The sequence below is a fragment of the Drosophila virilis genome, chromosome X, assembly GCF_030788295.1.
Source record: "Drosophila virilis strain 15010-1051.87 chromosome X, Dvir_AGI_RSII-ME, whole genome shotgun sequence".
NCBI lineage: Eukaryota > Metazoa > Arthropoda > Insecta > Diptera > Drosophilidae > Drosophila > Drosophila virilis.
The window spans coordinates 8,654,064-9,072,500 of NC_091543.1; the positions used below are offsets into that span (position 1 = coordinate 8,654,064).

Genomic DNA, 418,437 nt, shown 5'->3' on the forward strand with positions numbered 1-418,437 from the left:
TGGAAATTTCAAACGCAAATTATGCTGCCGCTTTAGAACTGCTTGATAAGCGTTTTAATAACAAGCGTCTTATTTTTCAGGCACACATCTCTGAAATTTTGGGTTTGAGAAAGGTGGACAAGGGCGCGACTGCACAGCTGCGCGAATTTTCAGATAAGCTCAACTCTCATCTACGTGCTTTAAAATCGATGGGCAGTGTGGAACAGATCGCCGGTTGCGTCATAGTACATACGTTGCTGCAAAAACTAGATAGCGTTACGCAGGCTAGCTGGGAGGATGATGCGCCGTTGGACGTCATACCATCATGCGAGCGGTTTACAACCTTCATAGAGAGGCGTTGCCAAAGGCTGGAAAATGCGGATCACGCTACGGCAATGTACACGCCTAGCTCCCAGGTGGGCCAGAACAACAGTAGTAGAAGAACGTTTGTAGTGACTAGGAATGGAACGAGTGCTTGTGTGTTTTGTGAAGTCGCAGGCCACTCTATTTATAAATGTTTGCAATTCGCAAATTTATCGCCCTTGCTGCGCCTTCACGAAGCCAAGCGGCTTGCGCTGTGCCTAAACTGCCTGCAAAGGGGACATCAGCTGAGAGTCTGCGGCTCCAGCGCTTGCAGAGTTTGTGGAAGCAAACATCATAGCTTGTTGCATCTTGGCAACACAAGCAGTCACATCGCTGCTTCTAGCCCAAACAATGCTCAAGATACCGAAACTTATTCGTCATCCCAAAACACCTTGGCGGCACTTTTATCTTCGCCTCTCACTACCGCCCAGCATCTCAAGCACGATGTGGTCCTGCTTGCCACTGCCGTCATCAACGTGAAAAATCGCGCTGGCTCCTTGGTGCCTTGCCGTGCGTTGCTCGACTCTGGGTCGCAGTTGCACATCATCACCTCTCGTCTTGCTCATCAGCTCCAGCTGCGCAAATTCAAGTCAACAGCAATCGTCTCTGGCATTGGTGATGCAGCATTTGCGTCCGATGGGTTTTCGGTCAACATCAATGTCAAATCTCGAGTGTCGGAGTACTCCACATGCATCCCGGCCTTGATTGCACCATCCATCACCGATAATCAGCCTGGCTTCACTCTTGACCCTGCATCATGGAACATTCCATCAAATATACAACTAGCTGATCCTGAATTCTTTAAATCTCAGCAAATCGACATGTTGATTGGAGCCAGTCTGTTCTTCGATCTGCTATGCGTCGGCCAGATTAAACTAGCTGCTGGACTGCCGATATTGCAAAAGACTCGCCTTGGTTGGGTGGCTACGGGAGGTGCCTCACATGCTGGAAAATCATCATTCATGGCCATGAGATCAATGGAGAATCCAGATCTGCTGGTTGACTCGCATCTGCAGCCTAATACACAGATTGATGAATTAATCCGTCGTTTTTGGGAATTGGAATGCTGCACCGACCCTGAGTCCTTACCAAACAAGGAGGAACGCGACTGTGAGGCACACTTTCAGGCCAATTTTAAACGTCTGTCGACTGGCGACTATTCAGTTCGTTTACCGCTACGTCTAGGCATGTATCCGCTGGGTGACTCCTATCAACAGGCGGTTCGTCGATTCCTGAACTTAGAAAGAAAACTAGACCGTAATCCACTATTGAAACCCCAGTATGCAGCATTTATCAAGGAGTATCTTGACTTGGGTCACATGTCACTTGTTACCTCAGCTGCACTGGGCCAATGCAAGTACTACCTGCCACATCACTGCGTGCTGAAGGAGGATAGCACTACAACCAAGCTAAGGGTCGTGTTTGATGGCTCAGCAGTTACTACCTCTGGACACTCGCTGAATGATGCACTGATGGCAGGTCCTACCATCCAACCGAAGCTGTTTTCGATACTGATGCGGTTTCGTACATTTGCAGTCGCCCTGACAGGCGATATATGCAAAATGTATCGATGCGTACGAGTCGAACCCGCAGACAGTTATTTTCAATGTATCTTGTGGCGTGAGTCTCAGCATCAGAAGATACAGATTTACAAATTAGACACCGTCACCTACGGCACAAAACCAGCATCGTTTCTCTCAGTGCGAGCTATGCACCAACTGGCCATGGATGAGCAGAAAACTTTCCCTATTGGCTCTGACATTGTTAAAAGAGATTTCTACGTGGATGACCTCATTTCTGGTGGTAGCTGTGTTCAAGAAGCAATTGAGATATTGAAACAAACATCTGGACTACTCGCCAAGGGGAACTTTAGGCTGCGCAAATGGTGTTCTAGCGACACATCTGTACTCCAAAACATACCGGAAGAGGATAGAGAAACGCTGCTTAAGTTTGACGATGGCAGTGACATCACGAAAACGTTAGGCCTCGTTTGGGATCCCGCTTCAGACTGTTTCCTTTTCTCCTTCTCTCCACTGAGGTTGCCCTCCAGACTGACAAAACGGTCAATACTCTCCGCAATTGCTCGCTTTTACGACCCCCTTGGTCTTGTTGGTCCCGTAATAACAAAATCGAAAATTTTTATGCAGGATCTCTGGAGAGAAAAGCTGGACTGGGATGAGAGCCTGCCCGTACACTTAAGCACAGCCTGGGTCAACTTCTGCGCTGATTTTGAGTATACTCAGCAATTCCAGTATCCCCGTCGAGCACTCTCATCAGACAGTACAGTGGAGATTCACGGATTTTGTGATGCCAGCCTAAGCGCTTATGGAGCATGCGTCTATACAGTCTCAAAGTGCAATGGCAACACCAGCGTGCGTCTCTTATGCTCCAAATCGCGTGTCGCGCCTGTGAAAACCATCACGGTACCAAAGCTGGAACTCTGCGGAGCTGCATTACTGGCTCAACTTCTCAGCGAAATATGCCAAATGAAAGTGTTCGACTGTCGGTATTACTGTTGGTCAGACTCTGCCGTGACTTTGGCTTGGATTCGCAATGATGCTTCGAAATTCAATGTTTTCGTTGCCAACCGAGTCGCAGCCATCCAAGAGCTCACCACTGGAATGGAATGGCATCATATTCCCACCGAATTAAACCCGGCGGATATAATTTCACGAGGAGCGCTGCCCCCCGTTGGAAGGCAAGGGCTTTCAACAGTCGCAATGAAGTGTAGGAGAACGATTTGAAACCTCAGATTGTGAATCAGTTGTAGAGTCTGGTTTGGTTTTGGGTGTATTGTGCATTAATTTAGGTGAAATAATTTATTAAATTATATAAATGCAAACAAATCAATGAAAATGAAAATGAATAAATAAATCAATTCTAGAATATGCTATGCGACCAGCAGCAACAGCAACAGCAACAATAGCAATGAGAAACAAATTCAAATATGCAAAACATTTTCATATTTCGCAAGGCAAACAATTCCTGTGTAAATAGAACATTTTGGCCACATATTGGATTTGCGGTATTTGATAGTTTATCAGTAATAAATTACCTATACACATTCTTATAAACGATGAGCTATGCACATAACCATGCATGTAACAGCCTGTAGCTGTGATTATATTTTGAGGTGTGATTAATTGGTAATCATACGTACCTGCACTCACAACAGCACAAGATATTAATTAAATCTCGGACACCAGAGAAACCTCCATTACACAGCGAAAGAGTCATATGTCATTTATGCCGAGGTAAGGTAATACAATTGTTGCCCAAGCAAAAGCAATTACTGAGCCAAATAAACACGAAAACTTATTAGCTTCGATTTCACAAGCTCATTTCGTATGCCGGCAATTGTAATTTGCAGCGACAGTTCATAAGAAGGCAATGTATTGATGGTAGAAGAGATCAGTTCGTTCGCCTGAACCTGAAACGAATTAAATGAAATAAAGCAAAATGTAATTCAAAAGTAAATTCAGCGCATTTGTCTATTTTATTTCGATCAAGGTTAAATCACTAGAAATACGCAAACTGCTGCCTATCTGCCAGCAGTCACCTGGAGCTATGCGTTGTTTGCAGCAATAATAACAAAGCAATCGGAAGCAGCGGAAATCAACAGCAAACAAAAGCCAAACAGGCAGCAAACGCAACGCAATAGCCGCTTCGCTGCATTCACATCTTTATCCATAGCCCATAGACACTGGCTGGTTTAGATACTAACTTCCCAACTCCCCAGCTACCCCACACGGGGAAGGGTGGCTCTAGACCGTCATCTAGCATTTACCTTGTCTATTGGTACTCCTGCTGCTTGTAGCACAGCCTGCCTGTTCTCCTGCCCACCCGCCAGCCCGACCAGTGCAATCTCCTGCTGTTGCCCCAGCGACAGCGTCCGCCTGTTGCTGACAGTTTTCTTTTGCTTTGGTTTTTTGGCTTTTCTTTGGTCTCGTGCGCGCGCGAAAATTAGGAAAATATTGTTTTGCTTTATTTGTGCCGTTTGCTGTTTGCTTCTCCCTGCGTATTGGTATTTGGTTTACTTCTTTTATTTTTAAGCTGCACAATAAACGGATTTCAATTTCAAATACTGAATCAAAGTGCCGCCGTTTGGCGGTACACGCTGCACAATGGGCATTAGGCGGAAAAAAAAAAGAAAACACCTACAAAAAAAAAAAAATGAATAAAACAAAAGTCAGATAAAGCGACACATGCTGCGTGGGCGTGGCTGCTGGCTGCGTCAAAGGTATGAGGATTTTAGTTTTCAGCTTAAAGGATATTCGAAATATAACGATCAAAAACAGTAGCCGCTCGAATATATCGATTTATTTTCAGCAATGTGCGCAATAAAGTCCAATAAAATTAAATGTTATATTCATAAAACCAAAGAACAGAAATTTGAGTAATTTGGCATATTTCATTTGTAGAGCCAGCTATGTCTATCCTCTAATAAATCATGGGGGAACACCTATCTAGCTGATTACATAATCTGCTTAAAAATATCTACATAAGTAATGAGCCATAGAAGAGATGCTCACACTTAAAATATTAAATAGACAACCACCAAAACTCTGTTTTGGCTCTGCGCGGCAGACACGAACAAAAGGTCCAACATCCATTTAGTGGCCCAGCAAGTTTGCAAAACACACACACGCACACACATACACACACACAAGTACACACACATATACACACACAAATACACACGCACACCTCCGACTTTCAGCCACACAAAGCACAATTCTGTGTACTTCCCCATTCGAATTGGCCTCTGTTCATTTTTTATGTATTATGCTTTATTTGTATTTGATGTTGTTGTAAATTTTGTGCGCTTTGTTGTTGTTGCTTTAAATCCATTAGGATATGACAACCCCTGCTTAAATTCAATTAAATTGTTTTCTCTTCGGGTTTACAATTCTTGCTAACTTTATAATTGTTTCATGTGTTTAAGCCACCAACTAATACGAGCAGCGTGTGCGCCAGTGCCCCGAGCGTAGAGGGCCGTGAATCATTTCGGTAGGCAGCAGGGGGCGGGCGAGCGCAAAGCTAAAAACCAAGCAGCATAAGAAATAACTGGCCAAGAAAAATACAGAGCCAAACCGTATCCGAACCCAACTGACTGGGAATGCTACAGAAAACGGAGCTAAGCGGCGGGGGTAAGAAAATAAGAAAACTCAGTTTTCAGTAGCCTCAAGAGATTTTTTTTCCATTTGCTTTACCAAAATCCCCAACTCCGCCCAGCTCCTGGAGACGGTTTGCCAGGGCGCTGGCATTCGTTTCGTTTCGGTTTGCTTCCCGTTGCTGTCGATGTTGTTGTTGTTTTGTAAAACAATCAACAAAATAAAAAGTGAAATAAATAATAAAAAAGCGAAACGACATGAACCAAAAATACTAAAAAAATATCACACACAAAAAAAAAAAAAAAAAATGTGGTGGGAGTCAGTTACAAGAAAAAAATCGCAATTGAAATTTGAATACGCTACAATTTGGAGTTTCGGTTTTATCATACAGTATAAAACATGTCATGGAAATTGTTTGTTTGTTTGATGAAAGGGGATCAGAGAATACAAGAAAATGAATATACATATATTTGCAAAATCTTGATTGTTTTGCAGTTTTTTGTATTCCTGTATTTCTTATAAGCAAACCTAATTCGTTTCATTTGTTTTGTGGTTAGATCCTTGTAGAGCGTATTATAGTATTGTCATGATGTGTGCAGTGCATTGAAGGAGGCAAACCATACCCTATACACAATATACATAAATACATATATCTTGATCTGACAAACGAGTCGATCGTATACTTTGCAGAGATCACTCTTTACGCTGTAGACATTAGATTTTTCGGAAATTTCCGAATGGGACCACTATATCATATACCTGTCAGAGAAACGATCTTTCTGAAATAGGTCGTTGCATGCAAAACCTGTTTGTTTTCGAGTTTTTATGGGCATCGCAATTCTCCTCACATATCTGAAGGGTATCTAATCGTATGTTGTTTCTTTACTTATGTTCTTTTTTTTAGAGATTCGTTAGAGCCGTTTTGTAGCGCAGTTGGCTGACATTTGAAGACAATATCCCATTCTGCATAAGCCCAAAATATACGAATCTTTCCATTGCCACTCACTCAACACTCGGCGACATATCTGCTGTCACTCACGTGTGTGTGTTTCTGCGTGTGTGATTGTTCATGTTGTGGGTTGGGTGGCATAGGCTGCTCTGCCCGGCGCTATCTTTGCTTCAGCCCCAGCTGCACATACTCGTTTTGTATACCATTTCATCTTTATCATGAGTTTGTTTTACTTTGTTTTCCCCTATTTGTTGTTATGCGTCCTTTGGCCAACGGTTCCCCCCACTCACGAGTCCACACAGTGGGATGCCCCCGTCAGATCGCGAAATCACGGCATAACTCGCTCAGCAGCCCCGGCACGGCGAAGCCAAACCACACACCCATCCCACCCCAACCGCCACACACACACACCCACTCCACGGCTATATATGGGGCTTCAGGTAAATGGGAGTCGGGCGCCGGGCGCAGGGACACGGCTAACTGGAAGCATTTTTACATGTGGTGATTGTGACGTCGACATCAGCCGGCGGCTGACGGACCAGAAAATAAGCATTCACCTTCGCCGTTGATGTTTTTGGCGTGCGGTAAATGGCGAGGCCGAAATTGTGGGCGGGAGCGAAGGGCTCAACCGGTGGGTGGAGACCGGTGGATGGTTGGCCTGGCCCGCTGTGTGTAGTGTACTTTTGGTTACTTGAGTGGCGGCACCGGCAAATGTTACAAATATTTGAAATATTTAAAATAGCACGCACACATGTGCAAACAGCAAAGGTACACCCACGCACAGCCGACAACCCCGCACACACACAAGGATACACACTCGCGCACACACTCCAAATGTGTAGTGTGCCATGTGGGTGGACCTAAAAGTTTCTCACCGAGACCTTTTTGCATTATTAATGGCAAATTTCAATTAGCCTTTTGCAGTAAACGCAACAGACCAAGAATTCAAATTACATGGCGAGGGTCAATCGAGCAGTTGCCCAGTAGGTTAGCAGCTATTCGCGCAGAGAGCGCAATCTCCATAATGTGCATAAAGTAAAGTAACTAAGCAGTTAGTATCAGGACTATAATTGGAGGAGTCCGAATGAGGTGGAGATTGTGTAGGTCTCATCTAATCGATCTGTCAGATGGGTTTATATAATCACCATTCCTTTGCAAATGTATATGTTAGACTTAACTGTAGAATGAGTTATATATGTAAAGATTCAAATATGATAAATTCAAGTTGTTCCCATAACAACGATAAACATACATACAAAAGCACGCTATAAATATATATTTAAGGACAACAAATATCCAATTGGTTTGGCAAAAGATCAGATTCAGAAATCGGCTGATCTTTATTCTTATATATTCACTTGACATCAGCCTCACATAAAAAAGTCATAGCATACTTTCTGGCTGCTTTACAAATAATTGCTATACAAATTCTGCGTCAGATTCAGATAGATGCATAATATACCAATGTTGTTCATTACTTTTGATAATATTAATTATTTCTCAATAAGAACTACTTGCTCGACCCTCGGAAAATGGCAATTTTGTGTGTTTGTTTCTTTTGGCACACAAGTCAAAAGCTGAAAGTCAATTCCAGCCCCCAGTTTCGGCCTGTGCACCTGTGGACATATTTTAAAGCTCACTTGGCTGAATATGTGTACATGCATGTGTGCGGGCGTGTGTGTGACTGTGTGTGGACCAGTCTACCAAGAGGGCCACAGCCATGCTCCTGTTCGCGAGTTTTGGGAGCACTTGAAGGCGCAGCAAAAATTTTTTGCATGCCATATATAATAATGTATGCCTGTGTGGCCGACCGTATGTATGCGTGTGTATGTGGGTGTGTGTGTGTGCTAAAGGTAAGCACTTCCGTTTCCGCTTTCATGATGTTCAACCAGCACACACACACACACACACACACAGACACACACACACACGCATACTGGTGCATTAAGCAGTGCTGTCCTTTGGCCAGTGGAAAGCATAAAATAAAAGCCAGAATCTGAAATCATCGCAAAAGTTCGCCGAGTTGGCTTTGCATTCATGTTATGGCCAGGCAGGCACGCCCACTTGCCCACACACCCAACAAATCTAAATTATTTAAAGATAATTTGACTGGGCGCCCGTTTGCAGTTGTCGTTGTTATTGTTGCTGTTATTTACATAAATGAAACGTCAAAACAAAATGCAAACTAACAAAATAAAACATAAGGAATACCCACAAAAGAATGGGACAGACACTAAAAACGACATAGCGAGAGAGACAGAGAGGGCGAGAAAGAGAGAGACAGACAGAGAGAGAGAGAGAGAGAAAGAGAGATGGAGAGAGATATGCATTGCTTGTTTGCGGTTTTGTTGCTCCTCTGTCTATATATGTACATTTGTGTGATTCTTTCTTTTATTTAATTCGACTGATCCAATCCTTTGTCAGTGCTTCGCCCGCTGAATGCCAGCGCCAGTGTCTGGTTGCCTGCCCAGTTGTGCCCACTGGCATCGACTGGCAACCTCGACCGGCGACATTGTCGTCATCATCTTCTTGTTGTCGTCGTCGTCGTCGTCGTCATCGTCATCGTCTGCGGCTCCTGCGGCAAATTAAAATTAGTTGTTTACTTTGCGCAACATAAACAAATAAGAACAACGATGATGATGATGACGACGAAGAAGACGGGAACGAGTACGAGGATGAACTCCAAGTCCAGCACTGGAGTTGGAGGGTCTATTGAAGCATTACAAGAAATTCATTTTTAGTTGCTAAAATGCAAATTGAATTGTGGGACACTTGCCCAGAGCGTGCCAAGGCATGCACTCATTGCTAAATTCAAACCATTCATGCTGCAAATGAGTGCACTCAAATGTGTTCACATTAAGCACACAAAATCAAAGTAATTGCAATTAAGCTGCTTTCAAATAAGTGATAACAGCATATATTTCAGCGATCGATAGCTGGCCACAAGCAAATGCGACACTTTCTGTGTGTCCATTGTGAATGACAGCGATTGTCAATCGCGATCAGCTTTTAAACTTGCTGGCATTTGCCAATCATGCACTAAACGCCACCTAGCGTGCGCAGCCGTTAGTTGTTTAATTAACTGACAATATAATGCAGCCATTTTTAATCGCACACAACTACACACCCATACATACACACACACATATATAAACACACATCGATTTAACTTTAAAAAGCAATTCAAATTTCTGCTAACAGATTTAATTTTTTTCCTTATATTCCATGGACCGATAGAGGTTAGATTTTGGAATTATTATTAGGGCTATACCTAAAGTAAAGCACAGTTAAGGTGCTTTAAATAATGCCATGCACACTTTTAAATATTTTATTAATATTCAAGCAAGTGTATTAATAAATGCAGTTGAAATGATTTGCAGACGAAAAAACTAATTTTTGCATGTATCAAATTTCGAAATACATCAATATGCACTTTAATATGTTGAAACAAAAGTTAGTTAATTTTTTGAAAATTGTTAGTTTGAAAATACACCATAAATGCGTATTTTTTTTTTCTATATATGCAAATCTATTAAAAAACTAATATGTGTTATATATTCATATTAGTTTTATAAAAGATTGAATCATAAAAGGGGCTGCGCTTCATCCCACTTGTTTGCCCAGGCCGCCATGCGAAATATACGCATTACCAATTCCACTTGGTTTGACTAATGAGCCTTCTCCTGCACACACTTGACCAACTTTTTGGGCACACCCTAATACGTATATATACAAACCAGCGTGTGTGTGTGTGTGTGTTGTTGTGTGTAAAATGGCGCCGCATCGCCACGGGATTAACTGGCACTGGCTGCTTGAGGGATAATAAGTGCATTGGAGCATCAAATCAATAAAACGCGCACTTTGCACATGGTGGACAGCACCCACACACGCACACACGCACACACATACGCACATATACTTTATGTACGGGCATGTGGGTGACGGCGGCGCGAATGAGTGGGTCGTTGGGTGGCTGGTCACAAGAATTCGCTGCATCAGTGGCTGCAATTGCGAAACATTGTTAATTTATGCAAATTTAGCCACCGCCGCCCGCTTTGTGCAACGCCAATGAGGCACGAGCGCTGCACTGAAAGCCACAGCAGCCGCCGCAGTCGCGGCCGCAACGCCAACAACATTAACGCGTTGCAGCGCGGCCGGAGCCACCGACACGACTTGCATAATTTGGAGCGAAAGGTGGTGTTCAGTGGAGTGAGGAAGTGGGGGAGGGGTTCTTCGCTTGACAACGAGCCTTTGCTTGATTTGCAAGCAACGGTTTGTGTGCATATGTGTGTGTGCCAGTGTGTGTGTGTGTGTGTGTGCGCGCTGCGTCCTGGTTACATTTTTGTCGACTGGGGACCCTGCCGGATCCGGCAGCCACAGGCTCAACTGGGTGCGCAACGAATTAGCACGTCGACTGTTTGCCTCATCACCAGTCAAAGCGAAGCCTTCAGCTGAGCGCAAAGTGTGCCCAGACTAATGCGAAGCAGAACAACAGTCAGCAGCAGCAGAAGATATAGCAGCGGAAGGAGCGGAAGACGTGGCAAGGAAAGGATTCAGATCAGGATTGCAACAACAGAAAGGCAACCATAAGAAGCATTTGGTTAATCGACTCAAGAGATTTCCATGCAGATTAGCAGAGCAGTGTAATGCCTTACATTTTCATATGACCAAGTGGTATACTTAATATTTTAAGTAAAATATGTACGCATAATACGACAAAATCATTGCACATGGAGAATCGAGCGCGGGAGTTCAATTAGCTGATGTAAGGTAAGGCTGGATACTGTAAGGTCCCAACCGCATCCATATACGAAGGTATTTTCTTATAATATGACCTCTTTTATAATTACGCTCAAGTAGCAAACATATGCACACTGCGTATGTGTGATATTTTGTTTTTTTTTTTTTCTGGTCATCCGCTGGCAGTATGGACTCTGAGTCTTACATTGAATCAGTTGACGGATATACTTAAAAAAGAAAATAAAAAAAAATCGGTTGTCTCATTTGTGCATAATGTTGCACACTTTGTGACACAGACCGCCAGGCGATAAGCCAGCAAATTGACGCCAATTATAAAATATATGCATCGGGTATAGAGAGCATGGGTCTATGCATGTGTATGCATGTGTATGCACACCGTATGATAATACAAATATATGGCTAACTGTATTTATTGTATTGTCTAGACATGAAAAACCGCAGTGCCTGCATTGCATTTGCGTTTTTATTTCATGGTTTAACCGCATTAAATGAAGCAACTGACAAAAAAGAAAGCACGCATAATCCAGGTGAAAGTGATGAGCTGCGTGGATACCCTGTATGTGCAGTGGCATTCGTGAGCGATTGCCTGAGAACTTTTAATATTTTTAAGAAAATAATATTTATCTTAGTAAAAGGCAAATATAATTCGGATTTTGTCGATATAATTATACCGTTAATCGGATCAGCCTATGTCAAAACTCTTGTGTACACAAAAAGTGTAGATTCGCTTTCTTTGGAATATATATTAAGTATACCACATGTTGTCGGTGCATGCCATACATGCGTGCCAATAGACCCCTTCAAGAACTTTTCATTGGATATTTGGCATTAAAAAAGACGTTTAATTTAACAATTTTATGCAATTGCCAGCTTCAAAGGGCATACGCAATGCGAAACATAAACGAAAGCCTACAAATTGCTCCTCATTTTTTGTTTGATGTACACTCCTTCGCCCCCGGCACATATTGTAACGTAACAGTGCTTTTGGGAATCGCCAGATGTTAAGCCAATGCCCACAATTAGTCAGTATGGCCTGGGTGAAAAGGTCTTTGGACCTTTGCTCATAAATAATGCCTAAAACCATGGGCATGTGTGTTATACAATACGAACGACAATTTACGGATGGGCCGGCGACTGTCCAGAGTTGGCTCGTGGATTCACAAACCTGACGCCGCTAGCGGCTTGCTTATCTTGATAGATCTCGCATCTGTGCGATAAGGATTACTTGGACAGCACTCGCATGTAATCTTGGACCGGTTGCTGTAGCTTATCGCACTCGAATTCACGATCATGATCATTGTTGCTGTTGTTACTACTGTTTGGCATACGAAATGCGCTCAACCTTCGGCCTTATCATGATGCTTGCAAAAACATACGCAAAAGAGATACAAAACTCTTCAATTGGATGGACGCACCCTGCTCGAGGGGATTGCCTGCGTCATAAAATGGTGCTAGCAGACCCGCTGGCAAACAGTAGCTGGCGCACAGACACAAAGCTACATCAGTGTGAGATGTGCATCATGTGCCCGCCAGATAAGCCAATAGGTCTTAGTCATTTTCTATGTTGGAATCCACTCTGAGGCACACCTCCGTCTATCCATGGAACTGTATAACTAAGCACTACCGCACCTCAACTACAATACTCTATGCGTGAATATTTTTATGTTAGCAACAAAAATATGTTGCGCATTAAAAACAACTATCCGACCATTGAAGCTAAAGCCTATAATAATACAAATCATAATGTCTTTAATCATATATAAAATCTAAATTCTATATAAACTATGGCTTTAAATGCCTCCCATTTGCTTAACTGTCGAATGTCTTTGCCTTAACTACACTTAACTATTATGTTGTTTTATACCATTCAAAAATAATTGAATTAGGGTAATTTATGTTCGTAAAAAAGAAATGGTACCGTCTATTTATTATTCTTCTTAAAATTTGGCAAATAGCGCAAATTTGTCACAGGAAATGCGCAGCCTTCTCTTATATATTTCTTGTTTTTTGTTTGTCAAGTTCAACTCTAGGGTCTACTTGCTTAGATTAAGATTACGTACGGCAGTTAAACAAATGTGTGAAATATCATCATTGGCTTAACTTAATGACCATCGGAAGCTCTAACAAGATAATAACGTTTATTAGCTTAGATTATTTAATTATTATTATTTGCACGAGCACAAACTCATATCGCATAGCCCATTAAGAATAAAGCATTAAAACCTACATATAAAAATTATTTTAGTTACTGAGAAATTCATGTCCATATCAAAGTGACAAGGTCTTCGTCACAGCTTTTTAAACTGAGCTAAGTTAATTCCCATTGATTCATGAAATTTTTCGATTAATCGACACCAATACAGACATGGCCAAGTAGTTGGCTGCTCCTGAATATTTTATTGAGCAGGTGCTGTATTTATAAAACACAAATATTGCATTTTTTTGAAAATGTAATATTTTTTATATATTAATAATTATTTAATCAATGCTTAATTTTTAAATAAACATTTTAAGATGTACAGTAAAAAGTAATTCAAAAAAAAAAAAAAATAAACAACAAATAAATAAAGCCCTATTAAAAATAGTTTTCTGTAGAATGTCGGGGCTTAGTGTTTGATATCTACCGAGTGTGATTATTATTTATCACATAAAACAACGAAAAACATTCCAATGTGTTTATCCATACAACGAATTTGTTTTTTATTCTATTGCGTCAGCTGAGGAAAACAACAGACGAAACTGAAAATGTATCTGGTAAAAAAATAAATAGATTTACCAAGTGTAGTCGGAAAAAAATAGCTCACAGCCGCAAACGGCTTTGGGCCGCTTCAGATTTTAGCTGCAATATCATAAATTGGTCGCAAACTTATCTGGGACAAACAAAGATAATCATTGGCTATTTACATAGCGTCAAACAGATTCGCTAGAGATAAAAGTGGATGGGAAGTTTTCGAATATAAGCGACTCGACTGCTCATACAGAGGATAGTAACGATTTTTCATTCGAACCAAATACATTACACAACGACGATGACGAACAAAATATTCAAGTTTTTGATGTTATTTGTGGTAATTGCATAAACTCTACTAACGCGCCACAGAACCCAAAACCCGATTATCCCGTTCCCCACATCGTCATGCCAGAACCTCAAATCAAAATTTGAAATAATAATTAATATTTTTTGTTTCTGTTACTGATGAGATGTATTTTATTAACCATTTTGTGTGGCAACTTTACGGGATTTTGGATACGCGTGACTAAAACCAAACAAACTAACAAAAGCTGCCGGGAATCTTGCTACTTTGGATATCGTATATAGCACTCGGCGGCGACTCGAAAGTATCTTATGCAAGTGAAACTAAACCAGTGTAATTGTTACGGTCCCGAGACTCCGACTTGTGACAAACAGTGCACCAGTGCGACCAATAGCTTAATCATACTAAATTCTTTACTCTCTCTCCCTCTTTTTCTATCCACGTGTCTTCTATAGTTAGCCGCACTGCTCGGCAGCCGACAACAGGCCGTACAGACCAGTGCGCAAATCATAAACATCAACTGCAGCGGCCAACCGGCCATCTGCGTGGGACCAGCCACCTATCAGGCTTGCGTGGGAGATGTGGCTACCGGCAAAGTTCTCTCCTGTCCAGTCAATACGCTCTGTATTAACGATGGGCTGGAGATTTGTGTGCCCCTTAAATCAGATGGAGAGGCGTCTTCAGCGGCAGTGGCCAAGATGACAACAGTCACCGACCATCCAATAATTGGTGGCAGTGGCTCGGCGGCACTTATCGAGTCTACCACCAGCTCTGCCAGCAATGTGCTTACCAACAGCACTGAGGGTCTAATTCCTGCCAATTCAACAGAGCTACCCATTGTCACAACCACTGTTGTCATTGAGACGACCAATTTACCAGAGGAGGCAACTACAGATACCACCCTGCAGACAACTGCAGAGCCGATAGTTGACACAACAACTCATGCACCCACAGAGCCCGATTCAACACTGCCGGTGGACACTACAACTGACGCCGCATTGGATCCAATTACAACCGTCGGTCCCAATTGGGAAACTAATGCGCCAACACGTCCAACAGAGCCAACGCCAGGAGGCTCTACATCATCCCCTGTCGACCCCACTGTTGATCCCAATACACCAGTAGATCCTAACGTACCCGTGGACCCAAATGCACCAGTTAGCCCAGAGGGAACGACGTCACCCTCGATAAATCCAACTGAACCCGTCAATCCCAATATTCCTGTTGATCCAGAGGGAACGACAATATCTTCAGTTGACCCGACTGCCCCAACTGAACCTACCGCTCCTTTGGATCCGAACGCACCTGAGAACCCAGAGGGAACAACTGTATCCTCAGTCGATCCGAATGATCCAGTTAACCCCAATGCACCAGTGGACCCAAATGCACCAATCGATCCCAACGCACCTGTTGATCCCAATGCACCAGTCGATCCCAACTCTCCAGTCGACCCGAATGTACCTGTTGACCCCAATGCACCAGTGGATCCTAATGCACCTGTTGACCCCAACGCCCCTGAGAATCCATCTGAAACAACTGTATCCCCAGTCGACCCTAATGCTCCAGTCGATCCTAACGCTCCGTTAGATCCCGGTTCACCAGTTGATCCTAACGCACCTCTTGATCCTAACGTACCAGTGGACCCCAACGCTCCAGTCGACCCGAATGCACCTGTCGACCCCAATGCACCTGTGGATCCCAACGCTCCAGTCGAACCTAATGTTCCAGTAGATCCCAACGCACCAGTTAATCCCAACAGCCCCGAAAATCCAGAAGGAACAACTGTAAGCCCAGTGGACCCCACTCCTCCAGTGGACCCAACCGCTCCTGTCGACCCCAATGCTCCAGTCAATCCGAACGCACCTGTTGACCCCAATGCACCTGTTGATCCCAATGCCCCTGAGAGCCCAGCTGAAACAACTGTATCCCCAGTCGACCCCAATGCTCCAGTCGATCCTAACGCTCCGTTAGATCCCGGTTCACCAGTCGATCCCAACGCACCTGTTGATCCAAACGAACCAGTGGATCCCAACGCTCCAGTCGACCCGAATGCACCTGTCGATCCCAATGCACCATTGGATCCGAACGCCCCAGTCGATCCAAATGCACCTGTCGACCCAAATGTACCAGTGGATCCCGAAGCACCAGTAGATCCTAGTGTACCAGCAGATCCCAACGCACCAGTTGATCCCAACGCCCCTGTGAATCCAGAGGGAACTACTGTCTCGCCAGTGGACCCTAACGCTCCAGTCGATCCCAACGCTCCAGTGGACCCAACTACACCAGTCGATCCCAACGCACCTGTTGATCCGAACGTACCAGTGGATCCCAACGCTCCAGTCGACCCTAATGCACCAGAGGATCCCAACGCACCAGTCGATCCTAATGTTCCAGTAGATCCCAACGCACCAGTTGATCCCAACGCCCCTGTGAATCCAGAAGAAACTACTGTATCCCCAGTGGACCCTAACGCTCCAGTCGATCCCAACGCACCAGTCGACCCGATTGCACCCGCCGAGCCCAATGCACCAGTGGATCCCAACGCTCCAGTCGATCCAAATACACCTGTCGACCCTAATGCACCAGTGGATCCCAACGCACCAGTCGATCCTAATGCCCCTGTGAATCCAGAGGGACCTACTGTATCCCCAGTGGACCCCAACGCTCCGGTCGACCCGAACGCTCCAGTGGACCCAATTGCTCCAGTCGATCCCAACGCTCCCATCGACCCGAATGCACCCGTCGATCCCACTGCACCAGTGGATCCTAACGCTCCAGTCGATCCAAATGCACCTGTAGACCCCAATGCACCATTGGATCCCAACGCACCAGTTGATCCCAACGCCCCAGTTGATCCCAGCGCTCCAGTCGATCCCAACGCCCCAGTAGATCCTAATGCACCAGTCGACCCCAATGCTCCAGTGGACCCTAATGCACCAGTCGACCCCAATGCTCCAGTCGACCCCAACGCTCCAGTGGACCCCAATGCCCCAGTGGATCCAAATGCACCAATCGATCCTAGCGCACCAGTTGATCCAAACGCACCTGTAGATCCTAATGCACCAGTCGATCCCAATGCACCAGTCGACCCCAATGCTCCAGTGGACCCCAACGCTCCAGTGGACCCCAATGCCCCAGTGGATCCTAGCGCACCAGTTGATCCAAACGCACCTGTAGATCCTAATGCACCAGTCGATCCCAATGCACCAGTCGATCCCAATACACCAGTTGATCCAAACGCACCTGTAGACCCTAATGCACCAGTTGATCCAAACGCACCAGTTGATCCAAACGCACCAGTTGATCCCAATGCTCCAGTCGATCCCAATGCTCCAGTCGACCCCAACGCACCAGTCGATCCTAACACACCAGTTGATCCAAACGCACCTGTAGATCCTAATGCACCAGTCGATCCCAATGCACCAGTCGACCCCAATGCTCCAGTGGACCCCAACGCACCAGTGGACCCCAATGCCCCAGTGGATCCTAGCGCACCAGTTGATCCAAACGCACCTGTAGATCCTAATGCACCAGTCGATCCCAATGCACCAGTCGATCCCAATACACCAGTTGATCCAAACGCACCTGTAGACCCTAATGCACCAGTTGATCCAAACGCACCAGTTGATCCAAACGCACCAGTTGATCCCAATGCTCCAGTCGATCCCAATGCTCCAGTCGACCCCAACGCACCAGTCGATCCTAACACACCAGTTGATCCAAACGCACCTGTAGACCCTAATGCACCGGTCGATCCAAACGCTCCAGTGGACCCCAATGCCCCAGTGAATCCAAATGCACCAGTCGATCCCAGCGCACCAGTTGATCCAAACGCACCAGTTGATCCAAATGCACCAATCGATCCTAGCGCACCAGTTGATCCAAACGCACCTGTAGATCCTAATGCACCAGTAGATCCCAATGCACCAGTCGACCCCAATGCTCCAGTCGACCCCAACGCTCCAGTGGACCCCAATGCCCCAGGGGATCCAAATGCACCAATCGATCCTAGCGCACCAGTTGATCCAAACGCACCTGTAGATCCTAATGCACCAGTCGATCCCAATGCACCAGTCGATCCCAATACACCAGTTGATCCAAACGCACCTGTAGACCCTAATGCACCAGTTGATCCAAACGCACCAGTTGATCCCAATGCTCCAGTCGATCCCAATGCTCCAGTCGACCCCAATGCTCCAGTCGACCCAAACGCACCAGTCGATCCTAACACACCAGTTGATCCAAACGCACCTGTAGACCCTAATGCACCAGTCGATCCAAACGCTCCAGTGGACCCCAATGCCCCAGTGAATCCAAATTCACCAGTCGATCCTAATGCTCCAGTCGACCCCAACGCTCCAGTGGAACCCAATGCTCCAGTGGATCCAAATGCGCCAGTCGATCCCAGCGCACCAGTTGATCCAAGCACACCTGTAGATCCTAATGAACCAGTCGGTCCCAATGCTCCAGTGGACCCTAATGCGCCAGTAAACCCCAATGCACCGGTTGATCCCATTGAGCCTGTGGACCCCAATGCTCCAGTCGACCCCAACGCTCCTGTTGATCCAAACGCACCTTTAGACCCTAATGCACCAGTCGATCCCAACGGACCAGTTGATCCTAATGCTCCAGTCAACCCCAACGCTCCAGTGGACCCCAATGCCCCAGTGGATCCAAATGCTCCAGTCGATCCCAATGCTCCAGTCGACCCCAACGCACCAGTCGATCCTAACACACCAGTTGATCCAAACGCACCTGTAGACCCTAATGCACCAGTCGATCCAAACGCTCCAGTGGACCCCAATGCCCCAGTGAATCCAAATGCACCAGTCGATCCCAGCGCTCCAGTTGATCCAAACACACCAGTTGATCCAAATGCACCTGTAGATCCTAATGCTCCAGTCGACCCCAACGCTCCAGTGGACCCCAATGCCCCAGTGGATCCAAACGCACCTGTAGATCCTAATGCACCAGTCGATCCCAATGCTCCAGTGGATCCTAATGCACCAGTCGACCCCAATGCACCAGTTGATCCCAATGCACCAGTGGACCCTAATACACCGGTGGATCCCAATGCACCAGTTAATCCCAATGCACCAGTAGACCCTAATGCACCGGTAGATCCAAATGTACCTGTGGACCCTAATGCACCAGTCGAACCCAACGCACCAGTCGATCCGATTGCACCGGTAGATCCCAATGCACCAGTTGATCCCAATGCGCCAGTGGACCCTAATGCACCGGTCGATCCCAACGCGCCGGTCAACCCCAATACACCGGTTAATCCCAACGCACCAGTGAACCCCAACACACCAGTGGACCCTAACGCTCCAGTTGACCCCAACGCACCGGTCGATCCAAACGCGCCAGTGAATCCCAATAAACCAGTTGATCCCAATACACCACTTGATCCTAGCTCCCCAGTAAACCCCAACTCCCCAGTTGATCCCAATATACCCATCAACCCATCTGTTCCCTCTATCCCTTCAGTTCCTGAGTACCCAGGTCGTCCGGGCTCATGGCCACATCCATGGCGCCCAAGTCAACCCATTCACCCTGCGCACCCAGGACACCCAAGACCTCCCATTCGACCAATCCCCCAACATCCTTTCTGGCCGCAACGTCCCCAGCAACCAGGTAACGGAAATGGCAATAACAATGGTAATGGCCAGAATATACCGACTGTAAAGCCCTTCTGGCCGAATTGGCATGACTGGGTCAATAGCTGGCGGCCATCTAAAAAACCCGCCCAGCCCACCACTGCTCCCACACCAGCCCCGACTGAAGACAGCAACAAGTCGGAAACAAATGAGTCTGTAGAACAACCATCAGGTGGACCCATCTCCAATGAGAATGCCTCAGTTGAGGAGAGCAACAAGGACAAAAAAAAGCCAAAGCCTGCTGAGGACCAGTCCAAGGAGCAAGAGCATAAGAAGCCTGCCTCTAATGAGAACAGCTCTGACGAGAAGAAGGATAAGAACACCAAGCCGAAGGAATCGAAAGAGGATAAGAAGAAGGACAACAGCAAGTCAAAAGATTCAAAGGAGGAAAAGGACAACGATAAGAAAAAATCCAATAGCTCTACCGAGGAAAAGAATGACAAAAAGGACAACAAAAAATCAAAGGATTCCAATGAGGAGAAAGACAGTGAACAGAAAAAATCCAATGAAGATGATGATAACGACGATCTGAATTCCAAAGAGAAAAAGCAATTTGTAAAGAACGTTATCAAGAAGCTTAAGGATGAAGAGGAATGCGATGAGGACGACATCTATCCAGATGTGCGCGATTGCCGAAAATATTACCGGTGCGAAATCAAGAAGTCTGGCAAGCATAGGTTCGTGCATCTACGCTGCGATAACAAGGAGCGTTTCGACTACCGCACTCTGAAGTGCGTGTCCAAGGATGACGCCACGTGTCTGCACAAGTAGAGACGACTTATACACAATGCCAAACCAAATAGACGGAAACGAAAACTGTAGCATTCACACTATATAATCTCACAATAAATTCAATGATATTAGCAACGATATATTTACAATAATGTACTTAAATTTTTTTTTTTTTTTTTGTTTATTTATTTTAACAATTAGTTTGTCAAATAAAATATAATTTATATACGCATTTAATAATAAAGTCCGCTGTAAATTGCTCTTTGGAAATAATGATGATGATATATGACTTTTATGTGAGCTTATGGAGACTGAATATTTTGAGTCAACGTTATGCATGAGCAACCACCAACCAAAATAAAGTCTATGGTTTATTCCCAGCCAAAACTTACAGTCACAAATCAAACTGTTATCAAACTCTATTTTGTGCCGTTAAATGATTGCTGGCTAAATTTTAAGACGGACATGTTGTTCATTTAACATAATGTTAGATGTTTAGTGTTGCCACATTGCATTGCAAATATGGCCACACACAAGCGGCGTTGCCAGACTGTCACACTATTGGAATAGCAATGCACTTAAATAGATTTTCAAATAATATGAGCCTTTCCAGGCAGAATCACTATCACTCTCTTATCTCTCTCTCCCTCTTTCTGTCTCTCTCTCTCTGTATCACAGCATCTCCCTTTCACTCGTTATGAACTGGTCGCAGCTGGAATCATTAAATACCAATCTCTCTAATTAGCCCTGCTATAAAATAAGTTTCGATAAGTTAATGAGTGGCGAAACATTCGCATAAGTTTTCCCCCCGAGCATTTTTAAAGCGTTTCACTTACACGCGCAAAGTTTTTCCTATGTAAATATTTAGTGTAGCATAGAAATTTGAAGTGAAACGTAAACACAAGCAAAAAGCGTTAAGGGAAAGTGCATTGGATGACAGGGTGCTGGAAAAAGCACAGACCGGCAGCAGGACATGGAGTGAAGAGGGCTATGAAACACTATGCAGGCTGGGCTAGAGGGAGAGTGTCACCGAAGCAGAGCAATACACTTAAGTTGATTCGCTGTCATCCATTGCAGCTCATTTATCATTAGATGAAGTCATACACACACATACACACATACATACACACACACACACACACACAATGCTAGCAGGAGGCGTAAGGAGGGTGGCGCTTACAGGCAGGGTGCAGGGTCCAGGGTGCAGGCTGCAGGACCAGGCTCGGCGACAGTTTCAACGTCGCCTAAGTAGTCTAGCTGAGACGTGGGCGTGGCTGTGGGCGCGTCAAGAGTAAGCATAACACTTTGCACCGACAACGCTGCTATCCAGGACCAGGACAGGACCCAGACCCAGATCTCGCCATGTCCAGGAGGCAAACGCAAGACTAGAATGCGATGCCAGCTTCAGCTCCAGCTCCAACGCCGACGAAGTAATTCAATTTTTATCGTGGGTAATTTTGTAACGAGAAACGAAAGAAGCGAAACGGCAAATGGCGTTGACCAGGCACCAGAGGGACAGTCGGTTGGGCTGGGGCATAGTAGTTGCTATAAGAGCTATATAAAACAAGTAGAGCTTTAAGCCAGGCATTGTAATTGTGGGCGTGCCCGTCTGTGTGTGTGTTTGTGTGCGAGCATACGTTGAAAATTCAATTTGCCTGATGACTTGCTGTGGTTTAAATACCGCCCGCACAAAAAGGGCGACAGTGCACATTAAACTGTGGCCAATGGTTGAAGGCGATACAAAACGCATGTGGCATGTGGCATGCGGCATGCGGCACCATGCACCAGAAATAAAGCATGGCATATCCAGCGCCACAATAGCTGTCCCATGCTCATATTATATACTTATGCAAACGATAAAAAGAAAAAATCAACAACAAAAAATATTGAAAATAAAAAAAAAACCAAATAAATAAAAAAAAAATTGAAAGTCGAGCGAACGCAAAATATATAAAAAATCGTAAACTTTGTTAACTTCATTTGACAACCAGCAGCAGCAGCACCGACAGTGGGCAGGCTATGGGGAGTTGTTGGTGGTGCGATGCGGTGGTGCTACAAGGCTGATGCGCTGATCCAGGACATAGCTTTATGTGCGAGCCACTCGTTGTTGTCCCTACTTGGAGCTGGTCGTTGATTGGATTTCATGCGCTTGAAAAATCAATTTTTATTTAATTAATGTGCCTCGCTGCATGCCATACATACACACACACACACACACACACAGAGAGAGAGAGAGAGAGAGAGAGAGAGAGAGAGAGAGAGAGAGCGAGTACAATATGACCGGGCTGTACCAGCTGAAAAACATCCCAGGCTTTTATGCCAGGCAACCATATAGAGTAGAACATGTTGTAAGCAATTTGCTTGGCCTGCAATTAGTTTCTATTGTGGATCACGTTTTATATGTGTGTCAGTTAAATTTTTTAAATCCGCCGTTTCTCGTTAACAATTTGATTTTAGCTTCAAGCATAAATATTCCTAGCTTATAGCTACAGCTGAAGAGTAAGCTCATCATCTGGCTTGTGAGAATAGTTGGACTCTGAAGTAGACCACAGTTAACCAACGCTTATGCTAATATGGTTCAACCTTTGAAATAGACGAATTTAGGACGAATATGTCTTCTTCAATGCATTGAACAAGCGAAGCAAGAAATAGCAACACGTTGAAGATTAAATATTCTTTCAGACATATCCAGCTAATACGAGAATATAAGCTCAAATTTGCTTTGAAACTCAAAGGAAAGTTTGGATTACTTAGGTATATGTACACCATTTTTTTTTTCTTTGTTTTGTATATCTCAAATTCTATCTAAAATAAAACTTTTCCTGTCATTTATTCTCTAAATTCTCGAGTAAATGAAATTCGGGGTATCAGGTGATATATATATACATACATCTTTAGATCAAAGGCGTCTTATAAGCGTCTGTAAGACATATTTATTTATATTTATTTATTTATTAATGGTCGACAAAACGAGTGTCTTCCTCATTATTCAACAGGTTGTACAATATAAGTATATTCTAAAAGCCTAGTTAAAGGATACAGTTTTCTAAATAGCATCACCGACCGATGGAGGTGTTTTATTTGCCAGTCCGGCCAGCTGTGCCCCTTTTCACAGCTAATTTTGTCAGTGACGCTATTAGAGCCTACATCTAAGCAGAAGGTTGTAAGTAGGAAAAAAGTGATCTCAAGTGAAATTAAAAATAATCTTAATTTGCTAAATTAATAAAGAAAATACAATAAATAGGAAAAAAGAAAGTAAGAAAATTGTTAATAAAGTAAAGCAATGTAAGTTAGATAAAGAGTGTTAAGTGGATAGGACAAAGAGAAAAGTATTGGGAAATCACCGACACGGTGGGGGAAAATTTTTCAGCCTGTCCGGCTAGCTATGCCCCTGCTCATAGCTGGGAATGGTCAGCGACTTCCCGAAGGTATCCTGAAAGCAACGATTTTATTAGGGGTAGAGACAGTTCGGTAGAGAAAACGTGATGCAAACTATTATAATTTTTACATAGCACGCGAAAAGAATTGTGCATAGCGTAATCAGTTGTGCACGTAGATAGTAATAAGGGGCGATAATTTCTGGTTGGTCTAGCCGGAACAGAGAATTGAAGACGCCCTAGCAGAAAAGGAGAATCAATGTCGCCAATAATCAACTTATGTAGAAGGACAACACCGAGAATTGTCCTACGGTTGATTAACGACGGAAGGTTGAGAAGAAGCAGTCTGCTGGAGTAGGACGGCAACCGAAGATTAGGGTCCCAATTTAAACCTCGTAAGGCAAAAAGCAGAAATTGCTTCTGAACAGATTCAATACGATCCTGGCTGTTGATATAATGTGGAGACCAGATGCAAGAGCAGTATTCAAGGATAGGGCGAACAAGAGAGATGTACAGAAGTTTTGTTATAAAAGGATCGTTAAACTCTTTAGACCATCGTTTAATGAATCCAAGTACACCTTTTGCCTCATTAACAATGGTATCTATATGAAGATTGAAACAGAGTTTAGAATCAAAAATAACGCCTAGATCCTTAACTGTTAGTATACGTTGCAAAGGGATATTGTCGATTGTATAACTAACAAGATAAGGTGTAGTACGATTAAAAGTCATAAACATACACTTTGAACAATTTAGATGCAATTGATTGGCCGAACACCAAAGTTGCATAGCGTTCAAATCGTCTTGTAGACGAGAATGATGTAGGGGGTTAGTGTATGATAGAAAAAGTTTGACATCGTCCGCATACATGAGTACACGGGCATGTGATATAACAGAAGGAAGATCATTTATAAAAAGTGTAAAGAGTAAAGGTCCAAGATGACTACCTTGAGGAACACCAGAAGTAACGTGAACCCTTTTAGAGGTAGTCAACCTCAGTATTACTCTTTGGGTCCTACCTTTTAAATAAGAATTAATCCAAAGTAAAAGGGACAGAGGGAAACCTATTCGGTCAAGTTTAAAAAGTAAAATGTCATGGTGCACAGAGTCAAACGCCTTGCTGAAGTCAGTGTAAATGACATCAGTTTGCATTTTCGAAAGGAAAGCATCATTTACCAAGGAAGTAAACTCAAGCAGATTGGTCGTAGTTGACCGATTCTTTACGAATCCATGTTGAACAGGGGAAACAACTGATTTGCAGAAATGCTGCAAATTCGAAGTGATTATTTTTTCAAATAATTTAGGAATAGCAGACAGTTTTGCAATGCCCCTGTAATTTTGTATATCAGACTTCCCACCTTTCTTGTGAAGAGGAATGATATAAGATTCTTTCCAAAGAGATGGAAAGACAGAAGTTTCAAGGGATAGATTAAAAAGCTTTAGCAATGGATAGAAAAGGGAAGAACTGCACTCCTTGAGTAGACAACTAGGAATATTGTCCGGCCCAGGAGAGTAAGAAGATTTTAGAGAGTTTATAGCTAATAGGAGAGAGGAGTGTGAAATAATGGGGGGAGGTATAGAACTAGCGGAGGAAATAGTATAAGGGTAAGAATTAGTATTAGGACAGACTGAAGAGTAAGTTGATTGGAAAAAATTAGCAAAGAGGTTAGCAGAATCAGTGTCATTGCTAGCTTTATCCACCCCAAGAAAAAAAGAAGATGGCAAAGTTGAAGACTTACGCTTCAAGTTTACAAAATTATAAAACTGTCTCGGATTTCGGGCGAATTGCCTTTTACAACGAATTAGATAATTCTCATAGCATTGAGAATTAAGAAGAAAAAAGTTCGACTTGGCTATGGAATATTTAGCCAAGTCTGTACACGAACCAGACTTTTTAAACTTTTTAAAATATTTGGATTTTACATTTTTTAGATGTGATAATCTGGGAGTAAACCAGGGTGGTTTTGAAAAAGTAGTCGAAGGAATTGACTTAGGAATACACACATCTAAGAGGGAGTTTAGGGTGATATAAAAAGAATTAATGGCTGTATTCATATCAACTGAGTCATATAAGAAAGACCAATCGGTTGAATAAATAAGCTGATTCAGCAAGGAATAATTTCCTTTGCGAAAGCAATAGCGGGGCTTATTGGCTGATGAGCACGAAATGGAAGGATTACAATTTAGCATTGCAATCTCTAAAGTTGGATGATAGACATCCTCAGGAAGAGATAAAGGAGGTGACCTAGACACATTAGAAATAAGGTAGTCGTTAACAAATACAAGGTCAAGTGTTCTATTCATATGATTAGAAATTGAATTGATTTGAAACAACGAAAGATCAAGCATGCAGTCTAAAAAATCGTGCTGTGCTGAGGGCACTAGATAATTTTCAGCAGTGAATAATGACCAAGAGATGTTCGGCAAATTAAAATCACCCAACACCAATAATAGGTCATTATCCCGCACGTGTGAAGAAACTTCTTTAATACAAGTAATATGATTCATATAAACTTGAATATCAGAAGAAGGTGGGACATAAGAGCATGTTACATAGATATTCCGTGTAGGAAAAGACACCTTAACTGAGACAGTCTCAGCGTCAGTAGGCGTACTAAAACAGAATAGTTCAGACTGGAGAGTGGCTTTAACAGCAATTAACACCCCACCACCTCGAGTCGGCCGATCATTTCTAAACAAAATAAAGTTATTCGGTAATATCTCAAAATCAGATATGGTTGAGTTTAACCATGTTTCTGAAAATGCTATTATGTCCGAATCGAAGGAAGTGCTGGCAATAAAAAGATTTTTTAGCTTTGAAGTGAGACCTCTGACATTCTGATAATGAATAAAGATTTGGTCAGAAGATGAAGCTAGTTTTTTGGGGCAGAAATGGTACCCTGTAGTGAAGGGACTGGAAGGGTCTCTTTGCAAGACTTTAATTTACAAGAGTAAATGTGACACAATTACTCGATACGAACATTTTTCATATTTCTAACACACTTCTGACATTTGGACCATCATCCCGGATATTAAATTCAAAATCTAGTTAGATGATTTTACACTTATTCTTTGCTGACAGACGGGATCAGGCAACAATATGTTTAAGCGCCAGCCTTAGAGCATATCAACTCGATGTATTTACTTGAAGGCATCTGGCAAACTGATTGCCAATCTCTGATTAGAGGGGTGGTGAGGCGTTAAAGGGTATGCGCCCACCTGGTTAGCACCAGCAAATCTCGACATCAAACAGTTGCGCCCAACGTGGATGCCATCAAACGGTTTATTTTGTTGCCACTCGCAATGCACACAATGACGCCGCGGGGAGTTGCTGCCTTCTATGGGGGGACGGCAGGCGGTGCGAACCGCACCTGAAAAGACCGCAGAGTCTGCTGGCAGCGAACTACTTGCTGGAGGGATACAAAAATCTTGTACTTGTATATTTAATATTCACATTTCAATTGTTTTTTGGCCCACCCACTCGGCTGAGCTCATCCCGTTGCTTTGCCCAACCCCGACCCGCACGCTGAGCTACAGCGCCCAGCTCCAGCTCCACCTCCTTTGGCGCTGTGTATCCCATTTGGCAGTTCTGGGAGTCCTCAACCTGCAACCCGCATCGCCTTATGCTCGGCCCTTTGCTTGTTTGCTTTGACTTTTGAGCTCTCCTTTTGGCTATGGATTTTTGTTGTTGTAGCTGCTGTTGGCGTTACACTTGCCTTTTATTTATAAAATTTTCATAAAGTTTTGTGTTATTAAAAATGGAATATATTCTCGCGCGAATACGCAATGGAATATTAATAGCACGAAATAACTTCAACTTGTATGCAAATAAGTGGAAAAACATTCATACATGGCATAGGTACATGGGCTGTAAGGCGTGCTGCCAGCTGAAAACGAAAGTTCACTATCCTTATGCATATATAGATTTTTTAAATTTCCTCATTAATATTACAAGACGTCTGAGATGTTGCCTTTTAAGTTGAGCGAAATGGAAAGATGTTGAAAGCTTGAACATGTAACAGGAACACTGTTGTATATTGAAAAATACATAGAAATAGAATAGAAACTGAAATCTGATTTCTTTTACAGTTCTGAGATGCAGCTGCCTTTGCAACAACGTCCACTTAACTATGTTCAAAAATCAAATAGGTTAATGCCTTCTGATTGGAATTACCGTCAAATTCTTCAAATCGAAGGAAGTGTCAAAATGACAATGGAACTTAATAATAAGTAGGAGTGCTGCAGTCGGGTGTAGCTGACTGCGTAATGCTCTCTTGAGTCCAATAAGCCAATGTGCCAAATTGAATCATAAAGTTATATTCACGAATATATATACTACATATAGAACAAGTTTAGTCTCCAATTTCTATAGTTCCGAAAACTAATATATTCTTTACACTCCCTCAACGAGTATATCAATTAGAGGAGACACCAGCAGAAGGCGGGGCAATGAAGCTGTCAAATGGCTGTGAAGCAAAAGCCCCAGTATATCGTATACGCAGCGTATTATCGATATGCCTTAGACGTTGAGCAACACTGTAGGCACTGCAATGAAAATTTCTACTTTGACAGGTGCTTCATTTGCAGTTGGTAAAAACAAAGCTGACTATGTCAAAAAAAAATAATCAGCCACAGGTAAATTCCCCAGTTGATAAACTAGAGCTGGAGAGTCAGTTTATAATTCGGTTTCCGGAGGTAAAAATATACAATTATTTGACAGGTTTTATCAAACCCCAGTTAAATTATTGATTAATGTTTGCACAGGACCTTGCCAAAATAGTGCACGAAGCTATAGAAGCGGAAACCATCAATGAGAAACTAAGTATTCAGCTTGACAATGATCTGCGATACGGTGAGGTGCACCTAAATAATCAGCTGCTGCACGCCAAACTTGTTGATCTGCCCACAGTTATTGAGAGCTACAAAACGGCTGACAATACGAACTTGTACAAAACTGCCGACATTTGCCAGTTGCTAGTGTGCAGTAGGGAGCGCCCAAAGGATTTCGATAAAGAGCGTGCCAAAAAAGCCAAGGAGCTAGATACTACGCCTGTGTCAAATTCAGACACAGAGCCCGAGAAGACGCCCCCGAAGAAGGCCGGAAGGCGTGCCGCAAAGCAACCTGCTAAACAGACCGAAAAACCGACCCCAAAGAAGCCCGGAAGACAGCCCAAGAAGCAGGCGGGAAAGCAGGCTGGAAAGCAGACTGGAAAACAGGCTGGAAAGCTGGCCGGAAAGCTGGCCGAAAAGCAAGCTGATGAACTGGCTGAAGAGCAGGCCGATGAGCTGGCTGATGAGCAGGCTGGAAAGCCGCTTGGAATGCAGGCCGGAAAGCAGGCTGGAAAGCTGGCGGGAAAACAGGCTGGAAAACTGGCTGGAAAACAGGCGGGAAAGCAAGCCGGCAAACAAGCCAATACGCAATCCGAATCGGATGCCCCATGGGATGATGACAAGGAAAATCTATCGCCCATTTTGGAGGACACCAGAGATATACTAAAAGTAGACGAAAAATATCTATGGCCACACGGTCTGACGCCGCCCTGTCGAAATCTGCGACGACGTCGTCTGAACAACGCACTGAAAGAGAAGAACGTAGAACCGCCCGAGCCAGACATCCTGCGAGAGGTCAAATACCTGCTACGCATGGACAGCGAAGCTGTGCGCGTCGACTACGAAGTTGTCAATGAGTCGAACGTGGCAACCGCGTTGAATCTATCTGACACCAGCAGCGGCGATGAGGAAATGACAGACGAAACAGTGCAATAACATTATGTATTAAATACATGATTAGCCAAAATTAGATTTTAAAATAAAAGTGTAATGCTAGCGTTAGGTCATTTTGCATTTTTGGATAGTTCCAAAATTTGTTGAAAGCAATTGCCAAGGAATGCACACAAACACACACACTCACAAACACACCTGTTTATGGTGTTCAAGGTCAGAAGCCAACAGAATCCTTTAAAAAAGCAAATACATTAAGTAAAGTATCGTCAGACTGAAGGCTTCATGCAACCCAGCGCCGAGTACATCAGCTATGCGAATCTGTGCATATTAATGGGTGTCAAGCGGGTCAACACGCTTGGCCACAGCCAACGACACTGCACACACTCAAACACACACACGCACACACACACACACATGAGAGCTGCCATGCGAGGCGTCTGTTTTCTCAGCGCGAACGTGCCAAAGAAAATAGCCTCAGTAGCAACAGCAGCAATGGCAGGAGAAGCACAAGTTGGGCGCCTGGCTTAATAAATCATTGGGGTGGAGACAAAGTTGACCCAGTAAGTGAACCTGATAAGATGACGGGACGGCACGGGCAAAAGTTCGCCTCAAGTCAAGCCGAACTGCTTGGGTGCGTAGGTGTCGGCTGTGGACTCAGCCAACTGGGCAACCAAGCAACTGGGCAACTGCACCTTGAGCACGGTAATTGCTTTGGACGGCCGCTGAAAGCCCAAACAAATTATTTATTGCCGTCAACGATGACGGCGACTGCGTTTGGCCCAGCTCAAAGGCTTAAAAAACAAAAACCACCACAAAAAAACACAAGAAAGCGTTCCCGACCAGGAGATACCCTTTGACCATGCAATCGAAATGCATGAAGAAGGATGGTGTCCAAAAAGTAATATATTGTTAATCTGCATGGCAAATTTGTTGTATCTAACTCTCGTAGTTTTCGAGTTATGCTTAAAAGAGAAAGTCCCAAAAAATGTATATCTATCATGGAAATAGGGGAGAATGAAAAGAGGTAAGAGGTAGGTAGTATACTCTGAGAATCGATTAATATCGAATAATGGGAATGGGGGAGAATGGGAAAATGTCTACAAAACGTAGAATATTCCCAATCTGTGTAAGCTCCAGGTTTGGAGTATCTGACTCTCAATCTATGCTTAAAAGAGGCAAGCCTCAAAATCGATATTTAGCGATATAATGAAAATGAAAATATAATGGAAAAAATATCGGAAATATATGTGAAAATTTTTAAAAATTTGATAAACAGGGCCACATCGGTTCGTATATGTATACATGACTACCTTCTGGGATAGGTGATGCTGTCTTCCATCTGCTACGTAAATTTGCACAAAACCATTATACCCTTTTCACACATTTGAGCGGGTGGCTCAGGGTCTTTAACGTGTAGAAAAGTTGATGGGCGATGGCAGCGTCGCCGTGCTTGGCCCACTTCAACTCGCTCATTAGCCCGCCCAACGCTGTCTTATCTGGGCGCTGTTGATCCATCAACTGGATGCCTACCGCTGCTTGCTAACTGTTAACTGCCGTCGGGGCCAGCATGAAACATTTTCTGATTGCGTGTGCATTTTTAATGTGGCTTGGCCTTTTGGCCAATGTACGCACTTCATTCATCAATGTGCCGCGGCCCAAAACGATGGCAAGACCAAGACAAATGATGATGTCTGCCAAGCGAAGCGGCTTTCAGCTAACAGGTAGCAGGAAACCCAGGACCAGGTCCAGAACCAGGGCCAGAACCTGGACCAGAAGCAGTACCTCTGTTCTTGGTCTTGGCTAGTATTTAACCCACCCGCCGTCGCCCTCTTTTTGTTTTCATTGCGGCGCTGCCCTGACTGGCATTCCCCCGCCTACCCGCACGCTGGCAACATTACTTTGATTTTTATAAATTTTATATGGCACACGCCTTTCTTTGACTCCGCCGCCAACCCTTGAGGAGGCACTCGGTACGGTGAGTGGCGCTCACTAATGAAATATGAATAATTAATACTGTGTGCTTCTTTTTGTTTTACTTCATTTGGAGTTCATTATTTTTCGGCTCGCTGCATTGCTCTCTTCTGAAATTTGCGCTCTGCTGGAATTTCCCGGAACATCTCGACATCGCCACATTTAATGCTATCTAACTGATTTTTCTGGTTGTGTGTGTGTGTGTGTTTGTGTGTGCGGCGTGGCATTACAATTGTATCCACAAAGCTGCAGGGGCACTCAAGCGGAACTGAAGTGGCATATTAATAAATAAAAAGTCTTATTTAAAAAGCTCAATTAACTGTTGTAGCCGTTAATATTTTAATTTAAATATATATTGCCTATTTACATATATCGATATTGGCATTTTGATTAAATTCGATAACATGTCACTCGCCTGTCACTTGCATATACATATGTTGTTTATCAAATGCGTTGGGCTTAAAGGATTGTGTTTCGGGCTTAATTTGCGCATATTTGTTTACTTTTGTGTTTGCTTCTCAATTCGAATTAAATGAATTGATTTGCAAATGTTAATTTGATAGTTGCTGCTGCAGGTCTCCCTTTCGAGAATCTGGATTTGTGTGTTCAATAAGCTGTTGCAGCACCTTGTAAATAAACACAAAATTATTGCCTAATATTACTGATACACATTGACAACTAGCAATTATTTACTGAGAGCACGCTGTGCTTGGCAATAGTGTTAAGAATCTGAGTAATCAGAGTAATTTCTATTGAAGCTTGTATATTTATATATATACACCCTTACTATAGAGTGTGTTCAAATTGTGTCACGAAATGCGCAGCGCCTGAGTGCACCAACTCTTGAGCAGCATCAACAGCCGAATCGATGCGGGCAGATCGATTTACTATAGCACATAATAGCCACGAAAATCCAAATCCTTAGACTTGTGCGCATAATAATAATGAAGGGAATCGCTTAAAAGATTTTCTACTTTTTAAGAGAGCTTTCCCAGATTTTCTAGCACTTGGGCAAAACCAAAGTCAAGTTCGCCTCACTAGAACGAAGTTGATAGAGAAATCTCCATCAGTAATTTTCAAGCCCGAAACCAATTCTGGGTGACAAAGAAAGTCACTTCGGTTGGTGTTAAGTCTAGAGATTTGGAAAACTTTCCCGAAAAAATTATATACAATAAAACGTACGAGTGGAATGAAAAGTACATTGATTTGCTGATAATTTTGCATACGATATTTTCCGCTTTTTAATTCATTAAGTTCATAAAATTGTATATAACAAAATCTTTAGTTAAATAGAAAGGTGAGAAGAAAACACCGAAAGCTCAAGCCTAATAATGATGCAAACTGTTTTAAAATTTCTCTTAACGTAGCTGCAAGGTCGCAATATGGACTACCATATCATGTGGCTGGTATAGGAATAATCTTTTGCAAATAAAGCTAGTGTTTAAAAACACTTGTAATTTATATGACTAGAAGGGTGTTGGAGCTTCGTTGTGCCACAGTTAGCAGTTTTTCATTTGATTTTAATTAAAGCAATTGATTTGGAATGTTAATATTGTTGCGCTGAGCTAACAGAACACGGCTCTAGCCGTAATTAAAGCAGTCACTAAAAAAGAAAGCAATATATATGGCCAACTGGCAGCTAGCCCGGACACAGCCAACTCCTGGGCACACATGTGCCGCAATCAGAAGTCCGGAATGCAAATAGCAAGAAAATGCCAGACATCTGGGCGTTAATTTGCCAGCCGATAAGACGCAGTGCATGCAAATCGCCCCAACAAATGAGCAACAAGGTATGAGATACTTGCACCAAAAACAAGGAAAAAAGAAAATGGCAAATGGGAAAAGGGTAAAAGCCACAAGAAACGAATGGAACCCACTGCGTCCATCGCTTTGCCAGTTGAGTATGATACGTTTTTGCCAGCCACTTCTAATGCCTCGTTATTTGTGTCGCACAATTTAGCATGTAATTATGCGCCGGGCATCTAGTATATATACGTATACATATATATGGCTGGTGGTGTCTTAAACACAATTTGAATTACAATCCCAACTGGAAATCTGAGTCCTGGATTGGGCACCATACAGCACGAGACTCGGCGAGTGGGCTGCGTCCGCGTGCGTGAGCGTGGCAAATGCATTTTGCTCTTTGAATTTTAATTGCGTTGACGACAAGGACAACGATGACCCCGCTCTGACACTTGACATTTTTTTTCCTAAACAAAATTATTGCGATAGAAAATCCCACCTAGCTAAAGCCTCGGTACAAGGGTTGCGGTTGCCTTTGGTCGCCCTTCTCACTCATAACGCTTTCTGGTGTCGGGCACATCGACTAATTTCTCACTTTTGTCACTTGGGCGCTGGATTTGCAGACCGAACCCACGCCCCCTTATCAGCCAACCCCGTGTCAGCATATGCTGCCAACCCTTTTCAAGGAAATTTTGTATTCAAATAATGTTTGACGTTTTTGTTGTCCCTTGCAATTGGCAGCTACGTGTACGAAGAGCGTTTTTTTAGCCCCCAGTTCTTTTTTTTTTTTTTTCTATAAAAAATATATATATTTTTTTTATTATTATTTTGTGCGTTCGAGTTTGTCCAGCCATGCTTGTCCGTGTTGTACACGAACAGCGCCCCGCTACCCCAACCCCGGCAACAGCAGGTGCCATTTGAAATTCTTTGGTAGTTGGAATTCGCACGTAATTAGCTGTTAATTTGAGCCCCGGCTCCCCGTTGAGCCGCGACTTTTACTTTCCACTTGACTTCAACTTGACGCAATTTGCTAAAAACGGTCACTGAGACGGGCCGAAACAGAAATAAATGAAGAGAAACCACTTGAAATCGTTCAAATATAAACTAAAAATAAACAAAAGTGCCCAACTGCCAGGGCATCTGGCCAACTCCAATGAGGTATCACTGTAGGCAGTTCGACACTCAGATCAGATCAAGTCATAGATAGTTAGCATAGATCAAGTTCTATCAAATGTCATGTCTGCAGTTACCAAGATCTATATGAAAAACATTAGCTGCAAGATGTTGAAGCAAGTTTACAGCCGGAACTGGCACAGACCTCATTCTCAACCCAATTCCAATTCTATTGGCGATAAGTTTCGACTTTTAGAAATAGAGTTTTTTGCGTTACGAAATGCATATAATTCCTTTTAAAACATCAAATGTTTTTAAATACTATGCCAAATGTTTCCCATAAATTACTAAATAAGGAGACATAGAATTGGAGGAAGCCGAATGTGGCGTAGATTGCGGAACACTCATCCAATCGATCGCTCAGATCAGATCATATAAGTTTAATTTAAGTTGTTTCTTTAATACAAATAAATTTAAGAAATAAAACAAAAATATCGTTTCGTATTTATTTATTTATTTATTAATGGTCGACAAAACGAGTGTCTTCCTCATTATTCAAAATTGTATAATATAATTATATGCTAAAAGCCTAGTTAAAGGATACAATTTTCTAAATAGCATCACCGACCGATGGAGGTGTTTTATTTGCCAGTCCGGCCAGCTGTGCCCCTTTTCACAGCTAATTTTGTCAGTGACGCTATTAGAGCCTACATCTAAGCAGAAGGTTGTAAGTAGGAAAAAAGTGATCTCAAGTGAAATTAAAAATAATCTTAATTTGCTATATTAATAAAGAAAATACAATAAATAGGAAAAAAGAAAGTAAGAAAATTGTTAATAAAGTAAAGCAATGTAAGTTAGATAAAGAGTGTTAAGTGGATAGGACAAAGAGAAAAGTAATGGGAAATCGCCGACACGGTGGGGGAAAATTTTTCAGCCTGTCCGGCTAGCTATGCCCCTGCTCATAGCTGGGAATGGTCAGCGACTTCCCGAAGGTATCCTGAAAGCAACGATTTTATTAGGGGTAGAGACAGTTCGGTAGAGAAAACGTGATGTAAACTATTATAATTTTTACATAGCACGCGAAAAGAATTGTGCATAGCGTAATCAGTTGTGCACGTAGATAGTAATAAGGGGCGATAATTTCTGGTTGGTCTAGCCGGAACAGAGAATTGAAGACGCCCTAGCAGAAAAGGAGAATCAATGTCGCCAATAATCAACTTATGTAGAAGGACAACACCGAGAATTGTCCTACGGTTGATTAACGACGGAAGGTTGAGAAGAAGCAGTCTGCTGGAGTAGGACGGCAACCGAAGATTAGGGTCCCAATTTAAACCTCGTAAGGCAAAAAGCAGAAATTGCTTCTGAACAGATTCAATACGATCCTGGCTGTTGATATACTGTGGAGACCAGATGCAAGAGCAGTATTCAAGGATAGGGCGAACAAGAGAGATGTACAGAAGTTTTGTTATAAAAGGATCGTTAAACTCTTTAGACCATCGTTTAATGAATCCAAGTACACCTTTTGCCTCATTAACAATGGTATCTATATGAAGATTGAAACAGAGTTTAGAATCAAAAATAACGCCTAGATCCTTAACTGTTAGTATACGTTGCAAAGGGATATTGTCGATTGTATAACTGACAAGATAAGGTGTAGTACGATTAAAAGTCATAAACATACACTTTGAACAATTTAGATGCAATTGATTGGCCGAACACCAAAGTTGCATAGCGTTCAAATCGTCTTGTAGACGAGAATGATGTAGGGGGTTGGTGTATGATAGAAAAAGTTTGACATCGTCCGCATACATGAGTACACGAGCATGTGATATAACAGAGGGAAGATCATTTATAAAAAGTGTAAAGAGTAAAGGTCCAAGATGACTACCTTGAGGAACACCAGAAGTAACGTGAACCCTTTTAGAGGTAGTCAACCTCAGTATTACTCTTTGGGTCCTACCTTTTAAATAAGAATTAATCCAAAGTAAAAGGGACAGAGGGAAACCTATTCGGTCAAGTTTAAAAAGTAAAATGTCATGGTGCACAGAGTCAAACGCCTTACTGAAGTCAGTGTAAATGACATCAGTTTGCATTTTCGAAAGGAAAGCATCATTTACCAAGGAGAGCTGAAATATAGTCTGTATTCAAATAATTGATGATGTTGAATGTTTTGTCAACCTATTGAACTATGTTCGAAATGCTAAAATCAATTTATATGTGATAAAAAACATAACTAAAGCAGCCTGCAGTTTGTATTGGCGCTTCTTTCATTCAAAGCAATTTTAATTAGCATACTTTTCGGGGTCAAAGAATCAGAAAATGTCGAATTTTCGCATTGACAATGCACATATAAATAGCTTTTTTTATTTTATAATTTGACAAATACGAATGAATATAAATTTTTAAAAGATTAACCGTTTGTCTAGGATCAAGGTATAAATGAAAATGGTTGTTTACGTTTGATTCTCTTTTTCCCTGTTCTAACATAAGTTTTTTGATTTGTTTATAATCACCCTTATTCTTTTCCTGATTTTATCTGCATTTAATTATTTTGCGCTGTGTATACTGCTAGAATTGAATGGAGAACGGTTGGAGGACTGGCTAGAGCAAAGTAGTGGAGGACGAGCAGTAACATCCCCGCGGATGACACTAAATTACTTGACCCGGCCGCACCAACCACAAGCAAAGGTATGGCAACCGTAAACTTTGCAGCTAATTATAAATGAAATCGGATATCAAAGACGACTGAAACGCGCCTTTATGCAACAGCAGGCAGCATACACAGGCAGACACACACATACACAGACACCCGAACACTCGCCAAGAGATAATGACAATTCATTTGAAGCCGCTGGCGAAACTGGAGTCGTGGCTGGCGGCAGGGCTGGAGCAACGCTGCGACTCTAAGCAAACAAACAAACAATGGACGCCGCGTGTTGGTCTGCCCAACAATGCGGCGGGTGGCGGCCGGCTGAGGCGTGAAGTGTGGGCGTGCGCGTGGGCGTGGACGCGGACGTAAATGTGGACGTGGGGAGCCGCGCCGGCAAAGGCAAGAACAAAGTGGAAAATTCATAAAATGTCATTGTCGCTTTATTAAAACGCGCCAAAACGCAGGGCAAGCACACACACACACATACACAGACACACATGGCTAATAGGTGTTGCACGGAGGAGAGGGAGTGGGGGTTGGCTTGTGTTATATGGGGGCGGCGACTGTCGTCGTTGTCTGCCTTTCGCCATCGACAGCTGTTGGCGTCATTTACAAAAGCTTTTTGGCCGTTTTATGGGATTTTGCAACAGTTTCATTTTCATTTTAGCCCAAAAGAGATGCCAACACCCAGCGAACGTGTGTGTGCGAGCGGTGCGGCAACACGGGCAGCGGTGGCACGGGTGGCTGCATAATGCCGCCATTAGAAGTTGGAAGTTGCCGCCGAAGCACTTGCTAACGCCAAAAGATGATGAGCAATAGCGCACAGCGTATGTATACGTTGGTTGTGTGTGTGTACGTGTGTGTGTATGTGTGTGTGTGTGTGTCTCATGTTCCGACTACGATAATAGCTTCAACATTTGTTGATTCGCTCTAGCTGTCTATGTCTACGTTCTCATCGTAGCTATCATCATTATCATTATTATCATCATCATCATCATCAACACCATCGACATCGTCATCGTCATCGTCATCAGCAATCTCTATCCCCATAGTCAAGCTGCCCCCAAACCAATTGCCACTCAGCCTCAACACCCCTCTCCCACCCTACCCTTTTACTTTTTTGCTCGTCAGCGTCATATTTGAACTTTTAATATTGACGCCATTTAACACGTTCTGCTAGAAATTTTATAAATGACTCTGTCTGTCGTCTGTGTGTGCTTGTTCATGTGTGTTAGTGCTTCACTGGTTCCAGTTCGCAGTTCCTATAGGCGCTGATTTCGTGCTTATGCCTGAGCCGAACTACTGAATAATTAAATGCATTCGGCATCACATTACAGAGTCAAGTGCTTTGTCAGAACTAATATGGAAACTGGTTCAAACGAAGCTCTTATTTCTGACACGAGTATTAAAGCCAAAGTTTCTTTTATAATTTATGATATTTAGTTATATTTGTGGTTGGTAAACTGTTGGAATTTGAATCGAAAATATCACCTATCACATCTTTGACCGCCGTTTCCACCAAGAAAAAATGGATTTTGCGAAAAGCGTGAAACACACATTAAATTTGAACAAATATTTTTGAATATTCACACGTATGGTTATTTTATGGTCATCTTTCAGAAGGCGACAGACGAACTTCTACATATAAACATCACCGAAAGAAACCAAAAGCGAATAAGTTTTTTATTAGCCTAAATACTCAGTTTGCTTGCTCCACCGTACTTAAATCTGTTCATGTTCATGCTCAACATATACAGATATTTAATAAAATATATATCAGCAGGTATGTATTCAAATACAAATTTAGTTGATATATTTAAAATAAATATAATAAGTAATTGTTATGTTAATACGTACCACTTTTTTCAATAGCCATAAAGCGAAAGCTATAGCCTCAGTCGTCCGCTCATGCTTCCGTCTTCGGCTTTATTAAAACTACCGTCTCCTCCATTTTTTAAAGCCGCCTCCTCCTCTTTTGCTTAAGTTGCCGCTGCTTTCTCCTTCACAGTTAAAGCCGCCGTGTCCTTCAGTGTTCAAGCTACTATCTCCTTCAATATAAAATCCGCCGTTTCCTTCATAGTTCAAGCCTTTGAGTAAAGTCTATGGGACTTACTTGAATTCCTGAGAATCGCATTGTAGGGCACTGGTTAAGAATACGTATTTTTTTTAATTTGCAGCACGTCTAAAGTTAAACTTGGTCGTGCACATAAATATACAAAATATATGCATACATTAATGTATATATAAATGCATACATGATATGTAGATATATTTATGCATATACACATGTATATATTGATGCAAGTTCTTAAATACATGCATACACTTATATACACAAACGCACATACATAAACACATCGATATATACAAACATATATACACACATATGAATGTGAAACATACACACATACATAAACATACACCGATACATACATACATAAGTACAAAGTACAAAGACATATTGCACATGCATACACACATGTATACATGCACATATGCATGCATACACAAATACATACATACATACATACGGACAAAACTTCGGAACCGATTCTAAGAGTAATACACAGCGTAAATTCCCAGAGTAAATTTGGCATGTACTATTCTAAAAGTGTAAAGTTTAGTAAACTCCACTTTAATTAGTTCAACTAGTAAATAGTAAGCAATATTAAACTAGAAAATAAAACAGATGTGAGTAGATCCTTATGTAGTAAATGCGTTTGATAACTTAATTTGTTAAGCTTACAGCGCGCACCCAATAGATGGATGATATGTTGGATAAGTTTCAGCTAATACTGACTGCTCGATTGAATTCCGGCAGGCAAATGCAATCTTGCCCATGGCAATGAGTGTCATAAGGCGCTTGTGGCTTGTGCTGTGGATTGTTTGTGAATTAGCTGAAGATCGAATCACTTAAAGAGCGCATAGCTCAATCACGTGCGAGCGATGCGGGGCGAGGGGAGAGCTTAAAGGTTGCCAAAGCGACTGACGCGAGACGCTATCGAATGTCAGCATGTGTCAGTGTGTGTGCGTGTGTTGCAGCTTATAAATCGATACGAGTGTCTGTTGCACACACACATATACACATACATCACATGCATACATAGTACATATATATAGCCACACAGACAGGCGTCCCGGCAACTATGTTCGATCATTACACAGCAGACGTTGCCTGTCTCGCCGATTGGGGCAAGGATGAAGTCGGCGGCAAGTGTGTGCGCGTGTGTGTGTGTGCGTGAGTGTCTGTGAGTGCGGAGCCTGTGCCGAAGGACCAAACAGGCAGCGCGTCATCTTGTCAAATATTTCGCGCTAAATTAACACGACAGCGCGCCCAAATGGAGCAAGAAGATGTCAGCCAGGCAGACACTCCATGGCAGGCAACCAGGCAGCCAGCCGGGCAGCCAGCCCTGTGCCTCAAAGGAACGTAAAAAGTCAAGTGCTTCAGCACTGCACACACACACACACACACACACACATAACTCAAACAGCGGCACAACTATGCATATATGTGCCTATGTGTGTTTGTGTGTAAGTGCATAATTTGTTGGCTTTGTGCTGGGCCGTGCCGGCTGCCATAGAGCTTCAGCAGCAACAGACAGTTCAAACGAGAACAGCTGCCGCTGTTGCCAGAACAGAAGTTAAACCCCAACACACACACACACACGTTGAAAGAAAGAGACGGAAAAAGAGGGAGCGAGAAAGGGGTTTCAGCGGCACGGCATATTATTAAAAATGATAGCAGCAATTTAGGCGCTGGTATAATTAAAATTAGCCAACCTAATGATGCATCATCATCCTCGCTATCACCAGCAATAGAAACAACAACAAGGAGAATGAGAGAGAGAGAGAGATAGATAGAGAGAGAGAGAGAGATAGATAGATAGATAGAGAGAGAGAGAGAGAGAGAGAGAGAGAGAGAGAGAGAGACAGAGGGAGCAAGTGCAATTATGTTTCATATGAGTTCATTTAAATCACAATCAAAATGAATATAATAATACTTAATAAAATAAGTGTTAAGATATAAACTAAGTATAATTAATATTAAGTATTACTATTAATATTAAATACACATATGAAATGTTTCTATTATTTTTTTATTTAATTTTCGACCCTTCTGTTCATATTGGAGCTATATACTTAGTAGTACGATATGATGTGTTTGGTCAAGATATGCCGAAAATCATTTTTTCTTCATGCAAAAACATTTTTCGACCAATGCTTTCTATAGAACTTCATGATTGCTTAAGATATGTTCAAGGAAAGTGTTCTTTTTCAATTGAAAAAAATATTGTTCATTTGCCAAACTTAAGTTCAGGTTATGTACTTCTACAGTTGGAAAGGTTTAGCAAAAAGCGAGAAGGAGATACCTCAACAAGTAGACATATTTCGGCCGTGAATGGCCAGCTGAAACTGTGTGTTTTTTTCCTTGAGGGAATCCCTTACCAGGACTTTACAAATCTCAAGCTGAAGAAAAACTTCGCTTATGCCATGCGCCTAGTGTGTTGCACATCCCAGAATTGGATCCATTGTGCAGCTTCCCAAACTCTCAATTCGGCATTATGACGTCATTATTGGAGCGCATATGGCGCAAATGATTAAAGTCATCAATGCCAAAGCCAAAGCCGTTGCCGAAGCCATTGCCAAAGGCAAAGGCAAAACCAAATGCGCATTAAAAGCTAATAACAACAGCAGTGATGAGCACAAAATTAATTTACAAACATTTGATGGGTTTATTGGCACACACAACGCCCGCGCACACACACACACACACACACACACACACACACACACACACACACACATAACTACACACACTTGGAGCACCACATGGCTGCAAATGTTTGCCCAATAAATGAAAATCGCTAAAAATGCTGTGTTTGCCACAAGAAGCGGCAGGGACAGGGCAATGAACAGGGGGCGTGTGCGGTTTAAGGGTGTGAAATGCAACAATAAATGCTGCGCACACTTATTAATTAAGAGCAGCCCGAATTTCAATAGCATTTTATGTGCGGCTAAATATATACATATATACATGTATATATATATTTATATATATATATATGTGCATAAGCTATCCATTAAGCGCATGAAATCCTTGAAACCCAAAAGAGCCGCAGCCTTGTTGAGCCCAGCCAAATCGCAGGCTCATGAAACTTCGCGCAATCCCAGCCTTACTCTGCCCCTCTCTCTCTCCGTTTATTTGATTACTTAAGCCTCAGCCCGTTTTATATAGCCCAAAAACTATTAAAACAAGTTGAAACTCGGCATTATTTTCCTATTCTACTTAATTATAATTCATAGAATTAAAACGCAAATGCTCAAGCATCGCCGTAGGGCATCTTAGTTGCCACACCCACTTTTATAACTCGCCAAATTTTGCCAAAAGCCATTAAAATTTATATTGAATGTTCATAACAGTTAGAAATGAGCGAAATTTACTGCATAGTTAAGATTTACTCTTGAAACAACAAATTTAATAGGAGGTACCACAAATTCTATTCATATGTAGCGCAGTTTATGGAATAAAATAATTAATTGAAATACATAAGCAAAAAGAATTATGACTATCAATAAATTCAAGCCTCAAGTGAATGGATTTAAGGTGTCATGGTAAAGTAACAGCCTGGTAGTAAGCCTATTTGCAAAACTATATTTCTGATCTAAGGTTTCTGGCTCGACTCAATCCTCATAACTCAGTTTAAATTAATCACAATGCCTTGCCAAAGGAGGTTTAGGATAATTACAATTAATAAAATCAAATATGAAGCGAAGGCTTCCAAAATAACATTATAAAGTTACAGCCTAGTTGCAAACCTAATTGCAAAACTATATTTTTAATATTGGCTAATTGCCTGACGCAAACCTCCTAATTTAGTTTGAATATAAGTTACAACCGTTATGAATATGGAAGCCTCGAGAAGTTGAGGCTATTAAGTGCTCGCAGGTGTGTGTTACAGGCACCTGTGCATCCCTAATTAAAGTTTAACTGAACACTTTGCTCAGCATTCTAAAATAATGTATGTGGCACAAAATAATTACCTATACGCATAATGTAAATTAACTTTCATGAATTGAATTCTTTACTGAAGCGTTGCAAAGCCGCTTAGCCAGACACTCCCTCAAAACTTTTCGACATGAATACGCAGAATATGCATGCTAAAACTAAAAAGAACAAAAAATTTGCACTCAAACTTGAAGTCTAGTTAAATTGTTATGACCAGAATTTCCATCGTATAATGTAATGCAGATGCAAATAGAATAATTGGTTAAGATTACAAAGCCAATTTGGTTTTCCAAACATGTTCGATCATTATGCCCTTTCTTAGTATTTTGGTTAGGAAACATAACCTTTTAATGAATAGCGTATTATTCAGTAGAAGTATCGAAGTTATCGTATCTAATCTTCGGCTCAGTTAAATGAAACCTTAACTTTACTCAACTAACATTTACTAACTAAATAGACAAATTAATAGAGTGGGAGTGGAAACTGGTCTCCTGACCTAAGCAGATGCATGAACATGCTCTTGACTCTTTTATTTTCCAGCTATGTTGATATATATTGTTTATAGATTTATTGTTAGTTGCTCCAATGATTTATTTAACTGACTTATGGACGTCGTAAGCACAAAAACAACAACAAAAGCACCAACAACAAATAAATTTGCAACAGCTGCATTTGATAATACATATATGTTTTTGCAATAAAAAGCCGCCTTTTATGCTACACAGCATATACACTTACCCACACCTCGGTATGCACTCCGGCTAGTTACCCTATCCATGCACATACTGCTAATAGTTGCCTGATCCTTTGGCAGTCCCAGTTACCCCTCTGCTCGTCTTCTGCTCTGGTCGTTCAATTAAATTTGTTCAATGCATGCGGGCCGATTGAATGACTGAACGTTGTTATGCTCTGTTTGCAAGGGACAACGGGGTATATTGGTTTTTAGTTTGGTGACCATTTTATATTATTTAATAATAAAAATAATGATAGTAGTAATATTAAAAATATTAATCATATTAATAGCAATAATATCATTTATAATGATGTTAATAATTATGGTAACGATAATGATAATGATAATTAGATAATAATGATTATACTGACAAAAATAATAAAATAATTATAATAATAATAAAAATAGTAACAATAAATAGAAAACTTATAAAATGAAAAATTATTATTTTGTATAGCTTAATTCAACATCCGAATGTTTTTTTTTTAATTGTTCCCACGTCCAGTTTCACACGCTTCAAGAGTTATATTTACGCTTCTGTTTTAATCAGTTTTCCCACACTGACAATAGAGTATTGTGCAGTCGATTATATCCGCTGCAATATTTGTACTTATTCGTTGTTGTTGGTGGCGGGTTAGCGTTCGTAGTTTGAATTTCTATCACTTCATATTTCTTTCACAAATACTTTCCCATAATCAGAGCGAGATAGTATGAGCTAGGGAGTGAGAGAAAGACAGAGACAGAGAGAAAGAGAGAGAGAGAGGGAAAGCGGGGCAAAGCTAAAAATGAGAGGCTGAGAGAGCAGAGAGCCATTCATGCAGCTCAATTAATTTATTTGTTTGCCAAGTGCCCGGAGTTATTATTGTATTTCAGGCGCACAATTTAAATCATAAAAACCCCTGGCGCACAGTGCAGACACACACAGACAGACACACACACACGCACGGTCATATCGTACATTATATGGCCTATTAATTACCAAATACCGTTAAGCCCATGGCCAGCTAGCAAGTCGCCCGCCCAACTCCTGACACAATGTTGTTTTCAAATTGCATTTGCACTTGTTTTTATGGGGGCCAAAGCCAAAGCCAATGCCGGGAACAGGACGCAGAACCAGCAGCAGGGCCATTGCCACGGCCAGGCAACATCCAGTGCAGCTGTCGGTCCAGTGCATAGTCTAGGGGGTAGACCCTGCCCCAGACCCAGACAGACCCAGATCGAGCCAGAGTCCAACAACAGGCGCTGCTTTCAGTCCTGGGGCTGGTCTGATTGGCTGTTGTGTCTGGCGCATTTCACATGATAAATGATGCAGCAGACTAAACGTTGCTTGGGGTTGGAGATGGCAGATTCACTGGGGGAAGGGGTTTGCCAGGGTATAGCTAGGGACTGCTGCAGTAGCGCATCGGAAACTGGGGCCACAATCCAAGCCTAATAAGCCTAGGCCAAGGCGTCACAGAAAACAAACAAATTGAAGAATTGCCCCAGCATCCATAAATTACGAGTGTGAACAAAACAAACTGGATGCTAAGATGCATTCCATAAGAAGGGAAAGATAAGTGCGTACAAGAAGATGAAAAGATACGAGCACGCATAATAAAAATGAGAGGAGAAACTTTATGCTTGAGAAAAAAAAGGGTATGTACAAAGCAAAATGAATAAATTTAAAACGAAAGATTTAAGTCTCTAAAAGATAATGAAGATAAGTATGAGTAATAAGAAGAGCTACGATGAATAAAAGAAGAATACGAATATTGCATAAGAAAATGAGTGTACATACAAAGAAAGAGCAAAATCTACGTAAAAGATAAATTTGCATTAGAGGAAGTTAAATATTCATAATTAGAATTAGCCAATAGATTATAGCTATACAGCTAGAACGAACTCTCTTTTTGAAAGACAATTATGCTCAAGAAAAGAAACGTCAGTTGAATGCGATCTTACTACAGAAATTGGACTCCAAACTAGTTGCACAGCCAAAAGCATTGAGGTACATTAGGTGCGATATGGACAGTTAAAAGGACCTTAACGCACACCAAAAGCCTAGACACGTCTAAGAAAACTATTTAGTAAACGAATTAATACATTGATAATATATATAGCATACATTATGGAGCAACTGCAAATGAAAAGTAAGTTAGTTTCCTAGGTGCAGCCTGAAAAGAAACGATGTCAAGGCCTTACAAATAAGCACCCATGCGTCAACATATACCGACTCTTTTGTGTGTGTGTGTGTGTGTGTGTGTGTGTGTGTGTGTGTGTTGTGAAATACTTAACAATAGATAACTGGGCCAGTGAACAGGTCCCGGAGCCATTATATGGACGAGCGTCACGCGCACTTCCTGCGCCAAAATGCCTAAAAATAGCTACATAATTATGAAGTGAACGATGCATGTAACAAAAGGCAGCCCCAGTTCCAAAACAAAAACAAAAAAATATATAAATAAATATGTATATATATATATACACATATATTCAAACGCATATTGCTATCGAGGTTCGGCCATACGAAATCGGATACGTGCACATACACAGCCATAAACACATTGCTGTATGTGCACACACACACACACACACATACATATGCACACACATGTGCATGTATGCAAAATGTATAATTAACCATACACGCACACACTGAAAGGATATGTGCAGAATGTTACGGCCGTTTACACAGCCAGCCGCCCGGCACTATGGCCATTCTCCATCCGGCCATGAGAGGCCCCACCGAAATCGGAGCCTGTCGACTATCGCAAGCGGTTGGGCATGTGTGTGAGTGTTCGTGTCAGCTGTCTTAAATCGATAAATAGCTAACAATAATCGATGTAATCGATAGTTATCGTTATAGTTGATTTTAACAGCATAAACCTAAATTTGATTCTTCAATCGACTAAGAAGTCGATCATTTGTTCGGCACGTCTTATTCGAATCTTTTATTACAAATTATTGTCATACTTTGTAATATGCATACAGATTTGTAGGAATAAGCAAAAACCCATTTGTTGCATTTCTCAGTAAGGATATGCAACAATTCGTTGTTATTGCGCCTGAGCCTGGCAACAATGAAACGAAAAATGTTGCTCTCTTCTTTCCAATTTTTTTTTTTTTTTTGCTGCCACATTGGACGATTGCTGCGGTTGCGAGTGGGTGCAAGGGTGGCAGGGTGGCAGGGTGTCAGGAGTAGCAGGGTGCAGGGGTGCAGGGGTGTAGGATACGATGTTTTGTCAGTGAATGCTGCACGCTGCTCGGAATGGTGTGGTCAACTGTGGACTGGACACCACTCACTTGCTCTCGACGTGCGTGCGTGTGTGTGTGTGTTTGTGTGTTCGCAAAAATATGGAAACATTTGGCACTAATTGCATGTGCTCAGCGGCAGCAACAGCAACAGCAACAGCAGCGGCAGCAGCAAGAGCAACGTGCACGTCGTCATACACATCGTTGGCCGTGGTGCCCGTTGTCCTTGTCGTTGTGGACAACAGAAAGAGCGACAGTTATGACAGCAGAGCCGCAGCACCGCACAAAGCACAAAGCACAAAAGAAATTGCGCAAAAATCGTTGTAACAAAAGAAGAGTGCACACATGCACACATGCACACACATGCAGAGTGGGCACGTTGTTAAAAGGGACATTTGCAGGACATCACAAACGTTTGCCGGCCAGCCCAGGCTATAGTCGAAAGAAAAAAAAGTATATATATGGAACAAGGCAGCCGCTGTTCGTGTGCAAAACTTCAAAAGTCAGCCAAAGGGCAATGCGTGAGAGGCGGGGCTTGGCGGAGCAGCGGCAGCAATCCTGTTGCTCCTGTTGCGGCTGCTGTTGCTGCTGCTGCTGCTCTTTTCTAATAGTTACTACACACACGCATAAGGGCAACATACACATAAAACGACACCGAACAACAACAAAAACAACGAGCGGCAGCGGCAGCAGCAGGAGCAGCAACAACAAGGACTACAACAAGGACATCGACGCCAATGACAATACAAAAGGAAACCCGCGACATATGTACGTTGACTGCGGCATGGGCTTATTACGTTTTTCAATAAAAGCCACGCACACACACACACAAACGCACGCCCACACACCCTCACAGACTAACCCTTATACATGGATATTATCACACGCACACCCACACACACCCACACACACACACACATATATATGTGTCCGTTTGCTTATTTTCCACGTTTATGAAATTTGCTGCGCAAAATGTTGGCCAGTTGGTTAAATTGTCCTCTGGAGCAGCCACACAGAAGGGCCAACTCTCCGCCTTCAGTTTCGAGCTCCCTTAGCTAATTAGTTATGCAGTCAATCCATGGATTTCATATATAACAACAGCAAGTGCTCATATTTATAGATGAGCTGTATGTTTTTATAGTACAGCACTCATGCTGTGTAATATTCTAGCCCAGCTAATGTTTTCGCTTGTTTGGTTTGGCTTCTAGCCTAAAGTTCAGTTCGTGTAGCTAATTTTCTACAGGGAAAGAAAGAGTGAAAAAATTGTAAAACTAGATTGAGAACACCTTACAGTCTCGCTCTTTTATTTATGAGAAGCGAAAATCAGAGCATAATTGAAACAGGCGTTCATCAATTATTATATATAAGAGAGAGAGGAAAAGAAAGAGAGAAATAGAGAGAGAACGAAGAGAAAGAGAAAAAGAGAGGCAAATAAAACTTGTAAGTCTTGCCTACTAAATTATGAGAATCGCATAGTAAGGTGTCAATGAAATATCTGTTATTTACAAATGTTTGTGATTTTTCCTAAAGATCTACAAAAACTATTTTGAAACAGATCGAATTAATAAAAAGGTTTCATCCATTTCTCTACACTTACGAGTGGAATTTTTCACAATATATAAATACAACGAATTCATATGAAAAGCATAAATTCTGATAGCTTTCCGTTTTGTCATCAAAAAGTTATAAACTATAATCATCTCATGTAGCGCCATTTCGCAGCAGATGGGTACATTTCACACTCGAGCAGCTATTTCAGGGCCTCGTTGGCGGCAATTGCCGTGGGCGGGCAAATGGTTAAGTGTCCAACAGTTCCGCCTGGGCACATGCATAGTTCAGGTCCGGCAATCGGCCAGGTGGTGTTGGCATCTTGTGGAACTGGCCAAATGGCTGCCATTTGCGTTGCACTGTGGTAAGTTGTTGCACGTTGAACGTTGCACGTTGCACGCTGCGCGTTGCCAGTTGCAAGTTGTGCACTGTGTTAAATTTGAGTAGCTGACAACTTGTCGACTGGCTGGCTAATTGGTTTCGTGTTATATGAAACGTGTTAGATGAGCAGAGGCTCGCTCTCTTTCTCTCTCTCTCTCTTTTTCTGCATCTATCTCTATTTTTCTATTCTACTGGCGAATTCTCAACAGACCACACTCAAGGTTTTTTGCCAATGCTGCAAATCACCAAAACAAGTAGAAGCCAAAAGAGAAATTATAGTTGTGCGTGTTGCATCTTTATTGCTCTAACAATTAGTTATATATAGACATTTATTGTATATAAATATACTGACTATATGTATATACACTCATGATACCCGCGAGCATGAACAATCAGTCGCAGCAATAAGATATAGTAATGCATCCCTTTCGCTATCAATTTGCATATGTACTTGCTCAAATCGAAAATATATTTACAATATATCTTATAGACCAAGTTTCAACTGCATTGATTGGTTGAGTAGTTGATTCAGATAGATTGGCGACTCGATTGAGAGCTGGCAATATCATCAAATTATTGGGAGAAGACAGTTTTTGGTAATATTTAAATTTTACATTTTCCAAAAATATAAGGAAATACCAAGGAATCGTATTTTATGACGTAAATGCTTCTATACAGCAAATAATATTTCGATAGATTCTGTACTGAACTATAATTGATAGATCGATTTCCTCTATTACTTTTATTACTAATAGTTACTATTACTACTATTTCTTACTATTAATACTACTTTTTTTAAGCTCTTCAAAAGGGAATTCAATTATGACCCATAGTTCAAAGAGAAACATATAATATTGTTAGCCGATATAGCTAGTTTAGCTATACAAGTATTTACATTACCTACATATACATTAAGAAGATATATAAAATTCCAACGGCCTAGCGAATAAGAGTGCTGCGTTCACCTAGATGGTTATACCAGAGCTTTGATCTTTGTTTCATATGTAAGCTCAACTATTGATATTGATATCTCTCTCTATATACATATATATATTTATATGGAGGCGGGCATACAATGTATACCATTTAGTGTTGCAAATATGGTGAGCACTTCATGAAGCTCTCAGGAAGGGCATAAAAAATAAGATGTTGGCGAAAATTTATTGAAGAGCAAACTCATTTGACTATAACTTATGATTGGATTATCGGTTTAGTATGGCATTTGACAGCAGGCCAGAGTGCCGCGCGCTTATGTGTATATGTGTGTGTGTGTGTGTGTGTTTGGGTGGGTGTGTTTGTGTGTGTGATAAGACATATGTATGTCTATGCGCCTATATGCAGGCTATGCAGCCACAGTCTAGCATGTGTGTGGGTGTGTGTGTGTGTGTGTGGAAGTCATAAATGCGCCGCAGACAAGCGGAAAGACACAGCCAAAGATGCTGGCTGCCAGACGACTCTGCCAGATTGCCAGACAGACTGCCAGACAGTCGGCCAGCCAGACAGCTAGCTGCTCTTTTTGGCTCGTGTCTGTGGATCTGGGTTCGGGTTCGGGTTCGGGTTCGGGTTCTGCGTTTTGGGCCGCTCGTTTTGGTTGCTTCATTTGGCTGGCGGCATGCAACAGCAGCCACTGCGATTGCCTCGTCATCCGTGTGCGTGTGTGAGTGTGTACTAGCCAGTTAGGGTCTGTTTTATTGCGCCATAAACACGCACTTAAGCACACATAGATACACATATCTACATACACATAAGCACTGCCCCATAACGCTGCCTACCCAACCACCTCTGGCACCGCACCGCAGCCCCAAGCCCAATTCACTAGCCCCTTACCATTTGCCCGCGAGCCGCTTGCTTCGCTCGCATTTGGCGTAACATTGTGCAGCCTTTAGGAATGTGTAACAGAGCGTAAAATTTTGATTTTTTCAACCACCCACAGGCGTTCGAGTTGCGAATAAAAATCATATCTTGCATACAATTAGCTTTAATATTTTAGCACTTTTCATAATGTACATCAATAACGAACCGGATAAGGAAACAGGCAGATAGGCAGCGAGATGGAGACAGGGCGGGGAAGACTGAGATAGAAAGAGAAAGGGGTGTGAGCACATGCAAATGAATGATTTATACGTCAAAACTGTTAAGGAAACCAAATGTGAGAAGTTTTTGAATTCATGCACATTCTTTACAATTACTGAGCCTAATAAATCTGTCATAAATACTCTAAGAAATCGGGAGCAAGCGTCAAAAAATTTAATATAGAGCATGATATATGGTTAATTCAATGGGCTGCATTGAAATAAAAGGAACTGGAACGGAAATTTAGACATTGTAATTCAGCGAGCTTTCAATGAAAAAATATCTATCATACAAGGACTTCAATATTTTAACTGAAATCTAGTACAAATAGTGTAAAAATCCTGTCGTGTTGAAAATTTCCAAATTATATATTTGATATAGTGTACTACTTATAAGGCTGGGACTCGGCTGTATATTCTGATTAAGAACATATATTTATATATATACACCTTATTTTCTAACAGATGTCTGACTTTATGCGTAGCACATTTTATTTGAAAATGACAATACCCTCTACATTGTGCTTACAAGGTGTATACAAGTGTACAGAAGCACCCACATGCCAATTTCTAAGTTCTGTTAAAGTTTCAAAAATTGGCAAGTTCAGCCAATTAGCCTATTAACGTACGGATAAAGCTAAGAAATAAACAATTTGGGCATCATTATTTGCCATTGCGCTTTAATAATATTTCTTTTTAATGTGAATATTTTCTTTTGAAAGTGTCGCAAGGACTTTGTAGCATGCAGCAGCCAAGTGTTGTCCCAAAAGGGAAGCAAAAATCTCGTCGTAAACTAATTATGTCTGCTTTTTAGGCGCTCAGGCAGCCGAGGCAATTGGTCCACACCCACACACACACAGACACACACTCGCACGCACACAGGCACGTATAGATATTGAATTTCTAAGCGAAATTTTCTAGATAGTGCCGGGTTTGGGTTGGGGCATGAAACATGCCCATGTATTCAACAAGTTTTCGCTATAGTTTTATTTTTTCAGTTTGTGCAAATATGTCAAGTCGCCTTAAAATATCTTTTAAATAAGTATATACTCATGTTATATTCATTCATTCATATTAAAAACATGCTAATTTAACGTACAATGAGGTTTACAAGCTAGTTTTTAAATTGCGGTGTGCGTGTGTAGCCAATCAACATGAGACATTTTTTTTTTTTGTATTTTTATAAAACCCCCAGCATTAGTTTCTTTAATAGCTTGCTTGGCCTGGCGTATTGCTTGCTTATCTGCCTGTGCGGCAAGTGCTTGGCGGCTTGTATAACAGTTATGTAATAGCTAGTGAATATTTCGCGCTGTAAGTGTCACACGCGCTGTTAACTTAGCAGCGAGATTTAACAGAAGGAGAGGCAGCGGCAGCGCAAAGAGAGCCACACGCTCTTTGTGCTCAGTCAGTGTCTCAAATGTGCGAGTATAAAAGTTGTTATATGTATACCAGAACATGGACCGCCATAAAAGGCACTGTTAGTATTTATTTACAACATTATTTTAAAATTCAATTCAATTCAATTCTTTGATACTCTGTATTTACTATAGAAAACAAATGGCTAACCACCCCCAAGTAGATTTAATTTACCGCCGTGTAGCTCAAACATGGTTAGCCATGACACACACCCTGCGTATAAGAGATACGACTCTCTCTTAGTTATCATAGAGGCTGGATGCTTAGCGTTATTTTCCTTAAACCTTACCGAATTCAACAGCGAATCACTCTTTGACTGTTAACCACTGACAATTTACTCTTTGCATTTGACGCCGTCGCAGTTCCTTGCATAAGAGAGCTTGAGAGTGTTTTTTATGGCAGTCCTTATAAGTTATAAGAGTTCTGTACAGCTTCGGAGTGTCTGATTTTCCAGAGTTCTGTTATTTAAACAGATTCTTAACTTCATTACATAGATCCCAAAACACGGCATGTAACGATAAATATTTACCATATAAGTTTCGCCTACAAATTACGGATCTATAAAGCACAGAGATAATGGCCTTAGCCAATAAAGTCTATCTAAATTGCGGGGAACTCGTAGCATCCGAAAGCTCTAGCTAAATAAAAGATAAGTATATGTAAAATGTCAACTTAATTCAAGTAAACAAAATCCAGAAAATTCTAGGAAAAACTAAAAAAAAGAAGCAACCTAACTTAAGCTAATAAAGTAGATAAACAACAATAACAACTTTATTATCGGCAGTCGACATGTCTCAGTTCTAGAGAGTATATAATTATAAGCATTAAATGCTGCAATTAATGGAGAAGATGACGATGAGAATAACAATGTGAAACTCTGACAAAAATTAACATTAATTAAAGGAAAGCAGTCGGCATGTAGAAAAATAAATAATCTGACAGTCGAATAAAAATAATAGGTAGTTCGAACCAATGTCTGCGCTTAAGGCTCGGCTCGAGAACTGACTTTTCCACAACCAAGGTTTTGGCTCGAGTCATGGTTTTCTGTCTAACAATGCAAAATGCATAAGGCATATACAAACTTTCTCCTTTATTAGTATTATTATGTTCATAAATAGAACAAAAGTATTTAAACTTGTTGGTCGCTTGGTCGGACATTTTCTTTTCAATTTTCTCCTCAATTAGACATCTTTTGAGCAGACGAAAATTACCTGACGGCCGCCTAAAAATGCTATCACTTTGATTAAGAGAAGCTCTTAAATGCCGACATTGGTCAAGATACATTGGTTGAAAGCGAAATGGAACTTTAAACTGTTTTTTTGCCCAATTTAGAGTCTATATCATATGATATTCTATATATATTTATATATACTACTAGGTATACCGCGGCCCTGCTCGGAGTACATATAAAATAAATAAATAAAGGGTCAAACCTCGTGGATTTAGATGATCTAGAGGACAAACCATGAACAAATAGCTCTGATGAGAGTTGACCGAGATACGGGGTTGGAAAATTATTACCTATGTCTATATAGGATATTTGGGGGTACCATTTTTACATAAATTTGGACCCAGAATGATGCTGCCAGGCTTATGACGGAATATGTCATAATTGAAAGATTTACATTAAAATAGAAGACAGAAACAAGCATATGGACATCTATTAACTGCTTAGAACAATGAAAATCTGTCAGATTGGCAGGAAAACTCAGAGCTGGCCCAATGCAGGTGTTAGGGTCTAGGTGTAGAATTTCCCGGATAAGGTCCATCATAATGGATGATACGCTGCGGAAAGTGTGCTGCCATGATGTCCGTGTGCTGTAATTTGTAATCAAAATGGGTCCTAAAATGAAATTATCGACCATAGAAGGATTTCAGACGTGGATTCGATTACAAAATACACTCAAGTGGTGACTCCTGCTTCGCTGCACAAAGCGTACGTTGGCGGTGTGCAAGTGTGGCAAGTGTGGTGGGTGCGGCGGGTGTTGTGGGCGGCTGTTGGTTGCTTAATTATCTGAGCGCTAACTTATGCAACAAATACATATGCATAAATTGCTGTCTCCATTTACATAAATACAGCGCTTTGTGTGTGTGTGTGTGTGTGCATTATGAGATTTGCTTGCAAAATGAACATCATTATCGAGATACTTGCAACGCACACACACTCAATCAAACACACACACTCACACACACACACACACACACTCAGGCACTTAACGGCCATTTCTGACGTTGGTTAATTAGCTACACACACAGTCGCACCTGTGTGTGTGTGTGTGTGTGTGCGTGCGTGTGTCTTTTTGTGCATGTGTGAATCGCACTCGCTTTGTCTCGTAACATAATTGGCCTGTATACAATTGTAATTATAAGCCACTAATAAGATTCGAACACGGAACGATTTTCAAACTGCTATCAGATGGGTATTCCCCATAACCAAAACCCCCACAACCTAACCGAACCCAAGCCAAGTCAAGCTCCAAACTCCGTCACCCCTTTACACTGTCTCACCCTAAGCCCATTCGTTTTGCATCGTCACATCAACAAGTTAATTTTGCATTTTGTGGGCAGTGGGCGTGTCCGCGCACACAACGCGAGCGTAACTCCAAATAGCTGCATATGCTCTGAAAGGGTTGCACGGTGGGGGCTTGGTCGGATCTGGTTTGGGGCATAGTTGAATAAACGGCAATATGAGCATTTAATGCGATTAAAAGGGCAAAGAGCATATTGGTCGCGTACCTGGTCAAAGTTCATTTCATAATTACAAACACCAAAGTGTTCAATTGCATGTGCGAAAGATGTTGTTGGGTAGCGAAACGGGGCGAAGGAAACTGGAAATGGCAAAGCCTTTATAGTCCATATACCGCAGAGCTAATATATATATATATACATATCCTACACTGACTAATTAGCCTTTTATTTGTTCTTATTAATTGGCTGAATGCTTTATATTTGTAGTTTGGGGAGAGACCTCTTCTTATAATGCCACCCAACTTCATGCAAAAGATTTAAATTACATACTTTTTGCTAAGTATCTAAAATGCGATTTCTAACAAAGCCAGGATTAGCACACCGAATTAAACAAAGCAAGCTGGTTAGTTCAAGTCAATATTAATATTCGCAATGTTTGATCGCAAAATGTTTGTAAATTCTTTATACTTATATTTAAACGCAGAAAGAGCAGCACACATACATAAATATATATCTACATGCAAAAATACATACATACAGGCATAGAAACATACATTAAAGTATACATACATACCCACTAAAATACAAACATACAAGCATACATACATTGATACCAACCAGAAGGTTTATAAGTCTGCCAAATCACTTTTTTAAACATAGCTCTTTCCACGAAAGCATGAAAAGCTGTGGAACTTACTTGAATTCTTGAGAATCGCATAACAGCTGGTGGACTAAAAAGTAAAGTAAACCTGGTTTGTGTTATTATATGACACACCTACTTGCATACATACATACACACATACATTTATCCATTCATCGATATGAACATACATATTTATTCATGTTATACACATGCACATGTTTTCACGCAGACATCGATTTTCCATCCATATTCCACCTGTTAGTTTCGGAAATCGGTTTCAATGCATTTTCGCATAGATCTTTGAGTATTAACTGAATCTGATATATAATCAGGAGTACATTACGAACTAAACTAATTGTTATGGAATAAATACATATTTTTAATGCTTAGCCTTAGAATCCTAAGTGGTTTCCAGCTAACGAATAAGTTGATATCTAATATAAATTTAACATTTTTCATTTGCTTATGCATCGTCCTTAATCTTTGCCGGACGCAGTTAAGACAGCTACTGCGAGCGAACACTTAAGGAATGCAGGGGCCACGGCAATGCGTGCCCCGAGGATTGCAGTGCTCAGCTTTGTGTCCAGCGGCGTTGCTTTTGCCGCTTGCAATGAAAATGAAAATGGAAATTGACAACTGGGCAGAAAAGCGGGCGAGCAGCGAGTGGCGAGAGCAGCCACCAAGGAAAACGCATTCATATGTGAAATGGAAAAAATTATAATCCAAATAAGAGAATGCAAACGGAACGACAGGCTGCCAGCGCAGGACGCAGCGACGGGGCAGGAGCAAGGCGGGCGGGTAAGAAGAATCGATGACGGATATGTGTTGATAGCCAAGTCGTCAGAGCTGCCACCCACGCAGCGCCGCATCCAGATGTTGGTCAGAGATTGGGTTGGTTTGGTCTGGTCTGGACCGTTGGCTACTTCTGTAACCAATTTTTGAAAATTTCTTAAAATTCAATAAATATTTATGAGTTGATAATGCCAAAGCGAAGCTACGCAGCTTTCACAAATACATATACGCGCGCGCACACATACACATCCGCACACACATGACACACATATGACTGACACGCTTGCTTGGTTGAATTAAATAGATTACGTATACGAGCTGTGGCACAAGAACGGGGGCTGAGGCTACGCACAAAATGCAAACATGTTGCCTTGGATAGGATATTTGCCAAAGAGCTGGGTTTTCTACAGCCATGTGTATGTGTTTGTGCTTGTGTGTATGTGCATCTCAAAGTTACACACACACGCACACACACATAAAGCTCAAGTAATGCGCATAATTCAGATATATTTATTACATTTCTTGTTAATCAGGTGAAGGACGCACACTCTGCTCCTCCGACAACGCCTACTTGAAGAACTTCAGTTCTGTTGAATATCTCCATTTTTTTTTTTAATTCTCTTAGTAGTCCAGGTCAATTTGAAGTTCAATCAGATTTCAAGCAGTGGCAGCTGCTGCCAAAACTATTTAGTTAACAATCAAATCTTAAACGGAACACAACAAATTTACCAAATTCCAAAATTTTAATTATGTTTCGCGATATTTTTTGGCCAATGGTCGTTTTCTTTATTTCTATTATTATAGAATTGAGTAAATAAATTACTCAGCATTTGTTGCTCATTATTTAATTGAGCTTTATCTTTGGTTTCATTTCTATTTTAATATGTTGTTTCGCCAAACAAATTCAGTTCAAGTATGAATAGCCTTTGATTGATGCCACTAAACCAAACCAATTTTGCAGATCCCACTGTCGCCCTTGCATTCGCATACCCGGGATCGAGAGATGGTTTCTAAGGTCACGCTAAACAGGTTAGTCAAATATTAAAATTTACTTAAACTACGATTTATAATCCATTTAGTCTTTTTCAGTACACTTTGATTTTCAACAATGTGACATAGCTCTTCTAAGTGTAGGGCATTAATTTACTAGCAAATTGAGACGTATCTTGTAGCCGTCTACAATGACAACCGGACACGGCACAAAGGACACAAACGTCTACTGTATCAAATAATAACCAAATTTACATAAACGCGATTGCCACTCCATATAGGTTACACATGCAGCACACAATTTAAACAGCTCGAGATCGGTCGGTAAGTAGATTCTGGAGCATGTGGATATATATTTTAAATGAACACATATTTAGGCATATAATCATGATCGAACGTAATTGTGGGTGGGTAACAGATACCAATTCAATTAATCGTTCTCATTCGATTGTCTTTCACAGTTGAATGTTTAGCAGGCAATATGGCTAGACCTGCTTATAAATTTCTAGGATTGGTAAATTCGTAAGTGCCTTCCAATTGGGTTATACCCAATTTATATACTCTTTCGTAACAGGACGGTACCTCGCTCAGTGATGGGCGTTGCAGTTAGCGTCGTGTACGCTAAATGAATGCGATCCATAAATGTTTGAAAACGAAGCTCAACACATACTTGATTATCAGTTTAAACGCCAAATGTCGCTCGTTAAAACTTGGAGAAGGACCCTACTAAGTTGTTAGTCGGAAAATCGGAAACATTCTTTGTGAAATAGTAGTTGTAATTCTTAACTAGTATTACAGATTGGTTACAGAGAGCAGACATTAAATTGATATGATTTATTAATAAATACGCCAATAAATTGCCTAATTAATGGGCGAATTCTAAATACATGCATCTCTTCATTATTCACATTGGCTCCAGCAAGCGGCCCTCTTCCGCTATAATCAGCTCAAAGCTCTGAAGTTTACGGCGGCATCCGTGTCGTAAAATCATTCAATATTTTGGTTTTTACAAGCCCTAACCAATAAGATAAATGAACGAGACCTTCCGAATTTGTATACCATCGCTAAGAGTATTACAGTTTTGCCGCGAGGGTCTGCCACTACATACTCTACTCATATACGGTTCTGTTCCAAGGTTACCAGGTTTGGTATCTGCGTAGATTGAGTAGGTCGCTCAACAAAGACCAAGACTTTTGGCGCTGGAGAACTCTCCAGTTGACATATATGGGAGTAAGTCTGAATGAACTTGTGTCAATAACAGGCATATCAAGCGACAAATTTAATGGCAAAAACCGACAGCAGCTCGATTGGAATATGCTAAAACGCCCTTATGCATACCCATCATAGTTCAGATTTGTTTGCTTCAAGAGCTGCTTCATCTGCGTTCAGGCAATGAATATATCTGCCCTTATAGCTATGGTTTCCTGCAGATATATTTTTGCTTTTGTTGTTTTTTTTTCATATATATTTTTTTTTTGTCGTGGAAAAGAAATTCATCAAACGAATTATTAGAAAAGTTTTCTAGTTGGCACCGTTATTGCTGGCAGACGCCTTTTCAAACTATGGTTAAGATGAGTGTGGGCAGAGTTTGTAAGGGGTGCGAAGGGGAACGGAGGGGGGGGGGGGTGCTCTAGCAACCAACATGCCGAAGTAGTAGTAACCAGCGAAGCCGCCAATAATGTTGAGCACGTCGAACGCGACGAAACAGATGAACAAACTTTAACAAACAACAAACAAACGAACAAACAAATAAACAGGCTGGCAGGGTTGCCAACTAACTTATTTATAAAAACGAACGACGAACGCAGGCAGCGTAATGAAATTCTGTGCATATTCTGACGTACGCACACTCGCACACACACACACACACACACACACACACACACACTCGCACACGCACGCACAATCACACATACTTTGCCTTTTGTGCATAGCTGTATGTTCGTTTTGTGCGATTGTCTTGTTTGTATCTGTATCTATAGCCTGTATCCGTAGCTGTATCTGTATCTGTAGCCTGCATTTGTATCTGTAATTGTGCTGCTGCTGCTGTTGTGAATAGTTCGTCCTGGCAAAAAGCAGCTGAAACGCGCGTCGTCGCGTACGTGATGTTCATATTTTCATAGATTCAATAATTTATAAATTTTATGCTTAGAGTCCATGTCTGTGTGATCTCTGCGCTGATTTGGCAGACCTAAAGAGCGTCTTTCTGTGTGTGTATTTGTGTGCGTGTGTGCTGTTGTTGCCCTGTCGACAACTTTTATTGAGATTCCTTGAGCACCTACGAGAGACTTTGACTCGCACCAGCAGCAGCACCTATCCCCTATCCCTTCCCACACATCCTTGGTCTGCGGCAGCTGCGCCACCGTTGCCGCTGGGCCAATGACTCCGGCTCATCATTTTGGTCATCAACAAATTGAGAAAATCTTAATTTAATTATGTTGCATAAAGTATTTGAATATATTTATAATGCGCTTAATGAAAGCCAACAGTTAAAAGAGTCAAGTGCACACTTCGCATATAATTTCTTTTAATCAATTTTTGGAATGTCAAGGAGGCAACACTACATACTATATACTCCATGCATCAACAATAACATAACGTTTAAAAGCTATAAGCTTAAATTGTCGACCAGTTTCCGACTGCAGTTCGATTGGAGTGAAACTTTTTGTGCTAAATTTGTTTAGTCGAAAAATTGAAGCAATTTCAGATGATATGTCAAACTGTTTGTCCTGATTGACTGACTAACTGATTGACTGACTGACTGACCGACTGACTGATTGGTGAGCAACGCACACTAGGGTTGCCTTATTTGATGTAGGTGCACGCTCAGACGGGTTTCGGGAACTTTCACCCGAAAGTATGGAAAAATGGCGAAAAGCTTTTGCATGAAGCTTCGCACATTTTGGAAAATTCATTCCTCCTTGATATAAATGGAGTATGTATTTATTTTGATATAAGAACTAATAATTGATGTCAATCAAATGTAAATAAAAATGAGAAAGAAAAAATATTCCATAAATATGTTTGAAAAAAAAAAAAAATGGAATGAGTGGGAACAGGTTTTTATTTGAATTAATTGAAAAAAGTTTCATTTTCTTGTAGCAATTTGTTTTTTTTTTTCGCTGTAAATAATTGAAAAACTTTCATGTTTTTGGCCGTAAAAATTGTTGTCCAGAGGACAAATTGTGCCCACAAAGTTATTCATCCAGCAAACATGTCCGCTAATGAATGACAGTGTACTGATTTTGTGCTAGAAAAGCATTTTCTACATTTTCAAATAACACAAAAACTTTGAAGAGCAAATAACATTTTCTAATTGAATCGAATGTAAATGGCAAATCGAACAAACAAGAAAAAAACATGTCCAAAAATATGATTTAGCTTTGCCTGTGAATTGGGGCTGTCTAAAAAACTGAACTCATTAAGGAAAATATGTTTTATTATACAATAAAACACAACTAAAAAAAAATAAATATGTTAGTTTAAAGCGTTTTTAAATACGTTTTGATGGCCGCTTTCGATTAGGTTATAGTCAAAGTAAACTAGGGAAAATTTTATGTGAGTGCATTTTCCCCATGCTCTGGATGTGTGTGTGTGTGTGTGTGTGTGTGTGTGTGTGTGTGTGTGTGTGTGTGTGTGTGTGTTTATGTGTGTGTATGTGGTGTGTGTGTGTGTGTGTGTGTGTGTGTGTGTGTGTGTGTGTTTGTTTGCATGTGTTTGTTTGCATCTGTATGTTTGCATGTGTGTGTTTGCATGTGTGTGTAAGTGTATGTGTATGTGTAAGTGTATGTGTATGTGTGTGTATGTGCATGTGTGTGTATGTGTATGGAGGAGCATGTTAAAATAAAACACAACACGCAGAAAACGACTCGTCGACTCGTCGACACTTTCTGTTTTTTAACTAAATTTTCAATAAAAACAGTGCACAAAACTTTTTTTTTCTGTGTTGTTAACTTAATTTCGCTTGGCGCTGCGCAGCTCGCAGCTCGATGCTAAAAGCATTTCATTGTTGTCCAACTCGTTGCTTGGTGTTGTTGTTGTTGTTGTTATTTTTGTTGCTGCTGCTGCTGCTGCCGCCCAACTAGCTGGCAAGTGTGTGGGCGTGGCACCCAAAAACCGAGCAACGGCATTTTACACGCACTGAAAGATTTCACTTACAGCTCGCAGTCAGCGCTCAGCGGCAAGCGGGACGAGCAGCAAGCCAGAGCTGCAAAGGGCGGAAAGAATGACAGAAGGGGCGGCGGTCGGTATTGGGGGAGTGGCTAAAAGTCTACAAAATGCAGTTAGTGTCAAATGTGAGTTAGGAGCAGCAACAGACAGGCAGACAACAGATAATAGACACACACACACACATACACACACAAGCCACTATCACAAATATATACACACACAAACGATATACTGCATGGCAGTTTAAAAAATTCCCAAGTTGAACGCAAATGGCTTAGAAGTTGCCAAACTACCGAGCGCGAAGCGCAAAAGATTCATGTAGACAGGCTCAACTGAACCGGTTCGAATCCAGAGTTCCAATTTATTTCTTACTATGACCCAAATCTAACAAAACCGAAACCCAAGCCAAGTCATATTTGTTTGTGACGCAATCACCTGGCCAAAGGTATTTCAATTTAGCCAGACGCAAAATACGCAAAAAAAATATATATATAGAAAAACTTTTAAGGCAGATCGATTGGCCCATAAAAAGGGGCAATTAGAAAAAATATACATAAATTATAAAGATAAATATATATATGTAATAACGTACTCACCTGTTCAAATCACACGCACGAATATTTGAGTAGGCGGAGGAGACTAATTTCTACAAAAACACATCACTGAAAGAACAGGAAGCCAGAGAAAATGTTTATTAGCTTAAAAATGCAGATTTCTTGCTAAGCCCTAATTGGATTTGTGAGAATCGCATAGAAGAGCAATATCTATGAATATAACCATTCTTGTTAATTTTCAGCTCAGCGCAACATATAAACATATTCAAATACATGAATGTATTCAAATATATTCAAACAAACATGCATACACATAACATAACTTAACATGCCTTTTATTTTTAATATAAGGAATAGCTATGTTTATAATACGAATCAGATTTGTCAATAGACACAGGTGGCATTGGCCAACCAAGAGCCACCGTCGCCTCGTCCAATATTAAAGCCGTCGTCTCCTCCAAAGTTAAAGCCGTCGACTCCTCCTTTGCTCGAGGTTTTTTATAGAGGTAAACTTGATAAATATACAATAAAGACTCGAAAGGACCCCATCTGCAACCTCATAAAAAATATTCATTTTTAATCAATATTAACAGTCGAGTGGATTTCTCATAAAAATCTCCTAAAATCGGGCCCCAATTATCGGTAAAAATTATATTTAGGAAAAGTCTTCTGGCTTATCTAGATTCTTCTGGCTTCTACTCGGTTCAATAACTAAAAAAGAATTTTTTTATTTAACTGCAATGTTCGACTCGCTGATTGTCTGTCTATCCGTATAAACGGTTTTAACTAGTCGAAAAGTCGGTATTTGGGCAGATTAGGCGAAGCATTTCTTAAAACCAAATCGATTTAGTTGTAAAAGCGGTTTGCATTTTGTAAATATGCTGCAAAGCAAATTCAGATTAAGGTTGTTGAATTTAAATTTAAGGCCTGGCGGAAGTTTGTCCGCTTAATAAGTCGTTGTCCGGTATATTAAATTGATTTCTGTCAAATTGAGCTGTTGGTATGGCACGGATCGTTATAGGCGCTTTTCAAATTTGTGCTTATCGAATTGAAGCTTTGATCCCATTTTGGCGGACAATTGGCGCCATCTAGCGACGGCTGTTGTCGTAAACCAATCAGTTTTTCCTGGAAAAATTTGTTGGGCGACCGGAGCGAAGCAGTGTACAATAACAAATATTTGTACTTATTTGTGAATCATATCGAATATCATGGATGGGCAATCATTCATGTGGCCAGCACACACACACACACACACACACACACTCAAACTCTCACACACACACACACACACACACACGCGCACACAATGCAATTATTATTGTTGTCATTTTTAGTCACTAATCACTCTCGAATAACGGGCCGACGCCGCCGCCGGCAGCGTCATAATAAAAATAATGATGTGACATAAAAAAAGGCAGCGCCCCAGCAAATATGTGTGTGTGTATGTGCGATTGTATGTGTGCGTGTGTGTGTGTGTGTGTGTGTGTATTTGTTGTCATAAATCTTTCATTGATTGCAAACGAAGACATCGAAGACAACGTTGACAACGACCAAGATGAGCCGCCAATGCAGCAGTAGCTAAACCAAGGCTGGTTTTGCTTGTGGTAGATGGAGGGCTGTGTGTGTGTGTGTGTATGTGTGTGTGTGTGTGTGTGGGTGTGGGTGTGTCAGCGCCACAAGGTGGTTCCTTGCGTTGTGGTGGTTGCAAGCCGATATGCCAAAACAGAAACTGTATAAAGCGGCATAGCTGAAATAGATATAAGTAAATGTAAATACGACGTTGTTGCTCTTCCTATTTTTGCATGCCCTTCACTAGGGGGTATGGCAACTAGCCTAGGCAGTTAGCCACATTGACACAGCCGTAATATTGAAAATATATGTTGCAAGCCATTTATTTTAGACAAAGTCAAATAAATGTATTCAAATATTTTGTCAATATTTGATTCTATAATATACATCAAATGACTCGAAAGCCAAAGCCAATATAAAAATAGCATCATTTGCTTGAAGTAGTTTAGTAGAAACATTGAACTTCAAAAAGAAAATAGAAGATTCGATTTATAATGATTCAATCCGAATATAAATCTGTCAAGCAACGAATGGGAATAAAGCAAATGAATATCAGATTCCTACTCCTTATTTAACCAAATGATTCAAACAATTCAAAAACATTCAAATGATACGATTTTAACAATTTTTCAAATGATTTTGAACAATACAAAACCGATTCTTGCTTGTAATACAAATAATGTCTGCGAAAGGAATGAAAATCAGGTTTAAAATGGTTTCAAATGATTCGAGTGTTTCAATTGTTTTGTTTGAGCTAAGCAGCAGATTGTATATGCTGCAAGTAATATTCAGTTAGTTTAATACAGTTTGTGAATATTGCAGGGAAATGTGGATAAATGGCATCAAATGATTCAATAACTAATCATTCAGATCAAATTGCTTTGAAACAACTAAAAAACTAAAAAAAAAAAATCACTTTAGAAGGGTGTACAATAATAAGTGTATTTCAATGCGCCAAATACATTTGCCCTCACAAATATAACTTGATGTGCATATGTGTGTGTGTGTGTGTGTGTGTATATATATATACAAAATTTTTTTGTGTTCGTTTATCTTGTTTATCATGGATTTCATTATGGTTGTGGTTGCGTGTCTTTTGCTTTGCGGTGGCTTATGTCGCCGTTCGATTTTGAAAATGTAAATCTCTTGTCCTCATCCATGTGACCCGCCCCCTACCCGGAAGCCACCCACTTGACTGCCCCCTTTGCCATGGCCACGTTCCGCGTCTGTTCGCGCCGTTGTCGCTGTCGTTGTCGTTGTCTATGGCGGCGGCGTTCGCGTTGGCGTTGGCGGCGTCGTTTGTCAACATGTCAGCTGCGCTGATTGGTGATTTCGATCTGAATTATTAAGTTGCTTTTAATGCGTTTGCTTTTGCTTTTGCTGCTCGCTGCTGTTGCTGCTGCTTGTTCGATTTTATGTGGCATACTTTTCAGCGCCCTGCGGCACAGGCGAAAACAAAGTGTCGAACAGCTAAAGCTACAGCATTAACAACAGCAACAACAACAACTACGACAACAAGAACCGCAGCAACAACAACAACAAGAACAACAATAATCTGTGCCGCAACAACACCAACAACTGGCCCAACAACACATCGCAATTGCAAGTGGATCACTTGATTTCGCCTTCTCCTTGGTAATTGGTTCTCTGCATTATTTAGTGACATTTGACGTGGATGCTAAGTATTTTTGAATTGCCCCAGAGAGAGAGAGAAATAGAAAGAGAAAGAGAGAGAGAGAGCGCGAGACAAAGAGCTCTATATGGCGAGCATTAGTACGAGAGCGAAAGAGCATATATTCAAATGCCAGCTCCATTGACGAGCTGTGGCTTAAGCCAAGTGCCAAGTGCATTGGCAAGGCCGTGTTATATGCGCTGTTTGACAGCCGCATTTGTGGCCAACGATTTGCGATTTATCGATAGTCGAATCGGTATCGATAACGATAACAGACAAACTATAGAAAACCTAGTAATTACATCACGATTGTAATAAGTTTTACTTTAATATGGCTTGTATTGGAATTAGTGCTTTAATAGCTGGAAAAGTTATCGGAATTTAATTTCTTTCTATTTTTTTTCTTTTGAATTTCAATATTTTTTAGAATGGAGTATCATTGAAATAGACGCAAATCGTAAAGGTTTTTACGTTAATATTTATTTCGTATCTCTGTTGACGCATTCTCTGCAGAGTCATCAGTCAGGGAAACGCGTCTGTGTCTGTTCTGCAAGGAACTTGCATTAGAGGTATTCTGTTTATAGCTAAAGAAAAACTAGTTAGGTGCAATCCTTGACTTTGGCTATGCACAAAATAGAGAGCCCTGCGTCTGAGGTCCAGCATAAAGGCCATTGGGGTCATGCGTCCAAGCATGTGTGCATGTCACAAGTCTCTACGTTACGTATCCCTACTATCTATTGCTCTGTGTCCTACGATGTTTGTGTCCTTTCAATGCCCGCTGCGTTGACTTCATAAATATGCCAAACGGACTCTATCAAAATACTTGGCAAGGCAGAAAGAAGCCGGCAGCAAAAGCGCCGCCAGTTGAACATAAACTAAGCGAGTAAATTGAGACACGACGGACACGTGAGTTTGATAGATTGAAGGATATATGGAAGCACACAGACAAACGCACACACACACACACACATACACACACTTAAACAGAGTTTATACTGAACTAGCTGACGACGCCAGGCTACATCCTGTGTCTGAGCTCTTTGTCTTGTGTGTGTGTGTGTGTGTGTGTGTGTGTCTTGTGTTGTGTGCGTATTTCATTAACGTCGCCTTTGAAAATCCATTCATTTATCAAAAGCAAACTTCAAACACGCACTACGTATACGTGTTTATGTGTGTGTGTGTATGTGACAGATACTGCAACAATTTAGCTAGAATCTGTGCTTGTGTGTAAGCGGAGGCATCGTAAAAATCGTTGCGGCCAAAAAGGGATCAATGAAGTATGCCTAAGAATCTGTCATTTATGACACATGACATACTTTACGAGTAAACCATCCCCTCCACCACGCCCGTCGACGCTCGATGGTCAGATACTCCGGCAGCCCCACGCTCGGTCAGTGTAATAAAAGCGGCGATAATAAAGATAAGACCCAACCAACAACTTGGCCGAGAATCGCAATTGAAAGTTTTGCGCCAAACAACTGAAGACGACGACTTCGATTCACCCTGCTCAGTCCAGTCCAGTCCCGCCCTCTGGCCACACACATGTATTTGCAACTCTTTGAAATCAGCTCGTAAAACTCATAGATTCTTTGGGATTTATCAAAAGTCGTTTGCCTTGCTTGCGGCATGTCGATGTAATCCTTTCTGGCATGCCTGTTAAGCGTCTCGGAATTTATATTTATGCCTCGAATCTCGGCATTTGCATGTCTAACGGCCATAATAAGTGAAACCGAAAGCTTATGTTATTTTATACGCGTTGTATAACTTGAAACGTGCCTTAATTGGCCTGCTCTAAAACATCTAAGCATGATAGACATCCATCTATATATACATCTATATGTCTGTGCCTATATATCTGATTATACACATCTTAAGGTTTGTTCTCTCTTTTATCAGAGCAGAGACTGTGCCTAGCTTAAGTATACTCAAGTTAAAATATTATATAGATTTTCCTATATAACTTAAACTTCTTGAAAAGTATTTACTTATTGAATATAAATACCCGAGTAAAGAATATATACGAATTTTTAAAATATAAAGGTAAAAGTCTAGTTTAAGTGCAAGCATTTTCTAGACTTACTATCGTGAACTTTCAGAAAATATATTTTACAAAGATACTCACCCATGAGTTTGTATGCATCGAAATAAGCACCAAGTATTGAGCAAGGCTATTTAAGGCATCTCGTGCGAAGCTTGAAGACGGATAACAACATTTAATCCGCATTTTCCATCCAAGAGACTTGAAATTTGCGAATAGTTTAAAATGCGTCTGAAATGAGGATATTTTAAAATGAGTAAAAAGTCAATCGGATAGTAAAAAAAAAAAAAAAAGCATACAACCGCTTTCCGCCAACTTTCCACAGTTGCGGGTGGGATTTCCAAAAGCGCCGGTTCTTCTCTTATTTCCTTAGTCACATAAATTTCAATTGAGCCAATTGAATTTGTGAATGACAATTCAGATACATTTACAACTAAATTAATTATCGTACAGCTCTGGTTCTTTCTACTCTGTATAGTTCACATGTTGATATATTTTGTAGTCCTTAATCCAAATGAAAGACGCAAGCTTGAGATGTTTCTGGGAAAAAACCGCAAATATTTCAGTTAAAGCACATGATGAAATTCTGCAAAATGTGTTCAAAAATTAATTTTAATGCCAATTCAATTTGAGCTGAGCATGCTGGCATGATTCGTCGGCCACCTGGGGCAAATGGTCAGCAGCCGGACAGCTGTCCGGGTATGGCAGGGCCTGTTACTGAGTCTCACGCCGGAGCCGTATTATAAATTAAGCACAAGGCCGGCGCTCAATAATTGCAAACTACTGAAGCATTTAATATTTTGAGTGCATTTCCGCGTTACGCGCCCGAAGGCGCGGAAGGGAAGGGAATTAACAAAAAAAAAAAAAATAACAAAAAAAATGGAGGAAAGAGTCCAGAAAGGTGCGAGAGAACAAACAACAAAAATGCGGAAACCGAAACCAAAGCAAATCGAATTGAAACACATGAAAATCGAAAGTCCGTAAAATGCCGCTGCTTACGAAAGCCCCCTATGGCTGGGCGCAGGTCAGGTCAGTGGAACTGAGCCGAGAGTTCAGATCTTCCTGCCCAGTCTACGGCCCGGTTCGGTCCGGTCCGGCTCGGCCAGCCGTAAAGTTAATAAAGCGCCCCGAAGGCGATAAACAATTTGCGTTGGCGAAAAAGTCGTGCGAGTTGCCGGCAAGCGGGGTGGGCAAGGAGCAGGAGCAGGAGCCGCCCTGGATGCTGTTGCTATTGTTATTGCCCGAAGGCGTCACAGTGACGCGGCCCAACGGACTGCGAGCTTGAGATTCTAATTGGCATTTTATGCCGGACCACGCCTACAGCTCACACTCGAAGCGCGGCCGTCGAACAGGTGTGAAATCGTTGACGAATTCTCACGAATACGTTTAATCCGCTTTCTGATTTTTGTTGCAGTCGTTGCGAGCGGTACTGGGTGCGGGCTGGGGCATATTCAGGTTCAGGTTCAGCAGCTGGGTGCCAGCTCTACGTTTTACATTTTGCGGGCGATATCATGTTGGATTAAAAGCGCGCGCCTCGTGCCCTTCGTTGCAAATTAATTTCGTGTACATGTCCTGCAGCCTTTGCAAGTTTGTTCGCCTGCATCCATGTGTGTGCGAGTGCTTGGGTGTGTATGCCTGTCTGCGCATATCGAGTTACCCAGCTGCAACCTGTCCATCACTTAACCCCTTGTCCACCAAACGCATATCCTTCTGTCTGCTGCCGGCAACCGCAAATGTTAAAGCGGCGTGACTTTATTTGATTGTCTGTCCGGTGCGCGGGCATTTTTGAGTTTCACTTGTTTTTAGATCCGCTCTGAAATTATACAAAAACAGTAGATATCCCACCTTTTAGCATAACAGGATTGTTATACAAATTGAAATTAAAACCAACCTTTTGGCACGCCATTTGTTGTCATTGCGCTGGCCTTACCTTTCGGTTGCCACCAATTGTTATGATTTGAATTGGCAAGTTGTGCGCTTCACTTAGCTGGTATTATCATTTTCATTGCTGGATGTGCTGCTCTCTATCTTTCTCTCTATCTCTGTGTGTGTGTGTGCTGCTCTACAAAGTTTGATATGTGTCCTGTGTGTGTATTTTAAAAGGCTTTGGCTTAATTGGTTTCTAATATTACCAGCTAGAGAACAGACTAATAATAAAAACATAGCTGATAGAGTGCATAGATGCATTGGGAATCTTGGAAACTACAAAGTTGTCTTTTTGTTTTGAAATAATTTAAAATTCTGTCAGATCTTAATTGTTGGCATAATTTCAATAAATTAAACTTTTTAAAAACGAGCATGAAAATAGTTTGCTTTTTAAAAAATAACCAATTTCTCTTATAAAGTGCTGATACTGAATACACGCGTATATATATATATATATATATATATATAACAATTCAATAAATATGTAAGGCTTTACTTAAAAAATGTTTGCCCTAACTCGGCAAGAAAATGTATCAAATATCACTTTACAGAAATTGGGTACAGGGTTTCAACTTTTTCTGTTCTTTTTGGCAATTACTCGGCAAAATCTTTAATTATGATTACTTATGCGTTATAAAAAGCAATTAAATATTTACCATGAGGCCAAGGCTTAATCTCCTAACTCCTTCCACTGTTGTCCAACACGCATTTGGATTGTTTTTGTATAAAGGTCTGATAAGATATAAATAGTTTAATTGTCCTCCTCCTTGCTCGATTTTCATGCCCACTGAAATTTTCTAGTATGATATACGAAATTCGCTAAATCTACAAGTATAAAAGACAATCAAATGAAAATTGACAACAAATTTGACAATATTCTATGACTAACTGTGTTTATCCGGAGCCCGTTGAGATTCATAAGAGATGAGAAAGCATATCCAATCATCTTGATCTAGACGACGAGCTGAGTCGATTGCCTTAATCTAGAGAATAGCGACATCAATAAGATATATTTACTTTGTATGGCGGACTTTTAATCTTACCCTTTATTGAATAGTTTAAGTGAGATTCGTGGTCACGCATATTTGGCTCGTTGAATACCCGCTCTCGGTCCTGTTCCAGCTGCCCAGTGCCAGTTGCATCCCCTGTCGCCCGCTTCTAATCGATCCAGTGAATGACATAAACATTTTTTTTTTTTTTTTTTTAAATTTTTACATAAAGTCAGCTTGAATGGCATTTCGCCTTGAACGTAGTCGGACATTACTTGGCCGGGGCCCCAACAAATGACATGCTCATCATCCAGTTGAAGGGCCGCTCGTTTGACAACTCGTTGGGTTCTATATCGCAAAATAAAGAAAAATGAGCGCATTATCATAAAAACCTAAAAATACATACATAAATGCCGATTAAATCTTTATTTTATGGCTTGACGCACGCAACTGCCGGGGGCAGCAGCAGGAGTAACAACAGGATATTTGGTTACGCACAATATATATACATATATATATATATATTATATACTTCTTTTCATCGCTGACTGTTGACAGACATGTGACAGCGGGAATGGGCGTGCGGCTGCCTGATCGTGCAACCTGATGATTTAATAACTGGCGGCAAAGCTGATTAGATGGTTGGTTTGTGTGTGTGTGTGTGTGAATGTGTGTCCAGTGTGCAGCGTGGCGAGCGTTGTACGAAAGGGGTGGCAAATTTAAAGGCTGCCCCAGCCAGCAAATTTGTAAATGCTTTGCATTGAGGAGAAGGCGGGGTAGGGAGGGCAACTAACCACCAAGGATAACAGCGCTTGTTGCTTTATGTTCCTGTACTTTTTGCCTGGCACCGCAGTGTGTGCGTCTCTCTCACTCTCTCTCTCTCTCTCTCTCTGCGGGTGTGTGTGTGTGCAACGTGTGTGTGATTGATGACAACTCGAATAAGCGATGATTGATGCTTATTTTACACTTTTCGTTACAACACACGGCGACACATGTTTATTTATGTATGTGTGTGCCTCGGCGGGTTTTTGGCTGGCTTATATATCGGGGATTATTATGAGCACACGTTCGAGCGTCTCTAGACGCCGACAACAACAATGCCGTCGCCGACGACAACGACGAGCCGCAATCATCAATGTCAGCGGCGTGTGCGCCTTCCGCCCGCACAACCAGCCCTGATAGGTGGGTGGCAATCTCTGTTAGTGTTGGTAATTGTTTGAATATCGTGCGCTCGTGTGTGTGTGTGTGTGTGTTTGCGAGGTGCTCTTGTGGTTTACTTATTGCTGCGCTGCAATACATCATCGGCTGGCAGTTAGCCGGCTGGGAGAATCTACAAGGACCTGGAGCTGGCGCGTCCGCTCCGCTTCGGCTGCTGCTGCCGCGCAAAATGTTAGACGCCAAATGCACATCACATGGCCTGCAGCAGGCTTTGTTCGCTGACACCTTTAAAATGCGGCTTCAAGTTATACATATATTTGGTGTAAATATGTCCATTATTGTTTATTTTAGATTATTTTTCTGCTATTTTATATAAATTTGCACATTTATTGATATTGATATGTATGACACTTGACACGTGATTTGCACGCTATCGATAGCTTTCTTCCAAAGTGATATCGATGAGCGTGTTCGATATTTCGCAACACTTGTCGCTTATTGGAGTACGCGTCGTGTTTTTCCTAATTCGCTATTAATTTGCACATATACAACTCTAAATAATGTTATAACTAAAATCAGATTTGTGCAATTAATTAAAAAATATCATGAGCAATTACTGCGCGAGCGTGTGTGCGTATAAGTAATGAAGTCATTTAGCGAGCACTGCAGATCAGCTGGCAAATCGAATATTTATGTATGGCGTCACTGCACGCAGCAAGGTACGCACAACAAATATGGCGGCAGGCGCAGTGCTCGGTCGCGGGTGTGACGTCATCGCTTTGCGTGTTCGATATTTCACAACACTTATCGCTTATTGGAGTACGCGTCGTGGTTTCTCTAATTTGCATATAACTCCAAATAATGTGGTAAATTAATTTGAATTGTGCAGTTAATTAACAAATATAATCAACAATTCGCGCGCGTTCGTGTGTGTAAATAATGAAGTCATTTGGCGAGCACTGCAGATCAGCTGGTAAATCTGGAGAGTCAATGTACGTATGTATGTATACAAATGTTTAGATTTTACACGATTGATTTTGTTGTTGCTGTATTTCTTATTGGAAATTTGATATTGCTATATATTGATTCTGTGACAAAAAAAAAGGCATAAACTAACTGATCTTTGGCACATTTCCTTCAAAGCGTAGGCAGTTTTATGGTGTCAATGCACGCTGTGGGGTACGCACAACAAATATGGCGGCCGGCGCAGTGCTTGGCCGCGGCTGTGTGACGTCACCATCACCGGCCAGAGGCATGGGCCAGAGCTGCAATAGAGTCGAAAGCATAAGTGAAAGCGGGATAGAGCTAACCGGGCAGGTCATTTTACCTTTCTTTGCCGGCGTCGAAAGCGCTGTCGGTGCACCTGCGCCAATTTACTGCTGGAGAGCAATGCGCGTTTGCGCCGCTGCCAAGACTGCCAAAGAGAGAGAAAGGGAGAGAGAAAGACAGAGAGAAACAAACGAAATATATGAGAGATGTAGAAAGTGGAAAAGGGATATAATGTGTAAGAAACAACGAATAAGGAGAGATATAAGACAGAGAGGAGAGAGGTCGAGATAGAGGTGATTGGGAACGAGAGTTAGAGTTAGAGTGAGAGTGACATAGACTTAGAAAGAGAGAGAGAGAAACGAAGAAAGACAGAGTGTAAGCGGAAGAGAGATGCAAATCGAGAGAAAAAAACTTAGCGACAGACAGAGTTAGATAGAGTGAGAGAGAGAGAGAGAGAGTGTGTGAGAGAGAGAGAGAGAAAGAGAGTGTGTGAGAGAGAGTCAGAGCACGTGCGATAGAGTGAGAGGGAGTGAACAGTTAATGCACACACCTGCATATTGACATCGTATTTGATGCGCTGCGCCATCGCCGGCGCCTGCTCATGCAGCTGGCGTCGCAGCCAAGCCACGCCATGCCACAGACCCTCGCCGCTGATATGACAAATGTGCAGCGGGCAGCCGCAGGCGCGTGCCACCTGCTCCAGGCGGAAGGCATGCTCCACATCGTACAGCTGAACGGCGTCGCTGTGCCGCGTGGCCACCAGCAGCACGGCTAGCCGCGCAGCGCCACATGCTCGAGGCAGCGTTGCAGCAGCGCAAAGTTGTCCACCAGCTGATCGTAGCTGGCGCTGAGATCAAAGCAAAAGATGAGCGCATGGCAGCTGGCATAGTAATGCGGCCAAATACGCTGCATATCCGCGCTGCCGCCCACCTCGGTCAGCAGCACGCTGCCCGTGCTCGACTCCGGCCTGCCGTTGGCCAGCAGGCGATAGCAGCGCACCCCATTGGTGGCGTCCATATCATTGGCGTTGCGCTGCTCGCCGCGCAGCAAATGCCCCAACTGGGTTTTTCCGCTGCCGGTGGCGCCCAGTAGTAGCACCTTATAGCGCGCCGTCTCTGCTAGCTGCGATGCCTCCTCGCAGCAGCAGCAGGATGTGCAGCAGCTGCAGCAGCGGCGCACCTTAGCGCACATCAGTCCCATTAGCACATGGCGAATACGTCGCTTCGTTTGGCCTAAAATTGAATTATATTTTGTATTTTATTTGTTGTAACTTGTTTTTCGGTTTCACTCTGTTCGGAACGCTGCTTTGTTTTGTTTACAAGCTGAGCACCTGCCAGCTGACTTGGCCTGCCGGTAGCCCAGGGCAACGCCAGCGGCCTCGTGTTGTGGTCATTTGAACATCTTGTTGTCATGGTTAAGCCACGTTGTCACTGCTAATAACATTTAATTTTCAAAATTTAACTGACAACTGCAACATTTGAGCTTGTAAAGCTTTTAAATTAAAGCGCTTTCATCAATATGCTACTGTTAGTCAAAAATTGAAAGGTTTTATTGAATGAGCAACTGTTAAAAAACATGCTCTGCTTTTAACAGTCGCTGTTAGTTAAATGTTAGTTGAACAGTTGCTGTAAATTAACTGTAACTGTTATAGATAGACTTCGAAAAAGCTTCTTGCGCTATGTTTTACCAAACATTGTCGCTAGATGTCGCCTTGTCCCAAATTAAAATCCTTGCGAAATTTCCCATTAGAAATTTACCTGTTAAATAAAAACCTGTTTTAACGACATTTAACAAAACACCAATATCTTGGAAAATTAGTGAGTTCAGAAAATGTTGCATTTATAAGTACAGTTAACACTCAGTTACTGCTCCCAGAAAAGATTATATTTATTGTCAAAAAAATTTCAACATCTTTCGCACAAATGCACGCAACATTTTTTTCCAATCCTTTGCGAAATACGCGAAATGTGTGACATATGAAACCCATAAGTAAATGAGTTTGTCCCATTTTTTGTAATAGCTCGACTTGGCAATTGTTTCTTCAATATGTTCCACATATAAGCAAAATCCTATGAGCAACGGACTTTTGTATCATATACTTAGCTGTAAAAGAAAACTTATTTTCTCTCTTCACCAAACTCAGCCAGGCCATGCTGGATTATTCTCCCTAAATGCTTGCACAAACGTATCAATAGATAGGGAAATGGGAGTGTTGAACAATAATGCTTACCGTTATAAATATCTTTCTAATTTTTCCAACATTTAACGATCGGACTATAAACACCGAACTTATTCAAGAATGAATAGACCGTCATATGATGTGTATGTGTGGGTGCGTATATATGCTTCTGCCTATGTATGCACATAAGAACATTCGTAATTTTGCTGGGCTCAGGGTATTTCCTATTTGGGAACTCCCGACAAAAACGCACTCTTACTCGGCTTTTGATTCTATTTGAACACATATTTCCTAATCGCTGTGTGGTACATGTTGACGGCAAGCTTGAAACAGGCTTTGACTGTTATTGCAAAGCATTACGCCGTTTTGCCCGAAACAGTTAGGCAACGTTAACTCAGTCACTCGACCCAAACACCCCAGCGATCCGGGCATGCCCAAATTGAAAGGTAAGCAAGCTAAACGTTGCTCGAACCTTGTCGCACCGCCCTTTAGGGCCCGAATGTCTGTGGCCTTGAGGCAGTTGCCGGTGTCGCTGAGTGGCAACTCTTTTGTGGGGCCATCTACACCTTCCCCCACTTCTCCTCTGAGCCCACGCCCAGCTCAACATGCATCTAGGTACGAGTGTATGAATATAATGTCAGTCACCTAGGCAACAGCTCGTCCGGTGATGACGTCGTCGTTCATTTTAATATGCGCATTAATGCGGCACAAAGCGTCGCGAACTTGGAAACTGGCTGGATAAAAAGAATAATTTGACGTGGGGTTAGTCTGAAGACGCTGTGCCAAAGGTGCAGGGCTGAGAGGCGTATGCAAATATCTAGTTGATTGCCTGTACATATCTTGAAAACATTCCATTTGACACTTTTGCATGCACATGTGTACAGCAGCGAGGGCTGTTCCAGCGTTTCACCTTCGTGTATTAGTAGATAACCTAATATTAATGCTGCAATCGGTGCTATACTCCAAACTGGATCGTCAGCCTGTACTTAAACTGGATCCAGTGCAAAGAGGGATAAATCTAATCTAAAAAGATAATAAATACTGGATCTGTCCTAAAACCAGATCTTTAAAGCTTGTACTCTTCAAATACAAGCGATATGTACTCTGATAGTCCTTGAAATGAATGCAGATGATGCACACATGGAGTCACAGAAAGTCGGACAATGTTAGTTCGGTTCAGGTATTGATTGTCATTATGCCCTTTGTAGCCTCACTTTTAACGGATTCAGGGAATATGAGAAGGACAAACTGTAAAGCCAAAACAGATGAAACGAAGGGCTCAAAAGATTAAAGACTCAATTCGGAATTATGAACTATCGGATTTGCACAACTGCGATAATACACTTTAATGCCAGCCCTCGTGTGTGTGAGCTTGTGTGTTCCCTAAAGCCCAAGTCAAATATTTGCCGGTGGCACTCGCCTGGGTTGCATCAAGCTAAATGAAGCGACACCGCGTAACCATTTGTCGTTGTGTCCTTTGGCCCCCCATTGGAGCTTCACTGGTCGCCGCAATGTCAGCGGCATTGTGACTTAGCTAAAGGCGGCTTCACCTGCTGCTCGTCTACGGACACAGCATGGCTATGGTTCAGCTGCGGCATTATTCGATTATTTGTGCGCAGCAGCATCATTTCGTTTGCTTTCCGGTTGTTTTCCTTTATCCTTGGCGAGTGCCTCCTGGTTGCGCGTCAGCGGACTCGACTGCTCTTTGACTATGGCACACGGCGACGTCATATTTCCTTTTCTGCGCCACCTATTTTTCCTTCTCTTATTTACTTCATTTTTGTTTTTTTTTTTGCGATTTCCTCGGCGCACTTGTCGAGTCGTTCACCGTGCAGAGTTTAGTGAGCTTAGCATTGGGCGCGCCAGCTTGCCTCGGATTTCATTTCCGGCATGTTGCGGTTACGTTAAGTAACGGAGATTGCATCGCTAATGATGCAATTGTGTTTGGCGGAAATGAAAGCGGTTTCGTGTGACGACTTGCCAGCCCACACACACACACACACACGCATACACACACACACACACACACACGCAGATCTGACCCAGACAAGCTCTTAAGAATTGGATGCTATTCAGCCAGCTAAAGCCAATCAAATTAAAGAAAACAGTATATGGAAAAAATAACTATGCACCTGCTAATTGCATTTGTGCGAACTAACGGAAGTGCCTGTCATAACAAAGCAAGACTTTTCAGATCTATGCTGCATAAATGAGTTTGCATAACCATATTGATTGATGTAGTCAGTCATAGACGGAATCCATTGCTTATGACGCAGAAGTTATGAAACATTTTAGTAGGCCTGCTCGTACTGTCTGTCATCGTCAAACACTTCAACTCGGCATTGATTTCGAAAGGAAATTTTTGTGTTTTTTCGGGCTAAAAGATCAATTACCATTGGGCAAAATTGTTGAATCCCCAAACCATGCACAGTGCGCAGTGTAAAACGCCCAACGGTCAGTTGACACAAAATGATTTAGCCAATACGCCAGAACATCTGCGTCCCGGATTCACCGGACAGGTGCGTCAATATGATCCCAGGGAATTTGGTCTGACGAATAACGAGGAATGGCGCAATCCGCGGATGTTCCGCAATATGACATGTCTGTAGAGTTGTTACTCTATTTAGTTTGCTGACAACTGACTAATAAACCAATCACAGATGAGACAGACGCCGAGGCCATGGATGCGCTGCGGCTGGCGCAACCCCGAAGACAAATGTATCGCCCACCTATTGGGGCAAATCTAAGCAATTTGACGGAGGAGTGTCTGGCTGAGGTGTCGGCACCGGCGTTTGATCTGAGCATGCCGTCTCAGATGTCTGGGCCGGGTGGCGAGTATCTGGCTAATATCTCGCCGCCGCATATGTCCGATACAGACAAGTCTGTGGGCCAAAATGATGCAAGCAACTACGTGGATAGCGTTTACCGCCAGGTTGTGCACAGTTTCAAAAATGCACATGACCACAATGTGCATGCTGATAATCTGTTGCCCGCGGTAGAGAACCGAACTCCAGTGCCCAATCAAGTGCCCGAAAAAGGCACCGTTCAACAGGTAACAAGCGTACAATAATTTATATATACATTCTATTGGAATGCGGTACACAGAACAACAGTGTGTTGACTACACTGCGCAAGATAACCACCCATCGGGATCAGTGCGGAAATGTTACCAGTCGTGTCGAGGAGACCAGCACAGTGTCCAACACTCCCTACGAACAGGTGACTAATTTGGAATACACACCAATCGGTACGGTACAGGGGGCACAAGGACGTCATCTTCACTTTTCCATGCCAGCCCAGTCGGAGAATATCGCTGATATCTCGATGCCCTCGTTTTACGATAATTCCATGCCAGCAATGAGTACGCGTATAGCGCCGCAGGGCATGACAAGTGAACAGCTGGCAGACATAAGTGCTCCCGCGTTTGCGGACTCGATGGGAAGACGAATGCAAGCGACGCCGCCTACTATTAGCAATATCTTAGCGCCACCTATTGGTAAAAATGTGTGCCTAGAAAATATGAGTGCTCCCTCTTTTCCAAATAGCACCGTTAACAGTTCTAGAAGTCCAGGCGTAGAAGATATATGTGATATGTCGGCACCGCCATTCGCTAGTACCAATCGTTTCGAGTGCCTCGAAGATATATCCATGCCGTCAGGCGTCGCTGGTGCTAAAGGTGATTCGAAACGACAAGCAACAGAGTTTCCCAGTGAATGCTTGTATAATGTGACAATGCCATCGTTTGGAGGTTTTACAGGATCTTCGGGTGCGTCAAGGCGACAAGGAAACCTGACGTCCAATGAGTGTCTAGAAGATATAACAATGCCTTCATATGGCGGAGTGTCTGCAGCGTCAAATAGACAAGCAAACTATATGCCTAGTGAATGCTTAAATGAAGTTAGTGCCCCATCTTTAGTGTCTAGTACCTTGCGCAGTAGAACACCACGACGCCAACAAAGGTCCATGCCCTCACATAATACATTCGACATAACAGCTGTTGAGGATATCAGTATGCCCTCCTTTGAGGGAGTGTCGAGTGCTACAGCAAGAACATGTCAGCAGCGATCAATGCCTTCCCAGACTATATGTGACATATTAGCACCATCTTTCGAAACTTTTGGGCAGGCTCCAAATGCCAATGAATGCTTGGAAAACGTAACGATGCCAACATATGATAGTTCAGGACAAGCGACATATCAGTACCTGGAGGATATCAGTATGCCTTCGTTTGGCGGAGTATTGGTAGGTTCAAGAGCGGGTTCTCCATCACGTCAACAGCGCTCAATGCCTCCCCAAAATATCTACGACATAGCGGCGCCATCACAAATGACACCAGGACAAATGACAAATGAGTGTTTAGAGAATGTTACAATGCCATCATATGAGTATTCTGGCAGAGGGCCCGGGAATAATGTGTGCCTGGAGGACATCAGTATGCCTTCGTTTGGAGGAGTATCGGCTGTTTCAAAAGCAAGCACCTCGACACGTCAACAACGTTCAATCCCTACCCAAACTGTGTGTGACATATTGGCACCAAGTTTTGAAAACAGTGGACGAGGGTCGACAGCGCATGAATATATAGAGGACGTGACCATGCCGTCCTTTGGAAGCTCAACCCGAGGACCAATGACTAATGAGTTCCTGGAAGATGTAAGTATGCCATCTTTTGGTGGAGTATCCGGTGCTTCGAGGGCAAAAACTCCGACACGCCAACAACGATCAATGCCAACCCAGAATATCTCGGACAACCAAGTTCCTTCACATGGAAGTAGTCGACGTGGGCCAACGACTAATGAGTGCTTGGAGGACATAACAATGCCATCATATGGAAGTTCAGGTAGAGAAGCCACGAATGAATTCTTAGAAGATATTTGTATGCCTTCGTTTGGAGGAGTATCGGGCGCTTCAAGAGGAAGAACTCCGACTAGGCAGCAGCAATCGATGCCATCGCAGAATATCTATGATATATCAGCACCGTCTTTTGGTAACAGTGGACATGGACCAGTGACATCTGAATGTTTAGAGGACGTAACCATGCCTTCGTTTGCCGGGGTATCGGGATCTTCAAGACGGCAACAGGCTATGCCGTCTGAGTGTTTGGAAGATGTCAGTGCACCTTCATTTGGACAAAGAATGTCGCGCAGTAGATCAGCGCGACGTCAACAAAGGCCTTTAGAAAATATTAGCAATGCAAGTCGAGCAACCGCGACAAATGGGTACCTTGAGGACATCACAATGCCTTCCTTTGGAGAAGTATCGAGTGCTTCAAGAGCAGGAACCTCCACGCGTCAACAGCGTTTCATGCAAACCCAGAACATAACCTCTCCTCCTTCATTTCGAAGACGCGTTCCAAATACTAACGAATGTTTAGAAAATATAAGCATGCCATCATATCTGATCTCAGATGCTTCAAGAGCAAGATCTCCGACCCGGCAGCAGCAATCGATGCCTTCTCAAAATATATTTGATATATCAGCGCCGACCTTTGGCAACAGTGGACGTGGACCAGTGACAAATGAATGCTTAGAGGACATAACCATGCCGTCATTTGGAGGAGTATCGGGGTCATCACGACGACAGCAAACCATGTGCTCCGAGTGCTTGGATGACATCAGCGCACCATGTTTTGGGCGGAGCATATCGTTAGGTAGATCACCTCAACGTCCGCAGATGGTCCAACGAAACATTGTAGATATAACTGCTCCGACATTTGCCAGTTCAGGTCGGGGTCCACAAACTAATGACTGCCTGCAGGATATTAGCATGCCTTCTTTTGCAGGAATATCGGGGGCTTCGAGAGCAAGAACTCCGACACGGAAGCAGCAATCGATGCCAACCCAGAATATTTGTGACATATCAGCTCCATCATTTGGAAGCAGTGGACGTGGCCCAAATGCTAATGGAGGTTTCAATAACATAACAGGTTCAGGACCATCAAATAATCGGTACTTGGAGGACATTAGCATGCCCTTATTTGAAGGAGTATCGGGTGCTTCAACAGCAAGAACTCCTACACGGAAGCAGCAATCGATGCCATCCCAGAATATTTGTGACACATCAGCGCCGTCATTTGGTAGCAGTGGACGTGGACTAGTCACAAATGAATACTTAGATGACGTAACCATGCCGTCATTCGGAGGAGTATCGGGGTCATCACGACGACAGCAAACCATGCGCTCTGAGTGCTTGGATGAAATCAGCGCACCATCGTTTGGGCGGAGCGTATCGCTCGGTAGATCACCTCAACGTCCGCAGATGGTCCAACGAAACATTGTAGATATAACTGCTCCGTCATTTGCCAGTTCAGGTCGGGGCCCACAAACAACTGACTGCCTGCAGGACGTTAGTATGCCTTCATTTGCAGGAATATCGGGAGCACCGAGAACAAGAACTCCGACACGTCAACAGCGATCAATGCCATCCAAGAATATCTGCGACATATCAGCTCCATCATTTGGAAGCAGTGGGCGTGGTCAAAATACTAATGTATATGAAAGCTCGACCAGAGGACCAACGACTAATGAGTACTTAAATGACATCACAATGCCTTCCTTTGCTGGAGTGTCGGGTGCTTCAAGAGCAAGAACTCCGACACATCAACAGCGATCAATTCCATCCCAAAATACCTGTGACACATCAGCTCTTGCATCTTTCGGTAGCAATGGCCGTGGTGCTACAACTAATAAATATGCTGGGCGAAGCTTATCGCAGGGAGCAAGTCCCAGAATTCAACAATTATCAGCACCTATTGCTAGCTCTGGAAGAGATCCAATGCCGAGTGAGTGCATTGAAAATATAACAATGCCAAGTGGCGTTTCAGGTGCAGGCACTAGTCGGCGAGAATTGACAATGCCCAGCGACAATGTAACTCCTCCCTCCTATGGACGCAGTGGAATATCCCAAAATACACCACAGTTATGGAACATATCTCCACCGGTCTTTGACAGTCCCACCAGTCAACCGAACAATTTACGTAGACCGCGTTCTGAACCGGCTTATCTCAGCGAGTGCCTAGATGACGAGAGTGCTCCCAGCTTTGGCAACAGCAGTAAAGGCATGAAGAGTCTTTATCAGATGCCACTGCATGGAGCTGATGTATCGAATGACTCAATGCAGAACGGAACGCCGCTTCGACAGGTTCACAGTGTTCCATGCATTCCCAGTCAACAGAACATTGGTGACATTTCAGCACCTTCTATGGGCAGTCCAGCGCATGAGTTTTACAATAGTTTCCAAAACTCGAGAACTATACCGCAACCTGCTGCCGATGAATCCTATCCAAGCGAAATGCTTGGAAATGTTAGCGCCCCTTCCTATGCAAGCACCATGAATCGTACGCAGCCTAATCGGCTGCCAAACTTTAGTTCGGCTTACGAGAACCTTGACAACATTACACAACCTTCGATGTTTGCTAATAGCTCTGCGCGTGCTCAAATGCCTTCTAATCGTAACAATTCTCGGCCACTTGAAACGCTGGACGATAGACAGAAAACCAACTTTGGTCATTCGACTGGTAAACGTCTTGATAATGTAATGGACATAAGTGAACCATCTGGACTGTATCGAAGTGGTGTAAACTCTCAGAATGCAGAGAATATGGGCATGCCCTCGGAGAGAGGGCAGGACTTGAGTGGGATGCCAGTGAAGAAAAACGGCTCAAATCTTTCTCAGCAAATTTCAATCTCTGAGCAAAGTGTGAAGAGGACTGTGATCCAAAATACATCTGATCAGCTGGGCAATGAAAGTGAACCCTCCGCACTCAATAATAGTGCGAATGGCCCAGCCGTAGTTGAGGTGGAAAATGTGATTGTTAAGACATCTGTTACTTCCGTGAAGCGTATATATCCAAACGAAGAGGACAATCGGATAGAGGATGGCTATGACAATCGAAATCGCGACATAAATGGCTACAACGCCCGAAATCGCGACGAAAATGGCTTTGACAACCGAAATCGCGACGAAAATAGCTATGACAACCGAAATCGCGACGAAAACGGCTACGGCACCCGAAATCGTGACGAAAATGGCTATCAGAATGTACCGAGCTACCAGGGCATAAACGACATCTCCATGCCGCCATATGAGAGCACTGGCATCAGCTCGCCGGGGCAATCGAATCGTAACAACATGTATCTCTCAGACATCAGTGAGCCTTCCTACGGTCCCTCTTACCAGTCAACCCAGCAGAGCCGTGACCCTAATGGGACTTTCCACGGCTTCGACTCAATGGACAACTATGCACCGTTCGATCAGCTCGTCAATTCGATGCCGCAAAATCAACTGGCGAACAGCAATGCATTATCGGACAACGTACTGGCCACGCCTGAGCCGGTGCGTGGCAAGAATGGCCAAGTAAACAAAAAAATGCCCAACAGCCAAAGGTCAGAACAGCAAACGGGTCAAAAAAATCCGTGTGCATGTTCAGCGAGCTTGTATGGGAAGCCCTCCAATAACCAAAATCGCAATCCAACTCGCTAGGAAATTTACTCTCTAAACATTTTGTCCACGTTCCTACTCTACGGAAGGGGGATCCTGCAATTGAAAATATTTATGATTTAGTACTTGTTTTTAGACTGAAAAAAATGATCGAAATTTGAGTTAACAATAAAATGGAAGTGAAGTGAATACCAAAAAAGATGTAGGAGAAAGAGTGAGCAAATAATATGCGGTCGAATAAGAGGTTTCAATAAGGCAGCTCAAATGGGAGCATAACTAATATCAAAAGCTTTGTTCCTAATTGAGCTTCCATGAAACTTCCCTTCTCGCACCTAGCTTCACAGCTGGATGTTAACTTGAAATTGTCAATAACTTGGGCATATTGAGACAATATCCGTGGCAAGCTGTGACACCTCGATTGATTGCCGGGGGGCCAGTCTACGACATAAGACAATTGTGAACAAATGCAAAATTATTCGAAGCAATAGCTACAAAAAGGTAATAAAAACGAGAGTTGCAGTTTAGCTTGAGAGTAAACGAAACAAAAACAGCGAGTAACGGCAAATAGGGGAAAAGTGAGTAAGAAAGCAAGGGAAAACATAATAAAATTGAAAACAAATAAGTTCAGGAACCAGGAAGCGCCAACGGAAGCGCCAACGCTCATTGTTAGCTTTTGTCGTTTGCCTGTTGTTGTCGTTCTCGTTGCTATACCCTGTAAACGAACACGTATGCTTAAGGGGTAGAGTACAGTAGACAATGAAACTTGGTATAGAATCTTCAAAAATAGAGTAGAGTATTTGTGTATTGCGGATGACAATTAGGTGCACAATGAATATTCCACAAGTTCTACGGAATTTAAATCTCCGAATGTCGTGAAATCTGATTAGAATTAAGCATACTGAATGCAACTTTATCCCTCATCTGGGATATCTTACAGGCGAACATGCTCGGCTGGAGCATGCTTGTTTTAACTGTTTGACTGGCAGGATGAAGAAGAGAAGGGTAACACACACACACAGACACACACACACTTGGGCCCCGGGAGCGTTTCGAGTGTTGTGAGAGCTATTTAAAAACAATTTATTTTTTAACAACTGCCATGCCAGAAGCAAAATCAACCTGTCGCGGTGCCTGTGTGTGATGTGTGGTATGTGGTGTGCGAGTATGTGAGTGTGTTAGTGTGTTAGTGTGTGTGTGTGTGCGTGTATATGTTGTATTTGTTCTTGAATTTCAGCTAAAAAACATATGAGAATAAAAAAAAAAAGAATGTGAAGCGTCGCATCGTTTGGCGTCTGTCAGTCAGGTATGCAAAACATGAAGTGCAGATGCTTCAGATTGGTTTTCCAATTACTCAACATTTCAATGCAAATAACACAGAGCCACGGCGATGGTTAACGCCAACGATGAGGAATTTAAAAGTCAAACACACACCCACGCCCACACACACACACACACACACACACACACACACACACACACACACACACACACACACACACGAACATGGAACACGCACACACTGGGATCTATTCAAATACATATGCAAGCATATGTGTGTGTTAGACGGGGCAGCTGCGGCAGCAAAGCCCAATTCACATATTTCTTCGATTTTTTGCCAAAGATAAAATTTCAATCACGTTTCTTCACTTTTGCTTAACATACGTATATTCATGTGTGTGTGCGTGTGTATATCTGATGCTGCCAAAGGTGTAGTAGATGTGGCAGCAAACCAAAAAACAACAACTCTAACATCTGTGCGCAGCCCAGCCTAGGTAAACTCGGTATACCAAAGTTTTACGGGTAAAATCACAAATTGATGATTTGTGTCGTACTTTTTTGAGTGAAAACAACATTAACCTAACCTTAACATTCCAGCACTTATCTATCTGTAATTTACAGGGTATTACGTATGGCATTGAGAGCGTTGAACAAACTTTTTGTACATATGTGCTGTCGGCTTCAGAAAATGCTTCTGTTTAATTAACAGCAAGTTCTGTGCGCTCTTTTATGGGCCAGTTTAATCAATTTCAAAAAGTAAATGTGCTCTAAACGGGCTTGCCCGACTAGGATATACCCTGCGTCTAGCTTTCTATACAAACATTCTAAGTCCTTTCTGCAGCTGAGAAATGTGCAACGGTGCTTCGATCTTTTTGAAATGTTTTGTGCGTAAATATTGCACACAAAATAAGTTTTTATGGCCTTTAAGGTATGCTTAATAGAACAAAATAAGTATTAAAATATAAATAAAATATATTTCGAAAATAGAATAAGAAATCAACAAACAAAGAGAATCTCGTTTTGAATCTGATTTGGAAGTAGCAAATATTTATGTCAAGTCCCTAGCTTTTGTAGCTTCCACTTGGAAAAGCTTCTGAAAACACAAGATAGCACTCAAATGTGACATGCTAAATTAAAACTAAAGTTATTCCAGTAAAGAGCGAGATTATTTCTCGAAATGGATGGTAGACAAAATTAGTTTGAGAAACTCTTTGAAAATATCTAAAATATGCAAAATGATTTAAAAGTCCGACGTTGGCAGAATCTCAGCTTGGTTTAGATCTCTTGAACAGCATATGAGTTTTTCATACAAGGACCTTATTTGATATCAAGTTTGTAATCTGCCATCCATTTACGATATGGTTAGGGCTCTCTTTTATAGTGATCTTGGGGATCTTTTGTGGCCGTATTTCGAAGCACTCTCTAGTTCATAGAACTGAGCCCACTGTGAAATCTTTTCTATATATGTATATATATATATATATATATATATTGTTTGTGATTTAAACTGAAACTTTATATTAAATGCGTTTATGGGCGAGTTAGAGAGAGAAAGTGAGAGGGAGTGGGAGCAGTAGAGGGGGAGGGAGCATGGCAAGTGGCTCTGCATGGCTTTGGCAATTAGAAAACAAAATATTTGCGGCGCAGATAGTCAACACCAATTTGTTTGGTAGCATGGCAACCAGAACGTGAGAGAGGGGGGGCTGTTGGTGTTGTGTATGTGTGTGTGTGTGTAGAGCGAAAGAGAGGTTGGGCGGCGGGTAGCGGGGCTTGGGGGCATTGCTGTATACACTGGCAGAGCCTGTAACCCAAGGCTCTTACCTTTTATCATCTACATCATGGGCTGATTTACGTGGCGCATTTATTGCAAGGGCAGCCACTAAAAGTTTTTAAATTACAATTTACAGTTTCTGTTTTCGTGTGTGCGTGTGTGTGTGTGTGTGAGGGTGTGCGTTTGCAGGTGTGCGCGTGTGTGTGTATATATACATGTGTGCATTTAGTTGCTGTGCTCATTGTTTTTAGCATTCAAGTGGCAGTTAAAATGGCTCCAGCCTCAATTGCTGCATCCGGCATCCCGTAAGCTGTGCCAAGTAAACCCCCTAACCCCCTCCCTCCCTCATTCTCCCGCCCCAGGCAGCCCCTGTGCTTCGTAACCCGTTGCCCCAGTCGCTGGCAACATCCTTTGGACCCGCTCCCTTGGCTGTTGCATTAGGAAAGTTGACGTGACGCTGTGAGCGATTTATTGTTTTTGTGTAGAGAGCGTAAAATGGAACAAATTTTGCTCAAACACACTCACAAACACACACACACACATGGCATGCGTGTGCCTGCCACGCCCCCTTACGTATAGGTTTTGCCTGCTCTTGGGCGCTTGGGTTCAAGCCCCAGCAAGACACAGCGCCACCAGCAGGAGACGTCACCGCCGCCTCGGTTTGAGTCAAGCAATCAGACTCGCGGCCGCTTGCTGCCGATTGCAGCTGTTGCTGCCACGCCCTCAAACGCCCGCCTCTCCGGCCATCTAACCCCACAACTAGGCAGTTAATTGTAATGCTGCAAAAATGCTGTCAAAGTTATGCGAGTGCGAAAATGTCCACGGGCGCATGCCATGCATGGCAGCCGGGCTGGGTACAACAGCCTCCGCCCGGGCCACTTGACAGAGCCGCCAACCCGTTGGAGTTCGCTGCTCGAGTTTCGTTCTTGCGACCATTTTCCGTAGTTCTGGCCAACATACGAGTGTTCGCAGCATGTTTCAAAATTTCCTTTTGCTTTTTTTTATACTCTTTTTTTTTAAGCTCAGTTCGCTGGGCATCTATTAAAGCAATTGCAGTCGCAGCCATTGGCTGGCAATTGCATTAGGAGCTGATCAGGGCAATGGCTGTGCAGCAGGCCTGCATGTGAAGTCAGTCCAAATTTAGTTTTCTGTTGTTGCCTGCTGTTAGGTACTTCAACTATATCGTCAGTTTCGCAATGTGTAAATCTTCAGTGTATGATAGCTAGAGAAATTATATTTTGTATATAGGTTTTTGTTTAGCTTAAGCAGCTCAAGTTTATTTTAGCTATACCCCACATAATGCATTTCTTATACCCTTCTTTTATTAGAAATGTATACAATAATCTAAAGAAAGCTTTTGCGAATCCACAAAATATATATATTCTAGATCTGTCACAAAAGTTGACCTTATCTTCTATATACGTTCGCGCTGATCTCAGAGACTATAACAGCTGGTGAGTTTTATACGAAATGTATATCAGAAGCAGAACAAGTTAAACTCCCCCCTTTTGATATAATTCTACATATTACACAAATCGATTGATACGATATTAAGTCTGACTACTAGTTGCTGAGATTGTATGTTAAGGCAAGTCACAGGATATTTCCAAGGTACGGGGTATAGGGTATTTTCTAGTTCAACTGGGTATAAGATAGATTTGCTAGGCAAAACTCCGGTCATGCTGTAATTTGATGCCTGATAAAGGCTTGAAATAAACACTTGATGGCAAATAGTAGAAATGTTTTTGGGTAAACAACATGGTGGTTTATGTAATTCGTGAAACATACATTTAATACGTAGTGAAACATAAATTTAAACTTGAAAAACAGTGAACCTCTAACTGTTTGTCCAATGTAAACAATGGAGACGACCGTCCATATACGGCAACGCCCCCAGTTTAGCCCCCCAGGCTGCCGGAGACGCGTAGGAAGGCCTCAACGCGACCAAAACGTAACTTAACAATGCCATTAATTGCGTCACGATAGGTGATCAAAACCGGACCGCTAAAACGTTGACCATTCACACTGACAGTACCATTGCGACTCTCGTTGACCAGGAACAGGCCCTTCTCGCTTCGTGTCAATGTTGCGTGCAGCTTAGCCACAGTCTTTGGATCAGTGTGGAGCATCTATTTGGATATAAATACAATGGGATTTTCAGCTGCTGGCTTACCTTATCATCTAAACAAAAGTCCAGCTTATTATCTAGGACATTGTTGCCAATGCGTAGCACCTGATAGGTGCGCAATACAACAGTCGGACGACCCTTGAATGTGATGCTGGCCATGGCTCTCTAGTTCTCTCGTGCAGACAGTTTTCGTTCTGAATCAATTACTAAACAAACAAAACTGATTGTTATGGGCATGGAATTGCTTACGAATCTTAATCGAACCGACTGAAATGTGTCGTCTGTCAGAAAACTGTAAAAGCTACTGTGCCTAGATTTCGTACCTTTTGTCTCAAATTAAATATCGATTTGGCTGCTTTGTGAATGGTATTGTGGGACGACACAGCCAGACCACAGATATCGAACGCTCTCTTCCTTTTTCATTTATAAGCTGACAATTTTCTAGAGTTGCGCCCGCAGCTAGCTGTCCAGCATAAATCGTAATGCTCTTGACTCTAAGCTCCTTATATTACTAGACACCACAGTCTGTGGTCGCATTCACACAGAGCTGGCCGCATTTCACTTAACTCTTCAAGTTGCTCTTTACTCGGTCTAAAAATTATACCCTTTCTAAGGGTATTTTGGATTACACAATAAGACATCCATCGACCCAATAGGCGAGCAGAAATGTCTATGTCCGTCTCTCAGTTTTGAGTCGATCGTCCGGAAACTTTGCGCGAATCTGTCTTTTTGTAGCACATATGTTGAACTTTGGAAGCTTGAATATTTTGAAGTTCTGCTTCACAGAGAGCTTGCTGCTACGCTTTTGGTTTTTGCCAAGCTGCAGCACTGACCGTTTTGTCAAATTTAACAATTAAATAAATATTTAATGCACGCTTAATTTAGCATTAAAGCTTTGCCTGTCGCCTATTGTTGTACTTCACAATAAAACACAAGTAATTTATCAATGCAATAAAACAAAAACCAGTAATAATTTGATAAATTATTTATGGTCAGTTGACATCATTATTTGGATTGGGTTTTGGGGTGTTTCTGTTAATAAATATTTAACTATAGACTTGGTAAAATACAATTTTATTATTAGCAAAGTGAGATGAAATGCGTATGCAGAATTCTCAGAAAATCAATATACGATTTATTACACTCATTCGTTTTATTTAATATATAAATATTATATGTATATATACATATATATCAATAGAACTTGAGGTTTCTTATTACTTTGTCGCCTCGAATTATAATTAGGGTGGAATTCGATTGATTGAGATTATGAGCCTCCGCATGGTCCATTCATTATCAAGGGTATTGAATCTTCGGTGACCTAAAAAACCTCTTCAAACGTGTTTATAGTATTTTATTGCAATACTCAGAACAAAGCATTTGTGTATTTTGGAAATCGTTTGGGTTAAGTGCTCGGATTACAAGAGATTTAAGAGTTTTCCATATCAGAGGTAAATTGAAAGAAAACGAATTATTGCATATATATTGCTCTAAACTTTATTTCAACGTCTTACATTAGACGCAGAGTATTTTTTTTTTTTTTTTAGCCATATGCTAACTCACAAACGTAGTGTTACATGTGCACATGTGTATGTGTATGATAAAATCAGAGTCAAGTCGAGAGTTTTCAGTTTTCAATGCTGAAAGCAATATTCGCACGCTCATAATTTACAATACGAAAGTTTTTCTGCATAGGGGAAGGAAATTATTACTTACATCAAAGATTTGCATATATTGTCGTTGTGCGGGCTAGGGAAGAGATGAGAGTGAGAGTGCTGACTGCCTTGAACGTGGGTTTTGGCGTTGAGCATGAGCGTGGGCGTGGTTGGGCTTTAGTTAGGCGTATGCGTTTTAAGGCAAATTTGTCGCTGCCCGACGAGTCAGAGAACTTCTAAAGGTAGGGAGGGTAGTGTTAAAAAGCGAATATAAATAATAAAAAAAAAAAAAAAAAAACGAAAGAAAGAAGGAAAATGCTGTTGTGCCATACACAGTGAAAACCAAAGTAAAGTAAAAGAATTCGAAGGGAAAACTTTGCCTTCAATGAAATGAAATAAAATTGCATTACAACGGGCACAAAACGGGGAGCGTGAATGCTTCAAGGGCGCTTGTTGCCGTTAGGTATTTGGTCGGGTGCCGGGTGTGGCAAGGTGCTGAAGAGCAAGAAGGTGGGTGGGGCGTTAGGGGCGGGGTCTGGTAGTCTGTGCTGAGGGGAACTGTGCGACGTGTGGCATAAAAACTTTCGCCATGCCCCTGTTACAGTGCGAAATGCGAAATGCTGGCTTAAGTCAATGAACGCCATAGCCCACAATTGCACACACACGCACACACACACCCACGCGCGTGTACATATATATATATATATATATATCAAGATGCATATAGAAGTATAAATTTGTTTAACCCGCACATGTGTCAAAGTTTTTTAACCCAATTTCCGCAATTAAGTTTATATCATTCAGCACCCACCTCAGCAGCAGAGCTGCCAACTTTATATATCAGTCAAACCAAATGCGAGATGCCAATGTGTGTGTTTGCTTGTGCTTCTGTGCGAGCTTGTGCGTGTGTGTGTGTGTGTGTGTGCCGTGTCGAGATCCGTGTCCATGTCCTGGGCGTCGACAACGACATGTAAACTTTAAACGACCTGTAGACGAGCAAAGCAAAAGGTTCGATGTGGCTGGCTGACGCCCACGATGCAAGAGAAAGTCATGTGTCAGCTGACATTTGACAGCACTGTATGCATGCATAAGACAAGTTGGCAGGACTATAGCATATACTATTTGCACCCTAAGGTGTGTTGGAAAACAATTCAAATGCCATAGACCTGCTTAAGAGCCCAGCAAAGTTTTATATAATTGACTGATTGACAGACTGATCAATGCAATGTTCATACTTGTTTTATCTTGTTAGGAAATGCAATTCCAATTCAAATATATTTAGTTTTAATAAAAGCCCTACATATGAAATTTGTGGAATTCTGAGTTATCGATAGGCAAGCAAATTCATGCCTACGCGCGGAATACGGGTGAAAACCTAGTTATAAATATGAGAATTCATTTGCTGCTAATAATTTAAGCGCTATGCTGGGAAATCGTAAGGAAAATTAGATTTTCGAAATGTAAGCAAATGCATTTGTTTATGCTTTTTTTTATGGAATTTCGGTCAGCGATGAAATCTTTAACTCGAGCAGAACATGCTTGGCAGTATGTGGTATATATGTACTGTGGCATTTATGAGAATTATGAGGCTAAAAAAAAGAAGAAAGCCAGCCTAAATTTAATCTCAAGCATTCAGAATGATAAAAATGTGAGTTTCAGGAAGTTGCCAACAAACTTCCATTATGAAATCAGTGCACAACGGAATGGAGAGGGGCTAATATTTGAAATCTTGAAGGCGCTGCTTGCAGTCAGGTCACAGACCCCATTCAAAGTACACACATACACACACAAACACACACACACACACTCACACACACACTCACACACACACAAACACACAGTGCAGTGAGTGTGTGAGTGGTGCAGCTTAAGGAAGGAAGCACTGCGATTGTCAAAAATTGTCCAAAGGATGTTCGGAAGGATGACGACGGAGACAACGTCTAAGAGGCAGTGAGACAGGGAGAGAAGTAGTGTGAGAGACGGAAGGGGAGAAAGAGAGCAAGAGCGAGATAGAAAGAGAGAGAGAGAGAGAGAACTGAGCTGCATTAAATCTATGCTTGTTTGTCTTTCATATGTATTTGCAAACAAGGACACACCAGGACGAACGTCACATATGCAGCCAACAGCTGTCATGGGTGTGTGTGTATGTGTGTGTGCGGCGCGGCTTTACGTTAGTGGAAAAAATAATTCTAACAGCAACTCAAACAAACAAACAGGCACACAAGCAAACCAGCCAACAGCCAACATGAAAAGCGGCCCAAGTGCTACACGTGTAGTATAACAACAGTAAGACCAACAAGTTGCTGACCTAAAAGATACCCTGGAGTACAATAAAGCTAGCCAAACCTCAATAATACCATATTTTATAATTTTTGGAATTACTGCATTCGATAGTTTTTTAAAATTAGGTTATCCAGCAGTTATACTATAGTTTCAGGAACGATATATATTTGAATTATTTCATTATAAATCATGTTAAATGAAGCTTATGTTTAGCTTAAAATTTTGTATATTGGGTGCAATACAATGATTTGCATGATTCGCTTTAGTGAATGAAGGAAATTACAGAAAGTTGCTGAAATCTCGGTTAAAAAATGGATATAAACAAAAGGGCTTGAAAAAAATAAAATCGTTTGCACAATAGTTTTCCCAAAAGTCCTGTAGTTTTCATTGTGATTTATCGATTTCAATATGACGTTATGATCAGATAAAATTTAACCTATAGACGCCAGGTTTTTATAAAATATCTATAATTATAATAGAGACCCATCAGTTACTGAGTTAGCATGATTCTGTTTGAAACGATAGTTACTGAATAGTTATCTGATATTCTGAGTTATACGATAATTGTTTAAGACATATTTTGTCAACTTTAGTTAAGTTAAATAATTTTTCGTATATTGTATAATTTTATTTAATAGTTTTTGAAAGTTTCGGTTAAAGAATCAAGTCACGATAAAATTGTGCATATTAACTAACTGTTATCAAACAATTTGCCGTTATTTTGGGTGTTTAACCAACACAGGTGCAATTTTACAATTTGTCAATTATAGTTAAGTTAAACTATAGTTGCTAATAGTTTTTTTTTCACTTAAGATTTTATCTTGGGTTCAAAAAGGCGCGATTTCAAAAATCAAGTTGCGATAGTATAAAAATAGAGTTTTATTGAACAATTGACCCTCATTTTCAGTGTTGATAAAGGTTAGAATGAAAGAATTTCTCCTCCGTTAACTAGATTTATGATTTATGGTTTTGTAAATACATAAGCCTTTTTTATCAGCTTTAGGTCAAAAGGCTCGCCACTTTTAGGCCGGCCCACTTGAGAGACTTACAGGATATACAAAAAAAAAACAGGCATATTCAATTTCCAGCTACCTATCTTTCGCTTTTCTCTGCCGTCACACACACACGCACACAAAGCGATTGGAGAGACAAAGGCGTGAGCTGGGCGCAGCATTTGATGTTTGTTCTGTGCAAACTTTGGCATGGAAAACTTGGGCCAAAAGACACCTGAGCTTGTGTTGCCCGCCCCGTTGCCACTCACTCCCAACACTATTTCGCCTAGTCGGGCGCAACTTTTGTGTTCAGCGCATTCTCTCAGACGCCCAAAAGCTCATTCCTCTCGATACTCTACACTCGATACCCTACTGCACAGACCGCAAGTCGTTGTCATTTCTCTGCAGCTGTCCAAAGATCGATCATGTGTGTTGCAAAACGCTGACAGAAAATGAAAAGTGTGTATTTGGGGTAAGATATTATTGAGTGACGTGAGTTGGATAGCTGTTCCTCTATACCCACACTCTATGCGTTTTACCTCTCTCTCTTTTTCTCACTCCCTCTCTCTCGCTCTGTCCTTTTTTCGCTTCCTCCACATACTGTGTACTTCATGCCAATTTTGTTTGCATACTTTTCATTCAAAATATATTTATAGCAATTTTTTCTTGTCATTGCTTATGTGTTTGCTTGCTGTCAGGTGAGAGAGAAACAGAGCTAGGAACCATAGGAATAAATAGTTTTCGGTGGCTCGTAAATAGAATGCACTTGCGTACAGATTCAATATCAGTTAAATGGTTTTGTAATATAACAGTTGAATGTTAACAAAATATTTAAAGCAAAGTCAATCGTACGAGTAAAAATCTAATACTTGATGCAGTCATCGCGTTTCCAAGCTAGATGATATACTCACTCGTGTCGTCTGGTTCTAGTGCGCATAATGCCTAAAGAAAAAGAAGAGCAATTTTCGGCACGCGGAAGATTAAATACACTTATAGGCATAAAGCTTGCGGTTTTGCAGTTTGGTGAAGATTTCTTTCGTTCGCACAAAAACATTTTTACATACTAAAACTTTATTTTCAATAAATCTTGTATTATTATAAGCATTAAGCGCATGTTGATTAAATTTTGGCTTATCTATATAGATGCTGTGGAAACTTCGGGTCTGGCCAGGATGTTTAGAGAAAAAATATCGCTTCTCATTGAAGAACTTTGTCAATCGATCGTTCCTATGACAGTGATATAGTAGACAATTTAAGCAAAGTTTCATCAAGTATAAGAGCTTATATCATAAAATGACTTATACAGTGGGTAATACGTGTCGTGGCAAAAGCAAAAAAAAAAAACTCGACAAGGGTATCTGAAAAACCTAGAGAAATAGCCAAAGAAACCTAGCACTGAGCAGTTTCGCCCACAAATTTGAACAATAACAACAAATTTGGCGGTCGATTTGATTAGCAGCAGGTATTTGTTATGTGTCCGTGTCTGCGTGTGTGCGAGTGAAAGCCAACACACACACACACAAACACGCACAACTAAATATATATATGTGTGTGTATGCACTTAGTTATGATGAGTTCGCTTTCCATTTGTAGGGCTTGCTTTGCTTTCACAAATGCTGTTGAGTGATGTGTAGCTAGGCAAAGTTCACGATGGATTTTACTTTGGCCGGTTTTCGGGTTTTCCAAACTTTTGTTTGCCCCGTTCTTCTCATTGCGGCTTTTGCTCAATCGATTTCTCCACTATTTTGCCTTCAATTTCAATGAATGATCCCATTCTTTGTTTTCGACAGGGTTTTCTTGTTTTTCTTTTGTTTTCTTGTAAGTCCGTTAACGGCATTCGAAACTGGAATCATTCATCTGAAAATCGTTGATGGTAACTTTTCAATATTGTGCAATACATATTGCGCAAACCGTGGAAATGCAGTTATACCTCGCTTTACTCAAACAACGCGTTGCCCTAATCTCTATAACTACCAATCCGTAACCCAGTCCCTCCTCCGCCCCCTTGCCCAACAAACACACCATGGCATAAAGTGTGAAAATGCCGAAATTGTCGTTGGTTGCGGTTTTCGAGGACGAATTTTCTCCAAAAATTATTGCAATTTTGTGACTTTGCTACGTGCACTAGCTGGCTGGCTGGCTAGCTGGCTGTGTGTGTGTGTGTGTGTGTGTGGGTGTGTGTGTGTGTGTACATTTGGTATTTGCCTTAGTGCCTTCGCTGCTGGCTGCGCTGAGCATTCATAAAGTTGACTTACGCTTAAGTAAACAGCAAAAGTGTGAAATGATTTCATCTGATGATGATTTGGCTTCAGCTTTGGCTTTTGCCTCATTGCGGCTCTTATAGTTAAGGCACACACACTTACACACACACGCACGCACGAACACATATTAATGTATATATAGCAAATATATATAAAATCGTATTGCATCCTACACAATTAAACAAGTTAATATGGCACAACAGTTACATTTATGAGTACGTATAATTGCCACATACGTGCGGCGGCGCCACAGAACCACATGCTTGCCACAATATGCACCACCTGCTCAACTGCCAGCATCGTGCACCCATCCTCAGGCCGTAAAGCCTTACAATCTCTCAATATGCTCAAAGCCCTTTCAAAATGTTATTTAGAAATAACTCAGCTAAGAATTTGGCTTGGCATTGTACACAGATTTGTGGAACTGACTTTAATTAACCATAAAAATCCGTTGAGTTAAAAATTTAAAATAACAGTCGGTGGACTTAATCATATAGCTGCAATGTTAACTATTTGTTTTCGACAAGGTTTTCGGTTGTCAAACTCACGTTTTGTTTTTAAAAATCTTCTGATCAAACTTACCAATTACGACTTTCATACAATTTGTCTACATTAGATGTCTTTATCGTGAAGTTTCCAGGGCAATAATTAAATAAAATTTTAGTTTATGGAAGAATATTATTGTTGACCTTGGACCAAAGCTGAGTTTCATGAGGCTTTTCATATGTGAATAACTACTCATGAGCATTTAACTAACCAATTTGTTTCTCTACTCAAAAACTGCTCCATGAAGGAAAAGTTTTCCATGGAAAACAGACTCAATATTCATGGTTAATTAAAATTAAATAAGTGTTTAATGCCAGCAAATGCTAATTAAGTAGTTCAATGTTGCTTACATTCTATGCTGAATGCATTTGCATGCGTAGCTTTTTAGCGAAATTACGTTCACACTTACGAACTGTGCCAACAGAATCTAAGTTGAAAGGACAACATCATTTGGCTCAGCGAAATTAATCCCCACAACTCATGGGAGCCGCGATGCCTATCAGTTGCCCAGCTTATGGGATCAAAGGTATTAACTATGAAGCACGCAAATTTCACTGGCACTCGGTGATTAGCTGTGTGTAAAGCAACGGATGAGGAGAGGGGAAGGAGGGTATGAAACTAGAAGAAGCGCAGCGAGGAGATGAAAACGCTGAAGTGGCCAAAAGAATGAACAAAATGACAATTTTCACACGTGCCAAGCGACCGAGGAAAATCAGTTTTATGAGTTCGGCCTGCCGAATATGAAATATCCTACCCAAAAAAATGTACTAAAATAATATGTTGGGCTTTCGTAAGCATTATCAAGTCTAGAGTTTATAGACAAGAGAATATGATTATGTTTATGAAATTCTTTATTTATTCTATTCTATTCGGCTATTTTCTCTAATTCGTACATTGAAATAAGTTCAGGTCAAAATATGCAACTATACTAATTTTTAACTGAGAGTCTATATGGCTATATGGCATTTAAGTCTATGTGTATATATATATACACTTTAATGGCTCTTTTATAACTTATTAGTTACATTGCATATTTCTAATGAAAATTGCAATTCCCTTTGTTAGGGTATGCAGTACTTAAAATAAGATCAAGTATGCGCCCTGTGTGCCTTGCCTACTTGTTGAGCATCGGCTGGGCAACAGCTAACGAGCTGTCTGCCAGTTAAGAGACACACCAACACATACACATATAAACACACCAACACACACACACACACACACACACACACACAGCAACACACACATATTCAAGTTAAGAGCGTGCTAAAAAGTTTCCATAATTGACGACATGCAAAAATGTGGTGCGGGTATTTCGCTAGTTGGGGGAAACGCGATGGCAATGTCTGTTGGCTCTGGAGCCTGGCTCCTGGCTCCTGGCTGCTCATGACGATGATGATGTTGAAGTACAAATATTTTACGTCATTAATTAGCGTACGGCAGACGCCGCTTAAAACTATTACGTAATGCGATAATAGCAACAACAAAAACTACAGCCTGTTTAAACATGCAAAATCTTTCGACTGCGTCATACCCTACTTTCAGTGTTAAATAAAAGCTCGTGCAAGGGCAAAGGGCTTGCAACCCTTTCTGGGACTGTGAGTGTGGCGGTGCTAGTTTTAGTTCAATTATTAAAGAATCTTAGATATATTTTAGAGTCATACTAAAACTGTAACAGGTATAGAATGGCGATGGGAGTGCCGCCACGTTTGTTTTTGGTTCAAGATAACCAAACCAAAACAAACTTAATAAAGTTACCCTGTGAAAGAATATTGACTGGGAGGTGTTAAGATATCAGATTCGGCGTCTCTAAAACTGTGATTTTTGAGCGTCTCTTAAACTGTGAACATACGTACGAATATAAAACTATGGTGGATGTCGACTTGCGCTAAGTAGAAGTGTTATGTATATTTTTGAAGGCTAAACAATTGAAACAAATTGTGACTGTACAAACTGACTGTTAAACTGCGAACACGCAGTTACTCTAAAACTGTGACAGACATATACTTATAGACTGATAAGAACTTATAGTTGTGACTGCAAAACTGTGGCAGATAGAAAAATTACGTGGGCTAGTTATAAATACCAATAATAAAATCCACCGGCTATGAGCCATAAATTTAACTGTCAATATACGACAGTGACTCTCAAACTGCGGACTGTAAACATTTGCAAATCGCAGTTGAGTGAGTGGACATATTATTTTATCTGCCCAGAGAGTGGCCAAATTGTTAGGACAACTTGAACTTGTGAATAATTCATTTCATGTGCAACGACGCAACCAATATGCTCTCGTTTCCCTCGGTAGAAAGGGTATAGCAAGTAAGGCTACAACAATAATTGGAGCTATTATATGCGAAATTTTTAATGACGTTGGCAGCGGCAGCGGCATCATCAGGAGTTGCAACAAAAGATTGCCATTTAACAAAAGATGATGCCGCTGGTTCAGAAATTTCTCATTGTTCCAATTTCATCTTTTTTGTATATATATATATAATAGTTTTGTGTTTTATTTTTTGTTGAGCTGCGCTAATAATTAAATTATTTCGCGCAAATTTCTCGCAGTTGTTATCTAACACAAGCAGATTAGATAACTTATCATTCGGTAGCAAAAGTTGGGAGGTGGCGCCCCTAAGCCTATTTTCCCCGCGCCCTTGGCGCACGCACACACACACACGCACACACACACAGAAATAGCGAGCGAGATAATGAGAATTTAAATCGCAATAAAGTGCTGGGAAGCAGGCAACGAAATAACAAGCAAAATAAATGTTTAGCGAGAGTGAGCGAAAGCATGAGTGAACGAGAGAGAGCGAGAGAGAGAGAGAGAGAGAAAGAGAGAGCTAGAGAGATTGAGAAAGCGGGGGTTAGTGAAAGTGTTGCCAAATGCACGACAAGTGTCTGGTTTCTCTCTATGTCTGTGTACGACTGTGTCTGCGTGTGTGCGTGCGTTAATAAAATGTAATTTTGAAGCGTATTAAGGCGAATTTTGTGCTGAGTCAGACACCGACAGCAGACGTCGTCGTCTATGTAACTATAGGGATTAAAATGCACACCAGCACCCAGCACACACACACACACACGCACACACACATACATATACACCTTACATACGTACTTACATACATACATACATCTGAAAATGTTCTTAAATTCAGCAGCATACGATTCTCAGCTCTTTGAACAAGTTTAAGCTGTACTAGTTTAAGGCCTTCGCTTGGCTGTGTGCACCAAATCCCTTGTTGTTAGCTTCTTCTCAAATTGATCACATATGTGTGCAACAAAATGAAATGTCATACCAGAAGACCACACAACGAAAATCCGCATCGCAGTTGAAATAACCTGTAAAAGAGAAAGCTTAAAAATAACCTTTAAACCACTTGCACAGCGAATGATTGACAACCCTGCGCGTGTTTTTGACAATTTGGCAGCACTTTTCTAAAAGTTAAATAACATTTATTTTTGTGTAAGCCAAAAATAAAAATACCTTGCAATGCTGCGCCACAGTATGCTGCCGTTTCATTCCAGCTATACAATGTTGGCATATTTGGTATTCAGTTGTTTGGAATATTTGGATGTTTGAATAAAAGTAAAATAAAGTAAAGTGCCTTATTTGCTTATAATGCACGCGACTCGTTTAAACAACGTGTTTCATTCCAGCGTTCCGTTAGCTATTCTGTTCGCATTTGAAACACCACACAGCCTGTGCAGCTGCATACAAAAAATAAAAGGCCGTATAATATATTTGTTTCAGCATTTCATTTAAATCAGCAAAAGAATTCAACTTCAGCTTATCGTTAGCAAATCGCGATGAATAGAGGCCTTTGCAAGCACGAGAACAAGAAAATGGATTTAATGGAATGGCAATTACCTGAAAGAAAGTCGAGAAAATATAGGTTTTTCATAATTACTTCAATGTTCATTTGTAGTCCATTTTTTATTCGCCATATAAATTGTTCTCTTACTATTTTATCCGTTTTTGTCCTCTCATCTCTTTCTCGGCTTCTGACTTTCAATATGTGTTTCTATAGAGCTTCCATGTTCTTTGGAGCTCCTTTCTTTATATTTTTTTTTTAGTTCTCGTTCTTAATTCCTTTTATTCAGTTCCAAGCACTAAACTGAATCGATTGGCATTTCGGTGAAACTCTTTTCTGGAATGCCACTTTTGAAAATCCCACACACACACACACACATCCACGCATTCACACATTGGCACACACGCACAGGCACACAACATGCCAACTAGCTTATAACTACAGACACATAAATGTTTATTAGCATTAGGCGGGTATTATGAGCATTCATACAAATACGCAAGGCGCGTCTCACTCCAGGCGATGCCTCAGGATTTCTGTGCGTATGTGTGTGTGCGTTTGCGTGTTTCTGCTTCCAGATGCATTAACTACACACACACACACACACACACACAAACACACACACAGACGCGCACAATGGCATACACGCGCCTATCCACACACGCGTAAGCGCATTAACACTGCGTATCAAACGTCTTATTCGAAGTCAATTGCATTTTGCTTCAACATTTGATTATACACTACCTCCCCACCCCCTTGCCATAACTCTTCTGACTAAAGGTGGGGCCCTAATCAACGTGCGTTTCCATCAATGTTATTGAAATATTGGCATACCTCAGCTTATGTGGGTGTGCCCGCGCGAATGTGTGTGTGTGTGTGTGTGTGTGATGCGTTGTTTGCATTGTCAATGCGGTGGGCGTGGTCATAAGCCAACATAGAACCGAAATTTGGTTGTTAGGCACCCCAATTGTCATTGTGCCTATGTTCGCTTTGTTGCTTGCAAATTCATTGCATTTGGCTTACGCAACATTGTCGATAACATATCGATCACTAATGAAGTATATAAGACCTTGCTGTGGCTTAATGGCCAATTATGCTGCAACGAGTCATGTTTTGACTTTAGCTAATGCTCAAATGCTCTTCATTACTCTCTGAAATTGATGTGAGCTCTGAGACGGAATTTTAAATAGGTTCACAGCCTTGCATGTCATCGACTAGGCCTCAAACTAATATCCATGCAAGAACTCATTTAAAAAGCATCAAAAATTGTATGCACTTTTCTACAGAAAACTTTTTCATAAGGATCAAGAAATTTTAAAATATATACATTTCAGTTTTTAATTTACCGTGCACCTAATCTTAAGCCGCATTCTGTTGGATAAAGAACAGACTCAAACTTGAGTTGAATCAGTATTTTTAGGGGATAGCTTATTGCCTTAAAAACGAGTAAGAGTGTTCTAGTCGGGAGGGCCCGACTAGGGATTACCTTTAACCTTCTTCTATCAGCACCAAACGCTGCTCGGCCAACATTAAGTTGCCTCTTCCGAAGTTCATTCCAACTACTCGCTATCACCTTACTCCTCACAACCATGCCAAGAATGTGTTTTTAATGAAAAGAAAACTAAATTGAAATAGCAGCACATACACAGAGCACATCATACAATACAATCGCAATTGCAATTCTATTTGGGTACATGTATGTATTTGCATGTGTGCACATGCGCCCATGCAAAAAATGCGCCCTCAGCCACGTGGCTTGCACAGAATTTCTTTAAAAACTTCTGTGTTTCTTAACCGATCTTGATAACATTTTCAGGTGTAGATTTTATTGTGCTATAGAATATTCGTATATTCTCAAAAAAATACTCTAGTATTTACAATTGATTTATATATGTATTTGATATGGCGATGGCCATACAATTAAAAAGATACTTGATTTGTATAGAAACTGCATGTGATTCGAGATTTGCTTCAAAACTGAAACGAACTGAATTTTAAGCTAAGCCATTGACTGGAACTGTAAGCCGAACCACCAAAAAAGTGTGCTGGCCCCACGCTTGTAAACTGTGCCTCTAGCCTTGGCATAGCATAAGCTTTGTATGTATCGCATACTTTTTTACGTTGCGTGAAATTGATTTAAATTCTGTCTTGATAATTGATAACCAAACGGTATGCTAATCAGTTCTGTGCCAGTCGCTGACATTAGCAAATGCCTGCTGGCTGGCTGGCTGGCTGGGTGGGTGGGTGTATGCCTGCAGTAATTTTCTAGTTTCCTGATGCATCGCATCTGTCAGTTGATATTAAAAAAGCTTCGTTCACAATTTGGCCGGAAATTACAAATTTTTTTCTTCTTTCCGCTCTTCTTCACTTGGCCCTCACGGGGCCAACGCCGCCTGCTACTCCTGAACCTGAAAGGTGCCACGGCTGCAGTCGCTTGCGACAGTTTTTTCTTTCCCTTTTTGTTTTCTTCTATTTTTTTTTTTCTTTTTCTTCTTCTGTGCATCGATAACAAAAGGCAGCCTTATTAGAGTGTTCCTTTATTTTAATGCCACATTTCACACCATGTGGGAGGCGGTTCATTGTGATGGTATGGTCGCGGGCGTGGCACTGCTGCTTTGGCTATGGAGAAGCGTTCCATTGTGCGCGCTGTTCGCCTTTTTGTGTTTTTGCAGTTCATTGTAGTTGTTACAGTGGGTCCTTTGTTTCAGCTTAGATTTGCCCCTATGCTCGGTACCCGTCGGGCCCCTCGTTGCTTGTCAATGACCCAACCGAGAGCTAACTACTCCAGCTGAATGGCAATCGTAGGCGCGCTTTGTTGTTGTTCCCTCGAATGCCTGCCGGCTTGTCTGTTGTTTTAACCCACTCGCGACTTCTTTGGCGCCCACACAACTAACGCTATCAGTCGCAATTTTTCATTATTCGAGCTCGGCATTGGATGCAGCCGACAGTATCTATGCATGTGTAGCTGGGTTCTTAATCAAACATTGACGTCGACCAGAACTAAAAACGTGTCAACGCTGTACTGCAGGCTTTCATCTTTAAGCATTTACAAATTACACTTTTTTATTGTTATGTTGTAGAAACACATATTTAAAGTACTCTCAAGATCCGATTTTTCTTTCGAATGCGTTTTTATTGGTCTGGAAATGTAGTTTAAATAAAAGACAAATAAAAATATTAAATTTCATTTGCTGAAATAAGTTTAGCATTAGAAGCTGGAAACTTTTTAGGAAAACTTTTTTTTGTTTATTTTTTCGAAATGCATTTTCTTATAAATATTTAAAAATGATTTTATGTCTGATGGGTGAAATATTGCAATATCTCTTTTCCTCAAGTGGGAATGTGGATTTCGGAAATTCAACTTATTTCTGTGAAAATAAGAAATTTGTAATTTCAACTGTTTTCTGTACAATAAATCCCTAATTTTTCACGTGGGGATGTGGACTTCGTAAAATTTAATTTTAAATTTTAAATTTAATTGAAATCTTTGTCAGTTCTTATACACTTAAAGTTTGACATATTTTCATTCCGTAACGAAACTGAATTGACCAAGTAACTTTCTTTTTCAGATAAATAGCCAATATGCCCGTCGTTAAACAGATCTGTGAATGTTGTGAACACTTGCTGCATCCGAGTAGCGAACAGTTTGAAGAGTCGTCTCGGACAACAGCACTTTGGGAGTACATCAAGTGTCGGCCTGTGATCAGATTTTCGTGCTTTTTTTTGTTGGTCCCAGAAGAGTGACCGGACGTGGGCACTTTGAACGCCAAATTAAACAGAGCGTCAGTCCATGAACTTCAACATCGAACTAATGAAGGGGCAAGGCCGATGGTGAAGCGACGGCGGTGGGCGGGAAAAAGTGAGCAGCTACCGGCGACTGGTGTTAAGAAATTGATGCCCAGCCGATACCGAGACGATGAGCGACGAAACAAGACGAGAGACCGTCAGACGACAGGCGACAGGACATCAACTAATTGAAATTGCGCGCCAATTTTGTGGCTTGTTGGCCGTCGCGTCTTCGTGCTGCTTGCAGCTCGGCAGCTGCCACACAATGCTCACGGGTCATGCGCAGCGCAACGCCACGATGTTGCACGGCATTGGGGCAAACAGCTGTCGGCCGTTGTTCGTCCATTGTCGTCGTTTCGCGTTGTCGTTGGTCGTGTTCCGACGCTCGTCCTGCTGCGTCCTGCTGCTCGGCAAAATGCGGTGCGTGTGTGCGTCTTAAATTCGCTAGCCAAAACATTGGCGAATGCAGTCAGTATCGGTATTTGCAGCGGGCAACGTGTCGTCTCCCGCGTGAGTGTGCGTGCCCGTGTCTACCCGTGTGTGCGTCCGTGTCTGTGTGTGTCTGTCTATCATCGAATTGTAGGTCCAACCAACTGGCAGTGCAACTGGCTGCTTCAGTGACCCAATGAGCCGGGCAGCGACGATATCGTCGTGAACTGCGTTCCGCTCCCAACGTGTATAGCTTCCTAGTCTGAAATTGTGTTTTTTTTTCCCCGGCAGTTTGTATCCGGTTACCGACTTTACGACCGCGTACCGCGTGTTTCTTGTTTGTTGTGATTGCCATTACGCCAGACCCCCGCCCGCCCTTCATACTGAAAGTAGCGTCGTGAATGCTAAGGATTGTATTGTTTTTTTTTTTTTGTGCTGAGCATTTAATTTTTTTTTATTGTTTTTTTTTTTTTTGTTTTAAACTTATTAGTTGTGTGGCATACCCGAAAAAAAATTACAAAAAAATATATATATATATAAATTAATTATAATAAATAGAAAAAAATCCTTTGATATTTCCATTGGCCACCGCTAAGTGTTGAGTGTTTGTGTGTGATATTCAACTAAATAAAAAATATAATTAAAAATTGCCGGGATCGCGGAGTATATAAACAAGTCAGGGTAGCTAAAATCCAACGATATCTCATTGAAAAACTTTTAAACGCATTGAATGCGGTGCGTTCGATTTTCCACCTAACAGGTATGTTGAAAAACTACATTCAAAAACCAGCAAAGAATTTTTAAACTATGCGTATTTCATGTGTTTTACGTTTCTTAGTTAATTGACTACAAATACGAATTGAGATTTTTTTTGGAAAATTTAAGAATTTTGTTAAATAATGTTGAAATTAAAGCAAAAATATTCAGGGAAAACCTATCTAAATTGCTAATGAAAATGCTTAATTAGAAGCAATTACGTTGGCAGTGGACGACTAGGAGTTACCCTGTACTCAAGCCCAGAGCTGCACCTCAAAAGCTATTTTTGTTTTGTAATTTAGAGGAACTGAACTGAGTGGGATTTAATACATACATCCCTGTACACTCTCTTAATCATGATCGATTTGAGACAAACTTGATCTGTTCGGGACTTACTATTCAAATCTCAAATGTCTAGTTTTTATAGTGTCTATGATTGATGCGTTCAAACGGACGGGCTTGGTCTCATCAATTTAGCTGTTAATGCTGACATCTATTTGATCTAAAACAAAGTCTTGAATTAGAAAATTTGTTTAATATATAGCTAGTCCGCCCATGAGTAGAGCATGGTATAAGTTCTCAAAACAATATCCAAAAATTAAATGCAAATGTCTAATTAAACTAGAAAACACCTCATTATGCAAATGAACGCAATAATTGTGTCTCACATGTAAATAATGCTCGTAACACAGTTAGTTTTAGTAGTTCCTGCTTGGTCCTACTTAGGACTTGAGAGTGAGTAAAAGCTGGCGTAGTTTTGAACTAAAGCCGCCACATGAATGCCTACTTATTAGTTGAGCTCTCCTTTGAAAGTGCTGGGGGTGAACGTTGCTCTGGGGATATGCATGTGTGTGCGTGAAATTCCCATCTTGCTTTGGTATGTGAGTCTATGTGTTGCGATAATTTGTGATATGTGTATTTGCCTTTGAATTAATCAGGTCTGTTCGATTGGTTGATTAAAGCTGCGGCTGTTGAAGGGCAGCTGAACAGCAAGCTCAGCAGCAGCGGCAGTGGGCACAGACACGCTTATTAGTTGGACTTAATGCAGCTGGCAACTGGCAACTGGCTGGCATCCACTTGGGAGAACCTGATCCGAACTCAAACTATAGTGAAGGCCACGAAACGAGTAAATGAGTTCAACTTGTCCCTAAGCGCTGCACTTTCCATGCCATCGAAATCGAAAATGTTGCACAATTCGGCCCCTGGGTCTAATTCGATTTGAAAACTAAAGCCATGGCAAGTTGGAGAAGGGTAGGCGCTAGGCAGCCTTAAAGTAGGCAACGCACATGACATAAATTTATGCATTGTAAAATGGCATTCAGCTCATCGTCGGATGTCGGTCTGTCGGATGTGGACATCGAGAATAAATGCATGCGATATGCATTTTATTTTAATTTAATTAAAATGTGTTTATTTATGCACTTAAGTTGCAACAGCAGCAATAGCAGCAGCAGCAGCAATAGCAGCAGCAATAAAAACAACAACAATAAATAGTAAAGTGCATATTTAACATGCATAATAATCAAATGCATTTTACAGGTTGCTCATACGCAGCGTGCGCCCGCTTTTAACAATATGTAAAATCATTGGCACGGCCAACCAGAACATTTGTCTACGCTGCAACGAATCTTAGATACTCTTCTTCAATCAATTATCTATCTGCTATCTGTCTACTTATATATATATAAGTTTCGTTATGTTAAATTTGAGATAGTTAGACATTGAGATTGGACATGCTGACATAGATGTGAGATATATCGACTAAGCTGATACTCCGCATGAATATATAAAAAAACACACACTTGTTGGTGTCGAAAATGGTTTCTTTAATACTTAGCATAATTTCTGGCCAAACGAAAATACCCTAGGTAAGGGTATTTTGCATGCATTTTGTATTCCACCAATGCATTATTTTGGGTGGAATCTTTCAAATCCTCTTTTGCTGCTCTCACACACAAATATTAAGCCCAGAGGCAATTTCGATAATTGCCAATTATTTAGTTATAATTGTAATAAAATATCTAGTATCTAAAAGTCCCACAAAAATCAAATCATAGATTGTAGAGATAATATTAAATCTAAACTACAAAAGTTCTGTAGATTTACTTCTGCAATTTCTAAGGAAAAATAAAGTTTGATATTCAAATAATATAAATTTCTAAATGCAACTTGCCATAAGCCAACGCATTTAGAGGTCATGAGACAATTCTCCTTGCCTAATATACTTATGTTATTCACATTAAACTTGTCATGACAAAGACAATGATAAATTCAAAATACTTTCCCTGCCCTGCAGTTAGCGGGCTTGTGAAAAGTCAAGTCAATGGTGCCTTTAATAATGCAACCGTCGATCTATTGTAATGAAATATATCATTAAAATAATATTGAAAATAAGCAGAATGTTTGAACAACATTTTATTTGACAAACATACACATTTACAGTTTTGAGAGTAATTAAAGAACACACGAGCGACATGTCGAAGGCAAAATAAACTTTTTCTAGCTAACTGCAAAAGCAAGGCACACGAAACACAATGCGAAAAATAGCCCAAAATATCAAATAAATATTGAATCAATGCACACAATGCAAAAGTTTACAACAATTAGACACACACACACACACACACACACACACACACACATACACACCCTCATACCGGTAAAATCTTTATTTTTTAATCCCCACCCTGCTCTAAACGGCAATAAAATTTATATTAGCAAATGGCCAATAGCAGCTTGTGAGGTATAAGAAAGCGCCTTGTTATTGACGTGGATTTAAACAACATTCTGTGCATATTGATGGTATAGTCAGAACATAAAGCTACCAGATATTATTTCATACAAATGGTATTCTTTCCCTTTTCCCAGTTCTACAGGGCTTAACCCCATTTCTAACCCGCGGGTCAGATTTTTCGTTTAAAATGCTTTTCAATAGCGATATAAAAAATGAAATGCCAAACGCAGAGCTTTGAAAATAAGTTTGAATCCGATCGGATTTAACCGAAACCTAACTCATGCGGCATTTAACCCACATTCCCCAACTAATAGGGCAGGATTTTCCGAATTGTGTGAAAGAGCTTAAGAGCCATAAATAAGTTTGCGGCCGATCGGATGGTAAGCAAAAAACGGTGCATTACACATGCAACCAAATTGCAACAATTGTGGTATGAATATTTAAAGTTCCGTCTTACCTTGTACAAATACCAAACAAACTAACTAGGGACAGCTAAAGTTGTATATTCGTTGCCCTCGCAGCTTATTATTACTCATTGATCAACAATCAGTCAGTCAGGACAGGAAAGAAACTAGCTTGATTGTCTCATATCATCTGTTTGTATAACACTTTATACCCTGGGAGAAGCTATTCTACTTCTCAGACATCTCCAAACCCCAAAGAGATATTCTAGATCAGTATCAACAACCGAGTTGCCCACTTGTCCGACTGTCTGTTGCTATGCGAACTAGTCTTTCAGTCTTTCAAGCTATCGGCTAGATCAGAACACTATATCATATAGCCATGAATAAATGAACAATGAACAAAATTTTTAATTTATCAAGATATCTCGACCAAAATCACAACTCAACCTTGCCAAAAAATAAGTTCTATTAAAGAAAACTCTTTTAATATAAAAGATATCATATTATTTTACTAAGAGCCATATCATATATTATATATCGCACTGCTATATTATATATGGCGCAATATTCTGTCTGGCAATATGTTTTCATCATACTCAGCATTTACGAGCTTCAATATTCTCACATATTTGCAAAATCGTCCGGCAAATGTCTACAAGGGCATTAAATCTTCGGCGTACACATCTTATCTCGTCAATTTTAAAAACAGCTTTTAATTTTTTATTTCTTTTAGATTAATTGGATATTTTTATTGAACGGGCGGTAAGTTCGAGTTTGCCTTGGGCGTCATTTGTGTATATTTAGTTTAATGGGAAACGCCGTGTGAAATTTCTAAGGCAACGTTCTTAAATGGAACTTAAATATTTATGACAGGTATAGGGCAAATATAAAGATATGTTATTGCATGCATGTGTGTGTATATATATGTGTGTGTGTGTGTGTGAGATTTAGAGCTGGTGCACATTGTTAGCTACACAAGCACACACATCTATAAACACTCACACGTGTGCGCACACCAACAGGACATCATTTCGTGTGCATGCTGCGCAAATCCCTTTGATTATCCCTGTGCATTCACAAACGAAGCAGCAAAGTCCGCATGCTTTAGTTTTGCAATAAAATTGAACAACAAATATTCAATGCAATAACAACAATTGCAAATACAACAACAACAGCAAAAATAACAAATGTATACAAAATACAAGTGAGCAAACGCAAGCAGCAAAGTATTGGGCTCTTTTTTCTTTCTTCGAATATGCCACGGAAACTAAATAATGCACACACAACCATACACACACACACACACACACACACACACACACACACACACACACTTACTAGAGTACAAGTGTCACTCGTAACAGTTGTTGTTGTTGCCCCTCATAGCTTGTTTGCCGTCTAAGGCAAAGCCTAGATGCCAGGTGCCCAGTTTTCAGCTCTGGTGAAAAGAGCAAAAAAATTAAACTAAATTTTATAAAATTCGAATGCCAAATACTCTTTAATAGCCATTAAGCATGTATGTACACACCCTTTACTCCTTTTATAAGTACAGATTTATATAAATTGAAGCAATTAAATCGATATTTAATCGGCCAACGGGGCAATTAGTTAACATTTTCTCTGCGAACCACTTTCAAGTTGTTGTCGAACTAGTTCATTGATATGCAACCATGAACCAGTTTTAGATATAAATTAATCTTAAATAGGCGCATCCAATGTTTTGTGCATGCAATAAATTCCACTCTGAAGTTTTTGTGGTTCATTTAAATCAATCTTAAATGTGTTGTCAATCACTTTAACAAATATTAGCAGCTCATTGATGTTCTATATTAAACTAGATTTAGATAAATTACTTTTCATAATATTGCTCTAAGGTTTTCTTGAATGAGTCGTTAATTTAAATAAGTAACACATTTTCAATTGTGAATTGTGTGTGAATAAGTAGTTCATTTAAATTAATCTTTTATTTGTTTAATGTCACTTAAACAAAAATGAATGTGATTTAGTTTCCGTACACAGACTGTTCTCGAGCTTGTGGTTAATTTTTTCAAATCTTGCATAGCAAGTTCTTAACTCTGAATCAATTTGGAGCCGTTCTTACATTCGTGATTGCTTTGAATCAATTTGCTAGATTTCCTGCAACTAATTGAATTGACATTTTGCCAATCAAGTAGTCAGAACTAAACTGAACTCTGTGCAAGTCTAATGCATTTCAAGCTCAACTGTCATAACTCAATTAATTGTGGTGTTGTGACTGTGTGAAGGACATTTGAGCCGGTTGAGCCTAAGTAACATTCGCTGTGAACCATTTAAGTCATATAGAGCTGTTCGCATTCCCACGCTCTGCGTATATTGTCTTCGGCAAGAATTGTAAATGGGACTTAATTTTACTTTTGTGTTGTGTTGCCAACTGCATAACACAGTTGTATGGGCCAACCTGCTGGCCATCTGGACATCTGGCTAGCTTACTCGTATTCCCCGCATAAGTGCTATAAATTGCTGTAAACATTTTACTACAAATCGTTTGCCTTTCTATCGACAAATATACATATATATATATATATATATATATGTATAAATATATGTAGTATTTGCTGGTTATTTTATGAAAATCGTTTTCAACGTAGCTACTCGTATTTGCGGTTGCTGTTGTTGGCTTTTTCAATTTGCGTTCTTATGCACTACTCAAGTCTGAGGTATAATGGCTTAGACAAAGTCTTTGCTGAGCTACATTATTTCTTTTTTAGTTTTAACAGCAAGATGATCTTTGTAGAGTTCTGCTTGTTCGCCTAGATTGTGCTTATTATAGTTAAGGGTCTTGGTTAAGATATCTTAAAGACTTCGCTTGCAGCCGCAACAAATACATTAAGCCAAACGATTGTTATCATTGCTTAGGAATGAACACTGAAGGCTTGAGGAGCTCTGGTTTCTGTATTCTGTAATTCTTGAATTTGTAGCTCGACATATGATTTACATCATGGGCCATGGGTTTTGCATGCGTGTATAACCCGGCTTCGTTCGTGCTTTTTTGAAAATTGTCGACATGTTTTTCTAACCCAATAAAGTATCTGTATATATATTTGTTTGATTACAATGCAGCGTTGAGTCGAGCGTCTGTCCGTCTTCACAATTGATTGGAATCCATCAGCATTCTGTTTTTGAGCGCAGGTTACTGACTTTTCACTTATTTTGTCACAGTTGCGTGTGGAATCGTTTGAATACAAAACTTAGCTTGTGGCTTTCTGTATGCAATGTATCTTAATGCGCTAGAGTATTTGGAATTCGTTTTCCTTCGGCCACTTGCGATTTTCTTGTTATGGATAGTAATTCGAAATTTAGCCAATGGCCAACAAGGTTTAATATTATAGGAAAATGTATGTAAAACTGCAAATTTACGTTGCAGCTAAATTGTAAATGAAATTAAGAGACCAAAAGTATATATTGATGCAGACGGAGACGCAAAAGGCAAAGCCAAAGGTGTTGCCGTAGGGATAACCAATAAACAAATAGCTAAAGCCACAGGCTGCCGGTTTGGCCTGGATAAGTGCACACACATGTATTTGAAACTTATGCCATGATGGTTAGCTCTATGCACTGAGCATTACATGTATTAGATGGCGCTGCAGTTGCAATTTGTCGTTTGATTGATTGTTGATCGATGGCCCACAGCAATGTGGCTAACAAAATAAAAATGTGCAATCTCTGCCATATTCTTACAACTTAAAGCCGGACACAGAGTTAACGCTCGCAAAATTTCAAGTATTTGCTCGAACAAATCAAATTAATGAAATTTCCAACATGCAACAAATTGCGGTTTGTGTGTGTGTGTGTGTGTTTTTTTTCGCTTTGCCATGTACAATAGATTCTTAAATGAAAAACAAATTTATTTTCTGGTGATTATTTTTGTCAGAACACATTTACTTAGCTAATGCAAAATATGTGGTAAAAGAAAATCTGGAAATTTAAAAAAAAAATGCTAACTGGAAATTGGAAAAACTTCATAATCGATTGTTGTCATGTTCTGCCTTCGACCGGAAGTGCTTGTTGGTCATGCCTATGATTTAACTCTGCATGATGTACAGCAAATTGTTTGCATTGCGAATGCCAACAGATGCAAGTTAATTAAATTTGAAAATGATGTGCAAATTCTTGGCTTACTTACAGTACACATCGGTGCAGACACAAGTTGAAATATTCAATAGTTTGATTGCGCTCTCGCTCATTTTAATTGGGTGCTCGTCTGCAAATATTTTTAGTTAACATTGATTCGAAACATTCGCTCAAACTCGTTTGAGATCAAAACTTCAACAGAAAGAACCTTAAGGATTTTTGTAAATATTTCTCTAATTGTATAGCTTTATTAATTTGTAAGTTAATCGTTTCAAATAGATTATTATCATATATCATATTGCTAATTTGAATAGTTTAATCAATAGTCTAATGAATGGTAATCAAATGCTGCACTCAGTTTTTACATGGCTTTAAATTGTGCTGCATTTGGGAACAAAACTACAATGCTAGCGAATATTGAGAGGATTTTGTTAATATTTCTCTATTGTTTGAAATCGAATATAACCAAATATCGTAATGCTAACTAATTTGTATATTCAAATGGTAATCGAATGCTTGCTTCACTCGTGCTCAATCGATCGGCTTTGTCGCAGACTTAACTTTAACAAAAGAACTTTAAATGTATTTCTAAGATAGTATTAATATATATTTTAATTATAATCAATTTTAATATAAATCAAGGAGACACTCTTTAAATCAATTGCAGGACGTTTAAATCTAATTGTTAATCTTGAAATTAGTTTTGACTAAATACAATCAGCATTTGGTACATTCATATTATTCAATCCCCATTTGGAATATATGTATATTTTCCTTATTTAGGCACACAGTCAGGTTTTCTTTAGGCCACGCCCAATCTCAATGGATTGATGGATTCTTTTGATACATGCAAATGCGCCCGGCTCCACGAAATGCCGTTCGATGTGGTTTTGGCCAAGGCATTGGGCACGTTTCACTTGGTTTTAATGGTGTCACGTGCGAACGTGTGACTTGGACTCGAGGCGCTCATTTGATAACCTAATTGTAGGTCCAGCTCAGCGCCTTCAAAATTGAATTTAATATTAATTAACTAATTTCTACGCTGGGCTCACTTTTAATTAACTTCTCCACAGGCCTGCTTCTGCACTTGCCTGCCGTAATTTCATTTGATTTTGGTGACATTCCCAAACTGGCCCGCCGAGCTACCATACAAAATAACACAGCCCCTTCCGCCTGATCCAATACAACACCATCGTGATGGTCACTCAGGTGGCAGAGCGGCGGATGCCGCCACCATTCGTGTCGGCGACTTTACGTAAATACACGTGCCGCAACTGAAGCTGATGCTGCAGACGTTGCTGAACCCGACGCGTGGCAGGGGGACTGGTGGCGCTGCCGACCACCAGGGAATACATCGATGTGCAACGTGTTTTTCCGGTTTAATACCTTTCTCAACTGAATACGAATGAAAATAGCGGTACATGTGCCCCAAAAAACGAAAAGCAAAAGAATACTCAAGCCCCTCCAGCTCCACAAAGGAAGAAGGAAAACAGAAAACATCATGAATCCCGTATCGCGCTTACCTACTCTGTGTGTGTGTGTGTGTGTGCGCGTATGTGTGAATGTGTGTGTGTGTGTGGTTGTATTGCAGCTGAGCACGCGCGGCTTTACGTTGCGGGCGTGCCGGGAACTGTGAACTTTGCACAGCGGGAAGAGGGGATCTGTGTGTAGCCCGTGGGGGCTACGAGCTGCCGGGCGCAGTGTCAGTTACTCCAAAGCCGAAATTTCAATGATTTTTCATTTGATTTTTTTTTTTTTTATTTTTTTTTTTTATTGTTTTCGTTATTTCTAAATGCTTAACTGGAGCCGTGACTGCAGCGAGATACAATTTCTAAATGTGATTCTGAACTATGCGATAGTAAAAATTATCACCACAATTCGCGACTGTACAAAGCAACTATCCAATATCGGTCTAGATGTGGACGTGATCACTATCGGGCAATAAAAGGGTTCCTCAAGAGTAGGATATATTAAACTTTATATATAAGCGGACGGTATCAGCATGAAAATCGTATTCGTCCGAGTCGATAACATATCGAAAAGCTAGCTCAAAGTTATGATGACATCGCTTGAATTTCAAAATGAAACCCATCAATAAAATTACCTTTGCTGCTGTTACACTGCCTAACGGAGGGACTGCCGCGAAACTTGGTCAAGCGCAGTAGGACATTTGCCTATAAAATTTCTCTCTTCTTCGATAACATGTCGATAGATGACACCAGTTGGACACGGGCTTATCCATAATTAAACTTTTAACATTCAATTTCTTTTACTATATCCTGTTTATTATTCGTGGCGTTTATGCAGCTTCCACGCACTTCGCGAACGCCCCCGCTTTGGCATTTTGACTTCTTCATTCTACATTTTCCAGTGTTACTCTTTTTGTTTGCCCACAACTGCAGCCATGCCTATAGTGCTACACATACGCCCGACTCTCTCACACTCTCTCTCTCTCTCTTTCTCTCTCTCTTTCTCTCTCTCTCTCTCTCTCTCTCTTTCTCTCCCTCTCTCTCTCTCTCACTCCTTTCACTCTCGCTCTCTTTGTCATTTGTCTCGTGTCTGCTTTTAGTGTTTTGCCGGTATATTTTTATACCCTGTACCCACTGAAGAAGTAATGAATAGGGTATGGAGTTGCATATCATATTCGGAATGTGAGAAGTTCGCATAGTATATACAGGTCAAGTATATATGCTGTCAAACCATGAAATAGAGCCTTGTGCCTTGGTATACATAAATATTTGAATATTTCATAACGATCAAACTTCAAATACCGACGTTAATCGATGTGTTCTTAAAATTTTAGCAAAGCTTCTTTTTGTCAAAGAAAGAAAATTTAGGAAATTAGAAAAAAGTTGTTTTCAGCCCAATTTATGCTAAACGCGTAGGGTATTTGCCGGTCGAGCATACTCAGCTTGTGCACTCGTAGTTTATTTTTTGTCTATTTCTTTTGCGCTTTGTGCACATTTTTGTTTCTGTGTTGTTTGTTTTTGCGCTTTTGTTGTTGTTGTTGTTATGCAGCCGGCTTGTGTGTCACTGTGCTTTACACACGAAAACACACAGACACACACACATACACGCTTACGCAGACGCCCACCAAACACCTGCTGGCATTGCCGCTGTTAGTGTTATTGTTTTTGTTGCTGTTGTTGCCTGCGTGTAAAGTCGCGTGCCAGAAATCGCTAAATTTTTTGGCTATTTCCGTTTGCGTTTATGTTTTACTTAAATTCCCTTTAACCGGCCTCAACATCCGACCGACCGACCGACCGACCGACCGACACGACACCAAACGCCCGGAAGCGTACACCCTCTCTGCCCCTCTCAGCCGCCTGTTTACGCAACGACCTCTCCCCCGCCGGACGCTCTTTTCTCTGGCAGTTTTACGCTGTTGCTTTTTAGTTGCCGCTGCGGGTTTTCATTATTTGGAATATCACGTAACGCCAAATGAAGTCGTAAAACGTCGAAGTCCCAAGCCCCAATCAGTTGCCTCTCCCTTCTCCCCTATCGTCCTGAGTGTGTGTGCCTGGGTATGCAATGAATTTTGCGAGCGAAAAAAAAGAACAACAACAACAAATTGTTAAAGTTATATTATAGGAATTACAAGTACATTTGATTAAGCGTTGGGCTGCTTGGGGACGCCACCCCCCCACAACATGCCCCTCAGCCCAACATAAACTTGAGGCATTTAAATAATGCACAAGTGCCGACAACCGGAACCGGGTCAGGACAGCAACAGAATGGGACAGGACGCGCTGCCTAAATGGTTTCTCATTTAGCTGCGATGCATAAATCAAGCATTAAAGTAAATAAACAAACAAAAAAATGCTCGAAACGTACCCGAAACATAGACATTCGAACAATAATAAAAGAGGGAGAGAGTGAAAGAGAGAGCGAGAGTTCAATCAACAGCTAACCAAAGCTAAATACCCTAACATTCTAAGGGCAACTACTCGCATAATCGCACTCCAATAACAGCAAGGCATATCGATTGTGTGAAGCGCCCAGTGGGTGTGGGCTAAACATTTTTGGATCGATCCATGGGGCATTTTGTCACTTTACCAGCGGAAGATGTTACCGATTTCTCGCGAGAATATAATATATCATATATAGCAGATCGATAGGCAAACCGGAAAAGTTTTCATGTTTCCCCCTTGTGAAGGGTATTCATATTTTGTCATCATAGCAGCATACATATTTAATCCTAGCCGTCTTGAAGCTTTGCACAGGTCCGTATTTCTTTAGCAGCCAGTACACGTATCGGATCTGGCCCGATCGGACCACTATATAGATTCAAATGTCCAAAACGATCCGGCAGATATCTACAAGGGTATTAAATCTTCGGCGTGCCAAAGACAATCGCGCTTGCTCATTCTTTGTTTATTTGGTTTTTCGCTGTTACTTCAAAATTAATTAAAAACTATATAAATTATTTGTTGTCACCTGATGTGCACTGCGAAGAAATGCAGACTTTGACGCATTAAGTCGCCTGTCACTTGGCCAACAGCAATTGAGAGCTCCTGGCCACATGCCAGAGATTCATGGCTGACAACAATCTGTTGTTGTTGTCCTTTAAGGCTTTCGCTCGCTAAACGCTTACAGCTTTTAGTTGAATGAAACTAATATCATAAATTTGTTTGTCTGCCCACTTTGTGGCTTATGGCAATTAAATCGCCTTCAGTCGCACAAAGTGGCGCAATAATCGATGAATTGACCCAAACTAATCGCCTAACCGAATGACTCAAAGTAGCCATTCAATCCAAAAGTGCGGGTATTAAGGATAATAATAAATGAAGGGTAGGTCTAGTCGTGGTCGGTGGCATGCCAGGCGATACCCTGTACTCGGCTGTGCAAGCATGCAATTGGAATTACCAAATTCCGTATACATTAATGTATGCCAAGTTGTAAGACCTTAACAAGAAACACACACTTTTAAGTCAGATAAAATTACGCGGCGTTGCCCGTATCAAATGATTAGTATTCAGAATGCAAGTTATGTCAAGGTGGTTTGTGTAATTCGTGACAACTTCAGGAATATAAAAATTATCAGCACGCCTCTGCATACTCGCCCTTACCAATCTAATTTTCAAATTCTTTATTGACATTAGACTCGGTAGTGGTCTCCAGTTCCTCCGCAGGCTCACCCAGCCATGGCAGGAGCTGTGGCGGTTCGATACGCTTGGGGAAATTTTCTAATTTTTCCTGGACATCCTCAACGCGACAACACTGGACCAGGCCATAGACGGGATATTGCTGGAGTTTGCTAAAGAGGCTGTTCTTCAGCCATGATACTTCATGGCATATGCTCTTGCACAGGCCGTCCCGCTCATTGCTGGTGAGCTGGGAGCGAGATAGATTAATACAGATTCGATGGTTCCCTTTCTCGATATGCACTTACAAAGGGGGAATTGTGGGCCACTACTACAACCTCATCTGTGCCATTCACCGTTGGCTCCAATGCACGCACATGTGCCCAGATGTGAGCCGGCACGGAGAGAGTATCTCCCGAGTCCAGTTCGATGGTCAGTGTGCGACTCTCATTGCAAGATTGTAGCATTGGCAGGCCAACGACACCGGAGACACCAACGCGGACATCATACTTGGCATTGATGCTGGCTGTCTGTAGAGCGTTAAGCAGATGCCGCCAGTTACCGGTGCGAAGGGCGCGCAGCCAGACAATGCTTAGCATTTCCTTAAACGCTGATAGATCCCTGGTAAAGGCCTCGTCCTGTATCAGATTGGTATACTCAAAGGTTTCCTGACCAAAAAGCGCCTTCAGTTGCTTGTCCTTGCTGAATGCCTCATTGATGATCAAATCACTGCAAGTATATTCACTTACTTCAGTAGTCGTCCGTATGAGCCATAGATGGCGCTATCAAGTGTTTCGCCTACAAATCGGTATCTTTTTAATCAATAGGCCTAACATTACTTTGCCATTTCTATTATTTTTTGTACCTTTGCATATACTTTCTTCCCTCCTTTTGCTGCTAGCGGTTTATTTGTCGAATCTGAAACCTATGTCATAAAGATATCTTGAATTTGTATATAGAACCGAACATTTTTCCGAGCTATTCTTCTATCCTTACACCTTTGCCTGTCATGCTTTTTTAATGCCCTTATAATATTGTCATGCAATGTGTAAAATGTATATGTATATTTCCAATCAGTGTTAACAGCCGAGTCGACAGTCGGTTATCCATCTGTCTGCTTCTCTCAGCTTTAAGGCTATCGTCTTGAAACTTTGCACAGGTTCTTCTTTCTGTTGCACATGTGACGGAACTGGCCGGATCGGACCATTATATCATATAACTTCAATAGTAAATTCGGTCGCAGATGAAGTTCTTGGGTGGCAAAATTTTTTGTTTTCCAAGATATTTTTATGAAGCTCAGCATTTCCTCACATATCTACAAAACCGTAAGGAAAACGTTTACAAGGGTCTTTGGCTTGCCGAAGATATCCATTCCTTCGGTTTTACTAATTTTCAACGCGTTCAGCGTGTATATATAATCTATTGCATATATTCCTACCAATTAATTTTACCCAAACATTTACTGCCTTATCCTGACGAAGAGCTTACCTGAACGGCTTGAAGAGACTTTTACTGAAAGTCACACCAATGTCTAGACCCAATTCGTTTAGTTGGCCAGCCTGAGTCTGTAAATGAGATACTGTTGATTCCAATATGTTGCGCCGATATTGCAGTTGCTTTTACCTTTTCAAGCACCTTTATTTTTTGTGGATACGCCGTGTAGCTGACATACTTTAACTGTTGCTTAACAATGTCATAACACATGGCAGCCGTTTTCAGTGAGCCGAGGCTTCCAAAGCTCTGGCCAACAACGAGACTCATGTATCCGTTGCAGTCCGGCATGGGCATGCGACTCTCATACATGTTGGACACTTGGTTGCCCAAACATTGAAGTTGATAAATGTACATTTGACTAGATCTTGCGTTTTCAAACCAAAAGCGGGATGAGTCACAAGTCAATTTAACGTGGTTGGTTTTGTGTTCGTAAGTTCCATAGTTGCTGAATTAAAAATAAATTTATTAGTAAATATTTACAGTCTGAAATACAAATCTTCACATACTGGCTATTTGTTTGAAATCCATAGGCACAATATAGATCAACTGTTTCATAGTTATCTCGTATTAATGTCGAATCAGTCTCGCTGACCAAATGCTTCGATCCAAAATGTGTTAATATTAACGGTTTAGGTGAATTAATTTGAAGTTCACAACTCGCATTTACGTCCTGGAATGTCAGGCTAACAACGGCTAGACCCAGAATCACGGCGTTTAACAATTTCATCACGACAATTTTTAAGGTACTATGGCCTCTGCCTGAGCTCAGCTTATTTTATAGGGCATTCTAGTAGTACTGCTGAGATGATAGCTCTTATCGCTCCGGTGTGTGTATGTATGTATATAAATTGTGTAGATTGTGATGTATTCTATATACTTTCCACACTGAAATCGATTTTGAATACTCTTGATTTTTAGTTAATTCAATTTAAATTCAATTAAAGTCGCCATTTTTTTGACTTCCTTATTTTTCATCAACTTTGAAGGAATGTGTAAGACGCAGTTTTAATATGTTTGAAAATATACGAATATATTAGGTTTGAAGGCAGTTACAGAGTATTTCATTGACGATAATGTCCATTAGATTTATTGTATTATACTATCAACTGCGTATTTGTGCAATAAATATGACACTGTTTGACAGCATATTATAGATTTTACAGCAAGCGACAGCTCTAGACTTGCCAAAAATATTGAAAATACTTCACGGGAAAACCTTGCCTTCTAAATATTTTTAACTAAATAGTTTGTTATTGTGATCCACAAATCTAAAATTTTTAAATCTTTTAATATCGATTTAATATTTATCAGTAACAAAATATTGAATTCTGTTGCATAGTGTAGCTATAAATATTTGTAAATCGTTATCAACAGAACATTCGCGACCGTGCTAAAAGCTGGAAACAGGGGAACTGCCGTCAATATTTAAATAACGTATATTGTTACAATGTTGGCACATATATGCAATGCATTTAGGAAGACATTTCTGATATACTGTCTGATCCTGCCGGCTCCGACATAAATACTGCGTGCAACATAAAGAGGGACGAAGTGAAAGTTTCATGACGATAGCCCTAAAACTGAGAAACTAGTTCACGTAAACAGACGGACAGACAGACAGACAGACGAACATGGCTATATCGACTCGGCTGTTGATATGTATAATATATAAACGAGCTATTTTGTAACGTTTTCTCACTTAATCTGTTCTATATAAAATGAAAAAGGCTGTGACAAACCAAAGTCCGGTTCATGTCAGAAACCCGCTTCCGGTTTATAGCCGAAACAGCGACAATTTTGAACAGATAGGGAGCTTTTGATCAATATCTGACAACTATATTGTATATATATATATATACTATATTTTCTGTATCTGGTGTCAGTTTTAACTACTATTTCCCCTACGAATTGCGACTAATCCATGTGAAGTAAAACTATATATTTATACTATTTACAAAACACACTGATAATGTCTGCGCATGGGCGTGGCAATGGTCATTAATTGTGGGTGCTGCCATTTGAGGCTAAGTAGAGCTAAAGCAAACTCCTCGTGTTAAACGGATTGGGGCATATTGTATTCCAATGGCCAGCAAAGCATGCCCTAATTCAAATGACGTATATTTTAATGATAATGATGATGGTCGTAATTATGATTAGAAACCGAATGACACTGCTCAAAGGCATTCGCAGGCGACCGCATGAGTTACGCTTGTTGATTCCGCAGTACTTGTCAATATCAGTCTAAGTAGCCCGTCCGCCTGCCCCAGAGACGCCAACACTTTGCTGGCACTCAACAACTGACTAAGCAATACTAAAGCCAGGCTCGTTATTGATTTTGGTGTGGCTCTAATGAAGCGCTGTCATTTAATCAGTCACAGAGTCAAACAGGTCATATGGCCGCCTGTCAGTTCTCTTGAAAGCCAAGCCGCCGGATCAGATGCTCTTCATTTAAAAAACAATAACTGAGTTTCTCATATGTCTCTATCAATCTAGCAACGTTGTCTATTTATAATTTTCCATATGCTATATTCTATAGCTAGTAAAAAAGATTGCATGGATGACTTTTATTCAAACATGTTGCATATATCATGTGAAACTGTGTATACCCTCTTTAACAGCATAAAGCTCAGCAGTTGATCCGCTGCTGTTGCTGCTGCTGCTGTGGCGATAGCTAGGAAGGGAGTTTGGTGACCGGGCGAGATGTTTCCAGTGTCACCGCATGGCTATTAACAACAGTTTGCGCAAATGACACTGCAATAAAGCATAAAGAGAAAGGAAAACATTAAAAGATACAGCGCAACCAGCTGAAAACGCAAGGAAGACAGGACAAAAACATACGGCCCGCTAGCGAGCAGAGAGTTGAGAGTCGTTCCCTTTGCTTCTCTGACCACTGGACTGGCAATGTCTTATGCACAGATTTATTATGTGGCCATAAATAAATTACAGGGCCCAAACGCACAGGATGCACATAATAACACAGCTAACGGGCCATGCCCCGCCACTCTTGCTGGCCGAGAGCAACAATCCAAAACAAACCCAACCAAACCAAACTAAACCAAACCCAACCAAACCCCAGCGAAGCTAAGCGAGGGCCAAAGCCAAAAACACCAAATTACCAAAATACCAAAAATGCTTGCCAAGGGCAATTCGAGCGTGACCCGTTAGTGCGCTGTTAACCCACCCCACACCTTCCCGCCCATCCGCCTACCCACTAACTCCCTAAACCCCAACACCCATCATACCAGTCAGTTCTAGCGATTTATATGATAAGGGTTAAAAGGTCTGTCGACAGGCAGCAGTCCTCTAACCTACAGCACCCCCTGCACAAAAATGTTCAATGATCTAATTAGTGCCCAAGCACTGTTAGGAGCTCACTAACAGCCCTTTAATGATGTATAATTATATATCTATGTATAAAAGAGTAACTGACCGATTCGTGATCAATGCACATTGATACATTGGATCATTGGATCCAGTTTTGCACCTACTTTAGACGCAACATAATATGGGTGACATTTTCAAACGTGTGTCGTGGCTTAATTAATATCTGAGGGTTGGGCTAGTAAGCGGGTAGTCGCTGGTTCAAATCCGCCAGCAACTTTCATTTTGACTAAAAGCTTATTTATTTTGTTCTTGTGCGTGCAAGAAGAAACGCACACTTAAAGCCTTTTAAATGCTTAAACAATTTTGTTGCCACTCACATTTTGCAGCATTATTAATTCGGCCCGGGCGATGCCGGATAATTTCTTCTGGTATTTCTATATAAATTTGACCTGACAAGCGAGCAATCGTCGTTTTTCATCTGCTCGTTTTCAATACATTCGCTTTATAAGTGCGAGCTTTATTCAACTGTGTAGTATTAAATCTGTTTATACTCTGCTCCCCAACAGTTGAGAATGGCTATATTGGTTTTGTGCAGGCGCAGGTGTCGAGCCAAGTTCAATGAGGAAGCCTATGGATTATTGGTATACCAAGTTTTTCCACCGATGACACCGCATATTCCGCAAATCATAGGCTGCGATTTTCAGAGCCAACAATTTCCTACTACTTGAGCTTTTATTTGCCTGGTAACAGAGTATTGCGCAATCGGTATTTGAGTTCCTCTTCCTGAAAGTTCATCATTTAATGATAATTGTGTTGAGCTTATTTTGCGCACTCGAAAGGGCAGCTAAAAGTACTGCAAGTATGTAAATACATTATTTGTAAATTGTTAAGCAACACGAATCATGTTTCAAATATAAATTCAAAATGAGATTTATCACAATTGATTATTTCAAAAAAAAAAAAAAAAAAAATGCATAGTTTACCTAGCGGTAATTTATTGTGCTGTGTTTTATGATATCAAGTGTTCAAAGTGTTTTCCTAAAACAAAAAAATTGCTGTTACAGAAGCTTGAATATTAAGTTCTTCATATACTATTTTTCTTTCTTGTCATTTTGAGTAAACTTTTGAACTATGAGCTCCACTGTGCTTTGAATGTGTGGGCGAAATAACTCTTCGAATGTACCTAATAAATTGGTATTCGTTAATGAATATCGCCATACTATTATTCCTAACATAAATTATTTGGATTCTATAAGAATTTTCCACCAATTTTTGTGCTTTTGCTAAAGCAAAACTTGTTTCAAAATATGACTTATTGAGCATATTGTATCTGTTATTACAAAAGGCTTTTTGCAAATTTTTTTTTAAAAGACTTAAAAAATTAAAAATTCCCCTCTCTCTCTCTCTCTCTCTCTCTCTCTGCTTAAAAGGTAAGCTAGTTCATTATTATTCCCACTTTCAACTTAAATGAAAAATATAACTGGAATTTATGGACTTACGTTTGTGTGTGTGTGTGTCTGAGTGTTCATTCTCACATTCTACTTTAGGTCGAACTGGCCACACTTAAATCTGGCACACCCACTGCGCCCACATAAATAACAGACAATAGGCAATGCCAAATCCTGGCTCTGACTTTGGCTTCAACTCCAACTTTGACTATGATTTCGTCTCCTTTTTCGACTCGGTCGCTAGCTTTGTATTTGGGGCGCCGCAGGATGACGCAGTGTGTCAGGCGGGTTGACTGACGGGCTAACTGACTGGCTGGCAATAAATATCAAAGCATTTGTTTCCCGTCAAAAGCAAGAGGCTGCCAGGTTGCAATACTTCTACCATGACACGCCCCGTATGTGTGTGTGTATGCGTGTGCGTGGTGTGTGTGTGTGTGTGTGTGTGTGTGTGTGTGTGTGTGTGTGTGTGTGTGTGTGTGGGCGGCTGTCAGGCGCAGTCAGAGCCAAAGTCGCAGTCGCAGTCAATGGCTGCGGCACGTGCGCCGTAATTTTCGCATTTAACATTTAAAGCAGCTCGTGAAGTTCCACACAAATCGCCGCCAACGCTTCCAGGTACACGGGGGCGTATGCGCAATAAATTTAACGAGCTACCATTAGAGATGACGACGACGCCAACAACGACAACGGCGAGGCCAAGATGTCAATGGTGAGGGTAATGGTAATAGCAGATGGGTAGCTGCATAGAAATTTGTGCAGGCTAATGATAAATTGACTTAATTAGTTGACGTGGCAAGCAGCAAACACACAATTATTATGAATTGTTGAGCGCTTGTGTTTCCGAAAAACAATTTCGCTCAAAATTCATCTACAATTGAGAATCGAATTACAATTTAAGTGCTGCTTAAAATGTGTGTTAAGTATTTAGTTGTTGCCAGTTGTTGACATTTACTGACTAAATGCGCATGCATAATATTGAATTTCTTGATTTTGTAAAGTATGATTGAACATTACGAAAACACGTTGATTATATATTTATACATAATAACAGCACAAAGAACAACATAATGTTATATAAAAAATGTTTTACGCCAAAAGTCACACTGTGTTTTCAGCTAACTTTGTTGTTATATTGCTTGCTATGTAGACCTTGAGGTAACAGCTGTGATGTCAATTTACAGCATGCTCTAAACAGCATGTTACGAGCAGCACGGCATGTTAATAACATGCTTTTGCTAACAGAAGACATAACGCACTGCACACAACATAAGAATGCTTGCTATATAATGATAATTTTCAAAAATTCTCGAAGTACATAATAATTTATTTTTTTATTTGGACTGGAATTATATTACACTTACATATAGTTTAATTTATTTACGTGCACTTAATCAACTAATCAAATGTACTAAGTATGTGCGATGTTAGCTAAACTGAGTGGGAGATTGTTTGTAACCGACAGACGTGCTCTTCGGCTGTGGTGCGATAGACGATAATTGAATCCATATACCTAATGAGTTCCTTTTCCACGTCCTTTCTGCCGATGACGACTCACACGTGCAGCAAATCAACTTTGGCAAGTTTCGTTTTCATTTTCGTTTCCATTTCGATTTCGTATGCAACATGCGAGGTTTAAGCGGGATGAAAAATAAACAAGAGTGCACGACTTGGAGATACCCTGAATACCGTGCCGAGCTGCTGTTATAAATATTTTAGCTTTCTTCTTAACAGTTATGTACACGATTGTTCTTCTGCTTCCTTTTGCTTCAGATTATGGGATATTCGTTCTTGATTATTTTCGGTCTTTATGGTCCGATCTTTCTAAAAATTTCAACGCTCAAATATGTGTAAGCTTAATATATATATATATATATATATATATATATATATATATGTATATATATATAAATATATATAAATATATATATATATATATAAATATATAAATATATATATATATATATATATATATATATATATATATATATACTCTGTATGAGTTCAGACATTTTTTCCTTCATATACTTTTCCACAAAAACATTATACCCTCTGTCAAACATTTGCAACGTGTCCAGAGTACAAAAACTTGCTACATTTTTCAACAATTTAATTTATTTATTTTGTTATTTTTGTTACTCTTGCTTGTCGCAATGGCAGTCAGCTGTCGTGACATGGGTTTTTCCTCATCATCATCCACATCCATATCCACATTCACGCTCACATTCTCATCGCCATTCTGACTGTGATCGAAACGCACTGATAGCCTCTGTCACTCAAACGAACTTTGCTGTTTGGCTGCGCTTTGGGCTACTTTGTCTCGATATCACCCACTAATCTGGACACCCGTGTGCACCCACATTAAAAACACTCAAATAACATTTTTTCTCTTTTGCTTCTTCCTGTTCACGTTTTTTCGCTTACTTTGTTTTGTTAGCCGACTGTGAGGTAACTCTTTAAAGTTGTTTAAGATTTGATGGATTTGAAAAGTGACTTCACTTTTACTCCGAATATTATGAATGTTGGTATTCCATAATGGCCATATTAAAATATAATGGTTTAAATAATATTAATAATATTATTTATAATAAAAATAATGATAACAATGATGATAATGATAGTTTCTTAGCCATTCCATAAAAAGAAACTTCTTTTAAATAATAATGTGCTCTGTTCTCTGGATCATCCGATTGTTTCAGCATTCAAATTCAATTCATTATACTTACTTAATAAACTTAAAGTATGGCTTACTTATTACTTATTTTATTTTACTTTGGCAAATATATTCTCAATTAGCCAGCCGTAAATAATTAAAAGCCCAATTCCACGAATTGAATAATCGCTTTAGCATTTATCCTAATCGGTTTGCAGGATATTTAAGCTGACTTATTGCTGCAAAGGCTGAGTAGCTTTTTAATTGATACCTTTTAATTCAAACAGAAATCACAGCACTTAAAGTCTAAAGGTTCATTAACTCAATCAAGAGATTAGCCACTTTATGTGCTCTTTCATTTCATATTCATTTTTGCAATTCATTTTCTGTTATTTACTTTGCTTGAAATACTAAGACTTTTGTTTTGTCTTTTAAAACTCATGTAGTGGCCATTACAATTTTGTCATAAAATGTGTAACGCTTAGCAGAAGACATCTCCCAGCCCAAAATGTATATACTTATATTCTATATCAACAGCCTAGTTGATAAAGCCATGTCCGTCTTTCGTCCCTTCGTCTTTCTATGCGAACTAGTCTTTCAGTTTAAAAGCTATCGCCTTAAAAATTTGCTTAGCAGCACAGATGTCGGCACTGCCCGATCGGACAACTTTATCAAATAGCTGTCAAATAAACGATTGGTAAAAAAGTAGGTTCTTTTATGAACCCGTTTTTTATTTATTGAGATATCAAACAACAGCATTTACTTCCTAATCTGTGTTGCTAATATATGTATATGTGCCAAGCCTTCTCGAAACAGCACTACTCTAATATAAAGGAGGGAAAAGTCGAAAATTAGTTTGCCAAGATGATATCATCAAATGGAGCATTTACGAGTTTCACTATTGGTATATTGGTTTTTGTGCAAATGTATGTAACAGGCAGAAGAAAGAAGTCGAGTTGAGCCTGTTTGTCTGTTCCTCCGACTAATCTAATGCATTAACTCAAGGATCTCAGAACCTATAAGAGCTAAGTACTAGAGACTTGATTTAAGCCAATCTCTATGGTTTTAAGACGTAGAATCAAACAATTTGAGATGTAGTTTCTAGAACAATCTAGACAGATCAAGTATCTTTCATTTTAGAAGCCACCCACCCCACTCCGCCCACTGCATTTAGTGTTGGATTCAAGGTATCCCCTAGTCGGGCACTCCCGACTGGACTCTCTTAATTTTAATAGTTATAGTTTTTACATAATTGATTTTTATAATATTGGCTAATTTGCACATTTTATTTTGGTATTTTTGAATACATTTATTATGTGAGCTTTAACCATTGTGCCTTTATTTCTGAAATGCTCTTATTTTCAATTATTTAGCTTTTCAGAGCTTCTTGACACTTATGAATAGTCCTTTCAACAACGCCTATCATGGATTAGTCCTCCGTGGGCACTGTGCACATTTAATTTGTTGACTATTTGTCGGATTCAGTACGGTTCTGTTTATGTATGCCAACTCCCTTGCTTTCGCCGAGCTGTGTTTTATTCAGTTAAAGAATGAAGTTGTAAAATGCTGCGTATGCTTGGAATGAACTTAATTTAAATTGTGAATTTCAAATTTCGTTCCGGGCTGTAGCATATCTCGAGATGTGGCATCGAATGCGGCAACTGCTGCAAACGCATACCTTCGCCATAAACCAGATATTTACCTATCCGGCCATTCGAGAATATCGAATATTCCTTTTGCCAGTGCAATTTGGCCATGTAATTTAATGCATTTAGCATTTAGACTCCTTGGCCTGGCTTATTGTGGCCCAAATGCGCAGCAGGAAAAGTAAAATGTTGCAATCGCTGGCAGCGAAAAGGTGACAAATGAAAAATTATTTTCTTGAATTTCTTTGCATTGCAAACTCCCTTCATCAAACCTACAAAAAAAAAATTAAACTAACTAAATGGCGCTGACATTTTCGACGAATTTATTCAATGTTCAATGTTTAAAACTTAAATTGCCAGCTTTTTTTTTTTTTTTTTTTTTTGAATATCCTTTCAAGGGTATTATAAGCTTGTCACGAAATGTGTAACGCATTGAAGGGGACAAAGAGTACATAAACATTTATCGAGTATCGAGCAATACGTCGCCTTGTGCGCAAATCTGTTTAGATTCTTATATGTGTGGCAGTAGACTGGATCGGTCGGGCTTGTTGTATGGCTGCAATAGAACTTTTGGCTGGCAATCGCGAACTTTTCAATGCTGTCTATCTTGTCAACAACGGATCACTGTCTCATAGAGGAAATAATGGAAAGATGGAAACGAACAAACACATTTTGAACTTTTCAAGATATTTTAACCAAACTTAGCAATTATAACTTTAAACTTCTCCGACAACATCCTACATCAAATTTGTTCAAACTCGGTCTACTATTTCATACGAACAATCGACTGCAAATGGACTTGAGTATAACTGAGGAAAATGTGCTTAAATCTACGGCACATCTGCCGAATGTCTGCGAGGGCATTCAAACTTCGGCGGCTCGAGCATAAGCGTCGTTTGTTGTTTTTTTTTTTTTTTTTTTTTTTTTCTGCTGGCTTTTCGTTTTCGCATTTTGCAAAACGAAATGAAAACTCAGGCGCTGTCGCCCAGCCGTGGCACAGTTAAATTCACGTGACAAGCCAATATTAAATGTGATTCAGTTGCAGCACAAATGCAAACAGAGAAAGCCAGTAAAATAAAGAGAGAGAGAGAGAGAGAGGGGGGGGGGGGGGGGGAGAGAGAGAGAGAGAGAGAGAGAGACAGAAAGCGAGTGAGAGACAGAAAAAGAAGTGGGCGAATTAGAAGGAGACAGCGGTAGACGACTAGATAGAGAAACTGCACATACTATGCCGCTCAACTTTTTGGGCTTAGCATTTATTTAACACACACAACAAAATGGAAAATTGGTTAGAGAACGTCAGAAAAAGGCGGTAAGTGTTCGCACTAAAACCGGACTGGCATAAGATGGAAATCCCGGCGACAGGCAGCTAACGCAAAGGTACAGCATGTGATCTTTATAAGTTAGATGTACAGTGAAAACTCTCTTGGACGGACAGCGACTGTCGGTTAAGTTATGTCCGCTTTAGAGGAGACCTGATTCATAATGGTTTGAAAGAAAATATCTGCTCTAGTGGAGTGCCCAACTAATAGAAGGTTCCATTACGGAAGCTTTCACGGTAAATATATCTCTGTATATTTTCGAACAAACATCGAAATGATTAGATCCTATGCTTGGATCCATAATCTAGTTAATGACAACCTATTGTTAATCAAGGGTCAGCTGTCAGATCTAAGAAAAACTAAAAGAATACAAAATATTTTTCCAACTTGGTTTAGCAAATATGAATCGCGATTGTAATTCAATAAAGATGTTGGGCAAGCGCTAATAACCATTTCAAGAACGTGTTGATTAGTTGCGTACCAACATACTTTTTGGATTGCACATTGATCTGCTAGCTTTGCATTTATAAATTTATTAATATTGTAAAATACATATGTTTCCTCTAGATTTGAACCGGTGACTTTCCCATTGCTCGCCTGACGTTCAGACACCCAAGGCAAGCAGGCTTGACTATCGCATTCTTGCAGACGTCGAATCTTCCAAAGCCCCGTCTCAGGTCAGGTCAGGTCCAGTCAAGTGAAAATAATTGAAGCATTTTTAGCTAAACTGAACTCAGAGAAAGCTACACGAAGCTTGACAAGCAGGTTCTTTAAAACAATACGCAAATCTTCTTCATATTAATAAAAACTCGCTCCCCCATATCTCGGAAGTGATCCATTTCGAAAATTAGATTGCTACAAAAGACAAATTATTCTAAAAATAATCATAATAATTTTTTAAATTTTGCCACCAAAACTTTTATTGCCAACAGTTTTGATATTTGGGTTAAACTTTATATTAAAGCCCATTGCGTGTGCGTTAAATGGAATTAACACAAACAATACCTATTCAAATGAACTTGAGTGTGTGTGCTATTGATGGCTTGCCATGAAATCGATCGCTGCCTCCGGGCAACGGAGCGGCTGTCATGTTTGGTTTGGTTGCCATTTCCGTTTCAGTTTCATTTTCATTTGCAGCGTTCAGCTTCAGTTGCAGTTTTGTGCCAATACTGGCAATTAAAATTGAATCAATTATGAATTTGACTTTGCCGCCATTTAGAGTGCATGTCAAGTGGATCACAAATGGCAACGATGAGCGCCTGCAGCCATACAGTTTTCCATTCACAATAGCAACCATATCAATATCCAAATGCACCCAAGCAAAACAACAAATGTTGAATGATTGGCAGAAATAAACGATTGTCATTGAACAATTCATTGAAAAGAAAAATAGCTGAGATCAAAAGAAAACAGGAAAAAAAAGAAAAAAAGTTTCCTGCATCTGTATTATATGTATTTTTCTAGACTATTAGACTTTGTTACTTAAAAAGGTAAGCGAATTCGAATCGCTTGACATATCGGCAGACATAGCTTTGTAAAGATATTTGAATATTTTCACGAGATATATATCTATTTGTATAAAAGAGATGAAGATTCGCATATATTTTGCGTTTTTATACCTTTAGAAATGTGTAACGCATAGAAGAAGACATCTCCGACCCCATAAAATGTATATATTCTAGATCAGCAACAACAGCCGAGTTAATATAGCCATGTCCATATGTCCGTCTGTCTGTTTCTATGCTTGCTTATTTATCAAGATATCTGGGCCAAGCTCAGCAGCAATAAGTTTTCTCAACCTGGCCGCTAAATCATAAAGGTGCCATAGCAACGATTGGCTGGAAAGGTTCTTGTATGGCAAAATATATTGTTTTCATAGATATTTTCACCAAAACACAACATAAGAGTGCTTCACTATTTTTACATAACTGCAAAACCATCAGGCAAAACGTCAACAATGCCTTGTAACCTTCCACGCGTAGAATATACTTAATTTTCTGATTATAATCTCTTTGAAATATGTACAAAATTGTTAAAACAAATATTTTATAATACTTAACACATACCAATTTTATGTTCCCATCTCAAATAGATGCCTAGATATGAGTTTGCATTGAAAAAGTGATTAAAAAACTTCGTTTTAAGCATCTTTTCCATTTGCTTTTAAGATCAAACGATGCACTTTTAATAGCACCCGATAAGTTCAAATGTGAGATCGACTGATGACCTCGGGGCCAAGCCTGTTTATGGCGTTCATAGACCTGGCATTTTCCAGGAAAACAAGATACTGAGTGGCACAATTTGTGTCCAATCCCATTTGAAATTGCATTCAGTCGATGGAGCGAGCAGTTTGGTGTGAGACACTAAGCTGGAGTTAGGGGTAAATGGAATTGTGAGGGTGGTAGGCGTGGTCGGTGAGTGTTTGATGAGGGGGGGGGGGGGGGGGGGGGTTCTAGAGGTGCCAGCAAACAAGTTTTAAAGCAAACAACTTTACTGTTGCCGTAACTGTAACCGTAACCGGAACCGTTACGGTTGCTGCTATTGCTCGGCAAGTTCAATATATATGGCAGTTGCCGTTGACTTTTGATCGCTTTCCAGCACGCACACACACACACACACACACACACACACACACAAACAAACAGACAGACACACACATACAGTATGGTCAGGGCTACTTTGTTGTCGCTGGGCGAACGTGGCGTATGCGCAACATTTGTATTACTGTTTCGTATGGGCCGCTAGAGCCCCAAAAGCCCGGACTGAAGTTGAAACTGTAGCTGTGGTCCACGCCACGTGTCCTAGTTATGGATGGTCATGTCTCTGTGTGTGCAGACAGGGCGGCGAGGAGGCGTTACGGCGAAGGGAAAGGATGCAAAGAAAAACGGCATCGGTTATGGCAAACGAATGCGACGACGCCGTTTGCCCTTAACTCAAATGTACAACATCAATAAATAAAAAACCCAGGCGAAAGGATATAAAAAAGGATAATAAACAGAGTCCCCTAAGAAATCTATAACTGAGTGCGGCCACATCGACAGAGACACACACACTCACACACATAAACACACACACACACACACGCACACACACACAACATTGCAACATTTGTTGCTGCTGCCTGAAATTGCCAGCGACAGCAGCAGCATCGATAAGGATATGTTTGTGGCTGCTGCTGCTCCGTTCGAGTGCTGAGACACACGTTCATATTTAAACGATGTCTCTATATAAATATATATATACAGATGTATACACATATATATGCGTACATATATGCATATGTGCACGTATGTGCGTCGCCCGTACACACATAAATTTCCATATGGCAGCAGCTCATTCAATATGCAGGATAACCTCGATGAAAAGGCGATAAAAGATGCCGCCTAATGCCCAGCTCGCGCGTATCACCCGCTTCCACCCCTTAATACAACCGCCTCCCGTGTCCATGCTGATGGCATTCAAATGAATAAAGCAAAAGCCTGGGCGCCTATCTCGCTAATGTATCCTGGCCAAGTTATGACTGACAGTCGCAGAGGCGCGCCAAGTCGTAAACTCAATTTTCTTGCCACTGTCAATGCAGCACGAATATGTGCGCTTACACACACACACACACACACACAAGCACAGACAAATACACAGGCACACACACACACACACACTTGCCTGCATACAAGTGTGCTTTGTGGCATTGACATAAATGAATGTACCGAATACAGAAGCAACCAGCAGCTGGCAGCAAGTTGATTGAATGTGGTTGCGACTTATCAACAGCTTCAGACGACCATTCAACGGCACATGCCTCACGAGAGACTGCATCAATTTTGGTGGCCATCCAAATAATTTAGTCGGACGACAGGTAAATATGTGCACTATATATAAAGCATATAGCTTGGCTGTATTATATAGGTAATCCGATTTGCTTAGCTCTGCGCTTGTCTTTTTTTTTTTTTTGGTTTTCAAACTAGTTTGAATTGCACCGCGTTTCAATCGGGTTTTAATAAACAAGAAATCTGTTTTTTTTTTTTCACAAGCCGAACATCAAAGACCCTTGTTGACATGTGGCTTATTAATGACTTTTTACGCAAGCTATACTCCCGACCAATTGTTACTATAGGGGCCATATATACCATATAGTGGCCCGATTTTATGTAATTTTTCAAATTAGATTAGATTACGCGTATGAGCCTGGTCGAAAATGTCAATTTACAGCTTGAAGCTATTGAAAGTGGGTTAAAAGAGTGTAATGTGCTTGTGCAAGTTTATAAAACTGGCAGCGGGAGTCTCTTTCAACATCCTAAAGCTTAAAATAAATATTCTTGCTCAGCATCAACAGCTGAGTCGATCTTAAAGACAAGAAAAGCTAGAGACTCTCGTATTGTATGCAATATAGATATAAAATATTGAACTCTTTGAATACCTTCCAGCGTTTTCTTTTAAATTGTGCAAAACTTTATGTTGGCCTATAGCCTTAGGCTTAGGTATTGAGACATATTAACATATCATATTTATTTCCTGAAGAATTCATGATGATCGAACTATTAACACCGTAGTTAATAAAGGACAAGGCTCTTATAGTGTGGAGTTAAGGGAAGGCATTACCTGCAAGGCATATTGCCGTATGGCATATTTCATACATGTTGTAAGGTTTATTCAATCCACTATTTATCATGTTATTTATAGATCTTTACATGCCTGCAACATTTCGTAGGGCCAGCATACATACAGATTTTAATGGACATGTAGATATATAAAAATACGCAACACTTGCCAATTATCGTTTTCTTTTACTGAAAATCTCTTGTAATCTCTTAAGAGGTTTACTTCCGAAATCGCAATTTATAGCATTACCCCCTCGCCGCAGCCCCTGTGCAGCCGGCAAGCTCATGTGGCACAATATTGAGTACAAAGTATTTGGAAGTATGCGCTGCGCAGTCGACGTCGACGTTGACGTTGACGTTGACGTTGGCAATTCTGAAGCACTTGAACGTGCGCCAAATTAAAACACCGCAAAATGTCAAGTGACGCGAGTTTCTGTAGACAGAGCTGTGGCTGTGTTGCGGGGTGATGAGGGACAGTATACTAGTAGGTGCTGGGTGTGTGTGTGTTTGTGTGGGCGGTGCGGGGCGGAGGCTTTGGCAATGCAAGAATATGGGACGCATTTATTTTAATGAGCATTAAATGATGTGGCAAGCCGCCGATGCCAGCCCCCAAAACCCGAAGCGCCTGAAACATGCCACGCCTCCGCTTCCTCCTCCTCCTCCTCCCCCTCCCCCTCCTCCATTAACACCGCCTGCGCTGATGCCGCACATTTACGACTTAATGATGCCAATCGACGACTATGCATAAAAGTATGCAACACATTTTTGCAACATGCTTTCAACCCAACCGCATAACCCATGCAGCCCATCGTACAATCCTTTCGGGCAAATCACAATCGCCCTAGGTGGTTTGGGGCTGTGGTGTGCAGGAGGGATGCAGGCTTGGGGGTTGAGTGGGTTGGTTTTCGCTGCTAAATTTCATGACATTGCTGTAAATTTATGGGCCACACACAAAAATCTTTTGTGCATTCGCTTTGTCGAACAACTACACACGCAGCCAATCGTTTGTACAGCATCCGGTGGCGCATCCGTTTGTGGCAAGGTGCGTGTGGGGCGGTGTATGCTTTGCTGCGGTGGGGCGGAGAAATTGAAACAAATGTTTTAGAGATATTTATTTGCATATTTGCATAATTTTTCGGTTGCATTTTTTATGCTGCTTTCTATTATTCATATGCAGCGACCGACACAAAACACGCGACAGATGTGCCTATCCAAGTAACCTTACAGAACGTCCCCCACCCTCATGCCCCCTTCTCTAACCAGCCAATTCAACTGTTTTAGGGCCTTCTGTCACAACACATACGCTTTGGGCTCAAATCCAACAAATGTTGCAACATTTTATGAGGCTATTTCTCTGTGACAGCCACACGATCCATAAATATGTTCTTATCGTAGGTTTGGTTTATGACAAACAGATTTTAGTGAAGGAACCGCTGTATAAAAGCAAGAAACCCCATATCATTTTTATATCGAATGTTTGGGCGTAGTTTTCAACACACAGTTTATTTCTGATCCTCTGTTATTGCACACTCATTTCATTCATTAAATCTTTTGCTTTTGTTGTCTAAAAAATCATCCGTTTTCGAAACGAATTACTCCAAAATACTTATTAATGTTGCTGCTAAACTAATTTTTCGGTTCTGTAAGAATATCTAATCGTATACCCAATGCCGTCGCTTTTATTGCGCAGAGTATTTTCAGCTTTCATATTTCATAGTCGACCCTTGCATCAACTGTCATTAAAATGGGTCAAGTGAGATATTTTTCATTCACTAAATACACACATGCACATACACATACACTCCCAACACAAAACCACACAGCCTTTACATATACACAAATATTCGGAAATAAGGCACTTTAGTCAATTAGCAGGGAAAATGTTTTGTTTTTATTGCTTTCTGCTTCTTCTGCATGATGTTGTTATTATTGCTGTTATTATTGTTGTTATTGTCAATGTTGAAAGCCTGACGCATTTTCAGCTTTATGCATTTATTTATGATTTTAAGCATTGCCACAAATTTATTTTTATGTTTTATTTTATGTGCGCAAATTTCCATTTTTGGTGTTTCTAGACAATTTCCGGTATTTCGTATGTTTTTAAATACCCTTTCAATGCATATTTCAGTTTTCTGCAACGTGTCTCATTTTGCCTAAAGATATTTTCCTCATAAGAATGTAAAGACTTACCTATATCGTATTACGTATGTTTATTGCCTCGATTTTGGTTGAGAATATCCAGTGTATTTTGGCACTGGCAGTCTACAGATATCTCACGTTTGTTTTTCTTATTTTTATATTGTTTGCTTTAAATTTCAATATTGGGGCACACATAAAAAATGAGCTCGACTATTGGAAATCAAATGAAAATATTTATTTAAATTGTGTGAGCGAGTGAAAAGCAATAAACAGTACGTAAACTTTCTATGCACTACATTTTTGTTGTATCTATTTATTTTATTTTATTTTTTTCTTTATTTGTTGTTATTGTCAGTTTTGCTGTTTACTCTTGTTTTACGCATATATTTGATTACAATTTTGAGGTTTTTGTGGTTAGAGGTTCGACAAATGTGTGTAATGTAGCAGGGAGGAAGTATAATAGGTAGTCAGTGAGATTGTGCATCTCATAATAGGATCTAGGTGTGCATTTAAAAGCGTAACTCAATATAAGTTTATTCAATACTCTCTCGAGGGTAAAGGCAATCACTTGCTTAGGTCTAGCGATATATAATCTATAAAGTGGAACATTTTTTAAATACACTTGGATATCTCTCAACATTACAAGCCAGGTCAAAAGTCAATATGTCTCGACTACGCCAATTCAGCATCTTGCTACAAATAGCGCCTTACAGCGAAGCAGCTGAAGCGATCCACGCAATGGAAACATGCTTGCAAAACTTTTAGCTGATATTTCGATATTAATTGATAATGATAATGATAATGATCCCACACAGCATTATCATTATAATTATAATAATAATATAATGGTAATAATAATAATAATAATAATAATAATAATAATAATAATAATAATAATAATAATAATAATAATAATAATAATAATAATAATAATAGTAATACTAATAATAATGGTAATAATAATAATAATAATAATAATAATAATAATAATAATAATAATAATAATAATAATAATAATAATAATAATAATAGTAATACTAATAATAATGGTAATAATAATGATAATAAAAATGATAATGATATGATGACGATAACGGTAATGATAATGATAATTTAGGCTAACTTTATATCTCCAGCCCATAATTTGATCCTTTAAGTCTGGGAATAGAGTATTGTGCAGTCAATAGATTTCAGCAGTAACGCTTTCACCTCTGCTGCTTATATATTTGCATTCAATTTTCAATAGGTTCCTGCATAATGCATTTCCATTTCCACACACATGAGCTTATGTGTGTGGCTAATTTATGTATTTATTAGCAAAGTTCAATAACAAAAGCAGCAGGCGCTCACAGCTCCACAAAACACACAGATTTGAAACAGAAACTGAGTGAGCGAGAGTGCGTGTAAAGGGCCGAGCGACATGTTGGTTGGGGAAACCGAGCTGTTGCAGTTATTAGTTTGTGTTTTATTATTTGTAGCTGCCTATAGGGTCAACATGATCCAACACAGCAACAGCAACAGTAAGAATAATATTTTAATTATAATTATTATTATTAAAATTATTATTATTGCCATATGAACGGGGCCAAGTAACGTGCGCCCTAAGCTCAAGCATTATTCAACGAGCAGAAAGTGAAGGAGCAGCAGGCCCAGCAACTGGAGCCGAAGTGCAAATCCTCTTAATAACTACACCCAAAACCAACATCCAGGCAAGCGTTCAACAAATTTCCATTTACCAAAGTTGTTGTTTTCGGTTTTAGTTGCCAAAACCTGAATTTTGCTGCAATTTGCTGCATATTAATTATTATTTGCGTTCTTATCGCACTCCGAGCTCATTTTCAGTTTCTGGGCTAGGACGTTGCTTGATTTGTCGTACATGTTTATTTTGCGACTATACAACACTGGACTGCCAACACCTGCAACTAACAGCTTGATGTTCAATGAATCAAGCTTAAATACAGTTCCATCTTAATACCCAATAAGATGTTTGCGGCAAATTCCCATGAACTGAAGATGCCAATTGCTGCAAGCGTTGCACAACGACAAGTCGTAATTATTTCAAAATTGCCTTTCAGAAGCTTTTCATTATTTATTTTAAAAGATTTTGTAAAGTTTGAGGTTGAGTAGTTTCCAGAAGTACTTTTATAGTGCTCTTTAATCTGGAGAAGGCTGTTAAAATGTTTAAAGACTAGAGATTATAGGATAGGAGTTGTTGTGAGAGAGAAACACTTTTGCTTAGTACTTCTTAGGAATAATAAAATTGAATATAAGAATATTAGAAAGCTTTATAGCTTATAGAAATTTCAATTAACATATCAAAATGATTCGATTAATGTTGTTGTACATTATATATCTATTCAAATAGGGCTTTCAGAAAGTTAATGAGAAACACCTAAGCTTATTGGCAAATTATCAAAAAATCAATGACATTGACATATAAATTTCTGTTGTTGTATCTATTCGAATAGTATTTTTAGATATTTCAATCATTTGCAAACGATATGCTCCTTAATGTCTAAAATTAACAAACGAGCAGTACGAATAATTTATGAATAGCCAACATAATTGAGCTTAACTCACATTGAAAGGCAGAGTAGCATTTGGATGCTTTAGAACCGGCTGCCTAATTACAAGCTGTCGAAGCAGTATCTATTTAATTGGGTCTTTCCAAATGAAAGACACCGAATGAGGTTCTTAAATTGAGCGAGCGAGCATTCATCAAATTTAATACTCATGTTACGCAAACAACAAACAATTTCTAAAATTTCCTTTAATGCTGGTTAATTATGAATTTGCACATGTGCTTTGCACATGCAACACGTAGTGCGAAATTCAAATCATCCAATGAATAACTAATTAAACTTGCAATTAAAGTGCGTTGCCTATTAATTAACGTGACCGACACAAAACTCGTAAACAATCAGACAAACAGACAGCAAAACTGACAAACTGACAAACGGACATATGTATGAATATTGATGAACATTGAATTAAGCTGGTTGCCCTCAGGGGCAACAATAGTTATATTTTTTTGAAGTCTGAGGCTATTTTACGTCGATGTTTTTCGCTATTAGTTAATTACAGCGTTGCAGCGTAGAATTCGAAAAGAATTTAAGCGCATTTATTTACAATACAATACATTTTAAAGGCATTCACAACAAAACAATTTGCTCATATTTGCTTCCAAGTCTGTAGTTTTGTCTGAAACTGAAATAGTAAGTGGCTCGCTTTTATCGTTTGCAGCCCTTAAAGGAATTAGGTTTTTTCCTTGTTTTTGACTTAATATTGCCAAGAATTGCCATGAATATTGCCATGTAACGCATAGAAGCAGCCTTTTTCGAGCCAATATATATATATACTCTATATATATTCCAGATCAGCATCAACAGCGGAGTTGATATGGCCATGTCCACGCATCCGTCTGTCTATTTCTATGCGAACTAGTCTCTTAGTTTCATAGTTTTCGCCTTGAGATAGGTGACTTGAGCAGGCTTGATATTTATAGCTTTCACTATTTCACTATTTACTAAAATCAATATCGGATCACTCTATCGTATAAAGAGTTGAAGATTGGTTTTATGTATGGCAAAATATTCTGTTTGCCAAGCTACTCTCACATGTCTGCAAAAGTAAATGTATACAAGGGTATTCAATTTATGGCGTGCCGAAGATATGCTTACCTTTTCGTTTTTGGTTTAATTTCCATGTCGATGATTTACACTGAAACATTCAAACTGCAATTTAAATTTTTTTCTGGGCATTATTAACTGCATCCATCAATTTGTGTTTTCGCCTGAATTAATCTGTGTGCTTTAACAATTTTTATTTCTCCGTCTGCTGTCTTTTGTTTTGGGCTCGTGGCTTACAAACCCATTCAAATGAATATCTTCCTTTTGCTATATGTATTTGCTATACCCTGTGAAATGTGTGAATATATACAATGATTGGGATGTTGTGCCTCGTTCACAACGAGTTTCTATATATTATAACAGCCTGTTACCTCTGCCTCTATCGAACGCATAACGTTTTCTAAGCATATATCGAAAATGATGACAGCAAACTCTTTAATCAAATTATCTGCATACAGGATATCTCTTATTCGAGCACTCTGGTATTTCTCGCATATTCAGCCATGTGCACATCTTATGCTCTACAAGCTATTACGTCCAGAGCCTGGCGATCGAGTGTATTTGACTAGACTTAAAAGCCAAATGCTATTTACCATATTTGCTGGCTGTTTACTGCCAGTTGGCTAAGGCCTTTGGCCAACTCAATTTAAAGGTTTTGCCTCTCTGCATTTTTAATTGTATATTTCTACTGCTGACAACAACAACTGGAAATACAGCAACAACAGCAGCAGCAACAAGCGAATGTTATGAATATTAAGCACATTTTGACTTTTATGCATAGATGTTTTAGGCGAAAGGCCTTTGCTGTGGGCGTGGCATTTGCTTGTTCGTAGCATGTTCATAGTTTGTAGCTCTTAAGGAAGTGGCATGTGTCGAAACGGTGTGTTGTGTGTGTGTGTAGATGTGTGTGTGTGTGTGTGAGTGTTTGAATGAGGTGTACTTTCACATCATGGCACATTACCATTCATGAAATGCAATTTCATAGCAAAATAATACACAGGCACACACATCGACTCGTACACACACACACACACACTTAAACACACATTTGCCCAGCTACAAAGTGCTGCCACACACAGACACATTTTGCTGGAGTGTGTGTGTAAGCTGAGTGGGTTTGGGAGAGCAATCATAAAGTGCTTCTTTTTGCCTCAATGATTTTTGGGCCCAACACATTAATGTGCGCACGTGTGTGTGTTTATTAGAAGCTCATCTTGCTGATTGCTGATTGCTTGCGTGTGTGAGAGAGTATCTGTGAATTGATATGCATGTGAAAGCCACCAGTCAGCTATTAAAAGATTTTCAAGAAACAAAATTTAATGCTCTGTCCGAGTCTGTCTGTGTACTACCTGCCTAGCTTGCAAGATTTTGTATAAAAAGCATTTTTTTTTTTAAATAAAAGAAAGCGAATTTTGTCATAAGCAATGTCTAAGCTTAAAAATGGTTAAACTTAATGCTTAGATAAAAAACATTTTCACTCAGTTTCCTCACCACGCTCTGAATTTTTAAGTATCCAGCAATGTGCAACAGTTCTCTCTTATTCTCTTATGATCCGTTTCCAACTGTTCGGGCAAAGTAGTTAAATACATTGTGGCTATGTCAGCGACTTGTTAAAACTTCTATAATCGATAAATAAGAACTCAGTCGTAATCAGGTACAGAACAGACCTCTTGTACATACATAAACATGAAAATAGATATTGGAAATTGAAAACAAGATTTCAAACGATTTTTGCGAAACCTTTTAGTGTGGAATTCATATTACTTTTGTCATTGGCCAGCTAATGAGTTCTGTTAGCAAGCTCACTTTCAATTGCCGTTTTATTGCCTCGAAAAATGATCGAAGAACTCAAATTTAAGTCTCACGTTATTGAAAATTCTTTACATAACAGACTCAAGCGAAATTGAGCCAAAGGAGAATTTTGAATTAATGCACTGGTCCATTCGACGGCTCTAATTTTTGCTGATTTTGATACGGGTATCAGTTGCTAGCTTTGCCCTTAGAACGTCCATCATATACAAGGTCTAAAGATATTCTCAAGTTTGGCTTGCTACGTTTCAATTTCAGCTCTAATTATGTATGCATTCGTATTGGGGAACGCGAACAGCGGCAAAACTTTTGTTGCCAAAAACTGGTGTGTGTATATATGTGTGTGTGTGTTTGTGCGTGTGCGTGTGTGTGTGTGTGTGTGTGTATTTATAGCAACCCCCTTCGTTGCTGGGCAGGGTCTGTTAATTAGCGTGAAGCAGCAAATGGCTGCCGCATCGGCCAACTTTTCTGATAATGAAAATCGAGTCGTTCGCCCGTTCCGTTTCGTTCCTCTTCTTTTATTTCGTTTCGTTTCGTTCTCGTGGCTTGCAAAGTTACGAAAAACTTTCATCAAAGGTTACAATTTGTGCTACGGGGTCTTTGTTTTGACATTGCTGAAGGGGGTGTTAGATGGGTGTGATGGGTTGGCCTTAACTCAAAGCTGCCCTGTCAATGGCACCTGATTATTTAACTGCGTGGAATTGGGAGTAGCGGCAGTAATTACCCGCAACTGGGTCTTTGCACTGTTACAACCTGTCAGTAACTTGACTTCGTATTGTTTTTCTGTTTCCAAGTATTTGCAAACTGTGCAGCATTCTTCAAAGTGTTTTCATATTAATATAGCTGATACTTAGCTATAGCCTATTGGGAATTATAATAACAACTTCCAATTTAAGTCGGCAGCAAAGTCTGCTGATGATGGAAGCTTCATTAAACAGATATACAGAGAAGCTGCTCACCTTTGACCTATGTAAATATATGAAAGTGGATCCTACGTAAGGTAAATTATATTTGTTGATGTGATTATTGTTTTCGATAAATTGCTTTGTGCGATATTTGTTTATTTCTTTGGTTTCCTTTTATTCTCGATCTTTTTTCTCCGTTGTTTTAAATAGTCTGGCTTGACCTATCTTTCTTTTCGACCCATCTCTTTCATTTTATTCACTTCTCTCTCACTTCGACTTTATTAATTTTTTCGCTCTCTTCCTCTCTCTTTCTCTCTCTCTCTCTCTCTCTCTCTCTCTGTCCCTCTCCCTCTCTCTCTCTTTCTCTCCCTCTCTCTCTCTCTCTCTATCTCTACCTGTATTTTCCATTTCATTTATCTTTTTCAGTTGTTCTCCCTTTCTCATTTTGTTCGCCCTCTCTCTCGCTCTTTCATTTTGATCTCTATTTCACTTTAATTTTGCTCATTTCTCACCTAACCTTTACTTTTCTATTTTCTCTCCTCTCTCTCTCTCTTGCTCTCTCTCTCTCTCTCTCTCTCCCTCTCTCTCTCTCTCTCTTTCTCTCTCTCTCCCTCTCTCTCTCTCTCTCTCCCTCTCTCTCTCTCTCTCTCTCTCTCTCTCTCTCTCTCTCTCTCTCTCTCTCTCTCTCTCTCTCTCTCTCTCTCTCTCTCTCTCTCTCTCTCTCACTCTCTTTATATCTCTCTATTCATTATGTAACAACTTTGAATTTCCTCTATTTCTCCATCGCTCTCTCTTCATCTGTCTCTTTGCCATCGTTGTTTCATTTTAAATTCCTTCATTTTTATTAAGGTTTTTGCCTTCTCTCTCACAACACATTATTGAATCTTTACTTTCTCGTTCTCGCTCTTAACTCCTCTCGCGTTTTCCTTTGTCACTCGTACGCTCTCATTTTACCACTTACATATTTTCGAATCGTCGTTGTTATTGCATTAAGTTTAATTAAGTTGGTTTAATTAGTATCACTGGCAAGCGCGGTTATCTTTCTCTCGTTGCACATTACTTAGCTCACTCTCTTTCCCTCTCTCTTACTCTCACTGTCGCTTTCTCGGTCGCTTTATACGTTTCTTCCTCTGCCTGAACTCTCGTTTAGCCTAATGGACAGTCGGCCCCCTTGCTCCTCCCTTTGCCTGTGTAAACATCCGCATGCCGTTGATTTCCGTTTCGCAACTGCCGCCTACTTTGTCCACGTCTTTTACTGGGGCCATAAGTTGATGTCTATTGTGTGTGGAAGTGTGTGTATGTGTGTGTGTGTAAGAGGTCGGAAGTGCAGCAAGTGGAGCGTATAAGTAAATGGCGCGCCCGAAAATAAATACGAGGCAGCAAACGAAGCCGCCAGGCAACCAGCAAGCAGCTACCCAAGCAGAGGACCAGAAGCAGGACCAGAGTCAACCAGTCACTCAGCTACTAAGGCAACCACCAGGTAACTCGCTGGCAGGTGGCGTGTGTGTGTGTGTGTGTGTGTGTGTGTGTATGTGTGTGCGTGGCAGGTAAAATGAATAACAACAAGCAGGCGGCAAGTCACTGGAAAGGCCACATGGCAATAAAGTGAAATGCCCGCCTTGTGCCACTTAATTTGTTTAAAGCCCCCATTGCAAAAGTCTCGAGTAGTGGCTTAAAGAGTTTTGCAGCCGCAAAGCTCCTACGTCTGCAGCCAAGCAATTTGGCTGGCAGTACAAGAAATAACTCAACTTCTCGCAGAACTGCACGCAAAACATGACCGATACAGATCGATAAACTACACGACAGCTTTGTTTAACAATTTTTGAGCAAAACAACTTAATTGCTGACAGTTAGAGGTCAAGATGCTACCGGCTACTGATGAGAAATGTCAAACGATTGCTTGACAACTTTTTTAAAATCATGCCAGAGAGCAAGTCGATAAATATCGCAACGCGTGTGTTAAATCTGTGATCAGTTTAAAGCCTCTGTATCTTCCGGCTAACCAAAGAGTCTCAGGGATGGTAGACGATAGCTTTAGCAGTATTCCTTAACGAAAATGTAGTATATTTTAATTTTTTAACATGCACAGTTGTATTTAACAAATTTTTCTTTCAACAACCAGTAACAGAAAGAGAGCATGCATGCGACTTTATTTTGTGTCCATTCAATATTGCAGGGACTTGTTTTAGTATTTATATGTCTGTCGATAACTACATTAGTATCGATATTATTTTTGATAGACAGATAACAATACTTCAATCGTTATTGTTATCGATAGACAGATAAAAACAGATCCAAGTGCCTTCAATATCCAAATAACTAATTTCACACATTTGCGTTGAATTGGATACGAACGAATTGGATTAAACGAATGTTTAAAGGCTCCAATATAAAATAATACTCTTGAATTCATTCACATATCCAATTATAGCCTAAATGAACCATTCAGACTGCGCTTTAGTGTCCAGTTTGTTCAATTGCATTTTCATCATTTACCATATTTAATTTCCGAACAGTTTAACCAAGTTGTGAACCCACAATTTCCGTCATGTTTCCCTTCTGTGCTCCCCCCCCTCGCTCTCTACCTCTCTCTCTGTCTTTCGCTCTCTTTCCGTCTCTATCTCAGAGTCTGCATCTGTTTTAGCTCTGCTATAATGATTGATGATACTTGCGCTGCTTTCCAACACTGGCAGGTGGGCTGTTTTTCTTGACAATAATTTTTCATGTCAAGCAGCTGCCATTTAAATATTTATAAGCTACCCCAAAGCCCCTACCACGAACGCGTAAAAAATCTGCCAAATGCGATAAGCTTATAAAAAAAAGAAATATAAAAAAAATATTTGCGACAAATTTCTTATGGTACAAATCGGGCGCGTAAATGCGCTAAATCAACAAGCATAGCAGAGCGTTGGGGCTGGTCTTGTAAATCCGGCCGTTGGCTGCCTGTGCACTTATTCAATCAAAATCAAAATAAATAAACAAAAACGTTGTAACAAGATGACTTAAGACAAAGCCAACTGCCAAGGGGTGCGTGCGTGGGATGTGTGGCCTGGGAATTGGGTGAAGTTGGGGCGCGGGGTCACATTGGGATCTCCCAACAATTGTCATGTGTCGCATTAGCGGCGGCGCTTTTGATGTTGCCAAACGACCGACTGTCCCGATCTACCCGCAGCGCAATTGATAAGCAAATACTGTGTGCAAACAAATTGCGAGTGCGACTAGTCTATATATATAGAAACCTTTACCATATATGCACAGACCCCCCCCCCCCCCCCTCTCTCTCTCTCTCTCTCTCTCTCTCTCACTCTTTCTCTCTCTCACTCTTCTTCTTTGTCTGTCTTGCTTTCTCTTTAGTATAAATTGTGCTTGCTGTTTTCCCATCTGATTTTATTTGCAATCAAAGTGTCCCTCCAACCCCCGCGACCCCTTCACCAATCTTTTTCTGCACTCTGCCATAAAATTGCTCATCTTCCAGCTGCTTTATGACCAATCCCCATTCTGTTCCGTATTGCGATTGCCTCCCGGAATTGTTTATTCCCATGCACATCAAATAACACATGCAGTTCAATGGGTTTGTATTAGCTGCGATTGCACGAAGGCAGCTGATGAATCCTTTCACATTTACATATAACTGCAACAGTTGCGTTTCAATCTTTAAATTTCGATTCTATTAGCATTTGGCTTTAATAACTGAGCGTCAAACTGCCGAGTGGGAGGCTGCCGGTTCAACTCCAGCAGCAATTCTCAATACTTTTCTTTATATATATTTAATGTGTTATTCAACACACAGAAAAAAGAGAAGGTAAAAAAAACAATAACAATAACTTTAAAGCGACAATGAAAAGGAAGATTAATGGGTGTTAAAAATAACCTATTTTTTCTTTTGTTTGTATATTGCATCAACTACAATGCGGGCATATGTATACATCGACAGGCTGCAAATAGCGCGTCACACTTGGCATAAAGTAAGGGTCGAACCACTGTGGGAACAGCTAGCGACTTTGATGGCATACCCTTTAATTCTGTCATGCAATATGCCGGGCACAGCAGGAGATATAACCCAATAAAATGTATCTTTGATCAGTGTCAACAGCCGAGTCGAACTGCCCTGTCAGCTTTAAAGTCAATCGTCTTCTAGCTTGGTGTCAGTCCCTCTTTAAGTATATATATCGGAGCCGGATCGGCATTGACGATCTTCACTATGCTTACATATTTGAAAGACAAATGCTTACAAGTATATTAAATTTTCGACATGCCTAAGATCAGTGGATGTTAAGTCTCGGGATAATATATCAGTGGACATGCCCGTATTTTTTTTTTTAATTTCAGTTTATTATTTCTCTAAAGTTTGTGTATAGGGTATCTGGCAGTCAAGTTTCATGAGCAAGTCTTAACTTTCGATTGACAGGCTAAGATGAAATGCTCTCAAGCTCAATTTTACATAATTGAGGGACATTAGTGCGTATCAATATTGAGTTCCGGCTTGGTCAGCAACTCAACAGAGATAGAGCCTGAGTGAGAATATTTCCTGGCATTTAGGGAAAATGCGATTAGGCTGCCATCAGTTTAATGAACCCAAGCAGAAGGTTTTCGGGCTGACGTTGCCAAAGTTGCGCACAGTAGGTTCTCTTATATTTTTTTTCTATTTTTTTTTTTTTTTTTTTTTTTTTGTTATGGGCTGGGTTTGGGAACACGCACTTATTTCATCATTGTGCCTGACATGCTTGCTCAATGTCCTTGCTGTTATTGTTATTGCTTTGCTGTTGCTGCTGCTGCTGTTGGTTGGCTCTCAGCCTTCATCAATCATACGCAACGGTGACACGTGTTCAGAGGGCGTAAAGAAAACTACCAGTCGCAGTCGATGGCAACCCCAACAAATTTACGCTCCACAACTTTTTGCTCAGTGTCATAACTGAGCTTTAATGAAGCGAGTCTGTTGCCTTATCCATTGCACTCGTTGTTGTTTTAGTTTCTTGTTTTTTTTTTGTTTTTTTTCTTGTTTTTGGGTCAAATCTGAAGTAGCAGTTGGCCAGGAGGCTTAGCTGCAGCTTTGCTGCTGCAGTTGCAGTTGCAGTTGCTGCCATTGCTGTTGTCGTGGCAGCCATCGCAACAATTACACAACTTCTAAGCCGAGTTGCATCCGATTACGCGCTGCACGAAAAAGGGGGGTAGGTAGGGGAAGCGGCGCGACGCGCCGCCTGGCCAAGAGCCAGCGATAGTTGCAAACAATGCTGCTGCAGTGCGTTGCAGGGGGCTTGCAGAGGTTGGTTGATGGGAGTTGCGACAACATCTATAAAGTATGACAAAAAATACGCACAAAGTTTTATTTAACCGAGGCTTAGAGGCAACCGCATCTACACTTGCAAAAACAACTTTTCAAGATAACAGCGTAACATGCCACCGTATATACAGTATATACAGTATATACAAAATGTAGTTAAGAGCTTTTAAAACAAATTACTTTATTTCAAATGGAGTATATAGTTTTGTTCACTAACCAAACAGTTAATGACCGTAAAGATGAGATTATCAGTATGCAAAAATATCGAAAGGTTTTGAAACAGATAACCAAGCTAAGATCCCGTTGCATACGGTATCTCATCTACATTATACCCTCTTCAGACATTTTTTTGTGAATAGATGTAGTATTCAATTGAAATAAGGAAAAAACAAGCAGTTATGGTTTTTGTGAACACAATATAACTTTGCCTCAGAGTCTTAAGCAACTTTACAACACTGCAACTTATGAGAAGCAAACATTTGAGCAGCACAACTCAATAACTGACCCCAAATATCGTTTAAAGAGCTCAAATCGAAGCAATATCGCTTCGTACGAGCGCCTCAGACTATGCAACAGAATCATATCACCTTGCAACATGCAAAATTTGGTAGAGGTGAAAGTGTGTGGAGAGTATCTGAGAGCACTTTCGCTCTCAAATCGAGAAAGACGTTGGACATGAATAGAGAGCGATCCAAGCTTGTATTCATGGACTTTGACTGCCAATTATTTCGCTAAGTGCAACTTCAGATGGGACTTGCCTTGGGCAGGTTGTAAAAGGAGTCTGTAGAGGAGCGGAGAGGGAGAGGTAGAAGCTGCTCAACTGATGGGCTGTGATGGGCTTGGACTTCCAAGTCGCTGGGCCCGACCGTGTCGTATTTTGTTCAAAGTTAATATTTACATGCCACGAACGCAATGGAGGCGCCCCAACAGTGTACAACAGCGCAGACAACTAGACAGAATTTGCGGGCGGGGGTCGGTTGCGACAAGGGGTATGTGGCAGGCAGCCTAGCAACAAATTCTTGTCATTTGCAGCTGCTTTTGAGCAGTTTTGCGCACGCCACGCGAACAACACAATGCACAACAAGACGACGCTGAGACTGACGATGCTTGCTGAAATGGGGAATGACTCTCTGCGTGGCAGAAAGGTGAGGGGCTAGTGTGTTGGTCGGGTTCGGGGCGGGTGCGAACGGTGGAGTGCGACAGTTGAGCGTCAAGTTTGTTGGCTAGAAATGACAACTTCAAGTTCATAAGAGCGCAACTAATGTGCATAAAATACTTTTGATATATACGCACACACACACACGCACACACAGACACACACACATACACGCACATACACAGACGAAAGCCTACTTTATGCCCCTAGCCCCATACACTTGCAACCAGCAGCACCCTTACAGTTGGCATTTTATTTGTCGCTTCCTTAACGCGCGCTTCCCTTTCATATTTCGTAAACAAACGTAAAACTTTGCCTTTTCTTTTTCGCATTTTCCACAGTTCCCCTCACAGCAAACTCCATGCCCCTCTATCCCCCCTCCTACCTATTTGGCGATTTCCTTCTGTCTCCAGCCGCTGATTGGTGTCATCTTTTGCGTGCCCTCATTTTATTGTGTGCTCTGGCACAAAATTTGTTTTATTTACTTTTTTTTGCGCTTTGTGTTTCTGTCTAATACTCTGCATACCCTGTAAGCTAGACAGCAATGCAAGTTCTGTGCCTTTTGCCATTCTTCTTTTCCTTTAATTGACATACAAGAATTGTCTAAATCCTAGAACCTAGTTTTATTGAGCGAAGGAATCTTCAAATTTGGGCTACGAAACATATGTTTCCGACTATCAGACGCAAAACGAGCTAATCGAGCTATCGATAACGATATGACACCGATAAATACCGATATAGATAAAAGTAAAGGTAAAGACACAAAAAATATGTAAAGTACATAGATGCTAATATTATATATTCAGGTCCAGAATATTTCTCTGTTTGAATACCTCTCACTGATCTGTGTGCTGAATAAGACCTGAAAATTGTATGCAAATGGAATCATCAACGACGAAGTGTGTGTGCCCCTGTGAAAGTACGAATAGAAGAAAGCTTGAATGCTTGCAACGCCGTGTTGTCATTTTCTTACAGGGCATTTTCTGGTGGAGCACTTGTATGTGCTTTTATTTTACTTCTCGTTATTTTGTTTTCCTTTCGTTTTGCTGTCATTTCAGCAGCAACTTCCAATGAAGCAAAATAAAAGCCAAAACGGGACAAATAAGTTTCAGGAAATCACACAAAAAACTTTTCACATTGACATGTTTTGGCTGAGCAGAGAGTCAACAAGAACCTTCTTGCTCCTGCTCCCTCTCCCTCCATCACTCGCTGTCTGTTCCACTTTCTATCTGCATTTCCCACCAGTCCCCCCCACACACACACACACATACACGCACACACACCCCCTTTGTGCTAGCTCAGTTACATTGGCAACCCCAGCGTCAATTTACGCACCCTCTGTCCATTTTGTTTGCCATATTTATGCCATTTATCTGTGCTTTCATTGTTGGCTCCTCCGAATTCGCCTCCTCCAGCCCCGATCTCATCCACTTCTCTGCTCCACTGCTGCTCTGCTCCTCGCTTGCCTTGTGGCATTGTTGTAATGCATTTGACGCTGGCAAAAGTTTCTTGTTTATATTCGTTTATTGTTTATAAATGGTTGATAAGTGATGCCCGGCTGTGCCCCAAAGCAACTGAACACCGCGCCATCCGGCAGCATGGAGACCCAGTGAACGTAAGAGACAGAACGACAGAGCGAGAGAGTGAGATAGAGAGAGAGAGAGCGATCCCATGCCAGGTGCTTGTCAAACAGTTATGACTTCGTTATGTGCATTGCCATTGAACTGTTCGAGGCGCGTCGGCTTGAAATGCTCAAATGGATACTCGTAATCCGTGAAATCGATAAACAGACACATAAATATTGAGCTCAGGCAGTCAACTAACTTTTTGCAAACTTTTTCATACTCACACACACACACACACACACACACACACACACACACACACACACACACACATACACACATGTGTATATATATAAATAAATGCAATTTTATGTACGCTCGTTCGCTTCAAGCTGATGCAGCGCATTGAGACAAGACAGGACTTAATTTATGATGCCAGCCAATGGCATTTCCTTCGAGGCCTTTTCAGTATCTCATTTTAATAAGTTGCTGCAAGTTGTGCATAAGAAATATCAGAATTTATTTCTGCTCTGCAGCACAAATTGCTTTTTAAATTCGATTTTTGGCTCGCAAGTCTCGAAACGCATTTCAGGAATTTTTCGAACATCACTAAAATCAATTGAATGTTCGGAGCGTTTCTCATATAACAGGCAAAAGAAAGCATCTCTGGTTTAATAAATTATATAAATAACATATTGACTTTCATAAATAGATAAGATGATCTAGCCATGTTCATCTAAACATAGCTAAATTGCCGATAATCGATAACTTGTCCCATTACCCAAGCGATAAGTCCTGCATTTTGGCTTATTCCACTATGCTCAAGAAATTTTATAAATCATCTCTGAACCTATTAAAAAATATTTTTTTTTGTGGGGCGAGAGAAGTTCATTAAGATCATGAACATTCTGTGCTAATGAGCATTGCGGATTGATTAACTTGTTCTATGGCTTGTAATAGAGAGAACTTTTCGAGCTTTGTAAACTGCATACAGTCGAGATGTCAAAACATTTGTCGACTCACTTTAATAAATTTCATTCGTTTGAAATGTGCTCGCAGACTTAATTGCGAAGTCTTTATTTTGGACCCGATTAATTTTGACCGCAACAGTTAAAAATTGTTCATGCTGCGCATTTTCGGTTCAAGCGAATTTATCTGAATTTTTTGTTGTAGACAAATTCATTTAGCAGCAGTGCAGACCGCTTAGTGGGCACGCCCACTGCTGTTGTTGCCTGCCATCATTTGCAGTTGGTGGGCGAAACGCATTCAGGGCACAAATCCATTTATTGCCCTCCCTCCTCCCCCTCACACTCCTCCTTTACCCGACCCTCGCGCATGCCATCCCACCATACCAGCCGGCATTATCTACATTTTTATGCGAAAACTTTTTGCCAAGTGTAGTGAAGTGCAAAAGCAAAAGGCATTAGCCGCACCACCCAGCCAGAAAAACCACTCACATACCGGAGGCCACCCAAACGCGCAGAAGTAGCGGCAGCAGCGGCGGCAGCAGCAACAGTCCGCAGGCAACTTTTTCATCAAATGCGGTCGATTGCCACGCCCCCTCCCTACCGGCAGTTACCATCCCCAGTCGGGCAGCTGGCAGCTGGCCGAGCGCTGTAAGAGCCACCGCAATGTTTAGCTAATTTAACTATGTCTCCGAGTTGCTGCCAAACAGCAAACTAATGACACTTGGCAACCCTGAAAGCAGAACCAACACACAGAAAAATTAATTTCGCAACACGAGCTTCGTGGTGTGGTGTATTTATTTATTTTTGTTTTTCTTTTTTTTTTCTCAATATATTTATATATTTTTTTTTTGTCGCTTTTTGTGGGGCAAGAAAAGGTCAGCCAACTTTTAATAAACAAAATTAGCCAAAAGCTGCCGAAGCGTTGGCCAAATAAAAAGCAAGATAAGCTCGGAGGGTCACTTACTTTTCCCCACCTATTCTTTTTTTTTTTATATATATACCCTGTATCCACTGAGAATGGGTATGATTGGATTTAAAGGTGCTGTGGAACTGTATGTGAGAGGCAACGGCAGAGAGCCTGTCTGCCTGTTCTCTTTGACCCGTAAGATGCACAAAGTGCAAATCTCTTAAAGGTATAATCAAGACCTAAAGAAATATCACCGCTTGTGCGAATTTTGATAATTGCAATTGTAAGCGTAAGCTTTCGTATATCAACACATTGATCTAACACTTGAATGGTCTAAAAATTCGGATCGGACTCTAGGTAAAAGTGAGAATAGAAATGTGTACTATATAAAGTGGCATCTGGTTACATGGTATTTTTTAGTCGGGCATTGATTCTTAGATGGACTTAAAATATTGTCAACCAGCTTATGTTAGCTGAGTTCTGGGCTGTGGCATGGGAAAGGGGCCAGCGGCGGCACGGGTGCTCACTATTGTCGGCCCTCGCCCAATTTTGTTGTCTCATGGCAAAGTTTTTGGGCACTGGGCCAAAGGCGTTGAGTGTGCGTGGCGAACGAGATTTGGGTGTAGAAGTGCAATGCCCCAAAACCGAGTTGCGGTAGCCGCATTTTGAAAGCAGCGCCATCAAATTGAGTTGTGAACTAATCTGAACTTGCTGCCAGATAATATTCCATTCAGTTGATAATGCGGATAACTATGAATTTCTTCAAATATAGTGTGCCCAGAACAGTTACGAATTGTTTGCTGTGCAATTATTTTTGGCAGAGTTAGCTGCGCAGCAAGAAGTTCAGAAAGAAGCGAAGTCCACTTTAATACTTTGCCACTTTGACTTAACGGTTGGGTTTTTCGCTTTAGACTTGGCATATTGTTTTACGCTCTGTCTTCTGCTTATCTATCTTTATCTATTTTTCATTACCCTTGCTTTGTTTTTTATTCACTTTGCTTCTCACTTAACTTATCGTTTTTCCTACTACATTATTGCTTCTATTCGGGCTTTGTTTTCCACCTAGCTGCTTTCTTAGATTTTCAAATTGCTTGGAATTATGCTATGTGCTTGCTTTGCTTTGGCCTCTAGCTTCGGATTGCGATTTGCTTCTCGCGTTGCTCGCTTTTCTGTTTGCTTTCTTTAAGCTTGCTCCATGCTTCTCACTTTGATTTCCACTGCATTTCTTCTCACTTTACTTTTTACGTGACTTCCTGCTTTTCTTGACCTCTGCTTTGGTCTTTGGTTCAGTCTTTTCTGTCAAGTTTATTTCTTGCTTGCTAGCATGCTTTAAACACTCACATTGCTTTAGCTTCTTGCTTTGCTTCTCGCTTTGCTCTTCATTTTGCTTTTCGCGTTGATTTTAACTTTACTTCTCGCTTCCTCATCTGCTGGCATTTACCTTGCTGCCATGCTTCTTACTTTGATTTTCACCTTTCCTACATTTCTTCTCACCATCGGTTATCATGTTACATTCACAACCTATGCTTTAGCTTATTGCTTTGCTTCTCGCTTTGCTTTGGACTTTGCTGTCAAGTTTGCTTCTTCCTTCTTTGCTTGCCTCCCCCATAGCTTGACTTATTTTATTGCTTCTTGCTTTGTTATTAATTTGACTTCTTGCGTTGATTCTCGCTGTGTCACTCACTTTGCCCATCCTTGAGCTTCTCACACTTCTGTTATTCTCGCTCTTCTTCCTGATCTGCCACCTTATTTACTTATTTTTACAACTCTCAGCGCTTTGCTGTCCCACTTTGCCTCTCGCTATATCTCTAGCCTACCTTTGACCACAAACCATAGAACATACATTCTATGTGCCTGCACATTATAACTCGCTTCTTATACTTTGCTTCTTTTATCTTCAGACGTATTCTTTGTGATGAGAATGTTTTGCAGAAAAAATATTTAAATGGATTCCTTTGAAGCAGCAAGGATTCATCTTATTTATTCTATTTTGTGTGCTTTTTTTTTGCGTAGCGACGTCCCAAACCCCAAATGTAATCAATGCGATACTCATTTGGGGCTTAAATGGGGTGGGCCTGGTCAAATTGCTGCGCTTCTTGTTGACCAACTGTCGCGCTGGGCGCAGATAAAACATAGCGCGTCACGTGTTAAGCTCATAAATAAAATAGCAGCAGCACACAAACATACACCAGTGCACACATCAGCCCACACTCAAACAAACACACACACACACACACACACACACACACACACACACACATGTTATTTGGCTAATTAAAATACAGTGAGAGAAAAAAAGCAGCGGATCAGCGGCTGCCGTTTAATTCAAGCAAAATTTGCATATGGCTGTTAATCACGATTATGCATAATTAATTTGAATTATGCATAAACACAAATTAATAGACAAAATATGCATATTGCACCAATTAGTGTGAAGTGTGAACAGTGCGCGTGTATGTGTGTGTGCCCCCCGCCGTCTTCCGCACGCACACCCACGCCCTCACACACACACACTTACGCACACAAATCAGGCTTCTCCTGAGGTCTTAATAGTTTATCCCTGAACCATAAACCTCAAACTGATAACCTCGTTTCATCTTTAAAGCTCCCCCCTCAACAACAATAAATGGAGTTATTGTGAAATATGAAACAAGTCCCTACAAATCCTCGAACAATGGACAGGCGCCCACACACACACACACACACACACACACACACACACACACACCCACCCACACACACACACAAACACACACCCTCACCCTCACAGACAGGACGTGTTGAAGCAAAAAGGATTCAACGCTCCACTTGCAATTTCCGTTGGCCGTTTGCACAGAATAAATAAATATATATGTATGTGTATAGTACATATAAAATATAAATCTTTGTTTAAATACCCAAAGAATGTTGGCACATATCCACACACACACGCAGCCACACGCATACACATGTGTGTGCATTGGCTCTTAAGGGTCGCTAACTTCGGGTCTCGTTGCGAGTTTTGTGCGAAATAAAAGGCAGCCCCATAAATAATATTCAACAGCGTTCAAATCCGCTTTAAAACGAGCCGGCATCATAATCAAAACACCCTCCCTCCCCTCCCCCCACCCTCTTTCCGACCACCACATTCGCCTCCATCTAACACTTATTCCGGTTAGAGCTTGGATAGCGCCTGGTCAATGGTCAAAGGCATCGCATCGGCTATAAACATTAATCCAACACACACAAAAGCAACAAAAATGGCACCCAACAACCCGAAGTGAACTTCTCGTTGAGTCCTTAAGTTCCTGAGTCCTTCAGCTGAACGAGGCGACTGTCACGTAGAAAGATTCTCTTGTTTAACCGCAAATGTGACAAGGCATGACGGACTATATGATGCGCTGTATATTTTTATGAGTGGCCAAAATGAATGGGACATGAAAAGCAACGTTTAAACTTTAGAAAATTAATAATAATATCTTTAATTTGTGCAATAATAGACAAAACTTCTGTAAAAATTGCAGAATCTAACCCTTAAAGATGGTGATCAGTTGGGCAGAACAAGCTCTTTTTCTTTGCTTGATCAACTTTTTCCAAGTAACGTAAAATACAAAAAATTATTTCAGTGTGGAAAAAATGCAATGCATTAACCGAATCATTTTTAATTACGTCTGTAACTTCTTGATAAGCCTAGGAAAGGAATTTTTAAGAAACATAAACAAGTTTTTCTTTTTTAAATTAATATGGTGTAAAAGCATGGCTATCAATGCATTCCCGATATAAAGTGGTCAATGTGGACACATTTGATAGTCCAATAAATTACTGTGGCATTTGCTTAGCTGCTGCATGTTAATTTATAATTCATGCTGCAGACAACATGGTCCTCCATGTCCACTTTAACATCTGCATTGACAAAATACGATAGAAATAAGCGAACAGATTGTGTTAGGGGCCGGCAATGTTTTCACTTCAAATGAAAGCTTGATAAAAATAACAGCATGTTCTAAATTTAAAGCCCTGTTTATGTTTCTCAGTTGTTGCGTTAGTGTGTCTGTGTGTTTGGGTGTGACAGTCTGTCTGCTTGAAATACGCCCTAATAACCTACAAAATAGTTGGCTCAGACACAAAACAGCTCGTTGCATATGTGTGTACATATGTATATCATAGTATACGGATGCATGTATGTATGTGTGCGTGTGTGTGTTTGTGGCGGCCCTTCTGTATGCCTTTGCGGGCCACATAACTTGAACTATGCAAAAACAAAATGGCAAAATGAATGCGAGAAAAAATATGCAAAAAAAAAAAAATAAATAAAAGAAAAGAACAAAAAACAAACCAACGGCAAACGAAAAGCAGAGCCTGACTGACAGCAGCAGGCGGCAACTGCGACTGCGGCAGAGAATTAAAAGCAAAGCAGCAACAAATAATTTGAGAAAAAAAAAGATGAGAAACATTCAGGGGGGTTGGGGGTGGGGTGTTGGAGAGAGAGAGGCTGGCTGTCTAAACCATGGCAGACATAACTAATCGCAGTTTCCTTGTGCATTTCGCCATTTTATGTTTGGCATTTTTCGCTTTATCCGTTTTGGGTTTTGCATTTTGCCGCCGCAAAGGAAAGATACAAAAGAAAAAGAAGTATATGCGGATGTGAGTACAAGGCAGTATCGATGCCAACGGAATCAGCATCGAGCCATAGCATGTGCACAGCTCGTAAAGCTTGGCAACAGGCCCCAACATGTGCGCCCGCACCACAGAAAGCTATAGGATTTCAATTCAGAAATGTTATCATTCATATTCCATATCTGTGCATATCGTGCATCCCATTTAAAGCGCTTCTTGGCAGCGAAATGAAATATAGTGCTCTAAGATTTGAAGGTTTCTAAGTAATATTATTTTGAAAAGGGTCCAAATGATCCTGAGAAGTTATGAGCTTAGAGTGTAAGCTGTTTCTTTATTTCTTGTACGCTGAATTCATTGAGACTAGTTAAAAAGTGAAAAAATAGTCTTGTGCATATATATGTAACTTTGGAGAAGTAAAAATCTCTGATTCCATAGCGTTTATAATGAGATTCACCATCAATAGCCGAGTAGATATAGTTATGTCAGTCTTTTCAACGTAGGTTCTCCTAGTAATCGCACAGTATAAGTTTGTATGCGATAATCGATAACTTATCGATATCGATATCATGTGTCTCTGTATCTCTTAGGTTTTAACAGCCACCAAACTTGTCAGGTAGCTTCTGGAGTGGCATATAGAGCTTACGTATCTTTAACTTAATAGCTGTCAACTATGCAATATCCACAATATTATTGGTAACTTAAACGAAAATAGATGTTTTTTGCAACAAGCTAGCTGCACTCAACAGAGCTTCTCCAAAAGTAGACAGATTATTTCCTAATCAAACCCCTCGCTAGCTCGTATGCAATGCAATTTCATTCACTTAACTAATTTCCTTCATTTATTGTCAATTTGATGACATTAGGCAAAGAAACTCAGAGCTATACAACACTTGTGACGTCACGTTGGCTGTGATTGTGACAGGCATCAGTTGAGAGCCTTAGTTACCTTCATGAATTCAGTGCACATTCACTGAATGACCCACATCTGACTGCTGCCTGCAGCGCTGTCTGGGCACACAAATCCGTAAGTCTTTGGATGACTTCATTTGCAGGATTCTCTATGCAAAAATCGCGTGCTATTTTGTGCTCTGGCTACGTAATTGAAAATGCTGCCAAGAAAACGGCAATTGGCGCTGTCAAGTGTCAAAAAAGCCAGATACACATTTGCTTCGTGATCTGGAGAGGGGGTGGTGGGATATGAAAAGTGAGTTGCTAAAAGGCATCTGGTGTTGCAGCTGAGTCGGATAATTTTGCACTAACCTGCACAATAATCATGACATATGTGGCACATAAAAGGAATATTAAAGAACGAAACTTGAACAGCTCTTTTTTGAAAACAGTGTAACATAGCTAGTGCAACGTTTAGTGAAGAGTGAAACGTTTACGAATAACGCACAAAGCAGAATTGAAAAATCACGCAAATATTTGCAAAAAACATAGATCGGTTAAGGCTTCAAACAGCAAGCACAACGTTTGCGAAAGTCGCAAAAAGCAGAATTTAAAATAATTACAATAATATAACTGTACTGAACACATACACATGCATAACATATAGGACAAAACGTGTTAAGCTTTCCTTCTTGGCGACACAAATCAAGAGAAATTTATATTGTCCCATGCAAGAGTATAAAAGCACGCGGAGAGGGAGAGAGAGCAGTCAAGTAAAGGCGAACGTGTAAATGGAATTTATTGTTATGATTGCATTTTGACCTGACACATACACATAAACACACACACACACACAACTACATACAAACATACATATATGTACAAGAACAGTGGACTCAGCTCTAAAGTTAATATTGAGTTTCAAGGCAAACCATTTGGCCGCCAGGCCAACCAAATGGGTCAAAGGCATTAAGCCGAGACACTGCCACAGTACGAGAATGCAGAGTAAGAGAGAGCTGGAGAAACAAAGTGGCAAGCAGAATGGCAACTAGTTGCAAGTGTCCTAAGAAAAGACGAGAGATTAATATTTGCCGAGACTGGCTCAAGAAAAAGCCAATTGAACGTAATTACACATGGGTAAATATAATAAAGAAAATTGCGTTGATAGTTATTTGGGCTATTTGGGCCAAATGTAGAAATGTGTTTAAGCCTTGAGCTCGAAAAAAAAGAGGAATTTGAAAGTATTGAGAGCTGCTACAAAGGATTGGAACGAGGCAAGAGATTAAAGCCAAAACGAAGAAATTGCTTACCAAAGTTTTCGCTTATTTATCACACATGTGGATAAAATTAACGGCTTAAAGATTTATTTGCTTGAGCGAAGTTCAGCTCCAATGCAATATACATCAGCCCAGTGGCTGTGACGTCCGTCACTCAGTCAGTCAAACAGTCAGATAGTCAGTCACTCAGTAGAGCATATAAAATATTGCAATATAGTTCACTTGGTTTCATATTACATTTGCGACAACAATTTGATGAAGTAATTCACAAACAGTTCTGCAACTGCATCAACTCATTGTAAATGAAATTAAAAGTTTTTCATTTCTTATATATATACACAAATGTATATATATATATATATTTTTTTTCATTTAATTTCTATTTCTATTTGTTAAATAACTCGAATTTTACACATTCAGTGCCTGCAAAGCCTTTCAAAGCCAATTCTAACTTCAACTTCGGTTGAAAACTTTGTGTCAACTTTTCACCTATGTGCGTGCGTGTGTGTGTACAACTGTACATGTGTGTGTGTGTGTGCCTGTGTGTGTGTGTGCGTGTGCAAACAGCAGTTTAGATTTGCATTTGGAAATGTGTTTCTAAGCGTTTCCCTGCACCTCCCCCGCCCGCACTTTGTCTGGCTATCTCTTTCACCCCTGCACATCCGTCGCATGTTTATGTTCTGCAAATCGCACACAAATAAGTATAATGAAATTGCCTTTCGAAAATTAGTTGTGCTTTGCTCGCATTATATGGCGGTGCTCTGTTCCAGCATTATCCCGTATACCCGATATTAGCCCACGCTTTAATCCTTTTTGCCGAAGGCTTTCTTCCGGCTAGAGATGGCCTTCTTTTAACACGAGTCAATTGTTTAAATATTGCCAACGTTTTTATTAACACAACATTTTTCGAGTCCAAAATCTTTATTCATTTTTTTTTTTCAACTCGCCCTACTCTTGCTAAAACTAACTAAAAGTTGTTATATAATAAGTTGCAAGTTCGTGTAAAGACGTGTTTACTCCTGCAAAATCGTGTGCACGTGTGCAAAAACACGACACGAGCTCATCTCTAATAACGGCTCGATTTCTCTGCCATTTCGTCTATGCGCCGCGCTTTGTTTGCGCCAAAACAAGAGCAAATAAAGATGTGGCAAGTGGAAATTTAATATTGATTGTGTTGGTGTGTGTATGTGTGAGTGACTACAAATGGCTGCGCTTTCAGTAAATTATCATGATACACGGCCAAACACACACATGAGGGAGAGAAATTGGTTGGGTGTGTGTGTGTGTGTGGCAGTAGAAGTTAGTCGAAAGTCTCTAGTGTGGCTTTGATTTTAGTTTGTGGCTTTGGTCATATTTTGCAGCTGTTGTTTGTTGTTTGTTGCCCATTTTCAGGGCAGTTGTTTGGCCTGTTGTTTTGGGCCAAGTTAATTAAAATGCTTAGTTGATTTCCTGAAGGGATTACAAGTAGCTACCGTTGCTGCTGCTGCTGCTTCAACAAGCGGCGCCTTTATTTCGGGACACCCATCGAAATCTGTTTAACATGACTTTTTATTTGTATGCTGCATACATTTTGGGGCGAAGCGTAAATTTATTTTCACTTTCGCTAGCAAATGGCCCCACTTCTGTTAAGCTGTTTCGGGTTCTGACATTGAGTAAATTGCTGTTTATTTTCTTTTCAGATTAGCTTTTATAGAAGCAATGGCAGTAATCTGATAATCTGGTCAGTGCTTGGTTTTGTAAGGCATACTGATTAATAGTAATGCTTCTGGTCAAAGTTGTCAACCTGTAAAATATTTTGTTTTTTATATGATATATCCAAAGTATGGCACGAACTTGTAATAAGAACAGTTAAACTAGTGGCTTAGTCAGACCATTGATTATCAATCAAATAATCAGTCAGCACAAATATTGAAATTTAATTGCTGCAATATTTTGTCTGTGCACCTTAAGTCTCTCCTAGTTAAGCTTAACTGCCAGTAGTCATATTTCCCCTTCTCGGCTTATCCATCTATTGGCTTGGGCTGTCAATCAATCAATCAGTCTGGAAAAATGTTGATACTAAAGAATTGCAGCATTTTTTATCTTTATTAAAAGTATCTACATGTTGAGCGTAACTGCTTGTCATTTTTTTCTACTCATACTTTCGCTATATATTTTTGTCGGTTTGCCTTTGCGTTCATATTCAGTCAATCAATCAATCAATCAGTCAGGAATATTGCAACTAAAAATTTGCAAAATTTTTCATTGCATTAAAAGTATCTACTTTTTGCTTGTTATCTTATTCTATCCCCTTGCTCTATAATTCTGTTGGCTCCTTTATCAATCAATCAGTCAATCATCACACATAGTTGTATCGACATTAATTTGCTAACACCTTATATCATGAGCTTGTTATCTTGTTATCACTTACTTCTCTCTTACTATAAAAATTCTGATTGATTGGGCTGCGCGTTGGTTATCAATCATTCAATCAATCGGGTAATCAAACAGAAATTACATTAGCATTAAAGCTTTTTGCTAGTTGAGCTTGTTACCTCATTATTAAACCGCTAACACTTTATATCTTGAGCTTAACTACATGGTAGGATAGGGCTGTGCGTTCATTATCAATCAGTCGGTCAATCAATCAAATTTTAATTACCCTCAAAGTTATTTTCTAGTCGAGCTTAACTGCTTGTTATGTCTTGCTACTCTTCCACTCTCTCTATCGTGCTGTTGGCATGGAATGTGCACTCATTATCCATGTCAGTCAATCATGCTGATTGATGAACAGTACAATAGATATTAGCTTGGTGTAGCAATTCATATCATCATTGAAGGTATTTGCTAGTTAGCTTAGTATCTTTATCTACTCGCTCTCTCTCTCTCTCTCTCTCTCTCTCTCTCTCTCTCTCACTCTCTCTCTCTCTCTCTCTCTCTCTCTCTCTCTCTCTCTCTTATTATTTTGCTGCCGTGCCCGTTTGTACTGCCTGTTTGCTGGTGACTTTTCTTTAGCCGTCTGCTGTCCTTTTCCTGGCTATTTGTTTCTTTGCTTGACTGAGTGACTGAGCTGCTGCCTGTCTGCCAAGTCTAAAACCGAGGCCCAAACAGGCCAGGACCACAATGGAGGCAAGCGAACGAGTGAGCGACCCATCGACCCAGTGGCGTTGCCTTTGCCAGCTTTCACTTGCATTAAGTGCTCTCTACACGGACTATCCCCAGCCCCTAGCCCCGATCCGTTTGCGTTTGCGTTTTCTCCCCACCTGCCTACAGCTCGATGGCAAGCACTTTGTGCCTTCGGTTCGTGTCACTCAAACTTAAAAATGCTCATGTCAGTGCTGTGTGTATATGTGTGTGAGAGAGAGATAGAGTGTGAGAGAGAGTGCGAGAGAGAGAGAGAGGTAGAGCGGTAGAGAGTGTATGTTTGTGTACTATTCTCTGGGAACGCGTTGCTTTTTAACTGCAAGCCGTGTTTGAGCCCTTTGCGCTTAGCCAGTTTCTGAATTGCTTTCGGCTTGGGGTTTGGTTTTTGTTGTGTTTTGATCAAGCTTAGGGTTTATGGCGGGCCTGCGGGCGTCAGCTTGGGTCGCGTATTTGCAGTTTTAATCAGAAGCGAGCGGGCTTACTTTCACCTTTTGACTGATTGTTTGCCAAGTGCCGTGCCGTTGAGCCTATGCAGCCCGTCGTTTCGGCCAGCAACAACATGTTGGCGGTTTTGTGCGAGTGTCCATTTCAGCCTTCACATGCACATTCACATCCATATCGAATGCGTTGCATGTTCCTGCATCATCCTGTGTCCTGCATACCAGAGTTGGCTGTGTTGTGTGTGCTCTGTGTTTGTGTGTGCTGTGCTGTGTGTGTGTGTGTGTGTGTGTGTCCTGCCTGCTTTTTCGCTTGGTTTTAGTTGACCAGAGCTTTGGGCTCCACAAATTATTTTTAATTATCGTTGTTGCTGTTGTCGTTGTCGTTGTCGTTGTCAGCGCTGCCTGTCATTGTCACTGGCGTGTTACAGCACATAAGCCCAGCTCCAATCCCTTGCTATTCCCCTCCCCCCCCCCACTTCGTTAAACAAACAGGCACGACAGCAACAAAATAAAAAAAAAAAAAATCAAATAAAAGCACAAACAAAAACCACAGGCAATTTCACGTTTTCACGTCCAAATTTCGCCCGTTATTGCATGTGGCATACTTTTCTGTGCGCACAGAAATTCAATTACTGGAGCATGGAGCACTACGTGAGCACTACGAACACCAAACCACATCCCTTCGGTGGCCCACGAATTACATCAAAAGAGAAAAAAAAAAAACAACCTTTAGCAAACTCCATTAGGCATGCCGTATGTTAAACTTACGGCCGGCAATTTTCGATCAAAAGCTGCAAAGTAAATTTCGTGAATCACAGTTGGGGAAAATGTCGAAAGTATATATACTCTATTGTTGTTCCTATTTATGCCCTTCTAGAGGATATTAAAATTTTGTCATGAAATGTGACTCGCATAGAACGAGATATCTGCGATCCTATAGGAGATTTATATTCTGGATCAGCCGTCTTGCTATAGCTATGTCCGTCTATGCTAACTAGTCTCTCAGGCTTTAAGTCTCGTCTTGACACCTCACATAGATCTGCCTCTCTGTCTCTGTACATACATTGGTTGAAATTGGACCTAATTTCTGAACGAATGTTGTGAAAGTTTCAATAAATTCTTACCAAATGCCTTTTAATGCAAGTTGGTTTGTAATTTGTTTGTACTTCAAGCAAAATGAATTGCAATGCAAGATTTTTGTTGAATTATTGAACTGATGCCTTATCGAGTTTCTATCGATGTTGTGAAAATTGTAAATGTAATATCTCCATAAACAGCTGATAGATCAACGAGCGCAAGCGGTTTCTTTAAATTATAATTCAAAATTTTAACGGTGGCCAAATCCCTGAAAAAATCTATTAAATGGAGGCCTTACTTCGAGGTCGTATTTTTTTATCTTTAGAAGGGAAACTTCGTTCGTTAACCGGTTCAGGCGAATACGGGCACACGGCTTAGGCTCGCAGCCTTAATCTATATATTTGGCGATGCATGTACATGTTTGTATGTATATAGGTTTGTCAGTATGTGTATACACTTGGCCGCCAGGTGGCACCAGTAGCCATCAGTTAGCCATCGCTGTTGCTATTCAATTTTTAAGTCTCATTTTCATTGCTTTTCATTACGCTTTGGCGCACATTTTGCGCTCAGTGGGCAAACTGACAATCAACGCATTGCGATTCCTATAACTTATGCATCAATTTGTGCTATTGGCTGTGTTTGTGTGTCGCACATATGCAATAAAATGTCAAAAACATAACAAGCAGCAGCTAAAATACCACTTGATCGAGTAGATACCCTTTAATGGGAGCGCATATATAGAAAAAATATATATCTAGGCTAGATCTACATGGAATTGGCCTATGTATCACATCGAATTTAGTCAAAAAATATCTGAGCAATTCCCTATTCATTCCCTACTAAATTATGTGACCTTAGACGCCTTCAAGATATCAATTTGCTATCCAATTTTCGAACGTGGAAAGCTTAAATATGCACAAAGTTGCCCTGAAAACCGAGTGATAATATCTTACATAACATTACATACGAAAACTTGTCTAAGATGAGTTTTCACAAAGAACTCTGAAACCGAGTTTGACGCCCATTGAATGCTAAGTACGAAATATTAAAATTACTGTTTTTCGTCAATTTTCAACGTTTGCGCACATAATTTTCCAGAACCTAACGTCACAATAGGTAACTTAAGCTGTGCATTAGTTAGTCAGGCAGGACAAACAGTTTCATATCTGCATGTAGATCAAGTTGGGGAAACGTTATTCGCCACATGCGACACGAGTATACCCAAATTGTATAGGTTTAATGGTCAAGGGTATAAATGCAAAAACGTAGCCAGCATTTGCATTGCAACTGCAACGCAATTGTATCTTCCTCTGCGCCACACTCTTGCGTTTTATACGTATAAATTTTTATGTATTATTTGTTGTTGCTGTGAAAAGTGAAAACGTAGCTGCAGCTGCAGCTGCAGCGGCAGCAATAACCGCATTGAGACCAAAAATATGTGCCAATTTTTATTATGCGCGCAGTCAAATGGTAAAAGCCAAACGACAATGCCACATGACGTCCCCAAAAACGTTGGCATAAACGAAAAACCACAAAAGTTGGAGTGTGTTGTGCTGAGTGGGGCGTGGGGAGGGGGGCAGGGCAAGGTAGAGAGTTAGATAAACAACAATGGCAACGCATGTGAATAGAATCCTGGCAATTTCATTAGTGTAACAAACGCTATGCACAGCCCAATCCAGAAATCCGCATTTAAAATTATTCGATCTAACTGATTTTAGAACATTTTTCAGTTATAATGAAAACATTTTGAGCTATTAATAAACGAAGCTTGAATATCTCTTGAATTTTATATGACTAGTTGTAACTATTCTGACTATGGTCTAATCAAAAAAAAAAAAAAACGGGCTACATTTCGATACAATTAAACCAGATATAATTGGAATAGGAAATTCAACTATTTAAATATGAAAATGAAAAACTATCGATTAACCTATCGCTAGTAGCTATAAACGATAGTTGTAGATCGTCTTCTTTGTCTGTTCAGGTCCCAGTTTTTAGTCTATGTGACTAGTTAAATATATTAAAACTGATTGTGTATGCCAGCTATCGAAAATTGCAACTATCGATAACTAGCTGTGAGAATATTTAATCGCAAATCTTTACTTGAGCATTTGCGATAGGTTGCCACGTCGAGCGCCTACTTATACTCTAGACAGATGAAACTAATTTAATTGAACTACTTCGAAATCAAGCAACATAAGCATAAAACAGCCCTGTTTACATATATTTAGCGTTAATATCGTTAGCACTTGTGTAAATGTGCACAGAAGGCAAAGGCAAACATCTGCATGCCAGCAATAGTCCAATCTATTTAACCACATTCGCCCGTCTGGGCCCATTAAGAGCCACAGTAAATTGTTGCAGAGCTTCATCTCTAGACCCAATATGAGTATCTACTAGTTGTCAATATCGCCAAACAAAAGCATTTTCATATGATTATGTAATTCCACACATTAAGTGCTTATGAGCTGGCTGCCTGCCCGCCTTTGGCTTTGCTTACCTGGTGAGCTGTGTGCATTCATCAGCACAATTTTCAATTGGCCATTGGGGCTGCCATTAAATTGACAATGTGTGTGGGCAATAGCACGCAAAAACAGTTATATATACATACACACACGCACACGCTTCAGTTTTGGGTTTGGTGGCAGGCGCATAAAAAGTGATGCTTAATAATTTTAATTTCCTGCGCCCTGGCGTGTTGAATGCTTCATAAATTTCATGATGAACCAAGCTGAACGTTGCTGCATGCTAGACAGCCATACCCCCCCAACCCACCCGCCCCTTTCCTCCTTCCATCATCATTCCCTTAATACGCCCGTTGCCACCTTGCCAGCGCACCTTGCTATTCATCATGCACCCCGCCACGCTGCTCACTCGGGCGACGCACAAAAGCGCGCTTCACTTATTTCAATCAAATTACGGCCAATGAATATTAAACTATCGCACACGCACACACACAGCACACATAGAGCACACGCAGCGAAATGTGCAACGCAAGCTGAAAATAGTTTTTGAATATTTGTTACAATTTTTTAACCCCACCCACCTCAAACACACACACACACACACACACACATATATATATGTATATAAATTTTTTTTTGCATTTTGTATGGACCACAGCGGAATTCGGCTGTTGGCGACGTTGACGGGTTGATAATATTTTTATATGAAAAAAATATCGAAGGGTTAAATCAAGCTACAGGAAATTCGTAATGGAAATGGCGCAAGTGATTTGACCGGCAACAACAACAACTACAACATCAGCATAAAATTGTGTTGTCATAAAATCCATTAAAAGTTTTGTCAATTTTACACTTTTCTCTGCATTTTTCACAAGAGTTTTTTTTTATTTTTTATTTTTTTGTTGCATTCTGTTTTTTTTTTTTTTTTTATTTTCGCTTTATTTAGTTGCCGTTTTTAGGAATTTGAATCAATCTGGATATTATTTAGAGCTCTTTTCGAGTTGTTAAGTTTAGCACGATTTATTTTGTGCTCGAAACCCAGATTAGAGTTTTTATTTGACGATGCTTTTTGATAGCCGACTCAGTTGATATTCAGATGCGTCTGTTAAGTTTCGGTTATGAAATTTTCTAAAGATGCTTTCTTTCTTAATGCGTATCTGTCTACTATATAAGATATTGCAGTTTGTATTGAGATTGGATTATGGAACGAACTGGCTGGCATAGGAAAGAATGGTCTTTGTTTCATCTTGTCTAGGATATATTTAATTATTATCTATTGTTATATATTTCATATTATTATATTTATATGAATATTAAAGTCTTGTCGAAAATAATTAACTGACATTAAAAAAAAAAAAATATTTTGGCATGGATATAGAACGATTGACCTTCATTTGCTTGTGTCTATAAAATATTATTTAATCTTTTTTATTATTCGGAGAGACTAATATATATCAGGCTAACCCTCTTTGTGAATTGCCTCGAATGAGCTGTTAGCTGTCATGTGTGCATTTGTTCTAACTAATTGGGTCGTTATGTCGATGATTTTGTAAGCAAACAAAAGAATGCGACCGCATTTTTAGCAAAAATATTTGAGTTTCGCATGACAAAACAAAAGCTAGCAATGTCAGCACTAAATTGTAAACAAGAAAGGAGCCCAGGCTGTCAATTTTTTGCTGAATTATTTAATTTTTTGTATAACCTTGCACAGAGCACTATAATTGGGGCACGATGGGCAAGTCTAAGGCTTTAGCGATTTTATGAGCTATTTATATATACCTGATCGAGACCGATAATCGAGAGGATATAGCCAGGTTTGCCTGTTGCTATGCAAGCTACTTTCTCACTCATAAAGCTATCATCGTTTAAGTTTGCTAAGGCGTTACATGTATTGCCATCGATCGGAGCGAAATTAGTTTCTTATGCCTCAGCAACTGTTGCTTATCTCCTTTTTTCCATATCTCAACGTTCACAAGTTCAAAAATTTAATTATATCTTAAGCTCACCTGCGTTAACTCTAAACGAATAAAATTGTATATTCTAGGCTAAATTTAAACTATTAATATGTTGCCAGCGCTATTAGACGGATGTGCTGTAAGTGGAGCAAAATCCAATGCTGCCCGCGTGCATTTAATTGTCCAACACACACAAACACACACACACTTATGGGAACATCAAGTTGCTTCATTAGGATGCATAAACTAAAAAACAAATAGCGTTGCGGTTGCGAAGGTTTTTTTTTTTTTGTTTGTTTATTTTTGGTTTTTTTCTAATGTAATGAAATAAGTTCAACAGGATCTCTGGCAGGCAGATCCTGAACAAGCCTTTGTCCGGCATGGCAGTTGGGTTATGGCCAGGCAAACACATGCATGTACGTTATAAGTGTGTGTGCGAATGTGTGTGTCTGTGTGTGTGTGCGTGTTTGTGTGCATGTGCGGGCCTGCAACAAATTGGTGGCTCTAATTTTGCTCGCAGGCAGCAGCCTCTCATTAAATTTTCATAGTTTTCCAAACGCGCCCAAATCCGAAAATGATAATTAAAATGAGTCCCACCCTCCAACTTGAACCCAGCCAACGCTTGCTCTAAGTGTGTGTGCATGTGTGTGTGTGTGTGTGTGTGTGTGTGTGTGTGGGTGTGCAAGGCATGAATTATGCGCAAGCACACACTTAACACCCAAACGAACCAGCTCACAACGTGGCATCCTGCGGCTGCTGCTGCTGGTGCTGCTCTTGCTGCCGGCCTCCTTGTTGGAGCAGCAGTTGGAGCTGTTGGGGAGGCAGTTCAGCGGTTGAATGGGCGGAGCAGCAACTCATAAATGCTGTGCAGGCCAGTAAAAAGGATTCACACAGGATGCGAGAAGGACATCAGCAGCAGGAGTACGTGAGCTGGCTGGCTAGGTCGGGTCAGGATTCAGGCTTCAGGATTCACGGCAGACTCTGGTTACTGTCACAACTCACAGCTATGCGCCGCTGGCCTCTGCTTCATGCATGCATAAGAAAGCAGCTTCTTAAGCCAGAATCGCGCCCACCCGCACACGCACACACACACACGCCCACGCCCACACGCAGAAGAATGAAAAAAGTGAAGCAAACGTTCAACTAAAAGCGTTGCGTATACGTAATATTTACAGTCATAGCTGTCTAAAAGGAACTAGTCTAACAGCTAATTCATAAACTTTCAGAGTTGCGGGGATCATCTTTTTTTCTTATTCATATTCTTTTTCTTATTCTTATTCTTATTCTTATTCTTATTCTTATTCTTATTCTTATTCTTATTCTTATTCTTATTCTTATTCTTATTCTTATTCTTATTCTTATTCTTATTCTTATTCTTCTTATTCTTTTTCTTATTATTATTCTTATTCTTATTCTTTTTCTTATTCTCTTATTCTTATTCTTATTCTTATTCTTATTCTTATTCTTATTCTTATTCTTATTCTTATTCTTATTCTTATTCTTATTCTTATTCTTATTCTTATTCTTATTCTTATTCTTATTCTTATTCTTATCTTATTCTTATTCTTATTCTTATTCTATTCTTATTCTTATTCTTATTCTTATTCTTATTCTTATTCTTATTCTTATTCTTATTCTTATTCTTATTCTTATTCTTATTCTTATTCTATTCTTATTCTTATTCTTATTCTTATTCTTATTCTTATTCTTATTCTTATTCTTATTCTTATTCTTATTCTTATTCTTATTCTTATTCTTATTCTTATTCTTATTCTTATTCTTATTCTTATTCTTATTCTTATTCTTATTCTTATTCTTATTCTTATTCTTATTCTTATTCTTATTCTCACATAGCAGTGCTTACTGTAGGAGCAGGCATTTGCGTGAGTTGGTTTTGTGTGTGTGTGTGTGTGTGTTGGCCAGGTGATGTGATTTATTGCATTGTGGAAACTTTTAGGTATCGCTCTGCTCTGTTGTGTGCGTGTGGTTAGGTGTGTGTGTGTGGTGCGTTGTGCGTGGTGCGCTCTTTTTCGCTTAAGAGACAAACCGCTAATTTGTTATCATTTATCACCATGCTGAGACGCGTGTGTGTGCATGTCTGTGCTGATGTGTGTGTATAAACAATTTGTAAATGTGTTACATTTAAACCCTAAAGTAAAGTCTGTTCGGTTGGCCCCTCCCGGCTCCACCTTTGGTGAGTCCGTGCGTTTGCCTGATTTTGTCATTGTGATAAATACTTTGACGTCAACGTAACATGCGAGATTTAAACGTGCGTGAATGTGTGCCTGTGTGTGTGTGTGTGGGTTTGTGTATTTGTGCACATGTTAGCTTAAATAATGAAAAGGGACCAAGGATTTGGTCCAGCCGCTGAATAATGACAGCGTAGCGGACGGCTAAAGAGATAAACATTTTTTATGAATCGTATTTCATTTGTGACTTACAATACAAACAAAAATGAAAAGAAACCAGATATTTTCGGCATGCCGAAGAATAAATACCCTACGATCTAAAAGAGATTATTTACAGCAACTTTTGCCTCGACCAATTGCTTTTACAGATCTTTGTGGTAAATAAGATCTATGTTCATTAGCTGTCAAGTTATCTTGGGCACAAAAGATTTTCTATGCACGAGCTGACTTATCGAGCGATCATGATATGGCAGCTATATATAGACACGTATTTGTAAGGACACGAAAGTAAAGTTCGTTTCCAATCATGCCTTACAAAATACATATGTGACATAATTCGACCACCCTGAGCAAGTGTATCAAAACACATAAACAATAAGAGCCCCCCTCAAACACGCCTACTCCCTATCAGACGGCCCCCAAGGCAAACCCTTGCTTATCTGTAGGAGCTTGGGCAAATTAAGTTCTGAATTTAAACGCATAAATATTGAAATTGAAACGATTCCGAGCTGGAATTAAACTCAAAAGAACCCGTTGTCTAATACATGTGTGAATACGAAACCAGCCTAGTTCATGAGCTAGCTCGCGAGCTAGTTCGTCGGCTAGTTAAGAGAAGAGTGTTCCCTGACTTTTGATTTAAATTACTACACAAATAAAACTTTAGCTTTTCTCGTAAGATCAAATTTTCATTCGAATCTAAGTAAATCCTTTATAAATAGAAAACATAAAATATATATATTCCCGAACAGTATTTTATATAATAGTAGCCACAAGAACTCGCAATTTCAAAATTGTCCTACAAAAATATGTCAAGGAATTCGCTGCTGGCCCTAACAGCCGGCACAGCCGGTGCACTGCTCCTCGGCTATTGTATATATTACGATCGGAAGCGTCGCTCCGATCCAAATTATAAGAAGAAGGTGCACGAGCGTCGCCAAAAGACGAACCCGTTGCCGTTCGTCTGCGATTACCGAGGCGAGTCGACAAGCGATGATACATTTGAGCTCAACGACCATGAGGTTGTGCAGCATTATTTCCAGAATGAGATCAAAATGGCCGAGGATCTATTTAGGCAGGCCAAATTGGATGCGGGTCTGGTGCATCTGGCCAATGCCATAATGGTCTGTGCCCAGCCGGTAGCCCTTCTGGAGGCCATGAAAGTGGCATTGCCCGAACGCATCTTCAACCTGCTGCTGACTAAGCTACCCGAACTGCAGTTGCCCAATCCCCTTGGCGAGACCACGGGCGTAGATCTCGCGCTCGATTGAAACTCGATCAAGCTCCAACTTTTGATTTTTGTAGTTAGTTAGAAGAAACGAATGAAAAGCCAAATCAAAAAAAAAAAAAAAAAAACAAAAAATAAAAAAAAATTAGAAAAAGAAAAGAAAACCCAACCAAAGAAACAAACAAATTTGCTTGTACAGTGTTTCCGGCAAAAAATAAAAATCGTCATTATTTTATTTAAGCTATTTTTTTTTATCCAACCTGCCTATTTCAATAGGCTCGGCATCGATCTTCTTCACACTATGGGGTACATTAGTTTCTATTCCAGCTATGGGGAACATATTGTCAACCACTTTTCGATCAAGCAGCTCTCCTCTTGCGAGTACTGTAATGCAACCACTAAAAATATCTGCCGAAACAAACAAGGTTTGCGTGTAGCATCCAATTCTAATAATCTGAGCCTTCAACCACTTTGTCCCACTTACTAAAAGAACTCCATCGTGAATAGATTAATGTCCTTTCGTAAAAAAAAAAAACATGTTGGCCTTGCCTTAAACGGCAGTTGGACAATCGAGACAAAACCGAATTCTCTCAGTATTCATTTAGTATTCGTTTCGTAAAAACACACAATAAGCGTAAGAGGACAGAATAAAATAATACGAAAAGTATAACAAAAAATAGCCACAAGAAAATTTTGTATAATTTTAGGAATTATTTTCATAATTAATTTCATATCGTTTTCATATCGCATTTTATTTATTTTAATTATTCCTGTTTGGTTTTTGATTTATTTTGTTGTTTTTCGTATACCTCAATTTGCTTCCAAATTGATTATGTTAAGCATATCGTGCAGATCCTTGCTGGCATTTGCCGTAGGCACCGCGGGTGCATTTATCCTGGGCTTTTGCATCTATTTCGATCAGAAGCGTCGCTCCGATCCCGAGTACAAAAAGAAGGTGCACGCGCGCCGGCAGCGTGAGCAGGACAAATTCAAATATCGCATATCAAGTGGCGATGATATTGATCCAAATAGTTGCATGCTGGATGCCAATAATCACACAAGTCTGGAACGTTGTTTTCTCAATGAGATCAATCTGGGTGAGCATCTGCTTATCCGAGGCAACATGTCAGAGGGTCTCAGCCATTTGGCCAATGCGATCATGATGTGCGCCCAGCCGCTGCCAGTGCTCCAGACACTGAAGGAATCCTTGCCGGAGCGCGTCTTTATGCCATTGATCATTAAGCTGCAGGAGCTGCAGAGCAGTGGCAGCAATACTATGCCCAGTTCCAACAAGGACAACTCAACCAGCTCACCCGACTTTTCCTAAAGAAAGACAAACAAAAAAAGGATTCTTGAGCAAAAGAAAAGTGAAGCAAACACCAACTGCAGGAACTACAGCAGAGCCCAACAAAAAAACCGAAACGCGCACTACTTTTCGACATATATATACATATATATATATAGATGTAAACTTAACCCAAATCGTCTAGTGTTCTCCTCCCCTTCTTTCGACTCGAATCCTGATTTGAAAAGATCCGGATTAAACTCACCCTAATAAAATAGTTATTCTTATAACATGACATTCTTATTTGAAGTACTAATTTTTAATTACGAAAATACTTGAAGCATGCTTTATTTGTTTTTCAGCCTTATTTAGGTGGGAAATATTGAATATTGAAATATATAGATTATATGTAGGATATTTTAGGGTACCATTTGCACATGCACTTGGACCAAGAATAATGTTGCTAAATTTAGATGCTTAATCAATGTAGAGGCTAGACTCTATGAACAAAGACCCAAACCTCGTACAAATCTGATGTGATTTGACCGAGCTGTGGGGGTGGGAGATTTTGACCTACATATGTGCAAAATTGATATAGAGGGTGCGGTAAAGCGGGTATACCCCGGCCTTGCCAGTGGCAGGTTTAAAATAAACTGAAAAGTTGCTAACAAACGATCTCGATCTTGACAATATTGTAATAGGATAAGAGCATCATTGGTAACCCTAGCCAGGGTATTATAGTGTCACTATCTATGTTAATTATAACAGTACGATAAGTAAATATCGATAAAGAAAAGCGGCTGCAGAGAAGAAGTGGAAGGCAGTCTCTCTACAGTACTAGCAGTAAGAAGACGTGTTGTTAAAAATAAAAAGGCAACCCGAACATAAGTTAAATCAACGAAGAAAATCATACTATTACAATATCAGAAGTGGGATTGACTCAGAAAAAAAAAAAAAACACAACAAAATGGAAAATATAAATATAAATGACGTGTCAATAGCGACATTGAAAAGTTGGTTGGCATTACTAAATTTGCCAACAGAGGGTACCAAAACTGAGCTGATGGCGAGATTAAATAAGGTACCAGTGGACATCCGAGACGATGCTGCAAAGGAACTTGAAGTTCAACGTAACAAGGAACAGACAATTGAGGCTCAAAATGAGTTGCAAAACATAATGCAACAACAGCGTGACGAAATAGCAAATGGCGCCGAGATGCTGAAATTGATGCGTCTCGAAATTGAAGCGTCTCGAAAATTCCTAGAAGAATTTCAAGTAACGGTGAACCGCAACTCGCACATCGGCGGGAGCGACGGGGGAGAGCAAGAAAGTGAAGTCGGCGATTTATTGCAGCTAGAGGATGGTCACACTGAAGAAAGACCACGGTCGACGGATGGCAACGCTGGTGCAGCTGATTACACTGGAACGGATGGCAACGCTGGTGCAGCTGATCACGCTGGTGCAGCGGGCAACGCTGGGGCAGCTGGAAGGATCGACGAAAGTGGCAACGCTGTCGGAGGCAACTTAAATAATTGCATCCAAACTGGAGCGATGATGTTAGCCAAGGAAATTTTATTAGAATTTACTGGAGAAAGTGAGGTGCGTAAATGGGTAATGCAATTCTTCAATGTGGCCAAGATCTACAGACTAAATGATATGCAACAGCACTTGCTTTGTATAAGCAAATTGAAAGGCGGTGCTTTGAAGTGGTTGCATGCAGACCCTATGCGCATCATTGCTCCGATTGACGAGATGCTAAATCAATTGGTTTTGGCCTTCGGGGGAGGATTTTCGAAGTCGGAACTACGACAGAAGTTCGAGGATCGGGTTTGGAAACCAGATGAGGTGTTCGCCACATATTTTAGCGAAAAAAGCATATTGGCACAGGACATCAACATTGATGTAGAGGAGTTAATGGAGGGTATTATTCGAGGCATACCTTGCGAAAACTTGCGCACTCAAGCTAGTATGCATTGCTTTACCAATCCGGCTCAAATTTTACGTGCGTTTGCAGCTATAAAGTTGCCAATTAAACGGGTACGAAACCATGTAGTGAAACAAACTGCACAGGAAGCACAGGCGGACAAACAACAACGTTGCTACAATTGCAATGTTAAGGGCCATTGGGCCAAAGATTGTTTAAAGCCCAAACGGGAGGCAGGATCTTGCTATGCGTGCGGCTCAAAGGATCATTTAATAGCAGGATGTCCAAATAAAAAGTATGATATGGAAAACAAATATGTAAGATACTTAAGAATTCATTTTAGTAACTCATTTAACAAATCAATAATTGCAGAATGCCTTATAGACTCTGGCAGCCCTATTTCATTTTTAAAGGAAAAGTTTGTGCCATTAAAAGTAAAGCGTATGCCAGATGCAAATTCGTATGTAGGTTTAAATGAAAGTAAATTGAAAAATTTTGGAAAAATTTTATGTTTTATGAAGAAAAAGTTAATAAATGTTTATTTTAATGTTATAATTGTGGCAAATGAGTCTATGAGGTATGACGCTGTGCTTGGTAGAGATTTTATGGATTCTTTTGGTTTAAATATTGATTTAAGAACATTAAAAATTGTGAACGGGCATAAAGTTGATCACCAGAATAATGGTAAAAATGATATCATAGCTACAAGCTACAAAGAAAAACAAAAAAAAGTGGACGATGAAGATATCAAACACGAGCAAAATGAAACTATATTGTTAAATGATAAAATCGTTAATAAGGAAATAGTCAGTAATGAAACTGTTAGTGATGAATTAGTTAGTGAGAAAATTGTTAGTCCGGAAACGCTTGGTGATAAAGTTGGTAGTGATGAGATAGTTAGAAATAAAATAATTAGTGGTGAAATAGTTAGAAATGAAGTGATTGGGATCGAAACTGTTAGTGATGAGATAGTTAGTTATGGAGAGCTTAAGCTCGAACCTGATAGTGAAGAAGTTGTTAGTGATGAAATTATCTATAATCAAACCGGGATTGAAAAAGTGATTATAGAAGATATAGGAAACAGTGCAGTTAAAATTAATAATCATGTTAATGAAGCGCCAGTGAATAGCGAAATCATGGGAGTGTTAGAAGAGAATTTTGAGAAGGATATCTTAACAATAAGTTGGGAAGATTCTAACAAAAGAGAAAATATATATATTTTAAGTGAAGATATTGATTACAGCACAAAGTGTGAATTTGAAAATTTATTTGAAAATACTTATGTAAAAGCGAAAAGGCCAAATCAGCCAAAATTAAGACATGAGTTAAGCATAAGATTAGAAAACGACAAAGTATTTAATTGTACACCTAGGCGGTTATCTTATATGGAAAAAGAAAAGTTGCAAGAATTATTAGACGACTATTTAAAAGATGGAATCATTAGGCCAAGTTGTTCAGAGTATGCATCACCTATAGTACTAGTGAAGAAAAAAACTGGAGACATGAGGTTATGTATTGATTTTAGAAGACTGAACAAAATTATATGTAGAGACAACTACCCGCTACCATTGATCGACGATTTATTAGACAGACTATGCGGAAAAACAGTATTTTCAAAGTTGGATCTAAAAAACGGGTATTTTCATGTTTTTGTTAATGAGCAATCTATTAAATACACTTCATTTGTTACCCCTTTAGGACAATATGAATTTCTTAGGATGCCCATGGGTTTAAAAACTGCGCCACATGTATTTCAAAGATTTGTTAATAACATATTTTGTGATATGATAAAAGATAATAAGGTAATTGTTTACATGGATGATATTATGATAGCAAGTACAAACATAAAGGAACACATGGAGACCTTAAAGGAAGTGTTTATAAGACTGGTGCAAAACAAATTAGAGTTGAAATTAGATAAGTGTGAATTTTTTAAAAGCAGCGTTAAATATTTAGGATTTGTGGTGGATAGTAAAGGCGTTAGGGCTGATGAAAAAGGGTTAGAAGCGGTTAAATCCTTTCCAATACCAAACAAAATTCAGGGAGTACAAAGTTTCCTAGGGTTATGCTCCTACTTCAGGAGGTTCATTTTAAACTTTTCTATATTAGCTAAACCCTTATATGATTTATTGAAAAAAGATAAGAAATTCAAGTTTGGAGAAGAGGAGTTTAAGTGTTTTAATATGTTAAAAGATAAATTGTTAGAGGCGCCAGTACTATCAATATATAATTACAAAGAAGAAATAGAACTACATTGTGATGCCAGCGCAGTGGGATTTGGGGCTGTTTTATTTCAAAAAAAAGAAGATAGGAAATTACACCCGATTTTTTATTTTTCTAAAAGAACAACCGAAGTAGAGTCTAAATATCATAGTTTTGAGTTAGAAACGCTAGCCATCATTTACGCATTACGCAGATTTCGTATATATCTACAGGGAAAACGATTTAAAATAATGACAGATTGCAACTCTTTAACTTTAACGCTTAACAAAATAGATTTAAATCCGAGAATTGCTAGATGGGCGTTAGAACTACAAAATTACGATTTTGAGTTAGTGCATAGATCGGGCAAGCAAATGCAACATGTGGATGCGTTAAGCAGATGTTATGAGGACATTTTAGTTATTGAATCCAATAGTTTTGAGGACAATTTAGTTATTTGCCAAAGCAAAGATGACAAACTGGTAGATATTAGAAAGATGTTAGAAAAAGAAGAGCACAAGCTATTCGAAATGAGAAATGGGGTCATTTACAGAAAAACAAATGATGGCAGATTAGTTTTTTATGTACCAAAGGATATGGAAGAACATGTACTTTACAAATATCATGATGAGTTGGGACATGCTGGGAGAGATAAGATGATCGATGCCATTGGAAAGAGTTACTGGTTCCCATATATTAAGGAAAAAGCAATAAAGCATATAGGGAATTGTTTAAAATGCATTGCCTTCGCCCCCAAGACGGGTAAGAGTGAAGGACTATTACATAGCATACCGAAAGGAAACAAACCGTGGGAAATGATCCATATAGACCATTATGGACCAATTAATGCAGGAAGGGCTAATAAATATATATTGGCGGTGGTTGACGGATTTTCAAAATTTGTTAGACTATATACAGCAAAGACAACAAGTACGAAAGAAGCGATTAAGGCATTAAAAGATTATTTCAGAGCGTATAGTAGACCTAAGTTCATTGTATCGGACAGAGGGAGTTGTTTTACTGCAAAAGAGTTTGATGAATTTTTAAAAAATGAGGGAGTAACGCATATTAAAATAGCAACGGGTTGTCCGCAAGCAAATGGTCAGGTGGAAAGGTTGAATAGGGACTTGGGTCCGATGATGGCAAAAATGGCGGAGCCAGAAAATGGTTTACATTGGGATGTTATTATAGAAAATGTTGAATATGCAATAAACAACACACAACACAAAAGCATAAAGAAATTTCCAAGCGAAATGTTATTCGGATTACAACAGAAAGGAAAAGTTGTTGATGAATTAAAAGAAAAATTAGAAGAGTTTACACAGGTGAACACGTGTGATAAAAGAAATTTAGAAAATATAAGAAAGAGTGGAGAAATATATCAAAAAGAAGCTCAAATCAGAAATGAAGAGCGGATTAATAAAAAGAAGAAAGTATCAGTAGAATATAAAATAGGTGACTATGTCATGGTAAAAAATTTTGATAGCACACCAGGAGTTTCAAAAAAGTTAATACCAAGATATAAAGGGCCTTATAGTATAGAAAAGATTTTAAAAAATGATAGATACTTGTTAAAGGATGTAGAAGGCTTTCAATTATCTCGCAACCCGTACGTTGGTATCTGGAATAGCCAAAACTTTAAGCATTGGATGCGAAAATAGGCAATAAGCATTAGTTATAAAGATAGATACACATATAAAAGACAGAGATCGGGAGCTCTCTTTGTCAGGATGGCCGAGTTGTAATAGGATAAGAGCATCATTGGTAACCCTAGCCAGGGTATTATAGTGTCACTATCTATGTTAATTATAACAGTACGATAAGTAAATATCGATAAAGAAAAGCGGCTGCAGAGAAGAAGTGGAAGGCAGTCTCTCTACAGTACTAGCAGTAAGAAGACGTGTTGTTAAAAATAAAAAGGCAACCCGAACATAAGTTAAATCAACGAAGAAAATCATACTATTACAATATATACTCCATATATATATATAGATATTTAATGATGATAATGTTACTGCATTTCTCATAAGCTGTTTCTCATCTTTTTATTGCAGGTAAATGTCCAACTAAAAACTGAAGCAGTTCAACTCTGTTCATCTTGGGAGTGTGAGACCTTGTATTCGGCTTGGGTATTCTCAGTGCGAACATCTTAAAGTGAAGTTATTTCTCGTAGGCACTTTAATGAAATTTCGCACGCCAAAAACTTGTGAATGAGTGTGTTTGCTTATGTGTGGGCGTGGCAGTTTACCATTTTATGCTGTAAGCCCAAATGAGCATATGCATATTTTATAAGACCTTTTTTCAGCGTTTTTTTTTTTGTTTTTGTTTATGTTTTTATTCGTGCTCTCAAGTTATGTTAAAATTTTTACTACTTCTCCGTTTGGCCGCTGGCCCATAAGAAAAAACTTAAGAATCTGAAAATATTGTTGGCAACAGTAAAGAAGCAGAAGCAGAAGCAGAAGAAGAGGCAAGAAAAACACACAAAGAGAGCAGAGGAAATATGCGCTACGGAAAAATTGTGATGTAGCCATAACGAAATTTAGCTGCCGCCATTTCCGTTTTGAAATTTTCTTTTCTTACCGTAATTTGTCGGTGATTCATTTGCTCTGTTTCGCATTTATTTTTCCCCTTCATTTGCTTTTTGCATAGTTTTGTCTGTCCCTGTCCGTATCCCGGCCCGTGCTGCTGCTCCCGCTTGCCAACAGCAAGTGCCAGCTGCAGCTTTTCATGTTGTGGTTCCTCTTCGTGGTTTTTGGCTGGTGGCGCCTCTCTGTTAAATGCTTTTTGCCACTATTTTTGACCCCCTCTGCAACTTGTCGTAGCCCTTAGGGCAGCATTATGAACAAACACCGGAAAAACTGTGCCTTTTGACACATCGCAACTCTGATACCCTCTCATTTAAATCAATGTAATAATGTTTAGTACGAATCAAGTCCAGAATGAACCGCTGAACCGGTTAACAGTCACAAGTCCTCGTTTATCGTTATCGTTCTTTATCTATAGCTGTGAACCACTTACGAACTGGCTCACAAGCTAGGCCATAATCCTCCTTGAAGAAGTTAAGTATCCTAGTCCCTAATTACTAATATCATGGTTTAAATACTTGTCGAGCTATGGCTGTGAACCACATTCGAACCGGTTCAAACGATAAAGCCATAGTCCTTATCTTTTATAATTTACGAAGCTCCAATGGAGCCAAAAATCCAAAAAAAACTAAGAACGAACATTGTCGTTATTATACCAATAAATGGACTTTGAGCTCTGACTATGGACCACGTTCGAACCGGTTCACAAGCTTAAGCCATAGTCTTATGCTTTGCTAATTGAAGAATTTAGGTGTCCCAACTGACTTAAGCTTAACTAAATATTTGATAACTTACAAAGGCCATCAGAAAAGAAAATCCTCGTAAATTCTAAATACCTGAAATACAGCTCAAACACTTTCGGACCGTTTCACTGTCATCGAGATTGGTAAAGCTCTTCATTTCATTTAATATCTGTCCATCCCACAAACCGCATTTCCAGGAGCTATCATACTGAATTACTTTCTAACTGGTTCACCGACCGGAATCATAGTCAATGCAATTTGCCTGCATGCTGTGCCAGATATCCTTGAGCTTTTTTGCACTTTGCACCACAACTTTCGCTGGTTGTTTGGGCAAACATTCGAATTTTTTATTATTATTATTATTTTTTTTTTTTAATTTCATAGTGCACACAAATTTCGCGTGCTTTTAATTTTGTTGTTGAAATTTGTTTCCTTTTATTTAAGTAATTTTTGTTTTGATTTTTTTGAGTTTTCTTGTAACTAGCATGCAACGATTCAGGCGTGAAACAAGCGTTGACAAGTGCAAACGCCATGTTGAGGTGGGCAGCGCGTGTTAGTGTGTGTGCGCGTGTAAGTGTGCGTGTGTGTGTGTGTGTGTGTGTGTGAGGCAAATGGCATAAAAACGTAGCGTTTGAGTGATACAAGTGTAAATTTGTTGAAGTGCTCGAATGGGGCAAAACACAAAAAATGTACTTGAAAAAAAAAAAAACAAGAAAGATTACAAGAGCTCCACTTGGTAATACCCTGTTAATAGAAAAAGAATGAGTAATTAAATTTAGTTATGCCTCATTAAGCGATATAACATATTAATTGCAGCCACGCGCCTTAGCTTACCTTTAATCATTTTTGCATTACAGGGTATTTAGCAGTCGTTCAAGTTTCAGCTGCAACGTTTTTAATTGCGTGAACACTTCAAGAGCCGGATTTTGCTGCTTTCATAATCCTATGCTGCTTACAGGGTATTACAAAACCTGAAGAGTAACAATTGCGCAAAACTAGTACATATACCTAATGTGTGTGTGTTAGTGTGTGTGTCTGTGTGTGTATGCACAGTGCACGTGTGAGCGGACGTTGAGTGCAACTCATGTATTTATGAAGTGTCAACAGCTTCGTCATGATACAAGGGACCTTAAGCTATCTGCCCGCACATACAGCTCTAGAGCTCATTCATGTGTGTGTTTGCTGGTGAATTTTCTGACTGTGTGTGTGTGTGTGTGTGTGTGTTTGTCTGTTGTACAGCTCTTGTCGCTTTTTTCTATTCGCTTTTTTGTGGGTGGTCAACAGCATTGTGCGGTTTTGCCGCTTGAGGGTAGTTTAGCAGTTATTTTTTCTCACATTTAACTTGCACTTCGCTTGCTTTTGATTCCCAGCTGCAGGTAATTAGATGGTCGATTGCAGGGTATCTGCTGAAAGGATTTATTTCTTTGTCAGTTTTTTTCTACAAGTATTTGCCTTGCTTTCTCAAGTTCTGTCCAAGTCGCAAGCAAAGATTTTGCTATTTTAGTGATCACGTAAGTTGCCTGCAGCGGGTTGTTTGGTTATGAGCAAAGATCAGAAACAGAATGCAGAAATGAAAAACTATTTGGATATTTAAAAAACAAATGATTAGATAGGTAGAGCTTTGAGGCGGTTCAACTAAAAGGACTAGAAATGTGAGCAAGGTGGACAAAAGAGCTTGTAACGAAACTAGGTGGAAATTAAAATGAACTTGAAGAATGTTTGCGTAAAAACAGCTTTAAGTAAAAATATATATACCTAATAACGAGGAATATTGGGAGGTAACCCCATGAAGGGAAACCCTCTCGTAAACAAATTTATTGAAAACTAATCACAAATGGTGAAAAGCAAGAAATATTCTAACTAAAATGAACATGGAGAACATGAACGAGTGGTGGAACTGCGAGTATTAGCAAATAAAAATAATGAAAAAAATATATATAAAATAGAAGCAATGGAATATAACAAAAAATGTCACCATGGAGGTTAAGTGAATATGTCAGCTGAAGTGTGGCCTCATGAGTGAGACGCCAAGGGGTTTATTAGCCGCCTTGACCCACTCAAAAGCAGGCACTACATCTTCCCCAGTGCGCAAGGACTTGTAGTTATTTCACTTGGAATTTGTTGTTGTTGCCGCTTTGCCTAGGCAGGGCATCTTCTAGTCGAATGCACAACTGCAACCACTCACACTCTCACACCCACACACACACACACACTTTATTTTTTATTTCTTTAGCGTGTTACAACTCAATTTGAAAGCAAGCCAAAAGGGGGTTGTGCAAAAATAAAATAGAAATAAAAAATGTAAAAAGCCAGGCAAGACAACAAGACATGGAAACAAGTCAAATGGTGGCAGATGCAAGTACATGAACAAAATGGTCGACAGTCAGACAAAATTGTGTTTCTATGTCAGGCATAAATTTCAGCTTCTCTCTGGTTATGATGATTATGATGATGATGAAGACGAACGTGACGGCGACGGTGACGGCGACTGCGACTACGATGGGGACACAGATGGAGACGACTGTCACGAAAGGGGGCCAGCGAAGCATGGGTAGATGTTTGTTGCACTTAATGAATGCCGCCCGAGGGCTGAGTTAGCGCCCCAGACGTTTATATCATTTTCTTGTTAGTGCAAATAAATTATACGGAAATAATTTCATTTAGTTTGTGCAACCAAAAAGTAGGCAGATGAAAAGTGTTACGAATGCACACCAAAACCTGTTGGCCAAATGGGAAACGTTGCGTCTGCGTCAAGTGATCTCTCGATTCGCGCACTGCACACATACACGCACACGCACACAGCCCTACAGCATTTAATTTGAAATGTAGCTAAAAGTGTCTAATTGCTGCTTGAAAGCACCCACAAAATGCTGAAAGCAAATGCACTTAACGCAGTTGAATGCGAATGTTGAATGCGGCATCATCAAGCTTGCAAGTCGCAAGACGTCGAACGTATTGCCAGGCAACGTGCCTTTGGATTTGATTCGTGCTTTACCTTGGCTCCCGCTTAAATAAAGTCAGCCCTGAGAGGTGCTCGTCTAAGTGAAGTAGATGGCTTGTTAAGCGTGATAAACTCTATTTTAATCTGATTGCACGGATTGACTTAACTTATTTAATACTTTGCTTCTCACTTCGAATAACTGTTTACGTTTTGCTTCAGCTTTCTAATTCTAGCCGCTCTCGTTGACTGGCTAATATTATTTTCTCATATTTCTTGCATTGCTTCCCTGATTATCGCTTACCTTCTGGCTTAACTGTTCAACTTTGCTTCTTCTTTGGACGCTTACTCTTTCTGCCAGCTATCTAATTTTCTAGTGGAACTTGCTTTACCTGTGACATTCATTATCTAATTGCTTCTCTCATTTTTATTATACAGCTTCTCGCTTGGTTCTCGCTTTTAACACTATTCGTTAAGTTTTTTGTTCACCTCTCTTATCGCTTCTCTCTTTCATTTTTTATTTACAACTTACCCATTTAGCTTTTATTTTATGCATTTATTATTTTCTTTATTGCTGTTTGCTTTGTCTATATTTTCGTAGTTCAAGTTGCTTCTTTCTTTTGACTTTATGCGCTTCACTTCCCTTCACTTTTTCAACTTATCTTTTTGCTTCTCGCTGTGCCCTTCGCATTATGATATTCTTATAGTTTTGCTGCCTTCCGCTTTGTTATTCGTTTTAAATTTACATTGCCTTTACTTCTCACTTTGCTTTTCTCTCTCTCCTTCTCTCTCTTTCTATCATTCCCTTTCTCTCTGCTGACGATTGAACAGCTTTCGGAACGGTCTACAAGCAACAGCTCCAAACTGCTGCATCGAGGCAAATCTCTTGTTCTGTTGCAATTTCCCAGCTAAAGAAAGTCCATTCGAATTTTCCTCTTCAGCGACTTTCCAAACACTTGGCACTCACACAATGCAAACTTTTTCCAGCTTTCGTTTTTTGCTTTGTTTTGTTTTGTTTTGTTTTTTTTTTTGTGGTGTTTTTCTTTTTTTTATTCGTGTTTGGCCTTTTATTTTTTTTGTTCCAGTGTTCCTTGAAATTCAATAAAATCAACCGAAATTGGTAGTCAATAGTTGGAATATAGTGGTCCATTCTGTCTGGCCGGAACGGGGCCAACAAAACCGCACGGGTTGCCTTAAATTGTTTTCCGACAAATTCCGTGGCGAGTTGCAGGGGGCTCGAGGAAGCATCGGGAAGATACACTACAATGGTGAATAACTGCGGGGAACGTAAGTGGAAGAGTGTTGAAACACATTTTACAACTCAGCTGAAGTGCTTAATTACATACACACACACACACACACACACACACATACACGCACATAGCCACAAGGGGCGGGAGGGGGCGTTAACAATGCCGAACAATGCGCCAAATGGCCAAAAAGAGAGCGGCAAATAAATTCGTGTGCGGTGGTACGTGTTGTATTGTAATACCAGAAAACTACAAAATCAAAACCACGATAAAGACAAGAACAACAACAACACCAACAACACCAACAACAGCAGCAACAACAACAATTGCAAACAACAACAACTGCAGATGGCAACCACCAACTGCTCCAACTAAAGCCCTGGCCCCCACTCATATAGCATCCACCCACAGCTGTTTAGGTGGCCATTAGTCTTAATGACTTAGCAGCAGCAGCGAAGGAGCAAGAGGGAGAGAGGGCGAGAGAGGGAGAGAAAGTTGGAGACAGCGAAAGCCAAATAAATAGTCCAGGCCTGAATGAGCTGTAGAAGCTTCAAAGAAAACTCTAAAAGAAAGTATTTAACTGTAAAGTGTGAACGTGAGTGTGTGTGTGTGTGTGTGTCTATGTGTGTGTTTGTGTGTGTTTTTGTTTGTTTGTTTTTCTTTTTTGATTGCCCGTTTAGTGTTGTTGTACAACACTGGCTCCTCAACTAATCTTACTACTAATTATGCGCTGCACAATAGCATAATAAGCCAGACGGGAATAGATCAATTTGTAGGCAAATTATGAAGAGAATATGGCATGCCTAGGTTTCAATTTGTACAAAATTCAAGCGTGGCCTCTCATGGATGCACAGCTTGCGTTAGAGTTTTTTTTTTGGGAAGATGTTCGTATTAAATAGATACACGATAAATATAGTAGTTCTGATGGGGATATCTAGAGTATGGAATTTCTTCAAGTAACTAAGCCTAGCTTGTTCGCCACCCTATTTTAGATTTTCTGAGAAAGTAGTTGACTCCTGCTATTTGTTAAAGTTAAGGTCTCACCTTAAATAATAAGGCTAGGTTTTATCTAAAAATATCCCTTGCTAGCCCTTATTTAAATACCTTTCCAGAGCAAGCAAAAGTTATTTAAAATTATATATTAATATTGTCGCGCATAAGCATGGTAGATAAAATCACACGTTCGCTCTTTATATTTGGTTTTTCCTCAGTGCATTTTTTGCAACGTTGCGTATTATAAACAATTAAAACTTAACGCGCCTTGCCAGAAACTTCACGTTTTAATTCCACTTTTCATAAGAAAGGTAATTTTTTAATGAGCAGCCCGAGCGTCCCAGCCACATCATCATCATCATCATCATCAGCAGCAGCAGCAGCAGCAGCATCATTATGGTGATGATTACGTGCAGGGAAACTGGAGCCAGAGCTCCTGCTAGCTTTATCATGGCTGCTGTCCGCTCTTGGTCTTGCCTTCCGTTCGGGCGATGCATCCTGCTGCACGCTGCCGCCTTTTTTGTTTACGACAATGAAGCGCACACCAACATCCTGCGCTTCGCCTGTTTGCCTGTTTGTGCCAGCCAACTGCCAACTGCCACGCCCAGCTGCGACAGGCCCAGCTTCAGTCTTAGCCTTCTGCTGCACCTAACCCATTTGAATACCCTGCAATCGTTAAATGTGCTAATAAGAGTATTCCAATAATATCTGACAGCCGCGCGCTTTAGATATTTGTTCCGTTCTCTTAGTATCAGATTATATTCAATATTATGATGCTAAATGAAAGCTACTCTTCGTCTGCTTACAGGATATCTTCCAGTCGATCACTTAAGTCGCTTGGTTTTTTTTTTTTTTTTTTTTTTTTTTTGCTTTTCTTTGGCGAGCTGTTTGCTGAGCAAAACATCATTTGCACGCATTCGGTGTAGTTCGTTTAGTAATTTTCATAAATTACCCTTCACACGCGCACAAAGGATGGCGGCGCGGGCAATGGAGAGGGGTGGAGGACCGCAAGTGGCGCCTGGGGCAGTGGGAAACAGATTTGCAAGGATTGGCGCAAGAACTTACAGCTTTCACTGGCGCACACTCACAGATACAAATTATCATTATCGGGCGCTCCTTTAACCCAATTCAAGCCAAAACAAATTCGTTTTAAATGATCAAATAATTGCACAGATTTTCGTTTAGCGCACGGAAAATTATTTCACAATTTTCGTGTGTACCTTCGTCGCGTTAAATGGGTCAAACGGGATGTAATAACTTATTTAAAGCTTAAGATTAATTCAGGAGCATTCACTTGACGGACTGACTGACTGATTGGTTATCAACGCTCGGGCCACAGGATTTAACGTTAGAATAAGGGGCCCAGGCTAAGACGCGGTTTTGAAGAAGTCCACTTGAAACTGTGAAATATTGATGGAAACGAGTTCTATGAAACGTTTTTGTTTCGATTAACTGGCCAATTAACTAACTGACTCACAGAATGATGTGGCTTGGATAAACTCCATTTGCGACTGTGAAAAATTAATGTAAATATGTTTTTGTGATACATTTTTGTTAACTAACCAATCGGCCTTCAAAAATCGTTTGGCAAATGCATTTTTAGTACATTTCACACTTTTTGGTGAATTCATTCCTCTAAGTTGGAAAATTTGAACCAAATTTTCGAAAGACGGTATATGAGTGGAATAGATATATATAAAGAATAGAATAGAATAGATATATATAAATAAAGATATTTGAATCTGATTTCGCAGCCGACAGAAATTAAAACTAACAAATGTTATGCAACAGTTCTCCACCGGTTTCTGTTGTTTGTAGAGGTTTTTGTTTGTAGAAAGTTTGTTTTCAAAACTTTTATGACTTGGATTGAAACTTAAAAACATCAGCAGTCTGGCAGCCAAGTTAACAAGTTAACAAAACTGAGAGACTGACTGACTGATTGATTGATTGACTCACCGATTGACTCACAGCTCAAGCCGTACGGCTTGGAAGCAGCAATTTTTGCCGCTTTTAGCTTTTGTAATGGAATTGGGATGATTTCCACCTGCAAGTGTGGAAAAAACGCGAAAAACGTTTATATGAAACTATTTTGCTCTCCATTCGATCGGTCCCAAACACATTTGCAAAGATCTTTGCTAAAATGCACATCAGAGGTGTCCCATACTTTACGGAAAATCCATCCCTCTTTAATGGAAATGGATGTGTTCAAATTCAATTATCAGAATCCTAAAATTTTGAAAATTAATCTGATAACTGCTGTACACATTTCGCATGAAAAATTCAGGCTAGGTTTTTTTCAAGGTTTCAAGCGGAAAACGTTTGCAACATCGATCTTATGTTTAGAGCAAAAAACCTTGGACTGCATAATGCCGGGAAATACCAGTTAGTATAATATAACTGTTAACTTAGTCCAACAGTTCTTCTAGTGGTCTCGCGTATTTTGAAAGTGAGGCATGGGCCGCTTAATACTTGAAATACTGGGACATGGGCAATACGAGACCAACCCCCATGAAATGGGAGCGCATTCGAGTGCTGCCTGCCGCTTGGTTGCACTTCAAGTGCATTCCAGTTTCTTCTCTGTGCAATGCAACAGTTCGCAAAGTGGGTAGCTTTCAGCGAGTGTAAGGAGCGCGTAGAGTGTGGCAATACGAATCGCATTTGAATAACGTATTTGCAACAATTCATGCGTTTAATCGATAATCGATAAGAGCCGCCGATAGCTGGTTAAAGGGTTTTCCATTGCCATTTTATTATTTCATTATTCTCTTAAATCTTGCTTTTGAATTTGTTCTTGCATCGTGCAGAAAAGTAAAGGAACTTATGAGAAATCTACCATTCTTGGTGGAAAATGCTGGTCAAGGGTTGGGTAGATGAGGTTTCTGGCTCTAATTCTGTCTTAATTATCCTTATGAAAATTCATTTAAGAAGCGTTTCAAACTTTTTGCAAAATCCACTTTCACTGGTTGAAGCTTCACAACAAAGGCGAAACAAGTTTATTTCAATATGTCCCTATCTAAACAGGAAACGGCTAAAAAAAATTGATATCTTTAATTAGTGGCAAAAAAAAGCTTGTGCCGGGCCATGCCGGAAAATAGTAGAAATGGTAGAAATTTATATATATATATATATATAATATATATATACTATATATATACTATCTATTTGTGCATAGAACGAGTTCCCTTTGTGACAACAGCAGATACAATGCATGCAGATAAATAAGAGGCAACAACAACTGCAACAAACAGGCGAAGGCAACACTTCAAACAATAATAATAACACAATCAAGTGCCTGTTCGCACACGTTTTTCAAGTGGTGCGAGCACCACCAAACCCACTCACGAGCCGCACACAAACACATGCAATTGCAATGCATTACGTATACGCCGTGTGTTTGGCTCGTTTTGGAAGGGTCTAGCACTCGCTTTGGTACTCCATGCCGGCCGGTCTTTGCATTCTTTTCACACATGCGTGCCCAAGAAGAACCCCTACGCTGCAGCAGGCCTCTCCAGCTCTGCAGCCGACGCTCACCTGCAGCGTGGCAGCCGTTGCTATTACCGCTCCGTTCCCCCACCCGCTGGTTAGCAGCCCGCTTTGTGAGTGAACATTTTAAGCCTTCAAGCTATCATCATCATCAGCATCATCATCATCGTCATCATCAACAACATCATCATCATCATCATCATGAGCGACTGAAGTAGGGGCCAACATTTTGTAACAATAGCCAGCTCCACTAGCGTGCGTGTGTACTCATGTGTGTGTGTGTGTGTGTGTGTGTGTGTGTGTGTGTGTGTGTGTGTGTGTGTGTGTGTGTGTGTTTGTTTGCTGCCATGTCTGTGTTTGCTTTAGGTAATCATTTCAACGTGCTCGTTCTTGTGTTTCCCATCATATACTTTTGCCGTCGTCTGGCAGCATCTGTCTCAGCCAGCTGATCACCTGGGGTTGCGGTGAGTGTCGAAGGGCGGGCGAAGGGATTGAAAGTAGCAGAGGTGGGTGCTGACTCATGCAGCAAGTCAAGCAGTCAGCAAGCTGCTCTTGCATTCCAGCATAAAACCCGCTCAAGCTTTCTGCTCCTTGTGCAATTCCATAATAAATACGAGTTTGACTAGCTGCACGAGTGCCGCCACCTGACGCATGACGCCCCCACAGTCCACCCCCTAGCCTCCCACTGTCGTCCACACACACACACACACACACACGCACATACACATTCGCTCCACTCGCCTGCATGGCCAGAAGAAATGGCTGCTGCAACGACGCAGACCACAAACAACACATTGGTGTATGGCCCCAATAAAGTCAACTGTCACATATCTTTCGATTCACTAGCCACGCCGACCCCGCTCCCCTCTTCACCTTTTGTGCTTTTTCGCTCTTATTTCTTTTTCTATCTCTTTGTCTCTCCCAGATGTCTGTGCCGTATGGACACTATTAACCAACATATTCAGTGGACCTTAAAATATTTAAAATTAACAATTTTGAAAAATTTTCCAAAAATTAAAAAAAAAAACGAATCATGAACAAAATGTTGTTTCCGACAGAAATCTGTTAACTTTCAAAAGGTTTTGAAATCTCAAATCTAAAATAAATATGATATTTTTGCCAAATGATTTCGATCTGGAGGACTCGCCCAGTCCAAAATCTACTCATTAACTAAAATTGTTTGGATTTGGGCTTAGTTAGTTAAGTGTGCAGCTAAGTTTTGTGTACATGTTTTTTGTTCAATTTTTGGCATGATTCATAATCAAAATTAGTCCCGTTCAGTACCATACATGGTTTTTTATACCCTCGGAGAGAGTATTGTAATTTTGTCATCAACCCATAATGTATATATATACTAGATCAACATCAACAGCCGACTTGATATAGCCAAGTTTTCTTTCCGTCTGTTCCTAGGCGAGCTAGTCTCTCAGTCTTGAAGCTATCGTCCTTTCTGTTTCACAATTAAACAATTATTAGAGTAACTATGCTGCCAAGTCTTAGCCAGTGCGAACCCTACCATATCAAATATCACAATAGAAGACGTTCTCATTAAACTCGGCATTGACGAGCTACACTATGCTCTCATATCTGAAAACTTGGTAGGCAAATGTCTGCAAGGATATTAAATTGTCGGCGTGCCGAATATGTATTCTTATTCTACCGTATTCGATATTCTTTGATAAGGCGCCTTTAGCCTCTGGCTGGTAGACATAAACTTCAGGAGCTGTTGATGCGGCAACAACTTGCTTTGCTTTTGCGTTTAATCACTTACTCGGTACAAAGAAAAAAGCCTGCTTAAAAAAGTGCAACAACAGCCAAAACAAGAAGACAAAGGAGTCAACGAAATAACCTTTACTCTATGTATGCATGGTAGCTGCAATTTATGTGCACCACACACACAAACACACACACACACACACACACACATGTGTGTGTGGGACACGCACCCTTGACACGTGTGTGTGTGCGTGTGAAAAGTCAAGTTGGAAAATGTTTCCAGCCAACACCTTCTAATAGTTTCTGGGTTTTTTCGTCTGCACTATTTTTGCTTTTGCCTCGCTTCTTTCAATGGCAACCATCGCTGACACCGTTTGCTAGGCCAGCTGCTTGTGTGTGCTAGTCCTTCTCTGGTAGCATGTTTTGATACTGAGCCGCTTTTAAATTAAAACAAAAACGAAGAGGAAGAAAACTGTGTATAAAATAAACTTTTAGCCTTTGACTTTGGGAGTCGTTATGCATTTTTATGCACGCGCACTTCGCGCATCTTTGTCCTTGAGCCAGACACAGGACCAAAGGACTCGCCCCAACTGCAGTGTCAAGCATTTTGTGGTAACCCGACTCGCTCGCATAAAATCGAAAGTTTAAACTTCATAATTGCTTATTAACAGTCAGCTCGGGGGCTTTCGGTTCTGCGCTTCGAGCTGCATAAATATCGTTTAATACAACTTGTCCAGAAAAGTTCGCTGTTTCTTCAACAAGTTGAAGCAAATCCGTCTTATTGCTGGATAAGCTGCCTAATGATATGTGTTCCCTTCTTTAGCACAATATACAAACAATTTAGAAGCCTTGAATTGTTGATTTAGGTATGAATATAAGCATCCCTAGAACAATTATATGTTTTATATTTATTTATTTGATTTTTCGACAATTCGTATCCTTCGTATTATTGTCCTGACTCTTCTTTCGCCAGCCACAGACTATAAAAAAACGCGTTCCTGATTAACTTCGGTGTTCATTGTTTAATTTTTTATGAACTTTTCGGGGCCCGAGAATAGCCTGCAAATGTGCTTAAAGTAAGAGTAAGCCACTTTATATGCATTTATTTATTTTTTTTTCATTTTGCGGGTAACGGGGTGAGTTTTCTAAAACGTGAAGTGTTCTGGATCAACATGCTATGCGAGCGTTTAATGTCTTTAACTCTCATATGCTGCGAGATTTGCTCAAGAGCAATGATTTCGCTATCGATATTTATCGATTAACGTGCAAGTGCAACAAGTAAACGATGATTTGTAACAAGCTTGATCAGCGTGAGCCAAATTTTAAGTCTCCGAAAAGAAATGTCTCTTAGCTTCTTTTGTGCACAAAAGCTGCTTTAAATAATATATGCTTTTGTGTGAAGTTCTCATCAAAGGTTTAATTAAGAATTTTTTTTTTTTGTTATTTAACTTAACTATGCTGACACTCAAAATAAAGAACAATTTGCAACGTTGCAACAATTTGCCTTTAATGAGCAGCTGAGGCAGCCCCAAAGTATGCAACAGCTTTGAGCGTATATAAGGCGAAATGTTTGACGTAAAATGTTGCATAAAGTACGGTCGCGGTCCGGATAGGACCCGACGCTCCGACCCGCCTCCAAAACCCCGGCGCATATACGAGTCGCGCTCCATCTCCGTGCACTCCAGGAACATAATATGCGCCTACGCAATTATTTTGCATGCTCCATTTTAACAATTTAAGGGGAAACACCAAGTACGTGTTGGTGATGGACAAAGCACGACTATGCAATACCCTGTGCAGAGAATTTGCCATTATTTGCCTTGGTGTTATTCGTACTTGTTAGTCTTAAGATTTGGTCAACATGCTTGTGCTTCACTTGAGATTTTTTCTCTACGAAAAGCTGCATAGTACATTTCTAAGCTCCTGCTTTAATATTATCTAGGCAGTTTAAGTGCTCGCCTGGACCACTAGTAATCCCTTTACGCTTTACTAGTACAGGGTATTGAAGAAAAAAAATACATGAGGCAGAAATGTGAGCAAGTGAAATGCGAAAATGAACGAATGAATGAGTGACTGGGCTAGGAAGCGAGAATTTTTACTGCCTCTGCAGCCTGCCCCAAACCCCAGGCCCTTAAATGGTAGCAAGTATATGGAAGAATGTGGGGCATTAGAGAGTCGCTGAATGAAGCAGGATGTTGTATGTATATATAGGATGTAGTCTTATATGGGATGCAAAAGAGTACGGAGCATGGAATGCGACTCCAGACCAGGCCCGAACAGAACAGAATAGTGCAGGACAGGACAGGCCAGGCCAGTAGAGGCCGGGCGGTTGCCGGGCTGCAATTCGTTTTCATATGCACGCTTAAGTGCGTCGCAAGTGTGGAAAAAATCAACAAGAAACAGTGCAAAAGAGAAGAGTCAAGAAAATATTAAGTTGACTGTGTACAACACACACTCACACACACACACACGCCGCCCTCAAAGTATGCAATGCTCTTTTTATTTACTTTTTATTTTATTTGTTGTGCTTTTTTTATGGCAGCCGCAGCAACTATTTTCTCATTAGCAGCAGCCCTAAGCTGCAGATAAGCATATATACAGCAGAGCCTTTGAACTTTCTAGAGTTCTCGGCTAATAAAAAGCCGACAAGACCTGTTAGCACAAGTCCAGATGCCAAAGATGAATGCAGGGTAATCCAAAATTAAATATCTCTTATTAGCTTGACCTGGTTAGGGTATTCATCTTTAGATATGCACTTCAATCATATAAGCTTGACGGCAAATCGTTTCATTTCATTTCATTCTGTTCCGTTTCATATCTAGTCTGACCGTTCCGTTTCATTTCGTTAAGTTTTGTTGCGCATTACTCATACGTCATGTTGTCCATTGAATCATTTGCAGCATTTCCTGCCGCCAACTGGCTCTTTCACAAAATTGAATACAAAATGTTGGAACAATTGCGCGCACCGAACGCCAGGCAGTTGAATTCGATTCAATTTGCTGCGTTTCGATTCATTTCATTTGAATTTCATTAACATTTTCGTTTTCATTCGATTGGGAAGGGAAAATTGTTGCGCATTTCCTGTGACACATCAATTGGCGCGTTGCGTTTCATTGTTTTTGCCACAACTGCAGGGCATATTTATTACCAGCGAACGAGCGAGATCGACAATAAACTGAATGAGAAAGATAGAGAGGGGGAAAGACAGCTTTAGACACACAATATTTAATTACATATCAAAATGCGCCCAATCAGTCAATAGAATCAACTCGAGACTTAAACACGCGTACACTCTACCACACACGCACACACACACACGCACACACACACACACAGACATACCTCACCTGCTGCTATCGCCGAATCCTAACGGTTTCATAGATAAAGCGCACACAGCGTCGAGCAGAAAACGTTGTATTATGACTAAACATGCAAAACAACCTCATTACCAGCGAACATTCGCACACACACAGCACACAGTAGGGCCTATTCCGCCAGGAGACCTCCATTGTTAATATCCACATATTTAACCACACACAAACATTAAGGTATCTCCTCGTGGGTGCCATAATTGCTTCCCTTGCAACGTCGTGTGGCATTTGGAATGTTTTGGCTGCTAACGAAATTATTGACAAAGAGCGCGAACCTGTAAAAGTGAGTCCAAAGCTCGACCCTTCGACACACGCTACCACAAAAACAAACAACAAGTTCAAACACTTAATTCGGCCGTAGCCGCAACTTAAATACCCTAACATAAATAGATATTAGTTCATCATATGTGAAGTAAGAAAGATGTTATGCTTTCCACAAGGTCACACATTTAAGAAGTTTGTTTCCCTAACTTTGACAATAACCAGAATATAAATATAATACTTCGCATATTTTGGCATTGAGAATATGTTTCCCTGGATCTGTTAAGTGGACACTAAGCTTAGGCTGATCAGCTCGAGGTCAAGTTAGTTAAAACAATCTACAACAAGAAGGTAACAACAATTAGTGTGAGCAGGTTGCCATTTCCAGAACCTTCCGGCTCTATGAACAGCAGATTCTAGATATGCAAGGCCTTATACCCAGTTTGAAGCTATAACCACTTGAGAATTATAAGCAAAAAAAAGAAAAAGAGAAAGCTAGCTCAAGCAAAGACTACTCTTGTCTATTCTGTGAACTAGATCAGAGTCTTATTTCTCTTTACTTTATAGCCTTGTTATAGAAAGAGATGAGTGACTGGTCGTATGTTTAGATTGCTTTCTAAAGGCAAGTTATAGTCTTACCAAGCCAAGCTGACTATATTTTGAAACCTAATAAGCTCGAGCATAAGCCTAAGAGATTTTGAGGATTCGTACAAATTACATGTAGTTAAATATATGAAAGGATTAAAAAGATTAAATTTTATACAAACCTTTGATGCGACTGCTGCCGGCTTATGTACTTAAATCTTTTCTTCAACTAATGAGTAATATTCACTAATTAATCGAATCCTCAATTAACCTCTTCATCACAACTTCGAAGTTACATTCGATAGCTGATACAGGTCTCAATCGTAATTAAAAAATAAGAGCTCCCCCTGAATACCCGACACATACCCAGACAAAATAAATTATAATAACCATGCTGCAAGAGGGTACTCGAACCAGGCTATCATCTATCTAATGAATGCAAATATAGCCACAATAAGTGTTATTACGAGCACACTAACACACATATACACGAATGTGCACACCAACATACATGTGGCCAAAGTGAAAGAGCAAAATTAATTTTCATGTTGCGCTACCTAAAAATAACGCGGCTTCATTAACGTCAGCAAAATGGTTAAGGAATTGACTACAATCAGGTAGAAGGTTAGGAATTGGGCGGGTTGTGGGGGGGGTGGGGGGGTGGTTAAGGGTAATAAACAGCAAGCATCATCAGGTTGGGTCTAAATTTAAGAATCATTGTTCAGTTGTGGGGCCATGAATAATGTACTATGTACTTATGCGTCGAGTCGTATCGAATTTCGTTAATTGATTACGCTCAAAGTTCAAGTCCCCATTAGACGCATGATAACAAGGATGATAGAGCGGAAGTTTGTGACGGTTAGTATATAATTAAACTTTAGTTCACTCTTGGTAAAGGTCACAGTGAGTAATTGAGCTGTGCGAATGAAGTTTTCGTTATTTAAAATGAAAGTATTTCACTAATTAAGGCAAGTCGATATTTATATATGTTAAGGAACCGCAGCCTTTTCTATTCGAAGTCATTTAAAACATTCCACAAACGTCATTAGGAATATATATTTGTCTCTTTATCCTTTTGTAGTCATTTTATAACTCTTATTCTTATTCATTACAATAATAAAAGTTAGTCGATAAAAATATATTACAGAGTGCATAAATGCGGCTTTATCCGGCTTTATAATCATTTTACAACCGATTCATTACACATCTTACATAGTCTTGACCATTATGCATTATCGAAAGCAAGTCCACATTAATAAATTGGGAAAGCAAATATAATTTATAACCGCTTTATGAGCGCGGGTTTTCCGTTTCATTACTATTTTTACGACCGATTCACTACCGTTTCACCTTCTAAACAATTCCATTACTGAAATGTTATCGAATTCGGTTTCATGGTTTCGCGACCATTGTATAACCGATTCATTCATTACCGTTACCGTTACCGTTACCGTTTTGTTACTGGTTCTGGATTTCCGCTTCATAACCTCTTTACGATTTCTTTATTTCTGATTCATAACTATTTAAGAATTGGGTATGAACTAATTGAAAAACATTTTATAACCGTTTCAAATTCATTTTCATATTCACACTGTTATTGTCATATCAAAAAAAAAAAGGTCAAAAGCACAAAAAGTGCTTTGGGAAAAATTGACTGATTAACTTTTTCGTTTAAAACTTGCTCAAGCAAAACATATGAAATGCTGAAAGAAAGAAAATGAAGTGAACCAGTTCAAGTCCGGCTCAATGCTTTCCCAGTTTAATAAATCATGTTGTGTATTGAATGTACATATGCCTGTGTGTGTGTGTGTGTGTGCACATCTGTGTGTGTATGTGTATTGGAAAGACTCACATCCCAATCCATTAAAAGCACATGCAGTGACCAGTGCGTTGTCTCAGTGTCTCCAACGTCTCGGCCTGCTGAACTGCATGTGGATTAAACTGAGAGATGTCCGTGTACGAATTGCGGCTGCCTGTGTTGGGCACGTGTTTGAGGTATGTCGGGCATGGGCATGTTTATTACTCGTGTTTCGAGTGGTTGGGCGTCTGGCAGACAGACAGACAGGCATTGCGGCCCGTCGAGATGTGACAGGTGAAATGCGTCGGGTTGACAGGCAAATGGATGCAACAGATGCAGAGACATTTATGAAGCGTCCAATGTGAACGAACATTGAAATGAGCGATGAAGTTGCGAGCTGGGAAATTGCGAAGGCAGTAAAGCACCAAATTTGGCTGAAGCAAAGATTACTGAAGGATAGGAAGACATCAAGTGAATTTCCGCTTAATTAAGCTGCAATTGGCTTCTTAACCGGTTCAAAATGTGGCCCTTCAGCTGGTGCAATTAGGTATCTAGATTAACGAAAGAAAGATCGAAGCAATTGTCAAGATATACAAAGCAATTTGTTAATCAATTGTTGAACCGGTTCACAAGAGATTTAGAATTTTAGCTTGGCTATGCTGCACAGAGTTTATTGGAGCCAACGATTACTGAAGGATACATAGAACACTACTTCCGAAATTTTGTTGTTAACTTGAAGTTTAATAAGCTTGTGAACCGGTTCGAAATGTGGTTAGATGAGCGCAGGCAACAGTGACAGTATAGGAAAGACATCATGAAATGTCTCTTCAAACAAATTGCAACCATTGAACCGGTTCGAAAGATATTCACAACTATCTCTCAGCCATGATGCGAGTACTTTTGTGGACTGCGATTTTGTTCACGGTTCTTGAAATGTCTGATGAACCAGTTCAGAAATGGATCAGAGTCATAATCAGTTGTGTGCTTAATCTGATGAAATTCGATATATTGATTGGATTAGAAAAGGGACATTTCGAGCAAATTTGAATTAACCGGTGAACCGGTTCACAAGAGGTTCATCTTAAGTAGATTTGCATAAAAGAAATGGTTATGAATAGCAGCATCTTGAACCGTTTCAAACGTAGTTCAGAGTCAGAACTTGGTACGCAGTTGGAATATAGAATAAAGAGACATTATAGATACAGTATGACGAGTTGCATACGATTTTCAATAGAACCTGTCAAAACTCGTTCCAGGCCGAAAAGTAACTGACAAGGAAATGGACGCGATAACAATGGACTGTTAGTTGCCCCACTTTCCGGATGCCGTACAGCGAATGCGATTAGATAAACGCAAACGCTTACGAGCAGACCCCAAGTCGGGGCCAGTTAAGCTTGGTTAGCTCTGCAAGTAATGGGGCACTTGTGTTGCCCTTTGAGTGCATTCAAATGCGCACTCATCAAATCAAAAGCCAAAGTGTCAGCTCCCCAATTGCCACTAGCTGTGCTGGTCAACTCCTTGTCAAAGTGTGACGGGGTTTTCGGGTCTGGGACCTGTGAGCTCGGAGCTGTGAGCTGTGAGCTGTGTGCTGTGGGCTGTGGGCTGGCTGGACACTCGTAAAAAGTCAGCTTTCTCTGCTGATGCTGGAACGACTAATAACAGGCAACGTTTAAGAGCTGAGCTTCCATTTAATGCAATTGCTATTAAGTTCACTTGACGCCACAAACAAAAAGTCCACCCTGCAGTCAGTTTCAGTTCCAGTTCAAAGCTCGAACGTTAGCTCTGTGTGGGTGTGGCTGTGTGTGTGTGTGTGTGTGTGTATGTGTGTTGGGTGAGGGAAGTCAGAAGGTCGCCGGCTGCTATTTATTTTCATTTTCGTGCATTTATGGTTTTATCTCTTACGCTTCTACGCACTACTCCCCCGTCACCCTGTGTATACCCTGCACTCCTTGCAATTGGCTATGATGCAGCTCTGGTGTTAGCTTCGGTAAAGTACTATATATGCACGGCAAAGTACTATATATGCACAGTGTGTCATTTATGCGATTATCTTATCGATATATATCAATTTTCTTGTTTCTTAAGTATATTTCGATAGCTATAAGCGCCTCAGACATGCAGGTTATTTTATTGTATATGCAGGTGAGGTCCTTTAGACTTCAAGATTTTGATACATGCTTAGGAGAGCGAGAAACAATGCCTTATTTTTGCTTCTATGTTTTTAACGGGAACGAGGGTGTTTTTAGAGCTGTGCACAGGATATATCCTAGTCGAGCACTCGCCCTCTTCCGCTCCCTATGAATCTTTCTATCTGTGAGCTATACTCGACTCATGCTGACACTTTGTCGTTTTTATCGTTTCAGCGTTAATTCGGTTAAGCACTTAAAGCGCCGTCAGCAGGCGCCAAAGGGGGGGTCCAGGGGCACATGCCCATGTGGCCCAGAAGCGGCCAACGCGGCGCAATGCGTTGACAACAACAACAACAAAAACAACAACAACAACAGCAATAACAACAACAGTAACAACAACAACAACAACAAGCCCAGTCAAGTAACAAACGGAAACAAATTGCTTGGCCAAGTTACGTGCATAGTTCAATTGAAGGTGAAAGCCACTCGCCGAAACAGTTCCGTCTACGGAGACAGATAAGAGATACATATATAAATACACTTGCCACCCGGGCGGGGTCCACCTGCACCCGCATCAACATGTCCAGCAGTCATTCCGGCACAATTGGCCGTAAACGCGTTGGCAGCGGCAGCGCCGTTGGCAGCGAATTTTACTACGGCAGTGTAAGTGGCTCGAACGCCGGCAGCACGGCTGGCGGGGAGCAGCTGAGGCGGCAACGGTCAGCCGAATGGCATAGCCATCGGCATGGACACGGCTATGGCAGCAGCAGCGAGGATGAATATCAAAACACCGCCCAGGCAACGGCCTTTGATACGCAGCTGTTGGCCCAGTTGCTGCTGCAGAGTCAGCAATTGGCAAGTGAGTAAACCAGATACTAAGATACAAGATACACAACATACAGATACAGATGCAGATACAATGATACAATAATACATTCTGCGTTTGGTCCAATAAGCAGTCCTGCCCTTGGGCCTCGGGCGATTTATAAGTCACTCAGTCAAACAACTAAATATTCATTATTTTATTTAATTGAATTATTCAGTGGTCATCTAATCTAATACACAAATCCACCGAATCTCCCAAGCCCAGCCAGCGCATGACTCAAGGCCAAGCAGGCAGTTGGCCTGCGCTTACTGTGACTTGTGTATACCCTGTAACCCGTAATTGTGAGAAACCTTAATAGCTAATAGCTTCTGTAGTCGTATCTAAGGCTCAAACATCCCAGTCCCTATAGCTATATTCCAGTTCGTGTGTACTGAAAGCCAAAATATTTCAGATATATCAGTTAAATGTTCTTTCCTATTTGACATTTTTGCTGTACGCATTACCCAAAGAGAAAAGATGAGCTTAAGAATACATTTTTAAGAGCATTTTAAGAAGTCTTTGCAATTTATGGAAGGGTATTTCAACATTCTCATAACTTCCTAACTCAACTTCATCTTAAAAAAAAAAATTAATATTTTAGTACCTACATCGATATTCATAGCATATTCTTATTCTCCGAAAATCCCAGAAAACAGGAAAAGAGACATATATCTGATATGCCTTATATAAGTTAACTTGCACTCAGTTTAGAGGGTATTGCCTAGTCGTGATTTTGCATTTGTTTTTTTCTATTCTTCTTTCTGTTTTGTTTTCGATTGAGCTTTGGCTCTGATTGGATTCGTTGCGAGTCAATGTGACGCGTCGCGCGGGATTTGAATTGCATTGATGGGTTTTTTTGGGTACTCGCTTTCTGGGCTTTTGTGGCCGCTTGGGCTCAGTTCATTGGAACCCAAAACCGCTTCACGTTTTGTTTTTCGCTGTCAGGTGGCTTAGACAAGTCTCTGCGCAATACCCTGTAAAGAAGAGTAACCAATCAAATTTAGAGGAACAACAGGAAGCCATCCTTGAACTCTGCTCAAACAGCTCAACTTGGAGTTCAAGAAGCTGGAATAGAAATATTTTATATCGCCGCACTTTCTCACTCAATCGACAATTGACATATCGAAATTAACGTGTATTTAAGTCTAGTTCGGGTAGCTTAGACTTTGGGAAAGATTCAAACTCAAAGCTGACTGAGATATATTCTGAGCCAAGGCACATAGTAGCCTTTGCTAGATATCTGAATGATAGGAGGCTCCTTTTTACCAAGCAGAAGAACGTAGAACATTTAAAGAAAAATATAATATTTATTTAAAATATATAACATTTCATTATGCCCAAAATAAAAGAATATGCTTATACTTATAAATTTTTTATGGGGTCAGAGTTGTCTTCTTCTATGCATTGCGCATTTCATGACGCAAACTGATCATAATTTAAAATATACCTGTAATTGAGAACCTTCTGCATGCCGATTACATGCGGCCTTCGAATAGTGTAAAGCTGATGTTATATAGAATATTTAACTCGAGTCGGTCATTGAAAATTCGAATTACTGCAGAATATTATTCTGCGAAAGTTTTAATATCCGAGCAGCCACTTTATAGCGAACTCACTTTGGATTAATTATAAAATATTTGCTTCATTAATTTGGGTTTCTCATGAACGAACAGAAGTATGCTCGGACTGAGCGAATGCCGAGATTTATTTGTATAGTTAATTTTCATAAATTTCAACTCGTTGCGAGCGTGAAAATCGCGAATTGAGCGTAACATTCAATAAGAGCGCGTTTAATTCGCATATCAAGTGCACAATTTGATGGCAAACGAACGTTGGGGCTTATAAAGATTGACTAACTGAAACTGAAGCTTCAATTCAATTACGAAACGCAGCTGAATAAGTGGCGAAATGGCAGCACGAATCGCAGCGTTTGCGCTCGAGGGGCATTTGAGGGACTCGCTGGCAGCGCCTAATCGAAGCATAAAACGCAAATCGCCGTCTGCCCCGCGATTTTTATGTTCGCATTGCATATTGCGTTTTGTTGTTTCCGAGTATATATATATGTGTGTGTGTGTGTGTGTGTGTGTGTGTGTGTGTGTGTATTGCTTTTTATTGTCTGTTAATATTTAATGCAATTTACGATTCATTTTTTACAACCTCATAACACTGGGTGCCGTTTGCCCAGCCGACTGGGGACCGATTGTTGCTCTTTGCTCAGAGAATCGTGAGAGGAGGCGTAGCGGGGCGGGGCGTGACGTGAAAATATCTAAATCTGTAAGAGGAGACGACGAGCCGTGTGAGCTAACAAGTACACATTTGCAGATTATGTCGAAGGTTTTTAATAGATTCTTCATTGAGTCGTTAAATGCATGAAAATCTACAAGGAATATTTCATTTTCTACTTAAATAAAGTTATATTCTTCTGAAATAGAGTCTTAAACTGTATAAAATAGGGTCGAAACGTAAATAATTTCCATCTGTTCTCAGGTTTACTCCATATTTGCTCGTTTAGCAAACTGTTCCTAGGTACAGTTGAGTAATTGAATATTGATTGCACTCTGTTCCCACAATGCTGTCTGTTATCGGTTGATCAACCAAATACTGTACTACATTATGTTCTAGCCGAAATGTTGATCTTCCAAACAGAAATAAGAACATAGAAATAAGAACATAAAATCAATAATCTTTTATTTGGAATTATTTTTTGAATAATTGCATTATTGCTACCTGAGTTTTTCGCTTTTGCTTCTAGGTACCAGAAATTGATTTCATCTGAGCTTGTATTTATATAAAATTAAAATTTATAGAGCCTGGGATCATAGCGTCGACATTTGATGCTGTCTAGAAATATACATATATATATCTACAGCAGGCTAGCTGCCTTCCATAACATACACATGCACTTAACTAGAATACCCTTTTCGTTTTACCGAATACAGGGTATTTGTATTTTTCATATTTTTGGAAAGCTTGATTAGGCAAACGAAAGCGTTTCCCATTCGTTAAGTTAAGATAACAAAAAGTGCTCCTATTTGAAAAACTGCTAGTTTAGAACACTGAACTCTTCAACACTTAACCAACACTGAAAACTAACCTGGAATGCAGAGACAGTACTAATATTCTTTCTCCCTCTCGCTCTTGCGGCGAGTAAATCTGAGATCAGTTGCTATAGAAAACTTTTCCACACCGAACTCTGACACGCTTAACCAACACTAAAAACTGACCTGAACTACAAGCCAGTACTTTCTTTCTCTCTCTCTCTCTCAGGCATGGAACACTACAATTCGGACTGTGAGCCGGAATATCTGCGTAAACGTGACCGGCGCAGCGAAGATGCCAGCCAAGCGGAGGTTACCTATGCACAGCCGCATCAGCGACCCGCTGCCAAGGCAGCGCCGGCAGCGCAGTCGCCGCTGAAACTAGCCACCGTTTCGGCGAGCACTGGCAAATACCCGTCGAATGCCAATCTGGGACTCTTCCCCAACAGCAGCAGCAGCAGCAGCACGCTGACTCCGGTGGCAAATGCCGCGTCGCGCAGTACAAATCCCTTTCTAAACGCCAAGTACACGGCCGAGGAGGCGCCACTGGATGCGACGGTGGGGGGAGCAGCCGCAGCAGCAGCAACAGCGGTTGCCTATTTGTTGCCCGCCTCTGCCTCCTCCTCGACGGCGGCGTCGAGCAGTCGCAGCCATCGCAGCGGCGCCGCACGCAACACGCTGAACCGCTTGAGCGGCATGACCAGCTCCAGCAGCGGCACCTCCGCCCTGTCCGTTAATCGCAGCGATTCGCTGCGCGACCGAGCTCAAACGCCGCTGCAGCAGCAGCAGCAGCAGCAGCAACAGCAGCAACAACAGCTGGCGGCAGCAAAGACGGCGCTGCAGCTGTCGGAGCTGCACGGCGCCGGCAGCGATCTGGATGAGTTCGCGGGCAGCAGCGGCGAGTCGGAGCCACCGCCAGAGCCGGCGCCACCAGAGATACCGCCGCGCACCCAATCGCTGCTCATGTCCTTGCGCAAGCATTCCGACTACAAGCTCAAGTACGAGGAAAAGGGGGACCAAAAACACGAGGAATTTATACCGACCAGCCAGCTGCAGAAGGGTAAGTACCAAAAGCTTCAGGGCACAAATTGTGCCCAAATTTCCCAGCGCCAGGGAATTAATGCCAAGGGCTTTTGTGCTTGGCTGCGATGTTTTTGGGACTCAGTTTAACATAGCTGTTACGCTTTAACAGTAAGGCTAGTCAACCGCTACGCCATAACAGCTATGTTAGTCGGCTGCTATAATTTAACATTTATGTTATTTAACTGACAACTGAGTTTAAAAAGCTGCAAAAGCTTTTGGCATACATTTCGAATTTCTTGTTGAACTCAATGGAAAGACGTATTGAATGCAGTTGAAATACTCTCTCCAGCGAACTGAAATTCTCTTGTAGTCGAAGCTTTATCTTTAATTGCTTTTTTTTCTATTCTACAGATTATATTATCAGCGATAATCTTCGTTCTGTGGAGCAACAATTGAGGCCCATTTCGCCGGGCGATTCACAGGGGTGAGTTTTTATTTGCATTTATTACTCAATCAAGTTACTCGGCACTTAAGTCTAGTATTAAGGTATTTAGAATAGGTATTCGAAATGCATTTAAAAACTTTTTTTCGATTCTTTAACTTATGATATAATTTGTTTATACCATATTAAATATATTTCAAAATACGCTCGATTTCTTAGAAAAAAAAAGAGTTCTTCAAAAAAAATATATCAAAATTTTGTGATTGACGTATAAATTCTCAAAAAAATGTCTGGAATTTTCTCTCTTGATTTAATTTGAGAAGGAATGTTCTTGAACTTTGCTTAAAATGGTTTGAAAATGTGGTCAAGAACTCGTTCGATAATGTCTCGAATGCAGCTCGAACCCAAAAGATTTTGGATTTTTTTTTATTGATTTTTCCTCCACTTAAGGTTTGAAGTAAAGCTTTGCAAAGCTTTTTATAAATAAATATTTTACAAAAATATGCTTTAAATGTAAACAAAATTTAAAAATTAGTTTCAATATAAGCCTACTCCATTTTTTGTGCAAAGTTCAATTGTCAAATGCTTACAAAAAAGAAAGTTTACGCTCCGATATTAAGCGATCCTCAAAGGTTATCTGAAAACAATTGCAAAAGCCTTTCAGCAAGTGCCAGAAAAACGGGGAGTTGAACTCTATTAATGATGAAATCTTCAGCTGGAATTATTAACTGAGATGCATTTGTGGTTCTGGGCGCACGGCCAGTTTATAAGCGCTTACAAAAGCGCTGCCAAAGTCGTTGTCAAAGTGCAAAATCTGTGCAGTTGCGATAACTGTGGATGGATGTGGAATGTAAAGCGCCGACATAATACCCTCAGCTAACCACAAAACTTCTGCGGCATACAGACAAAATAACTGAAGGCGGGTTTAAAAGAGACAACCAAAAACAGGAAGGATACCCTTTCGGGAGCTTAATAGATTCGGAGTACATCACCAAGCTTCTAATTGTTGGGTTTGCGATTGGGACTTTCCTGAAGAATTATTATTATTATTCCCATAGGTTGATTGCCTAGCTATTTCAAGAACCTTTCGGAGACTGTGCTAGCGACTGCATATTTGCAAGGCATTGTCTTTAGTGTTAAGCTAGAACTACATGTGAATTATTATATGCAATATACAAAATACGTTCTTAAAAAGCACACAGCTCTCCGATCGGGCTGACATTGACTTGCGTGTAAGAGACGAATTTGTGGCCAGATAAGGACCTGCAGGGCACTCAAAAGCCCAACCGTTACGTATAAGATGATGCATTGATAATACCCTCTGGCAGGGTATTATAAGCACAAGAGCAAAAGTAAGTGACACGGACAAAAGATAAGGTCAAAGGAGGAGCTGGTGGCGAAAGAAGCTTGAGTTACGCGGAGCCTGAAGCTAGCAGCTTGTAGGTGCACGTTTTCGCTTTGGTCTCTAATCTGCGTGCAGTTTAGCTCCTTCCTTCCCCTTATCCTACTCCCCCCCTTCGGCTGTGACTGTGCTCATGTTACCAACAACAACAACAACAACGACAAATATGGAGGGCAACTAGATAAAGAAGAAGCAGCTGCAGCCGAAGCCGAAGCCGGAGCCGGAGCCGGAGCTGAACTGCAATAACAAAGTAAAGTGAGCCGCATGTTAACGGCAATTAAATCCGCAAATGGTTTCGCATTGGCAGCAGCAGCAGCCACTCTGCCACCTACACACCCCTCACCGCACACACACACACACACACACACCACCCCCCTCCCCCTCCCCCACACTGCTTGTGTTTATTCGGTTCGCCATTGTAATCCTTGGCTAGGGACACAGCATCCGAAAAGCCGCAGCGCCAAAAACTTCAAAATGGCTGCCAGACCGTGGGCCACGGGAATGTCGTCGCCAGCAGTTGTCGCCGGGCGGACGGGCGGCTATTGGGCGTTGGGCGTTGGGCGTTGCCGTGGCCAGGCGCCAGCTTCAGCTGCTCCCGCAACTCCAATTGCCCGCTTTTGCTCCTGCTGCTGCTTCTGCTGCCCCTTTTGCGCCTGGCAAAAGATGTCCGTAGCATTTTGTGGTTTTGTAAGCGGCTTTCGCATTCGCATTTTGTTTGCGCTTCCTCACATGGCTCGCGAGCCCCCACCACTTCCCCGGAGTTAGCCCACCTAGCCACCCAGTCTGCTGCTGCTTCAGCTGAGCTCCTGTTTCTGCTCCTGCTGCCACCTGCTGCGCCGTTTACATGTGTTGCATTCCAGCATAATTAAAGAACTCACTTGCAGATTACGTGGTTTTATAGGTTCTACCCACTAGCCCCCTGCCCCTCCCAACAGTTGGGCACCTATTGGATTTGTTCTGGCAGGATATGTCTTACTGCTGCACCTTTCTGTGCCTCCAGCTCCAGCTCCTGCTCCTGAGCCAGCTTCTGTTCCTGCTGTTGTCTGATATGTGTTCACTCATTCATTTGCTATTTTGTTGTTTTTGTTTTTGCGGTGTCCTGTTTGTTGTTGTTGTTGTTGTTGTTGCTGTTGTTGCGTATCCTCTGACTGCATTCACATTGCTTACTCAAAGGATTAGCGTAAACGTTTCGTGTAGCAAATTTTCAACTTCAATGCCGCTAATGTACAGCTAATGATTGTTGTTCTTGCTGTTGTTGTTATTGTTTTGTTTTGTCGTTCTCTGTCGTACGTTGAGCGGTTAGGTAAGGTGCCTGCTGTAGCCAAGGCTCACAATTGTCAAAGCTGCGGTTTCAGCTGGCAGACAACTTGAGCTGAAGATAACTTGAGATAAAGATGTAAGCACACATGCCAGTTGCAAGAGGACATGAATCTAACGCAACTATTTGTATACACAAGAGCAGCCCGTGTCAAACTGCTGTCAGAGTTAACATGCACCTTAACATGCCAAATTTGTTAACATAGCCCGCATGTCGTGCACTTAATCCCACTGTTAAATATTTGACAAGCATGTAGATCAATTATTAACAGCTGCAAAAACATTCAAAAATTTGCTTCAGAATATTTCAGTCCAACCACAAATTCAGTACAGCTTGAAAATGTAGGGAGATATATTTAAAAGCTTGTATGCTAGATAGATGCTAATAGCTCTTAAGTCTATTTTTAATAGATGTGACCAGTCTTCTTACAGAAAAAGGTTATCGATATTTATCGATTTGGCTGGAAACATGTCTGATATGGTAAATTTTCTTAGAGATATGCTCAAGGAAGGCAGCTACAAGCTATCGATATTTATCGATTTCGGCTAGAAAAGCGATTGAATTATGGAATAATAAAGGAACTCAATACGATATACAAACCCATGTCTCGACTTGAGGTTCGCTTCGTAACACCTTAGCTTAATTGGTTTATGCTCGAATTCAATATGCATGAAGGGGCTATGAACTGGTTGAAAAGCTTTTTGAATTCGTATTTAAATAAAGCTTGTTACAGATAGACTTAATTGGGACAGATAAAATATCAAATTTAGTGCTGGGATTGAAAATTAGGGTACATACAAAGGGAACTAGTTCGATTGAATCTGAAGAGTCACCGAACTACTTTGGGGGCGAGCAGCTGCCACAAATGTCCGGGCCAGGCGGGCGCATTCAACTCGAGCGCCGACATCGTGTTGCAGGTGCCGCATACGAACTACAAGACTTTGACAACGGATTGCAAACGACAGGCTAAGACATCGATTGACAGCGATGCTAAAACTTAACACATCTTCACATTTGTGAAGTCCGGATGTGGCTCCTGCTGGCCGTGTCGTTGACAGTCGTCATGCGCAGCTACTTAGATGGACATAAAATTATGATTACAGCAAATACCACATGTCACATGCTATCAGGCACTGCACTGGGCAGATTGGGTACACCACATGCTCATAGACACAAACACACACACACACACACACACGCACATATATACAGATATGTATATATGGATATAGATATAGATATAGATGGCAGCAGGAAATGGTCGAGCGACGCTAAACCCAAACGCATGCAGTCAATAACCGAGCCTCAGACTAACGACTAACGACCATCGCCAAGGATTACGCCAGAAAAATAAAGATGTTCGCATAAACCTGGGCAGACTTGCAGTTATCCTGTTCAAAGTTACGTTTATTCTGGAATAACTCAAGAACTTGTGAACAGATCGCATTGACACCTCTTCAATTTCATGTTGGCATATTGAAATATGCGCATACCAATTATTTTGAAGCCAGCCTAAAAATTACCAAAAACGAATTGATCAAATAACGATATCATCACGAGCGATGCCAATGATTCGTCTGCGCTGATTTTTCAATTATTGACTTTGACTTTGTCTTTGCCTTAAGTTTTCCGGCCTCAATGCTGTTCAAATTGGTTTCATCCTTTGTTATATTTAATAAATCAAAGATGTAAATGATAAATATATCATATATATTGAGAGTAAAGCAACCTTTCGCTGATGCTACCCATTTAGCTCAGCTTGCCTACTGCAGGATATGCGTAGAAAAAAAAAAAAAATAGAAATAAAATAAAAATGAAGAAGAGCAAAAGATTCGTAAAGTAATTCATTACAATAAGCTCACGAATATGCCATAAAAATCGCGTGCGCTCGCTGGCAAGTGCTCGACGTAAAGGACATACTTTCGGGACGGGGACAGGAGCTGGAGCTGGAGCTGGAGCTGGAACTGTAACTAGAGCTGGGGGCAGGCAGATAGAAAGCATCTGCGATAGAAAGTGATGTCGTTGTGGTGGTGGCATATCCAATTGCCACAAGAGACGAGGTCATGATACGAAACAGCTCGCATTCGATGTTAATACACTTCACAAGGCTGTCCAGAATGGGGCAAGATGGCGCAGACGGCGCAGACGGACCAGACGAAGCAGACGGCCCAGACAATCTGGTGGCAGTGGCTGCATATGTATCTCTAAGTACGAATACTTATGTATCCAACTATATTCCATTTCTATGAACATGTCAGCGTTGGTTTTCGCGTTTGCCGGCTACTCCACACCGTGCCCCAACGTCTCGATTTGTGGTTTGATTGAAAGCCTTGCACTCGAAGCATGAAATTGGCAATTCGAATCGTTTTAGCTGTAAACTTTCGTGCCTTACAGGGGCCAGGCCAGGCCAGGCCAGCCAGGCCAGCCAGTGCAATTGTTATTGTCCTGTCCCAACCTATCCAGCTACGACTTGAGTATCGGGGCTCCACTGTACATGGCCTAGCTGTGGCATTAATATGACATTTCTGTGGATTACATCAAGGCTGTCGCGCTGCCATTTATATTGTCGCCGTTTTTTCGTGTGATCCGTTCGTCTAACTTAAATGCGAACATTTATGTGCTCTTTTTCGGTTCGGTTGGTGGTTGACATGACAGAATATCTATCAGCTTGTCCATCGATTGGCGAAAAGAAATTTGTGGTTTCAGCTAAAAACATTTGCATTTTAACTTAACTTTCAATTCAACTTTCCATTTCAATTTCGCTTGAAAATTCGTTTTTTACGATTTACTTAACCTTTATTTTAATCAATTTGCTTTGGTGAATTTTTTCTATTCAAAATTCATCACGTTTCAATTTGCTTTCAATTTCAATTCAATTTTAGTATTTTTTGTAATTTTTAAAAGTGTTTCAATTATTTTAAATATCATTATTATTATTTATTTATTCATATGTTTTCCATAATTTTCATATTTTTCAATATTCAAACCGCGCTCATTCAACTTTGTTTCTATCTTTGTTGTTGTCTTCAATCAATAACAATTTCCATTAAGAGAATATATCCCAATATCTCTTGCTTAGTTTAGAAATAGATTAAAACTATTTGATTTACTTCAAAAATGCTTTCAATAATTTGAATATTCCAATTCGACTCTCTTCAGTTTTTCAGTTTTTTTTTTTTCAATTTCTTCTTTTCAACTTTTAGCTTCAATTCAATTAAATGCAAAAACTCCTTTGACAATATTTTTGTGTACATTTCGGGAGCTTTTCAACAATCTTTAAACTAGACAAAACACGCAGCTCTGCTCAATTTCTATTCAACTTTTGTTTCAATTCGGAGTCGAGTTTTGATTTATATTTTGGTTGAACGCCTTCGCATTTTCATTTCAATTTCAAATGTTCAGGGTCAATATTTAAGCGTATTTCAACGTCCAACAGACGATTTCATTGGCAGCTTGTTGAGCGTTGAATTTTCGAAGTTGAAGTTGATAGTTGTAACTGCCACTCCCCCCCCCCCCCCAATACCCTCCCCTCCGTCTGGCGACTATTCCTATTGTTGTTTGCCAGTGCAGAAGATGCAGACGCTGACAGCTGAAGATGTATGATGGAAATTAATAAAACAAGCGTAAACACTTAAAAGGCGCTCCGGCTGACTCAATCGATTCCACGCGATTGACTCTTAGCCGAGCCCCGCAGCGCCCCGCCCACCCCGCCACCGCCTTCGCCTAAGGGGCTGGCACAGTGAGGCCAAAAAGTAATTGAAAACAATCATTAAGAAGGCCCAAAAAAAAAAAAAAAACATCAGAAAATAAAACTGAAATACTTAGGGACAGCTTCTCACTGTCCCTCTCTCTCTCTCGCTCTCGCTCTCGCATTTATGTGTATCACTTAATTATAACTGTACACAGACATCTCTGGCTTGTAGTCCTCCATTTGGGTATTCGGTATTCGATATTTGTATTATACTCGTACACCTTGGCAGCTGCCGCTGTGTCTCTCTGTGGGATATGCCAACTACACACAACGTTTCGGCGTTTACTTTTTCACTTCATTAAAGGAGTTGCTTGCTGGTTTTTGTTTTTTGTACACCCTGTAATAATAATGTGCTTAATATGGGGTATAACACAGCTCTGTGCTCTGAATAGCTCCAGAGCCAAAAGATTCGCCCAGCCCTCGTTCAGTTCGCTTTGTTCGTGGACGCTTGTTGAAATACAATCGAATTTTCAGATATTTATGACAGCAAGAAATAAATAATTCGTTCCTTCATACTATTACTTAAAATTGCATTTGAAATTAAATGAAAATCTATTATTTATTTGCCAACCAAACGAACTATTCTCATGGCTTGCCCTATCTCAGCTAGTAGAGGGTATCGCTTCGTCGAGCACTCGCATCTGGCGCTGGTTTACTTGTGAGCTGTCATTATCACCGCACAAGCAACAACAACAACGACAACAACAACAACAACAGCATAATAGTCGTAGGAGTCGGACAACAAACTCAAACATCGACGTCCAACTGAGTTGAGTCTCGGGACCACGAACCGACCACAAAGTGCAGACTTTGAGACTACCAGAGACCCAGAGAGCGGTAGACCGGGAGATTGGGATACCGAGAGGTCTACACATTATTTATATCTATATTAATTATTGTTTAGCTCTCACTTCCCCGCACACCCCGTTTATAACTTGTCTGCAATTTGGCTCACTTTCAGTTTATCTGATTTGCATTTTTTCAGTGCGAGGGGAAGCCCGTCTTCAATCTGATTGGCTTGTATTCGCAATTAGCTAGAGTTGTACTTCTTTCAGGCATATTCTCTTAATTTCGCATAATTATCTTCAATTGTTTAATAGCCAACTGATTTGGCTTAATTACACTTTACAAATCGCCAAATGAGCCGCGGGCAATTGAGTTTGAATTCGCAACGGTTGAAACATAAATTGATATAATTGACAACTGCATTTAATTATTGAATTGAACTCCAAACTGAACTGACGAATTGTGTGCTTATTGAAAACGCCTTACAGGCTGAAAGGGAGTTGAATTTGATATGAAATAGTTCAATTTAAATTTGGTGTAACTACTGTAACATATTAGGATTTTATTGAAAATAAGTTGATGTGGAATCTGAACCTAGTTGAAATTCAGCCAAAATAGGCCTCAAGCAATTGAAATTGAATACGCAATGGTTGAAACATAAATTGACAACATTCAATAATGTTATGTTCGGTACTTTATAGATTCATTCTTTTCATGTCAACTGAATGTTAATAGAAAGCAAATTGAAGACAAATTGAAACAGGTCGAAAGGGAGTTGAAATTTACTTTAATTTATGTTAGCTGAATCGCAATTTCTGGGAACAAACGTATTAAGATTGGATTGATAAAATTTGCTCTAAGCAATTGAAGTTGAATTTTGGGAAGGTTGAAAGAAGTTGAATGATTGAATTGATCGCAAAACTGAACTCTTATGATGTTCGTTTGTTGCTTGACAGATTGAAAGGGAGTTCAGTTTCAATTTTAGATAAATAAAGTGAATCATTAGAATTGAGAACAAACGATAAAGCGAATTGCAATTGAATCTAAAACTGAATTTGAATTGAATATAATATATCAATTGATTGAATGGAATTGCTTAAAAAAGAATTTAACTTTAATACATTTAGTCAAGTTTATTGAAGCAAATAAGAGGCTCTATTTACGAGCTCCCGACTAGGGAATATCCTGAATCCCCTTTCTACCAAATATTAGCATATATCATTCTCTTTAAATCTTATTCCTTCGATGATTTTCAAAGTTGTCTATGCGAAGAATGTTTAAAGAATTAAAACTTAAAACTTGAATGTTGAATGGGGTTCCGGGTTTGAGTACCTGATCTTTTTTTTTAAAACATTTTGTTGTTCGTTCAATTCAACATTAATCAAAGTTGAATAATTAAGAGGTTTTGTAATAACAGTGTTTCGTTTAATTCAAAAGTACTTTCGAAATGGATCAATTTCGATTAAATGAATTCATGTTTTATTCGCACGCACATACGTACCTTCTCACAAGCATGTATGCATACATACATACATACATACAAACATATATATCATATCATATCATATCATATCGTTTTACCAACAACACGCAACAACAACAACAACAATAGCAATGCGGGCCCACGCAGCCAATACAAACTAGACTCAGCAGCAGAGGATGAGGAAGAGGAACAGGCAGAAGACAAAGAAGAATAACAGTCTCTGGGCTCGGACCTCAAGTGGCGCTCGAAGCCGGCGCTCAAGTGTGCACAAGCACACAAACACATGCGTATGCTATACAAATGATGAGAGGCTAACAGATTGAGCCGAAGAGGGTGAACGAGAGAGCGAGAGGCAGTAAATGCAGCATGTGTGCGAAAGAGCAGCAATAGCAACAGGCCAAGCATCGCTCATGTGAAACTCATAAATTCACGCCGCAGACAACAACGTCAACGACGACGACGCAATTAATCTGCCTGCCTGCGCAGTCGCTGTCGCCGTTGACGTTGCCGTTGCCGTCGCTGTTCGCCTTTGCGCCAGCGCAGCTGTTGACAACGTCGCTGTCGCCGCCCGCTGCGCCCGTTGATTGACCTTATTATTTTCTATATGCGTGTGCGTGTGTGTGAGTGTGCTTGAGAACAGTGCCCAAAATGTGTTGTAACTGTTTATCGATGACGGCCATTCCAACAACAACTGCAGTTTGGCACTGGATGCATTCCGAGCGTACGTTGTTGGGCAACGGGGTGGGGGGCTGTTGGATTGACTTTTGCGGTTAAGACGAGGTGTCAAATTACGTCTTGAGTTGGGTATGCGCCGGCTGCGCAGCTTGCGAAAGCCGCCTGCGACTGTCATTTATAAGACACGAGGGGCTTATTAATCAATTACAATTATGTGAGATGGTATGCGATAACACAAGCGATATATTGCACGCCATCGATAACATGTCTTATCGAACTATCGATGTGCTCAGAATACCAACAAACAACTATGTAAAATTGTTAGTTGGGCAAATCGATATTATGTGTATCGAAATTATCGATAATTTATTCGTTTGCCAGACAAATTAAAAACGAACTGAACACCAACTATATGTAATGTTATATCGATATTTTCGTAATTGAACTTATCGATTGCTGCTTGCCGATTGATTATTTATCGATGGAAATTGTACCGATAGCGTGTACTCGCATGTGTGTAATATTTTAAGCATTTGAAATTAGGAGCTATCGATAATAATATCGATAATTTTTAGCTTAAACGTATAAGGACGCTCCTATAAAAATTTATTCATGACCTTCGATCACAACAAGTTGTTTCCGAATTCGCAACATTAGTCGAGTTCGCAACCGCAAGGCACACTCTCCTGTCTGTATAAGAGTCTTGCCATAAACTGTTATACGCTTGCCGCAGCAGCTGCTCTTAAACTCGTACCGAAGAGAGGAATCGAAAATCGCAGTTACATAAAAACTGTTGTTGCGAATAAACAAAAGTTCTGCTAAGTTCTTATTTGCAAATGTTTGGCAAACAAAAACCTGAACCGAAATAATAGTAAAAATCTGAGTTAGAAAAAAAGCCTATTTGAAAGCGAATGCGAAACTTCAAGTTGTTATATTACTTTAATAATGTTCAACAATTTTATTTATTTACTTTGCAAGAATTTTACAAATAATTTAGTTTTGCCTATCAAAATTTCATAGAATAATTTGCATACATTTTGTTTGTAGTTTGAATTAATAGCAATTAATTGAGCCGAACTGTTATACGCGCATTATGTGACGCAGTAAACAACACTAAACAGCTGTTTGGCTTAGCGGCAGCAGCGCAACAACAGAAACCTGTGGCGGCTAACAGAAGCGCTGTCCTGTAAGCTGTAAACACGCTCAGCGTGTATAACAGTCACGTGGGCGAGCGCAAAACCAGAGAACAACAGTGTGCGAGCGCGCGCGAGAGAGCGGGCGAGTGAGCGTAAGGCAACGCTGTTAAATAACAGACGCATGTACTTTACTTCTAACGTTTACTCGCGAGTCGCGACAACAAATGCATTCGACAATTGCGGATCTGCGGCTGTGTGGGGCTAAAAATACAAAATAGTTGATACTAGATGAGGATTAACAGTCTTCTGGGGAGTATTTAGGATATAAAAGAATTTAGGGAACTGAAGAAAGTAAAATGCAAAGTAAATATGAAATACTTTGGCATATGGCAAAGAGCAACAATAACGGTTAAAAAGCAATCAGATTATATATCTGTTAAATTCATATGCAAAATACAGTTTCGTTTTTTAATATATAATTATGAAATTGTCAAAAATAAAAAAAATGTATTTTATTTTTTAAATTGTTCATGTACTGGCTTGCATTAATTAGCTTTTACATAAGTACCTACATATATAGTTAATTTAAAATTAAATAATTGATTTAAATTGCAATATTCCTTCGAGATTTTGGCATATTGTTTGCGTAGTTAACAGCGCTGACCGCTGCTTGACAGCCGCGCGCTGTTAATAGCAGCATCAATGTAATCAATTATGCCGCTTACAGAGGCTGTGAGAGCCACCCGCATGTCTTACATCTTGCAAATAGCATTGCGAGAGCACCGCCTCAGCATATGCATGCACGTTGCATGGCCCTCTCATGTTAGCTCTCCCGTTCGCTCACGTGCGCGCAAGGCGGCCAGCACAACAGCAGTCAGCCAGCCAGTCAGGCAGGCAGGCAATAACAGCAACAGCAACAGCAACAGAAGCAGCAGCAGCAGCAGCAGGCAGAAGGCAGCAGCAGCAGGCAGCAGCCATCGTGACGGGCACGCGTTTAGTTCTGTGCGATTCATTGAAGCGTTTGGACACGTTGTCGGTGCGTGTATTTCCGTTCGTCGTCGCTTTAATCAACGCAAACCGACTTCGCCTCGTCTCGCAGTGTGCGTGCGTGTGTGTGTCTGTTTCTTTGCGCGTCTGTGTATGTGTGCGTGTAACGCGCTTTACAGCAGCCAAAACAACCAGCAAATACAGCAACAACAACAGCAACTGCACATAAATATTATCGCATTATTTGTGCATCTTTTGTTTTACGGTTAGTTCGCCATTTTTGTTCAGGTTTTTTTTTTGCCATATTTTTTTCAAGTGCAAATTGTAACAGCAACAACAACAACAACAACAACAAATGCTCAAAGGACTTGCAAATTCTTGAGTGTGCGGAAAAGTGCCGCAAAAGTGTTACGCGTGGAATATTAACAGCATTCACAACAACAACAACAACAACAAGCGCATCAGCTGCAACAACAACAATAACCGTTGCAGCAACTGCTGCAGCGTACGTCGGCTTCATTGGATAGTCATATTCTTAGAAGAAGCAGAAGCAGAAGAAGCAGAAGAAGAAGCGGCTGCAGCCAAACGTTGCGCGGAACCATTTTGCAAGTGCAGCGGGCGCATAAGCGCCGCTTTGGCGGCGGCAGCGACAGCGACTGCGACTGCGACAGCGACAGCGACGTCGGCGTCTAACAAGAAGCAACAAATGTAGGTCAAACTCTGTTATTAACATTTAAAAAGGCTCCTAAAAAAAAAAAAATAATAATAATAACGAAAGAAAATAATGGAGCGACATTTAACTATTTTATTTTTTTTTGCCATTTTGTGTCCTTTTTACGCTTTCACGTTTCACGATTTGACGTCGGGTTTTTTGTCAGAGTTTTGCATTGTACTAAAACAAAAAAAAAAAAGTAAATAAATAAATGTTATGTTGACGCGGCGGTAAAACACATAAACAATATATGTATATATAATAGAAAACAAAAGTGCATAGTTGATTTCGTTAAGCCTAGTGAGAGCTACTAACTTTCATTAACATAGTATATATTTAAAAAAGTGCAATTGAATAATAGCAGTTTTGCAGTTTTGAAATTAGTTTATTGCAAATGTTTTTTTATGGTAAACTTAAGTTGAACACTTAATTATTTATTGAAGCTAGTTTAATTTTCATAGATTTTTTCATTTTGCACTTTTAAATGTGGTTTTATTTGAAAAAATTGCTCAAAGAAAATGAAATCTAATGAAATGAAATGGAGCTCGTCTCATTGGAAAAGCTTGAAAACGTTTTGAATAGTTAATTCGATTTTTACAATTACAATTTATTCCTTAGAGCAATTGCAAGTTTAAATAGATGATTTTCATTTCTCACAAAGGGTTGTTTTGAAAATTTGCAAAAGTGAAATAAAATCGAACGATTCTCACTGGAAATGAGTGGGAATTGCAGTCAGTCGAAATGCAGCACACTTACAGAACGATTTTTATTATTATTAATACTGCATTAATTATACGACATTATTTATTGTTCGTATTCGAAACTTGTTCACAAAATGTTCCTTTAACAATAGTTTCAAGAATTCCAGTGAAATGAAATCAAATTGTTTTCATTACGGAAAGAGTGAAAACGATTTCAATTCGATGATTCGCTCTCTGAGAATAGATAATACTTCATCTGTAGATACATTATCTGTAGATACAACTAATATGCATTCTTCAAAGATTCATTAAACTCGCGCCATGTCGAAATCTAATTTCTGCGTAGAATTAAGACAAATTTCGCATAATTTAAAATAAATATCATATATAAAAATTCGAAAAGTAGAGAAATCGAATACGAATAAAAACTGGCTCGAGACTGACATTTTATGGGTTAAACAATAAAAAAAAATTAACTTAAATCAATTATAATTATAATTATAATAGCAATAATTATTTGGCTCTTGAAATAGCTTTCGGTTTAAGTTTAAAAAGCGCAAAAAAAAAGGCTGCCAAAATTGAATTGAAGGCAGCTGAAAGCTAAACCAACAAGAGCGCCATTAATTAAACAAAGTGCCAAGCAACTTAAATAAATGCATATATATAAAAAAATAAAAAAAAAAAGGAAATGAATAAGTCAATAAAAAAAAAAGTCTGTTACGAGCTCTGGCTGGACCATAAAATCCATATTTACTCACAGATCAGCTCTGACTGACGTCTAGACAATTATATTTTGTTTATGTTTGGCTTTATTTTTGTTCTTGCTACTTTTTCTGTTGCCTTTTTCACATGTTTTTGCACATGTTTTATTGTTGTTTCTTTCTATCGTGTGCCCTGTCCAAATGTTGTTCGCCGTCCGCCCTCAACTCTAGTCGCATATCGAGCCGACGGCATTTTACAAAGTTAACTCAAGACTTTGCCGAAACGCAGCATTCAACAGGAATTGCAGCACATTTATGCGAACTGTTCACTTGATAGCCATATATCTTGTGTGAGAGAGTGTGTGAGGGAGAGAGAGAGTCTAAAAATGATTAAAATTAGTTTTCGTTTTGTGAATAATAAGAAGCCGGTACGTAATGTAGAAGAAATATATATATATATGTGTCTACTTGAGCAGATGTTTTTTTCTTCTCATTTGGAATGTTGGATATAACTGGAAAAATAAATACTATAATATATAAAGTAATTATAATTTATAATCAGTCAAAGACTTTAATGAATCATAGACAATAGCTAAGCTCCAAGTGAGCATATTTTCATTTATAAAATAAATGTGATATAATTATATATAATTTTCTAACTTTTATATAATTTTTTCCTTGCGTACACATTTCTCAGATACTAATTAATTTAATAAAATATACAGCTGATTAAAATCAATAAATTTTTAAGCTGACTCAAGGATCGGGCCTTAATTTATCAAACTAAGTGAAACAAGCCCAAATAAAATGTCAGTATAATATACCAAATGCTAGCCCAATTACTAGCTTAAATACTGGCCCAGACAGTATACCAAATAAAATACCAGTATAATATACCAAATACTAGCCCAAATACTAGCTTAAATACTGTCCCAAATAATATACTAATATATTATACCAAATAACATATCAATATACCAATATAGTATACCAAATAATATACCAAATACTAACTCATAACCTAGCCCAAATAACGACAAAATACTAGCCCAAATACTAGCATAAATACTGTCTCAAATAATATACCAATTGAATATACCAAATAACTTACCAACTTCAGGCTGCGTTATCTTAAAAAACTGCTCAATAAAGGTTAATAACAATAACATTTAAATTCTTGATAATTGTTGATAAAGCCGCATTCGCTGCATAAATGTTGATTATTTTTTTTTTATGATTGCTTAAAACGCAGCGCAATAAATTTACGTGATATCAAAGGCTTTTCCAATTGAGTACATTTTCCATTTGCACATATGCATGTTGGGGGCAAGTTTCCTTTTTGGGTTTTCATTTGATTAGACACTTAAGAGATGCCAGCAAATGATTTTAGATGGACCATTTTCAAAGAAATTCAACAATTTCCACTTTCTAAAGACAATTTTTTCAACTTTTGCCCACTGAACTGAACAATTTTATTGGCTCTCCAGCGAAGTCGTGCCAAGCAATCGTTCCATTGGCAGCAGGAAAATCGATAGATTCTGGAAAATTCATATGCATGCAGGTAAAAGATACAAAAAAACAAGTATTAGAAAGATTTCTGCAAGGCATTTGGGAAGTATTCAAGAGAACGAGCTCAGGATCTTTTCGTTCATGTTTTGTCAAACTAAATTTTCAGTTTTCTCAAGTTTTTAAAAATATATCTTTAATTAGGCTGGTCACACTATTTGTTAAAGTTTTCAAATGGAATTCTTTTACGGTTTCTTCAATTAAGTTTGCTCAAGCAATCTTTGAAATCCAGTTTTAAGTGCGATTCTTTGATTTTCTTTCAAGTTTCCTGCCTTCGCCTGTTTTAAAGGTGTGTCTTTTCCTCTTCACGAAACATGCTCTGTTCATTTACTGAAACTCCGCATCGCCCGCAGTTTCCGCACGAATTTGATTGATTATCATGAGCTGCTTCTTCTCTCTCTCTCTCTCTCCTCATTTTTTTTTTGAGGGCGTATCCTTAGCCCCAAAATTAGCTCAAATTTCCGCACAGCTGTTGCAGATTTTGTGCTGCTATTATTTTTGTTATTATTATTATTATATTTATATACATTTTTTTTTTTAAATTTCTTAACGCTGCGCTGTTGCCGCATTTCAGTGCTCCAAGAGTAAGAAGAGGATGTGCTGTAATCAAAGATTGATGAAATGCGCAAATCCTCAACTGCGTCATCAGCCTCGAGAACATCATAATCATTAGCTGCATTAACTTGATTATCGTGCGCTGCAAATGTGGCGCACAGCTGTTGCCAGTTTAACACGGCAAGCAACAGCAAAAAATGTATCTGTATCTTGTGGATGCAACGGCCAAAGGCAGCAGCGGCAACAGCGGCAGCGGCTGTTACCTGTTACCAAATTGAATGCGCTGAGCCTTGCCAGCGCTATCGTGAAACTATCTGTAACTGTGTATCTAAAGAGTGCGCGCATCTACGCATCTCCAGCTGTAGCTGTATCTGTATCTGTAGTTGTGTATCTTTGTATCTTTTGCTGCAAGTGCTGCAAATTAGTGCAGCACAAATGTCAAAGTGACTGCCGCCGCCTGGCAGCAAGGTGTTGCTGACAAGTGTGTGTGTGTGTGTGTGTGTGTGTGTGTGTGTGTCCGTGTGTGCGTGTGTATCTGTGAGCTACACTTGCAAATTGTTATAGTTATAGATACAAAACCAAAATAGCAGGCCCAAGCAGACAGCAGCAGCAGCCACTTGAGATGATTTATGATGCCAGGCAGCACAGTCTACAACACACAGTTACACAAACACACACACACACACAAACACACACACACACACACACTCACACACACTTGACGAGGCGCAAGTGTAGACAGGCAGCATCAGCAGCAAAAATAACAACTAGAAAGAGCAGTTAAACTTTGAAATACCCTTTGCAAATATACACAAATGAGAAATAAACATAATCGATTCAGGCTTCACTTTGGGCTCAAGCTACAGATAATTGTTAACTATAAAGATGGCTTTAAATCTCGAAGAAATGCAGCATTTAGATACATTTAAAATACAACTTGACTTGTGTATATGTCGCATATAGTCGTATCTGGAGTATTCCTTACGAGCTTTGTATTTTATGGCATTTTAGCGAGCGACTACTGTACATGCTGTTTGCACTGTCTTTTTGGCAATGTGTTACATAGTTGATCAGTTAACTGAAATACCCTACATAGTAGCGCATTGTTAAACCTTAAAAGGCTGCCATTGATAGCAGCAGTCAGCGTCTCGCCTCCGCTCACTCTCTCCCTCTCTCAACCGCTCGCATGATTGTGCAGAAGCTGCCGCGAGTGAGCCTGAGCCTGAGCCTGAGACATGGAATGTGCGCGCCTTTTCAGAGGTGTGAAGGCAGCGGCAGGTAGAACAGGACGGGCGGACAGGCACTGGGATAGAGACAGGCAACTTGGCAAAACCTTGAATTGAAAAATTCCAAAAACAAAACACGCCACAACAACAACAACAGCAACAACAACAGCTCGCAGCAGCGACAATGATGCGGCTAAAACGAAAATTGAAGGTAAAGATGAAGATGAAGATGAAGAAGAAGCAGGCGCGCTGGCAAAAAACCCGTCCCGTACCGTCCAGCTGAGGGCTCACAGCACTTGGCCGAAACACTTGGCCCACAGGTATCACACACACACACATACACACACACACACACGCACATACACACAGCTCCTGCTGCTGCTTCACCTACTCTACCTCCCGCTCGCGTCCATCGTCGTCGTCATTACCGTCATGCCTTGTCATAGACAACATCGTTTATTTTCCAGCACTCTCCCCCCACCCAAAACCCCCTCCCCCTCCCCTAACGCCACTACTTGTCTCTCACGTGGCCAGTTTTTCCATTTGGCACCTCTACGTCGTGTCTGTGAATCAGCACAACTGTTACACACACACAGACACAGCTTCCCCTTTCCGCTCCCACGCCCTCCGTCCGCCACCCTCTCGAAATTGTGCTCTTCCCATTTGCAAAAACACTCGACTGATTTTTCGCTGTTCGTTATTGTTGTTGATTTTGCGTTTGCGTTTGCGTTTGCGTTTGGGCCTTACACAGCTGAAGCTGGCCAACATTGTGTGCTTCTACTTCTTGTTGTTATCTTAACCGTCTTCTTTTGGTTTTCTTTAGTTTTTCTTGCTCTTGTCGCTGTTGCTGCTTCTACTGCTGCTGCTGTTGTTTATCCAGCACTTGGGCGCGTTGTTTTGCCAAAGGCCGCAGGTTCAGGTAAAAGATATGCGTAATAAACCTGAAAACGCCTTAGCTGCCAAGTTCAGCCGACGAACTCTGTAGCTGGCTTTAAAAAATAATACAAAATATAGAAAAATGAACTTGCTTTTCAAATTTCATAAAAAGCTCGCAACTGGCAATTGTTTGACAGAACAAATCGAAGATCCTGCACACATTTGTTAATCTGATCGAAAAAGTAAGCAATTTTTTGTCACAACGAAGATTTCATTTAATGACAAACATTTGGCCGACACTTCTGCAGAAACTTGAAGAAAATATCTTGACAAGCGAAATATTTTGCCATACAAACATGTACTTTTCGAACGATCTACTCTATGCCAGCTATATGCTATAGTAATCTATAAATATCTTGATAAACAGAAAGGTTTCTACACAAGAGCCTAGTTATTGAAGCACATGGCCATATCAACTCGGCTGGGATTTATGGGAGATGTCTCCCATATGCTTCAAATTCGTCGTAAGTCCTTATGCCCCGCAGATGAAGCTTATTTCTAGATAAAAATCAATATTATGTATATTACATATAATAAATTATAGAGTATATAGAGTATATAGGTCTCCGGCTAAGCTAGCACTTTTCTAAGCCAAAGCATTTTAGGTGCATTTTCCTGCAATTCCCGCAAATATTTTCTCTTAACTACAAGTCGTATCAAACTCAACTTTCCAATAGCTTATCCACGCACTCTTCTAAATAATAATTAAAAGTACACAACTTATTTTAATGCACATTTTCTTATTTATTTCTCGCTTGTGTATTGCGTGTGCGATTTTTCGAGTAATTTGTAATAAACTGCATTAAAGACTGATAAAAACCAATTTGTGAAATTATTTGTACAAATATTCAACAACCGAAAATTGCATTTTCGCAACGCTTTTGTAATTTGAAAAATCAATTAAATTATACTAGAATGCAAACATTTAAAGCAATTTTTGCACAAAGAAATGGAAAACAATTTTCTAGTTAAGAAATTTTAAAATTCTTGCATTACTTGCTCTACGGAATGCCTGTGGAATAACGATTAAAGGCAATCAAATCTAAAGCACGATTGACATTATTCGATTGCCAAAACCCCTCCCACGGCACAGCCCCGCACCACCTGCTGCTTCCTGACAAAGCCGCATAGAAAAACAGAATTCAAAATATGCAGCAGATTTTTGTTATTTTTGTTACATATGAGAAAAGTAAATAAATAGAAATAGCAGAAAAAAGGAAAACAATACAAATATTTAGAATTTAAATAGAAAATCGATTGCGGGTTGCACATTAAAATGAATTGGAGCGCAGCGAGGGGGTCAGAGGGTTAGAGAGAGAGGGGGGAAGTGGGGTGAGAGATGTAAAAAGACGGCATATAAATCTTTTTAATGTGGAGCAATGGAACGGAGCTACTGAGGACGGTTGCTTGAGACCAAAAAAGTAATGGAAAACCATTGAAAATCTGTGAAGAAAATGAAGAGCGATAAACGAAATAGAAGAACAAAATAAGAAAATAAAGACACAAGAGAGAGGAATTCGCAAAAATATAAAAATTACAAAGATTCTGCAATGGGGGGAGAGAGAATATAACTTATCTCATTGGGTTGTCAGAGAAGTGAGAGATATGATATGTATTTAATTGAAGAACGATATGAGAAATAGCCGAACAAAGTGAAAATGCGGAAAATGAAAGTAATTCATGAAAAATACGGAGCATTTTTAAAGAAAATAAATGGAAACGGGTCGACTCGCCCTGCTCAAGCATATAGATAGACAGATATCACCTTCTAAACGTTACAAATTTCGTGCTATTTCGTGGTACTATCAATTGTTTTCCTTTGACAAGAATTGAAGCTTTAAACCAATTAATTGAAGATTAAGAGAAATGCAAGTAGCAGAAAGAAGTGTTTCAAGAACCTGTTGAGAATTGCAAGCCAGCAAATGAGCAGCGTACCAGCTGGCAGAGAAAAATGGATAGCACACACACGCAGAAAATTACAAAAAATAAAATAAAAAAAAAACGTTAAACTGTGGCTAATTTGTGGGCGTGCTGGCGAGGGAGGGGTGCGTGTGTGTGTGGTTGCATTAAGCATTTAAGACACAAGCGTGCAGAGATGTGCCACAGCGCAGGGGCGTCAAGCAGGCATGCGGTGGCGAGGGCGTGGCATGCCAGCTGCACAGGTGACAGGCGCCAAAGGATGCCAGGCGTACGTACTGCAGATCCGAGAAAAGAAAGTGCCGCACTCGAGGAGTCAAGTGGCTGTGGTTGCAAAAATATTTGCCGCACACACAAGTGCTTGCAACCCAATTCGAGTGTGTGCGTGAGTGTGTATCTATCTGCCCTCCTTCTCTCTCTCTCTCTCCCTCTCTCTCTATCTGTCTCTGTATTTGTGTATACATTTCTCGTTCTAACTGTGTGCAGCTTAAGACGTCGCCTTGGAACTGTAGCTAAAAGCAGCTTAATTAAATTTTACGTTGAGACAACCTGCAGTCACGCCTGCCCCGCCTGCCACACGCTGCCTGCTGCACAGTCTAGCTTCCGTGGAAAACTGGAGCAGAGTGCGACAGCTGATTTAAAGGCTGACAAGCAGCAGCAACTGAAACTCATTTAATGCCAGGACCAACAACAACAGCTCGGCCCTGTTGCCAAACATTGCAGTCTTGCTGCATTATCCACTTCATCAGTTGGTTGCATCCGCAGTTGCCTTAAAGCTGCCACTCGGCATTGAATCCATTTACATTTAGGCCAAAGCTGCGATTTAGTCAAAGTCAACGTTAAGTGTCAACTTTTAGGTGCTTTTAGGTGCCTTTAGCTGCCGCTGTATGTGCCACTAATGAGTTGCAAGTTCATACACAAAAGCACACACACATAGACAGTTGCCGTCTATCTTCATCTAATCAAAGCAACAAACTTGAGCACATGAATTGCATTTAGCAGCTCGAGCTCTTTGATGCCTTCCTCTCAGGTTACACTTGTTCTCCATGGTCACTTTCTTTGAAAGTCTTTTGCTCAGTTGTATGTCTGCTGTTGTGTGTCAGCTAAATGCTTCTGTTTATTTTCTTTAGCCACATGCCACATGCCCTCCAGGGACAGTTGAATTTTGAGAAATGTTTCACTTTAATGTAATTTGAAAATAAGCTTGAAGCAAACTGAACAGAAACTTAAAACTTCATTGGGGCGCATTTTCCACGGAGACAGCTTGGGTACTGCGGAAAATGTGTAACACGTCTCATATGAATTTTCTTAAAGATTTCTCGAAAGGAATGCGCAACAGCACTCAGCAAATCTGTGATCCTCGTTTTCCTTACAGGATGTAGATCTTTGAAAATGAATCTTAGGCTAAGATGTTCAGTCTGTCAGTCAGTCAGTCAGTCAGTGAATCAGTCAGTCAGTCAGTCAATCGGTCACTCAACTAATCAGTCAGTGATTCAGTTCATCAGTTAGTCATACAGTCCGTCAGGTCATCAGTCCGTCAGTCAGGGAGTCAGTCAGTCCATCAGTCAGTCAATCAGGCAGTCACTAAATTAGAGTCCGTCAGTCAGTCAATCAGTCAGTCCGTCAGTCAGTACAAACAGTTGTATATGCAGAGACTATGTATTAGTTTTTACTCTGTATCGTCTCCGTTATCGCATTTGTTGTCCTCCATGTTTACTTTTCTAGTTAAGAAGATAATCATCGAATTCTCTTCTCAATCGGTATTCATTTTACTTAGCTACAAGTTGCTAGCTCAAGTTCATAAGCGGCATAGCTGAAGTCGCCTCAATGTTCACTTTTTTTTGCCCGTAGAACGTTGAAGTTTGAAAGGACGCAGAGAGGCTTCACTGTGAAATGGACGCAGCTTAAGCCAAATAGCTTTTCCCCTTAAGTAAAGCTATTTACAGGGCACGCCTTCGCCCAGCTGACACCTGCTTCGGCTTATGGCTCTCATTTAGCTAGTTTTTGTTTTTGTTTTGGCTTCGGTTTTTTTTTTTTTTTTTGCCAACTCGAATCGGCTTTAATTGCTTTGGCTGTCAATCGAAAAGGCCAAAGAATTGGCCAAATATATTGCGTAGCGTATAGAACATTGTCGTAAATCACATAGAGCTCTCTGGTATTATAAAACGTTGCAATTATAATGTTAAACTTTTGCCCAAATGCGTATAATTCATGCGCCGGGCTCGAGTTTGGCTGCCGGACGGTTGGTGGGGCAAGCCTGGCCATTGTCTTAAATCATTTTCATTTTGTAACTGCGTGTTTTATGGGCCGTCGGTTTATTGTTTCTTAAAATGTATAAAAATAAATGAGCTAAATTGTTGCTGCCAGGCGCTGAAGTGATTTGCCGCCGCGAAAATGCTCTTTTTTTATGGCCCAGTCGGTTGTGGGGATGGTTCGGGAAGTCAGGCCTGGGCACCCGGAGAAGCACGAGCGTGACTTTGCCTTTGTGTACCCTGTAAACATGAGATGTGCGTGCGCAAAGGGTATATTGAGCGCGGAGTAGGACTATGCAAGATGCTGCAACAGGTCAGACTATGCATCTGCTTTTGAATAAAATACAAGAAATAAAAATCTAAAATATATATTAAAGATTTTTAGATTTTCTAGAAAATTGATGGTAACACTTTATTAAAACATCTGGAGTTTAATTCACGACAACTAGACATTCAGCTGAAATTTAAACAGGGTATATGGTCACACTTTTTTAATGAAAACTAGACGTTAGGGTATTGAAATTGTTATAGGGTATATCTTGTGATCAAGCACTGCATTTGTTTATCTTTCTGCCTGTAACTTAGCATTAAAACCCAAACTGAAAGCAAGAAATTTATGTAACACACACACACATGTATATTTATGGTGAAAATATATTATGCGTATAATTGTTGTTGCCCCCAAAGTATTTGTGCTTTGGCTTTTGTAATTTTTTTTTTGGTTCGTTCTCTCCTGGCGTCGCCAAGTTTTCGCTTTGTTTCTTGGCACCTTTGCGCCGTTTGTTGAATCAATTACATACATTTGCCTCCCAGCCAAATTGCAAGTGTGTGGCACCCAAAAAAAAAAAGGAAGGAAAACCAAAAAGCCAAAGGAAAACCTCTCCGAAAACTGAGGCAAAGAAACTCCAAAAAAAAAAAAAACACAGAAAGCGTAGACTGCCAGGCAAAAATGGCAAATTATGGCACCCCAGAGATGCGCGATAAAAGCCCATTTACTTAAACTGAATATTTATTATTCCTGTCGGTCCCGCCGAACCACCCGACTTTAAGACCTACCGCCTCCCCCGTCCACAGCCCTACGCCCGCGGTGCCTCTCGCCCTTGCACTGTTTTTACTGTGCGTTGACTTTTGCCCATTTTCTATGCAAAACGTTTGGCTCCTTCGGCTGCGCCTCCTGCTACTGAAGTTTTCGTACTCTAGTACGTGGCGCCTGCGTCTTCCTCTTGCCCATATGCCGCACGTTTTTTCATTTCCTTATTTCAGTTTTTTTTTCCTACTTCTCTTGCCTTCATTTTGGTGGCGTGAGCTGCTTATGAGTGTGTCGTAAAGTTTTTCTGGCAAGTTTGATTGAATTGTGCGGCATACAAGTGCAAAAAAAAAAAAAAGAAATGAAGAAAAGTAAAAAGTTTCCCAGCGCGTCGCCGAACGCCAACCGTGCGCCTAGAAAAGTCGCTTTTAATGGATTGGCTGTGGAATTTTGATAAAAGCTGATGCCATATCCGAATCACTCGAAATGCTGGCTTCAATCGATAGGACGTCCCGCGTTGGCCGCCAAATGTCGAATTCAGCTTAAAGGACAGCAGTGTGACCACAATTGAAAGTCAAAAGGCAAAGCGAATCAATTAATTACGCCCCACTTAACGCCGGCCGCCGCCTTTCTGTGCAGCACAAAGGGTGTCAAATTAATAGTGCCCCACATTGGGCGCCACAAGAACCTTTTTTGTCATTTAATTTATATTTTTGTTTCTTTTTGTGCGCTGCGAATTTGATATTTCTGTTGTGTTATTTTGTTTTCACAAGGAAACCCAAGCGGACATCATAAGAAAATGCAGATGCCAACGAAATGGAAACCCATTTCGCCATCGACGGCTCTTAATGAAGTAGTGAGTGAGTGCGTAAAATAAAACAGAAATGTTGCCCATAAAAAACACTCGACTGCTGTCCCATAACAAGGCGTTGGCGAAATAAATTAAACGCAAAGGTGTTCCAAATCCCGACGATCCATTGCGAGATACGAATGCGATGCGCACAAAATAAATACAAAATAATTTAATGAAGTCAATGAGCGAAAGTGTTTCATAATTTTTATACCAAGCACCGCAATCGACAATGCCGATAACAGACACCCGCCTGCCCCCCTGTCCCCTGCCGCCCCACGCCACACAAAAAGCCCTATGAAATATTTGATATTACCATTGTCTAGGCGCAGCAAAGTTAAGAAAAGCAGAAAAAGAAGGAAAAAAAAATAAATAATTTATGTTTTATGTGCGCAGGAAACGTTTCCCTTTGCTGTCTATAGAGAGCGAGGGTTCGGTTTGAGGGTGGACTCTGGTGGCAGTAGATCGAGCAGGAAAGGTGAAGAGCTAGCTGTCGGGCCGTGTGGAACGACTCGAAGTGATTTAGGAAGTGTTTGTCTGCGTTACGCTTGGTTAGTTGATAAAAATCAGTCGGCGCTTGTTTCGCTTTTGTGCTTTGGGCGTGGCCCACAAGCAGAAGACCAACAAAATGTTGCCTCTCGTTCCTTTAGCTCTTCAGACTGACACATTAGGCACTGTCTGTGCCGTCCAGTATCTAACTCCCTCTCTGTCTCTCTCTCTCTCTCTCTCTGTCTCTTTCTCACTTAATTGCATTGACTAAATTGCGTTTGCAGTCTCTACACCTTTTTGCTCGTTTTAGTTTTCATTTTCATTTGGTTTTGATTTATGCAACACTGCGATACGCCCCACACACTGAGTCATAAATGTAAAGATATATGTGAATGCAGCATCGTTGCGGCCTACGACTGGTTGGAGTTTTGTGCGGACTGCAGCGGACCGAAATGCGGCTACGCAAATGGCATAGAGTTTGTAGACGGCGCCCAACGAGGGGCAAAAAGGCTCACCAGCTCACCATCAAGACCAGAAACTTGCCATCTCCACTTGAAAATCTCGACCGAAGAACTTCAATGCTAGCTTTTTGTTGTAGACATATTGTAACGTCTGATGTGCTGCTACCCCATCGAGTTGTTTCCATTCGGGCCAGATCTACAATGATTCGACTGTTGTTACACATATACTCCGAACTGAAGCCGGGCAAATTGCATTGTTGCGTGCCAAATATTAATCAAAGCAAAGACAAAGGCAAAACCAAAAATAAAATCAAAATGAAAACAACAAATATATATATATATAGAAACCTTAGATATAGCCATGAGATACATGAGCGCGCCGCTTCCTGTGCGAAGCCGAGTTTAAAGTGCCATTAACCCACAATTGCGCAGCCCAAAAACGAGAAAACAAGAGGAAAACCCATAAAGTACTTCTAGCCGTAGCTGAGCGTGTGTATGTGTGTGTGTTTGTATCTTCTTTTTTTTTTGTCGTATCTGTATCTGTGCGTTTGTTTGGCATGTGCAGCACTCATCAGTGTCTGTGGCTGTGGCTGCTATCTTTTGGGCCAACTAATTGCAAGTTTTACTCATTTACTCATTTACTGCTGCTTGCTGCGTGTCAAAATATAATTTTGATTTGGCAGCCAGTCGGGACAAATAGCAAACACTCGTAGATACACATAGATACACACAGCCCGAGATACATGGATGCATGACTATTTTGTTGGTCGCTTGGCCATTAATCGTTATTGTTGCCCATTTGACTGTCATTTTGCGGTGCAAATCTGTGGCAAATGTGAACAGCGACTCGGTCTAGTTGGTCTCAGGTAGATCCAGTCATGGCAGCATTTCGATTCTCTGTCATTCCGTTCGCATCGGGGGTTGTTTTCCTGCCTGTTGTGACCAGCTGCCTGCGTCGAACAGGACTCGCCCGAAGGGTCGCACTGTCACAGGATATCCAGCCATACACACCTTTGGCTGGCTGTGCGATAAATTTGAAATAATTTGATGCGTCTTGTTTTATTTGACAGGCAAACAAATTCATCGCCCAAAGGCTACAAATCGTTATCCCCCTCTATCCCCTACCCTGCTCGGTACTCGCTCTCCCTTCTGCCATGTCCCAATGTAAACACAAGTCGTCAGGCTGTGCGGCAATTAAAAGAAACGTGAAATGTTCGGCCTTATGTAGGGAATTTCAATTTATAGATTAAAGTTTTCCCACTCTCTTGCACATATTTGTTTATGCCTCTTCCTTATCTTACCCCATGGACACGTGTGCAACGATCCTGGTGTTGTTTGTCATTTATCAATTGAGCGTCAGGCAACTTCAATTAAAAAGAGACCCAAGAAACTGTAAATAATTTCAATCATAACATATTATGTAAACCAATTTGGCCACAATGTTCAAATTGTTATAGCAAAAACAAAGCCAGCACAAGGCATTGCACATCAAATCAATTGGAAAATGACAATGCAGAAATTTCGTCTTTGAAATTAATTGCAGTAAATATCAGATAATATAGCTAATGAGTCATATAAGCACACATAAAAGTGCATCAGCATGAAATAAAGGCTCAAATAACCATAAATATATAACTAAACACACACAAGATCTTGCATCGGCAGCCGCCTTAACACAAGAGCTCATTTAGAATTCGCAACTAGTTCAGGCTTTAATTTCCTTAAGGGCCTAAAATGTTCTGCTTTATGATGCGCCATGCAATCCGTTAGATAACAATAAATATGTGAAAACCAGCTCGAGAAAACTCAGCTGCCTCCCCGCTGCACACACACACACACCCCCACCCTCTCGTATGGCAACTTTATGCGCTGATATGATCGCAAGCATTTTCATTTTATTGGCCGTTAAGTTGAGCTCATCGCCGTCTGCTGCTGCCCATGCTGTTATTGTTGTTGTGCTTTCTTCGCTGCTTTATGCGGCACTTGCAACTAATATGCAACTATTGCAAACGCCAGTCTGTCCGCCAGCTCACCCCGCTTATGCCAGCACTTAACTTTCTTACACTTTGGCAGCTTAACTTTTGCCGCGTCCCTTCAGCCATTTTAATATTTGCATTATAAGCACTTTAAACCATTTAAACTTGCCCCCAAAGGCGGCCAGGATAATGCGTTCTCTGGAAAAAAAGCCAAACTAAAAAAAACTGCGAAATGCAAATAACAAAAAAAATAAATATATATATATACATATATATATATATATATATATATATATATATATGTTCATATGTATTTATATAGAAAAGTTCACAACAGAAAAAACTGAAACTCGAATTGCTGGGGCAAGAGAAAAAAAATGCAATTTCCGCACAGACGCACACATTTTCCGGCCAACAAATACATATATTGTAAAAAGGAAAATAATATGAAAAATAAAATATAGAGATAACTATATACATATATATGTATAGAGAGGGTGAAGAAAAGTGTTGGAGAGGGAAAAGTGAGAGCGGCAGTAAACAAAAATTTGCCAGCTACAAATAAAAACAAGTAAGAGGTTCTAGTCGGGAGCTCCCGACTAGGGGATATCCTGAACCGTCTTCTTCCAACATCGAATGCATATATATATTTGAAAACTTTAGACGCAACATATCATGTTTCGTGACTCTAGCTCTTATTATTTACCAAAATTGCCCAAAAAACAGGATATCGATATCGATTTTTATTGATTGCTTGAAAACGGAGAAAGTTATCGATTATCGAAAAAAAAATCGATCTGCGCAGGCACTAGGAGTCAAGTCTATAGCTCTTATATGTTCTGAGATCCTTGCGTTCATACATTCGGACGGACGGACGGACAGACAGACATGGCTAGATCGACTCGGCTATTGATGCTGATCAAGAATATATAAACTTTATGGGGTCAGAGATGCTTCCTTCTGCCTGTTATATACATTTGGATATTGCACAAATACAATATACCCTTATACCCATTTTTAATGGGTTCAGGGTATAATAAATAAAAAAATATAAGATAATTTAACAATAATATCCGGTTAAGCAGGGCAGTTAGTATATAGCACAAATAACTAAATATATATGTCTAAGTTTATGTATATATCATTGATATTATATATATAAAATATTTTGATAAAAGTAAAAGAAAGTTGTGAAAATAGTATTTGGCAAGCGCATTAAACTTTCATTTAAAGCAGCAGCATAAAGAAAGAGTTAAAGAGCGAGAGAGTGAGCGAAAGCGAGAAGAGAGAAGGAAATGCAAAACTCCAAAAACCAAACAACACACACACAAACACACACGCACAGACGCACATGCATATAGCATATATGTATCTGTGTGTGTGTGTGTGTGTGATATTTGAAAATCAAAGCGAAAGTTGTGCTCGGCTTTGTGTCCTGCTGCCGCTGCCGTTGCACATCCTTTTGCGTTCTTGCCTCGAAAAACTTTTGTCATGAATTGAGGCTTGGGAAATGTGCGAGAAAAACACATCAAAGCAATCAAAAAGTGACGCCAGAGCAATTGAAAACTTTTCGCATGAACGAAAAAACAAAAAAGAAACTAATAGAGAGAAAAAATAAAAAGTGATTATAGAAAATGCAAACGCATCAATGCATTTGAGTTTGCTAACCTTTCCCTTGCCTCTCTCTTCCTCCATCCGAATCTTGCTCCTTGCTCGTCCTTGTCGCTCATCCTGGCTGCATTGTCCTTGCTTATGTTAATGGTTTTGTTTGGCATTGATGGCCATTGGCCAAGAATTTGGCAGCGCCAAAAACTATGCAAAATGCAGTCAAATAATGACTGCCATGTGTGTGTGTGTGTGTGTGTGTGTGTGTTTGCGTTCGTGTGTAATATGCATGCATATATCTCGTCTTAATGTTCCTATTTTGCCAAAACTTGCTCACAAACTTAAATAATTTGCACATAAAATATAATTTAATGTTTGGCCCCGTTTCGGGCGGAGGGATGCTGAAGAGCGGGCGCCTGCTGTCGAGGGGATGGGCAAGGGGGCACTTGGGGGCAGTTTGCCTTTGCACAAAACGGGGTCAACTGCAGGCAGCGAGACGCGCTGCTGAATGCGAAACGTTTTGGCAGTTAGCTACGACTTGGCAATGGCCACAAATGCCAAGTGAAGCAGCAGCAGAAAAAGAAGCTACATTTTGCTTAAGGGTCAGCAAATAGTGTTGCAAAAGGCCAAAAGTAACTCGGCACAAGTGCTGACAAACTCAATTCGCAATTTAAATGTAACTATAGCCAGAGCTTTTGGAAATGAAAAGACGAGGAAACACTTCAAATCAAGCATCCAATAGCTGAAGTAGTTCAAGTACAGTGGACACTCGTTAATTAGAATTCTCAGTAATTCGATTTGTGCAAAAATAAATGAAGTTGTTTTTCATGCACTAGAACAGTTGCTTTTACGATAAACTGAGCAAATATATAATACTTTTTCTTATACCCATTGAAAATGTATGAAAACGGAGGGTATAATGGTTTACCGCAAATGTCTGTGACAGGCAAACTAAGGCACGCCTTAAATTATATATATATTTTTAATCAGCATCAATATCCAAGTCGATCGCATGTATGAACGCTTCGATCTCAGAACCCAGAAGATCTATAGACTAGAGACTTGAAATCGATAAGGATCAATATTGAAATCGTGTAAACTAATTTCTTGGTTTTAGAGCTAGAGTCAGCACACTTTACAGGTAGCCTCTTGGATGGTATAGGTACCGCCAATAAGAGGGTTCAGGGTATTCCCTAGTCGTCCACTCCCAACTGGAGCACCACTCCAGGAATTACCTCTATTCTGCTTACAATTAAAAAAGTATTGTTTTTTAACATTCAGCTCAACTCGTGTCTCAATAAAAACTTAACGTATAAAATTGTGCGAAAGTGTTTTCCCTTCCTGTTGCACATTAAACGCACCTTCCTTCTTGCTGCCTTCTGTTTTTATTGCCAACACTGGCAAATTGCAGGCTCGCAACACTGGCGTACCATCAACATAAGCAGCTAAAGCTCACAACACAAAAAGTTGGGCGAAAGGGGAGCACTCAGTTTGGGGGTAGACGGTCTTGCAGGTGCCTTTCGTCGCATTTCTCTTATCCTCGGCGCCAGCAGAAACTGAGAAAAAGAGCACTGCCTCCTGCTATTGTGTGTTGTGTGTTGTGTGTTGTTGAGCATGTTGCATGCTTATGTGGGTGCTGACACAACCCCCGTCCCCGCCCCGGCCCACTGTTTCTCTCATTCACCACCAGCTCTCCGCTTGCGCTGCTCTTTTGTTTTTTTATTAGTATTTTCGGGCAATTGCAATTTAAACTTTTGAGCATTGAAAATTGGGCGCATTTGTTGTGCTTGACTGCGTATATCTGTATCTCGCCGTCTGTAGCCGTAACCGTATCTGTATCTGTATCTGTATCTGTAGCTGTAGCTGCATCTGCATCTGTATCTGTGCATTCGTCTGCTGTCCCGTATTTAAATAGCAAATGATTAGCTTCAATTGGCTTCAATTGCGTAGAGCAGCTCGTGAATACCCCAAATTGATATAGTTTTTGAAGAAAAAAAAACAAAAATACAAATACAAATAACAAAGCCAAAGAAAATATCTTTAGCTCAGACAAGCCCCAAGTCAGACGCTCCCCTCCCCCCCAGCGTACCCCAGGCCTCAATCTCTGTTAGTGCGGGCCACGCACATTCATTTGACTTTTCTTTTTTTTTTTTTTTGATGGAAGCTTAAGTGTTGGGCAAGTTAAATCATTTAGAAATTGATGTAGAGCTCGGTCTCTTCCGCTTCGTCTCCCAAAGCTTCATATTGTGTGTGCGAGTGTGTGTGTGTGTGTGCAGACACATATGTAATCGCATTGATTTTAAGTGCCATTCAAATCAAGCACCGCGCAAATTCCCCAATTACATTTGGACTTACTAAGACAATAATTTCTATGGGCGCCCAACTAATATCTGGCCCACTTTCTGAGAACTCTATTAAGACGGAGCTCGGAAGTAACTTTAACGCTAATCGAACAGTTTATTGTTCATATTTGGTTAATCTTGCTTGAAACATATTTTGAAAGTCCAACAACAAATTTTAAAAATTGTTTAGGGAATGCTTAATAAATAAAATATTTTTTATTGTGCTTCAATTTCTGCTGAGGCTATAAAACGAAACTAATGTAAGAAATATTGGAAATTAAAACCTTTTTATCAGCAATTTATTTTGAATAGACTATTAAACTATAAAGTCATAAGTCAGGCACTCTAAAACCGAGAGTAAAGACAAGATAATAAATAAAATTGAGAGACAAGTTAATAATTAGTCAACGAAATTGTTAAGTGAAAGGGAAAAATGCATTTGGAATATTGATTTATGCATTTTCTTAGATTTTAATGAGCTTTTAATGAAGAGCATCTGTAAATCGTTTCGAACTCTGGACACTTATATAATATACTTCTTACATCCAAGGCTTTATCAATCATACATATATTTATATAGCTTTATAGCGCGCACATGCTGCAACTCTTATCGTAACTTGGCTCATTTAAATGTTTTGTCATTTTGTCGCTTAATTGAACAACTCGCCGCATTATTTTTGGGGCCGTGGGCGCTGCCCCAGACAAACCGGCGGCGCGCCCAAAACAGAACAGCAGCTCCTGCCGTTTCCTGTGCCATAACGAAATCTGCCACAAAATTTACACACACACACTTACGCTGCGGGTATAATGCACTGCTGCTGGCATATGTCACGCACAGTAAATGACATTTACGATGTTGTTAAATCTATTTCTTTAGCTCTGCTCTCCGTCGAGTTCTCTTGAGTTGCAAGTTGATGCACGTGCCGCACGTAAATGCAGCTGAAACATGTATCACAAGTTGAAAGAGTTTTCATTAATGTTAGATTAAACAGATTTTAATGGAAACATATAAAAATTAATAATTGTGTAGGTAACAGTAAAAGCAAAAGTAATAAAATATATAACTAAATGCATAAATCTATAATTTACTGTATTGTAGAGCATTTGGCATCTGGCTCACCAAATACTAAATACAATTTTCATGTTAGAGCATTCAGAGTGCGGTTCTCCTGACCTGTTTATTCCTTGGCCTCTTGTACTTGCACTCTTATAAAGCCAAGCAGGAAAATAAATCGCCAATCTGTCGTTTATGTATTTAAGTGTATTTCCACTTCGGCACGTTGTTTGTTCTTAGTGTTTTTTTCCTTTTCTCCTTTTTTTGTTCTTCATATTTTGCACGTATCTGCGAAATGTTTCTTAATGATTTTAAGCATTAAATTTGTGCAACGTCGCATGTCCATGACCTTTGTGTGCGGTGTGCGCTGTGCGGTGTACTTAGGCTGGATAGCGCAGGCACCCACAACACACAGCATCATATACACACACACACACACTCGAACACACACTCGCGCAGTTGTGCAGCTGCAAATTAAAAGTTAAACGTTGCGTGCTGCGCCTGTTTATCTTACGGATGCGCCCTGGGATGCATCACTCACTCAACTCGAGCGTAGCATTTAACTCATTCGTATAAAAGATACATACACGCACACACACGCACACACACACACACACTCGCACACACTCGCACACACTCGCACTGTGCAAACAAACAAAACTGACGGCGGCTTCTGCCATTCATGATGTTGCACTCGATTAAAAATGTGCTCGTATCTCATCCTCTTCCTCTCCCTCTCTCACTCACGCTCCCTCTAGCTCTGCCTCTCTCTCTCTCTCTCGCTCGCCGAATACTCTTTTGGATGCTGTTTCTGTTGCTGTTTGTTGTTGTTGTCGCTTTTGTTGCAGGAAGTGCTCATCTTCATTTACTTTGTTGCCTGCCAACGCTGTTTGCCCCAAGTTGCCTCTTGACGTCGCCAGAGACTGCTCTGCCTTTCAGATTATTGCCAATTTACATCTCTATATAGCGAACTATCTCTCTCTCTCTCTCTCTCACTTATACTCACTCCGCCTCTCCCTCTCTCTGCAGCTGTCTGTCGCACTCGGTTTGCTAATTAAATATCTATGAATGGCGGTTGCCCAATTCCTGCGCCGCGCACCACAGTTGACAATTCGAAGTCTTCTACTTTTTCTGCTGCTGCATCTCTCTTGCAGCTCCGCAGTTTGTGTATGGCTATCTCTTTCTGGCCGTCTGCTTGCATTTGGGTATTTTATTTTAATTTAGCTTCTTCAAATTGGCACAGGAAATTGCTTTAATTTTCATTGAGTGCTCCTCAGCTACAACCCGAATTGCCAATTGCTGCTGTTGTTGTTGTTCGTGTTGTTCATGTTGTTTGTGTTGTTCGTGTTGTTGTTGCCTGCCTGCTGATATTTATGCGCGCGTGCCGCGCCTGCCCCACACACTCCACGCTGTAGAAGACAGCCCGAGCAGAGCTCGGTGCTACACCCATTCCATGCACAAAAACACTTAAACGATTTTCATTAATGTGCGTGGAGCAACAACAACAACAACCACTACCAACAACAACAACAACAACAACCGCAAAGACATTACAAGAAATTTGCGTGCAGTTTTTGGCATTGCGGCTACCGCTGAAAGGCGTCTGAAAGGGGCGGGGGGGGGGGGGGGGGGGGAGGAGGGTTAATTGTAATGTGGCAAACAACTTGCCACAGTCTGCCATCAATATTGAACTCAAGTGCGTATCGTACCGAGGCGCAAATGTATGAAGCATCGATAGTATCTGGGCACATGCTCCAAAACCAAAGATCGTGAGATCCACAAAAAGAAGAACTTCTTGCAAAATCAGCACAAAAAATATAATTGAATAAACAGAGACAAAAACATAGTACTAAAAGAGCATAGTTTGCTTTTAATTAACAAACTTGAAATGCGCCAAAAATTTAGTTGTGGCCACCAGAAAGAAATTCGGGGGCAAATCAGGCAGCGACCCGAAATCGAGCATAGATAATGCCTATACCCGCCCCATGAAAACCCCGCACGCCCTGACGTCTGCTTAACTCGCGGCACAACAAACATCAGGAACAAATAAAACTGGGCCGTGGTATTAAAAACGAATGAAATGTCAGAAGAGGGGCAAAGCCAATTGGCGGCAGCTACAAAACGCTTGAATTATAGGGCAACAGCAGTTCACGCAGTCGTCACCTCTGCGCACCCACTCGAGAATCAAAAGAAAAGGCGCACACACGCACACGCACACACACGCACACACAATACTTGAGCGCGTTTCCCAAGCGCTGTGCATTCGCAACGCTTTGATCTATGCGAAAACAAAAGAGAAAAAAAAAAAACAAACAAACTAAATGAAAAGCAAAAGCCAATGCTAAGAGCCTCATTTGGCGGGGCGGTAGGCTGCAAGGGGTGTGGCCGTTCTGCTTAAGAATTCGCACAAAAATGTTGTTGTTTTTTTTTTTATTTTCTTTTTAGACGCAATCGATTGATTGGTAACTTGGTCAGCGGCGCATTCATTGGCCAAAAGCGTAAAGCCGAAAAGCCGCAAAACCCAAACCCAATGCCAAAAAGTGCGAAGCCAAAGAATCAGCCAAACGGAAAGCACGCAAATAGCTAAAAAACCAAAAAAAAAAAAAAAAAAGAAAAAAAAATCCAACAACTAGAACAAAGCGTCAAGTGTGGGTAAATACAGTGGTTGCGGAAAGAGAGGGGAAGTGTTGGATGCTAGGGGATGCGTCGGCCATTTTTGCTGTTTATATTTAATTTGTTGGCCATTTTCTCAAGCTAGCATAGCCAAAGCAGTCGCTGCGTGCGGCTGCAGCTAAAAGATACAAATACAGCTAAAGCTACATCAACAGATACGCGGATACAGATACATAGATACATTTTTATTGCGTCGCCTAAAATTGCTCCCCAGGGCATTACGCGGCGCAGCTCAGTGCGTTCCAATGGATACACTTCGATTTGCTAGATTTGAGAACGCGCAAAGTGTGTGTGTGTGTGTGTGTGTGTGTGTGTGTGTGTATCTGTATCTGTGTGCGTAGCTGAATTTGAATTTAGTTTGCGCATCTGCCGCTTGACTAATGATGAACGGTTGAAAGTGTGACCCAACTTTTGGCCCATTTGCAAGATACGATTTTGTTGGCCCAAGCTATTTATTAGAAATCATATATCAAAGGCGAGCCTCCCCGCCTCCAGCTCCACCTCCGCCTCCATCTCCGCCCTTCTGAGCCTAGTGCGCGCATTCTCCTACCCCGGCGAGCATTGCTCTTCCAAAGTTTTCGTTTTTGTTGGCATATTTGTCAGTGTGGCATTACTAATTGGTGATTACGAGCGGAAGTCGACAAAATATTTCACTTCATTTGCTTTTATTTATATATTTTGGTAAACAAAAAATAAAACAAAAAAAGAAAAGAAATACAAATCCAAAAAGTATATGTGAAAAAGTTGCGGCGGAAATTCAAGTGGCTAAATTTAAATCCAAGCAGCGGCGAGCGAATGAGTTGCGGCTCTGGATCTGGCTAGCTATATCTGTATCTTTTAGCTGTATCTGTATCTGTATCTGTATCTGTATCTGTGGCTGTATCTGTATCTCTTAGTTCTTGCTGCTTGATTCGTATGGCTGCTTTTCATCAATGGACTTGAGTAGCTGGCGCTGCGCCAATTATTGTTGCAGTTGTCACGTTGGCAACGTCCTCGTCCTCGGCAGCCAGTTTGTCATTTGGCCTGTCAACTTGGAGTTCCTTATGCCCAGCCCCTAAACTGCAGCTATTCCACGTCATCCCTTGCCCTCCACACCCCTTTGCAAATTCGTACCCCGGCAGCCAATTTGCATGTGTGTACAAATTTTCATTCATTGCCAGGCAAAATGCAAATATAATGCTTAAGCACAAGCCCAAATAGAAATTGCAATGGGCGGGTTTTTTTCTCTTTCTGTGTATGTGTGTGTGTTTGTGTGTGTGTGTGTGTGTGTGTGTGTGTGTGTGTGTGTGCATCATATTGACAGAAGCATGTGCTGGCATTCGCTTGTGCACCATTCACAGCTTTGTTGACTGAGATTTGTGCTGAAGTTCAATAACTTGGCAAAATGCTTTTTTGCAGCTAAAACTAAATGAAAAATGCCCAAGAACATCCAAAATATACCAAATAAATACCAAAAATATACCAATAACATAACCGAAGCATAATAATAAAGTTTAAAGCGCAGCGCAGACACACAGACGAAAAATACCAAAAATATACTAATATAAAATAAAATTCACTTTGCAGTATTTGTTTTTGGTATACACTCAGCACTAGAATGTTAACAATTAATGAGGATAATACGTATCGAAGCTTACGTAAGTTATTCGGCATATCGTTTAGTGCTTTGTATTACTTTCAGTATTTGTTCAGTATTTTTTTTAGAGTATATGCACTTGCTGCCATTAATATTTCTGTAGATTATGCTAGTCTGTCTTGTCATATTTGTCCAACTTTGGCCCAGTTGCCAGTTGGCTGTGAACTCTGGCGAACTTGTTGACCAAAAGGAAAAAAAAAGATAAAGGGGCTACTCTGGTAGAAGAAGAAGAGCAGAGTTGCTGCCACACTTATTAGAATGCATTTGCTAATGAAGAAGCAACGTTGTCTGTGGCTGCGGCTGCGGCTGCTGCTCTTTTGTCGTGCTATCAAATTTTCAACAGCAATCCGAGAAATGGATATGAAGAGTGTGCACTATATGAGGAATGTTGCGGAGGGGCAGCAGTGAAAGATTGGTGGGTTAGAGAACGGGTGGGGTGGAGTGAGGAGGCAGGGAGGCACTGGGGCGGCTCGAGACAAGTGCAATGGCCGCCTAATTGCGCTGGCAAGTGCCACACGAGAGTCAGCCGAACATGCCAATCAACACCCGTGGCAGCTGTTTGAAAGAGGCAAGGGGCAATGTATGTGTATGTGTTTGTGCTCATGTGTGTGTGTGTGTGTGTGCGTCAGAGGGTTGTGTGCGGGTTGCCCTCGCTATGAAGCAAAGCACTTTGTAATAGTTTTTTTTTTCTCTCTCTCTCTGTTTTGGTTTTCGTATCTGAAAAGTTGTTTTATTTGCCATGCAGCTCATTTTATGAGCAGAGCACAAGTTTTGGGCCTGCGTTTTTAATACATTTTTTTGTCCGCCTTTCCCCCTCTCAACCCCAACCCCACGCAACCCAACCGATGCGCATTTTAATGTGCCTGTTTCTGTTGCTGGGCACACTGCTTTTCGGTGCGAGTCATATGCGCCTGATAATTATTATGGTGCTCTTGACGCCTTTATTATGTGTAAAACGTTTTGCAGCCGGCCTCCTGCTGATGGACGTGCCAATAAACCCCGGGACTCGGGCAGTGCACAAATCGGGTAGGAATATTTATGATATGTGCGTTGAGATTGAAAGGCCTATGTCCTTCGAATGGAGCTTTAGGTGGATCTCGCATGCAAATAGACGAGTATATATAAATATATATATATGTATATATGTATACATAAATGTGTGCTGGTTGCAGATCTACTCCGTTTTAGATACTTGTGTATTTTTACAAACGTGTTGCAGTTCAGTTACTGCGCTCGTTTGGCATGCAAATGTGTGGCATCTAGTTTATCGTTTGGTCTTATCTCCAGTCTGGGGCTTGCCCCATCCGAGCCTATCCGATCGGTGATCGCTGCCAACGTGCTACGTGCGCTGTGGTGCTTACCTGGCCTGCCTCATTTGAAATGCAAAACCTTTAACAATCTCTCCAGCTGATAAGCTGATCAAAGCTGTAGCTGTTTTATTTCTTCTATGTTTTGGTTTTTTAACACCTCTCGAAACTCGGGCAGAGCTGACGAGTTAACGAGCCACTCGAGAGCCACAGCCTCTGCGCGACACACGATACCCGAAAGCGATCCCAGCAGATTCATAGATTCTTCCCAGCTTAAGAATTTTCGCTTTTTACGTTGTGTGTGGCTTTAAGTTTTTTTTTTTTTTTTTTATATATTTACCTTTATTTTTCTTCTTCTAGGCGGTCGCCCGTTGATCTTTGTATTCTGTTTTATATTGTTTTTTTTTTCTTTCCTTTTTGGGGGCAAATGGCTTGTTACAGGCCGCTGAAGCGCAACGTTACTTTCTTTCACTTCCCCCCAAATTTCCCTTAGCCCCATGCCATGCGGCCTGGGCACTCGATTTGGTGACTGCTGAAGCGACAAATGTGTCTGCGATTTGTGTGGGGGCGAATTCTCTTGTCATTGTGTGATTGTCGGATTGAAAAAAAAGGTCTTTTACTTCTTTTGTGCATGACACGATCACATTTGGTGTGGGCTGAGCAGATGAAACCATGTTTCAAGCCCCTCTCACTCTCGCCCTCTCGCTCTCTCGTTGCTTATTTATTTAGCCTGTTTCTTGTTATATTGTAACAAGCTGTCGAGAGATATTCGATGGGCTCTCGAGTCGCTGCGAGGCAATCAACGCATCAAATGGCCTATCGCATTGCACACATGAATAAACTATAAAACAGCGATGAAATTAAGCTAAATTTTAGATGTGCCTCGTGTGCAGCTAAAACAACTATTTCTATCTGGAAGTTGGAATAGAATTTGGTGTGAAAAAAACGAAACACATATGCATAGCTTGTTATTCACTTGATTGGCTTTAAAAATTACTCAATCAATCACTTAATCAATCGGTAACTCATTCACTCAATCAATCGATGTGTAACTAACAGAAATATGGACAACAGAGGCTCGCGCATCGACAATGTATCGATATCGATAGTCTACACTGTAAGTTCATTGGCACGCGAACCAGTTCCAGTTCCAGTTCGCGCTACGAGTCACTGGCAATTGCACATCCTTGAATTGAATAATTCGATTAACAAGAAACTGAACTTTTAAACTTTAAAATAGCTTTTAAAAGTTCTCAAAATGCTTTTGTTCAGTTCTTAAATTCCTCTCGAATTGTCCGCTAGGGCCACAGCCACGCCCACAATCCGAAACATTTGCGGTATCTGTTTCTTCTATTCTCTGCCCGTTTTTGTCCTCACAGTATAACTGCGCGCCATAACGTGTCCTTTGCAAAAATTGTTCGAATGTTTTGACAAAACAACTTTTTTCACTTAGCGCTGCTTAAACAACAATAAGAGAAATGTGGCCAGCTAATGGGCGAGTGGGTGTGGTGCGTGGCGGTGCGTTGTGGTGCGTTGTGGTGCGTTGTGGTGCGGGTTGGTGCGTGGTGGTGTTACGGGGTTGCTGGTGTGGGCCTTTGCCAGCGCCTTGCTTTATTAGCCCAACATCTTTTTTGTTTAATGTCAAAGATACAGATACATTTTGGGCGCTCGCTCGGGCTTGTTGGCTTTTACGAGTTGTTGTAGCTCTACTTGTTGTTGTTGCTGCTGCTGCTGCTGCTGATAACAATCAAAGGCACGAAATCCCAGCGAGCTGCTGTCTACTCTTTGGCCTGGTCCTAAGTAATATGTGGCCAAAGCCATGCCAAACAATTTTTACCATAGAAGTCAAAGCAGTTGCTGCTGCTGCTGCTTCTTCTAGTGTCATGTGTGTGGCTGTGTGTGTGTGTGTGTGTGTGTGTGTGTGCATTTGCTATTAGCATGCGCTGTGCTAATGCTTTTCATCTGGCAGCTACGCTCTTGCCATGCTCAGCAGCTGAGCTGAAGTATCATTGTATCTGCAAGATACTTTGCGTGCGCGTGTGTGTGTGTTTCTTTTTTTTTTTTTTTTTTTTTGTTGCCCTCGCACAATTCCTGCGGCATTGTCAACTTATTTCATTTTCAGTTTCATTAAATAACAAATTGCTCTTTTGTCATGTGTGTGTGTGCGTGTGTGTTCTGTGTGTGTGCGTGTGTGCGCGTGTGTGTGTGTGTGAGCTTAACTTTTTATTATGCTGCGTGTACTTTATTCACTTTCATTCTTATGTGATACCCTTGCGCGAGGTATTATAATTTGCCACGGTTATATATACATATATATATATTTATATAAATATGGGCCCGGAGATATATCCTTATATATTTCATATATATATATAACACGGCTTCCTATCTTAATCTAGTCTCATAGGGGCAGAGAAAATCTTTAGCACTCTTGCTCGGAGCTATACACTTTATCATATACTATTCATATATAGTTCTCATATGAACGATCAGCTTATAAATATTGATATATATATTTATATAATTTCTAGTACATATGAAGGAGCACTGGGAGAAGTATCTTATATAGTGTGCTCATGCTCGCAAGGGTATCAAAACTTCGGCCACAAATAGATAGCATTTTTTTGTTTGTTCTTTCGTTAATCTTGTGCACAGTTTTGTTATAATAAAACATAAGAAGAGGCAGACGCTTGTTTGCCAAGCTCCTCTCATCGCCCCCCCCCCCCCCCTCTCTCTCTGTCTTTTGCACGCATTTCGCACGCCCTTTTACAGTTTTGATGCTTTCAATAAATATTAACATTTTTAGCTACATCATCCCACCCTTGTTTTCAAGAAGAAGAACATAACCTCCCCTTTGTGAAAAGCTTTTGGTTTTCTGCTCTTATCAAGCTTTATTGCTGTTTCTGTTGTTATTGTTGCTGTTCTTTCTCTTCTTCTGCTTGTTGTTGTTTTTATTGTTATTTGTAGTTAGTAGTCACCATTTTTCATATTTATGAAATGCCTTCAAAGATTTTAATCTCACATGGAGGAGGAGACAGACCGAGTTTCTCTCATCCCTTGCACCAAAAATATCTCATAACTGCGGGCGGCCCTTTGTAAGAACCGTTAAATTCTTTTTCGCATGCTGCTTAGCTCGCATGCCCTGTCTGTGTGTGTATGTGTGTGTGTGAGGGTGTGCATATGTGTATTTTCTGAGTGTTCGTGTGTGTCTAGCCCTGATAACTTATCGTTGCGCTTCAACCTGTTTAAGGCAGTCACAAATGTAAACTTTGACTTTTGACAAGACATTTCCTCTTGAGTGTTTTGGCATTCTATTTTTGTTATATTTGTTTTTTTTTTCAGACTCCGTTGGGTTTTGTTCTTGTTTTTGTCTCTTCCCAGCGAATTATGTGCCCGTGTGCCCTCCGTAATTTGCCGTCATCCATGGCGGCCTCTGGGGGCTTGTGCAATGCAAATGAATGAAATTATTTGTGGTTTTATTTCTAATTCACACTAATCTATTACGAAGAAATCATATTTTTGGCCTTTAGATTCTCTAAATTCCCAAAAGGCATTTCGTAGAATTTATTTAAGTGTGAAATTTTGTGCACAACTCCAAGATTAGGTTAGCTATGAAAAAATTCAATGGATTTCGATAGATTTCCCTGAAGTCTTTAAATTGTTCGTAGCCAACTGGCCATACTGATATTTTCCATAACCATTAAACTTTCCCGAAGTTTTAAGTTCTACTTAAGGGCTAGATGGTGCGTTCCCATTCGTTTTTACATGATTGCATTCAACTGGCCATACCGAACTTTTCCAGTAACCTTAAACCTCGATAGATTTGCCCAAAGTTTTGGATACGGTCAGTTACTTTATAACTATATGCTCGTTTCCCTTCTGTCTTACTTGCCTAGCCGTAAACATGGTCTTGTGTTACCAAAATCTTTATTCTTTGGAGTTTACTAAAAATTCGAGATAATATCTATTGAAAGCTAAAGGTGTTAGCTTGTGCACAAAATGCACTAAATTATCAAGAGGCCTTCCCCAAAATGTTGCACCCAGGCAATTCGTAGCATCAGTCAATCAACAGTCGTTGCCGCCTTGCCACATGTGTCGCTTGCAACCGGCAACTGGCGACTGGCGACTGGGAACTTGAGGGTTGCCGCTTCATAATTTCGGAGGTGTGAACAGTTTTTCAGTGACATGTGCGAGCGGCGGGCAGCAACATCATAACATCATGCTGCTGATCATGATTATGTTCATCTTCATTACGATCTGCTGGGGATTCGGGCAGAACATGCTGCGACAAGAACTCATAAATTTAAAAGCAATAAAACTTTCAAGACAAATAAATGCCACGCAGTAGATGAAGCATTCGCATTTGGGCGACGCAATCACAATTGCCGGACGGAGCAAAGACCGAGGGGATTGAGAATTACTCGTACTACACACACACACACACACACATATATATATATATATATATATATATATACATATATCTATATTAAAGCAGCTACAACAAAGCGTAAAAAAAGATCGCATAAATCTGGAGGCACGCAAAATATTTAAACAAAATAAAATAAAAACGAAAATAAATAAATAAAAAGTGAATGCAACTTCGGATCTCGAACTCGAACTGGAACCCGCAGCCGCAACTCTCTGATTCCCATTCTCATTCCAATGCGAAACGCGTGCGTGCGGCAGCCTGCGGTTATACTTAAGACCCCTCAGACTCCTCCCCACCGATCGCCCCCGCCCCACTGCACACCCCCTTCGTTACCTTATGCAATGCCCCCGTCTCAGAGCATTGCAAAGGTTGTTTGTCTTGCAGACTGTGGCAAGACCTTGAAATGCGCTTGCATATGACAGGGGCGTTAATTTATGTGCACTTCCCGAGAGTCGGTTGGGTCGAAAGCGGGGCGGAGGAGCTGAAGAGGAGCAAGAGCGCACAAGGGATCTGGTAATGAAAGGCCTCGCTGCATTCCGTACTCTCTGCCATGCATTCAGCCAAGTGATTGTTATCTTAAGATATCAATTTAATTTTATGCCAGGCGTTTACAAGTTTAATTTCATTTACAAATGTCGAAAACTTCATTGGAATTATTGTTATCTGAAGCATTTTGCTTAACAGTTGAAAATAAACTTGCTTTTCCGTGACATTTTTAATCAATATTTTATTATATGCCATGAAAAGCCATCTATTTCATGGTTAGTAAGGTTTCTTATCAAATAGATCTGATCTTAAATCTTCTATCGATAAGTTGTTAGCCCTTCTTCCGTGAGATTTTTAATAACGATATGGTCAACGTATATTATAATTTTAATAGCTTCTCTTGGCTATGAAAATTGAGTTTTTTCTTATGGGATTGATCGGCTCTGAGCATCTGTTGCTCGATATCGATTGGTTTTTTCTTTTTAATTGATATTTGTCAATTTAATTAATCAATATTCATTTTATGAAGCAAATTCTATAGCTTCTGTGAGTAAGTAGAGCTACCTTTCGGACTGACCTGCTCTGAACTTGGAAGCTATTCTGGTGAAAATCTGCGATCTCGATTTCTATCCTAGAATCATTATAAGTATATTATACTTAGCCTCCTCGTCATCTGCAACTGATTCGTATAATCATTCGAGTTCTTGAGATACGATCAGCAGCAGCATTCGACACATTTCGTATAATTCTCAACAGGTTATTCTTTAATATTCAAATCACACTTTTCTCAACTCGGTCGGGCCAATTAGCTGGCCTCAAATCAATGCAGCCGCATGTTGTGCTTCCCATTGCCCCTCTTTTTCCAACCATATCTATGCCCCCTCTTGGCCCTGCCTTCTGCCACATGCCATAGCCTGAACTTGGACGACACTTTCATTGGAACAGTTCACAGTTTGTTGTTGCTCGGGGGCCACAGTTAGGCAGCGTTTGCTGCCGCTGCTGGTTTAATTGTTGTCGTTGTCGTTGTTGTTGTTATAGTTGTTGTTTATCTGGCATAACATAAAACAGAAAATGAAAAACCAAATAAACGCTAATTGGAAAAACATATTTTATATGAACTGAACGCGAACGCTGGGGCCGCCAGATCTTCCAGCTTCATCTGTCTGCCGTTTGCAGAGCGCCGTGGCACGCACTTCCCACTCATAAAAACTGAAAACATTTTTCCGAAAAATGTTTACCCCAACCCACCATCCAGCCCCTCCCTCCCTCACTCTTCTCAAAGCAATAACAAGCAGACGGCTCAAGAAATAAAATCCACACATAAAAATGTTTTGGGTAACCCTTTGGTTTGTCTTCTTGGGCGCGACTGCGCCAGCGGTTGGGGAGTCCGTAGTGTGGGGGATCGCAAGCAGCTGAGAAGTGGGGCGTTTATGTTGCCTGCACTGTGGCCGTGGGAGGGGGCAGGGGATGGGGAGTCCTAGAAGGCCCGCTTATGTTGTCAAATGAAATGCTGTGTTGCCCATGATGATTATTTTTGACATTTGTGGCAAATGTGCGGCAAGAAAATGTCTTGTAGGCATCAACAAATACCAACCACCCGCTTCCATCTCCCCGCACCCAACCACCAAATGTCCGCTGAAGCATCATTTTATTTATAAACAATCAGAATTTGAACGCCATTTAATTGTTTGATTTGCGTAAAGGTTCATAAAAATTATAAAAATCGAATTTTAATTGCATTTTTCTCGCTGACATTTGCAACAGCGGCAGACAGCGACAGGGCGAAGGGGAAACGGTGAGGGGGTGGGGGTGGGGGGCTGGAGGAACTCGCTAGTCGCGGCGAGTTGCCACTGAAAACCCGTTTCAAGCTGCAAACTAAAACTTGCTTGGCCAAAATGTAAGAAGAAACAGCAGCAGCAAAATACAAGAAAGAACTTAAACAACTGAAAGTTGACGACTGCGTGATGCCCTGTAGGAGCTACGTTTGTTCAAAGCCTAGAAAATGTCCGCTTCATGTGTGTTTTTTTTTTCGACTGCGACTCTAAGACTCAGTTACTCAGTTAGATCAAGGCAAGCAGTAGCTCTAAAACTGTGGGAAAAGTAGGTTTCCTAAAAAGGTCGCAAAAAAGGTGCCCAACAGCAGGGGCACTGCCCACAACCTATATAATCCTATAGCTCTTAAAGTACAGGGTATAACAAAGCATAAACCTGCTTTGAACTCGTTTGGTAGCATTTGGCGAAATTATTTTTTTCTTATGTTGCGCTTTGCTTATTTTGTTGTTGCTATTTTTGGAGGCGGGGGGCGTCAACATGATTTGCACTACAAAACAAAATTTAAGGAGCAGCTCAGCAGCAACTGATCCAGCATCAACTGCAGCCCAGCGCCTCGTCTATCTGCTCCCGCCCGGCCGTGCTTGGTGAGCATGCCCACTTTTCGCGCTGCATTTTTTGCGTAGGTTGTTTCGTGCCGAGTGCAGGGAACTGGTAGCCAGCGCAGGCAGAGATTAATGACAGCATGCGGAGCAGAGGCGGGAATGGGAGTGGGAATGGGCATGGAAACGGGAACGGGATTCAGGTCTGGGGTATGCTCATGACTGGCTTAGAAGAGTTAGCCAAGTTAAGACGCAGTCAGACGCGGAGACAGCGAGCGTTTCGTGTTTGTGGCCACTAAATCTTTAGATATGCCCGGGCCCAAAAAAAACGACAGGACAGGAACTGCACAGAGGCAGCTCAAGATGCCAGTTTCAGTTCAAAACAGAGTTGCAGACCTGCCAGTAGGAATGTTAGCTGCAGAGAGGGGAGCTACAGTGAAGCCGTTTTGGCAACATTAGGCTGATAGCTAATGAAGAAAAAATAGTTTAGACTTGGAATAGAGAGAGACAAAAAGGAAATGTTATAGCAACTTTTTCGAATGTTCTAGATTCTAGAACATGCCGTTAAAAGTAAGATAACTAAAAAGTAATTCAAAAAATACTTCAGACATATGCCCAAAACATCATATATCAATATATATTGCAAAATAACAAATGCACAAGAAGCCGGCGCATAATCGCACAAAAAGTTTTCGAGTTTTTCCCACTTAAACAATTATGCCATCCTCCATATGGCAGCGGCAGCTCGTGTTATGCGGAAACTGCAAAACATTTCAACAGCTGACAAATTCCTTGGTATTTTTTTTTAGCTGAAAAACAGAAATATGCTAAAATTCCAATTTATGTAATTTCTTTTTACACTTGTCAATAAATTCGTAATATGCTGTGGCGGCAGCTTGTGGTGGGTCAATTATGTGATTACCCGACAGAAATATCTCTCGCTTTTTTCCTTTTTTTTTTTATTTATTTGTTATTTTTTTTTTTTTTTTGGACGCGTGTTGAAACATGTCGAAGCGATTGGAAGAAACAAATCGATGAAAAGTTGATTTTGCGTTGCGCTTCTTTTTGTGTATTTTAATGAACGTGAAATTGTTTTCATTTCTGGGCAAATGCTGCTGATGATGATTAAGCGACATGCTGAGCACAAGCATTCGAACAGATACAAATGTATCTTGTATATTTTAGCTGGCATCTGTAAGCTGCTATCGAATGTGTGGCAAGTAGTTCGCTGCGCAATCTGCGAATGTGCTAGCTCATCGCGAGATCGTATACTGTGTTTTTCTGTGTGTGTGTGTGGCGTGTGTTAATTAATGTGCCACGCCCACATTGACGGCCAGTCGCTTCGCTGTGTTGTTGATTAATGGAAAATTAGTTGCAAAGCTGAGTTCGATCTATATATACATATATATATATATATATATATATATATATATCTTACCAAATAGCTGCGCAATTGACTGGCCCCTCTTGCGGTCTACAATTGTGGCAACGTGTATCTTGGGGATGTATTTGTATCTTGTAGCCATAAGTTGTGGTTCATTTGAGGTGTCGCGCACAGCTACTTGGAGGCTGTCGGCCGGCGGCTTCACGCTACGTTTTGTAATTCAATTTTTCTGCTATCTCATAAATTTAATTTGAAATGAAAATCCTCTAGATATGCGCGACGCCGATTCAAATGTATCTTGCAGATCCAACAAACACACACACACACGAGCTTTTTTCGACCACAATAACGGATTAGATACGAAATTGTTTGGCATTGGCTTTCGATACGTCTGGGCCACAAGAGCTGCCATCCCCGCGAAACCCAACCGCCCCCTTTGCCCAGCTTAACTCAACTCCTTTGGCTCTCTGTGCCTTTCTGCCGCTTTTTTTTCAATATTACACGATGACTTTGAATATTGGTGTTGCTATTGTTGTTGTTGTACATCATGGGTGGGATTTTGTGATTAGAGAGATACAAGCATCAGATACACAACAACAGCTCGCAGGCTGGCTTCCAGGCAGGCCCAAAGCCAACAGCAACAGCAGCGGCAGAAAGCAAGTGTAACAAATATGTTGAGTATTGGAATACAAGAGAGATGCTAGCTTGGGACACAGATGCCAATACAACTACAGATACAAATGCAGCCAGAGATACAGATGCAGATAGAAACACAAATTCAAATACAAATATAGATTCAAATACTGGCATACAAATATAGATGCATTTACAGAAACTGATACAACTAAAGCTAAGGCTGAACCTATAGATACAGGAAAAGATGCAGATACAGATACAGATACAGATACAGATACAGATACAGATACAGATACAGATACAGATACAGATACAGATACAGATACAGATACAGATACAGATACAGATACAGATACAGATACAGATACAGATACAGATACAGATACAGATACAGATACAGATACAGATACAGATACAGATACAGATACAGATACAGATACAGATACAGATACAGATACAGATACAGATACAGATACAGATACAGATACAGATACAGATACAGATACGATACAGATACAGATACAGATACAGATACAGATACAGATACAGATACAGATACAGATACAGATACAGATACAGATACAGATACAGATAAGATACAGATACAGATACAGATACAGATACAGATACAGATACAGATACAGATACAGATACAGATACAGATACAGATACAGATACAGATACAGATACAGATACAGATACAGATACAGATACAGATACAGATACAGATACAGATACAGATACAGATACAGATACAGATACAGATACAGATACAGATACAGATACAGATACAGATACAGATACAGATACAGATACAGATACAGATACAGATACAGATACAGATACAGATACAGATACAGATACAGATACAGATACAGATACAGATACAGATACAGATACAGATACAGATACAGATACAGATACAGATACAGATACAGATACAGATACAGATACAGATACAGATACAGATACAGATACAGATACAGATACAGATACAGATACAGATACAGATACAGATACAGATACAGATACAGATACAGATACAGATACAGATACAGTACAGATACAGATACAGATACAGATACAGATACAGATACAGATACAGATACAGATACAGATACAGATACAGATACAGATACAGATACAGATACAGATACAGATCAGATACAGATACAGATACAGATACAGATACAGATACAGATACAGATACAGATACAGATACAGATACAGATACAGATACAGATACAGATACAGATACAGATACAGATACAGATACAGATACAGATACAGATACAGATACAGATACAGATACAGATACAGATACAGATACAGATACAGATACAGATACAGATACAGATACAGATACAGATACAGATACAGATACAGATACAGATACAGATACAGATACAGATACAGATACAGATACAGATACAGATACAGATACAGATACAGATACAGATACAGATACAGATACAGATACAGATACAGATACAGATACAGATACAGATACAGATACAGATACAAATACAGATACAGATACAGATACAGATACACTCATTGTGATTGTTTGCGCATCAAAGGCGCAGATGGGTCTTCAGAAGGGGCGTAGCAAAGACACACACACACACACACACACACATACATTTTATGCGTCCATTTGCAGCGGATATCGTTTTTTCTTTCGTTTTGACTGCTTTTGCCCAGGCGAAGTACCAAATATGATTTCGAGTTGAGCTGTGTTTGAGCCCAAAAATTAAAATCGATACTCGAAATTATTTCACATTGCTGCATTCCGCAAAACAGCCGGAATAAGCGTATATCTGGGTGTGTGTGTGCATGTGCTATTTTATTTTGTGGCAACATTAGGAAAAGTGGCAGATTATCTCCTCTTGGGATTCCCTAGTTGCACATAAGGCATTTCAATTTCTTGGAATTTCCAATTGAACAAACAGCACTAATTGATAATTTTCCCTTTTCGAACTACAGCTGATTTTTATAAATATGTGAACCGGTTGGAAATATGTATTCAAGTTAAAATGTCTTGAGTTAAATTAAACATAAAACTGTAAAATGACATGTGAATGTGTGTAAACATTCGTCTATTTCAATTTATTAAATTTGAAAAACGTTGCAACAAAATTGGTTAAGCAATAAATATCATCAAATTGCTGCAAACACATCATTTTAGTTAAGCTAAGTTCACGCAGGTCGGAGGTCAGGTTCAAGCGAAATGTCTATTTTAAGATGTGGTCAAGTGGCAAAACTGGCATTTCTTCGAAACACATTAACCGAGAAAAACGTTTGATTTTCTCAGAAATGCAGAATAGTTCAAAGAGTGGGATGTTCTGTACGGGTTAAGCGAATAATGTTAAGAAGTAAATGCGCTTTGAAGAGCTAAACAAAACGTGTAGTTATGCCCTTAAATAGCACTAGTTCATTTATAGGAAATATGTTTACGTAGGTCAAGAGTCGAGTCAATTCAGCTTTTATAAAATGTCACTGCTTAACATAACAATTAAACACACTTTAAATGGATCGAAAATCCGACGTCGGTCGTGAATAGAACGAAACGAAACGCGTGAAACGAGAAAGCGTAAATGGAATTTGGTCACAAAGTTGTCAAACGTTTGACAGCTCTATATAATGCTACATCTCTATAAATTATCTCTCTAATCCTTTTCCGCAGGCCAATATCCCAAATAACAACAACAACAACAACAACAAAAACAAGGTAAACACTTTGTGGCAACACGAAGTTGCCGCTGTTGCAATTGGCATTGTTGTTGCAAGTGCTTGTGGCAAATAAAATATGTGAAGCCCATAAAACAGCGTCAAGTGTGAGCGAGACAGACAGCTAGTGAAGAGAACAAAGAAAAAACCAAAGGGATAAAAATAAGAACAAGAGTGACAGTGAACGTGAGTCAGGGAGGGGGAGAGACACCCTGTGCAGGTAAATGAATATTTGCATTCAATTAAAAGCGCTGTCGGCGGCAGCGATGCCAGCACCCACCCGCATGCCCCGCCCCTGGTCCACAGTTGCAACCGCCTGCCCCCTGGCCAGCGTCGAGCATATGGAGCTATTTGGGGGCGCGCTCTGAGCTACGCGCTGAGTGCCGCGCATATCGAGTACTGATAACGCATAATTGCAACAACAACCAAACTGCAATTGCAATTGCGATTGCAAACAGAACGTGCAACAACAGGCAGGCGTTGATTAATGAAATTGCAAACGCGCAACGTGGCCAATAATAATTAATAATAATTACAGTAATCGCAAAATCGCGCCCAACTGAAATTCTCATATGAATATGTCAATATTTATTTAATGCAAATACAAAAGCAAACAAATTAACAAAGAAAATAAGAGAGAGAGAACGAGAGAGAAAAATTAAAATAAGTGAAATACACATGTAGCGCGAGTGAAGTGCGAATCAGGTATCAGAAAACCAACCGCGAAACACGTATCACGAATCACGAACCACCAAACCACCCATAACGAAACATACCGTACCGTACGCAAACTGTAATCGATAACAAAATGACTATGAAATCGATGAAGTACTCTGATTGTGATACCATTATGGATGGCTATAATCCGGTGCCGCCTCCATTGCCACGACGTGTGCCGCCAGTGCGTAACATCTATGCCGAGCCCTTTGCACACGAGCCGAACCATTCCAGCAGGTAATTATCTAGATATATATTTATATATATAGCGAGTCATCGATAATTTTAGCGATAACGATAACGAAAGCATGAGTTACGGACAAGTCGATTGATGTGCTGTTTATCTAAATTAAGTTCCATTTGAGATATGCAGCTGTTAAGTATTTAAAACATTAACTGTGCCCAATTTTAACAGACTTTTGCCAGCGGCGCTTATCGTTATTTTTGATATTCTATTATCACTTGATCTGAACTCGGCCGATTCACTTAGCATTAAAACCACTTGGGAATTATTATCAAAATGCGTTAAACACTTGCTAATTGTGGCAAAGTCTAACGCCAACTTGCTAGGCCTAAGCCCCGTAGGCCTATTTATAATATAAGACTATTCTTCTTAGTGTCATCGGTCGTGCCGATATAAACATGTCCGTCTGTTTGTTCCTTGAGTTTCAGTTTTTATAGTCTTGAAACCTGGCATAGATCCATTTTTCTCTTGCCGCATTCGGGCGTATCATATAGCTCCCATATGATCTGATGGAAATTAAATTCTACAATCATGATTGTTTTTGTTACTTAAAATATTTTTTCTACAATTTTTCATATTAGCCTTCAGTTATTCACGTATTCTGCGGAAAAGTCGACACAGCTAGCAAGTTAGCAAGCTAGCCCTTCTTTAATCCAATTCCATTTCGTTCTCAGACACGCGAATGTAACGGCTGAGTCTAATACCAAGTGGCAACGCTGCGTCACACTTGCCTTCCGGTTGCAATCAGCTGGTGTGTTGCCTAGTTGCATATTTAGAGTGAAACGTTTCATATAATGTGCGCGAGTATCTTGTCGAGTGTACAAAATGCATTTTGATACAATAACGTGGGTGGGTGACGAGGCGGCGGGTGGTGTAGACGGTTGAGTGGGTTAACTGCATATAGTATCTAGTGTGGGTGGTGCGAGACGCGAAGTTCGTGTGTCGCATATGGAAATTGTGTATATCCTTTACATAAAACAAGCTTCAACAATGCCAAATAGCCTCAGTCCGCAGAATCTAGCGGGTAGCTGGTTGCCTCTGGCGGTGGTGCAGTTGTGGGAGGACGGGGGAAGGTGTTTGATAGGAAAAGCGCTCAGGCTCATATCTCGCATATCAAAATAGAGAGGGAGAGAGAACGTGGGAATGGCAGATGGGTAAGAGGAGGAGCGGAGAGTGGGAGTGATAGGCAATGGCCAAATGGTAGCTAACAGTCAGTCGGGCAACTGGTTATTGAAGGCCTGACGTGGTGTGCGGAGAGGCGTGGTTGGGGGTGTGGGTGTGGGTGGTGCAGCTTGAATTGGAGGCGACTCTGCTGTGTGGTAAAAATGCGGCGCAATATGTTTGGCTGTCAGTTTCATGCATTTCATATCGAAAACCATTCGTACTTTTACTTGAGTGAGTTTTATGAGCAGCGTGCCAGCAGCTGCGTGCAGAGAGGGAGAGAAGGCGTGCGAGAGAGTGAGAAAGAAGGGATGGTGAAAGAGGGAGAGGGAGACAGGGGTAGCCAATGCTCTTGACAACAATAACAACGACTGAGTGGATACATCTATGATGATGCTCTAGTGGATACATTGTATGCACAACAATACTCAGTGATAGCGATGAAGGGAGAGAGAGAGAGCAATGGACAGAGGGAGGGAGGGAGGTAGGGAGACGGAGAGACACGCCACAAAGTTGGGCACAGCCTGTTTGTATGCAACGTTTTTCTTTTTCGTTTGGGGAAACTCGTGAAAGGGACGCCTAATGCAAACCGGTTTAGAATTGTTGTGCCCTGCTTCGTTTATTATTATTTATTTTGCTTTTTTATTCTTTTCTTTCGCTTTATTAAATGAAAACTCCAATTACATTTTATTGGACAACCCCAATGCGAGCAGAGAACGTGGCACAGCTCATATGCATATGATTTCCCAGCCCCTTGTACGGTCCACCCTGCCAAGCAGAGTGGACCCACACACACAAATGCAGAGTATTATTAGATGTGTGTGGCTGTGTGTGTGTGCGTGCATTTATGTGTGTGACTACCATAGATTTACTTTAAGTTTACTTAATTGTATTTCAATTGAAGCGAAAGTTTGTTAAATGCAAAGCAGCTTTAACTAACAGAGCTTGTACCCTGTAAACATGAAGAAGGCCAAACAGAAAGGAAAATAACAATCTAGAATTATGTCTTTATGAATGCCGAAGAATAAATAAACCAACAAATAGCTTATTAAATTTCTCAAGCTATCATTAACTTAACTCTAGGGTATTTTCCAGTCGAGTGCTGTTGGCATTGCAGTTATTTTTAATGCAGTTCACTGTAAAATGTCAATTAGTTAAATGTAATATAAATAAATAAATACATTTTCAATCGTAATTTATTTCGTTTAAGCTATTTTCTTAAGGTTTTCCTAATGCTTTAGAGTATTTATTGCCGAGTTTTACTTAAATCATAATTTCTTAAGCTGCATTTCGTATTTATTGCTAATAATGTTTCCTCTTGCCCTCTTCTCCCTCTCCACAGGTAAGTTTCGCACATTGAAGTTTATAAATTACGCAATGCTTTGGTAAGATATGATTGCAACTGAGTCCAACTGCTGCCCGACAACTTGCACTTAAACGGTTGCAACTGATGCATACAAACAAGTAAGAAGATGCTAGTCTAAAGTGCTAGACTACGGCATACCCTAGACTTATGTACTCTCCTTTGTTACGACCTTTACGCCTACTTACCGATTGTTCTAAGACAAATTGTATTCCCATCCTTACGTGTACCAGATTTGGTATATCCAGCTCTTGTGGTTCCCAAATGTGCGTATTTAGGGAAATATTTGGATCAATGGGCACAGTTCGACAAGCTTAGCTGCATCGCGTCCTATGGTAAGGCGTCGGTTCGTCTTGCATGCCCATTTCTAATGTGTAGAGGGTATAGTCCAAACTGAATTTAAGAGTCCGCCAGGAGTTTTTGATTCTCTTCCGTTTTATTATTTTATTTTATTTTTTTTTTTTGGGAAACTTTTCAGCATTTCAACGTCGTTGCAACTGGCAGGTCCTGGGAAATGTTCTCTATGAACAAACATTTAATAATTCAAGTAGCCCAGCGGGCGGACAGCAAGAACGCCCCTAATGACCTACTTCACGGGTTCCCCTACCCGCCGCAAACCCTTACCCTTGCTGCAACGACTAGGAACAACAATAATATACATAAGTAATTTCTGTGGGCGTTGTTGGTTTGCCCCTCCCCCATTGGGGACAGGTGCTGCAGGCAAAAGTTGTTTGCTACGCTCAGCGGGCTCGGTCTCGGGCTCGGGCTTGGGCTTGGGCTTGAGTTCAGGTTTGAGTTTAGTTTGGTTTAGTTTACTTGCAAGAAGTTCCGCGTTCTGTTTGGGTTCGGCTACGGCTACGGCTTCCGGCTTCCTGCTACAACAACAATAACAACAACGACAAAACTTCAAGTGCATTTGCGCTGGCAGATGAAAAAATACAAAAAAATATATATATGGCAAAATATGCGAAATATGGCAGCCGTCGTGGTGGCAAGGGGTCTTAAGAGGTTGGGCGGGCATGTTGCAAACACAAACTTTGTGCAGTGAAATTTGCATGGTACATGAAGGAATGCCTACAATCTCTACCCCCCTCTGTCCGCTTACTTGAGTGCGCACTTCCACTGACAAATTTGCCGCCCTTTCGCCCAGCCAGTACACGTGGCCTGACCTCTTGACCTAGTCGCACAGGCAGCCTGAAGTAGCCACAAAAAATAAAATAATAATAATAAAAATGGCAACAACCTACAGTGCACGGGGACGCCTCTCTCAGCTCGACGGGCTGCACGTACAGTGCCTATGAGCGATGGGGCCGAAGCGGGGGGGGGGGGGGGGCGGAGGATACTGGCCACCAATCAATATGCCCAGCACATGCCCCGTACTTGTGTACACACACACACATACACACTAACACACACGAGCCTCGGCCAGGCATATCCCAGCCCAAACATTCAGCTGTCCCACTGGAGATTGCCCAATGCCCAGCCATGCACCCGCCTAGAGCACCCTTCGCCACCCTGCACCACCCTGCGCCACCCTGCACCGCCAATGGCCAGCTCAGCTCATCAGCAGCATTATGATTGAAATGCTGAGCTTGATATGATTTCCTCTATATATAAAAAATATATATATTACAGTATACATATATGTACTTACGTGTGGGTGCTTGCGTGTGTGTGGGTGTGCGCGAGAGGGGGCTCGGGGGTCGATAGTGGGCAACTGGGACGTGCGCAACATTTGTTTCGGACAGTTGGCAACTAATTTGTTTTGGAAACGAACGGCAACTGGCAGCACCAGCGGCAGCAGGAGCCAAGTCAAACAAAACGAAACACAAAGGTCAACAAATTGAATAAAGATTACAAAAAAAACGCACAGCAATTCAACAGAGAAGTAGAGAGCATGCGAGAAAAAGAGAGAAAAAGAAAAGAAGAGCGACACAGAAAAAGAAAACGAACAAAAGGGAGAGAGAAAAAGCGAAAGAGAAAAACCGAGAGAGAAAAAGGCAGAGGGAAACAGCGGTAGAGAAAAAGAGAGAAAAAAAGAAGAGAGAATGGTACAGAGAAAAGTGGACCAAAAAACGAGAAGCAGAAAAGTAAGACAGATGGAAGGAAAAAAGAGAAAAAAGAGAGGAAAAAAGAAAATGAGAGAAGAATGGGGAGAAGAGAGAAAATACGAGAGCGGAAAACAGAGCTAGAAAGTGCGAAGAGAGAAAAGAGAAGAAAGAGCGAGAGAAAGTTTTTAGAATGTAATATTTCGTCCTCGATTTGAAGCTAAAATAATTCAAATCCGAAAATCCTTATTTATAAAAAAAATGTCAAAGTAAAAATAGATTAATATAATTCAGTATATTGAATAATAGATCTCTTTTGTGGGGCGTTAAAAAATTATATATTTAATTGTTAAAAAATGAAAGACGTCATTGAAATATTTTTAGAGTTCGTAATATCAGCGCGAAAAAGATATTATGATTAAATTCTTTTTAAATAGTACTTGTTGCCTTAGCTTGGGAGACAAGGAAGGAGCAGAACACCTTATCCCTGGACTTGCCTTGGGCCTTGAGATTCATTTGCCGAGAACTGCTTGCAATTGAGTACTTCATCTATGTTTCTCTTCTTGGTTTGTTGTGCTCTCGGCTGAATAGTATTTGGGCAGTATACAGGGTATTTAGTGTGTCCACCCATTGAATAGAAATCAACTAGTTGTTATACAGTCTGATCAGGTAGGCTTTTGTGTACTTATGTCAAACATTGAATACTAAAATTTGTAAGTGAACTTTATGTTGGCTCCCCTGGTATATATACTATAGTATGGCTATGCTGAGCACCTGAATCGATCTAGCCTGTTACCGCGAAACTGTTCTCGACGCACTCATTCAGCGTCTCTAGACTCATCAGTGCCTGATTGGGCCACGGATGTGTTCGACATCTGTAGAAATGACGCCAGATCCACTGAGCTGACGGGCGTATGCCATAGAGCTGGCAATTCGATTGTCTGCAGCTGCCTCATGGCAGAGCTCGAATCGATTAGCTGGATGAGCACCTCGGACGTTTGTGGGCCAGGTGGCTCGCACAGATCCGCTGGCATCAGTTGCAGTTCCTCCTTGCCGGCACGCCCAGCCATTTGATTATCCAATGTGGTCAAGAGCATGCCCTGGTCAATATGGTCGGGCATTTGAAGCTGATTGGCGATTTGTTCTGCAAATTGATTGTCAATTTAGCAGCAGATGCAGCTATTTAGCTCTGAGTGTCTACTCACTTGGTGGCTGTTTGGCTATTTTGACACTCTTCGATTTCTTGCCAAATAGAGAACTGAGAACTGTTCCGGCTGATGTTGAACCTGCTGAGGCATTGTTGCGGGCCTGAGCCTCCTCGGAGCTGCTGCGCAGCCTGCGGTTCTCCTGCTGCAGCATATCGCGCAGATTCTTCATCTCTTCGGTGAGCTTGAGACGACGCTGCTCCAGATCCTGTAGCTTCTGGTGCTCTGCCTCGAGCGTGGCAAAGAGCTGCTTAAACACATTCGTATTCTCCGTTTGCTCCATCTGGCTGGCATTGGGTCGCGTATTGCTGTTTCCGCTGCTGCCCGGATTCGCATCCTTCGCTGCCTTTGCTGGCTTTGCTGGCTTCTGTTGCTGCTTGTCAGACATCTCGATTTTTGGCTGCTTTCACGGACCACCCGCTCTGCTCAGATGGGGCTTCTGGTTGATTACTAAACCAAAAAAATAATTTGTTTTTTTTTTTTCAGCTTTCGAATTTCGATGTTATTATGTGCCTTTAGCTTTTTGCTCTGAGTTTTTCCGGTTGCCCACAAGCCTACTTTGACTAACAAAAATTGTATTTCATATTTAAAGCTTTATCTGTATATTTTTTTCTCATCTTATTCCACATTTATCATGCTTAATGTTAGTTTTGGGTGTAGCTTCCTTTTTGATGAATAATTTGGAAAAGGAAGAAGAAAAGAGAAGCAAGGCAGTTTAGATGTATATAGCTCAGAAATATTCGCGCAAGATCATTGAAGTATATGTAACTTTTCACTGATCGGTCGATCTTATGATTTGCTCTAAGTTTGATTGGTTTTCTACCGTTTTTCACCTTCGCCCTCCCACATATTGTTTATGTCTCATTTTCTGTTCCCGTTCTTTAAAAATTGCATGTTAAAACATTTCAATTATTTTCTATTGTCTTTTTGGCCTATCAGATCACTTCATGACGCTGTGGATCTCGTCTTTCACCTGCTCCCTTAGCTTTGGATCATTTTCTTTCCCTTCACGCTTCACCAATCTGTCGATTTCTCTCCCCAATTGCTGGGATTGCATTTCGATTCTTTTTATTTCGATGTAGTTCCCTTCGTTTATTGGCTCAACTTTGCCTGGGCCATGCCGTATATGGTTTCATGTTTCCAGCAGTGTTCGCAATTGTCCTGCGCCTCCGTCCCGCCCTCTCCTTCTGGCTAGGTTCTAAAATGTTCGCTCATATTTTGGCAGACAAACTTCAAACTATTGTTGTGGCAAGTCAATGAACTGGCAAAAGCGCCTAATATTTCCACATACACACACACACACACACACCACTATAATGGTAGTCCATGTATTGTGTGCCGGGCTAGGCTCCGGGTATATTAAAAGTCTATTTCTTTGGCAAGACAATAAAGTTGGATAACACCAGCAGCCAAAGGGGTGTCCAGAGTATGGTTGCGTGTAGTGGCGGGGGAAGGTGCAGGGGTCGCTAAAAAAGTAGCTGCCGCAGATGAAGTATAGTGCGGAGTCCGCGTTTAGTTGTAACAAAAGAGAGCACCAAGATGAAGCAGTAGCAGCAGCAGCAGCAGAAGGATGAATGGGCCAGCAGATCCTACGAGCAGCAGGCCGGGACCAGCTAGTCGGGCGGCATCCAAAACGAAACCCATTTCCCAGCTCCACTTCCAGTTTGCAGTGTCGGGCTATTGTTCTACTTCGCGAAATAGCGCACATAAAATGCCAAAGAATGGGAATAAATGATAAAAAAAAAAAAAAAAAACAAAAACGCCAAGAAAACCAAAAAAAAAAAATAAAATAACGTTGAAAAGAAAAGGAAAAGCAAGGAGCGAGGCAAGGAAAACGAAGCGAACAAAACTGACAGCCAACTGGCAGCCGGAGGCGGGGCGGGGCGGGCGTGCGCAAAATTGGAATGAAATGCCATGCCAAAGTATCTGGCTGCCCCTGACTGAACCTCACCATACCCTATCCCTTGCCCCCTCCCATCCATCTGGCTGCTCCGTGGTCTGCTCCTGTCCTCGGTGCCCATCTTCCGCTTGTTACCAGCCGCGCCCCAACAATGTGCGACTGTCAATTTCAGCGACATCCTCGACGCAGCCAACGAAAAGGGTTAAAATGTTTCATTGCGCTCGCCTCGACAACATATGCCAATAATTTACGCAATTTAGTCAAAAAAAAAACGAAAGAAAGAAAAACAACAACAAGAAAAGAAAATAAGCAAGAAAACAAGAAAAGTGGAAAAGGCCGCAGACACAGACGCTGACGAGCTGGAGCCCAAAGATTCATTCAGTTCCCTTGCCCAAAAGACAACCGACAGCAACATGTGTAGGCGCAGCCGTAGACAATGGACGGGGCTGCTCTACAATTTCAAGCTGTTTGCTTTCGTTTATACCCTGTAAAGTTGTGCTTAAGTGTATAACAGAAAGCCATGACATAAGAGTTAAAAAGAGCGTTAGCCAAATTCGACATAACATCCAAAAATCAAGTTTTTACACATGCATATTTGGTCCCCTCAAAATACCCTGTAAGATCAAGCCATATAATAAATGTTATATAACAGATAAATTTGTATATATGAAAAGCGTGCACATAAAGAGAAGATTGTATGGCTGAAGTTGTATAACAGAAGACTTATAAAGAAAGATACATAACTCAACTGCAGAAGTCGAGGCGTATATCGGTTGGAATGTTGTGTATAACTGTATTTGTCGGGCAGCAATGTAAATACTAGAATTCAATAACACAAATTGTATTAATAACGGTAGTAATATGTGCGAGTATAAATGAAGAGCAAAGTATAACAGAGTGTAATTAACAGTCTTATAACATTCTGAATATATTTAGCTATATATGAAAAGCGAAGCATAACAGAACATATTAAATACATGATTGTTTAACTTTGATTTAGCGCAAGGAGCATATCAGAAAAAATGTTAAATGAGTCATATTTGATAACGTTGACACTCTGGTAAATTGTATTTATCAATCAGAATCTAACAGTAACTGTAAACCAGAAGCTACATATCAGCGAATATGTACTACTTGTGCTATGGCGTGTTTAAAGCAAATAGACACATAGAAGACTCTGTATAACAGATCACAAGACACAACAGGTTATCAAGACTTTTAGGCTATATGCAATACACCTTGCTTATAGCGCTTGGCAGCTGTATAACAGTAGTTGCAAAAATATAACAGTATAACAGAGAGAAGCTCTTTGTATGAGCACAGCGTCTGAAGCTTCTTAATAACCATCGACAACCCAGTCCTTGCAGATTTTCTATTTGTGTAAGTCAAATGATCTGACGGAATACAATGGATGGTGCCTAATTTCCAGCTATTCCACTTTCCCATATTTCCACTCATTTTGTCCCGCTAGAAAACTCACACATAATAATCTTAGTTGTCTGTACACTTATACTGTAACATATCCCAGGAAAATTCTGAGATACGCAACTGAACACAGGGTATGCCCAATCGATAACACTCTATTGTTGCGTACATTTGTTGTCTTCTTTTTTTTAAGTATCTGTTTCGCTTGGTGGGCTTAAGAACCACTTCGGTGCCCATTCCTTGGACCGAATTGATGCTCAATTTTATATATTTTAAATGTTATTCAAATTGTGTCACATTTCTCAGTGTAATGGCCCGGAAGTGTGTGTAGCGGAATGTCCTTTAAGGGTCCCTGGCTCGCCCATCAAATATGCTTGTGCTTGCGGCATGTTTTGGAGACAACAATTCGAGCTATCTGCCGCAGCAGCCGCCCAGCAGCAACCCCTTTCTGTGCCCTTCCTTTTGTGTGTGCTTTATTTATTGTCTGCCATTTTGGCAAAACCCACACCCCAGCAGTACCTAAACCAAAAAAAAAGCCGGCAAGATGGAGTGGAAGAACTGCCCAACGTTGAGTAACTGTAGGCGGGCAATTCGCATCGATGCCATAGAAATGTGCGACTCGTGTAGTTCAACAAGCAAACAGTTTAACGGCGCTAAGCTAATTAGCCAGAAGAGGAAGTTGTGTGCGCTCCAATATCTACGTTTATACAATACGATATACGTGTATGCTATACGTTGGCCACCGCTCTGACCCCAAAGGTCGCACACGGTGGTCACTGCACGGAAATTGCGTCATTAACAGGCGCTTAACGAGCCTCCACCCGGCTCTAGACTGTGAGCTGATGGCGGGGTTAAGCTTTGCGGTTATTGGGCCTGAATGATGGCTAAAAGCTTTGCTGAAAAGCTCGTAAATGGAGCAAAGGTCATGAGCAATGATTGAGCGACTAGGTGAGATTGATGGTAGGTGTCTTCTACGAATGGACTGTTAAGCCTTACAAATGCTGGAAATAGCCAAAGATAGGTTCGCAAATAATAGCCCCTAATTATCTTGGATTACGGAAAGTCAATGATTGAAGAGCTTGGTTTGATTGAGATTAGGTGATGGATTGCAAAAGCTGGTATGAGAAAAGCGTGTGATTGAAGAACTGACTTTAGCCAGAAAGAAAATCTAGATTAATAGCGGAAAGCTTTACGAAAAGTTCTTGATGGGCTTTCAACGATTTGATTGAAAGTCTCAGCCTGATGTAGGTAGGTCGTTAAAGAGTATTCTTACAAAAGGTGAAAGTTGAGCCGTAGAGTACAAGCAATAAGCTTTAAATTCTACTGCGAACACGTGGGCTGATTGATGGTAGTTGATTGAACGAGATGTTCTAAAAGTCTAGAATAATAGGCTGAAAGCCTCGATACCAGCCAAAGCTGTGCTTAAATGATCTAGATCGTAAATGAGCTGGTCTGTCATGATGGACAGTAGATTGATGGCAAATGATTGATGTCAAGCATGTCAGCATGCATTGTTTTGTTACCAACAAATTGTTTGATTAAATGATTGAAGGTGCCTTTTGAAATATATATTAAAATGTATTGCCAAATAAAAGCTCAAGGCTTATTTTATGTTGTTTGATTGAACTATTACTATTATTTGTGATTGAGCAAACAGTCCAGTTTGATGATAAGTAATTTAGGGACAAAATAAATGAACAGTAAGCTTCAAGCTTAATCTCAAGTCATATTTTACTCTTTAATTAGTTTAGCAGCCGAATGATTGAAGTGCCTGCCAGCGGGAATATGTATGATACATCTACAAGATTTCAAATTTATGTTCTTTTCATCTAATTTAAGGAACTAGGTCTGTAATTGAACCTTTTGCCCTGTGGCTGAGATTATGAGGTTAGCTTTTGAAGTAGCCTAATGAGCCCACTTTAGCATTACATTTTCCTTGCAGTTGTATTTATTTCATTTATTTTTTTTTGTGCCCGCGGGCCACAACAACTTACATGACATTTGAAGTACATGCCACAGAAATGAGGCAGCTTTATGTTGTGCCCTGTCTGCTAATTGGACAACATGTTGCGGCAGCAGGCGCCGCAGCGGGTGAAAGTGAAAACCAGAAACGAAAACCAAAAACCAAAAACCGAAAACCAAAAAACCAAAAAACCTCAAAATCCCCAAATGCCGAAAACATAAAAGATGAGCACAAAATGCCAAACATAAGACACACACGGCTAATCAGGCACACGCCATGGCTAAGAGGACACCGGGCTGCCTTTGGACGGCAAATCACAGTCACAGAGAACGAGACTTAAGTCAAAGGCCAAGTTAGAAGGCGCATCAATGCGGCTACTTCTGCTTCTTCTGCTTTTTGCTTTTTGCTTCTTGCTTCTGCTTGTGCGTCTCAGGAGCTTCTGTTTCTGCCAGGCTCTTAACATATTTTTGGGCTCAGTGAACCCCCATTCCCCCAATCTCCAATCCCGCCACACACACAACGCACTCCGCATGTTTCATTTTCAGTTGCTGCTCAAACTTCGTGGCGCACTTTTTATTTTTCAAACATCTTTTTAGAACTTTTTTTCTTCTCCACACACACACACACACAGAGAGAGAGAGAGAGAGATGTGTCTGCTGTGTGTGCCATGATGCTGCACAAAAAACTTCCGACAACAATTCTGCAAACGCAAGCAGGAAAACATAAATCTGGCTAAAGCTAAAACGCAAACTTTTAGTTAAAAAAAAAAAGGGAAAGAAAAAAACGCTGAAGGAAAAAGCAAAAAAAAAAAAAGACGATTACTATGTGTGAGTGCGTGCAACTGATAGACCAGCCATGGCCCAGGGGGCAGGGGGCAACGGTGGGGAGGCAGGCAACTAGCTTGGCCAGAAGGCAAACGCCAAGAGCTGAGCTAACAACAATCGACTGAGCTGACCCTGCCCCCTGGTTTTCTCTCCGCCTGCCGCAGAGCAGCAGAGCGACCCGCTCGAGTCGCCAAGCCAACTTGTAGGTTGGGGCCTGCCCGATCATCTGCCCTTGTATATTTTTGGGGCCAAGCCAAGCTCTCTTCGATTGGGCAGCTTTCGGGAACTCAGCTTTTATTTCATTCGCCCGCCCTACTTCCCTGCCCGCTCTCTCTGCTCGTTTATTCATATTACACAAGAAAAATAGGTGCTAAGGCTTTCCTCCACGCTCTCTCTCTCGATCTCTTCTCTTTCTCGCCCTTTATAGTGCTTGATTCTCTTTTTCTTTTTGGAATTTTAACACCCAAGTTCGTTCTCTTTTTCTGCGGGTGTTTTAACTAAGAGCCATGCTAAAATTGGGATGTCTTTTAAAATCTTGGATAAGCTTAAAATAAGCTCTTCTAGACGGCATCGGGAGTCTTTAGACTTTTTTTAGGACATCTGAAGCAACTATTGCACTTTGATGTTTCTCTCTTGTTGTGCCTTCTCTCTCTCTCAGAGCTAATCTCTCTGTCTCTCTCTTCGCCATTGTTCAAAGTCGCGCATTTTGTGCGCCCTTTTTTGCCCAAACTCTCGTCCATATCTGGTTTTGGGACAACACAACAACAACAACTCACCGCCGCGACAGGTTTTCTTGTCCACTGACATCCCCTTCCCACAGCATGCTCCCCCTCTCCCGTTCAAGACCCTGCAGCGCCTTCTCCTTTCTTTTCTTTTTTTTATGCTTCTCATTTTTTTAAGCAAATGTCCACATTTTGACCATTTGAAATCCAAACAGGCAACTTTCATGCCACTGACGTGCGTTACATGTGTGTGTGTGTGTGCGTGTGTGTGTGTGTGTGTGTGTGTGTGTGTGTTTGTGTGTGCGTATGTGTGTGTGGTTGGCCCTGGGCAACTGACGCTGGCTGCCATTTGGAGCTTGAGCTTGAAATTTTTGCAACATGCCTTCGACATCTCATGGGTATTTTTACGACTATCACTGGTCGCAGTGCCCCGCAACCCCCTGCCCCTTTACCTGGCTCAGCCGCTCGTCCGATGCATATTCGCGTCCTTACGTTCCTGTTGTACCCCTCGTTCAACGTCCAACTGTGTCCATCTGTTTCTCTGGCTGTTTGTCCAGTGACCGCAGACAGAGCAGACGCAGCTAACTGGAGCCTGAACCCCTGCTCCCCCCCCCTCACACCCTTTGGTTTCTGGCACTCTGTGTGCTTAAAATGGATTTGGCCAGCAATTGCAACTGAAACAGAAACCGGCAACAGAAACTGGCAACAGCAACCGAAAGATAAACCCAGCAGCAGCTAAGTAACAAGATGATGGCCGCACGTGATGCGCTTTCTTACGGGGCTCAGTGCCCCTCAGAGAGGGGTCCGGGCTGCATGGGGCGGAAGGCTATCGAAATGCTGCAGGACGCGCTGCACTTGACGCCAAAGCCAAGCACTGTGTGTGTGTGTGTTAGTTGGTGGCAGCGGGTGCGGGCTGGGTTGTGCAAGGGGCTTGTAGGCAGCTTTACTGCCTGATTGGCCGCCAATTAGCAGCTAAGTGGATTTTGTTTACCAAAAGCCATTTTTGCCAGCTCTCCGACAGTTATCCATTTCCACACACCCAGCCACCCACAGCTGGTTTTCCGATTGCATTTGCATTTCGGCTTCGGTTTCGTTCTTGTTTTCTTTTTTGTTTTTTCCCCCGTCTGGCCTTACGTTACGTGACAAGTCAAAATGCGAGGAGCAGGGCTTTCAATATTTATATCGATAAGCAAAATAGCTCTAAGCTACCCTAGCTAAATGCGAGGACATAAAAACAATATAACGGCGCTCCGCAACGACTAGCCGATGCCCTTTTGTATCTGTTTGTATACACAAAAATATCGCTCTCAATGGGCTCTCGCCCAAGCTGGTTTGGTTTCTCTAGCCAAAATCACAAAATATGGCTAATGAGATCTGCCCCAGGCTTGTGTCAGACACTTACACTGTTTCAATCAGACCCTCTATGTTAATTTGCACAGGGTATCAGATATAGCAGCGGGCTACAACTGGAATCAAGTGGACTAGTGTGCTTTATCTGGCTGGCATCCAGTCGGGGCTTACGGGCCTAATCTACGTGGCATGCGTGTACGTGCGAGGTGGGCGTGACATTCTAGCCCAGCGATATTTGGTTAGGTATGCGAGAGGGAAGGGGGAGGGGTCATCGCTGTTCTACGTGGCCTCTGGACGAACGAGACAAGTTAAATCGTTGCGTTATTGATGGCAAACGTACGTGATAGGCTCACAACGTGCGCTCCCAATGAACATTATGCTCATCCTCATCATCATCATCATCATCATTCGCATCATCATCATTCGCATCATTCTCATCATCTGATGGAATCGGCAGACTCTTCGCTGTGTTCCATTTACTGTTGATTTTGGGCGTAATGCTAATAATGGCGCCGCCCGGCTCTGAGCCGACGACGACAACAGCTTTCAACGGCCATCGAGCCCACCTGTGCGACTGAGAAAGAAATTTAAGCGCATTACAAAACTTTTTCGTCCCCCCTTCCAACTATTCAGCAGGCAGCCCTCCCAACCACTCTCTGACTTGATGCCATTGTTTGTAAAAAACTTTAGCCTGGGCTTTGGCTAAAGCGCAATGCTTCCAAGTTGTCAAACAATTGCCAAGACTGCCAATGATCTCTCTCCCTCTCTTTCTCGCTCTCTCTATTTAAATATATATATATTTATATATGTGCCTCTCTCTTTCTATATATATATATAAACATAGTTTATCTTTATACCAAGCTTAGTGTCAAAAGTAGCGCGTAAACAGTTTAAGGCAGCAAGCGTGACCCGGCCTAGGTTAGAGATAGAGAGAGAGCGAGAGAGAGAGAGAGATAGGGAGAAAGAGCAAGAGAGGGAGAGAGAGAGAGACTGTGAGGTAGTGACAGCTGTTGAAAGCTGATATTCTTCATGCAATATTCGATTATTTCTTGCCTTAGCTGAGTGCGTGGAGTACCAGGCACTCTCATGTACAGCAGACACTCGCTAAAGAGAACGTGTCCATATTAGAGCTGATTTTAAGCGTACATAATATTTTGCATAATAACATTAATGAATTCCTTACTAAAATTGAAGAATACAAAAAAAAAAAAACACAAAATAGTTCCGATAAAATAAAAAAAGTAGATATATAGCCTAACATAGGCTTATTATTTTTGATCTTAGCTTCTCTCTGTGGGGTTTACTCTCTCTCTCTCTCTCTCTCTCTCTCTCTCTCTCTCTCTCTCTCTCTCTCTCTCTCTCTCTCTCTCTCTCTCTTTCTCTCTCTCTCTCTTTCTCTCTCTCTCTCTTGTTCCCTCTTCCTCTCTTGCGAGAAAAGCTGCCAACTCATTTGCAGTTGCTGAGCGAATGCCAAGAGTTTAATTGGGTTTCGCTTTTCTGCTTATATATCATTCGATTGGGTTCTCGCCCTGCCCTAGTTTCCCAATAGAAAAATAATTTCCCAGCTATTTTCATTTTCGTTTCAATTTTTCAGTTCTTGTTTTGTTATTTATTTGTTTCTTTTTTTTTTGTAAAATAATCATAAAACGCCAAATAGCGTAAAAACAAAGTTCAACTTGCGCAATATTCGCCTTGCAGTGGCACTTGAATCGGCGGATTGGCCCACATTGTGTGCAGAGAGCAGCGAATTTTCCACCATTTTCCGGCGTTGCCGACACAACGGAACCGCACAAAACACGCGCCTGCAGCTGACAATTAAACATTTAATTAAAAATCAATTAAATATCGTATATTTGCACTTTGCTCTGAGCCAAAAAGAAATATTTTAGCTACTGTAGCCTTGCCACAATATATAGTAACCGCCTATATCTATCTATATATATATATATATATATATATATATGTGTGTGTGTGTGTGTGTTGTGTGAGCATCGTATAGTACATTTTTCCACTATTTCGCTTTGAGCTTTTCCGCGATGTTCGTTAAATTTACAATTAAATCGAACTATACCTTATTGGATATATACATGTACATAAGGCCCATATACATGCCCTTATTCAATGGTATAAAGGGCATAAAAACATGCACACATTGTTCTGGGACTCTTTAACAGCTGAGGATAGATCTGGTTAGGGAGGATAACAAGATAAACTCTGCAGTTGAGCTTCAAGCATATAATCTGAAAATTAAGCCTGAAAAACATCTTCCAATATCAATGCTTTGCTTTGTAAAGGGTATTTGCCAGTCTAGCACAATAAACTATATGTTTTAATAGAGTTTTGTACATTTTTAAAGCATTTTGAATAAACAAAATCACAAACCTAATGCCAATTGTATTTATTTAGTGAGTACAGGGTATTTTCCAGTCTAGCACTTTAAACTAAATAATGTTGTTTTTGTAATAGTCTACAATGCTTGAAAATGAAACCCAGAAGCTATATAAAAATAGAAAGTATTTCTTAAGTACAGGGTATTCTCTAGTCAAGCACACTTGGCTAAATAGCGTCGTTTTTGTGCTGTTGTCATTTTTATGGGATAGAGAATAATTTAATTAACGTTTCGCGCTTTTTATGCATGAACAGATATGACCATAAATGGCAAAGATGGATAGCTTGAATAGCTGAACGAATGTCCGAATGTCTGAATGTCTGAATGTCTGAATGATTGAATAAATGCTTGAATGATTGAATGGAATGGTTATGGTTGCAGCTGCAAATGAACTGCAATCAAATATGAAGCGAGTGTCAATGAGTTATGATGGGTAATACATATGCCTGTAATTAAATATGATTATCATGTTGGGATATTTAATTGCCAATTTGTGTGTGCCAGGATATGCGTGAGTATGAATCAAATTGAATGAAAGTGACGAGCGCACATATTGATTTTCCACCCACACACACACAGAGAGACAAGTTCAACTTTAACTTTACTTAACCCTTGAACTATGCGAATATGTGGTCGAGCGGTGTCTGGGGGCATTGGGGGAGTGCGTGTTCGCGTAGTTCGCAAGTTCGCGCCATCGTTTATCATTAAAATGCAATTAAAATTGACATGACATTTGATTTACAACGCGAACCTATGCCCGGCGCAGGACTCCTTGGTAGAACAGTTGGAATTCCCGCCAGACAGCGGGCCACACAAACGATTCAAATCGACCCAAGAGACTGATGTTAACTTGCATTCTGTCACTTTCTGATCCCAACCCCAACCCCAGCCCCAGCCCCAGCCCCAGCCCTGCCCCGTCCCGCTAGACAAAGGAGTGTTACGTCGTGTTATTGAAGCTCTGAGGTGTGGTAGGGACAGTTGCGCTGCGGGGTGAGCGCACAGTGCTTGGACTAGTCTGTAGCATCTGGTGTGGGTGGGGTCAACAAACTGCCTGGAAATCAATTCGTAAGAATGGCAAATAACCGTTAACCCTTGGATGGGTCCGCAGATAGCACTTGAAGCGAATCAATTCCATCGTTCCAGTTCAATTTTAAACATTTTCCAAAAGTTTTAATTTGTCTTTGAAGCGTGTATATTCCATCGTTCCAGCTGAATTCAGAAAAGTATCCAAATGTTTCTGCTTCACTCAGCCTAATTGTTTTAAAGCGTTTCAATTCCATTGTTCCAGTTGAATTAAGGGAATATCCAAGTACTTTAAGTCCTTTTTCACTTAATGCTTTAGAGCGTGTCAGTTCCATCGTTCCAGTAGAATTCAAATATTATCTACATGTTTCCATTCCACTTACCCTTATTTCAAGCATGCCGCTTCCATCGTTCCAATTGATTTCAAAGGGTTAATGAAAATTTCCAACAATTCAGAGGCCACACAATTAGCTATGCTCTCTTTGTTCCAGTTCCATTGTTTCCCCGCAATATCCAGCAAATCGAATAATGTCGGCCAAACTCAAAGGTGTTTATCAGAACAAATGAACGCACCGCAGGCGACCGAACCAGGTGACCCGCTGCAGCAGGTGGCACACTCGCAGGCGATGGGGGCGAAGCTGTTTTGTGTGTGCTTGCGCATTGCCACGCCCACCGATTTGAGTGTTTAACGGTAATCAAGAAAAAATAAAGCGCCGCCAATTTACATAGAATTAAATATCAATTTGTCTCTAAATGGAGAGAAAAGCTGTCACAAGATGAAGAAGGGTATGAGAAGAAGAAAGAGCGACTATCTCTGCCGAAGATTCAATACTCTTGAACAAAGGGCTAATAGCCACACCAAGATCAAGAATCTATATATGTTGTATGCATTCTTTACTGGAATCTTCTGGTTATGTGCGTTACACATTTCATGAACAAATTATGATACCCTCTAAAGAGTATACAACTGGGTACCCCAAAATAAAAAAAAATGACAGTTTATGATGTGTCATATGCGGGCTGAGGCGACTTATTGGGCGTTGTTCTTGTTGTTGTCGTTAATCGTTGTTGTTGTCTGTTGAATGAACTGTTAAAAAATGCATAAACCGCAACAAAGACGCGGCAATAAAACGCAGCATGCGTTGCAGTTGTGAGTGCGATGATGGGACAAGGTAAGCGGGGCAGCAGCAGGCAGAGGCAGAGCTGTGGAGTGGTTGGGCAGTGGGACGACGACGGGCCTCTTATCAAATGGTTTCTTATTAATTCACATGCCAAGCGGAAAATGCATAAAGGGCACATACAAAAAAAAAAAAAAACACAAACGAACAGAAATGCAAAAGGAGTAGACAGCGGCAGAGGAAGCGCGGCATTTAATAAGGATGTGAAAAATGTGCAGCATGCTAATTGAGCGTACATTTAAGTACCGCAATATTCCAAAGCCCCGTCCGCAGATAGCTCCGCCCTTACTGTTGCCCAACACTCAATGCGCTTATCAGTTATTCCTTTGCCATTTTATATTTTCTTTAATTACTTTTGCGAAGAGGCAATATTTAAAAGTTGATGAATCACAGGCCCACCACTTACCCCCGCTCCACAGACGGAGCCCAGCAACCGGACGCCCGCATTTATCGAAGGCAGGCAACACAAAAGCACCGCAAAAACGCATCACACAAATGAGTATGGGCGATGCGTGTGTGTGTGTGTGTGTGTGTGCGTGTGCGTCTGGATTTTTGCATTGAAAGAAGAAAAAAGAGAAAACCATAAAACCATTCTCCTCATAGCTTCTCGTACCGTCTACCGCCCCCTACCCGCACTCGGTGTCCACTTTTGCCTTTTGACTTGTGCAATTGGCATTGAAATTTAACACTGGCCACTGCTTTCATTTGCCGTGCACGTTTCTGTAGCCGCCCAGCTACCTACCCCTTGCGCTACCCAACTGCAATTGCCCCTCCCTCATCTGTACGCCACTGTGTGGCCCATCGCCTTTGGAGTCTCGCTGTGTGTGGCTCTCTCGCTCTCTCTCTCCCGACCGACCACCGGACAGCGCAGTGAAATTTATGATTGCAATCAAATGCGCACATTTCATTTGTTGAGTGTGTGCTATAGCTGGAAGGGGGTTGTGGAGGGGGCTAGTGCCTATTAAATGAGCTGATATTGGAGTCGATGATCGTGCCTGAATGAATGCGAAATTGGGAAATCAGCAAAGGCGTATGCTATGTGTGCGGAGCGGGAGGGGCGGAGATGGGGTTATGCTCTGGCAAGTGCTGCTGGCTGCGTTTAAATTCGTCATTTATTAACAAATAAGCTCAGCTAATTAATACATTATGTCTCTGAATACCCTTTCTTTACAAATGCATACTTAACTTTCTCAAGATTCCGTAAACTGCAAGCATGGGGCATTATAAAACGCTTGATCTGAAAGAGATCTATAAGAGTTGAACTTAGACCTCCCTTGCCTACTTTTCGTTCTTAATCGCCTCTCAAATAGGTTATGTATATATATATAAGCTTATGTCAAGAGAAACTTGGCAAAAACAAAAGTTGTTAAAGCCAAAAACCCAAAAAAAAAAAAAAAAAACTGAGTGTCTCATTTGTGTTCCTTCGGAACCCCATTAAAAAGGGCCCGGTTCAACGTGCCCTAAATGTGTTAAGTATTTTGACTTGCCCTCAGCCCCTGTTAGTCTGCCACCCCCACCGCACCCTCACCCCGTGTGACGGCATAATAAATAACAACATTCATCTGTCGAGTCGCTCTTTAAACATTTTTTTTGTTTAAAGTTTTTCTCTTCGCCTTTTGTTTTTTGCACATTTTTGTTTTATTTTTTTGCGTTGAATAAATTTTTTTTTTTGTTTTGGTGGGGGGGTTGTCAAAAGTTTTTGGCAGCTGCAGCGGCAAAGTAGATTAAAATCTAAATACTCGCACACACACACACACTCGCATACACTCACACATATATGCGAACACATATATTTTGGACAAATAAACCGAATTAAAAGTGCAAAACAAGGCGAACAACAATAAAAATACAAAGAGCAGCAGCAAGAGAAAAAAAAAACAACAAAAACACAAACGAGTGTGTGTGTGAGAGAGAGAGAGTGAGCGAGTGCGCAGGGGGAAGCGAACAAAAAAAAACAACAACTTTTTGAAAACAGTTAAGTGTAAAGGCGCGTCATGTTAGACACACCGCAAGCAAACCCGCGCGCGCCCGCCAGGACCCACACTTACTTGACTGGACTAACTTTTGACAAAATGTCGACAACGCAGAGTGAGAGATAGAAGGATAGTTTAAGAGCGTAAGCGAGAGGGAGAGGAAGAGATGAATGTAGTTAGGCAGAGAGGCGAAGCGTACTCTTGGCCAAAGCCAAATGGCGACTGGGCTGAATGTAGGTGCCTGGCCACGGGCATGGGCAGGGGTAAGGACAGGGCACACTGGCACACCACACACGGAAGCCATAAAAACTTATGGCGAAATATAAAAATGCACCCTTTTTTATTGTGGCAAACAACGAAAACGAGAAATAAAATAAAATGCAAAGCGTTTACCACACGCGTCCACAAGCCGAAAGACTAAACGACCAAAGGAGCCAAAGAACGCAGCAACCCTTTGGCCAACTAAACTTAAATGCTGAGTTTAGCAAAAATACTAAAAACCAAAAAAAAAAAAAAATAAAACCCAAAAGCCAAAAAAAAAAATAAAACAAAGAACAGCAACAACAATGGGCGCTCGCTCAACTCGGCATGCAATTGTTGTAAAACAAAAGGCAATGAATACAAAACGGCAAATGGGACAACAACAGCTGCATAAAAGTAATAATATAAAAGTCCTATATATATACAGCATTAATATATATATATTTGAATATATATATTTCGGGAGATCTGTGTGTAGTCACATGTGCACAGGCTGGGCATAAATAACGGAATCGCATGTCCGAAATGTATGCGAGATAAAAGTAAACCCACACACAATCAGCAGTACCCTCCATCGGTTAAGATGGGTTGAACCGATTGGGCCATAAGATTTAGAATACGCACCAGTGTTTGGCCATATTTATATATATGCCTATTATCAGCTCACATTCCAAGTTTCATAAGCATAGCTCTAGTAGTTTACGAGCTAAGCTGCTGAACCACTTTTAAACCGGTTTAGCACCATTATATAGATATATATATATTTAGTCTTCAGCTCTAAGCTGCATGCTAGGTTAACAAGCGTTGACAGCCTGTAGATATATCTATAAGATCAACATTTAATATCAGATACAGATATGCATATCCCGTTTACAGTACTTGTTCTCACAGACGCTGAACCACTTTAGAACCGGTTCGTAGTCATAAATATTTGTTTTTTTGAAATAAATATGTAACTGGTTCTCTAATCAATTTCAAGGCATTAGCCTGCAAACCAAATCCGCGAACATAGCTCCGGCTCTGGGCGAGCTGAACAAACAAAATATGGATCGGATGCTAAATTAACTACTCGCAGGTATACCTATCAGTTCTACAATGGGTGTCCCAGACGCTGAATTGCTTTTGAACCGGTTCAAAAATGTAAAAGTTTGTGCCTGTCATATAAGAGGCATAAGCACATAATCAAGAGAATCTACTGTCATGTTGGAATCTGAACAATATATATAAATATGGATATATATCTAGGCGAAGGTAACTGATATTTCGTATGATTGCTCTCGAAAGCACTTGGCAACTGGCTGTAGCTGCCTTTAGTGCATTGTGACAGGTGCCTGCCCCCATATCAATTGGGGAGAGGGAGCTCGGCCAAACATATCCTGGCATCTTACAGAATTGACTTACAGCAACCCCCACACCCCCCCACACGAAGTAGGGGACAGAAACTGAAAACTCTGAAATAAAATTTGCTGTTGTTGCCAAGTCGTTTATCCAGGATACGACTGCTGCCGTCTGTCGTCAGCTGTTGTTATTGGTTATATTGGTTCATTCGTATATTGGTTCTTATGGGGAATTACGTGTACCGTTCTGCCCCTGTTAACCCTTTTTTTTTTACCTGCCCTCACGACTTGGCCTGTCTACCTTTCTGCCTGTCTGCCCTCGAAACAGGAGCCGGAATACGTATACCGCTATGCGAAAAATAAATATAAACAACGAAACAAACAAACCGACAGTTGAAACGGAGACAGCACGCGCCCAACAGCTGTTGGGTATGCTAGATTGTGAGATACCCTGTACTCAGATGTGCGCGAATAGTGAAATCAACTCATCGATACATTTTAATATACATGACTTGCATATATTGAGCTGTCATTTGAGTATGTTCAATCGATCCAATTAACTTTCAAGCTATTTACGCAAGCTATCGATAAGTTATCGATGGCTTGGCACTAATGTTGTTATGCATCAAATTAAAATAAAAATGTGGTAACATTGTAACACTGTCTTTCCCTCCCTCTTCTCCTCTCTCTCTCTCTCTCTCTTTCTATCTCTCCTCGCCCTCTCCTCGCCCTTTATTTAAATATGCTATCGATATTTTATCGATAGTCGGATATGCAAAGATATCCAACTTGACATAATATCTAGTTGGGAAAGGCAATAAATACCTCCGTGTAGGCTTCTGTGGAATCACTTCTCTTCTTGATATGGTCTTTCACTTTTATGAAGCGGTATCGATAACTTATCGATAGTTCCAAAGCACACCTTATGCTGCCCGCTTAATAATCCTATTAATCTTTAATTTCCTTTAGCTAGAAATTTGGCGTCTGTCGAGATTTGTGCACAACTGCAAATAGCTTCTTTTATCTGTTGGTTAAACCTGTGCTAAATTTAAATCTAGGATATTACACACTCACACACACACACACACCCACACACACACACACACACACACTCACATGTCGACATCTTTGCGGATAACAGTGAAATGCAATTTTCTTCTTATGGCATAGCGTTGATTTTTGCACGCGTCGTGACTCGGCAAAATCCTGCGCGATCCTGCTGTGACCCTGCCCAACGCCACATACCACATACAGCACCCCCTACCTCCCACCCTACCCTCCTTGCTTCGTTTCTGCCCCTCTGCCAGCAAGCCGAATTAAATATTCATTTTGTATTGCATTTTCTTGTGATATAAACAGCGCACAGAGCAAGCGGGTTGAAGGGTCTCTGCGGGTGGGTCAGGGGCGTTGTTGCGCGTGGGGTGGAGGAGGGAGGGTTCGGTAGCGGCATGTTTACAGCATAGGGGCGAGTGAGAATTTGGCTGCATTTAGCTCGAGAGATTTCGCACGTGTGCATTTAACTAAGTGGCACACTCTGTTGTTGTTGTTGTCGCTGTTGTTGAAATGCAGCTGGCTGAGACGCAAGGCAAGGATAACGAGCCTGCCAGCCAGTACGTTCGCCCGCCCCGCCCGCCTGCCTGCCAGCCTGTCTGTGTGCATTACACACACACACACACATACACATGTCTTGCTGTACAAGCAGCCAAATTCGAAAACAAATTAGCACAAACCCAGCGCAATGCCAATCCTTAAGGCAGCCCAACTCGAAACTCCAATCTCCAAACTCCAAACAACAACAACAACAACAACAACAACAACATTCAAATGCATATCATGCTGCAGCCTGTGACAGTGGTAGAAAAGCAATTTGCATTCAACTCACATTAGCAACGCCCTATTAACTGCAAATGCAAAGCCTTTCACAAATTTCGATGCTCGTTTGTGGCAGTTTCTATCGGAATCTGTCATTTAGACAACTTTAGGTTATTCTACAGATTCTTAAGGTTTGTGTTTTTTAGATGCGTATTGAAGAACTTCTCTAAATGAAGTTATGCAATTGTTTTATTTTTGATAAATAACTCCGTTTTAATTGTGCACAAGTTTACGTCAAGCACATATCATCTCCATTAAATAGGAACCACTATTTAATAGTGTATTAAATAGGATACACTATTTACCACTATTTACTTACACTATTCGAAACATATATAAGAACTATTCGTTAGTTAGGGATACCATATACTACAACCTGATTCCAATAAAAGTGGATTATTGTACAAATCTATAATATAAAAGAGAAGAAAGCATCCCCGACCCCTCGATCTTAGCGTACATCGATAACTTGCCCCATTTTCAGTCAATCGATCAAAATCGATATCGAATTCCTGGTTTTTGGGCAAATCTCTTAGCTTTTAATAACTTGATTCACCGAAGATGATAAAATGTATAAAGCTTGAGTAGCATCGAAGAAGGTTTAGGGTATCCCTTAGTGGGGCACTCCCGACTAAAGCACTCTTTTTTCTCTCTTTCTCTCTTTTTCTAATATCTTCTTAAATCTACCATCTCCTTTATTTTGTTTTTCTCCTTTACTTTCTAACTTGTAATACTTCTTCTACCTCAGCTCCCTCTCTCTTTCTCTCTCTCTTTCTGTCTATCTCTCTGTCCCTCCTCGCTCTCTCTCCTTGATCACTCTCCCTCTCTCTCTCTCTCCGTCCCTCTCTCCCTCTCTCTATCTCTCGCTCTTTCCGCTCTTTCTCTCCCACTGTGTCTCTCTCTCCCTCCCTCCTCCCTCCTATTGCTGTTTATCCAAATAATTGCACTCGTCCTCTGGAAGTTTCTTCCTCTTTCGGCTCAGCTTCCTATTGTTGTCTCATGTGCCATACTTTCTTACGTCGGATATTCCAAAAATTTCCGTTTGTATTTGTTATTTGATCTTCAATTAGAGCTGCTTTCGCAATCGCCCTGTACCCGAGCGCACCTTTGTCTCTAATTTGCCGCTCAGCTTAGCGCATATGCCTGGGCCCAAACTCAGTGCAAAGCCCAAATCGCAGTCGCAACCCCTCGTCGAGCCCTCGACCATTTAACTATTGCTTAAGCCCTGGTCGAGCCGCACTTCTGTTCACGCTCACTTTGACACTGAACCGGCGACCACCCTCGGCTTAGGCGCGCTCCATTGTTCGGCTAAGCTACCCCCAAAGCAAAATAAAAAAAATAAAAAAAAAATGAGCGTAGCGCACCCCCCACCCCTCCTTACACCTACTTCTACTCCGCAGAGCAGAGGCAATAAATTTATAAGTTCTGCTAATGTGCGTTAATGGCTTGTAGTTTCGCTTTTCAAAATTTGTTGCTGCGCCTTTTAATAGCAGCCCAAAGTACCGCCAACCCTCTCGAACCCCTTGCCGAACCATTGCCCGCATCCAGCAGGGCCCATTGCCTGCTTAACATGCAGTATTTCTATGCATATATATGTATATGTATTTTTTTCCTTCTATTTTCTCTGTCCTCTTTCTGTAGTTCGTCGTCGTTCTTGTTGTTATTTAATTTTTCGTTTGTATTATTAAAGGTTATTATGCTAATTTGTTGCCTTTTCAGACAAACGCCAAGTGCCCTCACCCCATACACAGCCGCTCTCTTTCGCACTCTCTCGCTCTTTCTCGCTTTCTCTAGCTGTCCTTAAGCGTTTGCATTTGTAGTGCCTGTAAATTCGGACATTATGGCGTAATTAGCAATACTGTTATGTGTCGGGACCTTCAGCTCGATGCTTAATTTATGCAAAAAATACTTGAACCGACGCGAAACATAACAAGACCAACCGCCCCTCTCCATCTCGCTTCCCCTTGCCAATAACCCCGGCCAGAACTTGGCAACTGTGCCCGGACCTCCGCTGCAGGAAGCTCTGCTCTTGTTATATTCTTGCACCTCTTTCCCCTCTGCTTTGCTTTTTCTGGTTTTTGCTATTTACATTTGTAACCTCTAGTTGTTGTTCTGTTAATTTCACATTGAGGTTATGTTCGCGCCGGATCTGGACAATGTGTTAAATGAGTTGAATATTTGCACAGGGCCCAAAGCCAAAGAGGAGACATACAGAACGACTCGTGACTCATGGGCAGAGTTGGCAACCCTGGACAATTGGCACTTAGGAAATTAGCAACTAGCCCCCTTTCCACAGAAACAGAGGCGAGTCAAAGGGGGGTCGCAAAAAGCGACATGTTTGTTTCTCTTTTGTTTTTTTTTATTGTGGTATACGACCATAAACCTAATGGAATTGACGAAATGAGCGTAAAACATGAATACAATAAAAAAAAATTGGGTTGTGGAGGATTCTTTGATCGTATTGAATTATTGATTAGGCTAGTTTGGCCATCTAGGAGAAGGGGAGCTTTAACGGATACATCACATATACATATTTCATTGAATAATTTTATTCAGAATTATGAGAGAGAAATGAAACTTTCTTCAATCTACTCCATATATATATGTATGTTTGTTCTAGATCAGGAAAACGAGCTGCAAGGATATACCCAATATTCTTATTTTAGTTTATTATTAATCAGTTTTCATTTCATAGTAGATAAATCCGTGTGAGAATTGATTGATCAATTCCACGTGGCTTTAGCAAGTTACTTTATGCAACATTTTACTGCATTTTCCAAAGACTAATTTTCTAATTTTTCCATCCATTTTCTGTCTCTCTTTGCAGGTATGTAACCATTACGAGTATCTCGAATTTGAAACGTAATTCAACTTTGGCTGCTAACGACTGCAATGCGTGGTCAGCGCTGTCCAATTTAAGTACAAACCACATATCTCATAGACACACTAACACACACACAGCAGCACACACACACACACACACACACACAAACACACACACACACACAGCAGCACACACACACACACACCAGCACATACAAACACATGGGCAGCACAAAAAAGTTTCATTGCCCAAAAGTCAAGTTGAAATCAACGCGCGAGTTAACTGAAAAAGTATTACGCAGCCAAACAGAGGCCTTTTGGAACGAGAGAGAGCGAGAGAGGTGGTGAAAGAGAGAGAGAGGGGGGGGGGGGGGAGAGGGAAAAGGGCATTTGGAACCGGAGTCTGTTGTACGTATAGAGCCGTATCCGGACCGAGCTTAGCGCAACTTTAAATACAACCACATAATTTTTTGGTCATGACTTGAAACTTGCACCACACACAAACGCACACACACATACAGCCTGTGCTATGCAAAAGTTTCGACTGGCTTCATAAATGTGTGGTGCACGCTACGCCCGACTCTCCCCCCGACCCCCCCGCCAAACTGTCCCCTTTTAGCGAGAGATATTTTTGTGCTGAGTTTACATTATCAATGAACGGCTTTTGCGCTTTTGTGCGGCGCTCGCCTAAGTAGCCCCAGACGGGTTGGCAGTGTCAGGGGGAGGAAGGAAGGAGAGGGGGCTTGAGGGGTGTGTAGGCGGGTAAATGGGTCCAGGGTAACTGTGTAGCGGTGGAGCCGGCGACAATCTGTAGTGTGGGTTAGGCGGAGGATAGTTGCGGCTGTGGAGCGAGACGTAAACTATGAAATAACGGCACTAACGACTAACGCTCGAGAAGTAAGTAATCTACACACACACACACACACAGACACACACATACACATACATACATGGTCCTGCAGCTGGGATATGCATGTGCAAAGGTACGTGCCTATATAACTGTCCTATTTGCGTATGTGTGTGTATGTGTGTGTGTGTGTGAGTGTTTGTCTGTAGTTGTTGTTTGTGGGCCGGCAACAGAAATTTGTTGGACAATTTCCAAGCTAACAAATCTCTGCAAAGCTGCCGCACTGCAACACTGCCACCCTCTGCCACTAACACAGCCACTCCCTCCCCTCCCACAAGCTGAGCAATTCTCTATTCACCCCGCTATGTTAGTCCTAGCTCAAGCAAGGGCCTACGAAAAAACTGTAAGGCCTATCATGTGGAACCGGCTAGCAGCAACCAAGCAATGCGCTACTCTTAGGCTAGTGCGAGGGCAGCTGCTTCTTTGGCTGCTGGGATTATATGTATATATATATATATATATATATATACATGAGAATCATTATGAATAGTGTGCATACAAGAATACAAAAATATGCAAATATGCATAAATATGGCAACACTTTTATCGATTAAATTTGAATTAATTTTGGCCCTTGCGACTTTGCGACTTTTTGTTTATAGCAATCCACAGATGCAAATCTTGAAAGTCTACCCATGCAAATGCTTTAATTTGAGCTAAAATTGTTAGATGGCAACGCTCTGTTGGCCGTCTGGCAACGCTGAGTTAGCAACGTCTTTTGCGGCCCACAAACGTAGACAAGTGCAGTGGCTACGGCCGTAACTGCCTGGCCTGATGTTTTGCTGTGGGCGTGGCGGGCGTCTGCAGCTAAAGTAGGGGTCGTGTGAAAGGGGGAATGTGGGCGTTGCGGGGGTGGCAGCACAAGACACACACATGTGCAGCTTGTTACATGCACATGCAGCCAGCTGCTGTCCTGATGCCTAACAAGGTCCAAGCAAACGGGCGTGGCAAGGGCGGGGAACTCTTTGTATGTGTGCAACGGGATGGCTGGCGGGGGTCTGTGGAGTCTGGACTGCCTGGCATACACAAACTGTCGCCAAAAACAATTTCGTTGAGATTTAAGTTCTGTTCAACAATTTCCGCTCTGGCGTGCTTCAGCTCTCCGCCGCTCTCCTCCCTCGGCGAATACGCCCCGCTCTGACTACTTCTGCTACTCACTTCCCCCACTCTCTCTCGCTCTGACGTTTCAGTTTTTTGTTGTGCCAACTGACGTTGCAAAAAAAAAAAAAAAACACAGGCGGTGGCAGGCAGTGGCACACACACACACACACACACACACGCACGCACAAACACATTCATAGATAATGTGCAGCTTGGGCTTGCGGTTATTTTGTATGCTTGGCCGGTCTGGCAGCACCGCCAGTTGCCAGTACACCATTCCGCTGTGTGGCATGTGCCTCGTTGCCTCATCTAACCCCACCCACACCCACACCCACACCCACACCCACACCCACACCCACAGACAGTACCGCTCTCACCCTCTGTCGCACTGATTTGGATTCAGTTAGTGGCAGTTGCGGTTTATTCCAGCAGCCGTAGTGCTCATCCAATTTTCTGTTGTCGCTTGTCGCTGAGCATTTTTGTTGCGCTCCACAAAAATTGCATTGCAGCCTGCACCGTTGCGAGAATCCACCCAAACCACCCAAACCAACCGTTTGACAGTATCGCGCAACGTCGTCGCTTTCCTATTGTTCGGGCAGCCCAAAAATGAACACAGCCTGAATAAAAGAGTAAAAACAAGTTGTTGAAACGACATGCTGACATCCCGCCTCAACCCCCCACCCACCCCTCAAAAAATACACCCCACACTCCGGCAGCCCATCTAGTCACTCGTCATAGCTAAGGTTCGCGCTGCGGCCACAAAGTTTTGGGCACGATTTTTGGTTAACGAAACATTTTTTGCATGGGTTGCGCGAAAAGTTTTCCATTCCCCGCCCCCTTCCACCCTTGTAGACCAAACTCACAGCCTGTGCCTGAGCCAGTCAGTCAGTTCTAATTTAAAAATGTGCTGAGCACAATCTTGAAACCTCCGTCCCGTTCCGCCCTGACCCGATCCATACCGCCCCCTTTTATATTGCTGGCAATGCAAAGTTGACATAATCCAAGCAGTTGTCCCCATTCTGCCACGGCTAGACTCCACTCATTATCAGACCTGGCCCGAAACGGAATGCGATGTGCCAAAAAACAACGCTGCCAGCGACCAGAGTTGCCACAATTTTATTTATTTAAATTTCAGTTCACATTTTGCATGCTAAAAATGCCCTTTTGTTTATGGATAAATTCCTGCGAAGCACTTAGTGCAGGTCAGTAATAACATGCAAGAATTTGGTGCCTGTATAAAAACGAAAATATCCGAATAGTTGCCAAGCGGAGCTATTAAAATTTGAATAAAAAGAACTGTTTTTAATTTAGGAAGCTTCTCATGCATTTTCCACTCGTCACGGTGGATTTTACAGAATTGTTCTGTTATTGAATAACTGGGAAGACACTCGTTTTTGTCGACCATTTAATGAATAAATTAAATAATGTTCTATGCAAAGTCCTAAAAATAATATTTAAGCTGTTGCCAAAAAAAAAAAAAATACATTTTCACGCGAACAATTCGTTGGGATTCAATTTCCACCCAACGAACTGAATTTATTTTACATATACGAATTGACTTTTTACATATTACAGATTTAACAAAACTGAGCATATAGTAAATCCGATTGAATGTAGAAATAAAAATAAAATCTATGACATACACTGCATACAACTACATTTTTCACCAATATTCCACCCCAGAGAGTGAAATAAAACATAATATCATGTACTTTTTATGATTTAAATCATGAAGCAAGAGTTATTTCTCTACACATATTATTTATCGATTTATTGATGCATCCACTCAATATGCTTAAGTGCAAGATCCCATTCGGCTGCGAAATGTCGCCAAGTAGTGGAAATGGATGCTGCAAATGTGAGTCCACGTGATTGCAAATGCAATCCATAGGCCAATTTGGGACACTCTGTGGATGCACTCGCCCTCTTGGGTGCACAGAAATCAAAGTAAATTAGAAGGCAAACTCGAACAACCAGAAGAGACTGACAGGAAAACCAAAAAAAAAAGAACTTAAAAGAAATGAAATGAAAAACAATCTTCAAGTGCAATTCTCGTCGCATTGATTGCGCACTTGATTACGATAAATGAAACGTCAACAAGCGGCAGACTTGACGAGGCAGTGGCGTAGAGCCTGCATGTGAACAGGGGGCTGGGAGGGGGGTGCTACAAACGGAAGCCAAGGACGTGCAGCACTAGGCCCAAATGCCCTTTGGGCGCTCTGCATTGTCGCCGACTCCTTGTTGCTGCTGCTGCTGCTGCTGCTGCTGCTGCTGCTGCTGCCGTTGTTGTTGTTGTTGTCACTCGTGATTTCTTTTGTCTACTTTTCATCAAGCTGGCTTTATGCCTTCTCCGCTCCCCTTACCCGCCTGCCACCAGCCAGGCCCCGCTCAGCTCCTGCTGCTGGTCAGTTACATTTCGTTTGGATTTTCTCTTGTGTCTTCTTGTTGGGCGCCAACAAATCACAGTGTGCCTCATGCCGGAAAATCAGTTGTCCTGTGTCCACGGCGAGGCCAAGTGTCCTGCGGCAGCTGCGTCTCAAGTCGCAATCATACGTGCAGAGGGGCAATGCGGCCATGGGAGGCGTGGCAGCCCTAAATGTTGACAAGCTCGCAGAGCCAAGCGTTACATTGGCCCCAAAACGTAGGCACACACTCGAGCTCAGGACTTTTGTATATAACACATCACACACACACACACACACACATGTGGGCTCCATCTGTTTGCCATTTGGACGCTGAGGCACTTAAGGCAAGAGGCTGGCAAAGGACTTTCAGGAACAGCAGCCCAGCAAAGCTCGTTTACTATCTCTTGCTCTTACTCTGCCCCTTTGCCTGGCTCCCATCTCGCTCTCTCTCTCTCTCTCTCTCTCCCTCTCTCTCTATTTCTCCGTGCATATCTGTTTTCAGCCTCTGGAGAATTCATTCATGTTGAAATGCGCAAATTTGTTATCAACGCTTTATGCCATTATGCTTATGTTGCCCAGCTCTGAGATTTCCGAGCGTCCCATTACACATGCTCAACTCCGACTCTGGCTCCAACTGCGGCTCCAACTCCAGCTACGTCTTGGCTTTCATCTTTGCCGCCTCGTGTCTGGTTCACAACATTTTGCCAACGCTTCATGCATTTGTTTTTACTTGAATTTATGGCTTTAATAACATAACAGGCAACCCCTAAAATACAATACCCTTCCCCCACCGCCCGTTCAACCCATCTCACACACACACACCCCCTCGCACCATAACCATAAGCGGAAAGCAGCCGGAAAGCAGCCGTTGGGCCCATTGTCTGTCAGCCATTTTGTTGACCCAACTATAAAACTAAGCATATATATATATATATATATAGTGACATATCCATAGTCGCACCCACCCTTTAACATATCTTAGCACATAAGCATAAGCACAATTATAAACATTTCTAATATTGTAAACAAAGAGCCTGGTGATAACATCGACATTGGTCAAGATCAAACTGTCCCCCTTTGGTAGACATAAACAATTCACCCTAAATATCACGCCACTGTCAATGTTCCCATCAGAGTACTATCCCACGCATAATTGCTGACGCAGCTCAAACTTCACTCAATTTTGACTCAAACTCTCTCAAAGCGAAGTTTGCTAAGCGACCGCAACAGTTAGATAAATCAGTTCATATTCGGGAAGCAAATCTGAATGTACTCAACAAAAGTAGCCGTTAAGTGAAAATAATAAATTGAAATATATTTTTTTATAGTAACCTAACGTGTAAAACTTAATTGGCGCAGCCGGTAGGATACGTCGGGAAAAATTAAAGATCGCTAAAGGATAATTAATTCCCAGATCTAACGCACAATCGCGACCGAAAGTGTTGTCGGAGTGTAATAAAAATTTTCTCGAATACGTATCCGCACAAGAACCTTCGGGTCATTAGTAGCTTAATAATATTGACCCTTTGGGCAATAAAGCTACTACAGTTAATAACGACTGGCTTTGCATATCGTTTGATCCCTGCAATACGTTATTACTGAGTCTTTTTAAGACACACACACAAAAAAAAAAAAAAACATTTACACAATAATCCATCACAAACTTTAACTTAAAATAAAAGTGCAAAATCAAAGAACAATAAAGTTCAAACCTACAAACTCAAAACTATTCAAAAAAAAGTGTATTACACCAAGATGACAATGGAATTATCAGAACAACACCTCAACCAGGCCCTTTCACAACTTAGACAGGTGCCAAGCTTTGACGGATCAACGGATCAACTAAACGCCTTCATTAAAAGGATAGATTACATCCTACACCTGTATCCAACCCGAGATGTTAGACAACATAGCATCTTATACGGAGCCATCGAATTGCAAGTCACAGGAGATGCTCAGAGAATATCACAAAGGACAGCAGCCAACACTTGGCAGGAGCTGAGAAACGCATTGATTGAAGAATACAAAGTGCAAACACCATTTGAAGAACTCCTTCGACGCTTATACAACACGAATTACCAAGGAAACGTCCGTAAGTTCATCGAGGAGCTCGAGAATAAATCTTTTGTTATTTTAAATAAGTTAGCACTAGAAAATATACCTAGCAATACAACCCTTTATACAAATGCTATGAATAACACAATCAAAGATGTTATTACAAAAAAATTACCAGATAGGCTTTTCATGATGTTAGCCAGACACGACATTACGTCGACACAAAAACTAAAGCAAGTAGCTCAAAGAGAGGGATTATATGAAAATAGCGTTACTGAAAAACCTAAAAATAATAATGTTCAGGGAAATCCAAATAACAATCGTAGGAACATGGGAAATTATCAGCAAAATGCTAACCCAACCACCATTTCAAGTGGCTATTCCAACACGAATCAGAGTTATCACGCACAAAATAAACAGCATAATAAGTCCGAAGACAATCAGAAAGCTCACCACGAGTTCCAACAGAAATTAAGTCAAGGTAGATACCAAAATCCCTTAAACTACCAAAATCAGTCCCATTCACGCTTGAATGCACCAAACCCTCCGACTAAACGTCAAAGAGATAGTAACAGTGGGCAGATGAAAATGGATACATCCGAAAATTTTCATCAGCAAGCCTCGGAACAAACAGAAGAAATCCATTCATAAAATTGATTATGAATGACGAAGTTCTAAAATGTGTCATCGACACAGGTTCAACCATAAATCTAATGAAAACAAACCGCTTAAATTTTCCAGTTTACAACGAAACATTAAAGGTTCACACCATAAATGGTGTTATTGAATTAAAACAAAGTATACGATTAGGAGCAAGCAAAATTTGTCCGAGCAAACAAAAATTCTATATTCACGACTTCTCAGAGCATTATGATGTTCTGATTGGGAGAGAATACCTTGAGGCATGTCAAGCAAAAATAGACTATGCACAAGGATCCGTAACCTTAGGAGAATTTAACTTTTGTTTTAGATATAATGACGAAGAGGTCGAAGAGGACATGACCGCACAAGAGTGCCTTGATCCACCCTCAACAGAGGACAGACCATTTAACTTCGCTATTAATAATGAATTAATAGAAAACAATGAGTTTAGGCTAGAGCACCTAAACTCAGAAGAAAAAGAAAAAATAAAAAAAGTTTTACATGAATTTCGTGATATCCAGTACCATGAAGGTGACAATTTGACTTTCACTAGTACAATTAAACACAAAATTCTAACGAAACATGAGGACCCAATTTACAAGCGTCCATACAAATATCCTCAAATATACGATGAGGAAGTAAATAAACAAATAAGCGATATGATAAAACAAAATATCATACGTAAATCCAAATCCCCTTACTGCTCACCAGTAATAATCGTTCCAAAGAAAAACGATGCATCTGGAAAGCAAAAATTCCGGTTAGTCATAGATTACCGCAATCTCAATGAACTAACTATTAATGATAAATACCCTATCCCGATCATGGATGAAATATTAGACAAACTTGGAAAATGTCAATATTTCACAACCATTGATCTAGCCAAAGGCTTCCACCAAATCCAAATGGATCCTGGTTCAATACCCAAGACCGCATTTTCGACTAAACATGGCCATTACGAGTACACTCGCATGCCATTTGGTCTTAAGAATGCACCTGCAACGTTCCAACGTTGTATGAACAATCTCTTAGAAGATTTAATTTTTAAAGATTGTCTGGTCTACTTAGACGACATTATTATTTTTTCCACTTCATTGGAGGAACACATTTTGTCGCTACAAAAGGTATTTAAGAAGCTTAGAGAAGCTAACTTAAAACTACAGTTGGATAAATGCGAGTTTATGAGAAAAGAAACTGAATTTCTCGGTCACATCATCACAACTGAGGGTATAAAACCAAATCCCAACAAGATACAAGCAATTGTCAAATTCCCAATTCCAAAAACCCCAAAAGAAATTAAATCATTTCTAGGATTATGTGGTTTCTATAGGAAATTTATACCAAATTTCGCTAATATAGTAAAACCATTAACACTTAAATTAAAAAAGGGAGCAAAAATCAATATAAAAGACAGAGACTACGAGCTAGCGTTTGAAAAGCTAAAAGTACTCATAACATCCGACCCAATTTTAATATACCCTAACTTCGAAAAACCATTTTCATTAACTACAGACGCGAGTAATATGGCAATAGGGGCCGTCCTTTCGCAAGAGCATAAGCCTATATGCTATGCAAGTAGAACTCTCAACGAGCATGAGTTAAATTATTCAACGATTGAAAAAGAATTATTAGCAATCGTTTGGGCCACTAAATACTTTAGGTCCTATCTCTTTGGTCGACAATTTCAAATCCTTAGTGATCACAGACCACTCGTCTGGTTAAATAATATGAAAGAACCTAACATGAAATTACAAAGGTGGAAGATCAAGCTAAATGAGTTTGATTTCCAAATTAAATACGTCCCAGGAAAAGAAAATTATGTGGCAGATGCTCTGTCCAGAATTCAATTAAACGAAAACTTCTTAGGCGAAGATACAATTAGCACAAGAGCAACAATACATAGTGCTCAAGAAGACAACAGTAACCATTTACAAATCACAGAAAGACCACTTAATTATTATAATCGACAAATAGAATTTGAAAAAGGAACCGAGAACGAAACAAAAGTTACGAATTACTTTCACAAAACCAACATAAAAATTACGTACAAAGACATGACTAATACGCATGCCAAAGAATTAATAAAAGAATACTTATGCACAAAGAAAAGTGTGCTATACTTCCACAACGAAGCAGATTTTCCAATTTTTCAAGAAGCCTACTTAGAAATAATAAGTCCGAATAATTCAACAAAGGCAATGAAAACTAGTACAAAATTAATAGACCTTCAAACATATGCAGAATTCAAAGAATTAATATTAAAAAAGCACAAAGAATTATTACATCCAGGAATTGAAAAAACTATCAATTGGTTCAAAGAAACCCACTATTTCCCAGATTATCAAAATTTAATTCAAAATCTAATAAATGAATGTGAGATTTGCAACATCGCAAAAACAGAACACAGAGATACAAAATTAACTTTCGAAATAACTCCGGAAATCGCTAATATCCGAGAAAAATATGTAATGGATTTTTACATAGTAGGAGATAAACAATTTTTATCTTGCATTGATATCTATTCAAAATTTGCATCATTAATAGAAATAAAAAGTAGAGACTGGCTAGAAACCAAACGAGCTATATTACAAGTGTTCAACCAAATGGGTAAACCCATCGAAATAAAGGCAGACAAAGACTCAGCTTTTATGTGCACAGCTTTACAATTATGGCTAAAATCAGAAGCAGTAAATATTAATATAACCACTAGTAAAAATGGTATATCCGACGTAGAACGATTTCATAAGACAGTTAACGAAAAACTAAGAATCATTAACAGCGACTCAGACGTCGAAAATAAACTTACAAAATTTGAAACTATACTCTACACGTACAATCATAAAACAAAGCACAAAACGACTAACAGAACACCAGCGGACATATTCATATATGCAGGTACACCAGAGTATGACACTCAAGCTAATAAAGAAAAACTAATAAATAATCTCAACAAAAAACGAACAAATTATGAAATTGACACTAGATACAAACACTCACCGTTAGTTAAATCAAAGACGACAACCCCGTTCAAGAAAACAGGAGAACTAAGACAAATCGACGACAAACATTTTGAGGAAACTAACAGAGGCAGGAAAATAACACATTACAAAACCAAATTCAAAAAGAAAAAGAAGACTAATCAAAGCAAATATAACAATTACAGGTCAACAACAGACAGCGATCAAAACATACAAGCACCAGCTTAAATTAATTATTATAATATTACTATCAATAACTGTAAACCATATAAATGCACAGAGTATTGAAATTAATCCTATCAAAGCCCATAACGGATATCTCATATTTAAAACAGGAACCATAGACATTCCGACAGATTACGAATTCCACTGTTTAACGGTTAATATAACAAAAACCGAAGAAACTTTTAACAATTTAATTGAACAAAGTAAAGAATTCAATAACCTTATACAAATCGAATACCTAGTAGAAAAATTAAACAGAGAAATAAACGGCTTAAAAATAGCCAAACGCAGCAAAAGAGGTTTAGTTAACATAGTAGGAACAGCATATAAATACTTATTTGGAACATTAGATCAAGAAGACAAAGCAGAAATTGAACAAAAAATAAGCAACTTAGCAGAAAACAGCGTCCAGGTTAACGAATTAAATTATATAATAGAAGCTATAAACAAAGGAATAGAAATCATGAACGAACTAGATCAAGAGAAACAAAAAGGAAAGAAATTAGATATCCTTATATTTAACTTACAACACTTTACAGAATATATAGAAGACATTGAGATGGGAATGCAGCTCACAAGATTAGGAATTTTTAACCCAAAATTACTAAAACATGACTATTTGTTGCATGTTAATTCTGAGAAATTGTTGAATACAAAAACTTCCACTTGGTTTAAATCAGATACAAACGAAATACTGATAATATCCCATATTCCTCGAGAAATAATAAAAAGCCCGGTATTCGAAATAATTCCATACCCGGATGAAAATAATAATATTTTGACAGAAATAGCTCATGAAAAATATTTTACCCAAGATAAAAAAGTTTATAGCAGAGAAACAAAAAAATTAATTAATAATGAATGTTTAACAGGAATTTTAAACCAAATAACATCAGAATGTAGTTATACTAAAATTTTGCAAAATTTTCAAATCAACTACATAGAACCAAATATAATTTTAACTTGGAATTTACCAAAAACTATATTAAACCATAATTGTATAAATAACGAAATAACAATAGAAGGAAACAATATAATAAAAATCTTTAATTGTTCATTGCAAATTAATGAAATTTCAATTTCAAACAATATGTTAGATTATACTCAAAGCATTTACGTAAGCAATGATGTTATAAAATTAGAACCACTTTCGTTTGTACAAACGAAACAAATTATAAATGCACATACAAAATTTAACAATGTATTCCAGATAATTACAATAACCATATTTGTAATCATATTAATAAGTTTAACACTGTATTTGACATATAAGTTCAAAAGCATACCTAAGAAATTAATTATAAAATATAAAAAACCCAAAGTAGAAGAAACACCTACAATAATAGGAGATATACCAATTGTAAAAGAAGAAAATGTTACACTATATCCAAACTTAAACACCTGAGGACAGGCACTTTTCTAATGGTTGGGGGAGTGACATATCCATAGTCGCACCCACCCTTTAACATATCTTAGCACATAAGCATAAGCACAATTATAAACATTTCTAATATTGTAAACAAAGAGCCTGGTGATAACATCGACATTGGTCAAGATCAAACTGTCCCCCTTTGGTAGACATAAACAATTCACCCTAAATATCACGCCACTGTCAATGTTCCCATCAGAGTACTATCCCACGCATAATTGCTGACGCAGCTCAAACTTCACTCAATTTTGACTCAAACTCTCTCAAAGCGAAGTTTGCTAAGCGACCGCAACAGTTAGATAAATCAGTTCATATTCGGGAAGCAAATCTGAATGTACTCAACAAAAGTAGCCGTTAAGTGAAAATAATAAATTGAAATATATTTTTTTATAGTAACCTAACGTGTAAAACTTAATTATATATATATATGTGTGTGTGTGTGTGTGTGTGTGAGTGACTGTGTGCTTTGTTTGTTCTATAGCCGCCTCATTAGATTTCAATAAACTGGTTCAATGCCTAGCCAAGAGCGTTGAGCCTTTTCGGGCCTTGAACCTGAGAGTGGGCTCGAGAATTTTGAGTGGCTTTTGACGCCATTAGCTGTGGCGCCACAAGCTGTGCCACAGCTTGTGGCACGCACTTGAAGCAGCAATAGCTCAAAACGATTAGCCCAAAGAACAAAAGTGACTGCCCAAATTCTGCACACACGAGAAACGCGTGCATCAGACACTCGTGCAGGCGATCAAATAGCTTGTTGGGCTCTCAGGGAAGGGGGCAGAGAGATAAAGTCGAAGCGAATGAGAGGCAGCTAGAGATAGAGGGAGAAAGGAAAAAATCGAGTGCAGTTTCATAATCCTCGAGTTTTCAATATGAAAATCGATATTTCGCGATGTTGGCAAAACTAGCGAAGCTGGCGATAAAATATATAAGAATAGGATCAGGCTTAGGATGCACATATCTCTCTCTCTCTCCCTCTCCCACTCGCTCTCTGCCTGTCTCTTTCTCTTTCTGTTCTTTTGTGTCTTTCTCTCTTTAAGAATATCAATCAAAGCTGGCGACAAAATATATAAGAATAGGATCAGGCTTAGGATGCACATATCTCTCTCTCTCTCTCTCTCTCTCCAACTCGCTCTCTGCCTGTCTCTTTCTCTTTCTGTTCTTTTGTGTCTTTCTCTCTTTAAGAATATCAATGTTTTAGTGGCATTTTATGTAAATCGTTTGCTAGTGCTATACACGCACACACTCACACACACACACTCACACTCACACACTCACACTCACACACACACACACACGCACATACACCCGCGCAATTCCTTTTTGTGCGTGCGGTAAAATATTTTAGTTACTGTAGCAAATGGCAAAGTTTTCCCCCGAAACATTTTATTGAATATGCAAAGTTCGGGCCCGGCAAAAGCTGCGCCAAGGCCGCAGTGTATTATAAATTAATAAGCGCACTAAACGCACACACACACACACGCACACACACTCACATGAGGGGAATTTTGCATAAATAATAAAGTTAAATACGCTTACAAGACGCATTTTGTGGTCTCAGTTTACATTTTGAACTCGAACAACTCGGCAAAAGCTAACCAAAAACTCTGCCCAACATTTTGCACGAGCTTCGCATTGTTGTGTGTGTATGTGGTGTGCGTGTGTGTGTGTGTGTGTGTGTGAGTACTGAGCGCCTTGGGTAACATTTTGGGTAATTTGCGCCCAAGCGAAGCGTCTGCAAATGGCATCAGAAGCGCGCGAAAGTGTAAACGAAACTTTAGCTCATATGAAAAAATATATATAGTATGTGTAGCCACAAATATATTTATGAATACGTATGAATATTATCATGAATATGTTTTAAATAGCACTTAATAAGCGTATAAATGCAACGAGAACCAGATATTAAGCAAAGACTATGGAAAATCTAAGTTAGCTGCGGCAAGAGTTGAAAGACAGAGAAAGGGTTGAAAAACTGGCTAAGCTGCAGACGTGCATTGGATGAGGCAAATGTGTCTTTAGTATTTGATATATTAATATCTATATATATGCATATATGTATTCGTGTTCAGTATTCACATTCTCGCCGCTTCAGTCGAGTCCGGGCTGTGCCTGTGGGTTTGATTCTTGTAGGTGCCTTTTAAGCTTGGCGCTGACATATTTCCTTAATAATTTGCCATATTGTGAAGCTATGCGGGATTTGATGGAATACCTAATCTTGCACAGAGCTCGCTGCACTGCATCATTACGCTTGGCACTCAGGGCGCTGCGCTGGCGTTTTCTCATATGCCCTTCCTTTTGGGTGCCTTAAGATACAGTATCTTTACGTATGACTTGCAACGCTCATCGCTCATTACTCAGCGCATATTTGTGTTTCCGACTGGCTTAACTTGCCCTTAGCACAGTCTCTCGCTCTCTCTCTCTCGCTCTGTCTCTCTCTGTCGACCAACTCTTGGCTCGTATCAAAATTCCAAGAATTGGCTTTGTCAGGCGTCGCATTCCCGGGAAATTTGGCTGCCTGGCGCAGCGAAAGAGATTTTGATTTAGTGTCGCATGCGAATCAATATATCAGAGCGGTTGCACGCGAGTCGACAATGACAAACGCAGGCCAAAATATTAACATTAGCACTTAACCTGGCCCAAACGCAGCCCAAAAGTGGCCAGCGTAGCGAAATGTATCCGTAATATACATTTCCACGCTGCCCGCAATGATTTATTTGGGCCCCGCAATCGGGTCGAACTTTAATATGAATCATTTGAAATTTTAGCTGTGCATCTTTTGTTTCGCTCGACTCTCGACTCATTTTTGATTTATCGCATACAAATTTCCGCTGCAATCGCCTGCCCCCCTGCCTCCCCTGCACCATCAATCCGCCCCTCCGCCCCACACAAATCCACCCATCCGCTCTGCTGCAACACGTAGCAAAGCGACTTCATTAAAAGCAAACGAAGCGACGAATCCAGCTGAAAGCAAAGGCGACAAAAATTAGTAACAAAATTTATTGCATGTCTTATCGGCACTTGTTCGTGTGTGTTTGTGCGCGTATATGTGTGAGTGTGTGTGTGTGTGTATGTGTGTGTGTGCGAGTGTAGTGAATATTTTGCGAGTGTGTCTGCATTCAAATGAATGCCATTCACAGACATTTACTGAATGTTGTCAAATGCAAAATCAATTTTCAAACGTTTTATTTGCACATTTAGTGGCCATTAAATGCGTGAAATAGGGTTCGATTGATGCGAGGAATCTGAAATTAGCTGAACGACAAGCGACGAACTGCCCGACTGTCGGCACACACTACACAAGTGATCCACTAAAATGCCACAAAAGTAACCACTCGCCCCCTCGTCCATCAAGTGTCTATAAAAGACGAGTGTAGCAGATGATTGAGACATCGAACCCAGCACAAAGCAACTTTAAACTTTATGATGCCCCACACGCAAAGAGTGGGGCATTTGAAATGGATTTGTTATGAAAAAGTGCTGATAGTTATAGATTTCGTGTTGATATAGCTAAATCCCCGAATCCTTCTGTCTATGCGTTTCTATGCGCTCAAATCTCTCGGTGGAAGAGTAGATTCTTGTATGGCATACTATTCCGTTTGTCAAGATATTTTCTACAAACTCAACACTTACGAGCTTCTACTCTTACGTCTTCTCGTTTTACTTTTCGGGCTAAGTAGAGTTTCAGTCTCTGCTTGGGCTAGGAACTTTCGTACTTCATATAGCAAGTTAGATGACTAACTATTAAGTTGTTAATTTGAATGCGATTCTAAGACTACTCCTAGACAAACTTCTTGCATATAGCAACACTTTTTTCTAAGGCCCAAGACAATTGCAGTTCCGGCTCGGGCGCCAGTCTTCAGTAAATAACAGACAATTTAAACATTGCAATGTGCTTAGCTGGCACATTTCTTAGTTATATAAACGTCAGCTTTATGCCAGCTGACAATGGCAAGAGCTGCAGTCGCTGCTCGGGCGCAACATTTTGGAAACTGTTACCAAATGCCTGGAAGAACACATATGCTCGCTTCGAGTGCCGCTTCATTGGCGACAGCTTTGACAATGACAAGCTGCACAAAATTTGCATACAGTAAACAGGCAACAGCAACAGCAACAAAATGGAGAAGAAGAACAGCGACAACGCGTCGTCTCCTGGTCGTCGGCAGGCACTAAAAAATTGACTGTCAATGGGGAAAGTTAATGCAACTAATGACAAAAAGCGCCGTCATTCTGAACCTCATCCATTGTCGTCACCTTTGCAACGTTTGGGCCATCCGAAGCCGTGGATCCAATCCACGGGCCCTCCAGCTCTTCTCGCCCAGAGCAGCAGCTCGATGGGTCTCGCTTGATTCATTCGGCGACACTCACTCAATTTCTTGCTGATAAACAAATTGAATGTGGATTTGGAACCTATACCTTCGGCCCATTCCACAGCACAGCACAGAGGTAATTCCCCTAGGGACACACACACACACACACCCTCAATGCGAAATGGAATAAAAGTTGAAAGCGAATAAATAAGGAAAAAGCGCATTGATTTATTTCAGCCAGTTTGTTGTTAACATTTTAACGATTTTGTCCTTGCGTTTTAGTCGTTGACTCCACCATCTTCTTATTCTTCTTCTTCTTCTACTACTGCTGCCACTGCTGCTGCTGCTGGTGCTTCTTATTTTACCCCACTGCCCACCCAACTGCCCCCACCTTTGCTTCTGCTTTACCTCATCTGCCTGCCTGACTGCCTGCCTGCCTGCCTGCCTTCTAGCCAGCTTTTGTTGTTGTCTCCGGTGTCTGTCGCTTAGCCAAATTGCTGAACATTAGTCACCGATTGACAAGCCAGGCAAAGTGGCCGAGAGGGTGAGGAGCATTCGATATCCGACCCTGGACGCGACCCCGCCGCATCAGCTCAGATCTGCCGCTGTTTCTCGGTTCTACCTGGCTGCGCCCGTGACCTGGCCATATACAAATCAACTAATTTCAAAGTTGTCGATACTTTAATGAAAGAAAGAAAAAATAAAATAAAACAGCTAAGAAAGAAACAATTGAGCTTTCCTCAATAAGGCATGCTAGCCTAACAGATACCCTAAAAGGTCCATGTTCTGCTTGGGCTTGGTCTTTGTCTTTATCTCTTTGAATTGTTGTACAGCAACAACAAAGCATTTACATAGGTAACATTTTGTTGGGGTATACGTTAAGCTATAAACCAAAGTTTTTAGCTTTATCTCTTATAATAACTGAGGAGCTCAGGGGCAGGCAGGGTTAGCCATGAGTGGGCGAGTCATAAACGTACTTCCCACTCATTTAATACAGGGTATAAAGAAAAGACGTTTAAGAGATAGTATCTAAGAATTATTCCTTTGCGGCGCTACTGTTTGTCCCCCTACCCCTCTCCCCTTCTCATTTTCCCTCTCTCTGAGGCATTTGTCATTGGCCCATGGTTTGGCAGTGGCTACAGCACTCTGGCTAATGAAACGTCGTCTACTCGTTGGCTGTGCCCGAGGCCATAGGCCATAAAAAACATTAGGACAACGGCTACCTGCCTATTTTGGCTGCCGTCGGTGTTTTTCTTCTACTTCTGCTTCTTCCTATTCCCATTGCCTTGGCTCTTGATTAGCGCGTCCAGATGATTCAGGCGTGGGCACAGGGTATCAGCTGAATTTGCATTACAAGTTAATTGAAATGAGAAAGGCTGCTGCAGATAGAACATATCCATTCTGATCAGAATGAAAAGTTCTCTGGAGCCAGCCACTTGCATGGCCATTAAGAGGCAAATCTTCGAACGGTGGCAACGTTTGTTATATAAATGACAATGCCTTCCTACTCGTACCAGAGAAGTTGAAAAATAATTTAAATCGATAGAGAATTTTAGTTGCAGTGGATAGTCTCAGCCAAAAATAAAAGCCACAGCTTTTTGCATTAGGTGGCAACTCTGCCATATGGAACGACTTTTATCAAAAAAAGGAGCAGTGAAATTGTGTGTAAATTCAGGATGATAGATGAATGTTAATAGAAAGACTCGAAGGGATTGATATGCCACAGCTATTTGACCAACGTGGCAACTCTACATGCAGCAGTAACTGTAAATACCTGCTGAAAAATAAAAATAACACCTGCATAAATAAAAACAGGCTTAATAGTAAGTCCCAAATAAAAGCAACAGCTTGTTACGCAAGGTGGCAACTCTGCTAAAAATGGTGTTAAAGTTTTTGATGTTTAAACTTCTACCCAACTGACAGCTATTTTTCTCGGGGCTGGCAACCCTGCCACCTGAGGTGTGCACTCGCAACTGTGCAGCTGCACACATCAAGTGGCAGCTCTGCTCGTTCTGGCACCCCAACCAATCTGTATCGAGCGTGTTGACAACTCTGTTTGAGCGCTGCTTTTACGAATTAGTCAGCATATTGAAAACTTTGTTTGCTTTTGGCGCTGGAGTCGCATGCTGGACATAGACCGCCCGCATGCACACCCCACACACACACACACACACACACACTCTTCATCTCGCTTGAAATTGGCAATTGGGAATGGGTTTTTGTTGCCGCTTTGCGACACTTACTGCCAGCCAGGCAGCCTGTTTGCATTCCACAATGGCCAAAACAAGCAAAAGATATCTTCCGCAGACACACACACACATACACATGCTTGTGCACCCACTTCCTCCCCTTTGCACCTCACCTGTACTCTTTGCACTCAATAGGGCTCAAGCGAAATGTCTGACGAAAAATTTCAAACACGTTTCAATAAAATTCAATTTGTAGCACATTTCAACGCTTTCCGCTAGAGCCAGTTCGCACCCACCTCCCACCGCCCTCCATCCCGTCTCCCCCCCGTATCCCCTGCAGCCACCATTCCAAAAGGCGCACAGTCACCCTCAGCGCCAACTAACGCCCCCTGCCCCGGCCGCCGTACGGCCCCATCCGCCCCGCACTGTGCGCCGCTCACATATGCATGAATTTCCTTTTGCACTTTTGAGCGCCGCTTTTGCCCAACTTCTACGCCCCCTCCCTCTCGCCCACTTGCCATTTGCCACACCCCTTCGCTGCCCCCTTTTGTTGCCCATTTGGTATCCATTTTTGCTTTGGGGCTCTGCTTCGCTCTGTGTGTGTGTGTGTGTGAGTTGTGTGTAGGTTGTTGTGCGTGTCTGTGTGTACAAACCCTCTGCACCCCTCCACTCCTTTTCCTCAACCACCTGCCCAACAAGCTATCCACCCACATTTTAGCATAGCGCGCAATATTTTCGATTTCGCGTCGGTTTGGCTCAAGGATATTTTTCATATGTGTCGCACGCACGCACAAAGCAGCGACGCCTGCTACAACCCAAAGGCATCCCTGCCCGCCCCCACCCACAGCTGCCCCTTTTAAAAGCGACGCCACTGGTTTGTCGCGCTGCCTACAAAATGCAAATGCAAACAGCATACGAATTAGTAAAACGGAAACAGGCGTTTGTGTTTTGTAATATTTGCCCCAAAATAACTCCGAGACGCGCGCACACATACACACACACACACACACGCCCCTCCCCTACTGCCACCCGCCCCCTCTGTGTGGTGCCCCTGTTCTTAGTTTATATGCGCAAAAAAAAAAGGAAAAGCAGGAAGTAGAATTTCGTTTTGTGTGACAGCCGCTGCTCCAATGTGTGTGTGTGTCTGTGCATGTGTGTGTGTGTGTCGCTGCAACACGTTGTTGTTGTTTTGCCTCACCTCCACCTCCTCTTTAGCATGCTAAAAGAATCGCTTCTCTTTTCTATTCCTTTCTCTCTCTCTCTCTCTCTCTCTCTCTCTCTCTCTCTTTTCTTTGTTTTCGCACGCATTTCTTCTTGTCTCTCCCTTTTTTTCTGCTTGGCTGCTATTTGTTTTTTGCTTCTCATTTTCATAGCATGCAATTTTGACTTAAATTACCTCAAAGGCACGTAACTACCAGCTCAAAGCACCCCCCTTGTTTCTTGGGTCCCTTTACACGCCGCCTCTGTTTAATAAGCAGCGCGTGATTTTCATTACCCAAATGTATTTCGAGTCTGTTTAGAATTTGCAATATATGCGAAGTGCGAAATGTGAAATGAATGTGCCACACCAACACAAACACACACACAAACACACACACAAACACACACACAAACACACACACAAACACACACACAGACACACACACACACACACACCCACACATTCACACTCATTTCACCCTCATGCGTAGCTGTGCATTCTCCCCATAATAAATATATAGTACAAGCGGCAAAATCAAGTGAAATCAATTTAATACACTTTTCATCTGCTCTGCGCGAAAAATGTGAAAATTGTGTGTGCGTGTGTGTGTATCTTTAGGGTAAGTTTCTTATGCGCGTCGCTCATCTGATGCTTCTTCCGCTGCTGCTTCTTTTCTTTGCCCTAATTTATTACATTTTAATGACTTTTTCATGCAACAGCTTTGCCTCCGCCTCCGCCTCTGCCTTAGTTGCTCTATCATGAATCGTGAATGGCAGGAGGGTCGGTGGGGCAAGGGGGTGTTCAGACCATTCGCCAAATAAATCGCCTCTTGATTTCGTATTTATATGCACGCCTGTGTGTAGCCAGAGACATAATTAGGTGCCAGAACAAACGCATATCTGTGCGATAGGATCATGACAAATATGTGTGGCACTTGCTGCGCGTATAGATAATGTCACAGCAGCTTTTTAATCCTGAGCCAACTCGGCCGCCTCAGTTTATAACGAAGAACACGAGTTGCCAGCACTTGAGTACATTTATTTGCGACACTTTTGGGCTAGCTTTGAGCTACTCACTTAGTTCTAATTGGAGAAAAAGATATTTTCTTCAAGCTCCGCATTTACAAGCTTCATTATTCTCACATAGCTGCAAAACCTTCAGGCAAATGCCTACGAGGGTATTAAATCCTCGGCATGCCAAAAATATCCTAACATTCTCGTCTTTTTTGAAATATCTATTGAAAAATAAATGTCAAATATTGTGTTGTTATAAAAGCAAGAAAATCTTCAAGACCAGAAGATTAAAATGCATATAGAAATCGAAAACACCAGTCAAATACTTAAAAGCACATATTGACATTGCGTTGTGAAATTTGTACATTTAATTTTCAAATTTATTTCAAATTAATTTTCCCACAATTAGCGCTGGGTCTATTGAAAAAAAAAAAAAACATATATAATTGCGATGTGCGATGAAAATATGCAGTCATTAGCTGTTAATGTGACGGCGTCTATTACAATTTGATAATTTTTGCACAATTCGGCAACATGTGGCAACATTGTGTGGCAAGCAAAATGATGCTTTTCCTGCCAGGTGGCAAGCCTCAACTCAGAGGCCAGCTATGACACACATGAGAGAAAAAGAGAGAGCAAGACAGTCTGACTAATTACAAATGCCAGTCACAGACGGAACTCTCGGGTCGACGACGACGGCGGCGGCTTCTTCTTTTTGGGCTTTATTTATTTATTTGTGTTTTTTTTTTTTTTGTCATAAATATCACAATTTTATCGCAAACATTGTGAATGACTGGAATGATCGGAAAGGCAGTTGAGCGCTTTCCGGTTTTGTGTGCCCATGTGGCATGCGGCATGCGGCATGCGGCATGGGGCATATACATAACCCATAATTAGAGAGCTGCCAACACGGCTTAGCTTACAGGTTCGAAATTCCGTTTGAGTTTTAGATTTTGGTTCGCTTCGGATTTCGTTTGTGTTTGTGGGTGTTTTTTTTTTTTTTGGCTTAATTACAGAGCTCGGCGCGGGGGCAACTGTTGCAGGGTTTTGTGGCGTCTCATCTACAACAACAATAACGAGAAGAAGAAGCACAACAGCCCCACAACAATGGGCCGTTCATTTGGCAGCTGTGCATCAGTCACGCCCATCCAACAAACACACACACAAGCCGCCCAACTGCTGTTCTATTAAGACAAAAGATAAAGCACAATCTAAGCCAAAATCATGTACTCAAGTTCAAACTCGAGACTCGCAACCGGAGCTTCAACTCGTGGCTCTCTAATCTTATTATGCGTCTTTGTAGCACTTCAAACGGATGTCAGGCGAACAGTCGAAAGGGGTTCAGGGAGGCGTGGGCGGGCAGAGGGCAGACGGACAGGCGGACAGCGGCAGTGCGTCTTTTCATCAAGGCTCTCAGGGCTTTATCAGTTGGACCTATCATTATCATGATGTGTACTGATTGACTGACTGATTGACTGATTGACTGACAGCTGCGCCTTGCGAGGGTTGTAAGTGTGCGACTTCGCACAACTGCCTTTTATGTGAACCCAAGTGTGTGGCTGAACCTTAACTGTGCTGCAACCCAACAGCTAAGCAAAAGTGAGGTTAAGTTCAGACTTAAGAGATTTTCTGACTATCGAAACGATACACCAAGCCTCGCGACTAAAAGTTGAGCAAAGCTGGCAGTTAGCTGCTATTTTTATAAGTCTGAATATAACAGGCAGAAGGTTTGGGTTCCCGGAAAAAACGTAGGTATTCCTGATCAGCGTGTCGATTGCGAGATAATTCCTAAGAGACTTGCAATTTTCAGATTAAGTTGTTCTTTGCCAGGAAGAGGTCGAGTTTGTTTTAGATCATGCATAGCTTGCTTCTCTAAAATCAATATGAATCGTTAATAATGGAATCAAAAATCACTATATCGATAAAAAAAAAAAAAACGGATTAATGTCGATATCAAAGATTATTTTTTTAAGAATATTGCTTTGCTTAGAAGAGAGAGGCTGCTTACAGTCTGCAGACTTAAAGTGTATGTTTAATTTTGAACATCTAGCTACAGTTCTGTAGTTCTATATATTTAAACATCAAGGTGAATAAACTGAAAAATCCATAACAATATTACAGAGTTTATTGCTCAGATGAATTTCTCACCAGCTTATCAGAAGCTTTTATAGTATGGAACGTTGCACACCTCAAGCGAATCCGCCTAATCCTTAACCCAAAACCCACTACCCACAGCAATCCCAAGCCCTTAGCCCCAGTGTGCCCCAGTTTTGTTGCAATTCGTTATCTATTGTCTGTCTTAATTGCTTCAGTCAACGACTTTGCCCCATGTTGCAGCTTTGCATGGGGCAACCGTAAGGGTGCCTTCAAGCCATGCACCAGGTACTTTTATATACTATTTGAAAGATATGCAAATATGTATATACACGTATTTATATGTGCATGTGTGTGTGTGTGTGTGTGTGTGCCTCTTTGTGTAACAGTTCAATAGCATTTTGGCTACATTTTCGTACGCGCCCGTTTCCAAAAATTTCTAACCAGGCTCCAGTCTCGTCCTTGTCCTCGTCTGCTGCTGTTGCTGCTGCTGCTGCAGCAATGCCTCAAATTCAAATTCCGAATTCCAAATTCAAAGACTGGCACAGCGCCGTCTGCTGGTGCTTCCCTCTGCTGCTGCGTGCCACTCAGCTTTCCAGGATAAACATGTTAATTTCGAAAAATGCAAAATTCTATAATCCGATTTAATGTTTTATTCATTTTGCACAAAAGCGAAGAGCATGCGAGTGCGAGAGCTCGAAGGGCAGGAAAGGGGACTAGTACCTGAGCCGCCCTGAGCTCAATGCACACTCACAAGCACACAGAGAGGGATAGAGGGAGAAAGAGAGTGTGCGAGTGAGAGGGGGGACACAGAGAGCGAGAGAGAGAGAGAGCGTCACTGACACACTCTCTGGCTGGCAATTAGAATTTTAAATTTTTTTGGTATTCGCCATTTGTTTTTGTCTCTCAAAGCTCACACAGATTGAAGCGCACGAACGCACATTTGCATCTATATCTAACCAATATACATATATATATATATATATATATATATATATATGCATGTATATTTACATATTTAAATGTATATATGTAAAAAGTGCTATTTTTATCGACATTGTTGCCTACGTTGGGCGCTACGCACATTAACCTACTTACGTTGGGCGCCATTTTGCTCGAATGCTGCCTTTGCTCATGCTTGGCCCTTATCCTTGTTAGTTATTCAAATATTACTACCCTTGTGGTGGGCATTATTATATTATTATAATGCTGTAAGACATCTGCAACTCCTTAAAGAAAGTATGTGTGTATAGATATATTCTTGATCTGCAACCTGCAACAGCCGTGTCTTTGCCCATGTTCGTCTATATGTCTGTTACCAGGCAAGCTAATCTAGTAAGATAGTATAGCTCTAAACGATTCGAATCTAAGAATCGGTCGAAAGCGTGCTAGTTGCCTACAAGAGCATTTAAACTTCGGCGTGCCAAGGATATCCGTCAGAGAGAGAGAGAAAGAGAACGATAGGGAGTGGGAGGAAGAGAGAGGGCTTGTGCATAGCTCACAGTTAAAGTTGCTAAGAGAATGCATTGATAAAACGCAAAAAGTAAAACAGTAGGAAAAGCTGGCAACTCCTCGAACTTGTACGGCTTGTCAAAAACGCTTTCGTCGCTTTTGTCGCCGTGCAGCACCTTGTGCAATGTCATTTTGAGGAGGCAGCTCATTAAAATCTTCTAGCAAATGGCTTTGTAGATATGCAAGCAGATTTTGCCCGACTGTAAAAGACGAGACAATAAAATAAGAGAAGCTATTTGGCGCAAAAGTTGCGCCTTGTCCATTTTGTATCTTGCAGATACTTTTGGGACAGGCAACGATACGGTCGCTCCTCCTCCACCCCTCGGGCTGGGCATCTTTTGGCGCTGTTTTATTTACTTTTAATTTACTTTTAATTATAAATTCATGCTTTTCCACATTGGGGGATTAAGCTTTAAATAACGGTAAACATAGCCAACACCCCCAGCGCGAATGAGCCCCACACATCCCGTTCTGTCTCCCTCTACCACCCTCCACCACCCCCTCTCCAGCTCCAGCTCGCTATTTGTGTTTGTTTTGGCATTTCGAAAAGAGGCACAAACGAGAAAAGGAAATTTGTTTGGAGCTGTGCCTTGAAATTCTATCGGCCATATGATTCATTCCCAGGCCCGATTCCCCCAATGCATTGAGCTGGATTTGTAATAGAAGAAGTGGGTGCTGTGGGAGTGGGTGGGCATAGGGTATACGCCTCCTCTAGGGAAGAGCTCGCCAAAGGAATTAATTTCAAATTTCACTTTTCATTGCCCAACATTGTTTTCCGCGGTTTCCCGTTGTTGCCTTTCGGTTATTGAACCTGTTTTTGAAGCGTGTTTTCATTTTGTTTTCTCGTAGTCGAACTAATTTAGGCTAATTGCATATTTTCGGGCCACGCCCCCTGCCCACAATGCCACTAAATTGTAGCTGGCCACATTTCAAATGCTTTTCAATAGAGTTGCAGCAACCTTTTTGTATTTTATACCCTATATTTCTTACTGATAGGGTAATTATTTGTTTGCACAGTTTTTTTGTTGGCATTTTTCTAAATTTTTTTTTTTTTTTTTGTATACTTTTATTGTTTCTTGGAAAGTAGGTTGCGTTATTTTGCTGTTACAACATACAACGAATAACTGCAATTGCTGCTGTGAATATTTGGTTTTCGAGTATTTCTAGTATTTTTTGCAAGTAATTTTCTTTTTTCTTCGGCATATTTTCATGTATGTCGTGTTGTTTACCTTATTCCTTTAGAGTTTTTTTTTTCGTGTTGAAACATGCGCCAACTGACTGTAATTTTCGTGTATGTTTTGGATTATTTTATTTTGTTGGTATTTTGTGCATATTTTTAGTTATTTGTACGCATTTTCATTCGTTTTTCTATCAACATTCGGTCTGCTGTTGTTTTAGCGCCCTATTTTGATATGCCACGGGCCCCGCCCACCGCCCGCCGACCGTCGCCCAGCTCTAGCGCTTTATCAACAGCACGTCCCGCTGCCCGCATACCGCATGCCTCGTCCTGCTGCTGCTTCTACTTCTTCTTGTTTTTGTTATTTTTTTTTTTTTTTTTGCTTTGGCAGGCTCATCCTTAGGCTCTCATCATCATCCCCATTTATACGCGCAAATATTTGCGCTTTACGGCGTATTTTTTGCGTTTTTTTTTTGTTTTGCCTACCGCGCACTCATCCCCTCTCCCTGCCTCTCCCTCCTCTCGCTCGCTCTCACTCTGTTTTTTTTTCGGCCTCCCTCTGTTCGCTATCTGACATATAGATGCCCATTCAGTGCGAATGCCGCGCTACGCAACGAGCCGAAATGAAAATGTTTAAATGAAAGATTGATTGGATTTTGATGAATTTCGACTACACACACACACACACACACACACACACACACACGAACACACACACGAGCACACACACAATGTACGTTCTTTTCGGGCCTTTTATACAGCATTCGTTTCAGTTTGATAAGCGCACCCCACGCCCTGCCACGCCTTGCTACGCCCCCGTCTCTGCTGGCAAAAATGATTTTCAGCTTAAAGTCAAGTAAATCAAAGTAAATCAACATTTGCACTCACCAACAATTTCCATGCGAAAAATTATGCGAATATTTTCTTTTGTGTGTGCATTGACTTTTCCTTTCTTAGCTGCTGCTGCTGCTTCTTCTTCGTCGTTCACCTGTCGCCCAACAGATTGTGCGGAAAGTGCTTCAACGTTGCATTGTTGCAAGAAGTATCAGAGGCAAGGGCATTGAATAAGTTAAACGAATATAAGTACTCGTAAGCCGAAATGGCTTTCAATTGAAATAAGCTTCAAACGGGTTCGCCCGAACGTGATCTCAAGTTGAGACCTTTGTAATAGTCAATGCCCGCTGCAGCTGGCATTCGGCTTTAGGGTACTTCTCCAGACTTAACTATTGATGCAGTTGCTTAGGTACATCGAGTTTCTTTTCATTAGTCCGATTCAAGTGAAATAAATATATATCATATACGATTTGTATCATATTTATTATTATTTTTATCGATTTTACTTGTGCTGTTTGCTTGCATTGGAGTTTCTTGGCATATTTCTTCAAAGATATTTGTTACATGACAAGCCAATACCGCTTTGACTTAGATCGGCTCAAAGAGTCGCTGCGATTTGATGTCTACACACAAATAGTTGGATGGGTAATAAAACATCCTTGGCTAAGCTGCAAGACTGCCAACGTTGAGCATGGTTTTATAGCTCTGAGCTAAACAATTACCATTTACTGCAGAAGCATTAGATCTTCTAAATTTTTGTAGACGACTGAGTTCCGACCGAGTTCGAATCAAAGGCTGTCTTTGGGCTAAGCTGAAGGCCTTGGTAATCGATTAAATATATCGAATTAATCGATGCGATAATAGACTTCTAGTTTTTCAATAAAATTGCAAGATTTGTGGTATGGAATTACACTCCGTGAATAAATGTATGAGCGAATGCATGTTTTGTTAGTGTCATTTTGTATTTTTATTGCCTTGACAATCGACTAAATTGATCGAAGTAACGCATCGATTAGATTATGTTATTAGCTTTTTGAACATTTATTTCTTCCAGCTTTCAAGCTTTTAATCAATTTGCAAAATGTGCGCAGCAGATAAATGAATGAACGAGTGAATGTTTTGTGAATCATTTCTTGCTGTTGTGGTCAGCAGACCGCACATAAAACTTAAAGTGGACTCTGCACACAGTATGGCGCGGGACGGGCGATGGCGGACGGGGAGCGGTTGGGTCAGCATCATTAGGATCATATGTCATCCCACTGTGGCTGTGGCAACGCTGCGCACACGGAACTAATGAATTTTTCATATATATGGCAACCACGGCTGGGCGCTGCAAGGGTGGCAACATCAGCGACAGCGACAGCGGCAGCGGCTGGTGATGCGGTGGTTGCTGCTCTCGGTGTGCTGTGCACTCTGTGCTGGGTGCTATGCGTTGTGCCTGCAGTTGACACAAAAACCAGATTAAAAGATTATGTTGCAAATTAACTCGGGGCCGGCGGACATCGGCGCGACCTTTTGCTGCAACAACAGCAGCAGCAAAAATGTTGCCACGCCCCTCAAAAGCATAAAGCGCACGCTACTATTAGACGAGATTTGTAGACACGAGCCAACCCTCTGTTGCCCGAACCGGATGCGATCCGCTGCGGCGGTGGTTGCTGTTGCACTTGCAGCTGCGTCGCCCGCCTGCCGCATCCTTTTTGCCGTCTAATTCAATTTATGCCTCGCGCAAATGGAAAATGCCATTTCATATTTTCTTTATTTTCATATGTATATATATATATACTTTTATATACTTTTTTGTGCCATGACAAAAGTGAAAGCCCTGAGCAGGGGCAGGCGTCAGTGGCAGGGGTCAGGGAGCAGGGGGCAGACACGTGGCTGGGCCTGATGACCCGCTGCGTGTCCTGCGTATTGCCTCAACTATTCCTTGCAATATATTTTGTGATTTTTCTATTGGCGGTGGTGGGGGGAGATTGCTTTGCCTTTGGGCAGCGCCCATTTTGTGTCTTTGATTTCTTGCCACGCCCCCGCCCACTGTCTGATGTGGCACTTCGCGCAATTTCCGTTATTAGCTCGATTGGTTTCTTTTTTTTTTGGGTATGGCAAAGGGGGCTGCGGACTGTGCCGAAAATATTGGCATATTTCATTTATGGACCTGCGATGGGCCATGCCACAGCAGGTGGCAACGTTGAATGTTGCCACTTGGCGCTCGCTCAACATGATTTCCTCCTTTTTTTGCATTTGCTTTATGCGCCGCCTAATCCTCTGGCAAACACCTCGGCGTTGCTGTCGGGCTCAAGCAGCCGGCACTTGCCACTTGCAACTTGCCACTTGCAACTTGCCACCCGCCACTCGACAAACAATTAATAAGCGCTCGCAAAATGTTTGAGGCGCTTATCGCGACGCTTTCACGCTCACCAAAGCACGGGCAGCCAGCTGCAAACACGGCTTAGGCCGGAAGCAGACCACGGCCAACCGAACATGTTCGCAACGAGCCGACTTTGTGATGCCCTGCAAACAAAATAAATGAAAGTTGTGGTACATACATTTGTCGACTTTGATCTATAGTATATAGTTTTCAAAAGAATTTGTCTATACTCGTATACTCGTAGGGCTTGATATCCAGGAAACTTGGTTCAATTGGAACCATCTAAAATTCTGATATTGAATCAAAACTTTATTGTATTTTTTATTAAATTGTATGTAATTAAAATAATCTTGCAACTTTATTAAGCATTTTAAATACCAAAATATAATCCAAATAAGTTTTAACTATCTTCTTCAGACAATTTCTATAATCAATTTCGCCCTGCTCGAAATTCCCCAAAGCACTCAAGTCTTTGAGTAATCAAATCTTAAGCCCTTTTGACCACACTTACGTCATGAGTACTTGTAAGTACTTTGTTTTAAGATATGTGATTCTTTGTTAGTTTCAAAAGCAAATATAGATTGTATTGGAATTTGGACTTGAGATCTTTTGCTGGGACATTTTTGCTGCTTCTGCCAACTGATAAGCAGGGTATTTTTGTGTTTGCCACTGTTGTTGTTTTTGTGTTGTAAATTATTTATTTGCAAGTGACAACAAATTAAGCCGCTGTTCAAACTTCCAAGTCAAGGCTGTAAATATTTAATAAGAGCCATAAACGTGAAAATGCCACCAAAAGGCGGACTCAAAGGGCTTGGTGAGGGGAAGGGATTTGAAATGTGGGGCGGGCGGCACATAATCATGATGTTGGTGCTGCTGCTGCTGCTGCTGGTGGCGTCGCTAAATTATCAACTCAACAGACAGCGTTAAACAAAGTACGCGAAGAGAATAAAAGTAAACGACGAGCTGGCGGTACAAAAAAAAAAAAAGGGCTCAGGCCGTGTACCCAGAGCCAGGTCGAGGCTGCAAATCGGCCCTTAATAATATTAATTCCGCCGTCATAACAAAATTTAGCGTGGCAAACGTTGAGGCATGGCCAGGGGCGGGCCGTGGGGACGGGGGCGACTGAAAAATGCTTTGATCATTGGCAGCCGCCGCTGCACACACACCGCCCCCACAGCGGCTAGAAGGCAACGCCGACAACGTCGCTGCTCCCTCGGGGTGTTATTAGTCACATGGCGGCGGCATCGAGTGCCGAGTGCAGGAGCAGGCACAGCCAGGCAGAGGCGGACGCGGGCGGCAACAGGAGCAGGCGGGCCGCCGGCTGGGGTTGCCATTTCGCTTGGCTTGCTCCGGTTTCGTTTATATATACATATATATTTTTTTTTGTAGAATCATCTGCTATGAGAGCGCGTAACTGATAGCAGTGACGCTCCCCTCCCGCAAACTCCCAAGCTCCCCCGCCAAACACACGATTCGTCCATGCGAGGCAGCAACAATCTGCCCTGTGCTGCAAGCAGCGGGCCGTTGCTTTTTTCTTAGATCATTAACGTTTGGGTTGCACGCTTTGGTTTAACATTTGGATGCAATAGTCAGACGGGTGGTTGCTTGGGGAAGGGCGAAGCGAACAATGCGTACTAGAGTTAAGTTTTATGAAGTAATTTTCAATTTTACAGGCGACAAGCAACCATTTGCATAACATAAAACAATTATTTACACACAGTAAAAAGATTTGCCAGGTAGTTTACAACGAACTTGCAAACTGTAAGAGCTCGAATTAAGTCAATTTTAACATCAAACTTGTCAAAAATAGAAGTAGAAATGTCGTTAATGCTGACTTTGACTTGAAAAGAGAAATACTGCAAGTCGAAGTAAGCGGGAAACTCTTTAAATAATGGCAAACACATTTTAGATGCATTTTAAGAAATAGAAATAAACAAATGGAAATCGACAAAAGTTGAATTGTGAAAGCTTTTGGCTTGAAAAGTGATGTGCCCCAGAAAGGAATCGATTGTGTTTGAACTATTTTATGCTATGTTTTATTATTTTTATTTTATTTATCTTTATTTTCCTTTCTAAGCTTCTTTCTTATGTTGAATTGGCCTTTGTTTTGTTAGCTTCTGGATAATTGATTCAGAGTCTGTTGCTTTTAAGCTGCTCGAATGTTTTATAAATAAATATTATCTTTTTGCTTAAAGTATGCGAATTTTCAGTTGCTTTCGCAGTGTGCGTTTGTGTGAGTGTGTGTGTATATGTATATGTCTAACTCTGCACTGCTCTCTCCTATCCCCCATATACACCCAATCCCTCTCTAAAGGCGCCAACGTGCGCTCATGGCGCCCATTGAAGCATAAGCAAAGTGCAAATCGGGGCCGTTGCACGCCCCCAAAAATGTTGCAAAAATATCGATATATATATATATACATATATATATATATATAATGTGCGCACATATATATGCGATACGCATGTGAGGGCATAAAAAATCAACGCAAAAGAAAAAAAAAAGACTGAAAATAAATCGAGTATAAAAAATTGTTTCAAGGGGTTGCAATTCGTTTGACAGCGCTTCGTAAATTCTCCTCAGTTGGGTTTCCTACGCTTGTTGCTTTCACGCTCGATAAAAATGGTTTATGTGTGCATGTGTGTGTGTGTGTGTGTGTGTGTTAAACACCTACAGTATAGGCCAGCCCTTCGCTGTGTGCCAGGCGTGATTACCTGCCTGCCCTTGGCTCTAGCCATGAGCCTTGGGCTTCTACCCCAGAGCGCACTCCTCCTGCCCACTCTCACGCCTCCTCATAGTTAGACTGGCCAGTGTCGCGCGTACCGCCCCCCAACCCACCACACCCATAGTCTTCTTTTGCCCTGCATAAAGCGCAGAGAGAAAGCAAAAAAAAAAAAAAATACCAGAAAATTTAATAAAAGCGCAAATTAATTTTGCGTCCAACCCTCGTAAATGCTGTTTCTGCCCTTCAGCTGCGGCTGCTGCTGCTTCTTCTTCTTCATCTTCAGCGGTCTGCTGTTGCTGGTTCTTCTTCTTCTTCTTCAGTTGTCCTGTAGTTAGTTACAAGTTTGTTGTCGTTGTCGTTGTTGTTGTTGTTGTTGTTGTTGTTGTTCTTGTTGTTGTTGTTGTTTTGGCAAAGTTTGGGCTCTTCTTCTGTCTGCGTTTGAGTTTGGCCGCTGTTTCGCTTAATTTATGGTCTCTGGGGCGCTGTCTACAGATTTATGCATTATTTGTAAATGAAAGTCAGAAACTAATTAAATTGATTTGCCTGCCTGCGTTTCTGTCTCCCCATCCGCCCCACCGCCGCTTGCTTTCTTTTTTCGCCTGTCTGTCGCCTGTCTATGTCTCTCACTCTCTTTGTGCAAAGTTTTTCTGTTATTTTTTTAGGCATTTCTCTTGCTTATTTGGTGCCCTTGTTTTTGGGCGAAGGGGGCAACTGAGAGAGAGGGAAAGAAGGAGAAAAATGATTGAGACACAGCTAGGCAAAGAGAGAGAGAGAGTGGTCCGGGCGAAGAAGATAGTGAGAGCGGATAGCGAAGAGGCAGCGAGCGTGATAGAGGTAAAGAGAATGCTAATAAACAAGAATGGCAATCAGCAAAAAGTAAAAGAGAACGGAGATAGACATAGAGAGAGAAAAAGAGAGAGAGAGAGAGAGAGAGAGAGAGAATGTCAAAAGAAGTCAGAAGATAGAGGAGTAGAGAGATAGAGGTAAGAATATAGTCAAAGGGAAATAGAGAGCTAAGAATTGAAAGAGACATAAGAAAATCAGAATATCTAACAGATACCTGACCAATAACATAAGCAAGAGAGAGAGAGAGAGGGACAGAGGGAAAGATCGAGAGGTGAATAGCTATCCCAACTTTCGTACGCCTTCTTGTTCTAGTACCAGTCGTATCGCCTCATTTAATCCATTTTAATTGCACCTCTTGACGCTTTTACGCGTGAATTCAATTCACCCCTGGGCGTGAATTCAATTGAATGTGTTTAATGTGCGCTAAAAACAGCTAAACTACCAGCTACTTCCCACTGCTATCCGCAGGCCAAGCTCCCGCCACGCACTTCTGTTTACATCAGTTTGGAAGCGCTTTGCCCCAAACACTTTGAGTTTTAATCGTATCTGAATTGCTATATATGCAATTCGCAGCACTTTAGAGGGAGCACACACGCTCGCGCGCACGCATGCACGCAAACTTGTATTACATAATAAACACAACTTAACCGAACTCAACAAAAACTTAACAGAACTTGGCTACTTTAGTCAAATTTCAATGTTTGCCCGACGGCAGGCAACACAACTGTTAAACAAATTTGTGCAGCTGATGAATTTCCATTCTCATATTTATTAAGTAAGATGCAAGGGGGTGGGGGCGGGGGATTTGGGATTGGAGTCGGTGGGGCTTAGTCACAGAACCCCCTTTGAGCACAGCCCCCTATACGATGCATATGCAGCTGCCTCTGGCCATTGGCCATTGGCTGGCTGTTTCTAAAGTTTAGTGCGGCAAGTGAAACACACACACACACACTCACACGCATGCTCACACTGACAACAAGTGGAACAAACTATAAGTTCGTTTTTGAAATTCTGCGTCCATTGTTCGAGCTGCTCATTCGGTTGGGTCAAGTCGTGCCCGCACAACGCTAAACTAACAACGCCCAAAACGTGATTTTCGCAAAATTTTCACACACACACATACATACACTCGCAGGCACACTCGAACACACCGAGAGAGGGAAAGGCTCCCACAGGTCGGTTTTGGTCTCGCGGTTCGCGGTCGTTTGCCGCCTGCTGACTGCGCCCCCTCACTCTACGCCCCTGCCTGGCCCTGCTCTAGCAAGTTTTTCAGGCGTTTTTCGGTCGGTCGGGCTACGCGCCGTAGATAAAGCCAAACAAAATTACACGCTGTGCGGAAACGTGCTAGAAAAATGAAGCGCAAAATCAATAATAATTCACAGACACACATACACACACAGAGTGCTAGGTTCTTGGTTGCGGGAGGGTGTGAGGATGTGAGGCATGCGGCACATTTGAAGGAGTTGGGCGAAATTACAAGCGAAATTGGCGCACAAAAGACAACAAACTACAAAAACGCTACGTGGCCGCAGCGACTAATGCAACAAAAGTGACGACAACAGCAAAAACAACAAAAACAACAAAAACAACAACGAGAGCAACAACAGCAACAGAGACAATAACAACAATTGCTGCAGTTTGTCAAACAAATCAGCGCAACTAATTGATTGGACTTAGAGTCCTATGAACCTGCATAGAAACCTGCCAACTGTCAATTGCAAATGAAACCGAGTCCCATAAACTGAATACAGCAATTGGATTTAACGACAGAATTAAAAGACAAACGCACACTCATACAGGCAGAGTGTGTTTGTGTGGGAAAAGCGGACGAGGCTTTGAAGTGGCAGAAATGGAACCAGAAAGAGTTCAGTCAAAGACTAAGCCAGAAATGTCCATAACTGATAAAAATAAGAGATATATAGAGCATAAGCTACAAGATGAAAGATAAGAAATGTCCGAAAAATACTAAAGATACAATTTACCAGATGAAAACTAAAAAATACGAGATCTATATGTGATACATCTAGACTGAGGAAATGAAGCATTTGATGATATTTAAGCCAGAGCATGCTCAAGATTAATATATATACATCATATAGATACAGGATACCAGATACAAGATACCTTCAAGCCAGATGTTATCTACAACTATATTAAATCTAAGCCTCAACAGCTCGGAATAGGCAATTACGGAAAATGTTGCGTTTCGAATGATTTTCTGGCTGACTTTTTCAGAAATAATTTTTGTTTTTTAGTAGTTACAACAACAACAGCAACAATTACAATTCCGTTGCAAAGGGCTTTAATTTTTTATGCGTTGCATTTAAATAAAAATTAAATTAAATGCACACTTAAAACAACAACTGAAACAACAATTTGCCATGGCAACAACAACAACGCGCAACGACAACTACAAATGCCATTTGAAGTTGCAAAATGCGTTGCGCTGCACTCAAAAGTATGCAACATTTTTTTTGTTGCTTTTTGTTGCTGCTGCCCCGTCGAGTGGACTGCGACCTGATGGCTGTCAAGCGGGGACGAGGGCGCCTCATTTGGGGTCAAACTGTGTGGGGGGCTTGTCAGCAACAACAAAAGCAAGTAATAATGGCAGCAATATATACACACACGCACACGCACACACACACACACACACGCTGGACTCACCACTGCTGCCACATTTATGCGCAGGAAGCATTTGTAATGCCCTCCTGGCGACGCAAGAGTACACATGTAGCCCTTCACTGCACCCCACAGCACCACTTGACGCCCCCGCCATTAACTACCTCTGGCAACAAACATTTGGTGTGGATCCATCGTCGCCCGCAGCTGGTCAAGCTTTGGGCAAAGGCAGCCGAGCTGCGCCGAATGCGCATTGCCCTTACTTCAGTTGCTCTAATCTCAAGGCTGGTCACACTGACAATCCCAAAGATTTATTAGCTAATAAAAGTAACTGAAAATGTGTAGTTAATTTAAGGCAACTTGACCAAAGGAGTAGCTCGTGCCCCACTTCATTGCGTTAGCCTGGCTGCAGACTTAGTTTTACTTAGTCGCATATTAAAATCTCGAAAATTCTTGCAAATATCCATAAATTGTTGAGATTTTCTTAAGCTCTCTAGCCTTGGCGTAGCGTATACCAAATTTCCTCAAGTTAGTTTGCTTCCAAGCTTAGCTCACAGCTTTACAGCTTTGTACCCAAAGAATATTTACATTTCTAACAATTGGAATCTTTCAGTGCGCTACATTTTTTGTTTGATATCTAACAACTCTGCCTAGTTAACTGCGGCTCACAAATCAAAAACTCATAAAGCTTAGAAAATATTTAAAGTGTTCAACCCATAAGTATCCAGCATTGATCCTGCCAACTCTGCAGAGTGATAGCTCAGCCGAGGCTGCAGAAAGCCATGAAACGGGGCATATATCAAAATCTGTGTATTTTTCTTTATTTTTTTTTTAAGTTGTCTACAAACTGTTTGGTCGTTTCTTAATTAAAACCACTTGCACTGCTAGTCCATACCGAATTTCACAGCGATAGCTCAGCTCTAGGCTTAGTACGTTGAGGTCAACAAAAGCCAAATCCCTTAAAAACTCCGAAAAAAAAGGAACAAAACGTTGTAAAGCCAACAAAAAGTGGTCTATTTTTTCCGCATACACTACGAAAAAGTGCACAGCAAATGTGTTTTTATTTTTCTGTTGTTTTTTGTTTGTTTGTCTCTTTGTTGTTTTTTGTGGTACGCCCCGTTGCGTGCAGTTGGTGGCGCCTCCACCCATGCAGCACTGTGTGGTGCCTCCTTTGGCAGACTGTTTATGGTTTTCGGCTACAACTTAATTTAAATTGTTTAATTCTATTATTGTTGCTAATAAATCACAGGCACAGCTTGCGCTCAACGCTCTCTGGCTTAGCGTTTGCTAAGCTGGCCCCAAACACACACACACACAAACACACACACTCACACAAGCACATTTATCTTCCACACACACAAACACACACACACATGTTAAGGGACTAGCCGCCTGCTGTTGTCGTTGATTTTGTTGTAAGCGGCTTTCGTACTCATTTGGACCCTGCTGCTCTTCCTTGGCGCCTCTCTCTCTCTCTATCTCAGTGTGTGTGTGTGTGTGTGTGTGTGTGTGTGTATGTATATATGTCATGTATAAATTTTGCTGATCTGGTTGCCTTACTCGCTGGCAACTTTTGTAGGCGACTCGTAAATTTGCAGCTTGATTTTGGGTTGATTTGAAAATTCCGAATTGTTGGTCAGCGCAGCGCTGGGTTTCAGTTAGGGGTCAGCTAAGGCTTGATGCCACATTATGGTTCATTTTTGGTACCCAAACTGATTTTTGCAATGCTAAGCGCGTCAATCGACATTTTTCGGTCAAACGTTTCGCCGGCTTACCAATTGCTAAAGCCCAAAAGCAAAAGCAAAAGCAAAAAGAAAAAAAAAAGAACAAAAATAGAAAAAGAAAAAAGTTTTTGGCCCGCACGCAACCGCATGTCAAATGCAGGCCACGCTCGGGGCCATGCCTGTGCGGAGCAGCGGCTGCCCGAGGGGGGCACTGGTCGCGCAGCTCTTGACCAGCTGGCGACCGCTTGACATGGCCATAAATAACAAAGCCAAAATGGCGTCCAAAGCACACAAAAATTTGACAAGAGTCGAGCGGGCGAGCGAGCGAGCGAGCGAGCGAGCTGGCTAAAATGTGATATGTCAAATGCACTCGCCATTCTCGCCAAAGCTCAGTGAGTGAGGGAGGCGCAACGAGCGGGGGTTAGAGCAGCAGCCATTAAAGTTGAAAACGAAATAAATATAAGGATTGCATCCATAAAACTGTCTGAACTGGCGTCACAAATTCTATAAAAATTGCACTTTGCTGACTAATTTCGGCGTACTCTGGGCCCAAACGGAATTGGGAATGTCAGCTTATAAATATGGCAGCGCACAAAAGCAAAAATAAGTTTTGAGCGCAGCGAAAGTTAAATTATCTTGCAGTACACACACACACACACACACACACACACAATACAACCATAAAATATGAAATGAACTGCCTGCCGATGTGTTCCTCCGACTCCATTTCACAATAAGACCACTGAGCTACGCAGTCTGCTGGCCTTCTAGTTGAGCAGCAAGTCGGTCTCCCCAAACTCATTTATCTGGTCGGGATATGTTTTTGTAGACTTGAAAACAGCTTAAGTTTATATCTATCACTTCACTGGAGTTGAGACTGTAAATAGTTTGCGTGCTATCAAAATATTTAGTGTACTTAAACTTGTTAATTATAATGTGGAATCTTTTTCAATTTTTAACCTTACTTTTTTAATTGTCTGCATGTTAAGCTTATATTATATATGATCATATTGTACTTCAATCAAGTCTAAGATAATAGAATTAACAAAAACATGTCTGTTTCCAAATCGGATCTTAACATGGGGACACATAGACCGTAAAACAAAAAAGGTGGAATAGATATTGGACTATTCTTGCTTTGATCAGGAATACGCCAGCATTAAAATCTATTTAGTATGTTCATAGTAAAAACGCATTGCTAGTTAAAACAGATCGTCTGCTAACTAGAGTTGCGCCGCGAGATATTTAGCTGCATATATGCGTGCAAGCATGTAACATTTTTAAAGCTCTTTAAATGTTAACAATGTCGCCCCGAAAAAAATAAAAAACTTAATTGCATATTTTTGTGTGCGCAGTTTTCAAGTGCTCGGTCTCTCTCAACGCAATGCAAACATGTATCCAACTGTATATACACTATATGGCATATAAGTACTTGTACACACACACACACACGCACACACGGAGAGCTTGTGGGCGTGCCTGTATGTGTGTGTTTGTGTGTGTGTGCATGCGGTAATTCGAGTCCTTTGTCTTGTAAATCGCAGCGCTGGCAGTAACAAATAAAAAAAATATTACAAGTTGTATACTTGCGGGCGGCGCGTGAAAAAGGCGGCAGCTGCAAAATGTGTTGCATATTTACGGGGGCAGCGGCAGTGCAGCCAGCGTCGCTGCCGGCGTCGCTGCCTGTAGCTGCATTTCCGCTTAATGTTGAGCGATAATAAAATGCAAACAACAGCAGCAACAACAACATGTCCGCCTGGCTGCTGTGCAACGATAATGAAACAAAGGACAAACGCACACACACACACGCACACACACACACACACACACACACACTCACACACCCTCGGACACATACGCATTGATTTATGTTTTTTAATTTAAAATTTCCGCATCACTTAACCGTTAAAAATAATAATAACAATAACAGCAACAAGCCCAAAAAACAATAGCAATGTCTTTTGTGTTAAGTGCCACGCCCCCTGGCAACAGCAGCCCCACAAAAAATAGTGATACATATTTTAATACACATACACATATATAGAATATATATATATATATATATATATATATATATATAGATTATATTTTTCCTATATGTGTATATAGCTCAGATTTAAATATTACATTGTCGAGCGAAAAACTTTGAACATGTTTTAATTTCCGCATTACAAGCAGCGCTGCCTCTCACTCTCTCTCTCTCTCTCTCTGTCTCTCTGTCTCTATATTATGGTCACACACACTGACGCCATCTCTTTCGTTTTTTACAGATTGGGCGGCCACCCACAACAGATGCCACAAAGTATGTCAACTGGCAGCAACACAATCGGCCATGGTGGCATCGATCGCGGCGGCGTCGGCATGCCAATGGGCGCTGGTACCATGCCCGGCGGTGTGGGCGTTGGCGGCCAAGTGGGCGGGCCGCAAGTGTCTGTCGGTCCGCCGGGCAGCGGAGTTGCCGGTCCGCATTGCCAGATAAGCGGCTCACAGCCATTGGTTATGCCTGGATTCCCGTTGCGTAATTCGCACTCAGCGCATGCACCACATTATTCGCCATATTCACCATCCAGGTAAGCATCAACCCATCCATCCATCCATTCATCCATTAACAGTGGGTCAAACGCTGGGTCAACAATGCGTCCGGCCTGGAAAATGAATACATTCACACGCTTTACACTCCATTGAGTGCACCCGGCTGTGGGTAGAAGTAAATGAGCTGCCTGCCTGCCTGCCCGCCTGGCCGATTGGCTGTCAGCCTGCAGCTGTTTATGCACTTTGCTGTCGAAACTCTGCTTTGCGAACTTATCGTTTCGCTTCTCGCTGGCTCGGTTTAACTTCCTGTAGCATCTGCTATCTAATTTGTGTAGCTTCCCATCCATTCTTTCATACCATCTTTTTGATTTATGTGATCACTTCGACAAGTTTTAAATATTCACTTCGCTTCTCTTTTTTTTTTTTTTTTGTCCCAAAAGATGTCAACTTTTTACATTTTCACTGCACTTCTCTAGTTTTCTGCCCAATTTGAAAGCCATACGATTTTCACATCGATTCTCTCTTTACTTTTTACGCTGAAATCGAAACCTCTTTGATTTTCACTTCGCTTCTCCCTTTAATTTTTGTGCCGTCTTCGATTGCTTTTAAATATTCAATTCGCTTCTCGCTGCGTTTTGTGTCCACTTTGACACTTTTCACTTCCCATTTCTCTTTGCTTTTCGTGCACCCTTTAAAGCTTTTCGATTTTCACTTCCCTTTTCTCGTTGCTTTTTGTGCTCCTGCTGATTCCTCCTAGATTTTCGCTTCAGTTCTCTCTTTGCCCATGTTGTTAAACATTGGCTTTGCTTCTTTCTTGTCTTCTTTGACACCTTCTAAATTTTCAATTTACCTCACTTTTCCATTTTCATATTTCGATCGACCAATTCGGAATTATGTTTCTTTTGCATTTACGTACATTTTTACGTAGTTTTTCTAACACCTACTCAAACATCGCTTCTCGCACTTAGTTTAATATATTGAAGTCCTTCGCATTATCATTTCATCTTTCATCGTATCATTAACGTTAGCCACAGCTACTGTCTGTCACTTCTCACTGAAAAGCAATGAGATGCTTTTTGCTTCACTCCTAGCGCATATTTTAATATCTTTTCAGTTCTCACAATGCTTCTTTCGTTCAAAAGTTGCTTTAACTCCGTGGCTTAGAAGCTTCTTCCTTGACTCGCTTCAATTAAATCTTGTTGTCAGGGAAGATACAGAGTCGGAAAATTTGAATAGATAATTTTCCCTACTGTTTCACAATTTCAATTGCCCCAAGTACAAGAAGGCTCATTAGGTCTGCTAATTAATTTCATCATTGCCTACATAGGATTCACTCTGAAGTATGTAGTTGGAGTCCTTTTTCAGGCCATGCAAACAGAATCTTTGCTACAACTTTTATGCAATTAACTAGAGGCAGCTGTGACGCAAGGGCAGTGTCATTTTGCGTTGCTTTATTAAAAAAGTTGACAGTTGACAAACCCATTGGTGCATGTGTGTGTGTGTGTGTGTGTGTGTTTATGTGTGCAGTGTGTCTTTCGTTGGTTTCTGTGGTCGTTGTGCCATGTCAAACGGCTAAACCAACTTTTCACTCACTCCACACTGCGTCATGGGTTTACGCTGCATATGTAATGCTCTGTATGCGATAGAGATGAGAGCGATATTAAAGAAGCTGCAGCAGATAACAATTGCCCTGAAACTAACGAGTGGCGAGTAAAGTAGTGACAGCGGCTTTTCATATGAGTTAATTACAAAATACGAATGATTTAAAATAACGAATGTTTGGCAGTGTAGCGAGTGCCGTAGACTGGCTGGTTATTGCGTGTTTGAGAGTAGCGCGCATACAAAAACATCAAATGTTTTAGAGAAGCGACTCATTTAAATTAACGAGTACCCTTTGACGACGGATTTTATAGACGTTATCGAGTGCCTTAGAGTCTCTGCTAATCGAAAGTAGCGAGTGATGGAAGCGAGTATTGTTCAGGAGATTTTGCTTATTGCCTTTAAATAACTATTTGATAATGGTGTTTGGAATGCATTCAAATGCACTTATAGAATTGAGTAGCGAGTCATTTGAAGTAACGAGTATGCTAAAGTAGTGCTTAGTTTAGTTTTACGAATGACTTATAGTAGCATGCTATTTAGATTACTGACGTTTCCAAAGTAACGAGTAAAGTCTCGAGGGTTTTAATTATTTCCGATCGAAGCCTTCTCGATAAAATTTTTTATTATTTGTATCCCACTATATATATACTAAGCTGCGCTCACTCTGGTCACTCCGGCATCTCGTTACTAACAGCCATCGTCCCTCTCTAGGCTATTTTATGCCAGCTTCACTTCCTGTGTAGCCATCACCTTGTTTCTCTCTATATGGTGTCTGCTGCTGTTTGCCAGTTGTTAATTACAAATGCATTGCACAGTTTGTTTAACGCCCTCTTCCTCCCTCTTCCTGCCTCTCTCTTTCGCTCTCTCCTCTCTGTCTGTCTCAGCTTCCAATTTGTCTCTTTTACTCATTCGCTCACTGTTTTGCTTTGTTTCTTTTACAGGTTTCACATAGATAAACGCTGTCAACACCGATGTTCCTGGAAATGCTTGAGCATCGCCTTAATATTCATATCCGTCGTCCTAACCGCCATGTTGGCATACTTTGCAGGTAAGCATAGGGCGGGCAACGGTAAAAAGGGGGGCAGGACATATCCTCAATGTTTGCTGATGATGGCCAATGTGAATGTAAATGACAATGTTAATGTGAATGTGTGTGCGTGTGCGTGCGTCTGTGAAGTGTGGACAACGCGGCGTTGTCATAACGCCAAACACTGTTGATGAAAAATACACATACAAGTGCAAATAGAATGATACACACACGGGCTTACACACCCACAAGCACACACACACACACGCAGAAGACATACACTTATTATATATAGTACATACTTTATACACACTCACACACACACACGCGCAGTACAAGGCAAATACATCAAATTGTTTGCTTTACATTAGCGTTAAACGGTGTTAATTTACTCTCACACACACACACACACACACACACACACACACAAACACACACACACACAGGCACATGCAAAGAAACGCCTCGCTTTGCAACAGGCCCTCGAATGTTGATTATGTGAATAGTTGCATGTGCCAGTTGTGGGTCGCCATCTGCACAATTGACAAGCAATTACAAACCACATCGGCTGACACGCCTACCAGCAACCCCAGCCCCCTTCCTCCTCAAATTGTGATTCGATGTCGTATCGAGAAAACATTCAAAGTCCATGAGAAACCATAAAAGCATTCATTTCTATAGAAGCTAGAATACTTGTGTGTGTCTATTTAAAAAACAGCTTGTTCTGATTGACTGTGCTCAGAAGTTGAAGTACAGTAGTCACCCTTTGTGAACTACAAAGCGGTCGCTTGTACGGTATTTTGCCTAATGCCACACGCAACTGTAGAAATTGATGGAATATCTACCACCCAAGTGACCTTAGACCTATTTTCCAAGAACTTTGCTTGGATTTATTTGCGAAATGTTTTATGGAGTAGAGTTCGTTTGAAAGGTTCATTTCGAAAATTTATTCTATTTTTTTTTTTGATTTATATTTATATATCTATGTGAAATGTAACTTAAGACATGAAGTTCTAGTTCTAGCACGGGCGGAATATGAGCGAGAAAACTAAATACCCACACCCTTAATTATATAGATGAGGCTTAAACTAAAGCTGCTCGTTTGCCTCTTCTATATTTAGTGCCATAATTTCATTTTCATGGCAGTATTTAACTCTCTTCACTTCTTTCCACTCTGTTTAACACAAATGCCCGCTCTCTTCCCCTTGTCAATGCTAAATACAGTTTGTGCCTCATTTTGTTTAGCTTTTCAGTAATTTTTCGCAATTGTGCTTAGACGTAACTTTTTTTGTAATCTGAGTAAAGCAGCATAATTTACAAACTCCGCTCAACCCACTTTAAATTTCAATTCCCCCATGGGGCTGGGGCTCCAAACTATTTGTGAGTCCCTTTGCACCTCTCCATTTCCCTATCGCCCTCTCTATCTCTTCTGCTTTGACTGGCACTCATAGCTCTCGCTCATTAGCTGACAATGGCAAATTAACAAAATTTTGAAACGCCAGCGCTTGAAGGCATGCAACACATACACCTTTACGCACAAACACACACACACACACACACACACGCACACACAAAAGTGCACACACGCGTACACGCACACAAAAGTAGAAAATGTTGCTTCAACCAAATTGAATGCGGCAGCTGGAAACGCGTTTTTACTCAGCTTTTGTCTTTGTCTCTGTTGTTGTTGTTGTTGCTGTTGCTGTTGTTTACAACTTGATAATTAAACACGTTTCGTGTTGTCATTGTTGTTGTTGCCGCTGCTGCTGTTTTTGCTGCCACCTTTTAAATTATATTTACAGGTCAATTTGATTTTTTACTGCCAACCTTTTTGCAAACGGAGCAACTTTTGAGCGCCTTCACTCTCGCACCTCCTGCTCTACTCATTACGTCTCGCACCTCGCCCTCTCTTGTCTGGCTCGTTGCAAATTGTTCTTTTTGTTGTTGTTGTTGTTATTGCTGTTGTTGTTGTTGCTGGGCAGCTGCCGTGTAAGCATCGCTCCACAAAACTTTGCACATTAAAATATGTAAATTTTAATTTGAAACAAAAGGGTTGACGTGTCGCTACCCTACCTCAACACAAACAAACCGACAACAGACTCCCCCCCCACCTTTTTCACCCACACACACACACACAACCATCATCATACTTTACCGCCCCTCAAACCCGACGCCTTTGTGCCTTGGCATTTTATTAAGTAAAGCATTTGCGCAACTTTTTTGGTTATTTTTTGTTTCTTTCTTTTAGTTGCTTTTATTTATTTATTTTTTTTTTTAACACTTTGAAGCGAAGCTCTGCCAACTCGCTTCATAAATTGTGCGCACAAGTTTTTGGTTACATTTCGTCTGCAAAAGAAGTTGCCAGCTGGTAAGTGGGCGTGGCTCAACGTATTTCACGTAAAAGAGAAGTCGGCATTTGAATATCTATTGATATGCAGTTGTATGTTCATTTCAATCATTCGACAAATAAACATAAAATAATTCATAGCCGAAAATATGAATAATTGTTATCATGCTAATGCTGATCTAATTCAGATTATATCTATTCAGGTATATATATACCTGAGTATGCTACTCACCCTCATTCCATTTGATGAGAAGCACAAGTTATTTAAGGACACATTTTCAAAGCCCCTTTAGAATACTAATTAAATGAATTTATTAGTGTCTTCTCTTTGCATGTAAAACGAAGTTAAATAATTAAATATTAACTGATCATTTTAGCAGAATTTGAACCAGCGACTTCTCGCTTGTCAGTCTGACACTCACGCTGTACGGCTGCGTTCTTTACTAAACTTTGAGCACCATTTTTCCACCACTCGGAGCTAGAATTTTCGTAGCTCAGCTTTCTTGTCAGTCAGTCAGTGAGGCAGGGAAAACTCTTTTATGTATTATATATAAATGAATTTTTCTGTGGATATTGACTTCGAGTAATTGTTGTCTTTTTAGATTTTGAGCTCTGCGTCTCAATTTCGATAATAGATTGCAGCGCGTGACAGTCGAATGTTATCTGAGCTTTGGCCCAGGACATTCTTTTGATAAATCCTCACACACCCGACAGCACCTCGCTGGCCCCTACACATACATATACAGAGCTGCTTACTCATTTTGTGGTGGGGCGACGGGATGGAGCGCAGCTATTTGACTTGAAGCGTGCTGCGTTTAATTTATTATCTACGCTTTTAGCAGCAACAGCAGCAACAACAACAACAACAACAACAACAATGGCAGCTGCTGCCTTGAGAGTCACAGGCTCTGATTTACAATAACAACGTGCGCTGAAGGCAGCATCCAAAAGTTGCGGCTTTCTGGCTGCTTTTCGGTAGCTTTTCTACCAAGGCCCACACACCAACCTCTGTGACCTCACCCAGTCAGTCCCCTCCCTTACCCTCCGCCCGCTTTACAACCGTGAGCTGCTGTTGTTGTTGCTGCTGCTGCGGTGTCACAACGTTGCAAGTGAACGAAAACAAATTTACAACAAACCACGAGAAAAATGTGTGATGCCACTTGGCTGGCTGGCTCAAAAGCAACCCCAAAGACCTCGCCGCACGCTCCCCCATCCCTCCTTCCGAGGATCCATTCCTCCCCGCCGCCCCCCTATGGGCAGGCACTTTACTTTAGCGCTTTGGCGCACAAAATGAATTTAAGTTGAAAAGTTGTGAACATTATGTGGGTAGACGCCAGCAGGCGGCATCATGTGGGGGCTATTTGGTAGAGATGCGGCGGTGAGGAGGGGCGATAGAGGGAGGGGAGTTTGTGCCAAAAGCTGCGTGTGGATTTCACTGATTTAATTGTTTGCTAGTCTGTGTGCGAGTGAGATAGCGATTGAGCGAGCAAGCGAGACGACATGCTTGAAATTTATCTTTTAAAAATAATGTATTAATTTGTGTGGCTACCCTCGTGTGTGTGTGTGTGTGTGCGTGTGTGTGGGTGTGTGAGTATGCTGAAGCTGTTGGCTTGGACTGGGACTATCCATAAACTCATTTGTGTAAAAAGCTTTCTGTGTTGTGTGTTGGCTGCCGGCTTCACTGCGCTGCGGTAAATGAATTTACGCTTCGCCGACATCTATGTGTGTGTGTGTGTGTGTGTGTGCCAGTGTCAGTGTGTGTGCCTGTGAATGTGTGTGGGTCGTTTTATGGTTGAATAGTTTTAAAGCTGCGGGGTTAAGATAGAGCACCAGCAGCAGGTGATGAAAGCAACCCGACTACGCTTTAGCTTTTAATAGTGGCTAATATTTTTGCAGCTGCTGTGCCATCCACAGCCCCACCATGCTGTGTGTATGGGTGTGTGTGTGTGTGCGACGTCTGTTTGCGCAATCATTTTCTATTAATTAAGCGCAAGAGGGTTTAATAAAATTAGCAAACACTTGCGGGCGGGCCATCTGTGCCACAACTGACTGTCTCCTGCGCAGCGTGTGTGTGTGTGTGTGCGAAAGTGTGAGCTTGTGTGTAGCCAGACATTTAAAAATACACACACTGATGCGCACACTCGCACGCACACCATTGTCAGTTAATTAACAAGCGCAAACACATGAGTTTGGGCGGGGCTTCGCTTTGTTTGCTTGCATCATCTGTGGGCGGACATGCCCTTAATTTGATTTGCATTTTGTTGCCTTCACGGCGGTATCTACTTGCTCAACCCCCCCTTTCCGCTCCAATGTTAAGAAATTTGATGAGTACAAACCAAAAGTGTTGCCTACTTCTGTGGGCAGCTCACGAGCCAGTGCAAAAAGTGTTGCCTACTTTTCAGGGCATTCTGGAAAAGTGCTGCGAATGCCTAAACAAGTATACGCAAATGTTGGCATAGAGAAAGGGTAATACTGTGCGGAAAGGGGGGCTGGGCTTATGTGGGACACTTCCATGGGCCAAAGCAGCTGTCAAAAAGTGTTGCCTACTTTTTAGGGCAAACGCTTTCTGTGCTGCAAATGTTGCAAATAAAATAGACTGCAAATGGTAAATGAGGAAGAATGTGACTGTGCGTGAGATATACACACACACAAACACAAACACACACATATAGACAAACACCGCTGCTATGCATCAGCTACTATACGCGAAGTCAACATTTGAGCGTCAGCTTTGAATGCAAATTCCCAACTTTTCACAAGTTTCCCTTTATTTTTTTTACGAACTGCCACAGGCAATGCCCTTCAGTCAGTCTTTCTATCCTTTCAACCGTTTTTTTTCTTCGGCACAAAGCTACTTTACTCGACATATTAGCAGCAATGACAAGAGTCACGACTTTTTTCTGACCACACTCAAAAAGTATAAATGCATTCCCATAATTTAGAAGCTGAAGACAGATTGTGAGAGCGATAGAGCCCGGGAAAGCAATATAATTTCATATATAATAATGAGCATATGATTATGTAATCCCATTTATGCTTTCGTATGAATAAGTTGTATAAAACCTAGTATCCAAAAATTGAAAACCGCATTTTCGTAGCTGAAAATTATCATTTTTCTAATATTTCCGCAATTAAAATTATTTGCAAATTATACGTAAAATCAATTTGTTTTAAATTTGAAACACGCACCATTTAGTTTTGGATTATTTAATCAGGATTTTCGTGGTTTTCCATTTAAATAGCAAACTTTATAACATTTGTTTGCATCGCCCTTCGCACATTGCGTGTGTGGGACTCTCTGTGTGCTTGTATGTGCTTGTGTGTGTGTGTGTGTGTGTGTGTGTGTGTGCAAATGACTGTCATAATTTGCTAGCCAATGTATGCGATATATCTGTCATATCTATGAGATAATCGACCGCAGTGTCAACAGGACAACAACGTGACATGTGGAGCGACCGCAGCAGCAACAACAAACCCAGCCTGGCCAAGCAATTGTTGTTGTTGTTGTTGTATGCACAAAATCGTTTGAGCAGGGCACGGTTCGAATTACCACTGATGCGTCACTTTCTATCATAACAATAACAACAACAACAACAACAACTGCAACGGCAGCAGCGATAAGTGCAACTGCAACAGCTGCGACAGCAATAACAACAATGATATTGCCTGACAGCAGGGCAGGCACAAGCGGCAGCAATCAGGACATTTAACATGTTTGACTGGCAGCTCAAAGGGTGTCGTCGCGGGTGGTCTATGGGGCTGGCCAGGCCGCGGATGCGGATGCGGATGAGGATGCGCATTGCAGTAGTTATCGGAAATAGGTTAATCGATTTTTAAGCGAATAAACTATCGGAAACTCATACGATATGCACTGTTTCACAAATTGTGTGCCACCCGCTCCCTGCCTATCCTCTGGCTCTTCATCGTTGTCATTTGCCATATGAGCAGCTCATGGCTTATGCGATTTCATGAATTTCATTTGAATGTTTACGGCTGCGCTTTGTCGGGTTCAAACACTTAATTTGCTGCTGGGCACCTGCGAGCATTTAATTTGGCATGCACATTCACATAGCACTCACATAGCATTCACAAAGCATTCACATACCATTCACTTCGGGCACTTTGGGCTCCTCTGCGGCTTTCCTGGAAATTAGATGCGCACCGTCTGTCAATTGGTTTGACAGCAACAATCTGGCAACGCTTGAGCGCTGGCAACTCTAACCAGACTTGATTGTTTTTGCGCTCTGCTGTGCTTTTGAGAGCACTTCAATTCAATTGCAGCAGTTGCATGCTTCCTCTTTAACCCCCTCCCTGCTTGCGCAGAGTCATTGTGATATATTCTCACTTGAGTTTAGCCACAAGCTGTGCTTCTTTTTTAGGCTTTACTGTAGTCAATTAGTCACTCGATTTGGTTTGTCTTTCCCACTCCCTTTCTCTTTCTCTCGCTCCTTTTTGCATTTTGTGGTTTTCTGGCATCTCTAAGCAATTCTTGGAAATCTCTTGTGCTTGCATGCGGCCAATCGAGTGACGTTGCCTATGCCTTACCGCAACAAAGAACCAAAATTAGTCAAGCAAAAAATAACGAGTAGAAAGTGATGAGCAACGAGCAACGAGTAACGAGTAGCAAGTAGCAAAGAGCCAGAGTTGCCTTGAACATTTGCAACAACGAAAAATGAATAAAGACAATATTATGAAAATCTTTTTTGTAACTAATCAACATTTTTAAGACGTACATTTTGAGAGGATTTTCTTACCTAGACTCAATAGAAAACTGAGCCTCAAGAGCAGGCTTTGCCCAGGACATATACACATTTACACAACGGAAAATGCTTCTCCTTTGAAGCAGTTGAAATACTTTTTAATAGCTATAAATAATTCCAATTAAGTTATGTGCCCATATATAGCAGAATATGGTGAGAGTTGTTCAACTGAGAGTTTCTTCAACTTCTATTTGGTTTTGTTGTCCGTTTTGCACCAAACGACCGGGCTTAAAAGAGACTTTCAGTTAGGGTATAGCCGCACTTCGAGTACATGTCGTTTGTTGCCAAACTGTTTCGACCATTAAAACTTGCGCCAATTGCCAAAGGAAAAAAGTATTTTTCAAAGAATATTTCAATTAAAATGACGCAACACGACATTTGTCGCTGACAGGTAGCAGCAGCAGCAGCAGCAGTAGCAGCAGCAGCAACTATTCCAACAGTCAGTCAGGGCGTGACCTCTAGCTCGCCGCTCCCCCTACCCGTCCTTAGCCCTCTTCAGCTGGCGCCGTAACAAGTTGCTAGAGGAAAAGGTGTGCGCTTGTCGTTTAAATAAATTATTTTTCTTCAAGGAAGTGCAATTAAGAAAACGCTTCATAAATTTTTGTAACTTTGTCCTGGACATGGCCAACTTTTGCAACCCTTTGCTATGTCCCTCTCCCTCCTCTCTCCATCTCCCTTTCTCAGTCTCCCTCTCACTCTCTCATTAGCTTGAAGAGCCATTTGCTGGCACTTGGAGCACGTAGATTCAATTAGTTGATCTTAACGGCTCGCATTTCCGGTTCCGCTTATTGCGTGTGACCAGCAAAAAAGAAAACAAACAAAAATTCACTAATCGAATTCACACACCCTTCCATACTGTTATTTTTCTCGGGGCTTAGTTGATGGCTAAATATAAATAACGACTTGACATTAAAAGGAGTGTCCTGCGTCCAGTAACTCGTCTGTCGATGTCCTGTGCGCGGCTCTGTTCTGCCAAATTGAGTCGTTGTCAATTTTATGCTGCTCCCCGCACACACACACACACTCACACACACAAATTTATCGACTTTTTCCACACTCCCAACCCCAACCCTCACTCTCGCTAAATATCCTTGGTAGGGTTGCTCATTTCGTGGTCGGCGGGGGCGGTCCGGCGTGTGTGATGTGCTTCCTATGGCTTTTGCCACAAATTGTAATCAAATTTAATTGGTGCTGTGTTACAGCCCCCACCTCACCCTCTTTTCCAACAGAGGCGCGGAAAAACTGTGCCGAGCTATGTTTTTTTTTTTTCGTCTATAACCACTTTCCCCACCCCTGCAGTCACCCTTCAACGGCCACTTCTTCAATTTGTTTGTCTACTGTTTTGTTTGGGACCGCGCGTGTCCTTTGGCAGGCTCCAGTTCCACTTCTTGTTCCGCTACCAGTTCCTGTTCCAGTTGTTCGACCAGTTGCGAGCCACTTAAATGAAAAGCTTGTTAACTTAATAGAACTACATGCCGCTCTCCTTGCCGCCTCTCTATCTCGCTCTTTATTTATTAATGATGGGCTATATGATATACGCACACACACACATAGTGTGTATCTGTCTGTGTGTGTGTGTGTGTGCACTCCCTGCTCCTTATGTTATACGTGGCATGGGGTTGGCATATAGAATCAACTATTCAATCTTGGTATCGACTCCTACGTTCTATAGTATTTTTGTCATAATATAGTTTTTTACGTTCTTCGATTAATCGATTAATCGATAAATCGATGCATCAACATTTATTTTTGTATTCTTTGTGGACTATTTTCGATGACTGCTTTGTTATAAGTAGACTTCAATTTTAGGCTTCTCTTCAGCTTACATTAGAGAGTCTTGTTTGGCAACCGAGATAATGAAACAGGCTGGAGTTCTATGCTACCCATCAATCAATCAATCCGATTCGATAATTATAATGTCTGCTTGGAATGCAAACATGTGTCAAGGCATATCTTTTTCTCAGTGTAGGCGCCCAACAAGCACATATAGGTATACGTGCGTTCGCTTAAATTAAAAGCTCAACAGCCAAATTGAAGCACGTTCGTTGACGTTAATTTGTCGTGCCTCATATGAGTAATTGCGTATGTGTGGAGGTTCTTTGTCTATCCTTCTGCTTTTTCGGCCTGTTTGCAGCACTGTTTGTTCTTTGGGTTACGCGCATTGCCAAGAAATCGGCCATAGACAACGGCATCGACAACGGTATCGACATCATTAGGTCGCATTAGTTTACATGTTTGGGCGTTGTCAAGCAGCTGAGGCAGGTGTGGGCGAGGGAAGGGAGGGAGGTATGAATACATTTTTGTAGGGCGCCATTAGCATTCCCCATTTTCCATGCCTTTTCCCGTTTCTGTTCCCGATTCTCTCAGACGGAGGCCCATTAACATATTATCAATGCGAACCCCCAAGTCGCTTTGTCTAATTGCCTTGCTGAACATTAAAAAGAATAAACGATTTTTTATGATTGATTGGCTTGAAATTGATTGACTAATAGGACTGCTTGTGTTAACCGATTGTAAGTGCTTTCAATGTTGGCGCGGTGAGTGCTTAAATTTTCAAATGGCTAATTATAATGAGTACCAAGAGATTTATGAAAGATTGATTTATGATTGATTGATTGCTTGACTGATAGAGCATAAGAAATGATTGACAGTAAATGTAATTGATGAAAGCATATGCGATGCAAGCATTTGAACGTATCATTAAAATAATCATAAAACACAATCAACCAAGATTGAGCTTGATTGAAGACTGAGATGCGTTTAAGTTCATTCAAATTTATTTAGGGGATAGACAAACTGTGATTGCTTGCGCACACTGGTTAAATGCGTAAAACTGCATTTCAATCATGATACCCTTGCTTTACCATTTGAAATTTAGTTCAAATTTAATGCATTCCATTTGGCAAGTTGGCCCAGATAAGCGCGTGTGGAAGCGCTTGCTACGGCAGCTGGCATCGCAGCCAAAGCACATAAATCTGATGTGTTATCGATAAACGATAGCCGTCGTCCATCGATGGCAAGCAAAATGCGAACGTGTTAACAACGCGCATTTTGTGTCTACTCAGCTGTGTGTGCGTGTGTGTGTGTGTGTGTGTGTGTGTGTGTGTGTGTGGCGCATGTGGCAAACGTGCGAAAGAGTTAGACGGCGTGTGTGCGAGCGGGAAGGACACGGCATTGATTTATGGGCGAGTGCATATTAATATGGCGTTAAAATATGATGCCAAAAATTTATGTATGTGAACAAAAAAACACACACACACAAACACACACTCAAAACGTAGCAGTGCCTGCAGCATACAGCAGCTGGTGGATTCGGTGAGCCACAAGGACAGCACCACACTAAACATTATTGCCAGTGGTGCTGCTGGTGCTGGTGCTTCTCGCCCAGAGGAGCATCAGATTTATGGCGTTAAATTTAGCAGTCATGCGATTTATGGGGCCGGGTCGCACATTTGTGTCCCAGCTTGCAAATCGCAGCCAAAAACCACAAAGGACTAACCAAATGTCTCACTCTCTTTCTCTCTTTCTCTTTCTCTCTCTGTATCTCTCTCTCTCTCTCTTCCCCTTTATGTCTCCTTCACTCTTTACGCAGCAGTCAGTTCGATGAAACCGAACATGGACAGCTCTAATTGCATCCTAGTCCAAGACGTCAAGTCGCAGCCGCACGATTTGCGCGGCGGCGCAGGCAAAAGCGGCGACAACAAGGCGCAGCCGGGTGGCGCCACAGCCTATCCCACTGAGGAATCGATACAGACCAGCACCTCCGATCATGGCAGCAATGGCGGCACTGGCGGCTCCGGCACGGCAGCCGGCGCCACGGGCATACAGCAACAACTTCTTCTGCAGCAGCAACAGCCACACGCCATCAACCAACCGCTGACGCCGCTGGACGCGACCAACACTCAGCTACAGGATCAACTCACTTATGGCGGTGCAGCCGGCGGGCTCGGCCAGCAGCAGCATAATCTGTTGCTCCAGCAGCCGGGCCATCATCATCCGGTGCTGCAGCAGCAGCAGGGCATCGGTCTGAGCGGTGGCCAATGGCCGCAGGTGGTTGAGCTGAAGGACTTCAATGAGCTGTACCATGCCAATATACCGGCCTATCAATTCTGGACACTCGAGTTTCGCAACAAGCATCCGGCCTTCATTCGCTTCAACTTCACCCTGCCCTGGGGCGCCCACTTTGCCGTCTACTCGCGCCGCAATGTGGCGCCCTCGGTGACACAGCACGACTTTGTGGAGTTCATAAAGGGCGGACGACTCGATAGCCATTTGCGACATCGCCGCAGTGCCGGCAACTCGACCAATGCTAACAAGGATCTAGGCATGATTGATGTTTACGAGGAGGGGGAACAGCAGCAGCATCAGCATCAGCATCAGCAGCAGTTGCAACTGCGTCGTCGTCGCAGCAATAGCTACGAGGAGGATCTGGATCAGGCCGAGGAGGAGATGGAAGCCAGCAGCGAGGAGCAATCGCCAGCCGGCCTGGACTCAATGGAATACTTTGACCTGGAGACACTCCCGGACAACGTTAAGCAACAAAAGCCACATGCCACCACAGCTAGCCTGTCGCATACTCTGCACAAGCGCTCCGCAGCGGATGGTGGTGGTGGTGGTTTGCCCGCCCTCGACATGGATGCAATGACCGTGAATGTTTCGCTTTTGCAATATCTGGACACTGGCTTGTGGTTCATATCCGTTTACAATGATGAGCTGGTCGCCCACTCCGTTTCCCTGCTTGCCGAGGAGGCCGAGGGCGTTAGTACCACCTGTCCCAATGATTGTTCGGGGCGTGGCAGCTGCTATCTGGGCAAATGTGACTGCATTGATGGCTATCAAGGCGTTGACTGTTCCAAAAGTAAGTACCAGCACAGTTCATTCTAGACTTAAGCCAGCCTCCTCCCCCTGCCAGCCTCTGTCCCCTCTTCCCTGACCCCTGTCCCCTATGAAGCTGCAATTTAAATTAAAAACTTACGCCAAAGTTGAGCTGTCAACATCACCTGCTTTTGTTTGCTTTGGCACCCCAGCCAGACGCCCAAAGGGCGAACTGAACCCGAAACTGAATCCAAATCCAGTCGCAATACTAGAAATCCGACCCTCAGCTACTCGTATTCCTCACAGAGCAATTCGCTGGCACAGTGGAACGTTGCGCGAATTGTGTGCAGATATACAGGCATGCTTTAAACAATGTGATATATCGATAAATAATACATAAGAAATCGATAACTGAAAGTGTTTCCCATTGATAGTTACTAATGAATATATAAAATTAAAGCATATACTTTTATTTGTGTGTTTATCGATAACACTTTTGATCAACTCTCATCGATCTTTTGCATTCAGACATTGATTATGATTTTTCCATTTGTTAATTTAATGCCCAAAATCAATATTTTTATTCAGCATCTCGGCTTATCAATCAATCGATTACAAATTTAATAGCCCCGTCACTACATCATATTCATTTATTCATTTCATTTGACCTTTTTTTTATTATTAAATAAATACTTTGCACCACTGTCCCCTGAGAAATTTTTTATTATTTATGTGCAGTGTCCGCTCTGCTTCTTTTTGCCTTTGTCCGACACTTTTCAATACCAATTTTCATTTTTCTTCTCTTCTGTCCGCTCCCTCTCCCACTCCCTCTCTCTCTCACTCACACTGTCTCTCTCGTCTCTGCTGGCTACGCCCTCCATATTGCTGTCTCGCTCACACTCTTTAATTTTTGTTAAACTTGACTCTTTGCAGGCGTTTGTCCGGTACTCTGCTCGGCGCATGGCCACTACGGCGGCGGCGTCTGCCACTGCGAGGACGGCTGGAAGGGTGCGGAGTGCGACATACCGGTTGGCGAGTGCGAGGTGCCCAATTGCTCCAGCCACGGCCGCTGCATCGAGGGCGAGTGCCACTGCGAGCGCGGCTGGAAGGGACCCTATTGCGATCAACGTAAGTGTCAAGGCGCAAAAAAAAAAAAACACCCTGTGCCCCAGTGTCTACCTATCTGTGTGTGTGTGTGTGTGTGTGTGTGCTGGAGTGTTAGAATGTGTCTCTGTTTGTGTGTGTGTGTGTGTGTGTGTGTGTGTGTGTGTGTGTACTGCTGACTTGGCATAAAAATGCTAAAATTATTTATTTGCCTTGTTTGCAATTTTCGGGAACTGTTTTCGGTCCCAGGCTTTTTGGCCATGTTGACACTGGCCCGATAAGGCAGCAGCTACCACTATTGCTTGCTTAAGAGCGGGTCTGGGGCGCTGTAACAGCCGACCGCCCCACCTGCGCAGGGGCGTGTCTTGGCGACGCCAAAATATTTCAGTTATTATGCCGCCCCCACGTTTAGTTTGTGCCTGTGTATGTGTGTGTGTGTGTGTGTTTATTTATTTGTTTGCTTTAAATTGCGACAAGGGCAACAGAAAACGCTGCATACTTTCTGGGCTTAGGACCGAGGGACGAGACCGGGTCCGGGTCCGGGTCCGGGGCCGGGTCCGGTCAGCAGCCCTTGCGACAGTTAAAGCACTTGAGTTTTACTTTCGGCTCTTTAACGCTCGCTTTTTGCACAACTTCAGTTGGCAAAGCTGCCACAAAAAATTGGGCAACAACTGACAAAGTAACAGCAAAAATGTTGAGCAAAAAATTAAGTGCATAAAATATGCAGCACACACACACACACACACACACACACATGAATGCTTGTGCATGTGATTGCTTGTTGCCCACTCCAGCTGTGTGTGCGTGTGTGTGTGTGTGAGTGTGTGTGTGTGTGTGTGTGTACTGGACCCTTGGCATACAAAACAAGCGAACAACAAACAGAACAAACAACGAGAACAAGAACAACAACAACAACAACCACAACCACTAAAAGAAGAAGAACAATAACAACAACAATGCAAACATAAAACGTATAGAATCGAATTTATATGTCGAAAGCATATTTCACATACAAAACGCTCAACAAGCCAAGACGACCAAGTTCAAGAAGAAGACGAGCAGCAGCAGCGAAAGAGTGAAGAAGTAGGACACACACGCAAAAAATAAGTAACAGCAAATATATAGAGCACATTTGGGTAGGCCGAATACTGAATACCCTAGCAGACAAGTATCAGATATATACGCTCATATATATTCAGCCGATGCCATGAAAGAACGCTTGATATAATTGATGCCGACCTCAGTTCGATGATACTAAATACCAGGTCAACTTCATTAATCTTATGGCATATACATATATTTAGAGATCAATCATTTTCATAGGCATATTCGTGGGGTGTTCTAGAAAGTACGATTTTTAAAAGTAAATCTTTAAAATAAAAACATAGAGAAAAAAAGCCTGAGGCGACAATTAAAATATTTCCGTAAAATTCTAAATGATTTCTGTTATCCAAGCTCTATCTCTATCAAAGTAAAGTTATAAAAAAAAAAAACGAAAGCTAAGCTAAATATATGCATATCGCTGCTCTCAGGCATTGTTGAATGGTTTTCAAATCTTTCCATAAAATCGTGCGACTCTGGAGTTAGGGCATTAAAGCGTCAAGCATGCCGCACGGCGCCGGCAAAAGTTAGAAGCAGCGGAGAACAGCAAAAAAGCCAGCAGAAGAAGAACGAAAAAAAGAAAAAAGAAATGAAAGGCAAAGGCAAAGGCAAGGGAAAACAAAATTGCAACAACTGCGCAAAATTACCAAGTTGAACTAAACTGGAATTTCATTTTAATGACCACTTTCGTACGTGTCCAACATACTAATCATGTCATGTGTGTGTCCAAGTGTGTGTGTGTGTTTGTGTATGTGTGTGTGTGTGTTTGTGTATGTGTGTGTGTGTGTGTGTGTGACCTGACCCCGAAATTGGTGTATGCGGGCGGCATGTATCGCCATCGGTTCGTGACGGGCTTTTGTTTTGCCAAGACTGTTGCGAATCCGCCCCCTCCTCCACCCTACCCCACTGCGCCCCTGTCTTGCCGCCTCTGCCTCTGCGTGTTCTTCTTCCGCTCACTCGCTCGTAACTGTGCACATATTGTACGTTATTTTTTTTTATGCATATGTATATGTATATACGTATATGTATTTGGATGCCAAGCGACTAACAAAAACACATTTTGTATTCTCTCTCCCTCTCTGGTTCATATCCGCTTGCTCGCTTGCGCTCTCGCTTACACCCACACAACCCTCCGTCTATGTGGTCCACCCGGAACCCCCGATAAACGACCGGCTGGACCGACTGCATTTGGAATCGTGCAGATGATTGCCTTGATCCATTGTGCTCTGGTCATGGCACCTGCGTGGCCGGACAATGCTATTGCAAGGCTGGCTGGCAGGGTGAGGATTGCGGCACCATTGATCAGCAGGTGTACCAATGCCTGCCCGGCTGCTCCGAGCATGGCACCTACGACTTGGAAACGGGACAATGCGTCTGCGAGCGCCACTGGACGGGACCAGATTGTTCACAAGGTAAGTGCAATACATCAGACTCCCCCTCTACTCCCCCGTCCACCATCGTCCTCCCCCGTCCTCCTGCTCCCTGCTCACACCTCGTACAAATAACCGGAATAACAATTGCACTCTGTGCTTCCACATGTACAGATATGTGCATGTGTTTGTGTGCTTGTGTGTGAATAGGTGTGTTATTTGTATATTGTTTGCGGGTGTTACGTGTGTGTGTTTCATTTGTTTTTTGTTTTTTTTTTTTGTATTTTTTTGTTCAACAAGCTGCTTACAAATGATTCTTCAGTTCGAGCATTGAATTCAAATGAGAGCTGAAGTGGGAGGGGGCAGGAATTTGGCCAAATTGTGAAAAGTTGAAGTGGAAAATAGAAATTATTTATCCGAAATTGTGGCATCTCCCCAGATGTTGTGCTATGATCCATAAAGTTAACATTAAGTTAAGAAAACAACAATATTTTCGACGGGCTTAACTACAGTGAAGACTCTACTAACGGACATAGATAAACTTCATAAGGTTTCTATATTCCTTGATATTTCGAACAGATAATTTATAAATTGAGGGAAGGCTAGAGATAATGCTTCGCCTTAAAGTCTGGGTCTCCCACTTTCTTGAAGTCAACTTTAATGAAATAAAAAATTAAATATTGAATATATACAAATATTTTGATTTTGTATAAGAAGCTAGTTTTCCGATTTATATAACTGATACAATCGTTGGCTAAAAACTTTTGAAAAAGTAATTGTAGTCAGAAAAAAAATGAAATGACAATTAAAAACATGGTCAGGTTCAGGTTTCGGTCAGCCCATGCTGCAGCCAACAAATACGGCTAAAGATTCAATTCATGGTAAATAAAAGATATGACTTTCGGTCTAAGACCGGCTCCGTCTTAAGGCCACCTTGCTTAAGGATATATGCTGGCATATAACTCGTTATAACACTTAATCTAGTACTCAAATGGCATAAGGAATACCCCGACGACGCGTCTGTCAGCTCAATCAAATGAGAAGTTTCTCAGGGTTTATGAAACAGGAAGCGCCCCTCCTACCCCTCACCCTGTCTGGCTGTAAAATACGTTGCAAGAGAATGGGAAGGGGGGCTGTCATAAAAACAGATGACAACTAATGCAGTTATTATTTCGGGGCGTACAGCATGCGGCGTTACGTATGCTTACACATTATGATGCTTTATCACATGGACCGAATCCAAATTAGATGATAGCCATAAAGCCGAGCCTTCAATTAGGCCCAAAAAGCCGACAGGCCAAAAGCCACCACCACCACCAACAACAATAACAAAAACAACAACATCAACAAATTTACCGATTACCCAAGAAGCAACTACAACAACGACATGAACAAAAAAATGAATAAAATAAAATACTGAACGCCCCGGGTTGATAATCATTTCCATGGATGGCGGCCCAATAAAACATGCAGCTTACGATGTAACCACTCGCAAACTGAAGTTGGACTCGGCGACTAAAGAGGGTTGTGGACAGGCGGTAGGGGTCGCAGAGGGTACAGTTGGAGACAGTTTGAGGGGAGGAGGGTGATGGGGTCAGAGGCTGCCTCTCCGCTCGCTGGCAAAGGGCAAAAGGACTCGTCTTTGGGCACGCACGCCTAATTTGCTTAACTTTTTAGCACCGAAAGGCGGCAACCCTGCCGCAACCTCCCTCCACACCCCTCTGGCCAGGGGTTGGGTGGGTTGGGCGTGTAATGAAGCAGAGCTTCATAAAAATTCATTATTTATTTAATACGCAGGTTACGCCGCTGTGTGCTCGCCTGGGCAAATAAAATAAATTTACGCCTGCGACGCAGACACAGAACAAAAGTCAACGTAGCAAGAGAGAGGGGATGATGATAAGCGGGGTGCGCCGTTGGATGGGGCTGTGTCGCTTGTTGCCGCCACGTAAATGTTACATTTATAATGTTGTTTTTATGGTTCACTCGCTGGGGCAACATTTCACAGCCATAAGCCGCAGGCAACGAGTGCCAAGCGCTAAAGTAACGAGTGCAAAAGCGACGAGTAACGAGTAGAAATTTGCTCGCTTCTGCTGTTGCTTCCTGTGGGGTCGGTTTACGTTGCGCAGCACTTTAATGAATTTAAACGCACATATGTATGTACAAATATAATAACCATGCCAAGATCCACAATCCAACCCACACAAACCAGCTCCTACACATTCCCCGATGCCGTTCCCATTCCCATTCCCACTCCCATTTAATTTCATTTATTTTTATTGAATTTACTTGATGCCATTCTCACTGTGTTTCTCTCTTTTAATGTCATGCCCATTGTTGCCCACAGCCGTCTGCAGCTTGGACTGTGGCCGTAATGGAGTCTGCGAGTCGGGAAAATGCCGTTGTAATACCGGCTGGACGGGCAATCTGTGCGATCAGCTGCCCTGCGATGCTCGCTGCTCGGAGCATGGACAGTGCAAGAATGGCACCTGCGTTTGCTCCCAGGGCTGGAATGGAAGGCACTGCACGCTGCGTAAGTACCGAGCTCTACGAACCTTAATATTAAACATCTTTAAAAAAGTCAGCATACATTTTATTCAAGTTAAAGTTAAAGTCAAAGTCAAAGCTAGTCTTTGCATGTTGCAAAACTGCTTAATAAGGTTGGCTGTAATTCCCAAATGGTTGAAGCAATGTATATATTCTGCATACATGGTCACACTGTCAACTGATATTGAGGTAATTTACAGTGTGGACAGTTGTTAGACAGCTAATTATAAAATAAATGTCTGAGCTCAAGGAAAAATCGCTGCAAATGACCAAAGAATACTTTCGACCCGGGCTTGCCTTGACCTCAGCAGAAATTGCAATTGTTGCTGCTGTTGCTGTTGCTGTTGTTGCTGCTTTTGCTGCTGCTGTTGCAATCTGATGTTGCTGTTGACCATTTACAACTGACGCTCAATCGATTAGCGATGCGCCAATACAAAAAACCCGAGCAACCGCAGCTGACATTCCACATTTCACATTGAGCTGCAGCAGCAACAGCAGCAACAACAGTAACAACAGCAACAGCAACAACTGCAGCGGCAACAACTTTGTCGCGTCATGTCGCAACGCGGCAAGCCAACCAAAAACATTGCGACATTACAGTCGCTATCTCTGTGGCCCCACGCCCTGCTTTTATGCATGGCCCCCTCCTGACCCAATCGTCGGATATTGCCGGCGTTCAAATATTTTGCAGCAGTTGCAAGCAAGTCGAAGCTGTTGCTGTTGCAGTTGTTGTCATGCTTTTTATCAATATTTTTTACACTTGCGCCAAAGTATTTTGTACATGTTTACGCCATTTGGGCGAGCACTGCAAAGTGTCCTGGTTCATGCGGATCCTCTGTATGTGTGTGTGTGTGTGTGTGCAAAGGGGGAGAGGGCACGCCCTCAAAGTACTGAGCTTGACAGTTTTGTCGTGCTGATTTAACCAAGCAACTGAACAATTGTGAGCCTTTATTTTCTTTCGGCCGGGCTTATTTTGGCAACTGTCAATTAAAGCGCAAAAGCCCCGTGCACAGTCGTCCAGCGAGGGGCGTTGCAAGGGGGCTGTTTGCTGGGGGTGTGGTCGGTTGTTTGCTGCTGCTGCTGTGGGAAGCACTTTGGCAGCAGCGGTGCAGCATGATAAGTAGCTATCGATTGACAGTGATTAAAACTTTAAAAACAAACAGTCATGTTACAAAAACATTTGCTCTGTATAGAAACCAAACGGTGACTATGTGCTTGCGTGTGTGTGTGTGTGTGTGGCCCCCTGGTGACGACGACGACGACGACGACGACGACGGCGGCGACGGCGGTTCAGGCATGCATGTAATGGCATTACACATAGTCCTGCCTCAAAGGGGGCCGCGTCTACGTATGTTGCCTGTCTCTAGCTATCTCACTCACTCACAATTTCTCTCTCTCTTTCACACATACACACACACACACTTACTCTGTCGCACTCGCTCGCTTTGTGTGTATTACATTTCGTTGACGTGTGCAAAACCAATAAAACTTCCGACGTCATTTCACTCAGGCCCAGGCAGAAAGACACTTACTCCAGAACCGCCCGTCCTCCATACTTTAACCTTCCCCCCTGGCTCATGCTCACTTACAGGCGCCCCCTCTACGGCACTGGGCCACTACTGATGCCGGGCTGCTTGCAAGCCGCCATGTCGAACGCCATTCGCAATTCCCAGTGGGAACTTCCTCTGACAACATACGGCCAAAAACGTTTTGAATCGATTCAAGTGTTGCAGCAGCGCTCTGAATTAAGGCTAAGGGAGGGTCTGCAGGGGGGATTGGGGGCTTAGTGGAGCGGTAGCTTAGACGTGCGAGTCACGCTTGCACAAGCACAAAGTGCCACCCAATATCCTGGCATACACACACACACACACACACACACACACACACACACACACACACACACACATGCACAACTACATGCATGTATGTTTGTATTTTTAGAAAGTACTTAACGACTTTGCCTTCTGTCTCGCTCTGTCTCACTCTAGCTATCTTGCTCTGGCACTTCGCATACGCGACACACACAATGCGGTAAAGTTTATTGAATTTGAGCAGAGATTTGTAACAAATTACACGACTGCAATCCTGAAATCTAGATACATTTTTATGTCTCTCAATCTCAACCTGCTCCGTCTTTCTACCTCTCCCTCTTTCTCGCTCTCTCTTTCTCTCTCTCTCACGCTGACTTCCTAGCTTAGCTAGTAGGTGACATCTAATGTGGGCAAAGTTCTGAAATAGTCGTCGACATTTTATGCCGCACTTACGTTAAGTTATGCCGCATTTTCTCTCCTTTTTTTTTTATTAAAAGTCGGCGCCGAGAATTTACTATCAGTCATGGAAAATTGTAAAAAACTTTATGCATGCCAAAAATGTTTGGAAATTAGAACTATAAAAAAATAGTTTATTAATACAGCTGCCGTTCATAGTTTGTTAGTTTTAGTACATGATTTGAGCGAACAGTTAAGTTAGTTGAATTTGTTCAGGCTTGGCTTTAAAGAACTGCAGTAAATCGTACTGTAGAGTAAAGCATCTAATACTTGAGGAAAGTCGGGATTACTAATTAAGGAATCCTGAAAGTTGATTAGATAGGCACTCTGCCGTCTATAAAAACGATGCCTCCTGAGTTTCAGCTTGGGGCCATGAGGATGGTCAGAGTTGTCTAGCAGGAAATCCCCACAAATGACTCCAGTCGACTGTCCTGAGTTAAATAACTTGCTGCATCCTTAGTTTAGACTTCAACGTATCTCAAGTCAACCAGCTACTTGGCCCAATACAAGTTTTGTTAATGGTATTTGCCTTGGACTTGCAGTGGATTTTTGAGTTTCGTGCTGGCTGATACCATGCAACTTTTTGACAGATTTCTGCATGTGGAAAACTTGGCGCAGTACCTTTGCTCACACACACACTTACTCACAGCACACATAACACACGCAGACACTAACACATGCACGTGAGCTCTCATGTAAATTGTTTGTGCAAAGGCAGCGTCAGCAGACATCGTTCAAATATTGGCAGCAACACTTGACGTTATTGCCAATATGTGTACAAACGAGCACACACACACACACACACATATATGTATATATATATATCTATGTATGTATATATGTACATATCGAATGCGTGTGTGAGTCGTAAACAGGAAGGCAGTTACGACAAGGAAGTCATTTTATGCGCGGCAAACTTTTTAACATACCGGAAGTTGAGTTAGCGTCGAGGTTACCCATTTTGCAAATGACACATGTCAAGTGACATTAACTTTGCGTCAAATGCTCAAATGCTGCCATGTCATTGTTGTTGTTGCTACTGCTGTCGTGGAACAAACAAATAAACCCAAACCCAAACCCAAACCCGAACTCGAACTGAACCCCAACTCCAAACCGAAACCCCAATCCAACCCAACCCAACCAACAGGCCCATCAACGGTGGCATCTAACGTTACGTTTCGTTTGCTTTTTATGTTTACTGTTTTGTAGATTTCTCCACATTTCGTTTATGATGTTGTGTATGTGCGTGCGAAGGGCACTTTGGACCTGCCCACCCCAGCTCCTGTCCCTAGCCCAGCGTTCGACGCACTTGAGCGCGCCTTGAAGAGCAAACATTAACATTATTTTTATATTAATGCTCTTCACTCGCAGCACGTATAAAATAAAAAATAATCAGCAACAAAATGTCAACCATTCAGCGAACACAAACTACTCGTTGGTACTTGAGCGTCATCATTCAGCTTTAATCGGTTGAACTCTGCGAACCATTCACATTTTTTTACTGCCCACATTCGTTTACTACTCGTTAACTCACATATATCGCTAGTTGAAGAGGCCATTATTGCTCTCACTAATAAACTGCTCTCAGCTGTCCGCTCGCGCCAAGTGATCTTCTCTACTGGCTAATAGATTCTTCTCTTTCACCATTCAATAGTGAGATACTCTTTCTTTCTCGCTACTTGTTTTTGTTGGCTTGACTTCGTACTCGCTGCTCTCAGTTGTCGCTGATTAATAGCGTCTCTCGTTATATTTTTACTTGCTGACAAACTGTTCCTATACTGTTATTGTTGTCACTCAACTGTACAGACACTCTCTCTCTCTCTCTCTCCCTCTCACCCACAGCTGGTTGCGAGAACGGCTGCTCACGTCACGGTCAGTGCACTTTGGAGAATGGCGAATATCGCTGCGATTGTATTGAAGGCTGGGCTGGCAGCGACTGTTCCATAGCTTTGGAAATGAACTGCAAGGACAACATTGACAACGATGGCGGTAAGTAGAGTCCACTAAATACCAAACCATAGCAAACCTGAGAAATGAATGCCCAATGATAACCATATAGATGGCATGACGGACTGTTCAGATAGCGAGTGCTGCTCGCATCCAGCCTGCTCCGAGCACATCATGTGCCTCTCGTCAAATGATCCGGTTGAGGTGCTACTCCGCAAGCAACCGCCCTCGGTGACGGCCTCGTTCTATCAGCGGGTGAAGTTCCTCATCGAAGAGAACTCAGTACAGTCGTATGCGCATATGGATGAGTATAGCGAGAAGTAAGTACAATGCCAATTTTTTAGACTAGTCGTTATATCGGGGCCCTTTATGCATATATGCTGTATTACTTCCTAGTGCGCAGCTTAGGTCAACAGAGAATGCGATTGCCCTTGGGCAAAATCGAATGGATGAGGCTTTATATTGAGCAATTGTTTAATACTTTTTACTTTACGTATTATCGACTTATCGAGTTTGTGATTTACGTTTTACGTTACGATTCTTGATTTTTTTTGTTATCGATTAGCAATTGTTGATTGTCTTCAGTTCTGAGACATTCGAATCAGAAGAAGCTGATGAAGAAGAAGGATGTGTGTTAAAAGCGTATATAATACTCTACTCTATTCTTTGCTCGTATACATAAATGTACCTGTAGACCTGTCTACATTTACATGAATATATCTTTCGACAATCGTACATTCATGTATGCAACACAGAGAAGAGCTTCAGTTCAGTTTCAGATCCTGAATCTGTTCCAGATATTCGTTTAGCCATTATATATCGCTGCCTAATCTTACGTTTTGTGGTACTGCATCAACGAAGAGAAAAAGCTCAAATATTTTGTTCTATTTTATGATTTTACAAAACTTTTTATATATATATGTATATACTTTACGATATATATATATACATATATATACTTATATATCTAGATATATATATATATATATATATTTATATATATTTGATTTTTATTTATGCTTTCACAAAAGTTGTTTAATCCTCTACAAAATAAAAAATTGTTATTGAAACTTGTTTACATATGTTTTCAAACTTCAACTGAACACATTCAAGTAGTCTCAACAAATTGAATCTAATTCAAAAAAAAATAAAAACCAAAAAAAAAAAAATGCAAAAAAAAATTCAAAATACCCGCAATCACATTCCCACAATCCCTTACGCCTCTCTCCCCTCAATGAGTCTATCATTTATGCGTTGGACGTGCTACAAACTAACCTCAAAATATTTGAAAAATCTTGAAAAAAAAAAATGAAAACAGAAAGAAACAAAATGTTGAATTAACGTTTACGTTTTCGTGTCATTCACTTGTGCTCTGATTTCTATTATTTCCTCCTTATAAGTTTTTTTAGTTTCTGGCCAAAAAAAAAAAAAAAAGAAAAAATACCGATTTGGAAATAAAATACTGACTGGTCGCCCCGTGCGGCAAATTTTCTCTTAGTTTGAGCTTTTTCTTTTCTTGCCTGCCTCAAAAGTAGAAGGTACTTAAAAAAACAAAAAAAAAATAAATAAAAAACCAAGCTACATAAGCGCAAAAATTTTGTGTAATTTAATTTAGTATTTTTTAACAGCTATTTATTTTCCATTTTGTGTTGAGCTCTATTTTTCTTATTGTCATTCTTTCAAACTCTACGTTTTGTCTATTACAATATGAATGGTTCATCAAGAAAAAAAAAACAAAAACTTGTTTAAAGAAATCCAAAGCGAAAATAATGATAGCACTTCATTGAGTATGTGTGTTGTCTAGTGTTTTACCTCCTTGTGTTCGTCTAACCCCAAAAAAAAAAACGAAAAAAATACTATATATATGACAATGAAATACTAAAAATACAAACGTTTGTCCCGAAAAGTGCAACAATCACGACAAATGCAACAAGCTTAAACGATGATTGTTAATGTCTTGCGATCTATGTATATATAATATATATAAATATATATGTATATACATATGTATGACGACCCATATATAGTGAGCTGATATAAAAACTTGGTCTACAGTTTAACATATATTTAACAGTTTTAATTGAGTTTCTTTTTTTCTGCTCATTTGCACTTGGTTCTCCAGAGCTCATTTTGAGGTTAGCTCGACCTAAGCTCTCAATGTGCTCGCTGCTCAAATTGAACTAGTTTTTCCTTTATTTTTGTTTCTTTTTGATTAATTTATAAAGTATTTTATCTAGATAAGTAAATATTATAGATAGCAACTGCTCACAGAGATGTGAATAAATTTATGTTTGATTTGCTTGGGTTCGGTTCGTAACGTATATTTTTGTACTTTGTTTCTTCTACTTTCATTTTCGAACTATGAATAAACATATTCGATAAATGTATGCAAAATGCGAGAACCAAACAATTTGCCACGGTCAAATAGTCGAAAGTGTACTTTTTTGTTGTTGTATTCTTTGATTTTACGATATTGTGATTGCGCTAAACAGAACAGAATACTAATTTCACTAAAAGAAGACAAAAATAAAAATAAAAGAGATACTAAAAAAGAAATGAATGCAATTTCGTAAACAAAACAAGGACTTAAAACTATATTCGATAGAGAAGAAGAAAAAAGTACCAAATCCAATTTGACTTGTGTGTGTATCGACTTTTTATTTCAATTTGAACTGTTTCTTCTCATTTCCGTAACTGTGTGTGTCTAAAAAGCGAATTTGTTTTCATCTTAAAAGTATTCTTTATGATTTGTAAGTAATCTACTTATTAACATACGATATCCTAAGTTGAACATTTAACCAACTAACCATACTAAAACTGAAAAGAATCGCTGATAAATAACCCAAGAAATGTACCCAAAAAAAGCCTGACGCCTGCTGACGATGTATATCCCATGTATTTCACAAGCGACTCACCGAAACGCTGCTTCAAACCAGAAACGAAAAATGAAAAAATCCAGCTAGAAACCAGTTCATATCAAATTAAGTGTGTTTGTCAAATGTGTTTTATGCTTTCGTTTTCAACGTGTGACGTTTAATGTATTTTTCATTTTGGTTAAACAATTGCTTTAGTTTCAAGCTAAGAACGTCTTCTAGGTATGCCTCATATATCGCCAAGCGATTGCTAACAAAAAAATAAAAAAAAAAAAAAAACAAAAACACAAAAGAACAAAGTATATTTAAAAAAAAAAAAAAACAAAATCTCAACTTTGAATCAATTCGTTAACGAAAAGCATTTTTGTCTTTTAATTTCTTTTTTATTGTCCTGTCAATTAATTGTGTACTGTCCTACTCTGTTGCTGTGGCTCGATACCTTCATGTTGTGTGCTAAACCAAAATCCAAATCAATCAAATCAAATTTCAACACAAATCAATTGCATTTCCTTTGCAATCAACCTAACAAACAAATTCAATTCAAAAATACTACAAAAAAAAAAAAAAAAACAAAAAAAAACAAAAAATGAAAAAAAAATACTACGTTTCAACCCGTGAACTTGTAGTCTCTTCTGGAGCTCGTTCACACCTTGGTAAGTCGAAAAAAAAAAAAACAAAAAACAAAACAAATATAAAACCTGAAAGGAATCACAGGCGTAAGAAATACGAAAAATACTTTTTGTAATTTTTGGACTGAGCCAAGTAGTCGCCAGAAATTTTGGTTTATTTTTCGGTTTTACATTCTACGTCATATATAACTGCATCGAGTTTTTCTGTTCTTATTCCACATAAGCATTATGCATCTCAATACTTCCAGTAAACAAGAGTTTCTTTTATTACTTTTTCCATCCATTCAAAAGCCTCTCTCATACAAAACATCTTAAGAAAAAAAAAAACAAAAAAAAAAAAATTAAATTAAAATGGTTTAGTTTTCATTACAAGAATTACAGCAGCAAATGCATAATAAATATATCCAAAAATACCAATAAAAATACCAAAATAACCAATTAAACTATGTTAATTGTAGGTGGAAAAATTTCTCTTCAAATTGTTATTTAAAATAAATAAAAAAAAGAGACTTGCATTTCTGCTGTAATTGCTATTTGAGATGCTCCGCTCCGCTCCGCATTTGACCACACACCTTTCCCCCCACCAACCCCTTGCGCAGCGTTATGCAGTATTTTTTATATACATACATTTATTATCACTCTCATTTTTTTACTTTACTTTATTATTAATTATCCATTTGACGCATTTCAAAGTACCCAAAAGTCAACAACTCACTTATGTAAATAAAATAAATCCCAACCAAATTAAGTATGGCAAAAAAAAAAAAACAAAAAAAAAAGAAAAATTTGAAAAAAAAAATAAGAGAAATAAAAATATTAAACGAAATGTGGGGGATGAAAGTTTCAGATACTGTTTTTATATGTTTATTTTTCACAAACATTTCTACAATTCGTGCATTTCGTGAAACATGTATATTTATTTTTATCATCTCAACCAAAAGGATTCAATTAAATAGCAAACTTTTTACGGCCATGCAAAAAGTAATATTAAGAGTGCTCTGGTCGGCAAACTGATCGACTAGCAGATACCCTGAACCCAGTGCCAAGCTGACCTTTTCATATACCGGCAAAGGAAATGTACACCTTCAATGAAATGCATCCCGTTAGATGTGCTTCTCCCTAGTTTAGCCCCTACAGCAAGTATGGCAAATGCATTTTTTAGTAACTTTGCTGTTTATAGTCCCATCCGTATGACTTTTTCAGGGATGAAATATAGCAAGCAAAAGTGTAAAGAAATGGGAGGTAAGATTAATATTGAAAGAGATATCAAAAGAAAAAAGAAACTCATATACGAAAGAAAAGAAGGGAGATATAAGTCTATAAAAATCGATTCAAGTTTCTCAATCAGATGAACAGACTGACAGACATGACTAGATAGACTCGGAGAATAAAACTAATTAATGGGATCGATGGCTCCTCCTGCCCGTTACATATGTGTGCATAAAAATCACATGCCATTTTGAGCGGCTTTCAATGGGTTCAGGGTATAAAAATAATGATAAAAAAGGTACTGGAAAATTGCATTTGCAAGAATCGCAACCGAAAAATTACATTATGAAAATAATCCAACTATATATTTGTATTCGTATTTGTATTTGTATTTGTACTTGTATTTGTATGTGTTATGTGTACGTGTCTATGTGTATTAAGTTGATTATACATTTCCGCTTTTTTTTTAAACCATTTTATGATTAACAAATATTAACATGCATACTAACAGTAGGCCAAAAAGAAACTCAACAACAACAAAACAAAAAAACAGCAACAGCTACAGCAAACTATAAATATGTCTTGATTTTTTGAACATATTTTTTTTTCGATTCTTAATCCGATTGTTTTGAGTACGAGTTTAAGTTGAAGCATGAGCATACATTCAATCGTCTATCTTCCGTTTTTTACCTAATTTAAAGATCAGTCACTCGTTCGCTACACAAAATACTCGTTACTTTCTATTTCACTCTCTCTCTCTCTCTGTCTCTCTCTTGCTCTCGCCACTCGCCACTCGTCACTCGTTACCACAACAACAAAAAAGTTCACCTCATAACTAAGTGAATTTCTATCTCATTCCACCAAATCCAAGTTTTAACCATTCGTTTCTTCATTTCCTTGCTTTTGTTCTCTTCTTTCTTTTTCTACTTATCATCGTACCAAGTTCTTGTCACATCTTTACATCTTCTCTTTCTCTCTGTCTCTATCTATCTATATATTTTTCATTCTATTTCGCTCTCTTTGAACTCTTTATAACTCATTACGTTTTGTCATTTTTAGTTTTTCGTTTCAATCAAAGCTTTTTATAATATAAAAAAAAAATATCATCCTAAATATAGAAAACCGTTTTTCAGTTAACAAAACATTATTTTTCAGTTATTCTTAATTTAAAGAATAAAATAAAGTACAACAACAAATTAGGCAGCAAGTCGAAACTTGCCCAACCATAAAAAAATTAATAAACAAATAAATAGGTCTTCAGTATTATTGTAAAATGCCAAAGCAGCTACTTATATGTATTTTTTTATCTACATGTAACTGAAGAAGAAGCAGAAAAAAATACCAAAGTCAAATAATATAAAGCAAATGATATAAAAACATAAAAAAAAACTATATATATCCTTATATGTTGAATTCCCCTAAAAAATAAAAAAAAAAAAAAAACAAAAAAGAGATAATATAAAATAAAATAAATCAAAAAAAGAAGAAACCCCGAAAATTCCCTCCCAAACGTTATCCCAAGTGTCCTATTTGTCTGCGTCTAAGCCATTTGTTTCTATGTTTTCCAAATACAACAAACAAAATATCACTCACACACACACAAACACACACACACCTATCCACACACATAACGCTCTCTTAAGGCGCATCCCAAAAGGATGCTTAACAAATATGAAAAAAAAAAAAAAAACTGAAAAAAAAATTCAAGAACATTTTTACAACAATTCAGAATGCAATTTTTTTCACAAACTTTTTTTTCTTCTGTTACTCAAATTTTCTCTAAATATTTTAATGAATTTCAATGTTTTTAAATTCAAATTTTTATTTCGCGTTTTATTTGAATTACGTATAAAAATGTGATATTTTTCCACGCTGCAGAGGTAATTGATATCTGAAAAGGGTGAAAAATGTTTTTTCAACTCTGTTGGGGATCACATTTCGACTAAATAATAATGAATGCACAAAATATTGATGTTCAACTAATTGACTCTACTTATTAGCTAATTGTTTGAGGCAAAAATAAAATACTAACATAACTAGAGAAAAATGTAAAGCCTCGGCTTGCCGAAGTCTAAATACCCTAGCAGCTGCACTTAGAGATTAGATTAGTGCATTCTAAATCAAGTCTTAAACAATTGCATTAGTTCCGATAGTTTTCCAAAATGCATATCTTCCAGGCGTGAACAATCTATAATGACTTTGCAAGGTTATGAGGCATATAATGTATATAAACTTTTGTAACACTAGTAGCCAGGCATGCGATCCACATTCTGCCCAAAAGTAAATGGAAGAGTAAAAATGCCTCTGCTAGGGTAAACTATATTAAATATATATTTGTTGCTCGATTTAGATAATATCAATGCAGCACTCTGTGTTAAAGTTCGCCATTTTACAACACTAGCATAAGTTTGAACTTCATATATTTATTTATTGCAGCTATACAGCTAATGTGTCCCCGGTGTTTGCTTTCTGTGACTATATTTGAAATGAACAGAAACACGAAAAACCCTTTTGAAGAGCTGCCAGCACCTCGACTATATTTATATCTACATCTATATCTGTATCTATCCTTGACGCTTGAGTTGGGCTCTGAGTTGGGGGTTGAAGTTCCTGACAGCATATAACCATAATCGCTGGCGACTCCTGTTGGCTTCTTCTGGTTGCCAGCTGCTGTGTCCTATTCCTGCTGCTGCTTCTTCTTCTTCTGCTGCTGTTCTGGTTGCATAACCTGACTGAGCGGCAGACACCGCAACGCAATTATAAGGTAGTCCGAGGAGTATCTAGAGTGTCAGACGTGGTGAATGCCATGGAAACTGGGTGACATTGTTATTGTTATTGCTCTTGTTGCTGTTGTTGTTGTTGCTGCTGCTGCTGTTGTCGCTAGCCGATAAAACGAAAGCCAAGTAAATGCGATACGGGCTTCTGCCTTGCTGCGAACTGTGACTGAACAGGGGGCAAGGGGTAGAAGCAACATTGGGGAAGATGCCCCACGAATGTCGCCTTGTCAACGTCTTTGGCGCGTGGGCGTCGTTTTGGGTTTGGCTTTTGTCTGCCTTTTACCTCGTTGCTTTTGTGCTGCTCAAGTGGCAGCGTTATGTAGAGCAGTGTCCAAAGAGGGATGGTTCGGGTACGCTTGGGGCAGGGGGGTTGGTGGCAAGGAACAATGGCTACGGCGGCAGCACATTGAAAAGTTTTTGCTACTTGCAACGGGGCAAATGCAAAAATTGTTAACAATAGAAAATAATACAACGAAGCAGCAGACGCAAAGAAAAAATTGAGCAGACCCACAGGCGGTGTAAGGGGGGCGGCAACAACAAAAACGACAACAACAACAACAACAACATAAAGCTGACTAAAAATTAAACAATAAACAATGGCGGGGCGACTATAGATTACTTCCTGTTTTGGCTTCCATTTTGGGTTGACTTCTTCTGCACCTCCTTTGTCCTCTTCTTTTTCCTGACAACAAGCAGGCAGTGGGCAATTGCGTGGAGTGATGAGTGCGGGGGTCTCTGGGCGTGCGGGGCGTCCCGACTGTGTTGTCTGCCTTGGCCCTTTGTTGGATTTGCTGTTCAAACTTTCTGAAGAAAGCCATAAGGAAGCGCCGGCAGCAGGCAGCGAGTTTCTTGTCCTGGCAAACGGCGCCCCATTTCTTATAGACTACAGTTCCTCTTCCCGCTCCCTCCCCGCGCGTAAACAACACACACACACACACCCTCGTGCAGCTCACCCGTTTTGCATTAGGTGTGGTTAGTTTACCCGCTAAGTGGTTTTTGCCAACCAGCTAATGTAAATGTCTCTCTCTCTCGCTCTCTCTGCCTCCGATTTTAGTCAAGTTCTTACACTACTTTTTTCTCTCTCTCTGTCTCCCTCTCTCTCTTTTACATCTTCGCCCAGGCTGTGTCCTTGGCAGTCAAGATTTGCAACGTTGAGTTTTCAGCTCTTGTCCTTTGTTTAAGACTTAAACTGATTAACCGGCACCCGTCTCATCAGCAAGCTGAGCAGGCCCAGAGGCAAGAATGATGACAATTGCATGTGAAAGCTAGAGAGCGAGGGAGAGAGATAGCGAGGAAATGCAGTCAGCAGCATGCTTCAGGCTACAATTCTGGCAGTGCTCTATTTGAGATATTTCCATTAGTAAAATTTAGTAAAATAGCTTAAAGTCAGATAAACTTCAAGGAAGCTGGACTGCTTGAGATGGGCTAAAGAGTTGGATAAGCTGATGATACGCTTTGAAAGGGGCTCAAACTAGAGGCAGCCAGAGAAAAGGTGAAAGTGAGTGCGAGAGAGAGAGAGAGAGAGAGAGAGAGAGAGAGAGAGAGAGAGAGAGAGAGAGAGAGATTAAGAACGTTGAGTTGAATTAGAGAAAATGTTAAATGGCAGACCTGAAGTCAAGATGGCGATAAGAGAAGCTGGAAAGAGCGAGAGGCCAGCAAAATTAAAGATAAAAGAAAGAGCAAGAGAAACTCGATTCAGACTAGATAGAGAAATGAGATCTTTGAATGCTCGCGCAGCTGGCAAGAGCGGGAGAGGCTGAAAGTGAGAGAAAAAAGCAAAAGACAAATAGAACAATCAAGATGTAAAGATAAGCTTTGCCTGCCCTCCCCCTCTCTATCTCTCTCTCTCACAACTTTCACCGAGCTCCGTTTGGAAAGAATCGTCTCTGCATTCCCTTCCTTGCGCTCTTCTCTGAAGCAAAGTTCAGATTATAATTGTATGTATATATATAGTATATTTTTTTTTTTCACTTGTCTTAAATATATATTCAGATTCACGTTTTGTATATAAATTAAAAATTTGCCAGTCCGAATGTTTAGTAGCCATTGTCACGGTTCCATTGCTGTTATCAATGTGGCCACATTCCCTGCAATTGAAACACCTCTCTCTCCACTTCTCTCTATCTCTCTCACTCTCACTCAAACTCCATCTGTCTCTCTTTAAGTCCATCTTCTTCTTTGTTGTTGCTGCTGTCGTTAATGTCAGGAATCGCCGTTGCCAGTGTGAAGAAAAAAGCACAAAAATTACAGCGTACAAGTTGCACATAAACCAAAATTAATACCCGTATAACTTACACACACACACACACATGCACATACAGACAAACGCGCGCGCACACGCACACACACTGAGAGTGAGACAGAGACAGTCTGCAGACAGTTGGCCTGAAAAACTACAAAAGCTGAGGTTAGGGCGAGAGAGCGCACTTTGGGCCTTAAATAGCCCGCCGCCGGCTGGGCCAGGGGCCCAGCGGGGCGCATAGGCGTCCAATAGAAATGGCAACAAACAGAACGAGAGCCAAAAATGAAAAAGAGAGCGCAAAAAAAAAAAACGAGAAATAAAGCCGCGTTAAGCCGAAGCTTGAATACACTTCAGTGTGCGGTCTATATCGAGACCCACAAGTGTTTCGACGTCAAAATTCTTACACGATCTACAAATAGTCGTCTGAAGCTTAAAAAATGCCAGCTATGATAGGAGGGTTTACACTGAATTTTCAACGCATCGTTCCTATAAGAGCTTATTCGATTTGGCTGTCTTTGACAGCAGACTTGCGACTGATCTAGAATGTGCATACATGTATATATTTAAGGGGATTTGGATATGTCTGCTTCGTTAGCGTTACACAATTCATGAAAAACTCATCATACCCTCGGCAAGGGCATAGCAAAGAAAGGCGAAGCCAAAGAGAAATTCGCGGAATTTCGTGCTGCAGTCGCAGCAAAAAGGCGAAAAAAAACGAAACAAAAAACGCAGTCAGCGAAAAAATGTCGACGGGCCAAAAAGGAAATACATTGGCCCAAAGGCAGAGCTAGGTGTGGCTAGGGCAGGAACAGCGGCAGCGGCAGCAGGAAAGGGTTACAGCCAGGAGGCAGAAGGAGCTTAGATAGAAGGAGGAGAACTTTCAGGCAGAACTGTTGCCAGTTGCTGTTTGGCCACAATAATGGGCTGTGCGGTCGTTGCATCTGTATGTGTGTGTTGTGCGTGTGTGTGTGTGTGTTTGTGTGTGCACTCAATATAATTTAATATTTTTCGATAGCAACAGCAGCTGAAAGTAATTACTTTTATGTGAGATTAGATACGTTTATGTTCGTGTGCAAAGCTTATGACCAAAATGTAAAAACCCCTGAAAAATATACACGTACACACGCATACAAACATGGACAGCTTCTAACAAACCGTCCATAGCATTTGCAGCATACCAGCCGCTAATTCGACATCAGCAAAAATTTTAAATGCCAATTTTTTTTTTTTTTGGTTGCATGTCCGGAGTTCAGGCAGCGGCTTGTGGAGTTGGGCGCACGAGGATCGTTCTGTGTGGCCAGGACCATAAGTTTTAGTTGGCTTTGGCATTTCGTTGCTGTTGTTTGTTGTTATTCCTTTGGCGGTTGCGCGTCGCATTCAAGTGAAGTGCAAACTGCGCAAAAATCCGAAAAAAAAAAAAATGGAAAATAAGGAGAAAAGTAACAATAAACAAAAAAATGAAAAGCGATTCGTGCCGCTGCGTTTTTGCAGGCCATTGTCAGGCACTGTAAACTAACTGCTCGGTGAGGGACAAGGGCTGCGGTAGGGGTTGGGGTAGGGGCAATTGGGGACCTGTTATGGCTTCATGTTACTATAAAATGTATAAGCTGTGTGCCTTTGTTTTGCAGTTGCATTGCGGCCAAATTTGATGGGAATCAGTTAAAATAGCAGTGAAATCAGGTGCTCTATGACAGCGAGCAATGTATCATATCAGCAAAACCTAAACCAGTTGTGAATTATAAACTTTTTTGGAAAAAACTAACAGCTAATGCTTTGTTAGCTCGCTTTAGAGTTGGAGCTCGCTTAAAATAACAAACTCGCCTTAAAGCTTTTAATGTTAATAGTAGCTTTTAAGCAGTTCTCTCCCATTGATCAAAGCTGGCTTGATCCTAGTAATAGAAGCTCATGAGGCTGAGCTTAAAGTTTGAGAGCTTCGTTAAAAAAATTCGCTCTTTCCTACAGCGAGGGAAAACTTGTTCTCTCGTTAAGCAACATCTCGCCATTGTTCTCTCTTATTTTACAAAACTGTCTCACTTTGATATAGTAATATGTTACGCAACAGTTAACGAGAGGGTTTCTGTGACAGTTAATTTCTTCATTTTAGATTATTTTCTTGAATTAGTTAACTCCCAGGTGCTTGTCTGAACCTGTGGGCATTGATAAAAAAAATGCCCCTGCATTGATTAGCTTAGGAGTAGCCGCATCCTTTCGTCCAGCAATTGCAATAAGCTTGAAGATTGTGAGCTTTGCATTTCATATTGCGATCCCGCCTCTGGTCCAAGCCAAACTCTTTATAACTTGTGTAATCTTCTTATTGGCAAACAAAATGACATCTTTGTTGGCAGCTAGCAAACGGGAATCGTAGCTGTCAAGTAAAAACCTCCACCCCCTAACATCCGCCACCATCCGCCAACAACGCATCAAATTGTTTGGTGTGCGTCAAATTGGAGAGCCAAATTGTTGCCTGGCCAGGTGGGCCATGTGTCTGGTCGCTCCTAATCTGTGGCAGCCAATGAATGTCTGACTGGTGGTTTTAGGTTTATTGCGGGGTTTGCCCGGCAACACCCACAAATGGCCAGCCCGAACCCAGCAGCGGCACCTTGGTCTGGTTACTTAGTGCATGGCTAAAGTGACGACACATGGTGTGGCATGTGGCATTCACATATCTCTCGTCTCGTATCTTGGTCTAATGCCAGTCTCTTCCAATCTAACTGCTCTGCCAGAACCCAACCCTATCGCTGGGGGTTGGCCCCTTAACCGCCAGCCGCTAACCCCTTCGCAGTCAGTCCCTGTCGCTGCAGCTTTTATGCAAATTTACAAAGTGCAAATTACACGCTACTAAAGCTTTTTCTCTGCTCTCCTATCGGACGATAGGTCTACGAGTGTACGTGTGTGTGTGTGTGTGTGTGCGTAGGTGTGGGTGTGTGTTGGTAAATGGCAAACTTAAAAATTCTATTCAAACTTTTCTATACGAAGTACATGAAGCACCAGCACCAGCAGCGGCAGCCTCAGTCTCCCCTCTCAATCCAGCAGCTATTTACTTATTATGTGTGTGTGTGTGTGTTTTTTTATACCCCATCACCCATGGTACTTGCACAATGGGCCAAAAGAATCTCAGTCTCTGCCCCGGGGAAATGTCTTTATCCGCCTTCAATAGGCGAGACGCTGACGCCGATGTCGATGTTGATGTCGGTGTCGATGCCGCGAGCCTTATCGACTGCAGTCGGTTGAATGCATTTCAAAACGAACCATTTCCCTACTTCATTTCGAATGGCTTAGAGAGAACGCAAATTGAAGGACATTTGTGTCGCAAAACTATGGATTATCGATAACACTATCACAGACTTGTATTGGGGGACAGTTATCGCTAAGTTCTTACTCAACTTAATTTAACTTAACTCAACAGAAATATCTAAGGTAAAAGTGCGAGCTTTTGCAGATATTCAATCAGTTCCAACTTGTTTCTATGCAACTGAAGCTTTGAACAAGTTAAGCCTCTTTATAGAATAATAATTTAAATATTATACAGCAAAAGTTAAGACGGGAACCTTTTCTGATCCGTTTGGAAGCCATTTCGGAAACCTTTTTATGTAAATTTCAAAATTTCCCTGCAGCACTGAAGAATTGTGCTTCAGCATGAATGAATTTTGGACTAGTTCACTAATTTATAAGATTTATTTTAAATATAACTCAATCTATTCATTTGTGAACTGCTCTCACCGATTTTATAGTCATTATGTCTTCTAATATTTGTGTGCTCTTTACGAGAAGCTATCAAAATCAAACAGACCAAAAATAAATAAAAAACTTTGCGAAAAGTGTACAGTATTTAGTGGAACTAGTTCATAGTGCTAAGTTGCGAAAAAGTTCGTTGTTTGCAATATCTCAGCCAGTTCACTATATCTGAACCGGTTCACAGTTCACAATATTGTGTGATAATATTGATGTCTAAAAGTGAATACTCTCTTTGTACATATTGTGTCTCAAATTAATGCTCAACCATATTTGAACTGGTTCAAAGAACACAAATGGCATAATTGAAGCAGTCATTTGGGCCCTTTCCAGGAGCATGAGCACATATGAATGCATCTCGATATATATATATACATATATGTGAATAGGTATATATCTTCATATGGTTCGATGCCGGCACTATCAAATATTTTTTAGCCATAAAAACTATGTTTGTGCCACTGTGCCTGGCTGCGCTTATTTGGTCTTCTTCTCTTTAATATTTTTATGCACACTTTTTTTTAAAATATTTTCTCTTTTCATGCGCTTTTTTTTTTTATTTGGCTCGTTGCTTTTTATGGAAAAAAAAAAAAAAATAATGCAAAAAATGGGCAAAAGTGCAGGAAGCATTTCATCAGGCGCAAGGCGTGGCAGCGCAGGGCAGGACGGGGTGTGGCAAGCCGGCAAGACTCAAACCCAAAGGCCTTCTGTATGCGACGAGTAGCTGCCCTTTTACACCTATATCAACCCCCTCCTCGCACACAGTGCGTCCCTTGCCCCGTCTTCGGCCGTAAAGAGTCGGCGTGGAGCGTTGCGTTCGCTACATAAAGCACATTTATCGTGGTTACAAAAGCGTAAAAGAAAAGTGTGGCGCACCGTTTTCTCCGTTGAAAAATGTTTCAAAAACTGTTTCAGGCTAAATGAACATAAAGCGTAGACCCCAACCGCCCCTCCCTTATCCACCATGGGCTACCTACCAACGCCCATGGCCTGCAGCTTGCCTTTGTTTTCTAGTGTAGCAAAGGCGGGCGGTGGCTTTGGGCGGGGCAACTGCATCTTTCAGCTGCTCATCGCAACGTTCTGAAAATAAAGCCAAATTAAAATTATATACCCTTCCTTGTTTTTCCATTTTCTCTCTTGTTTGTTGTGGCTGTGTGTGTGTGTGTGTCGAGCCGGCAGAGGCGAAGCAGGCAATGCCCTTTTGTATGTGCAAAAGTCAGCTAAGTCGTGCTCAATTTTTATGATGAGAAGACGACGTCGACGTCGGCTGCTGCTGGCGTTTGTCTTGCCGCGACACACAAACTGGCAGCCGCAGCAGCAGCAGCCGCAACAACAACAAATAAAGCAGTCGAAAGCCTAACTGCTTGGATACCCTGCATATAAGTCGTGTAGATATCCGCAAAGAAGCTGCAGCAAGTATAATTTTGGCTTGAAATATCAAATTAATGAATATATAAAAGTAATTTGATCACTCTGCAATTATAATTCCCTGGCTGTAGATTGTTTCGCGACGCTTAAAACTACGACCGAAGCTTGTGACTCTCAAACTGTGACCCGTGACTAATTGGATGAAAGACTCGAACTGCGCAACTGAGTCTAGAACTGTGGGAAATATATGTATATATGCACACAGATATGGGTATAGACACGATCTGGTGCGCACATCCAATATACTCGTCGTCTCTCCTAAGAACAGGGCATAAACAAAAACAAAAAGAAAAACACCAACAGCAACATTTCAAACAGGGGCTAGAGGAGCGCATTGCAGCCGTAGCACAAGTAGCTGAAGTCGCAGTTACTGCTGTTGCCTCCTGTCGCCTGCTGCCTGCCTTGTGCCGCTCGGGCGCGAGTGAATGCGGCGCTTTATGAATGAACCCCCCCTCGAACCCCCCGGACGACTCAGCCCTTACCCCTGAGCCAGAGTTAGCAAAGAAAAGAAATTAAATGCACTTCCTTTTATGCGCGCTACTCATATTTTGCGAGGCGCCACCAGCCCCAGCACCAGCACCGCCCTGCCCCCTCCCCCCATCCCTAGCCACACAATGCGCTAATAATGGAAGTGCACTTTTGACACAAAAGGTGGCTGTGGCGACAATGCGCGGCCCATCTCACGTGCCAGGCCACACTCCTAGCTGCTGGCTCTTGACTTGGTTTATTGCTCATTCGCTGCAACGGCGATTAGTCCGAGCGAGGGGCGGGTTAGGGTGTGCTGAGTGGAAGTGTTGCGACTGCTGCTCTGACCTCGGTCGAGATTAGAAATTTTTGTGGCATTGCTTTCACTTCATTGTTCAGCTGCTGCCTGCCACAAGCTGGTGGCGCCACAAGGCCAATGGCAATCAGTGGGCGGCACACGCTCAGCCGCTCCGCGTTGTCGAGATTACTTTTCAGCTATCGTTTCCGGATTTGCTTTTGTTGTCGCTGCTTCATCTGCTGGTGCTGCTTCTTTTTATTCTTCTTCAACTACTTCCACTAAATGCCTTTATGACGTCATAATTTCGAGTGCCGCCCATTGAGGATAGCAGCTCGCAAACTGATTGAATTGCTGTCCACAAATGCGCGAGCGTCCCAAAGGTGAAAGGGCAACGAGGGCTTAAAAAGAGTAAGATGGAAGGGGAGGACACGAAACAAAAGCGAGGAGTAGGTTGTAGGGTGTTTGCGTGTGTGTCTGTGTGTCTGTGTGTAGAGTGCATTGTAAAGTTTCCATTTAAAACCTGGGTTAATATGAGACGAAACGTGCGGCTATGCGAACCGGCTACTAGCTTGAACCATAATCCGAACTCCACTTAATTTTATAGTTGAAGCCCTTATTCATAGACGAATCATCTCTGTTCTCTGATACCGACAATGAGATTGGCAAACTAGGTCGCATCGGAAAACTATATCTAATCTATAACTGGATTTCAGAGGAACTATCACTCGAAACAATTTGTTTTAAGTATTTTGCTATATAGCTGCTATGGGACCAATCGGCCGGAAGTTGCATTGAGCTGAGCTGAGAATATATATCATATATCGTGACTATGCTATATATGCTGGGCTATTACACTTGGCCAAGACAGCTGTTTATGCTTTCTAACTTGCTCCATCTCTATCTCTCTCTCGCTCAGCCACCCACTCAATTGTGAGAAAATCAAAGTCAAAGTCGAAACACCAAGCAGCTGCAAGCGGCAGACGTGGCGTATGAGTAATTTACTTGTATGGCAAGGGCCAAACCAAAAGGTTGCTTGTGCCACGCCCGCTGTTGGCCCAGAGTGGGCGTGGCAGTGTGAAAGTGCGCTGGCTGAGGGCTTAGGCAGACGCGCGTCTGGGCTGCAGTAAAAATAAATCAAATAAATAATAAATGAAACGAAACGAATCAAATGCGAAATAAAAATCAATGGCACTCACCACTTCAATGAATTGGAATACACACGAGCAAAACGGCACAACACACACACACACACACACACACACACACACACATACAGACAGATTTTTATATACATGCAATTTGCTTTTCGGTTTGATTTCAAATAAAATTGTGCTTCATTGAATCGAATTGAAGCAGCAAAAATGAACGAGATGAAGCACAGGCGCGCACACACACACACACACACACACACACACATACACACACACACACAGAGGACGACAATACTCTGCTTTACAAATAGGCGGCATCTGCTGCTGCTGTGCTGCTCCTACTGAAGCCTGACTGAGCGACTGCCTCGGCATTTGGTCAATTGCAATTAGACGTCACTGAAGAAGTGCCCTACACCACCAAGTGGTGCTACCCCAACATGGCAAACACTGCAGCATTCACACACACACACACACATACACGCACACACACACACACACACACCCGCACTCAGCATATCTGACCCAAATATTGTACATTATGTGTTTATGTGCGCAGAGTCAAGAGCTGAGCGGTGGCTTTGGTGCGTGGTGTGTGGTGCATGTGGTGCATGTGGTGCGGGGGTGGTTGAGAAATTGCAACACTTGAAAACTTGAAAATGTTTTGCCAACTTCGCTCCGGCAAAAGTTCGAAGAGGCAATGGTAATGGCAACAACAGCTAACTGCAGCAGCATAAAGGGGGCAGGCGCTCAACTCGACCGCCTAACCCAACCCATAACGGCTTCTGCCGCTCCGGTTACAGCTCCTGCTGCCCTCTGCTCGGCTGTCTGCCGCCTCTACTGCTCCCAGTCCAGCAATAATTAGTGCAAACAATTGCGCCATTTGAAAAGTCTCCATGGCCGTCACACTGCGGCATTTTGTTTCAAGGTTTCTTTGCCAAGCTAAAAACACCCCCAACCCCGAGTTCAACCCCTCACAACGCGCAAGCTGTAAAAAATAAGTAAATAAAGGAGAAAAGTTGCCAAAAACTTCGGTCCAGGCAGGCCGCATATTTTTTCTTTCATATATTTCAAGCAAATTGGCAAACCGGATATCGGCGCTGGTTGCCCCATCATTGCTGCTGCTAGGGTTGCCATAGTTTCGCAATTGCTGGGTAACAGCTCATTAAATGGAATTTCTGCTTTTATTATTGCTTCGTTTATTCTTTTTCATTCTTCTTTGCTGCCTTTTTGGTGGCTCGTGTTTAGACTTCAGTTTACATAGGTAGCAGCTCTAGATTTGTCCCAAGTATAATCGATTTCAATTTTTTGGTAGTCGGAGAAACGAAAAACTAAAGGTTATACAACAAATATCCTGTAGAGTCAATTTTTGAATAGAGAGATAACTGCCAATTATCACATGACGTTGTTGGAAAATCTTTTCTTTTAGCAATTGTTATGTTCAAATTATTATCGGTCAGCATCACTAAGAAGCAACTGTACCAAGTCTTAGCAACATGTCTCGGCAAGTCGCTTAGCTCTTATACAACAAACCCAGTTTTTTGGACATAATTAGGATAACACATGATGTACCAAGTGCTGTAAGATGCCTCCATTAAACATAAAATCCTGTTTCAACACTTTTAAGTAGACGTCGATGAACGTATGTTTCGATTATGAAACCCAAACAAGTTCAGAGGCAATTTACAAAAACATTCCTTTTAATTCGCCTCTAAAAATTATTCACCTATCCTTTATCGGTAATTATCGATATAAGTATCTATCGATTGTATAAAATCACTAACTTTTGCCTTACAGATGTGGAAAATATCACATTTTCAGTGGGTAACCAACAATTATTAGCATATTTTACTTTGTTCAGTTTGTTCGGTAATTCTTTAGTTACTTTTGCCGTTATATATACCTTACGATATAATTATAAAATACGTTTTCTGTTCAGATAATCCATGCGTTCGTAATTCATGAACTTTTAAACTTTTTACAAAAATATTATCACAAATTATAAGCAAATAAAACTGAAACAATTTCATCATATCTTACTTAAAATATTGAATTTATCTCACTTAAAACTTATAGTTGTTATATTTTGCATGCTTTTTGATAAATTCCCAGCATTCCTAGCTATCTCTTGCTGAGCCCAGCGATACTAAAACTTACCATGCGTCAATCGATGGCTTGAATTATTTGTTATCGATGTTAAGCAGTTGTTTTTTCACTTTTGAAAATTGCTTTCATCGATAACATGTATATCGATTGTTGCTGCCACTCATTAATATCGGTAGACTCTCAAATTGTCTCGTTCAATTGATTTTATTGAGAAGTCTTAACGATAGTTTTCGATTAACGCTGCTTTTTATCGATACCATGTGTATCGATACGCTTCTAGCTATAATCGCAGTTTTTACTCGATGTTATCGATCACCACGTTATCGCCTAGCTCAGCAATCGATAAACCATGCACAGTTCGTTTTACATAACTTATGTAAATGTACTTATCTGTAGTTTATCTTGGCCGCAGCTTAATGGAATTGCCACAGCTGATGGCATACCCAAGTGCTCTTGTTTGTCCCATCGATTGCCCTTTCTAATTGCGTACATATCCCAAATCCCTGAAGCTAATCCACAGTTCATGTACTTATTTTCATTCCATTCCAAAGCTGCGTGCCAATTGTGTTTTCTTCACCTGTACAAAAAATCAAGTCAAATACTTGAATATTTGCCTTTCATTTTTGTAGCCACCCGCACACAAACAGGCACTCACACCCACACCCACACCCACACACACACACACACACACACACTCATACACAGACACTAAACAGAAGAGGCTGTGAAATTATATTGAGGCCTGTGTACATTTATTTGCCAAGCTGTTTTCAAAAATTGAATTATCCAAGCAAAAAGACATTTTCAGACTGAATGTGTACATAGCAAATTAAATACTTCAAAACGCACGCCCAAATACACACACACACACTCACACACACACACACACACTCACACACACACACACACACACACACACACACACACACAAACACACACTGAGACCTAGGCTCATTTTTCACATCTATCATCCATTTTGCTCACTCTTTTAAATACATACACATGCATATGATAAAATTTATGAATATTTTCTCAATTACTCTATTAATTTCGTTTTCTCTTGAACAGAGTAAAAAATATGAAACAAAAATTGCCCTTTTTTATTATATATTGTCTTATATGGATATTAGTTAAAGTTCAATTACTCGATACTATTCGTACATATATATAAATATAAATAACTATTTTATACAAAATACTTACATAGTTACAACTCGATGTTTGTTTACACTTTGGTTCTTTTATGATTTGACGAAACAAGCTGAAAGCAAAACAAGAAACAAATCAACAGAAAAAGCAAACAAAACAATTTTAAAGCACGTAACTAACAAAATTTTTTTCTCTTTTACAAACACCCCGCCACATCGCCAATACCACGAATCGACTCTTCACACAACTCTCTCTCCCGCTCCCCCGCTCTCTGACCCTCTCTCTGGATCGACTCAACAACACAGTCGCGTTTCGGTTATGCGCGGCCAGGTCATAACGCCCCAGGGACTGGGCATTGTTGGCATACGCGTTTCGGTGGATCGTGACTCACGCTTTGGCTTCACCCTGACACGACAAGGCGGCTGGTAAGTAAACCACATTGTAATACTTATAAAGCTTAAGTTTATGGTAAACTAGGTTAAGCATAAATCTGATCATAAATTATATAATATTATTTATATATAGAATTTTCAACATCTTTTTAGGGAGTACTTTGGGGGAGTACTTTGTTTAGCTAGCATCCACATAAGTTGAACTTAATGCTAAAATGTATGAATATTTGGGCTTGTAAATATTCAAACTCCCCTAATTGCCCTCTTAACATCTCAGCCATAATCATTTTCTTAATTAAACTTTAGATATTAGAACTAAATATTTTTTGTGTCTGAAGACTTCGCATAAGCCCCTAAGGATAATTTCTACAAAGTTTAGTTATTAATTGAATACCTATAAGTATAATCGCTTTAGCGGTATCCAAGTGCCTGGCTAAGGATTTAGATTTTCATTAAATTCTTTTCGTAGTCGCTGGGCGGCTTCTTTAATCTTTTGGCCCTCGAAATGCAAATTACTTACGTATGAGTAATTTTTCATAATTTGTCAGCCAGTTGGCGCGCGAGTTTGGGCTGCTGCTGCTCGCATCTTGGCCAACTTTCGTTTGGCTTTCTCTTGATTACATTTTGTTAATAGAATTTCGTTGGGCACAGGCCAAGTGTACACAGGCAGATAAAGCAAGTTATCACTTTTTAATTAAATCTTTCACTTTGATGTGACCCCCACGAAGCCCGAACAGAGCCCAGCACATGGAATTGGGGCAGAGACAGCAATGGCATCTGTGGTTTTTCGCCCTCTTAGCCTGGGTTTAACTTATTTAAACGCGCTTTATCGAGAGTCGAGACACGTGACAACTGAACCCAAAACGAAAACAGAAAAAGTCCTTATTAACAGCTGACCAAATAACATTTTCAAATTTTCAACAAAGGAAGCAAAAACAGAGAATATTGCAAAACACAGATGCAATTTGTGCTGATTAATGGGCCATAAATGCCGGAAAAAGCTATACTTAGACCAAGATGCCTTCATTCAAGCCGAGTATGCAGCTCACGTACTTTGCTGGGAACTTGCAAGCAGTTTAAATGCAACAGTGTGACCGTGTTAGTTCTTTAGTTATGTCATCTTGCACACTGTAAATTATCTATAACTCAAATCGATTGGTATTGCATAAACATTGGTACCACAAAGTTTTCGAATTTTTAGAGTTTTTTTCAATTTTCTTGTAGAATGTTATCGACACTGATTGTCAGTTATTACCAAAAGCTTCTTCGCCATCGATTGCTTGGAATCAGAGATACTTATAGCTATGTATCGATGGTGTTCGTGGCAATGATATATAAAGTAAAGGAATGCGAAAGATTCTTGGCCTCGCGGTCTAATCAATAGACAAATACATCTTAAGTGTTGGGAGTTCACCTGCTCGATATTCAATAGATTCTAGTATCAAATGAAAAGAATACATTAATAAATAAGTAAATGTATTTTGAGTTTTGCTTTTGCTTTTGCTTCTTCAATCAGCATACTAGACACGACGCCAGACAGAAACGTAGCTAAAAAATGTTTTGTCAGCACATTTGAATATCGTTCGCATTTGGCATTTGCTGGAATGAAATTTAAATCAGAACACACAAACAACACGCCCACGCACACACACACGCCGAAGAAGGAAAATGAAAATACAAAATGGAAATAGGAATAGAAAATGGAAATGCTGCGCTAGGGACGAGGTTTGGGTAAAGAGAACGCTCGCCAATCCAATATATCTAATATAAATATTTTTGCAGTTGTTTTTGGTAAAAAGGATTTCCGCTGTTGCCAGAACAACAGCAAAATCATCTGAAATGTTTTTGTTGTTTTTTTGACATTTTCTTTGCCTAGCATGTGTGTGTGTCGTGTGGGTGTGTATGAGTGTGTGTATTTGCTGGGCAATTTGAATAATCATTTCGCACCCGCTTTGCTGATTTTATTGTGTCCAGCAATAACAAATCCTGTAAATTAGGTTAAAAATGTTCAACTCCAAGATACCCTGTAAACAGTTCTTGGGGATGTGTAAATACGTATAGCTATAAATATAAATAATAATGTGGATAAAAAATGGATAATGTTGTGAATCTGCATATAAATAACGACGCACTTGGAAAAGAGATAGATAAGTGCAAGCTGGCCGCTTCACTCAGCACAGACTTCAGTTTTTTTATATGCAATGATAATGAGAAATTCGAAATTTATGGATAATAATACTCGCACAAATAATAAGAATATTTAAATTAGAGAAACAAAAAGAGAAAAAAATATTTAAATTTATGTGCAACATTGGTTGACTTTTATTTCTGAATATATTTTTGCATGTCATATGCAGTTGTTGGTTAACAATTGTCTGTTACTCACATAAGCACAACTGGAAAAAACCCATTACTTACATATCAAATGGCTACAGGGTATTGGAAGAAGAAAATCTGTGCAGCAGCCAGACAGACAAAGGGACAAACTAACTGTGATGATTATTTATATTTACTTAGCCACAGACACACACACATACACACGCCTACTCGCACACACACACACTGAGAGAACTACTGCAGCAGTTGGTTTTGTTCGTTTCAAAAAGTGTTGCATACTTTTGTGCTTGCTTGTATGTATGTGTGCTAACATTTTTACCTACTGTGCCATAATTTCTCATTAGCCCAGTGGCCGTTAAATGCCGCTAGGTTGACCATTTTTAACATTTGCCTTCCCTTACACCTACCGCCGGCACCCCCTCGTCGTGACACCACTTTTCGCAATCAGCAGAGGCAAAAACAACAACAACTACGTAAACAATAATTATAAAGCAAGCCCAAGCCCAAGCCCAAGATAACAAAACGCAGCAGAGAAAATAGAAAATATAGAAAATACACAGAAAATAACAAACACGTCCTGATTTTAGTTGTCCTGTGTCCCGTGTGTGAGTGTGTGTGTGTGTGCTGTGTGTGTGTGTGTGTGTGTGTGTGTGTCCTTCGTTGTCAGCTTCTTAGAGCTCTGATTTGGTGGAGCACATAAATTCTTCAGTTTTTATTTATTTTTATTATGGCTACTTTGTTGTTGTTTATCTATCCCTTTCGGAGCTCGTGTATGTGGTGTTCTCTTGTGCTTCTGCCTTTGAACGGTTTTAAAGTTCCTTGTTTGCTTCTTCTTCTTCTTGCAACATTCTTACTTTTAGCTGGCAATAATTCCTGTTTATGTTCACATTATTTTTAGCTCTATAGTCCGCATATGATGGTCGCACACAGCCAGTCGACTGTGTAGAGCAGGAAGGCGGGGTCGGAACAGGGTAGCTGCACAGTGCTCTATAAAATTAAATGTGCCTGCCTTCAAAGCAGCATACAGTGTGCAATGAAAATATTGCACACTTGCATGCAATAAACTAAATGTTTCCCATTTGGATTCCCATTGAGTTTGAGTTGTAGTTACACGATGCAACCAGCTCAACGATTCGACACAAATGTTAAGTAATACAGGGTGTGTGCACAGGGTGACTATTTATAATAAAATATTGGGTGAATGCGATGACCTTGATTGTTGCTCTTACATCTAGCTGGGAGAGATGGGAAAATGTGAGCGGTAAAAATAATATTCACTTATATATTGAAGCAAAGAAGAAGCAGATCGATAAGTAATATTAGCCTAGCAAAGCGGGAAGCGTGAAGGAAGCTTAAGTAGCGGAATAAGAAGAAGAAGAATCAAAGAAATAAGTAAAGGAGGAAGCTAATAACAAAGTTGAATTAAAAGCCGGAAGCAAAGTGAGAATCAAACAAAAAAGCATGTAGAAAAAAGAAGTAAAAAACAAAACAGCTACAGCGAACGAGAATGAGGCAAAACTAGGCGAGAGAAGTAAAATAAGAAAGCAAACATATAACGAATAGAGTGAGGAGAAAAGTATCGGGAAGTTTCTTTCTGCTTATTCTCTCACACATCGCTTCTCAGCCTAAATCAACAGTTAAAGAGACAAAGTAAAGATCACAGGTTACTTAATTCAAAGGAATATCTAATACTACATGAATTGCTCGAGTTTTCTGCTTCTTTCTGAAACTTTGACTTGGGTATATTGTAGTTTGTCACACAGCTTATGAATTATGCGAATAGTTTTGTCACTCACTGTGTTTTTGCAGTTCCTGCTGCTCCGCCCCCCGTCCTGTTTTTTCTTTGGCAACTCAGCACATGCGAGCACATACATATGTATGCGATACCTACTTACATGTGTAACACATACTTTTCGGCGCCACTGTTGCTTGTTGTTAACGCCAACTTGCTGCTGTTGTCGCTGTTGCTCTTAATGTTCGCGCGAGTTTGTTTTTATGGCTTTGTATTTATAATGTTTATTTCAATTCTATGCTCTTATTAAGCTTGCCACACACCCACAAACACACGCACACACACAGCCGCACAGCAACAGCACACAACATGCTGTGCTCATTTTGCACTTTTTTTTTTGTAATAATTTTAGTAGCTTTTTACATCCTATACCCTGTAGAGTAAGCAAAGATGGTCTAACATGTACATCATATAATTACCAAAGTAGCCGCGTGAAGAAAAGAAGCGAGAAGCATTTAAAGAAGCGATTTAATTTGTTTTTATGATTGTTGATGAGACCTACGAAGCAAGGACAAGCTATATCGGGTACTGTTGGCATGATTATTTCGTATTATTGGAGAGCTCTAAGATTTGTGCCTTTGCTTCTCAGTTCGCTTCTTTCTTGACTTGAAGTTGAAATTATTTACAGATTCTCACTTCGCTTCGCCCTTGACTTGAAGTTGAATATATATAATAAAATCTTGCGCCTTAACTACTCACTTCGCTTCTCGCTTGTCTTCTCGTCAAACGTCTTATTATCACATCTCCCTTCTCCCAGTTTCGAACTCGCGTTTTTTTTAGTTGGTCTTCGTATCGCTTTGTTTTTAATTTTGCCTATCATTTCGATTCTCGCCTCAATTAAAACAGCTCATATGATCGACCGCGTTCTGCATCATTGCGCTTCTCACTTCGCTGCAGTCTCAGACATTACCAAATATGACATTTACTGACTACAGGGTATACTTCTTGTCGTGATGACTGCTCACTTTAGAGTTCTGACTCATTTTTCGCTGTTCTTATTGCGCGTTCTTTTCCTTTTAAAATAATTTTTTATTTATTTTGATGGATTTTTTTTAGCTTTGCTTCATTTGCTGTCCTGTTGCTTGTTGCCATTGTTGCTGTTGTCCTTTGACATGCATTGTTGATTATCGTTGTTATACCAATTGATGTTGTTGTTGTTGTTGTTGTTGTCAGTCCGAGTAGTAATATAGGTAATAAAAGTCTTTATAATGTGCTGCAGGGGATTATTGTTGGCATTTTTAGCAACATATTATTAGAGCTCTACATTGTGTGGGTGTGCGGGTGTTCGAGTGTGCGACTGTGTTCGTGTGCTGGTGTGAGTGTTTGTGTGTGTGTGTGTGTGTGTGTATGTGTGTGTGTGTATGTAAGCCACGACCAACGCGCCAGGCCTGCCAGATTACATTCTATGCCTTCAATTACAGATAAATAAATGTGCAACAGCAACAAAACACGTTTATGTGTGCGTGTGTGTGTGCGTGTGTGTGTTTGGCGTGAATAAATGCGATTAAAACAACAACAATTGTCATAAGAATAACAACAGTTGTAACTCTTTTTAAGCGTGATAACAATTAAATGAAATTAGCAAAAATTGTAACAAATATTTAATTGTATACCCTGTGCGCAAATGTGGCTGCAGAGTATATTGTTTTGTGTCATGTTCGGCTCTGACTCGAGACTCGTGCATAGCAGCAACCTGCATATAAAGGAGAATCCACAACTCTTCGTAAGCTCCTGTTCTCGGGTCCGAACATTTGTGCTATATTTTTTGCATACTTAAAGAGTCCCTCGCCCAACTATCTTGAGCTGTATAGGGTACAGCGCAGTCGGATAAGTTTGACTGTAAAAAATTTAAATAGTTTCGTTTCGTTTGTAATTTTGCTTATTTATTTAAATGTTTATAATTGTGGCTTAGCTGTTGTTTATTGCAAAATAAAATGTAATTATTGTTCATTCAATTATTTAACCACCGCTTACTCCGTCGACCATATGCTATGGTCAGGGGAGTGGACGAGGGCGGGGTGAGTGTGCGTGCCAGTTATCGATAAGTTATCAAAAAGTTGGATTTCGCAATTTTCGTGTGCGGCAGCTGGCAACAATTTGTGGCATGTCGCTGTTCTTTTCATCTCGCTCTCCTGCTTGTTGTCTCTTTCTGATGCTGCGCCTGTTTCGTGCTCTTTCGCACAAACACAATTAAAAATCACATTAATTAAATATTTCGAAAGCAAAAGTTTTGCCATGTCTTAAGCTTTCTGCACCACTGGCCACGCCTTTTAGCCATTTCAACCTCCTGCTGTTGTTGTTGTTGCTGTTGTTGTTGGCCTTTGTTTTCCAATACGGCTCTTTCACCTCGCCTTCTCTAGCCACTCGGCTAGCATGGTTCAACTTTTTGCAACTTTTCGTACGCCAATGCGAAAAATACTCGTAATAATGAGAAGGCGGCACAAACGCAATCGCCATCATTATGTTTAATGCGGCTAACACGGTTGGGGCTCCCTCGCCTGGAGGGGCAGGGGTGCAGCTTAAGGGTGGGCCTGGGACTCGACTGCAACTGACTGAGGTCTCAACTTATGCTCTGGCAGTTGCTGTTGTTGCTGCTCAAGCAAAAATCCTAAAGTTTTTCAATTTCGACAAACAATTGAGGTATTATCAGCTCAGCATACGCTACGATTGCCGTCGCATGGCCTTGTGGCAGTGGGGGGTGGTGGGTTGTGGGGGCTGTGTGCTCGTGCGTCAAGCGCACACAAATGCGTGGCCCCAAAGTTCATTAAAATATTAATTTGCATGTTTTGTGCCGTTAAATTTGATGCTGCACAAGTTTTTTTTTTTTTTTCTATGATTGTCTCTCCTTCTCTTACTAACGCTCTCTTCTCTCTCTCTCTCTCTCTCTCTCATTCTCTCTCTTTCTCCTTCCCACACACAGGTTCGATGTGCTGGTTAATGGCGGCGGTGCCGTCACCTTGCAATTCCAACGCTCACCTTTCCGCCCCCTCACCCGCACCGTCTTCGTTCCCTGGAATCGTATTGTAGTCCTGCCCCCGGTGCAGATGCAGCTGAGCGACGATGACGAGACCACCAGTCGTAATATCAAGTAAGTTTGGAATCAACTTTTTATATAATATATATTTTTATATAAGAAGCGAATCGGTCTAAAGATTATTGCTCTGAGAACTGTTTAAAATAATTTTTATTGTAATGTGGGGCTTTTCGTGAAATCGCAGCTTCCTTTTACTGAGCTGACAATTTAGTCTTAAGGGCAAACGTGAAACGCGCGCATCTCTAGCCTTGGGGCCACTTATGCGGCAACTACATAACTTGGCACAACATATCTCCGCCGAAGTTATGTCGGCGGAGTTATGACGACGGAGTTATGTCGCCATGCCCGCACTAGCCTCAACCTAATTGCAACATGTACTAATACTCGTCTCAACTTTAATTTCCACAGGGTGGCTCCTTTGAATCCGGCGCTGACATTCCTCAACTCCATACACTATCACACGGCGGACGAAGCGAACGATGCGAGCAAAGTTTGCATGGATCACGATCACGAGAAGTTGAAGCCGCAGCTGATAAGCACTTGGATGCCAAATGGTGTCGGCGCCATGCCCGGCAAGCGCGTCATCTTTGCCGAGACTCAGGTGAGTTTGGTGCCCATCTACCACCCGTCCGCTTGCTTAAGGTTAACCCCCTGCTGTTACCGGCTCATCCTCTAATGCCACTCCTAATTAGCGGGCCGTGGCAGCAGCTGGACTTTGCGTAGTTTTAATTAATTTGAAGTTCGCCCTAATGACATTATAACTTTGCATTTACCAACGACGAGCGAAGCACAAGCACACAATAACTCTCCGCCAAATGAAGGAGATAGGGAGAGAGAGAGAGAAAAAAAGCTAAGTGAGCTGGGTGGCATAGAGGCAACGCGTGAGAGCATTACATTTAATTGCTGCATTATGCTTCGTGCCATCTGTGCCCTGTGGACCCTGCTCCGACCGCAGGGCTTAATAACCATCTCACTTAGTGGCAGCGGCAGTTGTAGTTCTCCCTAAAAAGCCCTCATTTTCACCTTTCGGCCATCTACATTCGCCTTTGGGCTTTCTTTTCTTTGCTGGCAATAGTTTCTGATTTATTTCAGCATTTCGCTTATTTTGCAAATTTATTGCAGTTTGACACATTATGCAACAATGTTTTGCTGTAGCGTTATGCAACACTGTTTTGCTGTCGCGTACTCTCTTTCCCTCTCTGTCTCTCTCTCCCTCTCTCTTTTTCTATCTATATATTTAGTCCCTTACTATATTTTATGTTTCTCTTTTTTCTGATTTCTCCTTTGAATACTTACCTTTTATCGCTTTACAAGACTGAACCGCCAATCTTCCACTTGTTCTCTTCCACAACAACAGATCGTGCAGGAATCCATTCAAATACCCGGCTCGGATCTGCACCTCACCTACCAGTCCTCGCAGGCTTCCGGCTACTTGAGCATTGTGCGTATGCGCTTGACTTCGGAGGCAATACCCAAGACCCTAACCCATGTGCATGTGGGCGTGGAGATCGAGGGCGCACTCCATGTGAAGACGTACGAGGCCGATCCGAATCTGATACACACGTTCGCATGGAACAAGCGCAACGTCTACCGGCAGAAGGTCTACGGAGTGACCATCGCTCGCATCTCCGTGGGCTACCAGCACAGCACGTGCCAGACTCCCGTTTGGATAACGCAGACGGCCAAACTGCAGGGCTACGATGTGGACATCTCCGATATTGGGGGCTGGGGTCTAGACATACATCACCATTACAACTTCCATGAGGGCATACTCCAGAAGGGCGATGGCTCCACGCTGCACATGAAGGAATACCCACGGACCGTCAAGGTTGTCATGGGCACGGGTCTACAGCGTCCGCTCAATTGTCCGGACTATTGCAATGGCGTTGCCAAGGATGCCAAACTGTTGACACCCATCGCACTGGCCACGGGACCCGATGGCAGCCTCTATGTGGGCGACTTTAATCTGGTACGCCGCATCACGCCTGACGGCAAGGTCTTCACCATACTCCAGCTGAGTGCCACGCAGGTGTCGTATCAGTACTATCTGGCCGTTTCGCCAGCTGATGGGCATTTGTATATCTCGGATCCGGAACGGCATCAGATACTGCGCCTGCTGCGCCTCGAGAAAGTCAAGGATCCTAGCATCAATAGTGAACCCGTCGTGGGCAGCGGTCAGCGTTGCATACCCGGCGACGAGGGCAATTGTGGAGATGGCGGCCCGGCGCTGCAGGCGCGTCTCTCCCATCCCAAGGGCTTGGCCATTGCCGCCGATCGCACCATGTACATTGCCGATGGCACCAATATACGCGCTGTGGACCCGAAGGGCGTCATTCATACGCTAATTGGCCATCATGGTCATCACAATCACTGGAGTCCGGCACCCTGCTCGGGTACGCTGATGGCCAACCAGGCGCAGCTGCAGTGGCCAACGGGTCTGGCGTTAAGTCCACTCGACGGCTCGCTTCACTTCATCGACGACCGCCTCGTGCTCCGGCTCACCTCCGATATGAAGATACGCGTCGTGGCCGGCACACCGCTACACTGCAGCAATAATGGACAGGATAGTCGCGTCAATAAGACAGCCACGGACAATGTGCTGGGCACAGTGCTGGCCATGGCCTTCTCACCCTTCGGCGATCTCTACATAGCGGACAGTGATTCAAGGCGCATCAATTCTATACGCGTCGTGGATACCGCCGGCAACATGCGTTACTTTGCCGGCAAACAGGAGGGCACGGGGTAAGTAGACAAGCCACAGTGAACTGCCCTTTGCTCACCCCCTGACACGTTCAGGCATTCGCCCTTTGCCGGCATCCACAAGGGGCCATTGGGGCTGGCAACTTGTTTATGCGCATATTTGACCCAATTATGTGACGCTTCGAACGCTTTTTGGCCATTTGCAATTGGCCAAAAACGATGTATCTGGGAAACGGTTAGAGGGGGTCAATGTAGTGGCATAAATAATAACACTAGTGTCCTAGTCGACTCTGCCCGACAAGGAGAGACTCTGTACTTCAGGCCCATCGAAATACTTGCTTGGATGAACTCCATAATATTTTCCCTTCTTCCAAAACTCGTGTCTTTATTATCCGATTGTTTTGGAAGAAACGACGGGAGAAAGTAAAAGATAATCGAACTATTTATATTAAACAAAAACTCACTTTTGGAGTCTCAGTGACCCGAGCTACAAATCGATATTTATCGATTAAGGGGCAGTTTCAATGACTCAGCATGTTTCCTTTTCCCTATTGCTTGCATACATGACTGCATAATAGACCCCTTACCCTTGGTAACGGGTATAACAATATTTACGCTGCACTTGCACAAAATTTGCCACAAACACAACCAAAACTTGGCCAATAAATGTCAATGCAGCAAGTCGCTCAGTATGTGTCTGTGTGTGTGCTTTTGAGGCCAAACGATAGATGCACCGCACAGTTTACTTTATTTGACTTGATTAAAACGTCTTTAAAGCATCAAAAACAGTGACCAAAAAATTAATTGGATTTTTGACATTTGGGAGTCTGTGTGTGTGTGTGTGTGTGTATGCATTGGTGTGTGTATGCCACACATCCATGCACCAGATTTGCATATGTGCTGTTGCGACCGCACACAGTGTTGGCAAATGCATTTAAGGAAAATGAAAGCTAAATAAATGATTTCTGGTCAAACAGCGCTGGCAAGTTCAAAGAAATGAACAAAACGCTTATAAATAAAAACTATGACAACACTCCCAGTAATTTAATCAATTGGGCATAAATAGTGTTGCTAAGCTACCATTTGTGAACAAATTGCAAGTGAGCAAGTGTGGCTTGCACACCAGACTTGAATCGAATGTTGTAAAATGCGCAGAAAAAAAACGGATGTAAAAACAAACATAATAAGATTTAAGCTAACTGAATGAAGTGGGCAATACATTCAAATAAACTAGCTGCCAATTAAAAAGAGAATATTTTGAAAGTGAATTAGCTTGAAAAGTTACTAAAAAGAAAGGGGCTATGATTGATCAGTGTTGTACAATGCCTTTAAATGAGGTGTTAACAAGCGCATAGAGATTGTGATCATCGAAAAAACATTCATAAAAAATGTTTAAAAGAATTCTACAAAGTTTGAACATTAATGCAGCTTTGCACAAATCAAAAGCGAGCAATCAGTGTTGGCAAAGGCCTTAAAAACTAAACGTAAACAAATGCACAAAATGAGCTGAATATCCATGAAGTGCGAAATATGTAAAAAATTAAAATGCAATGCGACCTTAAAATGGAATAGTCAGAGATGTATACAAAATGAAGAGATATATTTGAAGTTAAACAAAATATTCACACATTCTCTTTCCCCGTATCTCTCTTGCTCTCTCTCTCTCTCTCTCTCTCTCTCTGTCTATCGCTCTCAATGAACCGCAATAATTTAACAAAGTAAACCAATTAATTTGTTTCGTTGATTAGTTTGCGGCTGCTCTGAGCCACGCGAAATGTGCAGCGCGACAGGTGGAGAGTTGGCATAAATGTGGCATATTTTACACACACATTCGCACACACACACACACACACACACACATACTTTAAAAGCTATGTGTAACTTAATGCAGCTGGCAGTTTATTTAATCTAATAGATTTCTGGTCTGGCGCTTATTTTGATGGACAGTCTGATCAGAGGGGCGGAGGCGGTCTGAGCGCTTAATGGGTGGGGGATTAAAGGGTTGAGCCATGGGAAAGTGGCAGCTGCTGCCCCCTTTTTTTCTAGGGGCGTGGCTGGCACAGACGTGGCAAAAGTAATTAGCAGACACCGCAAACGGCGGCGCGCCAACGACAGAAACTATAAATCAACCTTTTTATTTCGTAGCTACTGCACGAAGCAGCGACAGGGGCTTTGGGTTAAAATGGGCGTGGCCAGGGCGCGATAAACGATTGCGAGGAGGTCGTGCTGCGCTCGGAAGAGGGCAGGCAGTGCAGGGAGTACAGGGAGGGGTAGGTTTAGGTCAGGTTGTCGGTGTCTGCACTTTACTTTAAAATGTTTATCGAACAAACAATGTCATCATAAATACGCGTCGGGTTACAAAGCGCTTCGGCGAGCACCACCCAGCACCGACTTGCACCACATTGCGTCCTTGCTGTGTGTCCCTGTGCCTGTGTTCCGGCTCTGCAGTTGCGAGTCTGGGGCGTGGCAGCGACATGTAAACGATGCCTGCGCCACAGATAACAACGAGGGGGAGCTGCGACTGATTGTTTGTGTGGGTGCCAGGGTGGTCGGGTGGTTTAGGGGTCCAAGCATTTCCTGATGCATTACTAACGCTTCCACAATCCTCTTTGCTTCCCAATTCCCTCTTGCAGCACGCAGACCTGCGACTGTGCAATTGGGAACGGCAGCAATGGCTCTGCGGCCACCGGACTGGGCGTGGCCAATGGAGGCGCCTACTCAACGACCGTGAATCCGACACGCAATAATGGCGGCACCACGCCAACGACACCAGCTGGCGGAAACGGAAATAATGGCAGCTCTGCTGCTGGAAACGGCGGCAGCGGCGCTGGCGTTCTTAACAGCAGCGGCGTCTGCGTCTGCCCCGGCGGCGGCATCTCGGGCAGTAACTCGGGCACACTTGCCGGCATTGTGGCCGGCGGCAGCCTAATGTCCACCGGACCCACCACGACCACAACTGTGCTGCTAGGCGCCAAGACAACAGCTGGCGGCGCCGGCTCCAATCTGGGCTCAGGTGCCACCCTCAACGACGACGGCACCCTGAGCAATGCCGAGACTCTGCTCTCCTCGAACGCTCGCTTCCAGGCCATCTCGGCTATAGCGGTTGCCCAGGACGGCGTCATCAATGTGGCTGATCAAGGTGAGTACCCAACTTATCTAAGTTAAAAATTTAAGCTTAAGTGAAATCAACTATTGAATTAAGTGGAAGGCAGAACGAGAAGCTAAGCGAAAACTATTTCCAAAATAGAAGAAATAACAAAATAGAGCAAATTACTAGAAGTTTAAAAGGAAAGAAGCAGCAAGATGAGCATAACAAAGTGCTTAGCGAAATGCAACGAGTAGCGAGAAGCAAAGCAATACAAGAGAGAAGCTATGCTAGAAGCGAGGCAAAATATAGCAAAGAAAGACACAGTAAGATAAACATGGCATTATGGTTAGCGAGAAGCGGAGAGAGAAGCAAAGTAAGCAGCGAAACGCGATGCAACCTTAAAGACTGAGTTTTAAACAAAATAAGAAAGTCAGCACCGAGCTATAAAAGAAAATAAGAAAAAAAAACCAAACCAGAAGCAATGAGAAGTGTGCAACGAGTAGCTGAATGGTAAAAACAAAGTGAGCATAGGGAGGCGGGAAGAAGAGGCACTAGGCAATGAGCTGGCGTTGTAAACGAAGATAGATGCCGAATAAGAATCGAATCGAATAATGAGAAGCAAATAGAAAGGCGATAATTGCCAAAGCCTTCAGCATATGAGAAGCTACTTTATCGATTTACCCTGCTCTACTGAAATATAAAGAATCTTTAAAAAATAATTATATATAAAAGAGATGGTTGCAAATTGCAGTGACAACGGTCTAGAGTCTGGAATTACCGATTCGAATGTTGAGTAATCGAATCCAATAAGCAGAAATAAAATTGTATTAGCGAGATATCAATTCGAAATGAATACATTCATTTATTTGAATACATATTCATGTTACACTTAAAATTAGTCAAAATTGAATTATTTGTGGAAATTTCACTCGTTACACTTGGGTTAGACCTAGGAGCGCCTGCTGTGGGGCTGGGACGCTAGCTGGGCTTGCGTTTAAATAGAAATTTGTCAACTTTTATTGAGGCCAACAACTGAAAATAGCGCCCACACACACACACGAACTTGGAAAATGGTACATTTCCTATTGACAAATTTAGAGCGTATTTTATTTTCTTTATTTATTTTTTTTGTGCTTGATTTTCATGCTTTGTTATCTATATGAAAAGGCAAATAAAAATAAAGAGAGGACGACAGAGAGGGGAGAAAGGAAGAAAACGCAAGAAATATAGGCAGAGTGCTGGTGAGGAAAGAGAGAGGGGGGGAGGGGGGGAAGTAGGTAGAAATTGTTAACAGCGGAAGTAAAATTTGCGACATATTGCAAGAGACATAACGCAACAGCAGCAACAATAACAGGCAGCACAACAATGACAACAACAATAATAATAATAATAATAACAACAACTGCAACAAAAACAACATCAGCAGCCACAACAACTTGGAACAGTTGTCCCAGCTGTGGTTGTTCTTATTGTTGTTGTTGTTGTTGTTGCTGCTGTTGTTGTTGGCGCTGTAATTGGCCATTATGGCAAAAGCATTGAGCGGTAAGTGAAATGTAGCAGTGCATGGTGCGCAGGGAAGCGGAGCAGGGAAGGGGGCGAGTGAGAGAACCGCCAGTCGTACATGCGGCGCGGGCAGCCATCGGGGCAACAGTCAAGCAGAGAAATAAAAAGCGAAACCAATTTCCGTCACAATTCGAACGAGGACAAATTAGGACGCCATACACACACACACACACACACACACACACACACACACTCATGCGCGCGTGCACAGCAGGTGACCCAGGTAGAAGAAGAGGAAGCTTAAACAAAATGGCCGCCAATAAATAAGATGGAGCCCAAAGTGCGGGCGCGAGGCCAAAGAGCCGAAAAGCAAAAGCTCAAAAAACAACAAGCGATGCCCAGGAACTGAAGGGGGGCGGCCGGGTGCACGGTCTAGCTGTAGAGGGGGTGGATCAAGTGGGCGGCTGGCAAGGTATAAATTTGAGTGCATTAGCAAAACGTAATTTGATAAGACCAAGAATGTAATTAATAAATTTCGACAATGGGCCGAAACGACGGCCAACGCGAGCGGGCAAGAGGTTGAACAGAAGGTGCGCGTGCTGAAGAGAGTGGTGAAGGAACGTGGGCGGGCTGACAGCGGAGGAAGCGAGGTGAAGCGACGCGACGCTAACGATGTGCAGTGCACACGGCAAAAAAAAAAGGGTGGTTGCCGATGGCGGCGGGTATCGGAGGCGGGGGCGGGGCGGCGCTTGACAACGTAACACAAATTAATGAAGGGCAGGGCGCACCAAAGAAAGAAGAAGCAGAAGCAGCAAAAGTAAAAGTAGAAATAAGTAAAAGAAGAAGCAGCAGCAACAGCCGTGGAAAGCAAATCAATGACTATAATTAATCAAGTTTTAGTCCGTTTTTGTGTGTGTATATGTGTGTGTGTGTGTGCGGTCGAAGAGCAGGAGATGAAGCGCGAGCCCTTCCTCCCCACGTGTGAGTAATTGCCCAAGGCGGCAGGCGGCAGGCGGCAGGCGGCAAGCGGCAGGCGCCAGGGGCGTCGGCTTTGGTTTTGGCCAAAAGCGAAAAAGTGAAAATCAATCTTATTACCTACGCGACGAATTGGCGCTTGTAATGCGAAGCGGTAGCTGCCCCACAGTAGAGCAAAGCCCGAGCCCGAGCCTGAGCCCGACCCGCCCAACATGAAGCCCCTACGCTCCTCGCTGGCAATGCTGAGCGCTATGAACATGCATTAATCAAGAGCCCAGTGCGTGTGTGTGTGTGTGTGTGTGTGTGTGTAGACAAGACATTCGGGCAAAGGCGTTGTGGGGCACGTTTTGAGGGTTTTGTTAGCTCTAGTAAAACGTAAATAAGCTTCATTAAAAGCTTATAGCTTAAGTGCCAATACAAGAGTCCACACTCAGAGAAAATTTAACAAAATCAAGCATGAAATTTACACCGTTTAGCTCTATACATTTTAATTGTATATTTAAACTTACGTCGAATAATCCAAGCTTCAACATTTAAGTGTCTGCGATAAAAAGTGTGTTCAAAAAGTTTGAAACTGGTTGGTGAGAACATTTGTTCTTGACTTTTTCTCCGAGTGTAATTGTGTATGTGAAAAATTGTTGCGTTAAATGTGTTGCTAGCATAGAAAAAAAGCACAAGGCGAGTGGAAAAGGAAGAGGAAAACCTAGACGGTGAGAACTGGAGCAAATGACAACGCAAAAGCCGATCAATAAGCGGCAGTAGGTGGGGCGGCGGGAGGGTGCCGGAGTAATCAAAAAAGTTGTAGCCCGAACTCATTAATCGCCCACGCACACACGCTTGGCTTCTAATTAAAAAGAAAAACTCGTTGAAATTGAGTTTCATAAACTCTAAAAACTTTAAATGAGAAACTATAGAAAGGTGACAGACCTAAATTGCATTACACGCAGCACACAATGTGAGTATAATGGCCAACATTTTGTTAACTTTTCCGGCTTAACCTTCTCTTTGTAAGACACTTGAACGTTTTTAATTCGAAAATAATAATGCATATATATATATATATGTATATACATATAAATAATACTGGAAATTAGCTTGTTAAGTCTCTCTCTCGCACTCGATCTTCCTTTTAAGTCTTTCCGACTCAACCGTTTTGTTTCATATATGTAAACCTTAAGCGCAATATTTTCTCTCTTATTGCAAATTAAGTTCAAAACCTTTTCAGCTATTCCTTGCGCAGAAATCGTCAACATAGTAACCTTATCTAGCGAAGTCTTAGCCTGCGCGAATTTAAATATTTTCTTTGTATATCCTCTTTGTGTCATATTCGTAAACGTTTTGCATTTCAGACTGCATGCGAAATGAAATGAGGCTAACTCAAAGTGAACAAGCACAGAAGTTCTAATATGCGTGTAACAGGGATAGAGAGTGGGGGGAGGGAGTGAAAGAAAATGCATTTAAATTCCATTTGAATGAATATTGGCAACACTTGTGCGCTGTCACATATGCCAGCTACAAAAACAGCTTAAAATCAGTGAAGCTGAACGACTGAGCGACTGCACGACAAACCGATAGACCGATAGACCCAAAAAAACCGATACATGCTGAGCGTGTGGGCGTGTGTGCCATAAAAGCAGAAACCCCTTTCGAATTGGCAGAGAGTGTGAGAGAGAGGGATCGCTGGAGAGACAGAGTGGGCGACTGACTGGCAGCCAGCCCTTTGGCACAGCGTCGGGCACAAACAAGTTGTTCACTTTATGGGGTCATTACCATTACATTACATTACATTATGCACACACACATTTGCACAGACACACACACGCGCTCGTACACACACTCACAGCGCGAGGTGGAGGCACGCCCTCGCAACCTCCAGTGAAGCGAATTGCATTGCATTGAAATTCGCTCAATCGTTGAAGCCACAGCATTTGGCGCTGTGCCAATGTCCTGCGTCCTGGAAATCCAACTCCTCGTCGTCCTCTACTACCCCCAACCCCGCGCATCGGCAAGTTCCTGTTTTTCCTTTGCCCGCAAACATAGCAAAACTTGTCCCAAAATGTGACCCCAAAATGGATACTGAGCCAACTGCGGGCACAGCTCCTACTGCTGGTTCTTCCAGCTCTCTGGGTAAATGAACTGTAACGCAATCAAATCAACACCGACAACAACAACAGCAACAACAACAACAGCAGTGACAACAACAACAGCGACAACAACGAACAACCAAACAACGTCTTAAATATTTCATTGTCATATGCGAGCGATAATCATTTTAATGCGAATGCGAATGCGAATGTGAATGTGTATGAATGGGCGTATGGAATGGGTGCGATTCATAACGCAACTAACTGCAACCCAAAAATTAAGATAGGATTTAACCGAACTTCGAATACCAATAAGAGACCGATTTGTCGTACGTATAAGTTGAAGCTGCCCTCCTTTTCGATTCTCAAAAATGAAAGTAAGGCTTGCAGGCTTCACCTATTAATTAGGTGCAGGCAGCAGGAATGGAGGTATGTAGGTATTTCTGTATGTATCTATGTATGTATGTATGTATGCATGTATGTCTGTAGCGAAAAAATTGATAGTAGAAATGTTAAATAAGGTAATGAGAATTAAACCGATCGGACAGTAAACAAAAAACTTTTCATACAACCGTTTTCCGCGATTTTTCCACACATTCATGCGGAAGCGAGAAATTGAATAATAACTAGATAATATATATCACAGATGTTTTCTTCTATGCGTTACGAGTCAAAAATTGTATACAATTCCAAAATCGGACACTATTTTTCGCGGAGTTATGTCGTTTTGGAACGTCATATCTCCGCGGGGAGTTATGTCGTTTTGGAACGTCATATCACCGCGGGAAGTTATGTCGTTTTGGAACGTCATATCTCCGCGGGAAGTTATGTCGTTTTGGAACGTCATATCTCCGCGGGGAGTTATGTCGTTTTGGAACGTCATATCTCCGCGGGAAGTTATGTCGTTTTGGAACGTCATATCTCCGCGGGGAGTTATGTCGTTTTGGAACGTCATATCTCCGCGGGGAGTTATGTCGTTTTGGAACGTCATATCTCCGCGGGAAGTTATGTCGTTTTGGAACGTCATATCTCCGCGGGGAGTTATGTCGTTTTGGAACGTCATATCTCCGCGGGGAGTTATGTCGTTTTGGAACGTCATATCTCCGCGGGAAGTTATGTCGTTTAGGAACGTCATATCTCCGCGGGGAGTTATGTCGTTTTGGAACGTCATATCTCCGCGGGAAGTTATGTCGTTTTGGAACGTCATATCTCCGCGGGGAGTTATGTCGTTTTGGAACGTCATATCTCCGCGGGAAGTTATGTCGTTTTGGAACGTCATATCTCCACGGGAAGTTATGTCGTTTTTATGTCATACCTCCGCGCGGAGCTATTACCTGAGATATTAAAAAAGGTTAGATTTTCGCACCGACCTCTTTTTAAAAAAAAAAAAAAACCTGATGTAACCCCTTGCCATTTTGTCGATTTGGGTCAAAATTTTGAATTTAGCACTTATGATAAAAAAGGAACTTAAATAGCATTACAGAAAAAAGTCGCAATAACCATGCTGTTAAAATGCGAAGCAGATGCGCATGAATGAGTGTTTGTACATGTATGCAGCAATTCTTAAAGATGCTGCTCTATTCAATTGCGCAGTTGCATATAGCTTTGATTTTTTTTAATCGATCTTTATGAAATTTTCTACAGTATATCTTATTGTATCTTAGAATTTTTGTGTATACTGAAAAAGTCAATTGCATTTAAATTTTGGCTTAAATTGGTTGGCAATAAAAGTTGGGTTATTAACTTGATTTATAGCTCTGGGGTGGTAACGGAGAGGTGGCGATAGGTATAAAATGAAAGACACTTGACAACATATCATGTTTCGTGATTCTAGCTCCCCATTTTTAATGGGTTCAGGGTATAAAAATAGCATATACAGTCAGCAGTAATGCAACCAACTGCAGCTACTTAATTCTAACAACTTGTGTTTGTCTCATTCTCTTTCTCGTCTCTCTCTCATCGTCGCCATCTGCATCTCTGTCTCTGCGTCTTGCTGTCAGTCTTGTCAACTGTTGTCGTCAGTGTTTGTCATGCAAAGCTGGCAAAAGCAAGCAAATTTATGCAAATCCAAAGCGATTTACCAACACTAACTTTAAATGTAACGCAACACAGGCAACAACAAGAATAACTGTGGGACAACAGCTAGCAAATTGCACAAAAATACTTAAGGCAGGCAGACACTCCTCTACCTCTCACCTCTCTCCCTCGCTCTCTCTCTCTCTCTCTCTCTTTCTCTCTCTCCTGTCTATTCCTCTCTTGCTCACACACACACACGAACATACATACACACACTTTGTTTTTTGGGCGCTGTGATTTTGGAACTTGCAACGTTTTATGAGCAGGTGGGCGGGCAACGCAGGGATGGTCGGGTCTGTAAAAGCAAACAGCTGCAAGAAGTTGGCGTTTAGCTTAAGCAAATGCTCTCATAAGACAGTCAGACAGAGAGTGAGAGAGAAAGAAAGTTTGAGACAGAGAGCGACAAAGAAAAAAAAAGATAATTTAATAACCATTTGAAAGGTATTTATTAATATTTTTTTATTTAAAAAATATATTCGGCACATTTGATTAAATATTGCGCCTTAATTTCTATCGTAACTATTTCTAATGTTCTATTTATGCTATGGAACTTTAAAAGATACAAATTTAAAATTTGGTTTTATCTAATCAAATATTATTAAAGTATAGACAAGCAAATTAAATATCTAATGTTGAATTTAGGGGGTTTTCTAAATAAATCTAATTGGCAACAGATAATATAAGATTGGCAGATAAATATGTATGTGATTATTCTCGAAAGATTTTGGGAACTAGTCCGATTTTATGTTAAAGTAAATGTTTAACATTTATGTTATCAGCTATATATAACAAAGGTGTTTTTTATAGTTTACAAAAATGCATTGGTTCTTATGAGCTTTAGGAATATCAGCTTACTAAGACATATATTTATCTAATCATCTGAACTTTATCCATATATTCATATAGACTTAAGCTTACATTAAACTTGTCTAATTTCGTGCTCTCCTCTCTTTTAGGTTCACTGCACGTGCTCGCTTTGGAGCATTATCTGCCATCGCATGATGAGAATGGCGAGTTCCATATACCATTCCCGCCCTCGAGCGAGATTTATGTATTCAATCGGTATGGACAGCATGTGGCCACCAAGGATCTGACATCGGGCAAGACGCGCTACAGTTTCCTCTATTCGAAAAATACGAGCTTCGGCCGTCTCTCGACCGTGACGGATGCGTCGGGCAACAAGATACAGTTCCTGCGCGATTACAGCAATGTGGTAAGCTCCATTGAGAATACGCAGGATCACAAATCGGAGATACAGATAAACGGCATTGGCATCATGACCAAGCTGAGCGAGAAGGGTCGCCAGGAGATCGAGCTGGACTACGACAGCAATACGGGCCTGTTGAACTCGCGATCGTCGGGCGGCGAGACGTACATCTATCAATATGATGAATTCGGACGTGTCACGGGCATGATACTGCCCAGTGGTGAAATCGTACGCATAACCTCACAGCTGGCGGATAACAAGGGACTCACCATTTACGTGCACGCCTCCGTCGAATCGTTGTTCTCCAGGGAACGCATTGCCGGCGCCGGCTCTGGCGATGGCAATGCCAACGAGCTGCTGGTGCTGGGCGGCGTTCGATCCACCTTCTTGAAACGCGGCCGCGCCCATGCTGATGCTGAGCTAAAGGCCAACAATACGCTAGTCATACATGGCGCCAATGGTGTTGTGGTGGAAGCCTCGGCCGTAGCCAGGCATCCGTTGCTGGAGGCTGCTTTACCCGTGGAGGCGGAGATGCTGGCCATGTGGTCACACCAGAGCGTTACCATGGGCGACGGGCTCACCAATTCGATGTACTCTGTCTACAATCTGGTTGGAGATGTGCGTAACCCGCAGCAGACGCTGAATCGCGAGATTTGGGTGAATCAGTCGCGTGTAATTGGTGTCGAGTTTGATCAGTTCACCAATCGTGAGACCTTCTACGACGCCCAACGCACCCCCATACTGATCGTAGCCTACGATCAGTCCGGCCTGCCCAAATCCTACTATCCGACCAATGGCTATCCGGTGAACATCACCTACGATCGTTTCAATCGCGTCGAGGGCTGGGCTTGGGGTCCAGCGGAGCTCAAGTATAGCTACGATCGGCACGGATTGCTCTCGGAGATCACTTCACAGCAGGATGGCATCATTAGTTTTGTCTACAACGACTGGAACCTTGTCTCCGAGATCGGCCTGGCCAGCCAGCGCAAGTTTGTGCTGCAGTACGATGACGCCGGTGGCTTGCGGCACGTGGTGCTACCCTCGGGCACACGGCACAGCTTTAGCATGCAGACCTCCATTGGCTTCATTCGCTGCACCTACACCCCTCCGGGCAGCACACGCGCCTATTTGCAGCACTACAGCCATGCGGGCGCCCTGCTTCAGACCATATTGCCGGGCGATGGCGCCAGGATTGTCTATCGATACAATGCGGCCGGCCAGTTGACGGAGGTGGTCCACGGCGATGGACGCAGCGAGTTCCAGTATAACGATGCCACCGGCATGCCCAGCACAGTGTCCCACGCGGAGCGCGAACTGGAATATCGCTGGGACTTTGAGTATGCCGCCGGTTTGCTCACCGAAGAGCGCATCGACTACGTGGCCAAGACGGGCCTGAGCAATGCCAAGTTCAGCTACGAGTATGACAGCCAGCTGCGCGTAGTGGCGCTGCAGGGACGCATTGGTGGCCAGAGCCTGCCCAGCCAGGCGTATGCCTACGACAAGCGCACCGGCCAGCCAAGCCTGATTGGACAGTTCAAGTTTACCCGTCCGGCTCTGAATCAGACCCAGCTGCACGATGGCACCGCCGGTTTCACGCGCACCGTCGACGGCCGCTTCCAGACGCAGCGCATGGCCCTGGCCATACATCGTCTGGAGGTGTTCCGCATGGAGTTCTCGTACGGTGTACATGGACGCATCTCCCAGACCCGCACATATACCCGCAACATGGCCGTTAACAGCTACACGAACGTGAAGAACTATACGTGGGACTGCGATGGGCAGCTGGTGGGCGTGGAGGCGCAGGAGCCGTGGGGCTTCCGCTACGACGACAATGGTAATCTGCTGTCTCTCACATATCGCGGCAATACCATACCCATGGAGTACAATGCTCAAGATCGGATTGTTAAGTTCGGCGAGGGCCAGTACAAGTACGATGCCAGGGGCCTGGTTGCCCAAAATGCGCGAGAGGAGCGCTTCCATTATAATACACAGGGCTTGCTGGTGCGCGCTTCGAAACGTGGACGCTTCGATGTCAGATATTATTACGATCATCTGAAGCGTTTGACGACCCGCAAGGATAACTTTGGCAATGTCACCCAGTTCTTCTATACGAATCAGCAGCGTCCCTTCGAAGTCTCCCAGATCTATTCACCGCGCGACGGCAAGCTGATGTCCTTGACTTACGATGATGTCGGGCATCTGATCTATGCACAGGTCTACAGGCACAAGTACTATGTGGCCACCGATCAGAGCGGCACGCCCCTGATGCTCTTCAATCAGTATGGCGAGGGGATAAGGGAGATAATGCGTTCGCCCTTTGGTCATATTGTCTACGATTCGAATCCGTATTTGTATCTGCCCATTGATTTCTGTGGCGGCATCTTGGATCAGGTCACCACGCTGGTCCACATGGGCGATGGGCGTGTCTATGATCCATTGATTGGCCAGTGGATGTCGCCCGATTGGCAGCGTGTTGCCGAACGCATCATCACGCCCACCCGCCTCCATTTGTATCGGTTCAATGGCAACGATCCCATCAACGTGGGCCAGGAGCGTCACTATCCCGCCGATTTTGCCAGCTGGCTGCGCACCCTCGGCTACAATGTGGCCAATCTAATGCCGCAGTTGGCCAAGGAATTGTGGCAGCCGCCGGCGCTCTGGGGCCGCCCGCCGTCCAATCCGATTGCGCTGAACATGCGCCGTCCCTTCGATAATATACCCACCATGGCCGTCGAGAGCGGCTTCCTGGCGCATCTCAATGTGCGCCGCATGTCCGACTTTGAGCAGCTATCGGCCCCACCACGCTCGGCTCTCAAATGCGATGTGATGGATCCGTCGCCGCGAATCATTGGCTCCGATACCGAACCGCCGTTTGGCAAGGGCATTGTGGTCTCCCGGACAGCCGATGGCCAGGCAATTGTGTCCAGTGTGCCGGCAGCAAATGCCATCTATCGGGATGTCTATACTAGCGTCTTCAATCGCTCCAAGCTGTTGCCGTTCACCTTTGTGGTGCACAATGCGCAGCAGGATTCGTTCTTCTTTGTCAAGGAGGATGCGTGGCGCGCCAGTGAGGATCGACAGCAGCTGAAGCGTCTGCAGGGCCAGGTCAATACCACCTTCCATGAGATCACGCGCGAGTCCACGCCCGGCGGTGCAGCTGGCGGCTCAAGCGGCACCGGCAGCGGTGCAGCCGCAGCTGCTGGCACCGCCTCCGGTGGCAATTATTTGGATGTAAAGATCCATGGCGCCCATGCGATCATCAATTTGCGCTACGGCACCACCGTCGCCAAGGAGCAGCAACGTCTTATGCACCACGCTAAGCTAACCGCCGTCCGCAAGGCCTGGCATCGCGAGAAGGAGGTGCTGCGCAGCGGCCTGACCACCGCCCTAGAGTGGACACAGCAGGAGAGCGACGAGATACTCAAGCAAAGCTATGCCAACAACTATGAGGGTGAGTACATACACGATGTCGCCCTCTATCCGGAGCTGGCCGAGGATCCCTACAACATCAAGTTCGTGAAGAAGAAGGGCGCCACTGGCGGTGCGGCGGGCGTTTCCAATGCACAGCGCCGGCGCCGCAGCCTCAGCTGGTCCACCGACGAGCACGATGCGACGGCGGAGGCGGATGCGGAACCGGTCGCCTGTTAGCTCCTAGAAACCCCAAAAACAACAAAACAATACGAAACAAAACAAAAGCCCACTAAATATAATTAAATATTTATAATTATCATAATTACGAGTATTATAGCCACTGGGTTAGAAAGAGATAGCAAGAGAAACATAAATTGAGAGAGAGAGAGAGAGAGAGTCGAAGGCGCAACTGTACTAAATACTAAATAATAGGCCTACAGAAAATGATGAAGGTAAATATATATGTTACTCAATTCTTTTTTTTAAGTCAAAGCTTAAAACAATTTTTTTTTTAATAATCGTTAGAAATTAGAAATGCGACAAAGCAAATGCATAAAAAATAAACGATAAATATTATATATGACAAAGCACTAGAGCTATACCATATATATGTGTATGTATATGTGTATATGTGTGTCTGTGTATGTGCTCTATATACCATATAAAGATAAACTTACGGTAGAATATACGTTAGTTATATGAGAAGCCCAAGAGCTAAAACTAAGCGCCCAAAAACACACACACACATATATATGCATGTACATATATATGTATATATAAATACATATATAAATACATATATGTGCATGCATATACATGCACACAAACAATAAGAATTTGGCGATAAAAAAGCAGCGGCAGCATGATATATAATATAGGGCACAGGCCTATGATAATATAACAAGCAGCAAAAAGAAGAGAAGGAATTTTTTTTTTTTTTTTTTTTTGTTATTTAATCGTGGTACTCGAGCTTTTTGAGACTGGCATAGTTTTAAACAAAATCAACCAATATACACAAGGAACACAAATACACACACACACACACACACATATATATATATATATATATATATATATATATATATAATTATATATATACATCCATATAGCTGCTGTTGAGAGGAAGTCCAGGCGAATAGGCTGCAAATTTCTCAGTGTCCCATAGGTCAGCAGACCTGCAAGTGGTATAAAGCAAATAATATATATGTGCCCACACACACCTACATATATATATATATATATATATATATATATATATAGATATATAAATTATCCATTATAAATGTATATAAAAATATTTAACAAAACAAAAAGCAAGCATAGTTTTAGGCGTCGTCGCAGCTGTAGCTAATTTATGCCAAGTTTAGACCAAACGCACTGCAACACACAGAGACAGACGCAGGCAAGAAAGAGACAGAGACAAGCTCATGCTATATAGCCAACTTTATAGGTATACAAGTAAAAACAGAAGCAAAAATAAAGTAAATTATCAAAAATATTCAACTAAAAGAACGTAAAATTTACAAAAAAAAAAGAAAAAAAAACCATATGCGCCATAACTATAAATGTAACTGTAATTCTAACTGTATAACGACGCCGCCATTAAAACAGGCCAAGCTAAATTGTTAAAAAAAAAAAGGAAAAAATAAGAAACGAAACGAAACACATTTTAAACATTCAACTTAAATTTACAAACTCCAAATTTAGCTTTTAAAATAATTATTTCCTTTTTATATATTTTTACATGCCTACGTTTAAATATGCTTTTAATTAATTTATTGCAGCGAGGAGTATTAAAATAATTAAAATATCTTGATTTTAAATTACCGTAATTTTTTTTTATTCAAACCTGACCCAATTTTTAGTCATAAATATTATATCGTGTAAACTGTAAAATGTTTTGTTATTATTTGCAAGTTTTGCGCGAAATACACAAAAACGAGCAAAAAGGAAATGAGAAATAAATAAAGCTTAAAATAAAAATTTTTAAAATAAAACAAGCAGAAAAATCAGTATTAACAATTGAGCACATAAAATTAAACGAATTCCCCTACTAAATTCCAGTCGAAAGAAAAACAAAATAATCAAGATCTGTTTCCGATTTTATTTCACACGCAGCTGATTCATTTTTTCCGTCCAACAAGAAAGCTCGGGCAAAACTTAAACACATACACATACACACACACCCACACTTGGGTTTTAGTTTTTGTTGCAATTTTTACCTTTTTATTTAAAACAACCTTTTTGTTTTGATGAATTGGTGCTTATCGAATTTATTGCAACCGAAAACTAAGAATAGTATAATGTAAAAATATATGAAACATTGTTTTTTTTTTGTCTTTTAGCGCTTAAGTAAAACAGAAAAATGTAGATTTGGCCTATATAAAACATTTGCTGAATTAGTTGCAAAAACAAAAACTCAAATATAAATTTTAAAAAATTTTGCAAGTCGTACAGAAAAGTGGCCAAAAATTGAAAAAGAATGGAAAGCATGCAAAAGAAAAGAAAAATTTAAAAGAATTGGGCAATTGGCGTAAAACTAATGCTAACTATAACAATAGACGATAGTCGATAGTCAATAGACGTTAGTCGATAACGATAACGATAACATGTTTAGTTTGTAATAATAATGGAACTTGGCAAACACCGCACCCGACCTAAGCAATTGCTAGCTAGATACATTCACATATATATGTATAACAAGTACATACCATATGCACGTGTATGTGTTAGGGGTCGTGTGTGTGTGCCACACATACATACATATTTAGCATACATAGCGTTATATCAAAAGCTTCAGCTACATAGATGTAGGTACAGTCACGTCGCGACAGCCCTAACGCTAAAGATACGAAGAGAGTAGAACGTTAAAGAGGAGGAGGTGGAGGAGGAGATTTTTGTGTACATACTTCATAAGGCTAAACTAATATGGTAAACTAGTGTTGTATAACGCATACGAGTATATAGCACCTTGCATTGACTTTTTTTTAGTGTTTTTTCTGTGGCTTTTCTTGTCGCTCGCGCCTAAAGAATATACTTAAATGTAAATGTAAAGAAACTAAATGAAAACAATATATACAATATAGTATATACATGCATATACATATGGATAATACAAAGTAAAATATGCATACCAATTGGTATTTTTGGTATTTAACTGGTATGTATTCTGTGTGTAGTGTAATTTGTGTTGATCTATTCCGTTTTTCCTTTGTTAATTGGCAAACCAAAAACAATTTGACAAACAAAATAAAGAGCAGGAGTCAGTTACCTATTAGAATTTGGCAAGCATAAAACAAGAAAAAAAAAAACGAAATAAAAAAAAAAAACATAAAAAATTGCTTCAAAAGCAACAAAATACTAAAAATACTACAAGAAACAAAATAAGAAGCCAAAAATGAAGAACTAAGCGCAAAAATTTAAAACTCAAAAAAGAAAAACATAAACTTAGAGCAAAGCATAAATGGGCTTAAAGAAAAACAAAAAATATTTATATGTACATAAAATGGTATTTTAGTATATTTATGTTAGAGCGCCGTCGAATAAAAAAGGCAAAAGTCAAGCAACAAAAAAATATGGAAAAAAAATTAAATAAAAAATACTTAGCAAATAAAGAAACAGGGAAACAATTGAGATAAAATTTACCATTTAAACGTTTTGCACACAAAACACAACAAGAGATACAAAACACACACTGCCACACATGCCACACATCCCTCACACACACTCACCCACACTCACATACACCTACATTCACATACAGCACTGAAGCGAACTACAACTACGACAAGATGGAGAAAAACAAAACAAAATTTAGCAACAACAAGAATTTATGAGATATAATAAAAAATAATAACTAAATACAAAATAAAGTAAAGACAGCAAAAGCGACAGAAAAAAAAACGAATACAGTTATTAATATTATAAACAAAACAAAAAACAAAGAAGAACAAATTATATTTACTAGACAAAACAAAATACCACACTCACACGAATGAAAAAAAAAGAAGAAAACTTAAAGTTTGTAGTATATCAACTATGTATTTCACAAGAATAGTAAATAACACAAAAAAAAACCAAAACAAAAAAAAAAGAATACTGTAGGACAAATTCTACTTAAAATAACAAAAAAAAAAAGAAAGAATTTTTTTTTTTTGTAAACCTAGTGAAAGAACGCCCCGTACCCCAAGAACGCTGAAATGAGCTAAGTAAATGACTAAGACGAGAGCAGGAAGAAGCGAAAAAGAAACAAATGAAATTAACGGCAAAAATGCAGAGCCAAATGTGGCAAAGCGCACGATTTAAAACTAAGCATATTCATATATAAAATATATATAAATATACATACATATATATATGCATATATATGTATATACACACATATATATATATATATGTGCATATATATACGAATGTGTGTGCAAAAGAACAATTATATATGGCATTATATTACAGCAAGCGAACATAATATTATACATAATAATAATTATAATAATAATAATGATTATATATGTATATGTATTAATTAATAAATATTTTAAGCGTATTAAGTTGAATTATAAAAATAAACCACACACACTTCTGAGGATATCAAGGGTCTAAGAATAAATGAAAACTAATGAATTAATTAAAAATAAATAAATAAATGAATATAAAGCTAAATGTCAACCAATTTCTTTGCCTGTTTTCCATTTGACATATTGTTTATATTTCTATTAAATTTTAAACTTCAATTGTTTCCAGTTTTTGGCAACATATTTGAGTAAGTAACGTACTGTGCAAAACAAGGTCAAGGATTTGGGTTCAAGTCTAGTCAGTCTAATTGTTAATTCAACAAATCTTAAGATTTTAAAATTCGCACTGAGCCAAAATTTTATGTTAAACAAGTCACAAATTCTTTTAATTATTATATTTATATTATTATTACTGCAAGTTGAAAATAGAGTAAAACATTTCGCACTGAAATTTCTTTGCCTCAACCAAGTATTCATTTAACAATTGAAAATTATTTGTAATACGCTTGAATATTTAGCTGATGGTACTTAGTTTAAGTTAGAAGCAATAAGATAAAGTATTCATTTGTTTGTAATTCCCAATATGTTTTAGCAACAAGCGCCCTAAGTGCGACCTTTGTTATGTGATCTACTTTTGTATTAATAATTATTTTTTTCAGTGTATACTGTACTGTACTGTACTTGCATTCAGCAGTCAGATCTTGTATTCTCTCTCGCTTTCTAAACGTCTGTTACTACCTCCTTCTTTCTTTCCTCCTGTCTCTCTCTCTCTCTCGCTTGGCCTTTCTTTTGGCATTGCAATGATGTTGCTTTTATTGTTAAATATTCAAATTTATACGAAGCATCTTCAACTGCAGCGCAGTTGTTGCTGTTTGCCAACTACAAACTATGTGTCAACAGAGCCCCTCCAATGGGTAGTGTGGGGGGAGGGCGGCAGCTGCGAGTCGGAGCAGAGGAGGACATTGAGGTGGTGCTGATGTTGCAGCCAGGTGGCTAGCTTGCAGGCAAGTTTCGAGCCGACTGACAGCGACAGCTGAAGAAAAGTGCTACAAAAAAGCTCCTGCTGCTGCAGCTGCATTATTTATCATGAAGTGTTGAGCACTCGCCAAAAAGTGAAGGGTTTCTGCAGCCTTTCCCTCCCGTAACATACCTCGGCAGCCCCTAGACGCCGACGTCCTTATGAGTTGGATGAAGATGCGCGACTGCGGGTCGAGGCTGTTCGCTCGACTCTTTGCATTTGAATTAAAGAGCACAGGCATCATCCTTAACATCCTTAGCATCCTCCTCATTCGCAGCCTCGCTCCCACTCACTCTCATGCCATCATTGCTCATTATCATCATACGGAAACATCATCATTGTCAAAGCGAGGTGCAGTCGTCTCTCGTTTTTGTTTAAGTGCCAGAAGCTGGCAACGTTTACATTTTTTGACAGCAGCCGCAAAGGCGAAACCACCAGGCCGAACCAACGCAACCACCGGCCCCTGTCGCCGCCACCAAACTCAGCCACCAACATGCGTGAATATGTTAAAAATGCAACCTGCCTCGCGCGACCCCCCTTAAATACCCTGTACCAATAAGAATGGCTAAAGAGGCTATAAAGTTTAGCAACTGAAGGTGACAGTCAGAAGTCGACAGCCTCGATCCGAAGAAGCTTATATATATTTTTATACATTATGTATTCATGGTCAGTACGACAAGTTGACTCGATATGAGCATATCATTCTCTTCGCACCTTCACTTAGAGGTTAGTTTATATAGGCTTTATCGACTCGACTTACTGATCTTAAAAATAATAATATATAACTATATATTTGATAGGAACCATGATGTCTCCGTCTATGCGTTACCCATTTCCTGTCAAAGCTGTGACACTCTAGCCTGTTGAGAATGTGTATTATGGCAAGCTCCAACCGTTTACAGGATAACTATAAGTCTGGCACGCTCGCCTGGAGCATACTGCCTGGTTTTGCAATTGTTTTTGTTGTATTTACTGCTTTTGTTGCATGTTATTCAAAGTATGCACATACACTTGACATTCCAAAGCTGTCATTTCGTTTGGGCGCCTGTGCAAATATTTATGAGCAGCAGTGTACGCTGTTTTAAGGATAGGGGGCAGAGGGCATGCCAAGTCTCTCCCGCTGCCTAATGAGCACTGGGCTGCATCAGCAACTCGGCCAGCTCGACTTTTAAAGCACTACGAAGTGGTCTCTGGGAGGCCACACCAGGAACAGGAGCGGGATGCTGACAGACACACAAGCATACAGTGAGCGCTAATGGGCAGTGGACAGGACAGTGAGCGCGTAATCAGCTTACGTAAATGTGCGTGGCTGCGGTCAAATGTAGTTGGGGATTTACGCAAAAAGGATTTCCATGCCATAAGCCACACGCTGGGCAATCGGCAAGGAAAGGAAGAGCAGGAGCTGCCAGCTGCCAGCTGCCAGGACAACGTCAAATGTTAAGTCGCAGCTGCTAAGTAACTTCAAGTCAAGTGACGTAAACGCCCATCCCGCCAGCCTGCACCCACCCTTTCGAGGGGGCGTGACAGCTGCTGCACCTGCACATTATGCCGACTAAAGCACTTGGGCGACTTTGGCAGACACCTCAAAAGGGCGCCAACGAATCGTCCTTCGAATGCCAATCGATAGTTTTTTCTGTTTGTCGACATCCTGCGAGTTGGACACGGCGAGTCCTTTCAAATATCCACAAGCACATGACCAGAACGGCAGCTTATTCTAAGCAAAGTGCAAAGCACTAGGCGGTAGCTCTTGGAATTTTTAAGGAATCGTTTATAGATCGCCGGAATCTTTTAAAACAATTCCCAATTTCAAATGTTTGCCAATTGTAATTGGCTAAGCTGGCTGCAAATCCCAACAGTTAATCTAATTTGCAGTGGGCCAAACAATTGTCCTTCAGCTGGTGACTCACAAAATAAGACAAATCGGAAAACGTATGCCTTTTCGAGCCTTGGATCGAGAATGTCGTCCGTCTGATAGACTCCATACTTCAGCAAGGGTCCGTTTACAAACCGTCCTTCTAAAGGAAGTAGGTGCTGTAAGCAAGCTAGAAATCAGGTCCAATATTGGTTCGATTTGATGCTTCTCAGTCAAAATAGAGGAACTAGCCACGAGTCAAATTATTGTGCATAAGAAAGTTCTGCTTCAGGCTCGCATTAAAGCACAAGCTTTATGGACTTCTGCAAGGACATAGCCACTTGAACTGCTGGTCGTCCAGACATTCAAGACTCGTGACACGAGCTCAACGCTTAGCCGAACTATTTGCCAAATTTCTTTGATGCGGCAATGAAACATCAAAAAGATGTCAACAGTCAACATGACAGAGACACACACAATGTGTGTGTGGATGTTGGCCTGTGTGTGTGTGTGCGTGTGTGCTGGCCACATTATTAACTAGTCGACAATTTGCTGCTGAATGAACTCAGCTAAGGCAGGGGGAGGGGGCACAGCAAAGGCGCTTGCCGGGTAGGCGTGACACCAGCGTCAAGGGCCAAGGCACTGCGGGATTAGGCTAGAGATTATGCTGGAAGAGAATTTTGTGATGTGGCTGCCGGTGCTGTGGGCAAACTTTTGCATATTTGTTAAATACTTTAATTAATAATTTAGAAAGATAGCTAAAGAGACAGCAAGACGACTGACAAGAGGGGGCGACGTCAAAGGGAGCTGGGCAGCCAGGCGCAAGGCTGCGACAGTTGGAGTAGGCAGCAGGCAGATGACAGAACCTCTGTCGCTGGCAAACAAACAGCAAGCAAAAGTTGAGCAAACAACTAACAAAAGATCAAGGATTATGCGTGCCCACACAGGGAGAGTGTGTCTGTGTGTGGGTGACTGTGTGTGTGTGTGCAGGCAGGATGTGCGGCACGCTGATGTGTGGTCGCCGCTGCCGCTGTGCTCGAGGACAGGTCGCCGCTCCGCACTCAACTCGGTGTCTGCTTCTCGGTGCTCGATGCTCGGCTTTTGTGCTCAGCAAAAGAAAACAATGAAGATTAGACTAAAACCATGAAGAGGAAGACAGGGCAGCGGGTCGCTGGTGGCTGTTGGCTGGACGGGTTGGTGTTGGGGGACTGCGTGAAATGCTCATACGGCAACTTGATGAGTTTAATTATTTGAATGCCTCAGTTCACATACACACACACACACACATGCATGGGTTGGATGGGAGGTGGGTGCCAAGGGCGCGCTAGTCAAACAAAAGGCAGCTGCCTTTGTCACATGCAGCACAGTACACCCCCCCCCCCCTCCCCCTCAACTCACCCTCTTTTGCGCCACTTACAAAAGCCAAAAGCATACAGAGGCCACAGGAGATGGAACAGGAGGCGCCCACATGCTTTTGTGCGTGCCAAGAAACAACGTGCCACGCCAGCCCCTGCACTCGGTCCTCTTTCGCGCCTACAGCCAGACAACATGCTGGCAAGTGTGTGTGTGTGTGTGTGTGTCTCTGCATCTATGTGTGTGTGTGTTTAACAATTCACAATCTTTTTTGCTATCCGCAGCATTATCTTTGTGTCATACTATGTACGGAATGGTACGGAATGTTTTTGAGCCAAGCTCACAACCTGCTTAAGTTTTTCATTGGGTGGAGCGGGGGATAGGTAGTAGCTAGGACCTGGACACCAGCAAACGCTCAAGGCGCAATTGCCACCCAACAAATGCGGTTGATGAGCAAATGGATTCAAGGCTCAACCTCAAATACTTCGAGAAGGCCGCTTAACATTGAGGCTAAAAGGGCCAGAGTCTGATTTTTTATAAAAACATTAAAAAACCAGTAAGAGGTTCTAGTCGGGAGCTCTCGTTTTGGAACGTCATTCCTCCGCGCGCAGCTATTACCCGAGATTTTAAAAAAGTTTCGATTTTCGCACCGACCTCTATTTAAAAAAAAAAACGTGATGTTACCCCTTGCTATTTTGGCGATTTGGGTCAAAATTTTGGATTTCCTTGTTTTTGATGCCAATCGATAGAACTGATCTTTACGAGTCAAAAATTGTATAAGATTCCAAAATCGGACACTATTTTCGGCGGAGTTATGTCGTTTTGGAACGTCATATCTCCGCGGGGAGTTATGTCGTTTTGGAACATCATATCTCCGCGGGGAGTTATGTCGTTTTGGAACGTCATACCTCCGCGCGGAGCTATTACCCGAGATATTAAAAAAGTTTCGATTTTCGCACTGACCTTTATTTAAAAAAAAAAAAACGTGATGTTACCCCTTGCTATTTTGGCGATTTGGGTCAAAATTTTGGATTTCCTTGTTTTTGATGCCAATCGATAGAACTGATCTTTACGAGTCAAAAATTGTATAAGATTCCAAAATCGGACACTATTTTCGGCGGAGTTATGTCGTTTTGGAACGTCATATCTCCGCGGGAAGCTATGTCGTTTTGGAACGTCATATCTCCGCGGGGAGTTATGTCGTTTTGGAACGTCATACCTCCGCGGGGAGTTATGTCGTTTTGGAGCGTCATATCTCCGCGGGGAGTTATGTCGTTTTGGAACGTCATATCTCCGCGGGAAGTTATGTCGCTTTGGAACGTCATATCTCCGCGGGAAGTTATGTCGTTTTGGAACGTCATATCTCCGCGGGGAGTTATGTCGTTTTGGAACGTCATACCTCCGCGCGGAGCTATTACCCGAGATATTAAAAAAGTTTCGATTTTCGCACCGACCTCTATTTAAAAAAAAAAAGTGATGTAACCCCTTACTATTTTGGCGATTTGGGTCAACATTTTGGATTTCCTTGTTTTTGATGCCAATCGATAGAACTGATCTTTACGAGTCAAACATTGTATAAGATTCCAAAATCGGACACTATTTTCGGCGGAGTTATGTTATTCCAAAATCGGATACTATTTTCGGCGGAGTTATGTCGTTTTGGAACGTCATATCTCCGCGGGTAGTTATGTCGTTTTGGAACGTCATATCTCCGCGGGAAGCTATGTCGTTTTGGAACGTCATATCTCCGCGGGGTGTTATGTCGTTTTGGAACGTCATATCTCCGCGGGGAGTTATGTCGTTTTGGAACGTCATATCTCCGCGGGGAGTTATGTCGTTTTGGAACGTCATATCTCCGCGGGGAGTTATGTCGTTTTGGAACGTCATAGCTCCGCGCGGAGCTATTACCCAAGATATTAAAAAAGTTTCGATTTTCGCACCGACCTCTATTTAAAAAAAAAAACGTGATGTAACCCCTTGCCATTTTGTCGATTTGGGTCAAAATTTTGGATTTCCTTGTTTTTGATGACAATCGATAGAACTGATCTTTACGAGTCAAAAATTGTATAAAATTCCAAAATCGGATACTATTTTCGGCGGAGTTATGTCGTTTTGGAACGTCATATCTCCGCGGGGAGTTATGTCGTTTTGGAACGTCATATCTCCGCGGGAAGCTATGTCGTTTTGGAACGTCATATCTCCGCGGGGTGTTATGTCGTTTTGGAACGTCATATCTCCGCGGGAAGCTATGTCGTTTTGGAACGTCATATCTCCGCGGGGGGTAATGTCGTTTTGGAACGTCATATCTCCGCGGGAAGTTATGTCGTTTTGGAACGTCATATCTCCGCGGGGAGTTATGTCGTTTTGGAACGTCATATCTGCGAGGGGAGTTATGTCTTTTTGGAACGTCATAACTCCGCGCGGAGCTATTACCCGAGATATTAAAAAAGTTTCGATTTTCGCACCGACCTCTATTTAAAAAAAAAAAACGTGATGTAACCCCTTGCTATTTTAGCGATTTGGGTCAAAATTTTGGATTTCCTTGTTTTTGATACCAATCGATAGTACTGATCTTTACGAGCCAAAAATTGTATAAGATTCCAAAGTCGGACACTATTTTCGGCGGAGTTATATCGTTTTGGAACGTCATATCTCCGCGGGAAGTTATGTCGTATTGGAACGTCATATCTCCGCGGGGAGATATCTCCGCGGGGAGATATGTCGTTTTGGAACGTTATATCTCCGCGGGAAGTTATGTCGTTTTGGAACGTCATATCTCCGCGGGAAGTTATGTCGTTTTGGAACGTCATATCTCCGCGGGGAGTTATGTCGTTTTGGAACGTCATACCTTCGCCCGGAGCTATTACCCGAGATATTAAAAAAATTTCGATTTTCGCACCGACCTCTATTTAAAAAAAAAAAACGTGATGTTACCCCTGGCTATTTTGGCGACTTGGGTGAAAATTTTGGATTTCCTTGTTTTTGATGCCAATCGATAGAACTGATCTTTACGAGTCAAAAATTGTATAAGATTCCAAAATCGGACACTATTTTCGGCGGAGTTATGTCGTTTTGGAACGTCATATCTCCGCGGGGAGTTATGTCGTTTTGGAACGTCATATCTCCGCGGGAAGTTATGTCGTTTTGGAACGTCATATCTCCGCGGGGAGTTATGTCGTTTTGGAACGTCATACCTCCGCGGGGAGTTATGTCGTTTTGGAACGTCATATCTCCGCGGGGAGTTATGGCGTTTTGGAACGTTATATCTCCGCGGGAAGTTATGTCGTTTTGGAACGTCATATCTCCGCGGGAAGGTATGTCGTTTTGGAACGTCATATCTCCGCGGGAAGTTATGGCTTTTGGAACGTTATATCTCCGCAGGAAGTTATGTCGTTTTGGAACGTCATATCTCCGCGGGAAGTTATGTCGTTTTGGAACGTCATATCTCCGCGGGAGGTTATGTCGTTTTGGAACGTCATATCTCCGCGGGGAGTTATGTCGTTTTGGAACGTCATACCTCCGCGCGGAGCTATTACCCGAGATATTAAAAAAGTTTCGATTTTCGCACCGACCTCTATTTAAAAAAAAAAACGTGATGTTACCCCTTGCTATTTTGGCGATTTGGGTCAACATTTTGGATTTCCTTGTTTTTGATGCCAATCGATAGAACTGATCTTTACGAGTCAAACATTGTATAAGATTCCAAAATCGGACACTATTTTCGGCGGAGTTATGTCGTTTTGGAACGTCATATCTCCGCGGGAAGTTATGTCGTTTTGGAACGTCATATCTCCGCGGGAAGCTATGGCGTTTTGGAACGTCATATCTCCGCGAGAAGTTATGTCGTTTTGGAACGTCATATCTCCGCGGGAAGTTATGTCGTATTGGAACGTCATATCCCCGCGGGAAGTTATGTCGTTTTGGAACGTCATATCTCCGCGGGGAGTAATGTCGTTTTGGAACGTCATACCTCCGCGCGGAGCTATTACCCGAGATATTTAAAAAGTTTCGATTTTCGCACCGACCTCTATTTAAAAAAAAAAACGTGATGTTACCCCTTGCTATTTTGGCGATTTGGGTCAAAATTTTGGATTTCCTTGTTTTTGATACCAATCGATAGTACTGATCTTTACGAGTCAAACATTGTATAAGATTCCAAAATCGGACACTATTTTCGGCGGAGCTATGTCGTTTTGGAACGTCATATCTCCGCGGGAAGTTATGTCGTTTTGGAACGTCATATCTCCGCGGGGAGCTATGGCGTTTTGGAACGTCATATCTCCGCGGGAAGTTATGTCGTTTTGGAACGTCATATCTCCGCGGGAAGTTGTGTCGTTTTGGAACGTCATATCTCCGCGGGGAGCTATGGCGTTTTGGAACGTCATATCTCCGCGGGAAGTTATGTCGTTTTGGAACGTCATATCTCCGCGGGAAGTTATGTCGTATTGGAACATCATATCTCCGCGGGAAGTTATGTCGTATTGGAACGTCATATCTCCGCGGGGAGTTATGGCGTTTTGGAACTTTATATCTCCGCGGGAAGTTATGTCGTTTTGGAACGTCATATCTCCGCGGGAAGTTATGTCGTTTTGGAACGTCATATCTCCGCGGGAAGTTATGTCGTTTTGGAACGTCATATCTCCGCGGGGAGTTATGTCGTTTTGGTACGTCATATCTCCGCGGGGAGTAATGTCGTTTTGGAACGTCATACCTCCGCGCGGAGCTATTACCCGAGATATTAAAAAAGTTTCGATTTTCGCACCGACCTCTATTTAAAAAAAAAAAACGTGATGTTACCCCTTGCTATTTTGGCGACTTGGGTGAAAATTTTGGATTTCCTTGTTTTTGATGCCAATCGATAGAACTGATCTTTACGATTCAAAAATTGTATAAGATTCCAAAATCGGACACTATTTTCGGCGGAGTTATGTCGTTTTGGAACGTCATATCTCCGCGGGGAGTTATGTCGTTTTGGAACGTCATATCTCCGCGGGAAGTTATGTCGTTTTGGAAAGTCATATCTCCGCGGGAAGTTATGTCGTTTTGGAACGTTATACCTCGGCGCGGAGCTATTACCCGAGATATTAAAAAAGTTTCGATTTTCGCAGCGACCTCTATTTAAAAAAAAAAAAACGTGATGTAACCCCTTGCTATTTTGGCGATTTGGGTCAAAATTTTGGATTTCCTTGTTTTTGATGCCAATAGATAGAACTGATCTTTACGAGTCGAAAATTGTATAAAATTCCAAAATCGGATACTATTTTCGGCGGAGTTATGTCGTTTTGGAACGTCATATCTCCGCGGGGAGTTATGTCGTTTTGGAACGTCATATCTCCGCGGGAAGCTATGTCGTTTTGGAACGTCATATCTCCGCGGGGTGTTATGTCGTTTTGGAACGTCATATCTGCGCGGAGAGTTATGTCGTTTTGCAACGTCATATCTCCGCGGGGAGTTATGTCGTTTTGGAACGTCATATCTCCGCGGGGAGTTATGTCGTTTTGGAACGTCATATCTCCGCGGGGAGTTATGTCGTTTTGGAACGTCATATCTCCGCGGGGAGTTATGTCGTTTTGGAACGTCATATCTCCGCGGGAAGTTATGTCGTTTTGGAACGTCATATCTCCGCGGGGAGTTATGTCGTTTTGGAACGTCATAACTCCCCGCGGAGCTCTTACCCGAGATATTAAAAAAGTTTCGATTTTCGCACCGACCTCTATTTAAAAAAAAAAAAACGTGATGTAACCCCTTGCCATTTTGTCGATTTGGGTCAAAATTTTGGATTTCCTTGTTTTTGATGACAATCGATAGAACTGATCTTTACGAGTCAAAAATTGTATAAAATTTCAAAATCGGATACTATTTTCGGCGGAGTTATGTCGTTTTGGAACGTCATATCTCCGCGGGGAGTTATGTCGTTTTGGAACGTCATATCTCCGCGGGAAGCTATGTCGTTTTGGAACGTCATATCTCCGCGGGGTGTTATGTCGTTTTGGAACGTCATATCTCCGCGGGGGGCTATGTCGTTTTGGAACGTCATATCTCCGCGGGAAGTTATGTCGTTTTGGAACGTCATATCTCCGCGGGGAGTTATGTCGTTTTGGAACGTCATATCTGCGAGGGGAGTTATGTCGTTTTGGAACGTCATAACTCCGCGCGGAGCTATTACCCGAGATATTAAAAAAGTTTCGATTTTCGCACCGACCTCTATTTAAAAAAAAAAACGTGATGTAACCCCTTGCTATTTTGGCGATTTGGGTCAACATTTTGGATTTCCTTGTTTTTGATGCCAATCGATAGTACTGATCTTTACGAGTCAAAAATTGTATAAGATTCCAAAGTCGGACACTATTTTCGGCGGAGTTATATCGTTTTGGAACGTCATATCTCCGCGGGGAGTTATGTCGTTTGGGAATATCATATCTCCGCGGGGAGCTATGTCGTTTCGGAACGTCATATCTCCGCGGGAAGCTATGTCGTTTTGGAACGTCATATCTCCGCGGGGTGCTATGTCGTTTTGGAACGTCATATCTCCGCGGGAAGCTATGTCGTTTTGGAACGTCATATCTCCGCGGGGGGCTATGTCGTTTTGGAACGTCATATCTCCGCGGGAAGTTATGTCGTTTTGGAACGTCATATCTCCGCGGGGAGTTATGTCGTTTTGGAACGTCATATCTGCGAGGGGAGTTATGTCGTTTTGGAACGTCATAACTCCGCGCGGAGCTATTACCCGAGATATTAAAAAAGTTTCGATTTTCGCACCGACCTCTATTTAAAATAAAAAAACGTGATGTAACCCCTTGCTATTTTGGCGATTTGGGTCAAAATTTTGGATTTCCTTGTTTTTGATGCCAATCGATAGTACTGATCTTTACGAGTCAAAAATTGTATAAGATTCCAAAGTCGGACACTATTTTCGGCGGAGTTATATCGTTTTGGAACGTCATATCTCCGCGGGGAGTTATGTCGTTTGGGAACATCATATCTCCGCGGGGAGCTATGTCGTTTTGGAACGTCATATCTCCGCGGGGAGTTATGTCGTTTTGGAACGTCATAGCTCCGCGGGAAGCTATGTCGTTTTGGAACGTCATATCTCCGCGGGGAGTTATGTCGTTTTGGAACGTCATATCTCCGCGGGAAGCTATGTCGTTTTGGAACGTCATATCTCCGCGGGGTGTTATGTCGTTTTGGAACGTCATATCTCCGCGGGAAGCTATGTCGTTTTGGAACGTCATATCTCCGCGGGGAGTTATGTCGTTGTGGAACGTCATATCTCCGCGGGGAGTTATGTCGTTTTGGAACGTCATATCTCCGCGGGGAGTTATGTCGTTTTGGAACGTCATATCTCCGCGGGGAGTTATGTCGTTTTGGAACGTCATATCTCCGCGGGGGTTATGTCGTTTTGGAACGTCATATCTCCGCGGGAAGTTATGTCGTTTTGGAACGTCATACCTCCGCGCGGAGCTATTACCCGAGATATTAAAAAAATCTCGATTTTCGCACCGACCTCTATTTAAAAAAAAAAAACGTGATGTAACCCCTTGCCATTTTGTCGATTTGGGTCAAAATTTTGGATTTCCTTGTTTTTGATGACAATCGATAGAACTGATCTTTACGAGTCAAAAATTGTATAAAATTCCAAAATCGGATACTATTTTCGGCGGAGTTATGTCGTTTTGGAACGTCATATCTCCGCGGGGAGTTTTGTCGTTTTGGAACGTCATATCTCCGCGGGAAGCTATGTCGTTTTGGAACGTCATATCTCCGCGGGGTGTTATGTCGTTTTGGAACGTCATATCTCCGCGGGAAGCTATGTCGTTTTGGAACGTCATATCTCCGCGGGGGGTTATGTCGTTTTGGAACGTCATATCTCCGCGGGAAGTTATGTCGTTTTGGAACGTCATATCTCCGCGAGGAGTTATGTCGTTTTGGAACGTCATATCTCTGTGGGGAGTTATGTCGTTTTGGAACGTCATACCTCCGCGCGGAGCTATTACCCGAGATATTAAAAAAATTTCGATTTTCGCTCCGACCTCTATTTAAAAAAAAAAATACGTGATGTAACCCCTTGCCATTTTGTCGATTTGGGTCAAAATTTTGGATTTCCTTGTTTTTGATGACAATCGATAGGATAGCACTGATCTTTACGAGTCAAAAATTGTACAAAATTCCAAAATCGGACACTATTTTCGGCGGAGTTATTTCGTTTTGGAATGTGTTATCTCCGCGGGAGTTATGTCGTTTTGGAACGTCATATCTCCGCGGGAAGCTATGTCGTTTTGGAACGTCATATCTCCGCGGGGAGTTATGTCGTTTTGGAACGTCATATCTCCGCGGGGAGTTATGTCGTTTTGAAACGTCATATCTCCGCGGGGAGTTATGTCGTTTGGGAATATCATATCTCCGCGGGGAGCTATGTCGTTTCGGAACGTCATATCTCCGCGGGAAGCTATGTCGTTTTGGAACGTCATATCTCCGCGGGGTGCTATGTCGTTTTGGAACGTCATATCTCCGCGGGAAGCTATGTCGTTTTGGAACGTCATATCTCCGCGGGGGGCTATGTCGTTTTGGAACGTCATATCTCCGCGGGAAGTTATGTCGTTTTGGAACGTCATATCTCCGCGGGGAGTTATGTCGTTTTGTAACGTCATATCTCCGCGGGAAGCTATGTCGTTTTGGAACGTCATACCTCCGCGCGGAGCTATTACCCTAGATATTAAAAAAGTTTCGATTTTCGCACCGACCTCGATGTTGAACAAAAAGTGATTTGCCATTTTGGCGATTTGGCTATTACCCGAGATATTAAAAAAGTTTCGATTTTCGCACTGACCTTTATTTAAAAAAAAAAAAAAACCTGATGTAACCCCTTGCTATTTTGGCGATTTGGGTCCGCACTCAAAGAGGTATAACATTTTTAAATCGGACATTATTTACCGAGATATTAAAAAAAATCATCGAAAAGTTTCGATTTTCGCACCGACCTCGATTTTGAAAAAATCGTGATGACTTGGAAGGTATATCTGCGAGGGGAGTCGTTTTAAAACGTCATATCTCCCCTGCTGCTCTATTCAATTGCGCAGTTGCATATAGCTTTGGTTTTTTTTAACCGATCTTTATGAAATTTTCTACAGTATATCTTATTGTATCATAGAATTTTTGTGTATACTGAAACAGTCAATTGCATTTAAATTTTGGCTTAAATTGGTTGGCAATAAAGGTTTGGTTATTAACTTGATTTATAGCTCTGGGGTGGTAGCGGAGAGGTGGCGATAGGTATAAAATGAAAGATACTGGAAAACATATCATGTTTCGTGACTCTAGCTCTTATTATTTACCAAAACTGCCCAAAAAAACAGAATATCGATATCGATTTCTATCGATTGCTTGGAAACGGAGTAAGTTATCGATTATCGGAAACAAACTCGATCTGCGCAGGTACTAGGAGCATCTACATCTAAAATTTCAAGTCTCTAGCTCTTATATGTTCTGAGATCCTTGCGTTCATACATATGGACGGACGGACAGACATACGCACATGGCTAGATCGACTCGGCTATTGATGCTGATCAAGAATATATATACTTTATGGGGTCGAAGATGCTTCCTTCTCCTGTTACATACATTTGGATTTTGCACAAATACAATATACCTTTACACCCATTTTTAATGGGTCCAGGGTATAAAAATACAAAAGCTCTCAACTATGAGGAAAAATGTACTCAGCATGAATTTATAGTGTTGTCAACCACACTATTTCTCGTTATACTTTACTTACGCTCCAGTTACTATATTGAAGATTCATTTAGGTTCTCTTTTGTTTGATTTAACAACAAGTTATTTAAATATGGAATAGCTCAAAATCGATGTCAAGCGGCGGCTGCAAAATGCAGAAGCATTTTGTCAAATTGGCCACAGAAATGGCCTCTTTGATGTCATTACCACAGCACACACGTACACAGACGCACACATATTCAACTCCCACTCCCACTCGAAGACAATGGAATGGTCCTGCGGTGAGCTGGTGCGACTGATGAAATGCGATGTTGGCCGCAAATGCAAATGGAGCTCGGGCTCTGGACTGGAGCTAGAGCTGCTGCTGCTGCTGCTGCTGTTGCTGCTGCTGCCGCAGATATACTAGGAGGTGGCATTTGGGGCGGATGGGGGCTGGCGAACTTCACTTAATGTCATCTTAATTGCATTGTTTCAGCCACAAATTACAAAACGAGTTCTGCACAAGGTAACAAAACGTCGTCAGCGCCATGGCCTCAGCACCTGCTGTTGTGTGCTGCTGCTGTTAGTTCTAGTTGCTGGCTACTGGCTCCTAACTGGAGCTGCTGCTACAGTGAGAGAACTTAATATGTAAGAACATAGTGATCGGAATTAGTCGACTGTGAAATGGACAGCAACAAGTTTCCGGCAAGAGCTAAACATTATATGGTTTGCAACTGTGACTCAAGAACTGCTCAATGGCAATTGTTGGTTGAAAACTCAAATTCTACAACTGAATTGAAAATGAATCCCAAATATTGTGAGTCCAAAACTAGTATTTAAAACAGTTTAAAAATTCGGACTCTATAACAATGTGTCTTAAGCCGTGACTCTTAATAAATATTTGTGATATCTTTTAAATAAATATCTGTGATTCTAAAACTGCAATTCTAGAATAATCGCATACGAATATTTATAATGTTATATGTATCATTGGAACTGCAACTGCAATCCAGCGAATCCCAAACTGTTAGCTGTAGCTCGCAAACTGTGACTTACATCACTTTAATTAAATAAGTGCTTTTGTAAATGTGGATGATCAAATATTTACGAATTAAGGTAACAGAAGAAAGAGATGTTTTTTATCAGTGTACAGTTTTCTGCCACAACAATAACAGCTTAATGTGTGTGTGTCTCTGTGTGCGGTTTGGGGTATGTGTGTGTGTATGAAAGAGTGTGCCCATAAAAAGAATCAATTGTGTGTGACCAAATTAAGTTCACTGACTCGCACACACATCGAGAGATCCCTCTCAGGGTATGCGTGCGTCTGTGTGTGTGTCTCCATTGTCAAGTGAAAGCCAAACAGGGATTCATTTGAATTGAGTGGCGCCACCAATGGGCCAAAGCACGAGGTACTAGCTGCACAGGCTGCGACTCGCGGGGCTGAGGAAATAGCCAGACGACCAGGTTGTCCCTGCAGCAGGCCCGTGTCCAGCACTGGCAGCTAAATCCAACTCCCTCGCTGCAATCGTCCTCACCACGCACCTCTCGTCTTTCGACGACCCAGCGCTGGATTGTCTAACGGCAAATGGCAGGTGTTGGCTCCGACTGCTGCTTCGCTGTGCACAACTAAATTGAAAACAGTGCGGAGCATCGCACACGCTGAATGCGTTAGCCAAAAATGCTGCAATGGTCAAACAACTGGTGTGTGTGTGTGTGTGCGTGTGTGTTTAGGAGGCACTCTATTTCTCTCTCTTCATTTCTTCCCCTTTTACGTTTTCTAAACTCTGCTCGCTGTGCTGAGTGAACAGCTACTCATAATGGAGCAATGGGTGTTGCATTAACGTTTCCAAGCAGTGCTGTAAAACGCATTAAGGTGTTGCCTCAATATCTTTTATATATCGCATTTACACAGGGAGTCTTTGCTCTCACTTATTTTTAGTGAGGCATTTTAGCCTAGGCTTTATTTTGTATTTCATTGACCATGCTATCGATTATTACAGCTGTCGTTTTATTTTCTAAATCCGTTGAAAATGGGTAAAAAGGGCAACATGTTTTTGTTAAAGTGTATGTAACAGAAAGCAGCTCGGACCCATAAAAAGTATATATACTCGATTAGGACGACATCTTATGAGCAACAGAAGAGGTCATTGAAAAACTACAAGAAATATTTTACTTGATCTGCCCATGTTAAGTGGCTTAATACATATAAACAACTTTTTGCTGCTCTTTTCGTTAATTTTTTAATTCTTAGAGTATAATAGATTATACTTTTGCTCTTTACCGCCAATCGCACTTATCCCATACTGCTTTCAGCAAAAATCGAAAAAATGCCTTTCGACATTTGCTCCCGAAAGTCGATAGCATAGTGTTGAATTTAAGGAGCACTGTATTTCGTCAGTGTTGAAAACATTTTCAACCGAGTGTCACAAACTGTAAATTGACAAAAGTTATAAAGGGTTTTTTTTTGGAAAAGCTAATTTGCCGCAAAACGTTCAAAATGGATAACAACGCAAGTCTACAGCATTGTAGAAATGTGAATAAATATTCCACAAAAGCAAATATTTGTTGAAGTAGCTACTTTTATAACACCCGCAGCGCATCAAGAACCCACGTTAATTGAAAAGGAGATTATTGCGAATATTGTCCAGAAATGCCAACTAATTAAAATAAAGCTGGCGGCATGCGCTGCGCCTGGGGTACTCAAAAGGGAACTGAATGCCTGTAGGCTCATCAAAGCAGAGCCTTTCGAAGATGAAAAGAATATGGATTTGGTATCCAAGCAGCAATAAATATCTTATATTAGGGCGTTTTCACTAATGAGTTATACTCATAATTTTTTATGGCCCAGTTAAATTCTATAAATATGTGCACTACTCCTTGGAATAAATTACATAACTGACGTTTTCTACAGCCGACCCCATTTTAGGCATAATACTTTAACTTAAGAGTGAACTCAAATAATATTTATTCCAAAGAATTTTTCTGTTCTGGGATCTGGGCTCAGGACAAGTACACAGGCAAGGGTAACAGATTCCATCTTGGGAACAAGAGGGGGTTAGGAATAAAGAAAGAAAGAAAGTCACCTACGAATAACCCGGTTTAGTCGATAATATCACTATCATCGTATATATACATAATTTATAAGGGCATCTATGTATATGTTAGACTGCAGGGCATACACTATAAACCATTTCGCTTCCAATCTTAAAAATCCAAGCCTCCTAATCGACATTATCCAGCACTGTTTTTACCGATTATCGATTCAGAGATTCTAAACTGTTATCGACACGTGATGTCCAGGACATCAATACAAAATCTTTGTATATCAAGAGCATTTAATTTTGTCAGTCTTTTGGATATCGTTATCTAAATGTCACGAACAATGAATCGACAAAAAAATAAAAAAAGGCAATACCATAAGATGTTACAACAAAAGTCGGAAAGGGATAAACGAGTAAGTGTATCGCATTTCTGGCATGCGCATATATACGCTAGAGATTTTCCCAATTAAGGATCTTTATGTGCTCACCTGCACGGAATGTCATCAAGCATTTCCGCCCCGCTACTTTCGTGGCCAGATCAGGGAGTTTCGCATGTGCAAGATGTGCAAGAAGAATAACCCGGAAATATGCAAATATTTGGATAAGTATGTGTATCACCCGAACCATATACATGACTGTCATCCATATCAGAGACGCCTGAAGAGGATAATCCAAAAATGCGAACTTCTTAAGATTAAGTTGTTGACCCGCAATCATCAATATGGCTACAAACCAGCTTCATCCAAATTGGACAGTCACGACGTGAATGCAAAGGCTGTGCAACTATTAAAAAGTCTGATCTATAAGTGTGAGATCGTCGACAAGGAACTGGGGTCTTACGACCTCTACAAGGCCAGGCCGGTCGAAGGCGAAAAAAATGCGGAGATTAAGATGGAGCTATGAATGTATTCCACAAATCAAATAAATAAAGCTTTTTAAGCTGACCCAATTTTACATTTCCGTTCAAGACCGATTTTCTTTAACCTAACAACTTTATATACTTACATACTTAGTAAGAATGTGCTTCTGCAGTGAAAAAAGTTGTTTGCTTAGGGAACGTTACATTCTGCCCCCTTGTCGTATGTGAACTATTTTATTTTATTTTTAATAAGTGTGCTGCTTTATATTTAAGACAAATTCCTAACTGCTTTTTCGCACTAACCCAATACTTTTCTTTCAGCGCAAATCGTTGTGAACCGATAAACGTTCAGAGAGCTTTTATCACTGTAACGTGCTGTCAAACGATAAAACAATAACATTAGTGTTGAGAAGTACACCAAACATGAGTCAAAAACTGCGAGGCCCTCGAAAAGGAGCTGGCGACCTGTAAGCTCTATAAAGCAGAGCTAATTCTAGGTGAGAGGGAGGAAACCAACTAGAATGGTAAATAATTCATTGGGCTATACTAAACGGTATTACTTACTATTTTTTAGCTTCTAGCTCATTTCTGATATATATAATTACTCTTCGGCATATAATAACCGACTGAATTCCACAAATCGATTGGCAAAATTAGGTTATGTAGTAGAGCGGGAAATACAATTCTAGATGGAAACTGGTTAAAAGCATTATCAAAACTTTTTACTCCCCTTTTAATCTGTATACTTCTCATTGGCTTGTTGTATACTTAAACCTCTCCAAATCAAATTGAAAGTACTTTTCTGCTGTAGAGTCCTTTACAAATTGGTTTATTATCTCTTGCCAAATAAATAAATAGTGGAAATAAGACGGCGTTGCACGTCGGATTGTTAGAATAGAGAATTCGAATAAAGAAACAGAACAGATCAGAACTGTTCAATAAAAAGCTCTCTTTCAAACACCAACTTATCGGTCTTTGAGAACACTGCTAAAAACATACCGATATCCAGATCTTGTACTGTTATCGACACATGCTGTCAAACGACAAAAAAGCCTTGTATAAAAATAGCATTCATTTTTTTTTTTCATTTTTGAGAACGTCCTCAGCCAAATGTCGCGAACTGTGAATAAAGGCAAAACCATAAAGAAGCGTGTCCATAAAGAGCTGCCTAGTCGAAAGCCGTCCGAAATGGAGAACTATGTAAGTATGTGGCAGCTTCGCCATGCTCAGGTATAATTAACACCTTTCGATTACAGGATCTGTATGTGCTCACCTGCACGGAGTGCCATCATGCATTCCCGCCACACTACTTTCGTGGCCAGATAAGGGAGTTTCGCATGTGTGAGATGTGCAAGAAGAACAATCCGGAAATATACAAGTATTTGGAGAAATACGTTTACCACCCGCGCCGTAACAAAAGCTGGCAACCATTTCAGCAACGCCTGGACGGAATAGCCCAGAAATGCGAACTGCTAAAGACCGAGCTGACGGCCTACAAGCGTCAGTATTGCGACAAGCCCTATTCACCCAATCTTGATGATGACGATGTTGATGCCCGGGCTGCGCAACTGTTGCAGAGTCTTATCGAGAGATGCGAGAGCTTTGAATTGGACCTGGAGGCTTGTAAGCCTAATAAAGCAAGACAAGTCGAAGACATAAAGAATGGGAAGACAAAGATAGAGCAATAATTGTGTAATACCAAGGGCTACCCGCCCATGGGTTGTACCAATCGGTATTAGTAACTAGTTCGCCCATCTCGTTTGTGATAGATATGTGCCTTAATTTTCAGAATAAACAAAGCTTACGTGGCTGCCTTAATTGTACGGATCGGCTCATAAAATTTTGATTAAGGCCCAAACCGAGGAACATTGCACGAGCCAGCAATTTTGTTGATCCAAGAACCAAGTAGTACATTTCCGCGGAAGGTGCCGTCATTCAACCGGATACTGAAGCACTGCAGCGCAATGTACCAGGTATGCATTTAGGACCAGCTTAGACTTGATATCCACTGTGCTGCTGTCTGCGATTCAAATTTCAGATTGTTCATTTACACTTGAAATGTTATTTAAGTGGCATTCACGAATTCACATGGTTACGCACAAAAATTGTATATCCAATTATATCGTTTTTTCACGCAAAGATATATTCAATATATATGGTTATATCGGTGAAAAAGCGTAAATAAATCACTTGCATTACATTTTATTAAAACCCGTACACTTGAATAAATTTATAAAGCTTAAAAGAAACAGCAATGAATCCAACGCTGACTTATCACACTTACCCAACACTGTTCTAATCGAATCCGAGACCTTTCAGTCCTATCGACGCGTGTCATTAAAATATCGACTAGGCAGAGCTGTATCTTGCGAACGGTTAAATGCATTTGTCAGTGTTGAAAACATCAATAAAAGAGAGGATAGATACGTCTAAAGAAGCTCAAAATGCATAATAACTGCAATAAGAATGCGAATAAAAATTTCACATATGCAAATACATGTTTTACCTACAGCGTATCAGAAACCGGCGTTTATCGAAGTGGAGATTATTGAGAATATTGTTCAGAGATGCCAACTATTATAGTTACGATTAGGCTGGACACCTACAAGCATCAATACAAAGTTTATGAGAAGGCAATTCAACAACTGAAAGCACTTACATCAAATTGTGAGCTCATCAAAGCAGAGCCAGTCGAAGATGAAAAGAATGCGTATACCTAGGTGAAACAATAAATGTTTTATACCAAGCGGCTTTCACTAATAGGTTGCACTAATCGCTCCCACTAACTACTTAGCCCAGCACGTTTGCGAATAATTCGGAATAAGTGAAGCTCAAGTAGCTGAACAAATTTGGGTTAAGACTAAAGGAGCTTAAGTAATAGCCCTTAGACCCTTAAAGCAAACAGTTTCAAATGAAATGAAACTTTAAGAACGTAAATTTAATATTTCATTTAACATGAATCTATTGGAACTAGGAAGGAGTTCGACTTGAATTAACAGTATTTTATAGGAATAGGGCATATTTAAGAGAGAATATTTAGTTCTTAATTGAAGACATTTTTGTAATAAGTTTTATCTGGCGGACAACTGTTTTATCAGTAGGTGTATTTAATGCTTGATTTTTTAGTTGAAATGAGCTTTTATGTTTAAGCAGCTCGTTTGTTTTGCATTCGATAAAATTCAATCGTATTTGGTGCCATTCAATATAACTTTTAAGCAACTCAATTTTTAGCCATCCAATGCAGATGCAGCCCTGTTTAAGGCGAAAATACCCCTCCCCACTCACACACACACGTAATGGCATTCAAGCTACGGATAGTTTTTATCTTTTATCCTGATACAAAAAAAAAAAAAAAAAAAAAAAAGAAAAACTCTTCAACACAACAACATGAAAAAGCGCCCCAACTCAAGTGCAGAATTACGGAAATTAATTTGGAAGCATGTTCTCATAACTTTAATGAGATTTACGTGTGCGTGGGTAAGTGCGTATGTGTCTGCATGTGTGTGTGTGTGTGTGTGTGTGTGTGGGTGAGTGTGTGCTGCAAGCTGGTGCCTCAATTTTGTGGCTTTAGCGGGTTAAGCGGCTTATGATGTTGCTAAGTGACAAAAGAGCAAACTACCAAATGGCAAAAAGCATAATTAGTTGCATGCAACAACAACTCGCCACACAGAGCGTTGAGAGCAGATCTCGCCCCTTCGCTCGCGCCGCACAGAGAGGGGTTCGGTCAGTCTGTTATTTATTTTAACTCTTTTTTATTTGATTTATTTTGTGGCCAATAAACTAAAACTATTTAAGAAGAGCAAATTAAAAACAAAGCAGTTCAAAGCCCATCAAGTTAATAAAGTAATCCGCCCAGTTTACAAAATTTGAGCGCAAAAAGTTTGGAGAGAAACGAGAGCTATATGAAAATATTATTAAGCAGATTAAAATAGTTTATTTAATACTATAACAACTAAAATATAATAAAAGCTTTTGCGAATAGATAATGACAAATCACAATATGATAGAGTCTTCAATGTTATAAAATCTAAACTCTCTTAATAAAACTTCACACAGATATGTATTTCTATTTTTGAATATATATGTAGAGATACCGAAGTATTTGGGTAGATATAAGTATTAACAAATTTAGCTTTAAAGCTAAACTAATCCTTTAAAGTTGCAAGCAGCAATTGTTTGCGCATATTCTTGTATATCTGCCCTGCACAGCCCAAGCTAAAAGGCTTCCTTTTGGAAAACTCACGCTCCCAGTGGGGTCAAAGTTTGCATGAAAAACATCGAAAAGTGTGCTTTGCATGAGACTGTGTGGCTTAGGTAACTGAGCGTCGGACTAACAAGCGTGAGGTCGCCGGTTCAAATTCATTTTAAACAGCTTTCGTTATTTTAAGCTTGCAATAATACGTCTCGACTTAGACCCGAATCGGTATTCATATTCTTGCAATACGACATGCGAGAAAGGTTTAAAATTAAGTAGAGTTTGCTTTATAAAGTTTCAGGGTACATAGCTTCCGGTTTGTACGAACTAGTTTGGGTATAAAGTGGGCAACAAAACTGAAACAAGAAAATTGAATTCGAAAGGTGGCCAGGGACGAGAGAGAGAGAGACAGAGAGAATGTGTGAAATGTAAAGAAAGAGAGCGAAGAACAAAAAGTGAATTAGTGGGCAACAACTAAAACTAAAACTAAAAACTCAGCAAGATTAATAGGAACACGTAAAATGTAATTATTTTCCTGTACTTGTACTATTTGTGACTGGGTACAAAAGGACTCGAAGAGGGACAAAGACGAGACGAGGACAACTTCGCACACACACAGAGACAGACAGACACGCGCCTTACATGACAACTTGCAGCATTTTTCGCAGCTACGTTGCTGAGGCAGCAGTCAGGACTCTACACACACACAGAGGCACACACCAGCACACACAAACGCACACACGCATACAACAAATGTCGCTGCTGGCGTTTAGTGTGCATGTGTGTGTGTGTGTGTGTGTAAGTTGTTTCGCCCCAAGTAGTTTCCTTGTGTAATTATAATTGCATAATTTATTTATAATTTGATTTTCATGCTGTTTTCCCTCGCATACACACACACGCACACACACACTAGATCTAAGAGATGTAGTGAGAGCTCTTCTAGGGGCCTGTCGGGGCGTGGTTTGTTTGGAACTGGCAGCACAGACAGCGAAACTCGAGCGTTTTGCAGTGGTTTACTTTATGTCTTAGCAAATGCATTGGCAGCGCCAATTTTGGGCAAATGGCCACTGTGCCAAATCAGGACACAGGCAGCGGGTGCAGTCGCAGCCACAGGATGCACAACTCCACCCCCCCCCCCCCTCCTCGCCCGGCCCCCACCCACACGCAAACCCCTCTGTGGCAAAAGGGCAGGCTAATATGCATTTGGGCGCCAGTGAATTGTTCTGATAGGAAGAGAGCGTGCTTGATAGGCAGTGTAAAAGAGAGAGAGAGAGACAGGGAGGGGGCGGCTAGCCAAGGGCAGACAACGTGCAAATGCTTCAAGTTCATTAAATTTGGGCATATAAATTTCACTTGGGCCACAAACCGAAATTGGAGTCAACTGGCTCCGGGGGTACTTGCCAGTATAATATGCCACGTGCACACACACACACACACACACACACACACACACACACAGGACACACAGCAATCTACAGTTAATATAGCCAAGAATTTATGCAACTGTAACTGTAACTAAAGTTGTTGTTGTTGGGCTTTGGGAGCTGCAG

General features: G+C 41.1%; 13 protein-coding genes and 2 long non-coding RNA genes across 28 annotated transcripts; 10 read left to right on the top strand and 5 right to left on the bottom strand.

Annotated features, from left to right (window-relative positions):
• The first annotated feature begins 14,163 nt into the window (after nucleotides 1-14,163).
• Muc11A (Mucin 11A) lies at nucleotides 14,164-20,733 on the top strand. The gene is made up of 2 exons (XM_032440636.2): nucleotides 14,164-14,234; nucleotides 14,657-20,733. The coding sequence occupies exons 1-2, from the start codon at nucleotides 14,196-14,198 to the stop codon at nucleotides 20,630-20,632; spliced, it is 6,015 nt and encodes a 2,004-aa protein (XP_032296527.1). The 5' UTR covers nucleotides 14,164-14,195; the 3' UTR covers nucleotides 20,633-20,733.
• A 7,827-nt stretch (nucleotides 20,734-28,560) lies between these two features.
• LOC6633820 (transcription initiation factor TFIID subunit 7) lies at nucleotides 28,561-29,794 on the top strand. Its single transcript, XM_032440712.2, has 2 exons — nucleotides 28,561-28,665; nucleotides 28,735-29,794. Exons 1-2 carry the CDS (start codon nucleotides 28,579-28,581, stop codon nucleotides 29,734-29,736), a joined length of 1,089 nt encoding a protein of 362 aa, XP_032296603.1. The 5' UTR covers nucleotides 28,561-28,578; the 3' UTR covers nucleotides 29,737-29,794.
• A 27,593-nt stretch (nucleotides 29,795-57,387) lies between these two features.
• LOC26530737 (uncharacterized) lies at nucleotides 57,388-58,561 on the top strand. Of its 5 annotated transcripts, none has more exons than XR_001449891.3 (5): nucleotides 57,388-57,714; nucleotides 57,765-57,999; nucleotides 58,053-58,082; nucleotides 58,137-58,197; nucleotides 58,250-58,561. It is a non-coding gene; the product is annotated as an uncharacterized lncRNA (long non-coding RNA). The 5 variants fall into 5 exon arrangements; XR_011417409.1 differs by having other exon boundaries at nucleotides 57,392-57,714; nucleotides 57,775-57,999; nucleotides 58,137-58,189; XR_001449893.3 differs by having other exon boundaries at nucleotides 57,393-57,714; nucleotides 57,775-57,999; nucleotides 58,053-58,078.
• A 3,886-nt stretch (nucleotides 58,562-62,447) lies between these two features.
• On the bottom strand, nucleotides 62,448-72,197 carry LOC26531620 (uncharacterized). Of its 3 annotated transcripts, none has more exons than XR_011417059.1 (7): nucleotides 71,000-72,192; nucleotides 70,648-70,941; nucleotides 70,494-70,587; nucleotides 70,261-70,429; nucleotides 67,978-68,218; nucleotides 67,763-67,909; nucleotides 62,448-62,507 (listed from the first exon to the last, which is right to left on the bottom strand). It is a non-coding gene; the product is annotated as an uncharacterized lncRNA (long non-coding RNA). The 3 variants fall into 3 exon arrangements; XR_004305290.2 differs by lacking the exon at nucleotides 62,448-62,507 and adding an exon at nucleotides 62,750-62,948 and having other exon boundaries at nucleotides 71,000-72,189; XR_011417060.1 differs by lacking the exons at nucleotides 62,448-62,507; nucleotides 67,763-67,909; nucleotides 67,978-68,218 and adding exons at nucleotides 68,228-69,491; nucleotides 69,570-69,761 and having other exon boundaries at nucleotides 71,000-72,197.
• A 466-nt stretch (nucleotides 72,198-72,663) lies between these two features.
• LOC6633821 (uncharacterized) lies at nucleotides 72,664-74,512 on the bottom strand. Its single transcript, XM_070210597.1, is given in 5 exon segments — nucleotides 72,664-73,016; nucleotides 73,079-73,165; nucleotides 73,571-73,794; nucleotides 73,797-74,252; nucleotides 74,309-74,512. Coding segments are annotated over 5 exon segments (1,002 nt in total). The 5' UTR covers nucleotides 74,433-74,512; the 3' UTR covers nucleotides 72,664-72,905.
• Nucleotides 74,513-77,506: 2,994 nt separating this feature from the next.
• Nucleotides 77,507-83,839, top strand: LOC6633832 (mucin-3B). Of its 2 annotated transcripts, XM_002057007.4 has the most exons (4): nucleotides 77,507-77,800; nucleotides 77,860-78,251; nucleotides 78,305-80,921; nucleotides 80,979-83,839. In XM_002057007.4, exons 1-4 carry the CDS (start codon nucleotides 77,623-77,625, stop codon nucleotides 83,675-83,677), a joined length of 5,886 nt encoding a protein of 1,961 aa, XP_002057043.2. In that variant the 5' UTR covers nucleotides 77,507-77,622; the 3' UTR covers nucleotides 83,678-83,839. The 2 variants fall into 2 exon arrangements, with proteins under 2 accessions (XP_002057043.2, XP_015025654.1); XM_015170168.3 differs by having other exon boundaries at nucleotides 78,305-83,839.
• A 4,596-nt stretch (nucleotides 83,840-88,435) lies between these two features.
• On the bottom strand, nucleotides 88,436-89,103 carry LOC6633833 (uncharacterized). Its single transcript, XM_002057008.4, has 2 exons — nucleotides 88,858-89,103; nucleotides 88,436-88,792 (listed from the first exon to the last, which is right to left on the bottom strand). The coding sequence occupies exons 1-2, from the start codon at nucleotides 88,969-88,971 to the stop codon at nucleotides 88,583-88,585; spliced, it is 324 nt and encodes a 107-aa protein (XP_002057044.2). The 5' UTR covers nucleotides 88,972-89,103; the 3' UTR covers nucleotides 88,436-88,582.
• A 16,040-nt stretch (nucleotides 89,104-105,143) lies between these two features.
• Nucleotides 105,144-395,015, top strand: Ten-a (tenascin accessory). 6 transcript variants are annotated; one of them, XM_032440757.2, is made up of 19 exons: nucleotides 105,144-105,336; nucleotides 199,452-200,076; nucleotides 203,350-204,180; nucleotides 204,555-204,627; nucleotides 320,547-320,846; nucleotides 323,352-323,458; nucleotides 334,137-335,402; nucleotides 336,293-336,487; nucleotides 338,767-338,976; nucleotides 341,279-341,464; nucleotides 345,588-345,734; nucleotides 345,805-346,012; nucleotides 349,192-349,218; nucleotides 366,054-366,173; nucleotides 373,190-373,357; nucleotides 373,712-373,904; nucleotides 374,661-376,045; nucleotides 378,637-379,142; nucleotides 386,686-395,015. In XM_032440757.2, exons 2-19 carry the CDS (start codon nucleotides 199,797-199,799, stop codon nucleotides 390,582-390,584), a joined length of 10,101 nt encoding a protein of 3,366 aa, XP_032296648.1. In that variant the 5' UTR covers nucleotides 105,144-105,336; nucleotides 199,452-199,796; the 3' UTR covers nucleotides 390,585-395,015. The 6 variants fall into 6 exon arrangements, with proteins under 6 accessions (XP_032296648.1, XP_032296649.1, XP_032296650.1 ...); XM_032440758.2 differs by having other exon boundaries at nucleotides 334,140-335,402; XM_032440759.2 differs by lacking the exon at nucleotides 349,192-349,218.
• LOC6633834 (uncharacterized) lies at nucleotides 117,568-119,900 on the bottom strand. Its single transcript, XM_002057009.4, has 5 exons — nucleotides 119,665-119,900; nucleotides 119,288-119,603; nucleotides 119,153-119,229; nucleotides 117,973-118,393; nucleotides 117,568-117,914 (listed from the first exon to the last, which is right to left on the bottom strand). The coding sequence occupies exons 1-5, from the start codon at nucleotides 119,883-119,885 to the stop codon at nucleotides 117,654-117,656; spliced, it is 1,296 nt and encodes a 431-aa protein (XP_002057045.1). The 5' UTR covers nucleotides 119,886-119,900; the 3' UTR covers nucleotides 117,568-117,653.
• LOC6633835 (mitochondrial import receptor subunit TOM20 homolog) lies at nucleotides 171,535-171,996 on the top strand. The gene has a single exon (XM_002057010.3). The coding sequence runs from the start codon at nucleotides 171,535-171,537 to the stop codon at nucleotides 171,994-171,996; it is 462 nt and encodes a 153-aa protein (XP_002057046.1).
• LOC6633836 (mitochondrial import receptor subunit TOM20 homolog) lies at nucleotides 172,786-173,280 on the top strand. Its single transcript, XM_002057011.1, has one exon. It carries the CDS (start codon nucleotides 172,786-172,788, stop codon nucleotides 173,278-173,280), a length of 495 nt encoding a protein of 164 aa, XP_002057047.1.
• On the top strand, nucleotides 173,937-178,523 carry LOC138911228 (uncharacterized). 2 transcript variants are annotated; one of them, XM_070209089.1, is made up of 2 exons: nucleotides 173,937-175,458; nucleotides 175,536-178,523. In XM_070209089.1, exons 1-2 carry the CDS (start codon nucleotides 174,206-174,208, stop codon nucleotides 175,639-175,641), a joined length of 1,359 nt encoding a protein of 452 aa, XP_070065190.1. In that variant the 5' UTR covers nucleotides 173,937-174,205; the 3' UTR covers nucleotides 175,642-178,523. The 2 variants fall into 2 exon arrangements, with proteins under 2 accessions (XP_070065190.1, XP_070065191.1); XM_070209090.1 differs by having other exon boundaries at nucleotides 173,939-175,480.
• Nucleotides 259,997-261,411, bottom strand: LOC6633839 (uncharacterized). Its single transcript, XM_002057014.4, has 2 exons — nucleotides 260,888-261,411; nucleotides 259,997-260,826 (listed from the first exon to the last, which is right to left on the bottom strand). Exons 1-2 carry the CDS (start codon nucleotides 261,273-261,275, stop codon nucleotides 260,501-260,503), a joined length of 714 nt encoding a protein of 237 aa, XP_002057050.1. The 5' UTR covers nucleotides 261,276-261,411; the 3' UTR covers nucleotides 259,997-260,500.
• Nucleotides 395,016-411,205: 16,190 nt separating the features above from the next.
• Nucleotides 411,206-412,787, top strand: LOC6633841 (uncharacterized). Its single transcript, XM_002057016.4, has 3 exons — nucleotides 411,206-411,325; nucleotides 411,388-412,246; nucleotides 412,305-412,787. Exons 2-3 carry the CDS (start codon nucleotides 412,163-412,165, stop codon nucleotides 412,734-412,736), a joined length of 516 nt encoding a protein of 171 aa, XP_002057052.3. The 5' UTR covers nucleotides 411,206-411,325; nucleotides 411,388-412,162; the 3' UTR covers nucleotides 412,737-412,787.
• A 236-nt stretch (nucleotides 412,788-413,023) lies between these two features.
• On the top strand, nucleotides 413,024-414,424 carry LOC6633462 (uncharacterized). Its single transcript, XM_002057017.4, has 3 exons — nucleotides 413,024-413,189; nucleotides 413,799-413,892; nucleotides 413,949-414,424. Exons 2-3 carry the CDS (start codon nucleotides 413,803-413,805, stop codon nucleotides 414,378-414,380), a joined length of 522 nt encoding a protein of 173 aa, XP_002057053.1. The 5' UTR covers nucleotides 413,024-413,189; nucleotides 413,799-413,802; the 3' UTR covers nucleotides 414,381-414,424.
• Nucleotides 414,425-418,437: the final 4,013 nt, after the last annotated feature.

Excerpts from the sequence above, each read along its gene's own strand:
- Muc11A (XM_032440636.2), top strand. The coding sequence starts at position 14,196 with ATGACGAACAAAATATTCAAGTTTTTGATGTTATTTGTG. Across the intron at positions 14,235-14,656 it reads AGTTTTTGATGTTATTTGTG|TTAGCCGCACTGCTCGGCAG; the intron begins GTAATTGCATAA and ends TGTCTTCTATAG.
- LOC6633820 (XM_032440712.2), top strand. The coding sequence starts at position 28,579 with ATGTCAAAAAAAAATAATCAGCCACAGGTAAATTCCCCAGTTGATAAA. Across the intron at positions 28,666-28,734 it reads TTATAATTCGGTTTCCGGAG|GACCTTGCCAAAATAGTGCA; the intron begins GTAAAAATATAC and ends ATGTTTGCACAG.
- LOC6633832 (XM_015170168.3), top strand. The coding sequence starts at position 77,623 with ATGCACAGTGCGCAGTGTAAAACGCCCAACGGTCAGTTGACACAAAAT. Across the intron at positions 77,801-77,859 it reads GATGTTCCGCAATATGACAT|ATGAGACAGACGCCGAGGCC; the intron begins GTCTGTAGAGTT and ends AACCAATCACAG. Across the intron at positions 78,252-78,304 it reads AAAAAGGCACCGTTCAACAG|AACAACAGTGTGTTGACTAC; the intron begins GTAACAAGCGTA and ends TGCGGTACACAG.
- LOC6633833 (XM_002057008.4), bottom strand. The coding sequence starts at position 88,971 with ATGGCCAGCATCACATTCAAGGGTCGTCCGACTGTTGTATTGCGCACC. Across the intron at positions 88,793-88,857 it reads ACTTTTGTTTAGATGATAAG|ACTGTGGCTAAGCTGCACGC; the intron begins GTAAGCCAGCAG and ends ACTGATCCAAAG.
- LOC6633834 (XM_002057009.4), bottom strand. The coding sequence starts at position 119,885 with ATGAAATTGTTAAACGCCGTGATTCTGGGTCTAGCCGTTGTTAGCCTG. Across the intron at positions 119,230-119,287 it reads AAATAAAGGTGCTTGAAAAG|ACTCAGGCTGGCCAACTAAA; the intron begins GTAAAAGCAACT and ends TCTCATTTACAG. Across the intron at positions 118,394-119,152 it reads AGTCTCTTCAAGCCGTTCAG|TGATTTGATCATCAATGAGG; the intron begins GTAAGCTCTTCG and ends ATATACTTGCAG.
- LOC6633835 (XM_002057010.3), top strand. The coding sequence starts at position 171,535 with ATGTCAAGGAATTCGCTGCTGGCCCTAACAGCCGGCACAGCCGGTGCA.
- LOC6633836 (XM_002057011.1), top strand. The coding sequence starts at position 172,786 with ATGTTAAGCATATCGTGCAGATCCTTGCTGGCATTTGCCGTAGGCACC.
- LOC138911228 (XM_070209089.1), top strand. The coding sequence starts at position 174,206 with ATGGAAAATATAAATATAAATGACGTGTCAATAGCGACATTGAAAAGT. Across the intron at positions 175,459-175,535 it reads GCAGGATGTCCAAATAAAAA|AATGCCTTATAGACTCTGGC; the intron begins GTATGATATGGA and ends CAATAATTGCAG.
- Ten-a (XM_032440757.2), top strand. The coding sequence starts at position 199,797 with ATGTCCAGCAGTCATTCCGGCACAATTGGCCGTAAACGCGTTGGCAGC. Across the intron at positions 338,977-341,278 it reads GGGACCAGATTGTTCACAAG|CCGTCTGCAGCTTGGACTGT; the intron begins GTAAGTGCAATA and ends TGTTGCCCACAG. Across the intron at positions 341,465-345,587 it reads TGGAAGGCACTGCACGCTGC|CTGGTTGCGAGAACGGCTGC; the intron begins GTAAGTACCGAG and ends TCTCACCCACAG.
- LOC6633839 (XM_002057014.4), bottom strand. The coding sequence starts at position 261,275 with ATGTCTGACAAGCAGCAACAGAAGCCAGCAAAGCCAGCAAAGGCAGCG. Across the intron at positions 260,827-260,887 it reads AATAGCCAAACAGCCACCAA|AACAAATCGCCAATCAGCTT; the intron begins GTGAGTAGACAC and ends ATCAATTTGCAG.
- LOC6633841 (XM_002057016.4), top strand. The coding sequence starts at position 412,163 with ATGTCACGAACAATGAATCGACAAAAAAATAAAAAAAGGCAATACCAT. Across the intron at positions 412,247-412,304 it reads AGTCGGAAAGGGATAAACGA|GATCTTTATGTGCTCACCTG; the intron begins GTAAGTGTATCG and ends TTCCCAATTAAG.
- LOC6633462 (XM_002057017.4), top strand. The coding sequence starts at position 413,803 with ATGTCGCGAACTGTGAATAAAGGCAAAACCATAAAGAAGCGTGTCCAT. Across the intron at positions 413,893-413,948 it reads CGTCCGAAATGGAGAACTAT|GATCTGTATGTGCTCACCTG; the intron begins GTAAGTATGTGG and ends TTTCGATTACAG.